This window comes from Chiloscyllium plagiosum, unplaced genomic scaffold, assembly GCF_037043375.1.
Source record: "Chiloscyllium plagiosum isolate Xiang-an unplaced genomic scaffold, Cpla_swu_hap1 HiC_scaffold_26, whole genome shotgun sequence".
NCBI classification, from domain to species: domain Eukaryota; kingdom Metazoa; phylum Chordata; class Chondrichthyes; order Orectolobiformes; family Hemiscylliidae; genus Chiloscyllium; species Chiloscyllium plagiosum.
The window spans coordinates 25,073,715-25,650,430 of NW_028270164.1; the positions used below are offsets into that span (position 1 = coordinate 25,073,715).

At 40.3% G+C, this 576,716-nt stretch overlaps 5 protein-coding genes across 14 annotated transcripts; 4 read left to right on the forward strand and 1 right to left on the reverse strand.

Moving 5' to 3' along the window:
* The first annotated feature begins 7,698 nt into the window (after window positions 1-7,698).
* On the forward strand, window positions 7,699-92,893 carry LOC122563190 (semaphorin-3D-like). The gene is made up of 18 exons (XM_087973585.1): window positions 7,699-7,719; window positions 7,996-9,942; window positions 34,099-34,259; window positions 36,044-36,103; window positions 37,025-37,144; window positions 42,289-42,382; window positions 54,631-54,759; window positions 57,032-57,174; window positions 70,259-70,373; window positions 72,402-72,471; window positions 72,873-73,017; window positions 74,704-74,926; window positions 75,010-75,098; window positions 79,299-79,340; window positions 81,606-81,763; window positions 83,273-83,337; window positions 88,693-88,832; window positions 90,758-92,893. Exons 2-18 carry the CDS (start codon window positions 9,786-9,788, stop codon window positions 91,127-91,129), a joined length of 2,283 nt encoding a protein of 760 aa, XP_087829711.1. The 5' UTR covers window positions 7,699-7,719; window positions 7,996-9,785; the 3' UTR covers window positions 91,130-92,893.
* Window positions 92,894-108,299: 15,406 nt separating this feature from the next.
* Window positions 108,300-139,204, forward strand: sars1 (seryl-tRNA synthetase 1). Its single transcript, XM_087973580.1, has 11 exons — window positions 108,300-108,501; window positions 113,250-113,320; window positions 114,782-114,862; window positions 116,818-116,976; window positions 125,043-125,186; window positions 128,027-128,182; window positions 129,948-130,169; window positions 131,339-131,468; window positions 133,252-133,409; window positions 136,752-136,881; window positions 138,771-139,204. The coding sequence occupies exons 1-11, from the start codon at window positions 108,366-108,368 to the stop codon at window positions 138,923-138,925; spliced, it is 1,542 nt and encodes a 513-aa protein (XP_087829706.1). The 5' UTR covers window positions 108,300-108,365; the 3' UTR covers window positions 138,926-139,204.
* A 16,204-nt stretch (window positions 139,205-155,408) lies between these two features.
* On the forward strand, window positions 155,409-484,004 carry LOC122562939 (cadherin EGF LAG seven-pass G-type receptor 2-like). Of its 4 annotated transcripts, none has more exons than XM_087973584.1 (35): window positions 155,409-159,552; window positions 261,589-262,227; window positions 330,903-331,125; window positions 354,403-354,518; window positions 357,294-357,382; window positions 391,439-391,596; window positions 393,586-393,749; window positions 394,237-394,362; window positions 405,905-406,071; window positions 415,291-415,476; window positions 421,969-422,082; window positions 423,650-423,824; window positions 428,508-428,649; window positions 429,818-429,938; window positions 432,025-432,208; window positions 435,739-435,840; window positions 440,107-440,201; window positions 441,013-441,222; window positions 444,190-444,373; window positions 446,137-446,280; window positions 450,992-451,160; window positions 451,303-451,470; window positions 455,265-455,391; window positions 458,879-459,079; window positions 463,562-463,736; window positions 465,681-465,793; window positions 466,612-466,691; window positions 467,583-467,709; window positions 468,198-468,317; window positions 471,478-471,563; window positions 472,049-472,149; window positions 473,984-474,154; window positions 478,179-478,412; window positions 480,360-480,606; window positions 482,362-482,508. In XM_087973584.1, the coding sequence occupies exons 1-35, from the start codon at window positions 155,961-155,963 to the stop codon at window positions 482,387-482,389; spliced, it is 9,078 nt and encodes a 3,025-aa protein (XP_087829710.1). In that variant the 5' UTR covers window positions 155,409-155,960; the 3' UTR covers window positions 482,390-482,508. The 4 variants fall into 4 exon arrangements, with proteins under 4 accessions (XP_087829710.1, XP_087829707.1, XP_087829709.1 ...); XM_087973581.1 differs by having other exon boundaries at window positions 155,412-159,552; window positions 471,478-471,605; XM_087973583.1 differs by lacking the exon at window positions 482,362-482,508 and adding an exon at window positions 482,535-484,004 and having other exon boundaries at window positions 155,413-159,552; window positions 471,478-471,605.
* A 22,776-nt stretch (window positions 484,005-506,780) lies between these two features.
* Window positions 506,781-522,602, reverse strand: LOC122563192 (uncharacterized). Of its 5 annotated transcripts, none has more exons than XM_087973587.1 (8): window positions 522,535-522,602; window positions 518,466-518,535; window positions 516,362-516,419; window positions 514,821-515,424; window positions 514,337-514,496; window positions 511,737-512,072; window positions 511,310-511,406; window positions 506,781-506,977 (listed from the first exon to the last, which is right to left on the reverse strand). In XM_087973587.1, the coding sequence occupies exons 2-8, from the start codon at window positions 518,485-518,487 to the stop codon at window positions 506,974-506,976; spliced, it is 1,281 nt and encodes a 426-aa protein (XP_087829713.1). In that variant the 5' UTR covers window positions 518,488-518,535; window positions 522,535-522,602; the 3' UTR covers window positions 506,781-506,973. The 5 variants fall into 5 exon arrangements, with proteins under 5 accessions (XP_087829713.1, XP_087829716.1, XP_087829712.1 ...); XM_087973590.1 differs by having other exon boundaries at window positions 514,337-514,493; window positions 522,503-522,600; XM_087973586.1 differs by having other exon boundaries at window positions 522,503-522,600.
* Window positions 522,603-522,766: 164 nt separating this feature from the next.
* On the forward strand, window positions 522,767-530,530 carry ppil1 (peptidylprolyl isomerase (cyclophilin)-like 1). 3 transcript variants are annotated; one of them, XM_087973591.1, is made up of 5 exons: window positions 522,767-522,920; window positions 524,210-524,413; window positions 525,220-525,374; window positions 526,978-527,046; window positions 528,324-530,530. In XM_087973591.1, exons 2-5 carry the CDS (start codon window positions 524,358-524,360, stop codon window positions 528,542-528,544), a joined length of 501 nt encoding a protein of 166 aa, XP_087829717.1. In that variant the 5' UTR covers window positions 522,767-522,920; window positions 524,210-524,357; the 3' UTR covers window positions 528,545-530,530. The 3 variants fall into 3 exon arrangements, with proteins under 3 accessions (XP_087829717.1, XP_043572668.1, XP_087829718.1); XM_043716733.2 differs by lacking the exon at window positions 524,210-524,413 and having other exon boundaries at window positions 522,774-522,920; XM_087973592.1 differs by lacking the exons at window positions 522,767-522,920; window positions 524,210-524,413 and adding an exon at window positions 522,978-523,084.
* Window positions 530,531-576,716: the final 46,186 nt, after the last annotated feature.

A 576,716-nucleotide genomic window follows, 5' to 3' on the forward strand; every position in this document is an offset into this window, starting at 1 on the left:
CCGACCATAACCCTAAACTAAACCAGTCCCACCTGCCGATGGAGGCCCATATCCCTCCAAACATTTCTTATTCATGTACTTATCCATATAACTTTTAAACATTGTAACTATACCTGCATCCACCAGTTCCTCTGGAAGCTCATTCCACACACTAACCACGCACTGTGTAAAATAAATTATCCCCATGCCTTTTTTAACTCTTTCTCCATCCATTTTAAAAATATGTCCCCAGTCTTGAAATCCCCAACCCTAGGGTATCAACATAGAGGTCATTCAGAGCCCGTGGCAAGCTGAATCCATCAGGTGCTTGCTCTGGCTTCCTTGTCAAGATCTGACTCTTTGATGAATTTGTTGAGACGGTGGTTTGAATAGCAATGAGGCGTGAAGGGGAGGTAACTGGGTTAGTTAAGAATAAGTATTGATTTGGGATATCTGATCTGATAACATGTCCATTTGAGATGGCAAAGAGGACCTTAGTTTGACTTACCTTTGATTTCCTTCAAGTTTCATGTTTCTTAGCTCCCCGGAATTATTTGCAGTTAAGTCTCTGGATGGGATTTGACGCCTCAACCCTGTAAGTCAAGTTGATGAAATAGTTTTGATTGGGAGATGCCGGTGTTGGACTGGGATATACAAAGTTAAAAATCACACAACACCAGGTTATAGTCCAACAGGTTTAATTGGAAGCACTAGCTTTCGGAGCGTTGCTCCTTCATCAGGTGGTTGTGGAATATAAGATTGTAAGACACAGAATTTATAGCAGAATGTAAACTTTTGCTATAAATTCTGTGTCTTACAATCTTATACTCCACAACCACCTGACGAAGGAGCAGTGCTCCGTAAGCTAGTGCTTCCAATTAAACCTGTTGGACTATAACCTGGTGTTGTGTGATTTTTAACTTTAATGAAATGGAAAAGTTTTCTCCTCTCCTGAAGACACTAGCTCGTCAAGCTCTTTAATACCTTGTTCAATCTCTCAATCACTATATGTGAACTCTAATGTAGCACGCTATTTAGTCAAAGCATGCATCGCAATTCATCCAAATCTTGTTTTCAGCCAATGTCTATACTGTCCAGCAGATGTCACTAGACAATGATCAGGAGTCCCAGTCCTTAACTGAAAGCAGGATGGAAGTTAAATCTTTTCATTTACGTTTGTTTAGCATTATTCAGTGCATTGCCTTTGCCTACTGGTATTTGAGTGAGTTATAAATTACAGAAGTTTCATAAATAGTTCTCATTGGGAAGCATTAACGAAACTTTTTGACATATAAATTGAATGGTCATATTACAAACTGCTTTTTGAATTAAGCTTGCAAATTAAAGACTTAAATTACAAAGTGAAATCCAATTCAAATTGGACCAAATTCAAGTATTCAAGTTCGTTGAACATATGGAGATTCGAATTGTCACATTGCCAACTAACGTTACTCTTATGATGAGCTTGTTTATCTGAATTGATACCAGCTAGCAAAGAAGAAATGTATGATCTTCAAAGGAGAATTCCTCTGAATCTGTGATTATTTGTCCAAAATTTATAGTTGTCATCACTGTGAAATGTGTTCGTCACCACTGTTCTGTGTCAGCAGTATATATCATGTTATATTTTCATTGAGTACACCATGAGATGAAGCTGTGTAACAAAGTAGACATTTCCTGCTCAACCCCACACTGGGCTTGATTTATATACAGACCTCATACGAGATCTTGTGATTGTGTGAGAGTTCGGCAGGAGCTCGCAGCTAAAGACATAACTGATTATATCGAATTGTCTTTAAATGATCCTTTGTTCATATCTGGGAACTGTCCAACGATTTTACGAATTTTCATGTTGAGTTCTATCTGGTTTGCCAGGTTTATGGAACATTGCACGCAGGTGAAATTTTATTCAAACCAAAAACTGAAGACAAAAGTCAAAACAACAACATTAAGTCAATGCTTTCTGAAGGGAAGTTTGAATCAAGCTAGGTAAAGGTACAATTGATAAAGGAAACTCATGCATACAATCCTGAAGAAAACCAAAGGTGAAGTAAAATTAAGGTCTTCAAAGTTTGGGAGAAGATTTGTAGCTCGGGTGCTCGTTGTTGTGGTTCTGTTCGCCGAGCTGGGAATTTGTGTTGCAGACGTTTCGTCCCCTGTCTAGGTGACATCCTCAGTGCTTGGGACCCTCCTGTGAAGTGCTCCTGTGATGTTTCCTCCGGCATTTATAGTGATTTGTACCTGCCGCTTCCGGATGTCAGTTCCAGCTGTCCGCTGCAGTGACTGGTATATTGGGTCCAGGTCGATGTGCTTATTGATTGAATCTGTGGATGAGTGCCATGCCTCTAGGAATTCCCTGGCTGTTCTCTGTTTGGCTTGTCCTATAATAGTAGTGTTGTCCCAATATACTGGCCACTGCAGCGGACAGCTGGAACTGACAACCGGAAGCGGCAGGTACAAATCACTATAAATGCTAGAGGAAACATCACAGAAGCGCTTCACAGGAGGCTCCCAAGCACTGAGGATGTCACCTAGACAGGGGACGAAATGTCTGCAACACAAATTCCCAACTTGGTGAACAGAACCATAACAAAATTAAGGTCTTCTGAACTAATTTCTAAATGTTCTTTTTGTCAGGTAGCAAATAGTACTTACATTGCATAAATTGTATCAAAATGTAAGTTTAAAGTCAAATATTGGAAATATGAAATAAAAGCAGCCACTTTTATTTGGATGGGTCTGGAGGAGAAACAGGGTTAAGAGCTGGGCTGTAATATTCATCAGAATATATATCTGGATGTATACCACACTACCTGCAATGTGTAACCATCTTAATGATGTATCATTGACCTGTGTCAGGTTAACAACAATAACTTGCAATTATATCATTGCCTTTAATGTGGTAAAACATCCCAAAATGATTCAAGGGAGAGTTAACAAGCAAAATATGTCACCAAATCATAGAGCAAGTTTCAAGAAATGGTGAGATGTTTTAAGGAAGTCTTCAAGTCAGACAGAGGGAGGAAGCAAGATGGAGAGCTAGAGAGGGAATTACAGAGTATGGTGCTTATGCAGCTGTAGACATGGAGAGATTGGAGAGATTAAAATCTTGTGCCAAGATTGCTGAAGCATGGAGATTATGAAGTTCGAGAGTCATAGAATTTTCACGGCCCAGTAAGAGGACCTTCAGCCCAGCATGTTTGCAGGGGTCATCAAACATGCACATGTTCTATTTCCATTTCCAGTAATTGACCTGTTGCCTTATGTTTTGTTTTCAATTCATTGTCTTTGCAAAACAAAAATATTGGCTTAAATTTGCTTATTCATTCTCATTATGGAAACCAGAATAATAATATATTTCCAAATAATGTTTAAAAAGAAACTTTTCCAAATCTTTATTGAGTAAAATGTTAATCCTATCCTTTATCCTCGCATTTTATGTTGATGCTACAAGTAACAAAGGAATGTTTTCCCTATGTTACCTTGAGTGTAACAGATGATTAGAAACATGTCCAAAGCTGTAATTTGCTTGAGGGTTTGGATAACTCATCTAAACCCTGAGTGCACTTTGCTATTAAGACATTCCAGACACATTTTATTCTCCATAATAGTTTTCCATCTATCCCCATTAGTGTGAGGAAATTTCTGCTTTCATTATTTGGGCATTCTCACCACTATTTCTCTCAGGTTCATAAATTCACTTTCAGTCATTTAAAGGTTTACCAACTGAATTTTTCAGTACAATTTCTTGTGTGACTTATTATCTTTCATTGCTGATGCTACTCTTTTTATTCCATGTCATTTAAAGTTAGACTGTTGCTCTGTCTTGTATTTTTCAAGATTATGTATCCAGGTGTGATATGCAGATTGAATTTTACAAAAATAATATCCTGTTTTATTTGACCATAATTTTCATGCTTTTTAATGAAACTGGCAAAAATTGGCTGGTTATATTATGAATATGATATAGACAGCAATGCATTAGAAAGTTGATTTACTGTAAACACAGTTATACCAGTTTACTTATTCTCAATCGATTAATGAGTAAATATGAAATTAAATAAATATCTTTTCAATTTATTTAATTACTGACATTACTTCAAAGAAATAAGCATCAAAATCTCTTCTTACGGTTCCTGTATATCACACCACTGCATTTGCAAAGACAAACTTAGTGAGAAATGAGTAATATATGGTAGAGTTATATTTTCAGTCGTATAATATTTATATGCAAGTCTAACTGTATTTGTCCTTTGGTATTATAAATCATAGTTAAAAATCACACAACACTAGATTATAGTCCAACAGGTTTATTTGAAAATACAAGCTTTCAGAGCGCTGCTCCTTCGTCTGCTAGTTGGTGGGACAGGATCATAAGACACAGAATTTACAGTAAAAGATCAAAGTATCATACAACGGATGCAATGTATTGAACAAACCTAGATTGATTTTAAATGATTAATCACTTAGAAAGGGCATGCAAATTTCAATTGATTACCATGTGAATCCCAGAATTTCTTTCAAGTCACAGCCCCGGGATAACATAAGGTTTTATCTGAATATATAAAAAGAAGGTGAGATCTCAATGCAGACAATGCATTTAAAGCTGTGCAGTTTGAGTCTGTCTGTATCCCAACCTTGTGTCAGACCGGTTCTATTTCCAAAGTAGGAATTTATAAAATGTCACATTGACTGACTGCCTACAGATTGTGTGCTTCTTGAACAAGATAGAATGTATCTGCAAATACAGATATCATTGCAGCAGGGACCCAGGTTCAATTCCACCCTTGCATAACTCTGTCGGGTTTGCACATTCTCTCCATGTCCGTGTGGATTTCCTTTGGGTGGTCCTGTCTCCTCCCATATATGCAGTCTAGGAGGATTACCAGGCTAGCTTGGGTGGGGTTTTTCTTCAGATGATTGGTGGTGACTAGATGGACTGAAGGACCTACTTCCACACTGTGTTGAGTTTCTATGATTCTAATGGAAGAAGCAATCAGAAGTCATCATCAGAATCTGGTGTGATCACTAGAGACTGCTCCCCAGAGGAGTCTGAATTGGAACAAAATAATAGATGCCAACTAAAGATGCCTAAAGACAAGTATATAGGTCCTGTACAGATAGTAAAATGGTATTGCTTAGATCCTAACAAGTCGATAGTTAGATTACATGCAGTGACCGACAAATATGAAACCTGTGCAGTGATTCATTGGATTTGTGAACTATTTAAACATGTTCATGTCTAATACATCATCAAACTATGAACCTCTATGCACTGCTCCCTTAAAGATGTGCAGGAATATAGGGACACAGAACAAAATGCAGCTTTCACTAGAATTAAACAATTAACTAAATTAAACAATTCAGTCCAATTAATTGTGGCAACTCCAGTTCTGATATATTACAGTCAAAAATGAAGTCATCTTTGTTATAATTGTAGTGAAAATAGATTATTAATATTCAATTTCTACCAGTTAACTTTAACACCTGAGACATCCAAGGACTAAAAACTGCTTTTAAAAGCTTATTACTGACCTAAAGTAGCTGCTGAGATCACCTGGCAAGCCCAAGCAAGCAACATTGATTATAAAAACTAGCTGAATGGAATTTCTATTTTAATCAGGACACATGGAAACGCAGTGAGGCATCAAGAAATTTGTATCACTTGCGTAATAAATACATACCTTGAAAAAAATGAACAGCAAGAAAAGAGAGCAAAAGCAACATAGAATGACAACAGCAAGTATATGAAAATCTCTCTCTCTCAATCTCAGAAGAAAGCACTGGTGAAAAAGCAGCTTGGGGAAAAAATACACCATTCACCAAGGAATCAAGGTCATCAGCAAATTTTGTCACTCCTGAGGAAACAGGACAACAACCAAGCAGTTGGGATTCAGGTTTCACTCTCCAACTTAAAATCATAAAAACTTCAAATTAGAGTTGCTTTTATTTTCTTGTCTGTACCAACGTTTTGCCTCCCCTCTTTTTCAAGCTTCTTACCTGAGTTTGTATGTATGTAATTTTGCAATTTCTTATTTTTCTCAGGTTTAATAGGTAATAAAACTCTGATGTCTTTCACTCAAAAAAACATTGGACTTGACTTTCCTTCAATTTACTTCTGGTTAACCAAGTGAATTAAACTTGTTCATCCACTTGTGGTTGGGAATCCCACATCAAACCGTACTACCCTCCCACTTAATCAGGGGAGGTTTTGCCATTGCTGAGAGACTTTCAGAGGCTCTCCACCAGGATTAAGTGGGATTGGTCACTTGATTCCTACCATCAGGGGCTGCAATGAGGTCGGTATGTGGTGTCTTCAGGTGTTACTTCCATTTGAAGGATTTTAGATACACTGAAGACAAATTCTATTCTCAACTTATCACAATTTTAGTCCAGTCCTGATTTGGAGATGCCGGTGTTGGACTGGGGTTACAAAGTTAAAAATCACACAACACCAGGTTATAGCAACGCTCCTTCATCAGGTGATAGTGGTACGATCGAGCCCTCCACTATCACCTGATGAAGGAGTGTCGCTCCAAAAGCTAGTGTGCTTCCAATTAAACCTGTTGGACTATAACCTGGTGTTGTGTGATTTTTAACTTAATCCAGTCCAAATGTCTTCTTTTAAACTTTGTTCTTGAACTTTTAAATACACAAACAACTGTCAATAAATGTTAATGGAAGATGTAGACAGGTTTATAAAAGCAATTGGCACATAAACATACAAAGATAAACAAAAACTCATCCCCCTAGCTTTTGTTTCCTGTTTCCATGAGCAATGTCACAGACAGATCACTAGGTATCCATGTCCTTGGAATCTGTAAACATAGAAATGACCTCAATGTATTCAATCCTTGTCTTGTATATACACACACTCCAGAGTACAGCTGGGGCATGGACAATTACCCTGAAAAAGAATTTTACTTTAATCAATTTAGTACTCAGCAATAAACAATATTGCATTCTCCTAGTTAATATCATTCATAAGTTCGACATGCAATATCAGGTAATCCAATAGCAGAGTCCATCACTCCATGAGCTGCCAACAGCTTTGCAGTTCCTTTAAAATGGAGAAAGAATGTCTTGCTGGGGCATTCCTCCTTGTGCCCCCCAGCCTGTAGTTTAGCAATGGTTTTGTTTAGCTGAATAATTCAGGTTTAATAGAGACTTGTACTGACAGGTACCAGATAAAAGTACTTGAAAATTAATAAACAAAATACAGAGGGATATAAGCTTTGAGGTAATGGCTCCAGTTAAAAATCTGGAATGACTTCCTTCTCAGTTGTAATTTCTTTTATTCTATATGATCCCTTGGGCTGGAACATTTTCCCACTATTTTTCTTTGGATAAGGAATGCTATGGTAGGCAATCCAATGTTAGGAAAAAGAAAATGAGTTGAGACAATTAAATCATTTCTTTAAATAAAATAAGGCTGGAGATGCCTAAAAGGGTTAATTAACTCTTGGTTTATATTGAAATTCCAGCTGACAGCTGTTTGCCTTCATAATTTAACACTTGTTTGGGCTGTGAAGTCAGGTCACCTCTGTAATGACTAACAGACGTCTCTAAATTGATACCCATCCCATTAAATAAGTTCGAAGTCCAAAAACTCGAGAAATTCGTTCCCTGGTTAGTAAAATGATTAACTAGACTTCTCCAATGCTATTTTCAGCTGCCAAGTTAAACAAAATGGAAGGAACGTAACCTTCAGCATTTGAAGCTTTTATATGACAGATAAAGGTGATTTTAACAATAATGTGAATGTTCACGACAAGTAAAATTAAATAGCACATTAGTTTTACTAAAATGTATGTGTTAGTTGAAATGTGACCAGCGGAATCATTATAATTGGAGATATATTTGTGGTTTGTCTAGTATAAATAAAGCCAGGATACAGTGGCAACTCTGATATGAATTGTGTGTTCTCAAGATTTACGAAGAGATAGAGCTGAATATACTGTATAGATATATTCAATTTTGGTGTAAATTTGGCATTCTGTCATCCAATTTAATTAGGTGGCAAGTTGGAAATCCATCCTTTCTCACAGTTTCCAGTCATAATACAGCAGAATGCACAAAGTCACGTCCTGTTCAAGTTTGTGTGCGAGTCGATGATTTCTAATTAATGTGGCGACATTCAAATGGAATTGCAAGGAGGATCATATTTGCAACTCTCTCTGATCATATAAGTATCTGTTTATATTGACCAACCGTATTTTTTGTGGTTTATTTATTAACTAGTTTATTTATGAATCTGCAGCAAAAATAAGTTGATTTGCAGACTGAGTGCCGAAAGCCACATCTATAAACCGGAACAATATCATCATAGTGGAAGAGTGTAGTCTGGTAATGAATGGCCAACATGATTCAAGGCAGATGGCTAAGCCTAGATAACATAATGAGTTTTTGACACTTTTCTGATGAAGCAGATGAGAAAATGCATTTGAATTTTGAAACTTTCTTGATAAGTTTCTTCATTGGTAATTAACAGATGCAATATAACTTCCTAATTAGGGATCACAGCATAGAGGATATAGAAAACTAGCTTGAAAAGCGGTGTAAGAGATGACTATAAATATACAATTTTCAGACGGTAATACAGTCTCTCGTTAGTTGGACACAGAGATCTCAAATTCTGATTGTCAGCTATTATCCTTTATGTCTATAAAACAATAGGAGCCAGGAAGCAGATGTACCAGCCTCAGTGTCTGATTTTCCAAGCTGCTTTTCCTTTAAGTAAAGTCCCATATTATGTTATTCAATGAAATCATTGGCACATACGCTGGCTATAAGAAAAAGAGGGTTGGGACACGATAACAGAGGGATGAATTGCAAATCAAGGAGGCTCTATTTTCGCTGTATGTATCTGACTGATCCTATCTGTTATACAAATGTTTAAAACCAGGTAATGAAGAAAATGCCATTGAAGTGAGTATTTTTAATGAGAATGAATTAATGGAAATGATGACAGAAAGGTTGTTGTCTAGAAACACCGAACATATTAAAACTTAATGAAGCTTCCTGCTCCAAACTTTTTATATTACTATTGCAATTTCAATTAAAATCCATGATCATACTTTGTGATTTTCAGAGTCGTTTTCAGATTTTAAATTTATTTTCGCTGCTCTTAACTTTGCTTTGTATCTATTTAAATTTTTGTACCGAAGTGCCTTTGTACAAAAGTAAGAAGAAAGTAGCTCCTTTCCCAGATCACTGTATAGCTGCAAACCCCCAAAACATTGCCCTGAAAAGTCTTGACTTCTAGTTAGTCTACTTTCCTACAGTAACACTGTTGTACTGAAATGTGCAGCTTTTAATCTGAGAGGTTGAGTATTAAACATTTGGTTTATTCTGAATTTTCTGTAGTGTGAATCAGACTACCACACTACATAATGTTGATCATTTTTAAAAATACTGATTGATCCAAATATTGCTTTAATTGAAAATTGGGCTGAAGTCTACCTTTAAAAAGAACCACAGTGGCTGGAGTGCACCATTGCTGTTTATTAATGATGTGCAGCTTAAACATTTTCTTGTATTAATGCTGCCTGTTGTTCAGCAGATGTTAGCACTGCTGGCTCTAATTATAAAATACTTCACCAGCCTCTGCCAAACCACTCCTTTCTTGCTTGTTCCTGACAGCATTTATGCAAATCGATGGAGACTGATTGGCAGGAGAGTCCACCACTCCCACTTTTAGTTTAACAACTATTTTAGCAGTGTACTTTGAAGAATTGAATTGGTATGGACCTTGCTGAGATACAGAGGGATTGAGTTGTGCTGGTAGCTGTCTGTAGACTTAGAACATGGAGTGCAAATTTCTAATCAGAGAAAGGGACTGCAGAAGTAAGTTTGCTTCTGCACAGTTTACTGCAATGTGCTGCTGTGTTCTTATCATCTTTCTTTTACCAGTGAGTGAAGCCTGGAAACAAAGTAAACCACGCCTGACATTCTCATATCAAGGTAAAAAATATCAAATGTGTTATATTTTTCAGAAACGTTGTAAATTTCACTAATGTATTTCAAGATCACTGTCACCTTATCTTCACAGTACAGTATTAACTCCTAAAGGTCAGTAAGACACTGTGCATGTGTGATGTTACATTGGAAAATGATTTTTTTGGCTTGACAGAATACAAAAAAAATCTTTTTTTCACATAAATTCTTGTCAATTTGTCATTCAGGGTTTGCTCCAACACTCTGACGTTTCAAAGTTTCTATGAGGTTCTGTATCCTCCCAGTAATATACTGATATCAGATAGCAATTTACTGATGAAGTTGTTTTCAGCCTTGGAACCTCAACAATCCAGAGATCAAAAAAACTCACCTAATCTGAACACTGTTGAAACAAAACGTTAGTGTGATTGGCTTAGATCTTTGCCTGGGCAAGTGACTTGACGTTTTCTGACATTCTGGAACGAATACTGCAAATTTTACATTTATCTTGTGTTGTCAAAGATGTGCATTTTTGTATAACAAGTTCCAGAAGCAATGGAAATCCTGGCTGTCTGGTCAATGGCTCCCTACCATAATGATTAGAATGTGGCCAGCTGGTTGTGAGGAGGAGCTGGACAAGAAATAAATGAGTGGAGATTAAAAAAATGAGCCACCAACGGCATTGAGGCAGATAAAGAAGAAAGCATTGTAAAGGGAAGGATAAGCAGAATAAAGAAGACAGGAATATGCTTACACAGCCTGAGAAGCAACTGATCCCATCATGTTAGTCAGTAATTTCTCCCAAATATATAAAAGACTCGGCATATACAAAAGATTTGCCACTGAGAACACTTATGCTGCATGTCAACTGTTCTTTCCATCCCCATTCTTCTGCTACTGTTGCTAAAATTAACTTCACTTTACACCATGGCTACTTTTAGTTTTAAAAGGGTCAAGTCATTAAAAAGTCCTCGAACAGTCTAAAGGTTTGGTGGCTACACTGAGTGATAAATGCATGCATTATGTGTCTTAAACCTTGGAAGCAATATTTCAGCTCTCCGCTTTATTCCAGAATGAAACTCTTGTTCACATGCATGTCTTGACATGTGTTTACTCATTACGTAAACTATAGCTCACATTTTAATACACATTATTAATTGGAAACTAAAGAACAAGTTGCAACTTCATCTGGCATTCAACCCAGACGTATTGAATCAAATTAATTGAAAATATTGTACAACTTGTCAGGCTCAATGCAGTGCTTTATCCCCAATCTCCAAAATGAGTCCCTCTTACAGAAGGCTTGTTGGGCTCCATATCATGAGGGAATAGCCAACTAATTTGAATATAAATGCTTTTTCATCTTTTAAATTGAGGGAAAAATAATGGAAAAATAGGTTGCAATCCTGTCCGGATTAAGTGCCACATTTCAAAAACGAAATCTCCTTTTAAAATTAACTGCTTTCTTAATTGCTCTCTGTCTCTCAGACTTAAGCCCAGATTCTATTAGCATTCCTTTTGTTCTCTATGCCACAAATCATGTTTGGAATATAGCAGCGCTGGGCATTCTTAGTACTGAGTGCCGCAGTTCGGATTAGCGACCTCCACCTCAGCAACAGATGTCCCTGCAATAATTATATAGAAGAAGCATTGCTGTTGCCAATGCAGCCGCAGCCCTCTGCACCTGAGTGTGACTCAAGTGTGCTTTACCCTTTCACAAATACTGTGCACATTAGCTTGTAATATTATACCTCCAAATCTTCAGCATAGAAAATAGGTCTTTGTTAGTCAATTTCATGTCTGTAGCTTTACTCAAAGGTTAGTGTTCCTGTTGCAAATCACAGTAAATTGTAATGATGTGGAGGAACCGGTGTTGGACTAGGGTAGACAAAGTTAAAAATCACACAACACCAGGTTATAGTCCAGCAGATTTATTTGGAAGCAGTAGCAGTAGCTTCATCAGGTGTTCACAACCAGTGCTTCCAAATAAACCTGTTGGATTATTAGATTAGATTACTTACAGATTACTTAGTGTGGAAACAGGCCCTTCGGCCCAACAAGTCCACACTGACCCGCCGAAGCGCAACCCACCCATACCCCTACATTTACCCCTTTAACCTAACACTACGGGCAATTTAGCATGGCCAATTCACCTGACCCGCACATCTTTGGACTGTGGGAGGAAACCGGAGCACCCGGAGGAAACCCACGCAGACACGGGGAGAATGTGCAAACTCCACACAGTCAGTCGCCTGAGTCGGGAATTGAACCCGGGTCTCTGGCGCTGTGAGGCAGCAGTGCTAACCACTGTGCCACTGTGCCGCCCACAAATCACAATTTAACCTGCTGTTGTGTGATAAGTAAATTGTAAGGCATAATAGAGGTTTCTTCCTCTGTCCTTCATCCACTATCCAGAGCTATGCAATCTCTATATATGCCAGATACTAGACATTAAGCATCTGTTACAGGTTTGGAGAGAAGTGTAACTTCAAGGCAAATGCATGAATTTTAAATGTACAGTTGCTACTGACAATTCAGGAGGCACTCTGACCTTTCAAGGAAACGCAGAATCGGTTACAAGTGAAGAGTTGCCTAATATACACACAGCCTACTTTATAAAAAAAGGATGAAAATATTTATGAAGTTGTAGAATGTAGCAATGTAATTTTGTTTTGGAGAATTTTTGTGATATTTTTTCTTCAGAAGTGCTACACTTCTGTTGCTGCTTCCAAAACTACAGGCAATTCCACTGTCGATGCACATGTTTAACCACACAGTTTTCTATCATTGTTGGTATGATAGAATTTAGAATGAAAACAATTCACAAACCACAGAATATTTTCCCACGTCATTCCATAAGCTTAGAAAAAATGTCTCTGATCCTACCAGTTTATTTACTAACATACTGAGAATGAATATTGTGGAATAACTGCCAACCATTCATTCAGATTTCTAATGTGACATGATAATTCTTCCTTCAGTTGTTGAAGAATTAATTCAATTGAAGAAAAGCCATATGTGGTATCTGATTAACATTACTGCTTTGTGCTGGGGGTGGGGCAGAGAGGTGGTTGAACGTACTTTGCCTTTGTCTTTTTCTCATCAAACATCATTGCTATTTTTAAATCCATCCAGGAAATAACCTATTAACAAAAAGATCTGATAAATGTTCCATGAATTCAAAATCTAGTCTGTAGTGTTTAATTATTCATGTATTCATTATAAGTAATATTTCACTGCAGTAGCAGTTTGTTATTCATAATTACATCTTCCAGTAAAAAGCAAAAATGCAAGAAGAAGAATATTTCCAACTGGTAGTCTGATTCTGATTAACTTTATACAAAGCTCCTTGTGTAATGATTGTAAAACATGTAGGCTATATTCATGAAGAATCCCTGTATTCACTTTTTCTACCTGATCTGCCAAAGTGATGTGAACTTTTGCATCCAACAGTGTAGTTGTAAGCAATAAGGCAATATGCCCAGACAGACCCATTGTTTCTGCCTCCTCCTGATCCACAGAACTTATCTCTTCTTACCTAACCCATTTTGTTCTCCTTTTGTCTAGACCCTCCCACTTACATCTGCGAATCCTCTGACGCTTTACGTTAGTTTCAGAATTACCCATCTGCGGGTTCCAGTCGCCTTCTGTTTACCATGGACGAGCAATCCCTTTACACATCATGGTCTCAAGGCTCTCCGCTTCTTGGAAAAAAGGCCTGAACCAGCCACATCCACTACCACCCTCATTCGCCTGGCCGAATTCATCCTCATTCTAAACATCTTCGCTTTTAACTCCCCTCACTTTCATCACGTCACAGGTATGGCCATTGGGGTACCCACATGGGCCCCAGGTATGCCTGTCTCTTGGTAGGGTACATGCAACATTCCTTGTTCCAGTCCTATTCTGGATCCCACCCACAACTCTTTCTCCGGTATATTGATGATGACATTGTCGATGCTGCTTCCCTGTCTCATCCAGAATTGGAAATGTTTATCAATTTATCTTCCAATTTCCACTCAACTCTCACCATTACCTGGTCCATCTCTGATTCCTCTCTTCCCTTCCTCAACACCTCTGTTTCCATTTCTGGGGATCCCCTGCCACTAGTATCCGCTACAAACCCACCGACTCCTACAGTTGTCTTGTCACACCCTTCTTCCTGTAAAGACTTTACTTCATTCTCCCAGTTCCACCATCTCCATTGCATCTGATCTGAAGAAGCAACTTCCACAAGAGAGCCTCTGAAATGTCCATCTTCTTCCTCAACCAAGTATTCCTCTAACCTATCTCCCTGACTTCAGCCTTCACCCTTTCTTGTTCCCTCCTCCTTGTCTTCACCTACCGTCTCACCAGTATCTACATCTATAGAATCATTTGCCACCTCCAGTGGAATGTCACCACCAGACACACATTCCCCTTCTGTAAGGACCATTCCGTCCTGGACACTCTGGTCCACTCCTCCTTCATTCTCAACACATCCTCACAATCTCATGACACCTTTCCCTGCAACCACAAAAGGTATAACACCTGCCCATTTACTTACTCCCTCCTCTTCACCATCCAAGACCCCTAATACATCTCCCAGGTGAACCAGTCCTTTACCTGCACTTCACCCAATCTACTCAATCTACTTCATTCGCTGCTCACAATGTGATCTCTTCTACACTGGGGAAACAAAGACCATTTTACGGTCCATTAGCCACTCCTTTGTCTGTCCAACTGTTTTTCTCTCTTAGGCTTATTTCCCACCTCTTGTTTACTCTCCCTCCCCTACCCCTAACCTCATCTTCTGTATAAACACCAACATTTTCCTAGCTACCATCATTTTTGAAGAAGGATCACTGGACCCAAAACAATAACTCTGATTCATCTTCACAGATGCTTCCTGACCTGCTGAGCTTTTCCTGCAATTTCTGTTTTTGTTTCTGAGGCATTATATATGTTAGTGCTGGTAATATAAAGAACTAGCTGTGGATAATGTAGTACTGAAAGATTTAACGAATACTAATTAGAGTTCCTCATACCTTATAGTCATAGACTCTTCAGTGTCTGGGCTGATATTAAACTATTCAGTTACAAACAACAGCACACTTCCATCAGCATCTCATGCTTTAAATGACAACAATTAAGATGGAGGTTGAAATGTTTAAAAACTCAGGCCATGTGTCACGATACGGTGATGATATACCTTTTAGGTATACTGCATACTTGCTGATACATAGGCAACATTGCAATTGTTTAAATATATGTCTTGTCATATACTTTATTGTCGTTCTGGAAATGTTATTGCATTGTCATAGAATTAAAGAGGTTTGCAGCATGGAAACAGGCCATTCAGCCCAACTTGTTCATGCTGCCCAGTTTTCACAATTAATCTAGTTCCATTTGCCTGTTTGGCCCATATTTCTCGAAACTTATACCATCCATGTACCTGTCCAAATGTTTCTTAAATGACAAGATTGTGCTCACCTCCACCACTACCTCTGGCAGCCTATTCTAAACACTCATCACCCTCTGTGCGAAAAAAACTGCCCCTCTGGACCCCTTTCATATCTCTCTCTTCACACCTTAAATTTATGCCCTCTAGTTTTAGACTCCCCTATCATGGGTAGTGAGATGAGTTGAAGACTCTACAACTATTCTTAACTCTCCATGAAAAACCATTTTAGTGTGCACACATCTTATCCCCAGAGTTCCCTTCAGTAAATGCCCTGAACAGAGAGGCATGGAAGAGAGAGGAAAATCTTGATTCCATCAAAAGGGATTGTTATTCGACATATTGTGTTATCAAGACCATAATAGAAACAATAACACAGGAAAACAGGAAATCTGTCCTCAATAGGACAGACAGTGCTTGTGGAGAAAGGTACAAAGGTACGATTTTGAGGTGAACAAAATGAGGAATCTATAGAGCAAGAGGATGAGAGGCAAATGGTGGGGTCGGTGTAGGGAAGTAGGAGGAAAGGGAAAGAATTTGTCATAAACTGGAGAGCAGGGCTAATTAGCTAAGGAAAGGAATTATTGTGCAAGCAAAAAGAGATTAGCAATGGGAAAGTGTAGCAAAGTGAAGGGTCTAGAGGAGCTGCAAACATAGCAGAGCAACAGAAGGGAATGAAAAAGTGGAAGTTTGGCTGTATCAAGGCCAAGAAGAGACGAGAGTCGATGCTTGTCGCAGGAATTCCTTACAAATACTCGCCAAAAGAAGCAGTCTTCTTAGTTTCCACTGTCATCACTTCTCTCAGAATCACTTTTGATTTCCATTCTATCATAGAACATTCTCTTTAATTCTAAGCTCCCCCTCCCTACCCCAACTCCTCCATTTCCCTTTTTCAAACTACATTTGCTTAAGAACTATTCATCATTAACATCTTGCAGGTTTGATAAAAGATTATCAACCTGAAATGCTACATTAATTTCTGTCTCTGGAGATGCTACCTGATGTATTGATCGATTTTCAGAATTTTATTTCAGATTTGCGTAAATTGTTGAGAATTTATTTTTGCTCATCGGTTTAGTCAGATGTGTATTTTCATCTGTGCATGTGATTTTCAATGATAAAACCAGATCTTGACTATTGTTGAATATACTTTCCAAACATAATTGACATCAAAGTAATGGTTTTTCCTTGCCCTGAACTTATCATCTTACTGCAAATCCAAAATTGAACCAATAATTTGACTATCTGAAAGACCTTTGTTCTATATGTTAGAAACTAGCAGTTTACAGGTCAAAAACTGCAAAGTAGCTGTACTCACACAATTTACTAGGACCATTGTGTTGTCATGTTGACTGCAAAATGAGTATTTACTTTAAGTGAGCTTCCATTCCTGACCCATCCATTGTGTATACAATGCATTTTAAAAAGAACTGTACTCTGATGTGTTGATTAGTCTGAAGCAGGATAACTGCAGGGCACTATATTTAGCCTCAACCTTTCACAGATTAGCAAAGAGATAATCACTCTTGGTGATAAACATTGTTGAAGACTCTATGTATGCTTGTGCAAATGAGATTGTAAACATTGAGTTGTAAACATCACAGAGCTTGCAAGCTGATTGTTTTTAGTTGCCTATAAATGTTATTATTTCATAATAATTATTTAGTGTCATAGAGTCATAGAGATGTACAGCATGGAAACAGACCCATCAGTCCAACCCGTCCATGCTGACCAGATATCCCAACCCAATCTAGTCCCACCTGCCAGCAACCAGCAACCTTACCATTAAATGTACAAGTCCTGCTAAGATTCGCTTTCCCAAAATGCAGCACCTCGCATTTATCTGAATTAAACTCCATCTGCCACTTCTCAGCCCATTGGCCCACCTGATCCAAACCCTTCCTATTCAGATACCCATCCAAATGCCTCTTAAATGTTGCAATTGTACCAGCCTCCACCACTTCCTCTGGCAGCTCATTTCATACATGCACCACTCTGTGTGGAAAAAGTTGCCCCTTAGGTCTCTTTTATATCTTTCCTCTCTCACCCTAAACCTATGCCCTCTAGTTCTGGACTCCCCGACCCCAGGGAAAAGACGTTGTGTATTTACCCTATCCATGCCCCTCATAATTTTGTAAACCTCTATAAGGTCACCCCTCAGCCTCCGATGCACCAGGGAAAACAGCCAGAGCCTGTCTGTTTCAATGCTGTACATCTCTATGACTCTATGACTCTATGAACCCTTTCACAACATCTTTCTGATAGGAAGAAGACCGGAATTGCACACAATATTGCAACCAATGTCCTGTACAGCCGCAACATGACCTCCCAACTCCTGTACTCCGTACTCTGACCAATAAAGGAAAGCATACCAAATGCCGCCTTCACTATCCTATCTACCTGTGACTCCACTTTCAAGGAGTTATGAACCTGCACTCCAAGGTCTCTTCATTCAGCAACACTCCCTAAGACCTTACCATTAAATGTACAGCCCATTGGCCCATCTGATCAAGATCCTGTTGTAATCTGAGGTAACCCTCTTCGATGTCCACTAAACCCCCAGTTTTGGTGTCATCTACTACTCTGCCTTCATCAATCCTTTGTTACTCCCTCAAAACAACTCAATCAAGTTTGTGAGACATGATTTCCCAAACACAAAGCCATGTTGACTATCCCTAATCAGTCCTTGCCTTTCCAAATACATGTATATCCTGTCCCTCAGGATTCTCTCCAACAACTTGCCCACCACCAACATCAGGCTCACCGGTCTATAGTTCCCTGGCTTGTCCTTACTACCCTTCTTAAACAGTGGCACCACATTTGCCAACCTCCAGTCTTCCGGCACCTCACCTGCAACTATCAATGATACAAATATCTCAGCAAGAGGCCCAGCAATCACTTCTCTAGTTTCCCACAAAGTTCTAGGGTACACCTGATCAGGTCCTGGGGATTTATCCACCTTTACCTGTTTCAAGACATCCAGCACTTCCTCCTCTGTAATATGGACATTTTGCAAGATGTCACCATCTATTTCCCTACAGTCTATATCTTCCATATCCTTTTCCACAGTAAATACTGATGCAAAATACATGTTTAGTATCTCCCCCATCTCCTGCGGCTCCACACAAAGGCCGCCTTGCTGATCTTTGAGGGACAATTCTTCCGCCGCCTTCGCCTCCGTGCCTTCTTCTTCAATCAAGAAAACCGACTGATCTTTGAGGGGCCCTATTCTCTCTCTAGTTACCCTTTTGTCCTTAATGTATTTGTAAAAATCTTTGGATTCTCCTTAATTCTATTTGCCAAAGCTATCTCATGTCTCCGTTTTGCCCTCCTGATTTCCCTTTTCAGTATACTCCCTTTATAGTATACTTCCTTTATACGCTTCTAAGGATTCACTCAATCAACCCTGTCTATACCTTACATATGCTTCTTTCTTTTTCTTAACTAAACCCTCAATTTCTTTAGTCATCCAGCATTCCCTATACCTACCAGCCTTTCCTTTCACCCTAACAGAAATATACTTTCTCTGGATTCTCGTTATCTCATTTCCGAAGGTTTCCCATTTTCAAGCCATCCCTTTACCTGCGAACGTCTACCCCAATCAGCTTTTGAAAGTTCTTGCCTAATACCGTCAAAATTGGCCTTTCTCCAATTTAGAACTTCAACTTTTAGATCTGGTCTATCCTTTTCCATCACTATTTTAAATCTAATAGAATTATGGTCTAATTATGGTCTAATAGAATTGCTGGCCCCAAAGTGCTCCCCCACTGCCACCTCAGTCACCTGCCCTGCCTTATTTCCCAAAAGTTGGTCAAGTTTTGCACCTTCTCTAGCAGATACATCCACATACTGAATCAGATAATTTTCTTGTACGCACTTAACAAATTCCTCTCCATCTAAACCCTTAACACTGAAGGGCTTTTGCCCGAAACGTCGATTTTGCTGCTCGTCGGATGCTGCCTAAATTGCTGTGCTCTTCCAGCACCACTGATCCAGAACTATGGCAGTCTCAGTCTATGTTTGGAATGTTAAAATCCCCTACCATAATTTACCTATTATTCTTAGAGATAGCTGAGATCTCCTTACAAGTTTGTTTCTCAATTTCCCTCTGATTATTAGGGGGTCTATAATACAATCCCAATAAGGTGATCATCCCTTTCTTATTTCTCAGTTCCACCCAAATAACTTTCCTGGATGTATTTTTGGGAATAATCTCCCTCAGCACGGCTGTAATGCTATCCCTTATCAAAAATGCCACTCCCCCTCCTGTCTTGCCTACCTTTCTATCCTTCCTGTAACATTTGTGTACTAGAACATTAAGCTGCCAGTCCTGCCCACCCTTGAGCCATGTTTCTGTAATTGCTATGATATCCCAGTCCCATGTTCTGAACCACGCCCTTAGTTAATCTGCCTTTCTTGTTAGGCCCCTTGCATTGAAATAAATGCAGTTTAATTTATTAGTCCTACCTTTTCCTTGCCTGCCCTGACTGTTTGACTCACTAGTGGTTGTGTTTGGAAGTTGGAAGGGGGGCCCCTTAATAGTTGTGTGCTCTCCTGGCTGGATGCAGATGATGTGAGTTATGTTGTTCCTTATATATTTGCAAGGACAGTCAATGACATCATAGAAGAGAAAAACAAAGAGGAGGAGGCAATGGCCTTGTGGTTTTATTGCTTGAGTGTTGACCCAGGTTCCAAATCCACCAGGGCAAATGGTAGAATTTGAATTCAATTAAAATTCTAATGATGACCATGAATCTGTTGCCATTTGTTAGAAAAGCCCATCTGTATCACTAATGTCCTTTAGGAAAGGTAACTGTCATCCTTATGTGGTCTGGCCTATATGTGACTCCACACCCATGACAATGTGATTGACTTTTAACTGCCCTCTGGGCAATTAGGGATGGACAATAAATGCTGGCCAAACCAGCAATGCCCTCGTCCAATGAATGAATTAAAAGAAAATAGGACTGGTTAAGGTAGTTCCAAAGTTTTGCATGGTTCTGATTTATCCTTTGAATTTCTGACGCCAAAGTGTACCTGAGTCCTTCCTTGGCTACTGTAAGGATAAGGAGTCATTTGTGAACATGAAGACTATCTTGGCTTTCAAAGTATCCCTTTGTTTTGTATCTTGGCCAGGCGCTGTCCTATGACTAACATTATTAAAATAGAGTGGAGCCATAGGGGTATCAATCGGCTGTCGTGTTTCTTGGGACACAGGAGCAACTACACTTTAAAACTACTTGTTTGATGGCAAAGCAATTTCGGACATCTTTAGGTGGTGACAGATGTTGCATTCTTGTCAGTCTTCTAAAGAAAAAGTATCTGAGAAGTTTGTCTGGACAGCTCCGCCTTTCATTGTGGTTTAATCTTGCCTGGTGATATACCCCCAGAATACATGAAAACAAATGTAACAAAACCTTCTGTATGTGGCACTGATCAACTTTTTGGGGATCTGCTAAGCAAGAAAACAATAGGCAGCACACTGATCAGCTGTTTAAGGGTATGGCAAGTAGGGGAGCAACTTCCAAAGTACACAGTCAGCTGTTTCAAGATGCAGGGAATTGAGAATTCTCGAGGTTTACATACAATGCTTATTGTGGGGAAGCAGCAGTTGATGGAATCTAGAAGTCAGTGAAGAAGCATTCCTTTATGTGTTCTATTTTGTTGCTAGAGGTTTAAAAGCTACAATAGCATGACTATGAGAAACAAAGAAAGAAAGAGGCACTGGAAATGTGTTGAGCAGAAAGGGATGCACATTGACTGACTTCATTTTTAAAAAAACTGAATGGATGTAATATTGCATGCTGATTTCATTCCGATCAATCAAGTCCTCCTTTACTGAATGCATTTGGAAGATTTTCTTCATGCGCTATTTGGTTCCCAAGAGAAAATAAAAAACAGATAGAACAGGGAAACACACAAGAAACATTATACGTTTTTACTTTATAATGGTTACACTTATGAGAAATATGTGCTGAAAATATCCCATCAAAGGCCACCAGCATATGGTAGTTGTGACACCCAATGCTGAGAAGTAATTAGACAAAAGTATCCCTGTACTACCCTAGGGGGGCATTCAAAGATATTTGTTTCTGAACATCTCTTTGTAAGAACATATTGCTTCATGAATGGAACATACTTTCCAATAGGAAACGAAAAATCAAACAGCAATGTGCACTCAATTTGAATGTAATCATCTGCAGCTTGTACACTTATAGTAGGATCATAGAAAGACAGGCTCTTGGCAAAGTTGTATGTACTACGTCAAGATGTTCCACATTTGGAGCTCAAAATTACTGGTTGGCAAGTCTTTATACCACTACTTACTGAAAAATTTATTTAACATTAAGGCTTGGAAAATAAAGTCTCTTAATCAATTTGAGACAAACTCAGATACCATGTTTATGTCGACCTGAAGTAACCTTCATACAAGCAGCAGAATACAAATGTCAAGTCATTTGAAGTGCCCTTGGGGAAGTTGCAGATCTGTTCCAGAAGATAATTTAATTTCAGTTCAGAGTAATGTGAAACTTCAAGAATGCCACTGAATCAGAAAAATAATAATTTTAATTTTTTGAATGTGATGGAGATTACATTTCTTGCACCACTCTGGTACTTCTGATGTAATTGGTGAATGGAGGTTTGGATAAATGCTCCTCAGTCCTTGTGTCTGGCCAGAAGCAACAGTATATCTTGTGTCGGCTTGCCCTGTGTTGTCCACTTGCAGGGTAATGATATTTTAGGTAAATTGATTATCTGTGGAAGTGAATTGATCTGAGGGTATTTTGATTTGTTTTCTGCTTTGATCTGTGCTGGTCAGGGTAGGTAACACTCCTGTGTTTGTTAGGTTATGGGTTCAAGCCCTGCTTATGAGATAGTAATGCATTACTTCGACTGGCATTTCAATGTGCTAGTGATGGAATGCTGCACTGTTGGTGGTGGCATCTTTTGAATATGACATTCAAACGATGCTCAGTCTCCCTCTTAGATGGATGGAACAGAAACACATGCCACTTTCTGAAGAAGACCAGAATAGTTCTCCTGTTGCTCTGACTAACATTCATCTCTGCACTGATACTAATCTATCAAAAACAGATTACCTTGTAAGTTACTTCACTAATGTGAACAAGAGCTTGCTGTGTTCAAATTGGTTGCCAGAATACAATGATAACTGCCGTATATAAAAGTAGATAGTTGCTGTGAAGTATTTTGGGACATGCTGAGATCATGAAAGGTTCTATTTCTTTCTTTGTATTTAAATATTTATCTAAATTAGGGAGGTTATAAAATGGAAGCTTGGAATAAAACAGTGGATCAGAAAAGTATGTGCATATTCCACTGATGTTGCACTGTAGTATGCAAGTGTGTCCCATGTGTGGAAATATAAACAGCACTTTAGACATCATTCTAATACTCGATTCTTTTCAAGTTGCATTTGTGAAAAAAAGAGTTAAAGTTGAGGCATCTACACTAAAGGTCCGTAAAGCTGCATATCATCAAGAAATGTCCTAAATATTGCAGACAGTTAGAATATGGATCGGTTGGAGCATGTCTATGAATTTAATGAAATCCTTTGTTGATTCTAACTGGTGAATTGCCTAATGCTATGTGTGCATTGCTGTGGGAAATCTCATAAGCTACAGCTCAAGCATAATGATTGAAATATTCAACTTTTCCCAATCAAAAGACTGCGTGCTCAACAAAGGAAACTTTCTTCGTGGAAACCATTCCACCTATTTATAATTTGTGTCTGTTTAATATGAAGAACAATTGTAAAATCAAGCCTGACTGATTTTTTTCAACCCTTAATATATATTTCACTTAGTTTCCTTACAACAACCTTAAAATGTTACCCAGGTGTTGCCTTTTAAAATTAATCTGACAGCACCGTCTGGTACAAGTAGGAGATTCCATTATTGTCGGGACAAGTCTATGTCAGTCATGAATTCATTGGGTCAGTAAACCTCTGCAGCACCTGTGTGCAATTTATTGAACAATTTTGAGACTTGTAACTAAACTTGGTTAGTAGATTTGGGGAAATAATCCGGTGCACATATGGCCAATGTTAGCTTAAGTTTGACACTCCTGAATATCAAATTAATTCTGTGAGACAGACTAAAACTTCCTATTGATCAATATTTCTGTAATATGTTACATTGATGAAGAACTACGCATAAAAAGCTTCTTATCTTGATGAACGTAATCCTTTTTGATTTATAATTCAGTGAGTTTTTTTCTTCTTTGCTGAAGATTCAGTCTGCATTTGAAATATAAACTCTAGCTTTCCCCTTTCCAAATCCACACAAGTACAGATGTTTCTGCTCACAGGCCTCTTGTCATAATCCCCAGAATCAAGCAGTGTTATCATCATACTACCAGTGATATAATCTTTTAAAATATGTGGGAACTATTTTAATTGCAAACTAAAGTGAAGACTGACAATTCTTGCTCTAAATTCAGCTCCAAAGTTGAATGTTAGTTGTGTTGTATACAGCGGGTTAGTACAAATTTTTACTTCAAATACAGTCACAACAGTACATAGGTGGTTGAAAATATCTTTACAATTTATGCACACGGCTTGAGCCTAAAGGAAGAGTTAGACCAGGTTTCCTGATTTGCGTCATGTTTAAATATTTGTTCTAACATGTCATTATTAAGTCTGCATTTGATGGGAGATTGGTTAAACAGTTGAGGGCATGTGTTTATGACATGTTGAGAAAATTAAAACCAGCATCATTGTGGGTCAGGGTTTAGGTATTACTCTTGGTGCGAAACATCTTTAGGATCAAATGCAGATGTTTAATTGGTAATGGATACTTTTCAGAAATTGCATAATTTATAATGAAATAATCTGTTGCCACCATTAACCCCATTCCATGAGTTTTGACATTTTTTCTCCTCGTGATGGTGAATCATTCTGAGACCCTGAGCAATTTACTCTGTCACATGTTTAAGTTATTCAGATACACTGAGGCTATCACAGCCTGTCTCACTCATGCTCCTGCCTGACATCTTGTGCTTTCCCATAGGAGGCAAAGAGCAGAGATCAGAAACCAGAACCAAGTCTAGTTTTCTTTCCACGCTAGCCTAGGGACGCTCCAATTGTCACCCGGGCTGAGATTAAATAAATCAATACAAACCAGAAACCACACTTGGGATCTTCCAAATTTGTATAATCCAGTTTCTCACCACACAATCCATTTTCTCACACAGTTCTTGACAATACCCTTCAGTGTTCATTTTTTTCTAAAAGCAATTCATGCAAAATCTATGTAACAGTGTTCTCCTTCTCCCCATTTCCTTTTGAAAATAGCTTTTCTCAGTGTTTAGTACTGCTGCCTCACATCAGTAGGAACCTGGGTTTGATTCTAGCCTTTGATAACTCTGTGTTTGCATGTTCTTCTTGTGCCTGCATGGATTTCCTCTGGGTACTCCAGTGTTCTCCCACTGTCCTAAAATGTGCGGATTTAAGTGGATTATCTATGGTAAGTTACCCCATAATGTCCAGGATTGTGCTGGCAAGATGGATTAGCCATGGAAAATGCAGGTATACCAGCAGAGGATGGGGAAGGGGGGGACTGCATTGGATGGTCTGGGCTGAATGGCCTATAACTGCAATGTAGAGATTCCATGATCTGTGCTTCATTATTTTCCAGCATTCTTTCTGTTGCACCCACTGCTGGCTTTCTCCTTAGTTTGGCTAAAATGCCTCAAGCATTTACTTATTCATGGGTATTATTGATGCTCCTCGGAAAGTAGACATATTTCTGTGGAGAAGTACTCCTTTCTAATTTCCAGCGGTTGAATTGCTTCAGAAATCTCCAACAGATTGAAATAATTACCCAAAAGTCGCTAGCAGGATCAAATCCCTCAGGATTTGAAAACTATGGCCTGGATATATACTGAATTGGGCCAACCCAATTCTGGAACCCTGTCCCCATTTCAGTTTCTGATTGCTTTTCCTATATGTAGCACTCCCACTCCTGTTGGTTGCATTTCAGAGGTATTCAGTCGAAATCCCTTCAATTTTGTGGATAGTGTCATAATTAAATACATGGAATTCAGTATGAACTCTAATCCCATTATTGGGGGAGTGAGGGGGGTGTGGTCACAAAGGAAAGAGTCACATGGTCACTTGGAGTTCCTTCGTTGACTGATGGAGAAACGCAAAAGAAGTGTGAATAGTTAGGCTGTGTATTGCAAGGCAGATGTGTTTTCACTGTGATGGTTTGTACAGGATAGAACCCTGTATGTTGATAATTACATTCACGAGCACAATGCAACTAATTACTTATTTTAGAGTTTAAGTGCTCTTTTGCATTCAAAACTGAAGAAAATGCTGCTTCAAAATGTTAGTGTCATGATTTAAATTGAAAACAACTTCCCTGTCAATTAGTGAGGAAACAAAATCAAATACCTGTCACTGAGTGAGTTGGTTAACAAGTCATCTGCTGCAGCTTAAGAATTCCTCGCATTTTTTTTTTCAATGTCACTGAGTCGCAATGACTTCTTTCACTAGCTATGACCATTCAGCATACTTGATTGATTTTCAAACAGTCTACAAATGCCCATGTCAATAGAAGGCCGTACCAATATTTGATTGACAGTTTTAAGATGATATTAAAGGATTACGTGCCATTGTGGTCAGTGAAAGTATGCTCATTTATTTTTACAACAATTTGACAACTTTAAGCGATTTAGATTTTTTAAAACTGTTTCTTTGTACAACTGAATTTTGCATTTTGATTGGTTTAAATTTAAATCACATTATTAAAAGTTTATTTACTTTTAAATGCAGTTGAAAAGGTCTATCACAGTGAAAACAGGGTGAATATCAATAGATGATACATTGCAGGGGGGTGCAGGAATAGATGAAATATAGGGTGGCATGGCAAAATCTGGATTATGCAGGAAATGGATGGAAAGTAAGGGGTGAGGATTTGAGAGCCAAACATTGGTCCAGCTTTAATGATAAGTATACCAATACATAGAAGCAGGTCTTTTAGTCTATAGTATTTGCTTTGTCATCTATCCCCTCCACAGCAACCTCAGACCTCCCATGGAATTGACAGCCCTGAGACCATCTCACCCCTGTTTCCCTTGAATGAAGACATGATATATAGGGGCCCTTTGAAGGAGAGGGATTTGCTGGGTTGGGAAATTTCCTGATTTGACCTCCCTGCCTGATTCTGCCCTGATTGTTTCTCAGTGATGGTAAGAGAAAATGAAATTAAGGGTGGAGTGGGGTCATTGAAAGTGGGGTCCAATGACGATATGACAAGAGAAGTTACATAGGCACCAACACGGCTAACTAAATTTTTTCTTTCATTTTTACGAAAGTTAATTTATTCAATCCAGAAAGGGATCTGGTGAATATTGCAGAAGTAAGCTGTGACACTGCTGTTATTATTACCATTGCAATTGTTGAACAACTGAGCAAACTTTAAGGTAAATAAATTCCAAGGGCCCAATAAAATATAGGTAAGGATTAAGGAAAGCAGAAAGAAAATTAGTACACAGACTGGCATGGCAACTTAGTCCTAGCCTTTCCTTTTCCTATGTGGCAGAACATATGTGCAGTATGGTGGCACAGTGGCTAGCACTGCTGCCTCATAGTGTAGGTTCAGTTTCAGGCTTGGATGACTGTCTACATGAAGTTTTCAAATTCTCCCTGTGTCTGTGTGGGTTTCCTCTTGATGCTCCAGTTTGTTCCCATAGTCCAAAGATATGCAGGGTAGGTGGATTCACCATGCTGAAATCATCTGTAGTGTTCAGGAGTATGCAGTTTAAGTGGGTTAGCCATGTAACATGCCCATGCAGGGATGGGTTGGGGGTATGGGACTTGGTGGGATGCTCTTTGGAGGATCAGTGCAGACTCAACGGGCCAAATAGCCTCTTTCTGCACTGTCAGGATTGTCCAATTCTATGTTCTCTGTTCAAAATTTTCCAATCCATTAATAGCTAAATTGAAGAACTCAAGGAGATAGATGTGAGTTAACCTCAGCCAATGTAAGAACACAATACAAATATACAGTTTTATCTATCAATAGTGAAGTAAGTAAAAGACTAGTTCTAATCCTGAATACAAATGATGTGGATAGGGGCTTCCAATGGTGATGTACATGGAAATCATACATGTGGCAAGATTGTGATGCATTTCTTTTCCCGATGTATTTAAATATAACTTCTCCAAAGATTCCTTCTGAATCAGGAAGAGCTGACATCCATCTCCTAGAACCTGCACTTCTAGACTTGCTTCTGTCTTCCGCTGGTTATGGTCTGTCCGGATTGATGCTTCTTACACCCCTATCCAAATTTAACTTCATTGTGGAGATTGCTCCTTTGAGTCTCTGATGCATTTGGGCACCCTATCGTAATTTCTGCTCTGCCTGACCTCACATTACTCCACTAATTTTGACCAGGAACCTGCTCCAGTTTTCAAATGAAGCCCTGGATTAAAATAATGTAAGACAATCCCTCTCTCTCTGTCTCTGCCTTTGTGGAGGTTTCACTGCTAGCCTGCATTCTACCCATCCAAAGGTACCCAGTGTTTAACTGGACTCTCAGTCTTCTCCTATAACATACGGATTTGTTCCTTAGCTTCAATAGAATTCATCCTATGACCAAGACATAACTAATGTTTGGGAAGGATATCCTGGCCACCAAACAATTACTGAGTAGTTCAGTCTGGTCTCAGAGTGGACTTGAACACATAACTGCTCTTACTGGCCCTCCAAATTCAAACATTTGGCACTAAAGTTAACTGGATAGCGAGAATATCCTCTGGCCACCAATTGAGTAATCCGGGCAAAATCAGTGTTGAGAGGCCAGTCAATTGACCCACACTTTTGGGATCCTTACCCAAAATGCAAAATCTTGTCTGTGGTATTTTACATGTCAAGTTAATGATCTAAGCTCACTCTGATTTTGGCATCTTGAAATTTTTTGTTACAAAATCTAAACAATATCTGGCCTATGGAGCATGGTGAAAGGCAGACATTTTGAGCCATTTGTCTGAATACCTGAGAAGCAACAGGGTATAATGACCTATTGGCAGAGAGATTTAATTAGTGTAATCAAGGTTAGAGTGACACTACCTAATGGGATCATTTCACTTCTATGATTCATAATTGCTCAAATAATAGACCTTGTTTAATCATTTGGTTGGTGATGCAATTCAGTCTATATGATCACTGGTTCATGGAATAATTCAAAACTAGTGGTTTTCAAGACAACAAAAGTTTTCCCCTACATTAACTACATGTAATGCAAATACTTTCCCAAAGCTTTTGGTTTGTTCTCTTACAAAATGTAAGCTTCTTTCCAGATCTTACGCAGTCAAGACCTTTTGGAATTTTGTACATTTCAATCGTGTCCCCTTTTACTCTTCTGAACTCCACCATTAGAGTCCTTAAGAGTCAAACCTTAAGAGTCAAAAAGTGTGGAGCTGTAAAAACGCAGCAGGTCAGGCAGCATCCAAGAAGCAGGAGAATCTATGTTTTGGGCATAAGCCTTTCATCAGGAAAGTGGGTGGAGGGGGGAGGTGACAGGGGCTGAGAGATAAACAGAAGGGTGGGGGTGAGGTAGCTGGAAGGCAACAAGTAGATGCAGTCAAAAAGTTTGGTGCTGGAAAAGCACAGCCAGTCAGACAGCATCTGAGGAGCAGAAGAGTTGACATTTCGGGCATACGCTCTTCATCAGGAATGTGGGGTTTGGGGGGGAGCTGATGGGACTGAGAGATAAATGGGAGGGGAATGGTCCTGGGGGGGAGGTAGCTAGGAATGTGATAGGTAGATGACAGAGGGGGATAATGGTGATAGGGCAGAGTGGAGGGTGGCCCGGATAGGTGGAAAAGAAGATGGACAGGTGGAGCAGTTCAAGAGGTGATGCTAAGTTGGAGTGTTAGATCTGGGAAATGTGGGGGGAGGGGAGATGAGGAAATTGATGAAGTCGGTGTTAATGCCGTGTGGTTGGAGGGTCCCAGGCAGAGGATGAGGCGTTCTTCCTCCAGACATCGTTAGCTTGGATTTGGTGGTGGAGGAGGCCTAGGACTTGCATGTCCTTGGCAGAGTGGGGGGTGTGTGTGTGTGGGGGTGAGTTGAAGTGATTGGCCACAGGGCAATGGGGTTGTTTGGTGTGTCCCAGAGATGTTCTCTGAAACATTCCGCAAGTTGGCATCCTGTCACCCCAATGCAGAGGAGACCACATTGAGAGCAACGGACACAATCTTCATTTATCCAGCTTTTCCTTTAAAGATAACCCATCTAGTTCAGGTATTAATCTAGTAAACCTTCTCTGAACTACCTCCAACACATTGACATCCGTTCTTAAATACGGAAACCAATACTGTACAATAATTCAAGATATGATGTCTTGTATAACTAAAGAATAACCTCCTTGCTTTTCATACGCAATTTCCTTCACAATAAGCAATGTTATTCTATTTGCTTTCTTAATTACTTGCTGTATCTGCAAACTTCTGTAAATAATTCACTGGGACACCCAAATCTCCCTGCTTCTCAGCTCTGTAAGCTCTCATAATTTAGGTAAAATGGTTCTTATTTTATTCTTCCTGTCAAAATGAACAATTTCACATGTTCCCATGTTATTTGAAGGACCTTTGACCATTTACTTAAGAAGTTGTATTCTTCTCAGTCTTCCTTGTCTCCTCTTATTTTCCTACCTATCTTGATTTTATTAGATTGTTAGATCCAAGTTTAAATTTGAACGATCAAATATTGTATGAGATTTCTATACTTACAGTCAAATGTGTGTCATATGAACAGAAATTTCCCAGGTAGCTTTAAACAAGGCTCATACAAAACAGGAAACTAAAACTCATAGCCTCCACTTACTAAAATAACAGATCATATTTTTCTGTAGCAGGACATCTAACACCTTTTTATCATTATTTAGAGTCATAGAGTCATACAGCATGGAATCAGACCATTTTGTCCAACTAGTCCACACCGACCATGTTTCCTAAACTAAACTAGTCTCACCTGCCTGTGTTTGGCCATATCCCTCCAAATATTTCCTATTCATGTACCTATCAAAATGTCTTTTAAATGTTGTAACTGTGCCTGCATCCACCACTTCTTCTGGCAGTTCATTCCACACATGAAACACTCTGCATAAAAAAAGTTGGCCCTTGTGTCCTTTTTAAATCTCTCTTCTCTCTCACCTTAAAAATATGCCCCCTAGTTTTGAACTCCCCCACCTGAGGGGAAAGACCTCGCCTTTCACCTTATTGATGCACCTCATGATTTTATAAACTTCTAAAAGATTTGAGTGCCTAGCCACTGAAGTGTAAGCTGACAATGACTCACTGAGGGAGACAAATCTCAGATATCTGTAGATACCTGTACTACTGAATGAACGGGGTTCTACTTGGCCAATCAGCTTGAAAGATTAAGAAATTAACAGCTCAGCAGTAGAGTGCAAACTAGAGCATATGAATTTATGGTCAATTCCTGGACAGAAAGATGAATAATGTGAGGGAAAGAAAATTTGGATTAAGGAAGAGAGAATAGAGAGAGAATATCCTTTAAAACAAAACAAATAAAATTGTAAGTTAGATTCTTAAAATCACTAACAAAAATCAAAACCTGAAGGGATGAGATTTTTTGAACCAGGGAGGTTGTTTGGTCACAATTAATTAATATTTAGGCTTTAAATACTAGCATCAATGAGTTTTACCAGTTTGTCACAAGTTTAGTTCATATCTACAATGCAAGTGGAGCAGTGTCACAACACTCGGTGCATTTCAAAGGGCATAAAGTTTAGACATGCCAATACTAGAATTAAGCAATCTCAACATGTGTACTTATTCAACAAAAGGAGATCAAGTTTTGGAATCCCAGCAGTATGCTGGTTTCCACACTGAGAAGGAAATGAATGCATGAAAAATGGGGGAAAAGAAATGCTTCGTGCTTCGCAGTTCCCCTCCACCTTCCTTGATTCTTCATTAATCTTTGTGTTAACACCACGTTTGAAATAATTTAAGTTAGAAATGCAAACATGAAGTTAGATCATAGTTTATCTGATGTTTGGTAAAGCAAGCTGACAAGATACCTGGTGCCAGTCACTTCTATATCCACTCTCAAAGTAATCACCTGTTAATCAGTTAGTTAGGGAAGCTGAAGTACAGTTGTAATTCAAACTGAGGTTCGTGACTACAAGATATAATATTTTACTTCTTAGGTCCAACTAAGAATAAATAAGTTGCAAAGTAGCAACATTCAAATGGTGCAAAATATAAGCAGAACAACTTGTATTCTTAAAACACATTTAGCGTAAAAAATCTCAGTGCTTCACAAGGGAATTGTTAAAAAATGTTGGCACTGAGCCACATTGTTTTGTAGAGTACTCTGCCTTTCGCAAGAAAAAGGAGTAATGTGAGGCTGAGATGCTCAGCATTCAGGGAACTGGCCAAATGGTGAGCTGAACATTACCATTCCCAACCCTCATAATGAAATCCCTGCTGACAATTCTTTTTCCACTTTTGAAAAGAAATTTTCAGTTCCAAACATTGAACTGGAGCATATGAATACTTCATATATGAAAAACAAGTAGGCCACTATATTGGTAGGACAACTGAAAAGGTCTTAGCTAATCTATTTTCCCATTTTTTTTCTAGAATAGAGCAATTTTAATAGAAACGCTGCAATTTGCATAAAATAGGTGCGCACTTTGGAAGGAGACTTAATATAAAACTACTCAGTTCACACCACATCTGTGCATAGATATATTTGTTACCTTACTCCCTTTGTTGTCTAATGAAGGTCATGTGAAACTCAAAACATTAGGTGTGAGTCTGTGCAGCAACTGGGCACCACATGAACAAATGATGAGCAAAATCATAGATCTGCTGCACAGTCTGAATCTTTGACCACTTTTCTTTATTATTCATTCACAGGATGAGGGCATCATTGGCTCAGTTAGCATTTATTGCCCATCCTTAATTGCCCAGAGGGCCATTAAGAGTCAACCACATTGCTGTGGATCTGGAGTCACATGTATGCCAGACCTGGTAAGGATGGCAATTTCCCTCCGTAAAGGACACTAGTGAACCAGATGGATTTTTCCCAGACAATGGATTCATGGATTCATGGAGATCCTTATTAGACTCTTAATTCCAGGTTTTTTTTAATTGAATTCAAATTCCTCCATCTGCTGTGGTGGGGTTTAAACTGGGTCTCCAGAACATTACCCTGGGTCTTTGGATTAGCAGTCCAGCGATAATACAGCTCGGCCATTGCCTCCCTCTGCAAAGCTTCAACTGTACCTGTGTCATCGTTAAAGACATATAATCTCTTTCTGCACCATTAGCTCACTTGGTTGGATGACTGGTTTGTGATGCAGAATGATGGCAACAGTGTAAGTTTTAAATTCCTGCACAGCTGAGAATACGATGAAGGACTCTCCTTCTCAACCTCTTCCTTTGCCTGAGGTATAGGGACCCTCGGTTAAGCCACCACCAGTTGTCTCTCTCTACTGAGAGAGGAACCCTCTGGGACTCTGGTGACTTTACCCTTACCACTCAATCATTGGGAGATCTGAATTAAACTTCCTCACTATAGGACACGTGGAATATTCACCTATTGGTCAGCTTTGGTAACTTTGTTTTAAATATTGCTCACTTGTTTTCTCCAGTCTATTAAAAGCTTTGGCCATTAGTTGGAAGCAGGTGGGTTTTTTATTCCCTTTTTCCTCAGCCCCATTTTTGAAATTTATTTTACATGCCAGCGGCATTAGTCTCCATTGATGCCCTCTCAATTGCAATTTTCAATGTATGCCCACATCCATGTTCTTTGTATCCTGTGATAAAAACTAGGTCCTTGCACTTGCAGCATTATGTCAGTTATTACTAAGGCTATAAGTTTTAATATTACACTAATTTGCTGCCTATATTTCAGATATGATGATTGTTACATAGATGTGTGCTCCCTTTATGCAAAAGGAACACTTTTATGTGGTCCTTGAAAGAATACTTGATTACTCTAACTAAAAGGAATACATTATGACATTTGTTTGCAATATTTCCTGCAGATATTTTGACTGAGACATTGCAAAGACAATTGTTCTGCCTGCATGAACGAATATTTAAAATCCCCACTGTTGACTTGGAGGCACACATATCACCTTTTTGTTTTATTTATTCATACGATTCAGGAGACTGTGTGCTGAGTGAGCTAGATTTATGTGATGTTGTCATTGGTGTATTTTTTGTCTCTGACTCTCTGTTTGTTTAGATCTTCAACTGTATTGTTGGCCAAACACATTGCTCAGATTTCCTTTTTACATGTATAATTTTACACAAGAGCAATTTATTACCCCTTACAATTATGGTAATTTTTGATGCAGCTCTCTTACAGATGTGCAGCAAATGTTCAGTGAATCAGCCAGTATCCATGGAGAGAAAGCAAGCTAGTGCTTTGAATCTAAATGACTCTTCATCAGAGCTGAAAAGTCACCTAGACTTGAAATGTTAGCTTGCTTTCTGTCCAAGGATGCTACCTAACCCCTTTGTGATCTCTGGCATTTTTTTTGTTTTCAGTTTAGGTTCAAGCAGCTGCAGTAATTTGCTCCTAAATCTCCCATTGAATGTTATTCTCACAAAACTCTGGCAATAAGCTTAACTTTCATGACATTCTCCAAATGCATCAATGTCTATGAAAATGTTTCTTCTACATTCTTAGTGGTGATTAATATTTTCAATTAATATTGTTTTTCTCTGGCAGATTTGCTGATGAACAGCAGTTGTAACCCATTCCAAGGTTCAGCAGAGAGTTCCAGTTTCCAGTCAATACTAGTAGACGAAGAAAGAGGAAAACTTTTTGTTGGAGCAAAAGATCTGATTTTTGTTTTAAATCTGGAAAATTTGAACAAGGAACCTAAGAAGGTACAAATGGCATCAACATGAGGACCAAATGTAGATATGGTATATCAAACCTACAAATTGCACATGCAGAGATAGGGCTTAATGCAAATGTACATAAGACTCTGAGTTATGCTGTGATGTCACTGTGACCTCAGTAGTCATGTGATAGTATTCTACAAAGGGATTGGACACTAAACAGCATAGAGAGTGATGCTCTGTAGCCTCATCATCTTGCATAGTGTAACAGTAAACATAGTTCAACAGAATTCTGACCTGAGATTGTAACATTACCTGAAGAGCACCAGAAGAAGATGATGAAATAGCAGATATCTCTGATTTGAAAGTAGAGAGCTGCAGGAGTAGAATTCAAAAATAAAACTTGATGGAGCTGACTTTGGCTCTTTTTTAATTGGCATGAACATAATAGCAATGGCTTTAAAATGGAGTTAGTAGCCTTACCACCTCAAGCCAACTAACAAAAACATTTAATAAACCAAGAATTTCATTGCTGAAGGTGGAACATGCTTTCTATAGGTCATTGATCTCGGACATAATCTGTAATTTTGAAAAGTTCCACTGACATTCAGGACGAATCCTTTCAATGATCTTCCTTCGACTGCAATTTAGTTCACCAGATAGAATCTGTGAGAAAGCTCATGGTGTACAGAATTTCCCTGTAGCGTGCCATATAGTAATCTTAGCTCACGCTGTGGGAAGGAAAATACAAATGATGTCAGAATCCTGTTATGAGCATCGCAGTAGTGAAATACTGAAATCGCTGCAAGAAAGACTGATGCCAAATCCGTGCCTAACAGAAGGATAAACAACATACATAATAAAAAACACTAACAGTGGGGAAGGAGCGAACTGGAAACTGAGGTCAAATCTTCAAGTTCAGACATGCTTACAAATTCCCAGTTAATCTTTTTATGCAATATGCCCGACATGAAATGATGTTTGATCATTTGCAGGATTAGAATGGTGTTTGACACATTCCAATTCAGCTTTAGACTTTCAAGTGAACATTCTAATGGGTTGTGCTAATATGTAAAATATGGCTCTGTGTATGCATCTTAGCTCTTAAACAAAGTGTATCACCTAGTTGGCCATGAGTATATTCAACACCAGAAGGAAGTCAGTATAAAGCTTGTAAGTAACAGGAGCTACAGCACCACTATCATAAATTGCTTATTTGTTGTTCCATTTAGTTGTGCACATTGGTCATCTGGTCATGTGATTAGCCTTGTTGCTGATTGGATTGTGCCCTTAACAACAGACTCTTTATTCAATGGCTTCATAGGCTACCAACATTTTTCTGAGAATGAATATGGAAAATTTCCTATTTGGGTTTTCATACCTCTCGAAATGTTATCTCTGTTTTTTCTCTCTCCGTAGAGGCTGCCAAATCTGCTGAATCTCCACAGCACTTTTGATTCCATTTTAGATTTCCAGAATCAACAATATTTTGCTTTTAATTGAATCTCTTGATCTTGGCAACATGCATTTGGATGTGTGACTGACAGCAGCAATTTGCCTGAAATATTGAGATGAGGCCCGAGCACCAATTTTGAACGGTCAGCCTTTTGACCTTTCCCTCCCCCACCCTTCCTGTGCTGTCTTTCCCTGCTATCTCAACATGTCAGAAGCACCAACCTTTGTACAAAAAATGAGTAGTTTCTGTTCCCGTATTTAACAATCCTGCTGTGTTGACAACTGGGCAAAGTCTCAACAAGAAAAATTGAAAACACTTAATTTAATTGTGTTTTTTTTTCTGTAGCTATAATATAATCTCTTTGCTTTGTCAGATTTATTGGCCTGCAGCTAACGAGAGAGTGGATTTGTGCAAACAGACTGGGAAAAAAGCAGTAAGAAATGTCTGATATTATTTTGTGATTTTCAAGAATTCTTTCTTAATTTTGAAAATGCAAGTTTTCATATTTGCTGCCTTCCTTGAATAACAGTTGCTATTATTTTACTATATGAGACAAAAACGTGCCTGGGACCATCTTTCATGTTGTGTTGCACACTGAAATGTTCTCAGTGAATGCTGTAAGCCATCGGGTTATAGCTAGTATTTTACCTGCAAATTAGATGAACTTGGCTGAGCCTGGTGATACTTGAGCTTTGGATGAGACCCAAAAATCATAATGTTGAAAGGCAGTCTCTTAGGGGAATTCAACAAATGAGCAGATTGTTACTACACCCCACGATCCATTCGTTAATTACAATGCTTCAGAAGCCTAAGTTTATAAAAATATGGTCTCAGTTAAAGAGTCAGAAGGAACCAAAATGAACGTTCAACTTTCGAGAATTTCTCTTTCCCAAGGGAAAACTGAAATCTGTACAGTATAGTGAAAGGTAAATTCTGAAATGCTCATTAATTATCAAGATCACTTCAAATGATTTCATATTGCCACAGTGCTGTGGTGAAGATTAATGGCCCACTCCTGCCAACCTCCTAATGTAACCCATCAGTGTCATTAGCACTAATCTGGGAGCAGGCAATCCCCACCACCAATTGAAAGGAAAGTGCAGCCCAGGAAGCAACAGAATGGAGAAAATTAGGCAATAAGAACCTATCTTCTATCTGTTAAAAAAAAAATTCACCAATTGTTTTCTGAGATGATAATTACTTGCAATATGTCAGCACAGATCTCTGTTATTCTCTTTCTTGTTATTTTAATGCCTGTGATGATAATGTAAGATTGTGTCTTTTGTAGTCTGTGTGTGGTTGAAATCCATACAGCTTTACTTGGAGACTAAACAATACTTGCTCTTATTATCAGACAGAATGTGCAAATTTCATCCGTCTGCTTCACCATTTCAATAAGACACATGTCTATACATGTGGTACAGGAGCTTTCCACCCTGTATGTGGATATATTGACCTGGGACCCCCTACAGAGGTAATGTACCCTGACTTTACTGGAAATAATGGGCAACAGATGTTGCTGCAGCTAGAATATGGTCAAACCTTATTAATATGTGAGTCCAGGATTCCTCCTCAGTGAGGTGTGAGTTTTTTAAATGAATGGAAATTCTATTGAGGCCAGTTTTAATCATGGAGTAGAATAAAACAAAAATTAATAGCAATTTTTCACAGCGAGCTAATATTTCATCACCAGCTGTAAGTTTTGCTGGCAATTGTAGAGCAACATTTCATAGGGGGACATTTACTTTATAGTGGTCGTAAATATTAAAGCTTTGAAGTTGGATAGTGGAGTGGTAAAATAGTTCCTACAACATTTACTGACTATGTCACGATTAAGGTAGCAAAACTGATGACACCTGTAAAGACCATGATAATATGCTACCACATTATCAAGGGTAGAAAGGAATGAGAATAAATACTAGCCTATGAATAACACCCATATCCCATCAAAAAAACTGCAAACTCTTGCGTATAAACACATGAAATAGAAGCAGAAGTAGGCCATTTGGCCCCTTCAGCCTCCTTCATCATTCAATAAGATTGTAACTGATTTGTTTGTGTTTTGAATTCCACATTAACATCTATCCCCAACAAACTTAGAATCTTGTTAAGCAAGAGAACTAATTTTCCCCTGTTTTAAAAATATTCAATGACCATGCCTTCACTGCCTCCTGACTCAGAGAATCGTACAACCCTCAGAGAGAAGAAACCATCTCCTCTTCTCAGTCTAAAAGGGTGACATCTAATTTTAAAGTAACGCCTCCTAGTTCCAACTCATCCACAAAAGAAAACATTGTTTCCATGTCCCCCATGTAAAGATCACTCAGGATTGTATGTACATCAATAAATTAATTCCCTCACCCTTCTGAGCTCCAATGAAAGCAACCTCAGCCATCCAACCTATCCTCATAAGTCAAATCACTTAGTTCAGGTTTCAATCTAGTAAACCACCTCTGAACCTTCAAACCTCCTCTAATGCATTTACATCCTTCCTTAAATAAGGAAACCAAAATTGCACTTGGTGTTCAAGATATGGTATCACCAATACCTTGTATAACTGAAGTATAATATCTTTATTTTTACGCTCACTTCCTCTTGTAATAAAGCTCAGTTCATCTTGCAAGCCAACCTTCCATCCATTGATTGCATCTATACTTGCTGCTCCCTCAGAAAGGCAGCCAACATAATCAAAGACCCATCCCATCCCAGTTATAATATCTTCCAACCTCTTCCATTGGACAGAAAATCTAGATGCTTAATCACACATACTAACAGATTCAAAAACAGCTTCTTCCCCATCGTTATTAAACTTCTGAATGGATCTCTCAAATTTCAAAGTTAATGCTGACCTTGCTCTTTGTGCACTTTCTCTGCAGCTGTAACATTGTGTTCCACTCTCTGTTCTATTACCCTTATGTACTTTGTATGGTATGATCTGCCTGTTTTGCACGTAACACAAAACTTTCCAATGTACCCAGGTACACTTGACAATAATAATCAAATCAAATCAAATCAAATAACATCCCATTAGCCTTCTTGATTAAAATTTGTACTTGCATGTTCATGTTTTGTGACTCATGCAATAGAATGCCTAGACCCGTGTACACCTTGAATTCTGCTATCATTTTTTCTTTAAATAATACATTGATTTTCATTCTTCTAGCCAAAGAAAGCAATTTAATATTTTCCATATTATGTTTAATTTACCAGTTTTTGCTCCATATTCAACCTAGCCATATCTGTCTGCAAAAACCTTGTCTTCATCACAACATACTTTCCTTCCTATTTTTGTGTTGTTTGTGAACTTAACTACCATGTCTTCAGAAGTAAATATTCATTCATTCATTTCATCACCATTTCCTGATTATCTATTAATAACTCCCCATTTTCACTTTCTAAATGGCCAAAAGTCACTTACTCTTGGTGTTATTGATTTTATTCAATGGCAGCACAGGCTAGAATGGTCAAATTGCCTACTCCTGCTCCTGTTTCTTATATTCTTTTTCCTTTTTTTTAAATACCTGTAAAATTTCTTTTTATTCATCTTTACACTTGTAGCCAGATTCCTGTCATAAAACAACAGGTTCCTCTGGTTTGAGCTATAAGTGATTCCCTGTTGTTCTTTATTATTCTGATCAATCATTTAATCTGTCACTCATTATTTTTCAGTTATATGTTTTTTTTCCTCAACTTCTCCCCTCAGCTGAGGTGTGGTGACCCTCAGGTGAAACCACCATCATTAGTGGTCTCTCTAATGGTGGAGGAGCCTATATCTAGTAAGACTAGGGAGACTCTCCCTTAAATACCCTTTTTAAAGTTAAAGATACTAGTCCCAGACATAATCTTCTCCCCTTCAAACTGGATGTAAAGTCCAATCATACTGTGGTCACTGCTACCTAGGCATGTTTTTTACTCTGAGGTCATTATTTAGTCATGTTATATTACATAACACAATACTAATATAACTTGTTCTTTGATTGCTTCCAGAATGTGTTGCTTTAAGAAACTATCTGAAAAGTATTCTGTGAACTCTCCATTCAAGCTATTTCTAATTTTAGTTTCCCATTTTATATATTGCTTAAAGTCAGCATGATTATTGCCATCCCTTTATCACAAGGACCCAATATTTCTTCTTTGACCTACATTGTGGTTACAGTTCAGTGGCCTGTAGACCACACCTCCAGTGACTTCTTTCCATTATTGATCCTCATCTCCAATAACCTGATCTCCTTTACCAAGTTCATCTGCAACTATTGCGCAAATGCCATCATTGATTAACAGAGCTGCCCCTCCATCTTTACATAACTTCCTATTCCTCCTGAATGTCATATACCTCTTAATATTTAGCACCCAATCCTTGTCATCCTGCAGCCACATCCGTAATGGCTACCACATCATATTTATTTACTTCAGTGTGCAAAAATAGTTTATGTACTTTGTTATAAACCATCCCACCAGTAAATCTCCAATTTCCCCAGTTCTGGACAAGTGAGATAATTAATCTAAAATGCAATTCCTGGCTGGTAAACTTTCATGGTATTTAAAGGGGTTAGTGTTGACTGGAATAAAATAAACCAGACACAAAGGTGGATAACTATGAAACCATGTGAAGTACATCATGGAAGACTATTTATAAGATTAAGCAGAAGACAGATTCTTCCTGACAAGAATGGATAATGTCACTAATGGAGAAAAAGAGAAAGATGGTCCTAAACTTCACTACAATGTCAAAATGAAATTTCAGTTGCCATATTGATGTTGAGGAGGTGATCCTGAAATAGAGATCAGCAATCTCCAAGTCGTCACCTTCTCTCCCATTTATTAAAATTCTGCTGCCAGTCCTTTTCTATGATTAATAAGGTTTCCATTTTGCACAACTTGAATACAGTAGAAGGGAAAGAATGAGACTGAAGATACATAAATGCCCTGGATCCATTGATTTCCATTCAAAAGTATTAAAAGAAGTAGGCAATATTTATTCATCAGTATTTTGAAAAGATGTCTAAATTCAGAAATTGTGCCTTTAATTTGGAAAATTGCCACTACCCATGCCATTATTTCAGTAGGGAAGAAGAGAGCAAATAGGTAACAACAGGCCTTTTAGTTTAATATATATTCGAGAAAAGCTGGTCTTGATTGTACAGAAATAGCAAAAGCCCAATTTCACAGGTTGCAAAAGTAATTCACAGGTTAAATAGAATGTTGTTCTTTATGTCAAAGGGTTTGGGATTGTTTCATTTCTACATTGCCTTGGTCAGATCCCAACTAGAGTACCACAGTCTGTTATGGGCATAACCATCAGCAAAGAAATATTGACCAGGTAGAGGTAAAACACAGATTGACTGAAATGACTCAACAATTAAGTAATGGTGACAGGATATACTAAATTAGTTTTCATCCCATTTCTCAAGAGTGATCTACTCAAGATATAAACAGAACTTGATTTATATGTTGGGATGGATACAACAAAGCTATTTCCTTGGCTGTGCATGCAGAACAGACAAGCACAATCTTAATTTAAAGCCAATCAATTTACGAGCGAAGTCAGAGATTTTGCTTCCAGCCAAAAGCTAATGAAAATCTCCGACACCCACTCTTTGAAAGGTTGCTGAGGATAGGTCACTTGAAACTTTCAAGGTTGTGCAAGGTAGAATTTTGTTAGATTAGGTTGTCGAGTCATATGGAACAATTGAAGATTTACAGAGTTGAGGCACAGTTCAGCAATGATCGAATTGAACATTGGTGCAGGATAAAAGAGCTAAGTGGGTTATTCCTGTTCCTGTGCTCTTAGATGGCAGTTTTTGTGATCCAAGAAATTTTCTGTTTCAGATGCCATTAAAGCCATTTTTCTTCCTTCCTTCTTTCCATATTGAGCAGAGAGCATTGGAGCAACATCAGCAGTATCAAATTGTCTTTTGCTTAGCTCCAAACAGGCTAGCATTTTATTCTTTTCAATTTCTTGACACATTGTATTCCTCAAACTGTCAAATTTGAATGACATCTTGCCGATGGATGAAACCTGAGAGACAAACAGTAATGTTTACTTTGTCTTTACACTTGAAAGTTCAGTGGATACTAAGTATATGTACCTATTCATTAAAAATATTTAATAAAATAGACTATGATTTATACTGTGGATTTGAAACACTTGACTACATTGAAACTCATTTGTTGCACCAGTCAAAAAAGAATGGGAATTGTTCAACAGCCTATCCTTAGATCTGCTTTATGTAATAGTGCTAAGCACTTCTGTTTCTCCCACTCACTCGGTCAACTAGGGGTTACTGGTGATGGGATGCAGAAAACAGAAACCCAAAATGCAATGAAGATGCATTTACTGATTAGATATTAAATGCTGGTAATCCTATTGCCTCTGACAGTGATTAATAATATGTGGTTAATAGCCTTTCCCCCAAGAGTTACGTTCTAATCTATCTACTAATTTTCATAAAAATTGTTTTAACATGTTTTATTTTGGAATTAGTGAAAAACCCTCTCTTAAGCTTTTTAGCCACTCATAAAACATGCTTGGATGTCTACCATGACTGTATTGTACAGAATACTAACAATTATTTTTGGTTGGGTCTGATCTCCAATTTCTTGTGACTTTACTGACAGGACCTTTCATTGAAGCTTGACCTTCGAAGTCTGGAGCCTGGAACACTGAAATGTCCTTATGACCCCATTCAACCCTTTGCATCAGCTCTCGTAGGTAAGGCAGCTGAGGACTTGAACGGCCAATGATATTGAACGCATTTCTGTTTTCAGTAAAACTTAAACAACTACCTTGTGTACATTCAGGTTGGTCACATTAGTGCAAGTTGATACAGCTAATAGATTTAATACAAAAACTACAATGAAATTGCAATGAGTCAAATTCGGATTACTTGAAATTCCAATAGTGGTGAAGTTGTCAGCCATTCATGCTGGAAAAATAGCAAATCCAATGATATGATGACTATGATAAGATAACATTGCGGATTTACAACTCTGGATTAGCTGGAGTGGCATTAGGATATGCTAGAGTATAACATTATGGAACTTTGGACAAGTTGTTATTGACATTGAGATCTCCGTGTGAAAGGATATTTAAGCCATGTGAAAAAGTCTTGCAGAATGGAGAAAAAGTGAAGTTGATACAGCAAAAAGAAAACTGTGGTCCAGTGTGAAAAGTGGGTATTGATAATAAATGGGAGATTCCACCATTGAGTTTGTCAACTGTTCTGAAGCAGGCATTCTCTTCAGCAAAGAGGACCAATGGAAGTAAAAGAAGATTTTCATTGTTACAGATAACAGCCCAATGCACCAACACTTCGCAAGCCTCAAAAGATATTTGGATGACACTCTTTCCCCCAACACCACAGACAAGTAGAAGGCTGGATTAAAACCCCACTATTGACAACAGCTAATCTCTCAGGTTATCAAGGCCATGGATAAGAAGCAGAAATACCACTCAACTGTTCTGGAGGCCACACTCATGTTCAAGAAAATGATGGAAGATGGTAATGGGCATGGAATGAAGTGGGATGTGGATCACCAACCCAGCAAAGAGGCTCTTTTTGTTTGTTTGCAAAAGGCTGATTTGGAAATTCTAACAGAGACAATCATGGAACCTTATACAACATTTTGCACAATGGAAATGATGAGGCAATCGTAGGTGCAGTACATTCTACAATCAAGAAACCTGAGGAAGTTAATTATCCTGAAGAGCCAATTAATTCCTGTCTGCTTCGCTGCCCAGTTCTCTAGCTGAAGTCACAAACTGTGTGGAAACACCTCAGGATTTTGCCTGGCAGAACAACTACACAAAAGGTATGTTTGGATGCATTAACAACATAGTGGACTATATCCAAATATGGTATGCTAAGCAGAAAACATTTCCAGACTTTACTCCCATTTTTTAATGCTTTTAATTTTCAAGATTGTTTATGATTTGTTCTCACCTTACAATGGCCCAAAGACACTTCTCGTGTATTAACTGAGTTGGGATTTTTTTGGACATGTGTGATTGTTGACAAATAAAGGTACGTAGAGACTGCTCAGCTTTGTTTAATGCAATTTTGTGGCTGGATGTCCTGTTATTCAATTTATCGTAATTTCTCTAACTTTTAGATATTTTTCATTTGGCTTAGAAGAAACAATTTGAAAATGTTCTCTCCTGTAATGGCACAGGGCAGATTAGATTATTTTCATCTACATGTCCTCAAACATCTGTTTGTGTTTTTGCGTATGTTCTTAATCTGTGGGTCAGCAAAATATTCAGCCATTTGCAGTGAAGGATATCATGGATTGAACGCTACATTACACAAAGAAGCTCCATTGTGGAATATCAAGTCTAAGGATATCAATATGGAGCTGCCACAATGGTAAAACTACATGTGGCAACAGTTAATCATATGATTACCAACTGCCTGACCATATTTATATCATGCCTTGCATATGAACTGTCTCCCTACAAAGCTTAGTCAGTAATTACTGAAAAGAATAAAAATCATAATTTCATTGCATCTTAGAGTTTGTAGATAATTGTATGCAAGTGGGTAAATAATACGTCAGACTGGCTTCTCCTAAATTACAGCTTGTTTCCTAACAGAACAACTTTTTAAGATTGCTTAAACTCTCACAATATCTTTGATAGTTACAGTAATGTTGAAACAAGATTTCCTATTACATTGACCTGGAATTCACACACGATTGAATTGGCACAAATCCCCAGTAACAGTGCAAACAATTCCGTTTGAAAATTCTCACATAATGAAGCAGCCTTTGTCCATATCCAGCAAGACTCATAGATATTTATAGCACAGATGGCCCTTCGTATCCATGCAACTCCATAAAGATCTGACTGCACAAAATAAAAACCGGAAGCACTGCTGATTCTGTAAATCAGAAACAAACCAAACTCCGAGGAAGGGTCACTTGATCTGAAACATGAACTCTGATTTCTCTCCACACGTGCTGAGCTTTTCCAGCTTTTTTGGGGGGGTTTTCTGACTACGCTAATCCCATTTATCAGCTCTTGGCCCCATTAACCTGGAGGCTACAACAAGACAAATAAATACCTAAACACAGATTAAACATTTTGAGAATTTCTCACTCTACCCACCATTTTAGCCAATAAGTTTGAGATTCCCACCATTCCCTGAGTGAAAAAGTTTCTCCTCAACTCCCTCTTACCATACATCTATGCTCCCTGGTTATTGCCGTCTCTACTAATGGGGAAAAAGTGCTTTCTATCCATCCTATCCATGTCCTTCATAACCTTATACATCTCAAATTATCCCCCTCTCATCCTTTAATGCTACAAAGAAAACAACCCCAGGTTATCCAATCTCTTCTCGTAGCTCGGACTCTTCAGCCCAGGCAATATCCTGGTAAATCTACTCTGCAGTCTTTCTAGTGCAGTCATATCAATCCTATAATGTGATGACCATAACTGCTCACAGTACTCCAACTGTAGCATAGCCAATATTTCTTTATCAGCATTATTTTCCTGCTCTTTTATTCTAGATCTGGATAACCTTCAAGCTTGGCTAATCCATGACAAGTAATATCCACGTGAACTTGCTCTCTGGCCTTTAATTGACCAGATAGTTTAAATTAGCAGCAATTGTTTCCATAACATATGTAGGTCAGATTCCAAAAAATTTCTCATGTTGGACTCTTGACCCTGAATGAAAATTAAATGCACTGATTATGTCTGAAGCTGAAACTCGAATACAATTATTTTATGTTATTTGTTATAAGACAAGTTACTAGAGTAGAAAAGACTTTAGCCAAGAAACTGTGGCTGAATTCACCTGGATCTTTTATAAATAATCCTGTGTATGCTTAATTCATTTCTTGTTTCACTCCTCTGTCTCCTATTTTAATGAAGGAATTTGCCTCCTCAGTTAAAATGGCTAAGAAAGGTTATACAAACACATCTAGCATTTGACTTGTTGTCACAACCCATCGTAGCCTCTGTTACAAAGGATCCTGTTATTTCCATTTCAATAAGAGCTGGTATCTGATAATGAAGAGCGTGCAAGAGAGGTGGCCATTGATTGGCACCAGATGAGTCGCTTATTTGGAGATCTGGTGCAGACATAATGGACCAAATGGCCTCCTTCCTTGCTGTAACAATTTTGTGAGTCATGGAAATCTCTTTGCATCCAGATGGCTTTTCAAGAAACATGTGGATAAAATAGGAAGTAAGTTCCTCATAAAAGTAAACAAATAATTGAAACATTCTGCTTGTGAAGAGGAGACTTATAAATTCATGAGTAAAAGGAATAAGGAAGAACTTTGTGAGATTTTGCTTTTAAAGTTTGGAAATGTTATTTGGGGAAAGAGCTAGCAACTTTGCATCCATTGAATTTGAAGTTCCATTTTAAGTAGCCCAGTAAATAAAAAATAATTTTCTTGCCTTTTGGTCTCTCCTGTTGTTGTTATTGCTATATTTCTGACCTGAACATTGTTGGCTAGTCGTAGTTACATGAAGTTAATCATCACTGCCATTAATGGAAACAGCTTGATTCAGTAAATGGATTTACTTTAGTTCTATTAATATAACTTCAAACAAATAGCCTATTCCTCACTTATAAGCTGGGCAATGAGTGTCTGCAGGTTATTTGTTCTTGAGGACTGGGGAGAAAATCTCAGCCAAGATCCCATCACTGAGTCGTACAACAACTTGTATTTGTAAATCACCTTTAATAAATAAAATGTGCATAATTAAACACACCAGTCCAAAGGAGGCAGGATTAGGAAAGGTGAAAGTGGATTGTTTTGAAGAGCACCATGGAGGAGGTGCAAGAATAAGAGAGGCAGAGAGATTTGAGGAGGGAGCTACTGCTATTGCCAATGTTGCTACAGGCATGTGTGCAATTAGAGAAGGGAAGAAAGTCAGGGATGTGTAAGAGGTCAGAATTGGAAGAGAGCAGGAATCTTGGAAGGTTATAGAGGTGGAGAAGTGGAGGAAGAATGGCTGAAGTCTTTGACAACAAGGAGGCAAGTATAAAATTGAAAAGATTGCCACATCCAGAGTTTATGTAGGTCAGTGAACATAAAGGATGATGGATTACTTTAACTTAGAACATGGAACAGAGAGTTTGGGATGATCTCAAATTTCTGGAAGGTGCAAAATGGGAGGTCAGCCAGAAGCCCTTAGGAATTGACTGAGGTAACAAAGGTATGGATAAGGGTTTCAGCAGCTAATAGTATTATATGGCATGTGTGCAGGTATGCGTTAAAAAGTTCAAAGCGACCACACACTGAAACAAATCTCTCTCACATCTCCAAAGAAGAAAAAAAATTGATACATCTCACTCTTGGCTCTTTCATCAAAGATCTTCAATTTAGTTTCTATTACCACAAAATCTCCTGCCAATGGAACCAATTTGTTTGCCTTCATCTGAATCTCCCACATGTTAACATTCCACTGGCTAATGGATTGTCACTGAATATAAATTACAACAGATTTTGCCTGTTTTTTTTTCTCTCAGCTCAGGAATACTGATGCCAATTGTGCACCATTAAAGTTGAGATCAACTAACTGAAAACTGTTAGTAAAGTTTCTCATCTGCAAGGCTCAGTTGGAAGCATGCTAACAAGGTTACCAACTGAACTTTGGATGAAGTTATTGGATGCATATTTCAACTCAGTAAAGAAGAACTACTGTGCATCTAATCAAGCTGTATGTTTTTTTTGGATGTGCTATGATTTTAGGAACATTAACCTTGCTCCCAGCTCACACAAAAGGGATTTTCCAGTCACACAGAATCCAATTGTACAGTTCTGTCTTTGACCCGTTTAATGAGAATAACATTGCTTGCGTCTGGGAACATTTAATGCTTAATGTGCTGATTGGAAAATGGGATGTTAATTGGTGTGCTTTTTTTATTATCTTGTATCAAACTAATAATCTAGGTTCAGAAAATTGTAAAATGTAAGAGTGTGATACTTACAGTTAGTAAATTAAATAATAATCTGTCTTCTAGTTGTAACATGATATGTGATACAAAACTATCAGAAAATGAGCAGGACTTTCAAATTATTGGAATGCTATTTCCCAAGGTTTTTACTGCCATACAAAAAAATTTTAATTTGGCAACATAACAGTGGACTTGAGAAATGTCATCCGATTTTGATGGTAGGAAATAAAATGTTTTGCAGCTTTAAAACTAAATTTTCCCACCATAAACTAAACTAACCATTCATTGTTTACACAATGAACACCAGGAGGTCAAAACTCATTTTCTACAACAATTTTCTTAAGTTATGATTTAACTTCTGTTAAGATTTTATATCTCAGTGGTCAAAAATGCTTTTAGTTTGCATTTTATCTGTAAGGATTGAGGTTTTCCTGCATTGCCATGTTTTTATTAGATTAGATTCCCTACAGTGTGAAAACAAGCCATTTGGTCCAACCAGTCCACACCGACCTTCCAAAAAGTAACCCACCCAGACCCATTCCCCTACATTTACCCTGACTAATGGACCTAATGCTATGGGCAATTTCCCACGGCCAATTCACTTGATCTTCACATCTTTGGATTGTGGGAGGAAACCAGAGCACCCGGAGGAAACCCATGCAGACACAGACAGAATGTGCAAACTCCACACAGACAGTGGCCCAAGGTGAGATTTGAACCCCAGTCCCTGATGCTGTGAGGCAGCAGTGTTAACCACTAAACCACTATGCCGCTCCATTGTTTACAAATTCAGTCTTGGGGATAATGGTTTCTACATCAGAACTAGCAATCATTACAGGTCATTCATTGCCTTGAGAAGGAAGTGCCAAACCATCTACATGAACTGCTGGAGTTTGTATCTGTGAAACAAAGTGTTATGGTGCCAACAGTTCCATTAGAGAGTCCAAGAATTTTATTCAAGATGCTGCAGGAATGCTGTTACAAGTTTTTAGTCAGAATGGTGACTTGGAGAATAACTTGGAAGATGATGATATTCCTATATACCTACTGCCCCTATTCTCTCCTGGAAGCAGAGAATGCAAGTTTGGGAGGTACTTTCAAAGAATCTTCGGCATTCAGGGAAGGAAATGTGCCATCCTTATGTTGCCTGGCCTACATATCACTCCAAGGCTACAGCAATCTGGTTGACTCTCAGTTTTTCACTCAAGTGGCCTAATAAGCCACTCAGTTGTATCAATTGCTGCAAAGTCTCAATGAAGAAATGAAACCAGACTGATCATCTGGCATTGACCTAGGCACCATAAAGGACAATGGTAGAAACACTCTGCCGAATCTGTGGAGTTCTCCTTACTAACATCTGTGTGAAAATTGAGAGAGCTGTCTCACAGACTTGTCAAGTGGCAGCCTGACGTCATCATACTCATAGATCATACCTTATAGACAATGTCCCAGACACTGCAATCACTATCCCTGGATACATCCTGGTTCACCAGCAGGACAGACCAAGCAGAAGTGGAGGCACAGTGGTCTACAGTCAGGATGGAAATGTCCCTGAGAGTCCTCGACATTGCCTCTGGACCCCATTCACTCTCATGGCCTCAGGTTAAACACAGACAAGCAAACACTCTGCTGATTACACACACCATCCTTTTTCTGCTGATGAACCAGTACTCCTCCATGTTGAACAATACTTGGAAGGAAGCACTGAGAGTGACAAGGACAAATAATACCTGTATACTGTGGGTGGGAGATTTCAATGTCCCCCACCGAGAGTGGCTTGGAAGCAGTACTACTAATTACTCTGGTCAGGTCCGAAGAGACATAAATGCTAGACTGGGTCTGCAGCAAATGGTGAGTGAACCAACAAGAAGGAAGAACGTACCATACTCCTACCATCAAGCCAGGGGATTAACCCTCATACAATGGAAAGCGCAGGAGGGCATGGTAGGAGCAGCACTATGCATACCTAAAAATGAGATGTCCAACCAGATGAAGCTAACAACCAGGTCTACTTGTGTGCCAAATAGCAAAAGCAGCAAGTGATAGACCGAGCTAAGTGATCCCACAACCAATGGATTAGATCTAAAATCTACAGTTGTGCCATATCCAGTTGTGAATGGCAGTGGCCAATTAAACAGCTCACTAGAAGAAAAGGCTCCACAAATATTCTCATCCTCAATAATGGAAGAGCCCAACACATCAGTGCAAAAGAAAAGGCTGAAACATTCATGGCAATTTTCAGCCAGAAATGCCAAGTGGATGATTCCTCTTGGCCTCCTCCAATGATCCCCAGTATCGCAGGTACCAGCCTTCAGCCAATTCGATTCACTCCACGTGACATCAAGAAATGGTTTGAGGCACTGGATACTGCAAGGGCTATTGGCCCTGAACAACATTCTGGCAATGGTATTGATGACTTGTGTTCCAGAACTTGCCGCTCCCCTAGCCATGCTTTTCCAGTGCAGTTACAACACTGGTATCTATCTGACAATGTGGAAAATTGACCAGGTATGTCCTGTCCACAAAAAGCAGGAAAAACCCAACTCATCCAATTACCGCCCCATCAGTCTACTCTCGATCATCCGTAAAGCGATGGAAGGTGTTATCAATATTGTGACCAGGCAGAACCTGGTCAGTAATAACCTGCTCAGTGACGCCCAGTTTGGATTTCGCTAGGGCCACTCAGCTCTTGACCTCATTGCAGCTTTGTTTCAACCATGGACAAAAGAGCTGAATTCCAGAGGTGAGAATGAAAGCCCTTAAAATTAAGGCTACATTTGACCAAGTGTGGCATCAAGGAGGCATGACAAAACTGGAATCAATGGGTATCAGAAGGCAAACTCTGTTCGGGTTGGAGTCATACTTGGCCCATAGGAAGATAGTTGCAGTTGTTGGAGGTCAGTCATCTCAGCTCCAGGACATCAGGGAAAAACTCTGTGCTGATGGGAATCATACCTAACATGAAGGAAGATGGTTGTGGTGGTTATTTGCATCAACATGAGAATTTTTCAAATGCTGAACAGTAAACATTGCCTATAGGCAGGAAGTACATAAACAAGTTGGTATTTTAAAGAGCTGCTTTGGCAGAGGGCAGAGCTATATTTAAGAATTGAAACACCAGGAAACTCTCTGTCTCAATCTGTAGGCTTCCCCTTTCATTCTCATCATCTCCTTCATCAGATGATGCAGTCATGTTGTCACATTACCTTCTGTATTTGCATTGTTTTTGAGGGATTTATTTCAATAAGAAAGCTCAAACGCCAGTTGTTGCATACATTTTCTGAGTAACTATTTACATCAGTGAATCTCTGGGCCCACCATGCAGCAGATTTACAGGAGCATGGAGCAATAAGGCATTCAGAGAGGGGTGAGCCAGATAAGCCCTCTGAATTCTCTGATTTAAATGGAAGCAGGGATTTCATCAGCGGAATCTTCAATTTCGTGTCCAGTTCCTTTGGAGGGTGCTGTGATGGGGATTCCACTGAGTCCATTAACGCTACTCCCATCAATGCAGGAGAAACAGCTGTCTGGCCATTGGAAAATCCAGGCCAGTACTTCTGTAGCTAATTTGTAAATACCTTCCTGAAAACATTTGTAAAAATTGAATGCAGGATGCTGACTTTGTAAGAATTTTGGAGATCATCTACCTCTTTTTATTCTGTGCTCTGTACGCAAAGAATGATTAACATAAGTCATATTGATTGCCTCAACTAAACAGAAAATGTTCTCTCCTATCAGCATTTTGAAAACTGAATGGTTATAAACTCCAATAAACCAGGACGGTGTTGGGTAAATGTACACCACACTTAAAAGCTGCGATACTTACCCAATCATTAGTGGATTAAACAATATTCACCCTGGGGCATTGCTTCCCCTCCACACCCACTCCCCTGTCCAGCTGTCACTTGTGTTCTATCCCCATGGCTGGTCCGGATGACACTCAGGCTCATTTCGCTCCCGCCAGGACAACACTCGAGCCCAGTCCCATTCAGTTATCCCCTCTCTGAATACCCTATTGTTCCATGCCCCTTGTGACTCTGGTACACAGTGGACCCAGGACCATCCAGAATAACTCCTCTGGCTAATCTAATCACAGGTTCCTTCTCTCCACCCCTTGCTGTTCCTCCAGTCACACATTCTGTCTTTTGTGAAGCAGCAAGAGCGCGAGATGGGGAATTTATAAATGATGGAACAACCTGCACAGAAGTGATAGAAACTCTGATTGCAGGAGCAGCTCCTTATAGATTTTTGTCTCTCTCATGAATGGGTCTCCATTGGTCACTCAGTGATTGAATTTTCACAGGACATTTGCAGGTGTGGATTGGCTTGCTATCCCATGTACAGTATTTTGAGCATTGCTACTGATAGTCTGAGAAGTCAAACAATCAACTGTGATCTCAGTTTAAACACTTACACTTAGAGTCTCTTGGGTGTCCTTAAGTTGCATATTATTTTAATGTTAAAAATCACAGAACACCAGGTTATAGTGCAACCAGTTTATTTGGAAGCACAGATGAGGAAGCAGCGCTCTGAAAGCTAATGCTTTTAAATGAACCTGTTGGACTATAACCTGGTGTTGTACGATTTTTAAACTATGTCCACCCCAGTCCCACACTGGCTCCTGCACATCATGGTTATTAGTTTTGCATCATTTTTGTTTATTAATCTTCAGCAGACTGTGGAATACCTTGCAAATCAAATTTAACTGGTTGCATGGCAACATCACCATAATTGCTGAAGATTCCTCTTAGATGACGTCATTAAATTTGCTTTTAACTAAGTTTAAAATTTTACCAGATATTGACCAGAGGAAATGTTCATGAACAGATTTTCAATGTCACTACATTTTCTAGTCAGACAGCTCTTCCTGTGTATTGTTCTGAGGGATGTTTCCACTTCTGTTATTCTGTAGGGGATACAGTTGTCAGGTTCGTTAATAAAAGCAGGAAATTCTTGCCTGCAATGTACTGGCTTCACAGTTTCAGCTACAACATTTCCAACAAGCTATCTATATTTAATTTAATGTATGTATGTGAATGTGAGAGTGAGTCACTCAGTACGGTTAGAAGACCATATGTTTGACATAATTTCTTTGATATTTTTCTTGGAGTTAGCACATAATAAAATTGCTCTTTCTTTTACTCAAGAAGACCTTGTAAGTGGCTCATTGTTATTTCGACTGAAAAACATTTGCAAAAAAAAGATTTAACTCTTAACTGTGACCTACTCGGTAGTTTGAAAAGAGGGAAGCTGATTCACGCTGCACATAATAATTTCTATGTTGGTATGTTGATCTGCCTTTGTTATACATGCCAAAGTGTTTTGTAAAATTAATCAACATCGCTCAGATTTTATTTGTCTTTCAACATCATTCTTTTGCTCAATGGATTGCTGGAAATGTGAAGCAAGTACATTGCAGGCAAGAATCTCCTGCTTTTATAAATGAACGTGACAACTGTATCCCCTACACAATAACAGAAGTGGAAACATTCCCTCAGGGAAATACACAGGTAGGATTGTCTGGCTAGTGTATGTAGTCACATTGAAACTCTGCCTTTAATGCTGACATTTCCTCTGGTCAATATATGGTAAACTTTTAAAACCAGTTAAAAACACATTTAAAAATATCAACTAAAGGATATTTTCAGCAAATGCGGTGTTATTGTCATGCAACCAGATCAGTTGATTTGCAAGGTACTCATGAGTCTGCTGCAGATTAATAAAATTACACACACTATTCCTCAAATTTAATGATTTGCTGAAATTACAATTTGTATAGATATGATATTTTGTGGCCTGTGGCTCTTGGAAATCCAATTAACTGGTATTGCAAAATACAAAGTCCATCTCACTTGCACAAGCAATGAATCACAGAAAGAAAACTTATTGACTTCCTTTGTTCTTTCTGAATATTTCCCCAACAATTTCATTACGGAGACAATTCTGTAATCCTAACCCTTAGTTAACTCTAATACTGGTGCATTGCATGTGGCAGTCTGGACCATAATAGTGTGTTGTATCCCCAAACTCTCCTGAGGAATCATTTCATTGAAAAGAGGTTTGTTTTTGAATACTGGTATTACACAAGATAGTATTGCAAAGTAAATGCAAATGAAGCTACATATGTTCTCCAATTTCAGACTATTTAACTTTTAGTTTTAATGCTGTGGTTCAGTGAAAGTGCATGTTGTGTATCTTTTCCTGAATCTTTTATTAGAATGGAAAGCTAATATACAGTTGATCTAGCATTTAAAAAAAAGTTTATAGATGTCACTGTAAAAGTTACTTATATATTACACAAAGTATCTGAGTGGCAAAAGATGATTCAAGCCCCCAGGCAGTGAGGAAATCTCTATGAGAAATCTCCATTCGCTGCATAGATATGTGTATGTTATTGAAGCATAAATATTAATAACATATCTCCAGCAGTAAAACAAAAGCCTGCACAGGTATGATATTCTGAAAAACCTTTTCTCACCAATAATTTTTGTGGTTAAAATTAATTCTCTGCCCAGCTCAAGTGGAGGTTATTGCTGTGATAGTGCAGCTACATTAAATCATTAAATTGTTACTATGTTGTCTGCTCTAGCAAGAGTCAAGTGGGTTTTCTGCCACTATTCTCCTTTTAGTTTGGTATCTGCAGGGCCTTCTTTGTCTGGTGTGGTAGAGGAAATCCATTACGTATTTGAGCAAGGAGAAGCTCTCATAACTTATTGCATGATCACAGTTACATTGATAATAATAGACATTATTACAAAGATTATGAGGAGACCGAGATGATAATACTGTCTCCTTTGTGATCCAGAACTGTTCTAGCTCTTCCTACACACGTCCTTGTGATAAAATCAGATCAGATGCAGTTTAATGCAACATTAACCCTGTCAGAACTTTACTCAATGTAAATATTAAGTCAGCAAAATAGTAGAAAGAGGAAAATGGAACCATAGTTTTGCAAATGACATGACAGACGCCTGTTGTTTAAGTTTGAAACCCCTGCCTTTAATGCTGATATTCTAAACTTGTCCATTTAATTTTCAATCTACAGATGAATATCTCTATGCTGGGACATCTTCTGACTTTCTTGGAAGAGACACTGCTCTATTTCGCTCCCCAATCCATCATCTAGAAAATCAATATATCCGCACAGAACACAACAATCCCCTTTGGCTAAGTGGTATGTGAGACTAAGGAACACTGCATGTTAACAGTTTGAGTGTGTTTGGCAAACAGCTTTGGCATCAAAAAAGTCCTTAAAACGTTTAAAATTGTATATTAGGTTCTGAAGCTTCAGCTTTGTTTCGCAGCCTGCAACAAGCTGTAGCAGACTTGCATGGAAGAGGCATTTCTGTACTTTGCTTGGAGGTCTCACTCAGATGGTGAGTCCTTGATACCTCAAGAAAATTGACTTCATGTATCTATATGTTATAATGACAAAGACTTAACAACAATTCATCTCCTTCTCCTAATGTTTGGCAAGCATTGGGAATTCTAGAAATGCTGGACTCTGCCCACATATTAGGTCATCCAGTTGCTCAATTCTGATGAATTTTCCATGGATACAAAATGAAGCATTTCAGAATGCACTCAAACACCTTTGCATTATTCTGGCATTGCTTTTACACATTGCATGGAATTCCTGTAGCTAACTCTAAGAATTCCAACTGCATATTTATTATTAAAGGAAATCATCTCTTTCTAAGATAGCAGCAATAATGTACTTGCATGCACTGTTTATACAAATTCATCTTTATTCGGTTTGTTGATTTACCTGATAGAAAGAAATCAAGGCCTAAAGTTCTTCACTTCCTTTTCACTCTCTTCTTTTCTTACTTATTTCCTCTTCTCTTTTTCTGTTCCTTTGCTTCATGCCTCACATTCTCTTCTTTTTTTTCTAACCTCCTATAAGATTTGGGAGCAGGATAAGGTCATTTCCCAATAAATTAACTTGGCTCTCCTTGGCCTGTTATCGAGGATGGAGTAGATGACCAGAATTTGATACAATGGGAACTGAGTGGGAGGTTGGGAGTGAGGCACACATTGAGAACAAGCTTCAGCCCAGGGCTTGGACTGTGAGAAAGAAAAACTGCTGATCAAGGCAACTGGAATGTCATGCAGGATTGGAATACGACACTAGAACTGGATAGCGAAAACAATTTAAAGCTGGGCCCAGTGGGATTGGGGGAAGCCGGAATTTATGACTACAGCATGCTTAAAAGAACTGGGCCAATGGCCAGACCTGAGTGAGAGCCAACTCTGTAGGGATCAGTAAACAGAACTAGGAGAGCCGAGAGTGTGGTGCTTGTAAAGCATAATAGGTCAGGCAGTATCTGAGGAGCAGGAGAATCAACGTTTCGGGCAAAAGCACTTTATCAGGATGAAAGGCTTGATTCTCCTACTCCTCGGATGCTGCCTGACCTGCTGTGTTTTTCCAGCACCACACTCTCAACTCAAATCTCCAGTGTCTACAGTTCTCACGTTCTCCTAGAACTAGGAGGGCAACAAGTCTGATAAAGTAATTCTAAGTGACACTTCAGCCCAGAGAAAAGACATACCATTAGATGTCAGGTATGGAGCCTGGAAAGAGAAAATGGGGAAACAGAGTGCTTGGGGTCTGATGTCTTTGCCTGGGAGTGGAGAGAATATCGTGAAATTGGAGAATGAGAGTTAGTTTGCCTTGAGGATGTCTTGCTACAATAGTGCAGAGCTTTGGTGAGACCGTATCTGGAGCATTGTGTGTGATTTTGGTCTCCTGATCTGAGAAAAAATGTTCTGGCAATGGGAGGAGTGCAACAAAGTTTACCAGACTGATTCCTGGGATGGCCAAACTGATGTATGAAGAGAGAGGGGATCAGTTAGGATTATATTCACAGGAGTTTAGAAGAAATCTCATAGATACCTATAAACTTTCAATATGATTAGATAGGGTAAATTTAGGAAGGATATTCCCGGTGACCAGGGGATTAGAACCAGAGGCCAGAGACTAAGGATATGTGGTAGGCTATTCAGGACTGAGATGAGTAGAAATTTCTTCACCAGTAGAGTGGTGAGCCTGTGGAATTCTCTGCTACAGAAAATGTCTAAGGCCAAAACATTGAATATACTCATGGAGGAGTCAGGTGTAGTTCTTAGTGAAAAAAGGGATTAAAGGTATGGGGTGAAAGTGGGAACAAGGCACTGAGTAGGATGATCAAACATTATCATAATGAATATTGGAATAGGCTCAAAGGGTTGAATGGCCTACTCCTGTTCACATCATCTATGTTTCTATGTTGACCATATGTTCAGTCATTCATTAATAATTGCATGACTACCAAACGGACTGCTGAAAATGAATAGAAAGATGGCTTTTTTTAGCAAATTAATTCTGAATAACAGAATTTTTTTTAAGATTTTTTTGGAATTAGACTAAATTAAGTGACATTATACTTATTATTTACATTTTTTAGACCCCAAGTTTATTGGAATGTACCCCATCTCTGACACCTCCAATGAAGATGATGATAAAATATATATATTTTTAAGAGAAACGGCATTGGATGCTACAAGCACTGAGAAGGCCATTTACTCGAGAGTAGCAAGAGTTTGTAAGGTTGGTTTGAAAAATTATCAGGATTATTTTTTTTTCTTGTGTGGAGACATGGACCAATTTGTTCTTTTTTCAAACCATAAATGTTTCTCTCAGGTTTTGCAAAATGATCCTTATGGCAACCTAATCCAGACTAAAACTTCTCTATTTTCCCAATAATTAGTCCAAACATCTAACCAAGTAAATCATCCCTTTTGAATTCTTCCATTCCCAACTTGAGCAATCCATGGCACCCCCTGCAAATATGTAACGTTCATTGAATTGAATTGAATTGAATTTATTGTCACGTGTATTGAGGCACCGTGAAAAGCTTTGTCTTGCGAGTATTACAGGCAGATCACATAGTTAAATAGGATAGATAAGTAAATAATAGATAAACAGCGGAAGGAAACAAAAACACAAGTACAGGCTAGCGTTAAGAGTTTGTGAGTCCATTCAGTACCCTAACAACCATACGGTAGAAATCGTTTCGAAAGCGGCTGGTGCATGTGTTCAGGCTTCTGTACCTTCTCCCCGATGATAGAAAAGCATTGCCAAGGTGGGGTGGATCTTTAAGAATGCTGGCAGCCTTTCCTTGACAGCGGGCCTGGTAGATGGGTTCTATAGATGGGAGGTTGGCCTTTGTGATTGTCCGGGCCGAGTTCACCACACTCTGTAACCATTTCTGATGTTGAATGGTAAGTTGCCATACCAGGTAGTGATACATCCAGACAGAATGCTCTCGATGGTGCACCTGTAAAGGTTGGCAAGGGTATTCGCCGTCATGCCAAATTTTCTCAGCTGCCTGAGGAAGAAGAGACATTGTTGGGCCTTTGTAACCAGTACATCCACATGAAGAGTCCAAGAAAGCTTGTTGTTGATGACCACTCCCAGGAGCTTAACACTCTCCACTTGTTCCACCTCTGTGCTGTTAATGTGTAGAGGGGCATGAGTAACATCCCAACAAAAGTTTCATCACAATGTGAGATATGGGCCGGGTCCAAGCAGAAAATGTGTAAAATCAGCTCAAACTCATCTCTCACAAAAGTTGGTACCATGCGAAGACTTTCATTACTTTATTTTTGATTGATATTGTGTTAACCCACAACAACATTTAATCTCCTTCTCCATTTGTGAATTGCTTGAGATATATAAAGTATGGAATCCACCATTTTTTAATAAGCCACCTTATATTTGGCATGCCAGAATGTGACTTAATTTTTGTTTATCGTTTTGTACATTTAATAAGATTCTCCTCCCTTTTGCAAATACAAAAATGTGTAAGATATTAGCAGAAACTTGGATGTACTGTCAATGAATATATTAGCTTTCAACCTCATCTTTGCTGAGCCATCTGCTCATCTGAATAATTTTCCCTTTGAATTACGATGTCATCCAATTTCCAAAAATAGATTAACTTCAGCAGACACATATCTGTCTTCCATTATAATCTTGGGCTGCATCACATCAATAGCCACTGAGAGACTAATAACTGCATATTTTTACTTCAAATCCCATAGGCTCACTTCCATTACCTCTGCTTCGAAAGGAAACAAAAGAAAGATTTCAGTTGCAAGTTAAGATTGTGAGAGTGAAAGTAAAAGTGAAATAACTGGATTGAAAATTTAATAATAGAGGGAAAGAAACAAGGATGACAATGTATACAATACTTTATTATAGTTGTATGAATCATCCAAAGCACTTCAAATACAACAGACTGGAAATTGTGAACTTTGTGATAAAGAACTGTCAATGTTCACCATCATTATCAACTTGAATCTGATCACAGCTTCAGAGTCTAACACACAGCCTAACATGTAAACCTTACGTTTAATGTCTGATATTCACTGCTCTGTCACAGAAACCACGGTAAACCTCTTCCAAGATAACAAACCATGAAATCAATTGATTTTCGTTTCCCAAATGGCTAACACTTGCCTTTGTCACCTGTGCTCAGCTCCCAGTGCCTGGCAGTGCTTCTAGCCTCACTGCCAAAGGGGCTATTTGTATTTAAAAACCGAGCCATGAGGGCACTATATCTCTTCTGTCAAATCAAGACCCAGAATTCAACTGGTGTCATGTTCCTAGCTACACACAAAGGGCAGAAGCCCATTTACACAGTAAAATGAGATATCCTGCAGACTAACATTGTGAATCAAGAGTAACTCCAAAATATTTTACAGATAACGTTTTTCATGATAGTGTGGTGTTAAACTAGGGGGAGTAATGCGTTGGGAAGAATAGCATTAAATGAGTATATAATGTTCAGGATTACCAATAAGAAACATTCCTGCTTATGTTGTTGTATAAAACAATCCAGTATACAAAGCTGCCTGAATATTTGTTGGAATTTGAGATGTTCTGACAAAGTAAAGTAGATTTCCACTTGAACTTGTGTCAAATTTTATTCAGGAAATTGAACTCAAACTGACATTTGAGTCTGTTAATTAATTTCAGCCTTGGACAAAATCTATCTTTAGTGACAATCTAGTAAACTCTGCGTTCTGTCAGTCTATAGAATAATAATTGCTTTCTGAAGGAGCTAAGTGCAGATTTAGTTTCTTCTAATAATATCTTCAGATTAATATAAAAATGTATTTATAATTTAAGAATAACATCAAAATCTAAGCCATTCTAAATTTTAAATACAGGTCTTCGGCTTCCTTTTCTGTCTCTCCTCTTGGATGTCAGCTGTCCTTTTAAAAGCCGCCTGCTGTCATAGAAATGCTTCCATGACTGATATATTGTTTCAAGTAGTATTCCACAGGCAGATAGAAAGGAACCTGGAGAGATTTATGTACTAAACTTGAAATTCCACCAAAGACTAGTGAAGGGTCAGCGCCCTGCCATGTAAGTTATTCGTGATGTTTTAAAGTGTTTCCACATGTCAGTGGAGCCTTGAGGGATCACAGTGAAGAGACAGAATCCTACCATTGTTCAGATTCTGGAGTAGTTATTAAAATGATGAGCTTCTGGAAAATTTTAAGTAAAAAATATGGAGCTGTAAAATACTGAAAGTAAAACTTGATTTCGCTTGTTACTGGCCAATGATCTCAAATGTCATGGAGGATTATGAGAAATTCTATCCATACTGCATAAAAACATAGAAATGAATTTTACAGGGGAGGGGGGTGTTGTGGCGGGGAATGTTGGTGGAAAGATTTTGCCTACACACTGCGTAGTTGGTCGGCACTTCACTGTCTTTAAAGTGCCTCACAGGGATAATACCCTGGAAGGAACCTGAATAACTCGAGGTACAGATTTCTGCCCTTCAGCACTTAAATTAGGACATTTTGATTGTTTGGTACTGGAGACTCCAGTGACCAAGTTAAAGGATGTAGGCGTATGACTCTTGAGGCTGGAGGAGACATAGACAGGATGATATAATCTCGGGGAGGGATTACCTGATGGGCACTTGCCTTCCCACCTCGAGTCTATGCCACGCATGAGCAGAACAATGTCCAAACTGACCATTAATTAGGACTAAGGGGGGAGGGGGTGTGTGCAGGCTGTCTAGCCCTCACTCAAACACACACCCAACCCCATAATTTCAGTATAGTGGGAAAGCAATATATTGCCTACTTGCTTTACTTTACATGCCTCCACGTTCAAATAATCCAACTGGGTACTGAGGTGGGGGAGGACAGTGTAAAATTCGTATGAACATTAAAAGAATGCCAGCATACAAGAAGACTATTTGGCCCATCATGGATATGAGTCGCAAATAATTAACATAATCCCACTTTGCAGAGCTTGGTTTGTAGCCTTATAGTTTACAGCAACTTCAAATCCATATCAAAGTGTTTTTTAAATATAATGACAATTTCTGCCTCTGCAGGCAGTGAATTCCCACTATCAAATCCACTCTAATCTTTCTATCAATTACTTGTGGGCGGCACGGTGGCACACTGCTGCCTCGCAGCGCTAGAGACCCGGGTTCAATTCCCGCCTCAGGCGACTGACTGTGTGGAGTTTGCACATTCTCCCCGTGTCTGCGTGGGTTTCCTCCGGGTGCTCCGGTTTCCTCCCACACTCCAAAGATGTGCAAGTCAGGTGAATTAGCCATGCTAAATTGCCCGTAGTGTTAGGTAAAGGGGTAAATGTAGGGGTATGGGTGGGTTACGCTTCGGCGGGTCGGTGTGGACTTGTTGGGCCGAAGGGCCTGTTTCCACACTGTAAGTAATCTAATCTAAGTAATCTAATCTAATCTAAACTTGATACTATTCAAATTTTGATCTCCCTGGGGTTGCAGGAAAGAAGTCTTCCCTGTCCATTCCATAGGTCTCTCATAATTTCATGCACTTCAGTTAGATCTCCTCTCAATCTCCTGTGTTCTAAACCTACCTCACGTTTCTGGACTGGGTGCCAACTGAGAAGATCAAAAGAATGTGGTCAATAAAGGATTATTTTGGGTACACAATCTCCTCCTTCCTTTTATCAGATTTATTGGCACATTGGCAAGATCCTCCCTTAGCTAGTCTTTCCCTTGAGTGAACAATTATAACTCATCATTACCTCTTTCAAACAGAAAGTAGCAGATTATGGAGAAATCGCCATGTGATCAGAATAAAGAAGGGAACTGTGCACCTACTTTGTCAGAGGCAGCTCTCTGTTCTCTCATTTTGTTGTACTTACTCCATAACACTTCAACATTTTTCTCTTCAGGGCCGATCTAATTGATTTCTGAAAACATTGCTTGAATCTGTAGAGTTGCAGGTTCCCGGAAGGTTGAGGGACCTGGCATCATGAGAGAGATGAGTTGAGAGTGTGGTGCTGGAAAAACACAGCAGGTCAGGCAACATCTGAGGAGCAGGAGAGTCGATGTTTTCGGCAAAAGCCCTTCATCAGGAATCATGATGGCCCTCCTGTTCCTCGGATGCTGCCTGACCGGCTGGGCTTTTCCAGCACAACACTCTTGACTGATCTCCAGAATCTGCAGTCCTCACTTCTTCCATCATGAAAGGAATGTCTTATTGAGAGCTATATCCTGCTTATGCAGCTAAAGATCCTCCTCCCCAACCTTGCAACCCCCATCTTGCGTTTACGCTTCCTACTATCACCTACCACTCCACGGGGATCTCCTGAATTTGAGGCTTTTTGTAGGTATCATGCCAGCAGCAATCACCATTCCCCCCCCCCCCACTCTTGCTGCTGGTGTAGCTGAGTACAAAACAGAAAACAGGATCACAAGCAACCTTTAGGCCCTCTATCAAGCTCTGTCATTCAATATAGTCATGGCTGATCATCCAATTCCATACCCTGTTCCCAATTTCTCCTCATACCTTTTGATCTCCTTTGCCCTAAGAACAACATCTATTTATTCTTGAAAATAGTCAGTGCTTTGTCTTCAACTCCCTTTCTGTCACAGAGAATTCCACAGGCCCACCACACCATAGGTGAAGAAATTTCTTCTTATTGCAACTTTAAATGGCCTAACCCATATTTTTAAGCTGTGACCCCTGCTTCTGGACTTCGTGGCCATCAGCAACATCCTTCCCACAATTACCCTGTCCAGTCTGGTTAGAATTTTATTGGTTTCCATGAGATCCCATCTCCTGCCATTATTCTCCTAAACTCCAGTGAATACTGTCCGAACCAGTCCAGTCTCTAGCCTCTGATTGATTGGCAGCTTTTGAAGGTGAGACTCCCATCTGGGTGTTGTTATTTGCTTGACACTGGCCGGTTAGTGCTGAAGTATCACATGAAGTGTGGTGGCTTTCTCTAAAAGAGCAGTGCACGGGTCTCAGCAGCTCTCTCCAGCTGGCAGCTGAGATCCCCATTAATTGCATAAGATTCTGCCAATCACTGCTCCTTTTGTGAATAACCTTAATGAAAAATAATAGGTAATTTAGTTATTTCGGTAGTGAACAGTCAAGCTTTCACTGTTATAACTGAAGCTCATCATTTGGCACAGTGTGGCAACCTGCACAGATTCCATTAGTTTCTATGCATTGCTACATCAGCACAAGTTGCTTTTTTTCTTAAAACATTCTACACACAGTGAGAATACTTGTTGGAATGTGAGTAGATCTGTGTACTAACAGATTTCTTGCCTTATTTTTAACATTGTCTCACAAAGGACTTCAGACAATGACTTCAATATAAAAGATGAAGTTCTTTTTTAAGTGATCCCACTTAAGGATTTTCTTGCCACTGATAAACCTCATTATCAATACAATGAACATATAGGGCCTGAGCTTCTGCAGCTGGGTAATCAATATGTTGCTCCATTATGAAATCAGCAGGTCTCTCTTCATGGAAGCAACACCAAGATCCATTTCCAGATCTTTCACAGAATGCAATTGCTGGCCTCCTGCCGGATTTACAATGGGAGGCTCATATAAAAGCTACAGAGTTTCAGGGACAATTATCTATAGGGTCATAAAGTTCTTGTAAACCAGCTTGCCAAGCTCTTCAACTCTTGGATCAGATTTCCTTTTTGGAACTAGTTGACTGAATGCACATGTCAAATGAGTAATGTGCATGGGAAGTTGGATGAAGGCTGAAGCTTGATGTAACAAAGCTAATGCCAGATGCTTTCATGATTACTATTTGCAAAGCTAAAAACAGATTGGGAAATTCCAGAGTTATAAGGCAGATGAAAGAGGTCACAGCAGATATTGCTCTGAATGTGATGTGTCATCCTATATTCATCCTGACAATTGCTCCAAATGATTTTAACCTGCACACACACCGTCTTCCTCAAGTGCTTGAAGTGAGAATTGAATCTGCCTCCACAATAGCTTGATTCGAACAGATCTGATCTTTTTTACTGCTTTAAATTTGAGGATCTGTGCACTGTTAAAGCACACCCTCTCTTTCTGAGTATCCTCAGACAATCTTAGTGCACATTTGATTCATGAAGTGAAACTGTATGCATTACAGCCTCAAGTATAACCTAAAGGCAAGGGCCCTGCACTTTCTCATGGCTTTTGACACATTAGGGCAACAAGCTTCTAGAGGGGGCTGAAATTGGGTTGAGACCTGCTTACTATCTTGTCATCACATCATTTCGACTGTATCTTGTTTTAATGAGACATAGTTCTGTCATCCACCCCCTTGTAGGTGGCAACTGGGAAAGAGAGACAACAATGGGAGTTATCCATTCAGCCCTTTAGGTCTATCCCACTGTTCAATTCATAATCATAGCTTTCCTCATTCTATCTTAACACTCTTACAAAATAATTTGTCTCTCAATGTGTTAGCAAGTGTTTCAGGTTTCTACTGGATAAAAGAAAGTATATAGCCTTTAAACCTTCCTAATATGCCAAAGTGCTTTGCATCCAATGAAGTACTTTTAAAAGTTTCATCATGACCTCTTGTGTGTGAACAAACATTTTAAATTGCTATCTGAAAGAACTAACTCTAATTCTAAGGTCTGGATTCCCTTATCAGAGGAAACAACTTCTCTGCATCTGCTTGACTAAATCCTTTTTAATCATTTTTGAAATACTTCAACTAGGTCATCCAATAACTTTCTAAACTCAAGGGAATATAGGTCAATTTATGCAACACGCCTTCATAATCTTTCGTAATTTAATGATTTTTCTCCATTCTACTAAATCTATTTTGTACAGCCCCAAGTCAAACCAATCTGTGCTGGAAGTTTCTCCCAAGCTGAACATGATGCTCCAGACAGATTTGGACTGGCTGGACCGAGGGTCTGTTTCCATGCTGTATGACTCTATGACTCTATGACATTGTTTTGCCAATGCTCTTTACACTAAAGCACCACTTCTTATGCATTCTACTACCTCAAGAATGTAGGTATATATTCCACAAACATGTTTGATTATCTTTTGTACTTATGCACTACTAATGAATTATATACATGTATACCTCATGTACAGCTCCTGAACTTGCACCAATGTAAAAATATTCTGAGTTGCCTTTTTTTGAATGACTGCAAAATTCCCCATTTTGAACTCCATTTACCATTGTTTTGACAGACTCACTTAATCTTCGAAATCTTTTTCTATGTTTCTGCTCCTCCCACACAACTTATTATTCTTCCTAACATAAGGTCACGTGGAAACTTAGATTTAGGTTTACAGCTTCTATTTTCTTCATTCAATTCATATACTTTGTGAAAATCTGATGCGTTAGTAGTGTGGACATCCAAGGAGAAACAGACCATTCCAGAAATAGTGGAAAGTTTCCACATTTTTACACTGTTTCCCACCACCTAAGCAATTATTACACCTCCAGAAGTTTTTGTGTGTTTTTTTATGAATGTTGACCTCACAAAATGCCTTTTGGCTGCGTGTAATGCAGTACTGAAGAAAATAAAAAACTTTTATCACAGAACCTGGGAACTATGTATGTATACTGGCACTTGGGTGCCTTAGTTAAAACTGATCAATTCAGATGTAGTGCTTCTATCAAGGTGTCATGCTGCAAGAGGACTCAGTAAGATGTAGGATGGGAGCTTTATACCATTAAGTTACATATCATGATATGGTGATGACATAATGAGCATGTCCCTTAAAAATTTATCGAACATCCGGCATGAGGCATAATACAATATGTTACCCTCTGCAAAATCTTATCAAATGCCTTTCAGCAGCTTCCATCAGCAATATCCGTAGGTACCCATGTAACAATTTTTTGACTTTTTTTTAATACTCAGAGGTGGGCTTCACCAGATGCAGGAAATTTGATCTACCTTAAGTCTTGTTACTTTCTCTATTACCTGAATAAAAGCATCCAAATTGAATTGCTAGGAGTTCTACCTCTGGTGATTTCAATGTGAGGTGCAATACTTGCCAAGTGGCAGGAGTAGGAGCCACCAAATTTGGAAATGCTGATTACTCAAAGCAAAGTGTCACAAGCAGATCAGCGGTTTTTCCAAAAAAGTTCCAATTCTTATGAGAAAGTAGCAATTTGTTTTAGCCATATCTGCTCACACTCAGGCCTGCTACATGTTTGGCCACATCTTAGGTAGATACCTAATTCACAATTCGCTTTTGCAAATGTTCTGACCCAGGAATTCTGGAAGAGTGCCAATTGCTTGGATCATCTAGTAGAGGTACTGTCTGACACAGTTAAAATGGTCCTTTAAGTCCTGATGGTATTCAGGCCCTTAATGTCAAAGTACTGCCATATGCTTGATATTCACTACAAGATAATTTATGTTTACCATGCCAAGTTTTTAAAAAGCTGAAGAACAGCTTCCACTTAAATGCATCTTTTTATTTATATCTATCCTATGAATCAGTGGAGTTATATAGTCATAAGTCATACAGCATGAAAACAGACCATACAGTCCAACCAGTCTATGCCGACCATGTTCCCAAACTAAACTAGTCCCACCTGTCTGCACTTGGCTCATATCCTTCCAAAGCTTTCCAATTCATGAATGTATCTGAATGCCTTTTAAACATTGTAATTGTACTTGCATCCACCATTTTCTCTGGCAGTTCATTCCACACACAAACCACTTTCTGTGTAAAACTGTTGCCCCTCATGTCCTTTTTAAATCTTTCTCCTCTCACCTTAAAAATATGCCTCCTGCTTTTGAACTCCCCCACTGTAAGGAAAAGACCCTTGACGTTCACCTTAACCATGCTCCTCATGATTTTATAAACCTCAATAAGGTCACCTCTTAACCTCCTACACTTCAGTGATAAAAGTCTTTCCAGTCTATTTTTATATCTCCAACCCTTTATTCCTGGCAACATCCTGGTAAATCTTTTCTGAAGTTTGCTGTAATACATCAAGTATAATTTTATCTGAAACTGATTTAAATCAAACTGCGTAAAATTGTCTTTAATCTGTTTTGTCTGCCATATAAGTGGTATTGATAGCCATCCTGCAATTGCAACTTATAATGTTTTGTTTTAATTTTCTCCACCCACATTGATGCAATTAGCACACTGCTAGTTAAGTAATATCAAATGAACTTGAATAAACATGATTTTAATAGTTGCTCTTGTTTCTGAGAAGGCGCAGAAATTAGCTCTGTCAGAATAATTATGCAGCCAAAAGGGCATTTTTTTCTGCATACAGCACCTACAGCAGTAAGAAGCATCCATCATTTGAAGTAGGTTTGACAGTGACCTTTCAACATGAGGTTATCTTTATATGAAAGAGAAGTTTTAAATTCATTTTCCTTTGTGTCACATTACAGAACCTTTGAATTTACTGACACATTTATGATGGCCTTTGAAGCACTATAAGTTGCTTAATATAATGGTTCGCTCGACATAAAACTTCTGATGCAAAAAGAAAGCAATTTGAAAAGTTATAATTTATGGTGGGGGTATCGAGTAAAAAACTGGTATGCATGGCTGAATGTACAGAGCAATATCATATCTCCAAACTGGATTTAATTCTTTTGTTTATTGAAGAAAGAATAATTATTGAACTATATCTGAAATAACTTGTTGAACATTCTCTGTTATAACCCTTTACAGAGTAATTTTAGCCCACATAGTTTGCTCACTTTACATTTTCGTGAAAGCAAAATATGTGTTTTTATGCTTAGTAACTAATTAAGCTTCTTCAGCATTTTTGGGTTGGAATAATTTTACTTTCTATTCTGAACTGGATCTCTTTCAAACTCATTGGCCTAGAATGTCATGGGCAGTGCACCCATTTGGCATCAAACAAGCAGTGAAGTATCCATACCTGCTCTGTACTTTCATTGCTGCAAGAATGCCAACTTATGAACAACAATATAAATTTGGATTTTTATGGTACTTCTAACATTGTTTCAAGGAGTATCTTCAAAGGAGGTGAGAGAGATGGAAAAGTTTGGGAAGGGAATTTCTGAGCTGATAAAACCTCAGCAGTTAAATGCAGAATACCAATGGTAGAGTGATTAAAATTGAGGATGTGTAAAAGTCCCCGATTGAAGAAGCACTGTTATCTGAGTAGGTTTTAAGGTTGGAGAAGGTGGCAGTGACTGGCAGGAGTGAAGTCATGGAGGGATTTGAAAAGTGTAGGTCAGTAAGTATGAAGATAGAGAGTGGGATTTTTTTTGCGAGAAAGGAGTCAAACAGTGGCGTTTAGTTAGCCTGCAGTGAACTGAAGATGGGAGACCAGCCAGGAGTATATTGGAGTACTTGAAGTTAGAACAAATAAAGGTCTTCATGGGGTTGACAGTAGCATATGTGCTGAGACAGGGGCAAATTTGAATGATTTGTGGATGTGTAAATAAAGGGTTTTAGTGTTAGCACAGAAGAAGAATGCTGGAAGTCATGCCCAGAGCAACACCAGGCATACTTAAAATGAGAAAACAATTTGGTGAAACTATAAAGTTAGACTACTTGCATGCCAAACAGCATAAGCAACAAGTGATAGACAGAGCTACGTGACCCAGAGGATCAGATATAAACTCTGCAACCCTGTCACATCCAGTTGTGAATGGTAGTGGACAGTTAAACAATAACCACAATAACGGATATTCCCAATGTCAATAATGAGGGACTCCAGCCCCTCAGTGAAAAAGATATGGCTGAAGCATTCATAACAATCTTCGGCAAGAAGTGCCGAGTAGATGATCCAGAGGTCTGCAGTAGATGCCAGTCATCATCCAACTCTATTCACTCCATGTAATGTCAAGAAATTGTTGAAGGCATTGGATACTGCCAATCCAATGAGCCCTGACAACATTACAGCAGTAGTACAGTAAAATGTGCTCCAGAACTTGCTGCACTCCTAGCCAAACTTTTCCAGTCCAGGTACAACACTGGTATCCAATCAATAATATGGAAAATTGCCCAGGTGTGTCCTGTATGTGAAAAGCAGGGCAGATCCAAAAGAACCAATTACTGGTCTGTCAGTCTATTCGCAATTATCAGTAAAATGATGCAAGATGCTTCAATGTCTACTATCAAACAGAACCTGCTAAGCAATAACCTGCTCTCTGACTGGCAACCAAATGTTCAATTTCCCAAGCATTTCCCTCTGATTAAACAATGTCGGTGATTCCACAGAGTCCTGACATGCAACTCTCATTTACTCTGCAGAAATAATTAACTAGCTATCAGAATGTCCAGGCCGTTATGTCATAATATATGTATTATGGATTAAATTGTCAGCTTTGATGATGTTAAATAAAAGTAAGACTTAAAAATAGCCTAGTCATCTGACAATTTACATGCAGGAAGTATATTTTTGCCCACATCAAACTTATCAAATGACCCAACTGACTTGGTTCTTGTAGTGGAACTGTGCTTGACTCATCCAAACAGTAGGCTGGTAAATCCTAAATGCTTTTTTGCTTACAAGTCCCATAATAGAGAACATACATTTCAGTAATGCATTCTGCCTCCATAGACTTTTTTTGTTTTCTTTTCTCTTGGAGCAAGAAAAAAAGGATGTGGGTGAAAAGAACTAAAATCTTTCAAGGAGGCTAACTGCAATAATCATTGTCAGTAAAAAGGGGTGAGAAAGTCTGGAACTAAGAAGTGAGTGCCTTTACTCCATTGAATTTGGGTCAGGAGTTTTCATTCCACACAAGCCTATGTTCACATGATAGGTCAATGCCAATACCTTCCCCCTACCCCAACTCAACAAGAGTTCATAGTCTTTGCACCCTGCCAAATGAACTCTCACTAGAGGCAAAACAACTGCAGATGCTGGAATCCAAGGTAGACAAGCAGGAGGCTGGAAGAACACAGCAAGCCAGGCAGCTTCTGGGGGTGAAGTAATCAACATTTCGGGTGTAACCCTTCTTCAGGTCTAATTTTGTAGCTTCACCAATTGTCGTCTGGTGTTGCTCTGGGCATGACCTCCTGTATGAACTCTCCCTGCAGGTTGTCACATTGACATATTTATTTCACAGTTGCTTTCTCGTCTGAGAAGTTATCATGCTGTTAGCTATTGCAGGATGTGCACAAAACTTTCCTAGGTTTGCTGTCTGAAAACATATCCCTCTCTCTCTGTCCTTTTCCCAGCTACAAACAAAGTATTGTGGCCTAGTCTCTAATTGACTGTCTGATTCATTGATTGTGAGACATTGCTGGCATAATTGCATGTTTTGTCTGAGTTTGGTACAAATGATAATGCAAGTTGAATTACTCCACACTGTGTTGAATATAAGTTCTCTCAGATACTGTTTGATAAATGTTCCTCCATATGACTGAAACCTCTATCTTTGCAGAAAGATGTTGGAGGTCAGCGGAGTTTGATCAACAAGTGGACCACATTTCTGAAAGCTCGTCTGATTTGCTCAGTCCCAGGGCCTGAAGGTTATCAGACATATTTTGATGAGCTGCGTAAGTAACTTTTCATCTTGCTATTTGATAAGCCTTCATATATTTCAAAGCTTTAAAAATAGGGGGCCATTTACATAAAGTTAACATTGATACAAAATAGTAGTCTCATAAAATCCCTGTTACAAAGGCTAATGTTTCTGATTTCATGCAAAGCAAATTAAAATGCAACATAGAGTCTGTTGGATTTAAATCTTTGTTTCTTGAGCCAAATTAAATCGAGGAGAAAGTGAGGTCTGCAGACGCTGGAGATCAAAGCTGAAACTTTATTGCTGGAACAGCACAGCAGGTCAGGCAGCATCTAGGGAACAGAAGATTCGACGTTTCGGGCACATGCCCTTCTTCAGGAATAAGCAGAGAGTGTTCAGCAGGAGAAGATAAAAGGTAGGGAGGAGGGACTTGGAGGAGGGGCGTTGGAAATGTGATAGGTGGAAAGAGGTCAAGGTGAGGGTGATAGGTCGGAGTAGGGTGGAGGCGGAGAGGTCAAGAAGAAGACTGCAGGTCAGGAAGGCGGTGCCGGGCTGGAGGGATTCGGCTGAGACAAGGTGGGGGGAGGGGGGATGAAGAAACTGGTGAAGTCCAAGTTCATCCCCTGTGGTTGGAGGGTTCCCAGTCGGAAGATAAGACGCTCCTCCTCCGACCGTCGCGTTGTTGTGGTTTGGCAGTGGATGAGTCCAATGACCTGCATATCCTCGGTGGAGTGGGAGGGGGAGTTGAAATGCTGTGCTACAGGGTGATTGGGTTGGTTCGTCCGGGTGGCCCAGAGGTGCTCTCTGAATCGCTCCGCAAGTAGGCGGCCTGTCTCCCCAATATAGAGGAGGCCACACCGGCTGCAGCGGATGCAGTAGATAATGTGGGTGGAGGTGCAGCCGGTGTGGCCTCCTCTATATTGGGAGCGATTCAGAGAGCACCTCTGGGCCACCCGGACGAACCAACCCAATCACCCTGTAGCACAGCATTTCAACTCCCCCTCACACTCCACCGAGGATATGCAGGTCATTGGACTCATCCACCGCCAAACCACAACAACGCGACGGTCGGAGGAGGAGCGTCTTATCTTCCGACTGGGAACCCTCCAACCACAGGGGATGAACTTGGACTTCACCAGTTTCTTCATCCCCCCTCCCCCCACCTTGTCTCAGCCGAATCCCTCCAGCCCGGCACCGCCTTCCTGACCTGCAGTCTTCTTCTTGACCTCTCCGCCTCCACCCTACTCCGACCTATCACCCTCACCTTGACCTCTTTCCACCTATCACATTTCCAATGCCCCTCCTCCAAGTCCCTCCTCCCTACCTTTTATCTTCTCCTGCTGAACACTCTCTGCTCATTCCTGAAGAAGGGCCTGTGCCCGAAACGTCGAATCTTCTGTTCCCTAGATGCTGCCTGACCTGCTGTGCTGTTCCAGCAATAAAGTTCCAAATTAAATCGAGCCCAATTGAATCTTGTTTTCATTCTGCAAAGTCATATTTGTGATTCTATAACTATTTCATATGAACAGCCATGTTTCATATGGAGATAAGGAGGGCTTGCTAATATTATGGATTGGGAGAACAGTACTAATATCTTAACATTGATAAGTCTATTAACACTTCTGGAGGTCTTCTACCAATAGCCACATCAGGCAGCTTTCTGATAGCTGTGGCTCCAACTATGGTGACATGAAGTAGAGCATAGATTTATTGCCATAATCTTCAAAACAAAGTTATTGAACTCAGCCATGCTGCTGTGGTGAATTGGTGAGCAGAACCCGAGATACGGAGAAATTATCAGAGGCATGGTCTCTAATGATAATAATTATGGAGCAATATTAGTGGAAGTTCAACTCGTTCGACAGTGTAGATGTTGTATAGAATGGATAAGTCAAGAAGGAAAATGCCTGGGGAGAAAAAAAAAAGACATTTTTAAGGAATTAATTTATTTTAATATGTATGGTCATTCCTATAATACACAACATTGCTCAATTTTATTTGAAAAGAATTACTTTTCTAGACAAAAATCTCTTACATTATATTCATTTTTTATTCTGTAAAGAGGATGTTTTTCTGTACAACTCAAATGATGACAAATTGCCAGTGATTTATGGAGTCTTCACGTCCTCCAGGTAAATAAGAATATCTTGTGCTAAAGTCGTTTGGGTCATGCTGTACGAATATCAAGTATCAGTGTTATTTGTTCTGCCCATGGTATATTAGTGAGTGGAACATTATAACTGATTTTTAAACAACCTTTTATATTAAATGCTCTTTTTCTCTGAGTTTGCTTAGATTGAGTTTTGATGTGACGTATTACTTTTTGCCTGGAGTTATCTTCAGGCAATTCAGAACATTTGCATTTACAGAGATAAATGTGAGAATATTTTTATTAAAAAAACACCCTTTTGCCTAACTACTTTTTATTCAGTGAAACTTCAAAGTTGAATAACACTGGAAGTCAAAATAAGGAAATTCTCTTTGAAGTACCGATAATTGAGACTATTTGAACAATATTGCTTTTGTTTCTCAGTTCTGTTTTCAGTGGCTCAGCAGTTTGTGCATACAGCATGGCTGAAATTCGTTCTGTATTTAATGGACCTTTCACACACAAAGAGAGCCCAGACCGCCACTGGGTAGAATATCAGGGGAAGATTCCTTATCCAAGACCTGGCACAGTATGTATAATTAATCATCAACTCTTAGAAAGTAGACAGTGTGATATCAGTTACAATCTAATGAATTAGAATTAGAATTAGCCTTATTGTCACATGTAAACTTTTCACAGTACTCATGTGAGTACAAGTTACTACACACAGCGCCATCTTAAGTACAAAGATACCTAGGTACAGATTCTTAAGTACAAAATCTTAGGGAAAACATTTTGGAAAATAAAGAAATATAAAAGTCCAGCATTACAGATCCTAGCTATAAATTAGAAAAAATAAAGAAATAAAAATTTCAGAACAATGGTCCTTCCAACCCAGTCCACGTCGGCACCTAGCTTCCTGTCCACACCGGAATTGACTCCAGATTGCACCAAGTTCCAGCTCGAGGGTCTCAAGGCTGGGAAACTGCTGAAATCACCGTGAGGCTGGAAGTCCATACTGGGCGACCATCATGCTGGGTCGCCAAGAGACTATTACGCCGGGCTGGGAGACTGCCTTGCCTGACTGAGAGGATGCCGCGGTGAGCTGTGAGATTGCCAGGCCAGGTCCATGCTGAGGCCAAGAGTCCGAGTCTGTGCTGAGGCTGGGAGTTCGGGACATTGCCGAGAAGAAAGAAGGAGAAAAAAAAACACAAAAGAGAAAGAGAAAAATGGGTGGAGTGGATGAGCTCCAGCTGAAGAGTCCAGTACCATCGCCATTTGGGCTATTGTAACAAGCAGAAACAAGCAATAATTGTCAACTCATCTAAACTATTTCTCCGTCTTTTTCTGAATGGCTGTCCTATCCAAAGACTAATTAGATTTTTTTTCAGTGATGAATTTAGAGGTCTATGGAGACAGGGCTGGATAATAGGACTAGCTGGGTAGCTCTTTTGGGAGCCGATACTGAGATGATGAGTCAAATGGCCTCCTTCTACACTGTAAAATTCTATGATTCAATTGTGCTGCTCAAACAGTCACAAAGGCTTCTTCCTGTTTGCTTTTTAATTCCTCTGTGGGGAGGGCTGTGGGCTCTAGAGGTGTCCTCCATACCAGCGCTGTCTGTCTCACCAGGGGATCTCTGACAGCAATGGACAACCTCAAACCCATCTGTCCTAGCAACAGCAACACCAGCACCAGCCTGTCAGGGTCTATCTGATCGGCTATGGCAACCCTCAACCACATTGTCCTTTACGCAAAGGCTGGGGGAAGAGAGTTAGAGGTTTGGAAGGATGAGGTGGTGGAGGGGTAACATTGCTGTGTCCTCGCAGCCTTAATATCATCACAGAAGTGGCCACTACTCCCAGCGATGCTGATGTGTTTGAGGAGCTGCCAAGCAGACTTGGGGGTGGTCTTTCAGAGGGAGTACTGAGTAAACTTAGTTGCTGAACAGGATGTCAAAAGCCCACTGAGTGATTGCCCCTTGTTTTCTGACACATTATCTGTGTCCTCATTGCTTGATCAGAATTTAGCTAATCCTTTTCAATAGGTACATGAACAATGATCAAGAGAAGGAAACCCTCGTAGAACAGAAGCCCAATTAGCATTTCAGTATTACACTTAGCTCATTTTTGGTAAATGCAACTAATTAATTATGTCAAAAGCATATAACGCTTTATATTACAGAAACATTGGTGTCTTCATTGATAATAGTCAGCTGTAAAGATGTATTGGGAGTTAATAAAATCCATGTATAAATTCCTACCTTTTCTTTTAGTGTCCCAATAAAGCATTTGACTCCACAATTCAGACAACCAAGGATTTCTCAGACGATGTCGTCAGTTTCATTAAGAATCATCCAATGATGTACAAGGCTGTGTATCCAATAAACAAGAGGCCTATTTTCATTCAAGTGAATGTTGGTTACAGAATTACACAGATTGTTGTCGATCGTGTTACTGCCAAGGATGGCCAATATGCAGTCCTGTTTTTGGGTACAAGTAAGTAAGATAATCGTTTGCAATAAAATGCTCTAAATACTGTATATTCTTTCATTAACACACTTTTTCTATGTTTTGTAAAGATGTTGGAACAGTCATAAAAGCATTGATTGTCACCAAGGATAATTTGAATGCTGAAGAAGTTTTACTGGAGGAATTGCAAGTATTTGAGGTACTGAAGATCAATAACTAATCTTGCATGTGGGTCTTTCCCTCCCCAACCAATATTCGGAGTTTCCATATAACTAATGCCAAATTCCCATCATCAGCTCAGCAGCAATAAAGGGATTGAACAGTATTGTACTTTCTTATTGAAAGCATTAATAATTTGAACAACATAGAAAATCATCAAGCTGACCAATGCCAGCATTCTCAATTCTTTTTTCTATGAATTGTGTAATTTTATTTATTTTTTTGAGAGATCTGTGATTTTTGTGCTCATGAAGGTAGATGTAGCTAGTGTTGGGCGCTATCCAATTCTGAAATTTCTGCAAAGATTCCTTTGATCTGCTATTACTCTGATGGAAGATTAATTGAAATTACAGAAAAGTAAATCCTGTTTACTTCTGCCGTGCTGCCCATTCTCTACCAAAGTTCTACTGAGAGAATTCAAGATTTCAACAGACTTTCTACCCATCGATGGCTGCATTCTAGTTTGGATACGTACATCTGGAATTTCCATTCTGTTTCTATTGGTTTCCACTCATCACTCTGTCCCTAGTAAATGGCTCAGACTGGCAAGGTCAATGGTTAAGAGCTGAAACTTTATTGCTGGAACAGCACAGCAGGTCAGGCAGCATCCAGGGAACAGGAGATTTGACGTTTCGGGCACAGGCCCTTCTTCAGGAATGAGCAGAGAGTGTTCAGCAGGAGAAGATAAAAGGTAGGGAGGAGGGACTTGGAGGAGGGGCGTTGGAAATGTGATAGGTGGAAAGAGGTCAAGGTGAGGGTGATAGGTCGGAGTAGGATGGAGGCGGAGAGGTCAAGAAGAAGACTGCAGGTCAGGAAGGCGGTGCCGGGCTGGAGGGATTCGGCTGAGACAAGGTGGGGGGAGGGGGGATGAAGAAACTGGTGAAGTCCAAGTTCATCCCCTGTGGTTGGAGGGTTCCCAGTCGGAAGATAAGACGCTCCTCCTCCATCCGTCGCGTTGTTGTGGTTTGGCGGTGGATGAGTCCAATGACCTGCATATCCTCGGTGGAGTGGGAGGGGGAGTTGAAATGCTGTGCTACAGGGTGGTTGGGTTGGTTCGTCCGGGTGGCCCGGAGGTGCTCTCTGAATCAAGGTGCTCTCTGAATCAATGGTTAAGAGCAACTACTTATGCTGTTTTTTCATGGGTTTCCCCAATCTTGGGCTAAAAACACAACAAGGAGTTGCAGCAAATCTCCCAATTAGTGTCAGTACAGAATATTCACAAATCAGGTAAAGTTTGTCCCTGTGTGTAATTATCAGAGGGATATCATCTGCTGCAACAAAGATGATTTTTTAAAATTCTCTGTTTATTAGCTGTCCAATAGCCAGTCTCGCTGAGACCACTAAAAATCAGCGAATAACTACGTTGAGCAGGGCAACCATATTGATGCTATGAAATAAGGCATGCACTTAAGATGGATATGTAAACATTTGCAAGAACAATATAGTCTAGATAGCACTGTTTATGGTATTTTGTTGATATATGTACTGTATCAATTGACTGTTAACTTGATATATTTTACTTTTTCTTTCTAAAACTGGTTAAATTCATAATAAGTGCCAATGAATTTGACAAATATTTTGTTTCCAATATCCAAAAAAAAGTTATCTGGCTATTTTAGGATTCAATTTTCCAAGTTATGATACGAGTGTACTGCCACGAAAACTGGAAGGACAGCAGTAGGGACACTCACAGAGCCAGCATCAGTGAAGGAACAGTGATAAAGTTTAAAGTGGAATAGTGTATTGCTTGGAGGGGAACCTTTTGTTGCAAGTGTTCTCATACACGCTTGCCTTCTAGATAGTAGAGGTTGCAGGTTTGGAAGGTATTGTTAAAGGTGCCTGGCTGAGTTGTTGCAATGCAACATGGTAAATACTGCAGCCACTGTGAAATAGTGAAAGGAATGATTATTTAATGTGGTAAATGGGGTCAAGCAGACCACTTTGTTCTGAATGGTGCTTAGCTTCTTGAATGTTGATGGAGCCACATCCATCCAGGCAAGTGGGGGGTTTTCAATCATAACTCTAACCTGTGCTTTGTAGATGATGGACAGGCTTTGTGGAGACTGGAGAAGAGTTACTTGCTGCAAGATTCCTAGCTTCTAATATGCTATTGCAGCCATAGCATGTATATGGCTGGTTGACTACTGTTGACCAGAAACTAATTCAGTATCTGGTCAATTGTAGCCCCCAGGATATTGACAGTGGGGGGATTCAGCAGTGGATGATAATACAATTGAAAGTCAATAGAAGATGTTTGGATTTTCTTGCATTTGACCTGGTCATTGCATGGTGTGCTGTGATTACTACTTGCAATTTATCAGCCCAGGCCTGAATGAAGTCAAGATCTTGTAATATATGGACACAGTCTGCTTTACTATCAATCTTGGATCATTACCTCTTACAAGACATAATTTATTAATACAAGCTTGAAAATCTTTTTCTGATTTCCATATCAGTCCCCTGATATAGAATCTTAAATATGCAAGGCATTAAAGCTTTGTAGGGTTTGGCACCTACTTTTAGAAAAGACACAATGAATATGAGATGATTGCAGAGTCTACAGTACGCTGCAATGTTAGAGAGTCATAGAGTCATACAGCACAGAAGCAGACCCTTCAGTCCAATTTGTCCATGTCGACTTGGTTTCCCAAACTAAACTAGACCCATTTGCCTATGTTTAGCCCATACCATTCTAAACCTTTCCTATTCATGTACCTGTCCAAATGTCTTTTAAATGTTACAACTGTAGCTGTTTTTACCACTTCCTCTGGCAGTTCATTCCATATATGTACCACACTTTGCATGAAAAGTGTGGTACATGAAAAAGCTGCCACTCAGATCCCTTTTAAATTTTAACCTCCTCACTTTAAAATTATGCCCTCTAGTTTTGAATTCCTCGACCCTCAGGAGAAAAAAAAAACCTTTGTTATTCACCTTATCTTTGCCCTTCATGATTTTATAACTTCTATAAGGCCACCTCTCAACCTCCTGTACTAGAGGGGAAAAAAGACTCTGCCTATCCAGCCTCTCCTTATAATTCAAACCCTCCAGTCCTGGTAACATCCTTGTAACTCTTTGAAATTAATCATATCCTTCAGACTGTGAAGAAAATCAAAGCTTAGCTTAGCTTGAAACTAATTAAGGTGTTTTGGCAGTATCAAAGAAAATGCTAAATGGTAATGATGTTTAAAGGAAAATATTGGTTAAATGTAAAATTCAGTCTTGCAGTTCTAACTTCAGAACAGCAATACACTCGAAAACTATTAAATTAAACCAGCCAATCCAAGAGCCTTGCACAATAAAATAAATCAGCCAGGGAATATAGCTTCACAGTAGCTGTATTTCCAGGAGGTTGATAAATTGTTAATTTAAACAGTTTAATGTAGCTGATGGCTTTGTTGAAAAGTCACAGAACAGTACCCAAACCTGGAATTTCAAGCCAGCAGTTTACATGAAACTTGACAAGTGAACAATTCATGTCTGTCCCAAACAGTCTTTGAAAATTGATTCAGTGACTATTTCCACTCAGCATAAATACAAGAATTCACGGTCAGCAAACAAAATAAAAGGCCTAGATGGCAATTTATTTTCTATGTTTGATGAGAATCATTAACAGTATTTGTAATATTATTGACAAGGTTTCTGATATTGTGTTGTTATTATTCACTTGTCTGCAATTTACATATGAAAGATTACAGTTTTAAGTGGCATTACACGACATAAACCAAAGTTGACACTCCAAGCAAAATTGATAGGGTACTATGCAGTTGGAGATGTCACTTCAGGTGGATATAAAAATCCTCATGGCACTATTTTAGAGAAGAAAAACCAAGTCATCTGCATTGTCCTACCCAGTATTTATCCTTCAATCGCCATCGCAGAAATTAATTACCTGCTAATTACCGTGTTGCTGTTTGTGGAAATTTGCTGCAACATTTCCTACATAACAAAATGGCTTCATGTCATCAACTGTAAAAATGCTTGGATGTCTTAAGGTCACAAAACATGCCATCTAAATACAAGTCTTTTTTTATAAACCTTTTACTACAGGAGAGAAATTATTAAACAAATTGACACCCAAGTTGTTATTAGAGTTTGTGTAGATGTCATAGTGGTTTTTAATAATTACCAATCTGACTTATTAACTTCTACCTAACTGCCAATGTTTACATTTTAATAGGCATCAACTCCAGTATTAACAATGGAAATATCTTCAAAACAGGTAAGCAATCTAAATAAAATACAGCAAATACTCATTCATCAATGGTTGTATTTGGATTTACAATGTTTTCTTTCAATTGTCACTTTGGTTTACTAGAAATTATTGCATCCTATTGGGATTTGAGAGTAATACATAAGAATTGCAATTCCATAGGCACTATATTTACAAAACTAGAAACATCCAGTGTATCCAAGAGACTAATTTGGATTATAGTCAAAGACAACTATTATTGCCCTTCAAGCAAACTATTCTTGCAGAGGATGAAGATTATATTGATTCTACTCTCTCAAACACATGGTATAGGAGCAAAGGACCATTCAACCCCTCAAGTCTATTCCATCATTCATCTATGATTCTGTACCTTAATGCCATTTTTCTGCATGATCTCCATATCCTTTGATTACTTAATATCTAGAAATCTATCAATCTCTATCTTGAATATACTGTACCACAGCCTTGACAACCCTGTGAGTAAATGATTCCAAACAGTCATTACCCACTGTGTGAAAACTTCCACCTCATTTCAGTCCTGAGTAGCATACCTCTTATTCTGCAGCTGTGCGCCCTGGTGCAAGAACACCCAGTGAGTGTGGGAGTGTATGTGTGAGCATATGAGAGAGAGCTTGTGTATGAGAGAGGGTGTGTGTGTGTGTGTGTGTGTGTGTGGGGTGCAATGGGGTCACCTGTAGCATGACATAAGCCCAAGGTCCCAGTTGAGGCCATCCCCTTGGGTACCAAACTAGGCTATCAGCCTCTGCTCGGCCACTTTGCATTGTTGCCTGTTTCGAGGTCCGCCTTAGAGAACGGTCACCGTAAGGAGTTCGAATGCCCCAGACTGTTGAAGAGTTCTCCAACTGGGAGGGAACACTCCTGTCTATTGATTGTTTTGCATGCTCCCTCCCAGTCGGAGAACACTTCAGCGGTCCGGGACATTCGAACTTCTTCAGGTGACCATCCTCCAAGGTGGACTTCAGGACAGGCAGCAGGTAAAAGTGGTAGAGCAGAGGCTGATGGCCAAGTTCGGTATTCATGGGGATGGCCTCAACCGGGACCTTGGATGTGTGTCACAGTACAGGTGACCACACACACACGCACACACACACACACACCAGATGGCTAACTAATGACCTCTGCTGGTAGCTTCTTGTGTTGGCAGAAAGGCTGGCTTAAGGTGAATTTTCAGAAAGAAACAAAAACTTAAGAATTATTCCTGCCATTTGTGGAACTATAACATGATATTGATCACTAGGTTTATTACAACAGAGGTGAGGAAAATAAAACCTGTAAGAGAAATTTCAGAATAAGAGTTGTTGCAGACAAAGACAGCTACATATTCTGGACACATTTAGTTAGCACAAAACCTGAATGACTCAGTAAAATCTCCTGTTGACAGCCTCTAAATGACTTGAGCTTTACCAGAAAAGTAATGTAAATAACCCTTATACTGCATGGGATGATTTACAACCATGTGGTATATGAAAAGAAGGAGCTCATTTGTCTTAAACATTATTGTAACAGTATTTCTTTAAATTAGTTCACTAAAGACTTTCACATTACAAAAAAATTTGAACAAAGCCACATACATCTGCCCATGTGTAAAAACAGGTCAAGAAGTAAAAGTTTTATCAATAGTCTTGCCTTATGACTTGCTCATAATCTAAGAATATTGAAAGGCTAACTGGGATTTAATCTTACCAAACTGAAATCATTTTACTTTCAACTGGTTCAATATTATTTGAGGAATGCAGATTCTATTCCTTCAAAATTTCAGTATTTATAATTGAAGAAAAAGCCTCCGCACTACTAATCTTGTTCCATTCCTTTATACACTTAGCAATTCCAACATTTCATTCACTCCTCATATACCATCCTATCCTTCCTGTACCATTCCATTTCTTCTAACCATCCCATAACATTCCTATTCGGCTCTCACCGTCGTAAACTCTCATCAGTCCCGTCCCATTCTCCACAGCAACAATTTCTCCAGCCAGGGCAATTTTATCTTTGGGCTCCGCTTGCCTTCCTGTTTTGTTATCCTACCCCCATCCCAATTACTACAACCTGCTGGGGGGGCCCATGTGTCTCAGTGTGCACCAGATACCATCCACCAAATGAATCCACCCACAAAAACAAACAGTCTTTAACCTTACCAAATCTTTTGATGGACAAAAAACTGGGTATTCTTGTTATATATTGTGTGCATTGTGCTGAGAGATGTCAACCCTTAACAGATCCTGTAATTATGCTGGTTCATATCACTTACAGAAACAGATTTATGTTGGATCAAAGGATAGCGTGGTGCAGCTTGCTCTGCAGAGGTGTGGGGCGTATGGTACAGCTTGCTCAGAATGCTGCCTTGCTAGAGATCCCTACTGTGCATGGGATGGGAATTCATGTTGCAGATACGTGCCTGCACCAAAAAGGTAAATGCTAATAAAGTTAGTGTAGTTTCCATTGAGCTGTGATATTTTCACAGGCATTTAAATACAGTTATTGTGCTTCATTATAAACAGTTAAAAGTATTTTTTTGTAGTATATTAAGACTTTCTTGTAATGTTGTAGAATAATATTATGACACATGCTACATCAGGAAAGAATTATGATTTGTGGAACACCGTTCTAAGTGTATCCATGTTGACTCCACTTGCTGAGTATTTGTAGCCAAATAATTTAAGCTTTGCAATATTGATAGAAGTAGATTAGAGAAAATTCACCATGTAGTTCAACTGGTTACAAAAAAAAATTCTTTTACCCTCAGGACAGGCAATAAATTGCTGACCAGTCAGCAATGCCGATACCTCACAACTGAATAAAAATTCTTCCTTTACCAGTGAAGTAGTCAATGAAAACAGAAGGAAAATCACAAATGTCAGAAATATAAAATATAAATTAATCCATGATAGCAATCCAAAGAGAAATGATAACCTTCATCTTTTTAAACTGCAATGGCTGATCTGGAAACATCAGTAGCTAGTAGGAGAAAGTCAACTGAAACTTCATCAGCTCAGGTCAGCGACCTCATGTGACAGGCATTTCTGACTGTTACATCTGGATTTCCCTACTTTGATGGCAGCCTGGCAATTAAAAATGGAGCAGGGTCCTCCTTATGGAAAAAAGCCTGTCAATCCCAGAAAATTGGCCTTTTCAATTTCCCTCTCATGGTCCCACCCAAAACAATTGAAGGAGTGGATTGGCTAACTCACGCTGCAGACTTCCTGACTATTTCTTTGTTCTTACTATACCCTGCAAATGCTACCTCAAATATGATGGCTTTACTGAATTGGTAGAATGCAAGAAGAGATTGACAACTTGAAAGATCATCCAGAAGGATGGTTTTGTGTACAGTCACTTCCAGTACTTAGAATCCATTCTATCCTTGCTACTAATGATACCTTATGAACGCTGTTGTGATTTTAAGATAGGTTGTGCTTGTTGAGATCTTGGGCTTCCCTCTGGGGATCCTATTGTTTGTGCATTTTGAAGAACTGAATGATAAGAACATAGAAGATGAAAGGGTGGAAGACATTAGAGTATGGCAACTTGCATACTTACAGCATCTGACTTGCAGGTATCATTGTTCTGGGTCAAGAGACAACTCTGTTCCTAATTCACATAGTTGGCACTGTGGAATGATAAATGGAAGAATTAAAAGTAGATATACAGGAAAGTAAGGTGTTGGCAGTACTGAATGGGATGATGGGCTACAATGTCAAATATCACTCCCTTTATAGAAGTGATCAGCCAATGACACTAGCACCAGCATTTGTATTTAGCTCTGTCACCCTTGATTACACTTTGTACATGATCTTCCGCCAATGTTGTGCAAGTACACAACTGTAATAGTTCACTAGCAATCTTTATGGACTCATACAAATTCAAAAGATTTCATTGTTAATTGAATCTAATGATTAAAGGGTTTACTTTTCAATTAGACAGATCAGACGCCAAGATATAAAGTATGGAGACCCAATAATTCAGTGTTGGGATCAGGACGACTGTGAGTATATAAACATCAATATGGCAATTACAGCACTCCTCTGTATTTGTTAATGTTGGAAGTATTGAGCTCCAGTTAATGACAAGGAGCATCCTGTAACGTACAAATATTATTTTTGTAAGACAAAGTGAGGACTGCAGGTGCTGGGAAATCGGAGTCAAAAGTTTGGCGCTGGAAAAGCACAACAGGTCAAGCAGCATCCGAGGAGCAGTAGAGTCGATGTTTCAGGCATAAGCCCTTCATCAGGAATGTTGGGGGGGGAAGGAGCTGAGAGATAAAAAGGAGGGTGGGTTGGGAGAAAGGTAGCTGGGAAGGCAATTGATAGATGCAGGGGGGTGATAGGATAGTGATAGGTCAGAGGGGTGGAGTGGATAGGTGGGAAGGAATATGGACAGGTGGAGCAGTTCAAGAGGGGGGTGCCGAGTTGGAGAGTTGGCTCTGGAATGGGGGGGGGGGGGGGGGGGGGGGATGGGCAGGGGCACGGGGAAGATAAGGAAACTGGTGAAGTCAATGTTGATGCCAAGTAGTTGGAGGGTCCCAAGGCAGAAGATGAGGCATTCTTCCTCCAGTCATCAGGTGGCTTGGATTTGGCAGTGGAGGAGGCCATGATTTGCATATCCTTGGTGGAGTGGGAGGGTGAGTTGAAGTGGTTGGCCACAGGACAGTGGGTTGTTTGGTGCATGTGTCCCAGAGATGTTCCCTGAAATGTTCCACGAGTTTTTTCATGCCTGAAGCAGGAAATATGCAGTTGCAGAGAAAAAAGCTGAAAAATGAATTGAAGGAAATGAATGATAATTTGAAATCTAAAACAACAAAAATACCTGCCCCCAACTTCATTAATAAACCTAATTATTCGATAAATTCTTCATCAGTTGGATCTTTCTTTTATTCATTGTTTATGGAGACAGTTCTGACCAAACCAGGTTAACATTTTAACTTGTAACTACGTTCTGAGTGGGGTGAAAATTCTCAAAAGTTAACTGGGATGGAGTAATTTCTCGCTCTTATTTAAAGTTAACTTCAGTCAGGATTATTTCCCTGATAGCTTCTATCTGTTGACATCAGGCTAGCCAATTCCACAAATGCTCAGTTTTGTGTTTGTAAGATTTAGATAACCATCCCATAGGGGAAGAAGTTGCCTAAGAATGCTTCCCTCCTCCAAATAGCCTGTTTGATTTTAATAAGTCTTTCCTACACCATAAATTTACACCAACATAGATGGGTGGGTTAGTAAGTTTACAGATGATACTTTTATGGACCAGGCCCAAACCCTCAAAACATTTTTAAGCTGGTAGCCCAGACCATAAGTTTGCTATTTGTTTTAGGTAAGTGTGTAGTAGATGTTCCCAGAGTGAATCAGCTGGTCCGACTGCCAAGTTTAAACAAACATTATTTACTTACAAAATTACAGAATGAAACACAAAGAACAGAAAATAGAATACCGGATAACTTATTCTATCCAAAAACCCAACAGACTATCCTGACTTAAAGTCACTGTTCTGAAACTACTTGCAACAGTCCCGAAAAACACATCCATTAGCACAAAGAGTAAAAACAAAACAAACCAGGGCTTGAAGTTGGAGAGACAGAGTACCTGGCTGGACTTGCCCCAGCAGCCTTCCTTCACACACACTGCTGCTGAACTGAATCAAAACTCTAATCTAAACGAAGGCTAGCCACACAGCTAGCTGGTCACACCCGTTTGATTATACCAGTTTATTTTAAGACATGAAAGCCTCAGGCCGGCGGCATTATCTGTTGGGGGTCAACAAAAAGGGCCCAAACAAACCTTTCAAACCCAGCCTAGTTGGAGCCTGACCAATTACCACCCCCACCCTCCGCCCCCCTCCCGCCCCCACCTCTGGAAAAACAACTTAAGGGCATCGTAACCTTGTAAAAAGAACAGCATTATGACAATATATAGATCAGTGGAGTTGTGGATAGTGTAGAAGTTTGCCAAAGGACACAGTGGGACATAGATCATTTGCAGATATGGGATAAGAAATAGCAGATGGAGTGTAATCTGGGTAAGTGTGAGGTGTTGCACTTTGGGAGATCAAATGTTAAGGAAAAGTATACAGTTAATGTCAGGGACTCTGAACAGCATTGATGTACAGAAGAATCTTGGGATTCAAGTCCATAGGTCCATGAAATTGCCACACAAGTAGATTGGGTGATTCTGCAGATGTTTTGGCATGCTTGTCTTTATTGGTCGGGGAACTGAGTACAAGAGTCAGGATGTCATGTTGCAGCTTTATAAAACTTTGGTTATGCCACACTCAGAGTATTGCATTCAATTCTGGTCGCCACATAACAGGAAGGATGTTGACGCTTTGGAGAGGATGCAGAAGAGGTTTACCAGGATGCTGCCTGGATTAGAGGGTATGAGCTATAAGGAGAGGCTAGAAAAACTTGGGTTATTTTCTTTTGAGCGGTGGAGACTGAGGGAAGACTTGATAGAAGCCTATATAATTATGAGATGCATAAATAGGGTTGACGGTCAGAATCTTTTTCCCAGAGTTGAAATGTCTAATGACAAGGGCAAGCACTTAAGGTTAGAAGGGGAAAGTTCAAAGGAGATGTGAGGAACAAGTTTTTTTACATCAGAGACTGGTAGGGGTCTAGAACACACTGCTGGGGTGGTGGTGGAGGCAGATACAAAGGGGCATTTATGGCACTTTTAGATAAGCACATGAATATGCAATGAATGGAGCAATACGGACCAAGGGCAGGCAGAAGGGATTAGTTTGATTTAGTGTCATGTTTGGTACAACGTTGTGGATGAAGGACCCATTACTGTGCGTACTGTTCTATGTTCTATAAGTGACCCAGATATTTTAGGAGTTCAGGATTTCTCCTTTCAGAAAATACACTTCCCTAATTAAGGAAGGGTAAAGGATATTTGGGTTGATTCCAGTTGTAGAACAAAAATTTAAATGGGATGATTTATTAATTTTACAGTTTTATTACCAGAAATTAACAAGTAGTATATTTAAGTGGCTGAGTATATGACTGTGCTAAAAACAATAAAAAGACGTAATATCAAGTATGGTCAAATCCAGGTTGATCTAGTGGTATTATTGCTGGCTGTTAATCCAGAGACCCAGGTAATGTTCCAGGTGGAATTTGAATTCAATAAAAATATGAAATTAAGACTGTAATGATGACTGTGAATTGATTGTTGGAAAAATCCATCTTGTTCACCAATGTCCTTCAGGAAAGGAGACTGTCATCCTTACCTGGTCAGGCCTACATGTGACTCCAGACCCACAGCAATATGGTTGACTCTTAAACAGTTGTCTGGGCAATTAGGGATGGGACAATGAGTGCTGCCTGGTCAATGGCACCCTCATCCTGCGAATGAATAAAGGAAAGAGTTCGATTATTATTTATAACAACTCAAAAATATCTAAGAACCACTAGGAAGATATAAGAACAGCTAAGAATAAAATATCTAAGAATAGAATATACATTTACATTCAAAGTAAAATTTTACTTTAAAACTCCAAGCAAATAAGGTATCTTCTCCTGATTGAAGTATTACCATTGAAATTTCAGTGGCAGGGTCTCAATTTTAAATTATATGCACCCCTCTTCTTGGCTAGTATTGTTGTTAACACTCTAAATAGGTTGCTTCCACTTTCACATGATGCTGTATCATTTAACATTATGTAGTGATGATTCCGTTATGAAATTGTGAGATTTTATCTGGTCAATTTCTTTGTGGTGCTTTATACTTCTATCTGGATTTTCCCCCCTCCCTAATATTTTCAATCTTAAAAGCATCTTTCATTAAAGATTTACCTGTAAAGATATTTCATTTCCCAGTCTTTGAGTGTTGTCTTGTGCAGGTTTCTTATGGGTTTTCCCATGTTGAGGATCTTTAGCATTTTATCAATTAAATTGTTCCAGAACATCTCAGGTTATTTGGTACTTTACTTTCACACTAGGTGCAATGTTGTCAAGTGTCTTTACAGATCTTTTTCATGATTAAATTATTGTTTATACCATTTTATTTTTTGTTCAGAGCACTGATAAATAAATAGCATGTACAGCCTACCAAATTAGTTATTTTCATTCCTCAATCAGACCTATCGTTCTATCGTACAAGCTTCCTGCCCACCATAGCCTGACAGTAAGCTTGCTTCACAATGCCAAGACTCTGAAGGCTGATAGATAAATTTGGTATCTAAGAAAGATCACAGATCTGGGAGAATAGGGAAATCCATTTCATGGGTAGCAAAAAATTCCGGTACTGATAATATCCCATTTTCAGAATAAGGTGCCTTGGGGAGTCAGAACTCCTGATCATGGAGAGATGAATAAGCTGTCAATCATTGGGATAAGATTGGAAAGTCCTATTGCACTCAGGATGGGAGGGTTGACTAGAAAGAGCGCTCTCGGATGAATTATTGGACTAATTTGTTGAGACTGATGAAAATATCTGTTCTTAGCCCTAAAAGAGCGATTAATAACTAGTAGATTCAACACATCCTGCCTCCAACTGGGTGCCTCAATGCTGTAGCAATGTTTATGTTGTCTCCCACAACATAAGAAACTGGGTATGTTTGAAGAATTCAGCAAACATTAATTGTACCTAATTATTATGTACAAATATTGCATTCTTTATGCACATGTGTCTGGGCTATAGTCATAAAATGGCAACACTCAGTTACCTGGAGTCACAAACAGGAAGATAATTAATGAAGATATGCAGCCTAATTATAATATTTAAATGATCAATCCACTTCCCTGAGCATGTTGGTCACAAATAACTTCTCTTATCTCTGTTAAAACATGAAGTTGGGTGATTGCAAAGCCTTCTTGGTCCAGGCATCCTGTGTTTTAATCTCTGACATGACTATAACCTACTTCTTTTTTGAAGTTAACGTTCAGCCCCATCTTCCTTTGTTGATATTTTGCCACACATTTTACATGGGCATAGAATCATTTAAAGCACTTTTTTTGCAAAAACTAATGGTTTAAAACATCAGGCCACTAAAAACCTGGAAACTCCATAGAACACCTCGGGCTACAACATGGAACGTAAATATTCCGTCTAATTGCAATTGTATTGGGGCACATATGCTGTGTGGAGGAAAACATAATAATTTTATTTTACTTTCTGTAATGTCCAATTTTAAATGCTATGGAATGCCCTTTTACGAAAGAAGTGTAATTTGGAGAATAAAATTAATCGGCAGTTTTTATAGCATCTGTTTTCATTTTGAACCCTGGAATGTTTTAAATATGGGTTGTTCACTTTGTTCTGCCTTTGTCGGTATTTCTGAGAAAGGAATTATCATCCATTATGATTTTTTTTGTTAATTTGCATAATAAACATTTATTACCTAGATGCAAAGCATGTGCTAACCGAAAAGAAGTTAATTTTTGGAGTGCAATACAATTCAACATTCCTGGAATGCAGTCCAAGGTCACAGCAAACATCAGTCATTTGGTCTGTTCAGCGATCACTCAATGGCCAACAGGAGGAGGTAATGAGTCTGAATGTTGCATTCTAACACTGAACATCTTTTGGAGTTGCATAATAAATCTTTCAATTATATTTCATGGGACTTGTTTGATTATCAACCTGACAATAAGTATGTTGAAATATGCTTTCATATTACTTCTACAATTAAATTATATTCACATTTCAGTGCTAACTGATTGAAATGAAATATTCAGTTTGTGGACAGTTTTCTAACATTCGTGGAACATTTTAAGTGTGGAAGTATTAAAAATGCCTTGAGCACCATCATGTTAGCAAAACAGTGCCATTTCCAGCAAAATAGTATATCCGGGAGATGCAGATGCATGTCACTGCTTTACTGTCAGCTTATGATGTTGATAGAAAATTGAATATCAAGCAAAAGTGGGCTCATTGGGATGACTTTACTGCAAATTAAAGGTATGTTGACTTTAAAATTCAATTTGATCTATCTATGAAAAGACATCTGGACTTCAGCCTCTCATAAGGCTATAGGGTTTACTGAAATACTTGCTTTCTTATTTATTGTTCCAACAATATATTTCCTGCTTTCTCTCAACATTACAAGTTTTCAATTTAACCCTAGAAATAGTCTTGACCAGAGTTTTTTCCATGTCAAACTGATAATATCTCATTCTTTCAGAGGGGTGCTAACACATCTTGTTTTAAAACTGAACTTATTTTAATGTTTCTAACCCTGAAGAATCAACACTAATCCATGGGTTTTGGTCTATATTCTTGCTCTAGTTGACTGCACAGGAACATTAGAAGAATGATTTAATTTGCATTTGTTGCCATCCCTGAGGCTGTTAACAAATCTTAAGCTTTTTAGTTTCCAGTTGGGGTTCTCCAAAAGATGTGCAAGTTCTACTTTTAGATTTAAGAGGCTGACAGTTTTATTCAAACCACTCAGGATGCCTGAAAGCCCCAATACTTGGCAGCAGCTTGTGCAGCCTGGACACAGGGTGTCCCGCTGTGAGATAGGCATGCTCTGTTAATGTTTTGAGTCTGGAAAATGGCTACAATCTATGTCAATTTACTCCATACTTTTAAATGCAGCCTGACTCTTACTGCTCAAAAATAGTTTTTCTAACATTTGAGTTGGTTGACAGCTTTGGTCTTTTTTGTGAGCAATTAATAATGATATTTTTCGAGAACAGAACAATTTCTCAAGCTACTCTATACCAATATTATTGAAAATAGATGGGGTCTTTACAGGCATGGTTAGGGGCAACATTTTACACTATAAATATTATCATGAAAAATATTACCATTGGATTGCTGCATGTTATGATTATTTTAGAATTTTATTTACATATAATATTTAAGATTGCATAGTAGCTTTTACAAAACTGACCTAATCATTTGAATTGACACAACTGCTATGCTTAATTATTAACATGTTATTAACAAGCAAATAGAATATATAGCAAGGGTGAGAAACCTGATGTTAGGAATTAAACTCGTGATTTGAAGTAATATCAAGTAGTAAGGGATTCTATGAAACATTATTTCCTGAATGTGAAATTTAACTTTATTACAGAATTATCATAGAAACTGTCTGTGATTCATATTGTTTGCATTGGTTTTGGCAAGCTAGTCATTGTTTTGACTCAAGCTAAACAAAATATGAAAACCAACCATTTTATCAAAATCATTTTTGAGGCAATCTTCAGAAACTGATTTTTTTTGTGGAATTTTGTTGCTAAAATTAATTTGAAATTTCTATAGCTTAAATATAGATATGTGAACGCAAGAAGAAAATACTCCAAAATTGTGATTCCTTATGAGCACAAATATTCACAGAATGAAGGATATAATTTTTTAATATAAATGTATATTCATTAAATCATCACAATATTATGAATGGATCTTTAAGAATCTACAGGTATATCTTACTCTATATGTTTATATTTTGTTTTTACATAGGTAAAATATGGTTCCAGAATAATCAAAACCAGGCTTGGTCTACTAATACGTCACTTGCAGGAAGATGACGCTGGAATTTATTATTGCAGAGCTGTGGAAAATACATTCACACATATCATCACAAAATTCCATCTTAAAATTATACTGAGTGACTTCAAGCCAACACCAATGAAAGCAGGGTACAACGAAGGAAAGAGTAGAGATAGTCGGAACAGGACCAGGCTCCGTTATAAGGATTTTCTGCAGCTCCTGAACAAACCGGGCATTACTGTGAATGAGTACTGCCAGCAAATCTGGCGTAACGGAAAGAGAGGTCAAAATAGTAAAACTTCAGCAAAATGGAAAATTGCACCAGAGTTTAAACGGTATTAGACTTTGGGCAATATACAATACATTGTGGTGCTCCTTTGAGGAAATATAGTTACAAAATTTATTCACTGGACTTTTGTATCAGAGTATTGGCTGAATAAATCTAACTGTCACTGGTGTGAAGACTGAATAGATAAAATGGAATCTGGTCGTAAAAACTTAAAAAAAGTAATGTGAAGAATGAGTGTATCTGGATGTATTCTAATCATTAGAAGTACGAATTTCTTAAAGGCACAGTTTGCTTTAAAAGCAAATATTATTATGTAGGCATTTTTTTCATTAGATTGGGACAAAAATATTAACGGGTTCTTATAGCTTTCAAAAGCTCAGTAAATTAATCTTTTTGTGGCAGTGTGGATTGAATTTCTGCCCGAAACGCCCAATCACAGAGTTATCAACAATTTGATAAGTTAACCAAGTGTGCTGATTCACATTTCCTCATTATGATTTGCATCAAAAGGATTGTGAAGGAACATCCTCTGCAGTTTACGTCATTAGCAGTTGTCCAAAAACAACTTGCAGCCTTTAGAGTGGATCTGGTTCTTTCGGGTCTGTTTCTATACTATATGATTCTATAATAAGTTGTCAAGCACTCAAGACACTCTTTGAGAAGGAGTACTGTGAGCAATAGCTTCTCACCTGGCCATCTCAATAGCTCCTCATTTCAGTGATCAATGGCTTCTCAGTCCCCTGTAATTTTCACCAAAGTGGCACTCCCTGCTGTGCGTTTGGTTTGGTGAATGTGATGAGTTGTTAACTGCTCAGGAAATAGGTCAATTGGCTTTTAAAGCAGAATCCTTGGTTAAAACACAAATTACTGAGGTATTTGAATATTTAAGTGAGTTACCTAACCATTGTGCATGGAAATTCTCTGCCATTTGCAGCCCGGTCCAGGTGAAACCTAGAATTGGGAGGGGAACCTGGCCTAATGTCACTTTCAGAAGTCACATCCAGACCACCTCACCTTGTCTAGAAAAGTTCAACTATAAAAATTAGATAGAGATCACACACAGAAAGCAAAAGCAAATATTTGGATAGGTGACTAGAAAGAGATAAAAGAAGCACGGGAAGTACATCATCAATACTAATTACTATCTGCAGGAATGAGATTCCAAGTTATAAAATCAATCTTTTAGAGTTCAGCAAGGCTGTTCGGCAGAAATTATCACTTATTAAGCCATTAAAAATATACATACACCTGAACGCATCATCCTTAAATGGTTTTCAACATCTTTTGTGGTGAATTAGTGGACAATTTTAAACTGTTGCATTGATTTCAATGCCAAGTCTATTAGTAAGTTGCTTTAGCACTTCTGTAGACCATAAGGCTATTTCTGATAGTGACTTCTGTATTCTTCATTTAAATATTTTTAAATAGCCTTTCACAGCAGGCTTTGAAAGTTGCTGTCAGATTTCCTTTATCATAATGGTCAGCGCAAGTAGCCTCATTGTTGTTATCTGTACAAAATTCTAGTCAATATACACATGCTCTTGCTGATCAGGAGGAAGGATGGTGTAACTGGTTTAAGAATTGTAAATGCATCCTTTCATGTGTATTATTAAATTATACCCTGTAAGGGATTAGCACATGTTGTATTACATTTTTAAAATCATTAATTATGCACACCTAATATTTAGATTATAAAATATACCTTCACAGATATATATGTGATGATCTGAAGCTACAACTTAAGTAGTTTTTAACATATTACTTTTATGTGTGAAAAAAATAAATGTATACCTGGCAGGTATATTACATGTACCATCTTATGCATACAGAGTCTCCACTGAGTAATTTAGCTATTTCTTACATAACATTCACAATTAATTTTATACACCTTACACTGCTACACTGATTTAGGCTTAGGTGATATAATATTGTATGTAACGGAAAAACGACATACCTGATGAGCCTCAGCTAAGTATTTTCCTTCTAGGTGAAAGAAGGCATTCCAAGTGACTTCATTAAATTGTCTCTGCCAATTTGTTGCAGTGTGAATCGCCTCTCAGATTTTTGAATAGCCCTTGGATAAATATGCCAGGATACTGATACTTCTGATTAACTTTATTCTTGGAAAGTCTAAAACATGACCTTATTTCATGTGAACTTGAATTAAACATTGGTATCCATTGTATTAATGAGGTTGCACTAATAATCCACAATTATACTTTAGTCTTAAATGGGTGTGAAACATTCCTGCTGATTTTGCATACTACAAATAACAACGGACTTCAGTGTTGTTATGACATGGAGACAGGCAGATGAAACAAATCAGCCTTTCCAACTCTGTTTTCACAACACAGTGACAGTAAATTGTCAAGGACCCCCAATAGTTACTCCAATAGTTCCTAATAAAACTTTAGAATAACCAACCGAGACTTTTTTGAATAATTAATTTCCATTTTCTATTTTAAACAAAGTCTTAACTATTTATTAATGACACAATAACTTCAGCAGAGAGAAAATTAAACAATAGTAATGTAATTAATGTCTATGCTGTAAACACATAACATTTGTTCTCAGCCCTCATTCACCCACAAAAAAACACACATGATGAATAAAAATAACAAAAATGATCAGATTACTTAAATGTTTTTCATAATGCATTGTTTCACAGGCATAGATGGGGAGACTTAGTTGTGATTCTGGAACTGCTGGTTAGGGTCACCTTCTCAGTTTACCCAGGCAACGGCAGCAACACTTCCAACTCAGCTTTCTACTCTTTGGACTTCTGGAAGCTGGTGTGGGAGATTTTGCAGGAAGCTTTCATATCGTCGTGGTGCGTTGTCAGCAGCCAAGCTCATCTTCTCAGAAACACAATTCAAAAAAACAGTTCTGGTTATATCCTGGTAGACTGATTTTCTTTTCCCGAGGCCTCAACTACCACTAAACATCCACCACTAGCTTAAACATAGGGTTGCTTCCAGACTTTTCAGAACCAATTCTCAGGTACTGATCTCATTAGTAGCCAAATTCAGCTATCTATTTAAACAACAATGCTAACCCTAGGTTTGCTGGGTCTGTTGGAGTCCTTTAATCAAGAATCAGCCTGCAATGTGCACCCAGGCCTGGTCTTGGAAACAACAAAGCATGTTTGATGTGTTCTTTTCCTTTTACCACAAGCTGTGCCAAAGTCCAAAGTCATTTTGAACCCACAGTTCACAGATCACCAATCCAAACCAAAATTAATAAAGAAAATGAAAAATCAGTGAGGGTTTTAACAGCATTCAATAGATGCAAAATAGATATTGATTTAACATACCAATTTCACAAAATGTGCTGGTTACCTTTTCTACGGTCAGTCATAGCGGCTTACCTACTTTCATTTTTGTTTTAGTTTTTGGTTTTTGCATTCAGTGATTCATATAGCATTATTCACAATTTAAAAAGTCTTGAATTTTTGTTTATTTGTTTGAGTAACATGTGAATGATGGTTAAGGCATAGAACTCCTGTGCCCAGGGGCACCAACCAAATGTAGTGTCATGGGTAAAACTCTCTACAACATGACAACCACTTGACTTTTTTTGTTGACAAAAGTCGCACTTTGTCAAAGCTTTTTATTTTGTACTCATCAGAATATTTCACAAGAATATAAATTCAAGGGGAAAACCAACATTTATACTACGAGAGTGCAGATTGGTTGGCAAGTGGACACTGATTGGTGCAAATATTCTGAAGAAGAGTCAAAGTAGACTCAAAATATTAGGTTAGAAATCACACAGCACTAGGTTATAGCCAATAGTTTTATTTGGAAGCACTAGCTTTTGGAGCGCTGCTCCTTCACCAGGTGGTTGAACATTTCCAAATCAAAGTATGAGCTCTGTTTCACTTTCTGCTGCCAGACATGGTGAGTCTTATCAGTATTCTCTGCGTTTGTTTCATAATACTGCACACTAATTGCTGGCTCGGACAATATCATTCTTACACCAAAACAAAAATAATGAGCATTGGCTTTGAAAATAAAACAGAATCTTTCAATTTAAATTGTAATATCATTGCTAACTTGTGAAGTATCACAGTCAAAAACATGAAAACCATTGTGATGTTTCTAATCCATGCTGAATCATCAAGAATGTGCCTACATATGTGTACAGAGAGTCTTATCTGCCTACAGAGAAAATCTCAGATCAATCATCATCGACAATTTGATAAGATCTGAATGTTCTAATCTCATAACATATAACTTAAAGTACAAACATTTGTTTAGAGTGCAAATTTGACTTCAATTATTTATAATTCATGGGGCGTTAAAAATAAGCCACAGACAAAAGTGATACCAGATTTCCTTTCTCTCAGCACAGTGACCCTGACACAAAATGTGGCACTCCTCCCAGCATATAGATTGAAACCAGTTGAAATTACTCAAAGGAGATCAGACCTGGAACCTTTTCGCATGACTCAACTACTGTATAGTGTTATCCCTTGGGCACACAGCTTTCTTGTAGATGTAACATGCCTACTTTGTAAGACTTAAAAGCTCCTTCAGTAATTCAAACTTAGACATGATTGTACATTACCAAGAAAGAGCTTTCAGATAAATGCAGATTCCAAAAACAGCAATGAGATAAATTATAGGGTATTTTTAATGGTGTTACTAGTTGAGAGATAAGTACTGACCCGAACATGGTGTGGGCTCTCCTCTTAGCATTCTGCCATGGGATCCTTTAAATCAGCCCAAAGTAGTTTATGGGACAACATTTGAACACGTAAGAAAGCATAATTGAATAGTAGAAAGGTTATAGGGCAAAAGGCTAGTAAGCCTTATTCCATGTGATAGCTATCTGTAAATCAATGCAGATAGATTGATTTTCCTCCCTACCCCTCCCCCGCAATGTGGACATTTTATTTCTCTCTTTCTGCTAATCCAATACCCTTTGAAAGCTACAATAAACAATTCAACCACCACTTTCTCAGATTACACAATCCAGATCCTAACCATTTGCTGTGTAAAAAAAGTTTTCCTCATGTCACCTTTCGTTCTTTAACCTTTGTTTCCTCTGGTTTTAACTCTTACATCACTAAGAACAATTTCTCTTTATCTTCCCTGTCGAGAACCCTCATGATTTTAAATGCCTCTATCAGATCACACTACATCACAATAGCCCCCTCATTGTTGTTAAAATGCTTGTAAATTATTTCCACCTCCTTTTTAAAACCTTCCCATCTTCCTCAAAAATTTGTGGGTCAAATTAGTGTTTTGTAAAGGCTCATCAGAAATTCCTCGCCTTATCCCCTATGGCTGGAATTTTTCAAAGTGGCAAGCAGTCCCTGTGTGGTGGCTGCTCCTTCTGATGCCAGTAAAATGCAGCAGGGCAGGAAGTATCCTTTTTGGCACATCTTTCTAGTACTGAGGTTCCCATAGTGGCAATATCCCACATGGCAAGAAACTATTCTGTCATTTTCTGGGACCCATTGTATCTCAATCCATCTCTTTTAACGTGTTTTCTAATAGAACCTAGGAACCATTGTGCCACCTTAACTCACCAATGCCAAAGATAGCCACTACAGCCCCCACATGTGAAGATGGTGAGTCTATGGATCTATGGCTACAGTGACATTGGTCAGTCACTTTTATGTGTCTGCTTATGGATGGATGATGTCAGCACAAATGAACTTTTGACACGAGCGCAATTACATTTTTGGAGTTCATGATCCTTCTTTCTTTTCAAATCCATCAAATAAACCAGAACTGGCCTTGTAGGAACTCTAGGTTTTGTAGGACAAACCAATATTTTAACTGAAATCCCACACTCCTACCTCTCACCCTCACAACACGCAGCCCACCACTCCCTCTGCTCCAATCCCAACCTCACCATTAAACCAGTGGTAGTTTGGTGCACTGACTTCTACACCGCTGAAGCCAGATGCCAACTCAAAGACACCTCCTCCTACTGCCCTGTTGACCATGACCCCATCCGCCCCAAAACCAAACCATCATCTCCCAGACAATACACAACCTCATCATCTCAGGAGATCTCCCACCCACAGCCTCATTGTCCGCGAACCCTGCACAGCCTGATTCTATCTCCTTCCCAACCTCCACAAGCTTGACTACCCTGGCTGACCCATTGTCTCAGTCTGCTCCTGGCCCACCGAACTCATCTCCACCTACCTTGATATTGTCCTATCCCTCCTAGTCCAGGAACTCCCCACATATGTTCAAGACACCACCCATCCCCTCCACCTCCTCCAAGACTTCCCTTTCCCCAGACCCTAACACCTCATCTTCACCATGGACATCGAAACCTTCTACACCTCCATCCACCATGACCAGGCCCCCAAGCCCTCTGTTTCTTCATCTCCCGACATCCCCAACAGTACCCTTCCACTGACACTCACACTCATTTGGCTGAACTGGTCCTCACCTTTAACAATTTCTTCTTCTAATCCTCCCACTTCCTCCAGACAAAAGGAGTAGCCCTGGGCACCCAAATGGGCACCAGCTATGCCTGTCTCTTTGTTGGCTATGTAGAACAGTCTACCTTCCATAGTTACACCGGCACAACTCCCCACCTCTTCCTCCGCTACATTGATGACTGCATCAGCGCCACCTCGTGCTCCTGCGAGGAGGTTCAGCAGTTTATCAACTTCACCAACACATTCCACCCCAACCTTAGATTCACCTGGACCATCTCTGACACCTCCCTCCCCTTCCTGGACCTCTCCATCTCCATCGCTGACGACCGACTTGACACCGACATTTTTTACAAACCCACCGACTCCCACAGCCACCTGGATTACACCCTACCTCCTGCAAAAATGCTATCCAGTATTTCCAATTCCTCTGCTCCGCCGTATCTGCTCCCAGGAGGACCAGTTCCAGAACACACCAGATGGCCTCCTTCTTTGAAGACTGCAATTTCCCTTCCCACGTGGTTGAAGATGCCCTCCAACTTATCTCATTTACGTTCCGCACCTCCGCCCTCAAACCCCACCCCTACAACCGTAACAAGGACGGAACGCCCCGGTCCTCACCTTCCACCCTACCAACCTCCGTATAAACCATATCATGCACCAACATTTCCGCCACCTCCAAACGGACCCCACCACCAGGGATATATTTCCCTCCCCACCCCTTTCCATTTTCCGCAAAGATCATTCCCTCCGTGACTACCTGGTCAGGTCCATGCCCCGCTACAACCCACCCTCCCTTCCTGTCACGTTCCCCTGCCACCGCAGGAATTGCAAAACCTGTGCTCACACCTCTCCCCTCACCTCCATCCAAGGCCCCAAAGGCGCCTTCCATATCCATCAAAGTTTCATCTGCACATCCACCAATGTCATTTATTATATCTGTTGCTCCCGACGCTGTCTCCTTTATATTGGGAAGACAGGACGCCTTCTCGCAGAGCGAGTTAGGGAATATCTCCGGGACACTTGCACCAATCAACCCTACCGCCCCGTAGCCCAATATTTCAATTCCCCTCCCACTGTGCCGAGGACATGCAGGTCCTCGGCCTCTTCCACCACCACTCCCTCACCACCTGATGCCTGGAGGAAGAATGCTTCATCTTCCACCTCAGAACACTTCAACCCCAGGGCATCAATGTAGACTTCACCAGCTTCCTCATTTCCCCTCCCCCCACCTTACCTCAGTTCCAATCTTCCTGCTCAGCACCATCCTCATGACCTATCCTACCTGCCCATCTATCTGCTCCACCCTCCTCTCTGACCTATCACCTCTATCCATCTTTTGTGTCTTGGCTATCTTCTCCCCAGCTCCACCCCCCTCCCATTTATCTCTCCACCCCGGAGGCTCCCTGCCTTCATTCCTGATGAATAGATTTTGCCTGAAACGTCGATTTTCCTGCTCCTCGGATGCTGCCTGACCTGCTGTGCTTTTCCAGCACCAGTCTAATCTAGACTCTGATCTCCAGCATCTGCAGTCCCCACTTTTGCCTACAAAACCTTCCTGCCTGGTGAAAGTTACCTGAGACAAGACTATGCATCAAACACTAGTAATTCTACTCAGTGCAAGTTTATGAAAATCTTTGGTTGGTTTTGATGCCAATGAAATTCAGTCTCTTTGCTCTCTTCTTGTAAATTGCTGTGTAATCACATTCTCAGTGTTGGATACAATCTCTAGCTTTAATATCTAGTTGATGATGGGAAATTGATGATCACAATTTTGTTTCTCCTCTGGGCTGTGAACATATGGGCAGCGCCACCTATTGTCAGGCAGTTGCCATTCTGTCATTTTGTTGAATCTGTGTGTGTGTACAGTATGCTCATTGCACCACCTGACCATGCTGCTGACAATAAACATCTTTTTAAACATAATCCCAATCTGCCCAGCAACTTCAAAGCAGACAGTGCAGAGCTAGACTATATGCTCAATTCCCGGAGTGAGGCATAGACTCAAAACATGAGAACTATTACTAAATCTTTAATAGAGCTTCTAAAACAGTTTACAGCAGCCTGTAATTATACCCGTTGATTTATTGTAGAGTCATAGAGATGTACAGCACTGAAACAGACCCTGCGGTCCAACTCGTCCATGCCGACCAGATATCTCAACCTTATCTAGCCCCATTTGCCAGCACTTGGATCATTTCCCTCTAAACTCTTCCTATTCATATATCCAACCAGTTGTCTTTTGTTGCAATTGTACCAGCCTCCACCACTTCATCTGGCAGCTCATTCCATACACGCAACACCTTCTGTGTGAAAAAGATCCCTTTTATATCTTTCCCCTCTCACCCTAAACCTGTTGCCTCTAGTTCTGGACTCCCCCATTCCAGTGAAATGACCTTGTCTATCTATCCTATCCGTGCCCCTCACAAATTTATACACTTCTATGAGGTCACCCCTCAGCCTTTGGCGCTCCAGGGAAAACAGCCCCATCCTATTCAGCCTCTCCCTATAGCTCAAATCCTCCAACCCTGGCAACATCCTTGTCAAACTTTTCTGAACCCTTTCATGTTTCACAACATCCTTCCGATAGGGAGGAGACCAGAATTGCATGCAATATTCCAAAAATGGCCTAACCAACATCCTGTACAGCCACAATATGACCTCCCAACTCCTATACTCAATATCTGACCAATAAAGGAAAGCATACCAAACACCTTCTTCACTATCCTATCTACCTGCGACTCTACTTTCAAGGAGCTATGACCCTGCATTCCAAGGTCTCTTTGTTCACCAACACTCCCTAGGACCTTACCATTAAGTGTATAGTTCCTGCTAAGATTTGTTTTCCCAAAATGCAGCACCTCGCATTTATCTGAATTAAACTCCATCTGCCACTTCTCAGACCATTGGCCCATCTGATCAAGATCCTGTTGTAATCTGAGGTAACCCTCTTTGATGTTCAATACACTTTCAATTTTGGTGTCATCTGCACACTTATTAACTACACTTCCAAAGTTCATATCCAAAACATTTATATAAATGACGAAAAATCGTGGACCCAGCACTGATCCTTGTGGCACTCCACTGGTCACAGGCCTCCAGTCTTAAAAACAACCCTCCATCACCACCCACTGTCATCTACCTTTGAGCCAGTTCTGTGAGACATGATTTTCCATGCATAATGCCATGTTGACTATCCCTAATTAGTCCTTGCCTTTCCAAATATGTGTAAATCCTGTCCCTCAGGATTCCCTCCAACAACTTGCCCACCACCGACATCAGGCTCACCAATCTATAGTTCCCTAGCTTGTCCTTACCACACTTTTTAAATAATGGTATCAAGTTAGCCAATCTCCAGTCTTCTGGCATCTCACCTGTGACTATCAATGATACAAGTATCTCAGCAAGAGGCCTGGCAATCACTTCCCTAGCTTCCCACAGAGTTCTAGAGTACACCTGATCAGGTCCTGGAATTTATCCATATTTATGCGTTTCAAGACATCCAGCACTTCTTCCTCTGTAATATGGACATTTTTCAAGATGTCACCATCTATTTTCTCACATTCTGTATCTTCCATGTCCTTCTCCACAGTGAACACTGATGCAAACTACTCGTTTAATATCTTCTCCTATCTCCTGTGGCTCCACACAAAGGCCGCCTTGCTGATCTTTGAGGGACCCTATTCGCTCCCTAGTTACCCTTTGTCCTTAATGTATTTGTAAAAACCCTTTGGATTCTCCTTAACCCTATTTTCCATGTCCTCTTTTTGCCCTCCTGATTTCCCTCTTAAGTATACTCCTCCTGCCTTTATACTCTAAGGATTCACTCGATCTCCTGTTTATATCCGACATATGCTCCCTTCTTTTTCTTACTAAACCCTCAATTTCTTTAGTCATCCAGCATTCCCTACACCTACCAGCCTTTCCTTTCACTCTGACAGGAATATACTGTCTCTGGACTCTTGTTACCTCATTTCTGAAGGCTTCCTGTTTCCCAGCTGTCATTTTACCTGTGAACATCTGCACCCAATGAGCTTTTGAAAGTTCTTGCCTAATACCGTCAAAAATAGCCTTCCTCCAATTTAGAACTTCAATTGTTTCCATTCCTTTTCCATTATTCTTATAAAACTAATTAAATTATTTTACATTAAGACTCCTGCCTCTTGCTGTTTTCTTTCTGTTAATTTTTAACATTTGCAGACTGTTTCAAAGACTGGCTGCAAGAAATACGAATTACTCCATTCTGAAAAATGTAACTTGTCAAAATATGTTGAGTACAACTCATATTGCACTTCATTCCCTAGCGCGCGATGCAAGAAGGTGTCCTGTCTCCCCAATGTAAAAGAGGCCGCATCGGGAGCAACGGATACAATAAATGACATTGGTGGATGTGCAGGTGAAATTTTGATGGATGTGGAAGGCGCCTTGGATGGAGGTGAGGGGAGAGATGTCGGCGCAGGTTTTGCAATTCCTGTGGTGGCAGGGGAAGGTGCCAGGAGGGGAGGGTGAGTTGTTGGGGGGCGTGGACCTGACCCAGATAGTCATGCATTGACAGCCTACAGAACTTACCAAAAGAGCAAGTGGATGTGGTCTCTTCCCATGTTGGATTTTTTAAAGAACCTTAGGATCCAGACATGATTTTAGCTGTCCATTTGGCTTCTCTTTAATGAGAATGGAATTTACCCCATGACTCTGGTGATAACTTTCCCTCCTTCCATTTCTTGGAGCTCTTTCAAGGTTTCCTTTTAGTTCAGATCGCAGTTGAAGTTGAGGATTGGTCACGTAGTTTTTTAAATTCATTCATGGATGTGGATGTCACCAGAAAGGCTGGTGAAACCCTGACTGTCCTTGAATTGAGTGCCTTGCTAGGTCATTTCAAAGATTGGTTGACAGTCAACAACAGCTGCGTGTCTGGAATTAAATGTGGGCTAGACCAAGAAAATATGGAAGATTTTTTAACGACAATCAACAATTATTTAATTGTCACTAGTCTGAACTCTCAATTTCAGATTTATTAGCTGAATTTAATTTCTTTCAATTGCCATAACGTGATTTGAACCTCTTGTTTACTAGGCCAGTGGCATTGCTGCTACCATACTGTTAGACTAACAGAGGATTAATAATGATGTGATATTCAAAATCTTCAAAACGCGATCCAAGCATCTCATTGAAACATTTCAAGAGGCACCTATACCATAATTTCACATATCTGATTCATTGGGGGTAGAATCTAGAACCTTCAGTGCTGCTTCCTTCACAACATGGTCTACTTAAATAAGCTGCAGCTCTTCACAACTATTCAACCCATAGATAGCATGATAGTTTCTTTCAGCGACATAGAACAATCAGTCAATATTTTTCCTTCACGTCTCGCTCTTCTTTGCCATTAGCACTATTCTGGTAGCCATGCCCTTTAAAATTTTCAGGGTGTATCGTGTGGCAAAGCTTGAATGGAATGATGTTGCTCTGTATTCCAGTATCAATCATCAGTTTCAATTGTACGAATACTTTGCTGCACTGCAACTCATTTAGAGTCAAGGAGATGGACAGCACAGAAACAGATATCCTAACCGAAACTAGTCCCATTTGCCAGCACTTGACCCATATCCTTCTAAACCCTTCCTATTCATATACTCATGCAGATGCCTTTTAAATGTTGTAATTGTACCAGCCTGCACCACTTTTTTTGACAGCATATTACGTCCCACTCTTTGTGTGGAAAAAGTTGTTGCTTAGGTCATTTTTAAATGTTTCCCCTCTCACTCTAAACCTATGCCCTCTAGTTCTGGATTCTCCCACCCTAGGGAAAAGACATTGTCTACTTATCCTATCCATGCCCTTCTTGATTTTATAAACCTCTACAAGGTTACCCCTCAGCCTCTGACACTCCAGAGAAAAAAGCCCCAGCTTATTCAGCCTCTCCCTCTAGCTCATATCCTCCAACATCCTTGTAAATCTTTTCTGAACCCTGTTTCCTACACCATCAATATAATGCTGTAAAGGCACTTTCAAGCCAAACATATGAGATGTACAAGAGAATGTGTAAATCTTAAATTTCAAAAGGTACAGAGAAAATAATTGAAATGCACAGCAGGTCAGTCTATATCTCAAAACAGAAAGGACAGATTTAAAATTTGGGTGAATGTATCTGAATGCAAAAAGTGGGGATGTTTGCTGATGATTGCACAATATTCAGCACCATTTGTAATTCCTCAGATACTGAAATAGTCCGTGTCCAAATGCAACAAGATCTGGACAAAGTGAGGTTTAGGGCTGACAAGTAACAAACAACATTTGCACTATTTCAGTTCCAAGCAATGACCATCTCCGGAAAAAGAGTATCTAACCATCTTACCTTGACATTCATTGGCAGTACCATCACTGAATCACTCATTATCAATATCTTGGGGTCTACCATTGACCAGAAACTGAAGTGGATTAGTCACATAAGTACTGTGACCACAAAAACAGGGTCAGAGGCTTGGAAACCTGCAGTGAGTACTTCACCTCATGATTCTCCAAAGCCTGTTCACCATCTACAATGTACAAGTCAGAAATGTGGTGGAATTGTTGCCTGGATGAGTACAACACTCAAGAAGCCTGATACTATCCAGGACAAAGCAGCCGGCCTGTTTGAAACCATGTCCACAAACATTCAATTACTATGTACAGTTCTGTTCGCCACATTACCAAAAGGATGTGGATGCTTTGGAAAGGGTGCAGAGAAGGTTTACGAGGATGTTGCCTGGTACGGAAGGTGCTAGCTATGAAGAGAGGTTGAGTAGGTTAGGATTGTTTTGATTAGAAGAAAGGAGATTGATGGGGGACATGATTGAGGTCTACAAAATCTTGAAGGGTATAGACAAGGTGGATAGAGATAAGCTTTTGCCCAGGGTGAGGGATTCAATAATGAGATGTCGCGCATTCAAGGTGAGAGGTGAAAAGTTTAAGGGGGATACGTGCAGAAAGTACTTTACACAGAGGATGGTAGGTTCCTGGAACGCTTTGCCAGCAAAGGTAGTAAACGCAGGCACAGTAGATTCATTTAATATGCACCTGGACAGATGCATGAATAGGTAGGGAGCAGAGGGATACAGATGCTTTGGAATTCGGTGATAGGTTTAGACAGTGGATTTGGATCAACACAGGCTTGAAAGGCAAAAGGGCCTATCCCTGGGCTGTAAATTTTCTTTGTTCTACTTCACCACCGATACTCAATAACAGCAGTGTATACAACACGAACTGCAGAAATTCACCAGAGCTACTTAGGTAATACCTTCCAAATTCATACCAATTATGATTTGAAAGGACAAGGGTAGCTTGTAAGGGTAAATAAGAACAACCCCAGTTTCCTTCCAATTTGCCATCCTAACTTGGAAATATATCACCCTCTCTTCAGCATTTCTGGGTCAAAATCCTGGAATTGTTTCCCTGAAGACACAGTATTTCAACTGACAGCAAATAAACTGCAGCGGTTGAAGAAGGCAGCTCACCACCACTTTCTTGAGGAACAAGGGATGAGTAATAAAAGCTGGTCCAGTCACTGACTCTCACGTCTCATGCATGAATAAAACCAAACTGCATCTAATTAAAGGAAAGCGTTACATATGACATTACTATGACAAACCACGTCACAAATTTTAATTTTTCTCTTTAAAAAGCTGTATATCATCAGCATTTTCCTTGTTTCTATATTAGTACATGATCTCATCTGTACAAACGTACGTATTTATAATTTTTACACAATCAAGGAGCAGAGGTTTGCCACTCAACCCCTCGATTCTGCTTTGCCATTACCAGCCCTGATAACTGTTCAATGAAATTGTATTTCCTGGCTTCTCCTTGGAGAAGTATAACACTATAGAAATTTTAAAAATCACACAACACCAGGTTATAGTCCAACAGGTTTAATTGGAAGCACACTCGCTTTCGGAGCGACGCTCCTTCATCAGGTGATAGTGGAGGGCTCGATCGTAACACAGAATTTATAGCAAAAATTTACAGTGTGATGTAACTGAAATTATACATTGAAAAATTGATTGTCTGTTAAGCCTTTCATCTCTTAGAATACAGTGATAGTTTCACTTCTTTCATGTGTAAATCACAAAACCTTTTTTTTAAAGTTGCATTCTCGGGTTAACTGTTAACAATGGAAATAACTAGACAATATGTTGAAGGTGTTGGCCCCATGTGTTCTCTGTCTATGCCATGATGTTTAGATTGATTCTAATCTAAAAAGTGAGATAATAGAGTGAGATAACACTTTTTAGATTAGAATCAATCTAAACATCTTGGCATAGGCAGAGAACACAGGGGGCCAACACCTTCAACATATTTGAGGAGAAAGTGAGGTCTGCAGATGCTGGAGATCAGAGCTGAAAATGTGTTGCTGGAAAAGCGCAGCAGGTCAGGCAGCATCCAGGGAACAGGAGAATCGACGTTTCGGGCATAAGTCCTTCTTCAGGAATGAGGAAAGTTTGTCCAGCAGGCTAAGATAAAAGGTAGGGAGGAGGGACTTGGGGGAGGGGCGTCGGAAATGTGATAGGTGGAAAGAGGTCAAGGTGAGGGTGATAGATCAGACTGGGGTGGGGGCGGAGAGGTCGGGAAGAAGATTGCAGGTTAGGAAGGCGGTGCTGAATTCGATGGATTTGACTGAGACAAGGTAGGGGGAGGGGAAATGAGAAAACTGGTGAAATCCGAGTTCATCCCTTGTGGTTGGAGGGTTCCTAGGTGGAAGATGAGGCGCTCTTCCTCCAACCGTCGTTTTGTTGTGGTCTGGCGATGGAGGAGTCCAAAGACCTGCATATCCTTGGTGGAGTGGGAGGGGGAATTGAAATGTTGAGCCACAGGGTGGTTGAGTTGGTTGGTCCGGGTGTCCCAGAGGTGTTCTCTGAAACGCTCTGCAAGTAGCCGGCCTGTCCCCCCAATATAGAGGCCACATCGGGTGCAGAGGATGCAGTAGATGATGTGTGTGGAGGTGCAGGTGAATCTGTGGCGGATATGGAAGTTTCCTTTGGGGCCTTGGAGGGAGGTGAGGGGGGAGGTGTGGGCGCAAGTCTTGCACCTCCTGCGGTTGCAGGGGAAGGTGCTGGGAGTGGAGGTTGGGTTGGTGGGGGGTGTGGATCTGACGAGGGAGTCACGGAGAGAGTGGTCTTTACGGAATGCTGATAGGGGAGGGGAGGGAAATATATCCTTGGTGGTGGGGTCCGTTTGGAGGTGGCGGAAATGACGGCGGATGATGCGCTGTACGTGGTGATTGGTGGGGTGGTAGGTGAGGACCAGTGGGGTTCTGTCCTGGACCACTGGTCCTCACCTACCACCCCACCAATCACCATGTACAGCGCATCATCCGCCGTCATTTCCGCCACCTCCAAACGGACCCCACCACCAAGGATATATTTCCCTCCCCTCCCCTATCAGCATTCCGTAAAGACCACTCCCTCCGTGACTCCCTCGTCAGATCCACACCCCCCACCAACCCAACCTCCACTCCCGGCACCTTCACCTGCAACCGCAGGAGATGCAAGACTTGCGCCCACACCTCCCCCCTCACCTCCCTCCAAGGCCCCAAAGTAAACTTCCATATCCGCCACAGATTCACCTGCACCTCCACACACATCATCTACTGCATCCTCTGCACCCGATGTGGCCTCCTCTATATTGGGGAGACAGGCCGGCTACTTGCAGAGCGTTTCAGAGAACACCTCTGGGACACCCGGACCAACCAACCCAACCACCCTGTGGCTCAACATTTCAATTCCCCCTCCCACTCCACCAAGGATATGCAGGTCTTTGGACTCCTCCATCGCCAGACCACAACAAAACGACGGTTGGAGGAAGAGCGCCTCATCTTCCGCCTAGGAACCCTCCAACCACAAGGGATGAACTCGGATTTCACCAGTTTCCTCATTTCCCCTCCCCCCACCTTGTCTCAGTCAAATCCATCGAATTCAGCACCGCCTTCCTAACCGGCAATCTTCTTCCCGACCTCTCCGCCCCCACCCCAGTCTGACCTATCACCCTCACCTTGACCTCTTTCCACCTATCACATTTCCGACGCCCCTCCCCCAAGTCCCTCCTCCCTACCTTTTATCTTAGCCTGCTGGACAAACTTTCCTCATTCCTGAAGAAGGGCTTATGCCCGAAACGTCGATTCTCCTGTTCCCTGGATGCTGCCTGACCTGCTGCGCTTTTCCAGCAACACATTTTCAGCACCTTCAACATATTGTCTAGTTATCACCATTGTTAACAGCTAACCCGAGAATGCAACTTTAAAAAAAAGTTTTGTGATTTACACATGAAAGAAGTGAATCTATCACTGTATTCTAACAGACGAAAGGCTTAACAATCAATTTTTCAATGTATAATTTCAGTTACATCACACTATAAATTTTTGCTATAAATTCTGTGTTACGATCGAGCCCTCCACTATCACCTGATGAAGGAGCGTCGCTCCGAAAGCTAGTGTGCTTCCAATTAAACCTGTTGGACTATAACCTGGTGTTGCGTGATTTTTAACTATAGAACATAGGAACATTGCCACATCTGATTGCAACATTCTGCGTCATGACAATCAGGAGCCTGTTGGTGGCGCTGCCTGGAGCGGTTGCGGCGACTGACAGGGGTTCAAGGGCTGGTACGGTTTTGCGCTTGCTCAATGCCGGTAGGATTTGTACGCATGACCAATGCCGGCAGTGTCCCCAAGTCCGCTGCCATATAGCTTGTGCTCATGCCCGGTGCCGGCAGTGTTTCTGCGCATTCCAGTATATGCGCATGACTGGTGCTGGCGGTGTTTCTGCGCATGCCCGGTGGCTGGAAGGAGCTGTCTGAGTGTAGTGTGGAGCTGGGTTGCTGGTGTGGTTCGGTGAAGTTTCCCTGTCGCCATGGTGCTGGACCTAGATCTGTTCCGCAAGGACAAGGGAGGGGACCCCGAGAAAGTCCGGGAGAATCAAGTGAACCGTTTCAAAGACGTGTCGCTGGTGGATAAGTTAGTGGAGGCGGACTCAGAATGGAGGAAATGTGGGTGTCGATGTGACTTCTAATGGATAGGGGTCTTTAACAGGGCCTCGGGATGTGGGGATAGAGGAGGGGAAGGGAGAGGGGGTGACCCCCCCCCCCCCCCCCCGCTAACAGGGGCAATCCGAGCCCATTGAATGATGACTGCGGGCCCGGGATACTGCGCATGCGTGCCTGCCTGCAGACTTGTCAAACCCTGAATGGGAATATGACTGAGACTAAGGGAGGGGGGTCTATCAACAACAGCCTGTCTCAGATTAACCTCAACCCTGAATGGGAATATGACTGAGACTGAGGGAGGGGGGGCTATCAACAACAGCCTGTCTCAGATTAACCTCAACCCTGAATGGGAATATGACTGAGACTGAGGGAGGGGGGGCTATCAACAACAGCCTGTCTCAGATTAACCTCAACCCTGAATGGGAATATGACTGAGACTGAGGGAGGGGGGGCTATCAACAACAGCCTGTCTCAGATTAACCTCAACCCTGAATGGGAATATGACTGAGACTGAGGGAGGGGGGGCTATCAACAACAGCCTGTCTCAGATTAACCTTAACCCTGAATGGGAATATGACTGAGACTGAGGGAGGGGGGGCTATCAACAACAGCCTGTCTCAGATTAACCTCAACCCTGAATGGGAATATGACTGAGACTGAGGGAGGGGGGGCTATCAACAACAGCCTGTCTCAGATTAACCTCAACCCTGAATGGGAATATGATTGAGACTGAGGGGGGTCTATCAAAAACAGCCTGTCTCAGATTAACCTCAACCCTGAATGGGAATATGACTGAGACTGAGGGAGGGGGGGCTATCAACAACAGCCTGTCTCAGATTAACCTCAACCCTGAATGGGAATATGATTGAGACTGAGGGGGGTCTATCAACAACAGCCTGTCTCAGATTAACCTCAACCCTGAATGGGAATATGACTGAGACTGAGGGTGGGCTATCAACAACAGCCTGCCTCAGTTTAACCTCAACCCTAGATAGGAATCATGTACTCTTTGCTTTCCTGACCTTTGGGGGGAAGTAGAAGTGTTTATGGGCTGGGCTGAAGCTGTGGCTCAGAGGTTGCTGGTAACATTTTGCAGATAATTAAAGACTGCACCCCAGGTCTGAAGGCTAGAGAGGATTTTCCTGAACCATACCCATTAATAGGTTCTGGATTGATCTCCGGAAGTTGCTGATCACAGTACTTGTATAGCGAGATCAAAATCGAGAATGGTTTCAAATCTGATTCAAGGTGCTGATCTGGTCTGGTAGCATCTCTGGAGGGAGGAACAGGGTTAAACTTTCAAGTCTGATGTGTACAGAATTCTGAAGATGATTCATATTGGACTCAAAACATTAACTCTCTGATTCTTTTTGCACAATGTGACCAGAGCTCCTGAATTTCTACAGCATTTTCTTTTTTTCAGAATTCCAGTTTCTGCAGTATTTTGTGTTTGTGAATGTTGATGGGACTACTGTGGTAGGGGTCTTTAACAGGGCCTCTGGGTGTGGGGGTGGAGGAGGGGAAGGGAGTTGATCTCATTTGAATGCATACATTACAGCACTTGCTGAACAATTACATTTTTATATATTAAGAGAGCTTGAAGCATGCTGCTGCAACATGTACAGATTAATTGAGAGTTCCAACTAGGCAGAAACTAAGCAAGGGGATTGCTGTGCTCAAACCTAATTTATAGTAATAATGCGTTTAGATCAATAGATACAGTGAAAATGCACCCTTAATAATTGCTGTCATAATCACAGTTGCTATTTTGAGGTAATTTCTAATTGTATGTGCTTTCATAGTTAAAAGCATAAGCTTATGCCTGTAATAAGAAACATGAAATGATGGTGAACTTCCAAAAAATATTGCAATGCTGTTTCATATTGAAGGACCTTTTATGACGTACTTGTCTATTGGACACTTCCTTGCAGTTGCATTCAGTGACACAATTACCTTGATGTAGTAACCATATAGTTCCACAAGGTGTCTGCTGTTGGTTTTCAGAGGCTGATGCAATCTCAAACAAGCCAGATTTTTGTTTTTACTTTCCAAAGAAATCTGAGAAGTTTCTTTTTGACTACAGTCTTTTGCCATGACTGCTTATTTCTGACTTTACATATATGTTGCTGTGATTCTTTCCTGATGGGATAACTGAGGTGTGACTGGCTGGAATCACTTAAATTTAGCAAACAAGGGTATTGCAGGGACAGGGCCTTTGACCCATCAACTGTACTCCCTCTGTATAAAAACTGAAAATGCCTTCCAAGGCATAATTGAAGTAACTTCCCCTCAGTTGCCAATCACCTGTCCCTGAAAAGTCTTGCATCTAACAAGGTTGTGTTGTGATGGATATAGAAAGCAAATGGACATGAAGTAGTTAGATGTTTAAAGAAGATTTAACAGACATTGCATATAAATTAATACTAATTATTTTTGTGGGGGGCAGTTGGGTGTGGGTGCACATCAGTTATTATGTACCTGCTTCAATTTCCCAAATTTTTTTCTTCCAAATTGTAGTTGCCTCTAAAAGTTATCACTAGCCAGTAAGAATTAATGTACAAAAGGTTTTCAACACTTGGGCTTAGAAACATTTTATTCATGGACTATTATGCTTTAATGAACCATGTCAGCTAAAGATTCAGTAACACATATTAATCTATTTGTGGATGTATTTCTAAAAATATGTTCACAAATACAAATTTGGTCCTAGTGAAGTAAATCCTCATTTTAAAAATTTGCATCCTTTTTAAAACCTCCTCTGGCCTTGCCTTGCCCAAGTCCTGTCTTCAGTGACTCTGCAGTGCACCAATTCCAGTCTTTTGCATTCCTTGTTTTGTTGCCTGCATCATTTGGTGGCTGTACCTCCAATTACTGAAGCCCTTATTAAATGGATTTTTCCATCTTTTAACCTTCTTTTTTGCCTTAAAGATGTTTTCTAAAGCCCTATTTCTCATCTGCCATAATATCATGTGTGAGTCTATGCCAAATTTTGTTTCAAATGATAATGTAAATCAACTTGGGGTGCCTTTATTACATTAAAGGTGTTACATAATTCTGATTAAGTTATTCAGAATGATGATAAGATTTGATAGAGTTGTATTAGGGGAAACAGTTTCCACTGGCAAGAGTGTTGGTAACCAAAGGTGACTGATTTCAGACGACTGCTGGGAAAACAAATCAAGGGAGAGACCTGAGACATTGTTTTTAAGGCAGCAAGTTATGATCTGGAATTTGCTGTCTGAAAGAAAGCTGGTTCAATCATAACTCAAAAGGGAATTGGCGATCTAATTTAAAAGGAAAAAGGACTATGGGGAAAAAGCAAGGGGACTGGAACCAGGTAGATAGCTCTTTCCAACAGCCAGCTTAAATCTGAATGGGATGTGTGATTCTACATTGCCTGGCAAAAGATGTGAACACATTGGAGAGAGTGCAGAAAAGATTTATTAGACTCTTTATGTTGGACAGGAAAAGGCTAAGGGGAGATCTTTATTGAATTTTCAAAATCATGAGAGTTCTGGAAAGGGTGGAAAGGGAGAACCTATTCTTAATCAGGTCAAGATCATGAGGAATCAAATTTCAAAAGATTTGCAAAAGAAATATATGTGATGCAAAAGAAATGGCTTGGTTGTGGAATGCACTGCCTGGGAGTGTTGTTGAGACAGATCGAATCAAACCATTCAGTAATTATTTACATCAAAATAATATGCAGGGTTAAAGGGAAAGGCAGGTGAATGATGCTCCATTTGCTCTTTTGGAGAGCCACTGTACAGTGATGGGCCGAATGGTTTTATTCTGTGCCTCAGCAGTTTTGTGATTCTGTTGTTCAGCACTTTGATTGCATGCATTGGATTGAACAATCTGTCACTTTAACTGTAATGCGGGAGGAAAAGGGGAAGTTCTTGCCACATCAACTGATTTGAGAGATTGCTGGTGCTGGGTGGGAGGTTAGTATTAAGAGGTGCTCTGCAGTGCAGCCTGTGACAGCAGATTATTCAGATTACACCTCTTTAAATTTTGAGTTAATCTGTGTTTGCACAGAATTCATAAATTATAGTGAATTTTAAATGGGTAATGACAGCAAACACTCATACTCCATATTAAATACCCCTGCAGAATCAAGCCGACTATGAATTTTTGAAAATATCAACCCTCGTCTTTTGTTTCACTTTCAGAAATTCCTGGGTAGAATTTTTCAAGTGTTTTAATTAAACAAAAGGCTGCAATATTCTTTTCCTCACAATCTTAAATAATTAGCACTTTGCCTTTTATTTTTTGTGCAAAATTTACTATTACCCTGACAGCAGGTGCAGCCTCATTCCTTTGTTTGGGGGAATTGATAAAACTTTTATTTTTGAAGCAGTCATACTGTATATGGTAACATGCGAATAGAATTCAACTCTTTTAATTTGGAAAAATGAAGCGCTATTGTTTTCAATTGTGAACAGTTATTCTCAGACATTCAATGTTCTTTGATCCTTAAAATGTTTAATTTCAAATTGATGAAATTAATTAATTCTGTATGACCTGTAGAAATGAGAAAAATCTAAAGAAGGGAATTTTGAGAGTTTGCTTCATAGCATACCAACCAGCTTATTTAAGTTAGATTTATATAAAATTATTCTCTGATATAAGCCAAAACCTGCAAATTCAAACCAGTGTTTTACACTGCTCAGGTCTGACCATGCTTCTTGCTCCTCAATTGTACATGCACCTGGTATTGTTTGTGCTAATGCCTTTCTATTTTTAAACAGGTCGGTTCCGCGTCGACAACTTAAACAAATTGAAAAATCTGTGCAGTAAAACAATTGGAGAGAAAATGAAGGTAACTTAAGCTTGTCTACCTTCATGATTACCAGGTCATGTAATAGTCAATATTGGCTTCCACTCAGTGTCGTAATGTGTTCTGTAGCAGATCATACATACAAAATGGGCTGTCTTACTGGAGGGACAAATAAGTGGCAAGAAAGGGGAGGAATTTGCAACTTTATAGCCACTTTTATATTTTGTGGATGTTCCAAAGTGCTTCACAGATATTGAAGTGAAAATCATAGTTGTAAAATAGTTAAAACTGGCAACCCATTTCCATGGACTGAGCTCTCCAAAAAAAGTAAAAATGATCACATAATCTATGTTGGTTATCTTGATTGAGGAGTAAATGTAGATTAGGAGAGTTGACATGTTTTCCTTTAGTACTGCTATGGAATTGTTTGAGTTCACCTTGGAAAGGAATGCAGAGCCTTGCTTTAATTTTTTCTGCAAAAGTGGCTGCCTAAATTATATATGTAACTTTGAGTTGTGCTTCATTCTATGATCTTCTAACACTGAGATAGGAGTGATACCACAGAGTGAAGGATTTACATTTGTAGATATTATTGATCTTGATTTCCCCAAAAAAAGCCTTTGACAAATTATCACATTGATGGCTATAATGTGTCATGTGGAAATAGTGGTCAAAGTTTGAAGAAAATAGCAAGTTGGCTACTGGAGCGTGTCCAGCGGAGATTCACACGGATGATCCCTGGAATGGTAGGCTTAACATATAAGGAACGGCTGAGGATCCTGGGATTGTATTCACTGGAGTTTAGAAGATTAAGGGGAGTTCTAATAGAAACTTACAAGATAATACATGGCTTGGAGAGGGTGGACGCTAGGAAATTGTTTCCGTTAGGCAAGGAGACTTGGATCCGTGGACACAGCCTTAGAATTAGAGGGGGTAAATTCAGAACAGAAATGCGGAGACATTTCTTCAGCCAGAGAGTGGTGGGCCTGTGGAATTCATTGCCGCAGAGTGCAGTGGAGGCTGGGACGCTAAATGTCTTCAAGGCAGAAATTGATAAATTCTTGATGTCACAAGGAATTAAGGGCTACGGGGAGAATGTGGGTAAGTGGAGTTGAAATGCCCATCAGCCATGATTGAATGGCGGAGTGGACTCGATGGGCCGAATGGCCTTACTTCCGCTCATATGTCTTATGCTCTAATAAGCAATGTGATTATTAATAGTAGCAGTTTTTTCTGGAGTCCAGGCAGTAATGTCTTTTGATTTCAGCATGTAACAACTTAATATGTTAGTGAGCTCAGTGACTGACATTTGATTAAATTGTGTATTGACAAGTAAAACATTTGGTGAGTTTTGTGAATCATAATTTGAATAATTGGACTGAGACATGCTTTCATCTAACTCAGCAAACAAGTTTTGTTAAGCAGAATTGTGACTGTTTAATGTACAGCCAAATGTAATTATAAAACTACTTTAGTTTTTATGACTTAGTTTGTTTTCCACAGAAAAAGGAGCCTGTTGGTGACAGTGATAATCTACCACAAAATTCGCAGAACCTTGATGATCTCAATGCTGAAGTTTTAAGCGTGAGTGGCACTGATTCAGTTATCGTCTTCTATTTCTACCATTATTGGTGCAATACACTACTTGCTGTCATCGTTTTTAAAAATGCCATTACATTCTTTTAACCAAAAATTAACTCTCGTTATGTTAAAATGCAGATGTGAATCCATTGAAGTGTTAACCTGAATATATATAAAAATGAGTCCTTTATATTACTTTTGTGTTTGGCTGAATTCTGTCCTTGACTTTCTACTTGTGTATTCTATCTTTATGGCCTGGTTTACTACCTGTAATTTCGAGGGTGGCCTTGCTCCTTATTCCTAAGTTGCGAACAATGACTTCAGTAGCCAGTGACCAGAACTTGGAAGCAACAAACATTACTCAATGCATGATTTTCATTTCCTTCTTCTGATAGTTCTTCCTTCCTACATGAAACAGCTTGCATTCTGAACTGTGTCGAGCAGCTTTAGACTGATTTGTGCCTTTCTGTTTTTTTATTGAACAACTTAGAGCCTGAGTCATCGGGTCACTGTTTTGCTGTTGTAGTTGAATTTAATTGTCATTAGCTTTTGGTTTTTCAAAAAAAAAAGCAATTTGGGTTAAAAATGGAAAATATTAGTCATACACACCAAGCCCATAAATGTATGGAGGGAATAGGTTAAATTTCAGTGCAGTCTCTTCATCAGGACTGGAAATTTGGAGATAAACAAAACGCTGTGTAAAATTAAGATTACAAAGTCCCTATGTTTGTTTTTCACCAGTTAGTCATACCTAGCATAAAGGAAGATGGTTGCGATTGTTGGAGGTCAGTCATCACTGCTGCAAGCAATTATTGCAGGAGTTTCTCAATATATTCTCCTAGGCCCAACATCTTCAATTGCTTCATCAATGACCTTTCCTCCCTTTATAAGATCAGAAGTGGAGATATTTGTTAATGCGTGCACAATGTTCAGTACCATTCATGAGTCCTCGGATACAGAAGAAGTCCATGTTTGTGTGCATAAAGAGCTGGACAATATCCACACTTGGGTCGGAAAGTAACAGTAACATTCACACCACATTAATTGCCAGGTAATGACTATTTACAACAAAGAATCTAACCATCACCTTTTGATATTCAATAGTGTTACCATCATTGTATCCCCCACTAGCAACATCCTTGGGGGTACGATTGACTTGAAACTGAATTGAACCAGCTATGTAAAGATGGCGGATCAGAGGCTAGGAATTCCGTGGTAACACAGCTGCTGTCTGCCCACCTACAAAGCACAAGTTAGGAGTGTTGTGGAATCCTCTCCACTTGCCTGGCTGGAGCAATTTGAACAACATTCAAGAAGCTAGATATCCAGGACAAAGCACCCCACTTGACTGGTGCCCCATCCACCATCTCCAACATTCATTCCCTACACCATGAATGATTAGCAGCAGGATGTTCCGTTTACTGGATGCATTGTGGTAACTCACAAGGCACTTTTGGCAATACCTTCCAACCTGTCACTTCTACCAGAAGAACAAGGCAGCAGATGCAAGGGGACATCGCCAAATGCAAGTTCCCCTCCAAGCCACACACTGTCCATGCTGCTCTTCATTCTCACTGGGTCAAATTTCTGGAATACTCTGCCTAACAGTCCTGTGGCTGTCCCAAAGATCGATCCAATGGTACAAGAAGTCAGCTTGTCATACCTTTGTCAGTGTAATTAAGGATGAACAATCAATACATCCACAATGAATGGACAAATGATCGAAACTTATTGCATTTGTTCAGTAAATGATTTTGTCTTTTAGCACTGAAATTTATTTTTACTTAATTGCTTTTTTTCAACTGCATATGCACGAGACATATAATTGTAAGTAGACATTACACATGTTAAAGTTAGTTTTCTGTTACAATACAATTTAAGTTGGCTAATACAAATAATTTCAGTCATATTTTCTTTAACTGCAAACTATCTATATTTGGAAAATTTTACCTTTTCAGGATTTAAGTGTAACTCAGATCAAGAAAATACGGGTTCTCATTGATGAAGCTATCACCAAGTGTGATGCAGAGCGTCTGAAACTGGAAGGGCAAAGGATGGACTGTCTGAGAGAAATTGGTAATATCCTACATCCCTCCGTACCCATCAGCAATGATGAGGTAAGAACAAGGCTCATCTCATGACTGACCTGACTTATCATCAGCTTATTTGAAGGTCCTAGTTTCATTATATGCAGGTGAATGTGCAGGAAGGGAAACAAACTGTTTAGAGTAGAGTTCACATTCGGATGGGTCACTTTTAAAGGTAAAAACAAGGACTGCAGATGCTGGAAACCAGACTCTAGATTAGAGTGGTGCTGGAAAAGCACAGCAGGTCAGGCAGCATCCGAGGAGCAGAAAAATCGACGTTTCGGGCAAAAGCTCTTCATCAGGAATAGAGGCAGGGTGCCCAGAGTTGAGAGATAAATGAAAGGGGCGTGGGGGTGGGGAGAAAGTAGCATAGAGTACAATAAGTGAATGACCCCACACCCCTCTCATTTATCCTCCACTCTGCAGGCACCCCTGCCTCTATTCCTGATAAAGAGCTTTTGCCCGAAACGTCGATTTTCCTCTTCCTCGGATGCTGCCTGACCTGCTGTGCTTTTCCAGCACCACTCTAATCTAGACTCTGGTTTCCAGCATCTGCAGTCCTTGTTTTTACCTGGTTGATTTTAACCCTACTGTGAATCCTCTTGCAAGGATGCCTGCCTTGAAGAAGTTTTCCTCCTCTCTCTACAAGAATCTCAGTGAGTCTCTCTCTCTCTCTCTCTCTCTCTCTCTCTCTCTCTCTCTCTCTCTCTCTCTCTCTCTCTCTCTCTCTCACTGCAACCCCCAGGTCATCTCCTCGCCTCCATCCCCCACCCCCATTCACCTACTGTACTCTATTCTACTTTCTCCCCACCCCCACCCCCCTCTCATTTATCTCTCCACTCTGCAGGCACCCTGCCTTTATTCCCGATGAAGGACTTTTGCCCGAAATGTCGATTTTCCTGCTCCTCGGATGCTGCCTGACCTGCTGTGCTTTTCCAGCACCATTCTAATGTAGACTCTGGATCACTTTTAAAACAAGGCATTGACTTATAATAAAGATGTTGACATGAGACTCACTGAATCTATTAAAAATGAAAATTAAGACAAGATTGATCACTGCTATCTGCCCCACTTAATATTTTCTTCAATGAAGGGATCGATAACATTATTAGGTTGCTTTGAAATATATCTTACAGGTATTGTTGAAAATATTTTAGTACTTTTGTTTTGCTGATAATGGCAGAACTACTTGAAAATTTATTACAACTTGAACAACAGGCTTGCTGATAGGTTGTGATAATGAATGTTCCTAAACTTGGTAGCATAAGGAGTAGGTATTCCATTGTTGGATCATGTCATACTTTGGATCTTCCCCTGCACAATTGCTTCTGTTTGGGCAGTGTTCTCTTGATTGTGCTGAGAAAGCCTGAGAGCTTTTTGTATGTCCTGCTATGGTGTGTCTTGACCATCGTCCCTATGAGAGCTTATAAGAGTGGGGCTTTTCCCACACAGTACAGGATCACACTGTGGGATGGATTTGTGGCAGAAAGGGAAAATGCTTCATCTGTATACTTGTTTATTGAAACTTCTTATGTGAGGATATTGGTAAAGCAGTTTCTGCTACTTAAAGCAAAAGACTGCTATGTAAATCTGCTACATCACATTGGTCATATATTGTAGAATATCACGAATGCTGTTTCAAATTAGCCTGTCCTGTGTAAGCCTGTCCACTACATTAAAACTAAATACCTAACATGTAATTCATGTGGAAACTTTGAAAGAGCTAAGGATGACAGCTGCAGGCAGGCGTCACCAAGAAAGCTCATGTGAAAGTACGCTCTCTTTAGTCTTTAGTCTTCCATAATTGAAGTGAAGAGAAGCAAGTAGCTGCTGCTGACCTGAATACATTCACCGCTGGAGCCATTGTTACAGTCATGTGTAAAGTTATATCTGTGACAACTCAGGGTGTACCATGTCACTCCTGGTAATTTTATTTTTGTCCATCCAATGAACTTGTCTGTCATAATTTCAACAAATTAGTCTGAGGATTAGAGAGCAGGAAGATCTTTTTCAGATTGCTGTAACTTCAGGATAACATGCTGACCAATGGAATTTAGGCAAAAAAGAAATCCCATATTTAATCCAGTTAACAAACCTGAAAGGTCTCTTTATTTTCTTCTTCGTTCATAGGGTTGGAATGTTGCTGGCTGCTCCACTATTTTTTGAGATGTCCTTTGAGAAGGTGGTGAGCTGCCTTCTTGAACTACTGCAGTTACTTTGTAGGAAGACCCACAATGTTGTTAGGAAGGGAGCCCCAGGAATTTGATCCAGCAACTCTGAAGGAACACTGATATATTTGCAAATCGGAATATGGAATGGCTTGGAAGGCAGGTTGCTGGTGCTTCCCTTGTCCTTCTCAGTGGTTGAGGTCATGGGTTTGAGAGGCACTGGAACCTTGGCAAATTTCTGTTATTTATCTTGTCGATGATACACACTCCTGAGCATCACAAATTGTTCATGCTTTCATGCCTTACTTTTGTATCTCCTAACTCTTCAGAAATTCTGATACTTTTATCTTTTTGTTCCCAAATCACTTGTTGTTGCTGCTCACCTAAAGTTTAAGATTGTATCAAAATGTTAAAAATCTCCAACAAAAGAGCATCTAACCATTTCCCCTTGATATTCAGTTACATTATCATTGCATAATCTATGACTTTTCAAATCTTGGGTGTTACAGTTGACCAGAATCTGGACTGAACCACTGGCAAACCATCATTTGTCACCCGTCCCTCATTGCGATTGAACTGAGTGGCCTGCTGGGCCCTTTCAGAAGGCAGTAAAGAGTTAACCACAGTGCTGTGTATCTGTTGAGCAGAATTATGACCCTTTGTGATAGACAGACATTTCTGGATGGGGAAAAGTCTCTGGCTATCCACTCTATCTATGCCTCTCAATACCTTGTACACCTCTATCAGGTCACGTCTCACCTTGCTTCGCTCCAATGAGAAAAGCCCTCTCTCCCTCAACCTTTCTTCATAAGACATTCCCTCCAGTCCAGGCAGCAACTTAGTAAATCTCCTCTGCATCCTCTCTAAAGCTTCCACATCTTTCCTATAATGAGGTGACCAGAACTGAATACAATATTCCAAATGTGGTCTAACAAGGGCTCTGTAGAGCTGCAGCATAACCTCACAGCTCTTAAACTCAATCCCCCTGATAATGACAGCCAACACACCATACACCTTCTTAACAATCCTATCAGCTTGGGTGGTAACTTTGAGGGATCTATGGACATGGACCTCAAGATCCCTCTGTTCCTCCACACTGCCAAGAATCCTGCCTTTAACCCTATATTCTACATTCAGAGTTGACCTTCCAAAGTGAATGACTTCACACCTTTCCGGGTTGAACTACATCTATCACTTATCAGTCCAGTTCTGCGTCCTGTCAATGTCCCGTTGCAAACTATAATAGCCCACCACACTATCCACAACTCCACCGACCTTCGTGTCATCAGCAAACTTACGAACCCACCCTATCACTTCCTCATCCAAGTCATTTATAAAAATCAGAGGTCCTAGAACCAATCCCTGTGGAACACCACTGGTCACTGAGCTCCAGGCTGAATACTTTCCATTTATTCACTATTCTCTGTCTTCGATGGACCAGCCAATTCTGTATCCAGACAGCCAGATTTCCCTGTATCCCATGACTCCTTACTTTCTGAATGAGCCTACCAACGGGAACCTTATCAAATGCCTTGATAAAATCCATGTGCACCACATCCACCGCTCTACCTTCATCAACATGTTTTGTCGCATCCCCAAAGAATTCAATGAGGTTTGAGGTATGACCTGCCCTTCAAAGGGCCTCAAACTGCGTTTTTCCAAGTAATCATAAATCCTGTCTCTCAGAATCCTCTCCAATAATTTGCCCACCACTGACATAAGACTAACTGGTTTGTAATTCCCAGAATTATCCCTATTCTCTTTCTTGAACAAGGCAATAACATTTGCCACCCTCCAATCATCTGGCACAACTCTAATGGACAGTGAGGACACAAAGATCATCACCATAGGCGCAGCAATCTCTTCCCTCGCTTCCTATAGTAACTTAGGATATATCCCATATGGCCCAGGGGATTTATCTATCCTTATGTTTTTCAAAAGTTTCAGCACATCCTCCGTCCTAACATCAACCTGTTCTAGCATATCAATCTGTTTCACGCTGTCCTAAGAAACTTCAAGGTCCCTCTCAGTTGTGAATACTGAAGCAAAGTATTCATTAAGGACCTTGCCTACTTCCTCTGACTCCAGGCGCAAGTTCCCTCCACTATCCCTTATGGCCCTACCCTCACTATGGCCATCTTGTTCCTCACATAAGTTTAGAAAGCGTTGGGGTTTTTCTTAATCTAACCCACTAAAGCTTTTTCATGTCCCCTTCTAGCTTTCCTGAGTCCATTCATCAGTTCCTTCCTGACTATCTTGTAACCCTCTGAAGCTCTGTCTGGTCCTTGCCTCCTCGACTTTAAGTTGCCTTCCTCTTGACTAGATGTTCCGTTTCCCTTGTCACCCAAGATTCTTTCAACCTGCCATCCCTTCAGTGGCACAAACCTGTCCAGCACTATCAGCAAGTGCTTCCTAAACAACTTCCACATTTCTGTTGTGCATTTTCTTGAGAATATCTGTTCCCAATTTATACACCTCAGTTCTTGCCTAATAACATTGTAATTTTCCCCCCCACCCCCACCGATTAAATACTTTCCCACACTGTCTGCTCCTATCGCTCTTCATGAGTATAGAGATCGTAACTCTCTGACCTTTACTATCACAGAAGTGCTCTCCCACCGAGAGATCTGAGACCCGGCAAGGTTTGTTGCCAAGCACAAAATCCAAAAAGGCCTCCCCTCGAGTTGGCCCATCTATATATTGCGTAAGGAACCCTTCCTGTACACACCTGACAAAAACTGCTCCATCCAAACTATTTGAACTAAGTAGATTTCAGGCGATATTAGGGAAGTTAAAGTAACCGAGGACAATAACCCTGTTACATCTGCACCTTTCCAACAATCGCCTCCCAATCTGCTCCTCTGTGTCTCTGTTGCTATTGGGGGGGTGGGTGGAAAACTCCCAATAAAGTGACTGCTCCTGTCCTGTTTCTGATTTCCAACCATACTGACTCTGGAGACAAACCCTCCTTGATGATTTCCCTTTCTGCAGCTGTGATACTATCTCTGATTAACAATGCCAATCCTCTACCTCTTTTACCTTCGCGCCCTCTCTTATTCCTTTTGAAACATCTAAACCCTGGAACATCCAACAACCATTCTTGCCCGGGTGATATCCAAGTCTCTGTAATGGCCACAACATCGTAGTTCCAAGTACTGATCCATGCTCTGAGTTTGTCACCCTTATTCCTGATACTTCTTGCATTAAAATAGACACACTTCAGCCCATCACACTGACTGCACCTTTGCCCTATCAAGTGCCTATCCCTTCTCACAGACTCTCTGCACGCTATATTTTCCTGTTCATTTCCTACTCCATCATCTGATCCATAGCTCAGGTTCTCACCCCCCCTGACAATCTAGTTTAAGCCCACCTGAAGACCTCTAGCAAACCTCCCACCCAGGATATTGATGCTCCCTCCAGTTCAGGTGCAATCCGTCCTTCTTGTACAAGTCCCATTTTCCCAGAAGGTATCCCATAGATCCACATATCTAAAGTCCTTCCTCCTACACAGTCCTGCAGTCACCTGTTCATCTGCACTCATTCTCTATTCCTTGATGATGCTAAGCAATTCGACAACAAACTGATCAGATTTAAGTTCTGCAGACCCACTACATCCAGTCACAAATGGTAGTGGGCAATTAAACAACTCGCTGGAGGAGCGGGCTGCAGAAATATCCCCAATCTCAATGATGGAAGAGACCAATAATCAGTGCAAAAGATAAGATTGAAGCATTTGTAGCAATTTTCAGTAAGTGCCAAGTGGATGATCCATCTTGGCCTCCTCTAGTGATCCCTAGCATCATATATGCCATCTTCAGCCAATTTGATTCACACCGTGTGATATCAAGAAACAGTTGGAGGCACAGGATACTACAAAGGCTAGGGACCCTGACAACACTTCAACAATAGTACTGAAGACTTGTGCTCTAGAACTAGCTGGTCCCCAAGCCAAACTGTTCCAGTACAATTGCAACACTGGCAACTACTCGACAATGCAGAAAGTTGCCCAGGTATGTCCTATACACTAAAAGCAGGGCAAATCCAACTCAGTCAATTATCACCTCATTGTTCTACTTTTGATCATCAGTAAAGTGGCATAAGGTGTCATCATCAATATAGCTATCAAGCAACAGCCGCTCAGTAATAACATGCTCAGTGATACCCAGTTTGAGTTGTACCAGAGCTACTCCGCTCCCAACCTCCTTGGTTCAAACATGGACAAAAGAGCTGAATTCTGGAGGTGAGTGTGACAGTCCTTGTCATCAAAGCTGCATTTGACCAAGTGTGGCATGAAGGAGGTGTGGCAAAACTGGAATCAATGGGTATCAGGAGCAAACTCTGCACTGGTTGAAGCCATACTTGGCATATCAGAAGATGGCCATGTTTGTTGTAAAGCAGTCATCTCGGCTCCAGACTCCACAGTGAGGTACTCTCTGCTCAAACATCTTCAGCTACTTCAGTAATGACCTTCCCTCCATCATAAGGTCAGAAGTGGGGATGTTAGTTGATGATTGCACCATGTGCCGCACCTCAGATACTAAGACAGTCCATATTCAAATGTAACAAGATCTGGACAATATCCAGGCTTGGGCTGATAAGTGGCAGTAACATTAGTGCTGCATAATGCCAGGCAATGACCATCTCCAATAAATATGACCATCTCCAAGAAGTGACAATGTAACCATCACCCTTTGATATTGAGTAGTCTTACCATTACTGAATCCTGCACTATCAACATCCTTGGGGTTTGCCATTGACCAGAAACTAAACAGGACTCATCATGTAAATATAGTGGCTACAACAACAGGTCAGAGGCTAGGAATACTGTGGCAAGTATCTCACCTGAGCCTATCCACCAGCTACTAGGCAGAAGTCAGGAGTGTGATGGAATAATCCCCACTTATCTGGTAGGGTGCAGCTCCAAAAACACTCAAGAAGTTTGACCCATCCAGCTCAATGTAACCCAGTTGTTTGGCATTACATCCACAAGTATCCACTCCCTCCACAAGTATCCACTCCCTCCACAAGTATCCACTCCCTCCACAACTGAATGTACTATTTACAAGATGCACTGCAGAAATTCGGAAAAGATCCTTCAACAGCAATTTGCAAACCCACGACACGTTCACCTAGAAGGACAAAGGCAGCAGATACTTGGGAACATCGCAACATGCAGGTTTCACCACAAATCACTCATCATCTTGACTTGGAAATATATCACCATTCCTTCACTGTTGCTGGTTCAAAATTCTCCCTAAGGGCATTGCGAGTCTACCTACAGCACATCGACTGCAAAGGTTTAAGAAAGCAGCTCACTACTACCTTCTCTATGCAACTGGGGATGGGCAGTAAATGCTGCCCAGTCAGCAACACCCACACCCACCAGTAAATTTTTAAAATTGAATCTACCTGTACCACACTCCTGGACCGTGCATTCCATTCCCTGAATACTGACTGAATGAAAAAAATTTTCCCCTCAGTCTGTGCCTTCTTGCTATTGTTCTTTTAACGAGCAGATCATTTTCTCCCGATCTACTTTATCCAACCTGCACATATTTTTGAAAACCCCTATGGCATCTCCTCTGAGCTTCCTTCTGTCCAAGGAGAACAGTCACAAGTTCTTCAATCTATCCTCATAGCTAAAGTCCTTCATCCTTAGAATCATTCTTGTAAACCGCTTCTGCACTCTCCCCAATGTGTTCCCATCCTCCCTGACACCCACAACTATACGTAATAATCCAGCTAAGGTCTAAGAAGTGTCTTAAACAAAAATTCAGTCATCATATTTGTACAAGGATTAGCAATTGTTGTCACCTGTCTGTAAGATAACGTGCAGTTAATTATTGAAAGCTTGCATGTTCAGTTTATATCTGATTTTGAAAAATGGTGAAGATTTAGAGGATGCCTATATTCCCCCTTTTACAGGATGTAGACAATAAAGTGGAGCGAACATGGGGAGACTGTACAGCCACAAAAAAGTATTCCCATGTTGACTTAGTGGTCATGATTGATGGTTTTGAAGGAGAGAAGGCGGCTGTAGTGGCAGGGAGCCGAGGCTATTTCTTGAAGGTGAGTTTAAACGCATTTAAATAACAAATGTTTTGAAAAGATTTTGCATCAATCTGTAAAATCTTCCCTGTATAATTGAATACAAATAGCACCACACCCGAGAAAACTATTGAGGTTTTTCTCTCCATTTCTCCTCTACTGTTTGATTTTGAGTGTTCTAAGTCCCTAATTGTTAGTATTCTGGTTAACGATCTAATAATCCTGCACTATTCAGGCAACATTTAATGTATGGGTGCCAACTCGGGTATCTGACTTCTGAAATACACAGTTTACATTTTATTCTTTTGAAAATGGCCTGTTTTACTGCCAAAAAGAAACAGATATTTTCCAATCACATATTACTGCATACCTGTGGAGTAGGTGGGACTGGAACCCATGCCTCCTAGTCCAGAGAAAGGAACATTATTGCTGCACCACTAGCTTTCAATGTTTGCTGAAGATTTTTGCTGTTACACATAACCGAAGTACCACTTGGTAGTGATAGTATCTGGACTGAATTTGTACATTCTATTCTCATTTAGCTCAGGTACTCAGTATTCAGTATATATGTGCCATGAGCCGTCAAGGAAACTGAGCATATTGGTAGTCATCTTAGCTACATCTAACTCTCCATCTGAGTACTGGAGAAGGTTCATCTTAGGAACACGATCAGAGAAAATAGAGGATTGTTAACTGATGAGTGATTTATCAGCAACTTTCCATCATGACATCTCCTTCCCCAAATCCCCGTATACAGTGGGTGAATATTCTAAGATGACCAAATTCAGGGGGTTTCATGTTTTGCTTGTCTGTACTGACTTAAGTCAAAGTACAAGTGAAGAAGCATTTGGTCTCTGCGTCTCTAGGCATGGGAAAGAAAGGATCAACAGAGAGACCTGCTTCTCATCCCTAAAATCTCAGGTATTTTTCCTGTCCTGGACTGTGTGTAGTAGTAATAATAATAATAATAATAATAATAATAATCCCACTAATATCTAAAGAAAATAGTGGTGGGGCTGATCTGGAAGAGATTGTCCAGTATTTTCTTTGTTATTCACCATTGATAAGACCAAGAAAGAAGTTTTATTGAAGTGATCCTTTATCGTTTAAAATGATTATAATTATAATACCATCTACTTCTGTTCAAATGTATAACTGTGATTTGTAATGTATTAATGTGCAATGAAATTAGGATTATTAACACAGCAGAGGCAATTACTTTGTATATTTTGAAAGATTTTTTCCATGACTAGTTATTGTAATTTACAACAGTTATTTTAAGATGCCTGAAATTAGGTTATTTTTAAAATTATATTTTGATTTCTGAATTTCCTTTTGCATTTGTATGGTGTGCAGTGCAAATTATCAGTTTTGCACATTGCGTTTATATTTCTGTAGTCTAAGAACTACAAGAAAGGAAAATATCTGTAGTGTTCAGTTAGCTGTAAAGGGATTACTTTTGTATGTTTTTCCTCACTTTGCACAAAGTAAATCCACTTTGGTCCCTGCTGTGCAGGTCAATGTCTGTTTCCTTTTGAAATGGTTACTAAGTAGTTTTCATCTATGAATGAGGAAACGCTTGTATTCTTCAAATAAACTTTACCTTGCCAGAAGAGGGATCAAAAGGAAAAGGAAGTTGGTCCTGATGCGAAAGTGAGGACTGCAGATGCTGGAGATTAGTGTCAAGATTGGAAAAGCACAGCGGGTCAGTCAGCATCCGAGGAGCAGGAAAATCAACGTTTCGGGCAGGAGTCTTTCATCGGGAATGAGGCTGTAAGCCTCGGGGGTGGAGAGATAAATGGGAGGGGCTGGACTTGGGAGAAAGTAGTTGAGAGTGCAATAGGTGGCTGGAGAAAGGGGTAAAGATGATGGGTTGGAGAGGAGGGTAGGGTGGATAGGTGGGAAGGAAGACTGATAGGAGGGACAGGTCACGAGGATGGTGCTGAGCTGGAAGTTTGGAATTGGGGTAAGGTGGAGGCAGGGGAAATGAGGGAACTAGTTGGTCCTGATATTCAGTTTCATCTTTGTTGTTACGACACAGGGTAAACCCCTCTGCTAATTTAAACCAGCAACACAGAAAAGAATCACCCCATGCTATAATCTGTTAAATTTCGAGAGGTAAAGAACTATCCCAGAGGTCACTATTTAAAGTAAAAATTAACAACTTTATTCTTTCCAACCGAGAATATTAAAACTAACAACTATTTACAACTCCTTTGTCTTAAACGTATCCTTTACCTCTCACTCTACAATACTATTCAGATTTGTAAAAATTCTGATTATGATTTATGAAAAAAATTCAACTTTCAAAAACCAGTCAGCTGTTAAATCTTCTCTTTGTGTCTTCCTCTGCAGATTTTCCTCTGTCACCTTTTCTGTTTTCTGCTGCACAAATTTCTTATAGACAGGTACCTTTCAGAGAGCTGTTCTGCTGGTAGTCTGTACTTGCTGGTGTCTTGGCAGTTCTGCCCCTAACTGTTCAAAATGTTGGTTTATACCCCAAGACATAAGATAATTTCATTGGTTTTAATATTATCAAAATACTTATCAAATTTGATTGGAATTTGGTATCTTGAGGCATAATTTAAACTGATTGGCCGAATTTGAATTTTGTTTTGTATCATGGCAACACCATCGGCTGCTCGCTGTTTCAACCAAGTGTTAAATTGTTATCTTGTTCATGAGTCTCTGTGCTTTGTCCTTGCTAGCTTTTCAACTCTCTTTAAAGGTACAGCACCTTCATAAAGTGTACATTGCCAAGTGATTTTTGGCAGATTCAAGTTTAGAAGTATTGTTATCTACAAGAGGATTCAAATCATGATTTGTGAACTGTATTTAATGCTTTGGTCCTGTTTTTACAGGGTCCCTTGGTATTTCTAGAACAAGCCCTGATCCAGTATGCTCTACGGTGCCTGACCAGCCAAGGCTATACTCCACTTTATACACCATTCTTTATGAGAAAAGAAGTAATGCAAGAAGTGGCCCAACTTAGTCAGTTTGATGAAGAACTCTACAAGGTATTAAAGTGTTGAAAGTGCCTTATCCAGTAATAAATAACAGTGAAAGAAAAATGTTTTTGTAATCCTCTTTTGGAATTCAATTTTGGGCTCTTCTGATAGCTTGCTCAATGTATATACAATGCATACAATCCAACAGCCCACTAAGCCTGCAATGATTCGTAATCTTTATTTAGACCCACTACCTGTTGTTCATATTCGGTTTCTATCCCTCTGTTTGCCTCCCATTCCTGTCTCCATCAAGATACGCCTTAAACATTGCTAATGTGCCTGCTTCCACCACCTCCACTGGCAGTATGTTCCAGGTGTCCAGCACCCTCTGTGTGAAAATATTTCCCTGCACTTCTCCCCTAAACTTTTCCCCTCACCTTGAACCTGTGCCCTCTTGTGGTTGACCTTTCCACCTTGGGAAGAAACTTCTGGCTCTCCACCTCTGTCTATACCTCTCATAATTTTGTAGACCTCTATCAGGTCACCCATCAGCCTCCACTTCTCCGGTGAAAACAATCCGAGTTTATCCAACCCTCCAGACCAGGCAACATCCTGGTAAACCTTATCTGCACTCTAACCAAAATATCCATGCCCTTCTGGTAGTGGGGCAACCAGAACTGCATTGTTATGCACTGCCTAATTTATATTGAGCCATTTGGATTGGAAGATTCCAGGTTTTTGATGTTGACCTGGTCTTAACCAGAACATCATAGAGGACACTGGATGACCTGGAGTATCAAAAATTCAGATATGTTTCCTGTCCCTGGGTATCCATTGTGACTCCTTGAAGAGTGCAATGTGTGAATGTTGATGTTACTGCAGTACATTTAACTGTACTGTTCACATGGTTAAGTAATGTGAAGGTAACTACTCTCTCAGCTGAAATATGAAAAGTAACTGCAGTGATCCAGCTACCATAGAACTGATGGCATCATTTGACTGTACTCTTGTTTCGGAAAGATTGTCTTCCAGAAATAAATCATAAATTAAGTTTCTATCTCTACCGATGGTGCCTGACCTGAATAGTTCCAGGAATTTAGTGTTTTTATTTCAAACTGTAAAAATAGATGCAACAAATACCAAAAAGGACATTTCAACAGAAGTGTCTAGATAGTAACAAAAAGAGAGAATACCCACTGTGTCCTCTGTCAACATAAAGATACAGAGCCCATCACTCCTCTTGCTGAAAGCAGCAGACACTGGGTGAGGCTGTGACCTCCAAATTCTGTAGGACTTAGTTCATCATTGTATCAGAAATCATTGTTCAGAAAACTTCAACCTTTCTTCAAAATATTCTTCAGGATCTTTGCCTTTATAAACTGCCAAAAGCCGTATTTACTTTCTGATGGCTTGATAATGAAAACTGTGCAGTATGTGAGAGAGGATTTGATAAATGCTCTAAACAATAATATAATCTTTTCTGATTTACACTCTTCCCATCTGCTTAGTAAAAGCCAGAACCTTATTTGTTTTATCTTCTGAAATCTACAGCTACACAGTGCTGATAAGCTGTATCCAGTGCAACTCCATATCTTCCTTAGTTAGGAATAAGCAGCTATTGTTGTACTTAATGCTTATTTCATTTTTCACTCCCATGCCAAATGTTTTAGCTAAATAATCCTTTGTAAATAAGTGCAATTTTCTTTTAGTTTATGTTAGCTTATTATATTCAGTAGTACAAGCAAAAATCAGCACTTAAGAATGCCAGAAGGGAAATGATGGGGTGCAGAAATCTGTTCTTTAACTGAAGTGCTAATCCCCATTTTCTCATTAGGTTATTGGAAAAGGCAGTGAAAAATCGGAAGACAGTTCAATTGATGAGAAATACTTGATCGCTACTTCTGAGCAACCAATTGCAGCTTTTCACAGAGATGAATGGTTAAAACCTGAGGATCTTCCGATTAAATATGCTGGACTTTCCACCTGCTTCCGTCAGGAGGTTGGCTCCCATGGCCGTGATACTAGAGGAATCTTCCGTGTTCACCAATTTGAGAAGGTAAATCAAAATATTTGTAAATATATTTGGTATTGAAGACAGCTCAGTCAATTATACAGTGTGTCATGACATCAAGTAATGCGGCACTACCCATATTTTGTTTCTGATAACACCGATTCCAACATAAGGTTACTATTGTTTGGCTTGGTGTCCAATGGTAGGAGGAAAAATGGTCAGCTAAGGTTTTTCCACCTGATTCTCCTCTAGGAGGTATATGTGAGAATTTTAGGGGAGGTAGATGTATTTGAATGTAGTTGCCCTGAATTCCATTAAATCAATGGGTAATCGGTGCAATGCATAATTATGGTGATGTAAGTGAACTACCAGTGGTCCAATAGATTAGTGTCTAAGCCAGAAAGAAGGTGGTTGGGAAGAAGACTGGAAGGAAATAATTATCTTGATCACTGCAAAGTAACTCACCTCCTGATCCTCCAAAGCCTATCCAGCATCTACAGGGCAGAAGTCTGGAATGTTTTGGAATACTGTTCACTTGCCTGGATCAGTAAGGTTCCAGCAGTACTCAAAATATTGACCAACCGTTCAGGACAAACCAATCTAACTGACTGGAACCCTATCTACCACTTTAAACTTTCATTCCCTTCACCACTGAATGCAGTGTCAGAAGTGTTTACCCTCTGCAAGTTGCATTATTGCAGTTCACTAAAATTCCTCCAGTAGCAGTTTCCAAACTCTCAACCTCTACCACATAAAAAGACAAGGGCAGCAGGCGCCACTGAACACCACCTTTTCAAATTTTCCCCAAGTCGTACACCATCTTGACTTAAACTGTGTCACTGTTCCTTCACTATCACTAGGTTAAAAATTTGAAACTGCCTCCTTAACAACAGTGTAGGAACCTACACCAAATGAACTGCAATGGTTCAAGGAGGCAGTTCAACCTCCATTTTTTTAAAAACAGTTGTGATTAGCAGCAAACGCTGGCCTAACCAGAAATGCCCACATCCCGTGGAAGAATTTTAAAAAATACATTTTATTACCTCAAGATCAGTTTTACTATAGCAGCAGTAAATGCTTACGTTAAACACTTCCATTTAACAGTAGTAGTTTGTGAAGAGTATGTCAGAATTGTAAATCAGTAGATTTGATCAGCTATGATTGATTCACAGCAGAGAACTTCCTCGGCGTAAATCTGTTTTTGTTTTCCACAGATTGAACAATTTGTTTTTGCTTCCCCTCATGATAATAAATCATGGGACGTTTTCGAGGAGATGATCGGAACTGCTGAAACATTCTACCAATCCTTGGGCATTCCTTACCGCATTGTAAATATTGTATCAGGTACTTGAAAAATCATTATAGTTTCTTTGAATGGTGGTGAGGGTTGAACATCTTTAACATGATTCTTGTCATGTATTATATTCAAGACCAATAATTTCCATGTTGAATTCATTGAAAGGTTAAGTACCTGTTGTAAATTTTGGGCGAAATATGGAGACTAAGGTCATTATGTGTTTCAGTCATCTATGTCCCCATAAAAAATGTTTATTATTTCAAAAGCTAATTCCACTTATCTGTCAGAATTTGAGACACTATGGACAACTTTTCTGTCAAATAGATAACTAGGAATATGTTACTGCATAATGCACAAAAGAATTTTTTAAATTGTCAGTGTTCAGTGGTAGTGTGTAATGAATGAATGTATTTGTAAAGCATTATCTGCTCAATCTTATATTAAAAATTTAGTAGTTTAAGTGATGCACTTAGACTTCCTGTCAGCATTAACTCACTTCCTTTGTTTCTTTTTTCCGAGAGTGTGTGCTGGAAAAACACAGCAGGTCAGGCAGCATCTGAGGAGCAGGAGAATCGATGTTTCAGGCATAAACCTTTGGGTTTTTCTTTGTCAAGTTGTTACAATAAATGTGAGAGTGTGGCAAATCCTAGCAAACTTTGTTTCAGTTGCAGCATCTGTTCTCTGATTGTTGTGGTAACTATAATAGATATCAAAGAACTAATGAACTGTGTAGTTAATTGAGATGGTATTAGAGAGGGTGCAGAAAAGATGCACATGAATGGTTCCAAGGATAAGGAGCTTCAGTTTGAAAATAGATTGCAGAGGTTAGGACTGTTTTGATTGGAGAAGGCTGAGACAAGGTCTGGGCGAAAGTGAGGACTGCAGATGCTGGAGATTTGAGTCGAGTGTGGTGCTGGAAAAGTATAGCAGGTCAGGCAGCATCCAAGGAGCAAAAGAATCAACGTTTCGGGCAAAAGCAATATTTTGAGACAAGATCTGACCACTGTATTGAGAATCTTGAAGGGGTTAAATGGTGTGGATAGGGAGAAACTTCCCACTAATGAAAGGATTGATAACAAGAGGACGCAGATTTAAAGTAAGTGCCAAAATGAGCAAATGTGACAGGAGAATAATTTATTGATATAGTGAGTGGTTATGGTCTGGAATGCACTGCCTGAGTGTGGTGGAAGCATTGCGTCATGGACTCATACAGTGCAGTGAAGGCCATCATCCCATTCGGTATGCATCAACAATAACTACCACTAAAGGCATGCAAATCCCAATTTCCTGCACTTGTCCCACATCCCTGAATGCTATGATATTTCAAGTGCACAACCAAATATTTTTCAAAGGTTGTAAGGTTTCCATTCCAGATTCTCAACATTGTCCAAGCAAAAAAAAAAGTTGTTTCTCAAATCCTCTTCGAAACCCCTGCATCCCCCACTCCAAAACCATGACCCATCAACCAAGGGGAACAGCCACATTCAAGTGAAGCATTCAGAAGGGAAGTATAATGTTATTCAAAAAGGAACAACATGCAGGGTTATGGAGAGAAAGCAGGAGAATCGCAGTCAGTGAAATGCTCATTCAGAGAACTGCAGACACCGAGGGCTACCTGGCTGCCTTCTACACTATTCAAAATTCTGTGAATTTCTTGAAAGGATAGGGGCAGAGTTGAGAGAGGACAGACCTTGTGTCTCCTGATCTTGTCTACTTGATTCCATGTAGAAAATGTTTCCACATGAAATTATACACTTTTATTCCATTTGATTTATTTAACTTGCATCATAAGCTGATCTGAAATGTGTTTTGTTTATTCTTCTCTGTTAGGTGCCTTGAATCATGCTGCTAGTAAAAAACTGGACTTGGAAGCCTGGTTTCCTGGCTCTGTGGCATTCCGAGAGCTAGTGTCTTGTTCTAACTGTACAGATTACCAAGCACGAAGGTTACGAATCAGATACGGGCAAACCAAAAAAATGATGGACAAAGTGAGTCAACAGATATAAGATGATTCAATGGTGCAATGCAACACACTGTGCTTTCATTTTGAAAATACAGAGTAAAATTGATGAAGTAAAAACAATGCCCATATAATTATAATGCTATTAAAAGCACTTTACAGCCATTATTTGTGGATGCGAGACAAGAACACAAAGATATTCTTTCTTGCACAAATTGACACTAAATTTGTTTTTTTTAAGGAAGTGTTGATTCCTTAATAGGATGTTGCTGCTAAGGTCACTGTTTGGTACCCATTCCTATTTGTCCTTTTAACTGAATGACTTGTGAGGCCATTTCAGAGGGCAGTTAAGAGTTAATTGCTATGAGTCTAGAATCAAAATTCAGCAAGACCAGAGAAGGATAGTAGATTTCTTTTCTTCAGGAATTTAAAGACTTTAGTGAACCGTAGAGTCATACAGCATGGAAACAGACCCTTCGGTCCAATTAATCCATGCCGACGATATTCTCAAACGAAACTAATCCTACTTGCCTCTGTTTGGCCCGTAACTCTCCAAACCTTTCCTATTTGTATATTTATCCAAATGTTTTTTAAATGTTGTAACTGTACCTGCATCCACCACTTCCTCTGACAATTCATTCCACACATGAACCACTTGCTGTGTTTTAAAAAGTTGCCCCTCGTGTCCTTTTTGAATCTTTCTCCTCTCACCTTAAAAATATGCTGGCTAGTTTTGAACTCAGCCACCCTAGGGAAAAGATCCTTGACATTCACCTTCTCCATGCCCCTCATGATTGTATAAACCTCAGTAAGGTCACCCCTCAACTCCTATGCTCCAGTAAAAAAAGTCCTAGCCTATTTTTATTGCTCAAACCCTCCATCTGGCAACATCCTCATAAATCTTATAACTTTCTACAATATGATAATATCCTTCCTATAGCTGGGCGACCAGAATTGCACACAGTACTCTAGAAGAGGGAACACAAACGTCCTGTAACACCTCAACATGACTCCTATGCTCAGAGGTCTGAGCAATGAAGTCAAGCATGCTAAATACCTTCTTAAGCACCCTGTCTACCTACAACGCAAATTTCAAAGAATTATGTACCTGTACCCCTAGGTCTTTCTGTTTTGCAACACTACATGACAATTGCTGAAGGTTTCATGGTCACCATTACCAGGACTAGATTTCAATTCCAGATTTATTAATTGAATTTAAATTGCACCAGCTGCAATGATGGGATGCAAACTATGTCTCGAGCATTAGTTTGAGTTTCTACATTACTAGGTCTCATGATATTACTGAGGAGAAAGTGAGGTCTGCAGATGCTGGAGATTAGAGCTGGAAATGTGTTGCTGGAAAAGCGCAGCAGGTCAGGCAGCATCCAGGAAACAGGAGAATCGACGTTTCGGGCATAAGCCCTTCTTCAGGAAAAGGGCTGAAGAAGGGCTTATGCCCGAAACGTCGATTCTCCTGTTCCCTGGATGCTGCCTGACCTGCTGCGCTTTTCCAGCAACACATTTCCAGCTCATGATATTAGTACAGCATTACATTCTTCCCTCTTCAATTGGTAAATTCATATTGGCAAAGTGTTCTTGTACAGTGTCTAAGTAACATTGGACTGGATAGAGTAAGTACTGTGATTGACAGTTCTCTAGCCTGGTTGTCTTTAATTAAGCTATTGGATGGTAAGAATTGAAGTGTTCCTTTTAACAATATAAACTTCCTTTGTCTTGATGAACAAAGCAATTGTCAAAAAGGAAAGAGAGGGAGAATTTTAATTGTACTTCTGCCACTTGGGATATTCTGAAGAAATTCGCGTTCAATAAGTTGCTTTCATTTTGTTTCTTCGTGGATGTTGTGTGTTTATTGCACATTCCAAATTAGCCTTATGTGGCAGTAAACTCCTGCTTCAAATCAGTGGAATTCACATATAAAGGTGCCTGGGATGTTTCAGTTTCTGGTCCATAGTCTTTCATCAATTAATCCCCCACCGGCAGGGTGGATTCGGTACAACTGAACAACCCTTATGATCCTTGGCTTAAAGAAAATGACAGGGATATTCTGGACCTTGGTGATACAGATTGTGGTAAAATGCAGTTAATTTGCTGCTGGTGGCCCAAAGCACCTCATGAATTCATTAATGTCCAATTTTGAACGGCTAGACTGATTCTGAATCTATCCTGTTCGGCATGATGATTCTGCCATTCAACACAATGGAACACATACTCAGTATGAAGCCAGGTCATCATCCCCACAGACAGCTTTACGATCAAAACTGTCATGGACGAAAAAACCTCAATAGGCAGAATGGTAAGGGTGAGGCTAAGTAGTTTTTTTCCTTGTTTTGGTTTTCTCACCACCTAACACAGGCTCAGTCTGGTAGCTGTGTCCTTCAGGACTCTATATTCGTGGTTAGTACTGGTGCTGGTTAACCACTCGTGGTAACATCTGCAGCTTGAGTATGTTTTGTGACGATATATCCTCAGTACTTGGAGAGGCATCAATATCCTGTTAAATTATGGTATGACTACAAATAAGTTCACGTTTTCAGGAAGCCCTTAATAATCGTAGAATCTTTGACCCCTGGTATGGTTGTTTTTGTTGTTAGCATGGAAACATTCAAGTTACTTTGACACATCCTCATCAGTCTGGTTAAGGGGAGGCACTCTGTCAAAGTCCTTCCTTATGTACTTAATAAACGCTTACCAAAATATTGGGAAAGGATCAAAATAATAATTTAAAAGCATATGGTATCAGGTAGGAAAACCTAAGCGGAAGAAAATATTTTTATTAAATAGAATTTTGGTTGATGTATTTATAACATATCTAAATCAGAACTTATGATGGACTTGTCAATTGACATACTCAGGTGTACAGTTTGGAAGTTCTTGAATGAAAATTGGTACTTTTGTATTTAGTAAAACAAAAGAAAAATGTGAAAGTGTATAAACCAAAGCATTAGAATCAGTCTCTCAAATCAAGAAATCCTGGTTATGACAGTAAGTCAGTCGCAATTGATGAGGCAGCTAGCTTGGCTCTTTTCTCAGAGAAGAGAAACAACCAGGATTTCTAGTCGTCTTGATGTCTCTTAAGTAGTTCTTAGTGGAGGTGCATGTGGTTGGATATCAAATGAGTATTTAAATGATCTGCCCCAGCCAAAGCTCAGATATGATTATATGAGCATACTGGTGGAGCACCAGTGCTTGTGAAACTGTAGGAGCCTTTATTACAGGATTAATTTAAGGTAGAAAATTGGAAGGTGAAGAGAAAAAAGGCCCATTGATTTAAAAGAGACTTCTTTTATTTTAAGGTTGTAGTTAAACAAAAAAAATGCACTAATAAATATCACATCACTTGTCTTCCCAGGCTGAATTTGTGCACATGCTAAATGCTACAATGTGTGCAACAACTCGTGTTTTGTGTGCTATCTTGGAGAATTACCAGACTGAAGAAGGGATCGTGGTACCAGAATGTCTAAGGCCATACATGCCACCAAGTAAGTATCCATGGGTGTAAGAGTCTGACCAGACTCAGTGATCAGTGTTCAGCCCTTGTCCTACCAGCAATACGACTCAGCTTAATGAAAAAGAACAGTGGAGTTATACTTGCTATTCTGGCCAATATTTATCCATCAATCAACGTCAAACAAAAATCGTTATCACATTGCTGTTCATAATGTGCATATTGACTGCTCCGTGACAACATTACAACAATAGCTAACTTCAAAACTGTGTCAATTGAGACACAATCTGCCTAAATCTAGTTAAATGCTTTAAAATAGTTTGAAGTTATTATCAGTCTTTGGCACAGTATGAGATGTCATGAATATAACAATGGGCTACGAGCCAGTCAGTAGCTACTAGTCAAATGGTATTAGATTAATATTTAACCAGGCTATTATGGAATAAGCCAAATAGGAGTAATGAGCTGGTTCTGAACTGGATGAGTTGAGAGAACTGGATGAATTGATCAAAGAAATGTTATGTTATTGATATGAAGGTAGGGGCTGAGATAATTTTAATAGATATGGAAGGGAAGGTGAAAGAATTTATAAATAGTGATTGAGAAGATACTGAAAATAAGAAAACAAAGAAATCCAATCTGAGGTTCTAAAATGTCCTATGAAACTAGTTGAAATCAGTGTTAAATGATAGAAGCATTTGGAATTAGATACAGCAAACTTTTTATTAACTGGTACCTATGGGACCAGGAGTATGCTGGTTGATCAAATATTCTGGATAATCAAAAAGTCCATATAATCAAAGTGAAAACACACATTAAGTAATAGAAATGTAATACAGAGGTTATACATATCACTGTTATACATTTATTTACAGCAGAAATCATTTAAGTAACAATGCAACTTTGCCTTAATTAAAATTTACCAGCAGAGGGCCTTCTCACTCTAAACTTCAACTGACACTCTGCAGTAGATTACGATATTTGAGAAGACATTGACTCAAAACTGAATCAACTGTTGATACTTCATGTTGCCATTCAATTGAACAACAAATATATTTATACTGAGGCAAATAAGTTTTAGAAACTATAATAGTTGGACAGAATAATACAGTAAACTTCACAGTATTTGTATATAACTTCTGCCAGTTTATTGACAGTGCTGGTTTCTCAGGTGTCAGTTAAAACAAACTTGGCTGCATTTGCAGTAGTGCATTCTATGAGTGCAGGATATGTTGCTAGATCTGGATTACTAATGGATGTGCTTTTGGTAAATGACATTTTCTCAGCCCAGACTTGTTGAAAATTGTGAAGTTTCTTTCACGGATTTACTGTTATTTGCTTGAGGCCAGTGCATTATGTTTTAACAAATATATATAGATTCACTGAGAAATTTGATATTCAGCACTACAGATTACAAGGTTCTCTGTTTAGTCTTGACTGAGGAAGCAGTTGGGACCATGACCATTAGCCTGATCACACTGAAGGCAATCAGAAGGAAAATCACCCCAAACATTTTCTGTTGTCATTGTGAAGTGATTGGAGCTGGAAGATGCACATGTCTGAGGCAAAGTGAGGATTGAATCAGACCAAATAATTCAATAACCTGCTGAACACACTTTGTGTGATATCAGAGTGATTACATTTTACAAAGAGTGCTTACCAGATGCTTCAGCAAGATGAAGTAATTCCAACGGAAATGAGAATAATTTTCTTAAATGTTATAATTGCTTTCTAAGCGTGTAATGTATTCTTCAACAAAGCAAAGCTTATCTCCAACTGATGTATTCAATTTCCTTTGATTGTCTAACTTACAATTACAGGAAATTAAAGCTACAGTCTTATGATTAGTTGATTCTCTGAACATTAACTGTTAAATGAAGAGTTCATCTTCCTCCACCCACAAACATATGCTATATTCAATAGGTTTGACTGAGCTGATCAGGTTTGTTAAGCCTGCACCAATTGACCAGGAACCATCAAAAAAACAGAAGAAGCAGCAAGAAGGAAGCAAGAAGAAACCTGCATTCTCTGATACCGGTTTGGAGAATAAAGTACAGAACATGTCTGTCCATAATTAATGGATCTTTTTAACTAAATGGTAAAATTATATTTGGTGTACTTACTGTCCAAATTAATTATTCTTGTGGATGACATACTTTACATGGATTTCCATTACAAATAAAACCACCGAAACAGACTGTATCTAATAGTAATAATGTGCATCTCCTGGAAAGATGATCATTTACCTGAAGTGTAGAAAATTTTATGAAGAGTTTGCTGCCAATGTATGTTCATGGAATATGGAATTTTATCTCTTCAATTATTTACAATAATAAATAACTACTGAATCACGTAAATTTAACTTGTAGGTCTAAATTATTCCAATTTTTATGTAGTTAATTATAAAGTGTATCACACTTTATAATTAACATCGTGAAATGCATCCTGACTAGGGCTATAGTTGAACTTCATTAGGAATTGCATTGTTAAGCAATACAAATTTAATGGTGAAAATTTTCTGTTTTCTTCATGTCATATTATATTTACACATTCAAGTTAGCCAGGCTCCGATATTATCCCTGTTTTTGTTTCGCTGAGCCAGTTGTCCTTAAGGTATTAGTGAATGCATGACATATAGTCTGTGACTGCAGGATACAGGGCTCTACTTGACAACTATGAGCAGCTTCCTGGCTTTGTGTCTGCACAGCAAGACAAGACAATGTGGGGATTGGGGGATGACCATGAGCGATGGCTTCACCTAAAGAAGGGGCAGTGCTCCGAAAGCTTATGATTTCAAATAAACCTGTTGGATTATAACCTGGTGTCATGTGATCTCTGACCTTGTCCAACCCAGTCCAAAGCTGGCACCTCCACATCATAAATAAATGAACCCATAAGTTGTTTCATCTGGGGAAAAAAAAGACCTTTGTGTGCCTTAAAATAGACAAGGTTCAACTCGTTTGATGTTTTTTCATTCCTTCATGGGATATGACCATTATTGGCAAGGCCATAATTTGTTGCAATCTCTCATTGCCCTTAAGAAGGTATTGGTGAGCCCCTTCTTGAACCACAGTAATTCATCAGGTGCAGGTACACCCTCAGTGCTGTAGGGGTGGAGTCCACGATTTTGACTCATTGACAGTGAAGTAACAATCATATAGTTCTCAGAGTGGTGTGTGTCTTAGACCATAAGATGTAAAGCAAGAGGAAACGCATCAAGTCCACTCCTCCGTTCAATGAAATCCTGGCTCATCTCTTTAATCCTCAGTTTCACTTCCTTGCTTTATCTCCATAATGCTTGGTTCCCTTACAGTTAGAAGTCTGTCCATCTAAGCCTTGAATATATTTGATGACCCAGCTCGACAGCCCTCTATGGAAACGAATTCCAAAGATTCAGAAAGTGGAAAATCCTTCTTGTCTCTGTCTTAATTAGATGACTCCTTTATGCTGATATTATGCCCACTTGATGTTGCAGCTGTACAGGACTTTGGTTAGGCCACAGTTGGAGTACTGTGTGCAGTTCTGGTCGCCTCACTATAGGAAAGATGTGGAAGCTTTGGAGAGGGTGCAGAGAAGATTTACCAGGATGTTGCCTGGAATGGAGAGGAAGTCGTACGAGGATAGGTTGAGAGTTCTCGGTCTTTTCTCGTTGGAACGGCGAAGGATGAGGGGTGACTTGATAGAGGTTTATAAGATGATCAGAGGAATAGATAGAGTAGACAGTCAGAAACTTTTTCCCCAGGTACAACAGAGTGTTACAAGGGGACATAAATTTAAGGTGAAGGGTGGAAGGTATAGGGGAGATGTCAGGGGTGGGTTCTTTACCCAGAGAGTGGTGGGGGCATGGAATGCGCTGCCCGTGGGAGTGGTGGAGTCGGAATCATTGGCGACCTTTAAGCGGCATTTGGATAGGTACATGGATGGGTACTTAATCTAGGTTAGAAGTTCGGCACAACATCGTGGGCCGAAGGGCCTGTTCTGTGCTGTATTGTTCTATGTTCTATGTTCTATGTTCTACTTGTCTGTAACTCTCCCACAAGAGGAAATATCCTCTTCCCATCTACCTGTCAAGCCTCCTTAGAATCTTGTATATTTCAATAAGGTCTTCTCTTATCCCTCTCAAGTACAATGAGGACAAGCCTATTTTGAAGCTATAATGGGTACTGTACTTTAAGAGAGTTGAAGGACTTAGCAAGCACACAGAGTGCTGGAGAATTTACAATGTAACATTTGGTCCAGCAGCTAGCAGTACCTGGATTGCTATAAGACAAAAAACAAATTCAAATTCGGCCAATCAGTTTAAATTATGTCCCAAGATACTAAGTTAAAATTTAGTGTTTTGACAATATTAAAACCGATGAAATAATCTGATGCTTTGGGGTATAAAACTGAAAAAAATTGAACAGTTGGAGGAGAACTGCCAAGTCACCAACATATGCAGCCTGCCCAGAGAATAACCCTCTTAAAGGTACCTTTATCTATCAATGACCTGTGAAACAGAAAACTTTCAGAAGAAAAGAAGACATAGGAAGATACAAAGAGAAGATTTGACAACTGCATGGTTTTGACATTTGAATGTTTTGGTAAATCTTAATTGGGGGTTTTATCAGACCAGTATTGTAGAAGGGAAAGAAAAAGATAGAATATTAACTAACAACTATTTAGAACTTCTTTCTCTATTCTTTAAGAGTAACATAGGTTAAAGTTCTTAATTTTTTTTCCTTTAAATAGTGAGGTTTGGGATTGTTGTTGGCCTTTCGAATTTTAATAGATTGCAGCGCGGGTTAAATAATTTCTGTGTTGCAGCTTTAAATTGGGGGGGGGGGTGGGGTTACCCTGTGTCATAACAAGTCCAATCTACTCAGTCTCTCCTCATAAGAAAATCCCATCATGTCCAGGATCAACCTTGTGAACCTTCTCTGAATTGCCTCCAAAGCCAATGTGTCTTTTCTTTGGGATCAAAACTGTTCACGGTATTCCAGCCGTATTCTGACTAGTGCCTTGTTTTATCAAGATTTCCCTATTGTTTTACACCATTTCCTTTGAAATAAAGGTCTCAGAGATGAATTTTCCTATGTATCTGAGGCCCTTGTCCTTTCAGGTGGTAAAGATTTCAAGTTTGGAAAGTGCTTCAAATGAGGCTTGGTGAATTGTAGCAGTGCACCTTCTAGATGGTATCCTGTACTGTCACAGTGCATCAATTCTAGAGTAAGTGCACATCAAAGTTGCTGGATAGAATGCTGATCAAATCGACTGATTTATCCCATGTAGTATCCAGTTTCTTGTGTTGGTGGAGTCACACTTATTCAAGCAAGTGGACAGTATTCCACCATCCTCCTGACTAGTGTCTTATAGAGGATGGATAGCATTTGGGGAGTTAGGAATTGAGTTATTTGCCACAAAATGCCCAGTCTTTGACCTATTCTTATAATCAATGTATTTATAGGATTAATCCAATTCAGGTTCTGGTCAATAGTATTCTTCAGAACGTTCATGGTGCAGGATTCAGTGATGGTAATGTTATTGAATGCAAAGGGGAGATGGTTCTGTCTTGTTGAGATGGTCATAGACTCGCACTGTGTGGTATGAATGTTACTACTTATTAGTCTAAACCTGAACACTGTCCATGTATTGCTGTAACTAGATAGAAATTGCTTCAATTCCAAGGAGTCTCAAAGAACCATGACATTCATTGGTGAATTTTCCTCTTGTAACTTTGATGGAGGATAGGTCATTAGTCAAGAGCTGTAGATGTATGGTCCTGAGACACAACCTTAAGGACCTTGTGCAGTGATATGCTGGAGCTGAAGGTTCCTTAACAATTATAACCATCTTCCTTTATGCCAGGTATGATTCTAACTAGTAGAGAGCGTTTCACTTGATTTTCACTGACTTCAATTTGCTAAGGCTGCCTGATGCCACACTTGGTTAAAATTATTTTTGTTCTTTTGTGAATGTGACCATGGCTGACAAGGACAGAATTTGTTGTCAATGTCCTGAGTGGCTTGCAAGACAATTTTAGTCGGCATTTAGGAGCTAACTGCAATGTTATGGGTCTGAAGTCACTTATAGACCAGGCCAGCTAAGGATTATGGATTTCCTTCTGTAATGGATATTCGTGAACCAAATGGCTGTTAAAACAATCATTGGTACTACGGAACACCGTAAAGGAGCTAATGTCACAGTTCCTGGATTAGTAATCCAGAGACCTGGGTAATGCTCTGGGGATATAGGTTTAAATTCCAGGTGCAACTTGAATTTTAAAAATCTGACCATTACTAATTGTCAGAAAAACCCATTTGGTTTACGGATATCGTTTTAGGGAAGAAAATTTGTCATCCTTATCACTCTGGCCCACAACTGACTCCAGGCCCACACTGATGTGGTTGACTTTTAACTGCTTTCTGAAATGGCCTGTTAAGCCACTCCATTGCATCAAAAGACTAAAAAGTCTCAAAGGAATGAAATAGGTCAGACAACATGGCAGTAGCCTAAGTACTGGAAATGACAATGGCAAACTCAACCTGACAAAAGTAATTCTTATATTGTGTGGCCCAGGGCCAAATTTGGGAGAGTGGTGTTACAGACTAGTCAAACAACAGCCTGATATAATCATGCTTATAGAATCATATCTTACAGGCAGTATCCCAGATAACATCCTCTTCATCCCCGTAAGGTTTGTGGCACTGTAGTATGCAGCTGGGAGTTGTCCTGGCAGTCCTTAATGTTACTTAAGATGCCATGAAGTGTCATCGTATCAGGTTAAACATAGACAAGAGACTCTCCTACTATCAAGTTTGTCCACTCCATCCCTCAACTGATGAATCAGTACTAATCTGTGCCGTTGAATATGACCTGGAGGAAGCACTGGGGGCTATAAGAGTGCAGAATGTACTCTGAATGGGGATCTTCAATGCCCATCAAGAGTAGCTTGGTAACACTCAAGCTAATCCAGTCCTAAAAGACAAGGTTGCTAGGTTGTGTGTGTGGTGGGTAGTGAGGTAACTAATAAGGCAGACAAATATATTTGACATGATTTGGAGATGCCGGTGTTGGACTGGGGTGTATAAAGTTAAAAATCACACAACACCAGGTTATAGTCCAACAGGTTTAATTGGAAGCACACTAGCTTTTGGAGCGTCGCTCCTTCATCAGGACTATCACCTGATGAAGGAGCGACGCTCCGAAAGCTAGTGTGCTTCCAATTAAACCTGTTGAAATATATTTGACATCCTCAATAGCCTGCCTACAGCAAATGCCTTGGATCGTGACAGAACTAGTAGAAATAACCTTGCTGCCAGAATGTATCAAGGAGCTGCATGTCATAAATTGTGAATGTTCAATTTTTTGTGGGTTTGGATCAAGGTACCAAAGAGTGCAAATATTCAACTGAGAAATATGATATTTTTATTGTATTTTCTGTGAATGAATTTAACTGTTTTGTTATGTACTCATAGACAACTTATGAATAAAGTATGTTTTTGCAAAAATGTATTTGTAGTTGGTAATAAAATGGGATGACAGGCAAGAACACCTTAAAGTTTGGAAATACTCAGCATGTCTGGCAGCATCATGCAGGGTGAGTTAACTTTTCAAATCTGCGACCTTTCATCAGAATTTTATTTCAGACTTGCTTCAAAATCCCTGAAAGTCTGCCTCATTTCAGAGCATCAAATAGTGGCATGAAAGGGAGTTAGGCATTTTGGCACATTGAATAATATCAATTAATATGACACTTGCATAGTTCAAATTGGTTAGCACAGATTCGTCCAACAGGCAGTCAGCAAGACAAAGTGTGGCCTTGGAAGGACGTGTCCAGGGCACAAGGGGAAATAGGTAGATGGATTTTTGTAAAATACTACACAGCTGCTTGTCCTAAAGCTGGCTGTGACCTGCACTTGTTGCTGATAGGCTCACTATCACCATGTAATGCAGTGAGAGAAGGGCTTGTGGTTGGATTATAGCACAAACTAGAAATGTAAGTAGCAGCAGTGGGTTTTCAATTTCCAGAGTTTCTGGGGTGGGGAAAGGTCTATTGAAACATAGAGAAATGCAATGGCAGACAATGCATGCAGGATAGAGAGCATGCTCATCAGAGAATGGAGAAAAGTGGTCTGTTAGGATGGGAAAAAAATTATCCTTCCTGCAGGTTCAAGCCTCCAAAAGCACCTCTGTTTACGTAGTGGGAGTCCCAGTCACATTAGAGGGGTGGGTGTGATTGAATGAATTAATCTGTGTGTAAAGTGAGTGAGTGAAAGTCTCTCTATGTATGTGAGTCTGTGTAGGTGTGAGTCTGAAGGAATGTATGAGTTTGTGTATGTAAATGAATGACTGCATATGAGTTATAGAAACATGGAAAGTAAGAACAGGAAGAAGCCATTCAATATGGTCATGACTGATCATTGAGCTCAATACTCTAATCCCAGCCTTACCCAATGTTTCTTGATCCTTTTAGCCACAAGATTTGTATCTACCTGCTTCTTAAAAACATACAATGTTTTGGCCTCAACTTTCCATGGTAGTGAATTCCACAAGCTCACCACATGTTGGATGAGGAAATTTCTTCTCATCACAATCCTAAAAGTTTTACCCCTTATGCTTAAACTATGGTCCCCAGTTCTGCACTCCCCCACCATCAAAGACATCTTCCTGCATCTCACCAATTTAGTCCCTTAAAACCTTCTGTGAGATCCCCCTCCCCCCTGCTCATTCTTCGAAACTCCAGTGAGTACAATCCTAGCTGACTTAATCTTTCCTTGTATGACATTCCTGTCACAAATCAATTTGGTAAACCTTTGCTGCATTATCTCTATAGGACGGTCATCCTTCTTCTGATAAGGGGACCAAAATTGCACACAATATTTTGTGTGTTCATTTGTGTGCATGTGCTTGTGTGAGCCTGTCTGTGTGCGCGAGTGAGTCTGCTTGCATATATGTGACTCATTCTATCTATCTGTGAGTCAATGAGTGAGTATCTGTGTCCGTGAGTAATTGGCTTTGTGAGTGATTATGGCTGTGTTCAGTCTATCTGAATATGGGCTATATGTGCATGTGAATCTGTGTGTGTATTTGTTTTTCCGTGTTTGTGTGTGAGAGTGAGTGTGTATATGTTGGTGCCACACATATACACTTTTCTTTCCCCTGGTTCCATCCCCAAAAACCTATCCATGCATTTGGCTAGGAGAGGAACAATATTCAGGCTGTAAAACAATTTGATTCTAATCCCCACTCTCTATGAATTCCATCCAAGCTAGGTCAGAATGTACAGCAACAGAGGCATGCACTTTCAGGTCATTGTTATTTAAACCCAACTCCTTGGCTTTGCCCTGGCCCTCTTTACCTACCCTGGTGATCAGGATCTGTGGCTGAGTCTATCTCTTTCTTTAAATGTAAAGGCAAAAAAAAGGTTTTTATAATTGGGTCTGATACTTGATACTTTTTTAAATGGTTATCTTTATTAATTACATAGTTCTAAAATAAAATAATTTCATTGCTTTGACATTTTTGTTCAGCAAAGTGTTTGTTGCTTCATACCTTCATTTTTACTTTAAAATTCATGTTTAATGTTGTGCCAAAACATATCTTTCCAAAATTCATTCATTGCCCCCTTCAGTGAGAAAAAAAATGAAATGGGCCCTCACATGGAAAAGACTGGACAACTCTGCTTTAGCAGCAACATTGTAGCACAATTTATTCTTGGGACTCTTCCTGACTGTCTCAAGAAGTGGATCTACGGATATTCTCAAAATCTTGTAGTTTGCAAAGCATCTCCATTTCCCTGCTTTTGCATCTCTGTGGTGGTTGATAGGCTAGATTATTAGATAAAGTAACCAAATAGAGCATAGGGCTGCTCTCCCATTAGAGAGAGAGAAGACTGGTGGTAGTTTAATCTGAGAATCACCATGTCTAGGTAAGAGGAGAGATTGAGAGGAGGGTCCTTCATGATAATTTCAACTGGAGCAAACATTTAAACCACACTTTTAGCATCACTTTGCATTGCAAACCATCTGCCCAGCTAACTGATCCCCGTGCGGATGATAATTGTCAATGTCACAGAACAAAATATATTCTGTGATGTAGAATAAGCTTTTTATTGATTTCTGACCTTTGTGAATTTGCTTTCCTGCAGTAACAAAAATAAAAAAATACAAATACTTGCCAATAGGGGGCATCTAAGTTTGAAGAATTCATTTCAATTCAAACCAGGGTAAACGCAATCCTGCACATGATCACATAACATTTGATAGCCAGAAAAGGGAATATACGTTTTTTTTTTGCCTATTCATTTCTATGATAGTAAAGTAAAAGCAAGCTTTGTTTTCCAACTGCAGTTCACCCCAGTCCTCACCAATAACCCTGTGCCAATCTAACAGACTTTCTATTATCGGTCATTAATCAGCCAGTCATAACAGAGAACACTGAGGACATGTGAATTGTTTTCTTAAAGGATCAAAACAAGTTGATGTGATCATGTTACACAGGCTATTATGTTTTTTTTTCCAGGGATGTGCCTAGAAGGTTCATAATCTACAAGTTTGCTCTGTCTTGAAAGGCTTTTGAGACTGTGCATCTGTAAATGATCCATCTATTATAGGTAAACATTGTAGATAACAATAATACCTTGTTAATATCCTGCTTAAAGGAAATAAAAAGAAAAAAAAGTCAGTGTAAAGGCTTGGAATTAACACACAAAATGCAAAAATTACACAGCAGATTCAACAACATGTGAAAGGAAAAGTTGTATTATCATTTGGGGTGAAGGATCTTCATTGAAACAATCATTTCCACATTTGTGTGTGCAAGTTTTAAAATGGGAATACAATTAATAGCTACCAAAAACAATCACTAGGAAACACACAGAATCTGTGGAGAAATAACATCGATTAAAAAATGGGAGCTGCATTACACCATTTGACCCTTTCAGTCTTCTCTACCATTCAACAAGATCAGGAATGATCTTCTACCTTAGTGCTACTGATCCATACTATCGCCATATTCCTTAATTAATTTATTAACAATAATTGGTAGTGTAGTGTAGTGTAGTGGTGATACCACTGGACTAGTGATCCAGACACTCAGACTAATGTTTTGGGATATAGATATGGTGACCATGATACTGTTGTTAACTGTTGTAAAAACTATTATGGTTCACATATGAATCCTCAAAGGAAGGAAATCTGCCATCCTTACCTAGTCTGACCAAGTATGACTCTAAATTGGAGCTCACTTCTCTCACACCAATCTTTGAGTTACGCATTAATTTTTTTCAAACTATTTCCCATCTTCCAATTTGCCTGAGGTCTACTTAATAATCCAGTATTTCCTTTGAGCATAATAATTTAAGGTTCTGCTTTTCAGCTTAGTGCCTAGCTCTTCATACTAGTAGAACCTCTTTATTTGTCTTGTCTGTCATTGGTAGCTATATGGATCACAATACTGGATTACCTACTTCCCTCTGCAAGTGATTGACTATTAACTTCCCTCTGAAATAGCCTAGCAGACCATTTCATTGGCAATAAGTGTGGGCAACAAATGTTGGATTTATCAGCAATGCCTACACCCAATGAAAGAACAGAAACAGAAAAGTTTATCAACCATTATACTCAATGCACTCGTTGACTGAGGAACCACAGCTATCTTGGAAAAGGATTCTAAAGATTCATTCAAAAAAGGTAGATTAATATTCAGATTGATGATGATGATAGAATCTAATGCAAGTTCAGGTTTTCAGCATTTTTTATCTGTGTAATAAAAGATACTTTTTAGGATCCTAGCATTGGCACACATATAATTCTGAGCTTCCAGCAAAAGAATTTTTCCTCAGCCTCTGATGTTCCAGTGAAAACAATCCAATTTTGTCCAAACTCTCCATATAGCTAATGCACTCCAATACAGGCAACATCCTGGTAAACCACTTTTACACCATCTCTAAACCCTCCACAACCTTCCGAGAGTGTGGCAACCAGAACTGCATACAATACTACACATGAGGTCTAACTAAACTTGTGTACAGCTACAACATTACTTGCCGGCTTTTATACTCAATGCCCTGACTGATGAAGCCAAGCATGCCATACACCTTTAGTACCACCTTATCCATTGGTTTTGACACTTCCAAGGAGCTATGAACTGCACTCCAAGATCCCTCTGTATGTCAATGCTCCTAAGGATCCCACAGTTTCATTAGTCAGTGTGTAGAAAACTCTGTGCTGAGGGAGTTAATCCGAATGCTACTCAAACCAAGATGAACTGGGTGATCCCCTCCCAATTGAAGTCCAGGCCTACAGTATACAGTACATGTCGGGCAACCCTCACCTAGTCAGGAAATTCAGGTATGACCTTTGCAAGGCCATCAGAAACACCAAGAGGTAATACCAAACTAAGCTTGAGACCCTGACCAACCTCACATTTTGTGGGATGGCTTACATTACATAACAAGCTACAAAGCAAAGTCAAACAGAATCACAGGAAACAGCCCATCTCTGCCCAATGAGCTCAAATGATGAGAAAGTGTGGTGTTGGACTGGGATTTCTTCAATATGTTGTATTAGCTGCATGACACTGATCTTATGCTAAAACTTCTGTGTCTTATGATCCAGCCTCACTAGCTATCGGACAAAGGAGCAGCACTTGAAAGCTAGAACTTCCAAATAAATCTTCTGGACTATAACCTGGTGTTGTGTGATTTGTAACAATGAACTCAAATGCATTCTATGCTCACTTTGAACAGAAGGTCAGTGAAATAATGTCAGTTGTCCCATCAGCCTCAGATGCACCTGTACTCACATAAGTCTTATATATCATTCATTATACTCATGTAAGCTTTCTTGAGAGTGAATCCACAGAAAGCGACTGACACAGATGGAGTCCCCAACCATGCACTCAGATCCTGCGAGGACCAGCTGGCAAAAGTATTCGCAGCTATCTTTAACCTTGCCTTAATACAATCTGAAGTCCTTACTTGCTTCAAGAAGACCACTATCATCCTGGTGCCAAAGAAAAATCATGCAGTACTGCCCCGTGGCTCTGATCTCCATAATTATGAAGTGTTTCAAGAAGTTCGTCATGGCTCACATCAACATCAGCCCATGAAATTGCCTTGATCCTTTGCAATTTGCCTACCAGTGCAATAGGTCCACATAGATGCAATCTCTCTGACCCTACACTCATCCCTGGAATATCTGGTTAACAGGGATACCTACAACAGGCTCCTACTTATTGACTGCAATTCAGCCTCCAACACGATAACTTCAAACAGATTCATATCCAAACTCCAAGGCCTAGGTCTTGGCTCCCCCCTCTGTAATTGGATCTTCAAATTCCTGACCAATAGATCACAACACCTCCTCCAACATAAACCTCAACACTGGAGCCCCACAAGGCAGAATACTCAGCCCCTTTTTATACACCTTATACACTCACTGACTGTCTGACCAAATTCCACCCAACTCCCCATATAAGTTTGCTGACAACATCATCATTGTAGGTCGGATCTCAAACAATGATGAGACAGAATACAGGAAAGAGTTTGAGTGGCATGGTGTAAAGACAACATGTTCTCCATCAATGTCAGCAAAATGAAGGAGCTGATTAGATTAGATTAGATTACTTACAGTGTGGAAACAGGCCCTTCGGCCCAACAAGTCCACACCGACCCGCCGAAGCGTAACCCACCCATACCGCTACATTTACCCCTTTACCTAACACTACGGGCAATTTAGCATGGCCAATTCACCTGACTTGCACATCTTTGGACTGTGGGAGGAAACCGGAGCCCCCGGAGGAAACCCATGCAGACACGGGGAGAACGTGCAAACTCCACACAGTTAGTCGCCTGAGTCGGGAATTGAACCCGGGTCTCTGGCGCTGCGAGGCAGCAGTGCTAACCACTGTGCCACCGTGCCACCCACCATTGATCATTGACTTCAGGAAACAGAGTAGAGGGCACGATCCTGTCTGCATCAATGGTGCTGAGGTGGAGATGGTCGAGATTGTCAAGTTCCTGGGAATGATGATCATCAACAATCTGTCCTGGTCCACCCACATCAACCCACCCACAACATCTCTACTTCCTCAGGAGGTTAAGGAAATTTGGCATGTCCACAATGATTCATATCAATTTTTATAGATGCACCATTGAAAGCATCCAATCTGGATGCATCAGAGCTTGGTAAGGCAACTGGTCTTCACACCACTGCAAGCAACTACAGAGAGTTGTGATCACTGGCCAGTCCATCACACAAACCAGCCTTCCATCAATGACTCCATCTGTACTTCCTGCTGCCTGGGAAAGTTACCAAAATATCAAAGACCTCTCCCATCCCTGTTATGATCTCTTCCGTCGGGCAGAAGATATAAAAGTTTGAATACACTTAACGAATAGATTAGAGAACAGCTTCTTCCCCACTGTTATCAGACTTTTGAATGGACCTCTCAAACGCTAATGTTGATTTCTCTTGTTACACCTTGTCTGCGGCTGTAACACTGTGTCCTCCCGTCTGTTCTGCTATTCTGATGCATTTTGTATGGTACGATTTGTCTGTATGGTACGCAAAACGCTTTTCACTGTATCACGGTATACGTATTAACAAAAGTATAACAATTTACTGTATACTTTCATCTTGCATTCGACCTCCCAACATACATCACCTCTCACTTAATGGGATTAAACTCCATCTGGGTTATTTATAAAAAATCTTAACTTGATGTTCATGTTCATTCATTCATGGAACCATGTGGTGTCGCTGGTTTCACTTAAAGTGTCTGGCCATTTAGTGAATTCAGAAGCAAGACACTTGGCAAATTGTGGATGTAATGTGTATTGGTCATATCGCAGTAACAACAGTAATTACAAACCGGGAATGATTTGGAGACCCCGGTGTTGAACTGGGCTGTATAAAGTTAAAAATCATACAACACTAGGTTATAATCAACCACCTGGATTAGTGGTGCTGGAAGAGCACAGCAGTTCAGGCAGCATCCAAGGGGCTTCGAATCGGGCAAAAGCCCTTCATCAGGGTTTCTAGCATCTGCAGTCATTGTTTTTACATTGTATAATCAACCACCTGATGAAGGAGCAGCGCTCGGAAAGCTAGTGCTTCCAATTAAAGCTGTTGGACCATAACCTGGTGTTGTGTGATTTTCAACCACAAATCGGGAACATTGGGAGTTCTGATTTGGAAGCGAATGCATGAAACGCTACACCTCTTGATTTTTGGCTTTTTTCAGGTTCCAGCAATTATTGTAGATGACCTTTTTTGTAAGTGTAATCGACACTCTTATCCCCGGGCTCCACCCAGTAAATACTGCCCTGGCAGCCAAATAAAATCTCGGCGACAGGACAGTTCCATTCAGACACTTTGTTCCGGGACACCTGTGTTGAGAGTGCCCAGGAGCTGACCCCATGGAAGGATATGTAGATCCTACAGATTCCTTTGTTCTGTTGGACGTGAGACCCCCACTAAACCGAGAACTTTTCAGGCCTCGATTTGCACTGCTATTTTTGTATGTGAACAAAAGTCACGAGAGAGTCCGGTGCAAGCCCAGTTTAAAAGCCACACAGGGCTTACTGCTAATTCGTGAAGTCCGGACTTGATTATGCCCAGAACCCCAAGACAATAGAGTTTGCAGCTGTCACATTCCAATCATATGGAGGCTGTGAAGTAGCAGAGTATCTCGTAGTGGCGTCCCCAACTCTGAACTATAAACTCTGGATTGTCCACACCAGGAGCTATTGGCTCTGGAAAGAGTGGATGACTCGGCTCAGGGGATGATGCTAATTAGCTCGGGAGTTCGTCCACTATCTCCTCAATAGGAAAAGTAAAACAATGCCTCCTTGTCTCGCACAGCACCGAAATAAATCGATAAAGCGAAACACACCGCCAACTAGGTAAAACAGTAAGACGTTTAGAGTTGTCTGACAATGACCGTGTACGGATTGCATGTCTATGTTGCGTGACTCCATACAGACTGCTTATGCAGTGGTAACCGGAGAGCTCCCATTGTGCGTACAAGTCTTAGGCTAATTACAACACCTCACTGTAGTTGGAATATTTTCCAGTGACAGCATCACATTACTGTAACAACATGAAAAACTGTTCTCGACATTAATGTGTTAACATGAAATTGGGAATGCAGTCTCCCGTCACTTCTCAACGCATTGCAATCCAAATGTTGAGACAAACATATTAACACAGCGAAGGCAGTTCTGTTCATCCTCATGTTTCAACTATCGATTGCTGGTGAATCTTACCGCGCAGCCTAATGAAATATTGCAGGGCCACATCACGCCCCACACAGCCAATTTTCAATGAAAATTTTACACGAGCAAAACCTGTCTCGCAAACTCTCAGATGTCAGAAGAAATAAAAGTTGAGCAGAAAGGAAAGGACACTTGTTCGCAGCCCGCATGATGCACGCCTACATTGGATCAAGTTACTTTGTCCACCATTAATGTTAATAGAGATTGCGGGCTTTAGTCGTTTAGAACGCCGCCTGCAATTTTCACCGAGGGAAAGTTTTCAATGTGTTGTTGTTTGCAATCGGCTATGCAAATAAACGAAAACCAGTTAAAACTGCTATGCAATAGAAATAAAAACCAACATGGGATTTGATAAATGCATCCAAAACTGCAAGGAACAAGAAAGTTAGTTTCCTATGAACATTGCTAACCGAGCGCCACATAAGCAATGAATGGAAAACTGCCCACCGCGGGTAATCGCGTTCAGGTGGCAATGCGATGTAAAAGTGGCGCCCTGGTTAAGCGGGTAAGGTGTGGGAACTCGGAGTCTGTTACCTGGAGATACAGTGAGAGCCTGTGGGTCACACCTGACCTCAGGGTTTAGGGCACCGTTTGAAGTTACCCCGCTCACATGGTGGTTAAGTCAATGAGTGAGGGTTGACAATTTTTGGAGACCAGTAATCAAACAACAGATTCAAATCCATTTTGAGCGAGATTTCAAACTTGGAGGATTCGTTGAGAACAGGCGCGGGGTTTATTTGTCACTCCTGCTGGGATGTGGCTGAATCAGTGTTTATTGCGCACCCTTCATTGCCCTGGAGAAAGTGGCGGTGAGCTGCCTTCTTGAACCGCTGCGGTCTCTGGGACATTTGGGGATACCCACATTGCTGATAGGAAGGATGTTCCAGGATTTTCACCCAGTGACAGTGAAGAAGCAAATGTACAGTTACACATTAAGGTGGTGCATTCTGAACACTTAAAAAAAACACCACGACCACGGTTTGGGTTACAGTATAAAACCTCTCAGTCATTAAAACACTTCAGAATTGTTTGCATAGGGGCTTCTGATTCTCGGATAATTAGCTCAGCGATTGGAATACTTCCAGAAAGCGGGATGAGATCCTTCAAGTTCCCTATAATCAGCGCTCAGGATCATCCCACTGTCAAGATATGCGTGTTGGCAGCTCCCTGCAGGATCGCTAGCTCGGGTTGGACCGAGACCTTCCCAAAGGGGTGGTCGCTTTCTCTCCCCATCTCTGCCTGTGTCGGTAGATGGAAAGGAACAGTCTCTGGCAGTGACCTGTAGTTGCTCTCCTCTCCAGTCGGTTTGCCAATCCCATGAGACTGCCCTGGAGTCTGCAGGAGTTGGAGGTTGATCTGCTGGCAACTGTAGACACAAACATTGATGGGGCGTTAAAACGATGCCTCGTGTATATTGTTTGAATGCTGGAGTTTACTGTTTGGAATTGGGGTGGGTGGGATTGGCGTTTGACAGAAGTGAGGAGGCTGGACAAGGGAAATCTGTAATAAAAACATTCAGTGATACGTTCAGGCGGTGCAGCAGCCTGTTTCACAATGAGCTGTTTCACAAGCGCGATTTCAGAGGTCTCCTGGTTATTTTCCCTGACCGGGTTTCTAACCGCTTGTTTCCAGCAGATGGTGCTGGTATTGAGCAGGTGCCGGCGGAGAGCTGATCTCCTTTCCCTGTAAAACTCCCTCGCCAGATACCGATTGAAACCTGAAAATGTAGCCAGTCCCTCTCCCTGCGCCGATTTGAAACGGGGGAAAATCATATCTTCAGCTCCCGGTCCCACCAAGACAGCGAGATTGGTCAGAACTACAGAGCGAACAAGAGTTTGGACCGTAATTCAGCAGCTTACTCTTGATTGCACCCTCTCCTCACAATGACAATAGCTATCTTAACAGACCTTTAAAATAAGTCTCAAATATTCCAATTGAATAATAATGCCAAACAGAAGAGTTTAGAGGTCCATACAGGTTAGGTCTCCCCTTTGTCACTCCCTGAGTCCTATGGAACTCACTCTGTTTTTGCTAAATAACAAATAGAAAGTGGAGAGAAATTCCCCGGTGGAACGTTTGACAAAAAAAAACAAATGAGAACGATGTTAACACGTTCCTGGAAATAAAATCTTTAGGCTGGCGACACAGGTTACGGAGTAAACTGTTCAGGTTTGTTCCCTTTGAACTGCAATTACAGACATCATCTGATTCCAGATTGGCGAGGCGCCGAGGGGAGAGGAGCTCCGAACTGATCCTTTCTGGAGGGTTCACTGCTGAGTGTGTCATCTTACTGCATTGCTCCGGAACCGCACATGGAAAAGTTAGTGGGTGACAATAATTGGTGAATGATAAACGAAGAAAGCGAGCACTTGTGAGGGGGAGAGAGCTTCCAATTGATTCACTGGGAGATGACGTGCCGCAGTGTTCAGCAACTCGCTCGTTAAGAACGAGACCCAAAGGCTGACTTCTCATAGAACATAGCAACTTCCCAGCGAAGAGAGAGAGGAAGGAAGGAAGGGAGGGAGGGAGAAACAGCGCAGTATCTCGGCGTGCTCCTAACGGGACCGTAGCGTCTGAAGCAGACTGCAGTGCAACATTCGGGGAAGGACATTGCTCTTTTAAGCCTCATTGTGTTCTGCCGGCTGCCTTTTTTGTTCCCGAGCAGGTTTATGCTAATCGAGAGCCATTTTGTGCGGTCGCTTTTAAATTAGCCCCGGGTGGGGGCGAGAGAGGACCTTTGGTGACAATGTGCCGGCCAGAAGAGCTTGCAGAGGGGCGGAATGGGCAGAAGCAGCAGCTGAACTGAGTGTTTGTGGGGGAAGGAGGTGAGTTTGGATGGAGCAGCGGTGGAGATGGCACGGAGTTGCATTGAAGCGAGTGCACTGAGCTGCACTCTGCTGCTGCTGCTGCTGTTGAACAGCGCCGGCTCCCGGAGTTTCACCGTGCACCTTTCGGAGCGGGCAGCCCCGGGCACCTTACTGCTCCATCTCCCCTCGGCCGGGGGCATCTGCTCGATCCAGCGGATCTCCGCGCCTCCCTTCGCCCGCGGCTACCTGGAGGTGGACCGGACCGCGGGAAGCGTGCGACTCTCCCGGCGCCTGCCGTGCCGACAACTGCCCGCTAATCCTTTCCCCGTCCGGCTGAGCGGCCGCTGCTCCCGGCCCGGCGGTACCCGCACCGGTACCGGCTGGCTGACCGTCTCCAGCCGCTGGCACATTCACCTTCACGGCGAGGGCTGCCAGCGGAAGGCGGCGGGCGGCGGCGGCGGCGGCGCAGGCGGCGAGCTGGAGGTGCTGCTTTTGTCTAGCGCCGCCCCGCAGGGCTGCCTCCCCGGCGGGGAGCCGCTGCTGCCCCCTGTCGGGGAGCTGCTCCGGCTGCTGCCGCCCCCGTCCCCGGGGGGCTGCCGGCCCTTCTCCTGTCAGCCCGCCGCCGGCGGCCGCTTCGCCCTGAGCCCGGACGGGCGGCTCTTCAACCCGGGGAGGCTGTGCGTGGACCGTGCCGCTGGGGTGCCGGTGCGGCTCCGCTGCCGGGGATGCCCGCCCGGAGGCGAGGGGAGAGCCGGCGGCGTGCTGGAGGACGTCCCGGTGGAGGTGAAGCTGGTCTTGAGGACTCTGAGGGAGGAGAGGGCTGGAGGAGGTGTCAGTGCGAGGCGAAAGAGGAATGTGAACACTGGCCCTCAGTTCCAGCCACCCATCTACCAGGTATCGGTGCCAGAGAACATGCCCGCGGGCACTGCAGTCATTGTACTGAAGGCGGTCGACCCTGATGAGGGTGAGGCAGGCAGGCTGGACTATTCCATGGATGCCCTTTTCGACAGCCGGTCCAACAGTTTGTTTATCATCGACCCGCTGACTGGCAGAGTGACCACGGCGGAGACCCTGGACCGGGAGACCAAGGACACGCATGTGTTCCGGGTGACCGCCCTCGACCATGGGCTCCCCCGCCGCACAGCCATGGCGACCCTCACCGTCACCGTCAGCGACACCAATGACCACGACCCGCTGTTCGAGCAGCAGGAGTACAAGGAGAGTGTGAGGGAGAACCTGGAGATCGGCTACGAGGTGCTCACCGTGAGGGCGACGGATGGCGACGCCCCCGCCAATGCCAACATCTTGTACCGGATTCTCAACAACGAAGGGGAGAACGCGGTGTTCGAGATTGACCACCGGTCTGGAGTGTTGAGGACCAGAGGGCCAGTGGACAGAGAGAAGGTGGACTCCTATCAGTTATTAGTGGAGGCAAATGATCAGGGGAGGAACCCTGGCCCACGCAGCTCCACTGCCACGGTGCACATCACAGTGGAGGATGACAATGATAATACCCCTCAGTTCAGTGAGAAACGCTATGTGATTCAAGTTCTCGAAGATGTTGCCCCCAACACACAGGTTCTGCAGGTCACAGCCACTGATAGAGACAAGGGCAACAACGCGTTGGTTCATTACAGCATCATGAGCGGCAATACCCGTGGGCAATTCTACATAGATGCTCAAAGTGGGAGCATTGATGTGGTGAGCCAACTGGACTATGAGACGAGCAAAGAATACACTCTAAGAATCAGGGCTCAGGATGGTGGAAGGCCACCATTGTCGAACATCACTGGACTCGTGACAGTGCAAGTAGTTGATGTGAATGACAATGCACCCATATTTGTCAGCACTCCTTTCCAGTCAACAGTTCTGGAGAATGTGCCAATTGGTTACTCAATTCTTCATGTACAGGCAATCGATGCAGATTCGGGTAACAATTCCCGTTTGGAATACAGGTTAATAAACACATCTCCAGATTTCCCCTTCTCCATCAACAACAACACTGGATGGATTGTGGTTGGTTCAGAATTGGATAGGGAGACAACAGATTTTTACAATTTTGGCGTTGAAGCGAGGGATCAGGGATCACCTCCGATGTCATCCTCAGCTAGTGTCAGCATCACTGTATTGGATGTGAATGATAATAATCCTGAATTTGGACAGAAATTATATCAAATAAGACTGAATGAAGATGCAGCTGTAGGCTCCAGTGTGGTTACTGTGTCAGCAATAGACAGGGATGTCAACAGTGTTGTTACATATCAGATTTCCAGTGGTAATACACGAAATCGCTTTTCAATAACCAGCCAAAGTGGAGGGGGCCTGATAACTCTGGCCTTACCACTGGATTACAAACTGGAGAGGCAATACATATTAACTGTAACAGCCAGTGATGGGACTCGATTTGATACTGTTCAGGTGTTAATTAATGTTACAGATGCAAATACACATAGACCAGTATTTCAGAGTTCCCATTATACAGTTAGTATTAATGAAGACAAGCCTGTTGGTACAACAGTAGTGATTATAAGTGCAACTGATGAAGATACTGGTGAAAATGCCAGAATTACTTATTTCATGGAAGATAGCATACCTCAGTTTCAAATTGAACCTGATTCAGGTGCAGTTACAACACTAATGGACCTTGACTATGAAGACCAAGTATCGTACACATTAGCGATTACAGCAAAAGACAATGGAATTCCTCAGAAGTCTGACACCACATACCTTGAAATTCTAGTTAATGATGTAAATGACAATGCACCTCAGTTCCTGAGAGATCATTACCAGGGTGCAGTTTACGAAGATGTTCCTACCTTTACAAGTGTCCTTCAGATATCTGCCACTGACCGTGATTCAGGATTGAATGGAAGGGTGTTTTACACTTTTCAAGGTGGGGATGATGGAGATGGGGACTTCATTATTGAGACCACCTCTGGAATTGTTAGAACCTTGCGCAGACTCGATAGAGAGAATGTTCAGATGTACAATCTAAAGGCTTTTGCAGTGGACAAAGGTTTTCCTGCAATGAGGACTGCGATAGATGTCCAAGTCACAGTATTGGATGTTAATGACAACCCTCCAGTTTTTGAAAAGGATGAGTTTGATATTTTTGTGGATGAAAACAGTCCAATTGGATTAGTGGTGGCCCGTATTACTGCCACAGACCCAGATGAAGGTACTAATGCACAAATCATGTATCAAATAGTGGAGGGGAATATTCCTGAAATTTTCCAGCTGGATATCTTTTCTGGAGAGTTGACTGCCCTGATGGATTTGGATTATGAAACTAAATCAGAATATGTTATTGTTGTTCAAGCTACATCAGCGCCTCTTGTCAGCAGAGCTACAGTGCATATCCGTCTATTGGATAAAAATGACAATATACCTGTGCTGAAAAATTTTAAGATCATTTTCAACAATTATATCACAAATAAATCCAGCAGTTTTCCCACTGGGGTAATTGGCAAAATTCCAGCTTATGATCCAGACATCTCTGATACTCTTCAATACAGCTTTGACCATGGCAATGAGTTAAATCTAATCATTCTCAATCAGACCACAGGGGAATTAAGTTTGAGTCATGCTCTGGACAACAACAGGCCGCTTGAAGCAACCATGAGAGTTTCTGTGTCAGGTAAGGTGACTTGCAGCTTATCTTTGCTTACGCTGTGTCAGAATTTTAACCTGTTTGCAAACTCCCATTACAACCAATGAGTGAATGAGTATATGTTTTGATCTTGTTCATTACCTCCTTGCATTCCTATTGTTTTCAATAATAAATAAATAAGTAAAGTGCCCCCAATTTCAAAGTGCAATTTGAGTGTTTTTAAAAAGAATTTGTAAAACACAATGATAAATTTAAAGGCCCAAATAACTTTTGTTTTTAAAGTTTCTCTTTCCTTGTTGAGGGTGTTTTGGGGATCATAAAGGTTACAAAGGGATTATGTTCTGCATGGTATTTTCATGTTAAGCCATTAAGATACATAATGCTCCTAAATTTTTTTTAAAAAGTAATGGCTTTCCAATGGATATTGTTTTTGTGTGATGATTTTGCCTATATTTTACATTCTGTCAGGGGCACTCACTGCCTAAAATCTCTATTATTCCAGGAATGTTTCTTATTATTGTCAGTGTAATTTGTCAAGTAACTAAAATTTAAACCATTCTGACCAGACCTGAAGCCTAGCTTTAACTTTATTTTCAGTTATGGTGAGAAAAGAATATTGTAGAATATGAGTTTTGCACTGCGAGTTTCATACTGTGCATTATACTTAACTGGAATAAAACATTGGACAAGAGTTGGATTTGATGCTTCTTGGTCAGGTGATCCCAATGATGATGCTGCAGGTCTGTGGAAACTTGTATGTAGGGATCAAGTGCTTAAAAAGATTAATTTGGACAAGATCCTAGGGAAGATCGTTAAATTGGATTTTACTTGAATTTTATGGACCAAAGGAAGAACAATAATTGTGATTTAAATATAAGATTCAATTTTTTGTACTTTTGAATATTAAAATAAGACATTGTAGATTAGATATTAAAGCAAACATTCATCTGTAAATAGCTGATTTTAAACAACTGTGCATTTAAATGGGATATAAAATGAATTCAATTTATTATGATATTGTATTATTTTGTCCTTCATAATTTATTCAGCCCAAATACTATGACCTTTTCATTTATTTCTGTGTAATATTATCCTATGCTTGTTCCTCATACTCTTGCTTCTTGCATGTGAAGTGTTGCCACCTGGGCTTCAATGAAGAGTTTGTTCTGTGTGTGAACTTTCCTTTGGATCAATTGAGCTTTCCTTTTGTATAAATCATACAGCTGTGGGCTTTGTCCTTCTAATCTTGGGTTGGTATGGGGATTATCTTTTGTGGTATATGGCTGAACTACAGGTCAGTAGCTGGGTACTGCAAACTGATGACTTCAGCATGGTAGTTATTAAAATGAGTGGAGTGGCAGTGCTGAGTGGCAAACCAAAGCTGAATGGCACATTTTACCTTGCATACAAAAGACATACACTCAGATTCTTCTCAAGTGGGAAGTGATCAATTGTTTTATTGAGTGTCTTTTTTTAACAAGTTCATATTTGAGTGAAACAATATCAGGCATATGAGTGCCTGGGTATTAGCAGATGACATTAGTTTCCTGTTATTATCATGTAAAGGTTTTATGTCATTATAAATACTGCACAATGTAATCATTTTTATTGGAATTCTGTTGTTTTCTATAAGCTCAGGTGAATGAATTACTACACAAGTTAGAGTAAATCTGCATTTTCCTCTGAAATGAAGGGTATCTGTATGCATGTAGTAAGTTTTTTTAAATAATAGAGATACTGTGTTGCACTTTCTTCTGATCAAAACCATTTGATCCACATTTGCATTTAGATTTCTGTGGAAATAACTGGTAAATCCAGATTACTGAAAATCATTTTGCAAAAAAAGTACGATTTGACATTTTAAGCGCAATACCTCAAACAAAGCCTTTTCTGTCATTTAATAGCTATGCAGATTTGGTGATGACCCCATGGAGATAATTATAGTTGAAGTCTTTGATGCTCTAATGAGTTTGTGTTTGATCTTGCGTACTGAGCGTATTGATTATTCACTAAATTATTAAGATGCAAGTCGTAAGGGCTTTTGTTATGCAATAGTAGTATCCCTTGCTTCTGAACTAACAGACCCAGGTTCAAGTCCCACCTGTTCCAGAGGTGTGTAATAATATCACTGAACAGGCTAATTTGAAAATATCCACAACAACTTGTTTTGTCCTCTTATTGGTACTTAGTGCCATTGAATCCGTATTAGAAATAATGCATTGTGACTTCACTGAGAATTCATTCTTAATAATTGGCAGTTCAGTTTGTTTACATGCATAATTGGATGGTGAACATCCATTAAAACTTTATGTATGCTGCAAAGAATTTTGCTCTATTTAGAGATTTTAATAATTGACGTCTCCAAAAATATGGACAAATGCAGCTTTAAAAAGTAAAACAATGTTTTACTTTCGAATTTCTGCAGTAACTGCCATGAAAGTTACCATTGTCTTGTTCTCTAAAATGTTTTAAACTCATTAAAGGAAGCAACAAGTCCCTCCCCCTTCTATTTGTGCAAACATGGATCTTAAAGGAGATCATTTTATATCCTAATGAAATGAGTGGAGAATTGCCCATATTAAAAAAAATGTGTTTGTTTGGCCGGTTATATTTATAAGTAGAGTTCTCAATGATTGACTGCCAATTTTGACACTGACTTTATAATAATAAACATCACCTAGCGATCAGTACTAGGTCACTAAGTGTGCAATCTTAGCAATCAGCAATATCAACCATGTACTGTATAGCACTAGAATCTGTAAAGTACCAGTTCACTGTCCTTACTTGAGGATATATCTTGAGCATTGAGGAAGTTTTATTTAGATGAATCTGATACTTATCAGAATTTGAATTTTAAAGCTAAAATCCTATAGATGGATGTGATATACTCTACATTTGCATCGAATTAAATGTCCTGCCACCTTTGCTTTGTTATCTTTACATTTAAACCTTTAAAAGCATGATTGGTCAAAGTTGAAAAGTACTGCATGGCATTACCCTCATGTCAGCCATCACTGGACAAAAAGTAGAAAGAGTGCCTTTAGACTAGAAGAAACTATCAGGCTTATATATAATGCATAATATTTAAACTGATTCTCTATTGTCATGTTGTGGTTTTGATTTTCTGGTGCAAATATTGTTAAATAATCCCATAATTACCAGGGGATTTACGAGAAAACAGCTTTATCCAAGCGGTGTCTGCTTTTGGCAGCAGCTGTGTGTAGCTGCTTTCGATGGAAAAACAGTTTGCCTCTTACCTCAAGCACCTGCTGGGGTATCATCGGCACAAAGGGACGCTTGTCTGCCGTTCACTCTTGTTTCACTGGGTAGGCATGCTGATTCCAGAATTGGCAGATGAGTCACTGTGCACAGATCAATGGTGCCTCATTTCAGTGTGATTGGCAGTAATTGTCACTTTTCCCTTTGTGTCAGAGTATGAATACCATTTTGTCATCCTCTATTCTGTTGATTATAGCTAACAAGATGAACTCATTTTATCAAGTTGATGACGAAGGTTGAAAGCAGAAGCTGAATAATGTGCAATAACGGTGGCTGCATTCATGTGAAGTAACAGCAGGGACGACTTTTTGTGTTTAGATTAGCAAAACACTGCTTGTTTGTCAGTTATTAAATCTTATCTTCATTTGTTTATCTATTTATTTTATTTTCTTAGGATAAATTGATCTGCAATTAATCTGCAAATGATTATGGTGGTGGCAAAGAAAACTGAATCCTTTTACACCAGTTTTGGTATTATGCTGTTTAGACACCAGTAAAGGGTTACATATCATAAGATAGATGGCACAAAAAAAAGGCTATTTAACTAACTGACCAGGTCAATGTTTATTCTCCATGTGAGTCTTCTCCAATCTTTCCATATTTGAATCTACCACTGTAATCCTCATTTCCTTCTTCAACAACTGCTTGTCTACCTTATCCTTAAATATTTTCAACCACTCCCTGTGATAGCGTGTTCCACATTGTTACCATTCTTTTGGTATTAAAAAAAATCAACGCGCACCCTATCGCAAAATTCTATTCAGTTTCCATGTTGGCTACAGATGGAAAAGGATGAATTGAAGGGAAAAATTATGAAACTGTTGTCTCACAATTATTTCCAAGACACTTCTACATTGGTTTCCTTCTTCATAAAGATGTAAAACAATAGTTTCTAAAGTTTAATTTTTCATTTGTTACCTTATAATTGAACTAGTAATTCCAGTGGTAATGTGTTGAAATGTGAATGATAACAATCTCATAATCATTCACTCATCTGGGATTGGTTAACTTATTGGGTTAGTTTATTTAATCAACAAAATAAATTATAAGTTATGAAGCCGACCGCAGCAAACCAACTGATTTCTTTGTGTGTCACTTGCAAACTCACAGCAGACTAGAGTCGCAATATTGTCTAGACATAGCGCATGGAATCCTTCAAAGGTGAACTGTCTTAAAGACAAGGTACACATTCAAACTTTAAGAGAAATGGAATCCCAGCTTCTTATAGCCGGAAGAAGTTTGGCATTTCATTTGCAAACACAACCAATGTTGAAAGGACTGACATTTACAAATAGTTCCTTTGTAGAACGGAGGAATATTTAGTAGAAGTCCAAGAACACAGGATTACAATTAAAAGTTGTTTATTTGAACCTCATTTGTTTAAACTATTTCACTGTTCTTACTGGTTTTTTAAAAAACAATTTGCATTTATATAGTACCTTTTAACATGGTAATACACGTCGAAGTGCTTTACAGAAGTGATTATTGATCACAGTTTAAGATCAAACTGCATTTGAAAATATTAGAACAGCTGACAAACAGCCCGATTGGATGTGCAGGTCTTTAGAAGTTTGTTACAGGAGAGAGAGGTGGAGTGTTTTAGAAAACATTGCAGAGCCTGGGGCCTAGAGAACTGAACGCACCACAATGAATAGTGGAGTAATGAAAATCAGGTCGGTGTAGCAGGTCAGATTTGAAGGAGTGCAAAGATTCTGGAGGATGGTGGAGCTGGAGAAATGAGGCTATGGATGTATTTAAAAACCAGAATGAGAATTTTAAAAGGTGAGACCTTGTTGGACAGAGAGCTAATGTAGTTCCACATAGACAGTAATGAATTGGATTTGGTGTGAGCTAGCCAATAGATTACAGGCTTTTTGATCAGCTCAGGATTACCAAGGCGAATAGTCAGCCAGGGCATTATTGGTATATTCGAGTCTACAAGTAACATCACATGCTATCCTTGTCAGGAAATTTGCTTGTTCTTCATTAAAATAGCTTTGGTTCCTCTGAGGTACCTAATGGCAATGATTTTTTTGTCTGAGTTTGTTACCGCCCCTTTATTCATTCAGCAAAGTGCTTGGTAGACCCATGTCAGGCTGAGATTAAGAACTGTTACAAGTGAAAGATGGTGACTTTTATTTTGCTCTCTCACTCATGGGTTTACAAATGTGGTTTTGTCCCTATACATGAATATTTTTCACGTTATGACAGATACTGCATTGATGCTGTAATCTGAGTAGTTAGAGATGACAATTTCAGATGAGGTTCATGTGGAAATCAACTAGAATGCTGATTTTTAAGATGAAATGTCAGATTTGAGTTGGGTGTATAAATTTTCAAAGCTCTGGTGGAAACCCGAATATATTTCTCATGCTGTTCAGATTTATGTTATTAACTGTAGTGCAAATATATCTTAAAGAAAATTAACAAAAGTAAGAGTATAATTTCTGAAGTTACCACAATTTAGAAATGTAACAGAAATATTAAGAATTGATAAATTTGTCATTTTCCCAATGCCATTTTCCAATGAAGCGTATATTCACCAATTACAGAAATTCATTAAAAATATTATGTTTTATACTCAAAAAACAAGACTTGCACTTTTTATGATCTCAAGGTTTCTCAAACTGCCTTTCAGATAATGAAGTACTTTTAAAGTGTAGTCACTTGTAACGTAGGAAGTGTTCTTGAGATATGAACTATTGTGTAACAAAATTCTAACAAATGCACAACAATTTTCATTTATAAATTAAGTATTCAAGTAAGTTCTATTCATGGTATTTAGTTAACCAAACCTTTATATGCTTAAATGCCATGTATTTAGTGTGGGTGTATAAATAGGCAAAATACTTGCGACATCGATCAATATAACCTTGACTTTATGTTTTAACATGTTTACCACAGGAAAAAGCACAGGAGAATTGTTCAGTGGGATGTAAGCTGCTTTGTTAATGATGCCTTGTTCTGGAGATAGGCCAAAGTAAATTGTGCAGCTTATCAGGCAAGCTTGTATACGACCTGATGCAGTACTAGAGATTAGTATAAGACCCTGGATAATGCCAGCTGTGCCCATTATGATATGATGAATATGTTCTGTCACTTGGGTCGCAGAGATAGTCCTGGTGACCTTAAAATGTCAAAATGAGACTAATCTGCTTTGACTGTTATAATTTCAAACTTTCATGCCAAAATATCTAATTATGGTGTGGATCTTAATTGTACAGGAAGATCCCATATTCAATCCCTGCTCTTTGATGAACCAGATGATGTCCAATAGATTGGCAATAATATTCCGACAGTTGACTTCTACACTACTGAGCTATGGAAGAGGAAAATTAACTTGTTTCTCTTCTCATCACTCTCTGCTGACTACGGTTATCCAAATGTTAGGTTAAGATACATCAGACATAATGACTGTGATGGTTTAAGGGGGAGATGGTGGTGTAGTGGTCATGTCACTGGACTAGCAATCCAGATGCCCAGGCTAAACCTTTGGAAGCATGTGTTCACATCTCATCACAGTGGTTGGTGGAACTTAAATTTGATAAGTAAACTTAGAATATAAAGGAGGTATGAGACACCATGAAACAATCAATTGTTGTAAAAACCCATCTGGGTGTATTAATATCCTTTAAGGAAGAAAAGCTACTGTCTGACTCCAGATCTATTGTACTGCAGTTGAATTTTACCAACCCTCTATAATGGCCAAGAAAACCACACAATTCATTGAAAATTTGGAATGGGCAACAAATGTTGAGCTTGCTAGGGGATGCCCACATCCCACAATATCCGTTGCTGGCTACTTTCGGAGTGGTGGAATAGGGCCATGATGAGCTCTGGACCTTTTCTGCTCACTGGTTTCCCTGACATTGAATGCATTTGTGAAAGATGGGGGAGGTAAAAGCAGAGAGAAAATATACAAATGAGGGAGTTGGGGGAGGAATTAAGGTGTGGACATGACACATATAATTGGCATTAGCAGGTGGGATTTCACGTAAAACTGCTGCAGCAGATAGTACTGATCCATGAGCATTACAGTACATAGCAAGGCTGCCACTTTTGTAAAATAATGTAAGTTATGTAAATGGTGCAAATTGTGAACGTTGGACTTCAAATTTTTGTCTGGACTTCTGCCTGTCTTTCCAATCCTCCTTCAGTCCAGGACTGGACTAATGCCTGAGGAACAGTGGAGCAGAGATCACATATGTTATAAAAGGTCAATGATAGCAGGTAATACGGTTGGTTAGTGGGCCTCATGCATTGATTTAATTACCTGAGGGTCAGAAAATAATTTTCCAGATTTATTTTCTTCAATTAGAAATTGTGCTTCTTTTGTTTCTGTTGGGATAATACATCACTATTTGTAAAGTTTGAAAGACCCAAGAGTCTTTTATGCCAGTCCTTATGTTGATCTGTTTCTTTAGTTAGAAGTTCTTTTGTGCCTTGCAAGGTGCAGAAACTCCATCCACTTCTTACAAGGCAAGTGGCAATAGGATAGGTCCGAGGTGCGGAATTACTAACTTGTCAGTTTCTGTTCCTAAATCTGTAAACCTCATATTGCAGCATGAGCCCGTTACTATGATAAGGTATACCAGCCCCACAAGGCTTTCACTGCATCCCACCAGAGCCCAGTGCTCTCCAGGCAATGAAAGTATCCCAGACCCCAGAAACATTGAAAGTAAAATGCAAACCTTTGGTCAGATTGTTCCTCTTATTCAGAAGGCTACACTTCATTGGTTCTGAAGTACTTTGAAACTTCCAGTGGTCTTAAGAGGTGCTACATAATTGCAAGTACTTTTAGCTGATAGGAGAATCATGAGAATTGGGAGATAGAGGTACTAGAATGCATCACTGGCACATTGGGCAAATAAACTTGGGGTTTTATGGGAATAAATCAGGTGACCTAGAGATGTCCCATAAAATGCTATTTCAACTTGCCTGTCCTATACCAAGAAGGTACCCTCCTACTGCCCCTGCAGACTCAGTCGGAGCAAATCAAAAAGAGGGAATCATCAATCATGATATCGCTAATGCAGCTAGGATCACAATCTGAACAATCTTGGGCCATTATTTCAGAGTCTTCCAAATAGGGTAGTTTCTGAAACACTGTCTTTGCAGCTATCAAAATAATATTATACTTCTTAAAAGGTAACAAAACAAACTACTACATTTGACTATGTAATGGGTACAAAATGGTATATTCAATATATCTTCCTGAATTGTCTCTTGACACATCATATTGTGACGATTGTGCACAATCAAATGCAAAGCTCCTTTAACCCTAATCAGATCCCACATGTTGTTTATATTAATTGCATCCAAGTATTTGGAAAGGATTAGTTCCATCTGTCATGTTGTGTGCTGATGGATGGGAGTATTTGTTGGATGCAGCAATCCTGGGTGAGCTCCCTCGCTTGGTGCCAACCATATGTTTTGACATTAATTGGATTCATTATCTTTGAAAGTAAAACGAATGTAGCTCTTGCCTATATGGCCTTTGTTTTGGGACAAGAATTTCCATTGTGCTGAGACTCTTGTTGAAAGTACAGGTGCACGTAGGTTTTCACCAGTTCTCCTGAAGGAAGACATTGCTTCGTGCTGTTGTGGGATTTTGTGGGTACTTGATGCCTTCTGGTATTGTGGCTATCTGGGTATTTGTGATGTGTGAGGCCAATGATGGCACCATCAGGCCTGATCCTGTGCACACTTGACATTTTTACATTTCAGCAACAGTCATTGCATTGGGATTAAATTGATTACTCTTTCCCTTTTCCCAAGAGAGCAGAGGGCAGTTGCTATCCTAGTTGAAATCAGCTACATGAGCAGAATGTCTGTCCAGAATTCATGTTCCTTATTGCTTGGACACCATTTCTGACCTCTAAAGTAATTGCTTCAGATTTACTAATTGCTCTGAAGTTATGCTGTGCTCAAGATGCTGATATCTCTAAAATGTGCAAATACATGATTTGTTCAACATTCTTTTAAAAACGGTTGAACTGTCTTTGCAGTGATAACACATCAGTCTAATTATGAATCCAGATCGGATGTTTTAGAATACTGCAAATCAACCCATGTTAAGACAAGCATTAGAAAAATATTTATTTTGGTCAGTTTTAAAACTGACCAAAATAAAATGTCCAGCTCCCTGTTATTTTAGCTGCTTTAGAAAATCATTATTGGAGCTGTATGAATTACTATTTGTTCCTCTTGTGTTCTCCTTATACAATATGATTTGAAAGCAAGACTCTTTGACTGCTTGCACAGAACTATTGATTTGTAACATTTCCTAATTAGTTTATTGATTGTTGTACATTATCAGAATCTACTGTTTAGCCATTAGTTGAAATGGGAAGGAGTAGAAGAATATTCCCTTCAATTTTCTGAAAAAAATCAGTTGTCTATTCATGACAATTTACTGTATTTTTTTCTCTCATACACATCATTTGCTTTGTAAGAAGTATAAGGATTTCTGACTTACTCTTCCTGGTTTTCCTCCTTTTCTCCACCATATTCACCTTTTCCAGAACATTTTCCTTTATTCTTTTTCTTAACAGTAAAATATGGCTGGAAATGAAGCCTTGAAATGAATTATAAACTGTGTGCAATTTGGTTTGGAATCCTTAATAGTGGAGACTTAATGTCAGGTTTTTACTTCTTGTGTGTCAGTAATTTCCACTATGTTATTTGTAGTGTCCTTCATTTGTGAATCCAGACAATGAGTGTCAGTGGACTGTGCATTCATTAGAGAACACAGCTGATCACAATGTTGCTATCATGCATCACTTTGAGTGGTAATAATCAAGAAATCTTATATGCATTCTCATAAATCAAATTAACTTATCACAGCCATGGCATGAAAGGCATCACAGTTAACTTTTATGTATCATTCTCCCACTCAGTTCACCGCTATCTCCAACTCTTTTGACAATTTTGATGATATGAAAGGGATCATCCTAAAAGTCAATAGACCTTGTGTGAAATTGGACAGTGTTATTTGCAATTTCTTAAAGAGCTGGTGCATACATATGAGCAACATGGCATCTGACCGTGAAAAAGCACACTTGCTTTATTTCCTTTCTCCCCATAATGTTTTATTATCTTTATTTTCATCTCCTGTTTTAATTACTATGTGAAACCCAAACCTGACTCAGCTGGAAAGTGGCGTATGGGCTAAGAATAGACCAGGTGGCTGGTCTTTGTTGAACTAGCACGTCCAGTTTTACATCTGCTTTCATAGATGAATTACCAAAGGGATGTCAGCATCTGCAACGCTACATTCTGACAAATTTCATGATCTGTAAAACAGGATGTGCGAAGAGATATGCCACGTTTCATATATTGCTCACTCAAAGCATCACACCTTAAAGGATGTAGTTAAAGGCCGTGAAATAATAAATGAGTCAAGAAAACCAATCAATTTAAAAGCATATTATTTAAAATAGTTCCATCAGTTGGACAGACTAAAATAAATGTTCCAGCTTACTTGCAGCTGATGCCAATACCCAGGCAGTTTATGGGATTACTGTAACCCAATGGATTCTCACAAGAACAGAAAAAGCTGACAATTCACAGTAGGTCAGTTGTTGTTTGGAGTGAGAATAAATGATTGACTTTCTGAATTCAGACCATTTCACAGACCTTGTTTCTGGTATGCACTTATAACATCTTCCCATTATAGAATCATACAATAATTCATAGAGAAGGAAACCATTTAGCCCGTTATGCTTCTTGCTATTTTGATCAGTTTTGTTTTGTTTCAGATTTGCAACAATTACTGTATTTTGCTTTTTATAAAATCACAATGGTATCTGTATATCCTCTGCTCTGAAGAAAAAAAACTGATAAGGATGTAAATTGTAATAACCTCTTTCACTGAGGGATGAGGGTACATGATTCATTAGTACTTGTGATATTACACTTTTGTAATAGGTAGACCACAAATAACCACAGTCATTTGAACAAATCTTCAATATCGAAGCCATTGCAATATGGGGAAATGTTAATTTTTTGTTAGTGCATCATCAGAAAAGAAAATGGTGTAACAATAGTGTTAATAAATTCAATGGTAATTACTGATTCCTACTGTTTTGCTCCTTTAAAAACTATATAGTGTAAGCATGATCACTGTTTTGGTATACACGTATATTTGCAAACATATTGGGTGTCTCTGTCTTTTAATTTCAATACAAAAGGTATTGATTGGGATTAAAATGTAAAACCTTTGATTTGCTTCCATTTTTTATTTGCAAGTTCTAAAGAAGACATGCGTTTCACTCCCATATTTACTGTTACCTCCCTATTTAAAATGAAGTTTTTTTTGGTAGGAAACAATAAGTTTTGTTTTTACAGCATCTTTTTAACATGTACTTTGCAGAAGTGAACAAACTATCACTGAGTTGAAGGTGACCTTAGGAAGAGTGACTAAAAGCATTGTCAAATGTTTGAAATGAGGAAAGAGAAGTGAAAATGCAAAATGGCTTAGAGAGCATAGTGCCTAGACAAGTGAATACACATTCTCCAATGGAATTACAAAAGGTAGAAAAGTGAACTGTTAGGGCAGACTTAGTAGAACCTGGAGGTGTGGAAGAGGACACTGGGATGGTTTAGGGTGAGGCAAAAAAACTATCTAACTCGGCTTTTCAAGGTGACTTTGAGAGCTTTGAGTTTACTCAACTTTATATTTAGCAGAAATTATCTGCTTATACACATTATCCATAATATATTTTTTGATGGCAAAATATGGAAATGAAATTTTGCAATAAATTACATGCTGTGTGCAATTTGGCTTGGAGCCATTCCTGATGAAGGGCTTATGTTCGAAACATCGACTCTCCTGCTTGTCGGATGCTGCTTGACCTGCCGTGCTTTTCCAACGCAACACTTTTTGATTCTGATCTCCATCATCTGCAGTCCTCGTTTTCTTCTGGTCCTGTGAAAATAGTCAAGCTGTTTCATTTTAGCTCAGTATTGCAAAAGACAAATGAATATCCCTCCCTTTTGTATTATATACAAAATCATGACTTAGTGCAGAGAATGGCCTAACAGTCACTTTTAAAAATTAACAATTATGATAGTGGGTAAATGACAAGGCTGATCTTCAAGTGTAATGTCACTGTGTCTTCTATTGTTGAAATTTGTAAATACGTTCAAAGGTTTAATTTTAAGAGGCACAATGAGGAACTCATTGAAAAAACATCTATGTTTAGAAAAGATGCAATGAAAATAAAAACAGCAATTTCATGGTCTGTGGTAATAAGTGCACAAACCTTTTGCTTTTAATTTTTGTATGAATAAGTATTGGCTACAGTTTTCATATGAAGGTTGGATTTTCTTTCCCATTCAGATGGGGAGGGGAATGAGTAGTGATGGTAACGTCAGCGTTTCGGTCCAGATATTTCATTTTGTTCCACTGCTTTTGCACCACAGCTTAACACTGAATAATTACCACATCATGGCTTTTGTCCTGAAAATTTGAATAATAAAAGGCTGACTGGAGTTGGGTCAGCAGGGGAGAAGGAACACTTGTCCACAGAAACAAAGTGAGCCAGTGTGGTTTTCAGCCAGGCGGTTGTTAATTGTGGTTTGATGGAATGTTGGATTTCAGAATGAAGGGAGTTCATTCACACCCTCTTTCCACTGTCTAGATGAATGTTGGTTTTGGCAGAACTCTAGTATGAATCTGTGTTCTTAACAGCTTGAGAAACGCACCACATTTAAAGTGTTTTATATTTCACAAGCTCTGCTGACAGCAGACATACCACTGGGTACAGTTCTTTATGTAAATGAAGCTATTTCTCTTGAACTGATAACAATGCTCTTCCAAAAAAAATGCGAGTCGATTTATGCTTTAATACAGAAGTCAGAAAGGTGTCAGTATTGCAGTGCTTCAAACCCACTGCAATTTTCTCAGGTTTCTTGAGACTGGCATCCAGCAAGACCCTTCAATTTAACGGCCAGGTTTCATACCTCAGTTGAACTTTTGATAACCCTATTGTTTCCATTACAATAACTTTCTATTTCTACTTACCTAACAACACTTGCCTCCCCCCCTGCTTTGGTCATTCTCTGCTGAATCTTTTGACTATGTAATCTTCAGACTCTGTTTACTCCCAATACTTTTCTGCCTACCTGGATTCTTATTTTCAAGCTTTAATGTCTAAAGCTCCACTTGCCCTATCCGAGTCCATGCTTAGAGTGGTGCTGGAAAAGCACAGCAGATCAGGCAACAAATGAGGAGCAGGAAAATCGACTTTTTGGGCAAAAGCCCTTCATCAGGAAACATTCATGTTCCTGCTCCTCGGATGCTGCCTGACCTGCTGTGCTTTTCCAGCACCACTCTAATCTTGACTCTAATCTCCAGCATCTGCAGTACCCACTTCTGCCTATCCTAGTCCATGGCAAGTGCCGTTCATGCAGCTGTCAAAACTGCTCTTGTTGGTCTACATTGGTTCCCGCACTGCAACAAGTTAAAGATGTTTAGGTTTGTGATTATATTCCTGTACTATCCCATTATTTCTATCTTTAGAACCTCTGCTACTGTTCAGCACACAAGCCCCTGACTCCCACGTCTCGAGACGTAATATAAAAAATAATAGGGATGCTAGTGAAACAAACAAAAACAGAAATTGTAGGTTTGGCAGCATCTGTGAACATTTTGAGTCCAGTGCACCTTTGAATGTTAGCTTTCATCAGTGCTTTGAAACAGGTAGTACTGTATGGGTCAGCAGTAACACAGCCCTGCACAGTTTTTATTTCCATTGCTTCAATAATGGGACAAATGGGATGTACATATTTGGAACTTAGAAGGAATCTTGTCGCACCGTGGTAGTGTCCCTATCTCTGGATTAGAAAATCCAAGTTGAAATCCCACTTGCTCCAGTCATGTGTTGTGGTTTATTTAGATAGATTGATTACACATATCTATGATTGGAGTATCATCATCTTCAAGAACAAAAGCTATTCCCTTTATTTTTCCTTTTTTAGCATTGTGCATTCACCCTTTATATCAGCATACAACTTTCAACTAGCTAGATGCACATTTCTTTTTCTTTACTAGTTTTAAATTAAAACATTTATTCAACCCAAAATATTGGTGTGACCCCTCCCCCATCTCTGTCTGACTTGCTGTTCATTTTTCTTTGTACTTCTGTGAAGTACCTTGCAATGTTGTTCTGCATTAGAACTTTTGTATAAATTATTGCATGTATTGGATGCCGACACGGTAACATTGAACGATCTGTCCTTAGCAAGCTCTCTACATGGATACCGCACAACTCCATGTATAGTTTTTCCCAGCATTTTCTGTTTTTCACCCTAGAATTTCCACTCCTTTTAATCAACTTCCTTACACAGTAAAGCCAAGAAACACCTCGAGATTGGGACACGGCAGCATGTTTAAAGGGACTAAGGTAGTTTATGAATTTTTTTGAATAAGGAACCTTATTTTGGAATAAGCCGGGGTTGTTTTCCACTCATTGACCGCCAGTCCCGACGTGCCACAGCGAGAAACTGCAATGACCTCCTCAGGAAACAGACACGAGCTGCAGCCAGGCTGAGGGGTGACCTCATAGAGGTTTATAAAATCATGAGGGGCATGGATAGGATAAATAGACAAAATCTTTTCCCTGGGGTGGGGGAGTCCAGAACTAGAGGGCATAGATTTTGGGTGAGAAGGAGATGATATAAAAGGGACAAAAGGGGCAACTTTTTCATGCAGAGGGTGATGCGTGTATGGACTGAGCTGCCCGAGGAAGTGGTGGAGGCTGGTACAATTGCAACATTTTAGAAGCATCTGGATGGGTATATGAATAGGAAGAGTTTAGAGGGATGTGGGCCAAGTGCTGGCAAATGGAACTAGTTAGATTAGATTAGATTAGATTAGATTAGATTACTTAGATTAGATTACTTACAGTGTGGAAACAGGCCCTTCGGCCCAACAAGTCCACACCGCCCCGCTGAAGCGCAACCCACCCATACCCTTACATGTACCCCTTACCAAGGCTACGGGCAATTTAGCATGGCCAATTCACCTGACCTGCACATCTTTCGACTGCGGGAGGAAACCGGAGCACCCGGAGGAAACCCACGCAGACACGGGGAGAATGTGCAAACTCCACACAGTCAGTCGCCTGAGGCGGGAATTGAACCCAGGTCTCTGGCGCTGTGAGGCAGCAGTGCTAACCACTGTGCCACCGTGCCGCCCACGGTGGCACAGATTAGGTTGGGATATCTGGTTGGCATGGATGGGTTGGACTGAAGGGTCTGTTTCTGTGCTGTACATCTCAATGACTCTGAGTGGCTTGATGGGCTCCTTCAGCGGGCATTTAAAAATCAACCACATCACTGTATGGAGTCATGTGAAGACCAGATGATGGGAATGGTGAATTTCCTTCCTTTAAGATACTGCAGAATCAGCTGGTATTTTACAAGAATTGGCAGTGGTTTCATGGCTTGAGTAGCTTTTAATTTGGGATTTATTAATGAAGTTTACATTCCACCAGCAGGTGTGATTGGTTTTGAACCCTTGTTTCCAGTGTATTAGCATGGACTCTTTGGGTTACTTGTCCAGAGACATTACCACCGAGCCACTATCTCCCAAGAAGGAATGGTCTGAGAGCCAGTTTAATGGTTATATTTTTTGCTTTTAAAAGTCTCTGGGCATGACTCTAGTTTCTAAAGCAATAAAAATTTAACCTGCTGTGCAATAACTACTTTATGAAACTATGAATTCTACTTTGTTGAGCTAGTGGGTAAAGATACTACCCAGATGGTGCAAAGCAATATAGGAATAAGGTGACAAACCTTGCACCCAGTCTGAGTCAAAAATTAGATCTCAGCTTGGGCAGCTATTGGGATCCAGTAATGGAATTCTGTAGTCCTGGGCTGTAAATGTGAAATATGAGCAGAGCTTCTGCCCTTCATCATTCTACTAGGATATGCAAATCTACAGAAATTGGTGAGAATCAGGTTTTGGCTTGATTGTGGAACTTTTCTGTTTAAAATAGCCTGCTGGCACTTGCATGTCCTGGCCAAATGTTTGAGTGAGGCACCTCAGCAAAAGCATTAATGGAGTAGGGTCCAGGTTTAGTGGTGGGGGAATGACTCAGTTGTGACTGGAGTGTCAAAATGGAAGGAGTGAAAGCAATTTAAATTATCACTTTGAATGATGAATTGGATATTTTGAAAATATTTACAGTGTAAGAGAATGGACAAATTGGATAGCTTTTTCAAGTGACAGCAGATATAATAATTTTGTTCTGTGGGCTATAATTCTATTGTCTACATATAATGAAACTGGGTAGAATACTGTAAAAATCCAACAATAGCATTCATTTGTCAGTTGTCTTCATTTGTCAATTGGGTTTCAAGTTTGTTAGCAATCTTCACTGTACTGTCAAAAGGGAAATGAGTTGTGTTTCTAAATGTTGGATTTTTTTTCACTAGTCCTTGCTGTAATAGCTAATTTTCTCAGTACATGATATGGAGAATCCAGTGTTGGACTGGGGTGGACAAAGTTAAAAATTACACACCAGGTTATTTTCCAACAGGCTTTTTTGAAAGTACTGCTCCTTTGTCAGTAGTGGGGCAGTATTATAGGATACAGAATTTATAGTAAAAGATCAAAGTGTCATACAAATAATGCATGTATGACACTTTGATCTTTTACTATAAATTCTGTGTTCTATGATCCTGCCCCACTAGTTACTTGACAAAGGAGCAGCGCTCCAACAGCTTCTACTTTCAAATAAACCTGTTGGACTATAACTTGGTGTTGTGTGACTTTTAACTTTCTCAGTACAGTGGTTGGAGAAAGCAAGGATGTGCAGTGGTGATGGTTTTGGTCATGAAACAACATGGAGAGAGACAGTGATTCTTCCCTGGAGGAGACCTTTCAGTGGGGACTCTTCTTGAATCTAATTTGTGCATTTGTCTGTCTTGCTGTTTTGTCAAGATGCCACAAAGCAATTATTCATAGTCAATGAGTGAATGAAGTTAGGTCATTGATATGCAGCACCTTTGAAATAAAAATGTGAAAGAATCCCACGTAGAAGAATATGGGTCTTTGGCCTGGCATTCACCGCTGTAGTTTTCTTTGTTCTAGAAAGGTCTTAAGACCTTTACAATTGTATGGGTCAGGCTTGATTTGCCACAAAGTGGGCAAGCATCTGCTTTGAAAAGCAAATATCAATTGTAACCTATAAACGGCCTGTCATCCTTTTAAGGATTGCATCAAAATACTGAAGGTAGGAAATCCATTGAGTTCTGTCAAAATTGTGAGATTACCATTCTGAACTTTTAACAGCAGACCGCGGGCATTTTGAATCTGTTATCTGGTCATGGATCCATTGTAAATAATACAAATGTTTTACTATCATTCAAGGGCTTAGTCCCATTGCTTGTTCATGTCATTTAAGCTTTGTTTTCAATAAGTTGAATTTTAGTAGTTTTGAGGTAACTCCAGAGTGGTACTTTTTAGACCAGCATTAAAATTAATTGAAATTCCAGATTAACAATTTTCTATGAGCAGGCTCCTACTGTTTCCAAGACGAAAACTAGTCTTTATCCTAGAGAAAACTTGTAGAACCACTAAAACAAAATGCAGAGTCCTTGACTGCATTGTGGTCACCTTGTGTAACAGCCATGTCGACAAGTTACAATACACTTCACTCTTGTAAAAAGAACTCCCCTAACTTCCCTTTCATTTCACTTAATGGAGAAAAGTTGAGCAAGGTCTGTTTACAGGCCTACCAGTGACCTTAGTGCATCCAGCAAGTTTACTTTCAGTTTGTACGCTAGTTCTGTGAGTATTGTGTCTCAGGTGCTGGTTACAATATCACACTAAACCTAATCTAAATGCAGCTTGTGCTACCAGACAGTGATAGCAGACTGAAACCCAGAAGAATTAATTTAAGATCCTTTGTACATGATAAAAGTGCAGCCATGTGTAATTCTTTGCCATCCCCCACTGGCTGCATTTGCAAATATAAATGTGCTGAGTTACTCCATTGGCAACAGAGCCCCATTTCTTTGTCTCCTTCAGGTCTCTGAGGATTTATTGGCTCTGTTTCTGCCTGATATCTGTGGAGGGTAGCGCCAGGTGGGTATGTGAATGGGAGAGTTGTGCTGTTCTCCTGAAATCAGTACTACAAAGTAACGTGATGTTTCCTTTCAGTTGATTAGGTGGAATTAAATTTGCATTTAAGCTAGCAACAGAACACTTTTTTTTAAAAGCCTTCATCAGTAACTACTCCCCATGAAGCATAGTGCAGATTGAATGTAAACTGGAGGTTACAAGTTTGCACATATTCCTCAATCACCACACACCCTTCCCTTAACCCTTGATAAACCATTTTCAACCTACAAAATCACTTAATAAATACCGAAAAAACTGCAAATGCTGTAAATCAGAAACTCAACAGAAGTTGCCGGAAAAGCTCAGCAGGTCTGGAGGCATCTGTGAAGAGAAATGGAATAGTTTAAGTTAGATGGGCTTCAGATTGGTTACACACCTTAGTGCAACATTGAGGGCCGAAGGGCCTGTACTGCGCTGTAATGTTCTATGTTCAATATCAGAGTTAATGTTTCGGGTCAGCTCTGAGGAAGGTGCACCAGACCCGAAACGTTAACTTTGGTTTATCTACAAAATCAGAGTTTATCTACGTTTTGCTACAAAATCACTTCACTGAGCAAAAGTGAATTAATACTTTAATATAGAGCAATATTATATCCCTAGCACAGGATGCCTCAAAGCACTTCCCAGACAATTAATTCATTTTGAATTTCATTCTTATTGTTGTAAAGGGAAACGCATGAGCAAATTTACAGACAGCAAATATCCATAAATAGCTAATCAGCAAAATTAATTTTAGTATCTTGGTTGAAAGAAGATTATTGGTGTTCTTAAGGTAGTGCTTTTAGATCTTTTACAGCCACCTAAATAAAATTGCTTTAATGACATGACAAAATAATAGCACTTCTGCCAAATTGACATTGGAAATGTCTGTTAGACGTTGGGCAAGAAATTACTGTGAAATGGGATGGTGCATGTTACGTTGTAATTGCTACCAAATAACCTCTCTGGCATTAGAAGTGTGCAGTCTCGCTCCTTGGGCATTTAATGGTTGTTGAAGAGTCCTCTCAAAAATTTCTGTTCACTTTTTCTAAAACATTTTCTTTTTGCCTCTTCCACCTCTCTCTTTTTTTAGTCTTTTTTTTCTGTGCCCCATCTAACTTTGAAATCGTTATTCTAACTTGCAATTCCGAGTTCCTGTACAGCTCTTTTCTCAGGAGAAAGTGAGGACTGCAGATGCTGGAGACCAGAGTTGAAAAAGGTGGTGCTGGAAAAACACAGCAGGCCAGGCAGGATCCGAGGAGCAGGAGAATCAACGTTTCAGGCATGCCCTTCTTCAGGAATGAGGCTGGTGTGCCAAGCGGGCTGAGATAAAAGGTAGGGGGGAGGGAATTTGGGGGAGGGGCGCTGGGAATACGATAAGTGGAAGGAGGTTCAGGTGAGGGTGATAGGCCGGAGAGGGGGTGGGGGCGGAGAGGTCGGGAAGAAGATTGCAGGTCAAGAGGGTGGTGCTGAATCCAGGGGTTGGGACTGAGATAAGGTGGGGGGAGGGGAAATGAGGAAGCTGGAGAAATCTACATTCATCCCATGTGGTTAGAAGGTTCCTAGGCGGAAGATGAGGCGCTCTTCCTCCAGGCGTCGTGTGGCCGGGGTCTGGCGATGGAGGAGGCCAAGGACTGCATGTCCTTGGTGGAGTGGGAGGGGGAGTTAAAGTGTTCAGCCACGGAGCGGTTGGGTTGGTGTCCCAGAGGTGTTCCCTGAAACGTTCCGCAAGTAGGCAGCCTGTCTCCCCAATGTAGAGGAGACCACATCGGGTGCAGCGGATACAGTAAATGATGTGTGTGGAGGTGCAAGTGAATTTGCAACGGATATGGAAAGATCCATTGGGGCCTTGGAGGGAGGTGTGGGCGCAAGATTTGCACTTCTTGCGGTTGCAGGGGAAGGTGCCAGGAGTGGAGGTTCGGATGGTGGGGGGTGTGACGAGGGAGTCGCAGAGGGAGTGGTCTCTCCGGAATGCTGATAGGAGTGGGGAGGGAAATATATCCCTGGTGGTGGGGTCTGTTTGGAGGTGGTGGAAATGATGGAGGATGATACAATGTATCCGGAGGTTGGTGGGGTGGAAGGTGGGGACCAGTGGGGTTCTGTCCTGGTGGCGATTGGAGGGGTGGGGTTCAAGGGCGGAGGTGCGAGAAGTGGAAGAGATGCGGTGGAGAGCATCATAGACCACGTTGGAGGGGAAATTGCGGTCTTTGAAGAAGGAGGTCATTTGGGTAGTTCGGTAGTGGAATTGGTCCTCCTGGGACCAGATACAGCGGAGGCGAAGGAATTGGGAATATGGGATGGCGTTTTTACAGGGGGCAGGGTGGGAGGAGGTGTAATCTAGGTAGCTGTGGGAGTCGGTTGGTTTGTAGTATATGTCTGTGTTGATTCTGTCGCCCGAGATAGAAATGGAGAGGTCTAGGAAGGGGAGGGAGGAGTTTGAGGAGGTGCGGAAGATGGACTGTTCCACATAACCGACGAATCATATTCGTCGGATATGTGGAACAGTCCATCTTCTGCACCTACACCGGCACCACCCCCCACCTTTTCTTCTGTTACATCGATGATTATATTGGCGCTACATCGATGATTATATTGGCGCTACCTCGTGCTCCCATGAGGAGGTTGAACAGTTCATCCATTTTACTAACACCTTCCAACCCGACCTCAAATTTACCTAGACCATCTCAGACTCCTCCCTCCCTTTCCTAGACCTCTTCATTTCTATCGCCAGACCCTGACCACACGACGCCTGGAGGAAGAGCGCCTCATCTTCCTTCTAGGAACCCTCCAACCAGACGGGAAGAATGTAGATTTCTCCAGTTTCCTCATTTCCCCTCCCCCCACCTTATCTCAGTCCCAACCCCCGGATTCAGCACCGCCCTCTTGACCTGCAATCTTCTTCCCGATCTCTCTGTCACCACCCCGTCTCCGGCCTATCACCCTCACCCTCACCCTCACCTCCTTCCACTGATCGTATTCCCAGCGCCCCTCCCCCAAATCCCCTCCCCCCCCCCCTCCCTTTTATCTCAGCCTGCTTGGCACACCAGCCTCATTCCTGAAGAAGGGCTTATGCCTGAAACGTCGATTCTCCTGCTCCTTGGATGCTGCAGCTCCTTTCTCAGTCTGATTGGTTAGATAAGGGGATAGACGTCATCCGACTTGTTTGCACAAGTCCTAATGTCCTGCAGATAGCAAGATGATTCCTTGCTGTACGAAGGCTCATCAAAATTAATTGAGCAAGACCAGTGGACACTGGGTGATGTTCATTTTCTGGTTGCAGTAAATTTTGGCTGACTGCATTCGAGATGTTGTCAAAGTTTGAACTCTTCTTTCTGAGACAGCTGAGAGTTGATCCAAGTCATAATTTCTGGAACTTGTGACTAGGAACTGGTTTCAGACCATCCAATGTTATTCCATTTTGAACCTCTCTTGGTTTCTTTAGAATTCTATTTCTAACTATTTCTCATGAATGAGAGAATAATAATATACCATATTTCTTTCTGCAGATTCTCATGGCATGTGCAGATAAATAGTATTTGAGTAGTTATATGTACTTGTCACTCTGCTGTACTAAACCCCTATGACAAGTGATATTCCTGGAGAATACTCTTCCATATTACTGATGTTCTGATCATGATAAGTGTATTTATATTTTTCTAAACTGTAACATTACTGAAGAATGACATTGCAATATTCTTATTGTTGTAGTTGGAAGAGTTGTTGACTGAAATCATATAATGTGGGATTAATATGTCATCGTGTGCAGTGTTTGTTATTGATGGTATTGGACACCTGCCCATTTTCACTATTGACTAATTTAGGGAACCTACTGTTTGGTTTCTCTACCCTAATTTGAGGCTTTGTGTCAAATTTTGGAACTTTTGACTATGGGACATATTAATACATTTAAAATGCTGCAGAACTGCAAGCTGTATTACCAGATCACGGTATGCAATAAGATGTGTCCTGATCATGGACTTTACAGTGTTCTTATAGTTATTCAAATGAGACAAAATAAAATTGATCTTAAAATATGCTTATGAGCTGATTGCATTCATTTGAGAATTGCCTTGGCTTTCCACTCCTTCCCTGTAACAGGCCCTGTTTTCATTTAAAACAACAGCATTTCTGAATTCAAGGATTGTTAAACTGGTGAATAAAAGCAAGCCAAACAATTGTATTTATTCAGGAGAAAGTGAGGACTGCAGATGCTGGAGATCAGAGCTGAAAATGTATTGCTGGAAAAGCGCAGCAGGTCAGGCAGCATCCAAGGAGCAGGAGAATTGACGTTTCGGGCATGAGCCCTTCTTCAGGAATGAGGAAAGTGTGCCAAGCAGGCTAAGATAAAAGGTAGGGAGGAGGGACTTGGGGGAGGGGTGTTGGAAAAGCGGTAGGTGGAAGGAAGTTAAGGTGAGGGTGATAAGGTGAGGATGATAGGCCGGAGTGGGGGTGGGGGTGGAGAGGTCAGGAAGAAGATTGCAGGTTAGGAAGGTGGTGCTGAGTTCGAGGGTTGGGACTGAGACAAGGTGGGGGGAGGGGAAATGAGGAAACTGGAGAAATCTGAGTTCATCCCTTGTGGTTGGAGGGTTCCTAGGCGGAAGATGAGGTGCTCTTCCTCCAGCCGTCGTGTTGCTATGGTCTGGCGATGGAGGAGTCCAAGGACCTGCATGTCCTTGGTGGAGTGGGAGGGGGAGTTGAAGTGTTGAGCCACGGGGTGGTTGGGTTGGTTGGTTCGGGTGTCCCAGAGGTGTTCTCTGAAACGTTCCGCAAGTAGGCGGCCTGTCTCCCCAATATAGAGGAAGCCACATCGGGTGCAGCGGATGCAGTAAATGATGTGTGTGGAGGTGCAGGTGAATTTGTGGCGGATATGGAAGGATCCCTTGGGGCCTTGGAGGGAAGTAAGTGGGGGAGGTGTGGGCGCAAGATTTGCATTTCTTGCGGTTGCAGGGGAAGGTGCCGGGAGTGGAGGTTGGGTTGGTGGGGGGTGTGGACCTGACGAGGGAATCACGGAGGGTGTGGTCTTTTCGGAACGCTGAAAGAGGAGGGGAGGGAAATATATCCCTGGTGGTGGGGTCCATTTGGAGTTGGTGGAAATGACGACGGATGATACGATGTATATGGAGGTTGGTGGGGTGGTAGGTGAGGACCAATGGGGTTCTGTCCTGGTGGCGATTGGAGGGGCGGGGCTCAAGGGCGGAGAAGCGGGAAGTGGAGAAGATGCAGTGGAGAGCATCGTTGACCACGTCTGGGGGGAAATTGCAGTCTTTGAAGAAGGAGGCCATCTGGGTTGTTCGGCATTGGAACTGGTCCTCCTGGGAGCAGATGCGGCGGAGACGAAGGAATTGGGAATATGGGATGGCGTTTTTACAGGGGGTAGGATGGGAGGAGGTGTAGTCTAGGTAGCTGTGGGAGTTGGTCGGTTTATAGTAAATGTCTGTGTTGATTTGGTCCCCGAGATAGAAATGGAGAGATCTAGGAAGGGGAGGGAGGAGTCTGAGACGGTCCAGGTAAATTTGAGGTCGGGGTGGAAGGTGTTAGTAAAGTGGATGAACTGTTCAACCTCCTCGTGGGAGCACGAGGCAGTGCTGATACAGTCATCGGTGTAGCGGAGGAAAAGGTGGGGGGTGGTGCGGAAGATGAACTGTTCCACATATCCTACGAAGAGGCAGGCATAGCTGGGGCCCATGCGGGTGCCCATGGCTACTCCTTTGGTTTGGAGGAAGTGGGAGGATTGGAAAGAGAAGTTGTTCAGAGTGAGGACCAGTTCAGTCAGTCGAAGGAGGGTGTCAGTGGAAGGGTTCTGGTTGGTACGGCGGGAAAGGAAGAAGCGGAGGGCTTTGAGTCCTTCGTGATGGGGGATGAAGGTGTACAGGGACTGGAGGTCCATGGTGAAGATAAGGTGTTGAGGACCGGGGAAGCAAAAATCATGGAGGAGGTGGAGGACATGGGTGGTGTCCCGAACGTAGGTGGGGAGTTCTTGGACTACAGTGGACAGGACAGTGTCGAGGTATGTAGGGATGAGTTCGGTGGGGCAGGAGCAGGCTGAGACAATGGGTCGGCCAGGGCAGTCAGATTTGTGGATTTTGGGCAGGAGGTAGAAACGGGTGGTGTGGGGTTGTGGGACCATGAGGTTGGAGGCGGTGGATGGGAGATCCCCTGAGGTGATGAGGTTATGGATGGCCTGGGAGATGATGGTTTGGTGGTGGGAGGTGGGGTCATGGTCAAGGGGGTAGTAGGAGGAGGTGTCCGCGAGCTGGCGTATAGCCTTAGCAGTGTAAAGATCGGTGCACCAAACTACTACTGCGCCTCCCTTATCTGCCGGTTTGATAGTGAGGTTCGGGTTGGAACGGAGGGAGTGGAGGGCTGCACGTTCCAAGGGTGAGAAGTTGGAGTGGGTGAGAGGGGTGGAAAGGTTGAGGCGGTTAATGTCGTGGCGGCAGTTGGCTATGAAGAGATAGAGGGCGGGTAAGAGGCCAGCACAGGGTGTCCAGGTGGATGGGGTGTGTTGGAGGTGGGAGAAAGGGTCGTCAGAGGGTGGGCGAGAATCCTGGTTCAAGACTTAGACGCAGAGGCGAAGGCAGCGGAAGAATTGTTCGATGTCTCGCCGCGTGTTGAAGTCGTTAATCCGAGAGCATAGGGGAATGAAGGTGAGGCCTCTGCCAAGAACTGCCGAGGAATTGTATTTATTCATCCTTACAACCGTCCCCCCCCCCAAACCCATTCCATTGCTAATTCAATAGATTAGGCACAAGTTAATCTATGAAATAAACTTGTATTTATATAATGCTGTTACTTCATGTAGAGTTAACTATTTTTAAATGCAAAGGTTTTGTGCAGGCAAACATTTGGCTGTTTTCAGAACAGAAATAATTTGCAAAACAAGAAGAAATGCAATAGGTTTTTTATTGATTTGTTTTTGATGGTGATGACTAGGGATGGGGATGATGTCAACCAAGTGTAGTCGGAAAGCACTTTCTTTTTAATGGTTCTATAGGAACTTGAATATTCCCCTGATCTGGAAAATTGACTTTACTTACATGTCGCATGCAAAAAACAGCACCTCCAGCAGCACAACGTGCCATCAGTAACCTGCTGGAGTGCAGCCTGGATGACACATTCAAGTTTTAGAGTGGAACTTGAATCTATGTGTAACTGTCCTCAGGCTTTCAATGTATTATACTTCCCGATTGATTTTGGTTTTAAATGCTGTTTGCAGTTTGAATGCCGCTAGTAGGCCGTTATATTCTGTAGGTTTGAAATAGAACATAGAACAATACAGCGTAGAACAGGCCTTTCTGCCCTCGATGTTGCGCCGACCTGTGAACTATTCTCAGCTCGTCCCCCTACACTATCCCAAAAGCATCCATGTGCTTATCTAAGGATTGTTTAAATCTCCCTAATGTGGCTGAGTTGACTACATTAGCAGGTAGGGCACTCCACGCCCTTACCACTCTCTGCATAAAGAACCTGCCTCTGACATCTGTCTTAAATCTATCACCCCACAATTTGTAGTTATGCCCCCTCGAACACGCTGACGTCATCATCCTAGGATGTGGGAAACAAATCTATATGGGAAATCGACCTTTCATCTGTGTTGTGATCTAATTATCTTTGTTATGGATGTATAGAAGTACACAATTGGTGAGGTTTTAGTTGGCATTCTGTTAATACATTTTGTTCTCTTCAGTTTTCTTTACAATACTAGTACAGGTTGTTTAAACAATCAGGTTCACTGTTAACTGTATTAATTCCAATCCTTGAGTCTAGTTGCTGCAGGCCTTTGAGCAGTACTTGCAGTTAAATGGATGTAACCCCAGTGTAGTTCCACCTGACATGTGAGTATTTTAACTTTAGACTGTTCCCACATATTATACCAGTTGGCAAACTCATTTTATATACAGTCAAGCTCTGTATTCAAAAAGAAACACAAAGGCATATGCTTGTCTAAGGTTTGAGCCAGCATAGCCAGAACATAAAGGGTGTTTAGCTTTCAAGCTTTTTCCCTTTTCTTTCCTATTTTCCACCAATCATCTCCACATCCTACCTCTTGTCCTGAAGACCTTAATACTGTTGTAGACTACAATATTTTTGTGTAGACAGAGATCCACACATCCTTTTTATTGTTAGATTACAAAATTTGAGCGATTTTAATAAAATATTAATTTTGCCCTCTTAGTTCAAAACTTGTCTGTTTATAACATTCACAAAGGGATCTCTTTGTTTTGTGATAATTGCAGTTCTTATGCACAAAGTGCAAAAAAAACCTGCTATTTGCATGTATAAATGATGGCTGACTGCCAAAACACTGACCAAAGGTTGGATAAAATCCAAAATTGAGAGTCTGAGTATCTTTTCCTTAACCTTTTAAATCAGTTCCCTGAAAGTATTCTTGGGAACATCTATTCAAGTAAAACCATTTGAAACAAATCAAGTGAAACATGAAAAGGATGTTAAAACTGATTTCTGTTCTTTCTGATAATGTCAAAGTCGGCTTTAAAGCAATTCTGATATAAGATTTTTACGAGTGAAGTATTTTTTCGATTGATTTAATAGTGACATGAGTCAAAATTCATGTGGTAATATGGAAGCAGTAAGAATGTGAAAAAATTGTCTGACAAACATTTTGAATGATTTAGCTACAAAGGAGACATGTGCAATCATAGAATGGTTTACTTATGGATCCAGTCGTTTGTCTACTTTTAGTGCACTTTTTGTGCTCCACTGACTTTTGGTTTTGAACCAAATGTTGATTTCTTCTGTAACTTGATGCCAAGTAAATGAGTCAAGGCAAACTGAACTGATGGACCAGAAACCAGACTAGAAACCAGGAATGCCACTTGTTGACCAGACCAAACCCCCTCAAAATATATTAAGGAGGTAGCCTAGACCCTAACATTTTCTTATTTTGAGGATAAATGTAAGGTGTTGTGTTCCAGAATTAATTTGATTGGTCAAACTACTTGATGTTAAGCAAAACACACTTTATTCATTCACTGTAGTTGAAACACAACAAAAGAAAAAAAATAAAATTAAAAACAGAATCGGCTTAGCTGTATCTCTGTTGGAAAACTTAATAGGTTAGTTAGCTACTAAACTGTAACTATTCCAGTATGGTAACATCCCATAAACACACCCTTGGCAAAAGGCAAATTCAGAAAACAGATTGTCTCAAGTGCAACTCCAGCAGACCAGGACAAAAAACATAAAGAGACCTCTGCGAGCATTTAGCAAGGAGAGATGTAGCAACAGACCGAGCAACAACTGCTACTGACAAACTAAGAAAATAAAAATTCTGGTTCTGTGGGAGTTTGATCAAACCCATTCCAACTGCATCTATTGTTTCAACTTTAAAAAATACCCAAGGCCTCACAAGCTCTTTACTTTATTGGCTTTACAAATAGAAAGCCTTATATCTCTGTTCTAAAACTTCTCTTTTAAACAAAAAATGAGAATACAATACATCTCTTAAAGCTACAGTATCATCACACACTCATCACTGTGAAGAGTCCAGAGAGGCACTGTCAGGAAAACTTTGATGCATTTTATGCAAAGGAGTTTTAAATTAGTTACAATGAAGTTTTCTTGAGTCTCTTGTGTCTGTACTCAAAAGGTTTTTTATAATTAATTAGCAGATGAGCTTTCCTACCTCTGACTGATCAAGGAGATAAAATCAACGAGGTAAAAACAATGACTGCAGATGCTGGAAACCAGATTCTGGATCAATGGTGCTAGAAGAACACAGCAATTCAGGAAGCATCCGACGAGCAGCAAAATCGACGTTTCGGGCAAAAGCCCTTCATCAGGAATAAAGGCAGAGAGCCTGAAGCATGGAGAGATAAGCTAGAGGAGGGTGGAGGTGGGGAGAAAGTAGCATAGAGTACAATAGGTGAGTGGTGGAGGGAATGAAGGTGATAGGTCAGGGAGGAGAGAGTGGAGTGGATAGGTGGAAAAGGAGCTAGGCAGGTCAGACAAGTCCGGACAGATCAAGGGGACAGTGTGGAGCTGGAAGTTTGAAACTAGGATGAGGTGGGGGAAGGGGAAATGAGGAAGCTGTTGAAGTCCACATTGATGCCCTGGGGTTGAAGTGTTCCGAGGCGGAAGATGAGGCGTTCTTCCTCCAGGCGTCTGGTGGTGAGGGAGCGGCGGTGAAGGAGGCCCAGGACCTCCATGTCCTCGGCAGAGTGGGAGGGGGAGTTGAAATGTTGGGCCACGGGCGGTTTGGTTGATTGGTGCGGGTTTCTCGGAGATGTTTCCTAAAGCGCTCTGCTAGGAGGCGCCTAGTCTTCCCAATGTAGAGGAGACCGCATCGGGAGCAACGGATACAATAAATGATATTAGTGGATGTGCAGGTAAAACTTTGATGGATGTGGAAGGCTCCTTTAGGGCCTTGGATAGAGGTGAGGGAGGAGGTGTGGGCACAGGTTTTACAGTTCCCTCCGTGACTACCTGGTCAGGTCCACGCCCCCGTACGACCCACCCTCCCATCCTGGCACTTTCCCCTGCCACCGCAGGAACTGTAGGTCATGGAGGTCCTGGGCCTCGTTCACCACCGCTCCCTCACCACCAGACGCCTGGAGGAAGAACGCCTCATCTTCCGCCTCGGAACACTTCAACCCCAGGGCATCAATGTGGACTTCAACAGCTTCCTCATTTCCCCTTCCCTCACCTCATCCTAGTTTCAAACTTCCAGCTCCACACTGTCCCCTTGACCTGTCCGGACTTGTCCGACCTGCCTAGCTCCTTTTCCACCTATCCACTCCACCCTCTCCTCCCTGACCTATCACCTTCATCTCTTCCCCCACTCATCTATTGTACTCTATGCTACTTTCTCCCCACACCCACCCTCCTCTAGCTTATCTCTCCATGCTTCAGGCTCTCTGTCTTTATTCCTGATGAAGGGCTTTTGCCCGAAACGTCGATTTTGCTGCTCGTCGGATGCTTCCTGAATTGCTGTGCTCTTCCAGCACCACTTATCAAGGAGATAAGCTGAGTGTATATTGTTGATGCTGATGTTGTCTGGAAGAACTTAAATAGGTTTCAAAACTGGTAGGTTGGTGTTCAGTGAGAACAATCTTGCAGACGCCCAGCCTGCCATTACTTATGTTACTTTCTGTACTTGGTGCACAGTTAGTGTCATCGCGACCTAAGTGTGCAGGAAACTCCGCTCTACAAGTAGGAAAATGGGACACTTTGAATTTTTATCACATTTTCCAGAAGCTAATTTTACCCTTTCATTTTGTGATTTGTGATGAAATACTCAGTTGTAATTATGGTTAGGGTAGAATTATCCAGCAAGTGAATTACTGTCATTTGTTCATTTTACCACTTGATCTCCAGTAGTAATAATCACTGACAACTCCAAAGCTGAAAATTACACAACACCAGGTTATAGTCCAACAGGTTTATTTGAAAGTACTCCATCTCAGTACTGATCTCTCTCTGATCCCTTGCACACAACCTGAACCCACCAAAAGACACAGTCCTCCTGACCTCCCTCCCTCCCTCCCTCCCTCCCAGGATCTCTGTGTCAAAGAAACCTATATGCTGCTGGGCTGTAGCTTTTCGCTTCTTAACATGGAAATTATTGAGGACGTTGTGCACTTCCACTTTCACAAGACACTTAAGGAGCTGGTTGAGACTGTGGGGAGCTGAAATGTCGGGCAGTGAGAAATGGGGTGGCATGGTGACTCAGTGGTTAGCACTGTTGCCTCACAGTGCCAGGGACCCACGTTTGGTTCCACCCTCGGGCAACTGTCTGTGTGGAATTTGCACATTCTCCCCGTGTCAGTGTGGTTTCCACTGGGTGCTTTGGTTTCCTCCACAGCCCAAAGATGTGTAGCTTAGGTTGATTGGCTGTTCTAATTTGCCAATAGTGTCCAGGGATGTGCAGTCTAGGCGGAATTAGCCATGGGAAATGCAGGGTTATAGAGATACAGTAGGAGGTTTGGACTGGGTGGGATGCTCTTCTGAGAGCTGGTGTGGATTTGATGGGCTTAGTGGCCTGCTTCTACACTGTAAGCATTCTATTGTGGAAGAAGAAAGCTTTTTAAATATTGGCCTAAGCCAGTTGACTGTCTCTGTCTTTGTGAACAAGGTCAGTAAATGGAGGAGCTAAGGGCCTTTATTGCATTGCTTATGAGTCAGGAAAAGCTGAAGTGTTTCCTCCCAATCTAAGGAGCTGATGTCCCCGAGGATCCATTCAAGTGCCCAATTCAACAATTCCCCATTCTCCATCTTCCACCCAAATCGCAGCGATCTCTGACAGCATACGCAATCCATTCTGTACTTACGATCGAAGATTGTCTTAATGTCATTCTGCAAACCCAATGTTTCACAACTAGGCCCAACCCCTCTCTCCCTCCTCACCTCTTTCATTTCTGGTGTCTCTACTCCTCTCATAGAAACATTAAAAATCAGAGCAGGAGTAGGTCATTTGTTCCTTTTTGAGCGTGTTCTGCCATTTGATATGATCACTTCAGGCCCATACTTTTTGATCCCTTTCATCGTAAGAACTACAACCATCTTCTTGAAAATATTCAATATTTTGGCCTCAACTGTTTCTGTGGCAAAGAATTCCATTGGCTATCACACATTTGATGAAGAAATTTCTCCTCTTCTCATTGTGACCCCTGGTTCTGGACTCCTAAGACATTAGAGACATCCTTCCTGTCCTTACCCTGTCTAGTCCTGTTAGATGTTTGTAGGTTCCAGAGATCTCCCGTCACTCTTCTCAAATCCAGTAAATGTCATCCAATCGGTCCAGTGTCTCCTGATCTCTCACCATCCATTTCTGTCTGTCTCTCTGAACATAGATATATTCTGTACAAATTCCTCAGACACATAACTGTCTATCCTAATATCAAGCTACTTGTTTACAATGAAGGAGCATGCTTTGAGTAGAGTGTCATGCTTCATGTGATCTAATGTATAGGGTGTAGGTTTGCTCGCTGAGCTGTAGGTTTGATATCCAGACGTTTCATTACCTGGCTAGGTAACATCATCAGGGGCGACCTCCAAGTGAAGCGAAGCTGTTGTCTCCTGCTTTCTATTTATATATTTCTCCGGGATGGGGTTCCTGGGGTTTGTGGTGATGTCATTTCCTGTTTGTTTTCTGAGGGGTTGATAGATGGCATCTAGATCTATGTGTTTGTTTATAGTGTTGTGGTTGGAGTGCCAGGCCTTTAGGAATTCTCTGGCATGTATTAGCTTAGCCTGTCCCAGGATAGATGTGTTGTTCCAGTCGAAATGATGGTTTATTTCATCCATGTGTAGGGCTACGAGGGAGAGAGGGTCATGTCTTTTTGTGGCTAGCTGGTGTTCGTGTATCCTGGTGGCTAACTTTCCTCCTGTTTGTCCTACGTAGTGTTTGTGGCAGTCCTTGCATGGAATTTTGTAAATGATGTTGGTTTTGTCCATGGGTTGTACTGGGTCTTTTAAGTTAGTTTTTGTTTGAGAGTGTTGGTGGGTTTGTGTGCTACTAGGATTCCGAGGGGTCTTAGTAGTCTGGCTGTCATTTCTGAAATTTCTTTGATGTATGGTAACGTGGTTAGGGTTTCTGGCTGGGTTTGGTCTGCTTGTCGTGGTTTGTTCTTCCTACACACGAATGAAAAAACCCACCATTTCGACTGGGACAACACATCTATCCTGGGACAGACTAAGCAAAGACATGCCAGAGAATTCCTAGAGGCCTGGCACTCCAACCACAATGCCATAAACAAACACATAGATTTAGATGCCATCTATCAACCCCTCAGAAAATGAACAGGAAATGACATCACCACAAACCCCAGGAACCCCATCCAGGACAAAGATATAAATAGAAAGCAAGAGACAACAGTTTCGCTTCACTTGGAGGTCGCCACTGATGATGTTACCTAGCCAGGTAATGAAACGTCTGGATATCAAACCTACAGCTCTGTGAGCAAACCTACACCCTAAACCTCAACCTGAGCTACAAACCTTCACAAACCTTGCAATGATCTAATGTATGTTACAGTATAAAAAAATTTCTCATTACATGATAATACAGTGATGATAACATGAGCTTAACCCCTCAAGGCATAGTTGCCATGAGAGATAACATAGCACACCTTCTCTCTTGCTCTTCTGCTGTCTCTCTTCTCATTCTTTCTTGCTCCCCATCCCACCTCTCTCTCCTCCCCCCTCACCTCCATCCAGAACCCCAAACAGTCCTACCAGGTGAGACAGGTTCACCTGCCTCTCTTCCAACCCAGTTTAGTGCTCCTGGTGTGGTCTTCTCTACACTGGGGAGACTGAACGTAGACTTAGGGAACGGCTCACCAAGCATCTCAGCCGGGTCCAGAGGGGCCAACCGGACCTCCCAGTCACCACCCATTTCAATTCTCCCACCCACTCCCTTTCCGACATGACTATCCTTGGCCTCCTCCATTGTCAAAATGAACCACAGTGCAAATTGGAGGAACAACAACTCATCTTCCATCCGGCAGCCTATGTCCCTTAGGACTCAACATTGAATTCTCCAGTTTCAAATCATCTCTCTCCCCATGCCCCAAATCCCTTCCCAGCTCATCCACTTCTCTTCCACAGCTCCCAGCCACCAACCGGATTCATTCCTCCAACTGACCAATCAAATTGTACCCTCCACCTGTCTTCGCCTATCCCTACTTCACCAGCCTGCTCCCGCCACCCCCTTTATCTGCAGCTCCCCCACACCTATCCCCAGTCCTGAAGAAGAGTTACACTCGAAATGTTGACTTCTCCACCTCCTGATGCTGCCTGGCCTGCTGTGTTCTTTCAGCCTCCTGCCCAACCCTCCCTCCCTCTCTCTCCCTCCCTCTCTCTTATCTTTCTGCCTCACCTCACTGTCTGTCTATCTGTCTGTCTCTCCCACCTTGTCATCTGGCTCCCCTCTTATCCTCTTCGTGCTCTTGCCCCCTCATTTTCTCTGTCTCCTGCCCTCTATTCTCTTGCCACCTCTCTCTCTTTCTCCCTCCCTGCTGTCTCTCTGTGTCCCTGTTACCCATCTTTCACCTCTGCTGTTCCTCTCTCACTCTCTTTCCACTCCCGTCGCAAACCTTCTCTTGCTCTGCTGCTGTCTCCTTCCCCCTCAACTGTCATCGGTCTCTCACTATCCCTCTCTGTTCACAGATGTCTGTATGTTTGTCTGTCTGTCTGTCTCTCTCTCTCTCTCTCTCTCTCTCTATCTTCTGATCCCGTTCTCTCTATCTCTTTTTCCTCTCTATCTCCTGACTAACTCTCGTGCCCCCTTGCCCTTTCTCTCTCCTATCATCTCTCTCTCACTTGCTGTATCTTTTTCCCTCCACCTCCCCTGCCATTACTCTCTAGCTCCCCTACTGACTCCATCCTGTCTCTTCTACCACATCAACGCATCTTGCTTGTCTGTCATTTCTCTTTCACATTATGTCCACTGCCATCTGTCTCTCCCTTTCTATCCTTTGCCATGTTCTCTCCCTTACTTTCCCTGTCTCACTCCCACCACCCCCCTCTCTTTCTGTCTCCCTCTTTCACTCTCCTGTCTCTGTTTTGTACACTCCCTGCAGTATGTCTCTCTCTTTCTCTCATGCCAGTTCTCTGTGTCCCGACTATCTCTTTTGCCCTCCCACCTTAAAGAAGATTAGAAAGAAAACTCCTTTTTAAATAGCGCTTTCACTGTCTTCTGTGTTTTACTTTAGTGTTTTATAATCATTGAGCTCTTGTTAGTAAAGTTGTACAGTTGTACTATGGATACTATGCATGACATTTGTATACGGAAATCTTTAAAGAGTGATGTTATACGATATTCTCATATACGATATTTTTTGTGATGTTAGTTAAGATCTGAATAGTGATCAGGAAGTGGGGATACCTCCCCTGCTCTTTTTCAGAATAAATCTGAAGATTCCATGTTCCTTCCTGAGGGTGTAGTCAGCATTGCAATCACTCATTACAACCTTCTCAGAGTCAACCCAGATTTTTATATTTGACTCCTAAGTGCGGGACTTGAAACCACACCCCTCTCATTTAAAATTGATTTGGGTTCCACCAGATTATCCACCAGATTTTTTTCCAAGACACACAAAAGAAGTGAGTATATTTTATTAACTTCTAGCACAATTAACGGATACTTGAACCATAGTTGACTTTGGAATGGATGATATGTAGCAGTGATTTATGTGCAGAATTTTTATTTTTCGAGGTAAGGACCTCCCCACTTTTTACTGTGAGCTCAATTTCATGATTACATGCTGAGTCTCCCAAACTCAGAATAAGTTAATCAGAGGTGAGTGTGAGGAGTTAAGTTGAGTATAACAGATGAGGCTAAGGATGGTTGAGTGTAGCAGACCATGTTGAACTGCGGAGCATTGCCTGAAGAGAGAGCTGGTTGACAGTATGTAACATTGTCCACTGTTTACAAGTAGGAGGAAGTAAAACATTTCGGAAGGAGCATATGAGGTCAAGGGTGAGTGTGAAAGCCTGTTACAAATTGGAAAGGAAAGAAAATGTCTGAATAGGTTACTGATAACACAATGTCATTAGCAGGAGCAGAATTGGAAGGATCTCTATATAATGGCACAGTGCATGTTACAGAAATAAGAAAAGAATGTGTAAGAGGTAGGCATGACCTCTGATTAAGGCTGTGGAATTCTATGACTAAGTTTTTGAAAGGTGTGTGGATGATTCAATTGCATGATTCTGTTCAATTTGATGTGGAAATAAAATGTTTGAATCATTAGTCAGAATGTAATTTTAAACTAACCTTTTTTCTCATCTCTTTTGGCTTTCGTATTTTCTTCTCTTCCCCTTGCAACATATTGACACTCGAGGGGTGCTAAAAGTTTCAGTAGCCTTAAGGGCTCATTCTTTATATGTGAATCAGGGTCCGTTCGACTGTGAGATGAATGAAGGTACTGGAATCAGATACTGTCTCTAACCCAAATTCGATATGATATCATTTTCTAGCCAGCAGTTGTTAAGAATAGGAACCGTGTTTTTTTTAATGTTGTCACTGTCCGTCTGTAGATCAGGGTTTTGGCCTTTTCAGATCCACTGACTTGGCCCAAACAAGAAAAAACACTAGGATTCAGAGACCGTAATGAACAGGAGTAGCTCCTCAAGTCTGCTTGGCCAATTGACAAAAACAAGGCCGATCTTTGGCTTGAGCTCCATTTTACCGCTGCATTCTCCTATCTCTTGATTCCCTTATGTTCCAAAATCCAATGTTTGTCAGCCTTGCATATGCTAAATATTCACAACACTCTGGGATAGAGAACACCAAAGATTCACAAGCCTCTAGTGAAGAGCTTTTCTCCTGATACTATAGTCCCAAGTTATAGGCTGTAACTACGGAAATGGAGAGGAGCAGCCTCTGTGTCTACTCCGCCAAATTGTCTCATGATGAGGAGATGCTGGTGTTGGACTGGGGCGGACAAAGTTAAAAATCACACAACACCGGGTTATAGTCCAGCAAATTTATTTGAAAGCACTAGCTTTTGGAGCAGTGCTCCTTCGTCAGGTAGGACACCAATCCTTCAAAATAAGCTCAGTAGCACTTTGGCAGATACTTTAGAAATTGGGGGAACTGGAGAATTTTTTTTAATTAGGAAATTTTGATGGATAGTGTCTCTGGGGGTTACCAACGACACTGCAAAATGAATGTTATTTTCACATCGGAAAAGTATAGTTCTTGCATGCTATTGAAGTTTTGTAATTAAGGCAATTTCCCAAATAGGAAGCATTTTTGCTGCTGGTGTGGTGTCAGCCTATAAAGCTTAGGTCTGACCATCTTCCTTAAGAGCAGTGATCACATGTTAACACAATCTAATTTGTTTTAATTTTCTGGCAACACAGTTTTGTGATTGTCAGGTACCCCTCGGCTCTGTTATTGTCCTTATTTTCCAAGCTCCGGCACTGAACTTTGGCAGGTTAATTGTTTTTGGGTGGGGTGGGTGGGTGATGAGTTAGTGAGATAAATCTCAACAGCTTCATCAAAAATGCACCGAGTGCTGTTCAGGCATGGACACTTCCACTGGGGCTGCTTCTAGCCAGGAGTGTAACACCAGCTAACTCAATTCAGCATTGGCAAGCCAATCTAGTTTAGTGCCCTCTACCCTATTCCAGCTGAGCTATGTTAAGCGTATAGATAACATAAACTATGAGGACATGAGAAATAAATGTCGACTTGTTAAATTAGCTGAATTAGTAGGAATGAGCCTTTAGTTTAGATTCCAGACGTCCTGTGGCACAGTGTTAGCATCTCTGCCCTTGAACCAGAAGCTCATGTCCCACTCCAGAACTCTAAGTGCACCTTCCTTGGACATAGTGCAGCCAAACAGGGTGAGAATCAGAACTTGTGATAATGGCAAGTGCCAAGAGGAGGAAACACTTCTGGTCAGCTATATGACCAAAGTAATTTGGACCCTCATATCATTTTCTGTAGCTCTCGGCTGCAACATGCCTGTAAAAGTGCTTGTTATCACTGCAACTTGGATTGTTTGGGGACTGGTTACCACAGATGCTGATGTGCATCAGATGGATGCCAACAGCATAGGACTTGATCCCCTTTTTGGCTGATTTAGCTCTTGTCTCCTTGCTGCTTCAAACCCTCTTGTTCGATTCCAGGATTGGACTATTCAGCCAGCACAGAACACACCCCACCTGAGTAAAAGGAAATCCTCCTTGACCCTGAGGGACTGCCAAAGAAGGAAAAGTGTGGTGTGGGCAGCCAATCCACAGTCCATTTGGCCTTTCTCCCTGGAGGTTGGAATGTGTTGGGGAGCCATTCCAGTGCACTCCGTTACCTTATCAGTTTATTCCCATCCACCTCCAAATTTTCCAACCTGAGGAATGGACAGTTCTGCCTGATGTTCCTGGCTGAGTGTAATCTGCTGACATTAATGGGATGTAGAGAGGGAGCAAATATTAAGGCATTGAAGTTTTAGGAATCTGGTGAATGCATTTTTTCTCCATTTTCTGAGCTGTTTAATTATATTCATGTTCTTAACCTGAACTGACCTTGTCATTAAAAGTGGAACTTAATGTACAAACACTGATAACTCACAATTCCACTTGAAAGCCAATTTTATTTTTCATAAGAGCACAGAAGTGTAATTTATTCTAGTTATTTATGAAGGATGTTTTTTTGCTGACTCATCTATCAATATGTAATTATAGGAAAGCCATGTTGATTAATAATATGTATCACAATAATATTAGTGCAAGTACAAAAGGTGCACAGAAAACCTACATGTGGCTCATGATAATAGTGCCCTGAGGAAAAGGGGAGACTTTATTCTCTAGAAGTGATGCTACTGACAAAGGGTCTGTAATGGTTGCTGACAGATCTAATTAACAGAATCTGGTGAATGCAGTGGAAGGGCCTTAGTTAAATACCTTTTTTCTCCATTTTCTGATATGTAGCTCATCGGTTTCAGAGAGTTGTTGGGTGGGATGGGCTGGAAAAGACTGATATATGGAAAAAGGGAGTGATTGCTGGAGTTTGAGTCAGTCTGAAGATCAGATGGCATTGGAGGGTTGTTGGCCAAGGAACAAGCTACAGACTGGGCTTGGTCCAGATCGTGGAGCTGGGGAAAGAGTCAGGTAGCGGTAGCTGTGGATATTGACCAGTTGTGGTTTGTTACCTTTGAGGAGCCCACATTTGTTCCTATATCCACGAGCAGTAGTGAAAAGAGCATATCTGTTGCATTCTACAATTCATACGTCCCCCCGCAGCTGCAGGATTTCCCGAGGCACAGAAAATCCATCCTTCGGCCATTGAATCTAAAAGACTGCTAAAATCTCAGGACCGCAGCCTCAATAAGATAGTTAAATTATTTATCTGCTTTTGGGAGCCAGTTTTACCCCTCTGCCGTGGAATATCATGGTTAACTTAGTGGTGAAATGATTTGTAGTGGTTAGGGTCAAGCTTCAGATTTTAAAGAATTTATTGCCTTTTCAACTCATTCTGGCAAATTGAAATTGTTCCCATTGGGTTTAATCTAATATTGTTCATTAATAAAAGTGAATACACTTTGTCATGCCACACTACTGTAAAAGCAAAAGATGATTAAGTGGGATATTAGAACACAAACCTACCAATAACTATATATGTTAGTACTTTGATTATTGGCAACCTCCTCTTTAAACTAAAATGCCTATATATCACTTCTGTATTGACTAAATGCTACAAGCACATGAGCTGTTTAATTATATTCATATTCTTCACCTGAACTGACCTTGTTATTAAAAGTGGAACTTAATGTACAAACACTGATAACTCGCAATTCCACTTGAATGCCAATTTTTCATAAGAGCACAGAAGTGTAATTTATTCTAGTTATTTATGAAAGATGTTTTTTTGCTGACTCATCTGTCAATGTGTAATTATAGGATGGCCATGTTGATCAATAATATGTATCACAATAATATTAGTGTAAGTACAAAAGGTGCACAGAAAACCTACATGTGGCTCATGATAATAGTGATGGAAATGTGTTGCTGGAGAAGCGCAGCAGGTCAGGCAGCATCTAGGGAACAGGAGAATCGACGTTTCGGGCATTAGCCCTTCTTCAGGAATGATTCCTGAAGAAGGGCTAATGCCCGAAACGTCGATTCTCCTGTTCCCTAGATGCTGCATGACCTGTTGCGCTTCTCCAGCAACACATTTCCATCTCTGATCTCCAGCATCTGCAGACCTCATTTTCTCTTCATGATAATAGTGCCCTGAGGAAAAGGGGAGACTTTATTCTCTCGATGTGATGCTACTGACAAATGGTCTGTAATGGTTACTGACAGATCTAATTAACTTGCAAAGTGTATGTATTTCTTTACCCTCAAGCGAGTGGAAAATACATTTTCTGCAAAACTTTCATACTAAAAGTTGTGACAAGGAGATATGGGAATGAGCTTGACTCCCTGTGCAGCATTGGTGATGCAAAATGCAGGAGATAAAGGCTCATACTTGCACTTTTCCATGTGGTCAATGTCCCTTTTCCAGCTAGGTTGACGCAGCTGAAAGGAGGTTTAAGAATACCTCCCAGATAGAGGAACATGTTAGAAAACTCAGTTGTCCTCATGGTCCGTACACCCCTCATTCTCCTATTTGGTTTCATACATGGGACTGATGTATGGAGGGGGCGAAGAATAGTTAACTTGGCAATAATGGGTACATTACAAAAAAAATTGGAACTTTTAACTTATTTTTACAAATGGAATATATAATGTTTCCATACCTTATCATTGCTTTTGCCCTGTTTTTGATGGAAAGGTTACATGTTGAGTTTTAATAGAAGTGATGATTTAATATTTTAGAATGTTGTGATGGATCTATTGTATTAATGCCACACCAATACATTGCATTTATATTGTGACCTATAGTAGAAAGGTATTATTAAAGGCATGAACTAACATTTTTAAATTGACTTATTCAGAGATGTTACAACACACTTGAACCCAAGCCTCCGGGCCCAGAGAAATAATGGGCAATTTCTTTTAGCTCTAAAGAGCTCTCAGTCCACTTAATTTTCCTTAAAATGCAAGCTGCCTAGATAATTTTCCAATGATCAAACATTGAACTAGTCCAATGTAAACATTACCATACAATTACCAGCTTTGAACATGATCAATTATTGGCTTCTGCACTAGTTACTGCTGCAGTCATAGGAAGAGTATGAATATAGAATGAAATCAAATTCATACATATTATTAAAAGAGGTCCTGTAGACTAATTCCTGTCATTATAACTTGTAACCCTGGTTAACTCCCAGCCCCACAAGTAGCTGACTCATGCTGGGTACAAGTGTTTCTGTGGCACATTAAACCACATGACCAGTTGGCCTGTGAGAACAACTTCAGTGAATTTCAAATGGTTTTATTTAACCACACAAAGCCTCACAACTGACCTTGATCTTGTTTCACTTCATCTCCACTGGATTTAGCTGATGGTGATCAACTAGTAAGAAGCTTGCACATTGAGAAGTCAACTGGACCTTTCTCACTGCATTTCCAACACAAATCATTGACATTGGCTGAGTGTTTCATCCAAGTGCTCAATAACACCAGCCTCTGTTGTTGCCTTTAGTGCCATTTTAAATGCATGTTAAAAAGTACATTTGCTACAATTGCTAAAACTCGTGAAATGGAAGTTCTCCATTACACAAAAATCTCAAAATGCTCAATCTGACTGTTTCCATGGAATTTATGTCAGCTGCTATTTTTCAAATGACAGCTTTACTTTTGCTTTCCTTCTTTGCTGGAGGCCATATGACCTCAAATCCCTGTGAAGTTCTAGAAGTTATTCATTGGTGGCATTGGGAATGCTGAGCTATGTAGAGTGTAGGAACTCCAAAATCTCTCTAACACTCTTCCTGGTTCGCTTTCTCTTTGAAAGGAAAGTGGAGGGGGTGGGGAGGCTGTTGGAGATTTTGCTCTCTCCCAAGTGCTGAGTGAAAGCTAAGATGACTCTGTGGAATGCTTTGTTTAATGAGTGTTGTCATGACGATCCGAGGCCTTGCTGCAGAAATGTTGCCCAGAGAGCTTACTTGTGACTGGGCTTTGTTCTGGCTGCATTCATCGGCTGGTTTGCATATGCAGCTCTGTGGCTTTCATCTAAAATTGGTTTTCCTTTCTATTTCCCACAACAATAAAAAAAGTTGGAGGTGGAGATTAATTTAAAATCGTACAAATATGATTAATATTGAGGAAGAGTTGGAAAATTGATTTTAATTTCAAAACATTAAGAAAGAAAAGGGATATGTTGATGAGACATTAAGAAGCACGATTTCTTTTTAAAATGTTGTCAAGTGTGCTTGGTGTTCAGCCAGATATCAGGGACCTGCCTAGAGACACAGTCTTAGTAGCAATTGTGTTTAACTTTTCAAGGAATTTGATCAAGAAATCCAGTTTCTGTGAATTCATCTAAACTGCTCACCCAGAAAAAAAGTGTATTGTCATGGGTAATGGATCAGCACTTACTTCATTTCTTTTCAGGCTTTCTCCTTAACCAGTTATTTTTTGCTGTCCGTTTATCCATGTTGAAGTAAAGGGTGTGACCTGCTCTGGGGTGTTAGCTATATGTGTTTCTCTCAACATTAGGATAAAAATGGGGCCCACTCTAGAACAGGCAGGCAGACAGACAATCTGTTTCATCCTGCTGTCAACCAGACAGTGAAGTTAAAATAACCCCCGGAGTTTTGTTTTGTCTCCTGTGTGGTGGGGTTTGAACATGGTGCTTTTGACTCATGTCTGGCTTTTCAGGCTGCCTTTATGCTACATTCTCATCAATATTAATCCTATTTACATGATGTTAGAATGTGAAGGGGCTTGCATTGGTTAGTCTGATTCTGGGGTGGGGTAGGACGACCATTTTAAGACCATACCTGACTCCAGTTCTACCCTCCAATAGGACTTTCATGTAACCCCCAAGAGTGGAAAACGTGGGTGACTTAATTAGATTGATTTTCTTGATGGTGCGTATAGATGTAGAGATAATTTCAGGAGCATGTTGAGCCTCAAGTGATCCACGTGGCGGGTTTGTACTTGTACAAGATACTTATGCTATGAGTAGTCTTTTGTGTTAAATATTTTTTGAGTTACATCCTACCTTCACAATATATTCAGCAGGGAATGAGGATCTTGTAGCACCCAGTTCATGTTTGTTTAAAAATGATGTACAGTTGTGGGCAGGGTCTGCGGTTTTCCTTGTTGGATTCTACAGCATAAGGAATGATGAGCAGGAGGGTGGCAGCTTGTATGGAGGTTTGGAACCAGCAAGGGTTAGTCATTGGTGAGGTGGAATCATGAAGAATTGGGAAAAGGATTGGCAGGAACAGAAGGTGGGGTTGGCGGTGTAATGAACAGTGAGGTTGGAGGCGGGGGGGGAAGCTGCCACTTGGGATGTGTTGGGAACAGTGAGGCAAAGTAAGAAAATGAGGGGCCGAATGAACGGTGTTCAGTACTGTCCAAATGTATGTCCACCTTGGAGTGATGACTGGCAGAGTCCTTACAGGGTGTTGATTTCTCTGCCATTATCCCTGGTTAGAGTGATCTTGGAAGGTGTTCTTCACAATGCAGAGATGTTCAACCATATCCCACTGAGAGACAAGTACAGCATTCAATAAAAATGAATAATAAAAGCACAAAATTGTTCTTTCCACAATAAATGAGATGTTTCTAACTCCCCTGTAACCATCAATTCAGGTCAGCTTGGAAGTGTGCCAATATACATAGCTTTAAGCTAGTCTCAACATGTAACACCGATGTATGTATGGAAACGTGAAACCAAAGTCAGGTGAAATATTTACAAGTGAAACTTAATGTCGAAGAAACCGCTGTGCCAACTTTGTGCTTTCAAGTCTTGTTAATAGCAATGTATTTGACTGTGAAAGTTGTGGCTGTGATCCCTATTTGACCCAGAGGCTTTTTTTTTTATAGCCCACCTGTGGCTGCTGCATTTTCAGTTAATGACAGATCTCACCACGAAAAAGCTTCACTTTTTTCATGATTGCACGTCTCTCCTTTGCATGCCACCGGCATTTTTACATTTTAGTTGTAATCATGTGAGAAATGGAAAAAAAAACAAGTCGAACTAGTGTACACTTTCAGTTAAGCCATTGGGAAAAGCACACTGTTGACAAAACCCACCTCTTCCATTTCATGTATAAATATTCTATCAATAATAGCATCTGTGTCAAAACCTGGTATGGCCATTCTCTGAACAGACAGTACAGTCCAAGCCAGCCTTGTTTTTTTATTCACTCATGGGATATTGGCATCACTGGCTGAGCCAGCATTTATTTCCCATCCTTAGTTACCTCCAAACCCCTTGAGTGTACTTAATTTAGATTCAAAATGTAACTCCATATTTAGGAAAGTCGCATGAGAGAAATATAAAATAATTGATCTGCTTTTGACATGTTGTAGGTTAATGACATAAAACTTTAGTTAAGATAAAATGACTAAACGCTTTGAGAAATGTGAACTGATTTAGATTGCCAGTGTGAATTTGTAGAAGATGGATCATTTGAACCAACGGAATTGAGGATTTGTTTAAAGTAATAAACAGGCGAATGTCTGTAGATGTGTGAACACAGCCCAGTCTATCACACAAACCAGCCTTCCATCCACTGACTCCATCCATACTTTCCGCTTCCTCAGGAAAGCAAGTGACATAATCAAAGACCCCTCCCATTCCAGTTATACTCTCTTCCACCCTCCTCTGTTGGATGGAAGATATAAATGTTTGAATGAATGTACAAACAGATTCAAGAACAGCTTCTTCCCTGCTGTTACGAGACATTTTGAATGAACCTCTCAAATGTTTCTGTTGATCTCTCTCTCTCTGCACTTTCTCAGTGCACTTAATCTGTTCTGGTACCCTGAGGCACTTTGTACGGTATGATCTGCCTGTACGGTACACAGAACAACACTCAGTACATGTAACAACAATAAATCAAACTCAATTTTCTGGAAGGTGTTTAATAAGGTTCCACTTATGAGACTGTGGCTGAAATTAAAGGTCAAGCAATTGAAGGCAAATTAATGACCTGGGGCAGAGTGTTTGGCCTCTGCTGAAATGACAAATGGAAGCAAATGGGGCCTAAAAATACTGTTGTGTGGTTTTTTTGACCCTATTAGTTTCAATGTTTTGGAGGTTTATGAGTGCAGGGTACGCCTTCCCTATCAAGGCAAGTAACCAATTATGATCATTCATAGCCTCTGTAGGGTCATTTGAATGAGGCTGGTTGGAATTTTTTCAGGTTGGCATTCAGCTTCCCAGTCAGACAGAGAAAACCTAGTTGTAGACCAAGGGAGCAGAGCTCAGCACATACCTCCCAACCTGGCTGGAGGCTGTGACCAAACACCACCCTTTGGAGAGAACTCCAAAATTTGTTAGATCTGAGTATTTTTAAATGATGTAAAGTTAGGGGCAATCCAAAGAGACTTGAAGGTCTCTGCACAGATCAATCAAATGGAATGGATCAACTGAGTTGATCAATGTTACACATGTCCTACCATTAGTTCACAGCTTTTCACAGCAGAGAGCGGCGCGAGCTGGGAGGAAGTGAAGTTGGAACGCAGAACTGGTCGGGAAGGTAAGTGATTGATATTTGAGTGGGTGTGTTCTAGACCCCAGGCCCTACAAAGTAGGGCCTCCCTCCCATCCTCCTCCTCTAACCTAACTTTAAAGTCCTCAGGTAAGCTACTCAGTGTTCTTGTTTTGGAGACTAAGTGTAGAGTAATGGCAGTGCAGGCAGTGGCATGTTCCTCCTGCAGGATGTTTGAGGTAGGAGTGACCACCGATGCTCCTGCCGACTTCATCTGCAGGAAATGCAGTCAGCTCCTGCTCCTCACAGAACGCGTTAGGGAACTGGAGCTGGAGTTGGATGAACTGAGGATTATTTGAGAGGCTGAGAGGGTGATAGATAGAAGCTACAGGGACATAGTTATGCCAGAGAACAGAGGTAGCTGGGTAACAGTTAGAGGTGGGAAGGGGAGGAAGCAGGCAGTGCAGGGATCCCCTGTGGTCGTTCCCTCAATAATAAGTATACCGCCTTGGATACTGTTGGGGGGACGGCCTAGCAGGGCTAAGCTGCAGTGACCAGGTCTCTGGCACGAGGTCCGGCTCTGAGGCTCAGAAGGGAAAGGGGGAGAGGAGGAGAGCGCTAGTTATAGGAGACTCTATAGTTAGAGGGACGGACAGGCGGTTCTGTGGACATGGGCGAGACTCTCGGATGGTTTGTTGCCTCCTGGGTGCCAGGGTCCGAGACATCTTGGACCGTGTCTTCAGAATCCTTAAGGGGGAGGGTGTGCAGCCAGAAGTCGTGGTGCACGTTGGCACCAACAACATAGGTAGGAAGAGGGGTTGGGAGGTCATTCAGGAGCTCAGGGAGTTAGGCTGGAAGCTAAAAGCTAGGACAGACAGAGTCGTCATCTCTAGGTTGTTGCCGGTGCCACATGACAGTGAGGCAAGGAATAGGGAGAGAGTGCAGTTGAACATGCGGCTGCAAGGATGGTGTAGGAGGGAGGGCTTCAGGTATTTGGACAATTGGACTGCATTCTGGGGAAGGTGGGACCTGTACAAGCAGGACGGGTTGCACCTGAACCAGAAGGGCACCAATATCCTGGGGGGGTTTAAATTAATTTGGCAGGGGGATGGGATCCAGACTTGTAGTCCAGCAAGTAGGCTAGCTGTTTGTTTGTCAGGATGTCCAAGAATGTAGGGTGGCTGTGGAGAAGGTAGCACTGACAGGGAATATTTGCGGACACAGAGATGGGTTCAAGTGTGTATACTTCAACGCAAGGAGTATCAGAAATAAGGTGGGTGAACTTAAGGCTTGGATCGGTACCTGGAACTATGATGTTGTGGCCATCACGGAAACGTGGATAGAAGAGGGACAGGAATGATTGTTGGAGGTTCCTGGTTACAGATGTTTCAGTAAGATTAGGGAGGGTGGTAAAAAAGGAGGGAGAGGGGTGGCGTTGCTAATTAGAAATGGTGTATAACGGCTGCAGAAAGGCAGTTCGAGGGGGATCTGCCTTTGGAGGTAGTATGGGCTGAAGTCAGAAATAGGAAAGGAGCAGTCACCTTGTTGGGTGTTTACTATAGGCCCCCCAATAGCAGCAGAGATGTGGAGAAACAGATTGGGAAACAGATTTTGGAAAGGTGCAGAAGCCACAGAGTAGTAGTCATGGGCGATTTCAACTTCCTAAATATTAATTGGAAGCTCTTTAGATCACGTAGATTGGACGGGGCGGTGTTTGTGCAGTGTATCCAGTAAGCTTTTCTAACTCAGTGTGTAGATTGTCCGACCAGAGGGGAGGCCATATTGGATTTGGTACTTGGTAACGAACCGGGACAAGTGATGGGCTTGTTAGTGGGTGAACATTTTGGTGATGGTGACCACAATTCTGTGACTTTCATCTTGGTTATGGAGAGAGATAGGTGCGTGCAACAGGGTAGGTTTTACAATTGGGGGAAGGGTAAATACGATGCTATAAGACAGGATCTGAGGAGCATACGTTGGGAGCATAGGCTGTCAGGGAAGGATGTCGTGGATATGTGGAACTTTTTCAAGGAACAGATACGACGTGTCCTTGATATGTATGTACCTATCAGGCAGGAAAGAGATGATCGTGTGAGGGAACCTTGGTTGACGAGGGAGGTTGAATGTCTTGTAAAGAGGAAGAAGGAGACTTACATAAGGTTGAGGAAACAAGGTTCAGACAGAGCATTGGAGGGATACAGGATAGCCAGAAGGGAGCTGAAGAAAGGGATTAGGAGAGCTAAGAGAGGGCATGAAAAATCTTTGGCAGATAGGATCAAGGATAACTCCAAGGCATTTTATGCGTATGTGAGAAACATGAGAATGACGAGAACGAGGGTAGGTCCGATCAAGGACAGTAGTGGGAGACTGTGTATTGAGTTGGAAGAGATAGGAGAGATCTTGAATGAGTACTTTTCTTCAGTATTTACAATCAAGAGGGACCATATTGTTGAAGAGGAGAGTGTGAAACGGACTGGTAAGCTAGAAGAGATACTTGTTAGGAAGGAAGATGTGTTGGGCATTTTGAACAACTTGAGGATAGACAAGTGCCTCGGGCCTGACGGGATATATCCTAGGATTATGTGGGAAGCAAGAGAGGAAATTGCAGAGCCGTTGGCAATGATCTTTTCGTCTTCACTGTCAATGGGGGTGGTACCAGGGGACTGGAGAGTGGCGAATGTTGTGCCCCTGTTCAAAAAAGGGAATAGGGATAACCCCGGGAATTACAGGCCAGTTAGTCTTACTTCGGTGGTAGGCAAAGTAATGGAAAGGGTGCTGAGGGATAGGATTTATGAGTATCTGGAAAGACACTGCTTGATTAGGGACAGCCAGCACGGATTTGAGAGGGGTAGGTCTTGCCTTACAAGTCTTATTGAATTCTTTGAGGAGGTGACCAAGCATGTGGATGAGGGTAGAGCAGTGGATGTAGTGTACATGGATTTTAGTAAGGCATTTGATAAGGTTCCCCATGGTAGGCTTATGCGGAAAGTCAGGAGGCATGGGATAGAGGGAACTTTGACCAGTTGGATAGAGAACTGGCTAACCGGTCGAAGTCAGAGAGTGGTGGTAGATGGTAAATATTCAGCCTGGAGCCCAGTTACAAGTGGAGTTCTGCAGGGATCAGTTCTGGGTCCTCTGCTGTTTGTAATTTTTATTAATGACTTGGAAGAGGGAGTCGAAAGGTGGGTCAGTAAATTTGCAGATGATATGAAGATTGGTGGAGTTGTGGATAGTGAGGAGGGCTGCTGCAAAGGGACTTAGATATGATGCAGAGCTGGGCTGAGGAGTGGCAGATGGAGTTCAACCCTGTCAAGTGTGAGGTTGTCCATTTTGGAAGGACAAATAAGAATACGGAATACAGGGTTAACAGTAGGGTTCTTAGTAAGGTGGAGGAGCAGAGGGATCTTTGAAAGTTGCCACTCAGGTGGATAGAGCTTGTAAGAAGGCCTATGGTGTATTCGCATTCATTAGCAGAGGGTTTGAATTCAAGAGTCGTGAAGTGAAGTTGCAGCTGTCAAGGACCTTGGTTAGGCCACATTTGGAGTACTGTGTGCAGTTCTGGTCGCCTCACTTTAGGAAAGATGTGGAAACTTTGGAGAGGGTGCAGAGGAGATTTACTAGGATGTTGCCTGGAATGGAGAATAGGTCGTACTAGGATAGGTTGAGAGTGCTCGGCCTTTTCTCATTGGAATGGCGAAGGATGAGCGGTGACTTGATAGAGGTTTATAAGATGATCAGAGGAATAGATAGAGTAGACAGTCAGAAACTTTTTCCCCGGGTACAACAGAGTGTTACAAGGGGACATAAATTTAAGGTGAAGGGTGGAAGGTATGGGGGGGATGTCAGGGGTAGGTTCTTTGCCACTCCCACAGGCAGCGCATTCCATGCCCCCACCACTCTCTGGCTAGAGTCAGAATCATTGGTGACCTTTAAGCGGCAATTGGATAGGTACATGGATGAGTGCTTAAGCTTGGACAAATGTTCGGCACAACATCGTGGGCCGAAGGGCCTGTTCTGTGCTGTATTGTTCTATGTTCTCGTTCAAGGATTTTGCAGGCGGTAGAATCATTGGCATAGTTATCTTCTTGGTCACTGACAGAGCTGTCATCCTGGTCAGTGTTACCCAGCGATCAAGCCTGTACATGTGGTATCATACCACTTTTTACATGTAAATGCATTACATTTGTGAGCTTAATAATGATTTTGTACTTCTTGAGTGAGAGCACAAAAGGCTGTGTTTGAAGAGTCTACTAATTTGACAGCGATCAGGCTAAATGGATGCCTTCCTCTTGCTCACATATTTTGTGATAAGGGGCCAGCTGGAAACTTGTTCATTATGTTTTCCCCTTCTTACTTCTCAACACCTTAAATCTTGCTCCACACCATTCATGCTTGTGCCTGCTTCTTGTTGTGTTTCACTGTCAGTACGTCAGTATACATTTCAGAATCATGTTCCAGTCATTGCATCATAGCATGTAACCCAATAGTCTAAAGGACTCAAACTCTGTCTTAACTCCATTCACTTGAAGCATGAATGTACTTCTCTGTATTCTAGTTACTTACTGTACATGTAAACCCTGTGAATATAATGCTTGTGTATAATAGCTAGCTGTAATAAACCTCTGTTTAATTCTTCAGTGCCATAGTGCCTGTGCCTAATTTTTGCTTCAGGCAAAGATGCCCTGCTTGGAGGCAAACAAATTACTTCTACCTGGAACTGTCTGCAGTTGCTTTCCAGTTTGACACTGATAGATTTTTACAAAAGCAAAATACTGTAGATGCTGGAAATCCAAAATCAGAACAAAAACTATTAAAAATCTCAGCAGGTGAGGCAACATCAGTGGAGAGAAACAGAGTTAATGTTACAAGTTGATGACCTTTTATCAGATGAGCAAGCAAAAAAAAAATCTATCAATGTATTAAGGGACAGGGAGCCATAGTGAGACAATTGGTATTTGGGGTATAGATCAGTTATTAGTTTGTGAAATGGGCAAGCATGTTTGAGTTGTTAAATGACCTTCCTTTTGTTTTTAAAAATGTTCCTTTGTTGGTTATCCAAAGGTATGAATGAACTTGTACCAAATTGATGTAATGTGTTTTGGAAACCATTTTGTGTTCTAGTTAGACACTGAAGCATGTCTTGCTGTTTAGTGGCCATTTAGGACTCTATACATAATGATAAACTTTTAGTATAAAGATTTAAAACTCCCACCACATTGACAGGTAGGTGTACATCCAGAGCTATTGCTTTTCTGTTGAGGCTACCAGCCATTTCCAGACAGTGTAAAAGGTTTCTTCTTTATCAGGAGAAGGTTATGACTGAAATAATTGCACAGAGGCTGGTATCCCATCACCAAGTCACCCTTTGTTTACATATGCATGGACATAGACACTGACCAGCTAGCTCAGAGTTGGTCCCTGGCCTAAGGTGACCTGCTGAATCTCCTGTTTATTTTTTTTGTGGGGAAAACTTGGTTTTTATTTTATTAAACAAACAATTACAAAAAAGTTAACATTTACAGCTATATACAAAAGAAACAGCAATTTTACCAGGGAAAGGAACAGCAAAGCCAGGCTCCAAATCCTACTGTTCAACCAGTTTACAGGTTCAAACATTACAAGACAGCAACAATGACATTTGTACATAAAAAGACAATCTAATTACAAAAAAGTGCAGACAATACAGACTCAGCAAGCCCCCATCCCTCCCACCTTCCAGCCACTCTAGGCAGCCCACCCCTACACACCTTTCAGCTCAGTCCACCCCATGCCCCTTCCAGTTCAGTCCACCAACACCTTTTGACCACCTCTATGGCAGCCTGCCTCAGTACCCACTCAGTGACAGCACTGAGGACAGCTACCCACTTTCTGGCTCTGTCTGCTTCTACATACCATTGGTCTCTCACCCACCCCGATGTATCACCCGTCCCCTTCCCCAGGGACGACAGCATGCAGGGAAGCCCACAAGCCTTACGGATCTCAGTCTGCCCCTAAGCGCCTTCTGGCTCTCGGCTGCTCTGACACTTTCCGACGACCTCTAGGACAGCCCATCCTGATCATCCCTTCTCAGGACGACAGCACTCAGAACGGCGTACCCACCTTTGGCTCTGAGACTGGCATCAGGGTGGCCTACCCACCCTCCGACTTTCAGGGTGACAGCTTTCAGGACGACCCATAAGCCTCCCAGCTCACAGTAAGGCCTGCCAGACCTAAGGACACACAAGATAGTGCAGGTGATAACCCGACAAGAAACAGAGTTAATTATGAACAAACAGTCCTTTCTGGCACACACAGTACAAATATAGTCTTTATAAAAATATAGCGTCCACTCCAGTTTACAACATGCATTGTTAAAAGTGGAGTCCACTCCAACTGCAGGGTCCACTGCTAAAAACAGGGTCCACAACCAAGGGCACAGTCCACTCCCAAGGCAGCAAATGCACACTCCACAGGTGTTCAGTCTCCATGGAGTCCTAGCCCATCCTTGGAGAACCAGGCCCATTCACAGGAAAACAGTATATTGTAAAGGTGCAGTTAATTCACAGGAGTTTTGGTCCACTCCTAAAGGCAAGGTCTTCTCCCAAACTCCAGGATACAGCAAGTGTTCACCTCCCAGCACACACACACAGGTGTTTAATCTTCAGAGGCCCAGTCCCAGGGCTAGGCCTCCCCACTGGAACAGCTCCTCTGCTAAAGTGTGTATGTCTTCTACAAGGGCTCAGCCCAAACACCAAAAACAGTGGGGACACATACAAAAAAAATTAGAGTCCAAGGGCTAAGCACTACCACAAAATTAACATTGTCCTTTTCTCTAAAGTAAAAGGGAAGGGCAACACAGGCTGTAACCAACCAGTGAAACACCAATCCCCTAATGAGCACTGAGTTATACCTGAAGCACATTATGTGCATCAGGAGTTTAGAAATCAGTCCTCATTAAAGAAATACCAGTTAGCAAACTGGCTAAATAATTCAGCCAGTTCAGGAATCAGGTCTTCTCCTCCAAAAAAAGAGAAACAGAAACCAACTGTAACCCAGCCAGCACAGAATCAATCCCCTAAACTAAGGAGACTTTGAATCTCCTTTTTGTATTTTATTAAACAAATTACAAAAACAGTTTACAACAAACAGTTACATTTACAGCTGCATACAAGAGACAGCAATTTTACAAGGGAGAGGAGCAGCAAAGCCAGGCCCCAAACCCTACCATACATTTTTCAGGGACATGAGGACAAACCTCAAATCCCAGTTTCACAAAGATATAAAGAAACAACAGCAGTGACAGTTGTACATTAGACAATACCGTTACATACAAAAGTGCAGACAATACAGACCCAGCAAGCCCCCATCCCTCCCACCTTCCGACCACTCTAAGGCAGATCTCCTGTTTGTATATTTTATTAAACAAATTACAAACAAACAGTTTACAACAAACATTGACAGCTGTACACAAAAGACAGCAGTTTTACAAGGGAGAGGAGCAGCAAAGCTAGGCCTCGAACCCTACCGTTCAACCATTTTACAGGGAGAGGAGGACAAACCTCAAATCCCAGTTCCACATGTGACAAGACAGTGACAATGACATTTATACATTAGACAATACTGTTACATACAAAAGTGCAGACAATACAGACCCAGCAAGCCCCCATCCCTCCCACCTTCCGACCACTCTAAGGCAGATCTCCTGTTTGTATTATTTTATTAAACAAATTACAAACCAGTTTACAAAAAACATTGACAGCTGTACACAAAAGACAGCAATTTTACAAGGGAGAGGAGCAGCAAAGCTAGGTCCCGAACCCTACTGTTCAACCATTTTACAGGGAGAGGAGGACAAACCTCAAATCCCAGTTCCACATGTGACAAGACAGTGACAATGACATTTATACATTAGACAATACCGTTACATACAAAAGTGCAGACAATACAGACCCAGCAAGCCCCCATCCCTCCCACCTTCCGACCACTCTAAGGCAGATCTCCTGTTTGTATTATTTTATTAAACAAATTACAAACCAGTTTACAAAAAACATTGACAGCTGTACACAAAAGACAGCAATTTTACAAGGGAGAGGAGCAGCAAAGCTAGGCCCCGAACCCTACTGTTCAACCATTTTACAGGGAGAGGAGGACAAACCTCAAATCCCAGTTCCACATGTGACAAGACAGTGACAATGACATTTATACATTAGACAATACCGTTACGTACAAAAGTGCAGACAATACAGACCCAGCAAGCCCCCATCCCTCCCACCTTCCGACCACTCTAAGGCAGATCTCCTGTTTGTATCTGTCAGCCAGGGCTTTCCTGATTGGCCCTGGTTAACAGCTCCAATCAAGGGTCTCATAGTCAATAAGATCCACCAGGGCCTCGTTCCAATGACTAATGTAATTGTGAGAATCCCATATAGTAAAATGTAACTCGCTGAGCTTCCATCATTTACAGTTTAGTAGGTTGATGCTTATTTCAATAATTTGTGTAATTCAGCTGCTTCAGCATTCAACGATGGCTGTCCCCATAAGGCCACTGTGCAGCTTGATCAATTAGTGATACCTGGTAAACTCCTAAAGGGCTTTGAGGAGGGGTTTTTTTTTGAGTCCTCCACTGTTCATGAGGGACCCTGTGCCAGAATTGGTCATCCCTGCAACAACAGCGCACCGATATTTGATGCCTCCCATCTTCCCTGGGGACCATCTGCCTGGCTCTGACATTCCAAAGTCTCAGTTACCCTTCCTTGAGAGTGTTGTAAAGCTGACACTGTGATTCACCTGCCAGCTCTTGGTGCAGCGACCTTGGCAGGCAGCCTCTTAAAGTGTCTCTCCTCTTTTGGGGAAGAACCCTAAAAATGTAAAGCACTTATTGCAAGTACATTTATTTCATCCGATTTGCCTTGTCTGAATCATTTTTCAACTTTCAAGCCAATCATGGTAGGTTCCTTAAATATTCCCTCTATTTCTAATACCATTAGAATTTATGACTTGCCACCCACAAACACTTAAATGAACAAATCTAGATACAAAAATGAATTATTCCTGAAAGAGGTTCTGTGTGATGAAAGGTGTTTGACAAATGATTTTTTAATATTCACATAATTTATGTTGAGATCTGCTTGGGCTCTAGAACATAATTCACTTGTAGTTTTGAAAGCTAAATCACTACAGGCTACAGCCAGCCTATGTTGGATGAGAGTGGGGAACAGTGTTAAATATTTTCTAACTAACCTGTTCAGAGATGTTATTATGCACCTTTGAAGAAGGAGGAACCTGAAATCGGACCTCAGAGGCAGAGTCATTCCCACTTTGCCTCAAGAACCCTATAAGAGAGTCCAATGTTCAACTTTAGTGGAGATGCAAAACAGGTGATAGAGAACTGACCTCTACTTTTGACCTTAATGGACATCAACACAAACCATTGTTTCATGACATGGAAGACTGCCAGAAAGATTGACTTAATTTGAAAAGAAAATCTAGTAGTGGCTATAAGTAAACTACCACCAATATTGTGCCCTTTTGAGGTTGTATTTTATCCCCATGCTTCTAAATTACTTCATTTCCACGGATTATAAACCATCTGTGATATTCTAGTTCTGTATAAACATCCCCACAACATCTTGTCAATTTTTATCCTGATTCTTCCCCAATGTCATTTTTGTCTTACAAAAGAATTTGAACTTCATGATCCTCTTTCCCATCCCTCTTGCCTCATTCCTCTTACTCTTTTTTGCTAGGTTTTGCAAAAGCTTAGATGATATTCATTGAACCATGCTTATTATCCAAACATCTGTTTCCCTTTAAATAAGTAATAATGCAGAACTCCTTACATTACAAAAAATTGACATAAATCTATTTAGAAGGTAATTTCTAAAATCTAATTAGATCATTTCCTGATCAACAAAAAGCTTCTGAAATGTTTGTAAAAAAGGATGATATTCTATAAAGAAAGGAAACATTTGGATTTTACTGATCCTTCATTTACAGAGTGCATCAAACAGCAGGTTTACTGCATCTGAATATGAAGTATTTTGGTCACTTTAGCACCACAGCTTTGGAATGGAGATTGTGTATTGACTGACTTCAAAATCCAGTATGGAAAAAAATCTTGTTTACTCAGCTGAAATTAATTCAGTTGGTATACATTTTATTTGCTTTTGATTTGGGGTTAATGACCAAGTGAATACAGTTTTTTTTTTTAAGTTCATGGGAAAGTCAATTTTGCAATGTATCCTTCAATAGGAACATAGGAAAGATAGAATATACACTCAAATTTGATCATGGATGATTCATACTACAATTCCATTTACTCACCTTTTATTCATATCCCCTGATACTTTAACCAAACAATTCTGTTCACCTCAGTTTGCAACTTTCAATTGACCCAACACCAACAACTATTTAGGCAGAGAGTTCCAAACTTTCACTGCACTCTGTATCAAAAATTCTTCTTGATTTCACTCCTAAAGGTTTATTGTCAGTGCAAGTTCCGAGAAACTGTTGACTCTGCTGTCAAACAACCATCTATCCTTGTCTCCCTCTAGATTCTCAGCAACATCTTTAAAGACCATGACATCAAATTCCGCACGTATTCTGATAACATGAGCTCAACCAACTAATTTCAATTGACCAGACTGCTTGCCTGACATCCAACATCATATGAGCAGAAATGGCCTCCAGTTAAAAATTGGGAAGATGGAAGGCCCAGAGTTCCCAATGGCCAGATTATTGATTTGAAAGATAGATGGGAGTTGAGCAAGGGAACCCTGTAGAATCTCTGTTGTAGCAGACTCCGCAGGAATTGCTTGGGAAATTGAAGATTCCACTGGACATTTCCCTTACACCTGCATCCCTTTGAAAGTGTGCATTTAAATCAATCAGCCATTAGTGTATCACCTGATTAAATATTCAACTGACCCTGAACTTCACACATACTGAACTACACTCCTCCAGACTGCTTATACTCCAGACCCTTAATCGAGACTCCATCTCCCACATGTCTGACCACTTAGCACACCACCAAACTGACATAGTTTCCACCCATCAGCAGACCAATCCACCTTCTCGCGCTCAAGGCCCAACCCTCCCTCCCCTGAACCTAATCTCCCTGTATTGTTTGGCTGAAAATACCTAATGGTTTCTCTAAGGTTTGATCAAAATGATTACAAGATGTCAGTGCACTTTAATATGTAGCTAATTTATTGGTTTAAAACACTTAATATCTATATGAATTAATAATTGTTGGTTTATCCTACTGATACACATATGTAATATAAAATTATATAATTAGTTGAACAACTGAGATAAACATTTGAGTCTCACACTGCATTCTATCTGTTGGGAACTTGGGCAACGGTGCATTCGGAGCTCGATTTCAGATCCAATGGTTTCAGTCACACAAACTCCAGCCCATGGAGTAAATTCCAATGAGTGGGGCCAAGTCCCTGATATTAATGCTATTCTGAATCTGAGCTAAATCCCCATTTTGTAATTTCAGTACTTCTCTAGCCCTCCAAAATAGGCGCCAAACAAGTCGAGATGACCCTATGTAGATTGCTTAAGTGGACAATTCTCACCTCCCCTCAAGGTCAGGCAGCTTGCCCCCAATTCAAAGCAGGCAGATCTTTAAAACCTATCTCTTTGACCAAATTTTCACCATGTGTTCAGCTATCTTCTTGCAGCTCAATTTTGTTTTATAATGGGATGCGCTTATGAAGTATTGCAAGACACTTTACTATATGAATGATGTAAGTTGTTGTTTGTTCTCTTACAGTACCCTCAGCCTGGGTGGTTAGAACATGTATTATTCACTCACTCTTAGTGGCATTTTCCACAGTTCTTATTATGGAAACTTAACATTTAGATAACCTTTTAATGTTTGACAAAGATATTTTAGTCCTTAAATATTGAATGAGTATTATTCTGTGTATCAGAGTGAGATTATAAGGTTTTCTTAAATACATATTCCAATAAATTGGAGGTGATACTCTCTTAATTGGACAATTATTTTGTGTTTTCTCCAGAGGAAGGTTGCAGGGCAACTAAGCTACAATAACAATCATGAATCTCCATTCTGTATAGTTATCATCATTGCTGCATTTGAAAAGTAAATCCAGTGCTTGCTGTTGGTGACATTAATAGATGAAGAGTTAACATAGAACATAGAATATTACAGCACAGTACAGGCTCTTTGGCCCTCGATGTTGCACTGACCTGTGGAACGTATCTGAAGCCCATCTAACCTGTACTGTTCCAATTTCATCCATGTGTCTGTCCAATGACCATTTAAATGACTTTAAAAATGGCGAGGCTACTACTGCTGCAGGCAGTGCATTTCATGCCCCCCTACTACTCTCTGAGTAAAGAAACTACCTCTGATATCTGTCCTGCATCTATCACCCATCAATTTAAAGCTATGTCCTCTCATGCTAACCCTCACCATCCGAGGAAAAAGGCTCTCACTGTCCACCCGATCTAACCCTCTGATTATCTATTATGTCTCAATTAAGTCATCTCTCAACCTTCTTCACTCTAACAAAAATAGCCTCAAATCCGTCAGCCTTTCCTTATAAGGCCTTCCCTCTGTACCAGGCAATATCCTAGTAAATCTCCTCTGAACCCTTTCCAAAGCTTCGACATCCTTCCTATAATGCGGTGACTAGAACTATCCGCAAGACTCTTCCAATAAAAGCTAATACACCGTATGCCTTCGTACCAACCCTATCAACCTGGGTGGCCACTTTCAGTGATCCATATACATAGACATGGAGATCTCTCTGCTCATCTACATGACCAAGAATCTTACCATTAGCCCAGTACTCTTTATTCCTGTCAATCCTTCCAAAGTGAATCACCTCACACTTTTTTGCATTAAACTCCATTTGCCACCTCTCAGCCCAGCTCTGCAGCTTATCTATGTCCCTGTGTAACCTGCAACATCCTTCAGCGCTATCCACATCTCTAACCTTAGTGTCATCTGCAAATTTACTAACCCATCCTTCTACACCCTTGTAAGAAACGCTTGCAAAGTTTGTTGTTTCTGCAAAAATCACAAAGCTGAATCATGGGGGGGGGAGTATATGTTAAGCTAGATATGCTTGTAAACAGTTACAAGTAGCTACATCTTGCTTCTGCAAAAATTGCAAGGCGGAATCATGAGGGTATATTCCAAGAAATAACTAACTGAAAAGGGCGTTGGTCAACTGGTAGAAACAGATGTATTAACATGACCGTTGCAATTGTCACGCACATAGGGAGTTAGTATGAATAAGATAACCAAATAAAACCCTGTGTTGTGTCAGCAAAAGTAATAAGACCCTGCTATCAAGGGGGGAGGGGTTTGCACGCCACAGACAGATGTGGTAAGCCGATTAGATTAGCAGAAGTAAGAGGGGAGTACTAAGAGACTCAACTGAACTGTATAAATTGTAATGTAACCTCCTGATCCGTTGTGCCTCCTTTATGGTCATCTGGCTTGCAAGACCGTATGAATAAAGACTGCTTCAGAATTTGACTTGGACTGAAATTATTGAACAGTGAGCTTTGTTTCTCACAACCCTCATCCAGGTAATTTAAAAAATGACAAACAGCAGTGGCCCCAAAACAGATCCTTATGGTACACCATTAGTAACTGAACTCCAGGATGAACATTTCCCACCAATCACCACCCTCTGTTTTCTTTTACCTAGCCAACTTCTGATCCAAACCGCTAAACCACCTTCAATTCCATGCCTTCGTATTTTTTTGCAGTAGCCTACCATGGGGAACCTTATCAAACGCCTTACTGAAATCCATATACACCACGTCAACCACTTTACCCTCAGCCACCTGTTTAGCCACCTTCTCAAAGAACTCAATAAGCTTTGTGAGGCACGACCTACCCTTCACAAAACCGTGTTGACTATCCCTAATCAACTTATTTCTCTGCTGAACATTTTAACTTGGAATAACATCTCATTGAAACTATAAACTGAGGAGGCATCTGTCACCAACGTTAGTACAGCAATAGTAATTTCTACCCATTCGGTTTCACTTTTGAATATTTATAAAGAATCTTCTTCAGAACCGAACTACTGAGTTTGTTCAAGCAAGTTTTCTGTTACCCTGGTATTATCTTTAAACATTTAAAAATGATTAGTTGTAAACTGTCTGATGTTGATTATTGTATGAAAATATAAAAATGCCATAGCATCCTCCAAATGAAAAGAAACTAAGATTTTTCAAGTAGATTTAATTTGTTTTCATTTTGTTTTCTGACCCAAATGTCTGTTTGCTGCTTTTTTAAAACTTTTTTTTAAACTGTGTCCTACTAGGACACAGTTACACTCATGCTGGCAATATTAGATAGCTGCATGTTTTATCTACTGGTGAAGGTGGTGATTGCTGTTAGATGATTCACCTTTGCAAACAAGCCCAATTTTGTTCTCAGCTAATAGCCATCCTTACACATTTACATAAGGAGTTATTGATAATGATCTGATAATTGGAGCAGCACAGAATAGGAACACCAATTGAATTTCATAAGCATACCTCGATATTCTTCCACTAAAAGTACCAATTAACTTCTAAGCTTAAGTAGTTGCCCACTGCACTAAGTTACTGAAACATCTTCTTTAATAAAACTGATGAAACTCTAAGTAAAAGTCACAAACTGTTGGTTAAGCTAACATAACCTAGGATTATAGGAGTAAAACACTGCAGAAGCTGGAAATCTGAAAACAAAAACAGAAGAAAACTGGAAATGCTCAACCACTGATGTTGTATCTATGGAGAAAAAAAGAGAATTCATGTTTCAGATCTGTGAGTTTCTATGAAAATGCATGAAAAGCCACCAATCTTTGGATTTAAATATAGGGGGGAATATGATCAAGAGGTCCATGGTAAATAGTGAGGTGGGTAGCTGTAAACTGTAGAAGGATATCAATGGAATAGACAGATGGGCAGAGCAATGCAAGTGGAATTTAACTTGGAAAAGTGTGTGATAAAGCAAGGGAAGAACTAACAAGACAAGGGATTACACTATAATTGGTAGAACCTTGGAAAATATTGAAGATCCAAGGGATTTTCATGTGCATATCCACGGATCTCTAAAGGTAACAGGACAGGTGAATAATCTAATTAAGAACCATAAGGGTTACTTACCTTTATTAGCTGAGCCATAGAATATAGGAGTAGGGAATGATGCTGGAACTGGTGCTTACAAAGCTGATTTGGCCATAACTGGGGTACAATGTGTGGCTCTGGTAACAACATGAAAGGAAGAACATGCAAGTTCTTAGCCTCCTTCACTGTGTTTGTACTAGAGGCAGTACATAGGAAATTGACCAGGTTACCTTTTACTACAATGAAATATGATCTGGCTGTTGAATGAACTGCTTTGAAATTGTTTGGGACAGTCTTCAGAGCTGAAAATGTGTTGCTGGAAAAACGCAGCAGGTCAGGCAGCATCCAAGGAGCAGGAGAATCGACGTTTTGGGCATGAGCCCTTCATCCTGCTCCTTGGATGCTGCCTGACCTGCTGCGCTTTTCTAGCAACACATTTTCAGCTCTGATCTCCAGCATCTGCAGCCCTCACTTTCTTCTGGGACAGTCTTCATCCAGTTTCTTCAAAAATGGAGACACAGGGAGGCAAAAAGTCATCTCGTGTGAGAAACTGGATAAAATGTGTTGTAGTTGCTCTTCTTTGGACTAGATAGGTGTGGGTGTTCAATAGAGTGGGTAATATTTAGCTTGACACTCAACACTATGCCTGAGATAGGAGGAGGCTCTTTTCCGCAACACAAACATCCTTAATGAAAACTTAGTTCTGAGGTAGGGTCACTCAATCTGAAACATTAACTCTGATTTCTCTCCACAGATACTGCCAGCCCTACTGAGCTTTTTCAGCAATTTCTGATTTTGGTTCTGATTTACAGCATCTGCAGTTCTCTCAGTTTTTACAAACATGCTTAATTTTGATAATCCCATAGAAATTTTGAATGGATAGATTTTCTGTATATAATTTGATTAAACTTGACAATAAATTGGCTTTAGGTATGGAATAATTTAGGTGAGGGTTCTCCTGATTTAATTGAATGGTGTGATATGGAGGCATATAAATTCAACCCTCACTCAGTAAAATTAACAATAACAGGAAGGCATGACTGTGGGTATGTAAAATTTGAAAAGGCTGGTGCTGGAAAATCACAGCAAGTCAGGCGGCACCGAAGGAGCAGGAGAGTTGACGTTTCGGGTAAGCCCTTCATCAGGAATATGGAGGGGAGAAGAGTTAAATAGGGGGTGGAAGGCGCTGGGGCTGGGGTTGTGATGTTAAGTGGGAAGGCTATAGGTGGATGCAGATGGGGGGGTTAATTGTGATAGGTCAGTGGGGAGGGTGGAGTTGATAGGTGGGAAGAAAGATGGACAGATCAAGAGGGTGGTGCTGAGTTGGAGGGTTGGATCCGGAATGAGGTAGGAGGAGAGGGGAGGGGAGATTGGGAAATTGTGAGGTCGATGTTGATGCCATGTGGTCGAAGGGTCCCAAAGTGAATGATGAGATGTTCTTCCTCCAGTTGGCGAGTGGATTTGATTTGGCAGTGAAGGAGGCTAAGAACTTGCATGTTCTTGGGGGAATAGGTGGGGGAGTTGAAATGGTCGGTCACAGGGTGGTGACGTTGTTTATGGTAAAGTTGGTTAGACAAGACAGAAATTAGCCAAGATACTCACTCTTGATTTCAGGCTCCTGATCGTTATTGAACTTTGCACCAAAACATAATTTGGGCTTGACTGCAATGTTCCACAATCAACTTGTTTGCAGAAATGACATTTCTGGTCTTATGAATAGAGAAAGTCCACAGGGCTCCCTCCATCCATAGTTTATGAGGCAGTATTGTGTGGTACAGTGCCACACAATCCAGCAAGATCTCAGATTTAATGCTTCCTTCGTCTGTGCTGAATGACCTAATCTAAAACAAGGTAATCTCATCATTAATAACTTTTCGGGATCACTAAATTATCTCCTATTCCCAGTTGAACCAATAGGTACACCACACCAGAAAGGAGAATAAGTCCAATTACTGTGATGATCAATAGATCACTCTATAAATGTTTTGTTCATAAATAAGGAGAGGCTTTACTTTGATCTGTATTGCATTAGATGATTTTAGTTGATGCAATTTAGAAATGATATCTTAACACTTTCAAGTTATAGACGCCATAATTATGATGCTCACCTCCCCTTGCTATTGCATGATGTTTGTTGGGAATTATATGTGTAGGTTTAATGTGAGAACAGCATTGGTATGATTGTCATGTCCATCACAAGCTGTTAAGTAGCACCCTGACCATCACTAACCTGCAGATGAAGAATAGTCATGAGGGAAAGATAATGGAAGCCCTGGAACCAGAACAGGCAGTTTATTGCTGGCTGAAATAATTGTTTTGGTTTGTACACTCATGAGCTATGAAACATCGTCAGTCCCCTCATTGTATTAAAATAAATAGTTTTTTTTAGACATAGAGATCTGTAGTTTTCACACAAAAAACTCAAGTGTATTTTTTATGACTCTATCCTTTTTAATCATTTTGTTTTACGGTTACTGACTTTTCAAACCCATGTTCTTGCATTGCTTCTACTGAATCACATGATTGTAGTCACTCTAGGAACAATCAACTGGGTAAGCAGAGGTCATCACCCAGGCTAGTGGCTTTAAATCTTCTGGTTGTAAATGATAGAAGATGATTAATGACTTAATAGATTACTTTACAATCCAAATTGCTTCTTTACAAAGGTTTGACCCAGTGTGCCTGAGACCAGATAAAATGAATAGACAATGACTGTATTTTGCTGTTCACCCCTTAGGTTATTGAATAGAAGAAGCACCAGAATATTTACATTACATGTACAAGGATAGATTTCACATATATTCAAATTGACATCAGGACTGTGACAATCCAATATTTGGTTCAATAACTTGGACTGATATTAAATATTCTGAACTGAAGGTCTGTTTTATTCATTTTGATATCCTAGAGGGGGGTATATGAGAGATTAAATTATTACTAGGAACAGGTCTTGCAAATTAATAATGATCTGTTATCCACTCAGCAATAATGACCTTGGCATTTCTAGAAACTGAAGCTTTGTGGAGAATGGATATTTTTCTTTTGTTGTTTAAAGATTTTGCATTTACTTTTATCTTGTTACTGCCTTCTGCCCCATGCTTTGCTACATAATATTGTAGAACATCATATCATCAGCATTCATCAGTGGCTGCCAGGATTCCTATTCTTTGCTCAATGCTTTTGGTGATCTTGAGGTTGTGAAAGGTGCTACATAAATGCAAATTCTTTTTGACTGCATTAAGGTAGTTCAGTTAGAACTCTTTTAGGGTTTCTTGGGCATTCCAAAATATCTTCTTTCCAAGTTTGGGTTATAACCACTGGACAGTTCTATCTGTCTTGAATCTTGAATCTGATTGAGCAGCAGAGAGTCATCTGTGGAATGTAATTTAATGCTGGACTAATCAGATTAGGGGAACCGGATTAGAAGAATCATGACAAATGAGGATTAGATTGCTTCAGGCCACTTCACTTTAATCCATAGCTACACTGTGATTGTCTGTTGAATTATTACAAAATCTAAGATCCTTCTAACTTGTTCACAGTCTTTGTGATAAGGCTCTATTTTAATCTATAAATTAACAAATCCTGCATTTTTAATTTAGACATGTCTAAATTTCTTGTCAAATACTTTGAAATTTCAGAAGTTCATTTATTCTATATAGTTTCCCAGGGAGTTAAACTTGAATAAAGACTCAGAGTTCAGGGTTTCTGCTTTAATCTCTGTGAGATTCAAAGTATTAACGGTAGTGAGTGGAAGAGTTCACTGCGTCTTATCTATGATATTTATTAGCTTGGTTAAATTTACTTGGGTGAGGGGAAGCATTGATAGTGTTCAGTGCAAATTGGAGTTGGAACTGTTTGATATTTGATTACTGTAAATTGTAGTTTGCAAGCCTAAACTTCCCAACATTATTGTATTTAAAAGATTTCTGCTGCTGAGGCTTAGTAAAAGCCCTGTTTTTCCAAAGTTTTAGCCCTTTTGTGGCTTTTAGAAGTAGCCACCATAAATGCATGGGACATAGAGTCATAGAGATGTACAGCATGGAAATAGACCCTTCGGTCCAACACGTCCATGCCGACCAGATATCCCAATCCAATCTAGTCCCACCTGCCAGCACCTGGCCCATATCCCTCCAAACTCTTCCTATTCATATGCCCATCTAGATGCCTTTTAAATGTTGCAATTGTACCAGCCTCCATCACTTCCTCTGGCAGCTCATTCCATACACGCACTACCTTCTGCATGAAAAGGTTGCCCCTTAGGTCTCTTTTATATCTTTCCTCTCTCACCCTAAACCTAAGCCCTCTAGTTCTGGACTCCCCCACCCCAGGGAAAAGACTTTGTCTATTTATACTATCCATGCCCCTCATGATTTTGCAAACCTCTATGAGGTCACCCCTCAGCCTCCAATGCTCCAGGGAAAACAGCTCTAGCCTATTTAACCTCTCCCTATAGCTGAAATCCTCCAACACTGGCAATGTCCTTGTAAATCTTTTCTGAACCCTTTCAAGTTTCACAACATCTTTCTGATAGGAAGGAGACCAGAACTGCACGCAATATTCCAACAGTGGCCTAACCAATGTCCTGTACAGCTGCAATATGACCTCCCAACTCCTGTACTCAATACTCTGACCAATAAAGGAAAGCATACCAAATACCTTCTTCATTATCCTATCTACCTGCGACTCCACTTTCAAGGAGCTATGAACTTGCACTCCAAGGTCTCTTTGTTCAGCAACCCTCCCTAGGACCTTATCTTAAAGTGTATAAGTCCTGCTAAGATTTGCTTTCCCAAAATGCAGCACCTTGCATTTATCTAAATTAAACTCCATCAGCCACTCCTCAGCCCGTTGGCTCATCTGGTCCAGAACCTGTTGTAATTTGAGGTAACCTTTTTTGCTGTCCACTACACCTCCAATTTTGGTGTCATCTGCAAACTTAATAACTATATCTCTTATGTTCAAATCCAAATCATTTATATAAATGATGAAATGTAGTGGACCCAGCACAGATCCTTGTGGCACACCACTGATCACAGGTTTCCAGACTGAAAAACAACCCTCCACCACCACCCTCTGTCTTCTACCTTTGAGCCAGTTTGGTATCCAAATGGGTAGTTCTCCCTGTATTCCATGAAATCTAACTTTGCTAACCCGGTAGAAATACTTCCTTCTTAGAAACATTTGGTTTATCTTTTTAAGATATGGATATGCATTTCCTTCTGTTTCAGTCATTGTGTGAGAGAGTATTGCTTGAATTCAATGTTGGAAGCTAATCAAAAATATCTGTGCATTAAGAGCTCAGGTTTTATGAAAAAATAAGACTATTACTAGGTATGGAATTATTGTGTTGTAGTCAATTTATTTGCCTCTCTGCATATGGACATGTTACAATGTTATACCATTCCATTGTTATCAGAGTAATTCGCTGGAGGGAAAACATTCCCCTAATGTAGAAATAAATTAAAAGCTGTAAAACTCTTAGAACATACAATTTAGCTTTAGGGCTTAGCTTTGAGAATTCAGGTGGTCCAAATATTACATCTTTCTCTATTTGGGAAAAGCATAAACAGACTTGACAGATGTTTTTGCTTGTTCTCGAAAAGTCAGTTTAAATAACTGGTAGAACAATAGGGAAATAACACAATAGCTTGAGTCCAACATATTAGGAAAATACCATTCTAAATGTTTATAGAGGCCCTTCCACTTAACCCCACCTGACAGGAGATGAGTACACTTGGAGCATTAAGTCATATAGGCCTATCAAGCTCATTTGAGAATCGCTGGATCATATAAATGTTAGTCTGCTAGAAAAGGAGATAATGTCTAAACGAATAACATGGGAGCAGGAATAAGCCTTTCAGCCCAGCGACCCTGTTCCAGCATTCAGCATGATCATAGTTGATCATCCACTTCAAAGCCTTTTTCCCACACTAGCCCATATGCCTCAACATTATTAATATTTAGAAAGCTGTCAAGATCTACCTTAAATACTATCCGTGACTGAACGTCCGCTGCCCTCTTCGGTAGAGATTTCCAAACATTTACAACCCTCTCACTGGTACAACTTCTCCTTGGCTAAATTAAAAGTGCTTTCCTTTTTCTTTGAAATTATATTTCCTTGTCCACAGGAACTGGGGAAATACCATCTTGCATCTGCTCTTGTCCATCCCTTGAAGTATTTCGTAGGTTTCAATGGGATCACCCCTCATTCTTTGAACTACTAGAAAATACAAGCCCAGTTTACCAAAGCTCTCTTCATAGGACAGGAACAAGTCTCATGAACCTTTGCTGCACTCCCTTTGTGGCAGTAATATCCTCCCTGTCTTAGGATATTAAAACGGTATACAGTACTCCAGGCGTAGTCGAACCAAGGTACTCCATTATTGAAGTAAGTCTTTACTATTCCTGAACTCAAATACTTTTACTAAAGAGACCTGACTTACCATTAGTCTTCATAGAATCATGCAGTACAGAAGAAATCCTTTGCCCAGCAAGTTTGTGCTGTCAGAATTACACTATGACCTATACTATTCCTTTACTCCTCTCGGCCCATAGCCTTGAATATTATGACACTACAAGTGCTTATCCATGTACTTTTTAAAGGTTGTAAAGTTTTCTGCCTCAATTACTTTCCTAGGCAATGCATTCCAGATCCTACCATCCTCTGGAAAGGGTTTTCCTCAAATCACCTCTAACCCTCCTGCCTGAAATAACTCCCCAGAGGCCAGGATCATGTCACCAAGTCACTCTTTATTTACAAATGGAGAGTCCTTGACACTGATCCTATCCCTCCAAGCCAGCTCTCAGATTTGACAGAACCTTTGGCACTCTGTGTTTCTATTGGTCAGCCAATCAGGGAACTCATATTCTCTGAGGTCCATCTGGCGCATCTCATTATAACTACCACATTGTCTTTTACTTTAAAATTAGTCACTTCAGTGACTTATTGACTGGAACACCAAGATCATTTTGTAAAACCTATACTTTTTAACTTATTACTACTTATGAAATACACTGCAAAAACATTCTTTCGACCAAAATGGATAATGTTTTGCCAAATGATATACACTCTGCTACATCTTTGCCCTCTCAGTAAGTCTATCCAAAAGCTTCTGAAGGCATTTGCATCTTCCTCACCATGCACACTCTCACCAACTCTTGTGTCATCCTTAATCTTGCCAACATTTGATTGCTTCCCACTTCCATTTGGACTTTATATCCACTGATATACATTGTGAATAGTTGGCGCCAAGTTCTGATTCGTGGCTAGTCACAACCTTGCCAATGTGAGATTGGCTCAGCTATTCCTACATTTTTGATGCCTGTTAGCCCATCCTCAATGTGCTTTAATTTAGCTAATGAATTTCTTTCGGGGGATTTGACCAAAAGCCTTGTGAAAATCCAAGTATACAATATCCACCAATTTCCCTTTATTGATACGGTTAGTAGTACCCACAAAAACCTGAAATAGGTTCAATAAGAATGACTTCCATGCTGATGAGACTCAAACATGTTATTACCCAAGTGTCTGTTTATTACATCCTTCATTAGATTTACCAAGTTTTATTTCCAATACTTTGTGTAAATTTTCATCATTACTTCTGGGCAGTAATTGGGAGGATTCAATCACCTGCGTCTGTATAAACAGTCTGAGTTTTGTTGCACTGATTGAATGTCTTGCTTGTGGCAGAGTGGCTTTTTCTTTGTAAAATTAGATACTTCTACAATTTGTTTCTATCAATTTGTGATGTCCATGAGACAAGAAATATGTGATCAGTGTTTCAAAGGTTGAATTGGATTCACACTGTTTTCTTTCAATCCAACTATTTTAAAAATTGAAATATCCCTGTTCGTCTTATTGTATAGCATTAGAGAGTGAGTAAGATACAGCCGACATTGTGTTCACTGTTGGTTCTGCATTAAGCAGGATTTTGATGAATTGCAATTCATTTCATGCTGCAGCAAATAAGATAATTAATTCACCAGAATACAGGGAGGTAATTTATTTTCATCCTGTACAGCACAAAACAATGTTTTGTAGCTATCCTGTGTAATATTGTGTATCCCTAATTGGTTTTTAAACTTAAAGAACAAAGAACAGTACAGCACAGGAAGAGGCCATTCGGCCCACCAAGTCAAGCCAGCACTTGTTGCCTTTACACGGTGGCTCAGTGGTTAGCACTGCTGCCTCACAGCACCAGGGTCCCAGGTTCGATCCTAGCCTTGGACGACAGTTTGTGTGGAGTTTGCACATTCTCCCCGTGTCTGTGTGGGTTTCCTCCGGGTGCTCCGGTTTCCTCCCACAGTCCAAAGATATGCAGGTTAGGTGAATTGACCATGCTAAATTGCTGGGTCTGGGTGGGTTATTCTTCGGAGGGTCGGTGTGGACTGGTTGGGCTGAAGGGCCTGTTTCCACACTGTAGAGAATCTAATGTGGTCCAAATTAAACTAGTTGAAACTTTATTGCTGGAACAGCACAGCAGGTCAGGCAGCATCCAGGGAACAGGAGATTCGACGTTTCGGGCACAGGCCCTTCTTCCTGAAGAAGGGCCTGTGCCCGAAACGTCGAATCTCCTGTTCCCTGGATGCTGCCTGACCTGCTGTGCTGTTCCAGCAATAAAGTTTCAACTTTGATCTCCAGCATCTGCAGACCTCACTTTCTCCCCAAATTAAACTATTAAAACCGAAAGAACTATGAATGCTGTAAATCAGAAACAAAACAGAAATTGCTGGAAAAAAACTCAACAAATCTGGCAACATCTGTGAAGAGAAATCAGAGTTAACATTTTGGGTCTGGTGACCCTTCCTCAGAGCTAAGTCAAACTATTCCCTGCAAATTCATGGATCTGTCAGGATGCCTTTAACCCTTGCTGTTGTATATGTTTTTTCCACCACCTCAGGCACCTCCCACCCACTGTGTGTAAAAAAAAATCCCTCTTACATGTCCTTTAAACTTTCCCCATTTTACCTTACACCTATGTCTCTTAGTAATTGACATTTCTACGCTGGGAAAAAGACTCCAACTATCCAACCTATGCATGCCTGTCAACATTTCGTAAACATCTATCAGTTGCTCCTCAGCCTCCAATGCTCAAGTGAAATCAAATCAAGTTTTGTCCAATCTCTCCTTCAAGATAATACCATCTAAACAAAGCACCATCTCAGTAAACATTTTCTGAACCCTCTCCAAAGTCTCAACATCTTTTTGGTAGTGTGCTGACCAGAATTGTACACAATATTTCATACGTGGCCAAACTAAAGTTCTATACAGCTGCAATCTTAGGGATGTTCAGCATGGAAACAGATCCTTCAGTCCAACTCATCCATGCTGACCAGATATCCCAACCCAATCTAGTCCCACCTGTCAGCAGCTGGCCCATACCCCTCTAAACCCTTCCTGTTCATATACCCCTCTAGATGCCTTTTAAATGTTGCAATTGTACTAGCCCCCATCACTTCCTCTAGCAGCTCATTCCACACACGCACCGCCCTCTGCGTGAAAAAGTTGCCACTAAGGTCTCTTTTGCATCTTTCTCCTCTCACTCTAAACCTATGCCCTTTAGTTCTGGGCTCCCCCATCCCAGGGAAAAGACCTTGTCTTTTTACCCTATCCATGCCCCTCATGATTTTATAAACCTCTATAAAGTCATCCCTCAGCCTCAGATGCTCCAGGGAAAACAGCCCTAGCCTATTCAACCACTCTCTATGGCTCAAATCCTCCAACCCTGGCAACATTTTTGTAAATCTTTCAAGTTTCAGAATCAGGTGTCACTGGGGGAGCACTTTGGGGCCAGCGACCACAATTTTATTTGTTTTAAAATAGTGATGGGAAAGGATAGACCAGATCTAAAAGTTGGAGTTCTAAATTGGAGAAAAGCCAACTTTGACGCAAGAACTTTCAAATGCAGTTGTTCACAGGTAAAGGGACGGCTAGAAAATGGAAAGCCTTCAAAAATGAGATAACGAGAGCCCAGAGACAGTATATTCCAGTTAGGGGAAAAGGTAAGTGTGGTAGGCATAGAGAATGCTGGATGACTGAACAAATTGAGGGTTTGGTTAAGTAAAAGAAGGAAGCATATGTCAGGTAGAGACAGAATAGATTGAGTGAATCCTTAGAAGAATATAAAGACAGTATACTTGGGTATAAGTAGGAGTATACTTAAGAGGGAAATCCGGAGGGCAAAAAGGGGACATGAGATAGCTTTGGCAGATAGAGTTAAGGAGAATCCAAAGGGTTTTTACAAATACATAAAGGACAAGAGGGTAACTAGGGAGAGAATAAATCCACCCAAAGATCAGCATAGCGGCCTTTGTGTGGAGCCACAGGAGATGGGGGAGGTACTAAACGAGTATTTTGCATCAGTGTTTACTGTGGAAAAGGGCATGAAAGATATAGATTGTAGGGAAATAGATGGTGACGTCTTGCAAAATGTCCATACTACAGAGCAGGAAGTGCTGGATGTCTTGAAATGTATAAAAATGGATAAATCCCCAGGATCTGATCAGGTGTACCCTAGAACTTTGTGGGAAGCTAGGGATGTGATTGGGCCTCTTGCTGAGATATTTGTATTATTCATAGTCACAGGTGAGGTGCCAGAAGACTGGAGATTGGCTAACGTGGTGCCACTGTTTAAGAAGGGTGGCAAGGACAAGTCAGGGAACTATAGACCAGTGAACCTGACGTTGCTGGTGGGCAAGTTATTGGAGGGAATCCTGAAGGACGGAATGTACATGTATTTGGGAAGGCAAGGACTGATTCTGGATAGTCAACATGGCTTTGTGCATGGGAAATCATATCTCATAAACTTAGATTGAGTCTTTTGAAGAAGTAACAAAGAGGATTGATAAGGGCAGAGCAGTAGATGTGATCTATATGAACTTCAGTAAGGCATTCGACAAGGCTTCCCATGGGAGACTGGTTAGCAAGGTTAGAGCTCATGGAATACAGGGAGAACTAACCAATTGGATGCAGAACTGGCTCAAAGGTAGCAGACAGAGGGTGGTGGATGATTGTTTTTCAGACTGGAGGCCTGTGACCAGTGGAGTGCCATAAGGATCGGTGCTGGGTCCACTACGTTTCATCATTTATATAAATGATTTGGAAGTGAGCATAAGAGGTACAGCTAATAAGTTTGCAGATGACACCAAAATTGGAGGTATAGTGAACAGCAAAGATTACAACGGGATCTTGATCAAATGGGCCAATGGGCTGAGGAATTGCAAATGGAATTTAATTTAGATAAATGCGAGATGCTGCATTTTGGGAAAGCAAATTTTAGCAGGACTTATACACTTAATGGTAAGATCCTGGAGAGTGTTGCTGAACAAAGAAATCTTGAATTGCACGCAATATTCCAAAAGTGGCCTAACCAAAGTTCTGTACAGCTGCAACATGACCTCCCAACTCCGGTACTCAATACTCTTGACCAATAAAGGAAAGCATACCAAATGCCTTCTTCACTATCCTATGTACCTGCGACTCTACTTTCAAGGAGCTCTGAATCTGCACTCCAAATTTCTTTGTTCAAAAAACTCAATCATGTTTGTGAGACATGATTTCTCACGCACAAAGCCATGTTGACTATCCCTAATCAGTCCTTGCCTTTCCAAATACATGTACATCCTGTCCCTCAGGATTTCATCCAATAACTTGCCCACCACTGATGTCAGGCTCACTAGTCTATAGTTCCCTGGCTTGTCCTTACCACCTTTCTTAAACAGTGGCACCATGTTAGCCAACCTCCAGTCTTCTGGCACCTCACTTGTTACTATCAATGATACTAATATCTCAGCAAGAGGCCCAGCAATCACTTCCCCAGCTTTTCCACCGAATTCTAGGGTACACCTGATCAGGTCCTGGGGATTTATCCACTTTTATGCATTTCAAGACATCCAGCACCACCTCCTCCGTAATATGGACATGTTTCAAGATGTCACCATCTATTTCCCTACATTCCATATCTTCCATATCCTTTTCCACAGTAAACACTGATGCAAAATAGTCGTTTAGTGCCTCCCCCATCTCCTGCGGCTCCACACAAAGGCCGCCATGCTGATCTTTGAGGAGACCTATTCTTTTGTCCTTAGTGTATATGTAAAAACCCTTCGGATTCTCCTTAACTCTATTTGCCAAAGCTCTCTCGTGTCCCCTTTTTGCCCTCCTGATTTTCCTCTTAAGTATACTACTGCCTTTATACTCTTCTGAGGATTCACTCGATCTATCCTGTCTATACCTTACATATGCTTCCTTCTTTTTCTGAATCTAACCCTCAATTTATTTAGTCATCCAGCATTCTCTATACCTACCAGCCTTTCCTTTTCCCCCGAACTGGAATATACTGTCTGTGGACATTCGTTTAACTTGTTTCTGAAGGCTTTCCATTTTCCAACCATCCCTTTACCTGCGAACAACTGCCTCTAATCAGCTTTTGAAAGTTCTTGCCTAATACCATCAAAATTGGCCTTTCTCCAATTTAGAACTTCAACTTTTAGATCTGGCTATCCTTTTGCATCACTATTTTAAAACTAATAGAATTATGGTTTCTGGCCCCAAAGTGCTCCCCCACTGACACCTCAGTCACCTGCCCTGCCTTATTTCCTTCTCTCGTGGGTACATCCACATACTGAATCAGAAAATTTTCTTGTACATGCTTAACAAATTCCTCTCCATCTAAACATTTACACTATGGCAGTCCCAGTCTATGTTTGGAAAGTTAAAATTGCCTACCATAACAACACTATTATTCTTATAGAGAACTGAGATCTCCTTCCAAATTTGGTTTTCAATTTCCTGCTGATTATTAGGGGGGCTATAATAGAATCCCAAAAATATGATCATCCCTTTCTTATTTCTCAATTCCAACTGACTGGCTAATTTTTATACTCTGTACCCTGATCGATGACAGCAAGCATGTCATATTTCATCCTGAGCACCTTATCTACTTGCATTTGCATTTTCAGAGAAATGTAGACCTGTATGCCTAGATCCCTCTATATGTTAACGCATCTTAGAGTTCTGCCATTTACTGTATAGCTCTATCCTGCAATAGATCTTCCAAAATGCATTACCTTGCATTTTTGTTTTTATTTATTTTGTGGGATATGGGCGTCGCTCGCTGGCCAGAACGTAGTTGCCATGAAGAAGGAGGTGGTGAGCTGCTGACTTGAACTGCTGCAGTCCACCTGCTGTGAGGTGACCCACCATGCCCTTAGGGAGGGAATTCCAGGAATTTAACCCAGTGATAGTGAAGGAATGCCAGTATATTTCCAAATAAGGATGGTGAGTGGCTTGGAGGGGAACTTGAAGGTGATAGCATTCCCATTATATCTGCTGCCCATATCCTTCTAGATGGGAGTGGTCATGTGTTTGGAAGGTGCTGTCTGAGGATCCTTGGTGAATTTCTGCTGTGCATCTTGTAGATAGTAATTGCTGCTACTGAGCATCAGTGGTGGGAATTCCATCTGCCATTTCTTGTCCTTGTCTCCAGCCTATCCATATCCTGCTGTATCCGTTGGCAATCCACCTCACTATCCGTAGCTCCCTTAACCTTTGTGTCATCTGCAAACTTATTAATCAGACCACATATTTACTCCTTCAAATCATTCATATGTGTATATATTACAAACAATAGGAATCTCAGTACTGATCCCTGTGGAACACCATTAGTCATGATCACCAGTCAGTAGAACACCCTTCCACCGCTACTCTCCACCTTCTATGACCAAGCCAGTTCTGTATCCACCTTACCAGCTCACTGTGAATCTCGTGACTTCACTGTCGGTATCACACTGCCATGAGGGACCTGCTAAAGCCGTCATCAATCATCTTTGTCACTTTCTCAAAAAACTCAATCAAGATTGTGAGAAATGATGTCCCTTGCACAAAGCCACACTGCCTATATTTTTTCATGTGAGCATATTCTGTCCTTAAGAATCTTCTCCAGTAATTTCTCTACCACTGACATAAGGTTCACTGGCTGGTAAATTCCTGGATTATACCTGTTGCCCTCCTTAAAGAAAGGAAGTCAGAATCATGGGCCAAACGAAATGCCACAGAAATGGGAGTCACTATTCATATCTATTGGCTGAACCTGTTTAACAACAGATGACGTTTTAGCACAGAAGGTGATATATATTACACTGTCCACTACCTCCTAGAGTCATAGAACTGTACAGCATGGAAACCAGACCCTTCTGTCCAATTTGTACATGCCGACCATATTCTGAATGAATCTAGTCCCATTTGCCAGCATGTGGCCCATATTCCTCTAAATCCTTCCTATTCATATATGAACAATGCAACAGCTTGCCAAACAGTAATTACTGCTCTGAAAATTCAGGGAAATTAGCTCCAACACTGAAAATACCTCAAAAAGGAACAGCTGTCACAGCCATAATCTTTCATGAAATTAGCCTTTCATCTCTGACCCCTTTAATCACTTTATCTCAGTTTGCCCATTTTTAAAATTACAACAAAACAACTCCACTCCCTCTCAAGATAATGTTTTAACAGTTCTTGCATTTATCAACCTGTTACTAGTTTTGAGATTTCATGAACGTTTTTTCCAAGAGTTAGCATTTTGTTATGAAAGGAATGGAACTATTTTAAGGGAATGTTTTACACAATGGTTACATCGAGTTTATTGGGATCAGGATAGCAAGGAAAGGTATGTTTCTTTGATCACGCTATTATTTGGTTCAACTACATTTCCTTCTAAATTCCAAATTTTGCTGTTTCTGAAGACAGCAACTCTCATTGGGATTTGGTTTCTGATTACTATACCCAGTGTTTATTTTTATCTGTTTCCTGGGAAATGAATGGAGCAGACGATGTGATAATTGTACTCTGATGAATCTATGCCTGCTGTCTTTCAACAGGAATCACTGGATAAGGATCAGAACCATGATTGAGGGCAATATTTCCTCCCCCCACCCCAAGGCACATGTAATCCTATCATGTATTAACGTTCATTTTCATTTGATGCTCAAATATAAAGCCTTCAGCCTTTTGTCTGAAAAGCTAGAAAATATGTATTTTGAAACATGCTATGCTTATAGAAAGAAATTTAAGCTGTTGACGTTTGCATGGCTCATGGCTCATGCTCTGAAATACTTTTGATGAATATTGCCAACATTTCAATCCAAGTAAATTATTTAAAATAACAAAAAAAACTTGTCATTAAGTTTTCAATTGCTTTGAATCCTGAAGTATATAAGTATTCTTGGGATGTCTCAGAAAGGAATTTTCAATAAAGTTGCACTGAGCTACTTCCATATCTTTATAATTCTTAACAGCTTCTTGACTGAGTATTGAAAGCCAGTGTTTACACTTGCAAAACCTGAATCTGTGTATTAAATTTATTGGTGTAAGTTCTCCCCCATTTTGTTCGAGATGCTCAACTCAAGACAGGAGAGAACAGAATAGATCAGTGATAAGAAGAAGACTACAATGTGTTGGTCTTATTCCTCAAGGTGTGAGTATATGTTTTGAGTATTTGTGAGTTCATGTCCTATGTTTTTGATTGTGTCTCCATGAAGTACTAAGGAACAGTTTTTCTATCTTGCGAGTACACTTGTTGGTTACAGTCAATTGCTGATGGAGTGTTTCTACAAGATAGTGAAATCCTAAAGGTGAAGGAGGTGATCTTTGGAGATCCAATAGCTTTATGGTCACAGACCCATGATTGTCTTCTACTTCTGGAGCAGGCAACTCCAGATAGTTGTCACAAAAGGCACTGAACCAGATCGGCAGAAGTGGAGACTGCAGATGCTGGAGATTAGAGTCAAGATTAGAGTGGTGCCCAAAAGCACATCAGGAATGAGTCTGATGAAGGGCTTTTGCTCGAAACGTTGATTTGCCTGAAACGTGATTTTCCTGCTCCTCGGATGCTACCTGATCTGCTGTGCCTTTCCAGCACCACGCTAATCTTGACTGAACCAGAACAGTATGCTTACAATGCCATGTCGATGTGCAAATGTGAAAATTGTATCATATTGGCTTTGTGTCTGTTCTTGGGCCCGAGACTGTACTGTTGTAATTTAGAGGAATTATTCACAGTATCAAATCATTGACAGTATCATTTTGGAAGCTATTTAGAAAATGTAAAAGCAGAAGCCAGAGTCTTCATTTTCCATATTGGCCTTGAATTACCATTAATGCAAATGGTGACAAGAAAAACCATAACTTCACAGAGGTGCTTTCTCATGATCTCCAATAATGAACATATGACAGGAAAGCATATTGAACTCTAACAGTGAAACTGAATGTATACTTAAGGATTTAAAACAATTGAGGATTTAATAACAAGTTTTTTCTTGTTGTTTCAAATCAATTACTTGGATTGAAATGTCAGCACTGTTCATCAAAATTATTTCATAGTGTTAATAAGTCATACAGCCCAGAGGAACATCATTTAATCCATCATGCCTGTGTCAGATCTTTGAAAGGGCTGTCCAATTATTCCATTCCCTTCCCTTGCCCTTTCAACAGAGCCTTGTATATTTTTTCCATTCATGTCTTTATCTGGTTCCCTTTTTGAAGTTATATTTAATCAATTTTCAAGATCCAATCATGCAGGCAATGCATTCCTGATAATAACAATGTGTAAAAAAGACCCCCTCTTCTGATTCTTTTGTCATTTACTTTAAACTCCTACCTCCGTGTTATTTGATTTTTTCAGTCAAAGCCCCTCTCGATTTTGTGACCATCTATTAAAAATGCCCTTGAACTTTTCTGCTTTAAGGGGAAAAGTCTGAAGTTCAAGTTCTCTGCTTTCTCCCTGAAATTGATTTCTGCATCCTCAATGCAGTTCTAAAGAATCTCTGGTACAATTTCTCCACATTCTTGGTATCATTCCTAAAAAGTGGTGATTTGAACATAGTACCTCATTTGAGACCAAACTTGCGCTTTTTAAAAGTTTAATATAATTTTCTTGATTTTATCCTTTATGCCTGTCTATGAAGCCCTCAATCTCCTGTGCATTATTGAAAAGCTTTCTTGATTTACTTTGCCGCCATCAAAGACGTGCATATGTTCTCAGATCTTAATATTCCTGCCTTCATTTATAATTGTTCTACTTGGCTTACATTGATTTGCCTGATCCTTCCCATTAAATTGCATCTTCTGTGTTTTTGCTCATTTCACTTGTCACAGAGTCATAGAGATGTACAGCATGGAAATAGACCCTTTGGTCTAACTCGTCCAGATATCCCAACCCAATCGAGTCCCGCCTGCCATCACCTGGCCCATATCTCTCCAAACACTTCCTATTCATATACCCATCCAGATGCCTTTTAAATGTTGCAATTGTACTAGCCTCCACCACTTCCTCTGGCAGTTCATTCCATAAATGTACCACCTTCTGAGTGGAAAATGTTGCCCCTTTGGTCTCTTTTATATCTTTCCCCTCTCACCCTAAATCTATGCCCTGTAGTTCTGGACCCCCTCCCCCCCAACACCACCCCAAGGAAAATTCTTTGTCTATTCATCCTATTCAAGCCCCTCATGATTTTATAAACCTCTAAAAGGTCACCCCTCAGCCCCCGACACTCCAGGGAAAACAGCCCTAGCCTATTCAGCCTCTCCCTATAGCTGAAATCCTCCAAACCTGGCAACATCCTTGTAAATCTTTTCTGAACCCTTTCAAGTTTCACAACATCTTTCCAATAGGAAGGAGACCAGAATTGCATGCAATATTCCAACAGTGGCCTAACTAATGTCCTGTACAGCCGCTACATGATCTTCCAACTCCTGAACTCAATGCTCTGACCAATAAAGGAAAGCATACCAAACGTCTTCTTCACTATCCTTTCTACTTGCAACTTTACTTTTAAGGAGCTATGAACCTGCACTCCAAGGTCTCTTTGTTCAGCAATACTCCCTAGGACCTTACCATTAAGTGTATAAGTCCTGCTCAGATTTGCTTTCCCAAAATGCAGCTCCTCACATTTATCTGAATTAAACTCCATCTGCTGCTTCTCAGTCCCATTGGCCCATCTGACCAAGATCCTGTTGTAATGTGAGGTAACCTTCTTTGTTGTTCACTACACCTCCAATTTTGGTGTCATCTGCAAACTGACTAACTATCCTTCTTATACTGACATCCAAATCATTTATATAAATGATGAAAAATAGTGGACCCAGCATTGATCCTTGTGGCACTCCACTGGTCACAGGCCTCCAGTCTGAAAAACAATCCTCCGCCACCATCCTCTGTCTTCTACCTTCGAGCCAGTTCAGTATCCAAATGTACTCCCTGTATTCCACGAGATCTAACCTTGCTCATCAGTCTCCCATGGGAACCTTGTCGAACAGCTTACTGAAGTCCATATAGATCACATCTACCGCTCTGCCCTCATCAATCCTCTTTGTTACTTCTTCAAAAAACTCAGTCAAGTTCATGAGACATGATTTCCAACATGTAAAGCCATGTTGGCTATCCCTAGTCGGTCCTTGCTTTCCAACTACACGTACATCTTGTCCCTTAGGATTCCCTCCAATAACTTGCCCACCAGCGACGTCAGGCTCACTGGTCTATTGTTTCCTAGCTAGTCCTTACCACCCTTCTTAAACAGTGGCACCACGTTAGCAAACCTCCAGTCTTCTGGCACCTCACCTGTGACTATCGATGATATAAATATCTCAGTAAGGGTCCAGCAATCACTTTCCTAGCTTCCCACAGAGTTCTAGGGTACACCTGATCAGGTCCTGGGGATTTATCCACTTTTATGCATTTCAAAATATTTAGCATTTCCTTCTCTGTAATATGAACATGTTTGAAGATGTCACCATCTATTTCCCGACATTCTATGTCTTCCATGTATTTTCCCACAGTAAATATTGATGCGAAATACTCGTTCAGTATCTGCCCCACCATCTCCTGCAGCTCCACACAAAGGCTGCCATGTTGATCTTTGAGGGGCCCTATTCTCTCCCTGGAGGAGAAAGTGAGGTCTGCAGATGCTGGAGATCAGAGCTGAAAATGTGTTGCTGGAACAGCGCAGCAGGTCAGGCAGCATCCAGGGAACAGGAGAATCGACATTTCTGGCATAAGCCCTTTTTCAGGAGGGCTTATGCCCGAAGCGTCGATTCGCCTGTTCCCTGGATGCTGCCTGACCTGCTGCGCTGTTCCAGCAACACATTTTCAGCCCTATTCTCTCCCTAGTTACCCTTTTGTCCTTAATGTTTGTAAAAACCCTTTTGATTCTCCTTAATTCTATTTGCCAAAGCTATTTCATGTCCCCTTTTTGCCTTCCTGATTTCTCTCTTAAGTATGCTCCTACTGCCTTTATTCACTCGATCTACCCTGTCTATACCTGATATATACTTCCTTCTTTTTCTTAGCCAAACCCTCAATTTCTTTAGTCATAGAGTCATAGAGATGTACAGCATGGAAACAGACCCTTCGGTCCAACCCGTCCATGCCGACCAGATATCCCAACCCAATTTAGTCCCACCTGCCAGCATCCAGCCCATACCCCTCCAAACCCTTCCTATTCATATACCCATCCAAATGCCTCTTAAATGTTGCAATTGTACCAGCCTCCACCACATCCTCTGGCAGCTTATTCCATATACGTACCACCCTCTGCGTGAAAAAGTTGCCCCTTAGGTCTCTTTTATATCTTTCCCCTCTCAACCTAAACCTATGCCCTCTAGTACTGGACTCCCTGACCCCAGGGAAAAGACTTTGTCTATTTATCCTATCTCTGCCCCTCCTAATTTTGTAAACCTCTATAAGGTCACCCCTCAGCCTCCGACGCTCCAGGGGAAACAGCCCCAGCCTGTTCAGCCTCTCCCTATAGCTCAGATCCTCCAACCCTGGCAACATCCTTGTAAATCTTTTCTGAACCCTTTCAAGTTTCACAACATCTTTCTGATAGGAAGGAGACCAGAATTGCACGTAATATTCTAACAGTGGCCTAACCAATGCCCTGTACAGCCGCTACATGACTCCCAACTCCTGCACTCAATACTCTGACCAATAAAGGAAAGCATATCAAACGCCGCCTTCACTATCCTATCTACCTGTGACTCCACTTTCAAGGAGCTATGAACCTGCACTCCAAGGTCTCTTTGTTCAGCAACACTCCCTAGGACCTTACCAATAAGTGTATAAGTCCTGCTAAGATTTGCTTTCCCAAAATGCAGCACCTCGCATTTATCTGAATTAAACTCCATCTGCCACTTCTCAGCCATGGTCATTGAGCATTCCCTATACCTACCAGCCTTTCCTTTCACTCTAACAGGAATATACTTTCTCTGGACTCTTGTTATCGCATTTCTTTTGAAAGTTCTTGCCTAACACCATCAAAGTGGGCTTTCCTCCAATTTAGAACTTCAACTTTTAGATCTAGTCTATCCTTTCCATCACAATTTTAAAACTAATAGAATTATGGTCACTGGCCCCAAAGTGCTCCCCCCACTGACCCCTCAGTCACCTGCCCTGCCTTATTTCCCAAGAATAGGTAAAGTTTTGCACCTTCTCTTGTAGGTACATACACGTATTAAATCAGAAAACTTTCTTGTACACACTTAATAAATTCCTCTCCCTCTAAACCCTTAACACGAGGCAGTCCCTGTCTATGTTTGGAAATTTAAAATCCCCTACCATATCCACCCTATTATTCTTACAAATAACTGAGATGTCCTTCCAAATTTGTTTCTCAATTTCCCTCAGACTATTAGGGGTTCTATAATACAATCCCAATGAGGTGATCATCTCTTTCATATTTCTCAGTTCTACCCAAATAACCTCCCTGGATATATTTCCAGGAATATTCTCCCTCAGTACAGCTGTAATGCTATCCCTTATCAAAAACGCCACTCCCCCTTCTCTCTTGCCTTCCTTTTTATCCTTCCTTTAGCATTTGTATCCTGGAACATTAAGCTGTCAGTCCTGTCCATTCCTAATTACTATGATATCCCAGTCCTATGTTCTTAACCATGCCCTAAGTTCATCTGCCTTCCCTGTTCGGCCTCTTGCATTGAAATAAATGTAGTTTAATTTATCAGAACTCCCTTGTTCTTTGCTTTGTCTCTGCCAGCTTTGACTGTTTGACTTGCCTTTGTTCTCAACTGTACCAATCTCTTTCCTCACTATCTCCCTGGGTCCCACCTTACTAGTTTAAATCCTCCAAAGCAGCTCTAGCAAATCTCCTTGCAGTATATTAGTCCCCTTCCAATTTAGGTGCAATCTGTCTTTCTTGTACAGATCGCTTCTATCCCAAAACAGCTTCCAATGATTCAAAAATGTGAATCCTTCTCCCATACACCAGCTCCTCAGCCATGCATTCATCTGTTCTATCTTCTTATTCTTGCCCTCACTAGCTTGTAGCACCAGGAGTAAACCAGATATTACTACTCTCGAGGACCTCATTTTTAAATTCCTGCCTAACTTTCTGCAATCTCCCTTCAGAATCTTAACCTTTTCCCTTTCTATGTCGTTGGTTCCAATGTGGACAATGACCTCCTGCTGGCCCCTCTTTCCCTTGAGAACATTTTACACCCTCCCTGAGACATCCTTGATCCTGGCACCAGGGAAGCAACAGACCAATCTGATTTTTCACTGCTGGCCATAGAAATGTCTGTCCGCACCTCAGACTAGAAAATCCCCAAACACAATCAATCGCTTGGAACCCGACATACCTCTCATTACATTAGAGCCAGTCTCAATACCAGAAACTTGGCTGTTTGTGATACATTCCTCTGAGAATCCATCACCCCCTACATTATCCAAAACAGCATACTTTTTGAAATGGGGATAGTGACAGAAGACTCCTGCACTACCTGCCTACCTCTGTAACCCTTCCTGGAGTTAACCTATCTATGTGACTGAATCTGAGACTGTCCCCTCTTCCTATAACTGCCATCCAACACATCCCCTTGCTCCTTTAAATTCCTCATTGCCTCTCCATGTCTTCTTGAAGTCTGTTATTATCCTTCTCATTGATTACAACATCTCCACATTTATATCATTTGCAGCTTTTAGAATCCTGTTATCTCATCTCAGTCCAGCTCTGTAAAGCATGTATAAAAGCGGTCCTAATATCGGCATTGGGGTTCAGTACTTCAGTCTGAGAAATGACTATTCACCACTGCTTTCTGCCTTCTATCTCTTAGTCAACTTTGCATCTATGCTGTCATTCCTCCTTTAATCCCATGAATTTTAATTTCGCTAAAAAATATATACTTGATACTTTACTAAATGCTTTGTTGAAACTATGACTTATAGTTTTGATGTCTTCTGTGCTGTAGTATGTTGCAGTACTGTCCTTTTGCAGCTTATGGTTGGAATACAGTGATGCTACTAATCCTCCTTTCTACACTTTAATGTAAGCATTAGATTGATTAGACAGCCCATGGCAGGGTACTGTAAAAAATAAGAAACTTATCAAAATTAATTCAAAAATTCATTACCATGGTAATGATACACATCAGCCGCAATCCTCCTTTCTCTGCTGAATGTAAGGATCTATCTAATTAGAAATTTGAGAGAATAAGCCACTATTGAAGCATAATGTACCTGTTGCCATCATGCAATCAACTACATCTTGTGTAAGACAAATAGTTTTTGTCATTATGTCTAGCCTAGTAAATACAATCAGGAACCAGAGATGAAATAGTTACCTCCATCAGGGCCTCATTTAAGATAGTTTGGTTCACCCAAGACGGTTTCATACCATCAGCTTGGGTGGAGCCTATTATAATTTCCACCATTTCCCATTTTTGAGCCATTGTTTTATTGAATATGTACCAGTCAGCTTTTGCAGCTATTGTGTGCTATTTGCCAAGGATAAAGTGACATAATGGTGCAAGAATATCACTCATCTGACATGTCCTGTAAGGGGGGAAAGAATTCAATACGTTTAACAGTTTCATACACTACTTATTTTCCATAAAACAGTAGTGTAGCAGTCATTGCTTTAAAAAAAATTCTATGTTGTGCTGCAATAACTTTATTATTTTGCTAACCTTCAAATGAATCTTGCAATTCCTTTAACTCCTTGAGGACTACATTATATGTCAATGAGCACAGTGTGAAGTTATACACTGATATGCAGCCTCTCATCCAGTTTTGTAATTTGATAAATCTTGTGTTTCGAATCTGAAATGTTGTTGAAATGGTTTTTAGCACAATGCATTAGTTACTGTTAGCTTCTGCATGTTTTGTCATCCTCAATTTAAAATTCCTTCACTCTCTTCGATCACAGCCTCTGTAATCTTTTTCTGCCTTACATAATGGCAGGCAATTACCAGCCTTCTAACAGTGGGGCTGTCTTTCAATCTATGGTACAGCACCACCATTTACTCTCAACTCTCCTCTGAATCTTCTTCAGCATCTTAGTCTTGCTGCCTTGATTCCTGCCTTCACAATATTCTTAAAGATCATTTTTTTGTGTACTATTGTCACTTTCTGACTTGCATCCTCTTTGTCCTCTCTTGCTAATGAGTTGTATGTATGGCACAGTGTCATAGCACAGAATGATAAATTGTGCACTTTGCAAGTGGTGACCTCTGGATGGCCAGAGTTCCTGCTCCTGATCATTGTTCAGTGATCGTTATTCGAAATTGTGGTGCATGTGTGTGAACATCACAAGAATATAAAACAGGACTGAGAGGTGGTATCCATGATCATACCAACTTTTGACTGTTATCAATAGCTACTACTGGGAAGTTTGCTTTTGGGGAAGGCAAACTGACCAGGTTTAATTGAAATGCTTGCCATCATCAAATAGTATTTTGCGTACTCTCTAGGCCCTCCTGTGAAACAATTGCTTGAGAAGTACAAGACCGTGACTGAATCATGTGAAATTGTTCCCTAGATTGAGGCAGCAACTTGAGGAAGAATAGGGAGTAAACTGGAAAAAGTAAATTAATTACACTTTCCACGTATGAATTAGCCTATAGTATACCTTGTCTACATGAAAAAGGTCCCAAGAATTGAGTTTATATTTAATGTCTTGCTGTTTTTGCAGTGTTTCTGAAGAAAATACATCCACAATTGTACTTTCTTGCAGATTGTCATTCACATATCCACTAACCAGAGCACATAACAGCGCGATTCAGATCCGGCACAAAGATGATTTACATTACACACGCATCTTCTCTTCCTTTTAGCTCCGGTGGTCACTTCTCTAACATGTCAAGAAATCTAATCAAGACCTTTAGTTTAAACCTATGTATTTCTTAGTTCCTATCACTGTTGTGCAACATGTAAAGTACCACCAACCTTCCTTGTACTCTGTAACTGTGCAAAATTGATCAGGTACAGAAAGAAAGTGACTTTTCAAATTGAAATAATTTCTTTTAGTGTAACCATGAGTACAGATGTTATGGCCACAACCATGGAGATGTGTTGAATAGCCCAAGGGAGGTGGCTTTTGTTGTTTCTGATATACATTCTCTCAGACTCTGACATTTATTCCTTCTCTGGCTGCCAAGCATGCTGCTTTTCTATTTTTGACTGCATAAAGAACACAAACTGCTATTTCTTCAAGCTCTTGACTAGGCTGTATTTTACACTGTCTTTCAAATGCAAATAACGTTGCTAGGAGATAATTTATTGTGATGTTTCAATCCCTCTGAAGGTTATAAAATAATATAAGTTGCACTGTATTAATTCATTTGAAACTATGTCTTGACCAGAGTTTATTCCTATATTTTATGAAGATCAATTATTTTACAAACAACAACAGCATAAACTGTTGTTATGCGTGCAGTTGATGGTAATACAGAACAAGGTGGATCCCAGAATGAAATGTGGTTTAATGGTCACACGTTTGCTTGTTGAGGTTGGTTATTGTGCTGGTTTGTCACTGAAACAAATTACACTTTCCTGCAGATGTTCTTTAATAATAGAACATAAGTCTTTTACACAAAGGAAGAAGTATTAGCAAAATGAACACATCTATTAAAATAGAAGATGCCAGTCAGAAAGCTCTAATACACACATCACCACAAAGTTTCAATCCATTTCCAAACCCACTCTCCTTTTATAGGTACTCAGTTCTGGAGAAATTTCACTTCTATCTCAACTCTTCAAGTCTTTACTTAACTGTTTCCTCCCAGTTTCTTTTCCTTGGATTGCAGAGACGTTTTTTGATTCCTTTTTGAGTTTACAGGCATGAACCTTTCATAAATTCAATGCCCTAAACTTTCTCAATTTTAACAACTTGAAGATTTATATTCAAACTGTTCAGGCTTAAAGGCTCCACAGACTATACACTAATTCTGTGACAGTGACTGGGTCCCCAAACTAATAGCTTGATTCTTTCGAACTGAGACCTTGAAACTTCTATTCTGAAGTCAAAATTAAACAAATAACCTTGTAGTCTTTGTGTGTTACAAGCTCAACAGGATGAAAAGTCTATCAATTAACTCTATGGGAGTTCTTCCAGGCATTTGGCCATAATCACATCCTGTCTGATATATTTAAATTACCACCCAGTGGCTTTCTGTTTTGTTTTCAAAATATTGCCTTCACAGAAATGAGCTAAATGGGTTAAACATGGTACTTGCAATTATGCATTTTGTGCATGTGTGATTTATTGAGGGTAAAACCAATGACTGCAGATGCTGGAAACCAGATTCTGGAGTAGAGTGGTGCTGCAGTTCAGGCAGCATCCGAGGAGCAGTAAAATCGGGCAAAAGCCCTTCATCAGGAATAGGGGGAGATGACGTGATTTATTGAGGCAATTGGGAATTTAAATCACCAGTTACTTCTACTCAAGATGGCCACCCATTTGACACTGAGATGAGGAATCCATCTCTGAGTATAGTGAATTTGTCAAATTCTTTACCTGTGGAGTATGGGTCATTAGGTATACTCAAGGCTGAGATAGTCAGTAAGGGAATCAAGCATTTTGGGGAAAAGGCAGGAAGGTGGATTTGGAGAGTATCAGTTCAACAGTGATCTTAATGAATGATGGAGCAAGTTTGATGGAGTCAGATTTTGGTAGCTCAGGAATGTGAAATCCAAGTGTGCTAAGTAGCCCCGGGAGAAATAAGCCTGAACTTTGGGTGTTTCTTTAATTAGCTAGGGTGACACTCAGGAGAGTTAAGCTATACTTTAAATATGGTTCTGGGATTCCACTAGGAAAGGTGAATCACCCATTGGGAGAGGTCAGGTGAACTTTGGAATCATTACACATGGACATGAAGCTGCCTAAAAAAATGCATACATTAACTATCAAACTCACGGAAGTTTTTTTTTGATTCCCTCATGGGTTGTTGCATCATTGGCTGGGTCAGCATTTATTGCCCATCCCTGGCTGCCCTTGAGATTGTGGTGGTGGGCTGCCTTCTTGAATTGCTGTAAGTTGACCCACAATACCCTTAAGGAGGAAGTTCCAGGATTTTGATTTAACAACAGTGAAAGAATGGCAATATATTTCCAAGTCAGGATGATAAGTGGCTTGGAGGGAAATTTGCAGGTGGCGATGTTCCTAAATACCTGCTGCCCTTTGTCCTTCCAGATGGTAGATTTTGTAGGTTGTAAGTTGCTGACCAAGGACCTTTAGTGAATTTCTGCAGTGCATCTTGTAGGCTGCTGCTACTGAACGTCAATGGGGGATAGAGTCAATATTTGTGCATGTGGTACCAATCAAGTGGGTTGTTTTGTCCTGAATGGTGTCAGGCTTCATGAGAGTGCTGGAGTTGCACTCATTCAGGCAAGTGGGGAATATTCTGTCACACTCCAGACTTGTGACTTGTAGATTATGTACAGGTTTTGGGAGTCCGGAAGTGAGTAACCACACTAATCCTAGCCTGTAACCTGTTCTTGCAATCCCTCTATGTAAACGTCTAATTGAGGTAAGTTTCTGGTCTTCAGGATGATCTTAGTGGGGGGGGAATTCAGTGATGGTAATTGACTGCCAAGGGCAGTAGTTAGACTGAATCATCTCTTATTGGAGATGGTCGTTTGCCTGGCATTTGTGTGGCTTTTTACTTTTCAGCCTAAGCCTGGATACTCTCCAGATCTTGCTGCATCTAGGAAAGGATTTCTTCAATATCTGAGGAGCCCTGAATAGAGCTGAACGTGGTGCAATCATCAGGGAACATCCTCACTTCTGACCTTAAAATGGAGGGAAGATCATTGATGAAGCAGCTCAAGATGGTTGAACCTAAGACATGCTTAGCAGTAAGTGAGGGTAGCATCTGTGCCCTATCACCATATACTGGACTGTGAACCATAAAACCATATTACCTATTGTTACCAAAACCCTATAAATATTTGCTTTGAAAATTCCAGATTGTCAATAGATCTGCCAAAATCAACAATGAAAACTGTCAAAGACAACTGTCAAAAGAACGTATCAAAAGCATGAATCAAAAGAAGCTGTCAAAACATATATGGTTCTGTCCTTTAAATAAAATGTCTGGATGGTTTAAAAATGATCATTGCTTGCTATTTCACTCTGTCTGTTGACTAAACCGTAAACTTATATTACTGGATTACTGCTAATTTCATGGTCATTCATTATCACATAACTGCCATTTCCTTTTGTTTGACAGCTATAACTGATTATAAATACTTTGAAGTGCTCGATTTTTATAAGCGATTGTGGAACTTGATGAAATATTTGGTGTTATGAGACCTTCTGTAGTTTTCATGAATGGGTCTTTTTCAACATTATGAAATTCATAATAGGCACTTAAAATAATATTCTGTCTTGTCATTGCATTAGTCCGAGAATCTGCTGATCGTCTATACTGGGTGAGTTAATATGTAGGTATAAGGGCAGAGAGTTAGATGGTGGAGTATGAGTTGAGAATAAGTTGGCATAGAGGTTATAAAAGATTATAGGGCTGTACATAATATTTATTTTAACATGAAGGATATGATGAACCATTGGTTTGAAAAAGGGGCATAGGTTGGCATGGAGGGCATGAAAAATCATGAAGGAAAATCCAAGGCAAGAGGAGTGTATGGGTAGTTGAGGGGTGTGACTGATTAGGGCTGGAGGAATATTTTGCGAGGTCAGCAGGCCAGACACCAGGAGATGCTGCCTCACTAGAATAGAGATCTGATATCCAGACAACAAAGATTAAACATAGGGTGTATGAACCTAGGAAGTTTTCTGAGTCGTTGACCCATCTCATGAACAAAAGATTCAAGCCACGAAATCAAGATAAATTAGCCATTTGCAGGACATCAGACTATTGAGTGGAGTGCCACCCAGGTCAATGCTGGTGTGCCTATTAAAGATCTCCAGAAATGGCTTGGATAAAGTGACCAATTGCATTGTCACAAAATTTGCTGAAGATACAAGTGATGGGTAGAGGAGCATTAAAATAGTCTGCAAAAAGATGTAAGTACATTAAATGCGTGGCAAAGCATTTGACATTTGAGTATAATGTGAGAAAATGTGAGGATATCCACTTTGGCTGGAAGAAAAAAAATCGAAATGGAGAGAGATTGCAGTGTCTGGCAGTACAAAGGGAGATGCATGTCCTGGTATAAAACAACAACATGTAGTATGAAGGTATGTAGAATATTGGCCTTTATTGGAAGGGTTATGGAATACAAAAAATAGAGAAGACTTGCTACAACTGTAAATGACATAGGTGAGTCTGAACCTTGAGTACTGAATGTAGTTTTTATCCCCTTACTTAAAGTGAGATATACTTTCATTGGAAACAATTCAGAGAAGGTTCACCAGAATGATTTCTGGGATGAAAGGGAAGGTTTAGTACTCATCCTCATTGGAGTATTGAAGAATAAGACTTGATTTCATTGAAACATATGAAGTTCGTAGGGGTCTTAGTAGGGTGGATACTGAGTAGATCTTTCCCCTTGTGAGGGAATCTAGAACGAGGAGACTTGTTTTAAGTGTAGAGTGTCTTCTTTTCAGGACAGACAAGGAATTTCTTTTCTGAGGGTGATTGGTCTTTAAAATTCTCTTCCATGAAGTGGAGACTGGGTCATTGATTATATTAAAGATTAAATCAGATTATTTGTTAACAAGAGGGTCAAGGGTTAAGATGGGGAAATGGGTGGGAAAGTGGAGTTAATGCCACAATCTATCAGCCACAATTTTATTGATCAATGAAGCTGCCTCAGTGAGTGAAATGGCCTATCTATCCTGATGATCCTCATGTATTTAATCAGATTCTCACAGAATGGATTAAAACCTCTCATCCAATTGATGTACTTTCCTTTTAGCTGTTTCTGGTTTGCATTCATTATCTGCCTTCCCTTTTGAAAACATTAGCTTCACAGGTATCTATTCCCTCAGGTTCCTCCTTAGTGGCCATTTTATACATGCAAATTTGGAGTGGGAGTTTGCCAAAATTCTCACCCCCAGAGGTATTGCTGGCCAAATCCAGTCCTGTTCCAAACTCTGAATATCTACAAAATCCCAGCATGAACCATTAGACTGTAATCAGAACTTGTAACCTTAACTAATGCTCTCCCAGTGATCTCACTGTTTAAGACAAACAGTACTACTGCATATGTTATGCTGATTGAGATCAGTTCCTTCTGAGTTTTGGGACATATAATTGAGATATATCCTGAGATTTTTGATTATTTTAGTTTGCTCTCTTCCTCATTCATGTGAATGAAAGTCTGATTTTGTTAGCTGTGAGCAACAGACAAATCAGAAGCTGTCAATTCTTCTAAATCTTCATGTAGCGTTTTCGAAACAAAAGACCTTTCTGATATACATTGGAGCTGTTTTATTGATCTTTGATTCTCTTTTTTATCTATAATTAGATAATATAAAGTTAACATTAGTGAAGAAATGTGTATAAAAGTGTTTCACAGTTATTCTGTGGATAAGGAACAGAAAGGAATGCTATTGCCTTTTCTTCTTTATGAACAAGTGGGAACTTTGTGCATCTGTTTGGCATTGTACTCTGCTCATAACAGCTGCTATTCTCTCGCCAAAATGAATAAAATATTCAATCATACCCTCGGGCAAGATCTTATCCTTAAATGAATGAGGAAGTATCGACTGTACAGGAAAATGATGATTCAATTATTAATATGAGGCAACATTACATTTGTTGCTATAAACTTAACATTAATCCTCTCAAGATGAGATTGTATGTTCCTTTAAAGTTCAGAATGGTATTGAAATTGGCAAAAAGCAGCTAGAATCTGAGCCAGCATGAAATGCATTGGCATTATTTTACAGAGTGTTCTGCTTGTTTAACTGTGTACTGTACATAGGCTATTGACTTAATGCTGGGGTTTGTTTCTTATGCATATCCTACAATATCACCAAGTCTCCAAAATGTCCTGTGGAAGCTGTAACCCATTTCAAATTGCCAATGAAGTTTTTGCTTAGTTGCAAAAAAAAGACAACTTCAGGGCTCCTCTGGTTACTTGGCTAGGAAAAGATACATGAAACAGAATCATTCACATGAGAAGATTTTTTGATTCACATTCTTCATTGCTGTCAGATGAGGTAGCAATAATGGTGCTAAAATTGATCTTCCTGTTCCAAATCCAAGAATGAGGATATTTTCCAGTGCTGATCATGTCCCCTACGACTAATGCTATCTTTTCAGTATCTATTCTGCTATCAATGCAGCTTATTTCCATCTGTTTAATTTGCCATTCTTGGCCCCAGCCCCATTTTATCTTTGACAGAAATCTTCATCTATGCTACTGCAGACTCAATACGTCACTGGTTGCTGTCTTTTCATTTCTTGCTCATTTTTTGTAAACTTTAGCTCATCCGAAATATCCTGATTCTCAGCAAGTCCTGTTCACCTATCATCTTTGTGCTTGCTGACCAATACTGGTTAGTGGACGGGCACCATCTTGATTTAAAAATTCTCAACATTCTGTTCAAACCTTTCCAAGGCTTTTCCCTACCTATCATTGTACCCTCATCCAGCCCTACAATCCTTAGAGGTTAATGTTCTTCCAATTCTGGTTTATTGTGAATTCCTTATTTCCTTTACCCCATTAGTTGCCAGCAAAGCTTTCAAGTGTCTGTCTCTAAGCTAAGGAGTTCCCTCCCTAAACTTCTCTACCTCTGGCTCCTCTTTTGAGGTGCTTTGAAAAAACATATCCTACACCTGCCCGAATATCACTTAGTGTCAAATTTTATCTCAGTATGCTCCTGTGAAATGCATTGTGATGTATTCTCTTATGTTAAAGTCACTATATAGATGTACATATTTGTTTTTGGAAGCAAATATGTTTGGAGGTCTGGTGAAAACATGTAATGCAGTCCCTCCCATTCCGTAGTTGTGTAAATTATCATGCCCATGGAGACTGAGCAAGTTACCAGATGGATACTGGTAATCATTGAACCATATACTAAATAATGTAAGCCAATATCTTCCGTGAAACAGAGAAAGTATAGATTTCTTTTATGGAATTTTCCCATTGAGGGCATCAGTTGTAACAATGGCAGATGTATTTGATTATATATATTTTACATGCTGAGATCAGGTTACAAAATCAAATAATTTGCAGCACAACTGTATTATTTTGATATGACAAAATAAATGTAAAATTAATGCATATTGGCAAGGGTCCTTTGTGTTTTTGCTAACATGAATGAGGAAAAATAATAATGAGCTTCACTAATCTCAAGTACACGTTAGGAGCATACCTTGTACTGCAAAACTGCAAAGGCACTTCAGTCCAAAGCTGAAATATAATTTTTCAGTCTATCTTGAATTCTGCCACTGTCAAAAATCAAATCATGTTTTCAATGCTGCAATATCAAAAGCGATCCACCAAATTGCAGCATTAAACTGGTCGGATTATGTTGGCAAAATACTAAAGATAATTAATGTTTTTTGTGAAAGGTGCAGCTACCTCAGTCAAAAGGTTAGACTCAGAAATTCAAGCATTGCTGTTTGATATTTGCAAAAATAACATCTCACTAACTGTTTCACCCTTGATCTGTATTGAATGCTATGAAGCTGTTCCATATCTATTAACAAAATTAATCCCCAGAAAGGAAAATCCCTTTATCTCAAAGCTATTCTTGTTGCAATATGGTTATGACCAAATCCATCTCTCTAGTACTGAAAATAAACTATCATGGATGCTCATTCTCAGGAAGACCTGCTGAAATACAAGAGAAACAAGCAATTAATGGCCTATTGGGGTGGGGGCTAGGGTGGGGTGGGGTGGTGGTGTGAAGGTGGTGCTGAGGGAGGGAGTTCTAAGGAATCAAGGATCTTGGGGTGAGAGTTCTGATCTTCTTCTGGGAGTTGCTGCACAATAGCAAACCAGCAGTTCTTCTGCCCAGCAGCACCATTGGAGGCCCAGAGGTAAGTGATGATGGGAGAGGAGTGTGCGTCTCTATGGGCTATACTCTCTCCATTTGCTGTGTTACTCGATCAGGCACAAAGTGCCTTTGAACGAGGAACCTCACCTGGGAAACCTGCACAGACCTGCTTGTCATGCACTCTCTGTGCTGAGGGTCTGCCACCATTGGATTAAAACCAGCAGCAGCAGGATGATACCCTTAGATGGTCTTTAATTGACCACTTAAAAGTCACAGTTGGTGGTGGGACATCCCTTGGATATTCCACTGTGGGCAATCAAAGAGGAAGAAGAATGGTGACAGTGTCTTCATCAGTCATCCTTCTGTCTGATTAGATACATTCCCGATACCAATTGACCACGAGCGGGAACTTAAAATGCCATCTTTTATTTTTCATTCCTTTAGGTTTTGGTTAGGGAAGCACACCATTACTTAGCCTGCTTACTCAGATCTAAATATCTGATTTCCCTTGTTATGATGTTTCCAACTCTCACTGTCAACAACGTATCACACAGCACATTAAGAAGCTTAAAAGGGCAAGTCCAATTTGTGGCAGACACTGTCAGATTCCTGCTACAATGAAATGTTATCCATTATTCTGATAAAAAATATTCTTTAACATTTGAATACTTCCCCTCCAAAGAAATGTAAAATTTGGAAAGATTATGAACATATTTTCAAGGAGAAGAATGAAGCTATTTGGCTGCTTTAGCCTGCTCCACCATTTAATAAGATCATGGCTGATCTGATTTTAGTCACTAATCCACACTCCCACTTATCCCCGATAACCTTTCACTCCTTTGCTTACCAATAATTTCTGCATTCAAAATATTCAAAGACTCTGTTTCCACGGCTTTTTCAGGAAGACAATTCCAAAGACTCTCGAGCCTCTTTTGAGGAAACAAATGCCGAATCTCTTTATTGAATGATGGTCCCTAGCTTTTAAATAATGACACCTAGTTCTAGATTCTCCAGCAAGAGAAAACATCCTTTCCCAAAACCATGTTGACTCTCCCTGATTACCCAGAACTAATCTAAGTGGCTTTCTATAGCTCTTTAATAATAGCTTTTAACACAGTCCCTCAGACAGATGTCACACCAATTGGTCTGTAGTTTCTGAATCCCTCTGTTTTTGAATAAAGGCTACCCTCCAATTTAATATCTTACCTTCAATAAATCGAAAGGGCTTGCAAAAAGGAAACCAAAGCTTCAACTACCTCACCAGTGCTGCTTTTAACGTACCAGGATGAAGCCACCTCAGTAATTCACTGTCCCTTCTCTGGTCATTGTGATTTTCTTGGGTTCCTCTCTCCCTGCTACTTCAATGGTGCTGCTAATATCTCTTATAGAGAAAACTGATACAAAATACTTGAACAATTAATTTGCTACCTCTTTATTTTCTGTTATCAGTTCTTTAGACTTCCTTTCTGTAAGACCAATGTTCATTTTGTTAACTAATTTCTTTTTAAACCTCTTGTAGAAACTTATTATTTTTATAATTCTTACTTGTTTACTCTTCTTCTTATGTTTTAAATTGTAATTTCCTCTTTTTGATATTCTGTCAAATCTTCTGATTTATCTTTACACAATTATGTGTTTGTTCCATAAGTTTGATATTATCTTTAACCTTTCTGGTGTGGAGGTACTGGTGTTGGACTGGGGTGGCCAAAGTTAAAAATCAGAGTTTAGATCAGAGTGGTGCTGGAAAAGCACAGCAGGTCAGGCAGCATCCGAGGAGCAGAAAAATCAACGTTTTGGGCAAAAGCCCTTCATCAGGAATAGAGTTTACTAGGCAAAAGTGAGGACTGCAGATGCTGGAAACCAGTTTTACTAGGCAAAAATGAAGGGCTTTTGCCCAAAACGTCGATTAACCTGCTCCTCGGATGCTGCCTCATTTGCTGTGCTTTTCCAGCACCACTCTGATCTAAACTCTGGTTTCCAGCATCTGCAGTCCTTACTTTTGCAAAGTTAAAAATCACACAACACCAGGTTATAGTCCAACAGGTTTATTTGGAAGCGCTGGCTTTAACCGCCTGATGAAGGCGCAGCACTCCAAAAGCCAGTGCTTCCAAATAAACATGTTGGACTATAACCTTACGTTGTGTGATTTTTAACTTTAGCCTTTCTGGTTAACAATGACGTGTCCCTTGAAGTTTTCATACTCATTTTGTATCAAATTAAAAATAATTTGCTTTTCCTGTGTGCAATTTTACAGAGACATTTGGTTTTAAAAGGATTCTTCTCTTGGGTGTTCACATGTACAAAGTAGATTAAAATCTATTTGGCCCTGCTGATTTGAATGCTAGATATCATTGTATTGCTTAATTGAACTAACAAGTAATTTGATGGTGCAAAAAGAAGCAAGTGTGAAGAAGATTAAATTGTGTAAACTGTAAAGTGGAGCATTTTCACACTCGTTTCATTAGTTAGGAAGTGGAGTGAAGTTAACACAGTGTGAAATTGTGAATGATGAGTTTGCTGTTTTCTCATCATTCCAGCATTATCTCCAAAGTAAAAGAACTCTTAAGACACCCAATGTTGTTTCTGTCCCCATTTAGTCGCAAGACTCTGCCGTCTGACCAGAAATGAGGAAACAGCTTGGTGTGTTCAGATAAATTAAAACAGTGATGTGGATTTGTATCTTCATGTGGTGACAGTAGTGCTGGTGAAGGTATAATGACAATAAATGTCAGGTAGGCTATTTAAGAGGGAGGGAAAGCCAAAGGGCATAGTTTGAAGAAATCAGTGTAAAGATAGTATCTGATTGTGTGGCCTCCCTCCTCTAATTGTAAGGGTGCTGAGAACACAATGACAAATTGGGAATTTGTTTAACATTGGTCCTTTGCAACACTTCATGCAAGCATGCCAGTTGACACCTATCATGTTCTCTAATCTGTTTTTGCCCTGTTTTATCCTACATTTTTGATGGATGGAGGGTGTCTTTGATTCTGTGGGGTGTTTGCTGATCCTTACTTGAACCAATGTTTGTTATTCTAATGTTTGCTGGCATTTTCTCTCAGTGACTGTAATTGATAATGCCTCACCCTGTTTTTAATGAATTCAGCCTGAGGGCTATGTGTTCCTCCGGTCAGACATGTATTCATTCAAACATTTTATTTCTCCCTTGACTTCAAAATATTTGTCTTCAGAAGAAATGAAAATCCATCTCCAAATGCTAGAATTCTGCAATGTAAAAGCAGTATATCTATAAATATATCATTGCCTGTCAATATTTTGACAGTAGCTATTGGTCTTATCATTAAAACTTGAATCTTCATTGCCAGACAAATCAAGTGATCAATTGAGAATTAGGCAATGAAGAATAAACGAAAGTATCTTTGTCAACTGTTTAATACCATGTGCTCATATTTTCATATGATTCTTGAATAATCTAGTTGCTACTCAGAAATGAATAAATTAACAAAAGCATTATCCTTTTGAAATAAATTTGCAGATTGAATCTCTTTTAAATTAAATTTGTATTTTAAGTCTTCTGAATTTTGCTTTGCTTTGAATGTTCCATTTAACATTGACAGGAATGTTAAGTAGCCATCTGTGTTACTAGTCGTAATTAAATTTAAATAGCAGTTCAAGATGGCATAGTCCTCATTGTGACACAGTGTGTTAAAAGTTCAATATTGTCGGTTCCATCATTGTGTCATGTCAAAGCTGTCTCATTGTACATTTGGAACAATAAGCCCCTTGAGTCTCCTTTGGTGTTGAGTCAGTTCATATATTATGGTATAAGTTGCAAACTAGAGAGGCCTATCAATATCTTTAATACAGTTACATGCCATTAGGATATGTGACTTTTTGGTGTAAAGATACGTGCCTCACCTACAGTGACTCTCTCTGTCATGAAGTTAATGTAGTGTCCTTAGTAGTTATGATGTACAATAACATTAGAACCCAGATTATGTTTTTAGGTTTGTAGTTGTAAATAGTATTGTTGATAAATTCCCAAGATATCTGACTCAACAAAGCTCTACTTTATGTAATATGTTTATATATAGACTAGGATTTGGAAAAATATGAATCACATCGTGCAAGTGAGAACTAAATGCCACTTTGATAGCCAGTTAGTGGAGTAAGTGGGACCTAAAAGCTGAAATGGTGACAGTAGCATGGCCATTGCGACAGAGCCTTTCTCTTAACCATCATCTAGCAATCTAGCCAAATTCAGAATTGAAGTTACAACTACAACCATAACTAAAAACTAGAAACTTTTATTGCAGCACAGTAATGACTCTATCCCTCTCTTTTAGAGAAAGGCACTTTCTGATTTTTGAAGAAAAATGTTGACAAGTCTAGAAAGTGGTCTGAGAAAGCAATCTTGGAAAAATAAATACAGTAAACAAGACAGAAAAGAATGTTTTCTGTACAAAAGTAGCCTTACCTATGTCTAAGCATGGCAAGGACTTAGGGCATACTATATGAGTTGAGATTTTCACACAAAGACATGGGTTGATTAAAAGATGCTATGTTATTTTGGCTAGTCTGCATCAAATGACATTGTGATATGAAGTAATCATGTTCTGTTGATGACACATCAAAGCATATCATCAATCATACAGGATGACAGCTTGGATACTGAAGATATTATGCCTGTTAAGATCCACACATTGACATCAAATTATGTGTATATTCATCTGTAATTATAGCATTCCATAGAGTAAAGCTACAACACAAAGTTAGAATTATTGCATAAGACCAGATTTGGTTGTGTCGTATGTCCACCAAAGTGGTATCTGAATACATAATGATAATATATCTATATGCAGCATTGTACACATGTATTAGGAAAAAATATTTTCATTCTTTAAAAAGAAAACCAGTGGGGTTGGGAGAGGGAGGAATGTTATATTATAGAATACTATCCCAACTAGAAAGGTCTGTGCTTTTTAAGGCATTCATGTGACATCACATGTGACTTAATAGTATAAGAGTAACCATCTTGCATGCCAATTACTCTGTCTCTGTTGTGGACTCCATGTAGTGTATTCAGTCAGTCAGCTACATTTATGTAGTGTACAGTAACATCAGTGAGCACAGAACTGAGATTATTTATATCTGCCTGCAATACTGTAGCATGTAAATAGTTGCTCTTTTTTAATAAATTCCAAGACATTTGACTCAAAAAGTACTGACTCTATGTAGTATGTTATGTGGACTAACATGGTCATAGTCATAATCCGACAGTCACGCAGCATGGAAACGGACTCTTTGGTCCAACCAGTCCATGTCGAACATAATTCCAAATTCTAAGCTAGTCCCACCTGCCTGCTCCTGGCCCATATCCCTACAAACCCTTCCTATTCTTGTAATTATCTAAATGTCTTTTAAACCTTGTAATTGCATCCACATCCACCACTTCCTCAGGAAGTTCATTCTACAGACAAAGCACTCTCTTTGTAAAAAAAATGCCCCTTGTGTCTTTTTAAAAATCTCTCTCCTCTCACCTTAATAATGTGCCCCCTAGTCTTGAAATCCACCATTCTATGGAAAAGACAACTACCAATAAGTCTATCTATATCTCTCATTATTTTATAAACTTCTATCAGATTGCCTTGCAACCTCCTATACTCCAGTGAAAAAACTCCCAACCTATCCAGCTTTTCTTTATAACTCAAACCTTCCATACCTGGCAACATCGTAGTCCATCTCTCCTGAACCCTCTCCAGCTGAGTAATATCCTTCCTATAGCTGGGTGACCAGAACCGGACGCAGTATTCCAGAAGAGACCTCGCCAATGTCCTGTAAAACCTTGACATAACTTCTCAACTCCTATACTCAAAATGACTGAGCAATATATAGGTAACCATGAAGTACATCTGTTCATGGCTAATCTGTTACTCAACTTATTTTGCCTGTCTTAAATCTGCATCTTTACTGAAACAAATTCTTGTCTACCTCAAACCTGCAAGCTCCAATTGTCCTAACATTTGGTAGAGGGTATTCCAGATTTATGCTATCCTTTGTTTGAAGCAGTGCTTTGAGATTTCACTCCTCAATGGCTTCTCTCTAATTTTCAGTTATGCTGACTCTACCTTGATTCTCCCATCAGAGGAAATCATTTCTCTAATTCCAGTATTCAGGAACCTGCAAATACATATAGAAAATAGAAACACAGCACTTGAAACAACTCAGACATAACTCTTTAATTGTTTAATCCAGGTCCCTTAAAATAAATCCAGCATTCCATTAATTTATGTGAGTCATTATTTTATCTATCTGCGCTGAAATTTCTTTGCCTCTCCAGATTACTTCGGTATTATCACTTTGTCTAATGGCTCACCATGTTGAAATAGTCCAGTTTATTCTGCTTAAATTGAAGAGGATGACCCTGCTGTTACCCAGACCAAACTCCATCTGCCAAATCTTTAACCGTTCACGCTTCCTCACAGTTTGATTGCTAGCTATTCTTATCCTTTGTAATTGTGATGTGTTGTGCTGCACATTATAGTCCCAGAGATTAAACTTTAATTTTTGCTTTTTGTTCTTGAGAAATTGAACAAATGAAGTTGATAAGATTCACATTTTCAAACGATAGAGATTGCACTGTTTCAGTTTTGAACAGCAGTTATCTAACATCAGTGCCTGTTGATTCAGCATTCTTTAATGTAATACTATTTCAGAGGACAGTAAGATCTAAAGAAAAAGCATTGTTTAATTACTCTTTATATGTAGTGGATCAAAATCTTGTAATTTTTATAAGCAGTTCTGAAACCAGTTATTCATATTTCCCAACCAAAATAGCAACCCTGTCTCCCCCTAAGATTAGCATGAAAGACTCTGGCATTATGAAGAGCAGAGGAGTTCTCCATTTGTCCTTCAACAAGTTTTATTCATTCCATTTACCTTGTTGCTGTAGTTGGGAGGTGTTTGAACTTGAAATGTTGTTGTCCTTTAGTGTCAGTTTGTTTTGTTTTGTTGTGGTTGTATTCTTGGAGAACCTGATAAAAAATTCTTTTTCAAGATCATTTGTAATACTTAGGTGGTTGTTAAACTATTTACTCTTTTTAACTGAAGTCTTCATTTTTTGTTACAGACTTAGATTTTACTTGAGTCTAATGGACTCTCAGTTTTTAAGTACTGTATTCTCCAGATAATACCCTTTTTGGGAGTGCTAATGATTCATTCATTCTGCTGTCTGAGAGAATTTGATCGGCATGGATGAGTTGGGCTGATAAGTGTGTATCTGTATGACTCTATGACTTTATTTGCAAAATAAATTAAGAATCCCAGCAGTGACAATCCCTTACTAGGACTGATTCCTGCTCTTGACATATCTGTGATGAATTGGTCAACAACTTGGTGACAATATTTGTTAACTCTTCAACGGTAAGACAATTGTAATAAGAGAGTTTAGTTCCAGGGAGTTGCTAGTGATATTGAAATGGGAATTCAGCAGTGTTAGTACAGAAACTGATTCATTTATTTCTTCTCTTAAAAGCTTTCTTTAGTTAAGATTTTCAAAATCTCTTGAAGTGACTTTTAACCTACAAGCAAATAAAAGATGAAATATGCCCTCATTTTTCATGTGCTCAGATGCAATCTGATGCTACTTAATTGCCAAGTCTGGCAAGACTTATAAAACGGACTTTTGCCATGAAAATCTGAAAAGAATAAGTATTTGAATACATAGCAGAAATTCACAAGGAACAATCTTAGGATAAGGAACGTTAATAATCCCTTGTGTATGGAATTGAATATCTCAAATGTGCCAGATTAACATTGGAAATGCATTTTTCATGATAGCATTTGTTACCCAGAATTATAATGTTTATTTTATGGTAGTATATTTTCAAATGTTTGATTTGGAAGATTATTCAACAGAAAAATCTAGTTATAAACTACTGTGCTGCAGTGTTAGTTTGAAAATGATTATTTCCTGATGTTGTTGGGTCAGAAGTCACATTTGTGGTCTTGGTTACCTACACACTTTGGTGAATTCTCACAGATCTCATCAGGATAAATTTTTAACATGGGCAATCTCATGACAGTAAAATGCTGCTTAAAATAGAATAGTGTCCAGGTTTTGTAGTCAGCAGCAAAGTGATGGTGTTCATCAGAAAGGCACAGTGGCTCAGTGGCAGGCCTCACAGCGCCAGGGACCCAGGTTCGATTCAACCCTTGGGCGACTGTCTGTGTGGTGTTTATGCGTTCTCCCTGTGTCTGCATGGGTTTCCTCCGATGCTCTGGTATCCTCCCACAGTCCAAAGATATGAAGGTTAGGTGGATTGGCCATGTTAAGTTGCCCATAATGTCCAGGGATGTGCAGACCAGGTAGGTTACAGGCATAGAGTAGGAGGGTGGGTGTCTGAGATGCATGCTGTTTGGAGGGTTGGTGTGAATTTTATTGGCTTACTGGTCTGTTTCCATAATGTAAGGAGTCTATGACCTCAAAGAAGGCTGTCCATAAAGATCTAGCGATCAAGTATAAATTTTCTGATGTCAGTTTGAATTTGGCATTAAATTAAGGCTTCTGCAGGTGTCCAGCAACAGTGATGTAATCCAAAAGATTAAGTAGCCTAACACACTAAACTATTCTCATGGTTGGCAAACCAGGCAATATAGGAGGGCTCTGATTTATGAATGTCTCCCTTATGAACATTTGTACTTGAGATCCCATTCAGGGGTGTAATTTTAAATATCCAACATATGAACATTTCCTGTCCTTATGAACAGCTGCTTTATAATGTCCTGCATGGTGTTCAGACTTGCATGCAAATTGACTTGTGAACATACTCCGGAAGGGAACCCAGGACTGCCTGTAAAATCATTTACTCCCTCCACTTATGTTTTTAAATTTTAGAGATGGATGAAATAAATGATTAGGACATACACATGGGATTAAGGTGGAAGGTTAAACTTGATAAACTTTAAAAGATTTTTACTTCAACATTCAAAGAACATGTTGATGTAACTTTGTCATGCCAATTAATTTGTGAATTATGTGTCCTTTTACACTGGCTAATTCATAGGTAAATTGCATGCTGTGTCTGTATCTATGGTAGGTCATTGCTAAAAGATTCACTGAAATTCCTTTACCTTTGCTTTTCGTGACATAAAATCAAATGGTGAGATCTATTCACTATATGTTGGTACTTTTTTAACTATGTCAAAAAGTAACAGAAGAATAGATTTCAGATCAAATATGAATCTTAATTGGTATTGGTCTGTAAAAAATAAAGTACATAGGTGAACACAGAATTAATGTTATTTCATAGAATGACAGCAGTTACTTAATAAATAGTCATGAATGGCCAGGATTCAGGAAAACAGGCCTGGAATTAATTGACTACAAATTACCTTGAGACATATGAAATTATTAATCAGTCCACAAAAGGGGAAGTGTTTAGAGAGATATGGACCAAGTGCTGGCAAATGGGACTAGATTAGGTTAGGATTTCTGGTTGGCATGGATGAGTTGGACCAAGGGGTCTGTTTCCATCTCTATGACTCTATGACACACTACTTAGTTCTTCTGTTCTCTCTTTAGGTGTGTTTGAATAATTTTATTTTAATTTAATTTGCGCTACTGTTTAAAAAGGGGCTAAGGGGAGTTTGATATTAAGAGGTTTGGTATTTTTGAATTTGTTCATGGGCATCGCTGGCTAGGTCAGCATTTATTGCCCATCTCTAATTGCCCGAGAGAAAGTGCTGCTTTCCTAAACTGGTGCTGTCCATGTTTGCTACACAAAGCCATAGAACTATTCGGAAGAAAATTGCAGGATTTTGTACCAACCTCAGTAAAGTACAATAATACGATTATAGCTCCACGTCAGGATGGAGAAGGACTTGGAGGGGAATTTGGAAGTGGTGAGGTTATGTTACACCTGCTTCCCTCGTTCCTCAAAGTTTGGAAGGTTTGGTTGAACGAACCTGGGTACTTTGCTGTAATGCATCTTTTAAATGGTATACCTCGTTGACCACTGTGTGTGTGGGTGATGGAGGGAGTGAATGCTGAAAACTTTGAGTCATATTCCAATTACGTTGGCTGCTTTGTCCTGCATGGTATCAGACTTCTTGAGTGTTGTTGGAGTTGTACTCATCCAGACAAGTAGAAAGTACCTCATCATTACTCCTGACTTGTGCTATGCAGTTTGTGGACAGACTTTGGAGAGTCGGGAGTTGAGTTACTTGCAACATAATTCCTAGCCTCTTGCAGCCTTTGAGGCCAAAGCATTCAAATAGTCCAGTTTGGTTCATGATTCATACAATAATGTTATTTACCTTGATTTATAACCCTACATTGTGTAGAAAATTTTAGATTGTATGCCCTAAATAATACGGCTTTTTATCCTTTTCTTCCAGATGGCATTCACAGCATTACAGCCCAATGTACACTGCAGGTCACGATTGTCACTGATGAAATGTTAAGCAACAGCATCACCTTACGTCTGGAGAACATGTCCCAAGAGAAGTTTCTCTCTCCACTCCTATCTTTATTTGTTGAGGGAGTAGCCACTGTATTGTCTGCTCTGAAAGAGAACGTTGTGATATTCAACATACAGAATGATACAGATGTCAGGGCAACTATTCTTAATGTCAGTCTGTCTGTCTTGTTACCTGACGGAGCTCATAATCAATTTTTCTCATCGGAGGACCTGCAGGAACAGATTTATCTCAACCGTACCCTGCTGACAGCTATTTCCAAACAAAGAGTGCTCCCATTTGATGACAATATTTGCCTCCGTGAGCCTTGTGAGAATTACATGAAGTGCGTGTCTGTGTTAAAGTTCGATAGTTCCGCCCCGTTCATCACTTCAGATACAATCTTGTTTCGTCCCATCCATCCAATAAATGGCTTGAGGTGTAGGTGTCCTTCAGGATTTACTGGAGACTACTGTGAAACAGAAATTGATCTCTGTTACTCAAACCCGTGTGGAAACAATGGGATTTGTCGGAGCAGAGAAGGAGGATACACCTGTGAGTGCTACGAAGACTACACAGGTGAGTTCGAAAAAATCTGGTGCTGTTTCATTCCTCAGTTTCATTACAGGAGCATATGAGAAGAAAATCCCGTTTGAAATCAGTTTGCTTCGTCTTTCACAACTGCTTTTTTAAAACAATTAATGTACAGAATGTGTTCATCTGTGGTAGTGTGACCATTTATTGCTAAACCTTAAACCTTAATTGTTTTTCTGATGAAGGGCTTTTGCCCGAAAAGTTGATTTTTCCTGCTCCTCTGATGCTCCCTGACCAGCTGTTCATTTCCAGCACCACTCTAATCTTGACTCTAATCTCCAGCATTTGCAGTACCCACTTCCACTTAATTTTGGTAAGGTGATGATGTTGTAGTCTGCATAATGAAAGCCCTTCCACAGTGAGGTTAGGGACGGAGTTCTGGGATTTTGATACAGTATAGATGAAATAGTGATGATATGTTTCTAAATCAGAATGGTATTTAACTTGGAGGGAAACGTACAGATGTTGGAACTCACAAGCACCTGCCTCTCCTGTCCTTTTGGATAGGTTTGGCAGATGGTGTTGAAGAACCCTTAGTACATTTTTTGTAGCTTGTCTTGTAGCTGTATTCTTCCTGTAGTGGATGTTGTGTTGCCATATTGCAATAATCCAACAAATTCACTTACATAATCAGTTGTCTTTAGCTGCACGCTTCATTCTTCTTCAATACAATGTTGAGTTACCTGATAGTTCAGAACTAAAAGGGCTCCCTGATGTTTTCTCCATGGCAATGCCTTGGCCAATCAGAGTTGACTTGTCAGTCAGTCAGCACCTTTTACTTCCATAGTATAAATTGCAGTGATCATTAGAATTCTGGCATTCTTACATTTGTCCTGTTAAGTGCATGGTGAAAGTTTCGGTGACATATCTCTTTATTCAGTAGTATACAATTTTAAGTATAATATTTTAATAAAGAATCTTCTTCAATATTTATCTTATAGTCATCCCATGCCTATTTTCCTGACATCCATCAATACTAGAACAACATATTAGTGCAACGAAGAAATATAGTGAAAGTGATATGTCACAGATATGAAACATTTGGAGGAATGTTGTGCCCTCCCCCATGGTGTACTTGGGGATGGGAGTAAGAACATGAGAGGAAGAGTAGGCTATTTGGTCTGAAAAGCCTGCCTTCGAGTCAACAGCATCAGCCTCTGTCCTTTTAAACTGTAATGAATAAAGGCCTAACCAGTTTAACCATTCTTGATGAGTAAATAAGATGTGGGTGGGGAGTCCCATTGCTTTCTTGCCTCCGCATTCAATAAGCTTCCTGTCCTACTGCCAATCAGGAGTCCTTAGTTTGACAATAAGCTGCTGGAGGTCTGGCAGCTCTAGTTAAATGAGACTTTTGCCACTGGAGCCCTCCATACTGAGGAAGGCCCAATGTTGCACTGTCAAATGCTTGACTGACATTTGATGTGGCGGCACTTCTGGAAAATTGTTCTCTACCTGACAGCTGAGACTGCTGTTCCCTCCATAAAACTGCATCCATTAATGCTGTTACTCTCTGAGATGGTCACATGAGGTGCTGCCTGACCTGTTGGGTATCATCTGCATTTTCAATTTTTATTCTGGATTTTCAGAATCTGCAGTATTTTGTGTTTGAAACTGAGTAAGATTTTCACCAGTTTAAAATCAATTATTTACTTAAGGTTTTTTAAAAAAACATTGGCTCGTTAGCCATTAGTTGTGTTTAGCGTTATTAGAAATGCTGTTTGATTCTACGTTTTTCTTTTTAATCCTCATTTTAAAAGCAAATATCAGAAATATGATAATAGAAAGCGAGTTTAACTTCCTTTTTCCCTCACACTATGTTAACATATGATCTATTTAGATCAACAACTGACTTTTAAATTACTAAAGCTGTAAAGGAATAAAAGGCAATGACAGTGATCAGTTGAGTGATGTTCATGTAGAATATTAACTCACTGTCTTACTCACTGTCAGAGCAGGCTCAGGGGGTAGGGAGAATGTAATTTTACAAAACGTCTAGTGTTTTCTATTTCTTAACGTTTTATTATTATGGGCTGTTTATATATATATATATATATAATTTTAAATTTGTAAGCTTTTTTCCAATTAATTTACCAAGCGTCTTATTCCACTGCAAAAAATCAGCCAAATAAGCCCATGCTTATGTTTTTCCCTTTATCCCATTAATATTCCACCATTTTCCCAGGGTAGAACGAGAGGACATGGGTTTAAAACAAAAACGGGTAAGTTTAAAGGAGATGTGAGAGCCAGGTTTTTTACACAGAGGGTGGTAAGTGCCTGGAATGTGCTGCAAGAGGAGGTGGTGAAGATGAATACAAGGTAGTGAATAGAGGCAAATGCACTGTGCAGAGACAAAAGATTTTTAATTTAGAAAGGCATCATGTGTCCAGCATAGTCTTGATGGGCTGAAGGGCCTGTTCCTGTGCTATACTGTTCTTTGTTCTTTGCTCTCATTCTTATACTATCCCAAGGACTCCTTATTGGATTGTATTCCACAAGCTTTAGTTGTCATCCACTACCTCACCTGAGTGGTCATTCTTTAGTGGAAAATTAGACATGAATTTTTTGATAAGTCATGGAAACTCCACTCCTTATGCAATAATGAGAGGGTTTCCCTAGCTAAAAGGCTTGCTTCATCTTCAGCCCCTATTTTTGCTGGAAAATCTCAGCAGATCTGGTAGCATCTGTGGAGAGAAATCAGAGTTATCATTTCAGGTGTGTTGACGCTTCCTCAGAACAGCCAGACCTGCTGAGCTTTTCCAGCAATTTCTGTTTTTGTTTAACATTTTGTGTGCAGTGACCCTTCTTCAGAACTGATCGTAGTTAGGAAAAAGTTGGCTTTTATGCAGAAGTTAGAGTGGCGAGAAGAGATAAGGAGTAAATGATAGATGGAAATAGAGCCCAAAGAGAGTTGGCCAGACAAAGGAGTGGATAATGTTCAACCTAGGAGAATGAATAGCTGCTCATGGGAACTATTAGTGGCCAACAATGGGGTGTGTGTAATAGCAGACCATGTGTGAACAAGGCCTGGTGTGTGAGGGATGGAGGAGAGTGTGGGGAAGATGCTCAAGCCCTAAAATTGTTGAACTCCATATTGAGTCCAGAAGGCTGTAGAGTTCCAAGTGAAAAATGAGGTGCTGTTCTTCCAGCTTGTACTACACTTTTGCTGGAGCACTGCAGCAAGTCTGAGACAGATGTTGGACGTGGAACACAGTGCTGTGTTGAAGTGGAAGGCAAAGGGAAGCTCAAGAGTTTTTTTGCAGACAGATGTAGGTGTTTTGTGAAGGGGTCATTTAGTGTGATTTATGTTTCCCCAGTGTAGAGGAGGCCACATTGTGAGCAGTGAGTGCAATAGACTAGATTGAATGAAGGATGGGTAAGGCACTGAATCATCTGGAAGGTGTGTTTGGGCCCTTGGATACTGAGGAGTGAGGAAGGAAGTGAGCAGGTCTTACACCTTCTGGGGTTGCAGGTGAAGGTGGAGCTGTCAAGTTTTGAAGTTATTTAAATCCCCCATCTTTAACTTTTGAAATGAAATAGAAAGAGCCTGCTGTTAAGAAGAAAACTCAGTAATACAATTGTAATATTTATTTTTTGACAGAAGCCAGAAAGCTAACATTATAGCATCATTATTGTTAACTCTCACAACTTATTGGTATCACACTGGTGGTGGTGTAGAATTCTGTAAACTCTGGAATACTTCCTCCAGATTGAAAAGTTGCAAATGTAGCCACACTTATTACAAAGAAGGGAATGCGAAAACTAGGAACTACAGATCTATTAGCCTCATGTCAGTAATAAGGATCTATACTAGAGAATGTGACAACAGGACGCTTCGATAATAATGGTAAGGTGGAGCAGAGGCAATATGAATTTATAGAACAGAAATCACAGTTGATAAACCTTGGGAGTTTGAAGGTGTAAGTCACAGAATAGATAAGAGAAAGCTTGTAGATATGCTCTACTTAGATTTTCAGAAGGTTTTTGTGAGATCCCATACAAGACGTTGGTATCCTGTTATTAAATTGAGAACACAAGGGTTTGGGGGAGTCTGCTGAGAACAGGTTAACAGACAGAAAACAGAGTAGGACAAAATGGGTCATTTTCCAGTTGCTCAGTTATGACTGTTGATTGCTGCAAAGATCAGTGTTTGGGGACCTCCATTATGTGTAGTCCATATTAGATTTTGGTTATGAGGATTAAATGTAATGTGTCCAGTTTTGAAGTTGTGACAAACCTCAATGGAAATGTGAGCTATGAAGAAAATGCACAAAGTCTTCAGTATTATATAGAGATGCCAAGTGAGCGGGCACGAAATTGGCACAGGGATACAATGCGGACAAATATGGTTATTCACCTTGGCACAAAAAGCAGAAATGCAGGGTAACTATTATGTACCCTCACTGCCAGGATAACTCACCTAATTGTCCATAAATCAGCTCCTCAGGGCTGACAGGTGAGCAAGGGCAGGTATCTCGATCTCTCACACGTCTGGATACTGATGACCCAGGTTGCTAGAAGCTGCTGATTATCAGAGGTCTCAACAGGCAGACTGGGGCAATGGGTGGTGCTGGTGGCATCCAGCAATGAGACGTGTGTCTTGGGTAAAGGGGGTTGGCATTGGAGTTGAGGGCAGCCTTCATTGATCAATCCTTTGCTCCAATCTATGCTTCTGGTTGCCTCCAGATATGAACAATTGGAGCCACCCCCACCCACACATACACTGGAACATAGGATGCCCCTTTGACACGAAGGTCACATGTTGACGTAGTGAGTGGGTGGTGGATGACAGTAGTAGGGTGCCTAATTCTTTTTTTTTTCACACATGCGACTTAGCCCAGAGCACTAATTATGTGCCTATTAAATAGCTTGCCCGAGCACTTCCCAGACCTTAAAGCTGCCTCCAACTTGTTTACTGGGCCAGCTGGTTCGACTGCAGAATCCACTTGACCACTGGGATGAAAATGGGGACATTTGGAGCTGCTTTCCCCACGGTAGGTGTGTCAAACTGGAAGACTTACCAACTTTGCACACCTGCCTCATGAGCAAAGATCTGGGTGAAAGTGAGTATGGATGGGCTATTTCAATGTGAATGGTGTTCCGACCAAAACCAATTTTGCAACCAAACTAACACCCATGGCTTCCAGCAGAGGGCTAGGATCAGGAATAAAATCCTGCGGAATTTATTATTATTTCTTCCCCAGCCTCTGAGGTCTATTGCAGAACTCCTGTTACCACCTCAGCTCAGACAAGCTAACTCAGTTTACAGTTTTGGAATTTTCTAGCCTGTAAATGTTCAGCATTTGAGCATAAGACCTTTTGGATTCTCAAATGGATTAGCTTCAGTGCAAGTGGACCAATAACATTCTGTAAACTCACTTTATGTATTGCATAGAAGAGGGTGATGAATGAAAAAGTTGACATTTGGGTAAATGTTCAAATTTGTCTGCTTAATATTGTGGCATGGTGGCTCAGTGGTTAGCACTACTGCCTTACAGCACCAGGGACCCGTGTTTGATTCCAGCCTCAGGTGACTGTGTGGAGCTTTCACATTCTCCCCACGTATGCGTGTGTTTCCTCCGGATGCTCTGGTTTCCTCCCACAGTCCAAAGATGTGTAGGTTAGGTAAGTTGGCCATGCTAAATTGTCGATGGTGTTCAGGGATGTGTAGGTTAGATGCATTAGTCAGGGGTAATGTAGAGTAATTAAGTAGGGGAATGGGTCTGGGTGTGTTACTGTTCAGAGGGTCGGTGTAGGCTTGATGGGCCAAATGGCCTGTTTCCACACTGTAGAGATTCTATGATTCTATAAAATATTGATGGTATATTAGACTATTAAAGGATTGTTTCCTCATTTAGCTAATGTTGGTGGGATAATTTTAAGCTTCCTATGAAGTGGCTGATCTCAATCCGATTTCATTTGATCTTTGATCCATTGCAAAACTGCAATAATAAGATTGCAAATAGAGGCAACAGGGTTTATACAGAGAGAGAGAATTAACATGAGAGTAAGTGGATTTTTCACAGAAGGCTTGTATTCCTTCACCATTTCTCTTCCCTTTATACTTCTGATGAGTCTGCCATAAATATTCTCTTGGCTTAAATATCATCAGTCAATCCTGTAAGAACATCTATGTCTCTGATAGATTATAGATACTATTTAATGGGCATATAACAGTAAGATACTTGTGAATTGGGTACCTCTGATCCTGTGTAGGCTCCAACATAATTTCTCTTATTATTAGGAATGTGCACTGAAGAGCACCTGGGTAAAGTGAGAACAATTCCAAACTTTCAACTGGTTTATTTTGCATTTAAAATGTGAATGAACCTTTTCATAGCATGACTTCTTCTCATCACTCAGTGCAACATCCAAGTTTTATCGATTGTGATAACTTTGTTCTTTGAGATAGGGCCACTTTGCACTGCTAGGCAGAATTGCACTTATGAAAGTAAGTCACGCTGTTACTTTGATGATTCTGGAATGTGCAAAAGATCCCTCAGTATTTCAAAACTGACACCAAAAAAAAATTTAACGCATTTCTCAATCAAGGGCCAAATATAATTCTTCAGCAAGTTCTTTTTAGTTCTTCTTTCAATGGCTCCAGGGATATTGCTAATAGACCAGAAATGTCTAATGGAACTTTGAGAATCTATCCTTTGTAACCTGATCATGGCTTTGTGAGAAACATTGTATATTTTAAACATAAAACTTCCAGGTTAAGTTGATAAAATCTTGAAGTATCAGAGTGCTGGGGTACTTTATGGTTTTTATTTTAAAAATCTCAGTCCTTAATTTCCTGCTGTAGTTTTACCTTGGACAAAGATCCATTTGCCAAACAGACATAGCAGATATAATGTATTGGGTAATTGTTAGTTCAGCTAATTGTGAAGAGAAATGCAACATTTTTGTTGATTGCCATTTCTCATTCGGTACATTAGATTGTGTGGAACAGCAGTACAGCAATAATGACACTTACCATGGACACTTTCCAAGAATATGTTGTCATTTTATTTGATATCAGGCTTTCATTTTAATTTTCGACTTCAATTTGCAATAATGGCTTCAAACAACTTCTTGTCATGTTTAAGTTATGTGAACTCTGAAAGCTGCAAGAAGAAGCTTGTTTTAATTCCCTCAAACTATGTCTGCAAAAAAATTGAGAAACTCGATATTTAAGTATATTATTTTGCTTAACACATGTCCATACATATAACTCAACATTCTGCTGTGTGGGATAATAAACATAAAATTGCATGCATAATACTTCAGATGCTGGAAGCTTGAAATAAAAACTGAATATGTTGGAAATCCGTGCATATAATGCAGTATCTGTAGAGGGAGAAAGTTAAGGGTAACATCAGAACAAAGGGTCTTAGACCAAAAGTATTAACACAACCTTTCTCCCATCACACTTACTACGGCCTACTGAGTATTCACAAGAAGATTTTAAAAATGTGTTAACATTTTTAGCTTGTGTGTCACCCGTGTAATTTTAAGGCATAAATTTAGATATTTCCAATCTGTGTAATTATCATGAGAAGCTCTCCGTTTAAAATTTAAAATAGGCTATTGCCAATGTTAAAACAATGAAGTAAGCATTTGAGGCTACAGTATACATTTATTTCTATCTAAATTTTTAGAATTTTTGAAAGGATAGCACTTCGTTCATATTCCTTTGCCTCGTTCTTCCCACCGAAATCAATCTTTTCACATTGTCAGTGTTAAATTTCATCTGTCATATCTTTGCCCATTTCATGAGTTCTGCATGTCCTCCCGAAGTCTGTTACTATCCCCCTCATTGTTTACTACATTTCTGGGTTTTAGGTAATCCATCACCTTTGAAATTGGGTCCTATATACCTGAGCCCAGGACAGCAATTTGTATCAAAAAGAGCAATGGCTCCAACACCGCCCTTCATTGGACACCATTGAACACTTCCTACCAATGTGAAGTAATGATTCCAAATAAACCTGTCAGACTATAACCTGTTGTTTTGTGATTTTTAACATTGTACCAATGTGAAAACACCCTTTAATTTTGTTTTCTGTCTCTCAGCCAATGTTCTTAAGACTATACACATGAAATACATAGCATCAACCACAGTATCCTCATCAAACGTCTCTATTAATTCATCAAAGTACTCTGAGAATTTGGTCAAACACAAATTGTTTTTAATAAACTGATGCTCACTTCTGTTTATTAACTCACATTTTCCAAGTTGAGCAATGGACGCTGGACTTCAAGGTGTTTGACATGGTAGACTGGTTAGCAAAGTCCTATCGCTTGGAATCCAGGGAGAGCTAGCCAATTGGATACAAAACTGGCTTGAAGATAGAAGTCAGAGGGTGATGGTGGAGGGTTGGTTTTCAGACTGGAGGCCTGTGACCACCGGTGTGGCTCAAGGATCGCTGCTAGATCCAGTGCTTTTTGTCACCCAAATCATATAAATGATTTGGATGTGAACATGGGAGGTATGCTTAATAAGTTTGCAAGTGGCAACAGATGGTGTCGTGGACAGTGAAGAAGATTATCTCACGATACAATGGGGCCTTGGATCAAATGAACCGATGGGCCGAGGAGTGGCAGATGGAATTTAATTTAGATAAATGTGAGGTGTTGCATTTTGGTAAGGCAAATCAGGGCAGGACTTACACACTTAATTGTAAGGTCCTTGGGAGTATTGCTGAATAAAGAGACGAATGTGGAGTTGCAGATAGACAGAGGAGTGAAGAAGGCATTTGGTACAGTTGCCTTTATTGGTCAGTGCATTGAACATAGGAGTTGGGATGTCATGTTGTGGCTATATTGGATTTTGGTCAAATCACTTTTGGAATACTGCAATCAATTCTGATCTTCCTGCTGTAGGAAATATGTTGTTAAACTTGAGAGGGTTCAGAAAAGATTTGCTCGGATGTTGCCGGGATTGGAGAGTTTGAACTATAGGGAGAGGCTGAATAGTTTGGGGCTATTTTCCCTGGAGAATCGGAGGCTGAAGGATAGAAGTGTATAAAATTATGAGGGGCATGAATAGGGTGAATAGGTAAGGTCTTTTTCAAAGGGTAGGGGAGTCCAAAACTAGAAGGCATAGGTTTAAGTTGAGAGGGAAAAGATTTAAAAGGGACCTAAGAGCAACTTCTTCATGAAGAGGGTGGCGCGTGTATAGAATAAATTGCCAGAGGAAATAGTAAAGGCTGGTACAATTACAACATTTAAAAAGCAATGGATGGGTACTTGAATAAGAAAGGGTTAGCAGGAATTAAAAACCAAAAGAACTGTGGATGCTGGAAATCAGAAACAAAAACACAAATTGCTGGAAAAGCTCAGCAGATCTGGCAGCATCTATGATCAGAAATAATGTTTTGGGTTGAGTGACCCTTCCTCAGTACAGGGGTTTAAGGGATATGGGCCAAATGTTGGCAAGTGGGACTACATTTAATTTAGATATCGAGTCAACGTGAATGAGTTGGACCGATGAGTCTGTTTCCATGCTGTACAGCTCTATGACTCTAATGTATTTTTTGCTGCAGGTGCTTTCCACTTTAATCATTCTTGCCATTCGCAACTTTCTCACTGCTATTAAGCTTCTCTGAAATATCCTCTTACTGTTCCTCCTAATTTGACACCTTTGTGCTTTGCTCCCTACACATTACATTGAAGCAAGCACTCACTGCATGTACTCTAATTCATCCTTTGCCAGGTATTCAAACTATCAATTTCTGTAAAATTCTTCTATTTTTCTTAACCCATTCCATCTCTTAAAACTCGAGCTTGACATTTTGTAAGTGCTGCTTTTTGTATTCATTGTCCTTTGCCATTTTCCTTACACTTGGCAGTACTAGTTAAAACAGACCATAACCGTTTCATGTCAGTTTCTCAATTATAAAGAAGCCAACTATGTTTGGCTATGAACACTGCTCCAGTTCTTGTGCAATGCTGCACTCTACTCCACCTCACTTATTTATGAAGATTAAAAGACTCAGCACAGCACCCAGGAAGTCAGGAACTGTAGCAATCCAGCATTGTGCATAATAATTGCTTCACATGACACTAGTCCCTGCCTTGCTTCTAGAAGAGAACTGGAGGACATACATTGTTAAACACCTGTGGATAATTTGTCTCTGAATTCCAGTGTTTAAAATTTAGAAATGAGTGAAAGTGTGTAATGATATTTGGTGAATCAATAATGACTGTCAAAAGAGAGCACTGTCAAAAGTGAGGGAGTAAAACAAATAAGTCTTAGGGTAGGACATGTTAAGATTGTAAACTGTGGAATTTTATTATCTAGGAACCATTTTAACTTTTTATAACTTGAACTACATGCTGGTAATTGTGATCAAATTACACAAAGAACTGAAAGCATGATCAGGTTACAACTCCCAGTGTGCACTGCTGATCTTCCAACCAATTGAAGAAGAATACAGGGTGAATTTAATCATGTTTCCATGGTAACAGTTAAAGACCCTGGTTAACATCAGTGTTTTTCTTGTTTCTTTAATAGATGATAAAACGGATTGTTTGTTTGAATTTTCAACTTTCTATGTCTAAGTAGTTGCATAGTAAGCATCAGACACTTTTTAGTTGAGTTTCATGGTCATTCCAATCGCAGAGTAATTATGTCTTTGAACCATCCATGCCCAAAAATGCTGCTTTGTGCCCATTGGTTTAGTGAATTTTGTGACAGAATTGTGCGCTGAAATAGCAAAATACTGCTTTGATTCTTTGGCCAGCTGGTCTGTTTTGTAGGTTAGATGGGAGTTGCACATTGGGACCTGCAGAATCATCAACCAAGCAGACTCCACATGAAGATTCCGCTGGACACATCCCCAATGACTGAAACCCTTGAAAGTAACCACTTAAATATGAACATTTTAAGGGTTCTGATGCAATTAAGTGGCTACTTACCCTGACACCTTAACCTACCTGCAGAGCTGGTTTGGATCATTATTGCCACTCAGCACCAACAAACATGTATTTCTGTAATAGCAATCCAGAGTGAGACACCTTATTTAATATTTCACCTTTGTGATTCGGGCTCAGTAACACCATTTGTTGTCTGCCTGTCACCATCTGCTGACATTAAGTATAATTGAATAACATATCAGGAATTTATTTGCATATTTACATTTATGTAATTTATATCACCTCGTGTCTGCGTGGGTTTCCTCCGGGTGCTCCGGTTTCCTCCCACAGTCCAAAAATGTGCAGGTTAGGTGAATTGGCCATAGTAATTTGCCCATAGTGTTAGGTAGATGTAGGGGAAATGTAGGGGAATGGGTCTGGGTGGGTGCGCTTTGGCGGGTCGGTGTGGACTTGTTGGGCCGAAAGACCTGTTTCCACACTGTAAGTAATCTAATCTATCTAATTTTATCTATCTAATTTATATGCATATTCAATGAATACATTGTTTACTGCTATAGATAGCAGAAATATGACTTTCCGGAAACCTGTGGTTTGACCTGTGGATCCTTTTGAAGTCTTGCCTCTTCTGCGTATAATGGAAATATTTCAAAATTCTGATTAAAAGGAGCAAGAAAGACATTGTACCAAGGAGAAGGTCAGGCTTGTTTGATTCTCTAAAGTGAACAACAGTGTTTCCTTTCCAATTACTCAAAATTAAGTTTAGCACTTACCTTACACAGACCTTTATTCTTGTAGACTGGGTCTGTCTGACTTGGCTCTTAAACATCCATCAAGGTCTGAATGACATACACTCGGTTCTGCTATAACACGGTAGTTCCATTCTCATGCAGCCCCATGTTATAAGAAATCATGTAATAGCAGCGCAATTTAAGCTAATGGGGCTGGAATCGCACCATAACCAATGCACTCCTTTAAAGTTCACCAATTTGTCAATTGTGTTATAGTGAATTTCCATTAAAAAAAACATGCGTTATAACAGAACAACCTGTGATAATTGAGGCTTTTACCTGCGTCAGACAGACACCTTAAAGTAGGGTATAAGGGTCTCTCTGGTCATGATAGTAGAGTCCCTATGTCTGGATGAGGAAGCCAACTACAAGTGTCTTCTGCCCCAGAGATTTGTAATCTCTATACAGCTCAATTAGAACATACATTAAAATAAGCAGCAGAATTCAACAAAGATGAGGCATTATGTTATTAGAAATTATTTTAACTGTGCGGCTGCAGGCTGAGTTTTAAATCATCCCCTTTCAAATAATGATTACAGTTGTTAAAAAAAGGTCAGAAATCCCTTTCTGAAATAAAGCAAATTGCCTCACATACATCTCAAGGTAGGTTGCTGGAAGGAATGCAGTGTGCAGTTTTAGCCTGGTATGGTAGTGCAGATTTACCCTTTACAGACCATATCTTTTTTTGTTTCCCCTGGTGTCACTGTTTTAGATTGATTGTGTCATTAAGGAATGATGACTGCAGGGAAAGGTACTTTGGCAGTAGCTATGCCTGTGTTGGTTTCCACAAAGTGCTCTGGTTTCCTCCCTCAGTCCAAAAATGCGCAGGCTAGGTGGATTGGCCATGCAGAATTGCCCCACAGTGTCAGGGATGTGCAGATTGGCTGAATTAGCCCTGGGAAACGCCGAGTTATGGGGATAGGATGGGGGCACTGGGTCTGGGTGGGATACTCTTTTGAGGATTGGCACAGACTTGATGGGCCGAATGGCCTCTTTGGAGAATGTGGATTTGAGACTGGCAACTGTCTACCACTCACACAAGTTTTCTACAATCTTGATTAATCTGCTGAGTTGGATTAAACATGTTCTTCAGGTCTGATAATAGAATACTGTGTTCCCCATTGTAGAAACACAGAGTGAGATATGAGAGGGCAATTGAAGTCAAGCCAGTCTTAACTTTGGAGATGTAACAAAGATGATGCTGTACAGCAAAACAAGTATTAAGTTAGGACAGGTTAGGTAGACTTGACTGCAAATAAAATAAGTTGAAGAAGTGTTAAGTTATATTTTAATTGCCATAATGAGAGATTTTCTCAATCGGTACACCAAGGGCAAGTATAGCTGGGGGCTACACCTATTCACTCCCCACCCCTCAATCAGTGAATCTTCCATCCTTTAACACAGGAAATCGTGAGTCAGTGATGCCTAATTACCCTTTGTGTGCACATGGTGATGGTTACTTTATTCCCTTTTAATTTTCTCTCAGTTGCAGGTACTATCTTGTACACTCGCGTGTGATCCACACCTACCTGTTCTAAGAACTTGCTGGCATAGTGATACTTGTGTACAGCAATGTATGCTAGCGGACATTATGACACCAAAGACTAAGCAAAATCTGTGTTGCCTAATGTGTCTATTGATTTGCTTGCATTGAATTATGCAAAGATACTATTCTATCCAAACAGTTCTTGTCAGTGCTGAAGAACCATACAAGAAAATAGTTCCAAGCATATTCACTCACCCAGTTTCCATTATCCTCCAGCCCTGTTTTTCTTCATCTACCAATCTTGCTAAGGTTCCAATTTTATTTCTGGTTGGGTTATAGAGTCAGAGAGGTGCACAGCACGGAAACAGACCCTTGGGTCCAACTTGACCATGCCAACCAGATATCCGAAACTAAAACTAATCTCGTCCCATTTGCTAGCACTTGGCCCATATCTCTTTAAAACCTTCCGATTCATATAACCATCCAAATGCCTGTTAAATGTTGTAATTGTACCAGCCTCCACTATTTCCTCTGGCAGCTCATTCCAGACACACACCAACCTCTGCGTGAAAAAGCCCCTCAGGTCTCATTTAAAATATTCCCCCCCTCATCCTAAATCTATGCCCTCTAGTTCTGGACTCCCCCACCCTAGGAAAGGTTGAGATTGGATTTTACCAATGCAGAACAGGCCCTTTCTGAACCTCAATAATGGGCTGCCAATTCACTTCCTGAATCGGAAGTGACTTTTGGCATGCAGAAAATTGGGAAGCCCACAGTTGCACACTTCCATACGTATTGTTGTGGGGAAGGAGTCTTGTGTGATAAACATGGAGGTTTGGAAGGTATTGCCATTACTTGTGAGGCTCCAAAGTTTTTCTATTCCTGGTGATCTCTCCAGGAAGGATTATCTCCTTGTCCCAGATCATTCTCTTGAATGGTTTTATCTAATGGGAAAGCAGCAACGTCTTGTTTATTTTAGTCAATGATAAGGTTGCAATCGGAGCCCAATAACATTATCCGTCTATGTGCATGAATAAGGACCCATATTTATATCAAGCTGTGTACATACATCAATCTGTAAAGTATCACACAGGCGTTATGATAAATACTCTATGTTTGTGCAACAAAACCTGAAGTTACCATGCCTTGCAAAAGCTGGCTATGTGCACCAACAAAAGTTTGTGATCAGGACCCCACCAGCTTTGGGCAGGTGGTACAGGCTCAAGTTCAGAAACCAGTACCAAACTCATGCAGTTGACTCTGTTTGTTGCACTGTGAATAAGTAAGAGTTATTTTTGTTCCCCACCCATTGAGTTGTCAACAGGGAGATAGGGTTAAAACCACCCTCCATCTTATCTGTCTACTTTGCAGCTCACTAGATAGCAATCAATATTGGACACTTCTAAAATTCGACCCAGGGTCACTGAGGTTAACTAAAGCAATTAATATTTAGCTTTTCCTAAAGTAAGATGATCAGGTAACTCAGCATATTTCAAATTGAGTATTTCCTGTTTAATTTTGTACCAGACCGTTCCTTTCTGAATTAGACTAATGAAAAAGCATGAAACATTGCTTTAAATAACTATGTCAGTTATTTACTATGGGTTAAAATGAATTTCTACTTTCAATAAAGACAGACAAACTTTTAGGAAAAAAGGTAGTTAGCTATAAAACACATGAAGTATGTTTCACTGGTAGTAACTCCACCAGTTCATACCTTGCCATATCCTCCCTCTCCAGGAAAACAGCAAATTGTTGTTGAACGTGGTTGCTCGGTTCATTGGTTTTCCTGCTTATTCATTCCACATCTTTATTAATCTGTGTGGCCAGAAGCAACTCCATCTGACTGCCTTTCTTACTTTTGATTTGCAATTTTTAAATACCTCTTGCTGGTATTTGAACTATCACTGAAGTGGAACATTTATCTCGATCTGCTTCTGAACCAATTCCTTTCATTAGCTTTAAAAAGAAATTACTTCAAAAATGCTTTGAATGAATCAGCCCAACTTAGTGAACCTTTTCAAAAAAATCAAAATTCTCATTGCAGAATCGGCTGTTGGCTTGTCCAATCAAAATATAATGATTTTGTTTCTAATGCTTTGTTTAGTAATTTAGTGTGGAATTCACATATTTTAACTTCACTTCTCATCTGCTTAGCTGTAATTGTTGCCTTTTGTTATCATTCCATTTTCTGTATCAGAGAGTAGGTAAGACAGCACTGTAGAATTCCCTCAAGTTGCAAAAGATATTCAATAATAGACTGATAGAAAGTCTGTGGAGTCCAATATATCTGTTCGCTATGAAATCTGTGTAAATTGCGCTGGCTGGCATGTTGACCTAGTTAAGCTTTGCTTGCTGTGCCTGTCAGAATCACCAGGCTGGAATATAATGCAAAGTCCTGGGAAAGTCTTAAGGAAAATGATAGAAATCTCACGAGTATACTTAGTTGCTTGAACAAAAGAGTCGGCTTTATGTACAACTTTTTTGTTCCTGTTAAGCCAACTGAAGGAGGGTCACATAAACAAATCAAGGATCCAGTATAAAAGACAAGTAAAATACGAGTATTATTTGATCAGTTGAACATTGCGAGTTTGAAGTATTTTATAAATATTCAATGATAGCGTTGTTAAGAAGGTGTATGGTGTTTTGGCTTTCATTAACGGGAGATTGAGTTTAAGAGCTGTGAGGTTTTGCTGCAGCTCTATAAAGCCCTGGTTGGAACACATTTGGAATATCGTGTTCAGTTCTGGCCGCCTCATTATAGGAAGGATGTAGCTGTTTTAGAGAGGGATCAGAGGAGATTTACCAGGATGCTGCCTGGATTGGAGGGAAGCTCTTATGAAGAGAGGCTGAGTGAGCTAGGGCTTTTCACACTGGAGAGAAGGAAGAGAGGTGACTTGATACAAGTATACTAGTAATGAGAAGCATAGATAGAGAAGATAGGCAGAGACTTTTCCCCAGGGCAGAAATAGCTGTCACGATCAGGCATAATTTTAAGGTGATTGGAGGAAGGTATAGGGGAGATGTCAGAGGTAGGTTTTTTACCACCACTGCTAGCAGTGCATTCCACACACCCGCCACTCTCTGTGTAGAGTCAGATACATTGGGACATTTAAGCGACTGCTGGACAAGCGCATGGATAGCAGTAAATTGCGGGGTGTGTAGGTTGATATTAGATTAAGATAAATGCTCGGCATAACATCGTGGGCCGAAGGGCCTGTTTTGTGCTGTACTTTTCTGTGAATTAGATTTATTCTCAATGTTTACAGTTTATTCAGTGCTTGTTTTTACATGGCTGAGTCTACCCTTAGTGTTGTTCCCATGCATTATTGAATTTCACAAGCGAAAAAATTCGATAATTTTCATTTCCTTACTTTGTAATTTTTGTCCCTTTCTGATTCTTGTCGACAGTATTGACTCCTTTCTATGGTATAGTTCCTCATCTGCCAATCACAATTTGCGCAGATTACAAAGCAGTTTTGATGGTGAGTGCTGGCAGGTTATTTCATTGTGGGAGAGCTCTGTCCTCACCCAATTCCCACATCTTCAGCAAGGATGGCTGGATAGTGAGGCCAATTATGCTGCCATTAATCTTTTCTCCACTAGGATCAGCTGAGCGTCACTGACTGGACATTGAACCTGCCTTAATCCCTCAATGAGTGCAACTTTAGTGAGGGATTGAGGAAATGTGATTATCTTCTTGACATGTTTCTCATTCCAATGACGAGATATAATGCACAATTCCATTCCATTCTGTCATTTGCACATGTTGCCAACATGAGGCATTCTGATAACTGTGGTACTTGGCTGTTCCGAAACTAATTGATTATTATTGCTATTTCATTACTTCTAAACACTTATTAATTCAACCAGTGAGGAGATTGTGTCACTCAAATTTTGCAAAATGACAGCTTTGCCAGTTAGAATCCTGCAGGACCTGAGCTAATCAGTAATTTATGTCACAAAGGAATAACATTCCTGTCGGGTTTTGTGAAACAACTAGTCAGCGCCGAGTCATATGTGACAGAACTGAAATGTGCGAAATGCTGAATTTTTGAAATCAAGTCTCACAGAGAACTGCTTTTAAGGCTTGTGTTGCAGTGACAATGTCCCAACCTCTTAGCAAGGAGATTCTGGTTGGAATCATAACAGACCCAGAGATGTTTCATAACTTGTCTTAATGGGTTAATTAATTTTTTAAAAGAGAATAGCATTTCTCTTTGAAAGCTACTTTTTTCTGAAATATTGCATATGGTGGATTGATAATAAATAGATAAGCTACTTTAAAATTTTCCTAATTGACTCTTTATTTGGATTATAATCCAAATTATTTAGACAATGGATGTTGGTTTGCTCGCTGAGTTGGGAGGTTCATTTCCAGACATTTCGTCACCCTACTGGGTAACATCTTCAGTGGGCCTCAGATGAAGCAGTGTATCTGATTCCTGCTTTCTATATATATGTTTGGGAAATCCAAACATATAAATAGAAAGCAGGAGTCACGTACACTGCTTCACCTGAGGCCCACTGAAGATGTTACCTAGTAGGATGATGAAACATCTGAAAATGAACCTCCCAACTCAATGAGCAAACCTATGTCCAAACCCCAACCTGAGCTGCAAATCTTCTCAAAACTTGCTATTTAGACAATAGCTAATTATTAAACAGCCAGACATTCCTAGATTAATTGTTGTTTCAAATTAAGGCATAAGCAGATGGAATGGCTTCAAGCCATTTTATTTTCTTCTTGCTGTGACACTCGCACAAATTGAATCAGTTGTCATAAATTAATCAACTTTTTTACCCTAGTCAAGCAGTGCTCTAAAAGCTAGTGCTTCCAAATAAACCTGTTGGACTATAACCTGGTGTTGTATGATTTTTACCTTTGTCCACCCCAGTCCAACAACGGCACCTCCACATCAATTAGCATTAAGAACCCTGGCACAATCACCAATTGAATGCATATTAAGAGATCTTGAGATTGTGTAAATTGGTGTGATATGCGCATAGGGTAGTCTTCAGGTACAGGTAAATGTTTTTCAGTAAATGACCATTTATTGTGCAGTTGAATTTTTGTAGAAAAGTTGTTGAAAATGTGGATTACATAGGCTCATCAATTGAGCAATGCATCTTCATTGTGTATTCCAGTGAAGTAAGGACAAAGGCAGGTATAGCTATCAGGATGTTTGAGGTTTTAGCATGGGCAAACAGCAAATTTGAAAAGAAAGGGAATAGCAATCCAATTACATGGAATTCTGGGTGCCTTCCTCTTGCACAGAGCTATTTTGTTAGATCTCTGAAAGTCGGTCATCTTACCGAAAAACATTCCATATATCCTGAAAGAATTAGAAATGGTGTTGGAGATGGGTTAGATTAAACTATCAGGCACTGTGATACTCCAAGAAGGGAGTCTGAAATGCAGAGAAGATTTACAACTATGTTGCCAGGGTTGGAGGGTTTGAGATATAGGGAGGCTGAATAGGCTGGGGCTATTTTTCCTGGAGAGCCAGAGGCTGAGGGGTGACCCTATAGAGGTTTATAAAACCATGTCAGGCATAGGTAGGGTGACTAGACAAGGTCATTTCTCTGGAGTGGGGGGTGTCCAAGACTAGAGGGCATATGTTTAAGGTGATTAGATTAGATTAGATTAGATTCCCTACAGTATGGAAACAGGCCCTTCAGCCCAAAAAGTCCACACTGACATTCCGAAGAGTAATCCACTAAGACCCATTCCCCATATTTACCCCTAACTAATGCACCTAACACTATGGGCAATTTAGCATGGCCAATTCACCTAATCTGCACATCTTTGGATTGTGGGAGGCAACCGGAGCACCCAGAGGAGAATGTGCAAACTCCACACAGTCACCTGAGGCAGGAATTGAACCTGGGTCCCTGGCAGTGTGAGGCAGCAGTGCTAACCACTGAGCCACTGTGCCGCCCCATGAGAGGGGAAAAATTTAAAAGGGACCTGAGGGCAACTTTTTCACACAGTGTATGGAATGAGCTGTCAGAGGAGGTGGTGAAGGCTGGCACAATTATAACATTTAGAGTCATACAGTCACAGAGATGTACAGCACAGAAACAGACCCTTTGGTCCAACTCGTCCATGCCAACCAGCTATCCTAACCTTATCTAGTCCCATTTGTCAGCACATGGCCCAAATCTCTCTCAACCCTTTCTATTCATATACCCATCCAACTGCCTTTTAAATGCTGCAATTGTAGCAGCCTCCAGAGGCACCTGGATGGGTACCTGAATAGGAAGGGTTTAGAGGGAAATGGGCCAAATACTGACAAATGGGGCTGGATTTATTTAGGATATTAGGTTGGCATGTTTGAGCTGGACCGAAGGGTCTGTTTCCATGCTGTACAGTTGTATGTCTCTAAATTCAGGTGCAGCATTGTTGACCATTCATCAATTCAGTTTTGTTATTCTACATTGATTTTTGTTTCTATCTCATCAATTATTTCCTCCTTCCCCAGTTAACAACCATTAAAGTAGCTATAAATGTTGGTAGTTATTCCTGAACTCTAAAGATCTTTTGAAATTCCTTGTATATTCATTCCAAGTTGTTGCATTACCATTAATTTTTAATTCCAATCTTGTTATGGTGACAAATTTCCCATCCCTGCCTCCTCCCTGTCATGTTTTGTATGTAGTGTGTTAGTAATAGAGGAAGCATTAATTTAACTACGTATATAAATTGCACTTAGGATTGTTAGTGAGCTCAGCTCTCTCTCTGTCAGTCTATGTTGGCAATAATTACACGACACCATGTTATAGTCCAATGGGTTTGGTTGGAAACACTAGCTTTCAGAGCACAATGCACCTGTTGGACTATAGCCTGGTGTCATGTGATTTTTGGCCATGTCCAATCCAGTCCAACACCGGCACCTCCACTTCAAATATATGTTGTGACTAACACTTGGCTGGTGCCATTTCAATCTTATGTTGTCATGGCAAGGGACTCAATCCAACAATAACTGGTTTTATGATCAACAGATATGTGTTAAACAGCTTTCTTTTTCTGAAAAGCACTTCATTTCTGTGCATAGACCCTCAGCCCCACTATTGTGCATCAACTGTTGCCCAGTTAATGCTCAATGTACTCTGTACTGATTGAACTTAAGAACATAATTTACCCTTAAAATTAGGCAACATATTCACCAACCCATCTATGGAAATAATTCCTTTCGAGATAAAGGTGTTGAACTTTTAGCTTGCAAATAACAAGTTGCTGACATTTAGTTCTTTTTAACATGTTGTGCTTTGATCTCTCAACCCCAGCAACTCATGTAAAATGTTGTTATCTTTGAAACGCTGAAACCAAATATATATACACCAGAAGGAAATTAGGTGGGATCTGTCCCTACAATAGACATGTAAAAGATACCATTGTTTGAAGAGGAGTCAAGGCCTAAGGCAAGCAAGGATCTTCAAAGAGCTCAAAAATATACAGTAAGTGAGAAGTGCAGTGTAGTCTGGGAATTATTGAAGTGCACTGACAGAATAGTGAGCGTTTGTATGAGATTTTCAGTCTGAGGGAAATAATCTATCCTTGAATTACAGAGATCATAGATTCCCTTTCAGGGTTTGATTTGTACAGGGTTACTTTTCCAGGCACTGATCTAGAAAGCAGGAGGAAAAATTACATTGTCTGGTATCTTCGTTACCTTCTGAAATAACTGCACAGAGGTCCTGTCACCAAGTCACCCTTTATTTACATGTGCACAGTACACAGCTTGTGACCAGCCAGCTCACAGTCAGCCCCTGAAATGAGGGGACTCTCTGCATCCCTGATTTATTTTTTTTTCTCCTTTTTTTCCCCACACTAGTGCTTATTATTTTTACCTCCAGCCCCCATGTTGTGTGTGTGCAGGTGTGAGACACAGTGAGAGACACAAGGTGCATGAATCTTTATTCAGTTTCTATCACCAGGAAGAAAGGAAACACCCAAGTGGCCAGTGACAAGAATCCCTGCTTTTGTTTTTCTTTAGGCAGCGGTGATTTCCCCCAGGTTAGTGCAGGGGTGTGACTAGGTGGGGCAGGGCTTGGGCTTGGGCTCAGGGACCTCTGGGCCAGGAGCAGGCATTGAGGCCCCAGGGGTTTCTGTAACTGGGTGGGGGTTGGGTGTGGGGTCAGTGGGTGCAGCAGGGCTGGGATCAGGTACGGGTTCGGGGTTCCCGTGCTGGGGAATCCCTGTTTTTTTTTTGTTGGAGAGTCCTTGACACTGATCCAGCTCCCTTAGAGCCAGTTCTCAGAGTGGCAGGATGTCTGACACTTCTATTTTTTTTGTTTTTTTTCTTTTTTTTAAAATTAACCCCCATACTACAACCTAACTGCGGTAGTGCTTATTTTCTCCCCAGCACTCATGTTGCGGGTGTGTGCAGGTGTGAGACAGTGAGAGACACAAGGTGTACGCATCTTTATATTTGATTTCCACCACCAGGAAGATAGGAAACATCCGAGTGGCGAGTGACAAGCAGTGCCCTTCACAAAAGGTAATGCTGTGTGATCAAACAATGAAGGGGAGGGCAGGATTAAATCAAAATAGAGTCGGAGGGGGAAATAATGCACTTCACTCCCTGCGGCGCCCACCTCTCCCTGAACAACTCCAGGGTGTTGGTGGACACCACGTGCTCCTTATCCAAGGACACCCGGGCCCTAATGTAACCGCGGAAGAGGGGCAGGCAGTCGGCCCTAACGACCCCCTCCACGGCCCGCTGCCTCGAGCTGTTGATGGCCAGTTTGGCCAGGCCCAGGAGCAGACCCACGAGGAGGTCTTCAGACCTGCCCTCCCTCCTCCGTCCTGGGTGCCCGAAGATCAGGAGCGTGGGACTGAAGTGCAACCAAAAGCAGAGGAGGAGGTTTTTAAGAAAATCAAAAAGGGAGTGCAAACACCCACACCCAATATACACGTGGTCCACAGAACAAGCAGTTGGGCTGGGAGTCCGTGAACCACCACAGTCTGCGGTTGCAGGGGACCACTCCACCCCAGATCCCCGAGAGAAAAGGGGAGGACTCCCGCATAGAGAGCCCTCCACTGGGGATCCCCACCGCCCCATGGCACCATGGGCAAGCCAAGGCGTGTCCGGACAGTGGATGAGGGAGAAGAGGTGGACGGTGTGCAGCAGTAGTCAATACAGGGCCTGCCTTTTTACATCCTTAAAAAGGGACAAAATGAAAATTCCAGAGGCGGCTCATGTTGTGGGGCACAGGCTCCCGCGGGAAGTACGGGACCTTGGGGCCAATGTGAAATTCCATCCGGGCTGGGGTGAGCGCACACAGGATCTCACCGCACACCTGAGCATCCTCCAACTGGTGCACGTCGGGGCCGAGCACCGCCATTTTAAGGCGTCGGATGGCGGTGGCCACGTACCGAACGTCTACCGCTGCCCTGCTCGCTATGTCCTGCGGCAGCGTCCAGCCCAGGCCCCCGGCACCGAGCATGTCCCCGACCCTGGTCGCCCTCGCCGCCACGGCCCTCCCCTCCGACAGCCACCCGAACCCGTGAGTACGGAGGTGCGGATTCCTGAGCAACGGCTCCCTGACGACAGCCGCTACTCCTGCCGGGGGGTAGGCGCGACGCGATTTGACCATGTTCCAGACAGTGATCAGGTCCTGGTAAAAGACAGACAGCATCTTGAGGGCGACCTCCAAACCGTCACGGCCGATGAACAGGAGCTGCGTGTCGTAGTTGAGGTTACGCACCTGGCAGAAAAAAACATATCGCCAGGGCGCACCACCTAGGAGGAGGCTTGACGTATAGGTATCGCTGCAAGGTCTGAAGGCGGAACATCGCGACCTGGGTGCGGACACACACCAACAACTAACCACCCTCCTCAATAGGGAGACTCAGGACCTGCGCAGCGACCCAGTGCATCTTTTTGTCCCAGAAGAAGTCGACCAACGTTCTCTGGATGTCAGCGACAAAGCCAGGAGGAGGAACCAAAGTAACCAGCCGATACCACAGCATGGCAGCCACCAGCTGGTTTATGACCAGCACTCGACTCCTGTAAGATAGCACTTGGAGCAGTCCTGTCCAGCGGCCTAGGCGGGCCAAGACTTAGGCCTCCAGCTCCTGCCAGTTGGCTGGCCAGGATTTCTCAGCCAGGCTGAGGTAGACCCCCAGGTAGAGGAGATGAGTGGTACTCCAGCTGAACCCCCGTAACTCCTCCGGTAGGGAGTCCACCCACCACGGCCTGATCAGTAGTCCGGAACATTTGGCCCAGTTGATCCTGGCGGAAGATGCTGCCGAGTACACGGCCTGGCACTCGCGCATCCTCCCCAGGTCAGCCGGGTTGGTGAAAGTGAGGAGCACGACATCGGCGTAGGCTGAGAAGACCACTCCCGTGCCCACGCCTTGCAGAACCAGCCCCGACAACCTCTTCCGCAAGACGCTCAGGAAAGGCTCCACGCACAGGGAGTACAGCTGGCCGGACAGGGGGCAGCCTTGACACACTCCTCTCCCGAAGCGAAAGGGCGCTGTCAGGGACCTTTGGCTTTAACCAGACACTCTGCGGCGGCGTACAAAAGTCGGATCCGGGCGACGAACTGCGTCCCGAACCCGAGTGCCCACAGAGTCCCGAGCAGGTACTCGTGATCGACCCTGTCGAACGCCTTCTCCTGGTCGAGAGACAGGAAGGCGCTCGGCAGACCAGCCCATCGATAGAAATGGATCAGGTCCCGGACCAGGTGGACATTGTCGTGTATCCTCCGACCCGGGACTGTGTAGGACTGGTCCAGGTGAATCATGTGGGCCAGCACAGAGGCCAGGCGAGAAGACAACACCCTGGCGAAGATTTTGTAGTCCGTGCTGAGGAGGGAGACCAGACGCCAGTTCTTCAAAGAACGAAGGTCCCCCTTCTTTGGCAGCAGGATGATGACTGCCCTGCGCTAAGAAAGGGGCAGCTCTCCGGCATTTAGACACTCCCCCAGGACCTTGTACGTAGTCGCTCCCCAGGATGTCCCAGAACACCCTGAAGAACTCCACAGTCAGCCCGTCCAGCCCCAGGGACTTGTCCCTCGAGAGGTGGTCGAGGGCACCGGTCAGCTCCTCTAAGGTGACGGGAGTGTCGAGCCTTCCGGCGTCCTCCGGGCCGAGCTGCGGCAGGTCCTCCCGCAGAACTCTGCGAGCATCCTCGCTGGACGGATCTGGAGAGAACAGAGGCGTATAATAGTTTCGGATTTGGGCCCTGATCCCCTGCGGATCCGAGATGAGGGACCCGTCGTCAGCCAGCAGCACAAGGAGCTGCTGATGGGTGCCATGCCATTTTTCCAGCAAGTAGAAGGGGGAGCCGCGGTCCAGGTCCCGGAGGAGCTGAATCTGCGACCTCACGTACATGCCCCGAGCCCCAATGAGCTGCAGGTCCCAGAGCGCGGCCTTCTTCTCTTTGTACACCCCGCGCAGGGCCGGGTCCACGTTGGGCTGACTCCAGGTCGAGCATCTCCCTCTCCAACTCCCCGATCCTGGATTTCCACCTCTTTGTCGACCCCCTCGCATACTCCTGACAGAAAACGTGGACGTGAGCCTTGCCCACATCCCCCCATAGCATCAGAGGGGAAGCTTCCCTGCTTCCTTCTCCAGCCGGCCCAGAAACGACGAAACGAGAACCGGAACCGCTCGTCCTCCAGCAGCAGGTTGTTAAAGTGCCAGTACCTGGAGCCGAGCCTGGCGCTGAACGGAATGAGTTCTGCCCACACCAGGTGATGGTCTGTGCGCGACACCTGACGCGTAGAGGCCATCGGAAAACAGGAGGCGTATGCCCGTGAAACGTACAGGCGGTCGATTCTGGATGGTCCGACCCCAAGCCTCACGAAGGTGAAGGCGATGGAGTCAGGGTGGAGATTCCGCCAGACATCCATCAGGTCGAAGGACTTGACCAAGTCCCACAACCACCTCCCTGACGCCCAACTGGTGCGGGCACCGCCATGGTCCCTGTCCTCGAGGATGACGCACTGGTTCTCGTCGATGGAGGAGTGATGAGCAGACACTTCTCCGAAGAAGCTCGCTTGCCTCGGCCCGGCCAGGGGAGCGTAGACGTTCACCAAATGAAGCACCGCGCCCCCCAGCCGAACCGTCAGGTGAAGCAAAAGGCCTGGCACGGGCTGCCTGACCCCCTAGATCTTCGGCTGAAAATGCAGGGCCAACAAGATAGCCACCCCGCCAGATCTGCGGGTGAGGTGACTCATGTAGACCCCCCCCCTCGCCACTCCAGGAGCCAAGTGGCTTCGTCTCCCGGGGTAGTGTGGGTTTCTTGCAGGAAGCACACCGCATACCTCCCGTCCCGAAGGACCGAGAGGGTCTGGAATCTGCGCTGTGACTCCCTGCTGCTGTTGATGTTGAGGCTGGCTATAGTTGTCTTCATGTCGGAAGCATTGTGCAACCACCACCGGTACAGTTAAAAAGCTATATACATTTACTGGGAGGACGGGGGAGGGGCACAGAGGTCCCTCGCCCTCACCAGGAGTGCCCCCAGGAAGTTCTGACTCGCTTTCGCTCGTTCACGTCGAGCCCAGGCGCCTGGCGAGCAACGTGGGCCGACCAGTAGACTCTCTCAAAGGAGTTCCAGCGGTCGAGCGCCAGTTGGGCTCCATCCCGGCGACTCCGAGTTTCCTCGACAAATTCCCAGAGTTCCTCGAGGGGGATGAGGGGGAGATCGGTGGGCGGTACCTGGGACTCGAAAATGTCACTGCAGACAGAGTCCGCGTTGTCCCCGGTGTCCGCCACCGATCCTGAACCCTCCTCTGGGGAGGTCACCCTCAGTCACCGACCCCTCCCCCACCGAGAAAATGGGGGCTGGTCCGGCACCGCCAACTGGCCTCAAACCCCTGGCAACCCAACCCCCAGGGTCACAAGCGGTACCTTTCTCGGCGCACCCCTTCCCGGAATGCCCCGAGTTCGGGTCGTCGGGCGGCAGAGGCTCAGAGCCCCGCTCTCCACCCGACACCGGCACGCCCGGCTCCTCGGGGAAAAGGTCCTCCCCCAGGGCCAAGGCCCCCAGAAAAACAGTCTGGGAGGGAGGAGTGAGGATAACATCTTCCTCCCCTCCACTACTCGACGACCCAGCGGGCAGTTCACATTTGTCACCCACACCACAGCCCATGCAATTTTTAAAGTCCTCCCCAGGGGCCAGAGGAGTTATGGCAGCAGAAGGTCCTGCTGTAGCCTCTGGGGGTTTGGACAGGTCAGGATGCGGTGCCTTGCGGTGCCGTGCCGTGCAGGACATGCAGGAGACACCATGGGCTCATCCCCTGGAGAGGAGCTGCATCACTGGTGCACTGTTGGAGTGTCTCTCCTCTCTAAGGGGCAGCACCTCTTCCCCAGAGAGGCAGGGGGGAATTTATGGGCCTTCCCGTCCCCGCCCACCCTGGTGGTCATGGGGCCTGAGGTCCATCCCCTCCAGCCTTTCCCAGAATACTATTGGCTGGGGGAAGGCAGGGGGCATGGCCAGGGTGGGGAGGGTCAGCCGTGTCACTTTCTGCCCTGCCCCTAGTTTATCAGGTAATGGTGGGCTGGGCAGGGGCCCAGAGACACAGTTGCTGTAGGAGGTGAGGCAGTGGTGGTTCCCTGCAGGTTAGTGCTAAGGTGGGGCTCGGGCTCGGGCTCCCCTGGGCCAGGTGTTGTAGTTGAAACTTTATTGCTGGAACAGTACAGCAGGTCAGGCAGCATCCAGGGAACAGGAGATTCGACGTTTCGGGCACAGGCCCTTCTTCAGGAATGAGCAGAGAGTGTTCAGCAGGAGAAGATAAAAGGTAGGGAGGAGGGACTTGGAGGAGGGGAGTTGGAAATGTGATAGGTGTTGTAGTGCCAGGAGCAGGCGTTGAAGCCCCAGGGGTTTCTGTAATGGGGTGGGGGTTGGGTGTGGGGTCAGTGGGTGCAGCAGGGCTGGGATCAGGTATGGGTTTGGGGGTCAAGGTTCCCACGCTGGGGAATCCCTGGTTTATTTATTTCTTTTTTTTCCTTACCCCCACACTACCACCTAACTGCGGTAGTGCTTATTTTTTCCCCAGCACCCATGTTGTGTGTGTGCAGGTGTGAGACACAAGATGTACGAATCTTTATTCAAATTCCACCACCAGGAAGAAAGGGAAACACCCGAACGGCCAGTGACAAGCAGTACCCTTCACAAAAGACAATGCTGTGTGATCAAACAGTGAAGGGGAGGGCAGGGATTAAATCAAAATAGTGTTTTGGGGGGTGGGGGGGGGGGGTCAGGGTTCCTGTGCTGGGTCAGGGTTCCTGTGCTGGGGAATCTCTGGTTTATTTTTTTCTTTTTTTCTAAAGGAAACACCCAAGTGGCCAGTGACAAGCAGTGCCCTACACAAAAGGCAATGCTGTGTGAAATCTCCTGTTTATTTTCTTTTTTCTTTTTTTTTTTCTTTCCTTACCCCCACACTACTGCCTAACTGCGGTAGTGCTTATTTTACCCCCCAGCACCCATGGTGTGTGTGTGCAGGTGTGAGACACAGTGAGAGACACAAGGTGCACAAATCTTTATTCAATTTCCACCACCAGGAAGATAGGTAAACACCCGAGTGGCCAGTGACAAGCAGTGCCCTTCACATCAAAAGGCAATGCTGTGTGATCAAACAGCGAAGGGGAGGGGAGGGACTAAATCAAAATAGAGTTGGAGGGAGTCAGGATTCCCGCGCTGGGGAATCCTTGGTTTATTTCCCTTTTTTTTATTTTCTTTTATTTTTTTTTAAAATTAACCCCCACACTACCGCCTAACTGCGGTAGTGCTTATTTTTCCCCAGCACCCATGGTGTGTGTGTGCAGGTGTGAGACACAGTGGAAGACAAAAAGTGCACAAATCTTTATTCAAATTCCACCACCAGGAAGATAGGAGAACACCTGGGTGGCCAGTGACAAACACTGCCCTTCACATCAAAGGGCAGTGCTGTGTGATCAAAACAGTGAAGGGGAGGGTAGGACTAAATCAAAATAGAGTTGGAGGGAGTCAGGGTTCCTGCGCTGGGGAATCCCTGGTTTATTTTTTTTCTTTTCTTTTTTTTTCCCCTGTTTATTTTTTTTAATTTCTGTTTGTCTTTTTTCTTTTTTCTTTTTCTTTTTCTTTATTTTTTTTCTCTTTTTTCTTTTTCTTTATATTAACCCCCATATTACCGCCTAACTGCGGTAGTGCTTATTTTTTTCCCCAGCACCCATGGTGTGTGTGTGTGTGTGTAGGTGTGAGACCCAGTGAGAGACACAAGGTGCACGAATCTTTATATTCAATTTCCACCACCAGGAAGATAGGAAAACACCCCGGTGGCCAATGACAAACACTGCCCTTCACATCAAAGGGCAGTGCTGTGTGATCAAAACAGTGAAGGGGAGGGTAGGGACTAAATCAAAATAAAGTTGGAGGGAGTCATGGTTCCTGCGCTGGGGAATCCCTGGTTTATTTTTTTTCTTTTATTTTTCTTTTTTTTTCCCCACACTACCACCTAAGTGCGGTAGTGCTTATTTTCTTCCCCAAATCCCTGGTTTATTTTTATTTTTTTTTTGACACAAAGTGCACAAATCTTTATTCAGATCTCCTGTTTATTTTTTCTTTTTTTTTCTTTTTCCCCTTTCTTTTTTAGCCCCCACACTACCACCTAAGTGCGGTAGTGCTTATTTTATCCCCAGCACCCCTGGTGTGTGTGTGCAGGTGGGAGACACAGTGGAAGACACAAAGTGCACCAATCTTTATTCAAATTCCACCACCAGGAAGATAGGAAAACACCCCGGTGGCCAGTGACAAACACTGCCCTTCACATCAAAGGGCAGTGCTGTGTGATCAAAACAGTGAAGGGGAGGGTAGGGACTAAATCAAAATAAAGTTGGAGGGAGTCAGGGTTCCTGCGCTGGGGAATCCCTGGTTTATTTTTTTTTCTTTTATTTTTCTTTTTTTTCCCCACACTACCACCTAAGTGCGGTAGTGCTTATTTTCTTCCCCAAATCCCTGGTTTATATCTGTCAGCCAGAGGTCCTTGATTAGCCCAGGTTAACAATCCCAGTCAAGGATCTCATAGTTAATAATATTCACCTGGTTCCAATCACTGCATCCCTCCCACCTTACATCCAGCGAACTTTCTCTGGAAGCTTTTCCTGCGATGTTTTCGCCCCTGGTCCAGATCCTCTCACTTGGATTTGGACATGGGTGGCATGCACTGGACTGTAGCTCATCTCTTCTTTCGGCGGTAATAGTATTAAGGCTACATCCATCTTAGACTCTGAGGTTTCCTTGACACTAGACTGAGGTGGAGAACCCTCAGCTTCTGACAGGCCTTTGGGCTGTTCTGAGAGGGGCCCAGGTATGTATTAATCCTGTCCGTTTGCGAGGTAACAGCTTTCAGGTGATTCATGGTTTATTCAGGACTACCTAACTTACCTGAACTTTGTATGTCGCGGGACCTGACCTCACGTTGACCTCGCCTCATACCCGTGCAGGGCCATTTCTGTGGTTCCAGCACCAAACTTTGACCACTGAAGTAAATTGTTTCCCTCACAAAGGAAGCATGTGGCTGGCATTGGCAATCCTACTGCTGTTTCACCCCTTGCCCAGGTCCAGGAATATCAGGTTTAACCCAGTGTGTTGTCTTCTCCCCATTAGCAAGTCTGCTGGAGCTATACCTGTCGTTGCATGAGGGATTGCCCTATAATCGAACAGGAACCGGGACAGTTTGGTATCTAGTAATGCTGTAGACGGTTTCTTTAAGTCTGCCTTCAATGTTTGACTGCTCTTTCTACCAGCCCATTGGACAATGGATGGTATGGAGCTGTCCGAACATGCCAAATGCCAGTTGTCTTTAGAAAATACTCAAATTCCCTGCTGGTAAATGACGTCCCATTGTCTGTGACCAATACTTCCAGGTGACCGTGTATCAGAACTGATGCTTGCAGTGTTTCAATCATCTTGCCTGACTGCCGAATGAACTGTATGCACATCCAACCACTTTTAATGGACTTCCACAATGACCAGGAACATTGAGCCCATGAAAGGACTGGTATTGTTGACACGTAACCAAGTCTTGGATTTACCCAGCCACTCCCACGAATATGCCAGTGCTGCTGCTGGCAATTATTGTCCTTGTTGGCGCTCTGGGCACTGACCCACTAATCAAGCTATGTTGGCCTCTAATCCTGACCGCCATTCATAACTTGCCGACATCTTCATTTTGGAAATCCCTGGATGACCCTGGTGGCATTTAGCCAGTACTTTACTCAGGACAAACACTCTTGCTCCCGAGCGATATGCGGCCCTCTACATTGAGGGTGTCCACTTCCATCGGGATGCCCTGTAGCTTATATATAACAAAGAACAAAGATAAGGAAAATTTACAGCCCAGGAACAGGCCCTTCGGCCCTCCAAGCCTGAGCCGTTCCAAATCCACTGTCTAAACCTGTCACCCAATTCCTAAACATCTGTATCCCTCTGCTCCCCACCTACTCATGCATTTGTCCAGACGCACCTTACATGAATCTACTGTGCCTGCCTCTACCATCTCTGCTGGCAACGCGTTCCAGGCACCTACCACCCTCTGTGTAATGTACTTATGAGTCATAGAGATGTACAGCATGGAAACAGACCCTTTGGTCCAACACATGCCGACCAGATATCCCAACCCAATCTAGTCCCACCTGCCAGCACCTGGCCCATATCCCTCCAAACCCTTCCTATTCATATACCCATCCAAATGCCTCTTAAGGTTTGCAATTTTACTAGCCTCCACCACTTCCTCTGGCAGCTCATTCCATACATGTACTACCCTCTGCGTGAAAATGTTGCCCCTTAGGTCTCTTTTATATCTTTCCCCTCTCACTCTAAACCTATGCCCTTTAATTCTGGACTCCCTGACCCCAGGGAAAAGACTTTGTCTATTTATCCTAACCATGCCCCTCATAATTTTGTAAACCTCTATAAGGTCATCCCTCAGCCTCCCTTACTCCAGGGAAAACAGTCCCTGCCTGTTCAGCCTCTCCCTGTAGCTCAGATCCTCCAACCCTGGCAACATTCTAGTAAATCTTTTCTGAACCCTTTCAAGTTTCACAACATCTTTCCGATAGGAAGGAGACCAGAATTGCACGCAATATTCCAACATTGGCCTAACCAATGTCCTGTACAGCTGCAACATGACCTCCCAACTCCTGTACTCAATACTCTAACCAATAAAGGAAAGCATACCAAATGCCTTCTTCACTATCCTATCTACCTGTGACTCCACTTTCAAGGAGCTGTGAACCTGCACGCCAAGGTCTCTTTGTTCAGCAACACTCCCTAGGACCTTACCATTAAGTGTATAAGTCCTGCTAAGATTTGCTTTTCCAAAATGCAGCTCGCATTTATCTGAATTAAACTCCATCTGCCCCTTCTCAGCCCAATGGCCCATCTGATCAAGATCGTGTTGTAATCTGAGGTAACCCTCTTTGCTGTCCACTATAACTCTAATTTTGGTGTCATCTGCAAACTTACTAACTGTACCTCTTAAGCTCGCATCCAAATCATTTATGTAAATGACAAAAGGTAGAGGGCCCAGCACCGAACCTTGTGGCACTCTACTGTTCACAGGCCTCCAGTCTGAAAAACAACCCTCCACCACCACCCTCTGTCAGTTTTGAGCCAGTTCTGTATCCAAATGGCTAGTTCTCCCTGTATTCCTTGAGATCTAACTTTGCTAATCAGTCTCCCATGGGGAACCTTGTCGAATGCCTTACTGAAGTCCATATAGATCACATCTACTGCTCTGCCCTCATCAATCTTCTTTGTTACTTCTTCAAAAAACTCAAGTTTGTGAGACATTATTTCCCACGCACAAAGCCATATTGACTATCCCGAATCAGTCCTTGCCTTTCCAAATACATGTACATCTGTCCCTCAGGATTCCCTCCAACAACTTGCCCACCACCGAGGTCAGGCTCACTAGTCTATAGTTCCCTGGCTTGTCTTTACCGCCTTTCTTAAACAGTGGCACCACGTTTGCCAACCTCCAGTCTTCCGGCACCTCACCTATGACTATCGATGATACAAATATCTCAGCAAGAGGCCCAGCAATCACTTCTCTAGCTTCCCACAGAGTTCTTGGGTACACCTGATCAGGTCCTGGGGATTTATCCACTTTTAACCATTTCAAGACATCCAGCACTTCCTCCTCTGTAATCTGAACATTTTGCAAGATGTCGCCATCTATTTCCCTACAGTCTATATCTTCCATATCCTTTTCCACAGTAAGTACTGATGCAAAGTATTCATTTAGTAACTCCCCCATTTTCTGTGGCTGCACACAAAGGCCGCCTTGCTGATATTTGAGGGGCCCTATTCTCTCCCTAGTTACCCTTTTGCCCTTAATATATTTGTAAAAACCCTTTGGAATCGCCTTAATTCTCTTTGCCAAATCTACCTCATGTCCCTGTTTTGCCCTCCTGATTTCCCTCTTACGTATACTCCTACTTCCTTTATACTCTTCTAAGGATTCACTCGATCTATCCTGTCTATAACTGACATATGCTTCCTTCTTTTTCTTAACCAAACCCTCAATTTCTTTAGTTATCCAGCGTTACCCATAACTACCAGCCTTCCCTTTCACCCTGACAGGAATATACTTTCTCTGGATTCTTGTTATCTCATATACTTTCCCTGGATTCTTGTTATCTCTTGCCACGTGTATCCCCCTTAAACTTTTCGCCTCTCACCTTGAAAGCGTGACCTCTCGTTATTGAATCCCTCACCCTGGAAAAAGCTTATCTCCATCTAGCCTGTCTATATCCTTTATGATATTGTAGACCCCAATCAGGTCCCCCCTCAATCTTTTTTTATAACGAAAACTGTCCTAACCTACTCAACCTTTCGTCATAGCTAGCACCTTCCATATTAGGCAACATCCTTGTAAACCTTCTCTGCACCCTCTCCAAAGCATCCACATCCTTTTGGTAATGTGGCGACCAGAACTGTACACAGTATTCTAAATGTGGCCGAAACAATGCCTTGTACAATTTTAACATGACTTGCCAGCTCTTATAATCAATACCCAGTCCAATGAAGGCAAGCATACTATATGCCTTCTTGACCACTTTATCCACCTATGCAGCAACCTTCAGGGTACAATGGACCTGCACTCCCAGATCTCTCTGCCCATCAACTTTTCCCAAGGCTCTTCAATTTACTGTATAATTTGCTGTAGAATTAGAAAATTAATCACTTCACATTTGCCTGGATTGAACTCCATCTGCCACTTCTCCGCCCAACTCTCCAGTCTATTCATATTCTCCTGTATTCTTTGACAGTCCCCTATGCTTTCTGCTACTCCACCAATCTTCGTGTCATCTGAAAACTTGCTGATCATACCAACAGTGCCCTCTGCCAGATTATTTATGTATATTACAAACAACAGTGGCCCCAACACTGACCCCTGTGGAACACCATTGGTTACCTTTTTCCATTTCAAGAAACTTCCATCAACTACTACTCTGTCTCCAGTTACTCAACCAGTTTTTTATCCACCTAGCAAGAACACCCTGTACACCATGTGACTTCATTTTCTCTATTAGTTTACCATGAGGAACCTTATCAAACACTTTACTAAAGTCCATGTATATGACATCAACAACCCGTCTTTCATCTATCAACTTGGTCACTTCCTCAAATAACTCTAAGTTGGTAAGGCATGATCTCCCCTGCACAAACCATGTTGCCTATCACTGATAAGCCCATTCTTTTCCAAATATAAATATATTTTATCCCTCAGTACCTTCACCAGCAACTTTCCCATGACTGATGTCAGGCTTACTGGACTGTAGTTACCTGGAATATCCCTACTACTCTTGTACAGCGGGGCAACATGAGCAACCCTCCAATCCTCTGGCACCTCACTTGTGTTTAAGGATGCTACAAAAATATCTGTCAGGGCCCCAGTTATTTCCTCTCTCGCCTCTCTCAAGAACCTGGGATAGATCCCATTTGGTCCTGGGGATTTGTTCACCTTAATAACCTCTAGCCTACCCAACACATCTTTCCTACTTATGTCAACCTGATCCAGAGTAATCAAACTTCTATCTCTAATCTCAACATTCTTCATGGCTCTCTCCTCAGTGAGCACTGATGCAAAAAAATAATTTAGAACCTCACCCATTTTCTCAGGTTCGACACACACCCTTCCTTCCTTATCCTTTAGTGGATCAATTCTTTCTCTAGGTACCAGCTTGCTGCTTATATAAAAAATAAAAGGCTTTGGGATTCTCCTTAATTCTGTTTGCTAAAGCTATTTCATTACTTCTTTTAGCCCACTTGATTTCTCGTTTAAGACTGGTCCTGCTCTCCCGATATTCCTTCATGGCCCATTCTATGCTTAGATGCCTGGACCTTATGAACGCTTCTCTTTTCCTCTTGACTAGTTGTACAATTTTTCCTGTCATCCACGGTTCACGAATCTTGCCTTTCCTATCCTTCGCTTTCAATGGGACATGCCTATCCTGTACTATCTTTAACCTATCTTCGAAAGCCTCCCTCATATCAAATGTGGACTTCCTTTTAAATAGCTGTGACCAATCTACATTTCCTAGCTCCTGCCTAATTTTGATATAATTGGCCTTGGCCCGGTTTAGTATTCTTCCCTTAGGCCACTCTCATCTTTATCTACAAGTATTCTAGAACTTAGAGAATTGTGGTCACTGTTCCCAAAGAAATCCTCCACTGCAACTTCTACCACCTGGCCTGGCTCATTCCCCAACACCAGGTCCAATAAAGCCCCTTCTCTCATCAAACTATTGACATACTGCTGTAGAAAACTCTCCTGGATGCTTTTTACAAATTCTGCCCCATCCAGACCTCTGACACTAAGTGTATCCCAGTCAATGTTGAGAAAATTAAAATCTCCCATCGCCACCACCCTGTTGCCTCTACATTTTTTCATAATCTGTTTACCTATTTGTTCTTCTACCTCATGTTCACTGTTGGGAGGCCTGTAATACAGCCCCAACAATGTAACTGCACCCTTCTTATTTCTCAGCTCCACCCATAATGCCTCACTACTCAAGCCCTCCATAGTGTCCTCCTTTAGCACAGCCATAATATCATCCCTGACCAGCAATGCAACTCCTTTCCTCCTTTTACTTCCCTCCCTGTCCTGCCTGAAGCATCTATATCCTGGAACATTCAGTTGCCAATCATGCCCTTCCTTCAACCAAGTCTCTGTGATTGCAATAATGTCATACTCCCAGGCACCAATCCAAGCCCTAAGTTCATATTCTTTGCATTAAAGTATCTGCACTTCAGGCCACCAGTTCTTTTGCATTCATCTGCTGTCTGCCTACTCTTCCCCTTATTAATGCTACCTTCATGATTCTTAGAGTCTCCAGTTTCCACCTTGCTGTTCACTTGTCTTCTCTTCTGGTTCCCAGCCTCCTGCCTCATTAGTTTAAAACCTTCCCAACAGCAGTAATAAAAACTCCTCCAAGGATGTTAGTTCCAGTCTGGTTCAGGCGTAGACTGTCCAATTTGTAATAGTCCCACCTTCCCCAGAACCAGTCCCAATGTCCAACAAATCTGAACCCATTCCTCCTACACCATCCCTCAAGCCACATGTTCATCCTGCCTATTTTTTTTCATTTCGACACTGGCTAGCACATGGCATTGGTAGTAATCTTGAGATCACTACCTTTGAGGTCCTCCTTTTTAACTTCTCTCCGAGCTCCCTAAATTCTACTTTCAAGACTTCATCTCATTTTCTATTTATATCGTTGGTGCCTATATGCACCAAGACAACTGGCTGTTCACCCTCCCCTTTTAGAATGCTCAGCAGCTGATCAGTGACATCCTTGTCCCAAGCACCTGGGAGGCAACATATGATATGGGAGTCCCATTTTCAGCCACAGAACTGCCTATCTACTCCCTTTACAATAGACTCCCCTCTGACTATGGCCTACAAGTCTTTTTCCCGCCCTTCTGAACAGCAGTGCCTGCCATAGTGTCTTGATCTTGACAACTGCTGTCCTCCCCTGGTGAGCCATCTCCCCCAACAGTATCCAAAACAGTATACATGTTTTGTAGGGAGATGACCACAGGGGACACCTGCATTGCCTTCCTACTCTTTTTCTGCCTTTTGGACCATATGCTCCACTTGTCACATTTTCTAATGACAAAATCAATTGTAGTGACTGTTTGAAGTTCAATTGGACTTCAGCCAGTTGGCGCTTTTGTGTGGTTATGTCATTAATCCCACAAATCAAACAGTCTCTCAGCATCTCATTCAGGGTTAACCCAAAATCACACGCCTGTCAGTCATCTTAACTTTAACTGGGAGAAAGTGAGGACTGCAGATGCTGGAGATCAGAGTCAAAGTGTGGCGCTAGAAAGCACAGCAGGTCAGGCAGCATCCAAGCAGCAGGAGAGTCAATATTTTGGGCATAAGTTCTTCATCAGGAATGTGATAAATCTTTCCTGTATCGGATGCTGCCTGACCACAGTTTTCCAATCTTAACTTTAACCCCAGTTCTCAAACAATCAAATAAAACTGATACAATCTCAGAATTAGAGAAGGTTTTGGGTTGTAATATTCCTTAACCAAATCCATCAATCCTTGGAAGGTTTTAATGTGAAGTGCCTCTGGGATCATTAAGCTCCTAATAACTGAAAATGCTGTGGGTCCCCAAGCAGTCAGAAGGATTACTTGTTAGCTTTTCATCTGCCCCAATGTCATTTGCCCTGTAAATTATTGCACTATTTCTACATTCTGGCAGGATTGAATGAGTCAAACTTCCTGAATAAAGGCATGATGCCAGAAATGCTTCCCTCAACTCAGAAAAGATGAATGTTGCAAGCGAACATTCTTCAGGCACATTCTGTTTTATCTTGTTGCCACTGAAATAACTACACACAGGCTGGTATCCTGTGACCAAGTCACCCTTTATTTACTTGTGCACCTCTCTTCTATTAATGTTGCAGTGTCCTGTTTAGGCAGTTATTGTCTTAAATTGACTGTTCATGATTCATTCTGCATGTGTTTAAAGCATAGTCCACATTTAGCCTTTTTTGAACAACTAGTTGGGGTGCCCTACTTCAATGAAGCAACTGAGTGCTGGCACGAAGCAAGTGAGTATTAAATTGACAGATATATTTGTGTTGTCTGTCCGTGTGCATATTCTACATTATAGTATGTGCCATCAAGAAAACTAACTAATATAGTCAGTTATATAACATGGAAACAGATCCTTCAATCCAAATCATCCATGCTAACCAGATATCCTAATCTGATCTAGTCCCACTTGCCAGCATTTGGCCCATATACCTCAACTATTTCTATTCATGTACCCACCCAGATGTCTTTTGAATGTTGTGATTGTACCACCTTCCACCACTCCATCTGACAGCTCGTGCCATATATGCATCACCCTCTGTGTGAAAATGTTGCCCCTTTAGGTCCCTTTTAAATCTTTTCCCCCTCACCTTAAACTTATGCCCTCTAGTTTTGGACTTCCCTACTCTGGGAGAAAGGCCTTCGCTATTTGCCCTATCCCTCATTATTTTATAAACCTTTTTCAGGTCACCCCTCAGTCTCCAATATTCCAGAGAAATTAGGTCCAGCCACTCCTAACAGCTCAAACCTGTAGTCTGTTGATATTTTAAGATATTTGCACTGCAGCTACTTTTAGTGTGTTTGAAATTGATCCACAGAGCAAGTAATTTGTTTTATTCAAAATTGTGTAAATAGAAGATTATTTTGTTATGAATTAATTTAAATAAACAGGTTAGCGTTATTAAAGCATGAGTTATTGGATCTGAATGCATCCTGGTGCATTTCTAATCCTCTTTCAACTCATCAGAAATGACTGATTCAAGGAAAATGAAAGACATGCATTTCGATAGCACCTTGCACATCATCAAGTTTGTTATCATCTAATATTGTCTGCTGGGATGCCTGAGACTGAATGGAATGGGTGAAATGATGATGAATATATTAAAGATTAATTGGGTGTGAATTGATTGTATAAATAGTGGGAACTAGAAGTCAGTGAAGTGCAAGGTTCATTCAGTATATTTCGATTAGATTAGATTCCCAACAGTGTGGAAACAGGCCCTTTGGCCCAACAAGTCCACATCAACACTCAGAAGAGCAACCCGCCCAGCCCCATTCCCCTACATTTACCCCTGATTAATGCACCTAACACTACAGGCAATTTAACATGGCCAATTCACCTAGCCTGCACATGTTTGGACCGTGGGAGGAAACCGGAGCACCCAGAGAAAACCCACGCAAACACGGAGAGAATGTGCAAACTCCACACAGACAGTTGTCCGAGGTGGGAATTGAACCCGGGTGCCTGGTGCTGTGAGGCAGCAGTGCTAACCACTGAGCCACCGTGCCATCACTAATTGAAATAAAGCTCTCATTTGAAGTGTGGTTTAGGAGTCTATTCAAAAACATTTATTTTCGACAGGAAGTACTTTTAAAGTGAAGTGTCACTATTGTGATGTAGGAAATGCAATAACTATCATGGGTTTCCACAAGCCACAGTGGGATAAAAACCACATCATCTCTTCCTGTGATGTTGATTTTAGGGGAAAAAGTTATGATTAAGTCTTATTTTGCATTGCAGTCATCCAAATATGATTTGTTCTGGTGCCATTTGTGACTTTGTCCACATGCAAATCCTCTTGAAGAGGTGCTAAGGTATGTTAGTGTCATGAGTTTAAAAGCTCCAGCCCTGCTTGATGAAAGAAAATACAGGTTCTCAGAGCTGATGAAAAAAGCTGCTGGACTTGGTAGATTGGCCTAATAACATTAGCACCTGTTCCTGCCGTTTTAAGAGTTTTTTTGTTGATATATCCTGAGGGATTTTAATTCAGATGAGCTAATTTTGAATGTTTGGCTAAGTTAACTCTGTAGGAGTTGGGGATAAACTCACATTTTGATTGACAGTCTAAAAAGGTAATTAAAAGATTAAAAGCCCTACACTGGCATCTCCAAAAGATTTGCCATTATTGATGTGGTTATTGAATAGAAGTTTGTTTTTAAAACTGATTAAACACTTGAGATAGCTTAAAATTTTGGATAGATTTTATGAATTAGTCTTTTTGTATCAAGTGCTTATGAGTGAGTACTCTGTAAAATTGTTGCAAGTTTTTCCATGTTTACATGCTCCAAAGGTCTCCCCATCGTGGATACTGGCTGAATGACTATGGAAGATTCCTGGGGAGAGAGTGTCTTGAGAGGGCTGGAGAGCTCAACAGCCAGGGGAACTGGGATGATATCCTTGAAAATTGTGGCTCGCCTTTTAACCAGACCATCTCACCCCCATAGCCATCTATCTCCTTCAGGAGTTGGTGGGCTGATTCTATCCAGTCCTCAACTCTCCAGAGCACAAATTGAGTGTGACAGGATTCATTCATTTGAAGTGGGTTTGTAGAGTTGGGGAACTTCCTTTCTTGAGCTGTCACGATAATCGAGTCCATCTTTTGCACTCTATGGAAATATAGAGGGAGAAATGCACTATCTTGGGACAAATGCAAGTTCCTGGCTAGTAACAGGTGAAGATTTGTTAATGATTAATTTTCTGTACTTTTATTTCATCTGAATTTTTTTGCCTTTTGGTTTAGCTCCTTCCAGGTATCTTAGCATAAAATACTGCCTCAGATATTAAAGGCCTTCCAAACTCCAGTGCTGAACTTAAATTACACATCAGTCCTTCCAATTTTATGTTTTTCATAAAGTTATTTTAGTAGGACAGAGTAAATGTGGATGTAGGAACAACCATAAAATGTATTTTTCATCATCTGTCATTGTTAATATAGGCCCGTATGTTTGAATTTTCTTTCATTTGAAAGTAACTTTTGACAATGTCCCTTCCCTTAAACACGGTTGTCAGCATTCGATCATTATCTTAATTATCTACTTCCTTTACAGTGTAATTGCTACCTTTGGCAGGAAGGTTGGTTATGCATGTTATTTAATAGGTATCATCTTGATGAGTTAGTCCAGCATACTTAGGCTGTTGTAAAGTGCTGACAATACCGGCGTCTGGGGACCTGGGAAATAATGAACATAGTGTCTGTATTTTTACATGGGATTATACGCTATTAATCTAATGTCTTTTCTTGTGATCTAGTTGAAACAATTTGAGAAATGTAATCTGCATTATGGAGCTAAAAATAAAGAACTTCTAATTCATACTTGGAGTCCACCTGCCTATTTTCCAGATCTGAACATCACAATAACAGAAGAGTAGAGTTATCCATTCATGTATAATTGATCCAGACCTATTTATTTCGCCAAACTTTGCCTTATCTCAAATCATCTGCTGAAAGCTACGACCGTGATTTAGTGCTGGTTTCACACATTCTCTTGTTCATGCAGCTGGAGTCATCCAGCCCTCTATCCAAGTTGTAACTTGTACAACATCCTGTTTACCTGTCATATCTGTGCTCATTGACCTACAATGGCTCCCAAAAAAGGAACAATTCAATGTTAAAATGCTCATTTTTTTCAAATCCTTCATGGTTTCAGCATTACCAATTTCTATAATCTTCTTAAGATTCTCTGAGTTTCTCTAGTTCTGGTTTCTTCAGCATCCCCAAGTTTAATTATTATCGCAATTAGTGATAATACCTAGAGTTACCTTAACCACTGGAATACTCTCCTGCTACCTTGACACCCCTCTACCATTGTTCCTTTCTTTCCTGAAGTTAAGTCTTAACCTTAAAATGATCTCTTTGACCAAGCTTTTGCCTTCAACCTAATGTCATCTTGGGTGGCTATCATGCCTCTGTATGCTGGAAATCACGCCTCTCTATTTCCTGGAGTTAAAAGTTAAAAATTTGTTTGAAATTCTCCAAATTCCCCAATTTAGCTGTCTTTTTTGACCCAAATTAACAAAGCACAAACCAAGTCTGGGTGGCATGGTGGCACAGCACAAGGATCCCAGGTTCAATTCTAGCCTCGGGCGACTTTGTGTGGAGTTTGCACATTCTCCCCTGCGTGGGTTTCCTCCTGGTTCTCCGGTTTCCTCCCACAGTACAAAGATGTGCAAGTCAAGTGAATTGGCCATGCTAAATTGCCCATAGTGTTAGGTGCATTAGTCAGAGGGAAATGGGTCTGGGTGGGTTACTCTTTGGAGGATCGATGTGGATTGGTTGGGTTGAAGGGCCTGTTTCCACATTGTAGGGAATCTAATCTTAAAAAAAAAGTTCTTAGCAATAATGACTATTTGTTACGAATATATCAATTCTAGGTATTGGTAAACAACAATGAAACAGTGACATATAACTCTACTAGTTAAACTCTAACCTCTTTATAAAACAACACTTCACCCCCTCCTCCATAGACACACATGCGCACATACACAAAAAGCATTAGTGTTAAATACGGAGTGAAAAATCCCAGGACAATCCTAGGCCAAGCCAAACAGAGACATGCATGAGAATCCCGAGAAGCATGGCATTCCAACAAAACTATCAACAAACACATCGAGTTAGACCCATCTACCACCCACTGAAAAACGGAACAGGAAATGACATCACCAACCCAAACATATAAATAAAAAGCAGGAATTATCAGCAGTGCTTCACCCAGAGGCCCACTGAAGATGTTATCTAGTAGAGTGACGAAACATCTAGAAATGAACTTTCCAGCTCAGTGAGCAAAACTACATCCAGTGAAAAAGCCAGCACGCCGTTCAATAGGTCTGTCCACAAAGTTCACTGAGATGATCCTTTTTCTTGTCAGTACTTGCTGTTCATTAATCTCTGTCATCCTTGTGCTTTTCACTTCCTTACAGGAGGCACAGATGGACTGATTCACAAATTCCAAAGTCTCTAGTTAAAAAAACAGCTTTACAACAACTGGTGAGGGAAAATAAACTGGTTTTCTTCAGGCTTTAGTTTTTTTTTCATGCAGAGAGAGAGAGATACCATTTCGTGTTTTGGCGGTCCAAAGGCTTCTGGCACACCCTTCACCCACACGTTGTTTAGATTCCGAGGAACAAATCTCATCATTGTTGACAGGCAGAAAGCCTTTGTCATCGATAACCGCTTGCCAATCCATGGACTGATTGGCTGTTTGTTGATGGTGGAATCTCACTTTATACACATATCCTTGTGCTAGTCCATCTGCAACTAACCTTCTACACTGGCTGAGCAAGCATTTGTACAAAAGCACTTAAATAGTAACCTACCTTTAAACAGTGGAGCAATCCCTTCCAATAAACCTTACTTCTTCAAGCAGCACTTTTCCCATTTTCGAGCACAATCAAGAATGCAGAAAAATGTAGTATAATGCCTTTCTCAGTGCTGCATTTTAATTTATAATAATCTTGTGAAATACCTTGAATGGTTTATTATGTTAAAAATCCTTTATACTTTTTTTTTTACAGATCTTAATCATAGTTATTTCATTGTGAACTCCTATTCACTTTGGCTAATCATCAGTGATGTGGCGATGCTGGTGTTGGACTAGGGTGGACAAAGTCAGAAGTCGGACAACAACAGGTTATAGTCCAACAGGTTTATTTGCAATCGCAAGCTTTTTGAGCACTGCTTCTTCCCTCCACTTCACCTGACGAAAGAACAGTGCTCCAAAAGCTTGTGATTGCAAATAAACCTGTTGAACTATAACCTGGTTACTTCTGACTTAATCATCAGTATTTCATGAGATCTCTTGGGTTTTACCTTTCTTTTGAAAGTACATTTAATCTGAAACTATTGTGCATAGTGTATTGTAACATTTTTTGATAATCAGCCATTGAATATTATTTAATAAATCTACAATTGTTCAATATTTATTTCAATACATAATCAATATTCAGTCTGCAGTAATAGCTGATAGAAGACTGCATAAAACCAATCCTTGAGATTCAAACTTAAATAAAGCACTCCATGCATTTCAAATAATGTTCAAGCTGCATTAATGAAAAATAATATAAAAATAAACTAATGATTTCAGGACTGTAATCTCATCCCAAGATTCAAATAATTGACTAACCTTTTCTGCATCCTCCTGGTGGAACCTTGCATTATGTGCTGGAGTACAGAGGCATAGACACTTACAGTACCTCAACTGAATGGTATTTGTCATCAGGTACTCTGGAGTATGGGTTCTTTCATGTTTTTTGAGTATGAGGGGATGCTATATGCTGAGCCAGATATGGTTGCTGTAAATGTTCAGATGCATGTATTCCAAAACACCATTGGCCGATTCCTGATCTCTACAAGTCAGAAGTGGAGGGCAATCACAGTGCTTTTCTACATTTTGAATTGAGTGACCCAAGTAAGGGATTTAAACTTGCATCTTCCAAGTAAAGAAAGCAAGAATTTTTATTCATATAGTGACTTTTCTGATCATCCCAATGTATAACTGCAGTCACCATTTTAATATAGTTTTTTTAAATATTGCAACTGGGGCAGCCAATTTTCTGCAAACAGCATTAAACTAATTTATTGGTCCAATTTTTAAAGGCTGTATATTCCAAATTGGGAAGGAGAGTGATGAATTTACCAATCATTTGTTGTTTTTTAATTGCTCCTGAGTTCTCAGCCAACAGTTAGACTGAATGCCAGGCTTGCTGCCTGTCAGTTGTGGATGTAGTACAGTGAAGGCTGACCAAATTAAACCATGGAATAAGAGATTTGTGCTATGAGGATGGACTGAGTAAATTATGTCAATATTCTTTGGCGCTTAGATCTCATTGAAACATACGAGGTTCTGAAGGAGCTGGACAAGGTAAACACTGAGAAGTTGCTTCCTCTAGTAAAGGGCAGTAAAGTGGATCGAAGGTGCTTTGGAACAGCCATGATCCTATTGTCTGGTGGGGCAGACTTGAGGGCCAAAAGGCCTATTACTCTTCCTATTTCTTATGGTCTAAGCCTTGAGGCGGTTATGGTTGGGAATGCAGAACATGGGGAAGCACAGTCTCAGGTTGAGGGATCAACCATTGAGGACTGAGGTGGGGAGAAATTTCTTCTCAAGGGTTATAAATACCTGGGAATTCACTGCCCCAAAGATTTGTAGATTTCAATCATTGAATATATTTAGGGCTGAGATAGATTATTGGTCTCTTGGGGAATCAAGAGCACAAACAGGGAAGTGGAGTTGAAACCAAAGATCTGCCATGATTGTATTGAATGTTGGAACAGGATCAACAGGCCATATGATCCACTGTTGGTTCTCTTTCTATATTCTTTAGTCCATGTACACCACATCAATTTAACTCTTATCATCACTTTTTATTACCTAATCAAAGTTGTCAAGTGTGATTTGCTCAATAAATGCATGCTGGTTTTCCTAATTTAACCAATTACTCCATGTGAATATTAATTTTGCTCTTGACTGTCATTTCCAAAAGCTTTCTACCACTGAGGCTAAACTGACTGACCTTGCCCCCTTGAACAAAGTTGTAACCTTTCATGATGAAAATCAGAAATTGTTGGAAAAACTCAGCAGCTCTGGCAACATCTATGGAGCGAAAACAGAGTTAATGTTTCAGGTCCAGTGACCCTTCTTCAGAACAGTTCCAAAGTCTGAAACAAATAACAAATAGCAATTATGAGGAAGAGTCATTGTGGACTTGAAACATTAATTCTATTTCTGTCTCCATAGAAACTGACAGAGTTGCTGAGTTTCTCCAACATTTTTTGTATCTGATGAAGGATGTGTACTGTGTAGGGAGTTTCAGGAAGAAAGGAGCCCTCTGAAGAGCATTCCACCCAGACCCAGTCTCCAACCTATGCCTGTAAACTTCATTTCCCATGGCTAATCCATTGAACCTGCGCATGCTGGACACCACAGGGCAATTTAGCATGGCTAATCCACCTAACCAACACATCTTTGATTTTGTGCGAGGAAACCAACCAACCTATCCCTGTAAGCTTGCATTTCCCATGGCTAGTCCACCTAACCTGCGCACCCTGGACATTACAGGACAATTTAGCATGGCTCGGGCGGCACGATGACTCAGTGGTTAGGACTGCTGCCTCACAGTGCCAGGGACTCAGGTTCGATTCCCAACTTGGCTGACTCTCTGTGTGGTGTTTGAACATTCTTGCTGTGTATGCATGGGTTTCCTCTGGGTGCTCTGGTTTTCTCCCACAATCCAAAGATATGCAGATCAGGTGAATTGGTCATGCTAAATTGCCCAGTGTTAGGTGCATTAGCCAGGGGTCAATATGGGGTAGGGGAGTGGGTCTGTGTTGGTTGCTCTTCGGAGTGTCAGTGTGGACTTATTGGGCCAAAGGGCCTATTTCCATTCTGTAGGGAATCTAATCTAATCCACGTAAACAACACATCTTTGGTTTATGTGAGGAAACCAACCAACCAATCCCAGTAAACCTGCATTTCCCATGGCTAATCCACCTAACCCGGACAACCTACAGGGCAATTTAGTATGGCTAATCCACCTAACTGACACATCTTCGGTTTGTGGGAGGAAACCGGAGTACCTGGTAGAAATCCATATAGACACGGTGAGAATGTCTGTGTTGAGTTTGCACAGTCACTCGAGGGAGCATCTGGTTGATGTGTTGTTTTTGTACTGCACTAGACTTTGCTTTTACCTACCTGGTGTGAAGGGGTTTCTGAGTGGTGCTGATGGATGGGAGGTGGGGGAGTTGAATTTTTAAATAGAATGATTGCTAATTTTGATGCATAGAGTGAAGTATGACTCCATTACTGTGCCTTGTTAGATGAATAATAGAGACAGAGTGATGACAAGCAAGCAATCAGATTATAAGGTTGAAATTACATTTCATACTGTTCATTACCATTGTTCAAATTATATCAATGCCTTGGTAGGTTCTTCAGGTTTAAAAAAAAATTAGATATAATTTTCTTTTTTCGCTAATTATTCCTCACCTTAAACTAATATCAAATTGAGGTTCTGTCTATCACTGTCATTGGACATTAAAAATTATCTGGCACTCTCAGTTGATCCATGGATTAACTGGTCATTAATCTCTTTGCCACGGGTGGGAGTTTGCTGCTATGTAGCATAATTTACTCTGTTCCTCTAGTGAGAGAGCCTGGGACCAGAGGGCATATTCTCAGAGTAATGGGTCACCCAGTTAGGATAGAGATAAGGGGGAATTTCTTCTTTCAGTGAATCTGTGGAACTATTTACAGTTGAGGCTGGGCCATTAGGTCTGTTCAAGGCAATCTAGATTTATGGGAAAAGGTAGGAAAGTGGAGTTGAGGTTGATCCGATCAATCATGTTCTTAGTGAATAGTGGAGCAGACTTGCTGTACTGAATGGCTTACTCCAGTTTCTGTGTCTTTGTGGTCTCATGGTCTGAGGTAATTACTTGTTAGGGCAGCAGTTCTTCTGAGTTGTGACCAACAAGTACTTGACTCATATTTACAGACAATCCCTGTATTCTCATGAATAGCAGTAATCAGGGCTAAAAATCTAGTCTGCTTCTTCTGTTCCTAATCTATGGGTACTGACATCAATTGTCCTCCTCCTGCTGACTCTGGTTCATAATTCAGCACAAATCAAGGATTAAACCAGTAATATCTACGTGGGTCAGAATTAGTGCTATGACCCATTGGACTTAGTGATGCGGTGGTGGAATTTTTTAAGTATTAGAAATTTGTATCCAGCATTTCAAAGCCCTTCAGACACAATTTATAACCTTGTAATGAAGCAAATTATGTGGTATAATCACCCTCCTATTAATAGGAAGGAGATTAATTATTAATTCTTGACAAGTTTGTGTCCTAATTTTCAAACTGTAGCATAGATGTTTGTTTAGCATGTGTACATGTGTATGGTTTGTGTATTTTTTGAAGAGACTTCATAAAAATGTAAACTCCTGTTATAGATTACAAATATATACACAGATGTACATACAGGCACAGAAGGCAGTCAGGAGTGGGAAGCCTAACCGATTTTCCCCCTTATTAGCATGGGGATTGTTCAGGCAAATTAAAGTGCCCTGACTACTGCACCAGGGGGAATCACTGCATTGCAGGAGGTCAAATCTGAGAGAACACCTGGTCTCTAACCATGTGATGCCCTCACCCACTGTTTTATTGAGGGCGATGCATTTTTACTGCATTGGTACAAAAGTCACAAGGAATAGATCGGCAACACTCAAACTCACTGCCCGAAATTAATGAATGATTGATCTGTGTTTGCATCCATAATATTGTCTCACAGCAAGAAGCAGAAGCAAAAGGAAAGGGGAGAGAAATGGGAGGGGATGCAGAAAGGAATAAAAAAGTTGATTTTGCTATGGAACAGTGAAACACTTTGCCAAGGGACCCTATATTAAATGCAGCCCTGAGTGATTTGATGGAGACAAAACGTAGACTAACCTTCAGTTTGTTTTATGATCCCATCATCTTCTTGCTGCCAAACAGCTTGAGTCAGCAAAGGGACTGGAAATGAATTCTTCATTTCATTGGGCTCTCTGATTTAATTTCTGTGAAGGCTAATTCCTGTGGAGGGCAAGAGGTGAAACATGATAATATTGAATTATAGTCTCTTCTCACAGGGTTTTCCCTTATTTAAAATAATTGAGTTATTTGCAAATGAGTCAGATTTTAAAGCATTTTCTTCAGAATACAGCCTCCATGTCTAAGTGTGAAATAAATCATGGTTGTAAACTCCAATTGTGCCCTTTGTGACATGTTTTCCATTTCTCAGATGAAGAAGGGTATCACTGGGAGCAGGTTCCCATAGTAACAAGTGCTGGCTGCTGAATGATGTGGCCAATGAGAGACTCAAAGTAGTAATACAGCTTTACAAATACACCCAAGGGAGTCTAAGTAGTAGCTTGAATTTTATTAAAGGATTTCTATTCGACAGATGTTGGTCATTTACCATTGCGAATTCTCAGTTTAGAAACTGCCTTGAATAAATAATTGGGGCACTCCATCCTATTGTATTCCAGGTTGATTGTAGCCCTGAACCTTTTTGGAGATGAAGGACAATTGCACACTCTGAATTAAACCTTAGTTTAAGACACCAAATAAAACATCACATAATCAAAAATTTTGATAAAGAGGGAAAAATACAGCAGAAGCAGTTCTGAATTACACACGGCTATTCATAATTGCGGTTTTAAGGAAGGAGTAAATAATTCTAAAATAAAGAAAGGATGTCCTGTGTCTGACTAAATACCTTTTTGTAATGTGCAATAATGAGGCAAGCAATTCATGCAAACCTGGATCCAATAAACAGCAGTGAATTAAATGCTTAGTAATCTATTTCGAGAGGTGATTCAGGAATAACAGTTAACTAAGACGTTGCAGGAACTCCCCTTCAAGTGACTCCATGGAATCTTTTGCACAGATCTGACAAGGCAGATGAGGCGTCCCCTTAATTACTCAACTGTAAACGCTTTATTGTAGACATTGTCTAAAACAATATCCTCTGGAGTCATTAGAAACTCAGTTGATTCTCTTTGTTTTCTATTAATGAAGGTTCTATAATAATGCACAATTTTATCTTAGCTCATATTAGATCTCCATAACCTTCACCATTCTTATCTTTGCTATTTCTCCTTTCTCCTAACACTTTTATGAATTCTGTGTGCCACAGTTTCTATTTTCTTATGTATTTCCTTCTCTTTGGCCCACCATCCCTTATTTCTGTGGTCTGTATCCCCTTCCGTTTTTCCCTCTGTGCCACTATGAAGTATCAGAAGCCATTTTCTCTATTGATTACATACATGCAAATTGTTTTTTGGAGTGGGTCGATGGTGAATGATGACATTCAGATGACAATGCACTTGTAACATGCACAGAAGAAGAATTACAAAGATAGTGGACAGACTGGTTACAAAAGCAGTAACTTTGGAATGAGAGTGAACATTGACAAAGCGCAATTGATGCATGTCTTAAAATTACCAAGAAATATTTATATACCTTTTAGAATGAACAGAAATAGAAGAAATGTAAGGCTTCATAGAGTCATACAGATACACAGCACGGAACCAGATCCTTTGGCCTCTGCAGATGGATGGTACAACCAGGAAATATGAACATGGATAGCAATAGGAAAGGCTATATTTTATAAGAAGTGACAATTATTAACCAGGAAACAAATGAGCAACTTATAACTTGTAAAGAGATAGATTTGGAATCTGCTCTTGATGAATACATGACATGCACATTCTCGAAGGAGAAGACCTAACTTGCTAAGTAGCTTTGGAGGAGGGAACATTTCTGCAGGACACCAAGAACTAACAAATGATGGTGTGCCATGGAGAGTGAATAAATAAGTAAACGTCATAGAATCATAGAATCCCTACAGTGCGAAAGCAGGCCATTTGGCCCATCAAGTAAATACCAGCTTTCCAAAGAGCATCCCACTCAGACCCATCCCCCCAACTTTATTCCCTGTGATCCTGCACTTCCCTTCACTAATCCACCCAATTTACACATGCCTGGACACTATGAGCAATTTAGCATAGCCAATCCACCCTAACCAGCACATCTTTGGATTGTGTGAGTACTTGTTGAACATCATTAGGAAAGAGCAGAGAGTCTTAGTAGGACACATTTCTGGGGAAATGGATTTATAAAGATATTATGAAGGGAAGATTTTAAGGAAGTGGATGAAGGAAGGGAATATCAGTGGATGGCTTGAAAATTGGAGGACGTTTTTGGCAAATGAAAAGTATGCACAGAACAGGGTTCAATTCCCGACTCAGGCGACTGTCTGTGTGGAGTTTGCACATTCTCCCCGTGTCTGTGTGGGTTTCCTCCGTGTGCTCCGGTTTCCTCCCACTGTCCAAAGATGTGCAGGTTAGGTGAATTGGCCATGCTAAATTGCCCGTAGTGTTAGGTAAAGGGGTAAATGTAGGGGAATGGGTGGGTTGCGCTTCGGCGGGTTGGTGTGGACTTGTTGGGCCGAAGGGCCTGTTTCCACACTGTAAGTAATCTAATCTAAACAGGAATATTGAAAGACTCTTGTGTGCAAAAAGTGTGACTCCAGGTAGAGCGTGCATGATGATGATGATGAAAATGAGGCACATTTGAATTGTCAGAAGATCATTTGCATAATTATACTAGCGAAGATGGTTCATAATTTTGGAATGCCGTTTAAACAATAAATTATAATAACATTCTGATTCATTTTTGAGATTGTTTGTTTTCTTTTTCAAAAAGCACATGCAGATAACATCACTGTGATTTTGGGGCAGTAAGGTTACTGAGGATGCTGCTCTGCAGAAGCCTAATGAATACATGAGTGATGGCTGTGTCTCTGAAAGTATTAATTCAGTTTCTCATACAATCATGATCTCTACTCCAACAAGCCAGCACTGCTGTTGTTTCCTTTCTTGTTTGAAGTAATAAATGTTTTCAAAAATGGAGAGGCCAAAACACTTTTTAAAATGTTTAACTCTTTTAAAAAAAATAATCTGATGTCACAATATGATCTGTTATTTATAGAATGCATAATAAAATCATGTTGACTCATTTATAATTTCTGTATGTTCCAGCCCATGTTCAAAGTATGCATCCTTGTGATGTATGCTGCATTGGACACAATTTTAATGTATCTACATATGGAAAGCATTATTCAGCTGTGTCTATATATACTTTACAACTGTCCTGTTGTCCTGAGGGTGCTGACTTTCACTGGGTTTGTTTTGGCTGCATGCGCACCTCACACACATGACTGTTCTTATTGTGTGAGAATAGGTAGTACCTTTGCCAGACTGTTTGCCCATGAAGGTGTCACACTGGCGCCCACCCTACATTCTTGTGTATGATTCAGTTTGTGTCACTGATTAATAAAGAAAAGTGGCAGTCATAGCTGATCTTCCCTATACTAAGGTAGAGCTATTCCATTTGCCAAGACACAAACTATGAATAATTGCTGTTAGGACTAATGCAGCACAATACAGATTTATACTAAGTGATTTATTTTGCATATTAAGTTTACTAAGCTACTGTGCAGAGACACTGAATGTATTCTGGCGATTTCCCTGCATGAGTTACCATTGGCAAAGCTTGCAGATTTTTGATGACCAGTTTATTTGGTACAGTGCCCCTGAGCTAATGAGGAAAACTGATTACTGTTCGGTGATTCCTTACTGTGGACATCGGGTGAGAACAGGTTGGGCTCAGTTGTGATCCCCTCCCCTCCAGATTTAAATTACCTCAGTGCTTCAACTCACACATCAAAAATACCAAAGTCTTGGAGAATTACCAGGATGCTGCAGCAAGTTCAATAAGGAAGAAGGCAATTGGGTGCATACGTTTACCATTTTTTACTCTGCCATAAACCTATTGATGATATTCTATTTGCTAGTCTTGTAATAAGCAGGCCAGAGCCCTGTTGCAAATGTTATCAGTTCTTCACTAACAAAAGAGCCAGAAACTATTATTATTCTTTGGCCTTTACAGTGAGCAGCTACTACAACTACAATCTTTTGACAGGATTAAATTACTTTAATTTACTTATTAATTTTGTGAAATTGGTGCAAGCCAGGATAAATGAGGCTCTGAAGCAAGTGGATTTTTCAGAAAACTGGATTGACAAACCACCAGCTGTCATTGAGATGTATCGTTAGGGCATAAGTTTTTGCTTGATGGCATTCAACTTAAGATGGAGCATGGACCAGATGGTAGCATGTTTTGGTACCTCTCTTGACTTTCATATTGACCATTGTGAATGGAGGGTTTCAGGTGAGGAATAAGAGGAATCAACATTACTACATAAAGATTCTCTCAATCTTAAGGCTATCTGATGAGTGAAAATGCTTCTGTAGCTATTGCTTGGAAAAGAGTGAGTGATTTTTGTGCCTATAAATTGATGGGGCTTGTACAATACTTACAGCTTGATAATACAAAAACTATAGCATTGTCTGAACAAATAATATTGTTTCGATGTACATAAACTGATAAATGCTACATAGATTTCCATTTCACCAGCTACCCGCAATGGTCAAGGGATATAGCAAAAATGTTGCATTTTGGTTAACTCAGTTGGCTAAATGATTAACACAAAGTTCAGAAGAATGGCAATAATATTGTCGAATTTCTACTCTGGCTGAGGTAGACTTGGGATCTTCCATTTCATTTCTCTCTGAATGGGAGTCGAAGGGAGTTCTTGTCAGTGGTAGTTTGTGAAGAAAAATGGCTCAGATTGTAGCATTAGCATACAATGCAAAAATGACCATGAAGTGGAATTCATGACTCGAATTGAGACTCCACCCACCCATAAATTGGGTAGCAAAAAAAGACCTGTAACTATACCATACAGATTAGAATATTTCTTTTCTTATTTTCAGTCTCTTTTGCATCTTGACAAGCTTTAAAACCCAAACTGCACATGAACTATTGAAAACTTCCAGATTTATTGCATTTTCTCTCCCAACTCTTTTTTTTCCAACTTTAGTAGTCATTGTCTAACACCAATGACCTTGCTCCTTTGACCATAATTCTTCAAGGAAACAGAAAATTGCAAAGTTTGCATATTTTGAGAGTTTGTTTTTGTCCATTCACTCTTGGGATGAATGTTGCTGGTTGCCCTTCCCTCGTTGCCATTGAGAAGGTGGTAGTGAGCTGCCTTCTGAGCTGGAGCAGTCTGTGTGCTGTAGGTTGACCCACAATGCCCTTATGGAGGGAATTCCAGGATTTGACCCAATGACAGTGAAGGAACAGTGATATATTTCCAAGTCAGGATGATGAGTGTCTTGGAGGGGACCTTGCAGGTAGTGATGTTCCCAGATATCTGCTGTCCTTGTCCCTCTAGATGGAAGTGGTTGTGGGGCTGAAAAATGCTGTTTAAGAACCTTGGGTGAATTTCTGCAGCGGTCTTATAGATTGTGCACAATGCTGTTACTGGTGTCGATGGTAGAGGAAATAGATGTTTGATGGTGTCAAGCTCCTTGAGTGTTGTTGGAGCTGCACCCAACCAGGCAAGTGGGGAGTATTTCATCACACTTCTAACTTGTGCCTTGTGGATAGTGGACAGGCTATGGGAGTCTAGAGGAAGTTACTTGCCACAGTATTCCTAGCCTCTGACCTGCTCTTGTAGTCACTCGAATTTAAATGATACGCCGACTTGTGCAATTCAGTGAACATTTGCACTTCTGACCTCATGATAGAGGGAAGGTTGTTGAGTTAGCATCTGAAGATGGTTGAGCTTGGGACACTACCCTGAGGAACTCCTGCACAGATATGCTGGGGTTGAGGTAAATGACTCTAACAATAATAACTATCTTCCTGTTTGCCAGTTTTTGCTTATGGCTATTAATATATGATTAAAAAAACGAATCATTGTTTGTTTTAAAAAAATGGTAGCATCAATATTTTTTGACAAGTGATTTGCAATCACTTCAAAAGAAATGGGCAACGCAACATTATTAATCCTTCAACAAATCTGCTTTATACAATCTTAAGAATAGAATTTCCATTTTACCACAGAACATAGAGCACAGCTCCTGAAATTCTCAATCTCATAACTGGATACAGCAAGCAGCTAATATTGATCTGATATGCAGTATCACGAATAATATTGATGAATGTCAGGAGAAACTGTACAAGAATGTGAGGGGTCAAGGATTAGCTCATGGAGTTAAATAGGGAAGGATGAGAGAAGGTTTGAGGAGTGCAAACAGTCAGTGTCAGTGTGTGGTGTGTCAGTCAGGAGGTTGCTGGTCACTCGTCTTTTGAGGCAGTCGATCCATGTCGGTCAAGGGGTGTACTGCAGTCATAGAGATGTACAATATGGAAACAGATTGTTTGCTCAACTCGTCCATGCCAACCAAATATCCCAACCCAATCTAGTCCCACCTGCCAGCACCTGGCCCATATCCCTCCAAACCCTTCCTATTCATATATCCATCCAGGTGCCTTTTAAATGTTACAATTGTACTAGCCTCCACCACTTTCTCTGGTAGTTCATTCCATACATGTACCACCCTCTGCGATAGGAAGGAGCCAAGAATTGCATGTAATATTCCAACCATCTGAATTAAAACCAGAAGAAGGTTATCAGTGGATACTGTTGAAACTTTATTGCTGGAACAGCACAGCAGGTCAGGCAGCATCCAGGGAACAGGAGATTCGACGTTTCGGGCACAGGCCCTTCTTCAGGAATGAGCAGAGAGTGTTCAGCAGGAGAAGATAAAAGGTAGGGAGGAGGGACTTGGAGGAGGGGCGTTGGAAATGTGATAGGTGGAAAGAGGTCAAGGTGAGGGTGATAGGTCGGAGTAGGATGGAGGCGGAGAGGTCAAGAAGAAGACTGCAGGTCAGGAAGGCGGTGCCGGGCTGGAGGGATTCGGCTGAGACAAGGTGGGGGGAGGGGGGATGAAGAAACTGGTGAAGTCCAAGTTCATCCCCTGTGGTTGGAGGGTTCCCAGTCGGAAGATAAGACGCTCCTCCTCCGACCGTCGCATTGTTGTGGTTTGGCGGTGGATGAGTCCAATGACCTGCATATCCTCGGTGGAGTGGGAGGGGGAGTTGAAATGCTGTGCTACAGGGTGGTTGGGTTGGTATCAGTGGATACTGTTGTGTTAGGGAAGTTGGGGGAATCAGTGTTCGGGATTGACACACCAACCTGGGGTGCAAAGAAGACAAGAATACTGAAGTGGGCTTATGTAACATAGCGAGAGCAGATAATGGAGGATATGGGATCCTGCATAATAGCAGGTTGTTGGTAGTCACCACTATTGTGGCCTTAAAGGGTGTCTGTGCAGCATGATGATGGGACAGTCTAAGGTGTAGTGCCAGGGCTCAATGATGAGAAATGCAATAAGCACATGGAAGATCTACACTAAATGCAAAATATTGTGGATGCTGGAAATCTGAAACAAATGCCAAATTGCAGTTGTGAGGAAGAGTAATTGCAGACTTGAAATGTTAACTCCACTTACCTCTGTGCAGATGCTGTCAGATCTGCTGACTTTCCCCAGCATTTTCTGTATTTGCTTGAGGATCTATTCTGGTGGGCTGCCCAGAGAGTGCCAGGAATGAAGGGACAATGAGGTTCAAGGGCCCCCCACCCACTTAACTGCCAGGCTGAGGCTGAGAATAAACTGTAAGAAAGTGAGGACTGCAGACGTTGGAGATCAGAGTCAAGAGTGTGGTGCTGGAAAAGCACAGCAGATCAGGCAGAATCCGAGGAGCAGGAAAATTAACATTTTGGGCAAGATCCCTTTATCAGGAATAAAATGTTCAAAGTATGTCCTGTGCTTCCGACCAAAGCCACAGTACTTAAAAAATATGCACTACATCTTGAAAATGGCTGTGACAGCACCTGGAGCGGGACAAATTCAGCAGGTTTTTTTCCCTGTCTGAGTACATGGGTTCTGCTTCTGAGCAATGCGAGGCCCTTCAAAGGGTGGTTACATTAATCGGGTACTTTCACATTACAGACTGAAGACACCTGTAATCATAGCACCCTGCAGGTGAAATGCATGCCATTTCAACTGTGTGAGGTGCAAATGCAGATCTCAAGCAATCTGAACCATGTCTTTGGTTCTTGCAAATTGACAATAGTCAATTCTATAAAGCAACCTGTGAAGCTAACTGCTCAGAAGACTAAGGAATTGTTCCATTTCTCATGTTCCACACTCAGGTTCATTGTAAGTGTGATTGGTGGGATGCAGCCACAGCAGGAGTTATTGTCATTGCTGCTGTAGTGAAATGAAGGTGCACAGAGATGGAGGAGAAACAGGTGCACTTGCAATATCTGGCAGATGCTGGCCAACCTCCACTTCAAAAGGTTTGAGCTGAGCATCCCCAGGATATGCAGGAGATCCAGAACCGACAGTCTTTCATGCTTAATGCCATTTCCTCCAGATGAGAAATGCATATTGTCACTGCAGGCTCAGGATGTCCCAGGTCACTGTCATAGATTGTGCCAGCTGCTGGAATGGGTGCTGTGACATGAAGAAATGGGTGCCCACCTGATCCCCATGGCTGGCAAAGTGGCAGCTGTAATCAATCGTTATGCAACTGGCTTTTTTTTAAAGGAGCCACAGGGACCAGTATTGGATCTTCCAATCCTCAACCCACAAATGTATTAAGGCTGTTACTGATGTATTTTGTACAAGATTACACGGTTTCATCTTGATTCCCTGTGATGAGGTCAGAGCTGCAACCATATATTTTAGCAACGCAGCTGGCTTCCCCCATGTGCAGGATGTAATGGAAAGTATACATGTTGTGTTGAGAGGTCTATACTGTAACTTAACTGAGTTCACCAACAGAAATGTATTCAGTTTTATCAATGTGTAAGTCATCTATGATAACTAGTACCACGTCTTAGATCTCTGTGCCAGGTACCCTGTGAGCTACCATGATTCCTAGATTCTTGAGAACTCTCTTATTCCTGGGCCAGATTTTTCAAGGGCCAGTTGCCTTGCAAGGGTCGTTATTCAGAGACAAGGGCTATTGTTTGTGACCATAGCTGATGACTCCATACACAACCCCATCACTGAAGCAGAGTGTTGGTCCATTGCAATACATTCTTCGACCAGGGCCATGTTAATGCAGATGATAGGCCTGCTGAAGATGAGGTTCTACTGCTTGGATCGCTCTGGGGAGGGGAACTGCACTACATTCCAGACAGAATCTGCAGTATTATTATTGCATAGTGCAGTTTGCACAGCTGGCACAGGCATAGAAAGGATATGGTGGATACTGAATATCTGGGGAATAACAGCAGCTTTCAGAGGAGGAATATGGGGACATTAAGCAGAAGGAATGTATCCTTCAGATGATTGAGCACTGCAGCATTGGGCACTTCAAGTGAGACAGTTCCAGTAGGTGAGTGCTGGGTGCAATGATCAATTGTTGACTATAAATTTGTTGTTAGTTGAGATGCAAACAGTCTATTTATGTTCCAAGAGTCAAATGCAACTCCTGTTTGCTTGTTTGTTTGCTTCTACTGATGCTGAACACAAATGAGTATTTTGATCTGTTTAAAAGCTGTATGTGATGGCCCCACATTGAGCAGTGATACTCTTGCAATGCCAAGGCATTCAAGGCAATGAGCAAGTGCTGGAAAATAGGAATCAAATAGATAGGTAGTTGTTTTTGCCCAAAGGGCAATTTCCATGCTGTAGATCTCTATGAAACTAATACTGGACTACACTGAGCATTGAGGATAGAGTAATGTTGATTAAAACAGGATTGTAAGATGGGATGTGGCTCAGGCGAGTAAGCTGTGTGGCTTGGATCCTAAACAGCAATAGATGCAAGACTGTGCACTTGTACATGCAATGATGCATCCTTTGGTCAAACTCGTCTATGCCAACCAGATATCCTAATTTAATCTAGTCCCACTTGCTAGCACCTAGCCCATAACCATCTAAACCCTTCCAATTCATATACCCATCCAGATGCCTTTTAAATGTTGCAATTGGGCCAGCCTGAACCAATTCCTCTGGCAGCTCATTCCATACATGTACCACTCTATGTGTGAAGAAGTTTTAAATTTTTCCCCTCTCACCCTGAACCTATGCCCTCTAGTTCTGGGAAAAGACCTTGTCTGTTTACCCTATTCATGCCCCTCATGATTTTATAACCCTCTATAAGGTCACCCCTCAGCCTCCGACACTCCAGGGAAAACAGCCCCAGCCTGTTCAGCCTCTCTCTCTACTGCTCAAATCCTCCAACCCTGGCAACATCCTTGTAAATCTTTTCTGAACCCTTTCAAGTTTCACAATATCCTTCCAATAGGAAGGAGCCCAGAATTTTGTGGGGCATCACAGGGCCATATGACATGGGTAATGAGGTGAGTTTGGGACAGCAGCACAAGGAAACCAGCTGAACCTCAGAGAAAAACACTGCATGTAACTCACCAAAAATGTCACTTAGCTAATTTCTGTTCAATACAGCCAACAGAGTGAGGTCAAACTTGGCCAGACTTCCTAAATTTCTCTGAAGCTTGCTTTGATACAGTTAAACGGATGCTGACCTCTAGTACCTTACCCAAGGAGACTGTTCTTCGCCTTTAAGGCAGGTTGGTTAGTAGAGGCAGATGGTTGATACAATGGATGTAGGAGGCATCAGAGAAAAAATAACTTCTCATTATCCCACACTTTGCTGCAGGCATCACTGAATAATAATTGCCTGTTATGTTTCCCTACTCATACCTAAATCATGGATGCAGAACCTATTTATAATTTAACTTGAATCATTATTTCTGAAAGGATTGAAATTGGACCTGGATTAATGTTTGGCTGTTTTCAACTTGTCTCAGTCTGCACGCTTTTAAACATGTCTTTCAACCAACTATGCCTGAGGAATTCCCTCCCCAACTTATTCACATCCCCACCTCCCCCTCCAATGCAAGATGCTATTTTAAACCTACCTCTTTGATCATGCATTTGGTTACAGGCCCTCGTATTTCCTCTTTGGTTTGGCGCTGATTTTGTCTGATTGTGTTTCTTTGAAGCTCTCTGGGTCATGCTACTATGTTAGAGATGCAATATATTCCAAGTTGTTATCATTGACAACTGCTGTCTCGTGAGCATTTACGTTTCATTGTTAATTCTTTAGTCTTTTTTGAATGAAGGATTTTTAGTTACAAGATGTAGGTGTACAAAAGGAACATAATCGACAACAGAAACTTGCATTTATAAAGTACTTTTATTGCAAAGAAAGATGCCAGGATGTCTGTGATGTAAGGGAAATTTAAAATTGTTAATATAATTTAGTTGAGATTTTGGATTTGAGTGAGTGGCATGTGGGTTTTGATCTGTGTGTCAATGAATGGATTTAATTATTAGCTTCTGGGTATGCTGTACCCATCCTTCAGAACCAGTGGACACAATTTAAAAATAAGGGGAGGCCATTTAGAACAGAGTTGAGGAGAAACTTCTTCACACAGAGAGTGGTGGATATATGGAATGCTTGGCCCCAGAAGGCAGTGGAGGCCAAGTCTCTGGATACTTTCAAGAAAGAGATGGATAGAGGTCTTAAAGATAGTGGAATCAACAGTTATGAGGATAAGGCAGGAACAGGATACTGATTGTGGATGATCAGCCATGATCATAATGAATGGTAGTGCTGGCTCGAAAGGCTGAATGGCCTACACCTGCACCTATTGTCTGTGACTTTATTGTCTATTGATTTCCTTTAAAAGTGGTATGGGAGAGAGTTCCTGGTGTAGAATGGAATTTTGGTGTTATCCCAGGAGTTTTAATGAGTAATTAAAGTAAACAATTGCTCATTCGGCTTGAACTTTAAAACTTCAGGGATTTTCTTTTCTTTTAATTAATGGAAACACCCAGAACTTGGAAAAAGCTTTTGGGTATCAGTTTGGCAGGATTATGCAGAAGTCTTGAAGAAGATGTACTGATAACAACAAATGTTGGAGATGACAACAGGTCAGGCAACACCCATGGAGAGAGAGAGCAAGCTAATGTTTTGAGTTTAGGTGCTCTGATGAATAGTTATCGATATTTGAAATGTTACCTTGCTCCCTCTCCATTGATGCTGTTTGTCCTGTGTGATCTACGACATTTGTTGTTTTCAGTACAGATTCCAGCATCTGTTGTAATGTGCTCCTACTCTTAATGAAGATAGGTATGTAAAGCATTGGTCTTAAAAATTGGAGATAGTTTGGAACTGTTAAAGAATAGGTTACCACACTAAGCAGTTTAGTTTGACAATTCCATTCCAGCAATGGTTAAAGTTTGGTTAAAACCCTGAGGAAATTATTTGAAGCTGAGAAAATCTAAGCTCAGTTGTATCATGCTCCAAGAAGAGGCTATCAGATTCTCCACACATGGAATTGAAGCCACAGTTAAATTAATACATATAGATTTAAAAGAGAAGGGAATTCTCTTTGGTGTGAGTGCTGTAAGAGAGTGTGGTTGAATTAATAGGATTATATTTTTCCACTTGTTTCAAAATGTTTATATTGGTATTTTTTGTGAATTATTTGTGAATAGTTTGCTTGATCTTTTTTGTTTTGGCTAATAACTTTTTTCTTATTGATAAAGTAAATTCTGCAGTACTGCATGTCTGTATTCCAGGGAAAGAGCACTTGGTTAGAATTGACAGAAACAAAATATGATCGATCAAACCAGATTTCAGTCTTGGATCTGACTTGTCCATCTCTGGGATCAGAATAATTGTCACATTTGGCAAATGTCAGGAATAAATGAACAGATCTGTCATGATCAAAAAGAATAATGGACCAGGCTCCTGTTTTGTATACAGTACTGATATGAATGCTATGCTGTATTAAGGAAGGAGGGAAGTGGAAGAGGAGGCAACCAAGGCAGGGGTGAGATAAGTGAGGACATTAGAAAGGGAGTTGAAGAGTGAACGCAGTGCAGCTAATGTTTCTGCCATCAGTGATGTGAAGGGAGGGGAAATGCACACGAGGTGAGAATTAGAGAACTGAACGACGTAGGGGTGTCAAAGATAAATCTGGAGGAGGGTGGAGAGTTTGGGTGAAGCAAACCTATGATGGGATTTGAAAATGCGGATGACAACATTAAATCTATTGGGAACAGAAAACTAATTGAATGAGGAAGGGAGAGTGATGAAAACATATTAACCAATGCACTTTGCAAGATGGAGCAGTGAAGACTGGAATGGAAGGCATTGAAATAATTGAGGGTAGATGCAACCACAGGTACTAGCAGAAAGGGTAAGATGAATGGATGCAGGAAGTTCATTGCAGTCATAAATAGAGAGGATGTAAGATGAAAACTTGGTCTGGATTGAACAACATACTGTGATTTGAGATAGTCATGTTCAGTCTAGCTGGCTGCAGAAAGGAAGGGAATTGTTTGAAGGAGGGAAGTATTTATGGTGATAACCAGAAATAATAGTTGAAAATTCAGTGCAATGATGGAAAGATTTCCATGATCAATATGCCAATTTTCAGATGAGATATTAAATTGAGACCCTATCTGCTACTATATTGATTCACATATGTTAAAGATCCAACCATGTGATTTGTTTAAAAAAATAGTCCTCCCAATGTCCTGGCCAGCAGTTTGCTTCAACTGGCAAAGTAACAAACAGATTATGGTTGTTCATTTCAATGCCATATCTGAATCAATAAAACCTTTCTTCCTTTCAATGTTTTTCTGTGAACATCATCTTAAATATTTGCATTTCATTACTGAATGAACTGATTTACTAACTGGTAAATTAGCAAGATCCAATTGGATTCTCATTGTATTTGCCAGTTAAGAGCTTTAAAATGTTTGTTCTGTGTGACAATATTCCTAGTACACAAACTGTTAAGATCTATGTTGAAATTTACAATAACACCAATGATTTATTCCCTTTGTGCTAGTGTATGATGTTTTTGTTTAAACGTGATCAACCAGTTTAACCATTATTGTTTATATCATCAATACCTCAGAGTATGTAAACTATTGTGTGACTTGAGATTAGGGAGACTGTCTGAATGGACTTAATTGTACAGTAGCAGTAGCATAGTGTTTGACAATCATTAAAGGAATGTTTTTACACCCATTATTTAACTTTTATGGTTGCCAGAAATAGTCACCATTAGCACCACAAACCATTATTACTCAGGCTGTCTTAAAGCTACACTTTGGAAAACTGTCATTATTTTATTAAATACGAACAGGAGCACTTCATATCCCATACGTATTACAAACAGCAGAAAAAATGGAAAGCCATTTAAACTGTTAGATATGAAACCTCATTGTAAGTCATAGAGTCATAGAGATGTACAAAGTCAAATTAATAATCATAAAAACAATTGTGAATAAAATTGCATTGTGAGAATGCCTCATGCTGACAGGATTGATAAGAATATATAATTAAAACCCTTAGGCAAGAATGGCTTAGTTTGAATTTATAATTGTAATGAAATTAGAAAAATTAATTGAGAAATTCATGGAGGACAGAATTTGAGAAATGCTCAACAGAGACTATTTGAGATAAATGATTTTGGTTTTGGAATACTTATGGTGTTGGCATTGTCCCTGAAAAATAATTTAGTGTGACTGTTCTTGTACTAGTGTAACAGCTTTTTAGTTGTTTGTTTAAAAAGTAAAGAAAGACTTGCAGTTATATAGTGCCCTTCGTGACCTCGGGGCTTTCCAAAGTACTACCAATGCAGTTCTTTTGTGGACACATTGTAATTTAGTAAATATGGTAGCAAATTATATACAGCAAACTCTGCAACAACTCCAGCATACAACAATGTCTAAGTGATCTGTTCTGTGGTAATGCTAATTGAGGAACAAATATTGGTCAGAACACCTGAAGTAATTTGCCTATTGTTCTTCAAAGTAGAGCCTGAGAAGGCAGGTGAGACAACATTTTGAAGTCTCAGCTGAAATTCAGAACTTCAGGCAGGGAGTGTACCTGTCAGGCAGGGAGGAAAGGGTCGTGTGAGGGAGCCGTGGTTTAATAAGGAATTGGAATCCCTTGTTAAATGGAAGAGCGCGGCCTATGTAAAGATGAGGCGTGAAGGTTCAATTGGGGCGATTGAGAGTTATAAGGTAGCCAGGAAGGATCTGAAGAGAGAGCTAAGAGCAGCAAGGAGGGGACATGAAAAGTCCTTAGTTGGTAGGATTAGGGAAAACCCTAAGGCTTTCTATGGGTATGTCAGGAATAAAAGAATGACGAGGGTAGGAATAGGTCCAGTCAAGGATAGTAGTGGGAAGTTGCGTGTGGAGGCTGAAGAGATTGGGGAGACACTGAATGAATACTTTTTGTCAGTATTCACTCAGGAACACGACATTGTTACCGATGTGAATATTGAGTCACAATTAATTAGAATGGACGGCTTTGAGGTATGTAGGGAAGAGGTGTTGGAAATTCTGGAAAGGCTGAAAATAGCTAAGTCCCCTGGGCCTGATGGCATTTATCCTAGGATTCTCTGGGAAGCAAGGGAGGAGATTGCAGAGCCATTGGCCTTGATTTTTATGTCCTCATTGTCTACAGGAATAGTGCCAGAAGACTGGAGGATAGCAAATGTGGTTCCCTTGTTCAAGAAGGGGAGTAGGGATAACCCTAGTAACTATAGGCCGGTGAGTCTCACTTCTGTTGTGGGCAAAGTCTTAGAGAGAATTGTAAGGGATAGGATTTATGAACATCTGGATAGGAATAATGTGATCAAGGATAGTCAGCATGGTTTTGTGAAGGGCAGGTCGTGCCTCACAAACCTTATTGAATTCTTTGAGAAGGTGACTAAGGAGGTGGATCAGGGTAAAGTGGTAGATGTGGTGTATATGGATTTTAGTAAGGCGTTTGATAAGGTTCCCCATGGTAGGCTACTGCAAAAAATACGGAGGTATGACATTGAGGGTGAGTTGGAGGTTTGGATTAGGAATTGGCTGGCTGGAAGAAGACAGAGGGTAGTAGTTGATGGTAAAGGTTCATCTTGGAGTGCAGTTACTAGCGGTGTTTTGGGACCATTGCTGTTTGTAATTTTTATAAATGACCTGGAGGAGGGGCTAGAAGGTTGGGTGAGCAAGTTTGCGGATGATACAAAAGTCGGTGGAGTTGTTGACAGTGAGGAAGGATGTGTCAGGTTACAGCGGGATATAGATAAGTTGCAGAGCTGAGCAGAAAGGTGGCAAATGGAGTTCAATGTAGTTAAGTGTGAGGTGATTCACTTTGGTAAGAGTAACAAAAAGACGGGGTACTGGGCTAATGGTCGGATACTTGGTAGTGTGGATGAGCAGAGGGATCTTGGTGTCCATGTACACAGATCTCTGAAAATTGCCACCCAGGTAAATAGTGCGGTGAAGAAGGCATATGGCGTACTGGCTTTTATTGGTAGAGGAATTGAGTTCCGGAGCCCTGAGGTCATGTTGCAGTTGTATAAGACTCTGGTGCGGCCGCATCTGGAGTATTGTGTGCCATACTATAGGAAGGATGTGGAGGCACTGGAACGGGTGCAGAGGAGGTTTACCAGGATGTTGCCTGGTATGGTAGGAAGATCGTATGAGGAAAGGCTGAGGCACTTGGGGCTGTTTTCATTGGAGAAAAGAAGGTTTAGGGGTGACTTGATAGAGGTGTACAAGATGATTAGGGGTTTAGATAGGGTTGACCATAAGAACCTTTTTCCACGTATGGAGTCAGCTATTACGAGGGGGCATAGCCTTAAATTAAGGGATGGTAGGTTTAGGACAGATGTTAGGAGTAGATTCTTTACTCAGCGAGTCGTGAGTTCATGGAATGCCCTGCCAGTAGCAGTGGTGGACTCTCCCTCTTTATGGGCATTTAAACGGGCATTGGATAGGCATATGGAGGGTAGTGGGCTAGTGTAGGTTAGGTGGGCTTGGATCGGCGCAACATCGAGGGCCAAAGGGCCTGTACTGCGCTGTATTTTTCTATGTTCTATGTTCTGACTGGATGCTATACACTTCATACTCGGCTGGACTGTCAAATTTGATTTTTTTACTCAAATCTCTGGAGTGTGTCTTAAACCTGGAACCATTTGAATCAGAGACAGGGGTTCTACCAATTGAGGCTCTGCTTATGCTAAAGATTTTTTATTGAGTAACTCCATGTACTTCTATGCACCAGTAGTCTTATAGCTTCTGTTTACTGTTGCAACAATATTTGCTGAGAAAAATTGGCATCACCATTTAATGCTTGTGCATTGCACTGTAGAAAACATGACAATCAGTTTGTCCACAGTAAGGTCTGAGTGCATTTAGTCATGAAATATCCTTTGTTCCAGAGCTAACACATATTCTAATTGTTACAGCTTTAAATAAGAGGGCACCAAGTATTACATTTATCTGATATTATTTGCAGAAAAAAAGAACTTGTCAAAGTAAGAAGTGTCCTGATGGCCTAATGGATAAAGGGCACTACCCAGTATAGTACTTTGCTGCATTAATATCGACGGGGACTGGATTGCATTTGGCCATGATGCACTGTACAATTGATTGCCTGTCACTGCAAAAATATTGAAGCTTACAAATGAGAGATGTCCAGTTTGGAAATGTAGTGCTGTTCTGTCTAATTCACCACCTTTGCAAAGGAGAGAAAAATCTATTCTATTTTTCTAGATTTTAAAAGTATTAAAGTTTTATGTGATTTCTGTACAGTTATGATGTAAAGATCTTATGAGGTGAGCTTTTGTCAAGTTTATGTTTAAGATATACATGTAATGCAACCTGAATCACCACCATGCCAGACATCATCTGCGTGAATGCTAGTTATATGACCCATTTTCAGACTTCCCTATCAATCTGCATTCATCCCTCAGTAGTCCCACTGATAACAGGAACTTGTCATGGCTGCCTGTCTAAATATGAAGAATGATCTGGATGTAGGCTGTTTTTCTGGAAGAGCTCCTACTGCAATAGATAAAACAGAAGGAGGCCGTCTGTGAAATATTGCACCTGAGAGACCTTTGTTTCTTTTGCCTCTTTGATGTGATTTATTCATCAGTTAAGAGTCCTTTGCTCAGTGGCTTGGGAATTGTGGGTGGGGTGGGGAATTATGGGTGTGGAATACCTTTGATGGTAAGTTCTGCAGCTTCTTTGAATTATTGCTCAGTTACTTTTAATGTGCATGTTGGAGAAAGACCTGAACCAGGGTGTTAAATTTTTAAAAAACTGTGCTCTCTTTGGCCAGTCACACCTGCTGCTAGACAATACAGAAGTTCTTTGTGATTGATTGTCATATTTTCAGCCCACAATTGTTTGTCACCAGAATTGTACAGAAACATAAGGAATTGTTTGGATATTTGCCCAGGTTTCTCATACGTTATACCTGACGAGCGCTTTCATGTATTGGCCAGCTTGTGGGAATTGCTACCGGTATTACAGAAAATTTCCTTAGGTAGCAACTCTAATTTCCCAAATGTATACAGCAAATGAAGGCCAATCCTGAACTTGAATCTTATTAAGACTGTGTCAAAGTTAAATATCTCACAACACCAGGTTATAGTCCAACAGGTTTAATTGGAAACACACTAGCTTTCGGAGTGTCTCTCCTTCATCAGGTCGTAGTCACTACCACCTGAAGGAGCGACCCTCCGAAATCTAGTGTGCTTCCAATTAAACCTGTTGGACTATAACCTGGTGTTGTGTGATTTTTAACTTTGTACACCCCAGTCCAACACCAGCATCTCCAAATTAAAACTGTGTCAGTTGCTTGAATCAAGGAATTGGAAAAGCTTTCTTGACTCCTACACACTAAATAAAAATTATTACATCAGCTAAATATTTTAATCACTATTTTAGCAATCAATAACTTCTTCTTTGGAAAGAAATTCATTTTACATGTAATAATTACTCCTGTAAATTTGAAGCAGCAAATCAAGTTACTCATCAATTCATGACGGAATCATTGAAAAATTAAAAGCCCTCTTGCTGTTGTACTAAAATTACTTTGTATCGACTGACCAGTTTTATACACAGAGGAAAAAGTACTTTATCAAAATGCTGTCATTTTTGACAAGTTATAGAAATCACATCCCTTGGGTCATAGGATCATCAGCCTGGCTTGTGGGAAACTTCCTTATGCAGTGAAGAGCTGTCTTGGAAGGATTTCAGAAATACAATATTAATGTAATTAAGTCTTAATTGGATTTCTATTGGTCTCAATTCATTTTCTGTATTATGAAATCCATTTTCTAATGGATTTCTGTTTCTGTCAGTTTTACCCTAATCCTTTCTTGAACACAAATTTGCTTGGCTCATAGTACAGATTAATCAACAGCATGTCAACAGAGGCAACTAAATTCCCCTTATTTTCTTTTCCCTTCTAAGGTGCAGTTTTCTCATTACCTCACACCATTTATTCCTTGCTGAGGTACAATTCTACGAGGAACACTCCTGTAATCTTTTCTGTCAGTTGATATTCATCTGCCAGGTTCCGTGGACTCTTTAATTGTAATGGGTCTCATGATCAAATCCAAACCAATCCTCGCTCAGTAATCAAATATTAGTGGCTCTGAGGTGGAGTTGTGGACAAATGATGTTTCTTTACATTGTAACCAGAGGTGGCAGCCCTTGCAATGCTTCCTTATTTTCCAGGTCAGTTGAAAATAATGCAATCCGAGTTATGATGAATTATTGCAGCACAGAATAATGAGTTACAGTTAGGACTTGCAGCTCTTTTTATTTCAGCTACATATTGAGGACATAATAACCATGTTTAATAGTGACCAATAATGGCTTTAATTGTTGGTGGGATATAATAAACCATAAATGGCACAGTGGCTCATTGGTTAGCACTGCTGCCTCACAGCACCAGGGTCACAGGTTCGATTCTAGCCTCGGGTGACTGTCTGTGTGAAGTTTGCACATTCTCCCCGTGTCTGCATGGGTTTCCTCCAGGTGCTCCAGTTTCCTCCCACAGTCCAAAGATGTGAAGGTTAGGTGAATTGGCCATGCTAAATTGCCCATAGTGTTCGATGCACTAGTCAGAGGGAAATGGGTCTAGGTGGGTTACTCTTCGGAGGGTAGGTGTGGACTGGTTGGGCTGAAGGGCCTGTTTCCACACTGTAGTGAATCTAATCTAATCTGTTTAATCTGTTCATAAACAGGAGTTATATCTCAAAACCTCTGCACGACTAAACCTGGTGGTAATCTCAATGATTGTGTAGTTTCTGTTATGTTTTTGTCTGAATAAACTGTGTCAAAGGATGTTAAAAGCCAGGAAGTTTTATTACAGTAGTGATCTTTAGCATTGAGGGGGAAAATGACAAAGCAATAACTGAACCTTTGAGCATAGGATTTGGGGCTTAATGTTGAGGTTGTACAGTACAATGGTGAGACTTCTTTTGGAGTACAGTGTGTGGTTCTGTTTGCCCTGCTATTAGAAGGATATTATTGAATTGGAGAGGTTTCAGAAAAAAAATACCAGGATGTTGCCAGGAATGGAGGGTTTTAATTAAAAAAAAAGGCTGAGTCATTTTTCACTGGAGCGTAGGAGGTTGAGGGGTGACCTTGTAGAGGTTTATAAAACCACGAGGGGCATACATACAGTGAATACCAAATGTACTTTCCCTAAGGTGGGGTTTTCAAATCTAGGGGGCAAATTTTAAAGGTGAGAGGCGAAAGTTTTAAAAAGGACATGTGGGGCAACTTTTTTCACACAGATGTGGCTCATGTGTGGAGTGAACTGCTAGAGGAAATGGTGGATGTAGGTATAGTTACAACATTTAAAAGACATTTGGGTAAATATATGAATATGAAAGGTTGAACAGATATGGGCCACATACTGGCAAGTAGGACTACTTTCGTTTGGGAACATGGTTAACCTGGACTGGTTGGACCGAAGGGTCGGTTTCCATGCTGTATGACTCTGAGTCTGGAAACAAGTTGTGGCTTATGCAAAAAATTCTACTTTGTGTGAAATGTCTGATTCCTGTTAGACAATTCTAGCCAAAAGTTGTTGATTTTTATCACTCGGCAGTTTCAGTGTAGTACTTAAAACTGTATCAGATGGTATCTGCGGAGAGAAAACTGCAGTGAAGATTTCGTGTCTGTGACCTTCAATTAAAGCTTATTGACCTGAATCATTAAACTTCATCATTCTTCCCACAGACGCTGCCAGACCTGCTGAATATTTCCAGTATTTTTATGCTATTTCAGGTTTCCAGCATTTGCGCTTTACTTTTGTTTAAAACCAGAACCCCAAGCAAAATGCTAACCTGATGTCTTGTTCTTCAGGTAATTACTGTGAAGTGAGTTCCCGTTCGGGCCGCTGTTCTCCTGGAGTTTGTCGGAATGGTGGGACGTGTGTAAACTTGCTGGTTGGAGGTTTTAAGTGCGACTGCCTGCCCGGGGAATACGAGAAGCCATATTGTGAAATGACCACTCGGAGCTTTCCTCCACAGTCATTCATCACCTTCAAAGGGTTGCGGCAACGTTTTCACTTCAGCATCTCACTCACGTAAGTTGTCAAAGTCTCGTTTCACCCAATGTACATGACTGTTTCTTGGGAACTCAGTGACTGTGTACACAGTTCAGTGTGAAAATTTGAAATACTGAGCAGAATGGTCATGGCGTCAAATCCAAGTCTGTGCTAGATAAACTGATTCCGGCTCAGCCATCAGAATTAAGCCAGGCACTGTGGATTAAAGAGAGTATGAACATCTCTAATTACCATCTCGTTTAAAAACAGGAATGTGTGAATACTAATTAGCATCATTTCTCTGTAGCTCATTAACTTCATAAAAATGAAGCCCAAGGTCCAGTGTTGAGTATATCTCCGGCCTATTCCTTCAGGCGCATGGATATCTCAGTGCATGCCCGTTTTTGGATAAGCTGCTTTGTCTCTGTCTAGGTTGGTGTGTTGGCCAAATATTGGTTGTGCTTCAACATGAATCTGTGTAGACAGCTGAGGCGAGGAACAAAGAAGGAATGGCACAATGAGCCCCATAAAGGTGTAGATTGCACAAGAAAAGAATTTTGCATTCATGATAGCAGCAATTGCATGAATGAGACGACTATTGTAACTGAAATAGGAATGCAAAAACAGGTGGAGACAGGAATGATAATTAGCATACAAATGACAAATTTTCAAATATCTATTTTGAAACAACTTTTGTCTTGAAGATTTCTAAAACTATTGTTGCTTTCCAGAAAACTGGCTTTGTGGTGTTTTGTCACTTTTTATTTTCATTTTTTTCTCTTGTGAAATCACAGACTCAAATGGGACATTGTAGAATTTGTGAGTGTTGGGAACATTTCTGTATCCTCGGGGCAGCATAGTGGCACAATGGTCAGCACTGCTACCTCAGAGCACCAGGGACCTGGCTGAAATTCCAGCTTTGTGTGACTGTGCAAACTCTACACAGAAATTCTCCTCATATCTGTGTGGGTTTCCTCTGGGTGCTGCAGTTTCCTCTGGGTGCTGCAGTTTCCTCCCGCTGTCGAAAGATGTGCAGGTTAGGTGGGTTAGCTATGGTTAAAAACCCCAGATGGTTACAGAGATGGTGTGGGATGCTCTTCAGAGGGTCAGTGTAGATAGCCTCTTTCTACACCATAGGGATTCGATGAATGTGGTAATTAACTGCAGTGCTAATAATGTAACTAACGTGTGTCCCAGAGGTACTGCAGTCAGGCAGATTCGGCAACTCTTCCTCATTAGGAATGACAGTCAGCTGTTTTGGTTTAATAATACAACGCATTTTGATAAATACCATCTGTGAAAATAAGCTGAGTTTAAGTGCATTTGCAATCTGCATTATTCTTGCTTTTGATAAATTTAACAACTAGCACATCCCTAATCATTTACAAGTCTATGGCACTGTGAAGAAAGAAAAATACCAAGTGTGCCGATGTTAGATAATTTCATTTTGTTTCAATATCTCTTAATGTTTCATGTTCCTGTTGGTAATAAAAACTCATTGTGAGCTCATCTTGTTTTGTATTGGAGAAAATGAAGATAGTTACTTGATAGCACAGAACTTGAATATTGTTGAAAGGAAAGAAAAATATGTCGTTGTAGTTTTCATCTTCCACTCATCAGAGCAAACAAAATCTACCAAGCTACAAGTGATCACAACAATTTGTATTTTGGGGGATGTGCACTGATTGGTTGGGAGGTCAACTCACAGTGGCTGAGGTCTGGCCATTGAGAAAACAATGCAGACCTATAGACCACTACCACTCACCCCACCACTGTGCTCTGGGTAACTCAAAAAAGAAATGAAGTCTGATCATATTCCTTATATATGTCCTAATGAGTGTGAGACAAAACTGTCAGCAGCATGTCTCTCTTTTCAGAATATATTTACTGTTTGTATTCTCAAAACCTAGAAGCACCATGCTGCTCAGTTAGAAGTTGTATGTTTTTGAAAGAGTTCTCTTGAGGCATTCTTTTCCAGGACTGCAAAGCTCTTTTCTCTCATGAGATTTTCTGCCAATGCACCTGAGGTATCAATTGATTCTAGAAATAGATGCCTGCCGAACAAGACAAAATACCATATAGGCCTCAGGTGAAAGCCAATAGAATTAGTGCAATGATATTTCCTGTTTCTTACTCTCTCTTTCCTGTCTCCCTCTTGTTCTCAGTTGTATTTTTCTGTGTTTGTTATTTTTATAATTATTTTTCCACTTCTTGCAGTTCATTTAGCTGTGAGGTTTGTAAAGTGATTTATGGAACAATTGTAACGAGGTCAACCAGTGTTAACATCATAGAATAATGTTATATGATTGAGGCTGTTAATCAGGTCCAATTAGGGAGCCCTGGCTGGCATATAAAAAGGGAAGTGACAGCGATGCTGACACTTTGGTAGCGGAGTCTGGATGAGGCAGTACTAAGGTTCATATCTAAATAAAGGGTGACTTGGGTGATGGATACCAGCCTCTGTAAAGTCATTTCAATTTCACTATCTAAAAAGCTAAGGAAAAAATATGAATTGGGGCCAGGAGCAGACTTTTCAGCCTCTTTAACCTGCTGCACCAATCAATATGATCATGGTTGATCTGCTTATGATTAATTTTAATTGCTGCCTGCCCCCATCACCTTAGATTCTTGACTAACAAGCAACCCTGTCTAACTCCTTAAAAGTTCTCAATGACTCCACTTTCACAGGGGCTAGGTATTCTGTTACAAGTAATTCAGCTCCTGACTCCCCAAAACCTTTCTGCCATCTATGAGGCACAAGTCAGAGTGTGATGGAATAATCCTCACTTGCCTGGATGACTGCATCTCCAACCATGCAGAGAAGGTTTGACTAACTCACTTGATTTGTGCCACATCCACAAATATTCACTGTCCCCATCACCGATGCACAACAGCAGCAGTGTGTACCATCTGCAAGATATGTTGCAGGAACCTAACAAAGTGCCTTAGATAGCACCTTCAAAACCAATGATCACTTCCACCTTGAAGAATAAGGGCAGCAGATACATGGGAACACCAGCAACTGCTCGTTCCTCTGTAAGCCATCCTGACTTGGAAGAATATCTCTGTTCCTTCAGTGTCGTTGGGTCAAAATTCAGGAGCTTCCTTCCAAGAAGCATTTTACTTCTATGTATGAAATGGAGTGCACTGGTTCCAGAGACAACTCATCACCACCTTCACAAGGGCAATTAGTAATAGGCAACAGATGCAGGAATGAATAAAAAAGATATGGTCTCATTGTCAGTGACACCCATATCCCATAGAAGAACAACAAAAAAATCTTAGGGGATCACCTCTGGGAAAATACTTCTAATTTGTCCTTTGTCCATTGTGGGCTCAGGACTCCCATTTTACTCCAAAACCAGGGTCTCAAAGCCTGGAAAATTCCATCTCCTTGTGTTCAATTCTTAGTGATGCATTCTAGGAAGGTTATGAAAGATTTAGAGACGGTGCAGAAAATATTAATAAAACTGGTTCCAGGATTGAGGAACCATCCGCCAAGGAATATTCCTTTAGAGCAAATATGGTTGATAAAGGTGTTCAAAACCACAAAGGATCTTGGCAGAGAAACTGGTTAAGGCTTGAGAACTAGAGGGCATCCACTTAAGGTGATTTACAGAGAATCACGAGAGACATAGGGACTATATTTTTTCAGACTAAGCTGTTAAGGGTCTGGAATGCACTGCCAGAGTATGATGGAAAGGCAGATACTGTAGGGGCGTTAAAAATGGAATTGGTTAAGCACCTGAAGAGCAAGGTGTACATTGAAATGTGGACAGTGTTATTAGTTGGTTGCTTTTACCAAGTACTGGTACAGACACAGGTCGAATGACACCCTTCTGCACTGTGAATATTCCATGATCCTAGTGCTTGACAATATTATGTTTGCTGGTGGGTTTTGAAGTCGCAATGTTTTGACGCCGTGGTGTTTTGGCTCTGTGGTGTTTGTTTGATGGTGGTATTATAAGCCTGAAGGCCCAAGCAGCTGCTTTTATAATGATTATTTTATACCTTATGCCAATGCTTAGTTTTGTGTGGAATTTCCCTGCTGGGTGATTTGCAGGTCTTGTAATCATTCTGAAGTTTGAATTGCTGCGCAATGTTGTAAACTCTCAGAATTTGAGTGTGTAACTTGACTCTTGCCTGTGATTCACAATGTTGGTGGTTGGCCTATTTGTAAAAATAATTCTCATTACTGGGAAGTAGTCTCTTTTCCATTTTAGAAATTTGTCAAGGTGATGCTAATATGGAGAATAAAATCTGAAGTAGCATGTTCTTAGATTTTAATGCCTCTGCTTTCTGTTTTGAGCCTTCTGACCATTTTCTGTTATATTTGGCAATATTGGACGTGTTGATAATCTGGCTGTGAATAGAGGTTTCCTTGAGCAAGTAGTACAAGTAGTGTGAAGACTGCTGATGTTTCCTTATTACCAAAGTGGTGTGTGGCCACTTGTCAATACTACAGTCATTGTTCATGCAGGCTATTTCTTGATGCACTATGCAATTAAGGGTATGACACACCATTAAGATTCCAAATACACACTGCATGAAGACCATTGCTACTCAGTCCGAACATAGTTAAAAATCACACAACACCAGGTTATAGTCCAACAGGTTTAATTGGAAGCACACTAGCTTTCGGAGCGTCACTCCTTCATCAGGTGATAGTGAAGGAGCAACTCTCCGAAAGCTAGTGTGCTTCCAATTAAACCTGTTGGACTATAACCTGGTGTTGTGTGATTTTTAATTTTATACACCCCAATCCATCACCGGCATCTCCAAATCAGTCCTAACATGGCGTACAGATTGCAAAATATAAAATGTTCAAAGAAATGAATGAGGAAATAAGAGGGACAAAGATATAGTACAATAATAGGTTAATGGTGAACGTAAGAGGCACATCAAAGGTTATCTATAGGAACATTTGTAGCAAAAGTGTTGTCAGGAGTGGTGAGGTGACTCGGGACTGAAATGGAGATCTCTTGGTCATGACAGAATACATAGCTGGGATATTATGTGAATGCTTCCCATCAGTTTTTATTAAGGAAGGTGACTCTTCCACAGCTGTGTTAAACAAGGGGGTTGCTGCAATACTGGATAGAAGGCGGCTCTGGAAAGGTTACCGGCACTTAAAGTGGGCAACTCATCTACTCCAGAGGGGACGTATCCAAGGATACTAAGCAACGTTGGGGTGGACATTGAGGGAGTAATGGCGACAAATTTCCAATGTTCTTTCAGTGTAGTGCTAGAGGAATGGAGAAATTCAGATGCCACACCCTTGGTCAAAAATGGGTTGAAGGATACTTTTGGCAGTTTAACATTTGAGGTGAGAAATCATTGAGAAACAATAAAAGAAGAAAATTAACAGCCACTTGGCCTTGCATGGTTTAGGGAGAAAGTGAGGTCTGCAGATGCTGGAGATCAGAGCTAAAAATGTGCTGCTGGAAAAGCGCAGCAGGTCAGGCAGCATCCAGGGAACAGGAGAATCGACGTTTCGGGCATAAGCCCTTCTTCAGGAATGGTTTATTAAAGGAGAACCAGCTGAGATATATTCAGAGAAAATCATGTTTAACTAACTTGATGGAGTTTTTCTGAGATAACAGTGAGGAAAGAGTAGTGCAGTTAATAACTGAAGTGGCACAGGCTTTGTCTCTGTTTTTCTCGCCAATTATTGAATGGTAAGGATTGGAATGCACTGCTTACTAGGATAGCAGATTCAAAAGCAGTCTCCACAAGGGAATAAATATAAATAGGTGAAGAGGCGAACTGGATTGCTCTTCAAAAAAGTGGGCACATACTTGATGGACCAAATGGCGTCCTACTATGTTGCATTATTCTATGATTCTGCAAGAAATGGTATAATATTTGGCATGTTTCATTTTTACATGGAAAACTAAATCAAAATCTAGAGCCATAGAGTTATACAGCACAACCCTTTCCTATTCATGTACGCATCCAGATACCTTGTAATTGTTGCTATTGGACCTGCTTCCTCCACTTCTTCTGGCAGCTTATTTCATACGAACCACCCTCTGGATGAAAACGTTACCGCTCAGGTCCCTTTTAAATCTTTCCCCTCTCACCTTAAAGCAATGCCCTCTAGTTTTGGACTCCCCCACACTAGGAAAGAGTACTTGGCTATTCACTCTATTCATACCCGCCATGATTTTATAAACCTCTGTAAGGTCATCCCTCAGCCTCTAACACTCCTATTTGTATTATAATCATAATATATGTACACTAATTTAAAGACAGTATGTAGAAAAGTGGTATGAAGACTGCTTGAATCTAGTTAACAGAACGATATTTTCATTTTTCTCTATCCAGAAATAAATAGTATCTTTTTAAACAGACTGATGATGATGCCAGTTACTTCAATTGATCCCTTGTACTACTTATATTAGATTTTATGATTGATTGAAGAGCAGAGAGTCTGGGATCGCAGGAAATGTGATTGATGCCTAATTTCTGAGCAAAGGCTTTGTTTGACTGCAATGGGAAACATGCTTGAGTTAGTCTTTTATGGGCTGAGTGCAACCATAACTCTGAGATATTTAATTCAAAGAGATTAACTTTAATTGCTGCAAGGCTGTTTAAAAGGTATCCCTTAAGGGTATTCCATTATTGAAAGTGCATAATGGATTTTATGCGAACAATTGTATAGTCTATTCATCATTCAGTCAACATTAGTACTACCTGATGATCTTGAATTTTTAAAATAGCTTTACTTGCACATATTGTGTGTTTCGAATATTTGCATTGCCATTCTGTCATTTCTTTTGCTGCATAATGTTCATGTGCAGAGCTTTAGTATTAGGAACAGCTCCAGTATATAATCAAGAGTATTAAAAGTCCCCGGAAACTTGGTATATCTGTATAAATATTATTTAAATACATGCTGGAAATGCACATCAGGTCTGGGCATGTCTGTGGAAAGAGGTACAGCGTTAACATTTCAGGTTGTGACCATTCACTAGAATATGCCTTAGCATTTTGCTCGTCTTGATGAGGAGGTTACTATAGCTATTACGTGTATCAGGGAATTTGTAATAAAGTAAAATCTAGAATAAAAACAACACTAACTGTATGTTGAATAAGAAGGGATAACATAATTTGACGTCACTGGGATGCCACAAAAGAAAGCATCTTTTCCTAAGATTCCTGTTGTAAACATTCAAAAACAACCAATTTCTGGTATATGTGAGGGAGAAGGGCATAGCTCAACATGCATACTTTTAATAAGTAAGCACACTCATCAGATATTAACATTGAGGTTGTAAAGCTGATTGCTGAACATCAGGAATGACCACCAGGCTCTTCACTTAAATGTACTTCATACACATGTGAAGAGTAGTTATTAGCCATGGTTCTTTAAATCTGGAACTAACTGAGAGCATTGCAGACCCTGCAGAACCATTATTCATAATTTTAAAATTAAAAAAAATGCTGTACTTGAATTGCAGTTCATTTCAAGGACCACATTTTATGATTGTTACTATTTCATAGTCTCATTGTACACTCAACCATTAGTTTCCAGACTTCTTTAAATCACAGGCAGAAGGATAATTGGTAATTCTGTGCACTATCTGTGCATTCAATAACAGCCTTCAAAAAGGAATAAGTACAAATAGGTGGAGAGGATAACTGGACTGCTGTTCAACAGAGAAGGCCGATACTTGATGGGACAAATGGTCTCTTACTGTGGAGTGCTATTTTATGATGCCACATAAAATGTTATATTTGGCATATTTCACTTTAAATGGAAAACTGAACTAAAATTTATATGGATTACAATTATAACATGTGCACATTAATGTGCATCAACCAGAATCAACTGTTTATTGTACTTTCTTTTTCTAAAAGTAATTGTGGAAAACATGTCATCAGAACAGGTGTAGACCACTTAGCCCCTTCACACTGCCCACAACTCATTTTGATCCTGTTTATCTGTACCTCAGTTCCATTAACCCATTTTATTCCATATCACAATAACATTTTAAAAGGAAAATCTATAACTCTTTGCTTGGAAGTTTCATTTGATGCAACATTCAAAGTCAATGTGATGCCCCTGTCTTCATAATTTAGCCTATTTAAGCCCTAGTATCATTCCCATATGTCCGTTTGCAGTAATCCAGATGCTGTCTAGGTATGACCCTGTAGAGCTGAAGCATTACTGCTTTATATTTTGTATTTCAACTCCCTTGTGATAAATGTTAACAATTCCATTAGCCTTTTCTGATTTGTTTTCTGTAGAGGTGCGCTAGGTTTTAGTGATTTGTGTACATGGCCAACAAAATCTCATGTTATCCAAGATTTCTAATCTCTCATTCTCATCTCAATGTAAGTGGTTTCTCCTTTCTGCATTGCTGTTAACAGTAAAATCTGATAGTGTAGAGTTTTCTCTCGTTGTTAACGTCACACCGGTGTTTGAGATGTTCACCATAAATTTCCTTTATTACTGTTTTAACAGAGAAGGTAATCCAGTCAAAACGTCTCCAACTAAATAGCAAGAAGAGCAATTGGATGAATAAGAAAGATTAAGCACTTGTTTGTCAACTTACTATTTCTGTGCTTCATTGTTGTAATTTACTGCCAAACATTTATAAAAGGATACAAGTCCAAATTATTAGCTGGATTTTTGTCACTTACAGTGGCTGACAACAAAAATATATTCAAAACATTACTACAAATGCTAGAAATTTGAAAGGTAAACCTATAATGCTGAAATAACTGCAGATCTGGCAGCATCTGCAGAGAGAGAAACAGAATGCATGTCTCAAGTCATTGACATTTCTTCATTATTTTGTAAAAGAGCCATCATTTTATTCTTCTGAATGAAATGTTTTTTTCTTCACTTCTGCTGCTTAGAACTGCATTGTATGAAAATAGCACCAATTCAAATGATGTTATTGAAATTTCATATTAGAAGTTTTGACGCAACTCAACAGCCTCTTAAAATGCCATGGCCACACTTGTGTTGGAATATCCACTACTTGTTTGGTTTTCTTTTTAGAGTCTGTTATGTTTATTATGCCAAAATGATAATCAACTTGTAAAGGTTATTTAACTGATTTGAATTTAGAAGAGGGAATGCAATGAGAGTTGAATATATCTGTTTTCAAAAGATATTTTGAAGGGATCTTGTGGCAATGAGGGTTATGGTAATGCCAAGAACTTAATTTCATGGCCAAAGAACAGTTAAAAATGCAGAAAGTGGATTTTTTTTTAATATTAGAGATGGTGGGCTGTGTGGGATGCTGGGCTTTGTTTTACATTAATATAAATGTATTTGAACATGGAGCAGAAGAATGAGTTTTAAGTTGCTGAACACACCGAATTGGAGTATGGTAAACAATGAGGAAGAATCTGGAGATTGCAAGAGGAAAGACATATGTTAACGTCATGTGTAGACAGGTGGTGTATGCTGAGGCAATGGAAAATGTTGGAAATATTCAGCAGGTGTGGCTGTGTCTACAGAGAAAGAAAAACACAGTTAACCTTTCTGTTCAAAAGAAGAGTCATATTCAACCAAAATTTGCTTTCACTTTTATGTGATATTTGCAATTTAGTTAAAATGTGTTGTGGCAGTTTTAAGATAAAGTATCTTAAAGATTAAAATAAGGGGACTAACTCAGTAAAAAGAGCAAATCTTGATTAATAAGAGCGTATGAACAGAAAGATCTCGGGATTGAAATGGGTTGATCTTAAAAGCTAGATTACAGGTAGGAAATGTCACTAAAAGATAAATGATACCAGATTTTATGGTTGGTACTTATTATTAGTGCTGTAGTTAACGTGGCCAGCACTCATAATTCTAGGGTTTGACTGGTGAAATATTTAGTTAAGCTGAAAAGCAGTGCACCACTGCAAGTGCTACAGTTGCTCATGAGAAACTGTTTTGAAAGGAAGCTGTCCTGAAATAAGTCATGAGGACACCAAATAGACCATTTCATTCAACTGCTTATCACTTTTTCCATGATTATAGTCAAACAAAGGCACAGGGAAGAGTAATAAAGGTTTATTGGAAAATATTGCCAGGTTAAAGCTGATCTCCACCAATCAATTGGAATCAATAAGATACAGAAATAAGGCGACAAGGAAGTCAGTAACAGTTCATTCTGAACTGAAAGAAAGGAATTGTAATCAGGAAAAAATGGGAAGGTTTCATACAGTGGTTAGAGCTGCATTCAGTAGGAGCATGTCTCAAGCATATCAGGATTATATTGTGATGCGGCCTTTAATCTAAGACATTCCCCCTAGGAGTCACAAAGTCACTGGAACATAATTAATGTTTACCAGGAGCTAACGTAACACTGAACACAGGCTTAAAAATAGATGTGACATAATTCACTACCTGTTGTTATGTTTTCAAGTTGTGTGATAATATTGACAATGTGCTCATGTTTCTTGTGATACTCGTGTCTCATTTTTAAGTGAAGCAGTTGTTGCAATATATTATTCCTGATATCCTTCATTCCATTTATATTTTCTTTACGCGGTGGCACAGATTCATAGATTAATAACAAAGCTGTAGGTCTGATCAGTTCCTCATGGTGTAAATATTTGATCCAACAGAGTACAGAAGGAACTCTTCTGGGAAGGATTATCAGCTCTTAACACCGGATAAACACTGTTGCTGACTAACTGTCAGGTGGTCTGACTAGAGTTTGTTTGTTGCCAGCGAGGTATCCCAGGTGATCTTGAAGCATAATTGCAATAAATCAATGAGATTTTCCTGCACAACCATTGAAAATTTAATCTACCCTTGCTGTTGGAATGCATCCAGTAAGCTTAACTTGCAAATATGATACAAAACTTCCAAAGCAAAAGAGAAGGCAAACTTAGCAGAAATGGTTTTAAAGTTAGGTTTGCCAGTAATTTATTGTAGTACCTTTACAGTAAATTAATTATGGTGAAGGACTATAATTTTCAGCTGCATTAAATGAATCAAAAGGAAGAAGAATTGGGAGACTATAGTCTGACTGAGGTTGGAGTTCCTGTCTCCAAACCTGATGTTGCAATTCAATTTGGACTGTGTGTACTCAAATTTCTTGCTCATGGTAACAGTTCAGTTTTCTAATTTACATCAAGATTAGCTGATCTGGAAGCAGTGTCATTTATTTATTGACACATCTCTGTAAGGCTGTTCTGAGATTATTTTTTAAATTAGCAAATATGAAAAATGTTTGATCCTCATCTGTGTACCTAATTGCTATTCATATTACGGCTCTAGGCCATTTTTGGTCTACCTCTCTTTGTTACTATGGTTTAATCCTCAGCTATAGCCTGCCTTTTGTGACCAGCATGAATCTCAGATCTGCAAATTTCTCACATCCAGATCTCCAAATGCTATTTCCAAAGGAAGAGTGATTTACTTGTACATCATTCAATTTGGTGTTCTGATAAAGGGTCATTGGACCTGTAACATTGTCTCTGCTTTCCCTCTGTCAATGTTGCCAGACCTGCTGAATTTCTCCAACATTTTCAGTTCTTGTTTCAGATTTCCAGCATCTGCAGTTCACGGCTTTATTTCAATTTAGTGTGGTGTGTTTACACTTCACAATATGCCCACCATGATATTGGGGGAAGGGTTGTAGGTTATTGAGTGACTATTTTATCGAACACCTCTGTTTACTGCACAAGTGTAATTCTGAGCTTGTGGCTGATTGCCATTTTATTTCATACACCATTTCAATGTAGTTCAACGGAAACAGCATCTGAAACAGCATCTACTCTTCTAATTGGGCACTTTTATAACCTTCTGGATAAGTTCAACAATTTCAGATCAAAGTCAGTGTCTCCATTTTCTATTGGTTAGCACTTGCGGTAATGATTCAGTCTATGTGGAGTTTGCACATTCTCCCTGTGTCTGCGTGGATTTCCTCTGGGTGCTTTGGTTTCCTCCCACAGTCCAAAGATGTGCAGGTCAGGTGAATTGGCCATGCTAAATTGCCCATAGCTTTCAGGGATGTGAAGACCACGTGCATTAGTCAGGGGAAATGTAGAATACTGGGGAATGGGTCTGGATGGGATACTCTTCAGAAGGTTGGTGTGGACTTGTTGGGCCTAATGGCCTGTTTCCACACTGAAGGAATTCAACAATTCTACCTTTTACAGCTCCATATCTCTTTTTTTCTTTTGTCCCATTACCATGCTGTTTGGTGTTTTACCAACATCCCCTTTTTATTAGTTAGACTCTCCCATGTCTTTAATCCTTTCCCTCTTTCCCCCTTTTCCTGTCACTATCCTTGCTTAAAACTGTTAGATCACCATGAATTTCTCATGAAAGGCCATTGACTAAACCATTAAAATAAAACAAAGAACTGCGGATGGTAGAAATCTGAAAGGAAAACAAAATTGGTCGAGAAACTCAGCAGGTCTGATCACATCTGTGGAGACAAAGTAGAATTACACATTTCAAGTCCAGTGACCCTTCTTAGGAATGGATCTGAAACATAATCACTTCTCTCTCTACAATGATGTCTGAGTCTTTCCTGCATTTCTCTTTATTTCACACTATCGACATCCTCAATATTTTGTGAGGAGATATGGTTGCCATACTTTCCTTGTGAAAAGCTGCATGACTCTATTAAAACTGAAGGATTATTGTTTTAATAAAAGGCATTAACCCCATGGCATAATCAAGATCACTGAGTGAGTTACCACAGGCCTTATCACTCCCAAGTGCAGTACTTGACCTCAAACCAAAGCATTAGAGATGGTACTAGATTATGTTATATACTCCTAATGATGTATCTTCATTGAAGCTATTATAAGATCCTCACATGATATACTAACCTCTTCACCCTGGCAACTTACGTTAGTTTGGCTCAACCTTGAACTGATCCACATTTCTAAATCAAGTTAAAAAGGCAAAACTTCAAATTAGGTCCACCAAAAACTTATAACTGAACAATATGATGTTGCCATACGTAAGAGAATGAATCGTGTTGAGGACAGCCACAGACTTGGAACAAAAATTGAATTGAATTCAATTGAATTGAATTTATTGTCACATGTACCGAGGCACAGTGAAAAGCTTTGTCTTGCGAGCAATACATACAGATCCCACAGTTAAGTAGCACAGATAAGTAAATAATAGGTAAACAGTGGCAAAAACAAAAACACAGGTACAGGCGGATGTTGAGAGCTTGAGAGTCCATTCAGTATTCTAACAACATTAGGGTAGAAACTGTTACAAAACTGCTGGTGCGTGTGTTCAGGCTTCTGTACCTTCTCCCTGATGGTAGAGATTGTAGAAAAACATTGCCAGGGTGGGATGCTGGCAGCCTTTCCTTGAGAGCAGGCCTGGTAGATGGATTCTGTAGTTGGAGGATTGGCCTTTGTGATTGTCTGGGCCGAGTTCACCACTCTCTGTAACCATCTCCAATCTTGAATGGTACAGTTGCCATACCAGGTAGTGATACATCCAGACAGAATGCTCTCAATGGCGCACCTATAAAAGTTGGCAAGGGTATTTGCCATCATGCCAAATTTCCTCAGCTGTCTGAGGAAGAAGAGATGTTGTTGGGCCTTTGTAACCAGTGCGTCCACATGAAGAGTCCAAAAAAGCTTGTTGTGGATGACCACTCCCAGGAGCTTGACACTCTCCACTTGTTCCACGTCTGTGCTGTTAATATGTAGGGGGGCAAAATTATACATTTCACTGACTTTATGTTGAAAACCTTTGGTCATTGGCATCAGAACTTAAATCTGCCTTCATTTTATTCCCACGTCTCTAGAATCATAGAATGATGCAGAAAAGGCCCATCAGCTCATTGAGTGTGTACCCTCACAAGTTAACTCCTTCCTACACTGATCCCACTTTGCCACTCTAGGCCCATACCCATTGAATGTTGTGACTCTTCAAGTCTCATCCAGTGCATGCTTAAAGGTTGTGAGGTTTCCTGCCTGAACTACCATTCCAGGTGGTGCATTCCAGATCCCATCACCCTCTAGGTGAAAAGTTTTTTTCCTCAAATCCTCTCTAAACCTGCTGCCTGTCATGTTAAAATTGTGCCCCCTCATTATTGATACTTCCACTAAGACCAACAATTGCTTTCTATTCACCCTGTCCATATCCTCCTAAACTTATACACCTCTATCAGGCCTCTCCTAAGCCTTTCCTGCTACAATGAAAACAACCCAAAATTATCCAGCCTCTCTTCATAACTGAAATGCTCCATCCCAGGTAAACTCTTCAGTTGGAATTACCAGGTGGATGATTCATCTCAGCCTCCTCCAGTGGTCCTCAACATCACAGATAGCAGTCTTCAGCCAATTCCATGCAATCCATGTAATATCAAGAAATGGTTTGGGCCATTGGATAGTGCAAAGGCTATAGGCCCTGACAACATCACAGTAATAGTACTGAAGATTGTGCTCCAGAATTTACAGCTCCTCTAGCCAAGCTGTTCCAGTACAGTTACAACACTGACAATGTGGAAAATTGGCCAGGTATGTCCTCATCACAGAAAGCAGGACAAATCCAACTCAATCAATTACCATCCCATCAGTCTACTCTCAATCATCAGTAAAGTGATGGAAGATGTCATCAACAGTGCTATCATGCAGCACCTGCTTAGCAATAACCTGCTCAGTGACACCCAGTTTGGGTTCCGCCAGGGCCACTCAGCTCCTGACATCATTACAGCTTTGGTCCAAACATGGTCAAAAGATCTGAATTTCTGAAGTGAGGTGAGAGTGACAGCCCTTTACATCAAGGCTGCATTGGCTGAATGTGGCACCAAGGCGCTCAATCAAAACTAGAATCAGTGGGTATCAGAAGACAAATTGTCTGCTGGTTGGAGTCATACCGGATGTATAGGAAGATGACTGTGGTTTTTTTTGCAGATCATTAATCTCAGTTCCAGAACATCTATGTAGGAGTTCCACAGAGAGGTGTCCTAGGCCCAACCGTCATCAACTGTTTCATCAATGACCTTCCCTGCAACATCAGGTCAGAAGTGGGGATGTTCCCCAAATGATTGCACAATGTACAGCACCATTCACAACTTCTGAGATATTGAAGCAATCCATATTCAAATACAACAAGATCTGGGTAATACCTAGGCTTGGACTGACAAGTGGCAAGTAGCATTTGTGCTACAAATGCCAGGCAATTACATTCTTCAGTAAGAGACAATCTAGCCATCCGCTGCCTATTGACGTTCAATGGTATTATCATCACAGAATCCCCCACTGTCAACACCTTGGGGATTACCAGGAGCTGAACAGGACTTGCTACATAAATGGAATGACCACAAGAGCAGGTCAGGGGCTAGGAATACTGCAGCAAGTCACTCACCTCCTGACTCCCCAAAGCCTGTCTGTCATCTACAAGGCAGGCTTGGCTGGAATGCTTTCCACTTGTCTGGATGGGTGCAGCTCCAAAAACATCAAAAAGCTTGACACTATCCAGGACAAAGCAGACCACTTGATTTGCACCACTTCCATAAGTATCCATTCCTTTCATGACTGATTCTCAGAAACAGCTTTGTGTGCTATCTACAAAATGCATCGCAGAAATTCACCAAAGATCCTTAGATAGCATGCTCCAAATCCACAATAACTCCCATCTAGAAGGACAAGAGCAGCAGATACATAGGAACACCTGCAAGTTTCCCTCCAAATCAATCACCATCCTGACTTGGCAATATTTTGCAGTTCCTTCACTATTGCTAGGTCAAGATCCTGGGATTACTTCCCCGAGGCCATTTTGGGTCAACCCATTGCATGCAGACTGTAGCGTTTCAAGAAGGCAACTCACCACCTCCTTCTCAAGGGAATCTAGGGACGGGCAATAAATGCTGGTCAGCCGCGGATGCTCACAAATTAATAAAAAGAAACATCATGGTGAACCTCCTTTGCATTGCTCCAGTACAGTTGCTTCCTTTCCTTGCCTGATGACGGTTGGTGATGTCTGCTGGGATCACAGTTTGTGAATGTGTACAGGCTTGCTAGAATCTCTTCTGGAGTGCAGCCACCAATCTATCTGCACTAATAATATTCAAGTAAGGAAAGACATATGCACCCACAAAGGAGTTAATGAGTTAAAAGGGACAAAAGAAATGGACAGTAATGTTGAATTTTCTTTAGTAGTTTCACAAATTTGGGTTGAACTTTTGAGTGATCATGCCTGATGTAGATCTTTACCTGATGGGAGCATATGTAGGAATATCTGTAATTTTCCATCCAAAAAAAAACAAACATTTTGCCTAAGATTCCTTGATGTGTGCATTCATAAAATCAGCCCAATTGATTTAAGTTTCTTTCTTGTAATTGGAACCAAGCTATGCATGAATCCATTTTAAAGGCCTTGCATGTGAATTCACTGAAACATAACCTGGATTCTATCTGAGCTTTGCACAGATGTACTGTATTTGTTTTCACAAGATATCCAGCCTCCATTTGATGCTTGACTTTGAAGTGGGTCCGAAGTTAAGTGGTTTGTGACTGGTTTTGAGTTTGATGGTCTGCAGTACTGGGGTTAGTTTAGGCTTTGGATTAGGCCGAAATACCTAAAATGAGGATAAGTTCTGTAACTTCAGTTTAAAATGTTCACAAATACAGCAGCTTGTATAAATGACACAGTTTAAGATCAGATTTTGTTATTGATTTTATGATTAAGTTTTGAGGATAGAAGGTAGAACGTACTGAATTATTAAGTATTTTGAGAACATAAAAAAAGAGTTATGGGTCTATGATGCTGTGATAGTGTCCCTACATCTGGACCACAGAGTCCGAGCTTAGGGCCAACCTGTCACAAAAGTGTGTCATTATATCTCTGAACAGGTTACATTTAAAAAAAAAGGATTGCTGGGACACTGAGACTTGGTAGGTAGGAGGCAGAGATATGTAATGCTGCATTCTGTGAATAAAACCCTCATCCAAAAAAGATTAGTGACTTGTTTAGTGTCTGGCTTGAATCTATTTAACCAGTTTGTGACAGAATTTACATTGGTACAAACATATTTCCAGAATGAAGTTTTCTTCTGATGAAATGGTAGTGCAATACAGAGTGATGCCAACAATATGGATTCAATTCCTTCACTGGCTGAGGTTACCGTGAAGTGCTCTCCTCCTCAACCTCTCACCTCACCTGTGGCATGGTGACCCTCCAGTTCAACCACCAACAGTCATTTCTGTCTGATGAGAGAGCAGCCCTATGGTTCATTAAGACAACGGAAACTTTACCTTTACTAGTGCTGGGAAATAAAGCACTAGTTTTGAACATTTATGACATTTATTTCTGCAAGGTTTTTACTAATTATCCATTGTATTTTCACTGGAAGATCTACAGAAATTCCAAAGACATGATGTAATGCTGTTCCTTTGGTATTTGCATTAATTTCCTGTCAAAGTTATGCCAATCAAGAGAAATTCCATGACCTATCATTCATCTGAAATATTATCTCTGTTATTCTTCACAGTGGCTACCTGATCTTCTGTGTGTTTCCAGCATTTGCAGTTTGTATGTTAGCTTCCTAGCAGCTGCAGTCTTTTGCTTTTGTAACAGGAAAGGAACACTGGAATCTCAAACCATCCTTTGCTGTCTCTATAATTCTGGTTCAGACGGCCCAGTTCAAATTTAATCCACACTTACTGGTATGACTGTCCTGGGAAATTAACCCCTTGAGAACTAGTCATATGATCTGAAATGCCAAAGAAACATTCTGTCAGTTTGCTTTCTCTTTGTCCTCACACTCTCCGCCTCCCTTACTCTGTTTCTTCCCACATTGCCTTCTCACTTGCTACCTCTATTTCTCTATCTTTCTTCTGTCAACCCCCTTCTCTCTCTCTCTCTCTTTCTTTCTCTCTCTCTCTCTCTCGCGCTCTCTCTCTCTCTCTCTCTTTCTTTCTCTCTCTCTCTCTCTCTTTCACCACCTCTCCTTCGCCCTCTCCTTCCCCCGCCACTCCCTCCCTGTCATTTTCTTTTCCTCCTTATTCTCTTTCTCTGTCTCTCTATTCCACCCTTCTCTATTTTTCACCTGACTAGTGGATACTGCAAGTCATTTTTCATGGTTAGGTGAGATCAGGAACAAGCCTGTTTTTAATGGCTTCTGTGATTGAACAGACTGTAGAATTCAGAAAAGGCAGTGCTGCACTGTGCTACCAACATTCATGTCAAAAGGGATTCATTAGATTCCAGAACAGGAAGCTGGAGCAGATGGATAGGAGGTGTGTGAGGTAACTACTTCAGCTTGTACAAATGAATTTAAAAAAATGCTGCTGTGGCTAAAATAGACACTTCAGAATTTAACCAGAACAAAGTCAGGAAATAGTGACCCTCTTATCAGCAGCAGAGCTTTGGCAAATCTTCCAGAGTTATGGATAATGACAGAAACATGAATTAAGCTTCAATGACATGCTGTCAGTAATGTGGGCAGGAGGAGATGGTATCTATTTCTGTAGACAGATATTTTATAAAGTAGCCGTCAGTGAGAGCCAGATGGTTTATATCTCACACATTCAGTGAAGTTTATTTACTCAACATTTGAGCCTCAAGTACATGTACAGTGTTTAAAATGTGTCCAGCTTCACGATGGATAGGATTTAAAAATTCTCAGTTCTCTGTGCCCTTCTAAAGTATACGATGTTTTCTTTTCATGCATGTGTGATATTTAAATCATGAATTTTCCAACAAAAACCATGAAACCTCTCATTCATTTTGGAATAGAAGTCATATTTGAGTCCCATTGTCTTCATTTTCCTAGCCATCTCTGTATCCTCTCCCATAAACAGCGCCACGAAATACTGTTTACCTTTCCTTTCTCTTTCAGCATCTCCAAAGGACCCTTCACTCTGTCACACTCTGGTTGACTCAGTCACTCCCAACATCCTCCACACCACCTCTGCACACATTTAGCTGATGAATCAGTGATTAATGTGTTCTGCGCAAACCTCTTTTAAACTAATATACTGTATTTGCTCCTTGAACTGTGATTTGTTCTAAATTGGAGACATCAAGTACTGATTGAATGACTACATTGTGGAACAGCTCATTCAGTCCACAATTTCAGTCTCAAAGCTTCCAATTGCCTGTCATTTTAATCAAGAGCAGAAGCAGGCTATTTGATGCTTGTGCCTACTCCATCAGTTGTTCAACCTAAAACTCCATAAAATAGGAGCAAGAGTAGGCAATTCAGCTCTTTGACTTTACTCCATCATTCAATATGCTTAATCATCAAACTCAGTATCCTGTTTTCCCTATACCCTTTGATCCCTTTAACTCTAAGAATTAAATCCCTTTTGAAAACAAAATGTTTTAACCTCAACCGCTTTCTGTGCAAGAATGTTCCTCGGGCTCACCAGTCGTTGAGTGAAGAAATTTTTCCTCATCTCAGTCATTACTGGTCTGTATCCATAAATTGTGACTCCCCCTAGTTCTGAGCTTCCTGGTCATTGGGAACTGTTTATAAACCAGTTTGAGGCAGCGGGGTGGGGGGGTCATCTCTGCCAACTGTTTGCCTTTCCTCAGTGATTACCTTAACATCCAGGTATCATTGGAGAGGGGGGACATGGTGCCCATCAATGTTCTTGATGCCTTTAAAGAGAGGTGGGCACCCTGGGGATACAGTACTATATTTCTCCCTCCAACTCCATTTTAATCTAGTTCTCTCTCTCTCTCTCTCTCTCTCTCTCTCTCTCCCTCCCTCCCTCCCTCCCTCCCTCCCTCTCTCTCTCTCTCTGTTTCCTCCCCCCACTTTCCTCTCACATTTGTTGGTTTGCATCATCCTTAACTGGCTTTGCTTGTAAATATTGAATTGACAACACTGGTGTTTTGGTTTTGGTGGTGTGTGTTTAAAAAGGAAAGAAAAAGTGATTTGGTGTTGAGAAAGTCATTCAGCTATATGTGACAGCAATTCTGGATATAGAAAATAAATAAAAGTCAACCCACTTGAAGGCTTTTGTGACACAGTGATAGTGATCCTACTTCTGAGCCAGGAGGCCTGAGTTCAAGTCCCACCCACTCCAGAGGTGTGTAAGCACGTTCCTCAATGGGTTGATTGAAAAAAAAAGCAACAACCCTGCTCCCCATAGTTTATTGTAACTCCTTTTTTTCTTGCAGCCAGACCAATCCCATTTCCATGCAATTTTACATGCTAGTATCTTAAATGGGACCTTATTGAAGTCCTTCTGAAAGCCCAAGTAACCCACATCCACTGGCTACCCCTTTATCAACTCTACTAGTTACATCCTCGAAAAATTCCAATAGATATATAGAGCATAATTTCCTTTTCCTAAATCCATGCTGACTATAAGATCATGGCTGATTTGAGAATAGTCTCAACTCGATATTATTCACTGACCCTCACAGCCTTTGACTTCTTTGTGAATCAAAAACTCAATTAACAGACTTCAATAAATTCAGTGAGCAAGACTCCACTGCTTTCTGTGGAGAAGAATGCCACACTAATTACCTTCGGACTGATACCTTCTGTATCTGCCTTAATTTAAAGGTAAAAGGCCTTCCTTTTAGTCCCTCTCGCAAAAGAAAATATCCTCCTGGCCTCCACCCTATCAGGTCCTCACAGGACCTTATATGTTTCATTCATCTGAGCTCCAATAGATACAGTCCCGACTTGTACAACTTTTTTTTCATAAAATAAGCCCTTTATCTCAGAAATGGTTCAGGTGGACCCACCCTAAGCTACTTCTAAAGCAATTATATTCTTTTTCAACAAAAAGCAGGACAAAGTATTTCAGATGTGGTCTAACCAAGGCTCGGTTTAGCTGCAGTAAAACATCCATACTTTTTCATTTTGTTCCTGCAATAAATGCCAACATCCCATTTGACACCCTAATGACTTGCTGTAGCTGCTTATTAACTTTTTGTGATTCATGGATTAGGGCACCCAGATCCTTCTGTACCATAAAGTTCTGCAACGTATCTCCATTTAACTAGTGCACTATTTTTCTATTCTCTTGCCAAAGTCAACATTTTCCCATGTTATACTCACGTGTCAGATTTTTGTCCACTCACCTATTACCTATCCTGGTAAGAAATTTAGCTACACTACAGTCAGTCCTTTCATTTAAGCTATTGATATAAATTGTAAATAGTTGAGGGCCCTGTGACACTTCACCAGTTACAGCTTGCCAAACCAAAAAAGACCCATTTATCTCTGTTTTTTGCTTTCTGTGAGCTAACCACATTTTACCTGTGCTAATATGCCCCCAACAACATGAGCTGTTATTTTGTGTAATAACCTTTGATGGTGCGCCATTTTAGATATCCAAGTACACCACATCTACAGGTTTCCCTTTTGCTACTCCCTCACAGAATTCTAAGTTAGTTAAAAATACTTTTTCCTTTTGTAGAACCGTATTTACGTTGTCTGATCCGGTTATGTACACTGCTACAACCTTCTAATAATGGGATTCTAGCAATTCTCCACTTTCCTCTCATTCGTATCTCTCTCAAAGTTCGATTGAAACTCACTAAATACTTGAGGAGCAGTACCTTTCCTTTTGATTTTCCAACTCCTCTTTCCTTTTGCTTACACAGACCTACTAAATATTTGACTTCTTCCATTCTGACGCCATGTCATCAGCCTGAAATGTTAACTCTATTTCTCTCTCCTTTGCGGCTGTCTGACCTGATACATATTTATAGTGTTGTTTTTAACTGAGAGACGAAAATGGGACCTTGATCAGATTGGCTGAGGGGCCAAGAAGTGGCAGATGGAATTTAATTTAGCTAAATGTGAGGTGCTGCATTTTGGAAAGGCAAATCAGGGCAGAAACTATACACTTAATGGTAAGGTCCTGAGGAGTGTTGCTGAACAGAGACTTTTGAGTGCAGGTTCACAGTTCCTTGAAAGTGGGGTTGCACGTAGACAGGGTAGTGAAGGAGGAGCTTGGTATGCTTGTCTTTATTGGTGAGTGCATTGAGTGCAGGAGTTGAGAGGTCATGTTGTGGCTATACAAGACAAAAGGAATCTAAGGGGCAACTTTTTCACACAGAGATTGGTACATGAGCTGCCAGAGGAGGTGGTGTAGGCTGGTACAATTGCAACATTTAAAAGGCATCTGGATGGGTATATGAATAGGAAGGGTTTGGTGGAATATGGGCCAAATCCTGACAAATGGGACTAGATTAATTAGGATATCTGGTTGGCATGGACGAGTTGGACTGAAGGGACTGTTTCCATGTTGTTCAGCTCTATCACACTATGCTGTATCAGCAGCACCTATTTTTATTTTGCTGTTAGTTCAGTTATGTTCACAAAAGTTGTGCATAAAGAAAGATAGCACTTACAAGGTACACAAAAAAAACTTCAAAACTCCAGCTCAGTTTTGCAATTTTTAATTTTGCTGAATTAAATGTCTTTGAAAAGAATTATGCTCTTATGTTAATACGTATAGTGCCAGTTCCTGAGGTCCAACAAATACAAGCATAGTAGTGAACATAATTTGCAGCTTTTTTCTCTGATTCCTGATGATAGATTGGCTTTTCTGTTAAGAACTAAAAATGCAGTCAAGATCAAATTCTTCTGAAACTTGACTTGATACAGTGTGCCTGATTGCTTTTTTTGTGCCTGTTAAATATTTAATGTGTAACATTCTCAAACCTCTCTAACTTGAATGTACATTGCTTGTGTGAACTTCAATCTTATACAACTTCAGGGATATTCTACCTCGAAAGACAGAGATGCCTAATGTGAATAACCTAGCAATATCGCTAGCATTAACATGTGTCAAATGGCGTATACATCTAGGAAACAATGATGACTGTGTTTTAAAAGTTATTTCTCAGCTGTAGAACTTTTGGAATGTTCTGAGGTCATGAAAGCAACCAAATAAATACAAAATATTTATTCTGTGTAGTGTATATTTAAAGAGTTTAAATAATTTGGTTTCCACATTATTTGCAAAAAAACAAACTGGTTATTAAATACAGAAATATTACGAACCTATTGGATTTGGCATCCGCAGTCCATGGTTGTTCAACTGCCCACTCACATGATGGATGGGCAGTTCCTCTTTTATATTATACCCTCTTTGTTACATTTCTTTCACCTTATTTTCACAAAAGTGAACAAGCTAAATACCAAAGTTTAGGATCCACTCACCCTGAATGAATAAGTAATGGATTCATTTAATCATTAAGTGGATGCACTATCTACTTCGTGTCAGTTGGAGACAGTGTGATGTCGATGGCACCCTAGAGAACTTGTTTAGACATGGTATATATACCATGCAGTAGAATTCCAAACCAAACTCAGTGAATGAGAAATATTTATTGTGATATTGAGAGGAGGGTTCTGCTTTATGCATTCTATAGAATTAAAAAAAGTCTTTATTTTGCAGATTTGCTACCAAGGAGAAGAATGGGTTGCTCTTGTATAATGGACGTTTTAATGAAAAGCATGACTTTATTGCCCTGGAGATTATTAATGAACAGATCCAGTTAACATTCTCTGCAGGTAATTTGTTCTTCAGTGTCTTACTGTGATACAGGACAGGTGTTTCTGTGCTTTGTTTGGAGAGTTGATGATGATGTTGCCTTTTTTTCAAATAATCATGAAACTAATTGTAAGTCAGTACCGTCCCTTGATGTTAATAGCTGAGATCATGTTATCCTTCTGTTGATTTTCAACCCTAGCCATTTGCACCAGTGTTCATTAATACCAGCACCTTGTTTAATAACACATATTTTTCTCCTGATTTTCCCATTTTTACCTCATTACCAAAAAAATAGTTTCTGCTTCTCATTCTTGATGAGGAACGATTATGCTCCTTGACAGAGACTTTGGCTATGACTAATTTAGACTTTTAATTCGAAATAGGAGGGGAGACCCCAACTAATTTTTTATCATTCATCCGTGGGCTAAATGAAGCTGCTTGTGTGTGTGTATGTGAGAGCCCTCATCTGATGTTAGTTGAGACTTTCTTGACATTCAGATGTCTTGGTATGTATATTTAAATTCAAAATTAAATTGCATCCATTTATGTTAACATGTGCTGTTGACTGTACTTTATGCTATTTCTGTCTCTGCTGAGTCTACCTTTTTATACTATGCAAATTCAACAATTGTGGAAGGCTGAACATGAACAAGATTTAGGCTTGCCATTAAAGCAAGTCACATTTTTGTAAATTCAGTGTTTATTCTAGAAGTGTCAAGTCACAATTCCAAACCTGGCTGCAGCTCCCATATATACACTGGAGTAATAGTTGATCTTGTGTAAAAGTCAACCCCTGATTTTTGGCCAAAACATTCCTTAGTTTTACATGTATCATGTATACTTTGACCCACCCACAATGCTTCTAGACTGTGAAGCAAACTTCTAAATAGTTAATTGATTGATTGCTGTCTGTTCCTCTGGGGAAGGGTGTGGCATCACCTCCTTGTAATTTTTTTCCCCAGTGTCATTATTGGCAATTCTGCAGAACTGGATGAATTTCAAACCCTCAAAATTAATCTTGTTGATATATAAGTTGATCCCCTACCTTTTTTGCCGAAAGGGTACATACTGTGTCCTTGATGCCAGTGTGAAAAACAGCCTCTGCTTAAGTTGACAGATAGTGGTACTCCATTGTTAAAAGGGCTAGATTAAATATCTTTCCTAAAGAAATCTTGTAGAATTTTGCAGGACTGCCAAGAGTATTGTTAGTTTATAAATTGGTCTTTAGTGACATTTGTTGGAGGCAACTCAGTAACCCAAAGACACATAGGACCAGGATAACATATGGGGCAATAACATTCCAAGCTAAAGTCATGAAATGATAAATCAAATTTTGTAATTTCTGGAGACAACTTCTTCCTACTTTTTATTGAATACAAACTACAGTTAATGATCTTAACATATGTACAGCACACTTGCATAATATTCTCTCAGCTGTTCTAATATAAGCATTAATCCACTGGTTTTGTTCAAATGGCCATGCTGGAAATTTGTCCACTAATGTTGCTATTAGTAAGCTTTAGGCTGTACTGTGTGTGAACTCTTTATGAATCCATCCCACATTTTACACTCTGTTGTGGAATTACAGACTCTTGCGCAGTTTGCCTGACTTGAATTGCTGTTGCTGTTGCTTTTGGTTGATTGCAGTGACTGTGATGAAACCTGTGGTTTCGATTATCATGCATTTCTTCTGTAGTAAAATTCATTGTGAGATGAATACTGATAGAGGAAAAAGTGAAAAAGAAGTTAAATGAAGGAAATGACTTTTAAGTATAAAAATACCAAGAGTGGATGATTGGTTTCTATATTAGGCATTTTGTTTAAAGCTCAATGTACAGAGTCTTGTAGATGTTGTAGACATGGTAATGAACCTGCAGTTGCTTTTGATATTCCCATATCTTATGTGGTGCACCCTGATCAGTGAGACTTTAACTTAAAGAAACAAACTTGCTGTTAATATAATAAAATAAGTGTCAGATGAAGAAATGTATTCAAATTTATTATAGGTGTGTAAAATCTTGGCTAATTATGGTTTAGTAGATCTAGCTCCCATTCTCATCTTCCAGCTTTCAGTTTCTCCATTGATTCCAATGAGTGAATTCGTACAATGAAATCCCACAAAGTGGAACTAAAGGCAGGAAATACTGGAACTTTTCAGCAGGTCAGGCAGCATCTGTGGAGAAAGAAATGTGGCTCACTTTTCAGGTTGATGGCTTTTCATCAGAATTGGTTGACTCTGCTCTTCTCTCTACAGATACTGTCTGACTTGCTGAGTGTTTTCAAGCGTTTTCTGTTCTTGGGTGAGCTGTTCAATTCCAAGCTGAGGCTGCAGGGGACACCAAAATTGGCTTTGATGTACAATATTTGCTTTCTTATACAATGTTGGTGCATTAGTGAAAACTAGAAAAGTTCATAAAACTTTAAAAACTCATATTGAAAGTTTCCATTGTGGCTCCGCATGCCTAGGCTGAAAGAGGAGGAAAATTGTACAGGGCTTTCTGCCACGATATCTGCCCGATGTATTTGCTTGTTGATGCTAATGGACGGTGGAAACAAGCTCCATCCTGGTGATTATTGTCAATAAGTACACTTCTAACTGTCAGATCTATGCAACAAAGGACCTGCAAAAAAAAAACAAAAGGAGTTGTGGCGTAAGAAATCTGGAGAGTTTTAGAATTTAATAAAAATCAAAGCAGAGACTGGCTCAGTAGTCTTGAGGGGCTGGATGGTCTACTCCTTCTCACATGACCAATAACAGCTAATTAACTGTATCATTTGTTTTTGTTTCAAAACAGGTGAGTCAACAACTATGGTTACCCCATTCATCCCAGGAGGTGTGAGTGATGGCCAGTGGCACACGGTCCAGCTTCAGTATTACAACAAGGTTAGGAAACAGTTGTTCAATTGCAGAACTCAAAAAATGTTTGTGATTTGTTATATTGTCTTATTCACCAGTCCTGGAGCAAGATTCAGTACAGTTTATTCATCAAGGATTTGCAACAGCTCATTAATTAAAGTTGTTCTCATTCAATGTGTTGTGTGTGGAGATGTTTCCTAGTCTTTCTTTGCTCGTACTACAGAGAACACACTATTGGGATTAAATTGGTTTTAGATCCACTTCTTGGGCCTCAAGAGCCATCAGCTCCTAAAGTATACAGCCCTCAGAAGGCCACTCAACAGGTAAACTAGGGAGACAGCCAAAAAGACACAATAAAAACTGTTACTGGGCTTGGTGAATCTGCAATGTTTAAAATTGTGGTTGGACTTTTCACTTGTGATCTGTTCAGTCTATTAACCAGTGATAAATCAATTTATTTCAACTTCATTTATAACTCTTGTTTCGTAGCCATTCTAAAAAAAACCCAAAAAGGTCCTACTGATTGATTGATTGGTACAGGCACTATTTCACCCACAGGTGATTTGTTTCTGACTTGGGTACTTGGTGCATCCCATCAATTAGGTTATAGGCTTTTTGCTGACATTGTATTTCTTTTTATTGATGTTGTTTTGCAGATGTTTAGATAGGTATTTTGCTTTGCAAGTTTTCTTTCCTTGTGTATCTAAAATAGTTGTTTTTAACATCAGACGATCAAAATGTGATGTTTCTCTTCACTTCACTTCTGCCATGTTGAGTATTTTGGCAAGTCTGTCCTGTTGATTTCCTGGTTTTTTTGTAGCCTGATATCTCATTGATATTACTTATTATATGCTGCACACTTTATTATTTTCCTTGTGAGGGAAGTGTGTATCTGTCATTCTTCTCAAATGTCTGAATATCAGACAATAGACAATAGGTACAGGAGTGGCCATTCTGCCCTTTGAACCTGCATCACCATTTAATATGATCATGGCTGATCATCCTTAATCAGTATCCTGTTCCTGCCTTATCTCCATAACCCTTGATTCCGCTATCCTTGAGAACTCTATCCAACTCTTTCTTAAATGAATCCAGAGACTGGGCCTCCACTGCCCTGTGGGGCAGAGCATGCCATACAGCCACCACTCTCTGGGTGAAGAGGTTTCTCCTCATCTCTGTCCTAAATGGTCTACCCCGTATTTATAAGCTGTGTCCTCTGGTTCGGCACTCACCCATCAGCGGAAACATATTTCCTGCCTCCAGAGTGTCCAATCCTTTAATAATCTTATGTCTCAATCAGATCCCCTCTCCGTCTTCTAAACTCAAGGATATACAAGTCCAGTCGCTCCAGTCTATCAGCGTAAGGTAGTCCCGCCATTCCAGGAATTGACCTCGTGAACCTACGCTGCACTCCCTCAATAGCCAGATGTCTTTCCTCAAATTTGGAGATCAGAACTGCACACAATATTCCAAGTGTGGTCTCACCAGGGCCCTGTACAGCTGCAGAAGAACCTCTTTGCTTCTATACTCAATCCCTCTTGTTATGAAGGGCAGCATGCTTTAGCCGCCTTCACTACCTGCTGTACCTGCATGCTTCCCTTCATTGACTGGTGTACAAGAACACCCAGATCTCTTTGTACTGCCCCTTTACCTAAATAGATTCCACTTAGGTAGTAATCTGCTTTCCTGTTCTTGCCACCAAAGTGGATAACCATACATTTATCCACATTAAACTGCATCTGCCATGCATCTGACCACTCACCTAACCTGTCCAGGTCACCCTGTAATCTCCTAACATCCTCCTCACATTTCACCCTGCACCCAGCTTTTTATCATCAGCAAATTTGCTAATGTTACTATTAATGCCATCTTCTATATCATTAATATATATTGTAAACAGCTGCGGTCCCCCACTGGGTCACTGTCTGCCATTCCGAAATGGAGCCGTTTATCACTACTTTGTTTCCTGTCAGCCAACCAACTTTCAATCCAAGTTAGTACTTTGCCCCCAATACCATGCGCCCTAATTTTGCTCACTAACCTCCTATGTGGGACTTTATCAAAAGCTTTCTGAAAGTCCAGGTACACTACATCTACTGGACCTCCCTCGTCCATCTTCAGAGTTACATCCTCAAAAAATTCCAGAAGATTAGTCAAGCATGATGCCCCTTCATGAATCCATGCTGACTCTAACCTATCCTGTTATTACTATCCAGATGTGTCGTAATTTCATCCTTTATAATTGACTCCAGCATCTTTCCCACCACTGAGGTCAGACTAACAGGTCTATAATTTCCTGCTTTCTCTCTCCCACCTTTCTTAAAAAGTGGTACAACATTAGCCACCCTCCAATCCGCAGGAACTGATCCCGAATCTATCGAACTCTGGAAAGTAATCACCAACGCATCCACTATTTCTCAAGCCACCTCCTTCAGTACCCTGGGATGTAGACCATCAGGCCCCGGGGATTTATCAACCTTCAGACCTAACAGTCTCTCCAACACCAATTCCTGGCAAATATAAATTCCCTTCAGTTCAGGTCCTTCAGCCACTGTTACCTCTGGGAGATTGCTTGTGTCTTCCCCAGTGAACACAGATCTGAAGTACCAATTCATTTCTTCTGCCATTTCTTTGTTCCCCGTAATATATTCCCCTGTTTCTGTCTTCAAGGGCCCAATTTTAGTCTTAACCATTTTTTTTGCCTTTCACATACCTAAAAAAGCTTTTACTATCCTCCTTTATACTTTTGGCCAGTTTACCTTCGTACCTCATTTTTTCTCTGCATATTTCCTTCTTAGTAATCCTCTGTTGTTCTTTAAAAGCTTCCCAGTCCTCCATTTTCCCACTTATCTTTGCTATGTTATACTTTTTCTCTTTTAACTTTATATGTTTCTTAACTTCCCTCGTCAGCCACGGCCACCCATGCCTACTCTTGGATCTTTCTTCCTTTTTGGAATGAACTGATCCTGCATCTTCTGCATTGTACTCAGAAATATCTGCCATTGTTCCTCTACTGTCATCCCTGCACCATTGAACTTTGGCCAGCTCCCCCCTCATAGCTCCATGCCTACCTTTTTTCAACTGAAATATTGTCACTTCCAATTGTACCCTCTCCCTCTCAAATTGCAGATTGAAGCTTATTGTATTATGGTCACTACTTCCCTATGGCTCCTTCACTTCGAGGTCCCTGATCAATTCTGGTTCGTTGCACAATACCACATCCTGAATTGCCTTCTCTCTGGTAGGCTCCAGCACCAGCTGTTCTAAGAATCTATCTCAGAGGTACTCCACAAAGGCTCTTTCTTGAGGTCCAATACCATCCTGATTCTCCCAGTCTACCTGCATGTTGAAATCCCCCATAACAACTGTAGTAACATCTTTGCGACAGGCCAATTTCAGCTCCTGATTCAACTTACATCCGACATCCAGACTTCTGTTTTGGGCCTGTAGATAACTCCCAAGAGGGTCTTTTTACCCTTAGAGTTTCTCAGCTCTATCCATACTGACTCTACATCCCCTGATTCTAGGTCCCCCCGCGCAAGGGACTGAATATCATCCCTTACCAACATGGCCAACCCACCCCCTCTGCCCGTCAGTCTGTCCTTACGATAGCATGTGTAGCCTTGAATATTCATTTCCCAGGCCCTGTCCACTTGAAGCCACGTCTCAGTTATCCCCACAATATCATTTCTGCCAATTTCCAAAAGAGCCTCAAGCTCATTCCATCTTATTTCTAATGCTTCGTGCATTCATATATAGTATTTTAAATTTGTTACTGCCCTCACCCTTCCCATCAACTCCTATTTCACTCAACCTTACAGCATGATCCCTTTTTGAGTTTTCTATTTCATTGGTACAGTTGTCTTTCTTGACTTCCCTTGTTCTAACTTTCCCTTCAATTTCCTTCTTAAACATCCAGTTTGTCCCCTGCCCCCCCACTACTTAGTTTAAACGTAGCTGGGTTGCAGTAGCAAACCTGTTACTGGGGCATTCTTAAGAGGAAATTGGGAAGATGAAGAGGGGATATGAGATAGTCTTGGCAGGAGCTGGAAATTCTCATTCATGGTGAGTATTGGTTACTGAACTGTATTTGTTGGGTGTAACTTCTGGTTTGATTCGCCTATGAATGACCTCCATTTTAAGTGATTTCAAAGATTTGCAAAAGAATCATTGCTTGACTTTTCCTGGTTACTTGTATTCTTAGGTTTCAGTGTATGACTGTATTGGCTATGGTTTGAGAGACTTCATATGTCACAAATGAACTGTCACAATTTCAAATTTCTTCAGGGATAATGAACCACTGAGTATACATTTTTGTGATTCCTTATAGCTCATAATGTTGAGGCCTGGAAGTTACAGTGATGTCGGAATGTTCAGAAAAATATTCACTGTCATTACTTTTTAAAAAACATCAGCATTTTTGCTGTACATATCTGCAGATATAAATGAGGAAATCCAGCGTGGCTGTCAGTGATATCCTGGTCATTCACAGCTGTGCTTTGAAGTCCTCACAAATGGAAATCTATTTGCAATCACCAATATGACTTGAAATTCCATCCTAACACCATTATCTATGCTGTTAAAACTCTTGAAAAAGATACATCCTGTTGACTGAGCATAAATAGGTTTAACGTAAGGCTGGTAAGATGAGGGAACAATGGATTACTAAATATATTGTGGTTCTGGCCAATAAAATAAAATGTTAGATATAGACAACTGGAATCAAATCGATCTCTTGAAGAGTATCAAGCGTGTAGGGGCATTCTTAAGAGGAAATTGGGAAGATGAAGAGGGGATATGAGATACTCTTGGCAGAGAAGGCTAAGGATAATCCAAAGAGATTACATTAAGAGCAATGAGAGAGAATAGGGCCCCTGAAAGTTCAACAAGTTTATCTTTGTGTTGAAACTCAGGAGATGGGCAAGACATTAAATAAATATTGCACGTCAGTTTTTACCATGGGGAAAGAAATGGAGGCTAAAGAACTCGGGGAAATAAATATTGATGTTTTGAAAACAGTTCACATTACAGAAGAGGAAGTGCTGGAGGTTTTAGAAAACATTAAAGGTTGATAAATCAAGTTTATCCTAGAATGCAGTTGGGCAAGAAATTGTAGGGCCTCTAGCAGAAATATTTGTATCTTCCGTACACACAGGTGAGGTGCCGGAGGCTTGGGGGATGGCTAATGTTCTGCCTTTTTTTAAGAGAGACTGTAAGGAGAAGCTTGGGAACTATAGACCAGTAGTCTGACGTCAGTGGCAGGTGAGTTGGAGGTCATTCTGAAAGATAGGATTTACGTGCATCGGTGAGGCAAGGTTTGATTAGGAGTAGTCAGCATGGTTTATGTGAGGAGAAATCGTATCTCACAAACCTGATTGAGTTTTTTGAGAAAGTAACCAACAAGATTGAGGGCAGAGTGGCAAAGCCTTTGTCGAGGCTCCGCATGGTAGACTAATTAGTAAAGTTAAATCACGTGGGATTCAGGGTGAGCCTGGCAATTGGACTTAAAATTGGCTTTATGGTAGGAGATGGAAGGCTGTTTTTTTTGACTGGACTCCTGCGACTAGCAGTGCTGCATAGGAATTGCTACTGTATCCACTTTTGTATATAGATGATTTGGATAAGAATATAGCAGGCATGATTAGTCAGCTTGTGAATGACAGCAAAATTGGTGGTATAGTGGATAGTGAAAGTTATCTAAGAAAAGAGATCTTGATCTATTGGTCAAGTTTTGAGCAGTGGCCGATGCAAGTTTAATTTGGATAAATGCGAGGTATTGAATTTTGGTAAAACAAACAAGGGCAGAACTTATACAATTAATGGTAGAGGCAAAAATGAGGATTGCAGATGCTGGAGATCAGAGTCTAGACGAGAGTAGTGCTGGAAAAGCACAGCAGGTCAGGCAGCATCCAAGGAGCAGGAAAATTGAAAACGTCAATTTTCAATTAATGGTAGAGCCCTGGGTAGTGTTGTAAAACAGAGAAACCTAGGGGTTCAGGTATATAATTCTTTAAAATTTGCATCATAAATAGACATGGTGGTGAAGAAGGTGTTTAGCATGCTTGCCTTCATTGCTCAGACCTTTGAGTATAGAAGTTGGAATATAATGTTGAGATTGTACAGATATTGATTAGGTCTCTTGTGGAGCAGTGTGTAGTTCTGGTTGCCATGCTATGGGAAGGATATTGTTAAACTGGAGAGGGTTCAGAAGGGATTTACCAGGATGTTGCCTGGAATAGAGGGTTTGAGCTATAAAAATAAGCTGGATAGCATGGGACTTTTTTCACTGGGGTACAGGAAGTCAAGGGACGACCTTACAGAAGTTTATAAAATCATGATGAGCATAGATAAGATGAATAGCAAAGGTCTTTTCCCTAAGGTGGGGGGGGGGGGGGAGTTCAAAACTGGGGAGCATTTTTTTAAGGTGAGAGGAAAAATATTTTAAAAAGAGTGTTTAATGTGTGGAATAAACTGCTAGAGGAAATGGTGGATGCAGGTACAGTTATAACATTTAAAAGACATTTTGAGAAGTATATGAATAGGAATAGTTTAGACTAGGCAGGTGGGAATAGCTTAATTTGGGAATATGGTTGACCTGAACTAGTTGGACTGAAAGGGTCTATTTCCATGCTGTGTGACTCTATGACTATGTTTTTCTGACTACTATTGAACAACCTATTTGGCATTGAAAAGATAAGTTTACATTTGTGGAGTATCCTATTTCTCATTTGTATGATTTTAAAAAAATTATTTATTTGAATGTTTATGGAATTTCAGCTCTAACCTCTGTTTTGGTTTACTTAAAATTATAAAATGTGGATGGTAAAACCCAGCAAAAACTGTATGGTTTACTGTTGGTGAGAATTCTTCAGTGTGATTGGCTGTTTAGCCAGCTTGATGACTGTCCAGTTGCTGGATACCAAAGATCCCTGATAGTTCCTGAAGTTAGTTTCAGGAAAGGGGAAAAGATCTCTCGATCTTTGTGAGCAGCTTTCTTTGAAATCAGTGGCTGGAACTATTTGTTTTTCATTCATTTACGGGATGTGCGTGCCACTGGCATTTATCATCCATCTCTAATTGGCCTTGAGAAGGTAGTGTTGAGCTGGTATCTTTGAAATCAATGAGGAAATGGAATGGAGAATGTTGTGTGAGTTTGTACTGGTCAATGAATTCATTTTCAGAATTTTCAGTTTCTTCCCAGCTGTTATTCGACTTCTGAATGGACCCGTCCAATTTTACATTTAAAGTTGATCTCGCTCTCTCGGCACCTTGTTTGCAACCATAACATTGTATTCTCCACTCTGTTTTGTTATCCTAATGCACTTTGTATGGTATGACCTGCCTGTGCTGCACATAAAACAAAGCTTTTCACTGTGCCTCGGTACATGTGACAATAATAAATCAAATCAAATTTTCCTCTTGTCAGAACAAGAGTAAACATAATATATTTATAAAGAGGCTTTCTCTCAAAAATTAATTCATTAGCATTGGAAAACAAAGAAAATAAATCCTACTATTTAAAATAATCATTCTTACATTTTTTTTTAAAATGAGCATTGTACCTTGTGTGTGTTTTCCTAACTTGCTGGGGGAAATCTTGCTGCTAGTCTTTCTGATAATTATATGTGCGTCCTGAGCAGACCAAGCCATCAGCAGGCAGATAGTGCCTTTCAGCTAGAGATTTCCTTCACAGCATGTTGCAAGAATACAATTATAACAATGGGGGTCCAATTTAAAATTTTCCTTGGTTCACTTTAGCATTCTGAATTTTACTGCAATCAATGAAGCTCTGAAACATCCTTAAGTAATCAAAATGTGAACGTTGAAGGCTACAAAATTTCATAATTATATATATGAGCGTACATAGTTCAGATACAAGAATATGCACTCGTGTGTGAAAATGTGTGTGTGTGTGTATATGTGCAATACTCAAAAATACACCAACACAGCCAGAACAAATTATTATATTTTGAGTTTGTTCTGAACTTGTTGCTGTTCTTTTTAGTTGTGTGATCAAGCTCCTAAACATTTTTCCAAATAAAGAATGCTTTATCAATTTCAACACTTAACAGTGGCAGGTTTGAAAGAAGACTTGCCTGTTATTGTGCCTAGATCGAGGAAAACTGTGGAGGAAGGATGGAGCAGATTCTGTTATGAGCATACAATTCTCACGACAGGGTTTGCCCCCAGGCACTGTGTATGTCCAAAGCTAATAAGAGGGAAATATGGCTCTTGATACTGTCTGAGTAATGAATACTAGTATTTCAGAGATGCATACAGAACAATTTTGCGAAATTGGAAACACGCTGTCTTCGTTGATGGAATATGGTCAGACTCCTCAGAGGATTACAAATGACACATTTGCATGCTTCACTGCACCTGACCTGGGCAGCCTATCTAAGCAGGACCCATTTCACTTTGAACATCCTCTCATTCGGCATATGATTTCTGGGAGGCTACATAGCAGAACACAGCCCTCAAAAGAGCAAAAGTATTCATTTGGAAAATCTGAGTTCCAATAAAATTGATGTTGAGTGAAGGTTTTTCAGTGTCTAATAAAGCAATGTGTGGGAGTAAGCTAGCTCATAGAGGTTGAAAACAGACATCTGACAATATTTGTAATATTAGTTGACAGCTGTGAATGCAGCACTGGCACAGTTAATGGTATTCTCCATTCAAAGCCCAATTGTTAATAGTGCTGTTCTTGCAGACTTGCTATAATTAAGCTTCCTTGAACTACAAGACCTCCTTAATTATGTACTGGCTGTCAAAATAAGTTGTTTTGCCAATTGACAGGGAAGTCATTTTGAAATAACTGATAATATTCTTATTAATTGAGTTCATAAGTTGATCGCAATATAAGTGCATTCCTTGTATTGAAATGGCTCTTTCTAAAGATTGCCTCTGTAATAGGATTTGCATTTTTTGCATTGCTGATTACCATGTCAAAATGGTTCTGCAATTTGATTTCATATGTGCCTTTGACAGTTTCTGATATTGAAAAGTAATGCAGGCTGACATGGAAGTGCTAAGCATTTCCAACAGTGAAGAAATCCCTCAGTACAGTACTGGAGTGTCAGCCTTGATTTTTTTTTTTGCACAGAAATTTTGACAGTATGGCAAAGTATATTACTGAACAAACATTGTTCCAAACAGACTGTAATCAAAATTTGACAGAAGTTACAAAAGCTTTTCTATTACTTATTAAAGCTAAAGTTTCAATGTGTTGGACAAATTCATTTTCTCATGGATCCTGCTGCAATAATTATTTGAGGGCACTGTAATATTGTAAAGGAATAAAAGTATAGAACAGTATGGTGTCATTAAAGAAGATTGAGGTAAGAGCATAAGATTGGAAGAAATAAAAGCATGCATAGACCATTTGGTCTCTTCATCCTGCTCTGCCATTCATTAGTTCCTTAAATCCACTTTACTGGCTGTCTCCTGTAATCCTTGACTCCATTATAGATTAAAGTAATATGGTGTCAAAAATTGGTCATGTGAGCTTCACAGTGAAATATTCTTCCCTGTACCAATATCAATATGGTGTAATATGTTTTTCTATTTCATGCTCTGATTTTCAAGTCATCGGACTTCAGCCTACTTTCATCATGAATTTGCATCCACACTTCGTTTTTGTGTTGTCAAATTACTGTGACAATTTTTGAGCACAAAACTTAAGGCTGACACTCAGCGGCTGTACTGAAGAAATTCTGTACAGTTGAAAATGCGATCTTTTGGGTGAAATGGGTAGTTGTCAAACCTGCTCTGATATTATTCAAAAGTGTCCTACAGAGTTAGCCCCTCCGTCTTGATCAATATCTATATTTAAATCTGTTTCACAAAAGAACAAATATTTGGCCTTTACTGTTGTTTGTTTGTTTTATTTGTATATGTGTGTCTTGCTTTTAAGAATTCACCTTTAACGACTCCATGCGCTGTGTATACAATGGTTTTATGTAGAATTCACAGAAGTATTGTATTGACATTGGCTAAACTTGACAGAGGGACAATGATAAATAGCCATCAATTTTCTGAGGGCAGATACGTTTAACGTCTGTAAACATTTGGACACTTGGTGTTTTGTATGAGATTAGAGTCCATGAGTGTGGAAAATGGTTCACTTCTCTTTGCCTTGTTGTGCTCGTCATCAAATTCTGGTATGTTGTTACTTCATGTATCAGCCTCTGGTATGATACCCAGGTGTTATCTTTTATAGTTTGTAGATATTCCTTGTTGGGTGCGTTGTAACCCAGGATAAATCCCAATCTAAGAATAACATCTCTGACATGCTGAAGTGTTTACAGGATACCTCCGCCCAGCTCACAAAGATAACTGAAGAGATGAAAGAGGGATAAAAAAGGAAGCAGGATGAACTACAAACTCTGTATCATCAATTTCATGAAAGTATTGCTAGTTTACAGGAAGATCTAGAGCAACCCACATGTAAAACTGATGATCATGCTCAGTAGGAGCACCAACAGAAACATGAGCTAGAGTTCAAAACAGTGTTAGAGGCAATGGCAAACTGTCAAAAACTGGGGGGTGCTAGTGGGGGAAAGATGTACAGTGCACACACTGAGAAGCTGCAGTCTGCTCATTAGAGTCCTTTCAGAAGTAAATACCAGCAATAAAGCTTTGGTGAAAGAACTGAAGCAGGACATAAAGAAAACCAAACCGTCAAAACCGCAAGCAGAAATGGTCCGTGTTTCCGAGAAATCCAAAAGAAAAAAATTGGAGAGGTCTGACAGTTAGTAGAGCAAGGTAGGAAGGAGGTATTTTACAGTCTACTTCCATCACAGCTATTATGTTATGGAAGGAGTTATAACATCTGTTTTCTTCACCTGCTGGACTTTTTAACTTGCATTTGATCAGAAACTGTTGCACTTTTTTGGAACAGACTTGTTATTTTTGAAGGCTTACTAATGGAACTGTTGGTGTCAACCTTATCTTTTTGCAGTCCCTGGACACGCGTGGTATGTGAGCATGAATCCTTTCACATCTTGTTGGAGGATTGTATTTCCTTTTATTCTTATGCTGGGACACAGAGGAGGATTTCATATTTTACAAGAATAAATTGGACTTCCTTGAGATGTCATAGAACATTATTTTCTCCTATGCATTTTCCTTTCTTCGGAATTGGCATCTGGCATTTTGAAAGTGAGCTGATCAAACATATGACTAGATATTGAGCAGTTTTCATTATTTTGATTTGGAATGAAATGGTTCTTGGAATTCCTAGTACAAGTCATCACAAGTTTGAACCCTGACTGATCGTCAAATCCATCTGCTCCTGTTAGTCATGTTTTACTCATTCCTGAGGGGGAGGGTGAACTTAGAAGTTCACAACAAAGCACTCGGAATGTGAAATACGAAGTGTAGTCTTATCCCTTTCGAGTGCACCTGCTATCTACATGACGTCAGAACCTACTCATATAATTTCTTCAAGGTGAAGGGTTGGAACACAGTACCACTTAAAAGGGCTCAGTTAGAAACTCAGTAGATTCATTTAAGATGCGTCTGGATAAATGCATGAGTAGGTGGGGAGTAGAGGGATACAGATGCTCAGGAATTCACCAACAGGTTCAGACAGTACATTTGGATCAGCTTAGGCTTGGAGGGCCAAAGGGCCTGTTCCTGGGCTGTAAATTTCCTTTGTCCTTTGTTCTTTGAAACAGAAGTGGAGAAAGTAGACAAGAATGGCCGGTTATTCTTTTCACATTTTAGCACCTTTTCAAACAAGTAATTAATTGGAGTGGTGGGGAGTTTTGTAACTTACTCCAGGCTTTTGGACTTTGTGGGTTATGTAGAAGCATGCCATTAGGAACCACTAATCAAAGACAATCTACTGACTATGCTGCATTAGCTTAACTTGCTTGCAACACATGGTGCAAGTTTGGGTGCCTGTTTGCTTTTCAGACATTTGCTATTTGCAAGATTGTGTGCAAGACCCAATTTCTGATTGAAGGTGGGAAGAATGTCAACTTCTTCTATTGGTAACACAAAATCCATAGATGATCCTTACACATTCCTCATAATTTGCATGTACTACATTTCTGATTCTAGCAGGCCTTAGAATTTAGACATAGCTTATCTCTGAGGCAGCAGGTCATTCCAAAATTTTAGGTTCACAAACTCTCAACAGGACAGTTCAATAACAAAACAGTTTAAATATGAAAGGGATATTTGAAAGGACAGGCATCTGCTGACTCAATAGATACAGACTTAAAAATTATGAACTTGGCAGTTGCAGACCTTCTTTAACTTCTGGCAAGGCTGATTTATTTTACTTTATTTTGCAAAAAGAGATAACCTATTGTAGTAAGAGAAACTAAGAGACTGGCAATGAGTACTTGTATGATGACAGCAAAATTACTATATTTTGGTTAGTGTATTCACTAGTGGTCCAATTTATTTAACACATGCCATTGTTGTATTTAACATCCAAAGAGAGTTAACCACATGTGAATTTGCACAAACTTTTGCAGTCATGACTTCTTATGTCACTTACTGTATCTTCAAACATTCTCATCTCCTGAGCTTTATAGACCTTATTTCAAGGCCTTAGCTAACCTCATACTCACAATTCCAATGTTAATTTTATCACTTTTGCTCTCACCTTTTGGGTTTAAAAACATCGTGTTCAGTATTTCATTTACAGTAACATTCTTGTTGTCATTGATCTGAGCAGTAGATACTAGTACACAGTACTGTTATAAACTTGCAGTCTTATTACATTGCTTTCTCCTTGTATGCAAAATCCTTTAACTTTAGAGTTAAGCCAAGAATAAAAACAATTACTGTACCTAAAACATTTTTTTTATTCAGAAAAGCCAAATGTGGGTCTTCTGGTGCAATGATAGTGACTCTAAAGCTCTGGTTCAAATTCCACTTTAGGACTTGATGGCTGAGGAAGGTGCATTCATAACATGGCCAAACAAATTTACAATCAAGATAAGGAATGCAAGATAATGTGTTGCGTAAAGCATTGTGTGCCAATAGCATTGTAGCACTATGCAAAGGTGGTAACCTTGTAATACAGCATGGGGTTAGGACTGTTTGGGTGTAACATGCACCAACAGCATGAGTTAAATCAAAGTCTTTCCAACATCCACCAATGATCGATAGATGTGAAAGAGATTCCTGGTCAGCCGTGTGATACAAAGAAATTAGAGCCACTACCATCACTATCTATAGCTCAAGGCTACAGCATGCATGTAAACATATGCAGTGACTCTGACTTCTTGACTCAGCTCACTGGATAGCTGGTGTTGATCAGACTGGTGTCAATAATATTGCATTTGATCCCCATTGGGGTATGGTTGGATTGGGATCTTTCTCCTTGGTCTGCTTGTGATAGAGATTTTGGCACTGAATGTTGGGCCTGGTATTGGTCAAAGAACTCAAGAAGGACAATTGGATTCACTTGTGGTATGTGTCCTTTTGCTAATCATCTTAAAATCTTGAGAGATGATGGTTGATACATTTACATTTTTTTTCAGTTCAGTTTGTTGAAATATTCATGAACATTGCTGTTCTCCTGAGTTTAAAAAAAACTCAAGCTAGTGAGAAGGGGAGCCCACAAGCATACACTGAAAAATACATCATGTATTTTTTAAAAAACTGAAAGGGCACAGAGCCAATTCAATGGATACAGACTTTAAATATGATGAACTTGGCAGTTAAAGACCTTCTTAAACTTCTTTGCAAAGGAGATTTTATTTTGCTTAATTTTGTAAGAAGAAATAACATTTTGTAGTGATGATGGCTAGGAGGCTAATAATGAGCACTGGTGCGATGACAGCAAAATTGCTGCAGTTTGGTTATTGTACTCACCTGTGGCCAATTGATTTAACTTGTGCTGTTGGTGTATATAACACCCAAACAGTGCTAACCCAATGCTGTATTACAAGGTTACCACCTTTGCATAATGTTACAATTCTATTGGCGCACAATGCTTGACACAACACATTATCTTGCACCAGCAGCTCTTCATGCTGAAGCTGTGTTGCTAAGTTACGATAAAAATGGCTGCCACCAGAACTTGACTACAAATTGCACCATTCCAGGAGGAGAGCCATTTCTTGGAACAAGATGGCACCGACACAATGCGACTCCTTGCAAGCTGCCTACATCAGATCTAAATCAATCGAATCAGCTTTGGTATCCTTGTTACATTATTTGCTGGAGAGAAGGATGGCCTTTGTGGAGAGCCACCCCCCCCCTGTCGATTCACTTGAAACAAAGAATGCTGTCTCACCTGTGACCAGAATCTTGGATCACACAATGTCTCAGGACAGTTCTTAAGTTCAATGTGCTCACAATTCTGGTAATTTTTAGAATTTTATATTGTAGTGAAAGTCTACTGTGCTCATTGTACTTATTCTAACTTTTTGAATAAGCTATCCCAATAGTTCAACTTCCAGATCTCTGCATTTTTTAAAAATTTTGTAGTTTATCCTTGATATTGCTTTGAATCTGCTTCTACCACCTATATCAGGCAATGCGTTCCAGATCAGAACTATTTACTGTATTTTTTTAAAATCCTCCTTTTCTCCCCTCTGGTTATTTCACCAGTAATCATAAATCCATAGGTTTTGTTTACCAACTTGCCTGCTGGTGGAAATATTTTCCCCCTTATCTACCCTATCTAACTGACTGTTAAATTTGATTACCTCTGATCAGTGATTTATACAGGTGGAGGGGGCAGGCATCTCAGCTATTGGCTGGCTACACCTTGTGCCACTTAGGCAAGGACTGAGACCAAGCACTCTGGGGATGGAAATCCCACCAACCAAGAGCTGCTGCTAGTTCTTCTTTACATAGCATCACCCCTGGGCAGCAGTGGCTGCTGTAAATACAACACCTACCCAATGGCAAGGGACCAAGATTCAGGTGAGTCAAAGGAATGGGATCATGAAGAAGGGTAGAGTTAGACTTACAGTGAAGATAGATGTTGACCATCAGCACCCTTCCCGATCAGCTCATGAGTGCCTTTGAATGAGAGATTCTCCCCACAGGCTCCCATAAACAAACACCACCTACTTAATGGGCTCCCTGCATTACAATCCTCCTATCTGCCACTGGGTTGATAACAGCAGAGGAAACATAAGGCTCTTTCATGTGTATTAATTGCTCACTTCAGCATCTCAGTTCACAGCAGGAAGGGAAGGCTGTCCATCGTACTGTAGGTGGGAGGGTGCCAGAGTCCTTGTGTTCCACCCTCACACCAATTAACTGCTCCCTGACAATCAAATAAACCTGTCGGGCTATAACCTAGTGTTGTGTGATTTTTAACTTTGTTTTTAGATGATTTATTTATTTTTAGGCATTTCTTATAATGGTCCACCTTGTGAAGCCTCCTAACGTAGTGCTATAGCGCATGACAACAGCAGAAAGACACACGTTGATGCTGTGAAGGCCAATATGATAAACAGCATGTTTTGCAAGGGAAAGTGTGTGTCTAATATGCCAGTAAAAATCCAATTATGCCTCAACCAACAAGTTGCAACTTCTTCAAGAATCTTTGCAGTGAGACAAAAAGTATTGAAGCAGAAGCTCAGATCAATTGATTTCAAAAGATTTCCATTTGCCGGGGCTTTAATGGAATCTCTGACAGAAACTTCTGGAGTTGTAAGTTTAAATGCGTGATGCCAAAAGGAGGGAAATCCAGGGTTATGGGGAAAGGGCAGGAAAGTGGACAGATCAGCCATGATCCTGTTGAATGCCAGAGCAAGTTTGAGGGGCTGAATAGCCTACTCCTGTTCTTGTAACTTACTGTCTTGTCAGCTAACAACAGACTGCAGAAATCAAACAAGAAAAATCAAAACTTCTCATTTTTAAACTCTTATTTTAAGTTATGCCTTTGTCCACCAAGTCATTACAGAAAGCCATTTTGCTTTAGAGGAATGTTTATCAACTCTCAACCCCTAACTGGAGGAAATTGATAACATTAGCTGGGCTACAATCTCGAAACCACTGTAAATGTCAACTTGCAAAAAAATTGAGATTTCTGTTTTTGATTTCATCTCAAAGAAAGCAGATCCAGCAATGTACCATACCTTTAGCATGGCATTAATGGGCCAAATAGTGTTAATTTTAAAGAAATAACCCTCTGTCTCAGGCCAGTGTGAGACAAGCTAACATTGTCAAATCCTCTGAGTCGTGCTGTGTACGTTTCCATCTGCACCTGTCACAAGATGACTTGGCTGACAGGTTACCATGGTGACAGACAAAGAAGAAAATATATAGAATTTATTTCTATCATGACGGCAATGGCAATTGTAGCTGCATCTATCTATGTTGGTGAACTAATCATATGTCTAAAAGTAACAGGGGCAAAACCAGTACATGGAAAAGGTAATTTCTGTATAGAATTCCTACATTGTGGAAGCAGGCCATTCAGCCCTCCAAAGAGCAACCAACCTTCCACCCTATACCCGTAACTCTGCATTTCCTATGACCAATCCACCTAACTGCACATCTTTAAACTGTGGGAGGAAACCGGAGCAAACCCACGCAGACACTGGGAGAATGTGCAAACTCCACATAAACAGTAGCCCGAGGGTGGAATTAAACCTGGATCCTTGATGTCGTGAGGCAGCAGTGCTAACCACTCTGCCACCCAATAAGAACTGTAGAATAGAAAATTGGAGAATGATTGCAATGTAGATGGCAAAATGAGAATTGTAAGAAAATAAAGTGAGGATAAGATGAGTAGGAGGGAAATAAGTTGAGAGAAAGGAGTTTTTAAATGTATATACTTATTTTGTGAAGAGAGAAACAATAAAATCTTTTGACATCAATTCTCTCATAGTTACTAACAAAAGGTTTAATGGACAGCATCTTATTACGTTTCATGCACATATTTGAACTCATGTCTTCTACATGACACAGTAGATAAAGTTAAATGTATTGTTTATAATAAGAGCTCAGTGGTTGCTCACACAAACAGTGATGCAAGGTGGACTCTTTATTATGAAAGGAAATTTTGAGCTGGGGGGACGATCACAAAACTATTGTATTTCATGTCTTTCAATTTGATTGTGTCATTTAAACTTTGTAAGACCCTTTATGAAGCAATTATAAAAGAAAACTTCATTTTTTCCCTCTGATTAGAATCAAAGTCCTGACATTATTTTCTGTTGGCTGAAGGGTAAGGAGCTGTCTCTGTCTTAAATACACACCGAGAAATGATGTGATATTTGATTGAGCTTGTACTGGCGTGCCTGCAATGCATCATTTTCATAATAGAAAGTGCATTCATAAGATTAGAAGCCAGTTATTTTCAATGTGCTGAAAGGCTTTGAATTCAGCTGCCAAAAATTGCAAATAGAAAACCAATTAATCAAGATAGACAGTTGAAAGACTGTGCTGGGGGGGGGGGGGGGGGGGGGAATAGGTTGCTCACGTCATTATTAACTCTTGATGTGGTGGTGGATTTGGGTACAAATGAGAGATTCTGTGTTCCTAAATACCACCAGCTTGCTTTTTCAAAAACAGAGCCCGTGTTAAGTTTGCTGAAATCCGGGACTTGTGTCTCTGAAGGTTTAATGAATAAATGTACATTTTTTGTGACTCTAAACCATGCAAATCAGAAAGACCCCAGACTTAAAAGCATTAAAAGTCTCTTGGTTAGAAGTGACCATACTTTTCATCTGCTAGCAAAATCATTTTTGCCCATTAAAATGAATGTTTGGGTAATTGCTGGTTAGGGAAAACAGAACTGGAAAATCCAATCCCATATTCCTGAACTGTTTATTTGTTTTGGTGGGTTTTCAAAGCTATATTTACGTTTGCCAATTATTCATCTGGCAAATGTCAAAGGTGGAACCGATCCAGACCAATAAACTCCCTGGTCTGTGGAAAACAATTGCAGCCATGCTGTTGAGAGTGATAGTCTAATTCACCTCAGCAGATTTGTTATGGGGGAAAAAAGTCAAATGGCCAAACGTGCACATGACACCTACACAAGCGCGTGTCTCTCTCTCGCTCTCGCTCTCTCCCTCACTCTCTCTCTCTCTCGCTCTCTCTCTCTCTCTCTCTCACACACACACACACTTCCAATTATGACCTTGTACAGGACTGATCAGTTTAGTCCCGTGTCTCGGTTGGAATTCAGTTTGGAATCAGCCACTGTCTTCCAGTTCGATTGATTTTCAGTGTAATGAATCCAAATGGGAACATCATAGAACCCCTACGGTGTGTAAGTAGGCCATTTGGCCAGTGAAATCCACCCTGACCTTCCGAAGAGAATCTCTGTCTATCCTTGTAACCCTGCATTTTCCATGCTAATGCATGCAGCCTGCACCTCCCTAGACACTATGGGCCAGTCGACCTAACTTGTGTATGTTTGGACTGTGGGAAGAAATTGGAGCAAAGTCACGCAGACACTGGGAAAATGAGAAACTCTACACAGACAGTCTCCTGAGGGTGGAATCAAATCTGGGTCCCTGGCTCTGTGAGGCAGTAGTGCTAACCACTGTGTCATCCCAAGATGGTAAACATTGGGAGGTGGTGATTATCCTGCGAGTCCCATTAGCACTCGAGCTCAGCATCTATTAATTCCTGTCAGTCTGGAAGGTGAGATGTGCTAAAAAAGGATGTACCGTGTTGAGACCTTGTGCTTTCTGAGCATTTATTTTGTTTCTTTTCATCTTTACATGACTTCCATGTAGGTAGTGAGAATCACTTAACTAATTGCAGCAGTTCCTGTTAATCTCTTGTGCAAAAAAACCTTCATTACATTATTTCAGAAATAGCATACTCAACTTCTGCCCTGTTACCTTTTACATGGTAACACAGCAGTTGTGAATATATGAACAGCCCAGAGTTATCACCAGGATTCCATAAAGGTTCTCGTCCACTGGCAATATAATGTCATCCAGCCACACAAGTTGACAATGTCACAAAGATGGGTAGTAGCAGCATGGTCATTTACTTAGAAGTGTGTGAATAGTAGTAATAAATGAAACATTTTAAAACTTGTATGTTGGCCCATACTTTGAGACTTTTTAAAAAAGTTTTCAATAATAATTAAGACACCATCGTGCAGATTGCATCTTATTCTATTAAAACTGAAAGCCATGATAGTTCAAAACTACATTGATATGTGGTCAGATAAAATGACACAGAATTTGCCATGGAGAAAGTTAAATGACCCATGGCAATAGATTTAGTAAGACAGAGTTGGCAAACATTGAATGTTCTAATAGAAAGACCTGAATGTATGGCAACAATGGTGAGACAAAAAGTTAAAAATCACGTGAATTGTTGAACTCCATGGCAATGCAGTGGAGCGCAGAATCTCCTCCTTGCACAGCTGGATTGATCGCAGCTGGCTGCCAATCTCCTTTTCTCCACTCCACCTTCCCTTTCTTGTCCACAGTTCCTCCATATAAGTAACGATTGTCCCCTGCACATTTCTCTCAAGTGACAGAAGCTCATTACCCAATGCTGATGTCACAATAACGCACTGTTGTTGCCATTCTGTGCACAATTCATGCATGAAAGAGGGTTTTCAATCTGTTGCTCTGAGGACTAAATGAAAACAGCAGTCATTTACAATGACAACAGACGTGGCATCCCCCGAGGCCACTGTCAACTTGACAAGAACTGTCAACATGCCAGGTATCCCACAGTTCCAAGTGTCAGATTAATTAAATCTGCAAGACCTCTGATTTAATATTCTGGTTTAATCCTGAAAGTGCATTTATGGCTTGTAGAATGATTTTCAGAATCAGTTCTGATTTTCGAACACTTGATTTGATTTAAAAGGCGAATTACTTGTATTTAACAAGGAGCTGATTGAAACTGAGTACATATCCCTTTTGCAAGGATTAGTTTTTATTTTAAAAAAACACTTTCCCCAGTGATAGACAAAATATACTTTAGATGTGTGAAAATTACTTCAAATTATTTTTATGATGAAGGATTTTCTGAACAACCTGCAGTATAAGTCTTTTGCCACTCTGTTCCAATAATGAACATTTCTAACATTTTCATTGGATTTTACTTATATGCTTAAATTATTTAAAATTTATGCTTAAGTTAAGTGATATTTTAATGTGTTGTTAATGTTCTGAAGACAAAGCTGTGGTTTTCTTAGCTGTGAGCCAGTTGGCAAAATGGCACAGGAAGGCATATGGGAAATGAGGGGTTAGTAATCGGTCTTCCTGCAACCAGGCCATTTTGCCAAAGGTTGGAATGTTGGCAAATCAGCTACCACTGATTGTTCACCTGAGCACCTGCAAGCATGACATCCTCCTAACGGGTTTGGGGTGGGCACGGGGCTCCGTTTATGGGCATTCCACGATTTATCAGGTGAACCACGCTCACGTCGAACTCTGCGCTGCTGCATTCTCCCCATTCCCCCTCACTGTTCAATAGGGTCTCCTTGTACGGTGCGGGCTTTCTCCAAGCCATTGAGGTGCCATCTCCTCTTCATCTACTGCCTCAGTAATGGCAACTGCATATGGTCCCATAGGTGAGCAGCCAGTCTTCTAATTGGAGTTGCAGATCTTGAGGATGGGTTGGTCTTTATTAAAGTGTGGCTTGGGTAGCAGCCACTTAATTGGTTACTGTTGGTTATATACCTCCCAGGTTTCACTGCACATGAGAAGTGGGTGCTACTTCAGTTTGTGACTCTGGTGGCAAGACTCCTGCCGCATCCATAAAATCCAATCCTTCATATTTACTTTTAATTTTTTCCAAGTTAAAACTAATGTTAAATTTCATGGTGGTCTTAAACCATCACCGATTTTATGTAGAGGATGATTGGGATGCAGATGGTGGTGGTTAGGCTATTTTACTGTGAAGGCTTTAGAATGAATCAAGCATGTCTCCTCACCAGATACCTGACAGTTACAGGAAAAATTAGCAGCAGTTAGTTCCTGAAGTTGGCCAGAAAGATTAATACAGACATAGATTTATTGTATTAATCTGATTGTCCTGCAGTGTTTGATTATGGCAAGGTGAAATAATGTTACAATTTGCATTAGTTCAGTTCAGTATTCACATTTCACATTTACGTTTGCAATTTTTCCCATTAGTTTTGCAAAGTGAGGCTGATAATTGTCAACCAGACCAAGGTTCTAACTTAGTAAAATTTGATTTTCATACTGCTAACCAATAAATTGTAAGTAGGTGTAACATAGATTTTACTTTTTCTATAAGGTAGAATTATCTGTGGCTATACTGATTAAAGAAACTGCTGTCGTCAGTAATGTTGAATCAGCCAATGCAAACTGTTTCAATATGGCGGGGGGGCGGGGGGGGGGGAGTGGTCAATCATTGAGGGTTGCACTGAGGAGTTTTATTTTTGAGTGCTGAAAGTCTTTGGTGCACCTTCCTCAAAAGATGTGGAGATAGACTCCTTGATTTGTTGTAAGGCAAATGTAGATAAATTATTGATTAGCCAGGGAATAGGAATTATTCAGACCAGCCATGACCTTACTGAATGGCAGAACTGGCTCAAGGGGCTGAGCAGGGTATTCCTGCTCCATGAATAAACTTAACACCCAATCTTAGCCAGTGAAAACTCACCTGTGTGCCACTAAAATTGTCTCATCTTCTCTTAGTTGATCAGCTTGGATTTTTTTTTAAAAGCATAAAGTTGTCAAATGCAATGTGTTAATTTGATTTCATTCCACTTGTTGCATTTGGACTGCATATGAATGCCTCTTGTGCAAAAATCTTGCATTCCTCTTTTGAAAGCTTTTCTAATTTGATTGTAAAAGCAATTCCCATTACTAAATTACATGGAAGGCAGTCTTCTCAAAAACACTATGGGACGTTGACCAGAGATTTTGAAGCCTCAGCAAAAAACGTTAGTGGGCCCATGTCTAGTCAAAGTATTTCTTGTCAGTATTTGTCCTTTACATGCAAGAAGCTCATGGTATCACTACTGCATTTGACGTGGAAACAATAATGTTTACTTAATTTTGTAAAAATAATTGTGTGGATAAGTCACCCATGATAAAGGTGCCAATATAGAGGTGATGGAAATAACTCAATGCACAGACATTCAACCTCTCAACATAATTCCTCTTTCTAAAATCCGTGGTTGTTGTGATAGACTCAATGAGCTAGAGCACCTCACTCCAGAAAAACATAGATTTTGGGCAGTTTTCGGTGATGTGTGATAAAAGGACTCTCCAGTGTGCAAGTGAACAGATTATTTGCATAAAGTTGAGCAAATGCGAGGACACAAATATGCTGCATATGTGTAGGTTGCACGGCTGGACAGTTTGTTTCTCATTGGCAAAGATAGAATAAACTCTTGTCATGGGTGCGTTCTCACTCCGAACATTCAGAAGGGAGCTGGATGAGCTCCTCGTGGTAACTCAAATCGCTGCACATAAAATGTTAATAGGCGATTACGGTCCATCTCCTGAAAATTTGTCTTGTCACATTTGGGGATCAGAAAGGATTTGGTTGGATGGCATCTTTCCCTGAAAAAATCATTACTTTCCCCTTCCAGGAAGTTATGTTGTTGCTGGCAATTAATTATGTCTGAAGTTCTAATTGAAACATTACTGTTTTGGAGATAATCCAGGAGAAAGTTCTCTACCCCTCTTTTTTTGTATGTTTGGATGATGAACAGAAATGCAGCTAGCATTTGGACTTCTGAGAAAGATTTAATTCTATTTTTAAAGTAAACAATTTTACCTCTTCCCTTGTGTGAATGAATGTATTAGTTTCTTGTTGTGGTACAATTCTGTGGACACAAATTACCCTCTTGATATCTTGTGTACTCATGAATGTGCTCTGACAGTGAATATTGGAAGATTATTTCATCCTTATCAGATGCTTACATGTGACAGCAGAGAAACTGTGTGTATGCATGCATGCATTTGTATTTTCTGTGTATAAGATTTCATTGTTTGATTGAAAAGTCTGGATCAAGTTACCAGAAAAGTTTTGGTACACTTAAAATCTCTCCCTTCCCCCATGGACTTAATTTCCTTGATGTTTTCAGTGCAGACAATAAAATTAAAATTTCCCCGGATTATCATTTCCATTCAACTGGCCTTTGTTCAGTCTGAAAAACATTTTGGTTTGGTCGTTGCCGTTGGAGGCTGCTAGCTTGTGAAAGGATGATCTGATAGTTGAAGAATGCTTTTGTCTGTAGGGGGCCTGGGTAGTATTGCACAGGGATGCTAGGGGTAAAAGGAAGGACCAGAAGAAACAAAAGAGTCTAGAAATGTTTAAGCACACAGACCTTGAACTGCTTAAATCCTTTCCTGGCTTAACGTTGTTCACTGAAGCCCAACAGCATGTTTCTTATTCCTGTTACATGTTTCATGGGACACGCTCCCTAATAAAGTATTTTGCAAAACTTTCTATGTTTGTTTGCAAGCAGACTGTACACAAGTGTAAATTGCATAATATCCACATGAATTTATTACAGCAGGTTTTCAGGCTCTTTCCGTTCTCTAGAGGAATAATGGATTTATAAACCACCTTCTTTCATGGTAGTAATGATTCTGTTAAAAGCTACCCCTGTAAACTTAAAAATCACGCAACACCAGGTTATAGTCCAACAGGTTTAATTGGAAGCACACTAGCTTTCGGAGCGACGATCCTTCATCAGGTGATTGTGGAGGGCTCGATTGTAACACGATCGTGTTACGATCGAGCCCTCTACAATCACCTGATGAAGGAGCGTCGCTCCGAAAGCTAGTGTGCTTCCAATTAAACCTGTTGGACTATAACCTGGTGTTGTGTGATTTTTAACTTTGTACACCCCAGTCCAAAACCGGCATCTCCAAATCCTGTAAACTTAGTATCTTCCCACCCTTCAAATAATATACCCCATACCCTGTTGTTTAATAATTCAATATGTTCCTAAACTGATCATGGTTTCAGACTTCCTTCAAAGATGTTTTTAGATCCCCTTTAATACAAATGGATATTTACAAGCCTATCCCCAGAAATGGAAACAATAATGCTGAAGAAGGGAAGGGTGGAGTCATAGAGTCATAGAGATGTACAGCACAAAAACAGACCCTTTGGTCCAATTCATCTATGCCGGCCAGATATCCTAATCTAATCTAGTCCCATTTGCCAGCACTTGGCCCATATCCCTCTAAACCCTTCCTATTCATATCCCATCCGAATGCCTATTAAATATTGCAATTGTACCAGCCTCCACCACTTCATCTAGCAGCTCATTCCTCACACCACCTTCTGCCTGTGAAAAAGTCGCCCTTTTACATCCGTTTTATATCTTTCCCCCTTCATCCTAAACCTATTGCCTCTAGTTCTGGACTCCCCCACCCCAGGGAAAAGGCATTGTCTATTTATCCGATCCATGTCCCTCATGATTTTATAAGCCTCTGAGGTCACCCCTCCGTCTTCAATGCTCCAGGGAAAACAGCCCCAGCCTATTCAGCCTCTCCCTATAGCTCAAATGCTCCAACCCTGGCAACAGGCTTGTAAATCTTTTTGAACCCTTTCAAGTTTCACAACATCCTTCTGATAGGAAGGAGACCAGAATTGCACACAGTATTCCAAAAGTGGCTGAACTAACGTCCTGTACAGCCGCAACTTGACCTCCTAACTCCTATACTCAATGCTCTTACCAATAAAGGAAAGCATACTGAACACCTCCTTCATTATCCTATCTACCTGCGACTCTACTTTCAAGGAATTATGAACCTGCTCTCCAAGGTCTCTTTGTTTAACAACACTCCCTAGGACCTTACCATTAAGTGTATAAGTCCTGCTATGATTTGTTTTCCCAAATTTATCTAATTCCCAAATTTCCTCGCATTTATCTAAATAAAACTCCATCTGCCACTCCTCAGCTCATTGGCCCATCTGATCAAGATCCTGTTGCAATCTGAGGTAACCCTCTTCACTTTCCACTACACCTCCAATTTTGATGTCATCTGCAAACTTACTAACTGTACCTCTTATGTTCACATGGAAATCAAGTATATAAATGATGAAAAGAAGTGGGCACAGCACCGATCCTTGTGGCACTCCACTGGTCACAGGCCTCCAGTCTGAAAAACAACCCTGCACGCCACCCTCTGTCTTCTACCTTTGAGCCAGTTCTGTATCCAAATGGCTAGTTCTCCCTGTATTCTATGAGATCTAACCTTGCTAACCAGTCTCCCATGGGGAACCTTGTCGAACGATTTACTGAAGTCCATATAGATCACGTCTATCGCTCTGCCCTCATCAATCCTTTTCGTTACTTTTTCAAAAAACTCAATCAAGTTTCTAAATGGTGAGAAAATTAATAAAGCCAAAGTACAAAGGGATCTGGGAGTGCTAGTCGAGGATTCTCTAAAGGTAAACATGCAGGTTGAGTCCGTGATTAAGAAAGCGAATGCAATGTTGTCTCTTATCTCAAGAGGGTTGGAATATAAAAGCAGAGATGTACTACTAAGACTTTATAAAGCTCTGGTTAGGCCCCATTTGGAGTACTGTGTCCAGTCTTGGTCCCCACACCTCAGGAAGGACATACTGGCACTGGAACGTGTCCAGCAGAGATTCACACGGATGATCCCTGGAATGACAGGTCTAACATATGAGGAACGGCTGAGGATACTGGGATTGTATTCGTTGGAGTTTAGAAGATTAAGGGGAGACTTAATAGAGACGTACAAAATAATACATGGGTTGGAAAAGGTGGATGCTAGGAAATTGTTTCCGTTAGACGAGGAGACTAGGACCCGTGGACACAGCCTTAGAATTAGAGGGCGTCATTTCAGAACAGAAATGCGGAGACATTTCTTCAGCCAGAGAGTGGTGGGCCTGTGGAATTCATTGCCACGGAGTGCAGTGGAAGCCGGGACGCTAAATGTCTTCAAGGCCGAGATTGATAGATTCTCGTTGTCTAGAGGAATTAAGGGCTACGGGGAGAACGCTGGTAAGTGGAGCTGAAATGCGCATCAGCCATGATTGAATGGCGGAGTGGACTCGATTGGCCGAATGGCCTTACTTCCACTCCTATGTCTTATGGTCTTATGGTCTAAGTTCATGAGACATGATTTCCCACTCACAAAGTCATGTTGACTATCCCTAATCAGTCCTTTCCTTTCCAAATACATGTAGTTCCTGTCCCTCATGATTCCCTCCGACAACTTGCCTGTCACCAATATCAGGCTCACCGGTCTATAGTTCCCTGGCTTGTCCTTACCACCTTTCTTAAATAATGGTACCACTTTAGCCAACCTCCAGTGTTCTGGCACCTCACCTGTTACTATCAATGATACAAATATCTCAGCAAGGGGCCCAGTTATCACTTCCCTCGCTTCCCACAGAGTTCTAGGATACATCTGATTAGGTCCTGGGGATTTATCCACCTTTATGTGTTTCAACCATCCAGCACTTCCTTCTCTGGATATGGACATTTTTCAAGATGTCACGATTTATTTCCCCACATTCTATATCTTCCATGTCCTTCTCCACAGTAAACACTGATGCAAAATACTCATTTAGTTTCTCCCCCATCTCCTGCGCCTCCACACAAAGGCTGCCTTGCTGATCTTTGAGGGGCTCTATTCTCTCCCTAGTTACACATTTGTCCTAAATGTATTCGTAAAAACCTTTTGGATTCTCATTAATTCTATTTGCCAAAGCTATCTCATGTTTCCTTTTGCCCTCCTGATTTCCCTCATAAGTATATTCCTATTGACTTTATACTCTTCTGAGGATTCACTCGATCTATCCTGTCTATACCTGACATATGCTTCCTTTTTCTTAACCAAACCCTCAATTTCTTTAGTCATCCAGTATTCCCTACACCTACCAGCCTTTCCTTTCACGCTAACAGGAATATACTGTCTCTGGATTCTCGTTATCTCATTTCTGAAGTCTTCCCATTTTCCAGCCGTCCCTTTTACCTGTGAACATCTGCCCACAATCAGCTTTTGAAAGTTCTTGCCTAATACTGTCAAAATTCGCCTTCCTCCAATTTAGAACTTCAACTGTTCAATCTAGTCTATCCTTTTCCATCACTATTTTAAAACTAATAGAATTATTGTTGCTAGTCCAAAAGTGCTCACCCTCACCCCCCCCCCCCCCCCCCCCCCCACCCCAACACCTCTGTCATCTGCCCTGCCTTACTTCCCAAGAATAGGTCAAGTTTTGCACCTTCTCTTGTAGGTACATCGATATACTGACTCAGAAAATGTTGCTGTGCACTTTGCACAAATTCCTCTCCATCTAAACCCTTAACACTCTGGCAGTCCCAATCCATGTTTGGAAAGTTACATTCCCCTACTATAACCACCCTATTATTCTTGCAGATAACTGAAATCTCCTTGCAAACTTGTTTCTCAATTTCCCACTGACTATTAGGGAGTCTATACAATGGACCAGGTGAAGGGGAGAGTGGGGTGGAAATTGGTTGTGAAATTGAATAAGTTTTCCAATTCCAAAGGAGAAAGGGGAATAGCACTGATTATATTATTGATGTACCAGAGAAAGAGTCATGGGAGGGACTTATGTAGGATTGGAACATGGAATGTTCCATGTACCCCATAAAGAGATGGGCATAACGGGGGCCCACGTGTGTACACATGGCCACACCTTTGACCTGAAGTAAATGAGAGGTTTAAAGGAGACATTGTTCAAAGTGAAGACAAGCTCAGCCAGATGCAGGAGGATGGTGGATGGGGATGGTTCAGACCTTTTTTTCCAGGAAAAAAAGGAGAGCTATAAAACCATCCTAGGGAGGGTTGGAGTGTAAAAGGATTGCACATCCATGATGAAGAGAGAGTGTTTGGTGCATGCAAACTGGAAATTCTGAAACTGAAGTCAAGTATCAGAAGAATTGCGGATGGGGCTGGACCAGGGGATAAAAAGAATTGAGTCAAGGTAGGAAGAGTTCCATGAAACAAGAACAAGGAAGAAACGATAGGCTTCATGAAACACCTACATTCTGTCCAGAAAAATTACCCTAAACTTCCTGTATACCTGCCACTGCTACACACCTGTGTTCCCTGGCCAGTGTTTCTGTCTTGGGCATATTGCAGTTGTCTCGCGTAGCTCAGCGCAAGTTGGAAAACAGCATCTCATTTCCCACTTGTGGACTCTTCAGGACTTAATATCGTGTTCAATAATTTTAGGGCCTGAATACTTTCTCCATGTCCTTTACCCTGGACAGGAAAGAGGAGGTCACAGTTAGATCAGCCAGGGCCATCTTGAATAGCAGAGCAGGAACAAGGGGATGAATGACCTACAGCTGTTTCTGTTTTTGAATTCTTCTGATCATTTTCTTCTTTTGTACATTTACATTGGGAGCCAGCCATTTTGAGTTCCATTGTGAAATACTGAGATCCAGATGCTGTATTAATGAAAATATATTCCTGCATTGTTACACAGAAATTGGCTGGTGTAATCTACATTGAGAGTGCAACGTAGTACAAAACCCTTGGGAATCTAGTCAGCCATGTTATAAATGCTCTATGAAATTATTAAGCGTTATAAAATTGTCGAGGTTGTTCCACAGTGTGGTATAATTGGGGTGCAGGAGGGTGTTTCTGTAATTTTGCACTTGTTAAATTCCTTGACTGCTCCCCTGAGCAGTTGGAGGGCCTGAATCAAGGCCCATCTCTGATAGGAAGGTTAGCTTTATTAAATAATCACCTCAATCTTCTCTCATTATTCCCTGGTGTGTGACATTGAAAGCGGCATTGGGGTTGAGGTCAAAGTAGTCAAAACAATGAATTATGCATTGTTTATATTCCCAGTAACTGAATGTACTATACATTGTTAAACTTAACAAATTGCTTAGGTGCAAGAAGATAAAGATATAGAGAGTAATTTGACCAGTGTCACACATGGTTGATCACACTGTAAGAACATAAGAAAGCATTAGACTTATGATGGAGCGAGTCTTTCAGCAAACAGCATTTGGAAACATTCCAAGATTCCAAATCTCCATCAAAAATACAAGGACATGGTATTCTTTCAGCATGAATATTTCTTTCTTTGCAGAGATGTGCATTAGTGTCATGGCAGCAACAGAAGAGGCAAAGATTAGTTTTCTCACAGTGATATTATCCCCACAAGTGATATTGTCCCTTGATGTAATTTGGTTGTTACTTATATTTGTAAATAGATTCTTATGGATGGTTTGGCCAGCTTATTGTTATAAAGGCATAACGTTTGTGTAAATAATCCTCAGTTCTGTACATATATTAGCTTATGAATAATTTTGTAAATGCTAAGAAAGTCATTGGATTGATGCTGTGCAATCATTATCAGCTCCAAAGTGAAATCTGTACCTAAATTGGATGCGAGCATAAGAGGTACAGTTAGTAAGTTTGCAGATGACACCAAAATTGGAGGTGTAGTGGACAGCAAAGAAGGTTACCTCCGGTTACAACAGGATCTTGACCAGATGGGCCAGTGGGCTGAGAAGTGGCAGATGGAGTTTAATTCAGATAATTGCGAGGTGCTGCATTTTGGGAAAGCCAATCTTAGCAGGACGTATACACTTAATGGTAAGGTCCTAGGGAGTGTTGCTGAACAAAGGGACCTTGGAGTGCAGGTTCATAGCTCCTTGAAAGTGGAGTTGCAGGTAGATAGGATAGTGAAGAAGGCATTTGGTATGCTTTCCTTTATTGGTCAGAGTACTGAGTACAGGAGTTGGGAGGTCATGTTGCGACTGTACAGGACTTTGGTTAGGCCACTGTTGGAATAGTGAGTGCTGTTCTGGTCTCCTTCCTATCGGAAAGATGTTGTGAAACTTGAAAGGCTTCAGAAAAGATTTACAAGGATGTTGCCAGAGTTGGAGGATTTGAGCAATGGGGAGAGGCTGAACAGGCTGGGGCTGTTTTCCTTGGAGTGTCGGAGGTTGAGGAGTGACCTTATAGAAGTTTACAAAATTATGAGGGGCATGGTTAGGATAAATAGACAAAGTCTTTTCCCTGGGGTCAGGGAGTCCAGAACAGGGCATAGGTTTAAGGTGAGAGGGGAAAGATATAAAAGAGACCTACGGGGCAACCTTTTCACACAGACAGTGGTACGTGTATGGAATGAGCTGCCAGAGGATATGGTGGAGGGTGGTACAATTGCAACATTTAAAAGGCATTTGGATGGGCATATGAATAGGAAAGGTTTGGAGGGATATGGGCCACGTGCTGGCAGGTGGGGCTAGATTGGGTTGGGATATCTGGTCGGCATGGACGGGTTGGACCGAAGGGTCTGTTTCCGTGCTGTACATCTCTGAGTCTATGACTCTATAATACTATAATAATTTTAAGGCACATTGCTGAACCTGTACTAATAGCCCTAGCTAACTTAATAAGTACAGTTGACCAATGTCATTTTCTAATTAGTTAACCATTTTAATCTGCATTGGATGAAAAATGTTTATCCTGAAGGGATACATACTTTCAGGTTATATTAATGCTATCTATTGAGGCAGTCTTCTACAAAATAAGGCATGTTTTCTTATCATTGTCTACAGATTATTCAGAGAAAGCAAAGTATATGGAAGTTACAAATATTATTGTATATCCTTTGCTTGATGAATGTGCAGTAGAGTCACACTATTTTGGAATTATGCAGCTTTAATAGTTCAGTATTGCATGATGCACATACCAAACATATTTTAATAAATTAGACTAATAGAAAACAATGACCTAGGACTGGATTTTATATTCCCTTCATGTGGAAGAGCTATTGAATTCTAGACGTAGCCTTCCTAACACTATTCACCCATTCCCTCAAAATATCTACAATTTCCTTAGGGAGAGCAAGATTTAAGGCAACCACCCAACTTTGCCGCAATTGTATTGCTTAAGTGGCGAATCGTTGTTTTCTAAGGATTGCTTCCCACCTCAACTTGGCCACCTTGCTCAAGCATCTCGCAGGAAGAGGATGATGACTCTCTCAAGGGCCCATTTTCCACATTGGTCCCCACCCCTCCCATCAAAGGTCTGTTCCTACTTTTGCAACTTTCCCTCCTGACCTTTCCATCATATTTTCTGAACCCCACATTCCAACATTGTCACCGTCACTCCTGCCTCTCTGCAGTAGATTAGATTAGATTCCCTACAATATGGAAACAGGCGCTTCGGCCCAACCAGTCCACGCCAACCCTCCAAAGATTGACCCACCCAGACCCATTTCCCTCTGACTAATGCACCTAGAACTATGTGCAATTTAGCATGGTCAATTCACCTAACCTGCACATCTTTGGATTGTGGGAGGAAACCGAAGCACCTGGAGGAAATCCACGCAGAAACGGGGAGAATGTGCAAACTCCACACACAGTCTTCTGAGGCTGGAATTGAACCTAGGACCCTGGTGCTGTGAGGCAACAGTGCTAGCCACTGAGCCACTGTGCTTATAATACCCTCAAAATTCGATTGAACCTGATCTCAGGACCTGAGACTAAAATAGTTCCAGTCCTGGTCACTGCTGCCACAGGCTGGCTGCTTTGTGCTACCAATCAGATTAGCCAACAACTTTCTGAGGTGCTACTTCCATCCTCACTTGCAACATCGAATGACTATTCTGATCAGTGGGAAGGCATTCATCTCTCTCACTCCATGTGGTGGGTTTGGAAAGCCCACATCTGAAAAATCCTACCGCTAATGCGACCGAGGACTTCATCCATTGTGGCAAAAGTGGTGCAATGTGGGTTTCTTTGAATGACTTCAGATGAGGTGAATTGCTAATTGCAGGATGTCAAGGAATGGGACAGAGTTGAGTGCAAATTGAACTGAGCAGCTGTTATTTATGTATTAGGAATCATCTGTAGAGCAGGATTAGCAATTGGGAAGCCCAACTTCCCAGAGGTATGATACATGATCAATCTAAGGTAAGCAAGAAAAGATATAAATCATGGTGCATGTCATGGAAGAAAAATAACTTTTTTTTTACTGGAAAAAGGCCTATATTTTAAGAAAGATAACATGGCATTTTAAGCATGAATTAGTTAATAGACAACAAAATCACTACTTTAAAAGTTGCAGTGGTTAAAGTGTTTGGAATGGCGAGAATCAGAACGCAATGTCTGAAGTGGTTTTGAAGAGTGCGTTTTATATTTATTTTATGAAATTCCAATTTGAAGCAATTTTCAGAAATGTCTCGTATCTGTTAGTGTAACAAAGTGAGAGCTTTGTGATTGTTTTGATAAATAAACACAGTTTTCTACTTAAATTATACCTGTTTTCAAAACCTTCCGTGCAACATCCCTCCCTGACTCTCCAAACTCTTTCAGTCTGACAATTCTTACTATGCTCCTCCAGTTCAGACAATTTGAACATCTCTGATTCCAAACACTATTTTCTTGACCATTTTCAATTCTCACTTTAAACCTCCTTACGTCACTTCACTCTCCTCCTACGATGCTCCTTGAAGCCTAACCTTGGGTTGTCTGGATGTAGGTTTGCTCGCTGAGCTGGAAGGTTCATTTTCAGACATTTCATCACCATACTAGATAACATCATCAGTGAGCATCCGGATGAAGCAGTGAGTTTCATCCAGAGGCTCACTGAAGGTGTTACCTAGTATGGTGATGAAACGTCTGAAAACGAACCTTCCAGCTCAGCGAGCAATCCTGCATTCAGAACCTCAGCCTGAGCTACAAATCTTCTCAAAACTTGCTTGTGTTATCCTTTCAAATAGTTCCTCATGTGTCTCAGTGTCAAACTTTGTTGGTAGTACATCTATGTAACACTTCAATAATGTTTCACTACTTTACAGGTGACATATTAATCTCAATTATTGTTGTTAGTGTATACTGGATACATGTATTCATTCTCTCTCGGGTGTGAGGTTTACATCAATGATTTGTGCACCACATTCCATTCTCCCAGCAGAAGCTTTCACATACAATTAATAGTTCAGATGTTGTCTTCCTTTCCTAAGAGATGAGTTCTGTGAACTACACAGAGATATACAGAGAGAAAAGCACATGAAAGACACACAGTATGAGTTAAAGATTGAGAGTCAAGAGAATGAAAATAGAATTTAGAACTAAGTTTCAATATTTCTTCCAAATCCAGGCCCCAGCACCTGGTCAAAGTTTTATTGTAATTAAGTAGCACATTTATAATTGTTTGAACAATGCCATATTAAGAGTGTCACTCTTATTCATATGAAAGCTGGCACTTCAGCGTTACCTTCTCGCCCTCGTCTGGAGCAAGTTATTACTGGAAGAATATAGGGACCAGCAGGAAGGAATAGAATCCACAAAGCTAGGCAAAGGGTCTTGTGCAGTTGAGACAGGCCAGCAATCAGAAAAGAATACTGGAAATATTGTTCTGTCCACTGATCCTTGATTCAAGATCAAACTATTTCAAGAAACACCCAGAATTCTCTAAATTAATTCAATTGTATATTCTGTGACATAAGTGATTAATGAAGGATCATAATGGTTTGTGATTGTTTTTGTAACCGCTTATTTCAAAAGTTTGCTAATGAAAACCAAATTTTTGAATCTTTTGATACAAATGTAATCAGTAAGGGCAAGATTAAATGTATGTTTAAAAGCCAAAAATTTCAATTCTCTGCACAGAATTAGTTTTCTCATGCGGTGTCACAAATGCATGGGTTTTAACTGAGATCACCAAAACCTGTTTCCCTTACGATTTTAAGCAACTGCTTCTTTGAAAGGTTATGAGCATGATTGAGAGTCTTATCTCCGATATTGTTCATATAATTAATTTTCTGTAAATGACAGGGCACAATTGGTGCACCATCTTGTCAGAAGACATTAACAAAATCAGCATGCGACATAATACCTTCTTGTTTCTGGGATCTATCTAAGGACACTTGGTAAAATAGAGTATTTTTGACTGACTTCTTAAAATTGACATCAGGCTGTCATGTTGACATCATAATTAAACATTTTGAGTTCCATTTTGTGCACTAAAGTTATTGAACTATAGGAATATTTCTGATTGTGTGCAATTCCAGGTATTTTTAGCTTGGATGGGCCACAATTTGCTTGGGATGATGTAAAGTGTTTACAAAATGAACAGTAGATGAATGCTAACCACTTATGGTATTCACAATATAAATGATATTTCTTCCTTGTCATACACTCCTGCATTAACTGTGACATTCAAAACTTACGACAGTATTTTTATTTTTTTCTCTCTACAGCCAGTTATAGGGAAATCAGGCGTTCCTCAAGGACCTTCTGAGCAAAAGGTTGCCGTGGTTACTGTTGACGACTGTGACACTTCTGTTGCATTGCGCTTTGGCAGTTTCATTGGGAATTATTCCTGTTCAGCTCAAGGAACACAATCTGGATCAAAAAAGTAAGATTATTTAAAAATACGAAATAAGCTCGTGATAATACTTCCCTTTATTATTCACAGCCAACAAGAACATCATAAAGTTTTTTTTCAACCCCATTGACTCAGCCAGCACAATTAACTGCGCAAAAATTCCCAACTTTAGTCTAAAGAACAACCATGGAAATAGTGTAACTCTTTTAAATGAATTATCCCAAAAGACTTCAATACCATGTAAGGAAAACAGACAGAGATGCAAACAGAAAAATAGTCACAACCAGAAGCTTGATTTAAGAGAAGATTTTCAGGAGAATCTTAAAGGAGGAGAGGGAGGTGGCGAAGAAGATAAATTAAGCACGTGGGTTTTAGGTAGTTAAAGACATAGCTGTTCATGATGAAGAAAGGGAAGGCGACTCATAGGCAGTCAGAGGCAAAGAAGCATGTAGAGAATAAACACACTGCTCACTATAATTCTAAGTTTGGCCGACTGGAAGGTGCAAAGATCATCTTAGCTCTGAGGAAAGAAAAACACCTGTAGTGTGACACTTGCAGTCTGTCTTATTTTGATGGCAATGGTAATCACCAACAGCGTTAATGTGAAATAGTGGAAATGTCCAGGCTCATGTCTTCACAGTTAACCCTCACCAATGTGTTTCAGACTGCCCTTAACGTATGCTATGAAAATATCCACAAATGCATTATAATGTGTAACTTATCAATTATATAGTTGCATATATTTTAATATCTACAGATGGAAAAAAAATCAGTGAATGGGACTGACTATCAATTATTACCACATAGTATGTCAAGGCATACAAGGGCTATGGTCCAAGTGCTGGAAAATGGGATTAGCATAGTTAGGTTGTTGTTTTGGACTGGTGTAGACTTAATGGGCTGAAGGGCCTTTTTCTGTGCTGTAGACCTTATGACTCTGACTGTCATAGTCATGTGAGTAATATACCATCCAGCTGCACTGTTTCAGATGCATTGCATCTTTCATAATTTCATTCCATGGAATACGGCATTTCGTTTTCAATTGGATTAGCCTAATTTCTAACCTCAGCATATTCTACTAACTTAACCCATCCATATATCTCCCAGGTAGGTATTTGGACTATGTATTTGCTTTGGCTATGTTGACTTGGTAGCAGTACCAAATATATTTTTTTCTTCTTGTGATTGTTGTAAATGAAAAGGAGAATTCTTGCATTAATCCTGCAAATAATTGTCTTTTTTGTCCCTGTTCGATTCTGCCCTTTCTGAAGATAGGGCACCCTGCTGGTTAAACAGCTGAGTTGTGATGTTGGCTGTGACTGTAAATAGTCAATTTCATTGGAGTGAATTATAGCTAAACATGGGAATATCCAAACATTCTCACTTTCTGGCAGAAGTCACTGACCATCAACTTGAATTATCTAGTTAAAAATCACACAATACCAGGTTATAGTCCAATAGGTTTAATTGGAAGCTCACTAGCATTCGGAGCGTCGCTCCTTCATCCGGTGGTAGTGATGAAGGAGCGATGCTCCAAAAGCTAGTGTGCTTCCAATTAAACCTGTTGGACTATAACCTGGTGTTGTGTGATTTTTTAACTTTGTACACCCCAGTCCAACACCGGCATCTCCAAATCATTGAATTATCTATTGCAACTTATTCTTAGTAAAACTTTGCATATGTCAAATATGTATAATAGTTCAATTATTAATTGTTGTTCATTTCTCCCATGCACAAAATCATCCAATATTTCTTTATTTATATTACATCATGAATATTAATATTGAGCAAACTATATGATCTCCACATCTCAATTCCATTATATTAATCAAGATTTCATGGCAATATATGGTTATGGTAGTTCACCTTTAGTTAAAGATTTGTGCATTATTATCATACGTCATTATATATGTACAGCTTTGCCCACACATGATCATCTCTAACTGGTAAAATTCAGCCTATGGATGAAGGATCTTGTATTCAGAACAGCCTAAACTATTTTTTGATTTTGTTTCTCAGGTCTCTGGATTTGACAGGTCCTTTGCTTCTTGGTGGAGTTCCAAACTTGCCTGAGGACTTTCCTCTTCAGAATCATGAATTTATGGGATGCATGAAAAACCTGTTTATAGATAACCAGCAAATTGATATGGCTGATTTCATAGCAAATAATGGCACAGTGTCAGGTAAGTTAGAGAAACCATTATGATGTAACACATTGGAGTTTCCAGTGTACTGAGTTTGCCAGAAGGGTAAAGCAGCATCAGAAAAAGAAAATATAAAAGGTAAGCATCTCTCTGTGGTCAGACTGGGAATAATATTGGCAGAACTTATGGTCAGAGTTTTTTCTTTCCTTGCATATCACATCGGAAAACCTAACAGAGTAAGGAAAGTTTATTTAAAGGCAAAAATAATAATGCCTTGTAGTAAATAGGTATGTGTACTGTGTATCACAATGCTAATTCCGGTTATTTTCGTGGTTTACATTTAAAAATGTAAATTGTCCTGCAGAAGAAGAAATTATCTGCTTTCACTCTGAAATTAAAAGGATTATAATTTGTTCTGCCACAAAGAGCGAGCTGAATTCTCACTTTTGAAATTAAGGAATAGATGACAGTGCTTTACAATAAATGTGTTGGTACAACGAGCTGAGCCTAATCTTTCCTTTTGTAGGGTGCTCTGCAAAGTGGAATTTCTGTGATTCAAACACGTGCAAGAATGGAGGAACATGTGTGAACAGATGGGAGACCTTCAGTTGTGAGTGTCCCCTGGGCTTTGGAGGCAAGAACTGTGAACAAGGTACAGTCACAGATGCAAAACCTCATCAGTATGTTGATCAGAATTCTTATTTCAGTTAATAAATTACCAAAGCTTTTTATTTGTTGGCAGTTGCTGCATTAAGCAGCTTTTCTTTGAATGAAGGCATTAAGGATCTTGGTCCCTAAAGACCAGATTCTGACTTCTCTTCCTTGACATTCAAGATAAAATTTATTACCATGTTCTCAACACTATCTATCATTAGGTTCATTTGGACAGGAATAACTGTTGGGGCTATGGTGTGGAGGCTGAATCAATGAATTGAGCTACAACAATAGGAGTGGGAGAGACATTGAAAGTTAGTGATCAAATAAAGTAAATCTGCACTGGGCCATTTTCAAAAGGCAAGTGTTAGAAGGGTCATACATAAAGTGACCAATATGATGTATATTAAATGGCCAGCATGAAAGGACTTCAAACGTTTGCAATTTCTTTTTTTATAATGTGTTGTGAATGCAGTGCAGATTTTCACAAGAGTTCATTAAGGCACTGCTTTGTTCATACAATTAAGTTTTTAAAGGGAATGTGGCAAATTGAGAGCAAGCTTGTTGAAGGACAGAAAATAAAATTGGTTAATAGCTGTTTTTTGGATTGGGTGGGTATAAGTAGTAGGTTCCCACATGGTTAGCATGTCTTTACTGGGGTTCCGTGTCTAATCTGAATACAGAATTCCAGTTAATAGAAGTGTAACATTTTTACTGAAAGGCTAATATTCCAACAGGTGATGGAATATTAGGGGTCCTCGTTATGTTTTGTAAAATACCATGATTATATTTGCAGGTTTAATTATATGATATATGTTCTTATTAAATTGACAGTTGACCATGAAACCATTGTCAATTGTAGGAAAAAACTCATCTGGTTCACTAATGTTCTTTAGGCAATGATATCTGTCATCCTTGCATGTGACCAGATCCACATCAATGTGATTGATTGTTAACCGCTCTCTGGGAAATTAGAGATGGACAATAAATCCTGGTCTAGCCAGAGATGCCCGCATCCTGTGAATGAATAAAAAGAAATGCAAAATGGTTATTTCCCAAGGTAGTGATTTAATGTGTATAACTCTAATTAACTACTCTCAACTGATAAACCTTTGCTAGTTAGCCGCCTTTAGGTTGTGTAATGAAGATTAAAGTTCAATGTTGTGTGAATAACAAGAATTCGATGTCCTTCCTAACTCTCTGACTGCCAGCTATACTTGAAACAGTATAGTTGAACCACATTTATCCAGAAAGCTGGGAGTCAACCAACAGGAGTTAAAAGTTTTGTAATCCATAGCATAATGGCAGACTTCCAGAAGTTCTGAAAGTTCACAAAATGTATACATGTACATGCGGCACAGCAGATGGCTGCAAGTGAATTGTGTAAAACACAAAACCCCTGTGCGTGGATCCAGTTACAATGCACCTGCCTCTGGCATGATGGAGTCTGTCTTACTTTAAAAACAACCCTTCAAAAGAAACCAAAATAAAACATAAGAAAATCTTCAGATTAAGTCTCAGGAGTATTTTAGTAAATACTTTTTTATTTTAGATGTTAAGTTATAAGCATGGAACATTATTATGGTAACGACTTCAGTTTTGATTTCATAGGTGCCATCAGCTTTGCACTGTTGTAAATAACATAAATATAATTATTTTCTCTGTAAACATGAATAACATGTATACAATACTTTAAATGGACATTTTCAACACTGAGTATTTCAAACAAGAATCCAGAAATCTTTGAAGATAAAAGTAAAGATGTTCTCAATCCTTGGCAGGCCAGATCTAACAAGTTTGTGAGTGTATGCATAATACATTTTAATTGCAATAATTAACTACTAGGACATTTCAATCTTAGAATGTTATTTGTCTTTTGCTGTGTTAGCTGATCTCAATTGCAGCAGTGCCAGGCAACTCTCATTAGCCTCAATGACCAGAGTAAGGAACTTTTCCACATATCTACCTGTCTACTTACTCTACGCCAGAGAATTCTGGAGAAACCCAACACATCAGGCAACACCTTTGCAGAGAGAAACAGAATTAATGTTTCTAGACCATTGACTCCTTCAGGACTGTTCTGACAAAGAATCATACTTGACCAGAGCATTAAATCTATTTCTCACTCCATAGATTCTCCAGACAAGCTGAGTTTCTCTAGCATTCTCTGCATTTCTTTTAGATTTCCAGCATTTTGCAGTATTTTGCTTTTATATATCTACTGAACCTTCCTGCAAACTGTGATAAGTGTGAACACCAAGTGATCAGATTGGGCTTGATTGGGATACTCCATATAATTGAATAATTTGCAAACTGTCACTATGAATTCAAAATGACAGTATCCACACCTATAATTCTAACCCAATGTGAGCCAACTTCTTTCAAAAGGGAGAAAAGGGATAAAATCAAGAGAAATCCTTTCCAGACAGTAATGCGTACCAATGAATGATGTGAAAGTTGTAAACCACTGGAATTCAAATATCACCACGATGCAGGAATCAATAGACTTCCTAAGTTTTTGAATTATCATTAAACACGAAAATGAAACTTCAACTTTGTAGTAAATCCAGAATCATGTAATCTAGAATCTATTCGTGTAAATTTTCAACTTCTATTACCATCAGTAGTGGGATTGTGAATCCTACATAGATATGAAAATGTGAAAGCTGAATGATCATTACCATCTACCAGTAAAGTATGAGCATATTTCTACCATGGAAGTTTTCTTGCTAAAGGAAGCTCTGTACAAATGGCTTAAAACAAAATATTTCTGTGCTGTAGACCTCTATGAATATGACTCTATAATATGGTCTAAAAATTAGGATGCACATATTTTCATCCCGAAAATTCTTCACTCATGAAAAGAAGCCAAAGTAAGGAGAGCTCCCGGAGATGTATGAAAAGCCTAGCAAGATAGAAAAGTTCAGTTCTGAATAGTAATTCAGGTCAATCTACAACTGCATAAAAAGGGCTACACTGTCACAAAACACAAGTTGAAGAGGATTTGGATTGTAAACCTTTTTTTGTTCAAATATGTCAGTGAGAAAACCATGATTTTGAACCATAGGCAGTGGGAATATATTCAGGCTGAAGTGCCAGTAATAATTCTGTGGCCACTTAGCATTTGATCCCTCCTGTCTGTTTCTACCATTAACATAATGTACTGTGTATGACTAATTTGCACAGCTGCTAGCTAACATGGGTCAGAGAAGGAAAGATTAAGTAGAAAAGAGCACAAGGGAAATGTAGGCTGGAGGGGAACGGTCGGAATTGAATGATGTCACATATTGGAATATCAAGAGTACTTGGGTTTGGCTTCAACACTGATGAATAGGATAACTTTATTTTCTCCTATGGTCACTTGGCAAAATGAAGTAAGTTGAATGTTTGCATATCATCTCCATGACATGGAATTCTTTGCTAATCTGAGTGGTATGTGAAATGGCAGTGTTGGTGAGCAATTTTATCGAATGCTTACCAAATAATTTAAGGATGGAACACCTGCAGTTAGGACAGTTGAAAAGTGACTAGTAGACTAATTGAAGTATTTGATAAAGTAGATTTTGGAGTACAATTTGCTGTCAAAGTGTAAACAAAAACATTTTTCAGAACAGACTTACAGACTAGGAGCTGGAGTAGGCCATTTGGCTCTGACATTCAATAAGATTATTGCTAATCTGATTGTAACCTGAGTTCCACATTCCAACCTACTCCTGAAAACCCTTGACTCCCTTTTAGCAAGCATCTATCCATCTGTACCTTTTAAAGATATTCAATCACTCTGCCACTACCACTGTCTGACGAGGAGAATTTCACTCAGAATCATTGGTGTTCCATAAGAGAGCCACTCATTCTTCCAAACATCCAATGGACACAGGCTCAAAGCTATCCATCTTTTCCCAAAAGATACTTTCTCATCTCAGGATTAAGTTTTATAAACCTTTTCTGAACTTCGAGTGCATCTATATTCTTTCTTAAATAAGGAGACCAAAAATGCACACTATGCAGGTACTCTGTAAAATTATTACAAAAACATCTCTACTTTTCAATTCCATTTCCCTTTACAATAAATCACACCATTCTATTTGCTTTCCGAATACCTCTCTGTTTCTGAATTACTAACTTCTTGTGATTCATGTACCAGGATGCCCAAATCCTTCTGTACATCTGAGTTCTACAGTTTCTACAATTAAGCAACATGCTGCTTTACTATCTTTCTGCCTAAGTGGGTAAATTCACATTTTGAGACATTATACTCCATCCGCTGTTTTTTCCCCATTCACTCAACCTGTCCATAACTACTTTGCATAGGTTGGTTTACTCATTTGGCTGGATGGTTGGTTTGCAATGCAGACTGATGCCAACAGTGTGGGTTCAACTGATGGTACCAAAGTCCACCAGGTAGCAGAACAGAGTGCAGAATACATTGTTAAAGCAGCAGAGAAGGTGCAGAGAGAGACATCAACATTAACATTTGAGCAATGCATTCACATTGTGAATCTGTGTATTTAAACTTTTATATCTTCTGGAAGAGAGTACAACTGGGATGGGAGGGGTCTCTGATTATGTTGGTTGCTTTCCTGAGGCAACGGGAAGTATAGATGGAGTCAATAAATGGAAGGCTGGTTTGTGTGATAGAATGGACTCTGTTCACGACTCTGTAGTTTCTTGCAATCATTCCTGATAATATGGCATTAGAACACTATGCCAATATCTAAGAATATTAGAAAGAGAGAAATGGATAAAGAAAGAACCTGTATTCATATAATGTCTCTGAAGACAGTCAGTTAGTTACAACTAATGAAAGGAAAAAGGAAACTCGGTCAGTCTTTTTTTGAGACCTGCTCGGTGCTTGCTTGCAGCTATTTAGTTCCTCTTCCAAATTGGCACTCATTATGTTCTAGCCTTGATGGTGAGTATGAACAACTTATTTTACCTTAGGAAACAACATGAGTAAGTTCAGTTATCACATTTACTGTTGTCCATGGACTCATGCTTTAACTAATTCTCTTTATTCCCATGCTTTTTCAGCCTGGGGCAATGAGGCTAATTTTAGACCTCTATGACCACCCAAAATGATGAAGATCTAACCTTCCTGTTATCAAGATGGTTCTGAGCCACAGCAAGCCTACGTTTATTCACTAATCCACTGGGGGAGGGGGGGAGGAGTAGATTGTTATTTTTAACACCCAAGAGCTAGGAAGTGCAGCTTTTGTTGGAAGGAAGTTACTGTTTATACAGAACCAGAACAAAATGTTAAAATGTGCAACTGTCATTCAACTGTCGATTGTTACCAGCTCAAATGAAGTTCGATTAATTACCCTATAGCATTTGCCAAGTTCTCTTTTGCAACAGTGGGAGAAAGGAAAAGTTTTCTTATGTTTAATGTTTCCTTCTTAGCAGCTGCTTCCGTTCTATTCTAAATTTATAAAGCAATTCAGTCAGATTCCACAAGCTGACCTCCTGCATTCTCAGGTCAATGAATTTTCCATTAATTGTAAAACAATAGCAAACGTAATAGAAATTCCCTAGAAATGGCCACATGTATGAGGAGTTAAAGATTCGTATCTGTGTTCATTGATATTGAGAAGTTTAGTTTCCTCTGCTGCAGCTGTTTGCTTTGGAATGCAATGCTGCTGGTTGAAAAGGTAGCACAGCATTCTGAATATACAGCATCTTCTCAATGGAGCTAATTCATTCTTTAGACAAGAGGACAGCTAGATTAAAGATGTATACTTTTGCCATTTAACCTATGGGAAAAATCAAAGCAGCTGAAGTGTGGATGCTGAAAGTTAAAGCTGATCTAAAATGAGATAGTAAATGAAGGAAAAAAAACTACATTGAACATGAGTGCTGAAAAATCATGCTACCCGTCACTGTAAGGGTTGTGACCTATCTCTGCAGCCTATAAAAAATTGACTCCGGGAGCAGATAAAGCTGCCTGAATGATTTGGCAGGTTAATTGAGCCATACAGATTGCAGAGAGTCTGGCTTTGATCTCAACCTGTACTAAGTTAGCTAATGATTGCTGGGGAAAGAGGGAGAACTGCATTAGAGGCACAGTGATGTGTACAGAGTGTAGCTGTTCCACTTATATCTGGAAATGGACAAAAGAAATGAAAGACTGGGTAATTATTGTCAAAACTAATCTGAAATGATGTGTGAAATAATGTTAATATCTGAAATCATGTGTGAAATAACATTACAAGGAAAGGTGCACTTAATAACTACATTACCATTAATCAGGATTCCAATCATTATTCAGGATGTTTTGTTTGGTACTGTCAATTGATTTGTCTGTATTTGTTTATATTTTATCTAGGTATTCTTAGGTCTTAAATACAGTATATTGGGTAGGTCATCCTCCTTCTTGGAATTGGTGTCTTAAATGTACAAATGCTCCTTTTGTTTAGTTAGAACATTTTTTAGGAATAATTCACACAATATTGATTAATGGAATTAATTTATTGCCTACTTGTGCAGCAGAAACAGTAGGAGTTGGAAATGAAAACCAAGTAAGATAGTTGATCATTTGGACCTTTTCGTCAAAAGATGAGCACTATTTCCAACTCTGCTAAAACCCTGTTGTTGGGTCACCTTGAATGATAGCTGTCAGTATGCTTGGAAATAAACAGTTCTTGAAGGTTGAGATAGTTTAAAAAAAAGCTATTTTTCTTTAAAGATTGTCAACAGAAGTTCAAAATATTTATTAATAATGATTTGCAATCAAGAATTTGTTTCAAAAGAAACTTTGCCATCTTATGCTCTTCAGGTATGTATGTACTAGGAAACCAGTATGCAAATTTACCTTGGCTTAATTAATTTGGGAAATTAATTTGCACACTTGGGATAATGAAGCCACAGACAGCCATTAACTTTAGGGCTAAACTGAGCCCACGCAAATCCCACTGCCTGTGAACATATGGAATTTTCTGAATGGATCATGCAGAGGGAAATGGCTCACAACAAAACCATTACAACTGAGCTTTAGACAGAAACAGATTTATCTGAACCATCTGGTGTTATATGATAGTGTGAAAGATTGATTAAATCTGCACAGTTTGCATATATTCTGGAGAAGTTCAGCAACATCTGCATGCAAAGGAAAATTTACAAAACAGATACACAGGCTGTGGCATGACCAGGTGAAGAGGTGCATCTCCTAAGCTTCCAAGGAAATTCACAGTCATTCCTGGTTGGAACTCTTAGGATGCCTCCTCTTCCCAGTGGCAAATGTACTGTCTACCATTGAATCAGGTAAAAGCTCTGTCTCTTTCTCTGCCTGGCTCTTTGTTGGCATTAGAGTGAGTTTGTTTTTGTAAAATATGTGCAGAAAAATGAAACTTTGCTCCAAGTGACAGTATGTGTAAATGTCAGTTTTCACCACGCAAGATGTCACAGGAATGAAAGTGCTATTTTCCTGTGAAGAGAAATTTTACATGAATTATTGATTTCTACACAGCTTCCAGCCATCAATTTAAAATCCTATAATGTGGGAATCAAATTAATATTGAAAGGCACTAGCAAGCTTCAGAACATTTAGCTCCCAATGAACAAAAGAAAATGCGTATAATGACTTGTGCAAATGGAAAGATAGGAATTGTTAGATGCAAAGAAGTCTAAGGCGCAACCTGACAATTCGATGATAGAACTGTGATGAAGTTATGAAGTAATGCTGACAATAAATACTTTACTAATTACACTGTAGTAGAGAAAGTTATGAGGCCAGGAAGGCTCCATGGAAAGGAAAACCTTGAGAACTATAGGCCAAGGGTTTCCTTTTTGTTGTCATTGCACGTTGCTGGGATGTTGATATCTCAGCCAATGTCAGTTTCTCTTACTCGTCCCTAATTGCCCCAGAAAAAATGGAATCGAGCTACTTGATTAAGCCATTGCAGAGTATAGTGAGTTGCGAAGTCTGTTCACAACTTATCCCATTTAGTGGTAGTTCCAGGCAACATGATGGAGGGTATCCCCAATATGAAGATTGGACATTAACTCCGTAAGTGCTATATGGTGGGCAGTTCAACTGATACTGTAATGGATGGATGCATCTATATGAACTAGATTGATAAGAACAATGACAGGTACGTTTTTCCCTCTTGCTGGTTCCAACCACCCCGCGCTGTATAAATCCGGGTTAGCAGCATGTGCTTTAAGGTTTGGCCTGCTTAGTCAGTAGTGGTGTTTCCAAGCCAGTCTTGGGAATAGACACTAATGTTCCCCACACAGAGTACATTCTGTATCCGTGCCACCCTGTGTTCTTCTCTGAAATGATTTTCAATGTAGAGAAGAACTGATTGATTGAACAGCTGTGAGAGATTTTGATCGGTGATAATCAGAAGGAGCTATCCTCATCCATTTTTGACCTGATGCCATGAGGTTTAATGAGGTGCAGTCATAGAACATGACAGTGCAGTACATGCCCTTTGGCCCTTGATGTTGCGCCGATTTGTAAAACCAATCTGAAGCCCATATAACCTGCACTATTCCATTCTCGTCCATATGCCTATCCAATGACCATTTAAATGCCCTTAAAGTTGGCAAGTCTGCTACTGTTGCAGGCAGTGCGTTCCACGCCCCTACTACTCTCTGAGTCAATGTGGAGGACTGCAGGACAACTCCTTCACCTCCATCCCAGACAGTCTCTCCTTTTGTTTTTTTTTCTGGATATAGCCATTGGTGATGAAGGTGTCTTGGCCGTTATAAGATATGATTCTGAGAGTATGACTATGTCAGGCTGTTGCTTGATTATTCTGTCCTTTCCAAGGATGTTACGCTTGCTATGTGCCATGTCACAGTTCCTTCTTTTATGTTTCCTCAACACTGTCCGATATTCAAGAGACTTCCTGTTACAGCAAACCTAATGCCCTTATTGAATACATAAAGTCAAACCAGGTATGTTCAGTACTCATTCCATTTCGTATCTTTTTTGCAAAGTCTAACGTAATCTCAAACATCAATTTATTTAATTGAAAAGTTGGTGTCATATAATTATGTCACTCTATTACTTATCCTTTGAGGCTATTTTAAATGTAATTTAACTTTTATAAATTTTTATAACACTGACAAAACAATGTCTTTCTTAAAATATAAATGCAAAGTGACATTTATTGGGCAATTTAATTTCAGTTTACCTTAAGATAAAAACCCAAAGCCAGTTGATTGAATTTGTGTGCAAGAGTATCTTGTAGTAGGGTCAAAGGTGCATGGATGCTGAATTATCCTTTTAGTTTCTGATTTTATGTTCAAAATGTTTATATTTTAAAACTCAAGAATGGTATGGCATAATCCACTACACAAGCAGTTCTAGATGTTTGGCAACACAGATCAAACTTCAACTGTGTCATTGAACTAGAAACGCAATGTGTCCTATAAACTAATGAATTGTATGGAAAACCCACTCACTATCTGTGATTGAATTTCTTTCCTGATTTATCTTCCTCCTCCACTCTTTTCTGCACAGTACAGAATGGAAACAAAACAAATTGAAATTGTGTTAGAAACCAAAATCCAAGCATTGCCTCCATCGGTATAAGGAAATAGAAACTTGAGTTGTGCACAGAGGGAATGACATTCCTTTATATTTTCTGTAGCTTTATTTTAAAGGGTTTCATATTTCACAGTAAAGTGAAGCAAGTTCAAGTGTAAAAAATACATTCAATTCATATTGTAAGACAGCACAAAGGAGTATGGATGTAATGCAGTTTGAAAGGAAAAATGAGAAGAGACAATGAAAAGTAAATGGTGTACTTTAAAACTGAGGCAGCTGAGGTTTCCGATCACAAATCTTTGTAAGTGGCAGGACAGGTTTATTATGAGTACATTGCTTATGATGGGACTTAATTGTGATCAGAAATATACTGCCTGAAAGGACTGTAAGACTTGTTTCAATAGTAAATTTTAGAAGAAGATTGAACCCACACTGGAAGGGATGATAAGAGCAAAGTAATAGTAAAAAAGCATGGAATGGGTCTTATTGGATAACTTTCATGTTACCAAAGTGGCAAGAAGGGCAAAATGCTTTCTTTCTGAGCGTTAACACTCAATCCTTGCTGAAACATGGCATAGCATCCTTGTTTGATTTTCATTTTCTCCCTCCTTCCCAACTATAAATCACTGTGCCACTGCATCTGCTGCAGGATGATGATTGTATTCTGCGTTGTTGTGTGTAAGATATGAATCTGTGAATATGACTCAGTGAGGCTGTTGCTTGACTAGTCTGTGAGGCAACTGTCCTTGGTACTAGACCCTCAAGTGTTTGTGAGGAGGAATTTTCAGGGTCAACGGGATAATATTTACCAGTGCATTAGTCAGTGCCAGATGGTCTGTCTGGTCAGTCTGCTATGGGTCTGGAATCACATGTAGATTTCCTTTCCTGAAGGACATGAATGAACCAGATGGGTTTATACAACAGTTGGCAATGGTTTCACCATCGTGACTTGATTTTATTGAATACACATCTCACCATCTGCTGTGGTGGGATTCACACTCAGGTCCCAGAACATTTACCTGGATTATTACATTACAATGTGCTCTCTGGATTATTGGGCAAGTGACAGTACCACTACATCATCACTTCCCTGTGTCAAAAAGAGATGGAACATGGAATGCATTTCTTTACATCTAGGTTATTTGGATTTTTTTGACAAAGTAGTGAAAGGATGGGCTGGACTTGATGTTCTCTATGAGTGCAGATGATACAGTTCAAGAAGGATGGATGCAAAGTTGTCAGTTTTGTCCTTTCCCCTCTCGTGGAATTTCTGTCTTTCCAGTGGATTTCCAATATGTAAATCTATGCAAGAATTAATGAATCTCATTGTACCCAATCACTAAATGATTTTAAAAATCACACAACACCAGGTTATAGTCCAACAGTACTAGCTTTCAGAGTGCTGCTCCTTCATCAGCTACTTCCAAATAAATCTGTTGGACTGTAACCTGGGGTTGTGTGATTTTTATCTCTGTCCACCCCAGTCCAACACCGGCACCTCCACATCATGACTAAATGATTTGTCTCTTCTGTTATTCTTCTCTTTAATCAATGTTCATGCCCAATAACACAAATCTTGTGCTTTCACCTTGATTTGCCGATTTACAGGCAATCACCAATATTTGAACTCGCCAACTAATCACCTGATTGATTTAACAGATTTGCTAAGAAATAAAAATAATCCTGGAAATACATAACTGTTATGACAGCAACCGAGGAAAGCAAAACTAAATTAACGACACTTAAGATCAATTACTTATTGTCAAACTGTTTAGCCTATGTATGTTAGGATAAGTTGATATGTATTAGCTATCAGACCTCTTCCATTTTCTTCCGTTTCAGAGTGCATCTTCTGAAAGATGAGAAGAACTTGTGACACATAGTGCTCTATACATGTAGAAGCTCTTAAAATTCACGGATGCTTCACTTAAGCGGCTAGTTATTTATTGATAGCACAGTGGATTGAAAAATTACTTCAGTGTTTAGTTAATATTTTATGTAACCTTCCCGTAAGAATATAGTAATGAACTGTTTTATTTTTTCTCAGTAATGGCCAGTCCACAACGGTTTCTCGGGAGCAGCCTTGTTTCCTGGAGTAATCTTGTCAACACAATCACTTCACCCTGGTGCATTGGTCTGATGTTCCGGACACGGCAAGCAACTGGCATCTTTATTCGAATAGAAGCTGGTCAGTTCTCAACAGTTAGCATTCAGGTTGGTCAGTTTTGACATTGTTATTGCTCTATTTAAACCTTTACAGATTGTTCGTGTGGGGATGTATATTTATCCTTCATATCCCGTGTTAACTTGGAAGAAACATTTAAGAGCAAAAACTAAGTTTGGCGCATTATTTTCAACATTCCTGGGAAACTTTTAATTGTTAAATTGGCTATCAGTAAGAATGCTAGTGTATTAAGATGAAAACAAGATAAAATAATACAATTCTTCAAGCCAATATTTGTGCAGAGACAAGTCCATGTCATTTTGGTTCTTTTGGTTGAAACTGCAACATGCTCAGGAGAAGAGTTTTCACAAATTTTCAAATCACACTGTGATACAGAAATAAGCAGAAAATTATACATGATGGGAGGTCTGGTTTCACCAATATAATAGTTACTCTCAAGTGAGCATTAACACATCACAAATTTAAATCAAAGTAACTTCCTTTTTAGTTTGCATTTTGTTAATCTTGTCATTTTTTTCTTCAGTATAATTTTGATGTTTTTTTCCTGTTATGTTTTTACCTTAAAAATTTCTCTAAGGAACATCTTGATTCAACTGTATGCTGCTTCTGATGCTAACTTCCACAATTTGATAGCTAATCTTGATTGAGATTGTGATGAAGTGCAACAAGAATACTCCTTTGTTGCAGGTGCCCTCTTTAAGATGAGTTGTTAGAGACAATTTCCAAATTCATGATCAATAAATAATCTGCCAGTATTAGTTCATGAAGATTGGGGATACTAATTTCCTGGTGATATTTATCTAATTAGCACTAGAAAGCTAATTATCTGGGAATTTATTTGCATGGATGTTTGAAAAAGCATTTTTTTTCACTTAATTTGTAAGTGTGAGAATTGTGTTTGGAATTAAATAATTAGGCTGAGGACGTATGTATAAACCTCTAAACTCAAATTATTATTTGATATGAACATTACTGATCTCAAAAACAGCTTTAAATTTACATTTTATCATTTGTGAGGACAAATAAATTGAACTGAAATTGCATCAGGATTTAGGATTTTCATGAATTAACCAACAAGAATACCCAATGTTTGATAATTATCATTGCAAGAAAAAAGGACTTGAAATTAGTGGAAGTAATGTTGAGTTATAATTACTTCGTATTTTACTTTTGACTTTATTCTGCCTTTTTAAAACCAAAGGTACTTTCTTTAGGATGAATTCTTAGTAGTATTTGTGGGGACACTGAAGTCATTTTATGGCATATATTTCCTGCATTGGGAATCTATCGCTGGAAATTTTGTGATTTGAAACCTTCTATGATGTGTCGCCACAACTACTACAATCTCAAAAAAAAGGGTCAAAACTTTATATTGCGTTTGTTCTTGTAGCAAGCCAGATATAATTTAGATTGAGATCATATTGACTTAACTACTTTAATAAAAATCTATCTAAGTAGCTTCAGAAAAAATAAGAATGAGAACATGTAGAGAGTCACTTCCCCAAATTTAACCAGTATTCCCATCATTTAGATATAGGTTAGAAATCTTTCTGATACTTGGGAATCCCCAGAGGCAAGAAATTAATGAGATAAGCATTGTTGCAAGTTTATCATATTCAGTTGGAATTTAGTCTGTTATTTTAATGGAGGTGTTAGAAGCTATCTAAACTAAGCAGGTGATCTCGAAATGATAGGTAGCCAGGTTAGTTTCTTGGGTGTGACCGTTTATCCAAACCCATTTTTATGCTATAATTGACAGTGGGAAAGTTATGAGATTATGTGGTTTATCTCTTTTTAATGTATGCAGTTATTTCTAGTCATTATTGATTCTTTGAAGCAAAATGTATTTTCTCATCTTAATATAATAAATTTTGCAAAAACAAATGAAAATATGGTTGACAGAAGTAAATGTAGGAGTATGTAAGATGGATTTGACTGTCCCTGATGGAGGTTTTCAGGCAATTATACGTTTAATGATTATTCATGTCATTTCTCTTGTGGATGCCCATAATTTTAATGGACTCTCTCTTCACTTACTGCATACAGACATCCATCATTCATTATGTGTAAATAAAATCTCTCTAGGTTCAACATCTTTAAGATGCTACACTCACCCACAAAGAAGGCAATAACAAACAAATGCATCATTGCAGCAGAACCCTAATATTTTTTTCACACTCCAGGTCCTTTCAGTTTATGAAAGCTGACATTTTGAAATATAATGACAGGAGTACTTTAAGTGAGAAAGTAAATGCATCCACTCCAAAAGAACATCCTCCAAACAAAATCCTTCATGCTTTAGAAGTAAGACTGGAGCCAGTCTTTAGGGAAGTCTATTTTCACAGTATTTTGCAAGCTGAAGCATTGATTATGTTTTAATTTCTGAAGGTGCAAAAATGGAAAGAATGAATTGGCTGCCCATTAAACACCCCACCAAGGTAATTGAAAAAGTAAATCGGGGGAATATAATGACCAATCTGTCATCACCACTGTCAAAAAAAAATCAATATGAGCCCATCTTTATCTATGTTTTGGGGTGAAACACTGAATGAAACAGCTATAACCTGCTGTACAGAGAATTGGTTCTGAATGAGTTAATGTTGGAGATTCCATGAAGCTGCACCTAATCTGATGAGATCTTACTGGTTTGGGTGGGAGTAAGGCAAAACAGTTGTAGATCGAAGACCTATATGGTTAGGTTAGATTCCCTACAGTGTGGAAACAGGCCCTTCGGCCCAACAAGTCCACACCGATCCTCTGAAGAGTAACCCACCCAAACCCATTCCACTCTGACTAATGCACCTAGTACTATGGACAACTTAACATAACCAATTCACCTAGGTGCACATTTTTGGACTGTGGGGGGAAATCCACACAGACACAGGGAGAATGTGCAAACTCCACACAGACAGTCACCCAAGGCTGGAATTGAACCTGGGACCATCGTGTTGTCAGGCAGCAGTGCTAACCACTGAGCCACCGTGCCGCTCTATATCCATGTTTATCTTACAAACCAACTTGTACCTGATTGCTAACATGCAGTAAAGTATATTGTGTTTTGGGCAAGGGGCCCTTCTTATTAAGACTTATTTAATTTCAGCAAACTATGCAACCACAAGCTGGTCGTCGTTGCATTAAAACATACAATATAAATATGAATCACAGACCTCGAGCTCATCTTAAAGCTACAACTAGTCAAACATATCTGAGCCCCACCCCAACTGATCTGGTTATTTCATACTGACAACCCCTTATTCCAGTCAAAAGGTCGACAGGTGCATCAAAAATATCATCCTAAAACACAGACAGCAGGCTTTTATAACTTCATGGGACGCTGATGAGAAAGATGCACTTATTCAATTTGTGTTTGAATATGAATACTGAAGAATATGATGTACAAGATCTCAGGATATGTTTGACATCTAAATTTCCCATGTTACTCTCCCAGATTGTACATGATGACAGTTGTGAGTGCTGTCTTAGCAGAACAGCTCAAAAAAAATTAGGAACATGAAATGAAAAATGAACTGTTCCTATAATGGAATCAGTCTGTCTGAAGTCAATTTGATAATGATATATGAGTGATTTTATTGCTTTAAAGTGTAGCCCAATATTAGTTCCATTCATTGTATAAAACATACTCTTTCTAAAAGAAAGTGCCAGCATTGCCAGTTTGAAATCTTGCCAATCTTGGGAGTTATAGCTGCCCGTTCTGCTCTGACTCTGTCTGAGGGACCTGACCTGGTTGCCCTGGTCTGAGTAATGTTCAGTGGAGGCTATAAGCCATTCAGTTTGGATGTTTCATGAGTAAGCGGACATGAATAAATCAAGGAAAGAAGAAATTACTGCAGATGCTTGAATGTGTACCGAAAACAAAAAATGCAGGAAATCACAATAGGTCAGCAGCACCCGTGGAGAAAGAGCAAGCTAACATTAGCTTGCACTCTCTCTCTCCATGGATGCTGCCTGACCTGCTGTGATTTTCCAGCATTTCTTTGTTTTCAGCCATGAATAAATTAAGTTTGTGCTACATGCAAAATACTTGATGTCAGCTATTGGTAGTCCCCTCCACTTCTGAGACCTGAGGAGAGAATCCATGCTGCAATAATGCTCCATTGTGGTTACGAGGTATAATAATACACAGCAGAATGTTCTGGAGAAACTCAGCAGCTCTGGTAGAATCTGTGGAGAGAAAGCTATTTAATATTTCAAGTCTGATGTGACACTTCTTTGAATGTTGCTGTGACAAAGAGTCAAATCAGACTTGAAACACTGACTTTGTTTCTCTGTCCACAAGGTCTACCAGACTTGCTGGGTTTCTTGGTGCGCTCTGTTTGTATTTCAAATCTCCAGAATCCACAGTTTTTTTTTGAGTCATCATAAGGGAGTACCACATATAAAGGGGTGCTGTGAATGGCACTGTTTAAATAAAAAGCAAGGGAATTATCCCCGGTATCCTGTTCAGTACTTACCCCTCACTCAATATCACACAAAAAACTATTATCTGACCCTTATGTCTCACTGTCTGAGAATCTTTACAGTGGGATTATTAGCTAGCTTGTTTCCTGTGATTACATTGCATAAGTAGTGACTACAAAGATATAATTGGAGCAATTAAGTTTTGGAGAAGGAATAAGTTTTAAGCAAAAAAGATATACATGGAGCATGACATTTCTATCAATGTTCAATGCAAGATTTCTTACTGACAGCCAGGACTAATAATTAGTAAGCAGCAGCTGACCAAATGGTTGAGCACAGAGATCCCAGTTACTTGATGTGTTGCAGTGTTTTAAAATACTTTCTTTAATTTGGCCAATTGTCTCATCATTGGGTTTGTTTATCGGAGTGGTGCTGCAGAATCACTGTGAGGCTGCCTTTAAATTGATTCGAAGAATAGAGAGGCACCAGGCCGGGATGAAAGAGCAAAAGAAATTTTTAGTGCAATACGAGAGCTCAGAATTGAAAAATTGACTATTATTACTGACAAAGTTGAGCTGAGACTTCTGTTGTTTTTTCAGAGTCCTGGTGCTGTAGAATGCAAGATGGAAAATCACTCTCTAATGGGTCATGTCGTAAAAAATGTCCTTAGAATCCTAATGGCCAGAGTTAGAAAGGAAATGAAATCAGAGATTTCAGACACTCAATGTAGATTTATTGAAAATGAAGGAGCAGAAAATATAATCTATCAAATTGAACGCATCTTGTCATAGCTGCTTATTCTCCTCTAACTCCACTTGTTGGTGCCTTGCATTATCTCACACAATGTTCCAGCTGCCCTCTACTGGTCAGTCATGCCCACGTTGCATCCCTGGTCTTCGGAACATGTGGTGAGAGTTACAGCTGTGCATAAACTTGGAGCTGTAATGCTGTTTTATATAGAGATGTGGAGAACTTCAGACTCCTGTTACATGCTACCCATAACTCCATGAAAAAGGAGAATGTTTTGATTCTGTTTGACTTCAATCCTGCACTATAACATCAGGAGGAATGCTATGAGGAATAAGTAGTATTAGAACTGTCTGATTTGTCACACTAGTCCAACCTTCAATATTGGATGACCAGAAATTTCCTCCAGTGAAATATTGGTTAAACTTAAAGTAGAGCATGACTAACTTTGATAGTGCCTATAAAAGGAAACCGGAATCACAATGTATATCTGCATTGCACACACGTTGTGTTAGGCAAGCGGCATGCAACTTTGAGTGACCTGTTTGATGATAATGGCTGCACTCAAACAACCCAAACTGCACTGTTCATTGATTGCATGTATCAAGAGGGGACTGAACATAATTACTTGGTGGCACTACCTAAGGCTAACTCTGGATTGCATATAATTAACATGCCCCTCTTAAAGTACGTTGTGGCTACTTAAAGTGCTAAGGTCCTTCAGAATAATATGCGTCAATAGCTGACTATGAGAGAGCCTAGGCAGCAACACTTGCTAATGTCGCACTAGATGTCTAGTTGGAGGTGGAATGGACAGGAGATAGACTGCACTGTAATAGACAGGAGGCCCTCCAGTCACACAATGATAACAGATCATCATGGAAGTAAATGATAGACCTATTAGCTCTGAGCACCTGAACTCAATTTTGCAAGAAGTTTCACGACCTCTTACAACAGGTCAAGGTCAGTGAATGAATCTTCAAACACAAATTCTGCCATTGCTTAATACATCATAACCCAACAATCATCTGTCAGAGATCTCTCCCAGTTAGAACACATATCTAATATGCATTGCTTCTACCCATGATCAAACATTTAACAACGTTGCAAGCCTCACATCCAGGTCTGTTGCACTCAGTGACAGCAATTCATACATGACATTGATCCAAATATATCGTAGCACATTCAGTGACACACTTCACTCTCTGTTCCAGTCTCTGCACTTGATAGGAGTACTAGAGCAGGCAGAGACATACGGGAGGAAACAATGAGGAAATGCACAAGAGCAATTAGGTTGGTTTGAAAAGGGTACTTTTGTTGAGTCTTGTCTTTGTACTGTGATCATGGGAATGACATGATGGTCCATGACAGAGGAAAGATAAAGGATGGAACTCTTGGTAAATGAGGAATTCCAGTCACTGGTATCACACTGTTTCTCCTCCCGCTCCACCTCCAATTCTGCTACTACTCCTTCTCATCACCCATTTTGTTTAAACTGCACGTATGGTTTCTGTTTATTCTCACTGTTATGTAGACCTCCTCAGGCAGTCATGACTGGGAGCAACTAGCTTCCATAGAAGTCTTGAAGTCAGCATGAAGTATTTCATCACCTGCTACACCATTCCCAATAGATATTTGAATCTTGAAATAATTATGGCAAATCCCCAAAATGTGTAGAATTGTTTAACAATAAAACCAGCAACTAACCTGTAAGTGGATGATCCCCTTAAATAACGCTGCTGGCTTGTTGCAGGAGCTCTTCATAGTATTTAACACAAGTTCAGCTGTTCAGTTTTGAGAGAAAGCGTTAGCTGGAGTGTGAAGACCCAAAATGACACCATTGCATTGGTATCAAATCAGTAACTAAATGTCATCTGGTGTGCTTTACAACAGCATTGTTCATGCATGCTTCAGATATTACATTGAAAACATAAAAGTACTCTTTTCACCCAGAAAACCGGTGCTACTGAGTCTCCCCCATCATTTTCTATTCCCACTACAAACTCAAGTCCCAATCACTGACTCAGACTCATCACCCAGCCATTGGCTGATGCTGACCCAGACCATTTGTCACTTTGCCAACAGATTTGGCTATGAGCTGAGTATCCCACCTGATATTCCTCCCTCTCACCAAAACTGTCCTCATTTACTTCCATAATGTAGTCCGCTTCTACCTCTGCATCAGTTCAGCTGCTGGCTGAAACGCTCATTCATGCTTTTGTTATCTCAGAATGCTAGAACTCCCTCCCTAATGGAATTGAGTTCAACTATAGCAAATGGGGCAACTAGGCATTGGCAATATCTGAAAATGTGTTGCTGGAGAAGCGCAGCAGGTCAGGCAGCATCCAGGGAACAGGAGAGTCGACGTTTCGGGCATAAGCCCTTCTTCAGGAAGGGCCTATGCCCGAAACGTCGATTCTCCTGTTCCCTGGATGCTGCCTGACCTGCTGCGCTTCTCCAGCAACACATTTTCAGCTCTGATCTCCAGCATCTGCAGACCTCACCTACTCCCCATTGGCAATATCTACCAACCCACATTCCATGAATGAATTTTTAAAATATAAACTATTACAGCTTCTCAGCCACATTCCCACCTTGCATTCTCCATGATCTTGAGCTCATCCAAACTATATCTTAAATTACATCATGTTCTGTTCATCCCTCACCTCTGTGCTTATTGATCTACATTGGATCCCAGCCAAAAACAAAGCTGTGATTTAGCAATCTTATGCTTCTTTTAAAAAAAAACCCTCCCTGTCCTGGCCCCTCCAATTCTAGCCTGTGACATGTCTCAAGGAGTCATTTATGGGAGTAGTGCAAAGACCCCCTGATAACCACATGGCTGGATAGAGTATCGAGTCAGAAATAGTTGGAGCTTTCAGAAGGGTAGGTTAATAATCATATGGCATTTTAATTTACATAGAGACCAGAAAAATCCAAGAGGCAAATTTAGCCTAGATGAGTTCGGGGACTGTGCTCAAGATAGTTCCTTAGAACAGCACGTTCTGGAGCCTAGCAGAAAACCGGCTACACCAAACCTGGTCTTGTGCAACAAGATTAGATTGATTAATTAATGTATAATAATGTATAGCTAATAGTAACTGTGCCCATGGGTTACAATGACTATAATATGATTGAAATTTACATGCAATCTAAGGAGAGAAGCATGGGTCCAAGACAAATATTTAATATTTAAATAAGGCCAATTATGATGTCATGAAAGCAGAGCTAATTAAGGTGAAGTTATAAATTAGCTTACGGAACAGGTTAATAAACATGCGGTGTAAGGGAATATAAAGGAAACATACATTTTAGCATGAAAGAAAAATTCCAAGGGGAGGACCCAAGTTTTTATCTAAAATTTTAACAGTGACACTAAGGAAAAATACATGTGCTTGCAAAAAGAATTATGACAAGTCAGAAGATTGGATAGAATATCAAAATAGCAATGAATGATTAACAAATTAATAAGGTGGGAAAAAGTAGTGGGTAACAGATTGAAAAGAGGGATTATCTATTTAAGATAGAGTTAAGGAGAATATTTTGTTTTCTCTTGCAGATTGTTGTGTGTCTTTGCAACTCTCTTTGGTTAAAGATGGTGGAAGCAGAGTTCTTGAGTGTTTCTAAGGCAAAAGTAAATTCTTGATGAGCAAGGGGTGATAGGTTGTCGGGGTTAGGTAGGAATGTGAAGTAATCCGATCAGCCTTGGATGGGCTGAGCGGCCTACCTCTGGTCATAATACATATGGTCAGCCCCAGATTTCATCACTTCACCATTAATGGCAGTGTCTTCAGCTGTCTGGAACGAACTTCTGAGATTACTTCCTGAAACCATTGTGCCTCTCCACATTTCTTCTCCTCCTACATGACACTTCTTAGAACCTACTTATTACCTGTCCTAATATCATCTGCATTCCTCTAAGTTGAATGATGTTTGATAATTCCCCTGTACAGTGCCTTGGGAAGTTGTACTTCAAAAAAAGTCACTATCAAAGACACATCTTAAAATTTCTTGTTTGCCTTAATGTGTTTTCTCGGTGTTGCTTTCATTAGCATGTTTAACATGTATCACCATCTTTACAGCTCAGTGAGGGAAATGTGATGTTAAGTGTGTATCGCTCAAGCAGTCGGATCACAGCACTGACAATGGACCAAATAAAAGTAAATGATGGTGATTGGCATCACTTGCAGCTAGAACTTAATAGTTCCAAAGATGAGTTGAAAACCAAATACACAGCTCTCATGTCTATAGACTATGGACATCACCAGGTAAGGACTGTCGACATGAAAAACTGTTTCAAATTTTCAATTTACTTTATTTGACTGGAACAAAGAGGAAACTTGAATTAGTTTGGAATTAAATCTGTTGGTAAATATATTTTCTTCTAATCTATACATCAGCGCGTTTGTCATTAATTAAGTTTGATAAGAAGACTCTTGCTTCTGATTTTATTCCTCAATCATTAGTGTGGGTACTCAAACAGATCCTGGGTAACAATTGATCATCAGTCAGGTGGCTTTCATGATAATTATTCAAATGTTCAATCTTTTAGTGTTGAGGTTCAATCAGAAGAATAATCAATTGTATGAATCGTAAGGGTGCCACTCCTCATTGAGCCTTACCCCAGAATAAGTAACACCTTCAAGACAGGCGGGAAAGGACAAAAACAAATAACATTTTGGCAGCCTTATCATTCCACTCCGTTCACGTCTAAAATCAGCACTAATTAATTTGCAGAAGAAAAATCGTTCACTAAAGTAATTGAAGGACGGTAACCCTCTGCAACATTTGGATCAGTGCATTGCTTTCCATTTACATTGAATTTTTCAGTCATGTCTCCATGCAGTACCATTTTCTCTTTTCATTTCATCACATGGTCTAGTCTGTTCTTCCATGACCCCCTTCTACCAGTTGCATGTCTGAGCTAATAGCTTGTTTGGCTTTTGGTCTGATTCTGATGTAAAAACCATTGTTGCCACAACAGCTTGGGTGTCCAGTGAAAGCTTCAACCTCAACGCTTTGGCTGTTTTGCAGCTTGGAAAGCAAGTAAAACTTCTTTCCTCATTGATGAAAAATAGCTGCCTAAAACCCATGAGGGAACAGTTTTTTTCTTATTCAATCAAAGACATTTACATCACTCAAGGAGGCCATTTGACCCATTGTGTCTACACACCAATATCTGACTACACTCATCCCATTTTCAAGCTCTTGCTGCACAGCCCTGAAGGCTATTTCAACACAAGTGAATGTCAGTATACTGCTCAAATGATATGAAAACTTCCGCACCGACCTCTCTCAAGTAGTGATTTCCAGACTTACATCAGGGTCTGGATAAAAAACATTTCTCCTTGACTCTTCTCTTAGCTTTCTACCTTTTTGTGCCCATTCATTACTGACCTCTCTATTCAAGGAAGAAGTGCCTTTCTATCCACCTTGTCTATGCCTCTCTTCATCTTATAAACTTCCATCAGGCTCCATGCAATCTTTGTTGCTCCAAGGAAGACAGTCCCAATCTATCCAATCATTCCGCATAGCTCAGACCCTCTAGCCCAGACAGTAACCTGGTATTGCTTGCGTGCAATCACATCCTCCCCTATAATGTGTTGACCAGAACTGCACACCATACCCCAGCTGTAGCCTAGCCAGCTTTTTATACAGTTCCAGCATAATCTCCCTTCTGTTGTATTATATGCTTTGGCTAATTAACCATCTTATCCATTTGTGCTGGTTTCTTCAGGGATCTGTGGATTTTCACACCAAGGTTCCTCTGATCTTCAATACTTTTCTAAGGTCATCTCCTTCATATTGTAATCCTTTGCCTTAATAGCCCTCCCCATGTGCATTACATCACATTTTTACAGACTGAATTCCATTTTCCACTGCTCTGCTCAGCCCAGCTGACCAGTCAGTTGACATCCTTTGTGCAGTTTGTCGCTATTCTTCATATTTACCATATCATGTTGTCGGTGAAGTTCTAAGTCCAAACTATTTATCTACACCATAAACAGTAAGGGTCCCAATGCTAAGACCTGCAGATCCCCACTGGAAACAGACTTCCTGTCACAGAAGCATCCCTCTCTGTTATCCTTTATTTCCTGTCTTTCCATTGGTTTTGGATCCAATGTACCACTTCACCTCAGATCCTACAGTCTCTTACTTTCTTGACCCATCATCCATGAAGGACCTTATCAAAAGCCTTGTAAAACTCCATGTTGATCACATCAAATGCCTTGCCCTCATCAACACTGCTGGTTATCTTCTCAAAAAAAAATTCAATCAAATTTGTCAATCATGACTTTCCCTTAGCAAATCCGTGCTGACTCTCCCTGTCTCTCCAAGTGCACACATATTCGGTCCCACAGAATTCTTTCTGATAGCTTGCCCATCTCTAAAGTTAAGACTGATATACATGTAATTTCCTGACCTCTCCTTTCCTTGCTTTCAAAATAACAGGTCGAGAGTATGGTGCTGGAACAGCACAGCAGGTCAGGCAGCATTCGAGGAGCAGGACAATCGACGTTTCAGGCATAAGCCCTTCATCAGGAATCATCTTACCTAATGAAGGGTTTATGCTTGAATCGATTCTCCTGCTCCTCAGATGCTGCCTGACCTGTGCTTTTCCAGAACCATAGTCTCGATTCTGATCTCCAGCATCTGCAGTCCTCACTTTCTCCCTTTTAAAATAATGGGACAATGTTAGTAATCCTGTGCTGTTTCAGCTGTGGCTAGAGAGAATTTGAAAATTACTGGTCCAATTCATCCATGTTGACCAAATATCCTAAATTGAGCTAGTCCCATTTGCCAGCATTTGCCCCATGTCCCTCTGAACCCTTCCTATTCATGTACCCATCCAGATGCCTTTTAAATGTTGTACTAACATCCCCAGGCAGCTTGTTCCATACACGTGCCACCCCCTGCATAAGAAAGTTGCCCCTCAGGTCATTGTTAAATCTTTCCCTTCTCACCTTATTTGCCTGATTTTCAATTTACATGCCAGGACTGCTGATATTTCCTCTCATGCCTTTTTCAACTGCCTGAAATACTTTAATCTGAGCCTACAGATTTGGTCACTTTTAGCTGCTCAACACATTAATATTTTCCCTCTCTCTCTCTCTCTTTCCCTCTCTCTATTAACTAATTCTAATATTTCTGAGTCCTCCACCCTAATGTTTATGCATGTATCATCCTTATCCATTGTTAAGGCCGACACAAAGTATTCATTGGGGACAGTGTCCAAATCTCCCACATCCATGCACACACGACTTTTATGGATCCTAATGGGCACTAGTATTTTTGGAGTTATTGTCTTGCTCTTTATTTAAAAAAAAAACCTCTTTGAGTTTTTCTTTCTTCCACCTGTCAATGTTTACTCATGGAATCAAACGTGGGAACTTTAAGGAAATTATATTGAAAGCTAATGTTTCTTAAAAATGTGAGTGTAGAAACTGTGAATGAGATAAAAAGAATTTGCAGGCCACACTTACTCCATAAGCTTCTTCTTGGATATACTTACCATACACTGCTCAACAACACTTCCCCGACACTGACATATGTGTGCACAAATACACACCCAGGCATATTTCATTTCATTTCTGCTGCTTGAAAGGCACCATCAAGGTGTGTTCCTTTGCATGTAAAAGGATGTTTTCATTTAACGTTTATCAAGGGTGGACAAGAGTTAGTATTGCACTGCACTGCAATGTAATTTGGCTGAGGAGAAGCTGAACATGTTTTGCTTTGGGGTATTTAACAGAGGTCTAAGATAACCGTTGAAGGTGAGGAATATTGTGATCATACTTCACATACTGATCTGTCCTTGAATAACGCATGCATAAAGGGAAAGGAACAATCTCATTTAAACAAACCAGTGCTTGCTGGTCAATAACTACAATTCAAGTTAAAAGCATAGTTTGCTTCTGACTGATTGATATCTTTCATATAAGGAGATGGCTGACTCTCTTACAAGCCAAAAGTTCTTTAATGAAATATTGATATTGATGTCATCATACAAGTTGGAAAATGCGATGTATTGTGCGATTGGAGATGATTATCGAGGAGATGATGTCAGAGATAAACATATGAAGAAAGACTCTAAATTATTAGTATCCAAGATCCAGGGAATTGGCTTTTGCATTAGTTGATGAGCAAAGCCACATACGTTCTTCCCACCTCTTGACCACAAACCAATGATGTATCCCCATAGCCACTTGAGAATCTCAGATATGTTAAACATTTATGAAACAGATCCATGTCTCCCTCTGTATTACCACCTCACTATTACCACATCTTGGAACCAATGTTGTAACAATGCTGTCATTTTTAGAGGTTATTTTGTCCTGTTTAGTTTTGAAGAAAGGTTGTAAGGCAGCGGTTCCAAGATGACTATTGAACACCATTGGAGTAAACAGCTTGAGAGGCCTTGAGTTTTTTTTAACAGCCTGAATGGATGTGGACAGCTCTCATAGATCAGGATATCTGGATTTTGGTTTTTCAGTAGCATCAGAAGCTGTTGGGGTCTCAACATAGTTGGAAGCTTTGGTAAATGTCTCTTGTCTGCTACTCTCTCTGAATTTTCTCTGTTTTTTAACTTCCGCATTGGAGAACTGCATGTGAAAATCTGTGTCTGAATTTGCCTTTTTGCCAAGGTGTGTTATGGCATGTTACTATATTGGAGCAGTTAATTAGTAATGGTTACTGTATCTATTAGTCTGTTAAGTTTCCATTAGAGTTGCGTTATTCAAAATTCCTCTTTCTTTGGCTATATTTTACCTACAGTGTTTAAATAGATTGTCTTCCATTTAATGTTGAGTAGTTTTACTGGTCATATTGCATCTGAAACAGACTATACATCTGTCTTTAAAATAAGAAAAGGTTAGGGTCTAGGCCACCTTAAAATATTTTGAGGGGTTCTGGTCTGTTCCATAACATTGTACACAATCTTACCATCAGGAGCATTTCTAAACTTCTCCAGAGAAGGAAATTCTCCCTATGCTCGCAGAGAATGGAACATTCTGAGTAATTGAAAATACCTTTTTGTATGGAGAAATAGTCTCTGGTTTTTTGAACCAAGGAATTTTGGTATTCTTCAAACGCAATAAAACATTTGTCCTTTTTAGGTATCCATTGCTGAGTAATCAGACTCATCAAGATACTTCATTGATGTCTATTAAATTTAGACAAGCATTGGTAACTTCAGACTTCTGAGTTGATTTTTAAAAACGTATTCATTCATGAGATGTGGGCATAGGCCAGCATTTATTGCCCATCCTTAAATCCCCAGAGGGCAGTTTAGATTCAACCACTATGGTGTGGTTTTGGAGTCACATGTAGGCCAGGCCAAGCAGATTTCTTCCCTGATGTGCATTCATGAGTCAGAGGAATTTTTACGATAGTCAACAATGTTTATATGGTCACTGTTAGGTTAGCTTTTAATTCCAGACTTTTAAAAATTAAGCTCAAATTTCATAGAATCATGGAGATGCATAGCATGGACCTTCAGTCCAATTTATCTATGCCAACCAGATATTCTAAATTAATCTAGTCCTATTTGCTAGCAATTGGCCCATATCCCTCTGAATGTTTCCTATCCATATGCCTATCCAGGAGATTTTTAAATGCTGTACTTATAACAGCCTCCACCACTTTCTTGGACAGCTCATTCCACACACGCACCACCTTCTGCATGAAAAGGTTGCCCTTTAGATCCCTTTTAAATCTTGCCCCTTTCACTGTAAGCCTATGCTCTCTAGTTCTGGATTCCCCCACTCCAGAGAAAAGACCTTGTCTATTTACCCTATTCATGTCCCCCATGATTTTACAAACCTCTATAAGGTCACCCCTCAGACTCCAATGGTGCAGGGAAAACAGCTCCAGCCTATTCAGTGTCTCCTTATAGCTCAATGTCATCATCTGCTATAATGGGATTCAAATCCATGATCCCGGATCATTAGCCTGGGGCTCAAGATAACTAGTCCAGTGATATTGCCATCATGTCACCACCTTTCTATAGAGTCATACAGACCCTTTGGTCCAACTCATCCATGTTGACCAAATATCCTAAATTGAGCTAGTCCCATTTGCCAGCATTTGCCCCATGTCCCTCTGAACCCTTCCTATTCATGTACCCATCCAGATGCCTTTTAAATGTACCAACATCCCCAGGCAGCTTGTTCCATACACGTGCCACCCCCTGCATGAGAAAGTTGCCCCTCAGGTCATTGTTAAATCTTTCCCTTCTCACCTTTATTTGCCTGATTTTCAATTTACATGCCAGCCATTGCTCTGGCATCTCTGACAGTACAGTTTAATGCATTCAGTCTTGTGTCCACTCAGTAATTGTTTGAGAAAGCTCCACTTCATTTTGCACACTATCCTAACAGTCATCAAACTGAGAAAAATGCTGCCACATTTTATAATGTCTATCCTAATCAGGGCATATTCATAATCATCTGTTGAGGTCCATTTGAGAACATTTAGACAATGCTTTGGCTTTTGTGAATTGCCCTTTGAAGACGAGTGTCTAGATTAGAGTGGTGCTGGAAAAGCACAGCTGTTTAGGCAGCATCCGAGGAGCAGTAAAATCGACGTTTCGGGCAAAAGCCCTTCATCAGGAAGACGAACCAAACCTCATGTCTGATTTCATTGACACAATAGATTATGTCGAGCAAACAATTAATACATTAGTGAGATTTTCTTTATTGATGAGTTATGGCTCTTGTGAGAATTTTCCCATTGATTTCTGACTCCATTCGATTCGACAGACAATGGTCGAAATTGGTAGCGAGCTGCATGGATTGAATCTGAAAACAATCAGTGTCGGTGGAGTCTCAGGAAATGATGGCAGTGTTCTTCATGGGTTCCGGGGATGTATACAGGTATGACAAACAGCAGGATATTATCGATGGTTTTCAATATTTCTAGCTATTTGGTTCCTCAGTAGACTTGTGAATAAACGAATGCTTTATGTTATGGCATTTACATTCAGTGGTTGAAATGTTATTTAGATTTCTCATCCCATAACAACACAGTGGCTCAGTGGTTAGCACTGCTGCCTCACAGTGCCCGGGATCCAGGTTTGATCCCACCTCGGGTGACTCTGTGGAGTTGGCACATTCTCCCCCGTCTGTGTGGGTTTCCTCTGGGTACTCTGGTTTTCTCCCACAATCCAAAGGTGTGCCGGTCAGGTGAATTGACCATGCAATATTAGTCATGTATTAGTCAGGGGTAAATGTAAAGTAGGGGAATGGGTCTGGGTGGGTGACTCTTTGAGGGTCAGTGTGGACTTGTTGGGCAGAAGGGCCTACTTCCGTGCTGTGGGGATTCTAATGTAATAATAGCTCATTGAATGATAGTCCCATATTGTCTGCCATAGGGTCAGTTTAGCTCAGTTGACTGGATAGCCAGTTTGCATTGCAGAACATTGCCAACAGTGTGGTTTCAATCTGCGCCAGTTGAGGTTACCATGAAGGACTCTCCTCTCTTCACACTGAGGTTTTTCTCTCTTTCTCTCTCTCTCTCTTTCTCTCTCTAATGAAAGAACAGCCCTATGTCTGTTAAGATTATGGTGACTTTACCTTTTTTACTGCAGAGTCACAGAAACAACAAAGTTATTCGATTCACTCCCTGCTTTATGGTTACTTGGTTGACATGAGGCAAGGTGGCAATTAACCAGCAATTGTCCTCATCAACTTTTGGTTTAAAAGGTGAAAATTGAGCATGGATTTTCGAGATTGTTGCTGTCCTGTAAGCCTCAATTAGAAGTTCACGTGTAGATATTTAGAACATGACAATCAGGTTTCCTTATGCTGGTCCTGAGATTGAATAACAGACTGATATCACCTACTCAGGCTCAGACCTTGGTAAATTCATGGCAGGAATGTATGGACTAAAGGTCTGAGCTCAGTCTGAATGTGTGGCATATATGAATTTAACGTCCAGGTTCCCTGATCAACATCAGTGCTACTTGGCAATTGGTTCATATCAAGCACACAAGTGTACTTTTTCACTGAGAGTCTCTTCTGCAGTATGTGAGCTGAAATCCTTCAATTCTGTGACCTGTCAGAATGAAATGAGTCTTGCCCAGTTGCCTTTGGAGAATTCGGCAATCTGTAGGAAATAAAACCAGGCCTCTGACTGTGAGATCAATGTTGCACTCCTGTTGCTTCTACACTGCTGCGAAGTCCATCTCTTGATTCCCTACAAAATTGTCTGATTATAAAGCTAGAGTGTTCCCTTGGCAGCTGGCTTTAGTTCGCAAAATTATTGTTCACAGCTGCTCCTGAATGGAAACCCAGCTGACATTTCAATTTAGTCGCAAGTGTGGAAATTCAAAAACAAAGGAACCATAATACTTCTGCACAAAGAATGATCTTAAACAGATACAGATGCAAACGATTTTGTTGCTGGCGTGAGCTGCTGTAAAATGAGCAATTCTTTCCTCAGGGGATTCGTATTGGTGAGACACCATCCACAGCAGTGGCATTGAATATAAACCATGCTGAAAAGGTGAATGTGGAGAGAGGCTGCAGCATTCCTGATCCCTGTGATTCCAGCCCATGTCCTACAAACAGCTACTGCAGTGATGACTGGGATAGCTACTCCTGCAGCTGTGACCCAGGTAAGAATTTACACCACTTTAGTAATGGGGTCACTGAGAAGCTCAGCATTTTATAGCCTGTGTGATTCTCTTTAGGTCTTAAAGCACAAAGGCAGGCTCCTGAGATTCAAGATGGTGATATTCTAGGTTTCACATCCCATAGATCACCCGCTATAATCTTTGGTTTTGTTATCATAAAAACTGTTAAACATGTGTGTATCATTATGCTGTCACATTACTATTCAGAATATTGTACTAAATGATAGATGCTCAATTAAATTGGCCAGCATTAAATTTCAGTTAATGATTGACTTTTATCATGTGATGTTCTGTGGAAACCCAAGTCCAATGTAGCTGAGTGTTTGTGTTTGCTGACTGACAACATGCGTAAATTTCAGACTATCAGAAACTGGCATATGACTACCCCTTTGTATTGTAACCTTGGTTTTTATTTCTGATGATTAGATATGTACAAACAGTACTGAATCTTTTCACTTGTACCTGTCATAGAGACGTACAGCACGAAAACAGACCCTTTGGTCCAACCCATGCTGACCAGATATCCCAACCTGATCTAGTCCAATTTGCCATTACTTGGCCCATATCCCTCCAAACCCTTCCTATTCATATACCCATCCAGATACTTTTTAAATGCTGCAATTGAATCAGCCTCCACCACTTCTTTTGGCAACTCATTTCATACACGCACCACCCTCTGCGTGAAAACTTTGCCCCTTAAGTTCCAATGCCCTTTAGTTCTGGACTCCCCCATCCTATCCATGTCCCTCTTGATTTTATAAACCTCTATAAGATCACCCCTCAGCCCCCGACGCTCCAGGGAAAACAGCCCCAGCCTACTCAACCTCTCCCTATAGCTCAAGTCTTCCAACATTGGCAACATCCTTGTAAATCTTTTCTGAACCATTTCAAGTTTCACAACATTCTTCTGATACAAAGGAGACCAGAATTGCACGCAATATTCCAACAGCAATATTGCACCAATGTCCTGCCACAACATGACCTCCCAACTCCTATACTCATTAATCTGACCAATAAAGGAAAGCATACTTGTCTACCTGCAACTCTACTTTCAAGGAGCTATGAGCCTGCACTCCAAGGTGTTGTTGTTCAGCAACACTCCCTAGGACCTTACCATTAAGTATAGAAGTCCAGCTAAGATTTGCTTTCCCAAAATGCAGCACCTCGCATTTATCTGAATTAAACTCCATCTGGCACTCCTCAGCCCATTGGCCTAGATGATCTTGAGTTTTTTGAAGAAGTAACAACGCCGATTGATGAGATCAGAGTGGTACTTGTGATCTATATGGACTTCAGTAAGGCATTCGACAAGGTTCCCCATGGTAGACTGGTGAGTAAGGTTAGATTTTTTTTAGATTAGATTACTTACAGTGTGGAAAAAAGTCCACACCGACTCTCTGAAGAGCAACCCACCCAGACACATTCCCCTACATTTACCCCTTCACCTAACACTATGGGCAATTTAACATGGCCAATTCACCTAACCTGCACATTTTTGGACTGTGGGAGGAAACCGGAGCACCCGGAGGAAACACAGAATACAGGGAGAACTAGCCATTTGGATACAGAACTGGCTCAAAGGTAGAAGACCTTTGCTGGAGGGTTGTTTTTCAGATGGGAGGCCTATGATCCATGGAGTGCCACAAGGATCAGTGCTGAGTCCTCTACTTTTCATCATTTATTTAAATGATTTGGATGTGAGCATAAGAAGTATAGCTAGTAAGCTTGCAGATGACACCAAAATTGGAGGTGTAGTGGACAGCCAAGAAGGTTACCTCAGATTACAATAAGATTTTGATCAGATGGGCCAATGGGCTGAGAAGTGGCAGATGGAGTTTAATTCAGATAAATGCGAGATGCTGCATTATGGGAAAGCAATTCTCAGCAGGACTTATACACTTAATGGTAAGGTCCTTGGGAGCATTGCTGAACAAAGAGACTTTGGAGTGCAGGTTCATAGTCCTTGAAAGTGGAGTCGCAGGTAGATAGGTTAGTGAAGAAAGCATTTGGTAAGCTTGCCTTTATTGGTCAGAGTATTGAGTACAGGAGGTGGGAGGTCATGTTGCGGCTGTACGGGACATTGGTTGGACCACTGTTGGAATATTGTATGCAATTCTGGTCTCCTTCCTATCAGAAAGATGTTGTGAAACTTGAAATGGTTCAGAAAAGATTTACAAGGATGTTGCCAGGGTTGGAGGATTTGAGCTATAGGGAGAGGCTGAACAAGCTGGGGCTGTTTTCCCTGTCGGAGACTGAGGGGTGACCTTATGGAGGTTTACAAAATTATGAGGGGCATGGATAGGATAAATAGACAAAGTCTTTTCTCTGGGGTGGGATAGTCCAGAACTAGAGGGCATAGGTTTAGGGTGAGAGGGGAAAGATATAAAAGAGACCTAAGGGGCAACTTTCTCACATAGAGGTTAGTACGTGTATGGAATGAGCTGCCAGAGGAAGTGGTGGAGGCTGGTACAATTGCAACATTCAAAAGGTATTTGGATGGGTATATGAATAGGAAGGGTTTGGAGGGATAGGGGCCGGGTGCTGGCAGATGGGACTAGATTGGGTTAGGATATCTGGTCGGCATGGACGGGTTGGACCGAAAGGTCTGTTTCCATGCTGTACATCTCTATGACTCTATCATCAAGATCCCATTTAAATCTGAAGTAACCTTCTTCAGTGTCCACTACACTTCCAATTTTAGTGTCATCAGCAGACTTACTAACTATATCTCCTATGTTCACATGCAAATCATTTATACAAATGACGAAAAGTAGAGGACCCAGCACTGATCCTTGTGGCACGCCACTGGTCACAGGCCTCCAGTCTGAAAAACAACCCTCCACCAACACCCTCTGTCTTCTACCTTCGAGCCAGTTATGTATCCAAATGACTAGTCTCCATGTATTCCATGAGCTCTAACCTTGCTAACCAATCTCCCATGGGGAGCCTTGTCGAATGCCACACTGAGGTCCACATAGATCACATCCACTGATCTGTCTTCTTCAATCCTCTTTATTACGTTTTCAAAAAACTCAATCATGTTTGTGAGACATGATTTCCCACTCACAAAGCCATGTTGACTATCCCTAATCAGTCCTTGCCTTTCCAAATACATGTAAATCCTGTCCATTGGGATTTCCTCCAACACCTGCCCACCACTGACTCAGGCTCACCAGTCTATAGTTCCCTGGCTTGTCCTTACCAACTTTCTTAAATAATGGCATCACGTTAGCCAACCTCCAGTCTTCTAGCACCTCACCTGCAACTACCGATGATACAAATATCTCAGCAATCACTTCTCTAGCTTCCCACAGAGTTCTAGGGTACACCTGATCAGGTGCTGGGGATTTATCCACCTTTATGCATTTCAAGACATCCAGCACTTCTTCCTCTGTAATATGGACATTTTTCAAGATGTCACTATCTATTTCCCCTCATGTCCTTCTCCACAGTAAACACTGATGCAAAATACTTGTTTAGTTTCTCCCCCCCTCTCTTGTGGCTCCACACAGAGGCTGCCTTGCTGATCTTTGAGGGGCCCTATTTGCTTCGTAGTTACCCTTTTGTCCTTAATGTTTTCATAAAAAGACTTTGGATTCTCCTTAACCCTATTGCCAAAGCTATCTCATGTTCCCTTTTTGCCCTCCTGATTTTCCTCTTAGTTATATTCCTACTGCCTTTATAATCTTCTGAGGATTCACTCGATCTCTCCTGTCTATATTGACATATGCTTCCTTCTGTTTCTTAACTAAACCCTCAATTTCTTTAGTCATCCAGCATTCCCTACACCTACCAGCTTTGCCTTTCACCCTAACAAGAATATACTGTCTCTGGATTCTCATTATCTCATTTCTGGAGGCTTCCCATTTTCCAGCTGTCCCTTTACCTGCAAGCATCTGCCCCCAATCAGCTTTTGAAAGTTCTTGACTAATACCGTCAAAATTGGCCTTTCTCCAATTTAGAACTTCAGCTTTTAGTTCTGGTCTATCCTTTTCCATCTATTTTAAAACTAATAGAATTATGGTCGTTGGCCCCTAAGTGCTCCCCTACTGACACCTCAGTCACCTGCCCTGCCTTATTTCCCAAGAGTAGGTCAGGTTTTACACCTTCTCTCGTAGGTGCATCCACATACTGACTCAGAAAATTTTTTTGTTAACAAACTCCTCTCCATCTAAACCCTTAACACTATGGCCGTCCCAGTCTATGTTTGGAAAGTTAAAATCCCAGGGTATCACCTTTCTTGAAAACAGTAGGACTGAGGAGTGACCTAATTGAACTTTTTTAAATAATGCAACATATTTGCTGGAGTTGACACAGAAAGATTATTTCTGCTTGTGAGAAGAGCAAAGCCAGAGCTAGTGAACATAAAGTGGTTGGCAAGAAATCGAACAGGGAATTATCGAGAGTGGTGAGGATGTAGAATTTGTAACCAAAAAAAAGGTAGTTGTGCTGAGTAGTACAGATGCATTTAAAGAGAGGTTATACAAGAAGGAGACATTAATAGGAACTTGTGCTAATGTACTAGAGGAAGGATACAAGGAGGCTCGTAGAGCTGGCAAGGCCTGTTTGCACTGAAATGACACTATTTTGCTGTATATTTTGTACAGTTATGTATAATTTATCTTTTTATTAAGAGTATTGACAGGCAATTTGTATTGTTTCTAGGTTACTATGGTGAGGATTGTAAGGATGTTTGCACACTAAATCCTTGTGAACATCTATCTGTGTGTACCCGTAAACCCAGTTCTTCTCATGGTTACACTTGCGATTGCTCAGTGAATTATTTTGGACAATACTGTGAGACCAAGTAAGTAAGAGTCTGAGCTAAGGCCTCATCAAAACTGTACTCTTAAGGCCTAAGTATTGTGTAAGGCTGTTGTTAATTTGAAGAGTCATATTAAGTAATATGTCTAATTTATGGATTCTGCATAATTCTAACAAGCCGATGGTTAATGGGTGGACATATCACAATAATATCAGAACACTTATAAATCTCTATTGTCATTAGAACTTGCAGGAAAATGTTTAAAGATTGAAAGTATTTTTGAAGTGTCTATTTAGTAAACATAGAAATATGATTCTCCAGTCAAAATGGATTTCTTTATATGGTTTTGTAACTTTGAACCCCAATGAGATTGAAGGCACAGCTTAACAAATCAAATAGAGGGTGGAGCTTTCCCATTTCCAGCAGGGGAGTTTCTAGGAGACAACCTAACAGCTTATGAAAGTGAGAAAGCCCACTGGATCTTCCAGCAATAAAGCACTTGATAGGCTGTTGGAAGGCTTTCTGCTGGATTTAGGAACCGGGACAAGGAAGTCCCACCCCCAGAGGGCTGCCAGCCAATTAGAATGCTGTTTTGGAGGCGCTTGAGGAGAAGGTTTCAAAATAGGATTCACATGGAGTGAGAGAGTCGGGACAAGGGAATGGGGATTGGCTGTCAGTGCCCATTCCCTGCCTGAAGACCAGTCCCTTGATTGCATGGAAAATGCTGAAATAATTGATGCTCAGGCGGGATGTAGTCCTTAAACGGTCATTAATTGATCTCTTGGGTGGGGGTGGAAGGAAAGTGATGCTTGGTTATTGCCACCCAAAACCTAATCAGGGTGGGGTCAGAAACGTGGCAGAGCTCTGGTGTACCACCAACTTACTTCAATAATTTCACAAGCCCAGAAAATACTACTCACTTGTGACAGTTTAAATCAAGCAAAGGCCATCAGTCCAGACCTATTTACGCCATTTTCTTGATGCATTTTGTGTAATCTTGAATCCCAGGGAATTGAATCATAGATAGAAACCTGTACGGCACAACCGAACCATTCTTCCAAAGAAAGTTTAATATTCCCCCCACTCACTAATCCCATAATGGGATTTTATACTAACATATATCATTGCTTGAATATCGATATTTTTGTTTCTCAAATGATAACAATCTGAATATTTAACTGTTCACCAAATTTGCACTCTCCAATTACAGGATTGATCAGCCTTGTCCTAAAGGATGGTGGGGAAATCCTATGTGTGGACCCTGTAACTGTGATACAAGAACTGGATTTGATGTAGACTGTAACAAGACCTCTGGAGAATGCAGGTGCAAGGTGAGGAATACAAACTCAGCTGTTAAAGCACAATAGTCTAACATACAGGGAATAACTTCACATATCCATTTTTTGCATGCTAAATTTCCCCCAGTACCTTTAGCACTGAGTTTCAGTTCATTAACACTTAGCTACAGTGAAAAGAATTATGTATGGATACAACCCAACCTATTAAAATTTAAATTTAAAATAACCTTTTCAACTTCTTACATGTCCAGACCAAATGTTTGTCTGATTTTGAGCTGAATATTTGAAATTGACTGCCTTTTTCAAAAGGAAAACACTGCCCTGTGCACGCCAAGCTATAAGGGTTGGACATATGAGACTCATGGTGGTAATGTTTTGATCCAGAGTGTACACATCTAATGGCAATGTTAAAAACAAAGGAAAAAGAGAAATTGTGGTACTGGCTAGCCCACTTAGAAATGCACACATACCTGAATCCACGTAGCCTGGAACCCAAGGAAACTAATTTTGCCTCAAGCAGGCCTTGGATGCCTTTATTCAGTACCTATCACATTCTTTGACAATACAGCAATTTGACAGCAATATGCAGTCTAAATTGTGTTCATCTCTTAATGCGGTATTTGAAACCACTACCATCTAACTGAAGGTTAGAAGTCGAAGCAGTCACTTATGATTCAGGTATTCTGAAGATAAACTAGTAACGGTGAAACTGTTGAATCTTGTGGAGCGATTCCTCTAAACAAGGAAATTTTAGGAAATCAATTTGCAGGCCTAGTCATCACAAACCTATACATCAGTGTAATTAATGCCGTAGATTTTTCTGACAGGTGTTTCATGATACAGGATGAGAGCTATTTTCCCATTATTCTTTGTAGCTCTTCACACAATAGAGGAATATAAAATGGATTAAACTGAGCTTTAGGGCTTGCAAACAGTTCACAAAACTGAATATCAGTCCCTTTGGGCATGACTGGCAATAGTGGTGTTTGAAGTGTAATATCTGAGATTTTATTCTAGATTCATTGTTATCCTGTTGGTATTGTAGCACAAGCTAACATGTTTCGTTCACTGATCCTTCTTGGAATGGGTAGCAGAGGTATCAGCATCAATCTAAAATAGAGACATCTTGCAACAGTCTAAGTAAGATAAATAAAGATTCAAGACTTCCCAGAATTGTCAACACTCTGTTGAAATTAGTTAAAAAAGGGAGTTCAAAAGAAAACTTGTTCCTGTCATTTCATTCCTTTTTATCTTTTTTTAGAATACATTTCCTCAGGAAATGCAGTTAAATACACCACATCACCAGTAACACTAATTAAGTAGAATGTTGACAAATCATTCAAGAAAATATGTTTTTTTTTAAACCATAAAATCCTTTGTTAATTTGTGAGTCTGCATGATGAATGGTAAATATTTACACCTAAATAATTCCAAATACTTTATGAATGTATTGGTGTTGCAACTATTCATCCATTTATTTCCACCTTCAGAGTTATATTTATTCAAGCAGCTGAGTAGCCATTTAGGGTGGTTAATTTTGAGAACTGGAAGATGCTTAGCAATTTTTAAGAAAATACTTTACATCACGCTAAGTACATTTCCTCCATCATATGTCAAATGAAGTGATAAATTAAATCTGTATAATATTCCAAGGACTTTCACATTGTTATCAAGCAACATTTGACTTCAAGTTGCATCGGAAGATGAAAAGATTAATGACTTAAAAGCTTCAGGAGCATTTTTAAAGAAGAAAGAAAAGTTAGTGAGCCTGGCTGATATGGAAGGAAATTTAGCGATTATGATCTTGACAGTTGAAAGTCATCCTACGACTGATCCACATTTCCAGAGTGGGGGAAGGTGGATTGACAGCTACAATTTCTCACCTGTTCCTGTCAGGAAGGAGGGAAGCTTTCCCAAATATTGGAAGGCTAGCTCCGTTGTAGACGTTTACGTGAGTGATGATATTGAATGTTTGGAAACTGGTTACCTGCCACTATTTGTGGTATGTGCTCAAAATCTGGAGAGAAAATAAAGAAGAGGGGAAATATAGAAAGTTAATCAGTGTCTCTATTTGGCAATTTTGACTGCAAGTTATAAAATAATGTGTAATTTTATTTAGGAAAACCACTACAGACCTCCAGAAAGCAATGCCTGCTACCCTTGTGACTGTTACTCAACTGGTTCACTTGCTCGCTCCTGTGATATGGAGACAGGACAGTGTCAGTGTAAACCTGGTGTGATTGGAAGGCAGTGCAACCGCTGTGACAATCCGTTTGCAGAAGTCTTCACCCAAGGGTGTGAAGGTATGTTTTGTACAACTAGATGTTATACCATAAGAATTTATATTAAAAATGCAGGATCAAATTGGGCAGCCGTTAGTCTTAATTAATGTTCAGTGCTGGTGAAAATGTAGCTCCAGAGTTCTGCACCGTCTGGATTTTGAAATTTCCGTTGACATAATGAATTATGACCATTACAAAATCCCACATGTGAGTCATATATAATTTTGACAAGAACTGTTCTGGCTTCTGTGCTTTGTATCATATGTTACTTTGTAACAGGAGCTCTGTACTTGCTAATGGCCTTATGAAACTAAAACATAAAAACACTATTTTTTACTATACTGTTTAATGAACTGAATCCAATGAGATATCAACATGGATTTTTGGGTTAGCAGCTAACAGATGGTGCCATCATTTCTCCAAAGACTTTTTGTAAATTTTGAACTCAACCTTCTGTGATTTGAAAGCTTTTTCAGCACAGCATCTTCCACATAAATATGTCACTAATGTAAGTGAGGCAAAAACCTGTGTCTCATAAACCAGTTCAATAAAGATTTTTTTAACAAATATGCAAAACCTGAATTAAGGCGCAGGTTAGAATACTTAATGCCAAATAATGAACAAAAATGAAATAAAATTGAATAACAGATTAACAACAAAAGAGGTTCGAACAAAGAGAAAGGAAAAGGTCTTTTAAAAATTGCTTATTTTATTTTAAAAACGCTCCACAACTAGTTAAAAACTGAAAGAATGCAGCTTGTAGATGTTATTTTCAGTGCTAGAGAGGTTGTCTTGAGGTAATTGGAAGTTGTCATATTATTAAAAATTATTTACACTGAAGTGGACAGACATAACCTTTTCTGTTATCGTGTTGGGGGTATCTATCATTTTTTAGCTTAACCTCATGCACTTCCAAGTAACTTGATGCTGAGTCTCTGAGCAAAACCTCTGAAGGAGCAGAACCATAGCGAACACATACTGGTTTCTACTTTGAAACTGCTCATGTGCAGTTCTCAGATGTTACTATGTAATTTACACATAGCATTGAGTGCTAATAGCATTTACACATAGCATTGAGTGACATATAATCTGAGTCATTTACTATATTCTATTGTTAACTTTTGATTCCTTTTGCTGACAAGAACCAATTAACTTCAACTTAAAATCATCCAATAACCACATCCATTAACTTCGAAGATTGCGATTTCCAAAATCGCACAATCTTCTAAGAGAGAGAGAGAATTTCTCCTCCTCTCTGTCCTAAAAGGACAATCCTTAATTTATAAACAGTGCCCTTTGTTCTAGACTCACCTTGTCAAGATCATTCAGGATGCTATGCACTTCAATTGAGTCACCCATCGCTTCTTTAAACTCCAGTGGAAACCAATTCAGTCTGTTCAACCTATCCTCATAAGTCAACTTGCTCATTCCAGGTATCAATCTAGTATAAACCTTCTCTGAACTGCCTCCAATGCATTTTGAACAGGAGATAAAAATTGCATACAATAATTTGAGATGTGCTCTCACCAGTGGTCTGCGTACTGAAGGTTAACATCCTTGCTCACAGGTTCATCCCATAAAAAAAGACAGCATTTCATTGGCCTCCTTAGTTACTTGCTGTAACTAAACACTAACATTTTGTGACTTGTGTACCATATTACCTGGACCCCTCTGTACCTTGGAATTCTGCTGTCATTCTCCGCTTATTTTTGCTGCCAAAGTGAACAAGTTCACATTTTTCCATATTTTACTCCATCTACTAGATTTTCCCCAAACACTTGACCTACTGATATACATCTGCAACCTCTTTCTGTCCTCTTTATATTTTCTGTCCTAAATATTTCTACATTAATTGTAATTCTTTCTCTTGTTATCTAAATTATTAATATAAATTTTTAAAAGCTGAGGCTTCAGCACAGACTTCTGCCAGACTCAACTCCTCAAATTCTGCTGATCACAAAAAGACCCATTTATGCACACTCTGTTTTTTGCTTGCTAACTAATCGATCCATGCTGATCTGCTACCCCTACACCGTGAGCTCCTGTTTTGCATAATAACCTTTCCTGTGACACTTTGTCAAATAGCTTCTGGAAATCCAAGTACAGTATGTCTATGGTCTCCCCTTTATCCAATATGCATGTTCCTCCTTCAAAAAAAAACTCAAATAAATAGGCTAAACGTGGTTCCCTTTCACAAAACTCAGGCTCAAACTGCCCAGCTATAACTCAATGACTGATTCAAACACCTCCTTTTGATAGACATCAAGCGAAGTGGCCTATAATCTGTTTTCTGCCCTTCCCCCTTTCTTGAATAGTTATATTTGCTACTTTCGAGTCTGATGGAACCTTTCCATAATCTAGTGATTTTTGGAAAATTAACACCATCACATCTATTGCCTCATCAGCCAACTCTTTTAAGATTCTAGGATGAAGTTCATCAGAATATAGAAACTTGTCAGCCTGGAACTCCAAGAATTTGCTCATTACCACTTCCTTGATGACAGCAATTTCTAGATATAGAAATGGCTGATCTGATTGCAATCTCTACTCCATATTCCAGTCTAGTCACAAGAACCTTTCATTTCCTTACTTTCAAATAATCTATCTACTTCTGTCTTAAAAATGTTCAAAGACTGCTTCACCGACTCTTGGGGAAGAGAGTTCCAAAGACTGATGACTCATTGAGCAAAACATTTATCTTAATTCCTCTTCGTCTTAATTAGCAATCCCTTATTTTGAAAGTTATTTTTTCTTAGTTGCTTTGAGCAAAGTGAGGTTGCTAGTTACCCATAATTCAGAGCTACTTGATGACATATTAATTGGTTGTAGAATTAAGGCTCTATTTTACAAATCTGCATAACCAGATAAAAAGATGGTAGAACTAAAGTTTGAAAAATAACTTTAAAATGATGCCATAATATTTAACAATAACTTGGGTTTATATAACATCCATATTATAGTAAAATGTAACAAGATGTTTCATAGGAACATTATAAAATAACATTTGACATTCAACCACATCAGATACTAGCTTAAATAACCACAAGTTTGCACAAAGCATTGGAGAAGTAGCAAAGCAAATCAGGAACTTACTACAAAGTTAGACTTGATGCTTCCCTACTGGTCATTATTGAATCTGATGTGAGTTATGAATATTACTCAGAGATGTTAAGATAATAGTTTTATTGAATTCTTATGATGATGTTCTCAGGTGTTTGAGCAGCAATTCATTTGTGCATGTCGAAGGTACTCTTCAGATGTGTTTACGCAATGTTCAATAACTAGTTTTAAAATTTAAATATTTGAAATATAATGACAACAATGCACAACTGACAGGAATGATAATTTACTTAGTATATTACTGGAACAAACCCAAAATCTTGGTTGTATTTCTGTTTTACACAGAAATACCAGTCTAGGTTTATACTTAGCGACATTCAGAAGTTTTTTATGAAAGTAATTAACCGATATGATGGAGAAGTAATTTATTTTTGGTGTCACTAGAGGTTTAACAGTATCCTGCATTTTTCATGTATTTATTTTTCCTCCAGTGATTTATGACAGTTGTCCACGAGCTATGGAGGCAGAGATCTGGTGGCCCAGAACTAAGTTTGGACTCCCCGCTGCAGTACCTTGTCCCAGAGGATCAATGGGTAATGCTATTACAGTTTCATAAGTCTTCAAAATATTTCCTTGTTAATTAGCCGGAACAGTTTAATCTGACTCAGTTGTTGACACATTGTAAGGAATTAGTATAATGCCACAGGAGGTGAGGAATGGCTTTTACTGAAGCTGCCAGTGATTGCTGAGCTCCTTGGCTTTTTTTATATTTCAGCTGGCTTTCTAATTGTATGAGTAAAGAGAGATATTCTCTCTGACGTTTAAAAAAAATGCAGCCAAACTGACTGAGGACGGAACTTCAAAACTATGCGTAAACAGGGAATTTCTTCATCCCTTCTCCCACTCATGCTCTAACTTGTGGCAGGAAGCTCAATTTCCATGTGTAAACAAGAGACTTTGTCAGAATGACAGTGCAAGTCAAGGCAGGAGTGTAGGAGAAACTCCTGAAATGACCCACATACAGACCAATGACCTGGAAAGAAAGGAATTCCCCAACCACCCCAATGGACAATGTTCCACCTCCAACACTCTTCTAAGTAATGCATTCCAAATCCTATCATTTCTGAGTAAAGAAGCTTCTCCTCATCACACTCCTAGCCCACTTACTGACAATATTGAAATTGTGACCCCCTGTTACTGACATACCAAGTAGTGGAAACAGGATATCTTTCTCTACCCCATCAATATTGTTTTGAACACTTCAATAAGGTCAACTCTTAATTGTCTTTGTTACAAGGAGAATAATCCCAAACTCTCTAATCTTTCCTTTTATCTAAACTTCCTTATTCCTGGTATCATTCTCGTAAAATCTCCTATGCACTCTCTTCAGGGCTTTACCATCCTTTAAATAAGATGCCTCGAACTGAACCCAATACTCGAAATGTGATCTGACGAACCACTTTGTTTTTATGCTCTATGCATCTCTTCAGAAATACACCAATCCTATAAGCTTTCTTAATAACTGTTTGAACTTGCCTGTCCTCATTCAGAGAATTAGGCATGTAAACCCTGAAGTCTCTCTGCTAATATACTCCCCTCAAAGTTGTTTCTCCAGATATGTCCTTTTCACAAAAGGCAGACTAAACCCAAACCAGCAAATTACTGCTTTATCTATTCTCCATCATTAACAGAAGAATCTAAAGAGTCACCCTCAGTGCCATCAAATGGTGCTTACACAGTAATCACCTGCATTTCATTGTTCAATTTGGATCCTGCCAGGGCCATTCAGCTCCTGATCTTGCTTTAACCTTAGTTCAAACATGGACAGAAGAGGAAGCATAAGAGATGGAATGAGCATGACTGCTTTTAACATCAAAGCAACATTTGGCTGAATTTAGCATCATGGGGCCCTAGCAATAATGAGAATACTACCACCTGCACTCTTCAAGCCACACAGCATCCTGATTTGGAAATATAATGCCATTCTTTCATTGTTGGTTAGGTCAATGTCTAAGGCTCCCTTTCTAACAGTTTTATGGGTATTCCTACACTCCAAGACCAGCAGTGGTTCAAGAAGGCATCCCACCAAAACCTTTTGAAGGGCAGTTAGGGATGGACAATAAATGCAGGCCTGGCCAACAATGCCCACAAACCATGTATGAACACATAAAAAGTCTTCTGTGTCTCTACATAAGTCTGTTTATTTAAGTTTTTGCTGAGGAAGCAGTAAATGATACCTGCTTATCTTGTTTTGTGTATTGTAGTTGCTAAGCTGCATAGCTCTCTGTCTGTTCACTTGTGTGTATTTGTATGAGATTTTTACAGCAAAACTTTGTATTGTATGTCGGGTTGAATTTCTTCCTTTAGAAAGAATCACTATTGAAATCAAAAGTGAGAATTGTTTGTTGATTGAACACCACCCGTCAGTTTTCTTAACGAACAAAGCTGGGTGCATTGGTCATGACCTCAACCCCCACCCCCACCTTCTCAGTAGGTAGAACATCAAATCAAAACTAGGATAAAATAAAGAGCTGCAGATGCTGTAAATCTGAAACAAAAGCAGAAATTGCTGGGGAAACTCAACAGGTCTGGCAACATCTGTGGATAGAAAACTGATTTAAAGTTTCAGTTCCATTTCTGAAGAAGGATCTCTTGATTCAAAACATTAACTCTGCTTTTTGTCCATTGATGCTGTCAAATCTGCTGAGTTTCTCCAGCAATTTGTGTTTTTGTAAACCACAACACGGAACAGTAGTAGGCAATTCAGCCCCTTGTGCCTGCTCCGCCATTTAATATAATTGTGACTGATCTCACTTTGAACTCAATTCCACTTTCCTGCCCGCTGTTCCTAACCCTTTAATCCATTACTAATTAAAATCTGTCTATCTCCTCATTAAATTATTCCATGTCTCAGCATCCATTGCACTCTGGATTGGTGAATTCCACTGATTCCGAGTCATTTGAGTGAATTAATTCCTCCTCATCTCTGTTTTAAATCTGCCACCCTTCAGCCTAAAATTATGACCTCTCTTTCTAGATTGGCCCACAAGGGGAAACATCTACTCTGCATCTACTTTGTCAATTCCCTTTAGCACCTTCTATACTTCAATCAGATATCCTGTCATTTTTCTAAACTCAAGTGAGGTAGTCCCAAACTGCTCAATCTCTCCCCAGTGGACAAGCCTTTTATGTCTCGAATTAATATAGTGAACCTTCTCTGACATGCTCTAATGTAATTATATCCTTTCTCAAGTAAAGGTTCCAAAACTCTACATAGTCTCACCAATGCCTTGCACAATAAGAACACTTCCCTACTTTCATACTCTATTCCATTTGCTGTCCTTGTTACCTGCTTTACTTGCATACTAGCTTCCTGCAATTCATGCAGCAGGACACCCACATCACTCTGCATCTCTCCATTTATTCTTCCAAACAAAACAGACAGTCACACACTTATCCACATGAAACTCCACCTGCCAAATGTCAATTGTGAGGCCATTGACTTAAACAAAGGCTACTCACTGCGATTGTACATCAGAGCCAGCCTGTATGAGATAATGGTAAGACCCCCTTCCTACAGCAAGAGGAAATCCTGCCCTCAATCTCAGTAGTGACCAATCCTGATACTACACTTAGGCCCAAGGAGAAGATTGATGGTGACTGATGTAGAAGTATGTTTGGAGATCTAATGGGGGAGGGGGGGAATACAAAGTCACAATGGAAAGTTAAAAACCTGGTTGAGAGTTCCCCCTAAAGAACGTCTGTGTTTCTCATTTGAGATGTAAAGGAGCAGGCTAGCATCTTTCATTCTGTTCGCCCAAGCTGCACCTATTGTGGTGATAAGATGACTATTAATTGGCTAGTTTTGGGGGCCTCAATAGTTGTTGAATAATCAAGTTGGCTGATATCTTGCCTATTCACGATATTACAGAGGGCAGAGTTCAGGAGTGAGCGGGAAGATGGTGCAGATAGTTGCATACCTTATTTTACACAGAATCAGAGAATCCCTACAGTGTTGAAGCAGGCATTCAGTCCATGGAGTCCACACGGACTCTCCAAAGAGCATCCCACCCAGACCCATCCCCTAACCCTATACCTAGAAACCTACATATCCCATGGTTAATCCAGTTAACCTACACATGCCTGGACACTATGGGCGATTTACCATAGCCAATCCACCTAACCTGTACATCTATGGACTGTGACCAGAAATCAAAGCACCCAGAGGAAACCTACACAGACACTGGGAGAATGTGCAAACTCCACAAACTCAGTGAGTCGCCCAAGGGTGGAATCAAACCTGCGTTCCTGGCACTGTGAGGTAGTAATGCTAACCTCGGAGACACTGTGCTGCCCTCGTTGCCTCCCCATCTGCAAATATCCCTGCTCTGAGCATGAGGGGAGATGTGGGGGCAAGGTTGTGGTGGTGTAAAGTTTGCACTAACAACACAACCCCCCCATCCCCCCCCCCCCCCCCCCCCCCCCAAATATCTTTCAAAATTACCAATCTGTTGTTGATACAATCCCTTCCATTGGCAGTTATGTGTTTTACGTGTTCCATGACTCTTTGCTATATTTTACTGAAACAAATGGAGAGGCATCTGGAGTCAAAACATTGAAGTTGGGAATATAAATTTTAAAAATACAAATTATATCTAGCTACACTTGGGAAGAACCACAAAGGTCATCTGCTATATTTGATTCCATCCAATAGATAATATCTCCTTGAAGTGATTCAGTTCCTCCAAGTCAATTATGTGTATGAGTTATTCCACATAACAGTTTTCATAACACCTCTCCTTGTGCCAAAAACTGTACTTGGTAGTCGCTGAGAATGTATATCCTTTTGTTTTATACAGGAACAGGAATTCGACATTGTGATGAACACAGGGGCTGGCTCCCTCCTGATCTCTTTAATTGTACCACCAATGTTTTTGTAGAGCTGAAAACCTTTGTAAGTTTCATTCAGAGAACTTAATTTATAAGGTTGCAGTGAATAAAATGCTGAGGTTTATTGGTTCCTTTTCATGATCTTGAACGGTTTTCACGTTTCCATGTCTAGTACATTTCTTTCGGAAAACTTAACAGGAGGCAACAGAGGAACTCCTGAAATTATAGTTGCAGTTATCTGAAAATCACTAAGCCTCGATGCGATCCTAGTTTAGTGCTCTCATTAAATGGTGGAATGGAAATCTGTAAACATAAATTTCCAGGCAGCCATTTATCTTCTGTGAGTGACAAAATGAAGGGCAATTTTAAGATTATAACTGGTAATTTGATCATGTTATGCAAATACTTATTATGGCTAGACTCAACCTGATATACATTCATCTATAATTAATGCTTTGTCCCTGTTGGTTGGGAGAAGGTGAAAGGAAATGTGAGATGTCAGGATGACCAAATTAGAAACTTCATATTCATAGTATTCTTAGAAGTAAAATATGTTAATTACATTTTTTTTTGTTGGTGTTTAGATTTTTTTCTGAAACACTCAATGAGGAGGGAACAATTTGTTATTTTAGACTCAATTCCAATTGCTGAACCCTTCTAATTTATTGCATAACTCTTATTTTTTTTCTTTTAGCAATTGTAGTTAAAGTCCTGCTGACAATTTAATCCAATAATGACTTTGAAAAGACTTCACATTAAGCTTTCCTTTAACCTAAAAAATAGCACTGGTCTCTGAAATTTAGTAACAGAAATATCCCTAATTGTATGATTGTTGAGAGCTTCAGCCACTTACTCAGGATGTGTCTTTTGTGCAGGCTGATAAATTGAAACGGAATGAGACTTTGCTGGACATGGAAAAATCCAAGAAAATTGCCCTCATGTTGCGGAATGCCACCCAGCACACAGATGAATATTTCGGTAGTGATGTCAAGGTCGCGTACCATGTGACCTCAAAAATCTTAGAATTTGAGAACACACAGCGGGGATTTGACTTGGCTGCAACCCAGGAAGTCCAGTTCACAGAGGTAAAGGAGCTACAGAGCACCAAAAGTTCCTGATGCAGTTCATGGAACTTTGATCCATTCAGTGCCAGGAGTGTAGTCACTTTACGTCATCAAGTATTGAGACCTACAAAACATCTGATATGTTAGGATTCTTCATGTTGCACTCCCCAAATAATCATAGCGCATACGCAAGCAAGTGGGCCTTTTCTCATGGAAAGTGATTCTTCTGAAAGAGTTAATGTTGGAAAGTTCAATCCAATCTGATGATGTCATGCAGTCACAGTGGGGAAAAGAGAAATCTAACCCAAGATCCCAGTGGAGACACCTGTATTATCAGTAACTTTGATTTATGATTGTCACATGTAGTAAGGTCAGTGAAAGGTATTGTTTTGCATACTATCCAGGCAAATCACACCCTACGTAAGTACATCAGGGTAATAGAACAGAGTGCAGAATATAGTGTTACAGATAGAGAGAAGATGCAGAGAAAGGTCGACTTTAATATATTAGATTAGATTTCCTACAGTATGGAAACAGGCCCTTCAGCCCAACAAGTCCACACTGACCCTCTGAAGAGTAACCCAGACCTATTCCCCTACTCTATATTTACCCCTGCCTAATGCACCTAACACTGTGGGCAATTTAACATGGCCAGTTCACCTGACCAGCACATCTTTGAATTGTGGGAGGAATCTGGAGCACCCAGAGGAAACGCAGAGAAGGGGAAGAACATGCAAACTCCACACAAGACAGTCGCCCAAGGCAGAAATCGAACCCGGGTCCCAGGCACTGTGAGGGATCAGTGCTAACCACTGAGCCACCATGCCATCTTATGTCCATTCAACCCACTGATAACAGTGGGGAAGAAGCTGTTCTTGAATCTATTGGTATGTGTTTGCAAACCTTTGTATCCTCTGCCCAATGCAAGAGGGTGAAAGAGAGTATAATTAGGCTGGGAGGGTTTTTGAGTACGTTGGCTGTTTTCCTGAGGCAGTGGGAAGTATAGACTGAATTAATGGATGTAACTCCTGAAGTCTGAATTATTAGGTCTTGCTAGTCAATGTAACTTGTTTATTGCACAATTACAGTTGGTACATCTTATTAATTCGAGTGCTGAGCTCCTTAAGGCACACTGCTGGTTCCCCATCTAATAATGCTAATCAAATAGGTACGTAACCCAGTATAGCAAGAAGTAGATGGCATAGTTACTCAGTGGTTAGCACTGCTTCCCTACAGTACAAAGGGTATGGTTCAACTCCAGTGCTGGTTGACTGTGCAGAGTTTGCACATTCTCCCCATACCTGTGTGGGTTTCCTCCAGGTGCTCTAGTTTCCTCCCATACTCCAAAGATGTGCAGGTTAGGTAGATTGGCCCTGGTAAATGGTCCCATAGTGTTCGGGAATAAGTGGTCTACATGAGTTAGTCATGATAAGTAAGGAGTTACAAGAATAGAGTGGGGCCTGGTTCATGGTGAATGCTCCTTAAAGGCTCAGTGCAGACTCGATAGGCCAAATGGCCTCTTTCACATTGTAGGGATTCTCTGATTCTGTGGTAGCAGCATACACCCCAATCATTAACTGGTAGTGGTTGGTTCCACAAAATAAATAATATTATTAAATCCACAATTAATGATGGAAACAAGGGGCAGATTTCAAGGCACGTTTGGGTAGAGTAGCAAACACTTCACAATTTCTAGCAGGTGCTGCAAGGGAGACATTTCAATGAATGGGATGCATTATTCATTGAACATGCCCTCTGGAGATGGCATGTGTCATTGCAGTTCTTCATCTCCAATACACAAGGAATAAAGCAAACATTTGTGTTAGTAATTTCAAAACAAAGGAATCAGTCACTGCTTTAAAAGTAATCCGTAGTTCTGAACTGGTTAGTGGCACCTAGTCACCTTAATCTAAAATCTTAGTACTCTCTAAGCATGTCACGTACAAATATTTAAATTAGCAGATCTTGCCAATATTTGGCAGAACTACCTTTGAAATCTCATTGTGATGGAGATTGACAGTGTATGCTACTAGTCTTAATTGTGTAATTTCAGTGATCAATTATCACAGGCATGCCATTTACATTGTACTTTTGCATAACATGAAGCCTTGAACAAGCAATCATTTTTGTTAAGACATTTTTTGTTAATTTTGGAGTCACTTATTTACATTTGCTTTGAAAAGTTTGAAAACTGATTTGTTTTATCTGTATTTTGCAATTATTACTGTAAACAAAAAAATTAAAGATTTGGTGATCAAACTGATCTCCAAATGAGTGTGCAATTTTTCAGCTTACTATCCTAACATGAAAAACATCTAAGTTCATTCTTTGCCTGGTTTTTACCAAGTTGACCTTTCACCAGTTTAGTTTGTTCCCTGTTTAGTCATTCCTGCAGCAAAAGGAATATCAGTATCCAGGTCTTTTGCAATGCTTTATCTGGTTGGCACCAGAAAGCAAGACACTGGTATGGAATAGTTCATCATCTGATCTTATACATGTTTCCCCAAGTTGTAATAGAGGGACCCTCTGATAGTAAGAGCAGTATGAATCATTAACAATGTAAATTCAAATGCCTGTATGGTGATTTCACCACACTTTTGAGAAAGTCACACTGGCAGAACTGAAGTGAAGTGAATTTACCAGGTTAGGTGTCTCATTACATAGTAGCATAATGGCAAAGGTCTCTGCAGCACTACAAGCTCAATTATACCAACCAGGATTTAAGAGACTATTTGATCCATTATAACTTGCTAAATGAAGAAAGGCCTTTATCTTTTAAAGAGAGCCATCCTGTTTTGAATGTTTGATTAATTACCTATGGCAATCAAGAAATTTAGCATAACCCCTATCAGTAGATTCAGCAGATGGATGAAGCTGACAACGATATTGATTGCGTATGTTACGTGGAGGAAATCAAAGACTTCTTGCTAATTCAAACGTAACTAACTTATTAATAAAACCACTTATTTTGTTTTGTTACATTTGCAGAACCTTATTAAAGTTGGAAGTGCAATTCTTGATATCAGTAACAAGAAGCACTGGGACATAATCCAGCAATCAGATGGAGGAACTGCACACTTGCTAAAGCACTATGAAGATTATGCAAATGCTCTGGCACAAAACATGAGAAAAACCTACCTCACCCCCTTCACCATTGTCACACCCAATATTGGTGAGCAGTATAGAGACTGGAGTATGAGCAGCCTTGAGCCAGCAACATGTAGTACCTTCTGGAATATATTACTTCTTTCATTCCAAGTGATTTGCAAACTGTATCATATGCACTGTGTTCTTTCATCAACTTTATTGTTGGCTACACGAATCACACTGTTCCTGTAATTAGGGCTCCAGTGATATGTTTTACCCTTTTAAAAACTGAATTTCAAAAATTCTTGTTCTTTTTACAATATGTCATGGATTTCACCTTCAAAAGTCATTAGAAACTAAACTTTCTTTCCAGACACTTATCTTCAAACAGCATGCCATTTACATACAGCATTTCATGTTAAATCAAACACTGGATCATTTCATCATCCAGAATTGAGATATTTCTGATTGTACTTCTGAACATTTGAATTTGTGGTTTTCTAGTTTCCACCAAGTTATCATTGAGATAAGTTAAAAGGAACATATATGGACTGAAATGGATGGAGATTTTACAGGTTGTGTTATTGGCAGAATTCTGAGCTACGTGTGAGGTAGACAGGAGAACGAATAGCTTGCCCACATTTTGTTTTATTTTGATGCAAAAACATTTCTAGTTAATTATTGAAACATTAGATGGAATTAAGAAAAGTAGACTACAGCTTTTGTTATGCTTGGCACACCCTCCTCATTCCTGAAGAAGGGCTTATGCCCAAAACGTCGATTCTCCTTCTCCTTTGATGCTGCCTGACCTGCTGCGCTTTTCCAGCAATACATTTTTAAGCTTTTGTTATGTACAAGTTATTGACCTGAGTCATTCTTCACTTGATGTAGATTTATTTGCAGATTGAAACATTACAAGTATATAGCTCCTGACTCAACTTCACTCCATTGAAAGCATCTCTCTATGTGTAACCATCTAATCAACACTCTCTACCTGCATTTGTTTAACTTGAGTTGGTACAGTTAATATTCAAAATTAACCCTCAACCAAATGACATTGAGAATCAGCTTCAGTAATTTAAGGGTCCATTGTATGATAATTTTAGTGTTGGCATTAAGCAATTTAACTTTAATGCTACAGGGGCATCCCTCTTGGAAGAACAGCTTGTCAAAATAGGATTTATAGCATTGAAACCCTAGTTTTGTGTGCACTATTTGCAAATGCAGGACTGTGGATTTACCCCCTATTTACCCCGTATCTGAAACTCCTTGTTGGCAATAAGAAATTTCAGTGTAAATGCATTTTTTAGTTCATTGAAATGGAGTTTCGGTTTGAGTTGAGTTCTTGCCTTGCTCATAAATGTCACTGGAGGCTCAGTGAAGAATAACATTAATGGCATCAATATAGATAGATTTTGATATGTTTCTGATCTGAGAATTTAGTGTAAACATAAGTATTATTATTGAGAATAAGAGAGTGGATTGTATTATAATAATTGGATGGTTGATGCGCAGTGTGTGCTGGCTGGCTGCATGATACTACTAATGCAGCGTATCCTGCCATTATAAGGAAAACCTGGTGGGGTGCAAAATATTTGCTGCTGTTCTCTCTCCTCCATCTCTCCCCCCACCCCCAACCACACCACACACCTCCACCCGGTACAATTTGCATGAGTAGGTCAGTAAGCTATTTTCTAGACACTCTTCAATCCAGGAAGCCTGAGCTAAAAATGTATTGTCATATGTAAATGTAAGACTCTAGTTTCCCTCCTCCTTGTGCTCAGCTTTTAATTTTGGGGCAGATTATATCTGAACATCAAAAGCTAACTGAAGTCTTTTCTCTTCCAGTGATTTCAGTAGATCGTCTTCACAAAATGAACTTTTCTGGAGTGAAACTTCCACGGTATGACTTCATCCGAGGAGAGAAGCCTAAAGACTTGGAGACCATTGCAATCCTTCCAGAGACAATTTTTACACCTGCAGAAACTAAAGGTAAGAACATTTTCTGTTAAAAAGTAGAATAATAAGTATAATAATTTGTGAAGGCAGCATTTCAAATTCCACAATACCTTGTTATCTTTCTGGTCTCTGATCCACACTGGGAAGAGTGACAAAATTTGTTGGCAATACTTCTAAGCATTAGCTGCACTGATAAAGTGATTTAAGGTGTTTTAAATATAATACAAACGATTTCCCCCTCCCCACCCCGGCAGCGACTTTTCAAAAATTTCTGCTAAAATAAATTCACAATCGTGACCAAGTGATATAACACTAATTTGCCAGCCAAATAACAATGATTAAATCTCAAAAGTAATCAATAGATGATAACAAACTTTGGATTGCCCAAAGGGGGACAACATTTAAAAAAAAAATAAAATGGTGTTATTTCTTTATTTTTACCAACTTGTGGCTTCAGACAAATCTAATGGGATTAAATTTTGTTAGGGCTTGATTAGCTCCACCACTTTCACCATTAGATACTGTGTTTCCACATATCAAGTGGGATTTTCTTTGAGCTCATGATAGTGGATTATGAAAAATGCCAAGGAAATTCATCTTGCAGTGAATTTATTCTGTCCACTACAAAATTAATACCTACAGGGTGTTAGTTATTTGCCTTGTAATAACACAGTATTGTTCCAAGAATGCTGAGTCGCTTCTTGCATGATAAAAAGACCTACAACCTGTTTGTATTTAGCCTCAAATCTCTGGCAATATAGGTTAACTCTTGTGTTCTTATGTTTAATGTAATGCTTTTAAAATTATTTTCATCACCACCCGTCTCTAAATGACCAATGTATAAGACAAAACCTTATTCAATGAGTGACAAAATATCACTCAGAAAACACCTATCATAATGTATGCTGAGGAGGTAAGATGACATTTCAATTGTTTTTCGCATTTTTACATTTTTTGTAGAGTCATAGAGATGTACAGCACGGAAACACCCTTTAGTTCAACTCGTCCATTGTCAACCAGATATCCTAAACTGATCTAATTCCATTTGCCAGTATTTGGCCCATATCTCTCCAAACCTTTCCTTTTCATATACCCATCCAGATGCCTTTTATATGTTATAATTGTACCAGCCTCCACCACTTCCTCTGGCAGCTCATTCCATACACACACCAATCTCTGCATGAAAAGGTTGCCCCTCAGGTCCCTTTTAAATTTTTCCCCTCTCACTTCAAACCACTGCCCTCTATTTTTGGACTCCCCCACCCTGGGGTAAATTCCTTGTCTATTCACCCTATCCATGCCCCTGGTGATCTTGTAAACCTGGGTGCAAGTTTGCTCGCTGAGCTGGAAGGTTCATTTTCAGATGTTTCATCACCATACTAGGGGACATCATCAGTGAGCCTCTGGTGAAGCGCTGGTCTGAGGTCCTGCTCTTTATTTATGTGTTCATGTTTCCAAGGGTTATTGATATCATTTCATGTGTTGATGTTATATCCTGTGTTGGTGATGTCATTTCTGGTTCTTTTTCCTCAGAGGGTGATAGATGGGGTCCAAGTCAATGCATTTGTTGATAGAGTTCCATTTGGAATGCCATGCTTCTAGGAATTCTCGTGCATGTCTCTCTTTGGCTTGTCCTAGGTTGGGTGTGTTGTCCCAGTCAAAGTGGTGTTCTTCCTCATCTGTATGTAAGGATACTCGTGATAGTGGGTCATGATTTTTTGTGGCTAATTGATGTTCATGCATTCTGGTGGCTAGTTTTATGCCTGTTTGTTCAGTGAAGTATTTGTTACAGTTCTTGCAAGTTTTTTTTGTAAATGTCATTTACAAATGACGAACATCATTTACAAAACTACCTTGCAAGAACTGTAACAAACACTACATTGGACAAACAGGCAGAAAACTAGCCACCAGGATGCATGAACATCAATTAGCCACAAAAAAACATGACCCACTATCACGAGTATCCTTGCATACAAATGAGGAAGAACACCATTTTGACTGTGACAACACATCTATCCTAAGACAAACCAAACAGAGACATGCACGAGAATTCTGAGAAGCATGGCATTCCAACTGGAGCTATATCAACAAGCACATCAACTTGGACCCCATCTACCACCCTCTGAGAAAAAGAACAGGAAATGAGATCAACAATTCTAGGAAACCTGAACACATACAATAAAGAGCGGGACATAACACCAGCACTTCACCAGAAGCTCACTGATGATGTTACCTAGTATGATGATGAAAAATCTGAAAATGAACCTTCTAGCTCAGTGAGCAAACTTAGATCCAGAGCTCAACCTGAGCTACAAATCTCCTCAAAACTCGCTGGTTTGTAAACCTGTATTAGGTCAGCCTTCAGCCTCCGATACTCCAGGGAAAATAGTCCTAGTCTATTCAGCCTCTCACTATCACTCAACCCAAAGCCTAATAGTTTCTAGCAGGCACAGGGACAGAAACCATGGGTACCCTTGCAACTCCTCGTCCCAACCCCCAGCTCCTGACCCAAGCATAGTAATGCCAACATAGACCTGAGCCCAGTGGCCTTCCCCAGAGCCCCTGGTCCTGATTATTGGGCCCTGATATTGCCCCCTGTCCCAGATCCTGATTGCTAGGCTGTTAACGGAAGTTTGATAACCCAGACCTCTGGACTAAAACAACTTTCTAACAAAAAAAATTGCTGCTTAACCATAGGTGTAATTATGGCATTACTGTGTAGGTATATTAAGTTTGACTTAAAAAAAATTAACTGTATGTGTCATGCAGGTAAAAATATGTATTCAAATTGACAAACATAATTTCATTGAAAAAAAGACTTGCATTTAAATATTGCCTCTAGGACCCTCACAATATATCCTACAGTTCAAGCTATTCTAGAACTGTAGTTAATGTTATTGTTGTAATATATGAAATCAGGCTGCCAGTTTGTCTCACAAAACTCCCCCAGGCAGCAATGTGTTGATAAGATACTCTGTTTTAGTGAGGTTGCTTGAGGATAAATATTATTCAGGACATTGGGTTATTCTTACATCCTCTACTCCATAAGATATTGCCATGAGATTTTTTTACTTAATCTGATAGAGCATTAGAGAGCCTCTGTTTAATATTTCATCCAAAATACATCACCTCTGACAATGACCTCAGCTTTGCCTTTTTGAGTCCAATCCGACTCCTCTTCAAAACTGAAGAGTTCAGAACTCAGTTCTGAAGAAGAATTTGACTGGACTCAAAACATTAACTCGGTTTCCCTTTCCGCAGGTGCTAACAGATCTTCTAAATTTCTCCACTTTTTCTGCTTTTATTTTAGATCTCCAGCACTCACTCAGTGTTTTTCTTCAATAACCATGATGATGGCTTCTCTGTCAATATCATGTTACTGGTGTTTACATCTGGGTTACACACTATTCCAGCACATAATCACCAAGCAACAAACAATGTAACAAGTTCGGCGCAATGATCTAAAACACTTGGACACTTGTTTTTAGCACTTGCCAACAAACGCACAATGTGGTTACATTTGTACACTGTGACTACGAGTATTCAGATGGGCTGGTTTGCAATGCAGAGTGATGCCACAGGCATGGGTTTAATTCCCACACTGGTTGAGGTTGCCATGAAAGACCCTCCTTCTCAACCTCTCTCCTGGCCCTTAGATTAAACCACTGCCAGTAGTCTCTGTCAGATGAGAGAGCAGTCCTGTGGTCGTGTAGGCCTATGATGACTTTACCTTTACTGTTAATACAAGCATTGATATCTTAGGGAGAACTTTTTTAGAATGGCACAAGACAGAGGTTGGCAAGCTATGGCAGATTGGATCCCTGACCACTGATGGTTGACAAGGGAGCAGACAAGGCCTTCTAGCACAGGGTGAAAGGAAGTTAATTTGATTATGCAAAGCATTAACGTGGACATATTTTGGCAATGGCAGATTGAACCCAGGGTCCATTTCTCCAAATGGGAAGGCCCCCAGCAGAATGAGGACCTCCTCCTAGCAATAGCCCAGGGTGATTGTTTTTTTAAACAAAGCCTTCAAACTCCCAGTAATGTCCTCTGTGGGGTCTCTTCTCCATCCAGAGTGACATTATGTTTTTAAACATTTTCTGTAGCCTTTCACTGAACCAACAGCTCTTGGGGGACTGGAAGCCATTCTGATGGCAGCTTATTTGTGAGCTTCAAAATGAAGTGGGAAAGACTCGTTGACCAGCTCAGCGTGTTGCTAACACACTTTTCCACCTAATCTTGGCACCTCACTGCCTTTTAGAAAATCTGGCCCCACATAGCTTGCACAATGTCCAGTACTCACTTTACTGAAGAAAAATACAATGAACAACACTTGGACCAACACTGCTGGATAACATTATTGTAAAGCCATTGCAGCTTAGTGGAGCGGCCATAGATAAAATAGAAAATTGCAAAGCAAAACTTTGTTCTCATTAATTAGTAAGGAAGCATTGAAATGAAGTAAACCTATACCATTGCACCTTCTCACAAACACACCACGTGCTGCTGTGTGATAGTCAATTGCATCCATTTTCTGACCCACAAATAGAGGCATTGTTTTCAGCACAGTCTGTTTGAGTGCCAAAATTAACTCCTGGCACCAAATGTTACAGCAAATTGGAAAATCTAGCAGACAAGAGTTCAGTATTTACGGTTCAACCAGTATTTCTTATGAATGTTTTTGATGACTAATATCAGTTATAAGGAAACATGAACTTGTTTTATTTGGTTTCTTGACCAGAAAATCCCAAAGTCCCAACCTCCTCATCGGAAGACGAAAGCACAGCTCTGAACAGAAAACGGAGACAGTCTGATTTAAATGAGCAGGATGCCATCGCTAGTATAATAATCTATTGGACACTGGGACAGCTTTTACCAGAACGTTATGATCCTGACAAAAGAAGTCTAAGGTAAACCTTAATGGGTAAAGAAAATAAATAAGTAGCTTTCCTGTTGAGTCCTCAAGCCACATATTAGTAAAGCATAGTAACAAATGTAGAAATAAAGTTAATTTGTTAATTCAGTTTCTGAATTGATTTTTGTCTGTCCCAGGGTTCCTAAGCGACCTGTCATTAACAGCCCCATAGTGAGTATTGCCGTCCATGACAACGATGAATTACTACAGCACCAACTGGAAAAGCCCATCAGAGTGCAGTATAGGCTTTTTGAAACTGAAGAACGATCCAAGCCCATTTGTGTCTTCTGGAACCATTCCATCCCGTAAGACCTCTCAGTCGTTATTTGTAAACTTGATTGCCTAGGGGAAAAGAATGTAGAATGTCTGAAAAGTCCACACATAGCAAGTATGGATGTATGAACAAAGGCTCAGCTATCTGGTAATGGTCAACCTGCTCTTTTCAAGGGATGATCGTTCTTTCTTAACACAGGGGCAGTTTTAAATCATATGTCAAGGTGACACTGTAATTTTCCAAGCTCTAATCGGGCATCACAAAGAAAACAGGTATTTCAGTCTAGTTAAATAATTCTTTTCTGCCTCTTTGATTTAAAAAAAATTCTCATTTTTCCAGGGGTCAGATTAAGGATAGAATTTGCCATTTTAAAACCCCAGAATGTTGCATTCTTGCACGGTTCAGTGATCTGAATTTGAAATGCATATTGGATAAATGAAAAGGGGCCGTCTGACCCAAATAGTTGTCCAATGAACAGTTACAAATTTACATTACTATAAAAGTCTGACAGGATATCACCAACCTGGGTCTATTTGTATAGCAGTAAACATTTTCTGACCATTGATTCATTCCTGTATCTACTCTCTCCTTCATTGAATGCAGTAGTTGATGAACTGTAGCTCTCTGGGGTCAACTAGCTCTTTGTTAGCGCTTCCAAGGAAACATTGTCAAAATACTATTTTCCATATCTCTTAACTCAGCTATACCTGAAATGCCCATCAAAGGCTGTCATGGGTGGAAACTTGGCCAGTTTACTCCCTGTCAAAGTCCTATTGTGTGTACGGCTGAGTGCAAATAACCTAGCCTAGATGTAGGTCTGAATCAAGAAATATTCTTATTTGATATAATCAAAGAATGGTTGCAGCACAGGAAGAGGCTATTTTGAGCAAAGAAAAGTACAGCACAGGGCCCTTTGGTCCACAATGTTGTGCCAAACATGACGCTGAATTAAAGTAATCCCTTCTGCTGCCCTTGGTTAATCTCTCTCCATTCCTTGCATATTAATGTGCTTATCTAAAAGTCCTTTAAGCACCTCCATCGTCTCTGCATCATTTGGCCTAATGTGACTTTGTTAGCCTGTTACCTTTTCCTCACAGTCCTGAAAACCTTTCCTTTCCACTTGGCCAACTTCATTCCAAAGTATAAGGTCACTCTGTGCCTTCTTTCTTGTTGGGCTGGAAACATAATACTACTATCCCAGTCTATCTTCAGATAATTAATGTCCCCCATTCTAATTACTATTATTTTTATTCCTTTTAGTAATTTCCTATCGAACCTTTAGTTGGTAGCTTGTAAACTGCACTGACTAATGTAATGACAAATTATTATTCCTTAGCTCAGCAAAATTCTGCCTTTGACCTGTCTTCCACATCCTCTCCAAAACTGCAAACATCCTCTGTCTCCAGCACCACAATGTTCTCTTCAGTCAATACTGCCAACCTTCATATCTTTCCTGAACATTGGTTAACCAGAAATCTTTAATAAGCAGTCCTGCCCTTTTTGAACCCAGTCCCTATTATTACATAACAACATCTTTCCCAGGTGACTAGCTGCATCTCACACTCACCAATTTTATTTCCCAGTTTTAGCACATTCATCTATATGCACCATAATCCTAATTTAGATTTTATTACTTTTCCTCTTATGCTGAATGGACTTAAAACCTTCCCGTTTTCCTCGTCTAGTACTACTTATCTCCCAAGATAGTTTGCACTTTAGTCTCTCTCTCTGCTATTAACTCCTGGCTCCTACCCCCTTAAGTTAGTTTCAACCCTCCACAAAAGCAATAAGCAAATCACCTCAGAGGAAATTAGGCCGAGCACTTGTTTTGATGCAAATCATTTGGCTTATACACGTTCCATCGCCTCTACAACCAATCCCAATGTCCCAAAGAATCAAACACTCCCTCTTCATCTGATCATTTCTCTAGCCATGTGTTCAACTGCTTCATCCTCCTAATGATGTACTCATTAAACTTTCTTCCATTCAATGATGATTACTTTTGAGGCCCTGCTTGCGAATGTTTTATTTAACTTCTTAAATTTTAACTGCGGGTCCACGTCTGTCTTTCTAGCATTGATGCCATTGTAAGCCTCAGTACCTTTCTCCTTTCAATACGTTGCTTGTGTTCAAAGAAATAACCATTTTTGGTACCAGGATGCAGCTAACCATCCTGGATGCATGCCTCCCACTGCAAACGTGCCTGTCTGTCCCTGAACTAACAAATCTCTTATCACTGTTGCTTTTCTAGTCCTCTTTATGCTTTTACCGCAATCCCCAGATGAACCATCCTTTCCGTCCAATATTTTGTGTGTTTTATTTCCAGTATAATTTATTAATATGGAGTGGTGATTATTTGTAGATGTTTTAGACTGCATTGGGAACATAATTGGATTATACTCAAAACCTTTAATATGTGAATATGCTTTTCTCTTCCCTTCTAATATCCCTCCAATGCTCACTCTTTCTTACCTGCTTTTAAAGTTTTACATTGATATGCAGTTCCACAGAAATGAATAGCCTTCAGGATTTCACTGATACGATCATTTTTATACTAGCCCAGGTAGGGAGTGGTGCTGAGTAGAATCTGATTTTGCTGTCATCTGAGATGCATATATGGACTGCTGGACGGGACTCAGGTGTTAGCTTCATTCATAAAAGAGGTAGCTTAATGTGCCTCTTCTGAGGTGGCTCGTTGGCAAATAGTGATTACATGATGGTTTGGGTACTGCTTCTGACTAGTACAACCTGTTTAATGTGCTGCAGGTTAACAACCTTAAACATTCACTGCCATTAGCACCAACTGTGGCTGCAGTGTGAGCCAAATACAGAATGCAAGACAGCAATTGCTAAGGTCTCTTCAAACCTATCTCCAAAATCTGCAACCACCATTGTCTAGAAGGACAAAAGTAGCAGGCACTTAGGGACATCACCACCTACAATTTATCCTCAAGAACATGCATTATCCTGACTCAGAACAGTATTATCACTCATTAATTTTCACTGGGTCAAAATCAAGGAACTCCACTTGGCAGTACAATGGGAGTGTCATCACCACATCTACTGCAGTGGTTCATCACAGTGGCTCACCACCATTTTAATGTTGGTAATAAATCCTGATCTTCCTGTTGATCTCTCTAAGTGATGGTTGGAAATAGAGAGAAAAAAAAATGGCAGTATGATCAATGGGTTTGACAGGACTCAAGCTGTTGGTCAATATTGAAAGCTTCTCCTAATTCATGTTGAGGACATAATTATTGCAAGAAATTTTACTGCAAGGACAAAATAACATTGCAGAATAGTTTTACCTGATTTTCATAGGGTACACAAACAAAACACGAAAACAAATACAAAAACACATGCTTCAAATTATGGTACCAAGATCATGTATAGAATAGAAATCCTATAGTGAGGGTTCAACATTTTGTTTTCATTCATTTTAGAATAAGATATGGGTAGTGAAATAACAGAGTACCATTTTTTATTTATTTCTGGGCTGTAGTGTTGCTGACATGGTCAGCATTTGTTGCCGATCTTGAATTGGTTTTGAGAAAGTCTGGTGAGCTGTTGCCTTGAATCATTGCATTCCATGTACTGTGCTGTTAGAGAGCGGATCCTGAGCAAAAGTGATAGGGAGTGGTAATATAGTTTAACTCACCTGGTTTCCTATGGAGTCTGCAGTGTACTAACTTTAGTATAAGATCTCCAGCTGCTTCTAAGTTGCTTTAAGTTGATTTGATCTGAAAATATATTATGTGACACACATGTTTATTAACATACTTTTAAATGCCTCTTTTTTTCATTCTGTGGTCTGTACTTGTGCAGTGTTGGTGGAACCGGAGGCTGGTCATCAAAAGGATGTGAATTAGTCTTCAGGAATGAGACCCATATCAGCTGTCAGTGTAATCATATGACAAGCTTTGCTGTTCTGATGGACATTTCTAGACGAGAGGTAACTCTGTCTCTTTGAAGAAAACTATCACCCTTTTTTCACTTCTCATTGCAGTTCCAGTATTGCACTTCTCATTGCAGTAAGTATACAATAACAGATTCTGTTATTGTATACTTAAATGCATAGCATTTACTTTCTCATAAGCAGACAGTGTGTGCTCCTTTGTACAATATTAGCATTTAAATTTAAGATGATTGTACCCTCCCTCCTGTACTTTTTTCTGGCTGAGTTATTTTGTAGAGCTGTTTCCTCCTTTCTGCCAGTCAGAGTCTATATTTAGCCTGAAGTGTATGTGACTGTCATTGAGATACCGATGTAGATGATTCAACCCCAGTCACTTTAAAGTGTGGCCTTAGTATTGCAGTTTTTTGTTGAATTGAGAAACTGCAGCAAAGTACCACAGCCAGTTGTTCAGATGTCCCTACAATTAAAAAAGAGGAATGATTAATAGGAAAAAAAATGGCATTAACCTTCAGTCTTAAAAGTCAGAAACATTTAGCAAGGATGAAAATCAAGAAAAGAATGGTAGAATTTAGATTTGTATAGCCTCTTTGACATTCCTTCAGATATATGTGAACTCCCACAAACAGCACTATAGTAAATTACAAGGTTATCTGTTCTAGTGATGTAAGTTGAAGGACAAGCTTTAGCCAGAAAACCTACTTCGAATCTCTTCAACTAAGATCATTTATATTCACCTGAGTGGACAGATGGGGCCAAAGTTTTATGTTTTATATGATAATGGGGGCTGCTGTGGTCTATCAGTACAGCACAGGAGTGTTAGCCTGCATTAGTCCAGAAGGCCTTAGGATGGAGCGTGAACCAACAACCATACAATTCAACGCCAGTGTGTCACCACCAAACCATGACTAGGAGTACTTGGGTTTGAGTGTCGTGTAAAAGAATTATTTAGAGTAGATGTGTTGATCCATTTGGGCCAGGATTGAGAAGATTTAAAAAAACCTAAAAGTTATTGGTTGCTGAATATGTTGGCCTTTCTTGGCACCCATTTTCTTTAGCTGAAAATGTGTTGCTGAAAAAGCGAGCAGGTCAGGCAGCATCCAAAGAGCAGGAGAATCGACGTTTCGGGCATGAGCCTTTCCTCACTTTCTCCACCCATTTTCTTTAATCAATATTGTTTTACTATTTTGTTAAGCACATACCCTATGAATATTTGTTGAACAAAGTTTCTATACTGCCGACATTTAATTGAAGTTTTGGCACTTGTAATCAATTGGCATAGCCACCAGGTGTTTCCACCATGTGGTCAGTGTACTAAATTAATATAGCTCGTGTCGCCCCTGTTTAATTTGTAATGAGTCAAGTTAATGGAGAACAACAGTCAAGCTTTTGGTAAAAGTTAGTTTATTGCAAGTTATTACTGAACATTTCTTAAGGATAGAGATGATATTATTTGATGTTATACAGGACATTGGTGGGCCTCTTCCTGAGTACTGTGTCCAGTTATGATCTCCCTGTTATAGAAAGGGTGTTATTAAGGTGGAGACGGTTCAAAAGAGATTTACTAGGAAATTACCAGGAAAGGCTGGAGATGCTGAGCATAGGAGGTTTAGAGGTGAGCTAATAGTTTATAAAATAATGAGGAATATAGATAGGGTGAATGGCAAATGTCTCATCCCAAGAGGAGAAAGATTTTTTTAAAAAGACATGAGGGGCTTTTTTTATTTACACAGATTGGTTTGTGTATGAAATGAACTTCCAGAGGATATAGTGGATGCGGGTACGGTTAGGATTTTTAAAAGACATTTAGATAAGTACATGAATAAGAAATGTTTGGAGTGATATGAGCCAAGTGCAGGCAGGTGGGACTAGTTTAGTTTGGGATTATGGTCAGCATAGAGCCAAAGGGTCTGTTTCTGTGCTGTATGACTCTATTTAACAGGTAGCAAGATTAAAACAGATACCGACACGACAAAAAAAACAATTGATAAGAAAATCCCAATAGATCTCTGGTGTATAATTTTGAGGGCCAGTGATTCAGTACCTGGTTACCAAGGTTAAGACTTTAAGTCAGGTTCAGCAGTTGCAGTAACGTGTGTAGTTGGATGGTTGTGAATTTCTTATGCCGCTAGATTTCTGCAGGACAGCAGATTTTAAGAGACAGAGATAATTCTTGGCTTCTGGTTCTGCAGGCAGGTACTTTCAGCTATTTGATTACAACACGCTACTAGTGGTTTGAGATCTCTCTCTCTCTTTTCTTCCAAACGATTCAAAATGAATCTTTCTTGGTCTGAGCAGATTGCCATTATTGACTCATTCTTAGCTGTCAAGGTGACTTGTACAGAAACAAAGTCAAATCTCATCAAAGGCAGTGGTATTATGGACACAGCTCTTCTCCCATTTGTGGATCTTAGTTTTTTTTTCTGGTCAGTGGCCAATTTACAATACCATAATGAGTCAATGAATTATGTGAACTCCTCGATGAGAGTTTTTGCATATCTGTAAATACATTTGATATTTCTCTATAATCTACAGGCAGCTTGCATTTATATAGTCAGGCGATTGTACCAGCTTTGTTTTTAGTTTCTTGCCTAGTAACAGTCAGATTAACACTTTTTTTTACAATAAATTGGAATATTGTGTGCAATTCTGGTCTCCTTCCTATCGGAAAGATGTTGTGAAACTTGAAAGGCTTCAGAAAAGATTTACAAGGATGTTGCCAGGGTTGGAGGATCTGAGCTACAGGGAAAGGCTGAACAGGCTGGGGCTGTTTTCCCTGGAGTGTCGGAGGCTGAGGGGTGACCTTATAGAGGTTTACAAAATTATGAGGGGCATGGATAGGATAAATAGGCAAAGTCTTTTCCCTGAGGTTGGGGAGTCCAGAACTAGAGGGCATAGGTTTAGGGTGAGAGGGGAAAGATATAAAAGAGACCTAAGGGGCAACTTTTTCACACAGAGGGTGGTACATGTATGGAATGAGCTGTCAGAGGATGTGGTGGAGGCTGGTACAATTGCAACATTTAATAGGCATTTGGATGGGTATATGAATAGGAAGGGTTTGGAGGGATATGGGCCGGGTGCTGGCAGGTGGGACTAGATTGGGTTGGGGTACCTGGTCGGCATGGACGGGTTGGACCGAAGGGTCTGTTTCCATGCTGTACATCTCTATGACTCTAAGTGGTACCATTTCACGATTGTTCTGGAAATTACCAGACCATAACCATATAATCATGACAGCAGTCAAATCCTTAGGGATAATATGTATTGCATGGATCTTCCCAATGTTAATAGACATGGGTTTCTACTTTTATGGTGCAATGCAATTAAATATCTTGTGTACCATTCAGTATACTGTGCAATATTAACAGCATGAACAATATTTGTAAATTCTTCCAACTGCCAGTGATTACAGATTGTCTAATGTTATGAGTAGCTAATAAGACTCCAGGAGCTGCAACTATAGCACTTATCATTATTATATTATTATACTGTACTGAAAATCATATTTCTACAATTCTCCCCTCAGAATGGTGAAATTCTGCCTCTGAAGCTGGTCACATACTCCACTGTGGCTGTCTCACTCAGTGCTTTGCTGCTGTCCTTCTTGATTCTCCTGTTTCTAAGGGCCCTTCGTTCAAACCAGCACAGCATCAGTAAAAACATGGTCATGGCTCTCTTCTTGTCTGAACTCATCTTTGTCCTTGGAATTAACCAAGCAGATAATCCAGTAAGTATTACGGGAAATCATCTCTATGTGACGTGGGGATAATTTGACCAACATCAAATTCATGTCCTTCAATCAATGACACTGAATGAAGTCAGTATTTTGTCATATCGGTTGAGGTGGATAACCCCAACAATTTTGGCAGTTCATCGTACAATACCACATAAGAGATTGGTGGTAGATACTTTATCAAATGGGGTTAACTGGAGTAATCTCAGCATAGTCCTCACAAGATTGCTGTTTACACATTGTACGTGGGAAGGCAGTGGACTAATGGCATCATTGCTGGCCTGATATTCCAGATAGTGGGAGGAAGTGAGGACTGCAGAGACCGGAGAGTCAGAGTTGAAATGGATGGCGCTGGAAAAGGCACAGCAGGTCAGGCAGCATCTGAAGAGCAGGAGAGTCAACATTTTGGGCATCAGCACTTCGTCATTCCTGATGAAGGGCTTATTCCCAAAATGTCAACACTCCTGTTCCTCGGATGGGCAATAACTGTTGGTCTAGCCAGTGACACCCACATCCCGTGAATGAATAAAAAATGTCAGATTGTGTCAGCGTGACCGCCTTGGTTCAATGCATAGGTGGCAATATGTTTTTTTTTCCATTCATGGTCTTGTTTGCAGGACCAGCATTAATTGGCCATCCCCAATTTCTCTGAGGCAGTTAAGAGTCTATCACGTTGTTGAGAGCCTGGAGTCACATGTAGGCCCGACCAGTTAAGGACAGCAGATTTCCTTGCTTAAAGGATATTTGTAAAGCAGACGGGTTTTTACAACAATCGATGGTAGCTACCTACTTGCCTTTAGCTGGCTTTTTATTGCCGGACTTTTTTTAAAATTCAAATTTCACCTTATGCCGTGGTGGATTCAAATCCATGTCGCCAAATCATTAACCGAGTTTCTTAATTACTAGACATTACCTTATTGTCTCTCCTGAGACCTTGGTATTGAGTCTAATTGCACATGTGTAAGAGTTACCACTGCTCACTAACCTGTGAAAATGAGAACCTAGTTTACTCCTTTTTTTAAAAAAAATTTGCAAGCTGTAGAGAAGACTGTATAATTGATTTTCCGTATAATCTCTGAGGAAGTGCTTCTGTTTTTCCTTTTGTGCTAAACCTGATTTGGGATTACCTTAAGTTTTATTAGTTACATGATCAAGCTATTATTGTTTCATAGCTAAATTCTCATTCCGAATAAACAAATTTAATGACCATAATTACAGTGCTTAATAACTGTTTGAAATATTATAAATTTTTATAATTTAAAATAAAGAAGTATTAGGATTTAGTATTCAAAATTAATAATTCCTGTCATCTTTAGAATTGTGGTTTTATGCTCTAAATGTAGTGTTTAATCTGTACAGTGGATCCCTCTGGTGGTATATTGAATGAACTGCAGTACTAGAAACTAGAAAATTGGAAAATAAAACTTGACCACAGAGCTTTAATTAAAATTCTCTAACAAAGGGGAAATAAATTAGATCACCTATTTCATGTAATGTCATAAGAGAAAAAAAAGTAATCTGTTAAGTGTTGGTAATATATATTAGCATTGGAGGCAGTCCAGAGAAGATTCACTAGATTGATCCTGGGTATGGAGGGATTTTCTTCTGATAAGAAGTGGTTAAGTTGGAGTTGAGAAGAAAGATAGATGTTATTGAAGCAGTGATACTGCCCGCATCTCTGAGCCAGGAGGCATGGGTTTAAGTCCCCACCTGCTCCAGAGCTGTGTAATAACATCTTTGAATATGTCAATTAGAAAATATCGATAAGATTCTTACAGGACTTAACAGGACGGATGTAAGAGAGGTAATTTCTCATTTTGGGAGAGCCTAGGACCAGAGGCAATAATCAGAGTAAGGAGTTACACACTTAAGGTGAGATATGGGGAATTTTTATCCCTCAGAGGGTAACCAATCTGTGGAATTCTTTAATGGAAAGGGCTGTCAAGTCTGGACCGTTATTTATGTTCACAGCTGAGCTAGACATATTTCTAATCATTATGGGAAAGGGTTATAGGGATAAGGCTGGAAAGTGGAGTTAGAGAATATCAGATCAACCACGATCTCAATAAATGGCAGAGCAGACTTGATGGGCCAAATGACCTATTTCTGCTCCGATGTCTCATGGTCTTGATTAGTAACTACTGTATTATCCTTGTGGAGACAAAGAACTGTCTTCCCATTGAGGATGCTTGGAGGTTACTATTGACCAGGAACTGAATTGAACCAGCCAAATAAATGTTGTGTTCAGAAGAGCAGGCCAAAGACTGGGAGTTCTGCAGCAACAATGTACCTCCTCAATTGTCAAAACCTGTCCAACATTGACAGTACACAAGTCATGAATATGATATAATGCTCTGTACTTATCTGGTTGAGTGCAGTTCCAACAATACTCAAGAAACTCAATGCCATCTAGGACAATGCAGCCTGCTTGATTAGCACCACATTGAGCATTCACTCCCTCCATACATAAAACACACTGGCAGCAGCATGTAGCATGAACAAGGTGTAATGCAACAACAGACTAACACTCTTTTGACAGCTCCTACCAAGCCTTCCTCTACCATCCAGAGTCGTGGTGATGTACAGCATAGAAACCGATGGTTTGCTCCAACTATGCTAAATTCATCTAGTCCCATTTGCCAGCATATGGCCGATATCTCTCTAAACCCTTCCTATTTATATACCCATCCCATATGCCTTTTAAATGTTGTAATTGTACCAGCCTCCACCACCTCCTCTGGCAGCTTATTACATACACGCACTACCCTCTGCATGAAAAGTTGCCCCTTATGTCCCTTTTAAATCTTTCCCCTCTCACTTTAAATCTATGCACTCTAGTTTTGGACTCTTCACCCCTTGACTAATTATCCTATCTATGCCCCTCATGATTTTATAAACCTCTATAAGGTTAACCCTCAGCCTCCGAAGCTCCAGGTAAAACAGCCCCAGCCTATACAGCCTCTCCCTATACCTCAAGCCCTCCAACCCTGGTAACATTTTTTAAAATCCTTTCAAGTTTCACAACATCCCTTCTTTAGCAGAGAGATCAGAATTGCACACAGTATTCCTAACCAGTGTCCTGTACAGCTGCAACATGACCTTCTAACTCCTATACTCAATGCACTGACCAATAAAGGAAAGCATATCAAATACCACCTTCACTATCCTAGCTCCCTGCAACTCCACTTTCAGTGAACTATGAACCTCCAGACCAAGGTCTTTTTGTTCAGCAACACTCCCCAGGACCTTACCATTAAATCTGTAAGTCCTGCCCTGATTTGTCTTTCCAAATGCAGCACCTCTCCTTTATCTAAATTAAAATCCACCTCCCACTCCTCAGCCCATTGGCCCATCTGATCAAGATCCTTTTGTACAGGTCATTCTGCTATAATGTGTGTTTCATCTATGCAAATTCGCCTGTAATGCAATTGACGAATTGGGGATGCTGTTTCTGAAGCGCGGACTTTTAAAGTGTGCGTTGGCTGTAATGCGATTACATTGTCCACACTTTAGATGCTGTTTCTAAAACACGATCTTCCTATAGCACGGGGTTGCACAAGAACGCAACCATCGCATTACAGAAGACCTAACTATACTCTCAGGTACCCTTCTCCGCTGTCCACTATGCCTTCAATTTTGGTGTCATCTGCAAACTTAGTAACTACATCCCACCTAAGTTCACATTCTAATCATTTATATAAAAGACGAAAAGTATTGGACCCAGCGCCAATTCTTCTGGCACACCACTGGTCACAGGTCTCCAGTCTGAAAAGCAACCTTCCTCCATCTTCTCTGTCTTCTACCTTTTGAGCCAGTTCTATATCCAAATGGCTAGCTCTCTTTGTATTTCATGTGATCTAACCTTGCTAACCAGTCTACCATGAGGAACCTTGTTGAATGCCTTACTGAAATCCATATAGATCACATCCACCACTCTGACCTCAACAATCCTCTTTGTTACTTCTTCAAAAAAACTCCATCAAGTTAATGAAACATGATTTCCCATTGACAAAGCCAAAGAAATATGGGAGCACCACCACTTAGAAGCTCCCCTGCAAGCCAGTCACATCTTGACTTGGAATATATTACTATCCCTTCACTCTGTCTGAGTCAAAAATACTGGAACTCTGCACTTGACTACATCAGTTCACGAAGATGGCTCACTACCTGTTCATGGAGGGTCACCCGTGACTGTCAATAATACCAGCCCAGCCAGCAAAGCCAACATCCCTTGAAAGAGTGTAATTTTTCAAAAATGAGTGAGAAGGGAGTGGCTGATGGGGTTTAATGAAGGAGGGTGAGAGGAGCTTTTTGTGGAGCAGGATGGTTAGCATAAACCAGTTTGCCAAATGCTACATTACTATATTGTAAATTGTATGCAATTTCCAGTGCACATACCTCCATCCACTTGAACTTGATATTATAACCAATATCTAATGAATGCATTGCATTTGTCCTTTCTCTTGTCATTCACAGTTTGTTTGCACTGTGATTGCCATTCTCCTCCATTTCTTCTACATGTGCACCTTTGCCTGGATGTTCTTGGAAGGGCTTCACATTTACCGCATGTTAACAGAGGTTCGTGATATCAACTATGGCCCCATGCGATTCTACTATATGGTTGGCTGGGGTGTCCCTGCCTTCATCACAGGTATTTGTTCTTTGCAGTACATTGGGAATGAGGACTTTGTTTTCATTTTTGAACTAGATGCATTGTACATAGAATATAGACACCCATTTTCCAAGTTGTGTTCATCTTCAGTAATAGAGCCAGGATCCTAAAGATTTGTGGATAAGAAGAAATATGATTTGTCTCCTTAGATACTAAAAATTCCAGGAATGCTTTGTCATTTTATTATGTTTCCACTAATTACAATGCAGGGTTCCAGCATGAGCCAATTAGTCTGCAGAATGGTTTAGAATCACAGAATGGTATTAGCATAGAAAGAGGTTATTGGGACCATCATATTCTTGCCATCCCTCAAAGTTTTACTCTGCTGGTATCACTCTTCCTTTTCCTGATAGCCCTACAATGGTTTTCTCATTAAATAATGATCTAATTCCCTTGTCAAAGCTACACTTTAATCTGCTTCCACCACACTCTCAGGTAGTACATTCTAGATCTTAGCAACCTGCTGTATAACAGAATGTTCCTCATGTCACTGTTGCTTCTTTTGCATTTACCTAAAATTAATCTTCTCTTGCTCTCTACCCTTCCATTAATGGGAAGTTTCTCCCTATCCATTGTTCAGCCTCATCAAGATTTTGAACCCTACAATAAAATCATCTTTCAGCTTTCTCTCAAGGAAATTGTTCAATGTTGCCAATCTATTATTGTAACTGATATCTATCATCCCTGGAATCATTTTTATAAATTTTTCACTTTCCTCTGTGGAGCATTCCACAAAGATCTTAACATCATTTTTATTTGTTACAATACTGTGCGTTTAGTACAGTTATTTAGCTTCGTCAATTTTATTATTTCCTTGAGCCATTGTAAAGGTGAAAAAGTAATACTTGTTATCTTTTCAGTTTGAATGTGAAGCCCATGAAACTGAGTGATTCACTTATTTAGAGAAAACCATTGTAGGGCTATCAGGAAAAGGAAGAGTGATACCAGCAGAGTAAAACTTTGAGGGATGGTAAGAATATGATGGTCCCAATAACCTCTTTCTATGCTAATACCATTCTGTGATTCTAAACCATTCTGCAGACTAATTGGCTCAGATCAATGTGTAACCAAAGGATACATGAATTTGTATTACCTCTGTCTCTCATAGACTTATCTGCATTTGTTTTTTGACATGCCATTAGGCTATGTATCATAGCGCCTTGAGAGAGGTGGGGAGCTGTGGCCTGTGTATCATAGCCCCAAGAGAAAGGTTGGGGGCTTGTGGGCAATTCATTCCAGGGTTCGACCAATAGCTGATTACCTGAAGGTTAAACATGAGGGTGATTGCTCCTTCAATCTTGGCTTCACTACTAGCGATGCAGTGTGTGGAATCATGAACTACAAAATCTGATGCGAAACATCTTGATGATGCTGCATGTGAAAGTACTGAATAAAGTATGCACGTCAGAAAGTTCTTGGCCAATTTACATGGTTATATGACATTGAAACACCTGTGTGATATCCTACCCTATTAGTAGTGCGGCTACTCTACTTTCTGACAAGCTGTATTAGTAAAAATATTTATTTGCAATTTTACATTGCCAACCTGTGTTACCCAATAACTGCAAATGGTACACTATAATTTTCTGTGAGGTTATTACTTTTTTGTTTGATTTCCACTAATCGTCATGAATTGGTAAAGATAGGGAAATTCTAGAAGCCCTGCCCTATTTGCATAAGTGCAATAAGCCAGAAAAAAGCACCTGGGTTCCAAGATAGCATCCTAACAGAGTCAAAACATGTGCAAGACGTCCACTTTGGGTATTGGAATTCATCAATAAAAGATGGAAATCATGTAGAAATGGGACCCATGCTACATTACCTTTTTCCACCTCCATCCGAATTGAACCTCAGTTTACTTCTTTAACCATTAAACAATTATGTTCTAAATATCGTCTTGTTGGGTTGTGACTTCTTTCACAGGGTTGGCTGTTGGCCTTGATCCTGAAGGTTATGGTAATCCTGATTTCTGCTGGTTGTCCATCTATGACACTTTGATATGGAGCTTTGTCGGTCCCATAACTGCAGCGGTTTCTGTAAGTTTGCAAATGTGTTCTTCAGTAACTAAGTCTACCTCTAAAAGAAATGTCAGTGTTATCGTACTATTATTGTCTGTTAACAGTGAACATGAACTTAGTACCTTTAAAACACCTCAACAGACTTTAACACCCAAATTCTAAAAAAAAGTCAATACATTAGCATTTCTGAATAGCTAATAAAGCAATGGTGGCAGTAAAGACTGTCATATAATCAGAACATTTGACAGGTTAGAAGCAAGCCACGTATTCTACAAGTCAGTAGTAATGATTTTCTTCACAAAAACCATCCAGATTATTCTCACTCTACTGCTTACTCTGCATACATTTCAATGTTTCCACTTTCCAAGTATCTTTAAATTATTTTAAAATGTAAATTTAGAGGATATTGCAACATTCAGGCAAAATGCTTCAATCAGTACATTTAAATCTTACTGGTTTCTTTCATTTGATAATAAAAAAGCCCCATTTTGTTTTAAGCTCCTTCCATGTTGTGCAAGGCCCATCAAGTCCTTATCACCTTGTGTTCACTGAGCCATATTGGCTGCATGTTGGCAAAGGAGTAGAAAGCAAGGACTGCAGATGCTGGAGATCAAAGAGTGTGGTGCTGGAAAAGCACAGCAGGTCAGGCAGCATCCGAGAAGCAGGAGGTTCGACATTTCGAGCATAAGCCCTTCATCAGGAATTTCTTTCTCAGATGCTGCCTGACCAGCTGTGCTTTTCCAGCACCACACTCTTTGACTCCATGTTGGCAAGGCCTGAATTTTAAAACTAACATGCTCCTTTACGTTGTTGTCATTGTGTTTTCTACGTTGCAGATGAATGTTTTTCTTTATATTCTGTCTGCCAAAACTTCCTGCAGACCAGGACATCAAGGTTTTGAGAAGAAAGGAAGTGTGTAAGTCCTGTTGAATTCAATCTTTGATAAAACATTAATGAGCTCACACTTTTTTTAAAAATTGCTTGTTATTGTGACTAAACTTTGAAAGAACTCCGAATAGGAGCAGAAAATCTACAGTTCAAAAGCACTTGTTTAAATTAGGAACTTGTATTGAAATAATGTCTGCTGGATGCTAACATACTAAATACTTAAATTTGTTAACCAATCAGGTGTTGAATAGCATTTTATATTTTAAAGTCTATATATGGATCTAATTCTTTCAATGAGGTAAAAGTGCCGTTTTCAAGACATTTGGGGTGAAAAATGGACAAAATGTCAAATCAGCTGCTCATTATAGAGACCCCAATATTCAGCAACATTACTAGTGTTTCCTGACTTTTTCATTAAAGTTGCAATGGAAGATTGGAACTCATGAGGAATTTGTTCCCAAACATGTTTATCAGTATGTGATTTCAAAATTCTCATCCTTGATTTCAAATCCCTCTGGGATCTTATCCCTCCTTATCTCTGTAACTTCTTGCAGCCCCAACTGTCTGATAGATCTTAACTCCTGATTTATGGCTTCTTGAGGAAGCCCACTATTTAATTCCTCCACCATTGATGCCATGTCTTCATTTCATTAGGGCCTAAGCTATGAGGTTCTGTCCCCACCCCCACTAACGTCTTTGCTTCTCCTCATGTTCCCCCTTTAAGATACTCCTTGGTCATCTGAATGAATATTATCCTATGGCACTCAGTGCTGAACTTGTAAAGCTTCAATGAATTTAATGTGCATTTTATTGTATATGTCATTGGGGTATTGTGTTTTATGCAAGAATAGTGTTTAAAAAGCAGATGCTAAGTTGGTATTGCACATCAATATGATGATTGGAATTGTTGTTTTAATAGGTCTGGATTGCGTACAGCATTTGTGGTGCTGCTGCTTGTCAGTACAACCTGGTTCTTGGCCTTGTTGGCTGTGAACAGTGACACCATTGTTTTCCACTATCTCTTTGCTGGTTTTAATTGTCTCCAGGTAAAGCTGTCAAATAAGTATTTTGTTCTTTTAAAATACCATTCCAGTTGCTAAAAGTTATCTGTCATTCAATGAGCTACATTAATGAGGAGACACATTGAAAGTGTAATTTTCTGTTGGAAATGTTGAGCTGGCACAAATACTCAGTAAAAACTGAAAGAACTAGAGATACTGTAAATCAGAAACAAAAACAGAAATTGCTGAAAAAGCTCAGCAGATTACTGGACCCGAAATGTTAATTCTAATTTCTCTCCACAGATACTGTCAGACCTGCTGAGCTTTTCCAGCAATTTCTATTTCAGTATTGATTGCTTTTTCACTCATGAAATTAGGTGTTAAAAATCATTAATGGAACAAAATGTTTATGTTTTCACTGTTACTCGTACAAAAAGTGGTAGTTTATCAGTTTGAGCAAGATTACTAAATGAAAAGTACTACAGTGCTTTTATGGTAGAGTTAGTTTGTACTAATGACTTTCTTGCTTACAGGGTCCATTTATTTTCATCCGTTGCATCCTCAACAATGAAGTAAGAAAAGCTTTTAAATATACCTTCAGTAAGAAGCACACAGATGATACTGTTGGCACAACAAAATCAACATTGGCATCAGTTAGTAACTTTTTTTTCTTTCTCGTGTGCATTTATTCCTCACTTTCTGCTAAAAATGTCCAATAAAATCTAGTCTAATGATAGTTTACTTTTCTGCAAATAAAGTACTCTTTCCAAACTAATTTCTCAGAAATACAATAATAAGTTTGTTTTTGGGGCTGTCTGTGTAACTTGGGTTAAAATGGAAGGAGGATGTGACCAGTTCTGTAATCTGCCCAGCAACAAACTTGGATATCTTGCTTGTTAAGAGTTAAAGGGGAGCTCAGGTTATTTTGTTTGGAAGAAGGTAAAGATGTTAACCCTGTAAGTAACAGCAAGAACATCCATGCTGGTTGTGGGTAGACTATTCATTTCCAAATTACAGAGAGGCATTAGAAATGTCAGGTTTTCTAAACAGTTATTCTGCAAACTCTGATTAATTCTCAGATAGAAGTCAGAGGTCTCTGGAATAGCTAAGCAGCATTTCTACCCCAATTAAAGACCTACGTGCTTTGTATTGCCATGGAGATATGCTTTGAGAGAGGAATAATGGACATTTTCCCCTTCTTCAAGGTGGTGAGCAGCGGAAATAACTGAGTATGTCAGCCCTGGAAAAATGTTCACTCCTCACCACTTCAGCAATTAATGTTGGGGTGAGAAGGTCCACTGGGGACTTGCTTGACTTTCCAACAGTCAAGGGTAGGTAGGGTAGAGTTGATAAAGAGAAATATTTCCCCTAAGTGGAGGGCTCAGTATTGATGGAGTTGCAGTTTAAAGGTAAAGAGCAGGGGTTTAATGGGGATTTGAGGAAAGTAATTTTCACCTAGAGGATACTGGGTATCTGGAAGTCACTAGCTAAAAGAGTGATAGAGGTGAGAACCCTCAAGACATTTAAAAAGTATTTAAGTGAGCAGGGAGGCAATGGCCTAGTGGTTTTATAGCTGGACTGTTACTCCAGAGACCCAGGTAATGTCCCGGTGACCTGGATTCAAATCCTGCCATGGAATTTGAATTCAATAAAAGTTGGAATTGAGTCTAATGATGACCATAAATCCATTGTTAATTGGCAGAACAGCCCATTTGGCTAACTAACAATCTTTCACGAAAGAAACTTCCATCCTTACCTGGTGTGTGGCCTACATTTGACCCTAAATCTAACCCAGACTGTTTATTGATCTCTGAGCAATTAAAGATGGGCAACAAAAAAATGATGGCCAAGCTAACAACACCCATCTCCTGTGAAGGAAGAAAACATAACTTGAAATACCATAGCATACAGGGCCAAGTGCTCAAAAATGCAATTAGAAGAGGTAAATTCTTGATGACTGGCATGAGCACGATGGGCCGAACATCATTTTGAGTGCTGTAAAACCTCTATGATTGTAAAACCTTTAAGTCGTCAATCACTGACTGTCTGTGGGCCCTCGCGTGCAACCTCCCCAATTACTTACCTTCCCCGCAGGCTAGAAAAATAGCTGGTTTCCTGACCAGGTATCCAGGGTAACCTGCCTCCAATAGATTCCCCCAATTTGGTATGGATGTGGGGCAAGGAGGTAGACTCTGAAAGTTAGGTCCTGCCCTTGTTTCCGAACCCCTCTCTCCACATCCTCCCTCTCAAGAGAAGCAGAATAAAACTACCTTACCATCTCTCTGCTGGATCCAAAGACTAATACGCCTCAATTTGTCATTCTTTACGATCCAGCAGCACCAACTTCTGATTCAGCAGTCTCTGTGAGTCAGAATACCTCTATTGAGGTCTGCAGCTGTAAAACTGATTGGCAGGGTCTAGTTTTAATGAGGCCGGTAGGTGAGTCAACAGTAAACATGTCTGCCCGATGCTGTCCCAAGAAGAGGAAATCCTGGCTGAAGAGTTCATAGGAAGCTGCAGTAATATTGTCTTACAGAGTGTTAAAAGATATCACTGATCCTGACAGAGAGAGGCTAGTCCACAAGAATCTGTGAGAGAGAGAGAGAGAGAGAGAGGAACAGAGATAGAGGCAGCTATTTGTCCACCTTAAGGAGAGAAAATGCTGTCTTTTTCATTCACTACATGGAAGGCAGGTGGGAGCTCCACACTGAGATTGAGGAAACCAAGTCCATGAGGATTGAAACGAGGTTGGAAGAATTGCTTAACTTCGACTGAAAGGAGGAATTTCCAGGAGAATCCTTACTGTGAAAGTCAATCCTTGCAGTCAGAAGTTTCTCAGCTGGGAAAGGAAAATGGAAGTAGGTGATCAGGAGTGAAAATTGTTTTGGACAGGTTCCATGGAATTTACATGCCATCCTAAAGGATAGTGTAAGGTATAACCATGACGGGGGAATTTTTGGTCTTTTTAAAAGTTTGGTCACTTCTTAAAAGTTTTTTGTGGTCTAATATTGCAGTTGTCAACAAAGTTGCTTAGTTTTTAATGGATTTTGTTTTTAGTTTGTTGTAGTACAAGTCTTGAAACTTGAAATCTTGTTGTATGAGCCTTCCATTCAGATAGTTGAAATTTAAATATCATTTTAGAGTTTCTAGTCCACTGTAACAAATATTTTATCAGAATTTCCTTGTAATGTTGAAAATGAAAGATGGAATTATGATAAAACTGCTTCAGAACAGATTCTAGTGATCCCAGGTAGCTGCAGCAGAATTTGAATAGTTTGTTTAGTCATTGATAACCTGATGTCACAACTACACCCACCTTCATCTTTTTAAATGATATGAAGCACTTAATACAATTTTTCATATCGTGAATTCTATTGAAATTAAAGTCATGATTTTTTTCTGCTACTATTGCCATTTAACATCAAAGAAATTGAAAAGATATCGTGACATTCTGTACTTTGCTGAAAATCTCAATCTTTTAGAGGCTAACAGACAATTGTATTGTATGATTAAACTTTGTAAAAACATGACTGAAGGTGAAGGTATATTCACTGGTGTGTACCAGTGAATAGAAATGTGTTGTTAACCATATGTGTATAAACACCTGGGATGGACAACATCTATATTTGCTAGATTAGATGAGTTGATCTAAATGTTATTTTCTTCTAACAGAACAAAGATTTCTCTACTTCTGAGTAGTACATTTTTCTATAAGTGAGATGCACTTCTCAATGTTTGAACAGTTGCATGAAATAGTTGATTTCAAATGAAACAAAATAATCTATATTTCCTCATGCCTTTTGTTTCAAACAGTCATTGTGTAACAACACGTATATTGATGGTCGTGCATGTCACTCAACCTTTGGTGATTCAGCTGCATCAGTAAGCAGTACTTCAAGGTCAGGGAAAAGCCATAACAGTTACATTGCATTCGTCCTCAGGTAATATGACACAGAGTGTTTTTGTGCATAAGTCATTCTAGTGGCAGAATAAGTTAAGAAAGTGGTTAATAAAGCATGCACTATCCCAGACTTTATTAACAGATACGTAAGTGGATAAGAGCAAGGAAGTTATATTGACCTTATATAAACCACTAGTTCAGCTTCATAATCCAGATCTGGGCACAGTGTTTTTGGCAGACATGAAGGAATTAAAGAGCATGCAGAAATGATTCAAGAGAATCATTGGAGAGATGAGGGACGGAGAAGTTGAAATTTTTTTCCTTGGAGGGGAAAAAGACGCAAGTGTTATAATAACGTGCTGATCTTGTAAGGGAGAGTGGCTAGAGCCTTGCCTATATTTCACAGTCAAATTGGTGACCCTAAGTGCTTGTATTAACATAACTGGCTGCCTGTTCATGACAAATTACTATCTTATTTTTCAGGGAAGAAGCTGCTTTGAATAATAGTACCTCAAGTCAAGCCCATGTTGCTCTCACTGACCATGCCACTTCCTTATTCCATGAGATTAAGACAAACCCAGATGGTAAGAAGAATATTGGTGCTAATGTGCAGGCTTCACACACACCTTTCAGAAGACGTGCAAGCCCACATTAATTGATTTAGTATCTGTTTCTCAGCCAAATGTAATTAAATTGGAATGAAAGCATTAATCCATTTAAAACCCAATTTAAATAACAAGGCCATTCTTTATGAATCTGTTATTTAATCTTTGAATTGCTGTAAAGTAGGTCTTTTTTATCATTAAAAATGAAAACATTTAACAAAATAATCTAATAATGTTGGAGGAAGGAATAGATTATAGTTCATTCAAGTTACATGAACTGTAAAACTCTCAAGAATTATCCTACGTTACCTCTGTGCTAATTGTGCTGAAAATTCTGACTAATTTGCTTTGCAAATCTTATTTGAGAGTATATCAGAGATTTGCATCTTTCCTGCCTCTGGATGATGAATAAAGGAAAGAAATGCTTATGTGCTCTTCAATAATAAGGAAATGACTTTGATGGATTCCCTGGCTTACATTTCACTATTAGTCCAGTGAAAGGGATGTACCAGCAAATTTCCATATCTTGAATAATAGCTGATGAGAGGATTTAGTGCATATGTAATCCAGGTGGAATTCGTCCATTTGGAATTGTCTTCATGAAAATAGCTGAAACAATGCAAGTGTTTGATCATATGGAAGAAATATTTCTATGATGTTTTGAAATAAGAAAACAATTTTCTGTTGCTTTCCTGCTACTTAATGGTGGTAGAACTTATTTCTGTTTGAAAGGTTTATATTAAGAGTACTATCGAATGAATATATTCAACTAAATTCTCCCATAAACTTTGTGGTAATTAATGGAGAGATGCCCATTTAGTGTGCAAGTATTTTAGTTAACCATTTGTTCCGTAGTTGGTTAGTTATTACTTGTGAGGTGATATTTTGTGATGTATAGCTGATATATCAGAAATCAGTGAGGTGATGCATGGGAATTGGTGGAGTATAACAAAATATTCTTCAGTCATGCTATCAGTGAATAGAATTTCAGATCAGTACATATTTTACAGATAATTTCTACTCTCAAGTTGCCAAAAATCAATAGCAGGGATTGATTCAGCCACAGAGATCTTTATTCATAACATGTAAGAGATTGCTGGGATTCAGTAGTACAGTCCTACCATTTGTCATGAGCTTGAATTTTCACTGGGAGAGAGAGTCTCTGGCTTAGCCAACATGATGCCAGAAACTGATTACAAATGTTTTGTCCCAAATCTGGCATCTCCCTTCATCATTGGGCATACCTATAGTAAATAATGGTACATACAGCTGCCATAAAAAAGATCCAGTTTTTATTAGTGGGATGTGGGCTGGACACCTTTCAGGAGATGATCCAACTAAACTTATTGGAATTCTTGAGAGATGTAAAGCACTTATTCGGATAGATCCAGTGACACCACTGGGAGAGGTTAAGTGTCTTTTGGGATTTATAAAAACAGACATTATGTGTGCAAAGAGTGGATAAAGTCATGGGAATTGTCAGGACCTTTAAATCTATAGGTTTTAAAATGTGAAAAGTCTGCTTTTTAAAAGCTTGCTATTTCACTCTATTGATTGCCTGATTGCTAACATTATAAGATTTGTCTGGCATGACTGATTTCACAACTTGGGGCATAGATTGTTGTGAGTTTGCACAATGGAGGCATAGGGCTAAAAAGAGCCATGAACGTACATGGGCGGCCTAAGTTGACATGGAAAGGTTTGAGAATGAGGACATAGAGAGTGTGAGGTGGAGATAAGGGATTTGGTTTATAAGTTTTTTTCTTTTATTTGCTGAACAACTGAAAATATAGTGTTTATTGTTTCTTTACAGAACACGATTCAGACTCTGACAGTGATCTGTCACTGGAAGATGACCAAAGTGGATCTTATGCCTCCACACATTCTTCAGATAGTGAAGATGATGATTATCAAGGAGACCCAGGTTGGGAAAAAATTATATCCCCAAATAATGAAAAACATCATCATCACAGTACTCCAAAAGGTAACTATAAAGCTGCTCAGACTTCCTCAATCAATTCATGAGGGTACATGGCACCAGCACTAAACCCAGTATCTGATAAGCTCTCATGACTCTGAGTGAAGTCTTCTCTGCATTTTCTTCTTTTATTTATAACTAAATGTAGTTAACTTCACAGCAATTAAGTTATTAAAATATGTACCTCCTCCAACTACAACCTTACATCATGCACCCTACTTCTTTTCCCACTTAGGTAATCCACCCCATTATTTTATTCCAATGATAGAGCATTCTGAGAAAGCTCTCCAATTTCAGATACACTCTGTATTTCCATAGAGGCCAGGATAGGATGTTCCAATCAAAAATGTGGAGCTTGATCTTAGCAGAAAAAAGTAGAAGCCAGTAACATTCCATTGTAGATTGTTGCTCCATGGAAGGTTTATACTGTGGTCTTATCTCAGAGCTTGTGCAGTTTCTTCTCTGAAAGTGGTAAGACGCATTAATTAAACATTTCTTGTTATATTTTTAGTAACATATGCTTTAAATTTATTGATCAGAGTTTTGTACCATTTGAAAGGTGATGTGGCGGTGTTAATTATTTGTGGGTCTTTGCAGGAAGAGATTGTGGTCTCAGTTATGGTACTTGTAACAACAGTGCACCTCTTTATTAATGGACTACTTCTGTTGAAATAAGCTGATCAATGTTACTTGGGTTTACACTGCTGCTATCAATCTTGATTTCACGTTTATTTATTAAAAAACAGAAATACTCATTAAGGTGCAAAGCTTAACTATTCCAATGTTGTAGTAAAATTATTAAAACTCAAATTTAGAAGCAAGTCAATCAAATTTATTAAATCAAATGTATTAAATCGAAAGCTTTTGGGAGGGGCAGCATGATTCTGACCCTAACAGCGGGCCTTGATCATGCCGTCTCTACTCGAATAACAGGTAGAGCGTTTTTTATAGTCTGGATGACGTGTACAACAAAAACTCGCAAAAGATGGTTTCTAGTGTTCTGCGCATGCGCGCACAGTTTACTGATTCCAGGAATGGCATACCATGATGTTGTATTGTGCGCATGTGCACACAAAGATCACAGGTTCCAGGAGCAGCATACCATGATATTGTGTTCTGCGCATGCGCATACAGAGATCACTGGTTCTGGGAATGGCATACCACGACGTTGTATTCTGTAAGTATTTCTTCTTTAGTTAGTTTCTGTCTTCAGTACCCCACCTTGTGGTATGAGACATGCAGGAGCATGACAAACAGACCACCTACACCCAGTAATCATCAGTGGGGACAGAAAGGCAGTAACTCTCAGACGATGCCAAGTGGAGGCCAGCATCGGCACAATTCTCGCTGTCAAAACTTTACAACATGAGTTAAGGATAGCCATAACAACACAACAAGCAATGACAATAACAATGAACATGATGAAGGCATGCAAAAGGTACGAGCCCCAAGATCCGCCTTATAGCCATCCTAGGGGATTATAATCACAAAACTGTTTCCATTCCTGCTGGATCTATCAGCCTCCAAGCGGATGTGATACACTAGGTTGGTTATATTGGCTGAGGTGTCTGGAGTGTATATGCAGAACTCAGGGCCGATAACAGCACAGGTGCCACTAGCAAATAGTCAAGGACTAAACGATTTTGCAACGCAACAGTACGGGTGGAAATGACCTCAGGCGACACCTCAGAGATGGCCATGCTAACAGCTACAAAGCCATTGGCAGTCTCATTAGCCAGCCTTTGCAAGGTTGAGGCCATATTGATCAGTTCCCTAGCAGCACCATAAAGAATCGCTCGGTCTCAGTGATAGACTGTTTGGATTGAAGCAGGTGTAGGTTGGGATGAAGGCGGAGGGAACTGTAGAGCCATAGAGTCATAGAGATGTACAGCATGGAAACAGACCCTTCGATCCAACCTGTCCATGCTGACCAGTTATCCCAACCCAATCTAGACCCACCTGCAAGCACGCGGCCCATATCCCTCCAAACCCTTTCTATTCTTATACCCATCCAAATGCCTATTAAATGTTGCAATTGTACCAGCCTCCACCACTTCCTCTGGCAGCTCATTCCCTACATGTACCACCTTCTGTGTGAAACAGCGCCCCTTAGGTCTCTTTTATATCTTTCCCCTCTCACCCTAAACCTATGCCCTTTAGTTCTGGACTCCGACAACCCAGAGAAAAGACTTTGTCTATTTACCCTTTCCATGCCCCTCATTGTTTTGTAGACCTCAATAAGGTCACCCCTCAGCCTCCGATGCTCCAGGGAAAACAGCCCCAGCCTATTCAGCCTCTCCCTATAGCTCAAATCCTCCAACACTGGCAACATCCTTCTAAATCTTTTCTGAACCATTTCAAGTTTCACAACATCTTTCGGATAAGAAGGAGACCAGAATTGCACACAATATTCCAACGGTGGCCTAACCAACATCCTGTACAGCCACAACATGACCTCCCAACTCCTGTACTCAATACTCTGACCAATAAAGGAAAGCATACCAAACACCTTCTTCACTATCCTATCTACCTGCAACTCCATTTTCAAGCAGCTATGAACCTGCACTCCAAGGTCTCTTTGTTCAGCAACACTCCCTAGGACCTTACCATTAAGTGTATAAGTCCTGCTAAGATTTGCTTTCCCAAAATGCAGCACCTCACGCTTATCTGAATTAAACTCCATCTGCCACTTCTCAGCCCATTGGCCCATCTGGTCAAGATCCTGTTGTAATCTGAGGTAACCCTCTTCGCTGTCCACTACACCTCCAATTTTGGTGTCATCTGCAAACTTACTAACTGTACTACTTATGCTCGAATCCAAATCATTTATGTAAATGACAAAAAGAAGAGGGCCCAGCACCGATCCTTGTGGCATTCCACTGGTCACAGGTCTCCAGTCTGAAAAACAACCCTCCACCACCACCCTCTGTCTACTACCTTTGAGCCAGTTCTGTATCCAAATGGCTAGTTCTCCCTGTATTCCGTGAGATCTAACTTTGCTAATCAGTCTCCCATGGGGAACCTTGTTGAAGTCCACATAGATCACATGTACCGCTCTGCCTTCATCAATCCTCTTTGTTACTTCAAAAAACTCAGTCAAGTTTGTGAGACATGATTTCCCACGCACAAAGCCATGTTGACTATCCCGAATCAGTCCTTGCCTTTCCAAATACATGTACATCCTGTCCCTTGGGATTCCCTCCAACAACTTGTCCACCACTGACATCAGGCTCACTGGTCTATAGTTCCCTGGCTTGTCCTTACCACCCTTCTTAAACAGTGGCACCACATTAGCCAACCTCCAGTCTTCTGGCACCTCACCTATGATTATCGATGATACAAATATCTCAGCAAGAGGCCCAGCAATCACTTCCCTAGCTTCTAGGGTACAGCTGATCAGGTCCTGATGATTTATCCACCTTTATGCAATTCAAGACATCCAGCATTTCCTCCTATGCTATATGGACTTTTTTCAAGATGTCACCATCTATTTCCCTACAGTCTATATCTTCCATATCCTTTTCCACAGTAAACACTGATGCAAAATACTCGTTCTGTAATGGCAAACAAAAGGGACCACATAGGCAAGATAGCAAGATTGGGACCAAACTGGATGACATGTACAACAAAAACCCGCGAAAGACAGTTTTTTGTGTTCTGCGCATGTGCGCAGAAATCGCTGGTTGTGTTCTGCGTTTGCGCATCTAGAGATCACTGTTTCAGGGAACGGCATAGCACAACATTGTAATCTGCGCATGCACACGCAGAGATAGCTGGTTCTGGGAGCGGCGTACTACAACATGGTGTTCTGTAAGTATTTCTTCTTTAGTTTCTGTCTTCACCACCATGGCAGCAATTTAATGAGTTTAATCAGTTGGAAATGTCCATTTGGAAATATTCAAAAATGAAAATCTTTCTCTAATTATCATATTTAAAGAGTGTATTTAAATTGATTTCCAAATCTGCATAAAACAGAAAGCAATCCTTTTCATTTGCCTGCCTTTAAAACAAATTTCAATTGATTTTCCAGTGGACAACATTTCTGCTCATGTGAAACCTTATTGGCCAGGAGAATTTATGACAACAGCAAGTGAAAGTGAAGGTCCTGGCGGGTCAGAGAATTTGAAAGTCGAAACTGTGGCAAACATTGAGCTTCACCGAGAAAAGCTTAACTATTTGGATGAGAAGCCAAAGGAAAATGGAGACAGCTTGTACAAAGAAAATGCATTATCATTGCCTAACCCTAACGCACAACCTCAGAAAGGTAAAAAAAACCCAAAAGAACTACTGATGCTCAAAAGCAGAAACAAAAACAGAAATTGCTGGAAAATCTCACCAACTGTGGAGAGAAATCAGAGTTAGTGTTTCAGCTCCAATGATCCTTCTTCAGAACTGGTGGTAGCTATGACAAAGTTATTTTTTAATCAGAGGTTGGGGGGGGGGCGGGGAGTTGGAAGGAGGGAGGAGGAGGAGGACTAAACAATAGATGGAAATAAAGCCCAAAGAGAGAGAGAAGTTGGACAAAGAAAAGAGTGAGTAACGGTCAGCTCAGGAGAATGAATGGCTGCTAATGGGGACTATTAGTTGCTAACAATGGGTTGTGTGTCATAGCAGACCATGTGATAACAAGGCCTGGTTTGTGCGGCTCAAGGTAAGGACTTGGATGAAGCTGCCTTCAGCCCTAAAATTGTTGAACTCAATATTGAGTCCAGAAAGAACTTGTTCATTGGCCAACATCTCTGTCTCAGGCTTGATGCAGTGCTCCAGCAAAGCTCAGCACAAGCTGGAAGAACAGCACCTCATTTCTGCTTGGGAACTATACAGCCTTTTGAACACGAGGCCTTGTGCAACTCATGCCCTTAAATGGATTTCAATACCCCAACTCATGAGCAAGGTATTGTTGGAAAATCTCAGCAGGTCTGGCATCATCTGTAAGGAGAGAAAAGAGCTGACGTTTCGAGTCTAACTGACCCTATGAGAGAAGAGCAGTACTTCTTCAGAGTAGGCATTCCTGGAAGAGAGGTGGCAGTGGGTTAAACACTGGATAAAAGCAAATTACTGTGAATGCTGGAATCTGAAACCAAAAGAGAAAATGCTGGAAAATCTCAGCAGGTCTGGCAGCACCTGTAAGGAGAGAAAAGAGAAAAGAGTTTTGAGTCTAATTGACCCTGACAGTGGCAGGTTTATGGTTAGAAGGTTCATTATGTTAGACTCGAAATATCAGCTCTTTTCTCTCCTTACAGATGCTGCCAGACCTGCTGAGATTTTCCAACATTTTCTCTTTTGGTTTCAGATTCCAGCATCCGCAGGAATTTGCTTTTATTTTCGCAAGGTATTGTTCTTACGTGACTTGTGGAGGAGCAGTGTAATTTGGACCTTCAGTTCCAAATTTCTGTATTTAACTGGATATGTCTTCTCCAAGTGTTGACTCAATTACTCCATAATAATGACATGCACTGTTAGCCTCATCATTACTCTCAACACAAAATCTGGGCCATTAATTTATGAGACAGTCCCTTTTGCTCTTGGTCTTATCTTTCCCATTTAATAACCAGCTGTTAAAAAGTAAACTGTCTCATCTGAATGCTTATCTAATTTCTCTACACTCCTCCACCAATCCAGTGAAGTTGCTCTTCAAGAAGGGAAAAGTGGAAAGTAACAGTTTGCCCTGTGAAAAATCCAGCTGCATTTGTCATTTTAAAGGCGAATGCAGCATATTTGAAATGCCACCCCCATACTATGTAATGTTACTGCATATACATTCTAAATTTAGCCTTTTGATTTTTGAAAGCCCTTCAATTTCCAACACAGAGACCGAAAATGTAACAAAATAAACATAATATTTATTTTCCTCAAAACAATTTTCTGTTAATCTTTAAGAATATTTATATTGTTGTTTGTGGTTTATTTGTTTGTTTGATTTGTTCCTGTTACATTGTCATTGTCTTTTTCAGTACAATGGGCAAACTAGATCCAAACTGGCAATTAATTCTGACTACAAACTTACATTTTAGCTATGATGTTTCACAATGCTTTCATCTGTTTTGGCTATAATGAGGGATAATCTGATAATCCCCTACCATTTTGTTTCATCATAAATGTGTCATATTTTAGTTAATTTTGTCATACTACGTTTACACTCATAAATGAAAAGTAACTTTAATGTAAATTATTTTGTTAACTGTATTAATCTACTTTTTGCAATTTATAGGAATTTTGAAAAATAAAGCATTACCATTATTCTCAGAGAAAAACAGCATCAATCGAATTCATAATGAACTTTCCAACCATAAACCTGCCACTGTCTGCTCACGAGCATCTTCAGTGGGATCCAGTGAAGGAAGTCGAGCAGGAGGTGTAACAAAACTGAGACAAACAACAGGGGAAATGAATGGAGTGATGCCCATACCTATGAGCATTAAAACAGGCACAGTGGATGAAGATTCATCAGGGTCTGAGTGAGTATCCCTTCCCTTTGTCACTTAGTGTTACCAAACAAAAATACAGCACATTGACAAAACTGCTGAAGTAAAGAAAAAAACCATTAAACATTGCCAAAGCTTAATGCAATGTGAAGGAGCTGAATTGTACGGTTTATACTAGTGCTGGCATCCAGTTGTTTCCATGCAAATGTATCATTAATATTTCTGGCAAAAGGAGCACAATGGTATGAAACATTTAAGAACCAAAGATAATCGCATCAGCAATATACATTGAAAATTCACACTGACTCTAGAAATTATTGTTTTGGAAAACATATTTAAAATAATATCAAAGTCAAGAATTTATGTCCAGTATATTAAGTATATATCAACATTATTCGATGGTGTAGTTTCAGGAACAAGTTTGGAAATTGTCTTCTTTATGTGTTTCTCACCAGATTGATCTTCTATAATTCACTATTTTTCATCACCTTTCTGTATGTTATTGATAATACTATATGGTAATGGTACAGGTCAACTGTGTTAAGGTTGCAAAGAGATAATTACCTTACTTTGGTAGTTAAGGTTCTTCAGTGACACCTTACACTTGATGCCCTTTAATATGAAATGATGATTTCAATGTCATAATATTTGGCACGTTATGACATTCTATTACAGTTACTTTATATGCACATGCAGCACGACAGAGAAGTTCAGATTACTGAGGACAGAAAAGTAACCTACAGGGTACTTTTTCAACTTTCAACCAGGATGTTAAACTGTTTTCCTTGGAGAAGAGATTAAATTAGCAGCAATTTGATAATTAAAACAATTTGATAGAGCTTATCAAAATATTGAGGTGTTTGGATAGAAATAGGGAGAAACTGTTTGGGTTGGTCAAGAACCAAAGCACACTGGTTTACGATGATTGAAAAGGTAATGATGGCATGAGCAAAAAAATCCTTTTCACACAACTCATGGTAGGAATCTGAAATATAGGGCAGCACAATAACTAGCGCTGCTGCCTCACAGCAGCAGTTCTACCCTCGGGTAACTGGCTGTGTGGAGTTCGCACATTCTCCCTGTCTCTGTGTGGGTTTCCTCCAGTTTCACGCCATGTTCCAAAGATGTGTGGTTAGGTGGATTGGCCATTCTAAATTGCCCATAGTGTCGAGGGATGTGTAGACTAGGTAGATTAGTTGTGGGAAATGTAGAGTTACAAGGTGAGTCTGGGTGGGATGCTCTCTGGATTGGAAGGCGGGGGGGCATTGTTGGTGTGGACTCGATGGGGTGAATAGCCTGCTTCCTCAGTGTAGGGATTCTATTATTCTGTACTGTCCCTGAGAGTGTGATGGAGGCATGTTTAATTGGATAATAAACTTAAATAAAAGAATTTGCAGGGGTATGAGGAAAGGATGGGGGAGTGGGACTTGATGAATTGCTCTTCCAGAGAGTTGGCATGAACACAAAAGGCCAAATGGTATGTTTCTGTGCTGTAACCTTCTATGATACTATAAATATTTTGGGAATTACTTGATTTATCTTTTAAAGAGCAGGACAAATTTTGTGAAAGAAATCGTTTAGTGATCAGCACAGATTTTTCTCAGAGCTTTCTGTACCTTTTGGTCAATATCTTTTTTTATTAAACATAAGTGTTATTTTCAGCCTGGGATCTGGCAAAAAATTCTTAAAATATGTTCAGTCATATAAATTCAAATTAATATCTATGCCTCAGTGTATTTGACTTCTAAACTAATTTTTATCTCTTTTCTCTCCTCATCAAACTTACAGATTTCTATTTTTTAATTTCCTCCATTGAAACATTTGGTTAATTTCAAACAATATCTCACTGTCAGCCATATACCACCAATTATGAAATGCACAGTTGATTTCCATTACACTATTTTCAGCATACAATCATGATCATGCATTTTTTTTTCTTTTGTTCTTTTCACACCCAGTAGCAGTGATGAGACCTCGATATGACTTGTCAGCATAGGATGAAGAGGATTGCTAAAAAGCTGCGGCGATGTCACTTTGCTTACTTCCTATAGTGCTGGTGACTTGTGCCTTGTCCCAAAGCGCAATGCTCGCACATAAGCAGACTGTCTAATATGGAAAGGAAAGGAACTGCTGTCATCAGGAGAGGGTGTCTGGAAGAAGTGATCACTTATTGTCAGTGCCAAATCTTGCTGAAATGCTGTTCTGAACAAAGTGGGTGCCTGGAAACTACATTACACAATGATCAAAATGCACCCAGACATACTTCAGAACAGTGAGGACAGCGCATGGAGCAACCAAAATTCAAAGAAGCCAATTAAAGTTTCAGAATTTTGAGTTCTCAAACAATGTGCAGAAAAATGAAAGACTTAATGCTTCAGGGAATTTATTGTAACTACTGTTTATATGATATCTGTTCATGATTATAGCTCCGTATTGAAAACTCCCCTTGACAACCTCAATCAAATGCTTTTTTTGATTTCAACTGTCCAAATTATAGGATGTAAGAGACACGCATTACAGGAATTATATAAGTTGCCTTACAATAAGGTCACGTAACTTGTAATTATGGCTATCTTAAATTTAAACCTACAGTTTTTTTTAATATGCAAAAGCATTTAATTCTGTTACAATGATTAGAATGTTTTGCTGCACTGAAAACTTGTTTTCTCAATCACATATTCAATACAGTTGTAATGGATTGAGTATTTTCTCTAAAAACCATTGGTACTATTTGGGAATTGTATAAAGTAAAAATGGCATACATGGCCTGTTTTATTTGGTAATGATGAACCTTTATTTATAATCCAATTACCAGTTTTGATTTTGAGTTTGTCTTTGGGAAACTATATTGTCAAAGGTTGTACCTATGGCAGTCCCCTTTGAATAGCTCTCATAGAGGGCTGTATGCTATGACTGGGCAAATACAAGCCGTTTAACTGTAACTACATTCACCACATGTGAAAACAAATGCCTTTAGCCACATGGCCTTCATGCTCCAGCTATAGTGGAGTTGTTCTCAGACCAATGCCTACTTTGAACTTTTTTTTACAAGACAGTTGTTTGTAGATATTTTGATATAATTTTTAAGTTGTCTTGAGAGAAAATGTGTGTTGTACATGCTTTTCTGTTTTAAGTTGGTTAACATAGTTCTAAGGGAAAAATGAGTAGGAACTGCAGGATGTTTATTTAAAAAAATGCTGCTCATTTTTTTCTGTTAATATGGTGTCTGTTAATATTGTATAGATTCAATGTTTGACTGAAAGTAAAGGCTTCCACTATTTTATCTGAAAAAAAAATTTTTTCCATTGTTGTCACCACAAAAGACCAGAATACTGAATGCTTTCTAACAGTGAATTGTACAGTGAGTTCCTTAATGTACATACTGGCAGTTTTTAAATAAATGTAGTTGAAACAGATATAGTAACCTGAAATTGACAATGGAATAGTATATTATTTTGTCCGGAATGTTTTATTTCATGATTTAGGAATGTGCAAATATTCTAGTACACTTTCTAAGTTGAAAATACTTTCCCTTTTTAGTATTTTTTTTCAATGTGTACTTTATTATTATTTTAGAACAGAAACCAATAGATGCATAGTTACCAGTATTCATCACATTACAGCAGTTTCTCTGTGTACAGAAATAGGAACTGGATATGAGAACACCTGCCTTTTAATTTAGTAGAATCATGAATCTAATCAAGACTGAAATGAGCATCAAAGCAACGTTCTCAGAAACATTACGACTGGGAGACACTTTGCATTCCATCACCTCAGTCCCCCCAAAAAAGTCCTTAATAGAAAGATACAGGATCAGAAAAGCCCAAATTTATTGTTTTCAAAATTTTGCTGTACAATGGGGATGTCTGAATGCTTAACATTCTTTGTAAAATTTAGTTGTCTTCTATTCTAAGCAGGGCTTAAAATATTTTTTATAAGCAGGTTAATAACTAAGATATTGATCAAACATGTTAAGCAGTAGAATATTATTGTTATAGCATAATTTTAAGTCTTGTTCAAGTAACTTCTTCAACGTGGTTCTATGTAAAATGGTGTGAAAAGCAAGAGCACACAACTCAGTGAGCCAAGTACTGCAACATGGGATGAGAGTAGATAGGTGCTTGATGATTATCCTGGACAAAAAAACATCGAAGGGCCTCTTTTTGCACTGTAAGACACTATGATTCCCCTTACTGGAAGCTATAAAACAAACTGCACCCAAAACCAAGAAGCACAAGACCAAGATGCATTAATAAAATATTTGAAATAATGTTACAAAGCATTACTACATTGAAACTCAATCCATATAACAACCAATGTGCTTTAACTAAAAATACAGATTGTGCACAGTTTGCCCAGATTTGTAATTTGATGAATGTGACCAAGGGTTACATCAATGACACGACAACTTGGAGAATACGAGATTGGGGAAGTGGAAATGAAAGCAAGTCATTGGAGTTTCTACATTGCTGCAGACTTCCTAAATGATTCTAGGATACTGTAAAAGGAAAATTCAGTAACTATTGACTATCCTTTTGACTGTAAAAGAACTAAATGACTGGAAGGTAATTTTTCAATTATACACAACTTGTGAAGACATCTGATAAGAAAACTGACTTTCCTCTATTTTATCTGACTTTAACTTTACAATAAATCCTGATACCATAGTTAACATTCAGTTCTTAACAGTTTGGCTTCAGGATAAAAATTGTTTGAAATGATTATATTTTCCCAGATTTGTTGAGGAGCATCTCCTTTGCTTGACACTTTAAGTTACTGCTATGTTTTGAAATCCTGACTCAAATATTGTCACGAGTGCTTTTTACTACCTGATTTTTAAAGTTTTCTTACCCAATGTACAATTAAGTATTGCATCAGTTACACAGAGTTGTACATTCTAACCTAGAATACGACTGAATTAACCAAAATTACATAGATGAAACTAGCAGATTTCACATTTAAGACAAAACAAAATATTGTTTTTTTTTTAAATTGTATTAAGATGGGTATATTCCAAGACTTCAAAAAGAAAGCAAAGATGTTTGGCAGTTATAGAAGTACTTCAATTAATTTTCAAATACTGATAAGGGTGTTTGAAGCAAATTATTTCAAGTATATATAAATGATTTACTGTATTTGTATATGTTTTGCTTAATATTTACTCTAATGTTAGTCATTGTTTAGTATTTACTTTGGTGGTAATCCCATGAATCCAGGTTTTGCCATGAATTTGATGAACAGAGGTAAGTCTGACTATAGTACTAATACTAAAAGTTCAATATTCACTTCATCTATTATAAATTGTTGTGACAGAAGATGGAATAAACTAATTTCCTATAGTTCATGGATGCATATGAACAGATGTTTTCGTTATGGAAAAATGCTTTATTAAGGCAAAAATATGAGCTTAGGTATTGATGTATTTATTGTTGTGTTTGCAAATCAATAAACAAAAATTTACCAATTTCTTTTATCAAAAACAAACTTGTTTAAAATGTGAAATTCCTGAAAGATATAGGCTTCACTGCAAATATATTACTCAGTAAGAATACATGTAAATATGGGGCATTTTATAAGAGGTAAAATAACCTGGAATTTTATAGTGGAATTTTACAACTTAATATTTCATACTTGTTACGTTTTAACTTTACAACAACAATTATTATGTGATGGTAAAGTCCAGACTTTCTTCCCTTCTAGAAAACCATCACAAATCAGAGTGGAATTTTTTTCTTTATGAGCTACTTGCAGACTAAGTCCAAATATTTAAAAAAGTAAACAAATTTTGATGTCAAAATAAAGGTGAGCTAGTATTTTATTCACCATTATCTATTGCAAATAGCGCAACAACTTTAGACAAGGGGAGATTCAGTTTTAAAAACAAATGTTCAAAGATTCCGGGCTGAGATACGTGCCTCCAACATTGATTTTGCAAAGATTGGCATCTCGCTTTCTGGCTCAACATTAAAAGATGTAATGTTTCTACTGCACTGTGTGTATGATCATGTTTGCCACAGAACATAGTCTTCTTCACTACTTTAAATATCTGTTTAAACATGTTGAAAACAATGTAGAACTTTTAAGTTTATATTTTGTATGTTAAGTTGAAAGGTGTGGTGCTGGTAAAGCACAGCAGGTCAGGCAGCATCTGAGGGGAAGGAGGGTCAACGTTTTGGGCATAAGCCTTTCATCAGGAATGATAAAGGGCTTATGCCTGAAACATGGAGCTTCCTGCTCCTCGGATGCTGCCTGACCTGCTGAGCTTTTCTAGTGCCACACTTTTCAGCTCTGACTCTCCAGCATCTGCAGTCCTCACTTGCTCCATTTTGTATGTTACGCTGGGATTGGTCATTTTTAGAGTTTATTTGAAAGATTAGAGCTATTGTCATATCTACTGTAGTAAAGATATACCAGTGATTCAGTTTTGTTTTTGGTAACGATCCTTCACAATCTATTAACACACTTCCTTTCCATCTGTTAATGATATCTGAGCAGTATGACTACTTGATGAACAACTACACACTCTTCACTTGAGGAAGTCTGTAAGGAGTCATATACCACAGAAAGAGAGCGTTCAATCCAACTAGTGCATGTAGACCATAACGTCAAATTAAACTAGTCTCACTTGCCTGCACTTGGCCCATATTCCTCTAAACATTTTGTATCCATGTATTTGTCTAAATGTCTTTTAAATGTAGTAACTGCGCCCGCATCCACTGCTTCCTCTGGAAGTTCATTTCACACATGACCCACTGTGTGTAAAATAATTGCTCCTGATGTCTTTTTAAAATGTGTTTTTAAAGTCTCCACTTCCTTATCAAAATCCCATTCTTGATGTCATACCACTCTGGAATTCCCTCAGCTTCAGGAGGAGCTGATTGTAATTTTCTTAACTCCAGAAGTTTGCTCAGTCTCTTTTGGATTATTAACATCTTTAAAGAAGGTTTTGACTTCCCTCGCATCTTGTTGTGCTTTCACTTTTGATACCTGGTTTTGGACTTTGCTTAGCCAATGCTCTACTCACTTCATGAAGGAAAACTTACTTGCAACTTGTTCTTGTAACTTTTCCATCTCTTTAACCTCACTTGGACTTTGTGATTATGGGCCAAGTTACAAGTTTCACTCCTACCAAATGGTACCCCAAGAAGGAAATTTATGAATAACCCCTACTATCCCTGTTCCTAACATTAAGTCATATCCTGTATGCACTGTGTTTAAAGGAGTGTATATATTCTGTACTAATTCACTCCAGGATCTGACAATTTGGGATTGTCACTGTTATAAGTGTCACTTCCTCCCACATTACCACTCCAGCACATAAAATTAACTATTACAACTTGGACTATTTTTTATTTTTTGTTCTATGGAAATTGTAAAAATGATATAATTCTTTGTTTCTCGTTCTCATTTCCTTCTCTGCACGCTTTACTATCGAACAAATCCATTCTAATTAAATTAAACTTCCTTCTCAGTATTTGAATTGATAATTTCCACAGTTCTCTCAAAATAATTGATTAAGGAGATATAGGTGATTGCCCTGTTCTCGAACTACTTGTTGCCATTTTACACTTGATTAAACGTTATTCCATCGGGATTCAAGAACCCAGCAAGTCTGAGTCTGTAGTGCTCTGCCTTAGACTCAGACAAAGTGGGGTACCCATCTTCATCTATTTTAGATAGCCTTTGCCCAGCATAGTTAGTCATTTTACATCAAACTTGGACAGTTTGGTGTTGTTTCTAAAATGATGAAGGGCAAAAATTCCTTCTGTTTGCAATAGGCAGGGACCCTTCCCCCACCCCCTCCCACAGCAGCAGAGATGTCCATGGCCGCCTCAGGGGACTTACTTGCAGAGGTGAGCCTGCTTTCCGGGATCACCAAACATCAAGAGAAGATCGACACCTTTATTGAAGAGTCCAGGACCAGGTGGGAGTCGTTCTCGGTCATGCTGCAGAAACATGACCGAGAAATCGAAAAACTTGAACGGCGTGTTGGAGGGGCGGAGCAACAGGCTGCGGCCTTGGAGACGGCTGCCGAGTCATCCGTGGGTCAGGTTTGGGCTCTCGAGCAGCGAATCCAGACCCTGGAGGAGCGCATTGACAACCTCGACAATCGGTACCGTCGAAAAAGTATTCGGTTGCTTGGCCTTCCCGAACAGGCAGAGGAAGGCCAGCTTGCAGTCTTTTTGGAACAATGGCTCCCTCAAATATTAAAGTTGGAGTCGGGATCAGGCCCGGTGCGGGTAGAGTGGGCCCACCGGGTTGCTATACACAGGCCCGGGTTGGACCAGTGCCCCCGCCCGGTTCGATTCCGGCTCCAATGTTATAGAGATAAATAAATGCTTCTGGAAGCCTCCAGAGTCCTAGGGAAGGATCCCATGGCCGTGATGCACGAGGGTTCCAGGTTAATGTTATTTCAGGATTTTTCTCCAACCGTGGTCCGCAAGAGGAGGGCATTCGATGAGGCAAAGAAGCATTTAAAAGACTTAAATATTCTATACTCTATGCGTTACCCAGCAACGCTGCGTTTCAGGCACGAAGGATCCGTATATAACTTTGGATCACTGGACAAAGCTAAAGAATTCTTGGACTCTCTTAAATAGACTGCGGGACTTAAACCGTATGGATAACTATTTTATTTTGCCTCCCCCTGTCTACCCTTCTTTCCTTCTTTATCTCTTTTTCTTTTGTTTTCTTCCCTGGGGGGGGGGGGGGGGGACTCGTTCTTTTCTCTCTCTTTTTGTTTCTTTTTTACAGGTCGTGCGGCTTATTCAATTTGTGTGTGTGTGTGTGTGTTGGGGGGGGTGCGGAGGGTTGTTCTGTTTTACCTGTCTTTAGCGGGGGCTTTTCTTCTTTTGTCATTTTACTCAGTCGCCTAATACTTGCAGGGATTGTAACTTTGTAGTTTTATATAGTTATATTTTGTATTACGCTTGTTAAATGCACCTAGGTGTTGGTGTGAGAGGTGATGGGTCACTCACTTTTAACTTTGGTTTAATACAACACTTGAATTTGTCTACTCCATTTTATAACGCCTGGGCCAAGAGTAGGGCCCTTGTTAGGAGAGGTTATAGTGAGGTTATTGACAGGTAGTCACACCCCCTGGGACCAAGGGGGAAAGTCTCCCTTCAAATAGGTTTGTGGTTTTCTTTTACTTAGGAATAGTTTTTAATTGTGTTAGTGTAAATGTTTTAAAGAATTCTTCCATTTGTGAATTTTCTATGGTTTTATTCAAGGTATATTTGGTGGTGTTCTTCCTCGGACTGGCCCAGACGATCATGGCTAGCCATTTGCTTACGTGGTGCACCTGGAATGTCAAGGGGAGTAATTCACCAATCAAAAGGAAAAAGATATTATCAAGTCTCAAAAAAGAAACGGGTTGATGTAGCTCTCTTACAGGAGACACATTTACTCGACAAAAAGCACTTAAAGCTACAACAGGGTGGATTTGATCAGCCTTTTTTCTCATCCTTCAGTTCAAAAAATAGGGGAGTGTTATTCTTATTCAGAAGAATCTTCCTTTTCAAATGTTAAGCCAGATAAAAGATGAGTCTGGATGGTACATACTGATCAAAGCCCTAATACATGGAGAAGAATATGGAATTTTGAATCTTGATTGCCCGCCGACACACCCCTTTAAATTTGTAACTGAAGCGTTCTCTAAGTTTTGGGGCCCACCATACAATTATAGGAGAAGATTTTAACTGCATTATGGACCCAGAGACAGATAGGATACCTAAGAGCACTACGGGTATATCTCTGAGATCTAGACAACTGGCAGATCTGAATAAGGAGCTAGGGCTAGTAGATGTATGGAGGTGCCTTCATCCCCAGGGTAGAGACTTTACTTTCTACTCTAACCCACACAAGTGCCAAACCAGAATTGATATGTTTTTTGCCCCCTCAACTTTTTGAATTCCAGAGTGTCTTGTAAAATAGGTAATATAGTTATTTCTGATCATGCCGCAGTTAACATGGAAGTCAAGATTAGGGATGATCGGATAGGCTCCCGACATTGACGTATGGATCCTTTCTTATTGAAGGATAGCAAATTTATAAAATATTGTTTGCAGGAATTCAAAACCTTTTTGGAAATTAACTAAGGTACGGCCAATGACCCATCGATGATGTGGGAGACCATTGAGACTTATGTGCGAGGTTTTGTCGTCTCATATTCTGCGTCCCAGAAAAGACAAAAGGGAGAGCAATAGTGCCTACTCGAGGCTCGCTTGAAGGCAGCTGAGACAGCGTATGTTTATAGGCCCTCCATTACTAAGCTACAAAGGATCACAGTCATTAGGGCAGGCTTGAATACCGCATTTACCCAAATGGCAAAGAGGGAAATATTATTTGCAAAGCAAAGATTATATGAATATGGCGACAAGCCTGGCAGATACCTAGCATACCTTGCTCAGGAAAAAAATGGCTCCTCAAGCTATTATGTCCATTAGAGAAAGTGCTGGTACCTTGACTTGTGATCGTAAAAAGATTCATACAGCCTTTAGAAGATTCTATTTTGAACTGTATAAATCACAGGACTGTGAAGATAGAACTGAGAAGATGGAGTCCTTCTTTAAAAACTTGGCCTTTCCGGGTCCAACCTCGGAGCAGGTATCGATCTTAAATGCCCCCCTGACAACCCAGGAAGCTCTCGACGCAGCTAGACAGCTCCAGATGGCAAAATGCCTGGACCAGATGGATTCCAGAGAATTTATAGGGGAACTGGCTGGGCCACTTATAAATATGTACAATTATTCACACAGTCAGGGCTGCCTCCTGCCTTCATTGAGAGAAGCAAACATCTCTCACATTCGTAAAAAAGGAAAGGCCCCAGAAGACTGCTCATCATATAGACCAATATCTTTGTTAAACGTGGAATTCTCTGTAAAATGTTAGCGTTAAGATTGGAGAGGGTCTTACCATACATCATAAAAGAGGATCAGATGGGGTTTATTAAGGGCCGCAGATCAACTAATAATATTAGAAGGGTCTTAAACATGATACAAGCCTGTCAACAGGGAACAATACTGGGTTTAGCCGTCTCCTTGGACGCGGAGAAGGCATTTGATCAGGTAGAATGACCATATCGATTTTATACACTGGAAATGTTCGGTGTCGGAGAGGTATTTTCTAAATGGGTCTCGGTATTATACAATGACCCCAAAGTTGCTGTGATCATCAGTGGTTTATGTTCAGATAGCTTTAGTGTTGGTAGGGGCTACTGTCAGGAATGCCCTCTCTCACCGTTATTATTCACCCTCGTAATCGAACCACTAGCGGAAGCTATACGAACTGACCCTAGCATAACGGCCCCGTGGGTTGGTTCAGGTAGACATAAAATTACTCTCTATGCAGATGATGTCCTCCTTTTCTTAAGTGATCCTTTGATATCTGTGCCCTGCTTAATTCAAGTGGTCAATCTATTTAATTTGTTCTCAGGCTACAAAATTAATTGTATGAAATCGGAGGCCATGCCGTTGGGTGGTCTCGCCAGTATATCCAACTTGCTTTCCCTTTCGGTGGTCTCTGGGAGGTTTTCTATACTTAGGTATTTTTATTACCCCAGTATTTGGTCAGCTGTATAAAGCCAATTTTGTGCACTTATTAGAGAAAATAACTCAACGCTGGGCAAATCTTCCAATATCCTGGTTAGGCAGAGTAGCCTTAGTTAAACTGAATACTCTACCTCGTCTTCTATATCCCATGAGAATGCTCCCTCTGATGTTGCCAAGATTGGCATTGCGTAAGCACCACGACTGGTTTGGTTCCTTTATCTGGAATCATAAAGGTCCCTTATCCAATTAGAAAAGCTGCAACTTCCACAAGCAAGGAGGGAGGACTGGACTTTCCTGACTTCAGGAAGTATCAGTCGAGCTCTTTATTATTTTATGTGGCTGATTGGGTCTCTTGTGAACCCCAATCAATTTGGATAGTTATAGAGACCTCCCAAGCAAAGTGTCCCCTCATCAATCATTTATTTATGGATAAGATGAGAGCTATCATGCACTATTGCAAATGTCCTATCATACTTAACACAATTAAAGCCTGGAGGATAATGCGACAAGATAAGGGTAGCCTTCAAAAAACCTCCCCCTATACCCCCATAGTGGGAGCATCGGGTTTTCAGCCAGGGCTGACAGATGCTACATTTAAAACTTGGGAGGTCCAGAGGTATTTCTTCCCTGGGGGACCTGTTTGATGGGAAGGTTATGATGTCTTTTGAGCAGTTGCACCAGAAGTTTGGACTGCCTAACAGGGACCTTTTTCAGTATTTCCAAATACGAGATTACATACAGAAGAACACTACACTGATAGTCAATCCTTACAAATCGGATAGGGAGAGAAGAGTGCTATGGCCGATGGGGCCACCCTCGGTCAGTACTCTTTATCACTCATTACATAAGGATGTATCGAAAGACATGGAACGATTATTTAAAACATGGAACCAAGATTTGGGGTTAGAAATCTCTTCAGAAATATGGTAAGATATCTGGGAAAATGCCAGAAAGATTGCAATAGAGTTCAAGCTATTCAATTAAAGATACTCCACGGGGTTCATATAGCACCTGAACGACTCGCAAAATGTAAGGTAGGAGCATCTCCAGTGTGTCCTAAATGCAAAATAGAAGTTGGCACTCTCACGCACTGTCTATGGACATGCCATAAGATCCGCAGGTATTGGGACAGAGTAGTGAATTCCTTGACAGAGATCTTGGGTACGGAGATTAGGCTGGATCCAGTGTCTCTACTTTTGGGCTTTTCAGATTTTCCCTCCCTGAACGTGCACGGGAGAAAACTATTTTCCATTCTCCTCTTTTGTGCAAGGAAAAATATTTTAGTGAATTGGGCAGCTGAAGGCCCTCCAGGACTTTCAAACAGGCACAGGTTAATCATGGACTTCCTTACAAATATGGTGCACCAAAAAACTGAATTATTCTGTAAAACATGGCAGCCCTTTTTGAACCATATTGACACAGATATTTCGGCCATACTGACCAGGGCTTTTGTCTGTTTGTGGTAGTGGTTCTGGCTGATCCGGGGACCCCCAGAAGGAGGAATCCTGTATAAATATGGATTTTATTATGACTTGATGTAAATCTATTTTGAGCATGTACTTAGTTATTTAATTATTTTGTTGTTTATTGCTAGTAATGTATGATATCCTATTTTATGTTCTGGTTGTAGGATAGATTAGTAGTTAGTTGGGTTTTTCACCTTTTCTTGTTTGTCGTTTTGGTTATTATTTAATTTTCTTTCTTATTTATTCAATCTTATTTTGGTGTTTATACTTGTATTACTTTTGTAATTTTGTAGAAAAAACTTGAAAAAATTTTCTTTTTCAATAAAAATATCTATTAAAAAATGTTATTCCATCTCTTATTGCCCCTTCTTTATAATTGACTATTAATTTTTTTTGTCAAAAGCTTCACTAATGCAGTCAGTTTAGTTGTACATGTGATGTAATTGGTGTATGTGAAATTAAATGGATTGTTTCTTAGTTTTCTTGGTGCCTCATGGAACTTTTCCAGTTGTTTGTGGTTGATCGATAAACACCTTATTTCTCCAAAAATAAAGGATAGTATTATCAAGGATAATATTTAATACAGATGGCAGGGGTCTCCTTCAGCAGTTGAGCCTCTTATAGCATCCGTTCGGGCTGGTCTGTTGGTACTAAGTGCTTGCTGTTATTTACAGGTGACACCTTTGGCTGTTTCCTGAAAGATCTGGTGCAAAAGTGAATATATGAGGAAATGTTTCTTCTCTTTCCTTTGTGTGTAGAAGTGCTTCCTAGCATCTCTTCTGAATGGTATGGCCTAACTTTGTTAGACTTTAACATCTAGTTCTATAATCTCCCAACAGTGGAAATATAGTTTTACTTACCCTGTGTTTTCCTGTTATTAACTTGAAAACGTTGATCAGATCACCTCTTAACTTTCTAAATTCTAGAGAAAACAGGTGTGAATTTTGTAATCTCCTCTCATAAGAGAGTCAGGTAAGCTAAGACATTGTGCAAACGCTTTTAACAAATGAAAATTAATATTTGGTACGACTTCAAAAACAGCTGGTCTCAATTTACAGCACATTACCTCAGTGGGTTGTAAAGATGGTTACTAGTAGAGTACAGTCAATACTGCTATAATGAGTAGTTCTGATCTCGTGTAATAGCAGCACCATTTAAACTAATGGGGCTGGAATCGCGTTATGACCAATACATGCTTTAAAACTTCACGCTTTAGACAGTGTCCCCAAATCATCAATTGTGTTATAGCGAAGTTGTGTTAACAAAACACATGTTATAGTAGAATGGCCTGTATGGCAAGGAACAGTGCTAGCTCTACAACTATTCACTAAATGACTTGGATGTGGGAAATCAATTGTAATATTTATAAATCCACTGATGCCAAACTGGGTAGGATTATAAGTTGTTAGGAAGGAGCAAGGCTTTCAGAGGACTTGGACAGATTAAGTGAATGGAATTATAATATGACAGCTGGAATATTTTTCAGATTGGTAATAAAAACAAAGGCAGAATCATTCTTAAATGTGAAGAGGTTGAGAATGTAGGTGTTCAAAAGTATCAGTTTGTCCTTATCCATGAGTCACAAAAAAACTAGCATGTAGTTTTAGCATTAAAACAAACAGTATGTTGGGTATTTGAGTACACAAGATGGCTAACTGTAGACCTTTGGGGAGATCTCACATCACATATTGTGTACAGTATGTAAGTTAGCTCCCTGAGCTGGCAGGTTTGTTTTTAGACGTTTTGCCACCATGACTAGGGAACATCATCAGTGAGAGTCTCCAGTGAAGCGCTGGTGGTATGTCCCACCTCTCCATTTATAGATCTTAGTTTCTTAAGGTGGGTGATGTCATTTCCAGTTCTTTTTCCCCAAAGGAAGGTAGATGGGATCTAAATCAATGTGATTATTGATGGAGTTCTGGTTAGAATGCCATGCCTCTAAGAATTCTCATGCGTGTCTTTGTTTTGCCTGTTCTGGGATGGGTGAGTTGTCCCAGTCAAAGTGATGTCCTTCTCTCTCTGTATGTATGGAAACTAATGATAGTGGGTAATCCTTTTGGTGCCTAGTTGGTGTTCATGTATCCTGATGGCAAGTTTCCTGCTTGTTTGTCAGATATAGTGTGTTTTTTTTATAGTTCTTGCATGCTATCTTGTAAATTACGTTAGTTTTGCTGGTAGCATCAAATGGATCCTTTAGGCTCATTAGTCGCTGTTTAAGTGTGTTGGTATGTTTGTGGGCTACCGTGATGCCAAGGGGTCTGAGTAATCTGGAAGGCATTTCTGTTATGTCTTTGATGTAAGGTAATGTGGCTATAGTTTTTGGTTGTATTGTCTGCTTGTTTGAGTTTATTTCTGAGGAATTGGCAGACTGTGCTTGTTGGGTACCTGTTTTTCTTGAAAATGTTGTATAGATATTTTTCTTCTGTTGTTTGTAGTTCTTGGGTGTTGCGGTGTGATGTAGCTCGTTGAAATAAGGTCTTGATGCAACTCTGTTTGTGGGCATTGGGATGATTGCTTCTGAAGTTTAAGTATTTGGTCTGTTTGTTGTTTTTCGGTACACACAGTTTGAAGCTCTCCATTAACTGTATGTCCAACTGTCACATCTAGGAATGGGAGTCTGTTGTTATTCCCCTCCTCTTTTATGAATGTTATGCCTGTTAGGATATTGTTAATGGTGTTGAATGTTTCCACTAATTTGTTCCATTTTGGGATGACAAAGGAGTCATCCACAAAGCAGACCCAAGGTTTGGGTTGAATAGATGGGAAGGCAGAGCTGGAAATGTGTTGCTAGAAAAGCGCACAAGGTCAGGCAGCATCCAAGGAGCAGGAGAATCGACATGAGAAGGGCAGGAGAAGGGCATGAGCCCTTCTTCAGGAAGGGAAGGGATGGGAAGGCAGCTTGTTCAAGTCTCTGCATTACTGTTTCCACTATGAGCCCTGTTATTGGTGATCCCACAGATGTTATGTTGACTCGTTTGTAGGTTTTGTTATAGAATGTGAAGTGGGTGGTGAGGCACAGGTCCACTAGCTTGAGGATATCTTTACTGATGAAGTTAATACTGTTCAGTGTTTGTTGTCCTCGTTTTCCTGCCAGCTATACCAGTTTTTCTTTGGACAGATCGATGTTAATTGATGTGAAAAGGGTTGTAATGTCAAAGGAGATCATTACTTCGTCCTCTTCTATCTTGGTGTCTTTGGTGTTCAGGAATTCTTGGGTGGAGTGAATGGAGTGGTGTGAATCTTCAATTAGATGTTTGAGTTCTTTGGCGAGTTTGCGTGTTGGTGTATCGATGTTTCGGGCATGAGCCCTTCTTGAGGAATGAGGAAAGTGTGCCAAGCAGGCTAAGATAAAAGGTAGGGAGGAGGGACTTGGGGGAGGGGTGTTGGAAATGCGATTGGTGGAAGAAGGTTAAGGTGAGGGTGAGGCCGGGGTGGGGGCAGAGAGGTCAGGAAGAAGATTGCAGGTTAGGAAGGTGGTGCTGAGTTCGAGGGTTGGGACTGAGACAAGGTGGGGGGAGGGGAAATGAGGAAACTGGAGAAATCTGAGTTCATCCCTTGTGGTTGGAGGGTTCCTAGGCGGAAGATGAGGCGCTCTTCCTCCAGCCGTCGTGTTGCTATGGTCTGGAGATGGAGGAGTCCAAGGACTTGCATGTCCTTGGTGGAGTGGGAGGGGGAGTTGAAGTGTTGAGCCACGGGGGGGTTGGGTTGATAGGTCCGGGTGTCCCAGAGGTGTTCTCTGAAACGTTCCGCAAGTAGGCGGCCTGTCTCCCCAATATAGAGGAGGCCACATCGGGTGCAGCGGATGCAGTAAATGATGTGTGTGGATGTGCAGGTGAATTTGTAGTGGATATGGAAGGATTCCTTGGACCTTGGATGGAAGTGGGGGGGGGGGGGGGGGTGTGGGTGCAGGTTTTGCATTTCTTGCGGTTGCAGGGGAAGATGCCGGGAGTGGAGGTTGGGTTGGTGGGGGGTGTGGACCTGACAAGGGAGTCACGGAGGGAGTGGTCTTTTCGGAACGCTGATAGGGGAGGGGAGGGAAATATATCCTTGGTGGTGGGGTCCGTTTGGAGGTGGTGGAAATGATATGATGTATATTGAGGTTGGTGGGGTGGTAGGTGAGGACCAGTGGGGTTCTATCCTGGTGGCGATTGGAGGGGCGGGGCTCAAGGGCAGAGGAGTGGGAAGTGGAGGAGATGCAGTGGAGAGCATCGTCGATTACACCTGGGGGGAAATTAGGTCTTTGAAGAAGGAGGCCATCTGCAAGAAATGCAAAACTTGCGCCCACACCTCCCCCCTCACTTCCCTCCAAGGCCCCAGGAGATCCTTCCATATCCACCACAAATTCACCTACACCTCCACACACATCATTTACTGCATCCGCTGCACCCGATGTGGCCTCCTCTATATTGGGGAGACAGGCCACCTACTTGCGGAATGTTTCAGAGAACACCTCTGGGACACCCGGACGAACCAACTCAACCACCCCGTGGCTCAACACTTCAACTCCCCCTCCCACTCCACCAAGGACATGCAGGTCCTTGGACTCCTCCATCGCCAGACCATAGCAACACGACGGCTGGAGGAAGAGCGCCTCATCTTCCGCCTAGGAACTCTCCAACCACAAGGGATGAATGCAGATTTATCCAGTTTCATTTCCCCTCCCCCCACCTTGTCTCAGTCCCAACCCTCGAACTCAGCACCACCTTCCTAACCTGCAATCTTCTTCCTGACCTCTCCGCCCCCACCCTCAGTCCGGCCTATCACCCTCACCTTAACCTCCTTCCACCTATCGCATTTCCAACGCCCCTCCCCCACGTCCCTCCTTCCTACCTTTTATCTTAGCCTGCTTGGCACACTTTCCTCATTCCTGAAGAAGGGCTCATGCCCGAAACGTCAATTCTCCTGCTCCTTAGATGCTGCCTGACCTACTGCGCTTTTCCAGCAACACATTTTCAGCTCTGATCTCCAGCATCTGCAGTCGTCACTTTCTCCTGCATGTTGGTGTGCCAGGTAGGGAGACTGTGGGTCTGAGGGGTGCCCCAAGTTTGTGTATTCTTGATAATCCGTAGAAGCATGGTGTGTTGGATCCATCTGGTTTCATATGTTGGAAGCCTGTACTTTGAATTCTCCTGATTTTTAAAATTTGGTTAGAAAGTATGAGATTTTGTTTAGTAGTTATGGAGTCTAGTCTATTGCCACCTGCTGGTATGTGTCAGTATCTGCAAGAATACCATTTACATTTTTAAGATAGTCTGATTTGTTTAAAATAGTGTTCATGCATCCCTTGTCTGCAGGAATTATTACAATGCTTTTGTCTTTTTTAAGTCTTTAAAGCATTCCTTAAGCATTAAGGGTTCCTTTTTCAGTCTGACGTAGGTGCAATAGCTTGTCTTATGGTCTACTGTGTTTCCTCTGACAGACCGTTATTTTTTTAATGTGGATTCAAATGCTTCGAAGAGGTCCTTTTTACTCGGGTCTTTGTAATTGTAGTTTAACTCTCTCACTACGACTGCTTTTCAGTATCAGTAAATGGACAGTCTGAAAGATCTTTTATCCAAGCATCAGTGTTGTATGAAATGTATTTTTGTGTGAAAGTTATCTAATTTTTTTCTTCTTCTGTGTTTGTTGTTTAAAGGTTATGGTGCATTCTAATGCATTTGTCCATTCAAGGTCTGGTGTTGTATTGAACTGAGTTTTTTGGCATGAAATCTCCCAATTGTATTTTCAGAGTCGATTATGGGCATCGTTTATCGTTCCTTTAAGCATTCTATGACCTTTTGCGGGGTTTTTTTTTGACTAGTGGAATGGTGAAGGGGTAGGGGGGATGGAATGGTGGTTTGTGTTTTATACATTTAAAAAGTTCTTGATTCCTGAGGCTTTCGTGCAGGAAGAACAATTGTTCGCAGGTAGCACTCAGTCGGAAGGTGAAGGTCTCCTATCTTCGGACCAGTTTTAGCATGTTTCACCCACACGTGTTAGCGATTTTTGATGAGATTTGTAGCTCAGGTTGATGACAAGATGTCACCGTGACTAGGTAAAATCAGAGTGTGTCCGGTGGTATGTCCCACTTCTCTATTTGCTCTTGGTTTCTCAAGGTGGGTGATGTCATTTACGGTTCTTCTTTTTCCAAGGGCAAGTACATAGGATCTAAATCGATGTGTTTATCTCTAAAACTTCTCATGTGAGTCTTTGTTTCGGCTGCCTCGCATGTGTGTGTTTAGATTTAGATTACATTACAGCGTGGAAACAGGCCCTTCCGCCCAACAAGTCCTTCGGCCCAACAAGTCCACACCGACCCGCAACCCACCCATGCCCCTACATTTACCCCTTACCTAACACTACGGGCAATTTAGCACGGCCAATTCACCTCCTGCACATCTTTGGACTGTAGGAGGAAGCCGGAGCACCTGGGCGGAAACCCACGCAGACACGGGGAGAACGTGCAAACACCACAGTCAGTCGCCTGAGGTGAGAATTGAACCCAGGTCTCAGGCGCTGTGAGGCAGCAGTACTAACCACTGTGCCACCGTGCTGCCAGTGTTGTCCCAGTCAAAGTGGTATCCTTCTTTGTGTATACAGAAACACTGGCATCACTACTAGGAAAACGAGGTCCACAAATACCAGACAGCATCAACTTCATCAGGAAAGACAACATCTTCAAGCTATGGAACTGTGCATCATCACCCACTTCACATTCAATAACAAACCCTACAAACAAGTCAGCAGAACACCCATGGGATCACCAATATCAGGGCTTAGAGCAGAAGTAGTAATGCAGAGACTTGAACAAGCTGCCCTCCCATCTATCCAACCCAAACTTTGGGTCTGCTATGTGGGTGACATCTTTGTCAGCCGAAAATGGAACAAATTAGAGGAAATAGTCGATCCCATCACTCATATCCAGCCAGACATAAAATTCACAAAAGCAGAGGAGAATAACAACAGACTCCCATTCCTAAACGTGAGAGTTGAACATACAGTTAACGGAGAGCTTCAAACCAGTGTCTACAGAAAAACAACAAAGAGAACAAATACTTAACTTCAAAAGCAATCATCTCAACACCCACAAACAGAGCTGCATCAAGTCATTATTTCAACAAGCTACATCACACTGCAACACCCAAGAACTACAAACAGAAGAAAAATATCTATACAACATTTTCAAGAAAAACGGGTACGTAATGAACATAATCCACCGATTCCTCAAATAAACCCAAACAAGCAGACAACACAACCAAAAACTATAGCCACGCTACCTTGCATCAAAGGCATAACAGAAAGGACTTCCAGAGTACTCAGACCTCTTAGCATCATGGTAGCCCACAAACGTACCGACACACTTAAACAGCAATTAATGAACCTAAAGGACCCATTAGATGCTACCAGCAAAACTAATGTAATTTACAAGATACCATGCAAGAACTGTAAAAACACACTATATCTGACAAACAAGCAGGAAACTTGCCATCAGGATACATGAACATCAACAAGCCACCAAAAGACACGACCCACTGTCACTAGTTTCCATACATTGACTGGGACAACACACTCATCCTAGGACAGGCATGAGAATTCTTAGAGGCATGGCAATCTAACCAGATCTCCATCAATGATCACATTGATTTAGATCCCATCTACCTTCCTTTGGGGGAAAAAAAAATGAAATGACATCACCCACCTTAAGAAACCAAGATCTATAAATAGAGAGGTGGGACATACCACCAGCGCTTCACTGGAGACTCTCACTGATGATGTTACCTAGTCATGGTGACAAAACGTCTGAAAACAAACCTTCTAGCTCAGCGAGCTAACTTACAGGCTTATCATCAACCAGAGCTACAAATCTTCTCAAAAGTCATTAATATTGTGTGCAATTTTAGTCTCATTTGAGAAAAGATATACTTGCCATTTTTTTCAAAAGTGCAGAGGTTTGAGATTTACCTTTGGAATTGTATTTAAAGGAGAGATTGAAGAAGCTGGGTCATTATTTTCTGGAGTTTCAAATAAAAAAAAGGTGATTTCATTAAATTCTTAGAGTGTGACAGTAAATATAATAGAATGTTTCCCTGACTTCTGATTCTAGAACCAGGAGACAATCTCAAAGACAAAACCGGTTAAGATTGGAATGAAGGAGTTCCTCCTGCTCAAAGTGGAGAAATCTTTAGAATTCTCTCACCAGAGGGCTGCGAAAGTGCCAACAGTGAGCAGGTTCAACCAGAAATGACTTTAGTGGATTATGGAAATACAGAGGAACTTCAACCATCCAGCATTCGATTAACCGAATTTTGGATTATCCAGACAAGATCACAAGCTCGCAATGCTGGGCGAACTAGGTTATCCGGCAATCGATTATCTGGAATTCGACTAACCAATTGAAATACTCCCTGACTGTTCCTTCAGGTTCCTATGTAATGTGTGACAGTAGCATTGTGATGAACATTGTCGATGATATTGAACAGCAGGACAGACTCTATGGGTTGAACAGCTTACTCTTGTTCTGTGTCCCATGCTACACAGATACTGCAGTATAGATTGTGGATCTACAGTTGTCTTTTCTTCCCTTCAGTTCAACCATAATTGATCCCCTTAAACAGAGATATATACTGGTATTCTGAAGCTTTTTTTAAAAGTCTGTATAACATTTGAATGCAAAAACATGCTCAAATTATATCCAAAGCCACCTCCAATCTGGTTTGTGAGCAGATACAATGTAAGTAACATATTGCATTATTTTTGAAGCCTTTTGTTAATAAGGGAGTAAAAGCAAGATTTTTATCTGCTTTATCCAAGTTGCCTAACTCCACATAAAAAGAAACATACTGTATACGGCAAGTGCTTATATTGATTTTCCTGCTCCTCGGATACTGCCTGACCTGCTGTGCTTTTCCAGCACCACATTCTTGACTCTAATCTCCAGCATCTGCAGTACTCGCTTTTGCCTATTTTAAGCACTTCATACTTGCTCTCTTCAAAGCTCAAGACCACCCAAGGGTCAAACTTCTATCTCAAGGAGGAAATATATATATGTAAAATTGATAGAATTACAGGAAAATTATCTCTTGCACATTGAGAATATTTAATACTAATTCATGTCAAGCTCAAACCTGTTATACAGTGACATATTCCCACCCAAATTATGCAGATTTCGGTAACCAGATGGACAAAGATGCATACTATCCTGACCTACAAAGTGGGAATTGCCTAAGAAGTTTAAATTTCTGATGGCAATTAACCGGTGCCTGGAATCCTCAGGTTTCCAATTCTGACTTTATGGTTTTCAGTCATTTCACTGGTATTTACCCAGAACAGGTTGAGAATTTAAACCAGCTCTCACTCCTGGGTTACCATAAAACTTAACCCCACCCAAACCAACAGATCTTTCCAATCACTTACACATCTCCAACCAAACCTTACCACCTGACTCTCCGTACCCCTTCACTCACTGAAGTAGCACACTTAGCTTCTCAAGAGGCTTAATTAGTGGAAGATGACAGATATTGCTGTAAAAGAAAAAGGGGGAAAAGTGGATCTTACAAAAGGTTTAGTCTTAACCTCTACCTCTCTCCATAGTTAGCTGCATTCTGACAGAATGGATTCTGCATTGGTGGTCAGGCCAAAAACACTTCAAGAAAAAAGGATTCTGACCCAGAATGGAATGACTGTGGCTACTTACCCAATTATTTTTCTTGATCTACATACACTTTTTTTCCATAATACAATGACTACATTTTAAAAGATCAAGTTATAAAACAAGGTCTGAGATCAAGAAAGGCATTAATAAATAGATTTACAGCATAGTGGCTCAGTGGTTAGCATTTCCTTCTCAGCGCTAAGGAGCCAGGTTCAATACTAGCCTTGGGCGACTGTGTGTGGAGTTTGCATATTCTCCCAGTATCGGAGGGGGTTTACTCTGGGTGCTTCAGTTTCTCCCACAGTCCAAAGATGTGCAGGTTAGGTGGATTGGCCATGGGAATTTCAGGGATAGGGTAGGAAAACATGGATCTGGATGGGATGTTCTTCAGAGGGTCGGTGTGGACTTGTTGGGCTGAATGGCCTGTTTCCATACTGTAGGGATTCTATGATTCTGAAATGGGAACACCACTGTTGAGGTGAAAGCCAGCCCAGAGCACCAGTTAGTCTTTTTAATTTAAGGTTCAGATTTTGTACTGCCTACTGGTACCCTCGTCAGTATTCATCTAAAATAGATGGAATACCACAAGGGTTTACTGCCTAGTCAGGTCTATTTGACTATCACTTTCCAAGGGAATCTATTAAAAACAGATAAAACAGTAGCTGATATCCCACATCAACTGTAGCCAAACAGTTGCTTTGCTGTAATTTTAGTTGGGTCTGCAGCATTGGCAAGTACATGATACTTTCACTTTATTAAATTCAAGTTACAAAACAAATAAGCCACAACTATTTGCTACAAAATACATTTACTGCAATTTTAAACAAAGTTTAATTGTATTTATTATATAATAAAATACAATGTGATACTTCATATCAAAATAGAAAATAGCTTTATAAAACTGTACTTATACTTTTAAAAAAGAACCAATCCTACAAAATAAGCAGGTAAAAGTTTATGATGCTTATTTTAGTATCCATAAGATAATCAGAACACATTGCTAGGACAGTAAAGGTCAACCACATACAGGCAGTTCTTCTATAACGTGTTGGTTGAGTTGTTGTGCAACCCCGCATTTTGGAAGAATTGCGCTTTAGAAACAGTGCTTAAAAAGTGATGGTGATGTAATTGCATTATGGCCCAACATGACTTGAAAAATTCACGCTTCAGAAACAGTGTCCCCAATTAGTCAATCATGTTACAGCAAATTCACATTAATGAAACATGCATTATAGCAGAACGACCTGGAAGTTAAAATTAGAAGGAAGCAAGTTCCATTCCCTAATTAAAAAGGGAATGGGTTGATTCGTATTTATTACCATTCAATTGCTTTTTGTTTGTTTTACCTAGTACTTACCCATTGAATTCAAAACTTGAAAGTTATTTCTAAATCCTGTACTAAAACCAACATACCCAAATACAAGTGAAACGAGCAATAATATAGCTCAAGACTCAGTGAATCTGCTCCATTGTACCCCATGATCCTATCACTGGCATCAACTCCTCTTTCTTACCTGCTGCCTGATATCCCTGGTCTCCTGAGATAGCAAAGAAAATCGAAGCCTTAAAGTATTCTGCAATGGAAATCCACAATTCCCTGGTGTTCGAGAATTACAAAGATTCACATCTCAAAAGTTTAGTTTTTTTTCCTCATCTCAGTCCAAAATAATCTACCCCCTCTCCTGAAACTCTGCCATGTTTCAGATTCGCTGACCAGTGGAAGTAATCTCTCTGCAGCAAGCTTATCAAATCCAAAATCAACACTTTTTTCTGAATCCCAAAGAAAATAGGGCTCATCATGCCAGTACCAATTTAGTGAAGCTTTGCTGTACCAGCTTCTCTTTTACAGGATTTATGAATATCCTCACTTAGAGAGAGAGAGAGCACAACACTGCACAGAAGCCCAACACACTAATGGGAAGACCCATACTTCTGTACTTCCAATTCTCTTGCAATAATGGCCACTTGTTCTCCTATTTCCCTGTACAAGCACAGAGGTATCTTTGAACACCAGCATTTATAATTTTCACACCTTCCAGAAGTTATCTTCCCTTGGCTATTCTTGCACAGTATGTCAGTAACTCCACACATCCCACATTAGATTTCATCTGCCAGCTTGCTGTCCACTCAATTAACTTGTCTATAACTTAGTCTGTATCCTCCCTAGTAAATAGTGGAGATCTCAATACCAATACTTGTTAGCAAGTTGAGAAGATTTGTAGCTCAGGTTGGAGGTTCTGGATGTAGGTTTGCTCAGTGAGCTGGAAGGTTCGTTTCCAGACATTCCATCACCCTACTAGGTAACATCTTCAGTGGGCCTCTGGGCGAAGTACTGTTGATGATTCCTACTTTCCACTTATATGTTTGAGTTCTTTGGGTTGGTGATGTCATTCCCTGTTCTTTTTCTCAGGGGGTGGTAAATCGGGTCCAAGTCAATGTGTTTGTTGATAGAAGCATTGCATTCCAACTGGAACTCTATCAAACACCGACTTGGACCCGATTTACCACCCCCTGAGAAAAAGAACAGGGAATGACATCACCAACCCAAAGAACTCAAACATATAAGTGGAAAGTAGGAATCATCAACAGTACTTCGCCCAGAGGCCCACTGAAGATGTTACCTAGTAGGATGACGAAACTTCTGGAAATGAACCTTCCAGCTCACCGAGCAAGCCTACATCCAAGACCAATACTTGTGGCACTTCAAGTCACAGCCTACATACAAAAATGCCATTTTGATCCATTAGAGAATCCTCTATCCATCTTAATATCTTAAACCTGTTGGACGATAACCTGGTGTCATGTGATTTTTGAGCCCAGTCCCACACTGGCATCTCCACATCATGGTTACCACAGTTCTGTGAGCCCTTACCTTGCCATTAACCTTTCCTGTGACAGTTTATTAAAACCTTTTTAGAAATCAAAGTATACTACATAGAAGGTTCCACATCATCCATCCAATTAGTCATTTCTTCAAAACATTAATGGATTTGTAAAAAGGATTTCTCTTTCAAGCATGTTAACATGTTCTAATGAAAGTTAATACTTAATAAGACTCTCCCATTTCCCAACAACTGTTGTTGTACCGTGTTCCCAGTTTTCCTTTCTTTCCTGAAATAGTTATATTTGTGAACTTTCCACCCTAATTCACCCATTTTACCGTACCTGGCAATATTAGTGAATGGCATGTTACAAAAAGTGCATTTAATAGACTTTTGCAAAACTATTTCTTCAAAGATCAGTTGTAATCTCTTGAAATTCCTTAAGTGAAATAAAAAAAAAGACGAGTAGAAAACCCATGCACCATAATCTTAGATGTTACAAATATATTTACTAGAGTTTTTGAATGTTTCACGTTTAACCTTGTGGCAGTGATTATGTAGCCAAGGTAAAAGCTATAAAGTTGAGCTTTGAGATACATTTTTACAATTCATAGTTTGTGGCTTGTAAAATGAGCTAAACAAAAATCCATGCCACTTTTTTTTTTAAAGTGTTACATAGCATTGTTTTAGAAGTAACTTATAAGTAAAGCACAAGAGAAAAAGCTTTGAAACTTAATCCAAAAACCATTGAAATTGCATTTATTTATACAGACAGGTTCAGTCCTTTCCACATCCAAGTCTCTTCCCTTCAGAGAAAGGCCACAACATTCCACAGTAAAAAGTTTTAACAAATTCTCAGTACACAGGTTTGTTAAAAATGCAAAAAAAAACTCATCTTCACATTGTATTCATTGAATGCCATAAAGAAATCATCTGAAAAAGAAAGACGACTTAATTTGGAAATTACATACAATGAAAGCGATTATATTTTAAACAAAATTATATTTTGTTACACAAAATGAGAGAACAGGACTGCAACATATTTTCTGCACAAAAAGGTGGTGGTTCCTAATGTAAACTACCTATTTTTTTGCAAAGAATATTACACCCAGTTCCAAATTGCCATTCTAACATACTTAGGTTGATGTTGCATTATGTAAACAAAAAATTATCAAATGATTAAGACATAGCAGTTATCTTGAAGTCTCAACCTTTTTCAGATAAACACTCTGCATTCATATTGTTTAGAATGTCACCTGAATTATTTTATTGAATTCCATCTTTTCAAGCTTTATCACAGTTATTTCAAATTGATGCAGTACTGTGTAAATCAGCTTAGATTAGGCGCTAAAGTGTATTATGGAGTATAACTAACTAATTGGGGTAAAGCTAATATCCAAATTGTACCAGTATGGTATCAAAGTTGAGACCCTCCATCCAGACATGAAAATAAATTCTAAAAATTATGTAGAATTACATAAGTAACAAATTTGAGGGAAGGGTAATTTTACATGAAAACAAGATTGAGCATAGTGTACACAAACAAGGCATAAACATTGAAAACACAATGAAACTTGCAGTAAAATTAGCATCAAATCATGTACTGTGAAGAAGTCCAGTAAAATCTGTACTTCAAACTTAGAAAAATCAGAATGCAAGCTGTAGATTTAGTCCAGCAAGATGGGATGACAAAGCAGTTGAACACACGTGCTAGTTCTAAATGGAAATGAACCTAAAAAACAAAAACTATGCCTAATTTTCAGAGAAGCTGCAAGTTAAAAAACAAAGTTGAAAACTTGAGTTATGCTTTTGTAACAAAAGTATACTAGCCCTCCCCTTCCTATCAGTTTGTGGCCCTTTGACAAGGCAACCATTAGTTGTTCAACTTGAAGCCTATGACCAGTGGAGTGCTACAAGGATCAGTGCTGGGTCCACTACTTTTCATCATTTTATATAAATGATTTGGATGTGAACATAAGAGGTATAGTAAGTTTACAGATGACACCAAAATTGGAGGTGTAGTGGACAAGGAAGGTGGTTACTTCAGATTACAATGGGATCTTGATCAAATGGGCCATAGGCAGAGGAGTGGCAGATGGGAATTTAGATAAGTGTGAGGTGCTGCATTTTGGGAAAGCAAATCTTAGCAGGACTTATACACTTAATGGAAAGGTACTAGGGAGTGTTGCTGAACAAAGAGACCTTGGAGTGCAGGTTCATAGCTCCTTGAAAGTGGAGTCGCAGGTAGATAGGATAGTGAAGGAAGCATTTGAAATGTTTTCCTTTATTGGTCAGAGCATTGAGCATAGGAGTCGAGGTGTCATGTTGCTGCTGTACAGGATGTTGGTTAGGCCACTTTTGGAATATTGCATACAATTCTGGTCTCCTTCCTCTCAGAAGGATGTTGTGAAACTTGAAAGAGTTCAGAAAAGATTTACAAGGGTGTTGCCAGGCTTGGAGAATTTGAGTTATAGGGAGAAGTCGAACCGGCCGGGGCTATTTTCCCTGCAGCGTCAGAGGCTGAGGGGTGGCCTTATAGAGGTTTATAAAATGAGGGGCATGGGTAGTATAAATAGAGAATTTTTTCCCTGGGATGGGAGAGTCCAGAGCTATAGGGCATTAGGCTTACAGTGAGAGCGGAAAAGATATAAAAGGGACCCAAGGGGCAACTTTTTCCACACAGAGGATTGTGCGTGTATGGAATGAGCTGCCAGAGGAAGTGGTGGAGGCTGATGCGTTTTAAATGATGAAATTGTATCTGGATGGGTATATGAATAGGAAGGAGTTAGAGGTTATGGGCCAGGTGCCAGCAAGTGGGACAAGATTAGTTTCAGATATCTGGTCAGCATGGACAAGTTGGACTGAAGGGTCTGTTTCTGTGGTGTACATCTGAATCTAATACTCAAATCCATTCTTAAATCTGTTCAGCTGTAGCCAAAGAATCACCTACACTGGCTTCTGTTTCCACTCCTGCATCATTCTCTCTGGTCCCTAAAGAGATTGCTGGCCTCCTATTTCTCCTAAATGTTGTCCCTCGGCATCAAGAAAAACATTGGCAGTTTCCACATGTCGAATAATATTTAACTCTACCTTCCCATTACTTATTGTCTCCCATTGTCTCATTTGTCATGCTGATTGTCCAACAACAAACACTAAGCAGAAATTTCCTTTCACTCAATGAAAAGTTGAAGACCACAAACCCATTTGCTAGTCACCATCTCCATCTTTCTCACTAACCACTGTGAGATTATTATTATTCAAACTGTTTCACCATCATTAACCATATGTCGGTAGCTTCACTAAAATACCCATTTCCACCTCCAAAACCATACCTGCCGCCACACCTACTTCAGCTCATAGATGTGGTAGCAGGCATGGTAGTGGAGGTGGAAATGAGGTTTTTGTTAGCTGCGGCCTAATTTAAAATGAAATACTAGTTCTCATCTGAATCAAATGTTAAAACTGAAGTTGGATTAACTTGTTGTAAAAGACTTATAATTATTCACATGCCCAGAACTACCTCTTTCTGAAAATAAACTAACCTGTATATACTGGGTCCTATTCAAACCAAAATGAGTAACACAAGTCTGTAATGCTAAATCTAAATTTATTAAACCAGAAAATAAGTACCAAATGTTCAAAAGATTAGTGAACAGCACTAACAGCCAGGTTAAAATTGGAATAACTTGGAACTCAATTTGAATTTTGTTGTCGTCTCGCATAACAATATCACCCATAGCAAGTACTGGTCTACTAAGAATTATTACTGTATTTTTAATTCAACTTGCTCCTTTTAATAAGCTTCAGGCTGCAGGGTAAAGTGCATACCTCTACTAATACCTTAATAAATGTACTGGTACATGCTTCACACAGATTGTTCATACTCAAATTATATTTGAACCTTTTTTGTTTTCTATATTGAAAATGGTATTTACAAATCAAAAATTAGCAAGTGAAGGAGTTTGGAATATACTTTTAAGTACTTTCACAAATATATACATTTGCTTCTATTTAAAAAACATAATCAACATCGTTCCTGTTTGTGCAGTTGTGAGGAAAGCATACCAATAGTTCACTGCTTGAAACTAACCTTGCTTCCTAAAGCTTTGTGTGCCTTAATAAAAACTAGAGCCAAAGTTACACCCTTTCCTTTATTTTTGAAAAGGTAATCCCCAGAAATCTAGTCCAGTCATTTAAATATAAAATTGTTGTCTACAGTACTTCAAAAGGGCATTACCCCCTTTGTAACCACATTTGCCTTACATGAGAACAATTTGCTTCTGTGCAATTAGACTATACCAAAAGAATTATGCAGTTAACATGAAATCCACTGGGGGGAGAAAAATGACTGCATGCAGGAGTACAACACAAGATAGACTTGCAGCAGTAGAGAACTCATTAATTGACTGAGTGTGGATTGGAAACCATTATGTTGAGTGTTACAATTGCCTAAATGTCTGAGCCTCTTTTGGTGTAGTGGTAGTGTCCCTACCTCTGGGACAGGAAATCCAGGTTCAAGTCCCACCTGCTCCAGAGGTGTGTAATAATGTCTTAGGACAGGTTGACTGGAAAATCCATACAACTGCCTTAAAACAGTTCAGCAGTGTGAGTCTTTAGTGGTTCACAACAGGCAGTCTGATTGTATCAACCAGCCCATGTTTGCAAAGCTCAGAACATGGTGCCCAACATTAGTTATAATTCCATGACTGATCACCACTTACTAAAAAATCCTGAGTGTGCTCAGATCAAAATAATCCCCAATTTAAGATATTTGGGCTCACATGGAGTCTCATGCTTACACACTGTGGAAGCTACACATTGAGCAGGGCTACATCTTTGGGAAACAGAATTGCTCACTAAATTCTATCTCTTTCTTTCACTAAAAAAAATACTTTGGGAAGGACAGTCCCTGCCACATTCATCACAGAGCCTTGACTAGAGTTGCCTTGCCTGGTTGGAATTTAAACCAAGTTTGGGGGTTAAATGTTCCTGGATGTATTCTTCACAGCAGAGTTCACTTCAGCACCAGTTCTCAGACTGTTTAAATTGAGGTTTGGTATTTTTGAAGTTCTGTCTTAATGAGTGCATGACAAAGGTTTGAAAGCATGTGCCTTTTTTAGCAACATTCAACCAAACTCATTATTAATTGAATTGGCTTGTGTGCAAACAGAAGAGAGATTCCAAAGTGATTCAAGTAATGAGTTGTTTCTTTCACAAAGTTCCATAAAACGCTCAATAACTTTAAACCTATTGATGAAACATTACCTTTTTACAACATTACTTGAAGTTGTTTTCTTCGGCTGAGACCTAATTTGGCTTGCTGAAGTATATGTAGTGGAACTCAGATGCTTAGTTGAAGTAACTGAAAGAAACAGGAAAGTAATCTACCATAAGATGGAATAAAATGACTGCAGCCTCAAATACAGCAGAATCGTAGTTAAGGAAAGAAACAATAGTATTTTCTCCTCCCTTCTCAAAGGAAGCACTATGTTTATTGTTCCATTGAATATTTAAGCATTAAATTTTAATACATCATTTGCACTGGAAAGTTAATCCAGACATTGGGAATATATATTATAGCGGAGGAAGAAATTCTTCTGCCGCAAGTCACTAGATAGGTATGCCTCTTTCAATTTTACAATCGATTGTTTTTGGGGGAAAACTAGATATTTCTCACAAAAAACCCTTTTACCTGTGGTTTTGTACTGTCTTTCTGATACTTTCCCTTTAAGTACAGCTGAACTGGCTCTTTCATTTTTATTACCAGTGCGAATAGATGGGACAGATCCGGGTCTCAATCGGTTTACAGGAGGGATTTTGCTTGGTGGCTGTATTTCATTGATCTCCTTGTTCGAAGCTTTGTTAGCACTTGGGAGTAGCTTCATGTTGGTGTCAGCAGAGAGTTTAAAAGAGATTGATGAACAATGCATATTGGCTTCTGATATCATTGAGGCTTTCTCTCTACTTTGTTTGTTATGCAAGACAGTACTCTTTCCAGAACGATTCTCTGGATTGTTTAATGATGCACCTATTAAGACAGTAAAAAAAAAATTTTCTTCCCTCCAACATTTGTCTGGGTGTATGTCAGTCAGCAAGCATTTACAATTTAATTCAATTTTAAAACCTTCTGCTACCACACAACAGACAAGTTACTGTAAAAATCAAGACAACAATCGACAAAAGGAACTGATTTATGCAATCAGTGACAAAATGAATTAAACCAGAATGACTAAATACTGTCAACCATTTTCTGGGTCTGCTTAAAACTATGTTGCTGTGAATATCAACTATTTTAGTTGAGTAACATAGATTTAATCATGTTTTCTCTGCATGAGATCATAGAGTCATTGAGATGTACAGCATGGAAACAGACCCTTCGGTCCAACCCGTCCATGCCAACCAGATATCCCAACCCAATCTAGTCCCATCACCCAATCCATACCGCTCCAAACCCTTCCTATTCATATACCTATCCAAATGCCTATTAAAATGTTGCAATTGTACCAGCCTCCACCACTTCCTCTGGCAACTCATTCCATACACGAACCACCCTCAGTGAAAAAGTTGCCTCTTAGATCTCTTTTATATCTGTCCCCTCTCACCCTAAACCTATGCCCTCTAGTTCTGGACTTCTCCGCCCAGGGAAAAGATTTTGTCTATTTATCCTATCCATGCCCCTCATGATTTCATAAACCTTGGAGGTCGCCCCTCAACTGCTGACACTCCAGGGAAAACAGCCCAAGCCTATTCACCTTTCCCTATATCTCAAATCCACTAACCCTGGCAAAGTCTTTGTAAATCTTTTCTGAACCCTTTCAAGTTTCACAACATCTTTCCAATAGGAAGGAGACCTGAATTGCACACAATATTCCAAAAGTGGCCTAACTAATATCCTGCACAGCCATAACATGACCTCCTATTTTCTGTAGTCAATACTCTGACTAATAAAGGAAAGTATAGCAAACGCCTTCTTCACTATCCTATCTACCTGCGACTCCACTTTCAAGGTCTCTTTGTTCAGCAACACTCTCTAGGACTTTACCATCAAGTATACAAGTCCTACTAAAGATTTGCTTTCCCAAAATGCAGCACCTCACATTTATCTAGATTAAACTCCATCTGCCACTTCTCAGCCCACTGGCCCATCTGATCCAGATCCCTTTGTAATCTAAGGTAACCTCCTTCACTGTCCACTACACCTCCAATTTTGGGGTCATCAGCAAACTTACTAACTATACCTCTTATACTCACATCCAAATCACTTATATAAAATGAAGAAAAGTAGCACCAATCCTTGTGGACACAGGCCTCCAGTCTGAAAAACAACCCTCCACCACCACCCTCTGTCTTCTACCTTGGAGCCAGTTCTATATCTAAAATGGCGAGTTCCCCCTGTTTTCCATGAGATCTAACCTTGCTCACCAGTCTCCCATGGGGAACCTGGTTGAACCCTGCTGAATCAATCCGCCATGTTACTTCTTCAAAAAACTCAATCAAGTTTGAGAGACATGATTTCCCACGCACAAAAGTCATACTGATGATCTCTAATCAGTCCTTACCTTTCCAAATACATGTACATCCTGTCTCTCAGGATTCCCTCCAACAACTTGCCCACCAGTGATGTCAGACTCACTGATCTATAGTTCCCTGGCTTGTCCTTACCACCCTTCTTAAACAGTGGCACCACGTTAGCCAATCTCCAGTCATCCGGCACCTCAGCTGTGACTATCGATGATCTAAATATCTCAGTAAGAGGTCCAGCATTCGTTTCCCTAGCTTCCCACAGAGTTCTAGGGTACACCTGATCAGGTGCTGGGGATTTATCCATTTGTGTTTCAAGACATCCAACATTTCCTCCTCTGTAATATGGACATTTTTCAAGATGTCACCATCTATTTCCCTACATTCTATATCTTCCATGTCCTTTTCCACATTAAATACTGATGCAAGATACTAGTTTAGTATCTGCCCCATCTCCTGCGGCTCCACACAAAGACCGCCTTGCTGATCTTTGCGTGGACCTATTCTCTCCCTAGTTACCCATTTTATCCTTAATGTATTTGTAAAAATCCTTTCGATTCTCCTTAACTGTATTTGCCAGTTATCTCATGTCCTGTTTTCGCCCTCCTGATTTCTCTCTTAAGTATACTCCTACTGTCTTTATACTCTAAGGATTCACTCGATCTATCTTATCCATACCCGACATAAGCTTCCTTCTTTTTCTGAACCATACCCTCAATTTCTTTAGTCATCCAGAATGTAAATGACTAAAACATCCTTGAGAACACTTACCTTTGGTTTGCTTTAGACTGCCTGTAGAAGACAAGGGTGCGTGCAATGAATCCTTTTTTGAATATTGATAGGGTTTAGATGGAGATAGTGAATGCATATTTCCTTTCCTGTTAAAACCAGATGGAAGTTTCAAACCAGATGGTTTGGAAAGCATTGACTGCTACAAGAGGAGGAAAAATTATTTTAGTGCGTGTTCGAATAGAGAGGAAAAACATTTGCTTAGTTTTCCCATCAGTGAATTAATAGTTGTTAAATGGAGTAATAAAACAGCAGCAAATGGTAATTTGTGGTATTAGTGCAAACGTTTAGCTGTTAGCTTGAAAATTGAACTAAAGCAAAACTATTTTCCTACTGGAAAGCACAGCATGATTTTGGTGACAGAAATGGTGATAGTAGCAATTATTTTAGCAATTCTACTCTCTTTAAATATATAAATTATATTTCTGTATATCTAATATGCTCAAAACTAAGTGAAATATAGCACCTTCTTAACAGCAGCTTGCTTGATTTCTGTTGATAGGTTACCTTCCTTTGTTTGCATTGGTTTGGTGGTGGTTATTCGTTCAGATTCACTGGTCAAACCTATTCTGCTGTTGCTGATTTCATGTTCAATGGAATGTGCATGTCCGGTGTTAGTGATTGGGCTGTTTTCATTTATAACCTGAAGATTCACAGAAGGAAGAAGAGCTTTATTTGGACTATCCAACACAAAAAATGTATCTCTCCTTGGACTTCGAGGACTTTTTTTACATGTTCTGTCATCTTGCAAAAGTCTGATTTTGGCTTTGGATTCTTTTTCCAATTTTGATCGATCATTGCAACTTCTGTCCTCTCTTCCCTGAATTTTTGCATTTTCCTTTTCCTTCAAAGCACATTTTTCAAATTGATTTGCCAGACGATTCGCTTCCTTTACTATTTCTACCAGTTTTTCTGCACTTAGCGGACTCCACTTCAGCACAGCTTCATTTGTTTTCTGCTGATTTCCATTATTATAGTTCACATCAATTCCCATAGCAACACACCTCTCAGAGTGCTTGACTGGAGCAATTAAAACTTCTTCAGGGTCATTTTCAAGCAATGATTCTTGGCTGTAAGAGTAGTAAAATATGAATGGAGCTAGAGAGTGAACCATTTCGCTATATGCAATTTACTTGATCAATAACTGAAATCTCCCAACACTATTAGAAAATACCCTATACTTATACAGGTTTACAAAATCATGAGGTGCATAGATAAGGTGAATAGCAAAAAAGGTATTTTCCTTAGGGTAGGGAAATTCAAAATGAGGGGTCATATTTTTAAGATGGGTGAAGATAGATTTAAAAGGGACCCAAGAGTCAACATTTGCATACAGAGGGTGGTTCAAATGTTGAATGATCTGCCAGGCGGAGTGGCAGAAGCAGTTACAACATTTAAGAATTATTTGGATAGGTACACAAACAGCAAAAGTTTAGACGGGTATTGACCAAATGCAGGCAAGTGGAACTAGTTTAGTTTGGGAAACTTTGGCATAGATGAATTGAACTGAAGAGTCTGTTTCTGTGCTGTATGACTCCATAACTTCTAATACATTTTAAAAGGAAGTTTGAATAGACAAAACAAAAACCAAATACTAGAAATATGAAACAAAAATAAACTAAGTTGAACTACAATGATATAAGTCGTGCAGTGTCAGAAAGATTAAAAAAGTATATAAGAACAAAAGATACCCCAAACATTATTAATAGTCAATTATTTATGAAATGAACAATAGGAGGACACAAAGCATAAACAGACGTTTCACTGCACTGCTTAGTTGCACTAAATACAATAGGACAAATGTATGGCACTTAGAGAAAAAGTGTAAGCTGTACACAAGATGTGCAATTACAAACTTTTATTAAAAAAATGGTACCTACTGTTTTAAATGCTGATAACTAAAACATGGTCCCAGAACTTGCTTCACCGGTAAAGTGGGAAAAACTGCATTTCCATAGTGATAAGCACTATTACAATACACAATATAACAAATCAGTAAGCTTTTACCTTTCAGATGGGAAACCAATTGCAAAATCCAATGTTTCTTCAGTTATGAAGTTAGAATCTGGCAGGAAAAGAAAATATTATTTGTGCTTCAAATTACTGTACAAAAATTAGTCATAATTTAAATGCTAAATTTAAAAAGTTTTACAAATAAAAAAGGATGTCAAGAGGCAGCTTGCAAAACCAGATTTAAAATGCAAAGTGCAGTTGCTGTTCTTCCACAGGGGGCAATCAGTGCATGCTAATAGTACATAGCAAGGCTCCAAATAAAAGTGAATGCAGTAACAAGATAGTCAGTTAGCTAACCACGATAAAAAGGGAGGGGGGGGGGCAAAGAGGAGGGATACGAGAGAAATGGATATTGTTGGCAAGATTTGTAATCATTACCTATTCTCATGAAAAGGTCCTATTCTTGGATCATGGCAATTGACATGGTGAAAATACTCTCAAAAACATTGCAATGGATACCCTATCTAGCAATTATTCAGAATTCACAGAGGATCAGGATCAAACTTGCTTACGTACCTTGAAAATTACAAGAACTCTACACTTCAATTGCTATGCTGCATGACTGAGTAACGGAATAGAAGGTAAAAGACCCAAAGAACATAAATGGAACCAATTACATATCAGCAAAGAGCCAAAATTAATGAAATTAGAAACAGACATAATAGGGTAATTCCATAATTGATCTGCATCATGAGCATAACAAACCTTCAAATAACAAATGGAAAAGATTACACCAACATTGCCTTCATGTTGCTTTACCCTCAAGTTATACATAATACCCATAATTCACAATGCATCTTTCAATACACAAAAACACCTAAAAAAAAGTTTTTCTAAAAGCTGCATGACAAAAAAAAGCAACAAGGACACAAAACAACAGTGTTTAAAAGGGACTGAAAGGGAAGTGGGGAGGCAGAACTCCTTCAGGAAGGTGTATCAGAAAGCAGGTTTTGTACTGCTGCCAATGGTAATGTGAAAAGGATGGCAGAGTGGTGAAAAGACCATAGTTTGTTAAGTATACCACGTTGCAGAGATGGACAGTGGGGTTTAAAGGTAGTTATATTGTTCAAATTTGTTGATGTCTGCTTGCCTATAAAAGCACACAGGACAGTTCAGCCATGGCCTTGTATAGCTTGCAATTCACAGGCAAGGCAGCAAAAGAAATAAATTAACTAGGCCTTCACCTTAAGCAAAGAAAATACTAAGGTTCATGCTCACTATGAAGAATATTCATGAGAGCTTACAGAGAGTAGACAGGTTGGTGGATTGGCTAAGCCCAGATCTAAAGGAAGAAGCTACTGTAACAATTGTTGTACAAACAAGCAGCAAGTTTGTAAGCGTAGAAAAAGAATTTTCCAAGATATGGAATATCCATTGACTAAAAATAAAAGCTGTTATAAACACGGAGTTTGTAGTTTTCGGTTAAACCATTGTGCAAAAATTACAAGAAAGCTCAGGCTAGAGTTGCCAAGTCCTAAACCTTACAAGACAGTCATGAAAATGTTTGGAGTTAGTCCAAAGAAAGTGGATAAGCTTTAATATCTGACAAACACCCAAAGATTTTCTTTCTTATTCCGTCTCGACTCATCCCACACAAGAAAAAAAAAAGGCAAGTTCAGTGAAGGATTTAAGTAGCATTTGCATTTATCTTTCATTGGGCTTTTCAATGCAAAGTACAAATTATCTAAAACTGTTATTTTGTAGTTTGCTTTACTTGATGCTTACATAATAAAATTGATTGTTTTAAAACTTAATTCTGTGGTTTCATCCTTTTAGTAAATACATTCTCCATTTAAAGAGAAATTAGAAGTTAAGAACAGAAATTAAATTATTCTATGAGCTGAACTTTAAATATACTACAAAATAAAAAAAGAATACTGGATTTGTTGAAATATTAAAATGAGAAAAATACAGGTGAATGTTTCACTGTCAGATGGGCTGAGACATGACTGGAGTTGGTATTATGGTGGTAGAGACGTGTTTTGTGTTGTCGATAGTAATGAATTTGGAGACTCCGCTCAGAATGGAAGAGAATTGTGTAACCATAATTGCTGTGATCCATTATGGATAGTAAAAATGCATCAAATGCTCCAATTACCATCATCAGCTGCCAAATTCATTGTCGTCAAATTGTAAGTTTCCAGTAAATTCAATGGTTTTTTTTCCCCCTGATAAAAAGACAGAAACAAAATCTGTTAGACCATCTCAATGCAAATTAAACCAAAATTTATGAAAAAATAAACATCTGAACCATTCATCCAGTCACTAAAATTTTTAAGATTTATTTTCCTAAAAAAAAAATCTGAAAATAAAATTTGGTAAATGTTAACCATAAAGACACCATGTAGATACAGGAAAGATTTTTCTATTCTATTTGGTGCCTTACTCTCCCCAACTAATCAAGCCATTGCAAATTCAAAACAGTTATTCAACTAGCAATTTTGCCTCTAAGGTAGTACATAATGTCAGATCTAAGTTCACAGTAGAAGAATGGCAATTTCACATTCACATTCAAACCATATTTTCAGGTTTATTAATGATAAAGTTTCAGGGGACCCATCCATAAATTTATGCTAAGTGGAACTTTGAGATTACTGAGGAAGCCCCATGTAATCAGATTAGCCCACAAATATGCTCTGTCAGAACAAAAAGGAAAACAGCAATGCAGTACACAGGTGAGAAATGTCATTATTCTTCAAATTTATCCACACCTTGCAATGGTCTGACTTTGTATCATTAAAAAAAAAAGACAATGAGTGTTACCTCTGGAAAAACCCAGCAATTTTAACTGAGTAATATGCTTTCTCTAGCCAAGCATGATGCAGTCCACCATGTTATTAATGAAGTTAAACATGTCTTCAGTGTTTTCATCCTCCAGTGTATTTCTGCAGCCATTGCAGCTTCAGGTAGGGAGACAGATGGGTGAGCATTCATCAGACCTTTAGGGTCATCTGCCTCAGTTGAAGTATACATCTATAGCTACCTTGTTTGCAAGGTCATTGCACAACATATAGCATCATCCATTCGGTGTCTGCTGGAATTTTCATGCCATCCTCCTATAGGTGAGCAAAAAAAAAAAGCCTCACTAACAATTTGGTTGGCCCCACCCTCGCTCCTGCATTCCTTGGCATCTTGAAAAGTTATAGCCTGTTTGATCTCAGCTTGGTTGCAGCAGTTGGTGATGTTGCTTTTTGTTATCATCCTCCATGCTTTCCATGAAGGTAGTGTTCAACAGGAGTGCAAACATTCCAGAGGCTATCAATCAAGAAGCAAGATCAGCTGCCATCACTAGTTGACCATTAGGAATCGAACCATCCCCAATCTATTGTTTCTTATTGGATGGCAAAAACATCAGCTTGATTCGAGGCCAGTGATGTCACAGTGCATGAGGCAGTTGTCTGTAAAAGGTAAAAGGTAATTTTCCTTTTTGTTAGTTTATACATTTTTAAACTTTCTGATCCATGCTTCAAAAAGGCTGAGGATCATTCAGGTAGTTTGGTTACACTTGTACTATACAATAATAAGCTGACATTCACAAAGCAATGGGGTTTCTTAGACATCAAAGCAGCAGCAGCTTTTTGGTGCCATCCATGTTAGCACAGTTCACAATGAGGTAGGTTTCTAGCTTCACTTTTCAACATTAAATGTTTAAAGATGAAATATCTAGACAGTGATTTGGTAAAATGCGATAAAATAATTCAGTTCCATCTACACAAAAGGTCTTTTCATGTATTCAGGATGTGGATGAGATCATTTTGCAGTCAATCATCTGTCATTGCTGGCACATCCTTACTATACAGAAGACAACATCTTGCCTTGATTCGATACAGTGAACAAACCATGCAATGAACTCCTTGCCGGCAGCCTTTGCAGGGTGACTCCACTTTCATATTGGGTTGGACAGGATAGGTAGCTATTTTCATCCTTTTCAGGAATTCAACATGCCTGCTTGTCAAATTTTTCCAAGACGCTGATCTAATGCTTCAGAATGATTGATAAACTTTATGGTGGACACTCCTACTCCTTAATAATGTCTACTTTTCCACTTGATATATCAACTTCTTTCACTTGACATGGGTTTAGTCACACTTGTATTTTGCTCTCCAGCATGGTCTCACTCCATTTCAATTGATTGACGTAGACAATGAAAAGTGTGAACAAGACCAGTCCAGAATTGAAGCTTATCATGGACATCCTTCTGTTGGATTTCCTATTCAGCTAGCTGGGATAGATGACAGCATTACCATAGGTAGAGTTTTAGGCTATCCGGATTTGAATCGCCTCAATTTCAGTCCATCTAGCAGGAAAACATGTATCATAGCAGATTAATAAAAGGATTATTTTTGAAAATCCTAAGTTCTCATTACCACTTCAAGAACATGTGTATGATTGATGCATGAAAGGACAGAAGTTTCAAAATATGTTTAATACAAGTTTAAGCCCCAAAATGTTTAGAATAGTAGACATTTTCAATGCACAAGATAACTTGGGTCAAGAAAACACAGCAGGCTTAGATAATCTTTTTACACATCACAATGTATGCCAACACTGTCAGTGTCAGTGCCAGTGCAACATGCAGTTTCTCTTAGCAACATAGTTCAAAAAGAAACTTTTGGGCAGATGCAGCGTAGGACAGGAATTACTACTCTCAAGTTTGCAGTCACCATTCACAGGCTTCACCAATAATAAATGCCAAGAATTCAGAGGAACTTCATTATATCTCTTGGATAATAGTATGGTGCCATGATAGTGGTCTATCATATTCTAGAAAGTTTGTAGATAGTCCATTAAAAACCACAATAAAAAGGAAAATACAGCATATGTCAAAACATATAACAGGAAATACCAGAAACAGCTGCAGTGGAAAGATTATGAAGTGGAAAGGTTATGAACACAAATGTCCTAGAATGCCCATTTTCAATCACAGGAAATATTGGACATACCAAAAATCTAAGGTAAACAGGAAATATTGAAGAAACTGAGGCACAGCAGTTAGAGTAAAACATTGAATTAAATAATCAACAATAGTATTAAATCAAAGTTCACCCCTCCCCATCTGCAGGTTCTGATTTGAGCACATGCAGCTATATTTCTGATGTGCAACATCTTACAGATTTTGTTCATTTTTCAGGATGATAGGGAGAAGGGCACTTCTATTTCAAGCCTACAATATGGATGTTGCTCTGGAAAAGGATAAGCAGAGCTACGAATTCAGTGTGTTTGTGTTGACAGCCTTCCAGGAGATACGTGGGCTATATACCTATCTTCAGGTAGATTTACAATGGCTCACTACCCAGCTACAGAACAAGGTCAGTGGCAAGAGTCTGGTAAAACGTGGACCATTTTCCATTTATTGGGATTTCCTCTTGAGCATGGCAGGCGTAGATAACAAAGTTCATAATTACTTGCAGTGGGCTATGACAACCTTTGACCAACTGAGGAGGAGCATGCATCACTGACGTCCCTGCACTCAGGACACTTAGCACCCCATCTGTGGCATCACCCTCCACACAAGCAGAGGAAAAAAGGTAGGAAGGGGAGGATAGTGCATTCAGAATAGTCACTGCACTTATCCAATTCTTGATGCATCATCAGGACCCCCCTCACCCAATTCAAAAGAGTCCGTCAGATCATACACTGGACTTCATCATCCATTTCAGAGTCCATTAGAATTAAATATCTTTCCTCCCTCGGACAGGAAGAAGAGGAAATAGAGGGTAGAGCGAGGGGATCTCCTCGGACAGTTGGGAGGGGGAGGAGGAGAGAGGGTAGATCCTCTGGGCTGCTGGACCATTCTCCAAATGAGACAAGCGTGTGTCAGGAAGGGCTGAAAGCTGACCTTCCACCCGCACCCTCTCCCAAACAGATGGAGAGGTCAGCCCTCACACCTCCCTTTATCCGCTGAAACAAAACAAAGGTCCGCGGACACCGGAGATCTGAAAACAAACAAACAAACCCTGAAAATAAAACAAAAACTCAGAAGCGAGGCGCTGGAGAAGCTCAGGTAGCAGAGAGGATGAAGAATTATAACATTCCGACTGCAGTCACCTCCCCACGTCACCAGGACATGAAGTGATCCCGGTAGCAGTTTGGTATCACAGTCCCGCAGAGTTAACCGAATCGGTGAACAGACACCAGGCTCCGCTCCGGTATCGGTGAACAGACACCAGGCTCCGCTCCGGTATCGGTGAACACCCACCAGGCTCCGCTCCGGTATCTCGCAGTCGGTTGTTTGTTTTCTACCGCTAGCGGAAACAGGGGGCGGGGCTACATTCAAACCTGCTCCACGTGACTTCAAAGGCCGCTTCCGATTCGTTGAGGCGTCCGACTCCCCAACGGACTTTCTGATCCAAGACCTTTTCTTTTAAAAGACGTTTTGCACTCTGTAGCCGCCGCCGCCGATTTACATCGTCATCTGATTTCCTGCTTCTTCTCACTTTTTGCGTCCGAAACCCGTAATTCCCGGCCAACTACATTCTCTAAACTTTCATTGGTTGACGGGGCTAGGCCTCGCGTCGCCATTGGTTGGCGATCACGCCAATCATTGAAGTAGGTGGGTCACGGGAGGTTAGGTGGTCTGATGGCTCTTGTGTGGTGCGATTCTGAGGATGTTTACAGCTCGGATTGAGGCTCTTCGGCCCATTGTGTCTGTACTGGTCACCAAAGATCTATGTATTCTCACCCTAACTTCTCGCACTTGTCTTGTAGCCTTGAATGGTGCGATATTTCAAGTGCTCATCCAAATGTCTTGGGAGTTTCTGTGGCTACTAGCCTTTCAGGCAATGAGTTCAGGATACCTTTTCAGCATTGTTCCCAGATATCCACCATTGGTTTAGGCAATGATTTCCATATACCTACCACTCTTTCCGTCAATAGTTTCCAGGTATCTACCACCTTTTCAGGCACTGGGTTCCAGATACCACCCTCTCAGTGAAAAAAAAGTCTTTCCTCATATCCCGTTAAAACTCTTGCTTGTTGCCTTAAAATTGTATCCCCTGGTTACTAACTCCACTGCTACGTGAAAATGTTTCTCCCTGTCTACCCAACTGCCTTCTCAGAACACTGTACACCTCAATCAGATCACCCCTCCACCTCTCTTAGAAAAATAACGCCAGCCTGTCTAGTCTCACATCTATTCTTCTCATCATAGCTGAATCACTCCGGCCCAGGGACACATCATACAGTGCTTCCCTTTAATCCTTCTGGTTTTCCATACAACTTGGGTTGTATCTGAACAACTGGGTCAGAAGGTCAGGTTCAAGAGTCACTGCTCCGCAGCTGCATCAAAGCACGTTGTAAGATATTTTGAATTCACCTGTTCAGGGATGACATATTAGACTTCTGGAAGAGGTAGGACTTGAAGAACCCAGGCCTCCTGGCCCAGAGATAGGGATACTGTGCCACAAGAGACCAATAGCACGATTGATCAGATTGATTAAAAATAACAACCTAAGAACTTGAATCTGACGTTGCTGTACCGTTTCTAGATATTTTATAGGTTTAATAACAATGGGCGGCACGGTGGCTCAGTGGTTAGCACTGCTGCCTCACAGCGTCAGGGACCCGGGTTTGATTCCCGCCTCGGTTTGCACATTCTGTGTGGGTTTCCTCTCACAGTCCAAAGATGTGCAGGTCAGGTGAATTGGCCATGCTAAATTGCCCATGGTGTTAGGTGCATTAGTCGGGGGTAAATATAGGAGAGAGGAATGGGTCTGGGTGGGTTACTGTTTGGAGGGTCGGTGTGGACTGGTTGGGCTGAAGGGCCAGTTTCCATACTGTAACTAATCTATTCAACTTGAAGTTACCAAAAATGCTAACGTGGGTTTGCTTTTGAAACTGCAGATGTTGGTTGGAACTGTGCTGTGGGGAGTTGATCTGCCAGCCGAGGAGGATTTGCAGTGACACAGAGGGCGGTTGTGAGCAAGGCCCTGCTTGTCCAGAGTCTTAGTGCAGGGGGATTCCCAGGAGCGTCAGCGATAGAACACTGAGAATGTCGGGGATTCCTCCGGACACCTGGCAACCCAAAACTGTTACATTGGAGACCACGTAAGCGCGGGGACAGGGACGGGGGCAGTTGACAGCCTGGGAGCTGCTGTGCTGAGACCACAATGAATGAGCAAGGAAGGAACATGGCTCCTTCCTTTAGCGGTAGCAGTTTCACACCACTTTACCAATGCAGGGTTTTGGGCTACTGCACAATGGTTTCACCGTTGTAAGGCAAAGCTTGGCAATCTTCCCTTGTTTTGCGGATAATTTTCTTCTTTTGACCAGATTATTTTTTGAATATTCAAAACACAGCATCAGTACTTAGGAGCACATGATCACCTTTAATTCATGAAATATATCAAAACAAATCGTTAAGTGCAGAAATTGAAACGTTTGGTGAGAGAAGCGTTTTTGCTTCTCACTCGTTCTTTATAGTTATTGAGCCGACAACGAAACATGAAAGACCCTTTTAGGGTTGAAAGAAAACACTTTCTTAAATGTGTCTTCAAATTTTCAGTCTTGTATCTCCTCCGGGTTACAGAAACTCCTGTTCTTCACTAAATGCAAGATGAAATTAACAGGAATGTAGTGCTGGTAGTAACATGAAAAGTGCTCAACAAACTGCAGGTCTCTTTTTGCACGTCGTATATTTTAAATAAAAGAGAAATACAAAATTCTGCATAGCAAAGACATTTATTTCTAAAATCTTTTCTGTAGGTTTGTTACAAAATTATTTTTAGACAGAGTAGTTACTTGGTTACTTACAATCTTAAAAGACAAAAGGCTATGGTTGAATTCAGTTGAAATGACGTTAGAATGATGTTCTTGTGGCTGCTTGTTCAAATAATTTATTAATTTTAAAACAGTATGGGAAACATAACGCTGGAGTTGTATTGGAAGCATGCACCAAAAACCTGCAAGAATTTCGCTGAGCTGATTCGAAGGGGTTATTATAATAGTACAAAGTTCCATAGAGTCATCAGTGATTTTGTGATTCAGGGAGGAGATCCAACTGGGACAGGTAAGAATGGGGAAAAACAGGGTTATGTAAATGTTTAACTTTTTTGGACATTCTTATTATTCAACACATTAATCCACACTACAAGCCTGACTTATGATACTAAACCTGTCCTCACTTCCTAAACTTACAAGGAAATAACTAGTATCAGATGTAGATGGCAGCATAATAGCTCAGTGGTTAGGACTGTAGCCTCACAGTACCAGAGACCTGGGTTCAATTCCAGCATTGGGTGAGTGGAGTCTTCACATTCTCCCCTTGTCTCCGTGGGTTTCTTCTGGGTGGTCTGGTTTTCCGCCACAGTCTAGACAGGTGCAAATTAGGTAGATTGGCCATGCTAAATTGCCCATAGTGTCGAGAGATGTGTAGGTTAGGTGGATTAGTCATGAGAAATGCAGGGTTACAGGGAGGGAGGGAGGTGAATCTGGGATGCTCTTCGGAGAGTTAGTGTGGACTTGTTGGGCCAAATGGCTTGTTTCCACACTGTAGGGATTCTATGTGATTCTGGAATTGGACAATGTTTGTTGGACAATCTTGAATGTGCAGATGTTGAAGATACTCCAAGTTATCAATACATAATATAGTCATGATGGCTGGCACGGGCTGCTCAGTGATTAGCACAACTGTCTCACAGCTTCAGAGACTCCAGTTTGTTTCTAGCCTTAGGTGGCTGTGTCGAGTTTCCACGTTCTCCCTGTCTAGGAATTAGATTAGATTAGATTAGATTAGATTAGATTACAGTGTGGAAACAGGCCCTTCGGCCCAACAAGTCCACACCGACCCGCCGAAGCGAAACCCACCCCATACCCCTACATTTACCCCTTACCTAACACTACGGGCAATTTAGTATGGCCAATTCACCTGACCCTGCACATCTTTGGACTGTGGGAGGAAACCGGAGCACCCGGAGGAAACCCACGCAGACACGGGGAGAACGTGGAAACTCCACACAGTCTCTGCATGGGTTTCCTCCAGATGCTGCAGTTTCCTCCCATAGTCCAAAGATGTGCAGGTTAGGTGGATTGGCCATGCTAAATTTTCCCATAGTGTCCAGGGATCTGCAGTCTAGGTGGATTAGCCAGGGTAAATGCAAGGTTATAATGATAAGGTGGGTGTGCTGCATCTGGGTGGGATGCTGTCAGCAGGATCGGTGCAGAATTGGTGAGCCGACTGGCCTCCTTTTGTACTGTAAAGATTCTATGATTCTCTGATCCAAATTGTATTTATACCTTGCAGTTCTCCAGTTAAGGCTATCAATGCAACCTCTCAAAAAGCAAATGCGTTCAATTTCGATTCTGGCAGCTTATTGCAGAATTTTCAAATTATACAACCATCGAGTTATAAAGTACAGTAAGAGGCCATTTGGCCCATTGCGCTTGGTCGCTTATGTGAAAGAGCTGTCTAATTAACCCCATTATGCTGCTCTTTCCTTTTAGCTCTGCAAGTATTCAAGTAATTGTCCTGTTCTCAGTTACCCAGATTCAAGTCAATTTTCAGTAGTGTTCGAGAGATTGTGACTTTTGTTTTCTGATGTATTTTCAAGAAATTCAAAAGCATCTGACAATCGTAGAATGTTTCAACTAATTGTCACTGCTTACTTGTACAGGTAGAGGAGGCTCATCTATTTATGGAAAGCATTTTGAAGATGAATTGCACAAAGATTTAAAATTCACAGGTAAAGTCACTGATAGTTTGAACTTGCAGTAAATATTTTGGTTTTATTCAGAAAATCCTACAGTAAGAGAAACAATTACGTTTTCTGACTAGCTTTTTAGCAAATATTCAGTGTAAAGATAATACATTACTGTATGGTTTGTGTAATGTTACATCAGGAGTTTGGAGTTGAAAGAAATTGGTATCACCTGATGTTTTAAGAGGCCTTTCTGTTAGTACCATCCTAAAGGGCATAGAAATGTTTATGAGCATGTTTTTTCATACTGCTGTTTTTCCTAAATATTTTTGGCATTTAACCATATTGTGAGTAAAATCTTTAAGAAAAAGGTACTTAGATAAAAAAAATGTTGGGTGAGCCTTACAATGGTTTCTGCTGCTTGTTAGTTTGTTTCCATCAAATTTCAACAATGACTTAAATTTACTGAAAGTATAATGTCAAGTTTATTAGTTTAAAATCAGTAATAACATCACTATGTTCAACAATGTATAGTAGTTCATCTATTTAAGTATTATAACAACAACCAACCGAAAGAAACTAATTTATTTTTAACAGTTCATCATTGAACAATGTGAGTTTAGTATCAGTTATTTGAACTTGCACAATACTTGTGTTTAGAAAAGTTCACATATAGTATAAACAAAATTTTAAGCTTATGAAAACATAAAGTTGCTATAATCTTACCAGATCATAGAGCTGCTCTCTCATTTGAGAGATAGGTTTGGTGGGAGTTATTCCTGAGGGTCACCACACGTCAGGCAAGGGTAGAGATTGAGAAGGCAAATGCTTCAAGGTGCATTGCAAACTAACCATACAGCCAACTGAGATAACTGACCGCAGAATGACAAAGCCAGGAAAATTCTGCCTGGTTTGCTTGTGTGTTTTGAAAATGCTTAATATTCTTCTATTGGTTGCAATATGAACAATTACATAACCAGACAAAGCTGTAATTTTCTGCACCTAGTGCTAGTATGGCTGGAGTTTGACAATTAGGATGGTTGCTATTTAGTTTGATCAGACTTAAGTCCGCTGAGTTTTAAGTTTAATTTCTGTGTGGAATAGCTGTTATGTGTACACAATGTATATTTTCAACATACAAAGATACAAATTAGGTGCAGGATTAAGTCATTTGATCCTTCCAGCCTAATCCAGTAATGAAACCAAATATTTCTATGTAATAGCATTTATAATACAAAACCATAAACTTAGCAATTAAATATTGTATCTGCTTAATACCAAACTTGATCACAATTATTTTTATTATATCTTTCTCTTCATAGGTGCAGGGATTCTTGCCATGGCAAATGCAGGCCCAGATACAAATGGCAGCCAGTTCTTCATTACATTGGGACCCACACCACTGCTGGATGGAAAGCATACAATCTTTGGTCGTGTGTGCCAAGGGTTGTCAGTAACTAAACGTATTGCATTAGTGGAAACTAATCGTGATGACCGACCAACAGAAGACTTAATCATTTTGAAAGCTACAGTATCGCATTAAGGCTAGCTGAATTTATGCAATTCATTTAATGATTAGGAATAATTTCCAGGTAGTGGTGTTTTGTCTTTTCATAACCTTATTGATTACAAATCTTGTGAATTTGTAATGGCAGGATTAATTGCTACACACCTGACTTCACCATGAAGTTAAACTTTACTCTGTTGCTGTTGGTAATCATCCCAAGTCATTTCTTATGGGTGCCTTGTAATAAGTATTGCCTACAGCTTGTAAAGCAATACACAAAAATATGAAATTGAGCAGAAATGTTAAAATCCAATTTTTGTAAAATTTATTACATGGGGAACATTTTAATTTTGTAAAATAAACAAAATGCTACCATAATGATGCCACGTGGAAGACAGCTGCACGATCCTGATAGCAGAATGATCTCTATCTTCCCATTATGGATATAGTGTAAAACTAAATACATCTTACCTCAAGCACTAGGGCCCCTTGCTCTTTTTCCTGGAAAAACAATATTGAGAACAGGTAATCATTTAGTTTTACTTTTGCTATATAACTCTTCATCTTCTTCCAAAATGTTTCTTTCTGAAGAGATTTATGCATATTTTGTTTTTGTTCCACTGAGACAGGGAGATTCTGTTTCATATTTTTTATTTTCTAATTTAGGCAGATCGTTCTGATACTGTTTATACTTGTCTTGGAGATATGATGGTGGCTGTGTGTAACAAATCAAGTTCAGTTTACCTAAGTGCATAGTGCTGGTTCTGAGATCTAAGATATATCCTGGTAGCAGAGATCAGAAAGTTTTACTTCAAAGTAAAAGAGTAGACAGCAGACTCTATAAACAACTAGCATATTTTGATAATTAAACGGGGAGGAATTGGAAAAAAATTCAAAACTACTTTTCATTTGCAGGCAGGTATGTGCTATTTGCTAACTGGATTGCTTTGGCACTTAATCAGCAGGCTTTATGTTATCAGTCTTTACTGATTTCGACTGAATACTCAGCTTTTCCAATGTCAAACACTTTCCTAATGTTGTTAACTTTGGCCCCGTAGACCAGGCTTGCATGTTCTTTTGTCTAGTTGAGCACAGGAGTCAACTCCAGTTGTCAGAAGCTGGTACGTTTTATTCTTAAATGCTCGCCAACTCAACATTGAAAGGGCATTGAGCACAAGCTGGATTGATCAAATGCACAGTGCTTTTACTAAATTACTGTTGTCAGTATTAATACAAGACCATTAATGTTATAGGTGTGAAAACCCACCTTCTACTATTTTTTTATTTAATTAAAGGAGATTTCCCACCGTACATTCTTGGTTACTTGAACAACAAAAATACAGTAGTTCCCCCCTGTACCCACAGAGTATATGTTCCATGACCTGTCATGGAAGCCCAAAACCACAGATGGGAACGAACTCATTCATTTCAATGGGAAATTTACCTTCCCAGCAGTCCCCAGTCCCTGGTTCCAGAAGGTTCCCTTTAATATGTTTGGACCACATGTAACTGAAAGCACAGAAAACAATTCCGTGGATGCGGAGGTTGCTCTGTACTGCACCTGCAGGAAATATGAAATATAAACGAAATGCTGAAAATACTCAGCAGATGTGGCAGCATCTGTGGTGGGGGAAACAAACTAATTTTTCACATCTGTCTCTCTTCATGAAAACTCTAGCCTAGTACTTATCACCTAACAAAATCCAGTCTCTTTGTTATAAAAGCTTTAGATTTTAAGGAAAAGGATAGTTCTTCCCCCCCTCCCTCCCCCTTTTGCCTTCACTACAACAGATTGAGCTACTTGAATCTTTCACTCAGGTTTTCTGATTCAAACCACTTCCCTGCCATATTTCCAGAGGTATGCGGCCAAATTTCTGGTCTCAGGTCAGTTATGTGTTAAAGGCAAGGCCTCTGCTCTTCACTGGTGAGTTGTGCTGAACAGAACTGGAAATTTCAACGGCAGATTTTGGAAGAAGACAACCTTCAAGCCAGCTGTAAACATTAAAAATACTTTAATTCTGACTATCTGTTTCTGGATCCTGTGCAAGAAGTTGTTGAAAATATTTGTGTTGGCCTGTTGTGAAGAAACAAACTGAGGCTCCCTTTGTCAACCTTTCAGTGTTGAAAATAGGGCATAATCTGTGCCACTACCATCTAACATTCAAAGAGGCTAAGTGGAAGAAACTACAGAGGACGCCATGCTGCTCATTATAATCTGATTAGCATGTGGCAGGGGACTGTATGCCAAGCCTTTGAATTAAAGCCCAAAAAGCATTTACAGTGTTGCCATTTCTGCATTCAGTGATGATTGGTTGGAATAGTCTCAATACAGTAAAGTTTCAGTGATAACAACAAAATCTAATTCAGTTTGGTTTTGTACTGGCACATCCTGTTCATATCAGTGTGAACATGTTTTTGTTGATGAGTTAATTTCAGAAACCTAAAGGTTCTGATTATCCAGGCACTGTACTCACGAAGAGGCCTGCTTTCTACTTGTAGCTTAATTTCTGTTCATTTATCAATACTGAACATTATGCACTCCTCATGCATCTCATTAATTACCTTTGAGTCGTGTAGACTGATTTGTACTCTCGGGCATCTCTCTTACACAGCTTGATATGACTGGAAGATCTAAGTTCAGTAAGTCTTCAGCATGATTGCTGACTATATTCAGTATGATCCCAGAAATGAACTCAATTTGAACTTTGTCCTGGTTATGTTACTTGAATCCACAGACAACTTGATAAGGGTCTGGTGGCACAGTGGTAATGTCACTGTGTCATGGCCAGAAGGTCTGAATTCAAGTCTCATCTGCTGCTGAGGTGTGTCATAACATGTCTAAGGAGGTTGATTAAAAATACCTGCAACTTGATAAAACCAGATTTCCAATCACTCTTTTCAAAAGAACAATTTTCCACCACTTCTACAGTAAAACCGTATGTTTCTCTCCCTTTCATATAAGAGGAAAGTGCAAGGAAAGGCTTGTGAAAAGGAATGAAACCAAAGTCATGTTTTTAGCAATCTGCTGAGTTGAAAACTGTCCTCAAAATAAATAATAACTTTTTGTAGCTGTCAGCAGCAAGGATGTTGAGTTTGAAGCAGAAACTTGACATTTTGGCACAAATGTGCAAGGTCCACAATTATCATTTCCACAATGGTTAGCCAGTGCAATATCTCCATTGAGGATTTTGGGCATTTGAAGGCCTTTTAACCTGTAATAATTGTTGAGTCAGAGAGAGTGAGTGAAAACAGTATGCTAGACATCCAGAAATATAAGTGACTGTGGGAATTAAGAGCAAGTGAGTTGAGGGAAGAGCTTTGCTGGGATACTCCCAGATAAAAGCGATGAGTCAATGTGAAGCAGAGAGGGCAACAACAAAAATACGGCAAGGAGTAGCATCTCAAGGCAACAGGGAGGTGATCTGTAGTTTGGAGAACCCATACTGGGAGAAGTTTTGAATAGCAATAGAATGGAGTGAGTAAGCAGCATGAAGCAAAGTTAAAATAAAAGCAAACCATTGTCAACAGGAGAGTGGTTTGTTTTTGTTAAGATTAGTTAGTTCAATGAAAGAAGCATGACTTTCTAAGCTTTCTTTCTCCAGGATGGAGGTATCAGTGGCCAGGCTAGCATTTTTGCATGGCCCTAGTTGCCTTTGAGAAAGTATTGATCCACGGTCCTGTGGAGGGCTGTAATGTGGAAACTTTGGATAGTCATTAGTATGAGAGGTGTCATCAGCTGGAACAGTTCAAACTCTTATTCAGAGCTTCAGCAGAAGCTCATGTCACTTCAGTATTTCTGTGAAGAGCTCCTTGGAGAGCATGTTTCTGTATGTGGTCACCCTGCATGCTTAAAGTGCTGGTAGAGAGGGAATGGGTGACCGTTAGGACTCCTGCAACACTTGCTTCAGCCTCCTGTATTGCCTGAGTGCTTCATTTCTATAATCAGTCATACTCTGAACACTGGTGAGAGTGTTGATTTATCAGATAAATCTATGTCTGTGTCATCTGTAACACAGAACAGGAGGAAGATTTGAAAAAATAGAAGATTCTGTGATTAGATAATTAACAGGCATATTACAGTTGCAGAAGTGAATTCAGGATTTGCAGTGCAAGGGACAATAATGGCATTGAACAGTTGCAGAACATTCTGAGTAGGGAGAGTGACCAGCCAGCAGACATGGTCCATATTGGTACCAATGAGGGAAGAGGGATAATGTTTCATTGGATTTTTGCAAATTAGGACAGCAACAAGCAAAAAGGGCCAGTAAATTATTAATCTGTGGATTATTCCCCAAACTACATATATTGAACAAACTGCCAGAGGAAGTGGTAGAGGTGAGTTTAAAAGACATTTAGACAGGTACATGAATAAAAATGGTTTAAAAAGATGTGGACCAAATGAAGGTAAATGGGACTAGTTCAGTTTGTGAAACTAGGTTGGTGTGGATGAGTTGGACCGAAGGGTCTGTTGTCGTGCTGTATACCTCCAAGACTCTATAAATAGAGATGATGAATGCATGGCTGTTCAACAATGGGAAGGAGAATACCAAGTGCAGACTTTCCTCTCCATGTGAAGTTCCAGGCCCTTAATCACAGTGAGGATCCACATTGGGGAAGATCGGCAGTTGCTCCCCAGTTGAATCAAAGAGTGGATGTGGGCTTCACTAGTAGAGTCAAATACCAAAGAAGCAACATGAATGCTGACAAACCCTGAAGATATTTCATGTAAAAATAAAGATTAAAACCCTCGTACACAAGGGTAACATGGCAGAGCTATTGTGCATATTTTCCCAATGTTGGGTGGCGACTCACCAGAAATTCTAGTCACTCACTCCATTCTATTGATTTTCAAAACTTAAGTAGTGAGCAGTCTCACCCGAATGCTAATAAAGCACGTGACTACTGCTGCCTAAAATCTATTCTGATGTTGTGCCACTCGTATTTTTTTCAATTTTGGACCCCAGGGAGTAAATAACCAATGTAGCATTTCAACATATTTCTCTATTTTTGATAACTTCTTGACTAGCCATGACTTTTATTATCTCTCATCCTTTCTTATATGCGCACACATCAAATATTTATGTCTTAAAATTGGATGTTACGGACAGGAGTCATTTTTCTAGTATAACCTTAATGTAGAATTCTTTATTTTTCAGAGAAACCTAGTTTGCGAGATGGCCTTAGTTTAGTTGGAATATCAGAGTAGTTTAAGATGAATGATGGAGGCGGGAAAATCTGCCAGAGTTCCTGCATCTGATTGTGATTTCGTTATGACCATTGAGAATGTTCTAGAATCATAAAGTCATGCAGCGTAGAAACAGGCCTTTTGGCCCACCATGTCTATGCCAACCAACAAATACCAAACTAAAATAATTGCATTAACCTACACTTGATCCATAGCCTACTATGCATTGACATTTTAAGTATTTATCTAGATGCTTATTAAGAGTAAATGCCTCCACCACCCTCTCAAGCAACATTTATATTTATTATACTTTCACTGAAGGAATTTTCTCCAGACCTCTTCTTAACCTATTAGCTTCTCACCTTAAATTTATGCTCTCTGCCCTTCGACACGTCAGCTTGGGGAAGAGATTCTCACAACCTATTCTGTCTATTCTCATAATTTTGTTTACCTCAATCAGTTCTCCCCTCAGCCTCCTCTCCTCCAACGAAAACAAACCCACCCTATCCAGTCTCTCCTTATAACTGAGACCTTTCATTCAAAGTCTGTGAGAAGATTTGTAGCTCGGGTGCTCGTTGTGGTTCTGTTTGCCGAGCTGGGAATTTGTGTTGCAGATGTTTCATCCCCTATCTAGGTGACATCCTCAGTGCTTGGGAGCCTCCTGTGAAGCGCTTCTGTGATCTTTCCTCCGGCATTTGTAGTGGTTTGTATCTGCCGCTTCCGGTCATGCTGGAGGAAAGATCACAGAAGCGCTTCACAGGAGGCTCCCAAGCACTGAGGATGTCACCTAGACAGGGGATGAAACATCTGCAACACAAATTCCCAGCTCGACGAACAGAACTACAACAATGAGACCTTTCATCCTAGGCAACATATTGGCGAATCTCCTCTGCACCCTCCAGTGCATTCACATCCTTCCAATAGTGTGGCAACGAGAACTGCACAAAGTGTTCCACCTATAGCCTAAAGAATGTTTTATAAAGTAAATTCAAAACATTCTTGCTCGTATCTTCTACACCCTGCCTAATGAAGATGATGATGAGGTGCTAGTGTTGGACTGGCGTGGACAAACTTCAAGAAATCACACAATACCAGGTGATGGTCCAACACGTTTATTTGTAAGTACTAGCTACCTGACAAAGGAGCAATGCTCCAAAAGTTAGTACTTACAAATAAACCTGTTCGACCATAGCCTAGTGTTGCCTTATTCACCACCCTGCCTTCCTGTGCTGACAGTTTGAGGGATTTATGGACTTGTACACCAAGGTCCCTTTGTTCCTCAGTGCACCCTAGTGATCTATGATACGTACCTCTAATCAATACCAGACTGAGACAATTATCTTCACTATCAACAAGACCACCAATTTTCCTGTCATCTGCAAACTTCCAAATTATACCTTCTACATTCATATCCAAGTCATTAATGCACATGACAACAGCAAGGGTTCCAGTACTGATCCCTGAGGTACACCGTTAGTCACAGGTTTCCAATCACAAAACCAACCCTCCATCATTACTCTTTACCTCCTTTTTATAAGACAATTTTGATTCATTTTGCCAACTTGCTTTGGTTCCCATGAGCTATAGCTTTCTGGACCAGTCTTTCATAAAAGACCTTACTAAAGTCCAATAAACCACATCAACTGCACAAACCTCATCAATATATTTCATTATCTTTTTGAAAAACTCAATTAAATTAATCAGACAGGACCTCCCTCTAATAAATCTGTGCTGACTATCTCTGCCTTTGCAAACATTTGATTAATCCTGTACTTCAGAATTTTTTCCAATAATTTTCCTACCACTAACATCAGACTAACTGCTCTATAATTACCTGCCCTTCCTTGACCAAAGGAACTATATTAGCTATCCTCCTTTCTTTTGGCACTTCACTTATGGTCTGTGAAATATTAATATATCCACCAGTGTCCCAGCAATCTCCTCTCTTGCCTCCTTTAGCACTCTGAGATACATCTCATCAGGCTTAGGGATTTATGCAACTGGATGCCTGCTAAAATATACAACCTATTTTAGCACTTCAGCATCCCAACAGAAATCCCCAGCTACAATGTCTTTCTCCTTTGTGAATATTGATGTGAAATATTTATTTAAGACCTCACCCATATGCATTGGCTCCAGCGCAGATTGCCATTTGATCTCTTTAGTCCCATTCTTTCCCTGGTAATCCTCTTACTCTTAATGTAATTATAAAAGCCTTGGGGTTTTCCTTGATCTCATCTGCTAAAGACGTTTTGTGGCCCCTCTTAGCCCAACTAATTTCCATTTAAACAACCTCCTACATCCTCAAAACTTTTGAGGGATGTCCCTTGTTTTGTATCTGGCAAATGCTTACTTTTTCTGATCAAACTCTCTATCCATTGACATCCACGGTTCCGTGGCTTTGCTAACCTTTTCCTGCAGAGGAACACTCTGATCCTGAGTTCTCACTGCACTACTTTTAAAAGACTCCCCATTTTTCAAAGTGTAGACTTACCTGCAAGCTGTCTATGCTTGTCAGAACCTACCTAATGGTCTTCCCCCAATTTAGACACGTAACTTCCACACTATTCTTATCCCTTTCCAAAATGACATTGAAACTCAAAAGAGATATGGTCACTATCCCCAAAATGCTTGCCCACTGAAACTTCAACTACTTGACCAGCTTCATTGCCTAGGATTAGGTCTAGCACTGCTCCATCTTTAGTAAGGCTACATACTGGAACACTTTTGTGTGGCACTATCACCGTATTAAATGTATAGATGTTGAATAGATCTGGCAACTCAAGACTGGGCATCCATGAGGAGCTGTGTGTCATTGGTAGTGCAGAATTGTACTCTAGCAGAATTTGCAACCCTGTGGCTTGGTATATCTGTTACTCAACTATTGCCATCAAACCAGGGGAGAAACTCTGGTGCCATGAAAAGTGCAGAAAGATATTCCAGGTGCAGCTCCAGTCATACCTAAAAATGTGCGGCAACCCAGCAAAGCTACAAACAGAACCACTTGTGTGCCAAACATCATAAGCAAAAAGCGACAAAGCTCAGTAATCCCATAAAACAATGGATCAGATCTAAAACAAAAACAGAAATTGCTGAAAAAGCAACTCTGGCAGCATCTGGGTGAGAAATCAGAGTAAATGTTTCAGCTTGAGTGACCCTTCTTCAGAACTAAGCTCTGCAGATCAGATACAAGTGCTGCAATCGTTGCACATATAGTCAGAATAGTGGTAAGCATTTAACAGACATACTGGAGGAGAAAGCTACTCAAACATCCCACCCTCAATAATAGGGGAGCCCAGTACATTAGTACTAAAGGATAAGTTTGAGGCATTTGCAGCAAACTTTAGCCAGAAGTGCAGAGTGGATAATTCATTTCCGCCTCCTCCAGAGGTCCCCATCGTCATAAATATCAGTCTTCAGACAATTCATTGCACTTCACATAATATCAAGAAACAGTTGGAGGCACTGCATACTGGAAAGGCTATGGACCCTTATAATATTCTGGTTATTCTGAAGACTTGTGCTCCAGAGCTTGCCATGCCCCTATCCAAGTTGTGCCTGGACAGGTACCCACACAGCATTTACCAGGCACTGTGAAAAGCCCCCAGGTGCATCCTGTCCACAAAAGCAGGACACATCCAAGCCCGACAGTTATTGCCCTATCAATCTACTCTCAATCATCAGAAAAGTGATGGATGGTATAATCAACAATACTATTAAGCAGCACCCACTCAGCAATACCTGCTGAATTAGGCTTCCTCACCGGCACTCAGCTCCTACCCCATTACAGCTTTGTTCCAAATATGGACAAGGGAGTTGAATTCCACAGGTGATGTGAGAGTGACTGCCTTTTGCCTTTGACATCAAGGACCGAGTGTGGCATGAAGGAGCTTTAAAAAAATGAGAGTCAATGAGAATCAGGGAAAAACTCTCTGCTGGATGGAGTCATACCTGACATAAAGCAAGATGGTTGCTGTTGGAAGTCAGTCATCTCAATTCCAGGAGTTCTATAGGGTAGTGTCCCAGACCCAACCATTTTCAGTTGCTTCATCAATGTCTTTCCCTCCATCGTAAAGTCAGAAGTGAGAATGTTCACTGATGATACCACAATGTTCAACACCTTCCTCAGATGCTAAAACAGCGCATGCCCAAATGCAGCAAGATCAGGACAATATCCAGATTTAGGCTGATAAGTGGCAAGTACCATTTGCACTACATAAGTGCTAGGCAATGTCCATCTCTAACAAGAGAAAATCTAACTGCCTCCCCTTGACATTCAATGGCATTATCATCACTAAATCGCTACTATGAAAATCATGAGGGTTCATATTGATAAGAAACTGAACTGGACTAATCATATAAGTACTGCGGTTACAAGACAGTCGAAGTTTTGTACCAAATAACTCATCTCCTGACTCCTCAAAGCCTGTCCAAAACATTGTTAATGTTCATGGATGTGAGGTGTGTGTGTTGCATCCCATACAATCTGCCCTAAGACAAAGATACTAGGTACTGAGACTGAGGTCCAGAGGGAGCATCGGGTAGTTGCTTTGATTTCATGCCGGGAATTCTCAACATTGGTTTTGGCTAGCGGGTGGGAGAACAGGAGAGTGCATATTAATGTGGCAAAACTAAGTAATAATAAGGGTGAAAATGAGTGTCAATCCTATTATTAAGTCTTTCATTGCTCACTACTGAGAATCTCATCTTGCTATCCGGAACATTATAGGGAAATGTGTCTTTCTGATCTTGACATTGAGAAGGTGCTTGCTGACTTCTCATCCAATTTTCACAAAATTCCTTGTTGCAGCCTACATCATGTAGGGCCTGGGAAGATTCCACACAATTAAACAAAAAATTTGTTGTTTTATACAATAACTGTAACTCAGTTGCACAAAGAATCTTGTTCAAATACTTCTGATCCTTTTGGTTAATTTCATTCCCCAAATTTCTTCCAATCTCAACTGATTGTTGCCCCTCCCTTCTGAGCTATAAAATAATATAAATCAAGACAATATTGCTCTACATTCTGATGTCTAACAAAAAAAGAAAATGGAAAACAGAATAGCTAAATCATACACAATCATATCGCTCAATCAGCAAATGAATCAGTTCCCAGATAATGTATTTAATTGTGGTGTTATTTTGGGAAGCACTTTGAACATCTTGATGAGCATCTTGACACAACTTGGAACAATGCTTACATATTCTCCTCTAACATAAGAATTAGATCTGGGTAATATGATGTGATGTTGAAAAATCCAAAATAATTATCATAGTTCACTGATATATATAAATAATAAATTCACCAGGTTAATGTTAGGCTATTCGGTTTCAAAGAATAGCATTCATCCATAAGCGTATGTTGCCTGAAATGGACCCTATTAAGGTGAAGTCTGAGATCTTTATACCCTTAGGTCACATGCTATGATGCAGTGATAACATAATGAGCATGTCTGTTAAGGGCATAATGACCTACTAACTGTGAGATATAACATGACGCACTGGTTACAAAGGCCCAACAATGTCTCTTCTTCCTCAGGCAGCTGAGGAAATTTGGCATGATGGCGAACACCTTTGCCAACCTTTATAGGTGCGCCATTGAGAGCATTCTGTCTGGATGTATAACTAACTGGTATGGCAACTGTACCATTCAAGATCAGAGACAGTCACAGAGAGTGGTGAACTCAGTCCAGACAATCACAAAGGCCAACCTCTCATCTATAGAATCCATCTACTAGGCCCGCTGTCAAGGAAATTCCGCCAGCACTCTTAAAGATCCATCCCACCCTGGCAATGTTTTCCTTCAACCTCTACCATCAGGGAGAAGGTACAGAAGCCTGAACACACGCACCATCCAGCTTTGCAACAGCTTCTATCCTGTTAGAATACTGAATGGACTCACAAACTCTTAACATTTGCCTGTACCTGTGTTTTTATTTTTGCTGCCGTTTACCTATTATTTACTATTTATGCTACTTAACTATGTGATCTATCTGTATTGCTTGCAAGACAAAGCTTTTCACTGTGCCTTGGTACACGTGTCAATAAATTCAATTCAATTCAATTCAATTTTTTTAAAGATTAAAAAAAAGTACATGGTTGTATATAAATAAATATTGTCAATTCAATAATGGTACAAACTAATAAAGGCAGAGTTTACAGAATTTCAATTCAATTCAATATAGCACTTAGGATGTTTGACAACTCAGCCCGCTCTGGTGATGATATTGCTGACTGGAGAGGTACTTAACTTGACAGCACAACTGCCACCTTTGGAACTTCTTTTCCTTTGTTGACTTTGTGCATGTTTGGTATGAATTGGCTTCTGTTCCTTAGCATTGTAGCCCTACAAGCTGAAGGCTTTGTATAATGTGATCTAATTGCATATTACGGAAATATTTTGCGAGCAGCTAAGTATTTGTATTTCTAATGTGCACTCTTCCAAGTGCTTAATAGTGGTATTTTCCTACTTGCTCATTCATCATGTATCTCTTTCATACATAGAGTCATACATCACAGAAACAGACCCTTTGGTCCAACCAGTCCATTTGAAGAATGTTCTGCATCTCAGAATGATTAGACATTTGGTTTCTATACAAGGTTGTTCACAATAACCATCAACGTGTAAGTTGTGCTGCGAAGATAATAGGTTCTCTGATGGTGTTGCAATGCAATGTGAAAATTGTGTTGTATTAAATTCTGAAAATCCCTTCCTTGCTAATGGCAAACATGCTTTCCAGAACTCTTTTCTCTTTTCTTATGCATCACTTGATTTGTAAATTAGAACTACACGTGTTGTTTGAATAGCTGTCATTCAGTAAATTTATTGGCTGCTCAGTATGTACCTTTGATTTCTCACAGAAGGTCTTTGGGTTTTTTTTAAAACAGAGTGTGGTGCTTTATTTGATTATTTCTTTCATTGGTTTTGCTTATTTTCTTTTTCTTCTTACCTTTTCGGCCTCTGTTTCCTTTCATTTTTCCCTGTTGTAGTTCCTTTCCTGGCCTAGGTCCTTTTAAAAGAGTTGTTTCAGAGTCATAAGAGTCATACAGCTTGGAAACAGACCTTTCAGTCCAACACTCCAAGCTGATCATATTCCTAAACTAAATTAGTCCCACCTCCCTGCACTTGGCTCATACCCCTCCAAACTTTTCCTATTCACAAACTTATCCAAATGTCTTTTAAATATTGTAACTGTTCCTGCATCCACCACTTTCTCTGGCAGTTCATTCTATATACAAACCGCCCTCTGTGCAAAAACACTGTCCCTCTTGTCCTTTTTAAACCTTTTCTCTCTCACCTTAAAAACATGCCTCCTAGTTTTGATCTCTCCTACCCTAGAGAAAAGACCCTTGCCATTCACCTTATTTTTGCCCCCATGATTTTATAAACCTCAATAAGATCACCCCTCAACGTCCTATGTTCCAGTGAAAAATGTCCCAGCCTTTCCAGTCTATTCTTATATCTCAAACCTTCTATTCCCAGCAACATCCTTGTAAATCTTTTCTAAACCCTCTCCTTCCTATGACAGAGTGACCAGAATTGCACAAAGTACTCCAAAACAGGCCTCACTAACGTCCTACATAACCTCAAAATAACGTCCCAACTCCTGAGATCTGGTCATTGAAGGCAAGTGTGCTAAATGCTTCTTAACCACCCAACCTGTGATGCAAATTTCATGGAATTATGTACCTGAACCCGTAGGTCTTTCTGTTCTGCAACACTGCCCAGAGCTGTACCATTAATTGTATAAGTCCTGCCCCTCTTTGTTTTACCAAAATACAATACTTTGCATTTATCTGTACTATATTCCATCTATCACTCCTCAGCCCATTGACTCAATTGATCCCGATCTCTTTGTAATCTTAGAAAACCTTCTTCACTGTCCACTGTACCATCAATTTTGGTGTCATCCATAAACTTACTAACCGTGCCTCCTATATTCTCATCCAAATCATTTATATAAATGACAAACAAAAGTGGACCTCGTACCAATCCCTGTGGAACACCGCTGATAACAGGCCTCCAGTCCCAAAAACAACCCTCCACCATCAATCACCCTTTGTCTCCTACTGTCAAGCTAATTTTGTATCTATTTGGCAAGCTTACTCTGAATCCCATGTGATCTAATTTTATTAGATAGTCTACCATGAAGAATCTTGCCAGAGGCTTTACTAAAGTCCATGTAAACACCATCTACTGCTCTTCCCTCATCAATCCTTTTGGTTACATCCTCAAAAATCTCAATCAAGTTTGTATGACACCATTTTCCTCCCCGACTGTCCCTAATCAGTCCTTGCCTCTCCAAATGCATGTAAATCCTATCTTTCAGAATCACCTCCAACAATGTACACACCACTGATGCCAGACTCACAAGTTTGCAGTGTCCAGGCTTCTCATTGCAGCCTTTCTTGAAGAACTTTGGCTGTGTATTTGAAAATGTTGTAGGCTTGTAGTTGCAGGTTTTGGCCACCAGATGATATTCAAGCCAAATATGAACATGATGATAGGGGGCTTCTCTCTACTTTTACATCAAATTGGAGAGGAAATGGCGCAATGAATTGATCCCAGGACACAAGCAAGGTTTGGTATTGAGGAAATGCATGTTTAGTGTTCTTTGTAAACACATTTTCTTGTAAGAAAGCTTTGTGGCTATGCTGTGAAAAACATAAAACTTTTTAAAAAAAAATTAAATCAGAACTGCCGGCAGTTTCGTTTGGAGACAGGGCTCAAGAAAGATAGTGTTCACAGTCTCAGTACAGGCCTGCAGGAAAGGTAGTGTTCACAATTACAGTACAACCTCCAAGTTTCATTTTTTGTTTGTATTTCTAACAACATCATTGTCAAAAATTTATTCTAGCTTAAAAGAACTTAGACTTTAACCAGAAAGAAATTATATCTGCCTTTTGCACTCACATAATATGATAATGTTGAATATCCAAATTCTCTGATGTTCAGAGCTGTTGTGCAATTAATTTTCTTCATACATGACTTCTGCTGACAATGATGTGCATTTCTCCTCCAGCAGGGTATTTTTACCTGATGTGGAAATGCTTATGTAACCCCCCCATAACATAACAATTGATACGTGGCGTATCATGATATTGAAAGAGTCAACTGACTTTATTGCAGCTCACTGATGTATACCAATGCTAGATACACAGACCTCTCAGCATCTGGGTTATACTAGCCTCATTGATGACGAGGAATAGCATGTTTTTGTCAACAGGTCATACTTCATATGGTCTCAGTGAAGATGGAGTCTGAGACCCTTATCTCCTCAGGTTGTATGCTATGATACAGTGATGATATCAAGAAATGAGATTCTGAGATATAACATAACACAAACACCACAAGATCTTACACTTCTTTGAATAGTTCAATAGATGTTCTGCAGTCACTTTCTCAGAATTGCTGACATTCTGACACTGTAGAGCCTGTGGACTAGGTGAACACCATTCCATTCTTGGAAGGTATGAATTGGAAACATGGTCCTCTTAAAAAACTTAACTGGCTTCCAAATGCTGCAAGCTGAGTTGCAGCACTGCATAATGTTTAGCTTTTAGAAAGGAAGGAGGAGACAGGAATATGTCAGGAAACTGATTTTCTCCATGTTTTCTTTGAGTTGATTTACTTCCTTGTTTCTCAGGGCCAGATAAAACGCTTTCTAATATTTCAAAACTTGTTAACTCTGTCTTTTTCCACAAATGCTGTTTGACTTGGTGAATATTTCCAGCAATTTCAGGTTAATGTTTTAAGGTTTCAGCATTTGTCATGTTTTGCTTGTAGAAATTATTAGGTGTGTAATTTCCAAAACTACAGGGTAATTTTCCAATGCTGCACTCATACTGGGTGATCAGAAATATAGGCACTCACGCTGATTAGCTATTAATTTAACCATTAAACAGTAGTAAATTTCACAAACATTAGGTTGTGTGAAAATAATCTTAAAGCGAGTATTGTTTGATGCGTAGACTATTATCCATTAACATATGTTGTAAATATTTCGAAATTAAATAGATTATTGTCTCAGTAAAATAGCATGAGGAGTTCTGAGGAACCTGTTTGATATTTTCACATTGTTATTCCATGGGATAATTTCAAGACTGAGGAATTTTATTTGGCATATTTGTCCACTTATAGAATGAATGGCAAAATAGAAAAATATTTAGGAATGGAGGAGAAACCTAAGATTAAAAGTAGAATAATCATTACTCTGCATATGGAACAGTTGGGGATTGTCAGATATATCTAGCAAAAACGTTGGAATGTTTAAAATATAACTATAACCAAAATATTTTCGTTCATGTGCCATAGTGAACATTTCAGATGTGTAAGGCTTATTTTGTAATCAGAAAATATCACCATTGGAGGGCAGTATGTGACTACATTAAAAGGCATTGCCTGATATCTTGAAGTTACCAATGTAATAAATCATTGAATTGAAAATGCAGCACTGACACATTGGGAAACTGGAAGTGGAGATAGAATTCAGTGATCTACGTTTCTTCTTGCAGGTCTTATATTTCCTCATTGAACATCCTCTATCCTTCATCATGCATTGTCCAGCTAACATAAATATACAGTTTGTGTTCCCAAATTTAAAGACCTCATCGAATAATGATGTGGAGGAGCCAGTGTTGGACTGGAGTGGCAAAGTTAAAAATCACACTACACTAGTTTATAGTCCAATAGATTTATTTGGAAGCACTAGCTTTCGGAGTGCTGCTCCTTCATCAAGTGGTTGTGGAGAATAAGACCGTAAGACACAGAATTTATAGCAAAAGATTACAGTGTCATGCAACTGAAATGATATTTTGAACAGACCTCAATTGTTATTAAGTGTTTCATCTTTTAGAATAGGTTGCAGGTTTCGGTTTATTAACATGTAAATCCCAGAACTTCTTTTAAGTCACTTTCTTGCGATAACTTAAGGTTTTATAACAAAAGGTGACATAATAGCTCGGACAACGCCCAATCTGCAGGCAGTCAATACAGGTAATATTTTGTAAATTCCACTTTGGAAATAGAACCAGTCTGACTCAAGATTGGAATACAGACCCAGCAGCCTCACACCTTTAATGCATTGCCTGAGCTGAGGTGTCACCTTTTGTTATAAAACCTTAAGTTATCTCAAGAAGGTGGTTCTAAAGATGTTCTGGGATTTACATATTAATGAACCAAAACCTGCAAGCCATTCTAAAAGAAGAAAGAGTTAATAACAATCCAGGTCTGTTCAATATATCATTTCAGTTGCATGACACTGTAATCTTTTGCTTTAAATTCTGTGTTTTCTGGTCTTATTCTCCACAACCATCTGATGAAGGAGCAGCGCTCCGAAAGCTAGTGCTTCCAAATAAACCTGTTGGACTATAACCTGGTATTGTGTGATTTTTAACTTTGCCCATCTAGTAAGGCAAATCCTGCACAGACTAAAATATCTAGATTCAATCCTTATTCTGGGCTGAGTCTGGTCTCTTAGGGCATTAATCAAGCCATTGAATTTACTGCAATAGCCACAGCTGGAAGGTGGGTAGCCAAATATCTTTAGTTGCTTTTGCACCAATTCCTTCCTAGTCCCATGTCTCCACTGGTCACACCAAATTTTGAATTTAACCTGGTTGATAATATGGTCAGTTATATAGCTCAGACTGTATATGGTTTAGTGTTAGAAAGTTTTATTTGTAACAAACAATAATGAATATTTGTTTTATTTGTAACAAACAATAATGAATATTTGTTTATTACAAATAAAACTTGAACAAAGATTACTTACAGTGTGGAAACAGGCCCTTCAGCCCAACAAGTCCACACCGACCCGCCGAAGCGCAACCCACCCAGACCCATTCCCCTACATTTATCCCTTCACCTAACACTACGGGCAATTTAACTTGGCCAATTCACCTAACCTACACATTTTTGGATTGTGGGAGGAAACCGGAGCACCCGGAGGAAACCCACGCAGACACAGGGAGAACGTGCAAACTCCACACAGAGAGTTGCCTGAGGCGGGAATTGAACCCGGGTCTCTGGTGCTGTGAGGCAGCACTGCTAACCACTGTGCCACCATGCCACCCACTAATGCAGTTCTGCTGATTTTGGTATAGCTCCCTATCAACCTCCCCCCCCACCCCCATCCCCAAACAAAAGCTGTTACTAAGGAGACGTTTGCAAGATCAATAGGGCTGTTCTGCTGCTTTGGTCTACGATGGCTAGTCCATCTGTTTAAATTCTTGCTATAGACTTTGTAGTTGTTTTGATTCAACTTAGTGACTGTTGGGACTATTTGAGGGCATTTGAGAGTCAATCACATTTAGTGATTTAAGTGTAAGCAAAGTTGGGCTCCTCTGTCTTTGAGAGCACTTATAGGCTTATGTCCCAATCTCAACATGAGAAACATGGGTAACTGTAAAGACAAATTATGAATGAACAGCCCACAGAATACATCAGCAGAAATTGTGGTTGAAAAAGATCCCATAAATTTCTCAATCTCCATTACCAGAGATTAGTGATATCGTAGGTCACCAATTCTCATTAAGACTTCACAAGGGATTTCAATTATTTACTTTTGGTGACATGCCCTTGAAATTCCCTCAAGAGCCCCTCTATCTCATATTCTGATGACTCACATTCTGGTCAACATTCCCTGTAATTTGTTTTGCTGTTCTGTGGACCTCCATTTTCTGTGCATGGCAGTGGCTCCTCGAAGCAGAAGACAGTCACCATCTCACTAATTGATATGCATGGAGATGCTCAGTAGCTGTGCAATTTATAGGAAATGTTTGTTCTGGTGGTCACCTTTCCTTCCAAACACTAGACTCCCTTGGATTCTGGAAACTGCACTCCCCTCACAGGCACACTCCAGCTTTTCCTAAGCAGCCTCGCCAAACCAGTATTGCTCCTGGGTTTTTTTTTAGCTCTAGCCTTATTCAGTTGCACAAGTTTCCTTTGCTCTTACTCACGTCTGATCTGAAAGATTAATGCACACAGCTTCTTCCAACTCCCCCGTAGCTCCCAAGACTTTTCCTGAATCCTTTCTACAACACTTAGTTGTACATACTGACCCCCAGAATTTCCTCCTTCTTCTGACTTCACAGAGCTATTCAGCTAGTCTTTGCCTTTCACTGAGCCCCAAATATATAGTTAATTATACATCTACTAACTTTGGAACTTCTTGTTAGATTCAGACTGCACAAATCCAGTGGCCCTAAGTTATCTCCTCAGCAGCACAGCCTAATAGTTTGTTTCTTCATGCATGACCCAGGAACTGTTCATCAGTGACCACTGTTTTGAGTGACCCTTGCAACCTTGTTCCTTGGCAGCATCTCTTGGAACTGCCTGTTCCTTGAAAGTTACAATGTTCACTGAGTGATGACTCCTTTGCACAAAAAATGCATACTAAAGTGGGAATTCATCACAGTGAACAGTGACTTCTGCTATAACCACTGTGGATATTATCTGAAAGCACTACTGGGTTCTGCTGTGATACCTTTGAATCTGATGTAGACTATGAATGAGTGCATAATTAACACTTGTTTCATCAGTAACTTTCATGAGCATGTTGGATCTGCGGTTAAGAGCTGCAAGAATGGGAGGGGCCGAAGGTTTTCAATAATTTTAGTACATGTTTCAACCTTTACAAATATTAATAAGCTAAAAAAAACCTGTCAAAACATAGTGGGTAGCCTAACTGATACGGAAAAATAAAACTGAACCTTTGACCCAGAACAGTGCATTTAAATCCTGGGCATGATACAGGTGTTGCTCATGTTGCTATCTCCCAAAATATTACTATTTTCTTTATGAATACCCATTAGGGCACTCCTCTTTTGTGGTTTCCTTGTGCCTATCCCATTAAGGCAATTTGTTTACCTTTTTAAAATTAAAAAAGATCACAGCCACCTGAGTAGTTAAGAGGTTTTATCCAAAATCAAAACAAAGTGTGATAATTAACTTCAAAATTCACATCAAATCTGGTTATACTCCTGTAAAGCAAAACCTGAGGCAAAATTGGATGCTTTTTATGTTCGCAAGCTGTTTTCTGACTCAGTGCTGCAAACTCTGGAAAAAATGTGCTGAGATTAGAATTGCATTTAAAAGTTTGCAATCGAAAATCGGCAAGAATTTCAGCCTCGGTTCAAGCTCTGACCAGAAAGTTAAGCAGCATGCTAAGTCGGCAGAACAATTTCTCTTTCCTATTTTGTATCCGTTCAAAAGAATAACTGAATGGAAATATCCTTCATGGCCCTATCTCAAACATGAAAAGATTTGGTACCTTCAAGGGAGAAAAATAAGGTCCAATGCAATTTTCTTAGCTGAATCCAGTGCTAGTGTGATGATTAGCATAGTATTGGTTTTAATACCCTATTTGCATTCATTACTTTTTGGAAGTGGGAGATTTGCACATGCCCAAGTGGATTTAATACTAGAGTACAGGAGCTTGTACTACTAAGCTACCAAAAAAGGTATTTTTTTCAACAAAAACTTTTAGCGGTCAGAGACAGAGATAATGAAACATAAAAGTATGACATCACAAAACTGATCATTTAATTTTACAAACTTGCCATGCAGTAGGCACCATTATGTAATGGTTCCTTTGCCTGAGACAGTCCCAACTGACTGCAATAATGCAAATGTAACACAACAATTCAAGAATGGAGGGAAACACAAAGACATTTAGACTAACATCTGTATTGGGAAAATTCTAGTATCCATTATTACGGAAGTAGTCGCAGAATGTTTCGAAAATCAGCATCAATATGGTTTTGAAAAAGTGAAGTTGCTTTTGACAAATGTGTTAGAGTTCTCTGAAAATGAAATAACAACCTAAAGTAGGTGTAGTGAATTTGGATTTCCAAAAGACTCTCAATGAGGTGCTGCATAAAATATTAATCCACAAATAGGAGCTCATTTTATTGGGATGATATATACGTGTAAATAAGGGATGAGCGAACAGGAATCAGAACCATGTTAAATGAATGATTTTTTTAATGTCAACAAACTGTAACTGGTTCTGGAATGTCACAAGGATAGTTCAGGGCCCTTATCTATTTAAGATCTAAAGGAATGACTTGGATGAAGAGATTCCCTGCATTACAGACACATTTTCTGATGATACGAAGAAAGTTAAAAGCATGTTGGGAGAAAGATGCAACAACACTTAAAAGGAATAGGTATAGATTTAATGATTGGGCAAAAAAAATGGTATAATGTGTGAATCATGTGTGGAATATTAGGTGGTTGTTTTTGACCGATATGACCCAATGGGCTGAAGGGCCTTTTTTCTGTCCTGTAGGCCTCCATGTCTCTATGCAAAGTTATTCGTTCTGGCAAGAAAAATAGAAAAGCAGAATAGTGCTTAAGAACATAAGAACTAGGAGGAGGAATAGGCCATCTGGTCCTTTGAACCTGCTCCACCATTCAATAAGATCATGGCTGAACTTTTTGTGGCCTCAGTTCCACTTACCACCCTCTCGCTTTAACCCTTAATTCCTTTACTGTTCAAAAAAAACTCTTAGCTTTAAAAGCATTTACTGAGGAAGCCTCAACTACCCACTGGGCAGGGAATTTCATAGATTCACAACCCTCTGGGTGAAGAAGTGCCTTCTCAATTCAGTTCCAAATCTGCTCCCCCTAAATTTGAGGCTTTGCCCTCTTGTCCTAGTTTCATCCACTAGTGGAAACATCCTCTCTACTTCAATGTTATCTTTTCCCTCCATAATTTTATATGTTTCTATAAGATTCCCCCCCCACCATTATTCTAAATTTCAATGAATATAATCCCAGTCTACTCAGGCTCTCCTCATATGCCAATCGCCTCAACTCTAGAATCAACCTAGTGAACGTCCTCTGAACTACCTCTAGAGCTGGTACATCTTTTCTTAAGTAAGGAGAGCAAAACTGTACATAGTATTCCAGGTATGGCCTCACCAGCATCTGTACAGCTGCAACACAAGGTCCCGGCATTTAAACTTAATCCCTTTAGCAATGAAGGACAAAATTCTATTTGCCTTCTTAATTACCTGTTGCACCTGCCAACCAACCTTCTGTGACTCATGCACAAGGACAGATCCCTCTGCACAGCAGTGTTTTGCAATATTTTAACATTCAAGTAATAGTCTTTTTTACTGTTATTCTTGACAAAATGGATGACTTCACATTTATTAAATGGAAAGAGTGTGCTGCAATTACTGAGGGATCTGCATGTACTTGTACAAGAATCACAAACCCTTATGGTGCAAGTGCAGTGAGTAATTAGAAAAGTTAATAGAACTTTAGCCTTTAGTGCAAGGGCATGAAGTACAGAGAAGGTTCGCTGGACTGATTCCTGGGATGAAGGAGTTGTTTTATGAGGAAAGGTTAAACAGGTGGACCTATACTCATTACAGTTTGGAAGGAAGAGAGGTTATCTCAAAGAAACAATATTAGATTTTGAGGGGTCTTCAGTAGATGTTTGAGTAGATGCTGAAAGAAAAGTCGGAAGGAATGGAGAAACTCAAATCTGGCAGCGTCATTGAAGAGAGAAACAAATTATCATTTCAAGTTTAGCATGAGTATTCTTTGGAATTGAAGGGGGCTGGAGTGAGTTTTATACTGTGGATAAAGGGGGAAGGAGAAGTAATTGGAACAAATGGTAAAGGTGCTCCAGAGCAGAAGGCAAAAGGAGTGCTGGAACTAAGTGGCACAGTTTAAAAATAAGGGGTCTCCCATTTAAGATGGATATGAGGAGGAATTTCTTCTCTCAAAGCGCCATCCATCTTTGGAATTCTCTTCCCCTTAGAGCAGTGGAAGCCAGGTGGATTGTTGAATATATCCAAAGCTGTTACACAGATTTTTGATGTGCAAAGCAGTTAACTGTTGTGGGGAAGTGGAAAGAAAAGATTACGATCAGATTTGTCATTATATTATTGAATGGAGGAGCAAATTTAGTGGGCCAAGTGGTTTAATGCTGGTCCTAATTCTTCTCATATCGTGGGCTCCATTTCTGTTATGGCCATGGGAAACAGGAGTCAAGACTCTTTCAGGGTTCTGAGCCTGTTGCCCTAATTGGGCAGATGTTTTCATGGAATCAATGCTGCATTAGCATTGAGGCAAGCTCCCTGTCTTACTCGAAGTATTGGGTGGATTTGTGAAGCTGGCTGGGATGGTGGAGGGTACAATCAGAGACCTTCCACTTTGAGGGGAGCAGCAACTTGCAATAGATGGGAAGTAACTGAGTTGTCATTTCAAGAAAGAGATGATCTCATCAAGGTTTTCAATAAACTCCATAAATTTAAAACTAGAAAAAGCCACCACCATGGAACAGAGTATAGTCTGCACAGGGCTGTCAGTCTTTACTCTCATACTCATAGAATCCCAACAGTGTGGAAATAGGCTCTTCAGCCCAACAAGTCCACACCAACCCTCCAAAGAGAAACCTCCCCAGATCTATTCCCTATTATCATTCCTGACTAATGCACCTAACCTACACACTACGGGCAAATTAGCATGGCCAATTCACCTAAACCTGCACATCTTTGGATTATGGAAGGAAACCCACACAGACACAGGACAGTCGCCCAAGGTTGGAATTGAGCCCAAGTCCCTGGACCTGTGAGGTAGCAGTGAGTCACTGTACCACCCAGGCAATCAGCCTTCCTGAAACGTTTCCTTTCATGTTACTGAGTGTCTGTTTCCAGGCTGTTAAAATGACTCATGCTGGGTCAAAAAACTAGAAGCCAACTGCAAAATCCCAGTTATCCTCGTTCAGTGAGATTAACAAGGTTTTTGGTTTACAACTAGCTGCCTGGTCTCGGGGGCTGATCATCCTGCTCGCCTCAATTTTCAGCAACAGATCCTGGTATACTGCCCATTGCAGATATTTATAGTCCCATCCACCTCTGATCCTAACTTCATCAGACCCCAAAATTCCGTCCCAGAGTATGCAAAACTTTAAATAACCTGCTCAAAATTACAAAGCAGTCTCCACAATGTAGTTGCAATTTTGTTGTAAATGATATGAAAATCAATAAGTCAATTTTCTTGAAGGGCTGTTGAACTCAAAGTTGTTTCATAGTTGCAAACCATTTGTTCTTCAAAATGCAATTTAAAACCTGCTTCACAGGTTGCACACACACACACACACAGGAGTAAATTAATGTATGTTTCAAATTATTTAACATCAAATGATTCAAGGAGACAACTGATCTTGTAAGGCTTTCTGTAGTTCACAATTTAATGAGCAGTTTAGATTTTGGAATTAAAAACACAATTTCTGAATTTGCAGGTGACACGGCTTTTTGACGGGTGGTGTATACGGAGGAGGACTGCAACAGATTACAAGAAGTCATCAATTAACTTGTAGAATGGCATATAATTGGCAAATGTATTTGAACATAGTTAAATGTAAGACATTACATTCAGTAAGAAAAAGAAGGTCACATATTAGTTTCAAACTAAGAATTTTGATGAGGTAGGTGAGCAATGCGAGCTGTGAGCACAAACTGACAAGTCTCTAAAAGTGGCTACAAAAATCAATAAAGCTCAAGTAAAGCAAACCGAACACTCAAATTTATTTCAAATGTAATAGAATTGAAAGAACAGAGTAACACCAAACTTGTATTGAACACTGATTAGTCATCACTGGGAATATTCTGTATAGTTTGTTGTCCTGTACTTTGGACACTTTGACCAGTTTGTGCACTAAAAACACTTAACTCTAGCACTCGTGTTGGTGAGGTGTCAAGGGGACACAGAATTCGGTTTGTAGTTCAACTTGATTTTATTAATAAAATATTCCTTATTAAAAACACCATGTGAACATTTCTCAAATTCCTATCATATTTAGTCTCCTTTTTTACAAGGTTTGTGAAGGTTTGTAGCTCAGGTTGAGGTTTAGGGTGTAGGTTTGCTCGCTGAGCATTAGGTTTGATATCCAGACCTTTCATTACCTGGCTAGGTAACATCATCAGTGGCGACCTCCAAGTGAAGCGCAGCTGTTGTCTCCTGCTTTCCTTTTATATCTTTCTCCTGGATGGGGTTCCTGGGGTTTGTGGTGATGTCATTTCCTGTTCATTTTCTGAGGGGTTGATAGATGGCATCTAGATCTATGTGTTTGTTTATGGTGTTGTGGTTGTGGCAGGAGACAACAGCTTCGCTTCACTTGGAGGTTACCACTGATGATGTTACCTAGCCAGGTAATGAAACGTCTGGATATCAAACCTACAGCTCAACGAGCAAATCTACACCCTATATTTAGTCTCCATTCAGCCCTAGCCATCTGAGAAAGGATATAACCTGCAATGATATATAGCATTTAAAAGACATCTGGATGGGTAGATGAATGGGAAGGGTTTAGAGGGATATGGGTCAAGTGGTGGCAAATGGGACTAGATTGGGTTGGGATATCTGCTCGGCATGGACGAGTTGGACCGAAGGGTCTGTTTCCTTGCTGTACATTTCTATGACTCTATGACTCTATATGTTTGAGCTGGGCCATTGGAATCTCCTTCCTCTCTGATGTAAGGCTGGCTCACTTCTACAGTAGTTGATGTGGACCTTCTCCTGGGTTTTCTTGGATTACTGCAAGTTTTTCCACAATGAGGCCTGTTGCTAGTCTTCGCTGAGGGGATGGCTTCCAGGTGTGTGTTTGCATCACCCTCCTCGCAGACCTTCCTGAATTTTCTGTGGCTTTTGGTCAATGGAGTCATGACCATTTTTTAAAGCATGCAATGGGGTCGCACCAAGACTCTTCACTGTTGCCATGCTGAGGTGGTGACAAGTGCACGTCCTCAGGCACTAGCTGGAAGTCGAGGTTCCAAAAAGTGTGATTGATACTTCTTCAATACACAACTCTTGGGCTGGTTGTAACTGGTTTCCCTTGAACCTTTATGACTCCTTTGATCTTGGTTTCCACTGTTCTCTGTAGCTAATAGCTGTTGGTTGCTGGACTCACCACATAAATGCAATTGCTACAAGAGCAGGTCAAAAGTTAGGAATACTGCAGCAAGTAACTCACCTCCTGACTCCCCAAAGCCTGGTCACCATCTATAAGGTACAAGCCAGAAGTGTGATGGAATACCCTCACTTGCCTAAATGACTACAACCTCAACAACACTCAAGAAGCTTGACACCATCCAGGACAAAGCAACCTGCTTGATTGGCATCACATCCACAAACATCCACTCCCTCCATCACTGACGCTCAGTAGCAGCAGTGTGTACTATGTACAAGATACACTGCAGAAACTCACCCAAGATCCTCAGACTGCACATTCCAAACCCATAACCACATCTACCTAGAAGCTTAAGGGCAGCAGATACAGATTATCTGAATGAGATGGGCGGGTATTATTTTGTTTGGGTAATTGATTATCTGGTTCATTGATTGAATGCCTTTCCTGTGGGCTTGGAGTTTTCTGTTAAGTTCACTCCCTTTTCAGGAGACTAGGTGGCAGCACACTGCGCGCGAACCCTGCCCCCAACCGGCCCCACCCCTCCAGCCCAGCCTCAACACCACCACACCCCCCCAATGGCCTGCCCCCAAACCCCATCCAACACTGCCCCTGGCCTAACTCCCCCACCCCCCAAAAACAGCCCCCACAACACTGACCCCTAAACCCTGTCCAACACTGCCCCCACCCAACACCCTACCCACCCCCAAACCTCGTCCAACATCGCCTACCCACCTGACCCCAACTCCGTCCAACACCGCCACTGCCCGCCCCAACCCGTCAAACACTGCCCTCCTGTGCCCCCCCAGCTTCCTGTGCCTGCCCCCCCGCTGCCGAACATCCACCCCCGCCCCCTCTCCAGGGCAGCCAGACTGGACACCAACAACAAGACTGCTGTTGCTGCTGCCTTTTGGGGGGTGAGTCTCCAAAAAGCGCGCACACACACACAACTTTTTACCACAATGTTTTGACAGGTTCCACCTTTGCCCTGTACAGGACAAAGTTGGAGAGGTTATCTGGGGAAGGGGGGTTTTAGGGTACACACCTGCGTAGAACTCCAGGGAAAGTGTGGGAGAGAGAGAGAGTGTAGGAGGTCAGTCATTTGGAAACAGTGCCTGGGCTCTCATTGATGTCCAGGAATGTTCTCAGCAGCATTTCAGTAAGCCGGGTTCATTTTTAATCACGGTAATCAAAAGATGCGATCAGTGTTGGAAACATGTCTTTGATGTAATGTTTCTATTGGGACCTTGAGATCTCCTTCGGTTAATCCAATATTTGGATAATTGATATTCGGATAATCATCGTTCCTCTGTACATGGGAAAATCATTTTCAAGTTCCTCTCCAAGCCACTCACTGACTTGGAAATATATTCCTTCACTGTTGCTGGGTCAAAATCCTGGAATTCCATCCCGAAGGGCATTACGAGTCAACCCACAGCAGGTGGACTGCAGTGGTTCAAGAGAGCAGCTCACCACCAACTTCTCAAGGGCAACTAGGGACGGACAAGTCAGCGGTATGCACATCCCACAAAATGAATAAAATACCAGAACTGCAAGGTTATACCCATTATGAGAAGATGAACAGGAGATAGGTTTCAAAATTATTAAAGGCTTTAATAGAGTAGATGAGGATGTGCTGGATTTTACAAGACCTTGAAGGATGGGTTGTGAAGGAAAGGATGGAAAATAGCAATAGAACTCGGATAGAGGTGGGAGTGTCCAGTGTCTTTCTGTGGCTCATCTACTGTGTCCGTTCCTCTCAACTGGGTCTCCACTACACTGGGGAGACAGGACGCCAGCTTGCGGAACATTTCAGGGAACATCTCTGGGACACACGCACCAAACAACCCCACCGCCCTGTGGCCAACCTCTTCAACTCCCATTCCCACTCCTTCAAGAACACTTAACTAACCAATAAGGAACCCATTTCTCCTGCCTCTGGTATTTTATTTCCAATGAGTAAGCCTCTGTCATTTGATGAGCCTGCCTAGTGGCCTTTTGGAGAACCTGGGCAGGGGTGAGGCAGGGACATCTTGTTTGCCAACTTGCTGTCTCATGGAGGTCTCCTCCAGAAAGAAAGGAGTACAATAACATTGCTCTAAAACTGTCCTCATCAGCCTCCACTGTTCCACTGAGACACACCTGACTGTCCCACTGTCTCTGGACCTCGCTTACCTGCCTGGGAGTGTGCTTTGTTTCCATGGATCCTATTTTGCCAGGTATAGTTGCCATTGCCACGGATAAATTCATGCAATTCCAGTCCTCCAATTGCCTGGAAACTCCTGTTGTTAGGTGGCAGCTCAAGCAGCTGAAATAACTCCATACAGGCCAGTATCCCATCACCTAGTCACTCTATTTACATGAGGAAAGCCCTTGACATTGGTCCAGCTCTCTCAGAGCCAGCACTTAGACTCCTGTTCTTATATGAGGTAAAAACAATGACTGCAGATGCTGGAAACCAGATTCTGGATTAGTAGTGCTAGAAGAGCACAACAGTTCAGGCAGCATCCAAGGAGCTTCGAAATTGACGTTTCGGGCTAAAGCCCTTCATCAGGAATAATGAAGGGCTTTTGCCCGAAACGTCGATTTTAGAAGCTCCTTGGATGCGGCCTGAACTGCTGTGCTCTTCCAGCACCACTAATCCAGAATCCTGTTCTTAGATGTTAGTCAGTCCTCCTTGATTGTATCAGATTAACAATCCCAATCAGGAAACTCATATGCTTGGAGGTCCACTTGGCTGACCTCATTACAATTATTACATCCGTCTCCCTCTCAGTCCTAGGACATAGGCCAGTTCATTTTTTTTTATAGCTCTTCCTGGGGTGTTTTAACACAAGGTCAGGTTCCACCAACCCTGCCTCTGATACAAGTGGTGTGTAACACACAGTAGCTCGCCTCCTGTGCCTAGAATGTATCGAAAGAAAATCATTCTCTTCTTCAGGCAGCAAAGTCATCAAGGCAGCGCCATTCACCACGTCCATCTCAGATTCTTTTCAACACTTGATCAAAAGGGAGAACTCAAGGGTTCCAGAATAATCAGAGAGACAGTCACGGAGTCGGGCACATTTTGCTCCAGCACCATTTGCAAGTTTATAGCTTTCATATGGTCCACATACATATTCAGGACCACTGCATCTCCCTGAACTTTATATGATACTGGACCTGACCTCACATCGACCATGCCTCTTACCCATACATGGCCATTCTTGTGGCTCCTACACCAAACAGTGTCCCCTGAAGTAAACAGTCTCTGATGCTAAACAGAGTCTTGTGTCCAATATTGGTGTTCCTGATGCTGTTTCACCCTTTCCCTTTCCCCAAGTCTGGGAAGATCAGATTTAATCTGGTGGGGACTCTTCCCCTCATCAGTAACTCTGCTGAAGCTACCCCTGTAGTTGTACCCCCTGAGGGGTGGTCCTATAATCAAACAGGAACCTGGACAGTTTGGTATCTAGTGAAGCTATAGACTGTTTCTTTTAGCCTGCCTTTCAGCCAGACGATTGGATGATGGATGGTATTTTGTAATTTGTATACCATTTGACTTTAAGAAATACTCAAATTCCTTGCTGGTAAATGATGGCCCGTTATCTGTGACCAATATTTCCAGGAGTCCGTGTACTGCAAAAGATGCACGTAGTTCTTCTATCATCGTTCCAATGTTTGACAAATATATTTAATGCACGTCCAGCCACTTTGCATGGGCATCCACAATGACTAAAGACATTGAGGCAATGAAAGGACCTGCATAGTCGATGTGTAACCGTGTCCAGGGTTTATCCAGCCATTCGTATTAATGTTTGACCTTGTTGGCACTCTGTTTGCTGATGATTGTACAACATTCAGCCACATTTGCGTCTCTTTAGAAGCTGAAGGAATCCATGTCCAAATGATGTGGCTTCCTATACATTGGGGAGACAGGCCGCCCAATTGCGGAACGTTTCAGAGAACACCTCTGGGACACCCGCATCAACCAACTCAACCGCCCCGTGGCTCAACACTTTAACTTCCCCTCCCACTCCGCCAAGGATATGCAGGTCCTTGGACTCCTCCATCGCCAGACCATGGCAACACGACGCCTGGAGGAAGAGCGACTCATCTTCCGCCTTGGGACCCTCCAGCCACATGGGATGAATGCGGATTTCTCCAGCTTCCTCATTTCCCCTCCCCCCACCTTTTCTCAGTCACATCCCTCAGACTCAGCACCGCCTTCTTGACCTGCAATCTTCTTCCCGACCTCTCCACCCCCACCCCCTCTCCAGCCTATCACCCTCACCTTAACCTCCTTCCACCTATTGCATTCCCAACACCCCTCCCCCAAGTCCCTCCTCCCTACCTTTTATCTTAGCCTGCTTGGCACACCCTCCTCATTCCTGAAGAAGTGCTTATGCCCGAAACGTCGATTCTCCTTCTCCTTTGATGCTGCCTGACCTGCTGCGCTTTTCCAGCAACACATTTTTAAGCTCTGAAATCCAATATTGGCTGGCAAGTTGCAAGTAATACTTGTGCCACGCAAGTACCAAGCAATGATCATCTTAATGAGAATTTAACCATCACTTCTTAACAATCAATAACAAAGCATTGCCAAATCCCCACTCTTAACAACCTCGGCATTACCATTGACCAGAAACTGAACTGGGGAGAAAGTGAGGTCTGCAGATGCTGGAGATCAGAGCTGAAAATGTATTGCTGGAAAAGCGCAGCAGGTCAGGCAGCATCCAGGGAACAGGAGAATCGACGTTTAGGGCATAAGCCCTTCTTCAGGAATGAGGAAGGTTTGTCCAGCAGGCAAAGATAAAAGGTAGGGAGGAGGGACTTGGGGGAGGGGCGTCGGAAATGTGATAGGTGGAAAGAGATCAAGGTGAGGGTGATAGGTCAGACTGGGGTGGGGGCGGAGAGGTCAGGAAGAAGATTGCAGGTTAGGAAGGCGGTGCTGAGTTCGATGGATATGACTGAGACAAGGTGGGGGGAAGGGGAAATGAGGAAACTGGTGAAATCTGAGTTCATCCCTTGTGGTTGGAGGGTTGCGGGGGCCCATGCGGGTGCCCATCACAAAGGACTCAAAGCCCTCCGCTTCTTCCTTTCCCACCGTACCAACCAGTACCCTTCCACTGACACCCTCCTTCGACTGACTGAACTGGTCCTCACCTTGAACAATTTCTCTTTCCAATCCTCCCACTTCCTCCAAATGAAAGGAGTAGCCATGGGCACCTGCATGGGCCCCAGCTATGCCTGCCTCTTCGTAGGATATGTGGAACAGTCCATCTTCCGCAACTACAGTGGCCCCACCCCCCACCTTTTCCTCCGCTACATCGATGACTGTATCGGCGCCGCCTCGTGCTCCCACGAGGAGGTTGAACAGTTCATCCACTTCACCAACACCTTCCACCCCTACCTCAAATTCACCTGGACAGTCTCAGATTCCTCCCTCCCCTTCCTCGACTTTTCTATTTCTATCACAGGCGACCGAATCAACACGGACATCTACTACAATCCAACCGACTCCCACAGCTACCTGGACTACACCTCCTCCCACCCTGCCCCCTGTAAAAACGCCATCCCATTCTCCCAATTCCTTCGTCTCCGCCGCATCTGCTCCCAGGAGGACCAGTTCCAAAAACGTACAACCCAGATGGCCTCCTTCTTCAAGGACCGCAATTTTCCCCCCCGATGTGGTCGACGATGCCCTCCACCAGATCTCTTCCACTTCCCGCTCCTCCGCCCTTGAGCCCCGCCCCTCCAACCGCCACCAGGACAGAACCCCACTGGTCCACACCTACCACCCCACCAATCTCCATGTACAGCGCATCATCCACCGTCATTTCCGCCACCTCCCAACGGACCCCACCACCAAGGATATATTTCCCTCCCCTCCCCTATCAGCATTCCGTAAAGACCACTCCCTCCGTGACTCCCTCGTCAGATCCACACCCCCCACCAACCCAACCTCCACTCCCGGCACCTTCCCCTGCAACCGCAGGAGGTGCAAGACTTGCGCCCACACCTCCCCCCTCACCTCCCTCCAAGGCCCCAAAGGAAACTTCCATATCCGCCACAGATTCACCTGCACCTCCACACACATCATCTATTGCATCCTCTGCACCCGATGTGGCCTCCTCTATAACTTGCGGAACGTTTTAGAGAACACCTCTGGGACACCCGCATCAACCAACTCAACCGCCCCGTGGTTCAATACTTTAACTTCCCCTCCCACTCCGCCAAGGATATGCAGGTCTTTGGACTCCTCCATCGCCAGACCACAACAACATGACAGTTGGAGGAAGAGCGCCTCATCTTCCGCCTAGGAACCCTCCAACCACAAGGAATGAACTCGGATTTCACCAGTTTCCTCATTTCCCCTCCCCCCACCTTGTATCAGTCAAATCCATCGAACTCAGCACCGCCTTCCTAACCTGCAATCTTCTTCCTGACCTCTCCGCCCCCACCCCAGTCTGACCTATCACCCTCATCTTGACCTCTTTCCACCTATCACATTTCCAATGTCCCTCCTCCCTACCTTTTATCTTAGCCTGCTGGACAAACTTTCCTCATTCCTGAAGAAGGGCTTATGCCCGAAACGTCGATTCTCCTGTTCCCTGGATGCTGCCTGACCTGCTGCGTTTTTCCAGCAACACATTTTCAGCTCAGAAACTGAACTGGACTAACTATATAAATACTGTGCATACAAAAGCAAATCAGTAAGTATTAATCTTTCATAAAATAGATATCCTGCAGCAAGTAACTCACTTCTTGAATCCCCAAAGCCTGTTCACCATTTATAAGGCCAAGTCAAGTGTGTGACAGAATGGAGGATATGTGCTGCATATCCATGACAAAGGAGCCTGCTTGATTGGCAGTACATTCACATCATTCATTCCCTCAACCACCAGTGTACAGTAGAATCTGTGTGTTCCATCTACAAGATGTATTGCAGAAATCCACCAAGGTTCTTTGCAATGTGCCATGACCATATAGGATTACAAGGGCAGCTAATAAATGGGAATACCACCACCTCCAAATTCCTGTGCAAGCCACTCACATTCCTGACTTGAAAGTATATTGCCTTTCCTTCACTGTTGCTAGGTCAAAATCCTGGAATTGCCTCCCTACTCGCATTGATCTACAACAAATGAACTGCAGCAATTCAACAAAGCAGCTCACTACCCATTCTCAAGAGCAAATAGTGATGGGCAACTAAAGCTGGCAGAGCCAATGATACCCACATCCCTTGAGTGAATAAAAAATATGCATCAACAATGGGCTTTTGCTGTCTCATTTCAAATCCTGTTGCTAAAACTGCTGAGGCCCAATTGCCGACCTGATTCATGTCAACCAACTCAGCAGTAAGCCGTACTGGAACCTGGGATCTTTTGGTCTTTATGGCTTGGTATCAATCCAGTCCTTATAGTTAATTATGAGGAGAAAGTGAGGTCTGCAGATGCTGGAGATCAGAGCTGAAAATGTGTTGCTGGAAAAGCGCAGCAGGTCAGGCAGCATCCAGGGAACAGGAGAATCGACGTTTGGGGCATAAGCCCTTCTTCAGGAATGAGGAAAGTTTGTCCAGCAGGCTAAGATAAAAGGTAGGGAGGAGGGACTTGGGGGAGGGGTGTCGGAAATGTGATAGGTGGAAAGAGGTCAAGGTGAGGGTGATAGGTCAGACTCGGGTGGGGGCGAAGAGGTCAGGAAGAAGATTGCAGGTTAGGAAGGCGGTGCTGAATTCGATGGATTTGACTGAGACAAGGTGGGGGGAAGGGAAATGAGGAAACTGGTGAAATCCGAGTTCATCCCTTGTGGTTGGAGGGTTCCTAGGCGGAAGATGAGGCGCTCTTCCTCCAACCGTCGTTTTGTTGGATGAGGCGCTCTTCCTCCGACGGTTGGAGGAAGAACGCCTCATCTTCCGCCTCGGAACCCTCCAACCACAAGAGATGAACTCGGATTTCACCAGTTTCCTCATTTCCCCTCCCCCCACCTTGTCTCAGTCAAATCCATCGAATTCAGTACCGCCTTCCTAACCTGCAATCTTCTTCCTGACCTCTCCGCCCCCACCCCAGTCTGACCTATCACCCTCACCTTGACCTCTTTCCACCTATCACATTTCTGACGCCCCTCCCCCAAGTCCTTCCTCCCTACCTTTTATCTTTGCCTGCTGGACAAACGTTCCTCATTCCTGAAGAAGGGCTTATGCCCGAAACGTCGATTCTCCTGTTCCCTGGATGCTGCCTGACCTGCTGTGCTTTTCCAGCAACACATTTTCAGCTTATAGTTAATTAGCATAACAAGAAAGGAGGAAGACTCCTGAAAGATGTTTTTACTTTAAAAGAAACAGATTTCCAGAAACAGCATTACGTTGCCACAGTGTAGATCATAGTGTGACAAAATGTACACTCACATTGGCCACTGAATGATTCTAAACAACTGAATTGTTTCGAGGGTGGGAAAGTTGGAAAGCACCAAGTTGATGTCCTTGTTACTATAGGAACACTGGAACAATCAAGGGTCAAATCATTTCACATAGCTTTCTTGCACCAACAGAGAACATCTTAAGTGTTACACTGACTGAAGATGGTGCAAGCTGAAATTGTCAATCTTTGGAATCAGGAGATAGCACCTAGATCAGTCTGTCAACAACATTAATTTGCTTATTCATCACAAATCTTCCCATTACACCCATTTTACTTGCATATTACTGATGAAAATTTGCTGACTTTTTCTTTCTTCATTGATGCTGTATGGCCTGGTGAGATTTATCAGCATTTTCAGTATTTAGCAGATCTCTAGCAACTGTACATTTGCTTTTGTTGCATTTAAAAAGCTTAGTAAAATACCTCAAGGCACTTCACAGGAGTGTGATGAGACAAAATAAAATTCCAGTGCTGTTTCTCACAGTCTTTTAGAATTAGCTATAACACATCAATGGTAGCAATTCTTGACATTGGCAAGTGAGATTAACTAAATTAGGCAATTCTGTCAATATTCATTTCCATGAAGTAAGTGAAGACAAGGCCTGATTTACTCTATCAGCGGTGATTAAGAGTTTTAATTTAACAGAGGTACAAGAATAGTATTTCCTTTCATTACCACATTTCACAAACCTACAAATGACATTTGCTCCTGCTTTCTAATCTATGTCACACTCATTATATCAAAATCCCATCTCTGTAATTCTATGGAGGCCATATAAGAAAATGATTTGTTATTTATGGTAATTTTTTTTGAAGAGGTTGATGTTAAATCACTTAAGTTCAATGCATTCTACTTCTGTCACACATAGTCCGTGGGTGGTGGCAAAAAGTTCAACTCTAGCTTTTGGAAAGAGCAGATGTGTCTGTACCAACTCTGTACAGACCTAGTGGTAATGCTTCATGACATATAATTTTACATATTTCTATAAATCTTCTTGTTATCCAAAAGGAAAACAGTTGTGATGTATTTTTGTCATATATTATTATAATTTGTAAAGAGAGAAAGACTTGATTTTATTTCTCAGTTCTATGAAGGTGACTCTTTTTAAACAAAGGACAGAAAGTCATATGGAGCAGAGACCTAAAGACAGATTTCCCAAGAAAGCATGTGACTTAAGTTAAATGATCCAATCGGCTCCTTGGGAAGTTAATTGCTGAATGTTCACAAATTTGAGTGTTGTGATGCAGTAGCCCATGATTAGGGTCACTAGTAGGTTGAGTGCAGCAGAATAGATGTTGTCCTAGAAAAAGGGCAATTATTATTGTACATTGGTGCAGTCTTCTGGGTGTGAGTTGGTAGAAATCTCTCGACTGTCAGAATTGGAAAGAAATGTCGGGCCATCAGAGCAGATGAGAAGTCTCAGGGTCATCAGAGCTGAAAAGGTGTCTTAAGCTGCTTCAGCAGTCTAAGGAGAAGGGCTGGAAAAAGTCATTCGATTGAGAAACTAAAGGTAAGTGTGATACTTCACTGGGCTTTGGTTACTGAAGGATATCACCATATAAAGGGCTAAATGTTTCTTTATGTTGAACATTTTCTAAATTGTCTCAATACAGCTTTGTTTTTTCTTCTTTTGTGTAATAAACTTGTGTTCTTTTGTTATAAGGCAGCTTTATGAGAATATGTGAGGGGATGACCACCACAGTAATTGTAAAATGTAAAAATAAAACTGATGATCGATGAAGCCTGTGACAGTGGTGATAAAATTCCAGGGGAGGATGGTTTCATAGCTTGAAAGAGAACCTCCAAGAGGGAGTGTTTCCATGCATCTCCTGCTCTATCCTTACCATGTATCAGGAACCCAGGTTTGGAAGGTGCTGCTGAAGAGTCTTAATGAATTGCTGTGGCATACCTTTTCGATGGCATACCATTGCTGCAGTCCATTTGTCGTGTGAGTTATGCTAATCAAGTGGATTACTTTGTTTGAATGTTGTTGAACCTCTTCAGTGTTGTTGGACCTGCAATTATTGAGGCAGGTGAGAAGTACTCCATCACACTTCTAATTTGTGTTTGTAGGTCATGGACTGGCTTTGCAGGGTCAGGCATTGAGTCACTCTCAGCAAAACCCCAGTCTCTGAATTGTTGCTGTAGACACAGTATTTAAGTGGCTGGTCCAGTTAGGTTACTAGCCAATGGAAACCCCTGAATTTGCCCATTCCTTCAGAGCTCATCCAATTGAAATTACCACTAAGTATCAGGTAAGTTCTACAATATTCCCTGCCAGTTCATCAACAAATAGGTGAAGACCAAAAAGTGCTTCAGAGATTAAAGCTATTTGTTGTGAGGAAAAAAATTATCTAATGTTTTTCATACTGGTGTTTTTTTCTATGTTGCAGCAGTCCAAAAGCTTTACTCTGCATCTTAACTATCCTCAATAGGCCTGGAAAGTGGAGCAAAATTTACACAAAGCCAAGCTAATAAAACAACCTGACACCAGCAATAAAAATCATTTTGCCCTACATTGCTGTTTCAAAAGATCTATAACGATGAGTCACAAATTTATGTTATTAGTGCAGCCTGTGTTCTTTCACATGTGGAAGGTTATTAACAGAATATTTATTGATACTTCTGTTTCTCTATAATTTCTAGCTTACATTGACCTTTGGTGAAATATCTCATAATTCCAGCTCTCCAGTCTGAATGCCTTTAGTGCAAAACAATGGAAATGGAAGGAGCAACAGACAATAGAAATTTGTTTTTCAATAAAATATATAAAACAAAACAAAAATTCTTATTGACTGAAGAAATCTAATTTGCATGCTTTAAGATACTTACAGCCTTAGAGAACCCAATAACCTACTTATTGTTTTTTTAAAATTTCATGTTCTTTTAAATCAACAACTGATTGTGTTCTGAGTTTATTTTGACTTCCTTTTTACTGTTGTGTGACTCTTATATTTTGCTGTTAACTTTTTCACACACACAAGAGAAGTCCTTCAGGTTTATGTTTCAAACTGCCATCTTTGTGCTATCAGTCAAATGTTGCACTTGAATAAAATGGATGGAAATTGAATCTACGATGGTGATGGGATAAATAGAAATCTGTTCAGTCAAACAATTCGAATGAGAAAAGAGGAAAATAAAACCAAAAATACAATGTTGGAAATCTGTATTAGTCTGAGCAGGTCAAGCAGTATCTGAAAGGGAAATAAAAGTCAATATGAACCCAGAGATTTGTCCAAATTATGTTAACTGTTTGGACTCTACAAGTCATCAGTACCTCACCTGTATATTTTTATAGCAATTGGACAATGCCTGAAATAGATTTTCCATTCTTTGCAGATTTAAATAATACAGCTAACACTTCTGATCTCACAAAAAGCTTCTCTTTGTTCTCTGCTCCCATAATCATTGCTGCTAACTTGCTAGTCCTAACAGTCTCTCAGTCATCTTTCCAATCCCTACCGTAGTCCCCTTTTGCAATCCTCTTGACTGCTCCCTGCTTTACAGTTTAGCTGAGGGTTCTGGCTGGTGTTGCTGTGTCAAACCTTTGAATCACTTTTTCCAGTAACTTACCGCAGGGAGACAATGAAGCTTCCATAGCTCATTAGTTGAATTATAACAATTCTGTAGCTCTGATATTAAGAGCGCCTAACAATTTTTATTCTTAGTTGCTGCTTGGCATTTTCAAAATTATCAGAATTTATTTCATGGAATTCCAATTTAATATCTTTAATGTTTTTGTCACACAATGTAAAAAAGCCTTCCCAAGGTCCTACAGAGAGACAGGTGCAAATAAGAGATTAGGAGAAAGAATGACCAAAAACTCTGATGCGGTGATGAGATTCAGGACAGTTGTAGAGGAAAAGGAATTTGAGAGGTAAATCCATAGGATTCAGGGGTAAAACCCTTCACTGCTTGGAGTCATACCATGCAATAGAAAGATAGTAATGATTGTTTGATTTCAATTATCTCATATAATGCCAGACATACTTGTAGGAGTTCCTCAGGATAATGTCTGAGTCCCAAACATCTTCACCTTCTTCCTTGACAGCCTTCCATCCTTCATAAGGTAGGAAGTACAACACTTGCTCATTGGGCCTAAAGGGATTCTGGCTTAGGTGCCAATGGCACACAACAACTTGGAAACCATTCCACTAAGCAATAGTACTTGCTCAGTATGACACTGGCTGCTTAGATATGTAAAGGATCAGGGTCTGTCTAATGTGGTCAATCCATCAAGAGTTCTACTAATACATTTTCTAGAACAGGTGACTAGGCTGGTCTAACTGGCTACAGCAATGAGTTGTTTGGAAAGTTTTTATATATCACTTTTCTTGCTTTGTCTGTTCCACATAAGGTTCTCAAGTCTACTATTCAAGGTTATGCATTAATAAACACAGCCAGTTGTCCATGTTATTATCTCTAACCCCCATATATTTCAATGCTTCAGTGATGATGGGCACATCTTTATAGTGACAGGAACAATGAGATGCAGTATTGTCAAATCTCCAACAATGCTTTTGAAATTACTTTGCAGGCTTTGGTGAACATCATGTAAGTAATACATTGGCCTACAGACATTCAGCATGTTTGATAGTGTGTATGTGTGCATTGCCTTACAGAAGTTGTGATATTTAGTGATGATTGCATAATGTTTAATATCATTTACAATTCTTCAAATGGTGAAACCTTTCACGTCCAAACTCAGAAAGACTTGGACAACATTCATGCTTGGGCTGATAGTGCAGCTGGAAACTTATTTGCCATCTATCAGGCAACGACTACCTCCAACAAGTGAGAATCTAACCATTTCCCCACTGACATAAAGCAGCATTACCATCACTCAGGTGACGAGAAACCTAACTGGACTTGACACTGAAATATTGTTGCTACCAGATTAGGTCAGAGGCTTTGACTGTTCAACAGGGCTCTGAGCATGACCATGTAGATAAACAGCAGGAGATGAATGGGAACAATGGCACTGTGGGTGTACTTACACCCTATGGACTGCAGTAATTAATGAAAATACAAACTGGAGACTCCTCAGTACCTTGCTTTCTTTAGTATTCAAAATGATCATGGTTGATTTACTTACTCCATAATCCTGCCTACACCTGGTTCCCTTATTTCTCCATGTTGTGTTTTTCCGTTGGCTTAATTCAATGTCTGTGACACTAGGATGAATTCCATTGAAATCCATGGACTTGTCAATTCACAACTCCATCAATGTGCTCAGTACCACTTCCCTGGTGCTCTGTTTTGATTTGAATCACACTTGCATTCAGGTGCAGAGCATTTAGTTTTGTCCTTTTATTATTTTTGTAACTTCTAGCCTTATCTGTTGATGTTCTTTTTAAATATGTACTAGCTATCCCTTCCTGTCACAGTTTGATTTTCATTTCCCCTATTAAAGCCTTTTTTCCTCTTGCCTTGTCTCCATTCTCTTCAAATCCATGAGTGAGATGGATTGAATAGATAGGGGGAAACTGTTCCTGCTCGTGAGAGCAGCAAGAATAAGGGGGCATCGATTAAATGTGATCTGTAAAAGAATCAATGGTGTAGTGAGGAAAATCTTCTTTTAGCCAATGAATGGTTAGCATTTAGAATGCAGTGCCTGGAAATGTGGTTGAGGGAGGTTCAATTGAGGTGTTCCAGATGACACTGGATGATTATTTGGATAAAATTAATGTGTAAAGGTATGTGAAGAAAACAAACAGGAGATTGGCACTAGGTAATGATGCTCATTTAAGGAATAGCGCAAGCATCATAGGCTGAATGGCCTCTTTCTGCACTGTAAATTTTTTTTTTAGATTAGATTAGATTAGATTAGATTAGATTCCCTACAGTGCAGAAACAGGCCTTTTGGCCCAACCAGTCCACATTGACTCTCCGAAGAGTAACCCACCCAGACCAATTTCCCTCTGACTAATGCGCCTAACACTATCGGCAATTTAGCATAGCCAATTTGCCTGACCTGCATATCTTTGAACTGAGAGGAAACCGGAACACCCGGAGGAAACCCACGCAGACACTGGGAAAATGTGCAAACTCCATACAGACAGTCACCCAAGGCTGGAATCGACCATGGTGCTGCAAGGCAGCAGTGCTAACCACTGAGCCACCGTGCTGCCCATTTTCTGTGATTCCTCGATTTACCACATCTTTCCAAATTTGATTCCTTGTTCCCATTGTTTAGTTTCAAATTCTATCAACTTCCCAAGTAATGTAGTTGTTACAAACACTGGCCCCAGTAGGTTTCAGATGGAGACCATCCCATCTGTATAGATTACACTTTCCATAGTCCCGGTTGCCAATTCTCCATGAACTTGAACCCACTTTCCTCACACCATATGCATTTCTCTGGGAGATTATCACTTTGAGGTTCTGCAATTAACTTTGGTCTCAAGATTGACTTATTGGCACTGCAGATCCATTTCCCTTTTTGTACTATGTTGTTGGTTTCAGTATGGAGCAGAGCAGCTGAATGCTCCCCAACGGTCAGTAAATTCCTTTCCAACCCTGAGTAGATGGCTTTCACTCTGGTACCTCCCAGGCAACATGGCCTCCTGGTCTCTTGCACTTTGCTGCAGGGAACAGTGTCAATCCACCTCAGTGTACTCTTCCCCTACTACCATTACATCATTACTTCTCAACCTTGAATGGCCTTTGGTGCCATGGTGCTATGGCCAGTTATCCATCTTGCAGTCCTACTGGTATCTAAACAAACTGAAAGAACCCTTGGACAATTGCAAAGGCGTTCCTACCTTCAAGTCCTCCTACCTGCCTCGCTCACAATCATACACTCCTTCCCCTAACCACTAACCAAATAAGAAGGCCTTATCCTAAGAGGTGTGATCACCTTTGAGAATAAAATGTCCAGGTAACTTTACCTTTCCCTAATCTGTGACAATGTCTGCAGTTTGATCACCATAAGTTTGGTGATGACATTACACACTGTAGGTGTGTTTGCCCTGGATCACACTGGCAGCTCACTAGCATCATACCAAGGGTAACTAGGGATGAACAAAAACTGATTACCATGACCCTGACATCCTCGGAATGAATTTTTTAAAAAACCCAATGAATGTACTGCTGCTAAGTAATTAACCATGTTACAACTATATAATTTTCTCATTATGTCTTTGTATATTGTAAAATCAACAATATTGCCATATTTAGCATATTATATCCACTGATGGTGTCTAGAATAAGTTAGCTCTCCAGTTTTGAATTGATATAATTGATATCTTGCTGTTAGGGCAGCTAATTATTACAGCGAGTAATTTATTCTTGATCCTGGGAATAGACTAAAAATCTTTTGTCTAATTAGTAAATTTTTAAATTGATTATAACCTTACTCTTAATTCAAGATCAGAATTGCAAAAATATTTTGTGGCTTTAAATCTGTATTTAAAGATTTTCAACTTTAGTTCAGCTTTAATAAAATAAAAATAAAAGTGAAAACTCAATTTTAGAGACCATTGACCTAAGCATATCCTTTGGCAAATTTTATTTAGGATTTAGGGTTAAACTTCCCTTAAGGTAATATACCCAACTGTAGGAACCATACCATATAGACCTGAGATTAATTTTACAACTATGTTTCCAGTGCCTAGCTTTGCTTATCAGAGAGTCAATAGATCCTGCTTAAATTCCTATTATGTTTTCATTAAAGGAGAAGCTGTGCCAAGAATACAAAATTGTAAAATTATCTCATGGAATTGCTAGACTCAATTCCTCAGCATGTGCACCAACTGATCGGTTGAGATTCTTTAGTTGACCTCTGCGCACATGTAGTGTTTGGGTGAGATTGGATAAAGTGAATCCACTTTCAAAGGTTTGATAGGGAGCCCATACAAAATAATGACAAAAGACTTTAATCACAGGCTAAATTTCAACAGATACAGATCTACCAACCAATTATAAAAAGCATTTGACTACCACTGATAGACAGTATTAAGTTTCCTTTGTCTTTTAATGATGGTGCTGTTTGATTACAATATTGAGGCTATAAATTGAATGCAGAAGCAACCTTCATTTTCTAATCTTGTGGTCGAGCATTACAAACTATGATTGGGGTTTTCACAGCTACATTTCAGGTTAATAATCTGCAAACAAGTTATTCATTGTATGCTGCTTTTGTTTATCGCTGTTTGTTTTCAGGACCAGACATATGTGGCTATTTCAAAACTGAAACCAAATTGAATGAAATAAGACTAACCCAAAGTAATAAACAATAAATCAAATAAAATTAGACTGAAGAGGTGGCTGGACATTTGGTTGTGCGAGGAGCTGAATGCCAATGATTATTCTATTGCTATTCGGTCAATGTGGGATGCGGTGAATGAACTGCTCATCCTAACATTTCTTTCACCTTTTCACAATTTAAGTTTTCTTAGAGTTATTAGCTCAAGAAAGCAGAGAATAATGTTAAAGAATCAAGTCATTCTGACAATTAGATGATGAGCAGTTGGTCAATAAAGAAGAATTTCTCGGTTTCTAAGTGATCTAGTAAACGTACACCATATTATAAAATCAATCAAGTGATGTGAGTGGTTGATAGTGTTTTACAAAAGATTCTCATTTGAGCATCAATTCCTGGGGATGAGTCCTCAATTTTCCATTGGCCTCTAACTGCAAGATAAAACTACCCTAAATTCAGAGCTGGCTAAGAGCACTCTCGCAACCTCAGTCTCCGATACTATAGACTGAAAAAAAGGTGGATCGAATGCTGGAATTGATAAAGAAATAAGCAGAGAAACATGTGTGATTACCACAATAATCTAACTAATTATCTTGCCTGACAGCTTGAGACTACCAGTAGTTCACAGCTTTCTGATGGTGCACAGCAAGTTATTTCTGAAATCTGCTCTGAAGTCTTAAACTATCTCAATAAAATTGTACGAGATGTTAATCATGGCTCGGTGACATGGAACTTCACTGGAAAGCTTATATTCCAAGATAAAAAAATGACTTTTTTTGAAAAAAAAAGCTATCGGATTTGCAATATCTATTTGACCAAATTGTATTAAAATGGAAATGGCTCAAAATACAACAGGTCTGGAACCATCTGTTGAGAGAGAAACAGATTTAATGTTTCATGTTGATGACCTATCAGCAGAAAAACTATTGCCCTAGTCCCTGCTCATATCTCTTTCTTTGCGTCAGAGTCTATTTCTCTCATCCACAGATTCAATCAATAAGCACATCGACCTGGACCCAATATACCGACCACTGCAACGGACAGCTGGAACTGACTACCGGAAGCGGCAGATTCAAACCAGTACAAATGCCGAAGGAAAGATCACAGAAGCGCTTCACAGGAGGGTCCCAAGCACTGAGGATGTCACCTAGACAGGGGACGAAACATCTGCAACACAAATTCCCAGCTCGGCGTACAGAACCACAACACGAGTCTATTTCTAATTCCATCTCTATTATAAATGTATTGGAATTCCTTTTTCTATATATATATCTTCCGCCACTAAGAAGTTAAGAAAGCTATGTTTGTAGCAGCTAATGTACACAACATTTTCACTAGCTTTCCCTGCCCCCAAAAGCAGACAAATTAAGGTAAAATCAACAATATCCTTTGCATTATATTCATATTGCATGAAACTTCAAGGAATGGCAAAATCAGAAAGCTGTTCCATTTCCCAACAATTTAATAACTTGTAAAAGTGATGATCAAACTCCTTGTCTTTTCAGGAAAAAAAAATAACATCTCAAGTAGTCCATGGAAAGTTGCATAACATGATGTACCGAGATATTCAGAAAATCTTTAACAATATTCTGAATGAAGGACAGCCACCTAAGCTTCATTTACTAGGAACTGAAGGCAAAATCTGGTAATGAAGCATGAAATTGGATGAAAGGGGTGAAGTAGTATGTACTATAGACAAATACATGCACGTACACACAGCACAGATGTTCTATATAATATTAGAGGTATTTATCAAAGTTCAAGCATGGAGTACAGATCTGTTTTTTTTATGGGTAGCTTTCAAAGTGGTGTGGGGTATGCTTGACGTTCCTTCACCAAACTATCAAAACAGTCGCAAGTTTTCAATGTTGTCCATAGTTTGTGAGTGTTTAAATTGTGAATTATAGCCCCTAATCATCAAAAGGTACAAGGAATGACTCTGTCCATCATGAGATATTCTGAAATGCGAACAATTACGTTGGTGGCATGTTGAAGCCTGGGTGTTAGTTTGAGGAATTAGATTAGATTCCCTACAGTGTGGAAACAGGCCCTTCGGCCCAACAAGTCCACACCGACCCTCCGAAGAGTAACTCGCCCAAACCCATTTCCCTCTAATTAATGCACCTAACTCTATGGGCAATTTAGAATGGCCAATTCACTTGACCGACACAGCTTTGTGACTGTGGGAGGAAACTGGAGCACCCGGACGAAATCCACGCAGACACTGGGAGAATGTGCAAACTCCACACAGACAGTCCCCCAAGGCTGAGTTGATAATCAGATATTTTCTTGAGGCTTTAGAGTTGTCCCTGAATTCTTCCCAGTGTGTCTCAGGATTAAAGGAGGACATTTGTAGAACATTAGATTGATCCCAAAGAGATTTATGTGGTTTCAGACAAGGCATTAATAGATTCTGTAGGACACCTCAAATTGTGAAATCCACATTATCAATATAATGATTATATCTATGAGTGGTATGTGTGCTTCTTTTGATGTCCAATAAAGCAATCCAAATTATGGCAGCCACTTTTTTTCCCCAGCACTAAGGGCTGAACCCCATTGTTTCTGTCCTGGACAAGGTCTACTAGCTTCCTTTACCAAAGGAGGTACTGAAGTGATTACACTCAGATTTTGCTCTGTCCAGAGATTTTCCTCTCTCAACCTCCATGCTTTACTTTATTTTACTTTATTTCAAATGTCCTATCTATTTTATACACACAAATTCCACATTCTGTATGCTCAACTACTTCTTGCTCCTGCTCCTTTCAACAGCCATCAAGAATTCTGTTCAGCAACATGCTGGCTTGCTGTCTTCTTCACCATGCCCAAACACTCTGCACTTCTCTTTTATTCTCTTACTTGTCCTTAGCATCCAGTGTCTTGTAAGTGTTCAGAGTTGTACTCATCATGAGCACAATAGAAATGTATGTTATTGCTAATGTACAAATACACTCCTCCCATATAAACCTTATAATCTGAGTACACAATAGTTTCAAAGGTATGTACGGCATATGTTAGCTCTTAGCAAAATGTTTAAGAAAATCCACAGGTATTAATTCTCTTTATCAAGGTGAGAAAACCAGGAAAAAGTGCTGATGCTCACTGAACAGTAAAATGAACTCCCTTGACCACATATAGTACCATTTGATTTTAGTATGTCATGTCATCTCTTTCTTAAAACAGCATTATTCATCAGGCTGGGGGGCTATGTATTCACTGACCGTGTTGGAATTTTTTTAGTACCCTCTTTCATTCCTCATCTTAAAAATTATGATGCTGATTTTGTATTATGATCTGAGGTCAGATATAGCTTTTCATGAAAAGATATATTTTATCATTTCTGTCACCTCCAGTGAGATACCACCACCAGACACATACTCCCCTCCCCTCACTTGTCAGCCTTCTGCAGGGACAGTTCTCTCAAGGAAACAATGGTGAGCTGTCACAAAACTAGTCTTTTTTTTAAAGCTGTTCCTTAGCTCAAGGAGACTCTGTCCTTGATATTTTTCAGAGGGGCAATAAAGCGGGCCGGGCTCCGATCAGTCTGGTTTGGTACAGAGATGAAAAGGATTTTGAGGCCTTTTGTTCATATGCAAACAGATGAGACTTCAGGCCAAAATGATCATGTTTTAGAAGTGACCTACATAATGAAAGGAGAGTGGTCAGCTCTTTAGCTGAGCTGAGCAGTTTTAGTTTAGTCTTGAATTGGGAAGTTCAACAGGGAGCTGTGTGAAAACTTTCTCTCTTTTCTGCCCTTCAACTTCAACCTGTAAGCACGTGTTCCATTATATTGGTTTTAAAGGGTATTTGCTTATTGGGACTTCTGTGTACATTCGGAACAACATAATTAAGTCTAGTTGGATTGGTTGAGTTCTGTAGGGGTTCTTTAGTCTGTTCTTTGTGTTTCATTGTGTAACTTTGTGAATAAGTCTTTGTCTATTTTAAGCTGAAAATGTGTTGCTGGAAAAGCGCAGCAGGTCAGGCAGCATCCAAGGAGCAGGAGAATCGACGTTTCGGGCATGAGCCCTTCTTCAGGAATGAGGAAAGTGTGTCCAGCAGGCTAAGATAAAAGGTAGGAGGAGGGACTTGGGGGAGGAGCGTTGGAAATGCGATAGGTGGAAGGAGGTTAAGGTGAGGGTGATAGGCCGGAGTGGGGGGTGGGGGCGGAGAGGTCAGGAAGAAGATTGCAGGTTAGGAAGGTGGTGCTGAGTTCGAGGGTTGGGACTGAGACAAGGTGGGGGGAGGGGAAATGAGGAAACTGGAGAAATCTGAGTTCATCCCTTGTGGTTGGAGGGTTCCTAGGTGGAAGATGAGGCGCTCTTCCTCCAGCCGTTGTGTTGCTATGGTCTGATGATGGAGGAGTCCAAGGACCTGCATGTCCTTGGTGGAGTGGGAGGGGGAGTTGAAGTGTTGAGCCACGGGGTGGTTGAGTTGGTTGGTCTGGGTGTCCCAGAGGTGTTCTCGGAAACGTTCCGCAAGTAGGCGGCCTGTCTCCCCAATGTAGAGGAGGCCACATCAGGTGCAGCGGATGCAGTAAATGATGTGTGTGGAGGTGCAGGTGAATTTGTGGCGGATATGGAAGGATCCCTTGGGGCCTTGGAGGGAAGTAAGGGGGGAGGTGTGGGCGCAAGTTTTGCATTTCTTGCGGTTGCAGGGGAAGGTGCTGGGAGTGGAGGTTGGGTTGGTGGGGGGTGTGGACCTGACGAGGGAGTCACTGAGGGAGTGGTCTTTTCGGAACGCTGATAGGGGAGGGGAGGGAAATGTATCTCTGGTGGTGGGGTCCGTTTGGAGGTGGCGGAAATGACGACGGATGATATGATGTATATTGAGGTTGGTGGGGTGGTAGGTGAGGACCAGTGGGGTTCTGTCCTGGTGGCGATTGGAGGGGCGGGGCTCAAGAGCGGAGGAGCGGGAAGTGGAGGAGATGCGGTGGAGAGCATCGTCGATCACGTATGGGGGGGAAATTGCGGTCTTTGAAGAAGGAGGCCATCTGGGTTGTACGGTATTGGAACTGGTCCTCCTGGGAGCAGATGCGGCGGAGACGAAGGAATTGGGAATATGGGATGGCGTTTTTACAGGGGACAGGGTGGGAAGAGGTGTAGTCTAGGTAGCTGTGGGAGTCGGTCGGTTTATAGTAAATGTCCGTGTTGATTCGGTCGCCCGAGATAGAAATGGAGAGGTCTAGGAAGGGGAGGGAGGAGTCTGAGACGGTCCAGGTAAATTTGAGGTCAGGTGGAAGGTGTTGGTAAAGTGGATGAGCTGTTCAACCTCCTTGTGGGAGCATGAGGCAGCGCTGATACAGTCATCGATGTAGCGGAGGAAAAGGTGGGGGGTGGTTTGTCTGTTTTAAATCTAATAGTCAGCCTAGCTAATATTATCCAGGTAATTTTCACTGTACACTTACTGAAGCAAATTGCAAATTTATTGTGAAAAAAGCCATTTTAAGTGCATAAGAGCTTGTACCTGAAGCTGTTAGACAACATTTCAGGAATCTGAGGGACCCTGGTCAAACCTATATTGACTTTGAAAGGATTAAACAGAGTGATCTCGATAGATGGATAGAGTTTTAAAAATTGAGCAAACCCTTGATGCCCTTAGAGAGGTAATTATTTTGGAGGAATTCAAAAATTCACTACCTAACGTACTGCAAACTCATGCAGAAGAGCAGAGAGTTAAAACAGTAAGGTTATCAGCTGAAGTGGCTGTTGATTTATGAGCTGGTCCATAAAACATGGTTTGGCTTCCAGAATCAATTTCAGTCCATGAGGGATAGAAATTGGACAAAGAGAAATCCTCACGTGGAAAGGGAAAGTTAGATCTCAGTGAAGATCATAAGGTTAACGTAACACAGGGTAAGAAAGAAACCCTTGAAGGGGACAAAGAAGTTTAAAAAGCTCAGGTGTTTTCATTGTAATAAAGTGGGCCACATAAATCACAGTATTGGTGGGCTAGGAGAAAGCCAGATGTAGAAAAACCAGACAAGATTGGAAGTTTTGTTGGGCTAGTAACAAAAAGCACAAGGGAAGTTAGACAACTGCCTCAGAGTGTACAAGATGATTGGAGGTTGATTTAAGGAGGAAGTGCCAGATCTGCTTAAAAAGTATGCATACAAGGGTAGAGTTTATTCACATAGGCCAGGAGTAAGGAGGTTACAATATTAAGGGACACAGGATTCTCTAAGTCTGTAATACTGAAGGATGAGGAGATATGCGCTCATGAGAGACTATTGCCAGAGAAGGTACTGGTGACAAGAATTCATGGTGAGACAAAAAATGCTCACATATGTAAGGTAATGCTAGAGAGTCCAGGGAAGAGTGGATCATTTGCTTCAGGAGTACTGGACAAACTTTCAGCTCCAGGATTACACTTTGTTCCTGCAAATGATATTGCTTATTCACCGGTAGGCCTGCTGCCTACTCTAGTTGAAAAGCCTGTGGACACGCAGACCACTGAAGAGCTGGAGGATGTTTAACCAGACATTTTCCCTGA

Bases quoted from the DNA above. Each gene is read 5' to 3' on its own strand.
- LOC122563192 (XM_087973587.1), bottom strand. From the start codon at position 518,487: ATGAATTTGGCAGCTGATGATG. The intron at 516,420-518,465 runs GTAATTGGAGCA...TTTTCCTGCCAG, and splicing joins GAATTTGGCAGCTGATGATG to ATTCTAACTTCATAACTGAA. The intron at 512,073-514,336 runs GTAAGTGTTCTC...CTGTCTTAATAG, and splicing joins CAGTCTAAAGCAAACCAAAG to GTGCATCATTAAACAATCCA.
- ppil1 (XM_087973591.1), top strand. From the start codon at position 524,358: ATGTCGGGGATTCCTCCGGACACCTGGCAACCCAAAACTGTTACATTG. The intron at 524,414-525,219 runs GTAAGCGCGGGG...ATTTTAAAACAG, and splicing joins ACTGTTACATTGGAGACCAC to TATGGGAAACATAACGCTGG. The intron at 527,047-528,323 runs GTAAAGTCACTG...TTCTCTTCATAG, and splicing joins CAAAGATTTAAAATTCACAG to GTGCAGGGATTCTTGCCATG.
- LOC122563190 (XM_087973585.1), top strand. From the start codon at position 9,786: ATGGAGTGCAAATTTCTAATCAGAGAAAGGGACTGCAGAAGTAAGTTT. The intron at 54,760-57,031 runs GTATGTGAGACT...TACATTTTTTAG, and splicing joins CAATCCCCTTTGGCTAAGTG to ACCCCAAGTTTATTGGAATG. The intron at 83,338-88,692 runs GTGAGTATATAA...TTTATTACCTAG, and splicing joins GTGTTGGGATCAGGACGACT to ATGCAAAGCATGTGCTAACC.
- sars1 (XM_087973580.1), top strand. From the start codon at position 108,366: ATGGTGCTGGACCTAGATCTGTTCCGCAAGGACAAGGGAGGGGACCCC. The intron at 114,863-116,817 runs GTGAGTGGCACT...TTACCTTTTCAG, and splicing joins TCAATGCTGAAGTTTTAAGC to GATTTAAGTGTAACTCAGAT. The intron at 116,977-125,042 runs GTAAGAACAAGG...CCCCTTTTACAG, and splicing joins TACCCATCAGCAATGATGAG to GATGTAGACAATAAAGTGGA.
- LOC122562939 (XM_087973581.1), top strand. From the start codon at position 155,961: ATGGCACGGAGTTGCATTGAAGCGAGTGCACTGAGCTGCACTCTGCTG. The intron at 455,392-458,878 runs GTAACTCTGTCT...TTCTCCCCTCAG, and splicing joins TGGACATTTCTAGACGAGAG to AATGGTGAAATTCTGCCTCT. The intron at 472,150-473,983 runs GTAAGAAGAATA...GTTTCTTTACAG, and splicing joins GATTAAGACAAACCCAGATG to AACACGATTCAGACTCTGAC.